The 455,557-nt window shown below is 41.6% G+C and overlaps 3 protein-coding genes and 3 long non-coding RNA genes across 38 annotated transcripts; 4 read left to right on the top strand and 2 right to left on the bottom strand.

The window, feature by feature from the left end:
- Positions 1–46,972: 46,972 nt before the first annotated feature.
- Positions 46,973–364,492, bottom strand: RPS6KC1 (ribosomal protein S6 kinase C1). Of its 20 annotated transcripts, none has more exons than XM_042976410.1 (18): positions 364,265–364,492; positions 351,521–351,556; positions 344,616–344,736; positions 329,731–329,846; positions 321,008–321,101; positions 309,489–309,851; positions 274,355–274,470; positions 266,630–266,722; positions 227,209–227,256; positions 225,914–226,046; positions 215,544–216,800; positions 214,844–214,933; positions 197,862–197,944; positions 196,694–196,789; positions 185,054–185,183; positions 142,116–142,188; positions 136,944–137,036; positions 116,479–117,026 (listed from the first exon to the last, which is right to left on the bottom strand). In XM_042976410.1, exons 1-18 carry the CDS (start codon positions 364,367–364,369, stop codon positions 116,639–116,641), a joined length of 3,435 nt encoding a protein of 1,144 aa, XP_042832344.1. In that variant the 5' UTR covers positions 364,370–364,492; the 3' UTR covers positions 116,479–116,638. The 20 variants fall into 20 exon arrangements, with proteins under 20 accessions (XP_042832346.1, XP_042832354.1, XP_042832353.1 ...); XM_042976423.1 differs by having other exon boundaries at positions 116,480–117,026; positions 215,910–216,800; XM_042976406.1 differs by having other exon boundaries at positions 116,480–117,026; positions 215,205–216,800.
- Positions 276,314–277,983, top strand: LOC122235894. The gene is made up of 3 exons (XR_006214012.1): positions 276,314–276,483; positions 277,360–277,623; positions 277,944–277,983. It is a non-coding gene; the product is annotated as an uncharacterized LOC122235894 (long non-coding RNA).
- On the top strand, positions 278,083–281,870 carry LOC102954504. Its single transcript, XR_006214010.1, has 2 exons — positions 278,083–278,185; positions 281,316–281,870. It is a non-coding gene; the product is annotated as an uncharacterized LOC102954504 (long non-coding RNA).
- A 2-nt stretch (positions 364,493–364,494) lies between the features above and the next one.
- LOC122235895 lies at positions 364,495–371,726 on the top strand. Its single transcript, XR_006214013.1, has 2 exons — positions 364,495–364,744; positions 371,580–371,726. It is a non-coding gene; the product is annotated as an uncharacterized LOC122235895 (long non-coding RNA).
- A 12,793-nt stretch (positions 371,727–384,519) lies between these two features.
- Positions 384,520–402,938, top strand: ANGEL2 (angel homolog 2). 6 transcript variants are annotated; one of them, XM_042975575.1, is made up of 9 exons: positions 384,520–384,754; positions 387,183–387,508; positions 392,081–392,337; positions 393,032–393,101; positions 394,218–394,639; positions 395,665–395,791; positions 396,197–396,254; positions 398,957–399,120; positions 400,986–402,938. In XM_042975575.1, exons 1-9 carry the CDS (start codon positions 384,696–384,698, stop codon positions 401,135–401,137), a joined length of 1,635 nt encoding a protein of 544 aa, XP_042831509.1. In that variant the 5' UTR covers positions 384,520–384,695; the 3' UTR covers positions 401,138–402,938. The 6 variants fall into 6 exon arrangements, with proteins under 6 accessions (XP_042831509.1, XP_042831511.1, XP_042831513.1 ...); XM_042975577.1 differs by having other exon boundaries at positions 384,520–384,713; XM_042975576.1 differs by lacking the exon at positions 384,520–384,754 and adding an exon at positions 384,853–384,908.
- Positions 394,822–444,704, bottom strand: VASH2 (vasohibin 2). 9 transcript variants are annotated; one of them, XR_006213778.1, is made up of 11 exons: positions 444,555–444,704; positions 443,463–443,922; positions 434,785–434,873; positions 429,760–429,816; positions 429,129–429,199; positions 421,906–422,297; positions 420,368–420,483; positions 417,082–417,138; positions 416,116–416,238; positions 406,511–406,836; positions 394,822–394,874 (listed from the first exon to the last, which is right to left on the bottom strand). XR_006213778.1 is itself a non-coding variant. In XM_042975581.1 (10 exons), the coding sequence occupies exons 2-10, from the start codon at positions 443,736–443,738 to the stop codon at positions 406,764–406,766; spliced, it is 1,254 nt and encodes a 417-aa protein (XP_042831515.1). In that variant the 5' UTR covers positions 443,739–443,922; positions 444,555–444,704; the 3' UTR covers positions 406,475–406,763. The 9 variants fall into 9 exon arrangements, 8 of the variants coding, with proteins under 8 accessions (XP_042831515.1, XP_042831516.1, XP_042831521.1 ...); XM_042975581.1 differs by lacking the exon at positions 394,822–394,874 and having other exon boundaries at positions 406,475–406,836; XM_042975582.1 differs by lacking the exon at positions 394,822–394,874 and having other exon boundaries at positions 406,475–406,836; positions 421,906–422,287; positions 429,125–429,199; positions 444,555–444,701.
- Between the last annotated feature and the right edge of the window lie 10,853 nt (positions 444,705–455,557).

The raw sequence follows: 455,557 nt of genomic DNA on the forward strand, positions 1-455,557 counted from the left end.
ATCTGTGATGGTTTATATAAGGAAACTGCTTCCAATACCATCCAATCACCAAGACTTCCCGAGTTGAGGCCACTGGGATTTCTATAGGGAGCCTTAGCCCAAAACACAGCAGCAATGAACCCTGGGGGTCAGGGACAAAAAATCAATACACGCACTGCCTTTGAAAACTCAAGATGTTCTATAAAAGCTTTGAGCAAGGACAAGAAAAAATAGAGTTCCTTTGGGTCTAGAGATTTTTTTTTCCTTTTTTTTTTTTTTAACAGATTGCCTGTCTGCTCCAAGAGATGGAGATTGAAAAGTCGTATTCTCTGTGTGAAGGATCAGAGAAAACCTTGAAAATCCCAGTATCCTAGAGGATTCACAAAGGGTCTCAAGAAGAAGCAGGACTGTGTGGGACTCGTGTTCTGGCCTGTGTGGATGTCAGGGCGGCCCAGGGCTCCCCACCGGTGCTGGGACAGTGTCTTTGAAGTGAGCAGAGCTGCCTTATTATGAAGACCCACCCAGGCCTGAGGCTCTGTCTCTGGATACAGCAATGGGGGGGGGGGGATAAAATAAAAATAAAATAAGGTCTACACTTCTAGGGGTTTTTGGCCTCATTTCAGAAGGTTCAAACGACCATGTGCCTAGGAACCATCAGGGGGTTTGTTTAAAAACACAGATTCCCCAGTATCTACCCCAGAGACTTTGCTCCAGCAATCAAGGGGAGTGTTTCTCACGCGGGTAAAGGGCCAGTTTTTATTTATCTCCACTCCATCATAGATACGTTTGTAAAATACAACACAAATGAATTTATAGAAAAATTCTATAACACGTAATACAATCCCCAGGGGTGATTATTATTATTATTATTATTATTAGATTCAATGAATGTGAAATCAATCTGTCAAATTGGTACAAAACTTTCTAAGTGCTAGTTCTCAATTTTTGTTCTTATCTTGCCAAGGGCTGGTCATAAACAGTTTACGAACCAGCAGGCAGAGTCGGCAAACTGGATTCAGAGTTTGTTCTGGAACGGGGTCCGTTATCCACATGCTACCCACTCTATACCCTAACCACGGTAATTAGGATGCAATTATTCAGGAACTAAACTCAGAGAGACTTTCCTCTAAAGCTACACTGGCCAATACAGTAGCCACTAGTCACATGTGGCTCTGGGCCCTTGAAAGGTGTCCAGTCCAAATGGAGATGTCCTGTGAACAAAACAGAGAGCTGGATTTCAAAGACTTAGTGTGAAAAAGAAATAAGGTAAAATGTCTAATTCAGGGGCGCCTGGGTGGCTCAGTCGGTTGGGCGTCCGACCCTTGATTTCGGCTCAGGTCACAATCTCACGGTTTGTGAGTTTGAGCCCTGCGTGGGGCTCCACGCAGATGGAGCGGAGCCTGCTTGGGATTCCGTCTCCCTCTCTCTCTCTCGCTCTGCGCCCCTTCCCTGCTCGCTCTCTATCTCTCTCTTTCAAAAATAAATAAATAAACATTAAAAAGCATCCTTAAAAAATGAAAAAAATAAATATCTAGTTCATAATTTTTATATTGATTACACTTAGAAATAGTATTTTGGATAGTAGTATCTGTTTCTTTTTTTAATATGGCTACTAGAATATCTTAAATTATATGCGAGGCTCACATCGTATGTGTGTTGGGCAGCCGTGTTCATAAGGAGTTTGTTCTCATCCATGAATTCATTTCTTCGTATATATTGCACATTTACTCTGAGCTCTGGGTAAACCTGACACATGCTTGCCCTCCAGGAGCTTACTGATTGGTACACTCTTCTTCTGTGTGAGTCCCCACGGGGAGCACCCCGCTCTCAGAACAATCACCTTATATGTGAGATATCAGAGTAGCAAATACCTTGGAAGGAAGCACAAGGCCTTATTGAATCAGCAGACCAAAAATAAGTAGAAAATAAAAATAATAGCAGCAGGAATAATAGCAATAATGGATAAATGCTTACCATGTGCCGAGTTCTATGTTCAGCACTCTGCATACATTTTTTAATATAATCCTCATAGCTCCCCTAGGACAGAGTGTGATGATCAGTTCTATGGGTCAATTTGGCAAGGCTATTGTACTCAGCTACTTAATCAAGCACTAATCAAGGCTGCTGTGAAGGCATTTTGTAGATATGGCTAGCATCTACAGTGGACTTTAAGTGAAGAAAATTACCATTGAAATGTGGGTGGGTCTCATCCAATCAGTTGAAGGCGTCAAGAGTAAAAACTGTTTCCCAAAGAAGGTTTTGCCTCAAGACTAGAGCAGCAACCCCTGCCTGAGTTTTCAGCTTGCTGACCTGCCCTACAAATTGTTTAGACTTGCCAGCTCTCACAACTTTGTCGGCCAATTACTTAAAATAGTCAACCAATTTAATTTATTTTAAATGCCTGGGCTGGGGTGCTCAATTGGTTAAGCATCCTACTCTTGATTTCATCTCAGGTCGTGATCTCAAGGTTTGTGGGATCGAACCCCATGTCGGGCTCTGCGCTGTGAGTGCAGATTCTCTTGGGAGATTGGGATGCTTTCTCTCCCCCTCTCTGCCCCCTCCCCCACTCGGACACGCTCACAAGCTCGCTCTCTCTCAAAATAAATAAGCAAACTTTTTAAAAATAAAGTAAATAAATTATTTTAAATTCCTTAAAACAAATTGTGGCATCCAGTTCCTTAAAATAAATATATATCTCCGATTGGGTGTATTTCTCGGCTGCATCCTAAGTAATACAGGGAGGCGTTTGGGGTTTTGGTTTTGTTTCGTTTTTCCATCTTGTAGTGGAGATTAGCGAATTGCCCGAATGTCTCACAGTCAGGATGTGGCCAAGTGAGGCTCCAGGGCCGGTCTGTCTGATGGGAACCCCGTGTTTTTATCTGCCCTGTCTGTGCGTTCCCGAAGAGTGGGCATAAGAGGCACTAGCAAGGACTGAACCAATGACGACGGTCCCTTGAAGCTTTCCCAGACTGCAACGGGATACAGTGCTGCTTGTGGCCCTGGCAGGGCATCCCGCTGCACAGGAGGGTGTCTGCTACGGGTTAGGGGACATCGTGTCATTCCAGAGACTCAGCCTCAGTGCCTGAACCAGAGCGGGGCAGAGGACGGAAACCCTTACAGGAGCCAGTGAGAAGCTCCCCGTCCTGGGGTGGCAGCAGCGGTTGCAAGCACCTGATCTGGAAGGAGGGTCCAGACATGTCACCAGGCCCAGGAAGCCAGGAGGCCACCCAGACTACAGAAAATGATGGATCACAAGTTTCACCACCTCCATCCTGAACCGAGAAGGGGTGCTGGGGGAGACCAGAGTTCATGCCGTTCATCTGACGGGCCTGAGCTACAGAATAAGAGATTTATTAATAGTTTGAGCCTTGACTGTCCTCCAGATTTGTGTGTTCTACAGAAATGCTTGGCCCATCCTTAAAAAAATTTTTTCAAAGTTTATTCATTTATTTTGAGAGAGACAGAAACAGTACAAGTGTGAGGAGGGGCAGAGAGAGAGGAAAAGAGAGAGACTCCTGAACAGGCTCTGCATTGGCAGTGCAGAGCCTGATGCGGGACTTGAACCCATGAAACTGCAACATCACAACTTGAGTCAAAACCCAGAGTCAGACGCTTAACCAATTAAGCCACCGGGGCGCCCCCATCCTTACAAACTTCTATTTTTCCAATTGTCCGCTAAGGTCCTTCAGACCTAGCACAGTGCTTGGCACACAGTAGGGGCTCAATAAATGTACATCAAAGGATGGGCCAAGGAGTGGATGAAAGAATGAAGAGGCTATACAAATGACCAATATTATATACAGAACATGTAAGGATAAAAGAAAATCACCCCGTGTATCGTCCAGGATCCATATACTTTCATTCAAATAACTCCAGAAAGAAAATAAAGTAGGGAGAAAGGGAGATTGGGGTGGGGCGAAGGCCTGCCTGGATCCACGGAAGCAAGTACATAGCTCGCAGGCTCCCTTGGCAGCCGTGAAGACCCATAAGGGGGAGACAGGAGGAACGGCGGTGGCTGGAAGCCGGGGTGGAAAGTCGTGCGGACTCTTGAAGCCCGGGCTCCAAAGTTTGGACTGGTGCTCATTTCCACAGCACGATCCTCTCCAGAAGGCTCCAAGAGGCAGCACGGTCTGGGAGATAAAGCTCAGGTTTGGAAGCAGAAGACCTGGACCGCGTCTGTGGCACCACCACTGACTCACCCTCTGCCCGCCAAGGTTGGGAGGAGGCGCGGGGGTGGAAAGGCCCAGCTTCCTCTCTGCACGAGGCTTCTCAGTCTGGAAAGTGGAGATAACGCCTCCCATTAGGAAAGGCTTGGGAGGGCTTTGTGCACCATGAATGCAAAGGGCTACCGGGCCCTCGGAGCCAGAAACCAGCCCCTTAGCCGTCAGCCTGCAGCAACATTCTGCCTTCTGTTGCTTTTCAGTACCCTGCTCTCCCCGGAGAAAGTGTGGGCCACGGTGACGAGGGTGAGGCTTCCCCAACAATTTCAGATTCCTGTTGTGCTGTGTTTTGTTCGCCCAGGAAAGCACAGGCCAGCCTGTTCTTCTCTCTGGGGAAATCTGTCCCTGGAGACGGGCAGCCTGCTTGACCTGGCTGTGCTGTGCTGCCTCTGCGATCGTCCGCTCCCCTGCCCTCCTGCAGACATTCCTCGAATTTCATCAGTGTTTCTCCCAAGACGCTCCTCTCCCCCGCCACTGAAATGATAAATAAGGCAAGGACGTCTCTTCCATTGAGAAAAATATACCAAATTGGGTGGAGTCTGGAACGATCAGATGGAGGAGTGTGGGTGAGGATCCGGCTCTAATAGCCAGTGCTTATTCTGTAAAGCCGGAGGGCAGGCACCATGCCTTTCCCGGGGATCAGTTTCCCCTGCAGGAGAGGTTCCCAGTGCTTATCACTGGCTGGCCCCGCCCAACCACACAACCACAAAGGAGCCTTAGGAGGGGTGTGGGGCAGTGAGGGTTTATGGACAGAGAAAAAGAAGTCTCTGTCATCACATAGCTTTTAAGTGAGCTGAGTGACCTCTTCTTCCCTAGGGCTGAGGGTCCTCACTTGTAAAATGGGATGGTCCTATACCTAAATCTAGGGCCAGCACGCACAGCTGAGTCACTTTGAACATGGCGCTTCCTTCAATTCATTCAACAAATAATTAATGAGCATCTGCTATGTACCAGGCACTGTTCTTGGCACTTAGGAAACGTCAGCTAATGAAGCCAACATTGTGAACATCATCCTACTGGATGCCAGTGATTTTCACATGGCAGAAAAATTTCCAAACACGGTGTGCCACCTCAAGGCCATCAGCTGCTCCCAAGGCAAAGACGAGGAAACACCATACTTTGCTGTTCTCTCGGGAGTGGGAGTGCAGGTAACAGCAAATACTTTCTGAAAACGGGTGGTTTCTGCCTCCAAGATGTCATTTTCACAGGTGCCTTAAAGGCACTCTTTGGTGCACCTGGGTGGCTCAGTCAGCCAAGTGTCCCCAGCTCGGGTCATGATCGCATGGCTCATGAGTTCGAGCCCCACATCGGGCTCTGTGCTGACAGCTCAGAGCCCAGAACCTGCTTCAGATTCTCCATCTCTCTCTGCCCCTCCCCCACTCACACTCTGTCTCTTTCTTTCTCTCTCTCGCTCAAAAATAAATAAACATTTACAAGATAATTTTAAAACAAGGCACCTTGGAGGTCACTGTAAACCCAACTTAAACACAGTCAGTATTTTTTGGACTTAATTCTAATTTTCCCCCATGCTACTCACAGGGCATCAACAGTTTCCTCCCTGTAAAATGCAGCTCCTCCTTTCTATGTCCCAAAACTGCTGTCTTGACACTTCAAGGAGTGTTCACTCATCTCGTGAGTGCAGAGTGTGGCTTGATTCAGTCATTCACAAGCATGTGTTAGGTCCTCAAGGACATGCAGCCTGGAGGGCAGACGCAAGCAGGCAAGGGCCGGAGGAGGTTCTTGGGGCTCTGGCAACACGAGGGCAGGTGTCAGACCCACGCAGGAGTGTGAGGGGGCCAAGTAGAAAATGGCAAGAACATTTTTGCCAAAAAAACCTGAGCTGTGGAATGTGCTTCCATTGTGGTGAAAACGTGGTGGACAGGAAAACCCACTGGGCTTGGAGTCATCCCATCAGGAATTAGGATCAGGTCTGCAGCTTGCTAGGCATGTGTGGCTTTGGAGAATTCTCTTCACTTCTCAGAGCCTGCATTTGCTCAGCTGTCAGTAAAATGGGAGCTAATGTGTAGCACTTACCATATGCTGCCATGAATGGCTGTGTTAAGTGCTTTACAAATGTTAACTCATTTCAGACTCACAATGACCCAATGAGTGAAGCCGCATTATTAGTTCCATTCTATAGAAAAGAAAACGGGACACGGAGAGGTTAAAGCCAAAAGTCTTTGGAGCTGGTAAATGGTGGCCTGAAGCTGGAGCCAGGCGTGGGGGCATCAGAGCCCATGCACTTGACCACCAGGCCATCCTGCCTTTCAAGGAGACAGGAATGCGCCTACCTATGGAGCAATCGGGAGTTTCAAACACACGTTTAGAGACTCCAGAAGTGGGAGAAAATATTTTCATTATGATATTTGTTATAAAAACATATTTAAGGCTGAGCCAAGAACGTCCTCTTCTATCATATACAGAACAGCTACCAAACACAGTAACGGTGAGAAAGTCGAACACACAACAGTGTGAGAAGCTCCCAATGAGAATGTCCTGGTCCGTGTTGGCTCCCACCTGACAAAAGCAAGCTCCTTTGAACTTACAGGTGCCCACGGCACTGTATCGCCCTCTGGGCCTGTGTCTCTCACCCCCTCAGAAGCAGGTATGAATGAGAGGGCTTCTCCCAGCCCCAGTTTACAAACTCTCCCTTCTTGGGAAGAGCTTGATCACTTACGTCAGGCACAGAGACCAGGGCCTCCGTCAGGGCACAGAGATTGCACTGAGGATTTGACTGAAAAACAGACACATGAATGAGCCCCACAGCCCACCAATCTCATTGGAAAAAATCTCACCCACGTTAAGGACAAGCATACCCCGAACAAAAAAAGATACAATCCCTGAAGCCTTTGCCCTCAGGGCATCCGCAGTTCTAGAATACAGCACTTGTGGAAAGAACCTCAGTTTCATCCAGAGAATGGTGATATTGAGCCCAGATTAACTGGATCCATCCCCCCAAGCCTCGGAGAAGGAATATCCCAAGGGAAGCGTTATGGGTTGAATTGTGTCCCCCTCAAAGTTGCTGAAGTCCTAACGCCGCACCTGTGAATGTGACCTTATTTGGAGATGGGATCTTTATGGAGACAATCAAACTAAAATGAGGTCATTAGGGTAGATTCTAATCCGATGTGACTGACGTCCTTATGAAAAGGGGGACTGTGGACACACGGACAGCATAGGAGGAAAGCAAGGTGGAGACACGGAAGGGCATCGTGTGAAGAATGGAGTTATGCAGCCATACGCCCAGGAGCACCAATGACTGCCAGCTAACCACCAGAAGTGGAGGGAATGATATGGAGCAGATTCTCCCCCGCAGCCCTCAGAAAGAACCAACCCTGCAGGCGCCTTGACCGTGGACTTCTAGCCTCCAGAACTGTGAGACACTAGATTTCTGTTGTTCAAACCTCCCAGTCCGTGGTGCTTTGTTATGGTGGCCCTCGCAGACTAACACGGGAAGGAAAGGCAAGGCAATAAAAACTCCCCACAGCTCACGTCAGCCTGACAGCCGCCCCAGCCAGTGTCCAGAGGGAGAGGAAAACCACAGGACAAAATGGGTGGGCTTTCAGAGCAGTTTGGTCATGCCACAGAGCCGCCGTGAGATATTCCAGGCCTGGATGAAATAAGGTCTGAGGGAAACGGTGATCACCACTCCAGGAAGAGTTCAAGAACCTGTATTAATAGGTCTCATTCATGAAGCAACAGCAAAGCCGCTTGAACGATTACCAAGGTTCTTTTTTAGAAAACAAAAATTCTAATAAACTCTGAACACAGCTGCACGAAGCTAGGGAGAGAGGGCCTGTAAGAGGGGTACAGGAGGTGGAGGAGGCAGAAATATTCACTGCTTTCTGAGAAGCACCATAGACCTTAACACCCGAGAGTCCCCACAGAATCCAGAAGCCCAGAATCTGAAGAGGATCCTAGAAGTTTCTTTGTTAGAGGTAAGTTGGCAAGGTTCATTCATTCATTTACTCAGCCAAATATTTATTCCACCAATTTATCAGTGCTTCCTATAGCCCAGGCACTGTGTCACTATGTAACAACAATTGTATTAGCAACCTTGGCTAAAACTAACAGAAATCCAGTTCAGGTCAAAGAGGAGTGGTCCACATCACAGGACCACTGTGTGATCAGTTGTGCAAGTTGTGCACTGTACAACCCTAGAAGGTGGCCTGTGAACATCAATTGTAGAAGACGACAGTAAAGAGTTTGATCCTAATGATATTAACACCATATGGCAATTTCCTGATAGATGGAAATAAATCATATTAAGAAAGGGAGATTTCTTCAAGTTCACCCAGTGATCCCATGTGGACTGGCCCATCACCACAGCCAAACAAAAGCTGAGAAATAGCTGGGTCCCGGGTATGCCCGGTAGTGGGAGTGTCAAAACGTTTTCATCTCCTACCTCTGCTTTTGTCAGAACGTCAGCTTCATTAGCAGAAACATGGCTGACAGCTCCAGATTCTACATCTGATAATGTCAGCTATCAGAAAGAGAGAGAGAAACTCTCTAATGCACTTGCTGCAAGTGTTACAAAAACCAAAAGCCCCAGGCACCTGGGTGGCTCAGTCCGGTTAAGCGTCCGACTTCGGCTCAGGTCGTGATCTCGCCGTCCGTGAGTTCGAGACCCGTGTCGGGCTCTGTGCTGACAGCTCAGAGCCTGGAGCCTGTTTCAGATTCTGTGTCTCCCTCTCTCTGACCCTCCCCCGTTCATGCTGTGTCTCCCTCTGTCTCAAAAATAAATAAAGGTTAAAAAAAAATTAAAAAAAAAATAAGCCCTGGTAAAAAGTCCAGTGGACCAGTCTACACTAGGGGCTCACTCCTGAACTGTGGCAGCATTTTGATGGGCCCAGAGTGGAACAAGCACACAGAAGGAAAGAGGTAGGTGTGGCCACAGGGACGCATCCAGGTGAGGATAGGAATCCCTACGGGAGCCACTTGGAGCAGGAAAGGCAGTTCCCCAGAAAAGAGGGGTATAGGCAGAAACAACCTCAAAGAAGCCCACCACCATAGTTAAAGCTACAAGGAACACTTGGTACTATTGTGCACTGAGCGAAACGCCCGGTACACGTGGTATCATTTCAGATATCAATACACGCTTGCATTGTGTTGAATCCTCTCCACAAGAGACTGGAGAGCTGATCCCATTGTACAGATGAGGAAACTGAGGCTTAGAGCAGTTGAGTAACTCTGCCCAAGTGTCTAACAGATCTGAAGTGGCAGGGTTGGGATCCCAATCCAAGGCTTCCTACGCCCCAGACCCCTGTTCTTGATCCCTCTGCTGTCTTATTTAAAGAGCTTTCCTCTCTTGAGAAGCTTTTGGTTCAGTAATTCATTCATTCACAAAAATGTCTGTTGCCCACCCACGAGGCGCCAGCCATGTTCTGGGCCCTGGGGGTAGAATGATGAATAGGATAAAAATCCCTGCCCTCAAGAGGGTTATCTGGTGCTGTGGGGGTAGGAGGCATGGATAATAATCTGATGAACAGACACTGCAACTGAGTAGTTACTCCTGGGAATGCGGGAGGTAGTGTCAGAAACGCCTGGGCTTATTTTCCAGATTTGACACATGTCCCGTTTCCAAGAGATTCGGATATGTTCTCACCTAAGGAACATGCTCACCTCCCCACACGCACATTCAGAGTCACATCTTCACGAGTTACTGTTGCTGACGGCAGAGTGTTCCATCCCATGGAAATGCATGGGGATGGAAAATTCAAAATTCAAGGCGGTGGCTTCCTAAGGAGTGATGAGTTTCCTCCAGGTAACTCCTTCTCAACCCTCTCTGCTCCTCAGATGGCCTCCTTGGCTCCCATCTGGCGAGCTCATGTGAGACACGGGTAGTCGAGCCCTATCGCTAGAGATTAGTTTCACCGTGAACAAGCCCAGGAGAGGGTGGTTTTTCAAAGCTCCTCAGCAATCCTCACATGCAGCCAAGGGGTCCAGAGGCTCCAAGCCCAACCTCCCAAAGCCTCAGTTTCTCTCTTTCTAAATAGGGATACTGTTTTCCATACCTCATAAGACGGCTATGAGGCTTCACTAAAAGAATGCATGGAAAGCCCTCAGCACAGGAAGGGCCACAGAGTAAAATCTAGGGAGATGTCAGCCATTATCACTATTGTCTGCAAACTCCCTCCATCTATGACAAACCCTGCAGGGAGCCTGTGCAGCTCATCTTGACAGGGACAAGTCAAATCTCACCTCTGCCGTGAGGCTTTCCCAGTCTCCTCCTCTTGATCGGACTTGGTTGGGGCCAAGCACAGTGTTGTGGGATAATGGAGCTCCACGATGACTTTGCCACCTGATCTGCCTGGTGTTGCTGCCATTTGTTTGTATGCCTTCTTCTGTCACCTATCGGCTCTCCTGTACCTCCTGTGATAGAGGCAAGAGAGGTGTGCCCCCGCCCCTCCCTCAAGGAAGGGCTTGATGTCCAGCCACGGGAGGTGCCCAGACAGGCCACGGGCAGGGGTTGAGGCGTCATCTCCCTCATCTTCTAATTCTTGTGCTCACTCCATGCATGACGGAAAATTGTACAGCAACTAAACAGGGAGCTATCTTCTCTACCTTCTCCGGCTTCTGTGTAAACAGGCAGCATCCAAATCTTAGAGAAACTGCGACACAATGAAAACAGAGTGAGACCTTGTTGTGTGGAAGTGTTTTTGCACCAATGCTGTCTATCTCTAAAGTGCTTCCCTCCGCCCACCATCATTGAAATGGGTGCAAAAATAGCTTTGTCACTCCGTGTTATTTAATAATAGCATTTGTAAGGTAGTTATCTGTTCTTATGAACCTTTTACAGCTCAAACAGAGCCCCTCCCAAGAACTTCTTAAGCCTGGAAAGAATTGAGTTCGAAGCAAATAAAGAGAAAGTCCTTAACTGTAAGGGAAAGAGAAAGACATCCTCAGGTTCACCTCCCCGTTCCTTTTCTGTCTCTTAGATCTCTTTGTGAATTTTGTTATATCATCTGGTTGTGACTCGTCTTCAAGTCACACAGGAGGAGGCTCCTTGACACACAGGAGGCTCATGACTTGGGGTTGTGATGTCTTTGGAGTGTCTGCCGGCTGTAAGTGGGATGCTTGAACCGGCGGGGAAAGGAGATGGTGGGAAGCGATGACTTCACAGAGGAACTAAAGGTTTCTCACCAACCCTGCAGTGAATCCGATTATGCACATAATCAAACACAGTCCTACGTAAGGCAATTCTCTCAAAAACAAGAGAAGGTGCGTCATTATACTCAAAGCAATGAAGCTCTGTGGCGACGTGCCACTGGTACAAGATGGGCATTGCTTTATGTCAGTTTCATGTCGAAGCCACTTTCAATGAAGTGCCATTAACCAATAGCTTGCATCCCTTATCTGGTTTATTCTCTCTTTCTCTCTCACTCACTCACTCATTGATCTTTTATTGATTCCCAAGCCCTTCCTGACAAATAATGCTGACCCACCTGCCCCCTGCAGTTACACAGTAAAAATAATAACAGGATAATAGAAATAATTTTTAAGAAGAGTTCACAATAATAAAACTATCTTATGCCCATTCTATTGATACAGGCTAAGAAGAGTAATGCCCTTGTCCTACTCCAGTATTTTTTATACTCCCATGGATTTTCCTTCACAGCTGCATTTAGCCATCTTGAAATGAGCTCTGTGCTCTGCTGTCACCACTCTGGTAGCAATAAGAGGTGGGCCACCCAGTTTCCCCTTCCAGGAAGGACTGAGGGGAGTACAAGAGACAGCCGCTGCTGTCAGCTCCTTCAGGGTCTGCCCTGAGAAGCACCTTGAATGAAGTCATGCCTTTCCTGGGGCTTCCTACATCTGATGACTAGCAAGGCAGTGATATAAATGCCTGGCCATTTCTGCCCAACATAGATAACCCTGACAGACAGTAATCTCTCCAGAGTCATTGTCCGACATGCTATGTTAGGCCTGAGTTCAAATGATCCCTTATTAATCCTACACCCTCCCCCTTCCTTTCACTGGTGTTGATACTTAATAAACATCTTGTGTATGCTTCACTGAACTCAACCCATAACAACACATTATCCCTTTGCTGGCCATGGTAAACTACTACAGGGGGGCAGTGCTCACACCGGTAAATACTTCCAAATTCTACCAAATAAGAACAAACAACTCTTATTAAGAAAACTAATCACCAGTATAGCTATGGAAGAGTAGCCTGACACCCAGAAGAGTGACAAAACCCGGGGAAAACCAAACTATTTAAAGGCATCAGAGAGACATCAAAGTAATTAGGATTTGAGGGTCCAAGGTCTTGGAGAACTGGGAAGCACGCATTAAACCGAGCCAGACTTTTCTCTGCTGCTCTTTCCTATAAGAGCATTTGCCAGTTCACATCATAGGACATAAAGGCAGAGACCTAAGCAATGACCTAGAACATTTGACGGCCCCACACTATTGGGAAAATGGAAGTTGGAATTCAAGGATACCAAGGTGGTATGACTTATAACTCAATAAATCAAGATCCTAGAGAAAAGAGAATCTCAGAAAAATAAGCCTAAATTCTGTGAAGTTTTTGCTCTTGAATCCTAAGCAGCCCTGAATGACAGGCTAGGGGACCAAGTAGAAAATATCTGTTAAGTAGCTACAAATGTAAAAAAAAAAAAAATCATCAGTTGTATGCAGTGGAAACGCTAAAATTGGAATACGGAGGAATAGCTTCAATTATACACTAGACTTTTAGTTGATACACCAAAAACAGAAATCAAAAATTAATCAGCCCAGAGAAAGTGTACATAAAACCTGAAATTGCCTTGAAGCATCTCAATGCCTGATTAAATCAAAATAGTCTGCCCTTAGTCTAATTGCTGGGAAAGAAAGAAAGAAGAAAGAAAGAAAGAAAGAAAGAAAGAAAGAAAGAAAGAAAGAGGAAGGAAGGAAGACAGAGAGAGAAAGGAAGGAAGGAAGGAAGGAAGGAAGGAAGGAAGGAAGGAAGGAAGGAAGGGAGGGAGAAAAGGAGAAAGAAAGAGAGAGAGAGAGAGAGAAAGGAAGGAAGTTTCTCCAGAGATAGATATAATCAAGACCCTTAGAATTTTTCAAATACAATGTCCAACATTTAATAAAAAATTATGACATACGCTAGGAGATAAGACCAAACAATTGAAAATCTAGAGAAAAAAATAGAAAATAGTAACATTCACAGATGATCCAGATGTTTGAATTATTAGACACAGGCCTTAAAATGAATGTCATTAACATGTTCAAGAAGATACACAAAAAGATGGAAATTTCACCAGTGAATTATTTTTAGAAGAATCAGGTGTAACTTCCAACAGAAAAAATGCCATTACAGATATCATGAACAAAAGAAATGAATTTAACAGAAGAGTAGTACATCAGAAGATAAGATTACTCAACTGAAAGACAGATTAGCAGAAAATACAGAGACAGGTATATGGCGGGTGGGGGGGGGGGGAATTATAAATAACCCATGGGCCAAAAAAGAAATCAAAATGAAAATCAGAAAACATTTTAAAATGAAAGACAGTAAAATATAACATTGTCAAAACTTGTAAAATACAACTAAAGTATATTTAGAGGTAAACTTATAGTTTAAACTCATATTCTAGAAAATAATGAAGGCTGAAAATCAATTATATAAGCATCCAGCTCAAGAAACTTGAAAAATAGCAAATTAAGCACAAAAAAAAATCACAAGGGAGAACATATAAACAAACTGGAAAAACTAATTTAAAATGATAATTCAGCAAAACTGACACAAGGATTTAAAAATCTGAACAAGCTATAATATATCTATTTAATAAGTTGAATTTATAATTAAAAACTTAAAGAAAATTCCAGATCCAGATAGCTTTATCAGTTAATTTTCTCAAAGATTTAAGAAAGAGATAATACCAATTTTATTCCAATATTTCCAAGCTCGTTATATCAAACCAGCACAATATTGATAGCAAAACCAATAAGCACATCATAAGAAAAAAAAAAATGCAGGCCCATACCTCTAATAAACATAAACTCAAAAGCCTTTTTAAAAATGTTTACTCAGCAAAAACACAAACAAATCAAATCCAGCAATATCTGAGAAATGAAATACATCACAAATTATTCTAATCAAAAAATAAAATGTTGATTTAGAATTTGAACACTAATCAATGTAATTTATCACACTGATGAAAAGGCATAAACACTGAAACATGTAATCATCTCAATAAATGCAAAAAAAGCATTCAATAATATTCAATACCTGTTCATCATTTCAAAACACATGCTAGAAATATTTTTTTAATCAAGCAGAAAATTAAAAGGAAACTTTCTTAATATGGTAAAGTGAATTTACTTCAAAAAAAATCTATCATACATCATACTTATAATAGTGAAATACTGAAAGTTTTTACCCTGGGATGAATAACAAAATAAGGATGTCTATTATCACTACTGCTGTTTCACAGTAAAGCCCTGGAGGTCCTAGCTAGTATTATAAGGCAAGAAAGAGAAATATATAACATGAAGATTTAAAAGGAAGATATTAAACTCTCATTATTCATAGATACATAATTGGTTACATATAAATTCCAAAAATAATCTACAGATATGGAATTACCAAAGACCCCAAAGAGCCAAAACCATCTTAAGAATGAAGAACAACTCTGGAGTATCACACGCCCTGATTTCAAACTATACTACAAAGCTACAGTAATCAAAACAGTATGGTATTGGCACAAAATACACACAGATCAATGGAGCTGTATATAGAGTCCAGAAATAAACCCACATATATATAGTTAATTAATTTTCAACAGAAGAGGCAAGAATATACAATGGGGAAAACAGTCTCCTCAAGAAATGGTGCTGGGAAAACTGAACAGCTACACAAAAAAGAATGGAACTGGACCACTATCTTACGTCATATACAAAAATTAACTCAAAATGGATTAATGATTTGAATGTAAGACCAGAAAGCATGTAAACCCTAGAAGAAAACATAAGCAGTAAGCTCCTTGACATCAGCCTTAGTAATGTTCTTTTAAATCAGACTCCAAAGGCAAGGGAAACAAAAGCAAAAATAAACAAATTGGGACAACATCAAACTAAAAATCTTCTTCACAGTGAAGGAAACGGTCCAGACACCGAAAAGGCAATTTACTGAGTGGAAGAAGATGTTTACAAATCCTATATCCAATACACAGCTAATATCCAAAATATTTAGAGAACTCATACAACTCAATAACAACCACAACAGCAAGACGAGCAATTCAATTTAAAAATGGGTAGAGGATTTTAATAGACAATTTTTCCAAAGAAGATACATGTAGGGCCAGCAGGTACATGAAAAGATACCCAACATCACTCATCATCAGGGAAATGCAAATCAAAACCACAAGGAGACATCACCTCACACCTGTCAGAATGGCTCGTATCAAAAAGACAAGAAATAATAAGTGTTGGCAAGGATGTGGAGAAAAGAGGACCCTCATGCGCTGTTGGTGGGGATGCGAATTGATGCAGCCGCAGAATGGAGGTTCCTCAAAAACGTAACCAGAACTACAATATGTTCCGGCAATTCCTCTACTGAGTATCGATCCAAAGAAAATGCAAATACTAATTTGAAAAGCTATATGTACCCCTATGTTCATTGCAGCATTATTTACCAAATGTCCATCAATAGATGAATGGATAAAAAGATGTGGTACTTACATACAATGGAGTACTAGTCAACCATAAAAAAAGAATGACCTTGCCATTTGCAACAGCGTGTGTGGACCTTGAGAGTATTATGCTAAGTGAAATATATCAGACAGTGAAAGACAAATAGTGCATAATTTTACAATCTAAATTTTAGCACCATCTAGAAAACAAAACAAATGAGCAAACAAAACTTAACAAAACTCAGACTCATAGATACAGAGAACAGATTGGTGGTTGCCAGAGGAGAGGCGAGTTGTAAGGAATGTGGAAAGGGAAGGTTGAAATGATGAAAGGGATCAAGAGGTACAAACTTCGAGTTATAAAATAAATAAGTCATGGGGATGCAATGTGCTGCATGGGGAATATAGTCAATAATATTGTATTAATTTTTGGTGGTGACCAACGGTAACTACACTTACTGTGGTGACCATTCCACAATGTATGCAATCGTCAAATCACTATGTTGTGCAATTGAAGCTAATATAATATTGTATGTCAGTCATACCTCAATTTTAAAAATTCTCAAATAAACAATTGATTTCATCAAAATCACTGATAAAAGATCAATATACAACATGGGTTGCTCTTCCTACATTAGAAACAAAAGATTAGAAGGTGGAATTTTAAAATGATGCCATTTATAAAAACAACTAACTAAAATATCAAATACTTAGGAATAAACCTAATGGAAGCTATCTAACACCCTCACCCAGAAAAGTAGGAAACCCTATTACAGAGAGTATCCCTATTGCTATGCGTAGATGGGAAGCATGCCAAGTTTTCAAGATGTCAATTCTCCCCCAGTGGATATATAGGTTCAATGCGATTCCAATCAATATCCCGGTAGGTTTTTTTTCTGGAAATTGATAAACTACTTCTAAAACTTTAGTGGAAATGCAAAGGTCAAGAATAAACAACATAAGCGGAAAGAAAGGAGTAAGAGAGAATGTTCTGGACAGCTGATCAGGTTCTGCCTCTTGATGGGTGTGGCGGTTACACAGGTGTGTGCACGTTGTAAAAAATATTACTTTCTTGTGTAACTATGAATTACGTCTATGTGTTGTACTTGAATTAAATATATGCATGTATATACGTGGTGCTTGAGCTTAAAAGTTTATTGAAAAATTCTCACTTAAAAAATCAATCAAAAAAATGTAAGAGAAGGACTCAATGACCTAAAGACCTGCATCAAGTTATAGGTGGGAGATAATCAACCGTAAGCACCCATCCTGACCAACCGGCACCAGCCAACGCTCTCCACCTGTCACCCCTCCAGATCAGATAATAAAAATTTTCACCAGAAGAAAGCAATAATTGCAGCCACACAATTTTTGACTTGAGACTTTCCTGTTTCTGCTGAAATGTAACTGAAACATTCTCCTCCCCCTTCCCTTACTCTCCGACCCCCACCGTCTACGACCATTTCGCTCCGCTGAAACAACGGAGAAGAGCAGATTCAGGTAGAAGGCAGAGGCAATTATAAAATAGATACTTGTAAAGGCATTGCTGCCATTTGTGCCACTTGAAATATTATCCCTTATGAGTTTTCTCACTGAATTAGTGCCATTTAATGTGTGCATATGGCCAAGGGGAAAATATAAAATTGATCAACGAGAACAGGAAAATTACTCCGGAGAATCTTTGCGGCTTTGTGAATTGTTGCTTGACATTGTGGTTTTACCAGATATAATGGCATGATTTACAATTTACAACAGGGCTTGGGGGATGCAGATACAAACATTTTTACTTAAAATACCAGGAGCAGATGGGGAAAAAATACAGACTGGACTTGGTCCAGATGCTGAGGATGTTGAACGTATTCTGACTCCCACGTGAAGGCATAAATAACACCAATTCCTCATCGTCCGCAGAAATGCACGAGAGTCCCTGCAAAGGTAATCCAAACGGTAGATAAATAGCAAATAATTCCTGTATGTCAAGTGATTTTGAAGACTATGTGTTGCAGTCTGTGGTTCTGCATGCTTTTTGTTAAGAAAATTTTTTTAATGTTTTATTTATTTTTGAGAGCAAGAGAGACAGAGCACGAGTGGTGAGGGGGGGCTTGGCAGAGACAGAGAGGGAGACACAGAATCCGAAGCAGGGTCCAGGCTCTGAGCTGTCAGCGCAGAGACCAGTGCGAAGCTTGAACTCACAGACCGAGAGATCATGACCTGAGCCGAATTGACTGAGCCACCCAGGCGTCCCTCTGCATGCTTTTTCTTATGGGGATATCTGATGTCCTAGCTAGTCATGATACCGCACACCAAATTATGAACTTGCACCAAGAAGCAAAAATTCTAGAGGAGATGGGAAGTTCAGGACTATCCCTTTTTCAGCTCTGTTCCAACTTGTAATTCTTCCCGGCCATGCATTTCATACTGCAAATGGGCAATTTCACCTTGCAGACTGATAAAAAAGAATCCTGGCGAAGAGGGTAGATCTCAAAAGTCCACCTCACAAGAAAAAAATAATTGTAACTATGTATGGGGACAGATGTTAACCAGACTTATTGTGGTAATCATTTTGCAATATACGCAAGTATCAAATCATTATTTTGTACACCCAAAACGAATATAATGTTGTATGTCAATTATACCTCAAAAAAAAAAAAAAAATTCGTGAGAGACTATCAAGATACCCAGACCTGGATCCTAGTATCAGAGCCTCTTCCAAGTAGCTCCATGACATTCGACAAGACTCTTACTAGACCAAGATCTTGATTTCCTGATCAATAAACCTGATGGAAACTGATCAGACTGTTGCTAAGGCCACCCTCACTCTGAGTACCCTGTGATCAGTTTAAGCAGACCTCCCTTTCTCTAAGACTTTCTTTCCCCAGTCCCACTGGGGTCAAAATCAGCATTTTCATTTTGAAAATTTCAATCTTCCAGTTCCTGTTGAACTCGAATGCAGTAGCAGATGGCAATGGTTATAAAAGCAATAAAGAAATTAAGCAAGCAACAGAGATGTTAACTAAGAGATGAAAGCAAGATTTTCCAGAGATAAACTGTAACATAATCTACTTATAATCAATAGAAAGTTGGCTGTATTTCCAATTATCTGGGTATTACTAAGATGCTCATCTCCTCTGAGGAAAGACCCAGAGGAAATGGGGTAGAATGCTTTAGGAGGGACAGCAGTTAGAGATCGGGAAGAACTTCCTGGGAGTTTTGCAAATTGGAACACATTCTAAGAGTTACTATTTGGACCCTGTTTTGTAGTACCCACCCCAGAGGTCAGATTTTTCCCACGTGGGTGTTGGTGGGGAAGAGGTGATGATAACCAAATTCTGAAAATAATTATACTTAAAAAAAAAAAAACCAAAAAGGTTAATAAGTCATATGACATTTTTCAGTAAAACAGCAGGGACAGAAAGGGCAGTGTCAGAGACAATTGATAGGATGTCTCCACTCCGAAAAGATTAGGAATTGCCAAACTAGGGAATCTCAATCCCTGGGGGAATCCTTTGAGAATAGACCCCCCCCCCCCACCGTTGGCCTCTGGAGAATAGTGGAGAATGCTTGGAGGCAAGTGAAAAATCATGTCATGGCCAAGCAGATGATTCTAGAATGTGGGAACAAAATGAGAGCATGTCCCAGGCGGCCTATTCCACAGGTTGCCGACTCTCTCATAACGTGGCTTATGAGGAAGTAGTATGTTCTCTGCCCTTCTGCACACACTCCCTGAGCAGTACACAACTCACCTCTCACTTCAGTCTCGGGGACCATGGCAGGCACTGACATCTCAGAAAGAGCCTTAACAGGAAAGCTCGAAGATGCCAGAAGTACTAGTGGGCTCCATGACTGTGAAGACAGGTCGCTCAGCCCACCTTTTCCCTTAGCTCTGTCCCCGGGTGTGGCTTGATGGGTGCTTAGCATCCCAGACTTCCAGGGAAGAGTAAGAAAGCTCTAACAGAGGCTAACAAATTGCATGAATTTTTGCCAAAGAGAAATCAAGCTGCTCACAAGGTACACTAATTTTAGCAGATTTCATGGCTAACATCTTGGAAACCCTGCTTTGGGCATAAGAAAGATTTCTCGGGGCACCTGGGTGGCTCAGTTGGTCGAGCGTCCGACTTCGGCTCAGGTCATGATCTCGTGGTCTGTGAGTTCGAGCCCCGCACTGACTGGGGCTCTGTGCTGATGGCTCAGAGCCTGGAGCCTGCCTCGGATTATTTGTCTCCCTCTCTCTGCCCCTCCCCTGCTCATGCTCGCTCTCTCTCTCTCTCTCTCTCTCTCTCTTTGTCAAAAATAAATAAACATTTTTTTAAAAATTAAAAAAAAAAGAAAGAAAGATTTCTCGACCTCATTCATTCCTGTGTCACTTAGACAAATTACTTAACCTCTCTGGTCTCTGTCTCTACCAGAACCTTTTTCCATCAAGTATTTAGGTATTGTACAAAAATGCATTTGATACAGAAGGATCGAAGAGAAATATTTGCACGAGGGAGAGCAAAGGAAAAGTATTATTATAAGGAGATAAAAAATAATAAAGTTTGAGTGGCATTCAACATAAAGTATGGCATCTAGTCTTATTAAACCAATGGAGAGCAGCTAAAATTTGGCCTTTGAGCTTCCTAGCAGCCAAAGCAAAAAGGAAAAAAAAAACTGATCAGTTACAAAATACAGCGTGTATATACTGCAAAGGAAGCCAACCCTTTCCTTAAACAGAGACTTAGAAAGACTTTTTAAAAGATCCTTATAAGTAAGACTCTATATGACACAGTGACAGCATCTTCCACAAAATTCCTGAACCCTAACAGATACATGTGGCTGTTGAGTTCCCCCAATTTCCTACACACAGAACAGGACAGATATCACAGATCAACCAAACTGTTTCCATGGGGTATTGTGAAGTAAAACAGAACTGACTGCTAAAAGCCTGAGCACAAGAGATGGAAGGAATCAGGTTGAGGTGGGCTTGAGCGAATGTGTCATTCCCCATCGTGGAAAACCTTGGCCAGTTGGATGGGGGCATTTAGCAAGACCGATGAATCCTGACACTCTATCTCTTACTCATGTAAGGAACAAACCTATCTTTTATTTACTGCTCAAAGCTACATTAAGCAGGGGTTGTGCCCAATATAAGTATTAGCTACAGGGTAGCTCACCGTAACACACGCGTGACAGATGTTAGAAAATATTTTCCTGGGTGATATAATGCACATGCAAATTTCTGCTCTCCACGTAATACCTCAGTATTAGCTATCAGTGACTCTTCAAATTCAGAACACAATTAAACAAAAAAAAGGCACAAAAGCAAAATTCATCACGCGTCAGCCTCAAAAGACTCCATTTTGATAATGCTAACCTCCGTTACCTAATCTCTAAATCAACCGTTAGAAGATGAATATCAGTATTGACGCAGGCACAGTTTACTGACTTGAAAGAGACAGTAAGTCATTAGACGTTACTAGCCAGATCATGCACCACCAGTTGGTCTCAAGATTTTTAGCTAGAAGCCTTTGTTCAGGTAAAATTCTCACAGAACGGTATACAAAAAACACCTGAGCTACTCTAGTCGCTGGAACAGGGAACCCCAGCCACTCACTCCAGCTGGCGTCAAGATGGGCCCCACCTGCTCTCCCAAACACACCCACCTTCCAACCACCCCAGTCTCTGAGGACACGAGTTGGCCCGGCCTCCTCTCCCAGGTCAGGGCGCAGGGGAAAAGGAGGCATCCCACAGCTTGCCCAAGGTCACACAATCCTCAGACCGCACAAAAGCCCTGCAGCCCCAGAACTGAACAGCAAGGTGTTTAGAACGTGATACCAGGCAAAAGGGGACGTGAGCCGGAAGCAAGCACAGGTTAGAGAGGTCACTGTGCCACTCAGCATCCACACGCACCAGGAGGTTCCAGGCCCCTTCCCGATGTCTTCATCCTCAGCTCAGCCGTGGCAGGGGCCCAAAGCGTGCACCTTCAAAGGGAAAAGGGGGGATTCCAACGCCAGAAGAAGTGAAGCACCCTGCTCCGACCCTGGGGGACTCTGCATCCCCTTGGAGGACACCCCCTCGAGCCAGGTGACATCCCTCCCTCAAACGCAAGCGTCTCCTGCAGGGGCCACCGGAAGCCTCCTCCTTGCGTCGCGCTGGTCACCATCCTTCCTTATCCCCGCGGCCACCGCCACCACTGCAGCAATAGTGACTCTGCAGCCCTGAACAAACCCCCCAAAACTCCAACTAATTAAAGACAAGTAATTAACCACATCCAGGCGGGGGAAGGTTGGCAGAGCCCCCCTGCATTGTGTGACCACCTTGGCACCGAAATGGTTAGAGACCATATCCCTCCACGTTGCCTCCCCTCATTGTGGTGGAGTGCTCTTGAGAACGTTATTAGCTGGGTGTGCGCCTTGCCGTTTTTCCACACGAGGCAGATGGGTAATTACGAAGCTAATAGTCTGATTGAGAGAAATCAGATGCAGTGGTTTGCCCAATTAGATGATACATTAGCTTCCTTCTTTGTAAGCAGCTAATGTGTGAAGCAAAGTGGTATTTTCGAGGGTCAGAATCCTTAAACAAGTGCCGAGTTGCAGATTATTGTATCTCTCTTTTTTTTTCTAATGGAGGAAAAGTGCTAAGTCTTCATTACTAAAAGCATAGAAAATGCAAATCAGCTTCTGAAACAAAAGAGAGAAGGGACAGGCGAGAATATTTGGTGTCCGATGTGTCAACCTACAACATCAATTACATTGAAATGCAATGCATGGCAGTCTAATCAAGGATAGTATAATTGTAATAATTGCGTGCTTTTGTTGGAGAGCTGCTGCTGTTGTTATTTGTCAACCATTTGTTCCTCTCTATTGTTGAGGGGGGGAAAGATTTTTTTTTTTAATGTAACTGAGAGATTGTGTAGGTAATGGGTGAGCGGGCGGCCATCCTCAGAATGTGTATGAGGGGTCCCTGCTACATGGCGGCTCCGGTGGCCCTGGTGAGTTGCTGGGACAGCGATGTGAGCTGGGAGCAGGAAGGGACGAAGTGGCTGGCCATGCCAGGGTGGCCTGCGGTCTCTGTCCGCGTCCCCCATGTCCTGGGGCAGAGGGAAGCCAAGTGACAGGTCCGAGGAGGCTGGGAGGACAGTGGTGGTGGTGGTGGAAAAAGCCTCACGCCACATCCTTCTTGTCCCCTTTAGCACATAGAAAAGGTTGGGAAACAGAGAGGGGACACAGAACTGCCACCCTGAGCTCTCCACCTCCTCTTGCTTCTCTGAGTTGGGGCCTCAAGAAGGACTTGCCTGGTCTCTGTGAATGATCATTGATTGCCTGCCACCCCCCTCCCCCCGCCCGCCCCGGGGGAAGGAGTGGCCAATCCTGGTGAAAACACCACCTCCAGGAAAGGTGCAGGAGCTGGTACAACAGCCGAGGTGGCACCACCGTCCCCCACGGTGCACGTGGAACACACGAGGACCGATGCTCACTCCCCCACGCGGTCCCCCACTGGCCTGGCCGGCCCAGGTACTCCAAGGACTCACTGTAGCCCAGGTTAGAGAATCGTCCCGAGTAGAGGCGGCCCCACGGAGAGACTCCAAACCAGGGTGATCAGCCTTGGGCAGATAGAAAGGCTGTCCAAACAATTCTGTTATAGAAACACGTTTCTTGTCCTCCCCCACCCATTTCTTTTCATGGGTCCAGATGTTTCCTAAAACATACTTATAGAGAAGAGAGAAGAGAAAAAGTCAGCTTAATAGGCAACTCTGGGAAGAAAAAGGAAAGAAAACACAAAACAAAACAAGGATGTTCGTGGAAAGCCCAAGTTGAGCAGGAAAATTCTTCTTAGGAGCCGCTCTCAGCATTCAGATCAGATAAGAGGTTTATTTTCTCACTTCAATTGGTCTTGCCAATAGGTTGAAACAGAGGCACAATGGAAATGGGCTAAAACATTTAACAGAGCTGTTAAATCTCATTCTCCACAGCTAAAAAAGAACAATCCCGGACCGTCTTTACCGAGGGGAGGCTTCATGGGCTGTAGGAGGCTTTGCGTGTATCCCTGACAATCCTGTACATACTCCAAAACTCACACTAATTAAAAGCAAATAATCAAATACATTCAATTTGAAAAGTTGGCAAACTCGTGTGTATTATTGCGTTAGCACCTTGGCATGGAAACGCTCGCATCGCGCTAATCTCGTTGTGCAGAAGTGCTCTTGAGCTCGCTATTCACCCAGCCCGTGCCCCCTCCCCGCCCTGCCCCCCTTTGGGCTGCCTCCCCAGGCCCCAGGCCCCTGTTGCTCCCCCATCTACTCTCCCACTTCAACAGCAAGATAGGAACAGAAACTGGGACCTCACCACAGGCCTTGACTTTCATTTGCATCTGACAGAGGTCTTATGTGGAAAAGATGTCCTTCCTCTCACTGGCTTCTTATTTGTTTACTTAGAGAGAGAAGGTCAGCGAGATACGGGGTTTTTAGATGAAGTTTACAGCAGTAAGCCTTGGCCATGCCATTCTCGGTCGCCGTCCGCCCGCCCCATCCCCCACGCCCGCCTCCCGGCTACACCCCTTGTCAAAGCGGTGGCCAAATCCGAGCGGTGAGCTGACGAAATGAGAAGAAGCCTTCAGATCCAGTGCTGCTGCCCCTGGGATTTGAGTTTCTTGGGGGCTGGTTGAGGGACGAGAGGAGGGAGTTGCCCAGAGAAATGCAAAACTCGTGCCGTCAAGAATGGGGCGAGCTGAGCTCAGACCAGCCAGAATTTTTCTGGCAGATCTGCTACCTGAGGCACATTTGTCTTTCATCCTGGGCCACTGCCAATCACAGCCTCCCAGTATCCAGGGCTCGGAGGAAGACGGGCCGCTTGTCCTCGGCTCCGAACAAAAGAAGAACAAATACAGTCACGTTCAGCCACATGACATTCACGTCAGATGGAAAAGGAGCCGGCCACACGGGCAGTGCAGAGAACAGCTGCCTGAACCAGGAGCAGGGTCTGGAGAGCTCCTAGGAGTAGATGCTTGAAGACCCCACGCGGTTGCCCTGCTGATGAGATTCCTGATCTGTGCGTGGGTGAGGCCTAGAGGCTGCCTCCTGCAAGTCCGAAATTCCAGACCACTTTCCGGTACGTCCTAGGGCACAACCTGTTGGTACCAACCAAGAGCGTAGACCACCTGTTGGTACTTTCGTTACGTTGGAGAGAATGCTTTGAGGAAAGCATCAGGCAAGGGTCTTGGTCGAATCCTTAGTGTTGTACCACCGAGCCAGAACAAAAGATGGGTTGCATTGTGCTTGTCACATCTGACCGTGCCCTTCGCCCTCCTGGTCTGGTCCGTGGCTTCGTCTGGATCCTCTCACTGTTACAATGACCCCCTCTTTCTTTGCCAGGTTGCTGTTCCTTGCTCCATTCTCTTCTCAATGACTCACTTAATCATTCAGTCCTCAATGGCTTCGGTCAACAAATATTTGTTACGTCATAGGCTCTATCAGTATTATCATCGACCTTGGGAATACAAAGGCAAATGGGGTTTGATCCAGTAATTCCACGTCTGGGAGGGTACCCAAAAGAACCGAAAGCAGAGGCTTGAAGATATACTGGCACACCCATGTCCGTGGCAGTGCGATTTACTGTAACCAAAGGGTGGAAACGCCCCAAATGTCCCTCGATGGATGAATGGATAAATGCGGTCTAGACATACAACGAAATATTAGTCAGCCTTAAAAAGGAAGCAAATTCTGACACATCCCACAGCAAGGATGAGCCTTGACAACATCACGCTAAGTGAAATAAGCCAAGTAAAAAAAGGACAAATATCACAAGATTCCACTTATATGAGGTTCCTAAAGTAGTCCAATTCCTAGGGACAGGGGCTGGTGGGGAGGGGCAGATGGAGAATTATGGGTATAGAGTTCCAGTTTGGGAAGATGAAAACATTCTGGGGGTGGATGGTGGTGATGGTGGCATAATAATGTGGATGTATTTGAGGCCAACAGACGGCACTTAAAAATGGTTAAAATGGTCAAATGGATGTTATGTGTATTTTGCCACAATCAAAAACAAACACAAAAGAAAAACAAATAAGGTTAGTCACAGTCCTCAAGGAACCTGGAGTCTAGCAGGTTCCTTTCCTTCTAGGAAAGAAGACAGGTTAAAAATATATACAGAGAAAGTGCAAGACGGTGAGGTGAGTGCACAGCCACATGAGGCACAAAGTGAAAGGGGTGGGGGGGGGGTGCAGAGTCTGCAGTAATGGCTGTCCTGCTGTCTCTAGATTGGATTGTGTCTTAGCCTCAGTTTCCTCTCTGTTGCAGCCTCCATCTATTCACACAGAACATGTTGGCAGGCACCATACCAAGCCCTTCAGTTCATCAAACCTCACATCTGACCAATAAAGAGGAAATTTTGCCACCGATTTCCAAAGAAGAAACAGGGTTAAGAAACCGATAGATATTCCGCAGACACATAGCTAGTAAATTGGAACACCGGGGTTTGGCCACAGACCTGTATGAGTTTCCGGCCCATGTTTTCCTCACTACACTAGTAGTTTGCAGATTGTAAAGTCTATTCAAATTTAAGGGACAGCTAACTGAGAAAAACAGTCATGGGCAAGAGAGGGGCATCTAGGGTCTCGTTGTGCCCAAAAAAAAGATACGTTGGAGTCCTAACATAGTAGTTAGAACATGACCCTATCTGGAGATAGGTTCTTTACAGAAGTAACCAAATTAAGATAGGATATTAGGAAGGACCCTAATCCAATATGACTGGTGTCCTTATAAAAAGGGGAAATTTGGACGACAGACACTCACATGGGGAGAAAACTACGGGAAGAATAGAGTTATGTTCCCATTCCAAGGAACTACCAGGAGCTAGGAGAGAGACGTAGAACACATCCTTCCCTAGCACTTTCGGAGGGGGTGTGGCCAAACTGACACCTTGATCTCGAACTTGTAGCCTCCAGAACGGGAGAGGATAAATGTTTCTTTTCTAAGCCACCACGTTTGTGGTACTTCTTGATGGCAGTCCCAGCAAACTAAAACAGGAGCCAGCCAAGGAAAATTGGGAAGATGGCTCTTTCGAGGTTTGAGAGAAAATTCGCCTAAGGGCCCTGGAAGGCCTCGCAGCCCTCAGGAGAAGGGGGACAGGGCACAGAGGGCTGGGATCCCCATTTTCCTCTCTTGCTATTCCCTGTTGCCCCTCACCCACCCGAGACAGTCCTCTTTAAGAACTTGATCCGTGCTATTTTGCTTTTATTTCTCTTTTCGTCCTGTTGGTGAGTATTGTTGGAACTTTATCAGCAATCCTGACTGCTGTTTCACAGTGTGGGATTGTTTCCCTTGTAATTTACGGTGCAAGAGCACAAATGCCCTGGGTGCTAAGGCTTCGCACTAGGTCCTGCGCCCTGCGCTGGGGCATGGGCTGCACCACTTCGTCCCAGTTTTTTCTTTTGAGGACCTAGAACTCTAACCTGAAAGCCATTCTCTCTGAGAATAACAGGACAGCTCTGGAGCAGGGGCAGAGCGGCAAGCGTAAACTGGTCTGGAAGCCAAGGCACACGGGAAGCCACACACCCGCTTCCAATCCCCCAGCCAGCAGTGAGATTAAGCAGAGGGCTTTGCAAAGGAACTCCAGGAAAATACTGATAAATTGAAGAGCAATCGACAAGGCACTCAGGCTCCCTCGCTGAGCTCCACCTAGCCCCCTAAATTTGTGTCAAATCTTCTCTTTGTCCCCCTCAACTAAGCCCATGTGTGAATGGAAATGTTTTTGTGCATTAAAGAAAATCAATGACAACATCTCAAAAACAATTTCAAGCTCCTCTTCCTCCCACAGGGTGGGAAAGTCACACCCTGCAGAGCTGGACAAGGGTCCCAAGGAGAGCCAAACCCATGTGGGTGGCAAAGTTCCACTGGAACAAAGTCATAGACCCTCAATTCTCTCCTTGCACACACAGGACACCAAGCCGTAAAGCCAGCCAGCCTGGGAAAATGCTAACTCTCTTCCCGTAGCCCTTGTGCTTCAGGCCTCAACTGTATTTCTGTGCAGTTTTTGTCCCTGACCCAAGTGTGGGGCACCTTTGGATATAACAAGACATTAGCAGTAAGACAAGGATCCAGGGAGCAGGCCAGTGGAAACTGCACAAGATTTAGGGTCAGTACACCTGGATTTGAACATGAGCTCTGCCACGAACTAGCTGTGCAGCTTTGTGCCAGTCACTTAACCTCTCTGAGTCTCAGGTCGCTCCTCTTTAAAGTCCAGATAATCACACAGATCTTGCCTGGTTATTGTAAGTAGGAAATGAGATCATAAAATAGAGGAATTAGCACACGGTGAGGGCTCACTGAATGGCTGATTACCACTATCATTTTTATCACTATAAGGAAGGTGTTGAGGCCAAACAAGTTGCCCACTGACCCCTAGCTAACCGCGGCCCCACCCAGGCTGATAAAGCTGGGCCATGTGAGGACTGGGTAGGAACACTGTCCTGTTGGCTGAGGGAAAGCCCTCAGGAGCACCTGCAGAAAGTATGCTGCCCTTGGAGGTGAAGGACAGCGAGTTTCAGCCTCCGGTAGACAAACGAAGAGAGTTATATTTGAGAACTAAAACAGGCAAATGGGTGCAGTCAGGCCAGAAAGAAGTGGGGGTGGGGGTGGGGAGTCACACTGTGGCAGATGTCTTGGCTGGGAGAGAAAGTTCTAGCGAATGCGCTGTGGTTGGGGAACAGGGGGCTTGGGCTCAATTCAGAACAGCCCAGCTCCCTTCCAGGCGTGAAAGGAGAGCATCCAGAGGGATCCCCGGGAGACCCGGGGTGTGCAGGGCCTGACAGACCCGCCGCCTGGAGCGGGCGGGGGAGCTGCGCATGCTCCCGTTCTTGGAAGCACAGTTGGTTCACCTGAGCGGGCTGGAAAACCCTCACCCCTGGGGAGGAAAAAGAAGATGGGATTTCTCCTGGGGTCGGAACAGGACCCTGCCGGCCAGAGACAATGGCTCCGAGAGCCTCAACAACTCCACCCCTGTTGATGAGGGAAATCAACACCCTGGAGATCGGCGTGTGAAATCTGCGCTGGGGAAGAGAGTCCTCATTTAGCAGAGAAAGCGCTGCGCTATCTATGTGTGAAAGCTTTTTTAACACCGTTCCCTACTCTCCATATGGCGAACTTCACCCAAATTAGGAGGAACTGATGAACAAAACTCCAGCAACTGGAAAATGAGAGCGAGCTCCAGGAGCCCATCCCAGAGGCAGCCCCCCCCACCCCCCACCCCCCCCCCACACACACACACCCACCCCGGGGCGCCCAGAGTGGGTCCCACAGGGCAGGGTGTCTGGCCTCCTCTCCTCGCAGCCCTGCAACGCGCCCTGGGTCCCCAGAGGTTCCCCGCAGGGCAGGGCCAAGTGCGTTCCCTCTCCATGGAGGAAGTCACCATCGCCAATAGCTGAAGCAGTAATAACCAGCATTTCTTGAGCATTCACTCACCGTGCAGTGGATAGGATACCGGATACCTCGCACATATTTTTTCCGTTATCCTCATCGGAACCCCGTGACCAGGTGTCTTTATGCCTAGTTCAAGTTGGCAAAATTGAGAGTCAGAGAGGTGGTTTTTTGCCCAAGGTCACACAGGAAGATTCAGAGGCAAACTGATTCAAGTAAGATCTAGATACTCAGGCCCACCCTCCTCTTCTCCAGAGCTAGCCCAGGAGTGGGTGGAGGTTTTGCTCCAATGAAAGCTGAGGGGAGGCTCCCACTGTGGGCAAGAAGGGAGCTGCACCCCTTCTCCTCAGTCAGAGGGCAAGTGTAGAGCCTGTCAAGGCTTCACAGGAGGGGTGGGGGTGGGGGTGGATTGAGGGGGTGAGCACACAATCAATGACACTGAGATGGTCAGGCCTGGAGGGAAAGAAATTCAATGACCCGTACATAGCACTCTTGGAAAAGCCAATGTTCAGGGAGACAGAACTGAGTCCCACAGCAAGTTATAAGTAAAACAGCCAGGCCCCGACTACCCCGTGTTTGTCTGATGCTGCCCTGGAAACTTCCACAAAAGGAATAACCTCGCCGGTCATTCTTCTTCTACCCGCCTTTCCCCAGTCCCGTCCACAGAGGAGGAGAGCCCCAGGGAGCGCGGGCCTACTTTGTTTGGGCTCCTGCTGCATCCCTAGCACCCCTCTCTGCCCCAAGTCTCCCGCCTTCCTGCCTTCCTTCGAGCTCCCTTTCCTGACCTCCTGTAAATGCAGCATTCCTGACCGCATTCCCCACCCGGGCTCCCTTTTGCCACCGCCCCTCCGGCCACGTCCAGGTTGCCTTTTCCCCAGAGTCTGGGGGCTGCGCCCGCCCCGTCTCTCCTTCCAGCCTCCAGGGCCCAGTATGGCAGGATGAAACGAAGCTCGATGCAAAGATGTTTAGAATGTTTATCTCGGCGATCGTATTATTTACAGCAACTCCGCGCTGTGCCCGGGGCATTGCGTGGTTTGAAAGACGCTATACAAACTAAAATTGTGTGGCATTGTTTGTTCCTGCACATTCTGCGAGACAGAACCGATCTAGTAATCACTGTTTTTGCTCCTCAAATCAGGACGCTCCCTTTTGTGTGCATGGTGGCTAATCTGGAAATAAAGATTCGTAGCAAATGTATAAGGAGCTCTGGAAGCAGTCAGGGCCTGGGGAACGAAAGAGGCAAAGACAGTGGAGGTGAGGTCGGTGAGAGCCCTGTGGTCCCTCCGGCAGGGACAGCAGCCCATCCCTGGGGTGATGGGAAGTGCCACATCGCATATCCGTTCCCAGCAGACAGAACAGGCCCCTGGGGAGCACTGTGCCCCAGACCTGCATGTGGCCAGCTGCAGTCCCCCAGCGAGCCTCCCTGCCGCCGGGCCTGCACCCCAAGGTCAGGTTCTCTGGAGCTGGGGCTGACCCTTTCAGCACACAGGCTCTTGAAAGGCAGTGGGGAGGAGAAGAGAGGATCACACCAGGGGTAGGAATGACCATGCACACCCCCAAGTCTGTTCAAGGACGTGACAGACAGGCAGGGGCAGCGGACAGTGCCTCAGAGTTCTGGAGCCGTCCGGCTGGTCTCGGGGCACTAGAGCATTAGCACTGACCTTAGCCCTGGCCCCTTACCCACCACGCCAGAGCAGGGCTTAACCAGCCTATGTGCGGTCCCAGCTGAGGCACAACCCTAGGGACTGGCTGGATTGTAAGCCGCGAGGCCTGCACAAGTACATTCCCTGGGAAAGGGAATGCATCTAGCTTCATAGCCGGGCCCCAGCTGACTGGAAACAGTGTCACACTCTCATTTGTCCCCCCACTCTTACCTGCCCACTCACCTAGTGATCTGCCGTACTGCTAACAGCCTCCTCTCGCTGGCAAGCCCCAACTTTTCCCTTCAGCCTGCCCAAACCCTAGGCATTTTTCAAAGTCCACATCAGATACTGTCACCTTCCCTATGAGATCTTCCATCATCCCTCCCACCCCATGCAAGATTACACAGCCACCATCAAGCCCCAGATCCTCAGTTTGTATCCCTCCAGAAAGGATCCCACTGTGGCCCAGATGTGTGTAGGTCTGGCCCCCGCTGAACGTAAACTCTTGGAGGACAGAGACCCAGTGTGGTCTCTGCCAGCACTCCCGTCCCCAGCATCCAGCAGGGTTCCTGGAGCGGTGAGTGTGATCCTGTGGGAGGACCCAGGTCATCCCTGCAATCTGTATTCCCAGCAATGTGGGGCCAGGTGGGCAGGAAAGGGGAGAGAGTCGTGGATAATCAGCTCATGGTCCAAGACTTCACTGACAACTTCTCCCTTCCAGAGACTTCCCTGGCACTTTCCAGGTTGTTCTAAAAGTTAACAATTCCCAAATAGTTCACGTTCCCTTCATTGCCAAGTTGGAGCGTATTGTCTGCCAAGTTAAATTGTGGCCGAGTCGCACGGCAATTTAACTGGTCTGATGCACGAGGCCTCATCAGCCATTACCAGGAGCATTTAGAAGCGAGGTAATTACAGGCTGCATTCCTGAAGCCCGAGGCTCCGCGGCTACAATCCTGGAGTTTATTATAATCATAGTGATGGGGAGGGGTCCCAGAGATTCCATTTCCAGACTGTTCAGATTGGCATTAAAGAGCCCCCAGAGGAAGGGACAGTAGACGCCACTGCTCCTCTCAAGGTCAACTCCACCCCAAGGAGGAGGCCCTGGGCTAAGCCACCCCCACCCCCAGCCTTCTCCTCCGGAACTGGGAATGAAGCTACCCAAAGGCAGAAGGGGTTCCCTGGATTTCCCCTGTCTCCAACGCCCATCTCATCCCACCACGGACTGCACAGAGAAGCCCACTCCCTTCACGTGTCATCAATAGATTCAGGCACAGTCATTGCTCTGGGGTGAGCGAGAGGACGGAGGAAGCCTTACTTTGATGACAGTCCAAGCACCAGAGAGCAATGACAGAGTTTTCCAGATCTCACTTTTAAAATGCAAATGCCCAGTTGAGGAAAAATCCATTAGGTCCCTAATAACACTATGATTAAATTGGTATGAATTAGTACAGCAGATTCTTTCCACCTCACTGGAGGGGCTTCACTTTTCTTTAAAAAGCATTTGATTCCTAGGTGCAGTGTAGGAATGAACCCGAGAAGAAAGGGCAAGACATAACCACACAGCTGTGCTCACGGTCAACCTTGAATTAATAATTTAGTGAATCAATCAATCGATGGATGAGTTGTTAAGTCAGTGAATGGGCTGTTGGATAGAACAGGTGTCATTTTACCACTCTACCTTGGCAGATGGAGCAAGCCAATCTGAATCTCTGGTCTCGCCCCAGCCCAACGCGTCAGCGATCCCAGGGACCTCAGTGGGCAGAGCACCATTGGGTGTGGGAAGGCAGCAGAAGGTCTGCTCAATAAAGCTGGAGAGCCAGCTGTCCCGAGGTTTTCCAGGTAATGAAGAAAGACCCCTCCTTCCCCTCAGAGCACTACCCAAATCCGGCTCCTGCTTCCAGTTATACATTCTGAACCAGGGACAGTCTTAGAAAGTCCTTCAAAGATGTGTACCCTCTTACCTCGGAGGTATTGCAGGCTCAGTTCCAGACCGCCAGAAGAAAGTGAATATCACAGTAACGTGAGTCAAATGACATTTTTGGCTTCCAAGTGCATATGAAAGTGATATTTAGTCATTGTACGGTAGCGTTATGTCTGAAAAAACAATGTGCACATCTTAACTTAAAAAATACATTATTGCTGGGGTGCCTGGGTGGCTCAGTCAGTTAAGGGTCCAGTTCTTGGTTTGGGCTCAGGTCATTATCTCGTGGTTCGTGGGTTCGAGCCCCATGTTGGGCTGTGTGCTGACAGGACGGAGCCTGCTTGGGATTCTCTCCCTCTCTCCCTGCCCCTCCCTCACCCTCTCTCTGTCTCAAAATAAATAAATAAACTTTAAAAAATACTTTATTGCTAAAAAATGCTAACCATCATCTGGGCTTTCAGAGAGTCATAATCTTTTTGGCTGGTGGAAGTCTCACCTTGATGCTGATGACTGATGGTTGCCAAAGGCTGGGGTGGCTGGGGCAATTTCTTAACATGAGACAACAATGAAATGCGCTGTACTGATTGGACGATTTCTCCGCAGCCTGCTATGTTGGTAGAGAGCATTTTACCCACAGTAGAATTTCTTTCAAAACTGGAGTCAGTCCTCTCAAACCCTGCCACTGCTTTATCAGCTAAATTTATGTAATATTCTAAATCCTTGGCTGACATGTCAACAATCTTCATGGCATCTTCACCAGGAGTAGGTTCCATCTCAAGAAACCGCTTTCTTCGCTCATCTGTGAGACGCAGCTCCTCGTCCATTCAGTTTTTTTCATGGCATAACAGCAATTCACTCACATCTTCAGGCTTCGCTTCTCATCTGGTTTTCTTTTTTTTTTTTTTAATTTTTTTTTTAATGTTTATTTATTTCTGAGACAGAGAGAGACAGAGCATGAATGGGGGAGGGGCAGAGAGAGAGGGAGACACAGAATCGGAAGCAGGCTCCAGGCTCTGAGCCATCAGCCCAGAGCCCGACGCGGGGCTCGAACTCACGAACCGCGAGATCGTGACCTGAGCCGAAGTCGGACGCTCAACCGACTGAGCCACCCAGGCGCCCCTGGTTTTCTTGTTATTAGCACCACATCTGCAGTGACTTCCTCCACCAAAGTCTTGAATCCCTCAAAGTCATCCATGAGGATGATATCAACTTCTTCCAAACTGTTGTTCCTCTGGACAGTTGGGGACCTCTTCCCATGAATCACAAAAGTCTAATGCTATCTAGAATGATGAATCCGTTCTGGAGGTTTTAAGTTTACCTTGCCCAGATTCTTCAGAGGAATCGCTATCTATGGCAGCCCTAGCCTTGTGAAATGCCATTCTTAAATAAGAAGGCTTGAAAGACAGAATTACTCCTTGATCCGTGGGCTGCAGAATGGAAGTTGTGTTAGCCGTCATGGAAACAGCATTAACCTCATTGGACATCTCCATCAGAGCTCTTGAGTGAGCAGGTGCATTGTCAATGAGCAGTAATCTCTTGATAGGAATCTTTTTTCTGGACAGTAGGTCTCAACAGGGGGCTTCAAATATTCAGTAAACCATGGTGTAAACATACGTCCTGTCATCTAGGCTTTGTTGATCCATTTCTAGAGCACAAGCAGAGTATATTTAGCATAATTCCTAAAGGCCCTAGGTGTTTTGGAATGCTAAATGAACACTGGCTTCAACTTAAAATCACCAACCATGTTAGCCCTTAACAAAAGAGTCACCTTGCCCTTTGAAGCCAGGCATTGACTTGTCTTCCATATCTACAAAAGTCCTAGATGGCATCTACTTCCAAGAGGAGGATGTTTCATTTATATTGAAAATCTGCTATTTCGTGTGCCCACCTTCCGGAATTCTCTGAGCTGGATCTTCGGGATCACTGGCCGCAGCTCCTACACCAGCACCTGCTGCTTCACATTGCACTTTGATGTTGCGGATGTTTAAGACCTCTTTCCTTAAACCTCATGAGCCAACCTCTGCTAGCTTCAGACTTTCCTTGTGCAGCTTCCTCACCTCTCTCAGCCTGCATAGATTTGAAGAGAGTGAGGATGTTGTTCTGGGCTGAACTTTGGCTTAAGGGAAGGGTGTAGCTGGTTTTATCTCCTATCCAGACCACTCATACTTTCTCCTAACAGCAATAAGGCTGTTTCCCTTTCTTCTCATTCATGTGTTCACTGGAGCAGCACTTTTCATTTCCTCCAAGAACTTGTCCTTTGCATTCACAACTTGTCTGTTTGGCACAAGAGGCCTAGGTTTTGGCCCATCTCGGCTTTCGACATGCCTTCCTCACCAAGCTTAATCATTTCTAGCTTTTGATTTAAAGTGGAGACATGTGACTCCTCCTTCCTCTTGAACATTTAGAGGCCACTGTAGGGACTCCTGTAACGAGTTGCCACAAACTTGGGAGGCTGAAAGCAACAGAAATTCATTCTCACACGGTGCGGGAGTCCAGGAATCTAAAAGCAAGGTGTTAGAAGGATGGCTTCCTTCTAGAGGCTCTGAAGGAGAGCTGTCAATGCCTCTGTCCTAGCTGGTATCTGTGGCGTTCCTGGCTTGGAGATGCATCGCTCTGAATCCTGCCTTCTTCTTCAATTTGTCTTCTCCCCTGTATCTCTTTATGTCCTTCTCTGTCTCTTCGAAGAACACTTTTACTGGAATTAGGGCCCACCCGAACCCAGCATGTTGTTCTCACCTCAATCCTTACTTTAATTACATGTGCAAAGACCCTATTTCCATGTAAGGTCACATTCCGAGGTTCCAGGTCGACACGAATTTTAAAGGAATGCTATCCAACAACTCCACATTTCTAGACTTGAACAGCCAGAAAATAACTTAGTGCAATCACCACGAGAGGAGTAAATGATGGGGAATGAGAGGTCCTGGGTGAGATCCCTCTAAGTGAAACCTCCCAACTGCCCCACCCACCTCCAGTCCACTGAGGACCAGAGTATGGATCCCAGGGTGTAATTACAAGGATCTCACTCACCACATCGGGAAGCGAAAGTGAACACCCCTGGGCAAGATTAATCTCAGAGGACAAGTAGGCCAACATCATTTTTAGCCTTCCCTGTGATCTCCAAGGTGTCTAAGGTAGGACCTGACCCTGAAAATCCACTCCCGGCTGTCTTTGTGAGCCATGTGGCAGTAGACGGCCCCCAAAATGGTGTTAATGATTCTCACCTCCTGGTAATCATACCCTTGACTATTTCCTTCTTACACTGAATAGATCTGGCCTGTGTAACCAATTAACCAATAGGGTATCATGGAAATAAAGGAGTGTGACCCCCAACGCTAGGTCATAAAAGACATTGCATCTTCTGCTTTGCCAGGTCTTGGTTCATTTGCTTTGGGGGAAGGCTGCTGCCATGTCGTGAAGATACTCAGGTAGCCCAATGAAGAGGTCCACATGGATAGAAACTAAGGGCTCCTGCCAACAACGAGCACTGACTTGCCAGCCACCTGAGTGAACTATTCTGGTATTAGATTCCCTAGATGTGGTCCAATTTTCAGAAGACTGCAGTCCCAGCCAACATCTTAACTGAAACCAGAGGAGACAAACACCCAGCTAAGCCACTCCAAATTCCTAACTCCTAGAAACTGTGTGCGATAATAAATGTCTCTTGCCGGTTTAAGCCACTACATTTTGGGGTACCCATTTTGCCTCAGTAGATAGCTAATACACTTAGCTACCTAGTGATTCATTGGTTCATTATTCAATAAATATTTGAAGAGCAAACAAAATGAGATAAGTACTCTTGGAAAAGGAAAAATTAACATGATCCCTTCTCCCACCCAAGGAGCTTATACTATAGGAAGGCAATATTTGTAAACCCAATTCAAAGAGCAGCGTGCACCAAAGGCTTCCGGATTTCAAAAAAGGCAGAAAGCGCACTGTGGGTTCCAGGGGAGTGCTTCTCAGTCAAGATTCTCAGTTGCCAACAGCAGAAAGCAACTCCAACTTCAGTAGAAAAGAGATTTATTAGAAAGATAATTGAGAGCTCATAGAGGTGATAGAAAAACCAGAGAAGCAGCCAACAGGCAGAGCAAGGAGGCCAGGGAGCTGAGGGGCAGCCAGCCCACCCCCAGTCACAGTCTGGTCTATGGCCCCAGGTACCGTGCCTGTCACTGGATGCACACTGCCCCTGCTGGACCCTCATTGCTCAGTACCAGGTAGATGGAAGCATCCGACTGTCCAAGACCACATCACCCGCATGTTGCCCGGACACCAGGGAACAGGACAGAGCACGCCTGCCCCACTTCAGCTTCTGCACAAGGTGTGAATCGGCCCCAAACAGGAAATATATTAGGATGTTGAGACACCACTGTAGAGAGGGAAGGGGTCACTTGTGGCAGAGGAACAATATGACATAAGGGGGCCAAGGAGCTTCAGCTCATCCCTCTGCCTCCTTGGGTTAGGCTTTATCATACTCTGTGTCCTCATCAAAGAAATGGCACGGAAGGTATCTTCTCCCTCCTTCCTTTTTACCATAATTATGCAGCCTTCGCTCTCCCCTGGCCACACCACAGTCCCATCCCATCTGCCATTTGCTCTGCAGATCTAAGGATGGATAGCCTAGAATAGAATGAGTTTCTGCAGACAGAACTTAATGAGGACTTTCCTAATAGATAGGAATGGCCTATCACGGCCTGCCAGGCACAAACAAAGGGGACTCAACTAGTCCCAGCAGGAACTAATGATGCAAACAAAATCATGGCGAACAGTCCAGGCCCATTGTTCCACGTACCCTGGCTTCCAGGGGTGGTCGACTTCAGCGGCCATCCTCTGCCTGCTATGAAAACATGTAGGAACACTGGGATGGAGCGAAAAGACTTCTGAACACCCCAAGCATCCAAGGAGACCATCACGATGCCCTGGGCCAATCTGCCAAGTAAGCAACCCATCAAGCCTATGAATAACTTCTGAAGCTGCCCGCCACACTCTCTCGGCCTAGGCCCAAGGGTGCAGCTGCCAGAAGCTAGCCGGGGGACTGAGTGGCCCTTTTACTTGATGGGGCTTGGATCTCTCAGAAGCGCCGGCCCCTGCTGAGCTCAGCCTACCTCCACCTCCACCGGTAGAAACGCAGAAATGCACCCATTCTTAATGGCCCAGCTCCCCCCCCAGCAACTCAGCTTTGACCACGTCAGCCTGAGAGCCCACTGCACTCTTTACCTGTGCCACCAGCTCCGTTGATTGATTAAATGCCGCCTGGAGGGTCTGCTATATTATCACCCAACTCACTCAGTCTCTTGCGGCCAACCTCTCCCAGCCTGCATGCCCAGGAGTGTCCATTCCCATCGAGGCACAGGCCAGTTTCATCCTCCCTCTTGGCTCACGAATGACCTTGGCCAAGGTCAGAGGGGCCTGAGATCCCCAGTGTCTTCCAGCCCAGTTCCATCACACCATAACAACCCCTCCACGCAGGCAAGTCTGAGCCCCACGAAGGCGCCCAGCGGCATTTGTCACGTTCTCTCGAACTTCCAGCAAAAACCTGGCAGCCCACTGTACCACAAGAGCAAAGGAACACCATCCTCTGGGGGGCCTGCAGCAACTCAGAGACGCCTTCCCCTCCATGGCTCCTCCCTCTCGGCCAGATGAGCCTTCACCTCTGCCAGGCATATGCCTTGATCTTCCTCCTCAGTTGACTCCCGTCCGCCACTTGGCCTCAGCATCTCGTGCTTTCTACAGACACAGGAGTGAGCTAAATGGCAGGTAATTGAGGAGTGCGGGGGAGGAGGTCAGAGGATGACAGCTCAGGAGGAGGAGAGGGAGGGAGGTCACGTGCTCTGACCTCATTGTCACTCCCCCTCATTTATCTGGCTGTCTTACTCTCCCCATCCCGGTTCCCGCCATCATCCAGGGAGCTTTCACAGTTAGAAGGACAACCCTTCCACGCTGCATCCACATTATTTCTTAGCTTTCTTTTCTTCAATGTGTATGGGTTTTTGTTTCATCTCATGGACACTTTGGTCCATGACAAGCTAAATTTCTCTCCACGTACCAGCACCCATCTAGCTTCACATCTTTCCCTTTCTAGTAAATACCTGGCGACCTCTCTCTTCAGTAACTCCCTTGCTGTTACCTTTGAGGTCTGCTTCCCAGACCTGGGAGCCTAATTCTGGATCCATCGAAGTCACCTGCCCCACAGCCGGGCTGCTGAGAACCGCCAGAGGAAACCACACAACCAGAGTCTCTGTGAATCTGGAGTCTCCAAGCAAAACCCTATGACCACGTCCTTTTCTCTCTCTCTCTCCTCTTCATCCACCTTTCTGAATCTTCTCTCACCTCAAAATCGCCCCTCTGCCACCCTCCTTCTTCCTCCACCTCAGCCTTGCCTCCTTCACTAGAAATATGAGAACCTAGGACACATCCTTCCTCAGCTTCCTCCTCACACCTTAACCTGTCCTCTCCTCTTTCCTTCTGCTTCCCTGACAGAGGCATCCCTCCTCCTGTCCAGGGAAGAGCCTGCCACCTGGCTCTGGGTTCCTCCCCTCCCACCTCCTCAGGGACCACATTCCATCCACCTGTCTTTAGGTTCTCTCTCTCTGCTGCCTCTTTTCCATCACCTTCTATCCTAAATGTGCACATCTCTCCCGTTTAGAAACAAACACATTCCTCCAGAGAGCCTTTCTTTCCTATCCCTCAAGTCAGTCCTCTGGACTCCAGAATCACCTGTGCAATTCCTACATCATAGCACCAAAACACTGCAGTATAAGGAATAACTTAGCATTCTGTATTCTTCCACTAGATTATAAACCCCTCGAAGGCAGGACCATGCCCAAACTCGGTGTTATATACCTCAACAGTTTCTGAAGCATGGCAGAGATTGAATGAAAGTTTCTTGAATGAATGTTACATGCACAAATCTATCATCCCAGTATGACTATAGACCCCTTAGACCTATGGCTGTATCTTCTGTGTTTCTCGATGTCCCACCCCACCCCCACCCACCATAATACAAAGCCTGCGCTAACCATGCTGGAACGACGTAACACATCTCACTGAGGTGGAAAACACCTGTTCTCAAAGTTGTATCATTCTGCTCTGTATATGATCCCAAATCGGAACTTAAAAATTGAATTCTTTTTCCTATTCAGGTCCACACGCTATTTGGTGTTCCTTCTTTTCTTTCAACCCATATATATCAACTCAGTTGAATATTAAGCATAACTTCAAAGCTGTCTGAACATACCTCTTCGTGTTTTTGCCCCTGCACCTTGCCCTGTTTCCTCTCTCAGGAACAGTCGGCACTCCTTCTTGGTCCCTCTGGCCAGAGGTGAGTCGCCACTCAAGCTCCATTGAAACAGCACCCCTGAGAAGGCTTGCCCGCCCTCCCCGTCAGGACAACTGCCCTTCCTTGTTTCCCTTCCCACTTTGTATGTTCTGCATGGTATCCACACAACATACTTTGCCTTTTAGTTCACTTTGTTTTTTCATTGTGGAAATTCAAGAGTGAGACTTGCCCAGTGAGGCAGCAACAAGTGTGCGGAATTGAGTTGAACTGAAAACAGAAGGCAGATATGGAAACAGTCGACACGCGTGTGCTCTGACATCATCACTGCCTCAGACTTCCACCCCCTCAACCCGCACAAGGAGGTCTCTGCCCCACCGAGGATGAGTTCTTCACCTCGTGGGCAGACAGAGGCCCAGTCAGTGACGGTATGAAAGCTATGGTGGGAGGGTGGGGGGTGGGTAAGATACCAAAGAATAGTTGAAAATGGGATGCAGTATTTCTCAGCTCTAATTTAAGTCCCTTGAGAAGAAGCCATGCCCTTTCCTCTTTGATGCTATAGTATATAGCCCAGTGCAGGACAGCCCTTTATCACAGAGTTTGTCACACTACCTTGCTCAATAAATGCAATTATTGAGCAATGATAACACAACTCCTCCTTATGGGATTAGGAATGTATCATTTAACAGAGCCTACATAAAAGACCCATGTACCAGTCCTCCGGAGAAACAGAAACAGGAGAATGCACATTTGCATGTGTGTGTGTGTGTGTGTGTGTGTGTGTGTGTGTGTGTGCGCGCGTGTGTGTGTATGTATAAAGAGATTATTTCAAGGAATTGATTCATGCAATTATGGGAGCAGGCAAATCTAAATCCCATAGGGCAGGCAAGTTTGAAATGTGTAGGTCATGGGGCAGCAGGAAACTCAGGCAGTGGTTGAAGCCACAGTCCTGGGGCACAATTTCTTCTTCTCTGAGAAATCTCAATTTTGGCTCTTAGGGTCTTCAACTGATCAGATGAGGCCCATCCACATTTTCAAGAGTCATTCCCTTTACTTAATGTCAACTGCTTCTAGATGCTAACCACATCTTCAAAATGCTTTCACAGCAAAATTTAGATTAGTATTTGATTAAATCACCCAGTGCTATAGCTCAACCAAGTTAATAGGTAAAACTGACTGTCGCTCCATGGAAAGAGATGGAATCAATGGAAACATCCGTGAGGATATAGGGATATGCCACCAACCTTGCCCATCAGTAGAGAAGGGGTGTGAGTTCCTACATCATGACAGTCTACACAGAGGTACCAGTTTTTCTGGCATACAGACTAAAAAGTGTGACTTTAATCTTCAGGTTCCCACCTGTCATGTTCACCTAGCATTCTTGTGGTTAAAGTCGGGAAAGATTCTCAAGTTAAAAAAAAAAAAAAAAAAAACCTGAAGGCTCTCATGTTGTCTGGACAGAGAATGGATTTCCTAGTCGTCTCCCAGCACTGCCATCAGTAAGGGAAAGTCCTTGAGGACACTCAGATGCAGGTCACTGGTGGGGCTTATAGGTCTGTAGTTGTAGGATTTGTTCAATAAGCTTTTTTATTGGTTTGGTTTGGTTTTTTAGAGAGAGAGAGAATGTGAGCAAAGGAGAGAGGCAAAGAAAGAGAGAGAGACTGAGAGAGAGAGAGAGAGAGAGAGAGAGAGAGAGATTTTTAAGCAGGCTCCACACTCAGCATAGAGCCCGACTTGGGGCTTGATCCCATGACCCTGGGATCACGACCTCAGCCAAAATCAAGAGTCAGACACTTAACTGACTGAGCCACCCATGTGGCCCTCAACAAGTTTTAATTAAGCATCTACTATGTGCCAGGCACTACTTCAAGAGCCAGACATAAGCCGTGAACAAAACTGACATATTCCTTACACCATGGAGCTTATGTTCTAGTGGGCCAAGTATCATTCATCTCAATGCAACCACCACCATTCATCAAGCGTCTACTGTGCATTTGGAGGATGCCACGAAGCATAAATCCCACACGTTGGCTGGCAACAAAGAGCAGATCAAGTCAGTGGAGGGGGCGAGAGCAAAGCTGGACAAATGGAATGTACGAACCAGGTGCCACAAACGTGCTTCTTTCCATTTTCTCATTTAACAGTTCTTTCCATCTCCTTGCAGATCTACTAGAAATCTTGACTCTTGCCTTCCTTTGAAGTCTCCTCCCCGTCCCCCTCCCTCTCTCCTTCTCTCTTGCATTCGGATGCAGACACACAGCATACACACGAAATCTACATCCCGGAAGCCCCCCAACAGGGTGAGGAATCCTGATACTGTCTTCAACTTCAAGCGGCGACATGACACCTAGTAGGCTGGGGCTACCACCTCTTGGATGACAGGCCTACAGGCAGGACCGTGGGGACGGACGACATGTCCAGTCCTTTCTCACTCACCGGGGTGAGCAAAGGAGCCCCTGTGTCAGGATTCCCTCTCCCTCTGGGGGGCTCCAGCCAGACCTTGCAGGGAAACAAACATGTATTAAAGCCACAGCTTCATCTGGGCAAGTTAAGGTCTTCAAGTCTGCTTTTTCATTGGTAGTCGTGCCTTCTCAGGAATGACAAAGGTCTAAATGTTGACAATGTAGCGGCACCCGGGTGGCTCGGTCGTTCAAGCGTCTGCCTCTTGATTTAGGATCAGGTCGTGATCTCATGGTTCCTGGGTTTGAGCCTCACGTCTGACTCTTTGCTGCTCACAGTGCAAGGCCTGCTTGGGATGCTCTCCCTCCTTCTCTCTGCCCCTCCCCCCTTACACATGGGCTTCCTCCCTCTCTCACTCTGTCTCTCTCTCAAAATAAACTGAAAGAAAGAAAAAGAAAGAAAGAAAGAAAGAAAGAAAGAAAGAAAGAAAGAAAGAAAGAAAGAAAGAAAGAAAGAAAGAAAAGGTGGGGGAAGGAGGAAGGAAGGAAGGAAGGAAGGAAGGAAGGAAGGAAGGAAGATTGATTGACATGTAGTACAGCACCCCCAGGCCAGGGTAAGGCTCCACAGTGAGGACTCAGTAAATGAAGCTGCTTTATCACCATCGTGGTGACCTAGTGCTCGGTAAGAGGACTGTGAGCTAGTTGGGGGAGGGGAGGGAGGGTGGGGGTGTTGCTGTTGCTGTTTGTTTTTAAATAGCCCCTGGGCCACTTGCCATCCTTATAGAAGACCTTGATTAACCAGGTAATTCTGGGAAGTGACCTAATCCAAGGCTGCCATCTAGCCTGGGGTGATGAGGAGCTCTTTACAGGTGACCTCTCTAGATCTAGACCCTGGGGGCCATCATCCACCTTTCCTCTGACCTCCTAGGAAAGGCAGGCGACCATCTAGTGAGCTCACTCTACTGGTCATGGATCCGTTGATCCTCCCAGTTCCATAAAGTTTCTTCCCAGGTTATAAAATCTAAGAAAAGGAGAGGAGAAAATACAACTGAAAAACAACTGAGCAAATAGCCCTTTGTCCCTATCACCATCTGCTCGTGGGGCCAACTCTCAGGACCATACCCACGAGTGGGGCATCCCCAGTCTGCTTAGGGGACTCCTACAAAATTCCAGGCGGGTCACACCCACCAGCCAACCTCATGGCAGAACCAGTGGAAATTCCCCAGCCCACTCCTGCTCGCGCTGGGTCACCGGCCCCTCTGTCTGTGTCACCCTTGGTAACAGGGCAGCTCCTGTTTTGCAGGCAGTGTCCTACGACCCCAGAGAACAGACACCTCGGGACTTATCCTTTGGATAAGTCACTCACGTTCCAGCACCAGGTCCCTTGGCAGCCCTCCAGTTCCAGCAGGTGAGGAGTGACCTTTGACCCCTCCCGGGCTGGGCCAGAGGAGACCCCAGGCCGTCCCTTCCTTCCACACCCTTGCTCCCTCTCAGAGCGCCCCATCCTCCCACCTGCTTGCGGTGCGTGGCCAGTTCATTTGCCCGTCATCCTGTCTGGCCACATGTTCTTATGGGAGAGAGAATATGAGCAGGGAGAGCCCACACTTTCACTGGAAAAGACCCCACAAGACCCCCCAAACCCCACTGCTGGCCACCCTCGTCAAACATTCATCCGAGAGAACCAGATTGCTGCCGCTACTGCTGCTGCTGAAATTAATGGAATCTGGCAGGAAAACCTTTTGTTTTTCCAATCCCGGATTTTGCCAAGCAAACACAAGGATCATGTTGAAAATGGCTGCTGTCGAGGAGCCGGGTTCGTGCGGTGTGGAAGCTCCCAGCGCACCAGCCTCCGCCCAGGAACAGCGCACACTGGGTCCTCTCCAGTTCCGAGATGCTTGGCGATTTTTTTTTAATGCAAATAAAGCGTTAAACAGGAAACCTTTCAGGATCACTGCCATGGATGAGAACCAAGTGCCAGTTTCCCTTCTTTCCAAGGACAGCGGCTCCAATCCGACATTTTGTGACTTGGAGATGTCGACTGCGGGTTCAGAGGAACCGAGCCAGAGAACCCGGAGAAAGTCCTGTTTGCCTTGCAGAAGGATTTTGTCCCCCAGAGTCCAATTCTTATCGACCTGGCCTGCGGTCTGGTGCCCAAACAGGGGTGGAGGGGGCAGGGGCATGGACAGAGCTGGTCATGGGCAGCATCAGAGGCACGCGTTTCTTTGCCAGGTGAAGAAAAGACCCTTTTCCACACACCCTGAACGGGTCAAAACTGCCATGACCTTCTTCCCCCTCACTCTTCCACCTGGTCTCATCCCACAGGGAGACGGGAAAGGGGATTGGGTTACTGCTGCGGACTTGAAAGGCAGCGTTTGTGTCTTTCGGGCAGGGCAGCCGCGGCCTTCACCATACTCTGTCACGATCTGTCCCCATCCCATTGTTTTAGGACAGAACAAGAGGGAATCTGCAGAGGCGCCCCACTGGAGGCTTTTGTTGAAACAGAAACTTTGTATGGCCTGAAAAGAACTGAATTAAGTAGGGATGTAAACTGAACACACCATTTGTTTTCCATTGGTATCGCTCGAGAGGGGAGAGCCCGGGGAGAGGAACGGGGGCCCTTGAGGGCCATTTTCTGACACCAATCGGTTCACAAGTGGCTTTCAGCATGTGGTTTCACCTTGAAATCCTCTCTGATGATCCCAGTTCTTACTGGCCACTGCTTTCTCTAAACTCCTAGGGTATGTTGGTCTGAGCTACACAAGTTAATTTTCAATTAAAGGTTGCTTCACACATTGCCTGCTATGGCAGGTCACGTCTTCCCGGTGGGACAGTAAGCTTATGATTGTCCTCCTCCCGTCCAGCCTGGGAACCTCACTGCCTGAGAAGAATAAGATTCCTCGTTCTCGTTCCTATCATTTCAGGGCCTCCGGTATCTTCAGTATTCCAAATGGGATATTGAAATCTTTGTGCAATGAATTAAGGGGGATGTGGGTGGGGGGGCAGACACAGCCTAATGTGGAAGCCTGCTGCATCTGAAGAGGTCAGGAGGGAAGCAGTGAGCTAGCCCCTGGAGACTTGGGGACACCGGTGGACTGTGGGGGGCTGGGTCCCACTGAGCTCCGTTGGCCCACAAAGCTGGAGGTGTCTGGGACACTGGGGTTCCCTTGTGTACTTGTATTCCTCCCAACGAGACCGTTTGCAACTTGAGGCTGCCTGGCACTGTGTTTGTTAGAAGAATAAATGAGTGGCTCAGGGCCCAGTCCTGTCATGAGATCCGAAGTAACAGAGCCACCTCTGTGACCCAGCTCCTAGCTCCTTGGGAGGCCATTCAATAAACACTCTTTCAATTATGCTAAATTGCATTATTTTAAACTCACTGGGGAAAAACAAAACACACACAACAAGAGCTCTGGAACAAAGGTAGGAGCCCAGAGACACCGGTAGCAGCTGTAAAGCAAAGCGGAGGGTCTGAGGAAGGAATGGTCTAAACAGTCTGCGTTCACTTTAGAGAGACTTCTTGGGAGGGTGCAGGAGGAGACATTTCACGGATTAGTGATGTAAGAGTGAGAAGGAACGGGCTGCATCTCCCCCAGCACTTCCCTGAAAGTCCACATGGCAAGTGAACACAGGTAGCACATTCCACTGATCAGAGGGCCCGCTATCATGCCTAAGACACAGAAAAACATAGCTTCCAGGTATGTTGTAAACAGCCAGAGTCAGCGAAAGACCATCGGTCTTTGTGGCAGCCAGACCCGGCTTCTAATTCCGGCTCTGTCCCTTGCTAGTATTTGATCTTGAGCAAACCACTTAACCCCTCTGTACCTCAGTATTCAGACTTTGGAAACATGGGTCTGATGTTTTCCTCGAAGGCTGATGCGTTCGCAAAATAATCCACGTGGCGACACCCAACACAGTGCCTTGGGTGCTCAGTCAATGGGAGCTACACTGCACAGAAGAAAACAAACAAAAGTAGCCGGGAAAGGAGCTAAAACATTCTCGTAATTCCCAGACGCTAAGCATGATCCTCGCCTACCTCTCTCTCGGGCAGCCTTTTAAGTTCCCGTGTAATGTTTTCATTAAAATAAGAACAAAAGGTAGACAACAGAGATATTCCCAACAATACAATAAACACAGGCCATATAGAAATAATATAGAAAACAGGCAATGTGGCATCTGGACACCTGGGCTCCAGTTCCAAACTAGTATGACCTTGAACAAGTCACTGAAACTCCCTGGCCTTCAGATTTCCCCGTCTCTGAAGGAGGCAGAGGCGGGGATGTCAGTCGGGGAAGAGAAGGAAAGGAATGTGTTCAGCTAGACGATTCGTAGCCACTGTGAAAATCGTACGCCGCTAGAGCGAGGAGAAGGCGTGCTTGGGCAAACACTCGTTTCACTCCATCTTTCTCGTGAGTTCATTAAAAAATAAATCACTACCAATTGATTTCAAGCTCGAGAAAATGTCTCAGTGAGTGTTCATCTCACTACTACCTGTTCTTTCGTGATCGGGCCCAATACGTGTGGTTTCCACGGCTTCGGAGTTCTGTTGGGGAGCTCTTCAACCCCAGGGCAGTTTCTCTCCCACCCTTTCTTCCTTCCTGGGGTCTACCTCTGATTCACCTGGGCAGCATTCTGAAGAGGAATGAAGAGACAAGGTTTAAAAATAAAATCCCAGCGGACCAGAGGGTCTTGATCATACGTGACTGCCCCCCCTTCTTCTTTTTTCTGTGAGTTTCTCAGCCAATCTGATTGATCCCCCAAGTTTCCAGTGGCCAGCCCTCTTCTACCGCACCTGACATTGGAGAAACACAATGCGCATGCCTGAAGCAGAATCTCTTCGCTAAAAATACCCTGCATTCCTGAGTGACTACCAAAGCTCCCTCCTCAAGCCCATGGACAGCCAAGCTAAAAACAGTAACCAGCAGCTTCAAATGGCACCAGTAACAAAGGTAGAGGGGCCCGAAAACAGCATGCCGCTCTTAGCCATCTGCCGTCTTGGCCCACCCTGGCTCCCCTCTTCCAAACAGCGATGGGCATCTTAGTGCTGTTCATAGCTGGGCTTCTATGGCAATAGGTAGGTGAGGCTTGGCTGCCTGGTGTACCTACTGGCCCACAGGCTGTCTGGCTCAAGACCTGGTCAGCGTGTAAAAGGAGGTGACAGAGGCAAGGGAAGGTGATCAGAGCAAATTGTACTGCCTACAAGCAGAAAAAAATCTGGGACTTTAAGCAGTCTTTGGAGGGAACATTCACCTCCTTAACCTGACCAAAAAGCCTTCTATGATAGATGAGGAAGAAAATGCCGGAGGCACTCAAAGCATTCACAATGGCTAAGGCTCGCGTCTTCCAGCTTCCAAAGATCTACTCTAGTCTACTCTTGTCCTGCTAGCACACTCTCACAAGTCACCTCCTCCAGAGAGCTGGCCCAGCCCACACCCTTGCCATGACCAAGATGTATATTGTCTGTGTGGCCCAACAGCTTTACCACAGGAAATAATCCGGTGCCTCAAGCATTGTAGGTATTCAATAATGTTTCCTAAATGGGTTTAGGACCAAGCTAAACTTTTCCATTCATACTACCTCTATAATCCTGTACCTGAACAATTCTGTTAGCTCGAATCGATCAGTTTTATCTATGACTTGGGACTAGAATCTCCTTGAGGGCACCCATTTACCTTTTCATTGAAATCTAGCCCTGAGAGCTCTCAATATTGTTTGTTGAGATTTCAAGGATTCGCAAACCATCCTATGGGCTCTCGATACACATGTATTCAATGTAGAGGCAAAACATTATAGGATCACTTTTATTTAACTCTAAGTGTGATTTCTAAAAGAACTGAGGTGGATTACATACACAGAGAAATTAGGAAAGATAAGTGAGGGAAATATAAGGGAAGAAAACAGGATGAGCCCAAAAGTGAATTATAAATAAAATGATGCTCTAAGAGGTAAGAAATGGACTAAGAAATGGACACTAAGAAATGGACCGCGATTTGATTCTGAATGGTCAAGGAAAGAAGAAAACATGAACAATTATACCAGTTTCAAAGCCCAAAAGTTTTAAAATAAATCCATGAAGGGAGTCCTGTGAATCCAGTGTCACAAGCATACGTCTTGGGTCATAATCCCACCGAGAAGGAAGTGCGAGCAGCTCAGCACAACCCATCCCACTAATGAAAACACAGCTCAGGGTGCATGTCCCCACCAATGTGACACAGACGGAGCTGTATTTCTGGCCAAAGCATGGCAGGTCACTCCAAAAATGTTCGGTCACTCACCAACCTGAACAGTCAGTCAGACATAAAAGTCAGAAGCCGGTGACAATTTCTTTGCATTCTCATAGGTTTTTACCATTGTGCTCATCTCGATGTCCCCTAGCACTGCCCTAGCATTGCCCTGGCAGGAAACACAAAGAATTTCTACTGCATTGGGGATCCAGACTGGCATGAAATTCTCCCCAGAGCATGGATCCACATCATAACCTCTCCTTCCCCTGGCCCTGCCCCTGTCCCTTTGGTTCCCAATTAGCAGTTACTCCGCCTAACCCTTTGAAGCTTGAGTCCATTTGGTTCTTAAATTCCTTTCTAGTTTCTTCTCTACCCCTCTGTCTTGACCTCCAGAATTTCAGATCACCTGCCAGCCTACCTAGATTCTGCTGATTTTGCCCTAACTCAGAGGGCATGTGTGTTTGTTTGTGTGTGTGTGTGTGTGTGTGTGTGTGTGCGCACACGTGTGTGTGCATTCCTGACTCCTATGCTAGCCTCAGCACCCCTCCCCTCAAACCTCAGATTTCTTACCTTTCTAAAACTCTCCTTGTTGCTGACAGACCATCCTTCTCCATGGAATGCTAGTAAATTGGAACCAAAAATTTGTTCTACAGATTGAAAAGCATCACAAATTTAACTGAGAATGAGCAATTTCTTTAACCCTAAAACCAGAGAGTCTAACTGGTGCCTATAAGAGCCCCTTGAAGGTTTGAGAGAAGAATTTTAAAAAAAGAAGAAGAAGAAGACAAAGAAAAAGAAGAAGGAGTAGGAGGAGGAGGAGGGAGGGAGGGAAATAGGACAACAAATGAGACAAGTGGGAGAGAGAAGAAAGAGCAGGGGTACAGTCATCTGCAAAACACTAACTGATGTCAGAGTTGGGTCACCTGAACAAAGGGCCACACAGGGGCTCACGTGCAGCAGAGTCATCCATCCAAATGGGGGAGGGCATCGGGTGACGTTTGGGACCTGCTGTCCCGACGCAGTCCCCAACCATTTGGTAGCAACATCTTATCTGATGTGTTGGACACTTCTGGCACCCCTTACTCAAAAGATGAAGATAGATTTCACATTGACTTGCTCTAAAGGATTTGTGTTTTGAGAATTTATACAGGGCTTTGTGGAAGGCTTTAGGGTTTCCGGAGTTGCTGACACGTCCCACAAACTGGTCTGATGTCCAGGTTAAGGTGGAGGCTTTGCCCAAGTCCGCTGTGGTATAGATGTGCTCCTTTGTCCTGACATGTAGACACTAACACAGCTGAGCACCCTCACTGCCACCACCGTTTGGGACCTTGAGGGCCAAACTATGCTCCATTTATTCATCTTGCTTTTCAGTGACCAGCACACTGCCAGGCCCAGGTGTTCAGTAAACATAAATGGAACAAACCAAAGGATCCCCATATGCCAGCAGCTTCCCTGATGTTCCCGCCTAGAGGAGAGGATGAGCAGATAAAGGGGGCCCAGGGAACAGCAGCCTCAAGGTGACAGGTTCCACCATGTAAGAGAAGGTAGTGACACCAGAGCTTCTCAAAGCTGCCCCATGACACCAGAGTCAGGAAGGGCAGGGACAGAGAACAATCCGAAAATGCCCTATTGTCCAGCCTTGGCCCGGAGGCATGTCATTGGTCAGACAGAGTACTCTAGGTGGGCTCCCGGGACATGCCGTGGCCTGCACTGGGTATGTAGGACACTCGGGGACACTGGGGCATGAAAAGCTAGACAAGGCAAACGGCAACACTAATGACTGCCATTCATCGAGCCCTCGCTAACTGCAGGCACTGAGCCAACGTTCTACCTGTATTATCTCTAACCCTCACAACATCACTAGAAGGTAGATGGCATCTCCATTTTATGAATTAGGGCCATAAATCTCCTATGTTAGCGGTAGAACCGGGATTCAAAACTGCCTTTCTCAGACCGCAGAGCCCAGGATCCAGGCCACCAACTCATCATCTGCTCTTTCTCTGTGCTGTTCCCAACCCACTCCTGAGCTGGATTTTCTAGACCTCTCTTTTGAGCTTTTATGAATGCCATTTTCCCATTCTGAAAGATCTACCTTCCCTCCGTTGAGGTCCTTCTCATCTGGAATGCCAGCCTGACTCAGCTCTGATCCTTCCTTTTATGGAATACTCTCAAATGTAAATGGTTTCTTTGCGTGGCCTTGTGCCGCTTTATAACTATTCTTAAACGCTTTGCTGCTGGTGGTGGTTGTTATTTACCATGTGTGTTTCCGAGCCCACCTGCAAAACGGGTCTGCAGGCTGCCTGTGGACAAGCATCTTCTCCGTGGTCTGTCGGATCCAGCTCCTGCTGGTGCTGATTGTTAAATCTTTAGGAAGTTTGCAAGCCAGTCGTTAAAGCGCTGGTAGCATGCAATCAGCCGTGGAGAGAGAGTGTGTGCTCTACGGAAACTGGCAATGGCTATAAATCAGGTTTTTCCCCCAAAAAGTGGGTTGTTAACATTCAGCAGCACACCATTGCTTTCAGCTCTTGCTCCCTACCTCACCTCCTGCTTGGTTTCCAGCACCATAAAATGTGTCCATCCTTCTTTTTTTTTTTTTTTTTTTTTTTTTTTTAGTTTCTTTCTTTTGAGAAAGAGAGAGAAAAAAAGTAGGGGAAGGGCAGCGAGAGGGAGAAGACAGAATCCTAAGCATGTTCCGCACTGTCAGTACAGAGCCCAACACAGGGCTCGAGCTCACGAACCGTGTGATCGTGACCTGAGCCAGAACCAAGAGTCAGGCGCTTCACTGACTGAGCGACCCAGGTGCCCCCAAACGTGTCCACCCTTATACTGAGTGCCAGCATGCGATGGAAGCATATAGACGTGGGGCATCATTGGAAGTGTCAGTGACTAGCGACCAGAGGAGAGCAGCAGTCCAGGGGCTTTCCTAGAGTCAGGGAATTACTGAATCCCTAATTAATTGCCCTCAGTCCCACACCGGCCCTTCAACCAACACTTTAAGATCCTAGCACATGCCAGACTCTTGGCAGACATGATCGCACTAAATCCTTTGCCGAGGAGAACTCCGAGGCTGGACGATTTAATACCTTGCCCAAAGTCACTGGGGTGTTATCTGTCAGAACCCACGCTCAACCCTAGGCCTGTAAGACTCCGAAGCTGGGGCCCTCTCCGCTTCATCACACTCCCTGGACTGTAGACCCGTGACATCTCAGGTCCTGAGTTCCAGATCCCCCAATGTTTGCTCTTGGCCAAAGGCAGCGGGGCAGGAGCAGCTGTGGGAAGCTGCGGCAGGGGGAGGGGCGGGGGGAGGCAAGTCCCGCCGCAGTGCTCTGGACCCGGGAAGACCAGAGCCTCTCCTGGAAGCCTGCGCCAGCCGCTCTGCTGGTGAGTTACAAGCATCCAAGGCCCTGACAGCACCCGCATCCACAGCAACCGGACAGCCGCAGGGCTTGCTTCCGTGCAGGTGTTTTATGGAGCTGAGAGGGATGGGAAAATCCCTCTTCAGTCGGCCTGCAGGCACAGAAATAAATAATTAAAGCCAAAGTTTGCCACCCTTGCCGGTGGGTAGACAGAGTCGCGGCACTGCCACCGGGAACGTCTCTTGCAGAACGGTATGAACACCCCGGTGGCCGTTCCCTCAGCGATGTGCCCCCACGTGCACCCTCTCAGTGCACCCTCCACACGTGTTCTATTTCCACCTGGTCTTGCAGGCTGCAAAGACCGGAGAACAGTGGGGGAAACTGAGGCCCTGAGGCCCGGCAGAGAAACGCCGTTACGTGCACTCCAGGAGGTACAGGGCGGCGCGCTCAACAAGGTGGACAGGTCAAGCGGTGCAGCAAACGGTGAGCACCAGAGTTGAAAGCAATGGTGTGCTGCTGAATGTTTAAGAACCAGCTTTCCAGGGAAAGAAAAGGTTCTGATTTGTAGTCATTGCCAGTTTCCGTAGAGCACACACTCTCTCTCCACGGCTGATTGCATGCTACCAGCGCTTTAACGACTGGCTTGCAAACTTCCTAAAGATTTAACAATCAGCACCAGCAGGAGCTGGATCCGGCAGCCCACGGAGAAGACGCTTGTCCACAGGGAGCCTGCAGACCAGCTTGGCAGGTGGGCCCCGGAAACACACGTGGTAAATAACAACCACCACCAACAGCATAGCCCCTACCTGGAAAGAGTTTCAGACTGCACTCACGTAGCCTACCATGAGGTCACCGTCCACCCAGCCCCACTGCCCACCTGTCCGCAGCCCTGTACCCTCTGCCCTCCCTCTTCCCAACGCATCTGTGTTCTTCTGTGGCTAGACCCTCCTCCGGTGCTCCGCGCCCTATGTCCTCCCCCCTTCTCAGGGACATTGTTCCGTGAGTATCCCCTCTTTTCTCTAATCCTCAGCCTCTTCCTCTCTACTTCCTCCTTCTCATCACCTTTTGGACATGCGCTGGCATCTCCCTCTTTCGTGGAACAAATTTCTCTTGACCCTCATCCTGCTCCGTCTCTCTCCTCTCCACAAGGAAACATCCTGAAAGTATCATCTGTTCCCACTGTCTCTGCTTCGTCACCTCCCATTCACCCCCCATCTCCCTACCTTCTAGCTTCTACCCCGTCACTCCCCTGAAAGCTCAGGAAAAGGCCAGCAACAACTTTCTACAGATATGGCCATCTCAGAATCCTTACTTTCATTCCAAGGACCACAGAGCAAAAAAGCCTAAATAAACACTTGTATGATCAGTGTGGAAAATGGCAATTCTCCAAGTCTTTCCAGAAGGACTGTTAGTCAAGTTGCAAAGGCCGGTGGGGCTTTTGCTCTGGAAGTCTTTAAATTGGCCGTGAACGGCAGCAGGAAGGATGGCATTCAACTGGGAATGAAATAAATGATGGAATAGTAGCAAGGAGAGGGATTGGAGGTTGGGGGTGGAGGCAGAGAGGGTGCAGGATTGAAGCCTCTGCTCTGGGTATGTGGGACGAGAAAGAAAAAGAGAGTCTCGGTAGAGCAGCAATAAAAGTGCCTTTAGAAAACTGTTCTTGGACCTCAGGAGATACTTAAGTGGGTGACTGTGAAGAATGCAGTGTTGGCCCTCTCTCCGTGTCTCCCCCACGGAACCCTGAGTAAATGCCACAAGGCTCACTAAAGCATTAGTATGAACGGATTGAGGGAGAGGGAGCTCCAAGAGAAAAATAAGGGGACAGCTGACATCTGGGTTACACCAGCTACAGCAGGGAGGAATGACAAGTGAATTCAGCAAAAATGTTTTATTTCCACATCTATTGTCAAGTCTAATTATTGGTTGAAATTAGAGGTTCTGCCCTGATCATGGCCATGAATAAATAAAAATATGTTTGAATTTCAGCAGATGTCATTGAATTTCACATATCCTTCCCTTCCCAGAAAGGAAAAGAAAGATCCGGCTAGCCTTTTCAAAGGCTGACATCCACACGTAAGGCACAGAAATTTGTTCTAGAAATGACTCACTTGCCCAACGAAATGAACGCCAAATCAGAATTCCTGAATTTTCTTTCTAGCCACATCGGTATTGGAGGCACACTTGGCAAGAAAACACCAGTCTCCGGGAGCAGTTTTCCTCTGCACAGCACACACGCGAAGTGCTCACACAGTCAATCACCTAATAACAGATAGCAAGAGTCCACTCTGGGCCAGGAAGTGCAAGTGCCATTGAAATCAAATACAAAGATGGGTAAGCTGTGGCGCTTCCCTCGAGGAGCTCATTATTAACACCTATCAACATTTGCGAGGCTGTAATTTGGGTGTAACTGTCAATGCTCACGCCCAAGTTAGTGATGAACGAGGACGCCACGCTAGGACCTACCCTAAGGTTTAGCTTGACAAGAGCCATGTCCCCGGCCCTGACCCTCCTCCTCCCGCCCTCTGATCCATCTCTGCTCACACAGCACCAGCCTGGTCCCTCTGCTGCATTCGCCAGTCCTCACACCTTGACACTGGGCTACTGAGTTCCTGCCTAGTAGTGCGGGTTTCGGCAGCACCGGGAGCAGATCACTGGTTCTGCTGACAAAAATGCTTCCACAGGTTTTCAACTGAACCAGGCTCCCAACTACATCATCAGTGGGACTTTTTCTGTCCTGGGGGCTGTGCCAAATCAACCTCTGCCTGCCCACCCACTCACCAAGAGGCACACTTCCCTGTGGCCAAGTCCTGCTAAGGCTTTTGAAGCAGCAGAATTCGAAAGATTCAAGAACCAGATTCTGAGAAACGACCGTGAGAGGTAATTCAGCCCTAGCTTCCTGCCTTCAGCTACATAATTTGGAGTGGGCCTCCCTTTGAAGTGAAAAGGGAAGCATCACCCTCGTCATGATGATCCTAAGTAGAACAATTAACACACACTTGGACCTGCATCTTAGACGAGAATAGAAATGAAAACAAAACAGATATATCGAGAGGATAAGAACAGTTCTTTGTTTATGCTAACATCTACTGGGCATGTGCTTGGTGCTAGGCCCTGTGCTATATTCTATAATTTAACCCTCATATTGTTACCATAAAGTGGGCACTATGATTCTACCCATTTCACAGATTTGAGAACGGAGATACTGAAAGATTAAGGCCAAGTCAGAGCCAACACTTAACCCAGCTGCAGAACCTCTTTACCACTAGTGTTCCTCCACCAGACCTCCTAGATAGGTCTGAAATGCATCTCCGTCTGACCCAAAACTAATTCCATTGTGTCACTCAAGCCAAGGGCTAGTCACAGGAAGCATGAAATATTTGGACAAACATTCCACACGTGTGGGCCCTTATCCCCTCCACTTGTCCAGGTCACCGGCCAGGGTTTGTTTGGTCCATCAGCAAGTGGTACTGCCTCGTGCCCTCGGCATTGTGTGCAGGGCTCCAACACCATAAACCTTCTGCCTTGAGTCATGTTCTCATCCCACATCCCACACATCAACTCCCGTGTGCACCACTCAGGTTGGCTATTTGTCTTTATGTCTATTTAATTGTGCCAATTCGGTCTCCGCCAAGAGGTTTATAAGCTGTACGGGGGCAAAGACCATGTTTCTGCCTTTCTCTCTGTGTATTACGCCCAGACTGCAAACAGGTGATGCTCAATAAATACACACAAAAACGCTGAATCTACTTACGCCCCCAAATCCCTATGAATTCAGGAGTTGAATAGAAGCATGAGGTAACATCAGGCAATTATATAGGGGGGAAAAAAACCCAGACTGGGACATAAATTGGTATCACGTATTCCCAAAAAGGTGCATTTGAACCTTCTTCCTTTTCACCAAGTCGTCTGAGCAATGTGGACTCATGCTCCCTCACCCCTACTCGTGCCATAAACCCTTCCACCTTCCCAGGAGACAATGTGTTTGGTTGTAAAAATAAAGACCAAGGTCAGTGCAGCTTTGCTCTGAGCCTCTGATTCCCAAGAGGGCAGGAAGCAATATTTCCAAGCGAAATATGGAGCCCCCAAAATAGGAGGTCTATAGACTCTTTGCAAAGCGCTTGTTTCGTGTCGAGAAAATTCCAGCCCAATGAGAAACCAGATGGGTAGACGCACCAAATATTGAAGACAGGCCTCAAGGCAAAGCAGACAAGCACTCTCTCTGGTGTACACTGAGCTGAGGAGTGATCCTCCAGCCGTTACGAGCAGAGAAATGTCCCACCAGAGTTTTCCAAATAGCAAACTCTTAGTCCGATGATTGTTTCTATCATTTGCCATATTTTCTGTCCAAAAGCCTCTCTAGTTCCTACATGGTTAGCAGCTTTTATAGCCCAAGATAAGTGTCCATCCCTTTTAATTTTCATTGTTGCATCTGTTTTGCCATTTCCCTGCAGCAGGTTGTATTACAACGGAAGGATTAATGAGGAAACGGATGCAAACATTTTTATTTCAAATAGCAGCTCTCAGACAAGATCTGGAAAACGGAATCAAGCCATATGATTGTAAAAGAAAAAAAAAATCCTTGCCATCCAACTATTGGGCATTTTGCCATTATTTGTGAATAGCATGTAAATACAAACAACTTAACTGGGGTGGGGGAGAGATGTACATTTTTCATTTGTGTCTGGCTAATCATTTTTTTTATTATTAATTTGGTCCCTTTTATTTCACATAAATGTCATCTCAAGCACCAAACATCAACAAATAAGATCGTTTATCTTGCTGGGGAAAGCAAAACATTGCATTGCCATTCAGAGAAGGCAGCTGACGTCCCTACCGCACCACTAATAAAGAAGGCCTTCAGAACGAAAAATAATCATTTTCTATTACTTTCCACCATGCCTCATCCATAAACACAGGGCCGCTGGTAATTACATTTAGCGAAGAAGCATGCTCTGTGTATTACAATTTCCTGAGATGAACAAAACCCTGAAGAGTGCCCCAGACAGAGGGAGTTGTGACAAAGAACGGGGGGGAAGGGGGGGGAAGGTGGGCTGCCCTTCCCTCAGTTGCCTCCCTGTGCCATCGAGGGGCACAGGAGGTGGGAGGCGGGGAGGGAGGACGGAGTTTTCAGATTTTCTCCTCCCTCCGTTGGCCTGAGCAAAAAGGAAAGGCGCGATGGATCTGGAGCACACAGCCGAGACACGGAGCAGGAGGGGACCGTAGCGTAGCGGGGCGGCGGCTCATGCGCACGCGCCGGCCATGGGAGGCCACACGGCCCGGGCCACGCGGACGGCCCAGTCCACACGCACGCGCACACGCATCGCGTCGCACCGCGGGCAGGGAGGCGGCGTGGCCGCGCTGATAAATCCGCCGCGAGCCCCCTGACTCCCAGCTTCCCTGTCGCCGAAGCATTTGGCTCGCCTGCCCGCGCGGCCTCCTCTGCCAAGCAAGGCACTGACTCCACGGGAGGAACCGTCCTGTCGATCTCTGCAGGAATATAAGACCTTTTTTTTCCAAGGAAAATGTTCCCCAACTCTGCAAGGGAGGTTGGCAGTACATCTCCAACTCTGGCCTGTCTTTTTAATACCCCTACAATAGCTCGGTTGGACTGAGACCAGCTGTTGGTACATTACCATTTGTAAATGCTTAAAACAGCTACTCCATGTTTTCTTGGCAACACGGACCGTGGAGGGGGGGGGGGGGGGGGGGGGGAAGCGAGCTCCAGCCACTTCCATTCAAACATTAAGAACCACTGACTGCCAGCTTTGGCATTCACCAGCCATTGTTTGCTCGGCTCTCTTCAACAAGTTTCTCTTCCCCCCACTATTTCTCCACACACCCCTCCATAGAAAAAGGAGAAGAAAGAAAATCAGCAGAGAACGTTCTGGTCCCCATGGTCCTGACTCTAGTTCACAACAATCATGTAGTTAGTCTTCCTCTGAAAGAAGACAGAGGAGCTGAAATGAACGCTCTTTGTTTGGGGCTTTTCTTTTATCTGGTTTTGTCCCCTCTCCTCCTGGCCAGGCCGGTTATCATTTTACAGGCGCTCAGCTGAAGATCAGCATCTTCCAGATGACGGCGAGATCTTCCCAGCGGCCCCTTCCCCTTTTTCTGCTCTGAATGCGTGCAGTAAGGGCATCACCTTTCCCAGGACTAGCAGAGGACCCCAGCCAGAGAGACGAGTTGGGGGTGACGAGGACACAGCCAAAATCTTTAGTCATCCCTTAAAGAGCTTCTAAGAGCTCTGAAGAAAGGCTCTTGATTTTGGTCCGCCCCTCATTTCACCAAAGCCCTCGGGTTCTCGTTTGCCAGAAGAGTCAAACTCCCGAAGTCAGTACTTTGCTAGTCCAAATAAGTGAGGAATTGCGTGAAGAACACGCCAGGCCCTTTCCTGCTCCCCATGCCCACCGGGGCCGCTGTTGGCAGGGGCGGCCTCCAGGGCCACATGCCCGTCCGTGCTCCACCTGCCTCAAGCGGTAGCAGCCCAGGAGAACAGGCGCTGAAGTGCCCAGGGCTGCCGTGGCCGGGACAATAGGCTTCGTGTGCCATGTCCCTGCTCTCGTGCCCTTCTGTTCGATGGCCTCCCCCACCAAGGGCAGTGGTGGCTGCATCTGTCCTTCCTCCTCTAGTAGGATTTCTGGGCACAAGAGGACTGTCAGCATCACACAATCTCTTGGAGCGGAGTGATTGCAAGTAGCCAAATGCTGCAGCGGGGTTGAAATTCTGCACGAAAGCTCCAAGTGGACGGAGAGTGGCAGAACCCGGGCCCCCAAGGACCAGTGCTTTTGGGGGGCAATTTGGCCTGAGATTAAACAGCCCCGTCTGGTTTTATGGAAAGGTTATACGGCCGTTTCTTTGCACCGAAGGGGGGAACCTGGAAACGAGAAAGCCTGGACAACTGGTTTCGCCGTGTAAGAAGGCATCGGGGCACATAGACGGGAGCATTTGACACGAGCCCCAGCTCTGCCACTGGCCAGTTCAGCCACCAGAGACATTCGTGTCATGTCCTGGGGTCTGAATTGTCTCATCTGTAAAAATCCAGCAGTTGGATTGGACAGTTACCTGGGCCCCTTCCATTCTAGAAGGGACACTGTGCCACTGTCTTCCTAATTATCCTTAGCTTCAGCTACCATGAGTTCCAGATTGCCCCACCCTCGAGACACACACACAGTGTACAGAAAATCCAAACACTGAATTTGAAGATTCTTTTCAAAAGTAAACTCTCTTAATACGCTTAAAAACAGATTTACAAAAATTGTTTATGCCCAACTTCTCGGGGAAACATTGCAAATTCTTTGAGCTGCATCAGCCTCTGGGCGCTCGTGTCTGATTCAGCTTACAGTTCCCAGGCCCAGCACAGTGGCTATCACACAGTAGGCTCATTATGAATAATGTTTGTTGGGTGGGACAAATTTGATATGCCAAGTGGGGTCCCTGAGAAGGCAGCACGGGTGACGTGGGCAAGCCACGGTGGTGGGAATCGGTCAGTCTGAGACTAAAAACTGGGCCATTTACAAAGCGGATTCTCCACCTACAGCTAATTGGAAGCCTTGGCAATTGCAATGAAAGTTACACCACTCAAATCCAGGGGTTTTACCAAGCCCTGCAATGTGCTTAGTAACACCAAAACAGAACATGCTATACAATTCCCTCAAACACCGGTCAGTCTGGCATATGGAGCGCAACTCCCTGCAGCAAACCTGTTGTGGACAAGCCCGCTCAGCAGAACTTTGTCTGGGACATCGGATTAACTGTCGGCCACAGCCTCTTCACATTTGGTTTACGGGCCCCCTCCTGGGCTTGAAAGCTCTCTGTAGGCTGGGACTGTGTCCAGTTTGTCTGTGTTGGGTCCCCGGAGCCTGGCACAAAAGGTGTTCCAGTAATAGTTATTTAATACCGAGGCAGTTTGGGAGGGAAAGGATACAAGAGCTGTCTTCGGATCCCTTCTTCTCATTTTGTCTGAAGGCCTTGGTGACTTCACTTGTTACATCTACAAAGATGGCTAAGAAAAAGACAGTGACACCTTCTGACACGGGAGAAAACAAACAATCCCACGGTCGTGAAGAACCAGAGGTGGAACGGAAGGGCCGAGCCAGCCCTTACGTACGGCAGTAGCCGGACAGATCACAGCTCAGCCGGACGGTCAGCCACTCAGCCGGACAGATCACAGCTCCACCGGGCCCCGGAGGAGACCCAGGGAGTTCACCCAGTGCATTCAGAATTGCTGCTGGGCCCCAGCAGGTCAGTGATGGAGATGCCAGGAGAGGAGAGCTGCCGCGAAGCCTGCACGCCGTGGTGGCGAGCAAGTCACAAGCATGTAGACAGCCAGAGCGGCTGGGATGGGAACAGGGCCATGAGGATTAATACTGGGTAACAGGTATGAAGCATGGCTCTGAGCACCTCGTGTACGCCCCCCCCCCCCACCACAGCACCGTGACGACGTATGATGACCATCCACCCTGCACAGGTGAGGAAGCCAACACACGGGGAAGAGAGGCTAGCCCGTGGTTAGACAGCTAGTAAAGAGCCGGCTGGATTCCAAGCCCAGCAGCATCTGAAACAGTGGTTCGCAGAAGGCCACCAGCTGAGGTCAGTACCGAGGGAGGGCAGTAGCCATGATGCTCACTCCCATACCACACAGAGCCCCGTGGCATCTGCCGAGGTGAAATAGGGGCCTCCTGGAAACACCCCAAGCATCACCAGGGTGCACAAGTCCCGTGACGTCTACTGTCGTCAGTGCAAATCTGCTGAGCACTGGGTCAGGGAGAGTACCCCCGAGGCAGCATCAAGGCCCGTACTGGCACCAGCCTCGCTGATAAAGGGGACACCTAACCTTCTCAGGTCCTCTGCCAGCAAGGAGACATGCAATATTTTCCCTCTGTCTTCTTTATTTTGCCTATAACCACCCCCCCCCCACCAGGTTATCCAGTAATATCATCCAGGCTCCACTGAAGGCAGCATGGCAAAACAGGAGGGATGGGTACAGAGGCCACCTCATCTGGGTTCAAATCCTGCCTTTTGCCACTTAGTGTGATCCTAGGCAGGGCTCTTAGCTTTTCTGTGTCTCAGTTTCCTCATCTATAAAATGGGGATAATGATCGTACCAACCTCCTGGGGCTGTTGTGAAGATTACCCCACCACTTTGCCCGGCACACACCACAGCTGCTTTCCCGCGTCCCACCCCCACGGGGCGCAGACACTGTCTCTCTCCCTATGCTACGTCATCATCTCTCCTGGTCCATTTTTACCATTACTGCCGCTGCTCCTTCGGCAGACCCCACTATTTAGGGATCACATTCCTGCCTCCAGGGCAGTGTGATACAGCAGAAAGGTTTGGATTCAAGTCTCAGTCCTGCCAGTGTGGGATCTGGACCCATTTATTCAGCCCCCAGGAAGCACAAAGCCTGACCCAGACATAAATGTACGTGACGAAAAACAGCCTCAGCAGTTGGCCTGCCCGGTCTAATACCTTTGCCAGCACCACTAGCTGCGTGACCTTGAGCCAGACGCTCAACCATACTATGCTTTGATGGCCTCATCTATAAAATTAGGATGATGCCACAATGCACCTCATGGGATTGCTGTGAGGACCCAGGGAGAATATACATGTACCCAGACACCTGCAAGTGTGCAGTAAATTCTAGCCCTTCTCATCACCTGCCTTGTCTGTAGCCTGGGAGTGGTGCTACCTACTGGATGGGTAGGCCGGGGGGACTAGAGAATTGAGTGAAGGGACGTGTGTGACACACAGAGCACAGGTCTTGCACACAGTCAGCCCTCAATAATAGAAGTCCCCGCCCCTTCCCATGCCTTCGTCTGTCTGTCCCTCGGGTCAGAAAGGCCTCCCATCACCTCTGCCTTCCAAAGACCTCAAGCATCGTCACGCCCACTAAAATCCCACCTCCTCCACAACCTTCCCAGGTTCATGTAAAACCATTCCCAGTCCTTTCCCAATATAGCCAAGGAGGTTCCTCTGCTCTCTCCACCCTTCCCCCCACCCCAGCCTCGTGTCCTTGGTAGACCATAAATACTTGACAAAGACTTCCATACTGTTTCCCTGACTATGTACCAAACACTGTGCTAAGATTTCTGTTTTTATGTCATTGAATGTTAGTCAGCTCGGGCTGCCATAACAAAATACCATAGACTGGGAGGCTTAAACAGCAGACATTTGTTTTCTCACAGTTCTGGAGCCTAGAAAGTCCAAGATCAAAGTTCCAGCCAATTCAGTGTCTGGTGAGAGCTCTCTTCCTGGCTTGTAGATGGCCACCTTCTCACAATGTCCTCACATGGCCTTTCCTCTGAGCATGCAGAGAAGGAGAAAGAGTGAGCTCTCTGGCACCTCTTCCCTGTAGCATAAGGGCCCTACCCTTATGACCTCATTTAACCTTAATTACTTGCTGGGAGACTCCCTCTCGAAAGATAGCCACACTGGGAGTCAGGGCTTCAACATATGAATTTGGGGAAGAAACAAACATTCGGTTTATAACACACTCCAGTAATTCTTTGAGATGGGTTTAGAGTTTATTGATAAGGGCATGGAGTCTTTGCCCCAGGTCACAGAGCCAACAAGTGGGTGGTTATCTGCCTCCAGAGCCTGAGTCTTCAGGGCCTTTCCAAAGACCCACACTTGAGAGAAGATTATGGCCACAGCACCTAGACATGAGCTCCTCAAGGACACCTCAGGAGCTGAGGAGATCCAGGACAAAGGAGGCATCCAGCGGGATGGGGAGGCTCTGACAAACCTCCCTCCCACCTCAGACTTTCCGGAAGGTTGTATATGACATCATGCGCAACTTTCCATATTCATTCAACAAACACTTAGACAATACCTGCTAGGTGTCCAACATTGCTTTTGGTGCTGGGCCTCCAGTAATGAGCAAAGCAGTCCTGGTCGTTGCTCTCAGGGAACTTTCAGGGTTATAGACAAATGCTCAACCACAATCCAGTGCCAAAAGTGAGGCCAGCACTCTATAGGACGTAAAACCCAGGTCTGGGCTCTGCTGGGCCGTAATGGAAAGGTTGTACTCATTCTAGAACAAGACACGGCTTTTGCGTTGACAAAACCTCAACACCACCCTGACATGTGCACGTAAACAAAATGGCCAGTGTGGTTATTTGATTGACTTCATCATAACAGAGGTTAGGAATGCTGAGTCCTGCCTTCCTCCAGAATGGCCTCAATTCAATCCATTTTGCTAGACAGCCATTATCTACCAGGGGTAAAGTCCCATGCTAGGCACTGGGCAAGCATTTGGGAGAATATTGAAGGAAAAGGCCCTCACAACAAGAATTTTAAAAAGGCCTATGCCTTTGGATCTCTTTATGGCTGAACTCTGAGATGAAAACCAAACTCCAACCTCAGCCTTCACCTTGACTTGGCCCACTGAAGGTCAACAACCCCTCCTGCCCTCCCAGCCTGAGCTGGAGAGGTGAGAGGAAAAGACAGAAGGCTTTATTATACCACCCAGGCCACGCCTGCCAAGTTCTCCCCACAACCGCTTCAAAAAAAAAAAAAAAAAGATGGAGTGAAAGGGAATTGGAAAAATGGAACCCCCTACATCCCAGAAATATTACTTTCATGAGCTGTATGAATTATTTAACAGACAGCTGAAAAGACCAAACTCAACAGAAGAATACAAAAAAACAGCTCGGTACAGACACCTTCCCCGAAGCCCATGACAATGAAATGTATTTTATGCCACAGATCAACATGCCAGAGAAGGAGGCTTCAGAGACAGATGCCCACAGGGATCATTAGCTCCTTATCTCTCAACCCTTTGCCACCAGCATCCAGATCTCCGAGCCTGGGCAACCCAGGGGGAGAGGAGCTGAAAAGTGTGTATATTGTAAGTGTTGGTTAAACAACCCCACCGTATTCTTATTTGCTGGAGGTTTTAGGGAGCAGATGTAGGACTGGCAGGGCTTGGAGCTGGCGATATTGTTCTAGCTCACTCGGAGCCAACGGGGAAGGAAAAAAAAAAAAGCCACACACACAAATACAAAAAGCTGCATTTGGTGCTTGCGCCTGGGCGTGCGTACTTGCTCTGTGCATCCGCTCGGCCAAGGCTCCTTAAAGTCGAGCTGACCGATGCAGAACTAGGCTTGGGGCCCAGCCAGGAGAAACCACTTCTCCCCAGGAGCCACGTCACGGCCGGTGGGGGGGGGGTCCCTCCTCGGCGGCGGGGCCACAAGCTTCCCTTACCGCAGGCGCAAGGGGCTGGCGGCCACTCGCCCACCGCAGGCTCGGGGCTCTCGGTTGCTAGAGAAAGGGCAAACAAATGGAGAACCAACTAGAAAGGCGGCCAGCAGCAGTGAGGCAGTGCTGCAGCTGCCAGGCAATAACTTAGATAGTTACAGCTGCCATCACCTAGTTCATGCAAGCTTTTTAATATCTTTTGGCAGCTCTTGGTGTCACAGCACAAAGGGAGAGTTGGCACTTCGCAGCACACTTTGTTTGACATAACTGTAGGCAGGACCCAGCTGATACCTTCCGTAATGTGGATGGGTTTGCTCTTAAGGTGCGTTTCAGCAGATCAAACGGTTCTCCCCCCGCCTCCCTCTCCCCTCCCGCCACCTCCTGCTCGTGTGCGGGGCACGCACCACCACTAAATCACACATTGGGAACCAGACCAGATGAACGGGAGGACTCAGCGGGTGCAACATAAGGCTGGCCCCATAAGCACCCAGCTAAGGAGGAGAGGAAATGTGCAGAAGACAGGGAGCAAAACGAGAAGGGGAAAGGAGGAAAGAAAAATAGACACTGTGTTCCAGAACTCTCCCAAGCCTTACCGGGAGACCCAGTCCCCGCTTCCCCACCCCCAGGCTCACAGCACTTTGAAGAAATCACAGTACTACCATCTTGCTTCCTGCTCCTCACTCTTGAAAGTTACTCGCCGCTTGCCAACCCCCAGCCCCCAGTCCCACCTTCCTAGAAACCGCGTTTGCTCCAGGTATCTCCCTGCCCTGTGTGACTCTTCCAAGGGCCAACGGAGAAGAAAGCACTGTGCAGAAGCGCTTCCCAAGCCTAGGGAGTTGTCATGACAATTCTCTGTGATCCCTCCGCCAAGCCAGGCATCCTTGTTTGGCAGATCCAGGAGCCTTGCTGGGACTTAGAGAAATAGTCTTCTCTAAGACCCCACAGCACAGATGGGCATGAAGCAGACATGTGAGCAGAGGAGGAGCAGAAGATGGGCACGGGGACACGAGAAGAAGGAGAGGTTGGTAGACACTCTGCCCAGGCTGAGCTGCACGTGGTGGAGACATTTAGACTTGGAGGGAAAATCATCATCACTTCTCTGTCTTGGCACCGGTCTTTCCACACCACCCCCCACGACCCTCCCCCCCCCCCCCACCAGCACGTTCCTTTTGTGCATCCTTCCAAATGGTGGTTCTGGTTGCCTGCTGGATGCCTTGGGGAAAGCCACCAGGAAGGCAATCAGAGGCAAAAAAAAAAAAACACCGTGGCAATTATCAAGGATGATGATGGGCTCCTCGTGGTTGGCAGATTCGTTTTCTCAAGCTGCAGTAACAAAGTATGGGACTTAAACAACAGAAATGCATCGTCTCAAAGACCTGGAGGCTAGAACTCCAGGATCCAAGTGTCAGAAGATTGGCTCCTTCTGAGCGCTGTGATGGAGACCCTGTTCCATGCTTCTCTCCTAGCTTCTGGTGGTTTGCTGGCAATCTTTGGGGTTCCTTGACTTATGATTGCAAAACCCTGATCTCTGCCTCCACCTTCACGTGACAATTCTTCCCATGTTTGTGTTGTCTCTGTGTTCAAATCTCCCCTTTTTTATAAGGATACCAGTCACTTTGGATGAGGGGCCCACCCTATTCCACTATGACCTCATCTTAACTAATCAAAGCTACAACAACCTTATTTCCAAATAAGGTCACGTTTGGAGGTACTCAGGGTTTAGGACTTCACCATATGAAATTTGGAGGCGGGAGAGATACAATTCAGTCTAGAACAGTTGGGTACTATCCTGTCCACGTTGTATTACTTCCAACCCTTGTCTGTCCCACAGGGTGAGTATCATCGTCCCCACTTAGCAGAGAATGCAAGTAGGGCTCAGAAAAGTCAGGGGACCGGCCTGAAGTTAGACAACTATAGGACCATCTGAATGCCACAACTGACCTCTGCCAAGTGCCTGGGAGTTGGCCATGGCCATGCTTCTCCCCTAGGACCGAAAATGGGTCTCGACCTTCTTTTGATGGGCTATCTTGTCTGGAGTAGCCTGGCCTAGGATCACTTGGCTCCATCAGATTCCAGCATAAATCATTCTCAAAGCTGTGTTTTCTCCAGAATGCACGTGGCAGGCGGTCTGCAGGTGTGGAGCCTTGGATGGGCACGGAAGCAGGGTGCATTGCTCTCATTCACATGCTGCTTCTGCTTGGCAAGATTCTCCACTTCTCCTGGGCTCTAAAGGAGATGACATATTCTGTCCCTTCTCATCATGCATGCATTTAGTACTTGGTATCGATTTATTATTTGTTAAAGTAATAAAATACTGGTGTGGCAGTACATGCTACATAGCGTGGGTTCAATAAGTGTCAGTTGCCCATTTCCTGTCTTAACATGCCTGCGAACTTTCTCTCCTCACTATCACTGCCGCCTGCTCTGGAAACACAAGCTCACTGTTGCGGAGATAGGAGCGAGGTACCAGTGCAGTCCCGCGAGGCAACCCGTATGTACCTGGCCGCCACCTAAATAAACAAGTAGCATTTATTGATCACTTCCTGCCAGGCACAGCTCAACCAATTTCCATTAATTAGCTCAATTAATTCTCCCAGCAGTCCCATAAGGAAGACCCATTATTACCCCCACTTTATCGATGAGGAAACTGAGAACAAAACTGTTAAGGGACCAGCTACAATTCCTTGAAAGGGCCAAATAGTATAGAGAGAGAACTGTGTTATGATTGCACTAACTAGAGTTTTGCTTACTCAGAGGGAGATCTGAATTAGAAGGTCCTAGTGTGATCGCCTTGGAGGAAATGTGGCTTCATCAACTTAGAAACAGCACATCCCCTTACAACCTCTCAGGTTAGCAACCCCTCAGTTAAACAGTCAACCAGTTAGCCTGGCAGAGTTACCCTAACAGGGGCTACAAAGGTAGTTACTTTGCAGGAATTAAACTTTTCTTCTGCTACTCTATTTTGTTCTTTACTCACCAAAGACTTCTTCCCTAGTGTCCAAATACTGATCAGTGTCCCCAAACTCCAATTTTAGTAGAAAATTCAAATAAATGGGATTGTCCTCTACAGTCAAGACTTTCCAACATGCTCTCAAGCTTACAGGTATGATCTCACCATGGACGTAAGCATCACATGCAGGTATCAGACTCCCTTCCCCTCTGACAAAGCAAGAATAGTTTTATTTCCAGCTTCCCTACTCCCAATCAGAAACACAGTGCCTCTTGGCCCTCTTGTGCTGAATAATTTCAGCAGTTTCCAAAACAAAATTAAATACAGCCCTAGCTTGAGAAATGTTCCACCTCCTGGAGTCAGGGCATTTAGTATTATTATTCCCTTATTATTATTCAAAACAAATAAGAATGATAAAACATCAGTTGGAGCCACTCCAGCACAGAAGGAACTGGAATATCTAATAAAAAACATAGTATTCCACAAATAGAAAGTGTTAGAAAATGCAGAAAAACAATGGCAGAGGACGTTCTGAACCTTCCCCCTAAAACAGAGATCACCTGAAATAATAGAGCAGCAATAAATGTCCAATCAAATCAACACAAAGAATACTGTGTAGGGTAACCCCATTTAAAACCTCAGAAAAATAAAATGTAAAGCACAGGGCCTGGCACACAGTAGGACATCATTTTCAATTTCCTCCCCTTTCTGGTGGCATTACATGGAGCTTCCTTCCAATAGTCTAAGTTCTTTGGCTAAGGTTGTCACCATCAGGGACTCTTTGCCCTCCACTGGAGTACCTCCAGTGGCCCCCACATCCAGGAAATCTCATTCCATGAAGGGCCATTAAAGCCCCATTTCAACCTGAGCAAATGTTTAATTCCAAGTGGAGAAAAATCCTGGGATGCTGGCAACCGCAAAAGGCCATCCCTTCCCAAAGAAGAGTGTGGCAGGTTCATGGCTGCGCGACTCTTGTTTGCTCCCTAGAACAGAGGGGTGTGAATTGCACACAGAATTGAAGAGCCAGCCTCTGCTCAGGTCCCCCAGTTACCTCCATTCCCAGAGTCTCCTGCGTTAACACACCCAGCCCCATCCAAATGGGGCCCCATTCCTGAGATGCCTCACTTTGGGCATGTGGATCTCAGTTTCCTGGGTGGAAGGGCTTATTCACAGATGATTCACTTTACCTAGACCTGTTTCCAGATGCAAACCAGGTGGGAAAACAGTAGACTCAAAGCCCCCAAGGGACCACCATACCTCTATTCCTGCCTGCTTTCCTCCATACTGTTCAACGTCAACTCCCACTGCCACTGTTGGCTTTGGGGAAGGGTGGAGGAGAAACGCAATGCACTGTAGGGGCCGAGCCCCAGAACAGTCTGCATTACCTGTGAAAGGGGAGGACAACTGTGGGCACAAATCCTATTTATTTTTATTCACAATAATGAACCTAATCCTCGATAGAGTCAAGAAAATCTCCTTCCATCATAATTATCACTGATAGCGCACCCCCCTTGAAAAAATTTAATGGAAACTCCAAAAAACTTAATAAACAATCTATCTAACAATTGAAAATGTGCTAAGTAAATCCAAACAATTGAATACAAAGCAATAATTTAAAATGCTGCTTACGAAGATTTTGAGGACTGGGGAAATAGTGATGACATAAGGTTGGATTAAAAACAGGATACAGGATACATTTACATACAGTTTAATCCCAGCTATATAAATACAGAAAACATATACAGCACTAGATATTGTTTTGTCTGCCAGTATCCCTTTTCCCCACCCCAACTCCAGCTTTTCTGGGAACTTCACACACACACACACACACACACACACACACACACACAATTAGAGTTGCCACAGAGGAGTCATCATGCACAGTTGCACAGTATGGCTGGCCCTGGCCCCAGTTGATGGTCCAAGGTAGATGTGTGACCCTAGCCAGGACAATCGTCTCCCTCCCCAGTAATTCTGAACTGGAACTGAGGGAATCTGTCTCTTTCCAGCAGTAGAAGCGATAGGACATAGAGGCCAGGAGTTGCAGATGTGGGTCCACATGTCCTAGCCCGTGGGCCAGAGATGCCGGCAGCTGATCCACAGAGAGAAGAGACGAGAGGAGGCACACGCACAGAGGGAAAACCAAGAGTCACAGCACGTGAGTCTCTGCTGTTCTTGCTCCTGGGGCCGGCCACACTTCCGCCCTTGGAACCCACAAGACACACGAGCCTAGACCTTCAGAATAAAGCCCCCTTTTTACCCAGGGTGCTTGAATTGGATTTCTGTCACTGTAACCAAAAGAACCCTAACCAATTCGTGTTCCATCAAATACCCAGTTATTTACACCCCCCCTACCTGCTTCAAAATGTTGGGGAAGGGGGTGTGATTACAAGTGATCTCACTTTGCTTCTCTGCATTTCCCAAATTCCCTACTATGAACACTTTCATCATCTGACGTACAGTGACCACCTCCAAATGCACCCCTTGGATTCGCTTACACACAAACACACTTTTGCTCTACTTAACAGAAAATATGTATTTATGAAATATGTATTTTATGCTAATGTGAACATTTTATTTTTTATTGTTATTATTATTATATAATCTTCATAGCAGATACAGAAACCAATATCCTGGAGAGTGTTGGTCTTTTTGAGGCTCCCCCTCCTGAGGCCTCTGATGCTCCACTGCAGGCCTGCCTCTCCCTTCCCCACCCCTGCCCTGGCCTGGCCCCCAAGTCATTCCTTCCGTGTCAGCCATTCCCAGGTCTCTGCTGATTCATTGTCCAAAGGTCAGCCATTTGCACACCAGAAAAGGAAGGGCAGGAAAACTGCCATCGTTCCGCATGGTGTGACCACACTTCTTTTTACTTCTACTGCTCCCCCAAACCATGGCCATTTTGGCCTCTTCTTTTTCCCCAGCGAATCCTTCAAAAGCTCTTTCTTATTCTTTGGAAGCAGAGAGCAAACCCTCTTTTCTGACTGAGAATCAGAAAACTTGGCTGGCACACCCCCTAGTGGTGGCCTAATGAATCCCCCCTCAATTACTATAGGTTGCGCACCCCTGGGGTTTCTCAAAGTGGGTTCCATGGGACCCCTGGTTCTGCAAGAAGATCGGAGAGAAGTATTTTATGCTCAAGTTAGATCTGAAAACACTGGGATAAATGAAAGCAATCGGTTTCCTTATTGGTGGACTCCTCCAAGTCTTTAATATACTCATGAACATGACTCTCAAAGATTAAGATTCTAACATGCAGTGCATCCCAGATTTATTTGATCAGAGTTTGGGGAGATCATAGGAAGAGCTACCATTTACTGAGACGTACTACCGATCATAGTACTCTCATTTATAGATGGAGAACTTGATGTTTAAAGAGGTCAAATATCTTGCTGAAGTTAGGTCTGTCTGCATGACACCAAAGTCCGTGTTCTCAACCATTCCAAGACCCTGACTTTTTTTATTTGTTCCAGGATATTACTCTTCAGATTCCACTCGCATAAAATATGCAGCTTGTACATATCACTCCACTTGTTTCCCATATTACCAGTCATGCAATACTACAAATCGTCTCCCTGCGGGACAAGAAAAGCAGGAGACTACAGAGGATATTGAGGGCTCTCTGATTGCCCTTGGGAAGCTTTGGTTTCCATGCAATGAAGAGAGGGTCAGTGTCTCAATGCCACAAACAAAATCCTTCTTGAAAATCTCAACACAAGGGTTATGACAGGACACCATGTCAGGGAGCCTAATGTATATTTCCCAATGATATTATGGAAAATAGAGTAGACTGCTTTTTTATTTCATCTAAAAGCTTAGTTTGTCTTGAATCTTATGTATCTGTTGACCTGGTTCTATAAGCAGTAAAACATTCTATGTGCATACCTGGGCTTTTTTGGTCTATTAAAAAGTGGAGATGATAATACCCACCTCACATCACATTTTTATGTCAAATGTAAGTACATATGTGTAAAAAGTGTAACTCTGGATTGTTTTTTTGTTTGGGGAATTTTTTTATTTTTTTCTTTAGTTTCTAGTAGAAGAAGCCCAAAGATGATTTATTGAGTCACATAACTTAAAATTCCAGGCTTCAGGCACGGTTGGATCCGGGGGTTCAAATGAGACCATCATTAGACCTGAATGCATGTTACTTGTATTTTTGGAGAAAAAGAAATAGAATACAGTGCTATAAATATGTCTTGGTCCCTTGTCCTGGTGGACACAGAGAGATACTACAAATAATTACATGGATGTTGGGCATTTGGGTATAGACCCCACTTCTACAACTGAGCCTCCGCTACCCTTTTTGAGACTTGGTTTTTCCATCTGTAAAAATGGGCACACTACTTGTCTTTTTCCCCTTCAATGGAAGCTAGAATAAGTTGTAAAACTTTCAAGGGCTTTTTTCCTTGGAGGATTAAATATTGTGGGTTTTTGTGTGTGTGTTTGGGGGTATTTTTTCTGCTATTAATGTTCACAGAGATCGCACTTATCACTGGCAAAGGGTTTTACAAGTTTTTATTTGTTTTATAAATTTATCATTTAAAACTCCATAATTAGCCCGGCAAAACATACACCTTCAACATTACAACCACAGTTTAAAGCCAATCAAGCCACAGGGGGAGCTGAGTATATATATATATATATATATATATATATATATATATATATATCTCCATGTATATATGTATCCATATTTAAATTCACATTGTGTGTATGTGCGTGTGTGTGTGTGTGTGTGTTTGCAAGACACATAAATGGCAAATAAGGAAACTTAAAAAAAAAAAAAAGACAGATAGATAGTCCCAGATTTTAAAACCACCCCAAGGTAGAACAGGTGGTGAAAATATAATAAAACATGTTGCAAGGAACTTGTCATGAATTTTAAAAACAAAACCGCCTACAGACCACATAAACCGCTCTGAAACTCGGCTAAATCTGAAGTTCCCAAACTATTTTAAATGACAAAGCAGAAGTTCCCGAGAGAGGGAGTCCAACAGAAATGGTTTGAGGGCGATTGCTGCGGAACTCGCATGGAACAGAGCTCGAACAGACGGGCAGACACCCAGCCCGCTCCCCTTGCCAGGCTGGGCCACGTGCAGCTGTACGGCCCTCGGGGCCAGACCATGTGCATGGGGACCGAGGATTCTGTTGACAAAGGCCTCCGGGAGCCTCCTGCACCCACCTCCCCACCTGCTCGGTGGTTTCTCAATGGATCTAAAGGCAAACATTTGGACGATCTGACCAGAAGCTGGGCCTACATTTGTGGACATCCAGTTCCTGGTGCCCTATTTGAAGGCATGCTAAAGGCCCCAGCCCGGGGATACAGGCGGACGCCCCTTCTCTCTGCAGCACCCACCGGCAGAGACCCCAACCGTTCATTTGGTACAACCACCTGCCTGTTCTTTATTCTTGGTCAACAGTTTATGAAGGGCTTTTAGCTCCACTGCCTCTCTCCGTTACACAGAAACACTGAGAGCTACACAGAGACCATGGAAGGACTTCATTTTGATTGTGGAAACTGAGGAAGAGGCAAAGTGATCTGCCCCAAATCACAGAGCTGGACCGACAGCCCCAGATTTCTGACTCCTGGTCTAGTGCTCTACTAGAATATGTTTCCTAAGACCATCCAGGGGCGCCTGGGTGGCTCAGTCGGTTAAGCATCCGACTTTAGCTCAGGTCATGATCTCAGGGTTCTCGGGGGTTTGAGCCCTACATCAGGTTCTGTGCTGACAGCTCAGAACCTGGAGCTTGCTCTGGATTCTGTGTCTCCTCTCTCTGGTCCCCCCCTGCCCTCAAAAATAAATAAAGATTTTTTTTAATTAAAAAAAATCCAAGGATATGGGATGCCTAGGTGGCTCAGTCAGTTGAGCATCCGACTCTTGGTTTCTGCTCAGGTCATGATCTCACGGTTTGTGGGTTCAAGCCTGCGTAGGGCTCTGTGCTGACAGAGTGGAGCCTGCTTGGGATTCTCCATCTGCCTTTCTCTCTGCCCCTTTCCCTCTTGTTCTCTCCTCTCTCTCTCTCTCTCTCTTTCAAAAATAAATAATAAACATTAAAAAAAAAAAGACCATCCAGGGATAGGAGTTGGGGGAGGAGCCAGCATTCTGCTCCCTCAAACCCAGGCTCATCTGAGGAGGTCAAGCCAGGAGCAGAAGCAGTGAGCATGCACCCCAGCTAACCAAGAAGCCGGAGCCCCATTTCAGGGCAGGCAGCCCTCACTGGGCACCAGCAGATTGTTATGCAGGAATGGCAGGTCCATTTTTTTTTTAAATGTTTTAAATGCTTATTTATTTTTGAGAGAGGGAGAGACAGAGCGTGAGAAGCGGAGGGGCAGAGAGAGAGGGAGACACAGAATCCGAAGCAGGCTCCAGGCTCTGAGCTGTCAGCACAGAGCCTGACGCGGGGCTCGAACTCAGGAACTGTGAGATCATGACCTGAGCCGAAGTCGGATGCTTAACCAAGCGAGCCACCCAGGCACCTCTCTTCTCATTTTTTTTTACTTGTTTCCTCAGCCCCCTCAAGGCTCTGGCTTAGTGAGAGTAACTCCAACACTATTCTAATACCCCAAAGCAGTTCTGTTCGAAGACACCATCCCTCTTCCCATACTGCACTGTGATCACTTTTCGCTCCATGAATTGGGGGCTCCTCACAAATTAGGCTTGACCAACTTTGTGCTCCGCTCCAAGCGTGTAGTAAGAGCTCACTAAATCTTATTGAATTAAGCAACAGACTAACCACTTCACTGAGTACTGATGATGTGCAGGACATGGTACTAAGGGCTAAGGAAACCAACCCAGAATCACTCTCTTAAAGAAGATGTGCTCTGGTGAAAGACACGAGAAACACCCACAACAATCGGATTACCGCTCAAGTGTGCCGGTTCAAGCTACAGCCCGCGATCCCAACCACCCTGAGAAGAGTTAAGAGAAAGAAGATCTCTTTCCCTGTCTTTTCCGCAGCCTCTTTCAAGCTCTTCTTGGCCCCTAGAGGTTAAGAAATGCATCTCCCCGCACAACAAACACTTAGAGAGTGACCCTTAATACCCTGAACGCACACACTGCAGCAGGTAGGCACAGAATTAGGGCGTCTTGCTAGTTCTTTTTTTTTTTTTTTAATATTTGTTTATTTGGGGGAGAGTGCAAGTGGGGGAGGGGCAGAGAGAGGGGGACAGAGGATCCCAAGCGGGCTCTGTGCTGACAGGCTGACAGCAGCAGCCAGCCGATGTGGGGCTCGCACTCACAAACTGCAAGATCGTGACCTGAGCCAAAGTCAGCAGCTCAACCGACTGAGCCACCCAGGTGCCCCGGCTCGCCAGTTCTAATGAAGCACTATCTTCTGTGCTGGTCTAGAGGCTTACGTGGGGGAAATGCAGGCTGCGTCACTGACCTATGATGCTTGTGAAGCCAGGAGAGCTGAGGCCCATCTATCACCCACGTGCTTCCAACCTGGCCCCCAATTCTCACCCCCGATTTTAAATGGCCGGTTCCCTGGGTATACCAGGTAGCAAGCACGTGCTAATTCTCTCATCTGGCTTGTCCTTGGAGGCCCACCCCATCCTGCTGGCCGCACCAGCTGCCTGAGGGAGCACAACTGAGAAGAGATTTGGCAATTATCCAGTTAATTTGATCAGTGGAGACAGTCAAACAAATAATCCAGGCCAAAAATGTCCAGATCAGCTGTCTACATGGATCAAATTCCACCTCACTGATGCAGCGAAGGATCGGCCTTAGAGAATGGCTTTGAGCGAGAAACCTGTCCCAGGATCCCAACATCCCAGGCTGCAGTGGCCTTTACCAGAATGATGATCCCGGTTACATTTCTCTGCACCTTCCTCCTCCATTCCCTGTCGGCGTCCTTGCCACTTCTAGGCCTCTCTACCTCGCTCCCCAGAGCTTGGCCCGGGTCTTGGCAGCTGTCGGGGGCTGGAGCATTCTTGTGCCCATCCCCCACTCTGAGTATTTGAAATTCATTAAGAAGAGATTTCCAATATCTGAAATGCCCTCGAAACTTCAAGGAATACAAGCATCACGGTACAATGGCAGGAGCCAGCAAGCTGCGAGGTGGGGGGGAAGGAACAGTTACCTTCTTTTTTTTTTTTTTTAATCTTTTTAATGTTTATTTATATTTGAGAGAGAGACAGATAGAGCACAAGCAGAGGAGGGGCAGAGGGAGGGAGACAGAATCCGAAGCAGGCTCCAGGCTCTGAGCTGTCAGCACAGAGCCCGATGCGGGACTCAAACTCATGAGCCATGAGGTCATGACCTGAGCCGAAGTCGGTCGCTTAACCAACTGAGCCGCCCAGGTGCCCCCAGAACAGGTAGCCTCTTAGAGGTTGCCTGCCCCTTACCTGCCCAAACCCACTCTTCTCAGGTCTTGTCAGGGCCGCTCCTCCTGCCCAGAGGATAATGGACCAAGGCCTCGGCATAACCAAAGAAAACTTTCACAATCGGCCCCTGGGCCCTGAGCATCAGTTAAGATCGGGTTCCATTACATTCATCCAAAATACCAGCAGCTTTTATAATTGTTTTATAATGTCGCTCTCTAACATAAATGAGTGCAGAGGCAGGCAGTCCACACTGTGGAAGACGGTACCCTCACTCCTGTCTTCGCACGGTGGGCACCAGCCGTATATCCTACTAAGGCACTGGTTTGGGAGCCACTCTAACTCCCCCTTCACTTTTTAGAATAAAAGGCAACAAAGTTTCACGTTCTCAATACACATCTCCACGGGTGGGGGGGGGGGGTGCAGAGAGCACCTCCCTGGCCAAGCAGTACTGCTCTCCTTATCTGCCCTCGGACTGGCTAGCTCTCATTTGCAGGACTTTGCTAAAAAGTGGCAAGAGGGAGAGAGCTAACCAGCACTGAATTTTTCCTGCCATTTCCTCTAAAGCAGGAGCTCGCGGTTGGCTTTCCCAGTTGCAGCTGGCAAAGGCTCAAATGCTCTACCAGTGTATAACTAGGGCCACCAGCTTTCCAGTTAGCAAAATCTGACTTCTAAATATTTGCCTTCCCACCTCCTCCACTCAGTCAATATCACACTTCAGACTGTGTTTCTGGGAGCCACCCCCTTCCAAGCATCAAATTCTCCGTCACTTTGGATGAGGTTCAGCTGCAGAAAACGGAAACTAGAGCACACACAAGGAATTATCCCTTCACGTGAAGAAGCCCACAGTTAGGCAGGGCTGGAAGCTCCACAGTCATCAGAGATCTGGGGTCCTCCTCTTGCTCTGCTCCAACATCCCTAGAGCACAAAACTCCCATCCTTAAGGTGGCCCCGTGATACGAGATGATTGCTGGCAATCGCACGAGCAAGTCTAACTGCAAGAGATGCTGGGATACGTGATCTTTCACCCGAGGACCCGGCTGCCATGAATAAATGCAGGATTCCGTTACAAAGTAAAAGGAGAGAATGATGGTGCTGGAGGAGGCCACGAGCAGCCTGATGCCACGATGTGTTATTTGCTAACATTTAAGGCTCCCGAACCGCAGTTGGCCCGTATTTTATTTATATTTGTAGCCATCCCCCCAGGCCTGTTGCCTCGCACGATGGCTTTCGCCGCATAAGAAATCAACGAATGTGTACTGAATCCGCATGGAAATCCAGACTGAAGAGGCGTTCCATTAGAACTCTTAGACTGAACCTCAACGATAATTTTCATGTAATCGCCATCCTTTTTACTTTTGTGAAGGTGTAGTTTCTTCTCATCTACCCTCCTTAAACCAGCTTCTAGGGTTTTGATCAAGACCTTAGAGTGTCGCCTGGAGCCATACCAAAGTGTGGTCGGGACACTACTGTCCGTCTGCAGCCTGCAAAGCGTCTTTGCCACTAAGCAGGGTTGAGCTCAGCTTAGACTTCCTCGACGCAGTGCTTTTATTCTGGAGTGAGCTCCTTAACCTCCTGACACACCAGTACGAATGGAACAGCACTGATTTAGAGGCTGTGCCTGTGTCTGCAACAGAACGCGGGCGGGCTAGGTGAAGATGTGTGGTTGACATTACAGTCAGCGTTCTCATTCGGTCAGGTGACCCAAATCGACAAGATGTGTAATCACAATTCAAAGGGACTTTGGCCTTGTGTTCAAAGGAGCCAAATCCAGCCCCCCAAATATATGCATATATTTATTGGAAATCCAGGTAAACCTTCCTCTGCACCAGTCAGGACGGGGTAGCCGTGACTGAGTACTATGTGTCAAAAAGAGTTAAAGATCTTGATCAACTTCGACTCAATAAAATCCAACACCGTGATGTGGTCACATGCGTTTTTAGGCTGTGTCAACAGAAGTATTAAATCTAGAACATAGGAGATGATAATCCTACTCTACTGTGTACCAGTCAGAGTCTGTATGGAATACTGTGTCCAGTTGAGGATATACCACGCCCCCAGGAGGAGTGTGGAGGAAATGGCACTTGCACAGAGGGGAGCAACCTAAATAGTGAAAAGATTCGGGGATGCCTGGGTGGCTCAGTTGGTTGAGCATCCAACTCTTGATTTCAGCTCAGGTCATGATCCCAGGGTCATGGACTTGAGCCTCGCGTCGGGTTCTCCACTGAGCTTCGAGCCTGCTTGGGATCTCTCTCCCTCCCTTTCTCCCTCTGTCCTTCTCCCTAGCTTGCTCTCTCTCTCTCTCTCAAAATAAAAACAGTTAAATTAAATTCAAAATAAAATAAAATAGCTAAAAGATTCAAAACCATGTCATATAGAAACAGTTCAAGGAATGGGCGGTGTTTAGCCAGATGAGGAGAAGACAGAGACCACGGCTTCTATCTTCAACTATACAAAAAGCTGTCAAGTGACAAAGAGATTGATCTTGCTATGGAAAATGCTAAGTCATAGAACCAGGGCCAGTGGGTAGAAGACCTAGAAAGATAGATTTGGGCTCAGTATCAGCAAGAAATTTCTAACAACCAGCACTATCTCTAGATGGAGCAGGCTATCTTGGAAGATCATGAACTTGGCCACTGGGGTAATGAATACTCAGAGTGGACAGCTTCCCAGAGGGTAGCATAGGGTGGGCTCAAGACCCCGATAATAGCTGGACTAAAACCTCAAGTGTCATTCCCTTCCTGGAACTCTGGCACCTGCTCTGTAGCAACACCTTAACAGCCACACCATATGTGGTTACGTGAGTTAGTGGCTTACTGTTCACCTTTCCATTCATGGTCTCCATTGACGCTCACAGCTCTTTGGAGTAAGCAGAGTGGATGACAGAGGATAAAATGTCATCCACTTAAGTGTCCAAGTCAGGACTGACTCCAAGTCACTTGATCCCTAGTCCACCCCTCCATGGGCAAGGTCACTATGAGAAACCTCTCTCTTGATGACAGATTGACCAGCAGGGAGAGAGCCACATGGAGGACAGCTGAGGAGGGACACACTGGGCCTTGGTGGCTTATCCAGTCTTTTCCAGGTGTTGCTCCCACTCTAAGACGTTCACTCCCACAAAACACTAACTCAAAAGGATACATGCAGCCCTGTGTCTATTGCGTGTGGCATTATTTACAATAGCCAGACCACAGAAGCCATCTAAGTGCTCACTGACTGATGAATGGATAAATAAGAAGTGTGTGTGGGTGTGGGTGCGTGGGTGTGGGCGGAGGTGTGGGGGTAAAGTGGAATACTATTCGGCCATAAAAAAGAATGTAATCTTGCCATTTGCAACGACACGGTTGGAGGTAGAGAGCATCATGCTAAGTGAAACAATTCAGCCAGAGGGTGATAAATACCATACGATTTCATTCATATGTGGCATTTAAGAAACAGAACAAAGGGGAAAGGAGAGACAAGAAACAGACTCAACTAAAGAAAAAACAGAGGGTTACTAGAGGAGAGGTGGGGGGGGGATGGGTGAAATAGGTGATGGGAATTGAAGAGGACTCTTACCTTGATGAGCAATGTACAGAATTGCTGAATCGCTGTATTGCCCACCTGAAACTAATATAGCACTGTATGTTAACTATACTAGAATTAATTTAAAAAAAAAAAATGAAGTTCATTCCCTACATTCGGGATCAAGGCTCTAGACAGGTGTTAGCAAACTACAACCCTTGGGCCAAATCTGGCCTGCCACTTGTTTCGTAAATAAAGTTTTATCGCAACACGGCCTTGCCTGCTCGTTACATATTGCCTATGGCTACCTTCCTGCTTTAAAGGCAGAGTTCCATAGTTACAACAGAGGGCATATGGCCTGCAGAACCTGAAACATTTGTTACCTGGTCCTTTACAAAAAGTTTGCCAATCCCTGCTCTAGGGTATCAGTGTGGAATATGGATACTGGCTAATGTTCTCTATTGTACTGGGCAAGAAACAAGAAAAATCCTGCAGGACTGGGAAACCCCATCCAGGAAGCAATTCCGTTCACAACCATTTCCTAATGCAAGAGAAAGGACCACAGGTCTTTTATAGACCAAAAGTTTTTATCTTCTGTCAGTTGGGTTTTGATATACCACCACCCTAGGGGACAGCTATTATGACTATTTAAAACCCATATAACAAAGCAATTGTTCCATCACTGTGTCTATTTGTAATAAGCACAGACGATGCACAACAGCACAGTTATGGAAAAAAGCAATGTAATTCTATGAATCAATATTAGGACCTAATTAGCCACTGAGCCCAGGCTGATAGCAGCTTATCGTACCTTTCAGCCCAAAGAAAGCTCAGGTGGAAGGGAGAGGGAGAAAAAAAGAAGAGGGAATAAATAGCTAATTATGATAAACTGGTTTCCTTGGTAACTCTGTTTATAACCGCAATGATGTTGCCATATTTTTAATGATAAACACAAAGGTTTGATGTGAGATTATATAACGCATACTGTCTCAATGCTGGTTCTACTCTAGCAAAGGTGAAGCCAGATACAAATGTGAAATTTTGTGAGGCTAAGAAAATTAGAGAAGCTTTCTCTAACCCCACCCCAAACATCTGTTGTTAGTTTATTCTCTGGGTACCAAAGAGCTCAAGAATATGGAAACAGATATTTATAGTGTTCAATGAATCCTATGTGTCCATTCAACCCTCAGATTTTTAGTTACAGCTGGGGTAACTAAGAGCTGCCCCTTGGTCACCTCGCTGACCCAGACCTGTGGTCTGGGGAGAGGCATGGAGTGACTAATGCAGAGAAGAAGTGTCCCCTCCACAAAGCTGTCAGCCATCAGAGTCAACCCTGGGACCAAATCATCTCATGAGATTTACTCCCCACCTTCATCTTTCCGGGATGCCTGGGCCCTAATTTGTGAGAGTAACATTTTGGCTGGAATATTTGGGCCCAGTGGCAAATATTGCAGGTTGAATCACTAAGCCAGGGGTTGGCAACTATGACCCATGGGCCAAATCCAGCCCATCGCCTGTTTTGGTAAACATAGTCATATTGAAACACCACCACACATAAATAAATGTGGTTGCTTTCACGCTACGTGGTAGAGATGAGCGGGTGTGACAGAGACCATATGGCCCATAAAACCTAAAATATTTACTATCTTACTCTTTGCTGAATAAGTTTGTTGAGCTCCACACTAAACATTCATATTCTGAGCCACCTATGCTTTGCTTTCCTCTACTACAGAAGCCAGAAAGCAAAATATTGAACTTCAGCCTCCTCTGTGGCTAGCGGGGGCAGTGTGAAATTGTTCTGGCCAATAAGATGTAGACAGAACTCCCTGGAGAGATTTGCCCCCCTCGAACATCCCTCCTGCCTCCCATAGAATGAGCAAAGCCCATAAAAGGAAGAATTTTGCCCTTTGTAATCTTCACGTCTCCCCTCTCTGCCAAGGCCCTTCTGCCTGGAACATAGACACAACACCTGGAGATACAGCAGCCATCTTGCAACCATGAAGACAAAAGGCATCGCTAATGATAGTAAAGCTGGAAGACAGAAGGAGCTGGTCCTTGTTAACATCCTTGAGTAAGTACCCAGCACTGGATTATGTTCTAAGCACCTCCGGACTCCTTGTTATGTGAGAAAAATTAATTTCTTCCTCATTTAGTCACGCTAGTACATTTTTCAACTACTCACAACTGGACTGAATCCTAACGGACCAAAGGGATACAAAGAAAGTTTTTAGGGGTTCCTGGCTTGCTCATTCAGAAGAGCATGTGACCCTTGATCTCAGGGTCCTGAGTTCGAGCCCCACGTTGGCTGTAGAGATTACTTAAATAAATAAATTTTAAAAAGCAAGTTTTCAAGTGTCAGAACCTAACAAGCCGGCAGAGTGGGCGACAAGAGTAAGATGAGAAACAGATTAATTGACCACCTGTGGCTGCAGAGACTGGAAGTTCAGGGAATGAGTTGTCAGTCCCACAAGTGGGGCTGCTGGTAGGTGTGACCCATGCTGTGATAACCTGGCTCTGAGGATGTTATGGAGCCAGCTGTACCCACCAGGACTTGACTACCTATGCGATCTCGTTCTCAGACCACATGTTCACCTCCCCATGGCAGTTGAGTGTAACAAGAAAACGTGGAGATTCTGGAGCCAGAATGCTTAGGATATATCACATCTAGCTGTGTGACTTTGGATAAAACTTCTCTGTGCCTCAGTTTCCTCATCTGTAAAAGGCGGAGAATAACAGCACTTAGCCTAATAGAGTTTCTAGGAAGAGTCAGTGAGTGAAAGCATTTAGAACACTGCCCAGAGTACGGCTGGTACAATACAAGCCATGGCCATTTTTCCAGTTACTATTGCTGTGGAACTAATCGCCCCAAAACTAAGCATCTTGAAATAAGCATCTCTTTATGCCCATGTGTTTGTGGGCAAGACTTCGGACGAGGCACGGGAAGGATGGCTTATTTCTGCCCCATGATGTCTGGGCCTCAGCTTAAGAAGATCCAAAGGCTGGGGGTAACTTGAGAGCTGGAGGCTGGACTGGTCAGAAGCCTCACTCACTCCCAGATCTGGAGTCTGGGGCTAGAATGACCCCACCTCCTAATGGACGAATGGCAAGGCCGTATCATTGAAGGGCATGCGGGATGGGAGATTGCATCGTGGCCATCTTTGCTCAACATGGTCGCCATGGCTATTATTATTTTTCCTGCACTATAACATTGTGAACTGTTTGATCTCAGGCTCTCGAACTCTGTCATTCTTCCCAGTGACACAGCAAAGAGCTGGGCTGTAGAAACCGCACTCCAGCATTTCTCTCTCCCTCCTGACTCAACTAGAAGCTACTTGAGGACAGGATTGTGCTCTCCACCTCTATGGCATCAAGGATAGGGCTCCCACTACATAAACAGAAAGTGCTTAATAAATTATCTCAAATAGATAAATGACTTAATTGTATACTAGTAAATAATGGCATAAAAGCCCAATATCCTATAAATCTTCTGGGATTGGTGGACATTGCCAATCAGCCGCAGATCTTCATTTTCCCCTTCTTCCTTGGTAACAAAAGATAGATTTTATTCAGGGTGACTAAAAGACTGCATAGTTAAATATAGGCACGTAACTAAGTTCTGGTCAAGAACATGAAAACAAAAGTGTTGTATAAGACAAGCACAAAAACTGCTTAAAGGGAGCTGACTGAACCAAAAGAGTCTCTTTCGCCCTCTCCCCTCTTCCTCCCACTTCCTGGGACGCAGATGAAATGGCTGGAACTCTGGCAGCCATCAAGTGATCTTGAGGATGGAAACCAGCGCAAAAAGCAGGAAGACTGACTGCTACACGATTTTGTTGGTGCTGGCATGCTGCCTACTTAAGATAAGCCTCTAATGTTGTTTAAGCCACTGTGGTCAAGTCTCTTTCTAGCGGCCAGATGAAATTCCTCCCATACCACACACTGAACGTCTAATAGGAATTAGAGAACCACTTCTTCCTCTGACATTCCTGCAGACATGGAACCTTTCCTCTGGTGTTTACCACATAGTACCTGGTACTATTGTTCCACGTTTTTAATCTCCCTAATATATCATGACTGCCAAAGGATGTGACCCATTCTACCTATCTTGGGGTCCAGACACAGTAGTAGCAAAGTGTCTTGTACTCACTTATGACTTGAAATATACATTTTTGAGTGAAATTAGTATTGATCTTTTTATTAAGTGCAAAGCTGTGGGTATTTTACCCCGCATTCATTGATTGTATCATTTGTGCCATTGCCTGCTCCCCTTTGGGTCTTTAACTGGAGATAATAACACATCACCTCAGCCACCACAGGGAGGAGAACTTGAAGGTTCCATTTATGTTACTCTCCTACTTGCAAAACCTACTACAGCATATTGTGGTAGCTTTGGGGTTTTTTCTCATCAACGTTCATCTTTGTGTGATGTGGGGCGACCTCCTCCTCTTCCTGTACAGCCTGGTGGGGCTGTGAGTCACAGAGAGCACCCAACCCTTAACCTTATCTGTTATAAGCCTTGAAGAAGGGTGGACTCAGGGCTCTGGCTGGCCCAATCTGAGCATCACAGTCTGCTGCACACAAGGGCCTACCAGAATCCTTCCAAGAATTTTCCAAACTGGAGGTGAGGGTTGCTCTATCCCTTGGATTGAAAGCTATCTGGCTGTGAACTCAGCACTGATGGCCACCATCTTCCGAAATGCACAGAGGAAGTCAGGTTGCAGCGAGAAAGGGACCAAGCCCCAGAGCAGCTGACGCAGGCAGACTTCATAGACGTCCCGCGATGGAGGGGGCAATGTTGAGTCACCGTCCTGTCATTCTAACCTAATGTCTTTCCGCGCATGCGAGACGCACGGCATTCCCTTTGCAGACAAGCTGGTTCGAAATGGGTTTCTGTCATCTGCAAGTGACAAAGCTCTAACCAATCAAAATGAAACCACTTCCAGGCCTGCAAGTGTTTCAAAGCAGGGTTGAGGCTACTTATCCTGGGTTTTGTGTCTTCTTTTCTTGACGACAGGGTGCTGAACCAACGGGCATCTTCAGCTCTCACTCCGAGAGGTGCAGTGCTAGAAAAGGGAAGTTAAAGTCTCACTGGGACTCAGTGTGCCTGAGCCCATCTACGCTGGAGATGTGAAGCCGTCGGGAAGCTGTGGAGTTGACTACTGAAGAAAGAATGCAAAATTTCCTTCAACCCTCCATGGTGTTTTCCGAGCGCGGCGTAAACCCCCCGCCGCCGTCTTCCAGTGAGCGTTAGAAAACTTGAGCAAACATCCAGGTGCCCGTCTCCATCCTCCCCTTGGCTGTGCCCCTCCCCCTCGCTGTGTACAAATGAACACGTTCCCGTTCTCAAACATGATCTCTCTCTGACCCAGGCCTAGTACCTTGGCATATAACATGCCAGGGGTGAAGGTGATACACAAAAGGGGGGAAAAAAAGCTTTTAAAATAATTTACCATCCGTCAGTCACTTTGGGCAAGACTCAAACACACACACACACACACACACACACGCACAGGCACAGGCACTCATGCGCACATACACACTGCAGAGGGCAATCCACCGCCATTCACAACCAAAGCCTGTCCTGTCACTGACGCATGCATGAAAGCTTTTTTCTTTCTTTTTTTTTTAGCAAGAGTAACAGCAGCGGCAGCAGAGAAAATGCTCTTTCTCCTGGAGCGGTGTCTTTGTGTCACTTAGGCGTGGATGTCTGTGCGGCCGAACAGCAGTAAGAACAACCACGAATGTTAAGCACCACCACAGAGTAGCTCACTCACCAGCGGTCCCGGGGGGCACACCAGAGCCAGCCAGGTTGTTTCTGGACCCCGGCCCAGAACCCGGCCGGCTCGCCCTTCTCCCTAACTTGCTCTTACCCACAAACGCAGCCAACCTCGGCGTGGCCCTCCCGACTGCTGGTGAAGTAATGCAGAGGGCAAGACCCGCACAGCAGAATGGCGCTTTCTTTGGCCCCTGTAACTTGAATAGGCCAGACCAGAGGTGGCCCTCATGGCGGGGGGATCGCGACAGTAGGACAAGAACCAGAGGTCTCCTTTCTGGCCCTGGCGCAGCCCGCTGCTGGCTGTCAGACCTTGGGTATGTCCCCCTGGCTGCTAAAGGGGTGAGGCTTCACCCACGGATTAAAAACTGGACTGGTCCGGCTCTGAGATGTTCTCCACTTCTGGCATTTTGAGATTCTGTGAGCCATAGACCCCTATCCCCAATTTGCTGGTTATTCCAGCATCCTCCTCCTCCTTCCTTACCCCAAATTACCGGTGTATTTGGGGGGGCCTAGAAGCCAGTGGGACTGGACACTGGGCTGAGGGCTCTGAAGAAACCTGGCAGGAGGGAGGCCTATTAGGGGTGAAGCACTCAGGAACCAGCAGGGAAAGGCATTTGTCTCCAACAAGGGCTCCAAGCAGGCTCAGGGGCTCAGCTTTGGGGCAGCAGCCTCCTAAGAATCATCCGGGAAGCTTATTCAAATACGTGTACTCTGGGGCACCTGGGTGGCTCAGTCTGTTCAACGTCCACCTCTTGATTTCAGCTCATGATCTCAAGGTTTGTGGGTTCGAGCCCCGCGCTGGGCTCTGTGCTGACAGTATACAGCCTGCTTGGGACTCTCTCTCTCTCTCTGCCTCTCTGTCCCTACCCCACTTGCTCTCTCTCTCTCTCTCTCTCCCCCCTCAAGAAATAAACATTAAATATATGCATACGTGTGTGCGTGTGTGTGTGTATGTGTGCGTGTGTGTGTGTGTGTCCTCCCTCAAGAAATAAACATTAAATATATGCATACGTGTGTGCGTGTGTGTGTGTGTGTGCGTGCGTGTGTGTGTGTGTGTCCTCCCTCAAGAAATAAACATTAAATATATGCATACGTGTGTGTGTGTGTGTGTGTCCTCCCTCAAGAAATAAACATTAAATATATGCATACGTGTGTGCGTGTGTGTGTGTGTGCGTGCGTGTGTGTGTGTGTGTCCTCCCTCAAGAAATAAACATTAAATATATGCATACGTGTGTGCGTGTGTGTGTGTGTGCGCGTGCGTGTGTGTGTGTGTGTGTCCTCCCTCAAGAAATAAACATTAAATATATGCATACGTGTGCGTGTGCGTGTGTGTGTGTGCGTGTGTGCGTGTGTGCGTGTGTGTGCGCGCGTGTGTGTGTGCGTGTGTGTGTGTGTCCTCCCTCAAGAAATAAACATTAAATATATGCATACATGTGTGTGTGTGCGTGCGTGTGTGCGTGTGCGTGTGTGTATGTGTGTGTGCGTGTCTCCTCTGGAGCTCACTGGGTCTGAGACCAAGAAATCTTCATTTCAAACAGTTACTCCAGGTGCTCTCCAAGTAGGTGTTCCACAGATTAAAGGCTAAGAAACTCGAGGCCCCTGGTTCTGGCCTCTGCTTTCTGCCCATTCTTGTCCTGTTGCCCACCACAGCCCTGGGGACCACAGGCAGAGTGACCAACAGCCACAGGCAAAGAAAATGGCCACGGCCCCCTGCCCAGGTCCAGGAATCAAGACGGCATGGGTCACCGATGGATGCAGAGAACCGCTCCATTCCTAACGACCAGTGCTGAGAACGTCTGCCCGGGACAGGCTCCGACTCAATCCACAGGGAGTTCCTGAACGCAGGCCAGTCTGGGTTGAGTCCACGAACATGCTGCCGTCATGGAGCAGGAGGACAAGGCAGATGTGATCGTGGTGTCATCTGAAGGAAGGTTTTTCCTGGGTCACTGAAGGGGACAAGTGACCTTTGGAAGTTCCTTTCGACCCTGAAGACCTGTGATGCTTAACGAGCCGGCCTACGTTAATGAAACAGGAAAATGAAAACATCCAGAGTATCCGCGGGGGCCCATAACCCAGAGCACCTTGCCTGCCCCTTTTATACCTTGCATCACTCATTGCTGATTAATTGCTAGTGGCCTGGCTTCTCCCCTGGACTACAAGCTCTAAGAACTCAGAGACAGTGTCCCTGGAGGCTCTAGCCCAGCTCCTGGCCTGGCAGCCTGCACGTAAGAAGAGCCAATCTGTACAGAGCACCGCCTGCCCACACGGCTCTACACGTTTTACTCGCATTATCTCACTTAATTCTCACAACAACCTTGAGAGAGGCACCGGGTATAATGCCTATCGTACCAATCAGGAAACTGAGGCAGAAGACAGTTAAATAACGTGTTCAGGGTCACACAACGAGCAAATGGCAAAGCCAAGAATGGACCCAGGCAGCTCGGGTCCTTTGTATTTAAAACCTAAGCCCTGCCGGTACTTAGTAGGTGCTCAATGAAATACTTGTTGGATTGCAAACATCTCTGAAGTGTTTCCATGGAGTTGAACTGAGAGTCATATAGAATATCACCCAATATTTAAAAACAAAAAAAGTAGAGCCAAGTACAAAATAAGCTGCTATCCGGTGTTTTCTGCAAGAGACAAGCTTAATTAGAGTTTAGGTAATTAAAGCTTTCATGGTTTCTAAAAAAAAATACAATACACTCATTTACGCAAATCTACTCCAGAGCATGATTTTTGGAAAACGCTGTGTAAACTTGCTTCTCACAGCAAATTGACTTCTGAGTCTCCCTGAGATAGGACTATCTCAGATTGTGGGTTCTCCCAGCAGTTGCCCCACGCCTGTGGTGGTCTGTAGGCCCCTATTTAGAGCCAGTGGTCCCAAGCAGTCACCCCAGCGCCCAGTACTGTGCCTCGAGAGGGGTTGGTGTGGTGAGAAGGGGCCCTGCCAGCCGGTTCTGAAAGCAAAGCCCACCTGTACATCCCACCCACCCCTCTCCACCAGCCCCCTCAGCCACAGCCTTTTGGTTTCCTTTGCCTGGATTGTTCATTTCAGCCCAAAGTAACTCATCAGAATTAAAATATCTGTTAGGGAAGGCAGAGACGGGTGATTTTCCCAGGCCAGTTCAGGTGAACAGTTGTAGGGTTTCGATGAGTTCACGCACACGAAAGGATTCTAATCCGTAAGCCCCACATGAGTGCAGAAGGTTGTGACTATTATCACCTCCCAGCACTCAGACAGCTAGGGTGGATAACAGCAGCAAGTTTATTGAGCAGTCGTGGCACCAGGTAAAGCTAAGAGCTTCATATCCATGACCACCCTTGATCCTTCCAACAGGCAATTAAGGTAGGTCCTATTAGCTTCGATTCTATAGACAAAGAACTGAGGCTCAGAGCAGTTCACGAACGGGCCCAAGTGAGGAATGAAAACAATAGCTAAGGGTCTCTTCACCAACGTGCTAGACCGCATCCTTAGACTGTTGGAAGGACAGACATACCAAGACTTGGCAGGAGAGCCGTTGGCCCACAAGAGGCAGGATTCTGGCCCTGAGGGACCCCTGAGTTGCAACCAAAAAGAGGTCTTCTTCGATGGCCTTCCACATCTTTGTTTCTGCTGTTCCCCATGTCCCTCAAGACAACATACAGAAGCAGCAGCATTATCCTCTGAATTTCCGTAATATTTCCTGCTGTCCCTTTCTCATAGTGGACTCTACTTTCTACGTGTTCCCGAACATTGCTTGCTTTCTACAAGATGAAAAGTTAGTATGCATGCCTGACTCATAATAATAAGAGGTCAGCACTGAGAGATGCTAATAATTCAGTTGGGCTGAAAGAAACTTTAAGGCCAACCTCCTGGGTAGGAAGAATCATTTTCCTCGTCTGTAAAATGGGGATGGAGAATACTAGCACCTAAGTCAGAGGATTGATGTTTAGGGCTGGAGGAGTACCTGGCACCTGAAGTGAGACATAAGTGTATTGTTTTACGTATGAATGGACGAGCACCATTGGAGAAGCACGTGAGAATGTTCATTTCTTCAGCAGATACTCAGTAGATACCGAACACCGACTGTATGTCAAGCATTGTTCAAAACACTGGGGGTGACAAAACAAAGATCTTTATCCCAGTGAACTTACATTTGAGCAGGAGAGACAGATAATAGACAAAATAAATACGTAAACAGACTCTGGAGACAGATAATAGACAAAACAAATAAGTAAATTCTACAGTATGACAGAGACCATTCTTTACTCTAGGAGCCCCAACAGTGTCGTAAGTGCCTGAGGACAGCCTTCTCATTTCACACTGCTCTTTTTCTTTCCCCTTTTTTTTTTCTGCAATGATCACAATGAGTCCAGTTAACATCCATCACGACAAATAGTTACAATTTTTTTTCTTGTGATGAGAACTTTTAAGATCTACTGTCTAAGCAATTTTTACATATACAAGATTAGAGTCACCATGCTGTATGTTACATCCCCAGGAATTATTTAGTTTATGACTGGAAGTTTGTCCCTTTTGATCGCCCTTCACATTGCTCCTATTTCCCCTGGGACAGTCGCTCTGGGGTCCGACCCTGAAGGGCACATAGTAAATATAAATGTATTGGAAGGAAAAAAAAAAAAAAAAGGAGGTTAGAGTGGGAGAGAGCCAAAGCATAAGAGACTCTTAAAAACTGAGAACAAACAGGGCTGATGGGGGGTGGGAGGGAGGGGAGGGTGGGTGATGGGCATTGAGGAGGGCACCTGTTGGGATGAGCACTGGGTGTTGTATGGAAACCAATTTGACAATAAATTTCATATACTGAAAAATAAATAAATAAAAAATAAATGTATTGACTGATTTTAAAATAAATAGCACAAGTACCTACTTTGCACACCTTGTCAGTACCATAGGTCTTGTAAATATAGTAAATATATATGTAAATATATAGTAAATATAAATGTATTGACTGATTTTAAAATAAATAGCACAAGTACCTAATAGTCCATGCTTTGCACACCTTGTCAGTACCATAGGTCTTGATCTTATACGGAAGTCCAGAGATCCAGAACGGCATCTGCCTATGCCCATTTGAGGACTGGGGCCAGCCCAGGGTTAGCTTATTGTTGCTGCTGCTATCTTAGTCTCTTTAATAACCCAGGTGGGTTTTCTGTCACTGACAGTGACACCAAACAATGGAGGTGAGGATGAGCACTAAAGGTAGTGAGGTGTGAAGCAATAGAGACTAATATCAATGTTAATCACAGGGAGACCCGATAGTCACATCCAACTGGACCAAACTCAGATCAACAGTCACCTCTGGGTCTCAGCCAGGCATTGCAGAAGCCTCCTCACATCTGAGTACCTTTAAAGAGGCTGTGGTTATAAGATGATGACTTTCCTTTGGTTTCTGTGATTATGTTATCTAATTTCTTTTTTTTTTTTAATTTTTTTTTTAACGTTTATTTATTTTTGAGACAGAGAGAGACAGAGCATGAACAGGGGAGGGGCAGAGAGAGGGAGACACAGAATCTGAAACAGGCTCCAGGCTCTGAGCAGTCAGCACAGAGCCCGACGTGGGGCTCGAACTCAGGGACCGCGAGATCATGACCTGAGCCGAAGTCGGACGCTTAACCGACCGAGCCACCCAGGCGCCCCTATCTAATTTCTTTAGAGAAAAGACCTTCCTTCCCCTTGCTTCCCACAACATTTTTGTCCTCTCCCTCCCCGGAGCTGTCCTCCCACCGGTGCTCCCTCCAGCAGTATAGAACATTCAGAGAGCGCAGGAGCTCAAAAGTGAACATATGTAATTCGTCTTCATTTGCATATTTGAATTAAAAATTTGTACTTATTGCCTACTCTGTAGCTTTTATATTATTTCACTTTTAAAATAGTTTTCTTGAGGTGCTTGGGTGGCTCAGTTGGTTGAGCATCCGACTCTTGGTTTTGGCTCAGGTCATGATCTCATGGTTTGTGAGATCAAGTCTCGCGTTGGGCTCTGAGCTGACAGTGCAGAGCCTGCTTGGGATTCTTTCTCACTCTCTCTCTCTCTCTTGCTTGCTTGCTCGCACTCTGCCCTCCCCTCCTCCTGCACTCGCCCTCTCTCTCTCTCAAAATAAATAAACATTAAAATAATAATAATAATAATAATAATAATAATAATAATAATAATAAAATAGTTTTCTTATCTTGGAATACAGAAGAGAATGTTAAAGAAACCCTAAATTCATTTGTACCATTTCTACACATGTTCTGTGATGCGTCTCCTTCCACCCATTGTTCATTACACTGAAAATTCTTCCTGCACCTGCAGTAAAAAGAAAGAAAGGAAGGAAGGAAAAGAGAAGGAAGGAGGGAAGGAAGGAAGGAAGGAAGGAAGGAAGGAAGGAAGGAAGGGAGGGAGGGAGGAAAGGGAGAGAAAATAAAGAAAGGGAGAAAGGGGGAGGCAGGGAGGGAGGGAGAAGGAGGGAGGGAGGGAAGAGAAGGAGGAAAGAAGGACGGAGTGATGGAGGGAGGGAGGGAGGGAGGAGGAGGTGGGGAGAGAGAAAGGAAATTGATGTCCAGTGCTGAAATAATTTCAACAAATGCGGAGCTGATTCTCGACGTGCTTCTTTCCTCTACACCTTTTTCCCCAAAAACTCTATCTCCCAGTCCACAGGAGAAAACCACCAATATCCTCACACTAAAAAAAAAAAAAAAAAATCCCTTGAATGCCCTCCCATTGGCCTCAGCCTGGGATTTCATTCAATTAATAGAATGCTTAACATGCTAATATATCTATATTACAATCACTTCTCTTTAGGAATGTAGGGTAGACACTTGAATCACATCTGCATGACTTGAGAGCACTCACAGAAGTGACCCTTTCCCCCCCCCCAAAAAGAGAAATAATAGTCTTTCCCAAAGACCAATCCCTGCTTCCATCCTCAGCATTCTAGAAGCCATTTCTGGCAGTTTAGAAGAGCCCTTTGTCACAGTTTCTAGGTTTTAAGGCTACAGAGTTCCTGTGATCCCTTAGCCCAGCATTGTGCCATGTAGTCAAAACATACATTCGCGGCCATTGTCTCAGGACTGTGCCATTCAGTTCTCCGCTCTGGATGGTACTACCTCAAAATCACAAACCCACCCGAAAACCCTAGCATTACCACCCCCGTCATATACATTGGAGTCTGTATCTTCTTACGGAGTTTCTACTCTCTTCCAGTTACCACTTTCCGACACAAAGAATTACACGGACTCTACTCTGCCAGGGAAATCATGCCTTCTTTCCATTGGCTCCAAAGCTACCCTCACTGAATTCCAAAAATTGCTTCCTATTTGCGATATTTCAGGATTTGTCAGCAAAACTCTACTTGACCAAATGAAACCTTTTGTGCTAAGGACTTTATCCATGCCTCCAGCTGGCATTTAACTTTTCATGCTGACAAGCTCTCAACACCTAAATTCATCTCATGTCATCGCATCTCATGTCTCTACTACAGTCTGACAAAAACCTTAAAAATGTTCAAAACTCTTGGCCCCATAATTCTACTTCTAAGAATTGATTCTAAGGAAATAATCAGTGATGTCCGCGAAAGTTTGAGCGGAAAACATTTCACTGCAGTGCTCATTATAAAAGTAAATATGTAATTAATTTATTAATATAATCTAAAAATAAACCAAATCTAAATAATATAGGAGTAGCCAAAGACAATTTTGTAGACCCACCACTGGCTATATTATACAGCCATGAGAATGTTTCAGAAACTATTTAATTTCAAAGAAACATACCAAATAAGATACAAAATATGTATCAAATCAGATACAAAATTTTATATATATATATAAAACATGTACCAATAATAACATAGAATAACATGTACCAATGTTATTATATGTATGTTTGTTCATAGAAAAAAGACAGAAAGGAAGTACAACAAAATGTTAAACACTGTTACTCCTGGGTGGTAGGGTAATACATAATTCTATTTTCTTTTTGCCTTGAATATCTTCCAGATTTTCTATAATGAATACGTATTACTTTTACAATCTGAAAATAAAGGTGTTTTTAAAACCCATTCTAACTCTTTAATTAATTCAGCTGTCCTTTCCTGGACCTTCTCCAGCTCCATTATGTCATTCTTAAGAAGCAATAGCCAATATGGTACAGGGTTTTCCAGGTGTCTACTTTTAGGAAATCTGATTTCTAACTCTCAGAGGCAATGCTCGCTCTCTCTCTCTCTCTCTCTCTCTCTCACACACACACACACACACACACACACACACACACACACACAGCCACATCTGCCCCAGAAGCATCTGTCCTATTTACGAGGACCCTTACCTGCTCTTTTGCTGATAAAAGAGAATGTTCTATTTGTACCTGGATCAAAATATCACAATACCATCTAGCTGCACATGCATATGATGAAAAGAAACAACAAGGTCAGTTCTGATTGCAAAGCTCTAAGACTGGTCTCTGATTTGCTTTCTATCCACATGTGATCTTAGAGATGTGGGACTTTAATTAGGGGAAGGGAGAGAGGGGGTGGAGAGGGGGACAAGGAGAGAGACAGAGGGAGGGAGGGAGGGAGAAAGAGAGAGAGACAGAAACCAAACAAAAGAGAAAAACTTTCTGAGTCATAATGCCATCCCCAAGCTCACTGCAAGGGAACAGACTTCGGAATCAAGGTTTTAGCCAGGCAGAATGAAGGAACATGCCTTCCCATCATTTTTCTGGGGGTCTAACTCCACATCTCACAAGTTGCCCAGTTCTCAAATCCCTGCAATCTATGAGAGCACTAAGACCACTCAGAGGTCAGGCAGCAGTTGGGTGAGGATTTGGGGAAGGGCGGGGTATAGAGTCACAGCCTTCAATATGAAAACAGTCCAGCAATCAACATACATGTTTATATTTCCCATGATGACAGTCTCTGTCTCTAGGAACAGAAATGTGAGTAATACCACGTTTTATCAGAGGCTTATGGCCCCGTCGAGCTTGACCATCCCCGCCAGGTCCAGTAGCACAGCCAACTCTAAACAACTTTACTGTAAAGGACGGGGGGCCTGTCTTCCAATTTTATTGTTGAAATACTGAAGTACAATACTGTTTTGTTTCCCATGTGGTCTGTGCTTTCACGTGTGGAAGGTTTTCAGTTTTACAAATCTGGGTTCAAACAAGAAATGGCTGTGAATCACCTGGAACCCCCCCTCCCCCCCTCCTATCTTCAGGACCTATTTGCCAATCTGTGATCCTCCACAGGATCTGATGAAACTTTGGATTTGACTTCAGGCTGTCTGTTCTACCTGATGCAATGATTGCAATCCAGCAAAGTGTCCAAGAGCCTGGAGAGCGAGCCTTGGGTGGGAAAAGCAGCCTTGTTCTAGAAGCATCTTGACAATGCAAGTACTATATAGCCTAACTCCATGTTACCACACTTTGCTTCCCTGGATCATCCCGGGGGTCATAGGTGACCCTCCTACAGGTCAAACACACAGGGTATGAGCAGAGGACTAGGAGGAAAATAAGGGAAGAAAACAACCACAAGACTTGCCTCTGGTGAATAAAAAATGTATAAATAATAATAACGTTAAATCTTAGCCTTTTCTAAACCAGTGGAAAATGTGTTAGAGGAAAGGAACAGGCAGAACGGGATGGTTGCCAAAGAAAGACAAAGAAATCTTCAATGCTCATTTGAAAAAGAGAATCCCAGAAATGGACACCAGTGTGGGGTGGTGTTAAGTCTAGGCTTTCTTGCAGCTCTTCAACAAATTCAGTCGCCCACCCATTCACTCATTCATTCAATTCAACGAGCACTTATTAAACACTTACTGTGCGCCAGACACTATGCTAAGTGCTTTAAAGACATTATCTCACTTCAACCTTTCACAAGCCTGCCTGATGGGATTTCTCTTTACATGGAGAAGAGGGAGAAGCAAGCTTCAGCTCTTCCATCCCACCCACAACTATGGCACAGCTCGGAAGGGCTATAGCTGGTTCTTGCCACATCAGTTGGGAATACTTCCTTTTTGTTTGTTTGTGGGCTTTGTTTTGTTTTTTTGTTTTTTTGTTTTTTTTTTTTGGTTTGGTTTTATTTATTGTTTGTTTGTTTGTTTGTTTAAATTTACATCCAAGTTAGTTAGCATACAGTGGAACAATGATTTCAGGAGTAGATTCCTTAATGCTCCTTACCCATTTAGCCCATCCCCTTTCCCCCAATCCTTCCAGCAACCCTCTGTTTGTTCTCTATATTTAAGAGTCTCTTATGTTTTGTCTCCCTTCCTGTTTTTATATTATTTTTGCTTCCCTTCCCTTATGTTCATCTGTTTTGTCTCTTAAAGTCCTCATATGAGTGAAGTCATATGATTTTCGTCTTTCTCGGACTAATTTCACTCAGCATAATACCCTCTAGTTCCATCCACGTAGTTGCAAATGGCCAGATTTCATTCTTTTTGATTGCCGAGTAACACTCCATTGTATATATATACCACTTCTTCTTTATCCATTCGTCTGTTGATGGACATTTGGGCTCTTTCCATACTTGGCTATTATTGATAGTGCTGCTATAAACATTGGGGTGCATGTGTCCCTTCGAAACAGCATCCCTGTATTCCTTGGATAAATACCTAGTAGTGCAATTGCTGGGGCGTAGGGTAGTTCTATTTTTAACTTTTGGAGGAATCTCCATACTGTTTTCTGCTGCAAGCTGCAGAAATACCAATTCCAATTGCCTCAAACAATATGGGAATTTATTATTTCTCACAGAACATCCTGCTGATTTTTGGAAGCTAAACTTTGATCTATTATCCTAATTACCCTTACAATTGAACATACACACATAACTATACTGCCTCCTACTTCTCAAGTTGTTCCGTGTCCCAGATCTCCTCCAAAATAAAGCAAGAACTGTTTATCTCCTGAGAAAAATAACATTAATTTCTCTGACGGCACTTGTAGTTAAATGGAGAAAACCAGTTTCTACAGTAATTAATCTTATCACCAATAGATATTAATTTCATTTTTCACCCCTGTGTTTTGCATCCAACTTTTGCTCTCTGGGATCACTTTTCTTCTTTTGAAGGACATCCTTTATTAATTTATCTGGAAAGGTCTTGGGGAACCAGTTCTCTTGGTTTCTGTATGTGTGAAATGGTCTGTGTATCATCTTGAATCTTAAATATTAGGGGGTTTTTTTTCAGTTACAGAATCTGGATTAATGCATCTTTTCATTCAGCACTTGAAGATATTATTTCTTTCTTTGTATTTATTGTTAGTTATGGGACATTTATAATGAGTGTATTTGTCACTCTTGACTTCCACTACTGGTAATAGAGGACTGGGTAATTTAGATTCAGACCAAATTTCCTATAAGAAGTTGGTAGGTCAGTTCTGCCCCGTGTGCCTCTCCTCCTTCTCTGGTGACCAGCAGGCTAACCTGGACATGTTCTTCGCATGAGAATTACAGAAGCACAAGACCACATATATGTGTGTAAAATCATACCATATGTATATGTAGGCACAAAGGGTTTTCACGTAAAAAGTATCATTCATTCATACTGTATTGTCCATTGTTTTTTCCCCTTGGAAACTGTATAACAGGCATTATACTCTGTCAGTACATGTAAATTCTACTTCATATGATTAAAAAATATTTAAGCAAATCTGCTTGAATAAAAGAGAAGGAAAATCTTGTACCTTCACAACCTTCTGTTCCGTCACTCAGAGATAACCAATTCTTCCTATTTTGTTTTTCTAATCATTTTCATCACAATTCTTACACTTCTGTATCATGATTTATTACCTTGATAGTATCAACTGACTCTATCAAAACTGAGAACATTTAACTCTCTAATACTACCCCCCCATTATAACTCTTCCCAGAGTTGTATGGATTGTATTTTTTCATTGCTCAGTCGGTTATCTTTTATAATGCTGAATATCCAATATCAAGTCTTCTGTGCCTTATCTACAGATTAATTATTTAAAAAATGAAAAACCTGAGCACCTGAGTGGCTCAGTTGGTTAAGCCTCCAACTCTTGATTTTAGCTTAGGTCATGATTTCATAGTTCATGGGATTGAGCTCCCCATCAGGCTGTGCACTGACAGCATCGAGCCTGCTTGGTATTCTCTCCCTCTCCTTCTCTCTCTGCCCCCACCAAATAAATAAATAAACATTTAAAAAATTAAAATAAAAAATAAAGAATAGAAAAAATAAAAACCAACAAATAGGAGTTCTGCATCTGCTTAAGGCATATAGGCTTATAACAGATCAGCACCCCCCCACCCGCCAGGAATAACTAAAAATTTGGATTTTAAAAATGTACTTCCTAAATGAAATGTAATATTCTAGATTAGATCCAGTAATTTTTTTTAAAGGACATTAATAGGAAAATTGGCAAAATTAGAATAAAGTCTGAAATTTCGTTAACAGTAATGTACCAATGTTTGTTCCCTAGTTTGGGCAAGTATACCGTGTTCATGTAAAATGTTACACTAGAGGCAGCTGGGTAAAAGATACATGGAAACTTTCTATACTATTTTTGCAACTTTATTGTAAACCTAAAATTATTCCACAATAAAACATTTATTAAAAAGAAAAAAAAAATTAAAGGCACTGGAAAGCTGCCAAGATAGGAAGACTGCGGAGAGCCAAGATATCAAAGAGAAGTACAGAAGAAAGTCAGCTATCCATGTAGTTTTTAGCCTCAAGGGCATTTGTCTGAGAGCTAAGCAGAATTCTAGGAAATCTCACATAACCAGAAGAATGAAAACTGGAGCATAGGATCCATCACTGTAGAGTGGGCCTGGAAAATATCCCAGTCATTCCCTAAAAGGACAATTCCCTAGAAGTAAAGGCAAATCAAGTCTTTACCAAGACTGAAGCCCAGCTTAAATAAATTTAATCCTTGTCTGGATTCAGGTGCAATGCCTGCCATCTCCAGAAGAAAACATCACTCAGAGCCTCAGAATACAGTTTTTATTTTACATCTATAATTCAATAAAAATTACTTTGTATAGTAACAGGCAAGACCAAATGACCAAAGCAGGAAAAAACAATAAAACCAAATCTATCAAAACAATAAGAAGACAAGCAACAAGCTGGGGGAAAACACTTCCAAAAGATATACCTGAAGAAGGACTGTTATCAAAAAATACACAAAAAACTCTTAAAACTCAACAGTAAGAAAACAAACAATTCAATTTAAAAATGGGCCAAAGATCTTAGCAGGCATTTCACTAAGGAAGATATACAGATGGCAAACAAGCATAGGAAAGATCACCTCATGTCATCCAGGAATTGCAATTGTAAATTAAACTAGCAAAAGAGATAGCATTATATACCTATTAGAATGGCTAAAATCCAAAACACTGACACCACCAAATTTTGGAAAAGATATGGAGCAACAGGAATGCCTTCACTGCTGATAGGAAAGCAAATGGTACAGCCACTTTGGAAGACAATTTGACAGTTTCTCACATAATTAAACATACTCATACCATATGCTCCAGCAATCATATTCCTTGGTGCTTACTCAAAAGAGTTGAAAACTGGGGTGCCTGGTTGGTTCAACTGGTACAGCATACCACTTCTGATCTCAGGGTCGTGAGTTCAAGCCCCATGTTGGGTATGGAGCCTACTTGAAAAAAAAAAGAGGGGTAACTGGGTGGCTCAGTTGGGTCAGTTGGTTAAGTAGCTGACTCTTGATTTTGGCTCAGGTCATGATCTCACAGTTCATGAGTTTGAGCCCCACCTTAGGCTCTGCACTAACAGTGTGGAAATTGCTTGGGATTCTCTCTTGCACGGTCTCTCTGCTTTCTCTCTCTCTCTCTCTCTCTCTCTCTCTCTCTCTCTCTCCCCCTCTCTCTCTCTCTCAAAAATAAATAAACTTTAAAAAAAAAAAGGAGCTGAAAACTTATGCCAACCCGAAAACCTACACATATATGTTTACAACAGCTTTATTCACAACTGCCAAAACTTGGAAGCTGCCAAGATGTCCTTCAGTGGATGAAAGAATAAATAAACTGTGGTACATCCATACAATGGACTATTATTCAACCCTAAAAAGAAATAAGCTATTAAGCCATGCAAGGACATGGAGGAAATTTCAAAGTGTATTACTAAGTGAAAAAAGTCAATCTGAAAAGGCTACATAATGTCTGATTTCAGCTATGTGATATTCTGGAAAAGGAAAAACTGTGGAGACAGTAAAAAGATCAGTGGTTTTTAGGGAAGGAGGGATGAATAGCTGGACAGTGAAACTCTTCTGTATGTTATAATGGTGGATACATTTCATTAAACATTTGTCAAAACACATAGACTGAACACCAAGAAAAAACCCTAATGTAAACTATGGCTTTGGGTGATAATAACATGTCAGTGTTGTTTTTCCTGAAATTCCTAAACATTTTTTTATAATGAAAGGAAGTACACATTTTAAAAATGATATCCATAAGATACTGAGATCCCATGATCATGGTATTTACTGAATAAAATCCATTTTTTCTTAAAAACCTTCTTCTTGGAGTTATCTAACATCCTGTCTAATTTGATCTGATTGGTTTTTGGTCTGCTGTATAGCTGTTACACTGAGATTTCTTTTTAATACTCTGAATATTGGAGCCTGTGTTTTCCTCCTTCTTCAATTATTTTCTTATTTTGTTGGTCTATATGCTCAGATTTTATGTTTTTGTTGTGCTTTGTTTGGTATGGAAAAGCCGTAAGTGAGATTAAAATTTCTGAGTCCTTCCATCTCTTAAAAATGTCCTTAGACCTCACATTTGAATGATAGTTTGTCTGGGTATATAAATCTAGGTTCAAAACCATTTTCCCTTAGAGGTTGAAGGGTGTTGTTCCATTCTCTTCTAGCAACCAGTGAGGCCAATGAGAATCAAATAGAAATCTGATTCTCTTTCTTTAATTGATAACCTTCCCTTCAGAAACTTTTAGGATCTTCTCTTTATTCTTATGTTCTGAAATTTGATGAGCAAATACCTAGGTATGGGTATTTTTTTATTCATTTGTTGACAGCTAACAGGCTCTTTTAAAGTAATAAAAAGGGTCACCTTTCCTGCACTTTGGGATATTTGATTATTTCCCTTTCTTCATTTATCTGTTGTCTCTCTCTGGAACTTTTATTGTATGGGACTATATCTCTGTTTGATCTTTCTTATCTCTAAACTTATCATTTGTATCTCTCATGTTCTTGTCTTTTGCACCACAAGCAGAGAGATTTTTCAGTATTATCTTCTAGGACTTTTATTGAAATGCTTATTTCAGTATTCACAATTTTTAATTCCAAATTAAAATTAATTATTTCTTGGTTTTTGGTTTCTCTCTATTTTTTACAGCAGTAGTTATTTTATAAATGCAACATTATCTTGGATCCTTCTAAGGATAGTAACTAAAAATAATTTAAGGGGACACCTGGGTGGCTCAGTCAGTTGAGCATCCGACTTCAGCTCATGCCATGATCTCGCAGTCTGTGAGTTTGAGCCCTGCATCAGGCTCTGTGCTGACAGCTCAGAGCCTGCAGCCTGCTTCTGGTTCTGTGTCTCCCTGTCTCTCTGCCCCTCCCCCGCTCATGCTCTCTCTCTCTCTCTCCCTCTCTCTCTCTCTCTCTCTCTCTCTGTCAAAAATAAATAAACATTTTAAAAAATTTAAAAATAATTTAAGTCCCCTTCTGTTTCTAGAGTATTTCTGTTTTCTCTGGGGTTAACTCTATCAGTTGGCTTTACTGTTTTGTGCTTTGCATTTTTTGTCCTGAATGTCTAGAGATAATCTCATGTCTATTATGAATAAAGGATTCATTTATGCTTGTAAATAAAAGGTTGATTAATATAGGTAGATAATAAAACTTTTCTCGATATTGTGTAAGTTCTTCCCAATATGCCTCTCCCCTGGATGAAAAGACCGACTATAAGCTGTGAATATATGGGAAGGCTTGCAATTGACTGGCTTTATATTAGGGTGCATGGGTGGGAGCATGGAGATAGGCTGATCCCCAACATATGCCACGGTAAGAAAGCCTTCACTCTGAGGTACCAAGAGCTTCACTAAAGAGCCTCACCCATTCCAGACATATGATTCATGTTCCTTTAAAGAACAAGTCTCTATGTACTAAATACTACTACTGCTTACCACTCCCAAAAAGGAAGATTTGATTTTCTTAAAAAGTTAAAAGCAGTTCATATCTAAATCTGGTCAATAAGTGAGATGATAACACTTCTCCAGTAAAAAGTGATGTGTGATTTCCAAGTAATCAGCAGAACCCAACAGGTAGGGATGGTACCAGTCAGACTTCGGGCAGTGGAAGCAACGTCAGATCAAGTGTGTGGCTTCCCTTTTGGACTCTTTGAACAGGCATCATTCTTCCAGCGGGTCAGGTGGAATCAGACACATCCCTCACATCCACACCCCACACAGCAGAAAAGACCACCTGATGAGAAATTGACTGAGTGGCAAATAATGAAAGATAGTGGGAAATGGGGAGCATTGGAGAGACTATGACTTGCCAAGAGAAGGGCCAAACAGAGAAATAGGGGCACCTGGGTGGCTCAGTGGGTTAAGCGTCCAACTTCAGTTCAGGTCATGATCTCACGGTTTGTGGTTTCAAGCCCTGTGCTGGGCTCTGTGTTGACAGGTCGGAGCCTGGAGCCTGCTTTGGATTCTGTGTCTCCCTCTCTCTCTGTCCCTCCCTCCACTCATGTTCTGTCTCTCTCTCTCAAAAAAAATAAATAAACATTAAAAAATTAATTAAAAAAACAAAAAAACAGAGAAATACGTATTTGCTGACATTTAGGCTAAGAGGCAAACTTTAATAGGATACAATATTTACAGTGTACTTGCACTGACCTAATCACACTACCTTGTGCTATTTCATGTAACCCTTAACAACAGCTCCATGCAGTAGATACAATTGGCATCATCTTGCATCTGAAGAGAAAATGTATATCATAGAGAAAAGAACTCAGGCTATAGAACCAAGTGTTGAGATTCAAATCCAGGTTCCTCCGCTTAATATCTATGTCACCTTAGACAAGTTACTTAACATCTCCGTGCCTCGCTTTTCTCACCTACAAGGTGAGATCAATAATGGGACATACCTAGTGGGATGGCTATGAAAATTAAGTTAATGAATACATGTAAAACATTACCTTAAAAACAATAACTGGCCAATAAATGCTAGTATTTGTATTATTATCAGAGGAGCTAAGTAGTTTTCTAGTGGTAGAGCCAAGATGCTAACCCAGATATCTCAGACTTCTCAGTCTGATCTTACCTACCACTCTATGTGGCCCTTCCCATGTGGTATAGCAAATGCCCACATGGTGAGATATCAGGACTCTCCAGAAATGCTCCTACCCAAACATTTCATTAACTACTGTTGACTGGGAATTCTACAAAACAGTAGGTCAGTGGTTTTCAGGGAGATTTTGCTTCCTGTCAAAAATACAAATACACTCCCAGTCCCTCTCAACACTTTAAGTCGTCAGTCAGTCACACTTGAGTGTGAATGAGTTCCAGATCTTTTCACAAAAGCAGTTCTTAATTGGGAGGGTAGTATAGGCAGCTTTATGGGTATCTGACAGCCCTGAAGATGAAGGGGATACGCTGGAGAAACAAAAGGCACAGAGATCAATGATCGGGAGCCTGAAAGGCAAACTTCAACCAGTTATACAAGATAGCATTTAACAGTTTTATGTTTGGTCTCCATTATAGCCCTGGGAGGCAGGGATTACTATCATCCCCATTTGGTATAAAATGATGAAATTGAGGCTCAGAGACACAAAGTGACTTCTCTGAGGTGGTGCGACTGATGATGGACAGGGCTAGCCAGGTCTTCCAAGGGCACACCTTGACTCTGTCCATGGTCCTGACTTGCCCCTTTCCAGCCACTGCACCGTTTGACCATGGTTTATTCCTGCCCACAACCACTCAGGTGGAGTCAGTCAGTACTGACCAACCCTCACATCCCACACTTCCGTCCAGTCCCTGAAAGCTCCCACAGTGGGCCCAGATTTGTCAAAATAGAGGAAAGAAAAAGAAAGGTCATTGTTTCCAACCATTTGCAAGAATATCTGAGTTAAAAATGGAAGATTTGTCATTTGCATGGTGAAGGGAGGCGGGGAAGAGGAAGCATTGTTAGGTGTTGGTAATGTAAAAACATAAGTATGCTGTTATTTATGTAATTAGTTATTGCTTTCATTATGGGTGCAGTCTTAATGGTTATAGTATTTATGTATAATTACCTTAATATTCACTGAAATTTCCAAGTAGCTCCCTAATTAACTGTCTCAAATATATAATTACATTGCATCTTTACGCAAGACTTGCCTAATTAATGTAGTTACACCACTTCTTTTGTGAATGTGCATTATTAAATGCTCTTTGCATCATTCTTCTGACTTCTTGTAATTCACGCTTTACAAAAATTAAGACCCCGAATTAGAAACCCTCACAAGCAGCCTAATCCAGCAGCAAAGCAGAGGCTCATAGCAACTCTGGAAAAAACAAGGACTTGCTAAGCCTCATTATGAGTTTCTCATTATACAACCTGCCTACTTGGAGGTCAGAGGAGCCTGGGGTAGCCAGGCTCATTAGAACAGACAGCCTCAGAGTGCGGCCCTCAGGTCTCAGCTTTCTTTGTCTACCTCAGGCTGTTGCCCCCAGGGTTAACCCACCCTCAACAGGGAAGGCCACCATGTGTCCTAGGACTTCTGAATGACAGCAGGCTGAGCACCAGCCCTCCATGCTCTTCCAGATAGCATGTCTGAGGCAACCTCTCTTAGGTCTTGCTTTCCTAATCTGTAAAATAGGTACAGTGACAAATGCCTATCTCCTCAAAAAGGTTCTCTAAGAATTCGATGAAGTGATGAACAAGAAAAAGGCTTGAAGTACATAATGAATGTATTATATGACTGCAAGGCATTGTTTCTAGAACCACTCTGCCTTGCTACCAGAGTGGTCTCAGAATATATTGGTTATTCAGTGCTACAGAGCAAACCACCCCAAACTCCGTGGCTTAAAACAACCACCATGTCATTTAGTTCATAATTGTGTGGATGGACAATTTGGGCCCGGCTCAGCTGGGTGATCTTTCTGGGCTGAACCAGGCTCAGCTGTTCTTGGCTAGGCTTACTCTCATATCTGGGGCCACAGCTGGGATGGCCAAGACCCCTCTTCATGTGGCCTCTTGCCCTCTGCCAGGCTAGCCTTGGCATGTTCAGTGCTGGAAGCATTTCCAGCCCAAGATCAAAAGCTACAAGGCTTCTAGACCCAGAACTTGTACAACTTTATTTCCACCATTCTATTCGTCAAAATACCTCACCAGACAAGCTCAGATTCAAGGGCTGAGGAAATGGGCATCACATCCTGATGGGAGGAATTTGTGCCATCGTTTGCAACTTATCACACCGGCTTACCTCCAATCCCTTCTATCCAGGGAGAAAATAATTTTTCAATTAATCGATATCCAAAGGTTATTGAGCACCTGCCATGGACTTCACATGGCAGAGGGTCCAGTCTCCACCAAGAGATCCCACAGGGGATCCAGAAGAAGTTTAAGACAGCTCACTTCCAAACTACTGAGCTGCAGTTGAAGAGGCAAAGACAAAAAACATGAATGAAACAAAGTATGTGCAAACGAAGAGGCATAGGCTTTAAGTAGAATACAAATGCCCAGAAAGGAGAGACCCAAGAAGTCATGAGAGAAGACTTCATGGAGCAGTCATGGCAAAGAGACCCTCACAGGCCAGGCCAAAGCAGAGTGATGAGAATGACTTGATGCGTAGGAGGCAGTGAGACACTCAGATGAAGGAGAGAGTGAGGCTCATGCTGGAAAGGCCCTTTTGGAGCCATTTGGACTTGGGGGTCCATGGGAAGGGAAAGTGGAGTTTGAACAGACTTGGCCCAAGATCCATGAATAATTATTTATTTAACATCAACCAAACATTTCCCAAGAACATAGGAACTTAACTCTTCCTTCTGATAACCACATAGTTCACTCTTCTAATTCAGATCTCCTTCTCAGGGAGGTTGTTCCCTTGTCCCACATATACTCTCACATGCACACACACACACACACACACACACACACACACACACATCAAACATCAAACATATACACACAGTCTCACCCCTCACTAACTAACCTTTTACCCTTCTTCATTGTCTTCAGAGAAACTGTCACTACCTTATATTGTATTACATACTTTTGTGTTTCTTTGCCTCTGGTCTCTTTCCTTTCCCCCACAGGATTATAAGTTGTTTGAGGGCAAGGACTTGATCAATTTCGTGTAGAGCTGTATCATCCCCAGCCCCTTGAATACACATGGCACACAGGAGACCCTCAATAAGTATCTGTTGAATGAATAAGGATTAAAAGAATGTATTCTAGGGGCACCTGGGTGGCTCAGTTGGTTAAGCATCCGATTTCAGCTCAGGTCATGATCTCGCGGTTTGTGGGTTCGAGCCCCGCGTAGGGTTCTGTGCTGACAGCTCAGAGCCTGGAGCCTGTTTCAGATTCTGTGTCTCCCTCTTTCTCTGCCCCTTCCCCACTCACGCTCTGCCTCTCTGTCTCCAAAATAAATAAACATTAAAAAAAAATTTTTTTTAAAGAATGTATTCTACATGCCAGGAGCCAATCAGCTAGGTCCAGCCTTCACCAAGAACAGCATCAAAATCAATAACCATAGTGATCATGAGATACTGGGAGAAACAGCATGGTATTTCGGGATTATTCCCTGATTCTATTAACATGGAGGGCAAATCAGCCAACCCCACCAACGTGCATCCCTCCCTACTCACTACTCCCAGCACCTATGCCCTCCAGAAGCTGGCAGGGTGGGGTACATACAGCATGTGAACAATGCTGTCTAGAGATACAGAGCTGGATACATATAATGATTAACATGACCATAAATGTTTTACCATATTTTACTGAGCAGACAACTCAGAGAGAAGAGGGACTTACCCAAGGCCACATAGCTAGTTAATGATGAAAGCGGGACTCAAACCCAGCTCTTTTGGCTTCAGATCTGAGCTCAGCCCACAACTGCACTTGTCACTGCAATACACGCACTGGCTAGTGAGGACTCTAAGCCCCACCTGTACCAAGCCAGGGAGAGTGAGGAAGGCAGGACTTAAATGGTGGGGATGGGGGCAAGGTTTACCCCCTCCCTGTTGTAAGGATGCCATTCACATCATAGGTCATGTAAATAGACTGGAACATAACTCCATAGACTACAGTGGGATTGGTATCCTCCAAAGAGGTGCAACGCAGGAAAAGGCAAGAAGCGCACGAAAAACTCAACAAGCACGGTGAGAACTAGGAACAGAGATTTGGATTTGGACTCAGAAAATGTGGCTCTGGAAATGTAACTCCTAGTTCCATCACTCATCTGCCCGGTGTTCTTGGGCAAAGTCACTCAACAGCCTCAGTTTTCTCATCTATAAAATAGGAATAATATATGCCCTAATTGTTGAAACGCTCTTTGAAAGAATTAAATGAGATGAGGTATATAAAAGCACCCTGTAAAGAGAGAAAGAACCAAACAGCTGTTAGATATTGTCATTCCCTCCATCTTAAATAATGACCCCGTGACCCTAAGGGTCTCTACACTCCTTGTTTGGACATATCTCATCATTAAGAAAAGGTCTTTCTCTTACAACAAATATGTATCAGGTGGCCTCTCTGTACCCAACAGTCTCCTAGGCAATATAGACAGATTTAATAAGAAGTACTTGGCACCTGGCACCATGTTGAAAATTAGCCCAAACTCCTTGACTCACAAACTTGATTTTAGCCTACTTCTGCCACCACCTAGCTCTGGGATGTTACCAAATCACTTCGCCACTTTAAGCCTCACAATCCTTGCTGTGAAAGAAGTTTGGGTTTGACTGGTCATTTTCAAGCTCAAGTTTGAAGGTGTTCTGAAAATATTGTATTGAATTTCATCATTAAAAGTGGATTTAAAAACTATTTATATGCCAGCGGAAAATACACCCTCATATGTATCATGTATCAAATATTAACACATCAGATACTTGCAATTCTTTAACTTGAGTTTTGACTGATTCTAAACTAAGAAAATGCTACAACTCAGAAATTAAGACATTTATTTAAATAATATATTGCTTTTAAAGCACATATCGGGGCCCCATAAAGAATTTCTTTTAAAAAAAGGAAATATACTGACAAAAAGCAGTTTGAAAATCACTGAACTGGATGATCTATATGGACCTCTCTCACTCGGAAATATCTATGATTCTGTGATAAATATAGAACAGAACTCCTGCCTTCAAAGAGAATGAAATCTTCTTGAGACCATCAAAAGCATAATATGATGAAATACAGCACAAGACAATTGTGCGAGCTGTGCCCCGATATCATTTCTACCCTTATCCCACGGCGCTTATCTTCATCCATGGTTGCCCAGAATAAACCTACACTTCCCAGTCTCCTTTGCATCTTGGTGTGGCCATATGACAAAGTCCTGGCCAATGGGATTGTAGATAGGGGTAGAAGTTGCATGCATGTGTATATACACAAAGTTCTCAGTAAGTAAGGGTACTTGTAAAAAAGGCTATCTTGCTTCTGTCCTTTACTCCTTCTGCCGGCTAGAATGTAGAACTCATGATTGAAACTATAGCAGCCACTTTGGGTCATGACTTAGAAGTCTCCTGTTGAGGATGGCAGAGTAATACCACAAAAGGAACTTAGCCACTGGTGATGGTGGACCAGCTACCTGACCTTCACATGAGTGAGAAATATCCATGTGATTTCCACCACTGCTATTTAGGGGTTGTCTGCCACTCACAGCCAAAACTAATCCCAACCAATGCAACAACCTATCATTATGTGCTTAACTTCCCCTAAGGAGCAGTAAGCTCTTTGCTATTCCATCCTCTTGAGGCCATGAAACATGATCCTTATTCGTGCTTTTTAAAGAGGCCATCGTTAGTTCCTACAGTAAAAGTGACTGTCAGAGCTGGTTCTTTCCCCTGTGCACTTCTTCTGAGCCTCAGCCCCCACGTGCACAAAGTGGGGCTAATGATCCCCGTCTAACAGGGCTGTTGTAGGAAAAGGTAGGGTGGGGAAATCACTTAACCCAAGCCTCAGCTCCACAAAGCATTTCAAATGTAGCCCTTTCATATTATCTCCAAGTGAGGTATTCTCCTGTCACAGTAATACTCGATTGGATTGGCGGCGGAAGACAGGCACGAGACCTGCACCCGGCTACCATTTGTGTGTGCACGTGTGTGAGGACATAAATCCTGTACCTATCTCGTGATCAGGGGTTAATTTATTGTAAGGCTAATGAGTGCAAGTTTCGGGGCCCCTGCCTCACGCCGACCATTTCAAAGACCTCGAGAGAGACCACTGCAATGAGTTGATGCGATCACACGGTTTTATAAAATTTGCAAAAGTAAGCTGTTTTAGGAAGTGAGAGTCAGTTAAGACATCTCCCTCTTTCTACTCTGACTCCATTCCAACCTTCCCCCAGGTGGTAGAGGAGTGGCTGCAGGCATTTTGGGGACTCAACCAAGTGAAAGCCGAGTTGGCGACACATGGAGTCTGGGTTTTGTGGGAATATATTTGTGTGGTTTGCAATCCCTGGTGTACTCACTGCGAACCGAGTGTCGGAATGGCTCCCACGAATACTCTTAAAGTCACTTCATAACATATTTAAAAATCATATATGAGAAAACCTGAATAGAAGTGTTCCCAAATTTGACAAAATGTGGAACCACCCGTGTGACCTTGGGCGAGTTAATCAGCCTCTCTGTGCCTCAGTTTCCTCATCCATAAAATGAAAATTATAGAGTCTACCTCATGGGGTGGCTGTAAAGATTAAAGGTGTGATCTGCAATTCATCTGAAGAACTTCGAACAGGGTCTTGACCTCAGTAAATGCCACTGCTATTATTAACATCCTGAAATGTGAGGAATTTTCTTTCTGCTTCCCCCTTGGAGCCCAGGAGCTCTCAACCCTGCTCTTAAGGTTCTCCGGCAAGGGTCTTCGAGTCATGATTGGAAAACCAGTCCTCCTTATTGCCAAAATGTCCCTGATATACAATACAAAGCATCACAGGAACATAGGAAAAGAGTTGAAGAACATTCCTACAGCGACACCTTTCATGAAGCTGCAGCAAATCAAGCAACCAAAACAAATACCCACCCCAAAACCTCACCCTGAGCACCTCACAAGACAATTCAACATATCGGGATAAGTCACTGAGGTTGATTATTCCGCAAATGAATTTAAGGCTCCTGTGTATATGGAGAGGATGTGCAAGGATGTTTTCACTAAACACGAGACAACCACCACGGGGGTGAATTAAGTCTTATGCCCTTAACACAGGTGATGCATCAGGCTATTCCCTTTATTCACAACATTCACTCCACCAATCCAACTTCTTACTTCTAGAAAATACAGATCTCCGTAGCTAAGAGTCACCTATGATTGTGGAATGGCGGGGGGTGGGGGGAGGACAATGAATTTGAGAAACAGTTTAGGAGGTAGAGCCCCTAAGACTTTTCCATGGATTGAATGTGGGATAAGGTGGCCACAAACAGGAAGACACATGGTGAGAGCTCCCAAGGCCTGCTTTCTACCTCCTACTCTTTCAGCTCTTCCTCTTGGCCCCTTGGAGCCCTGAGATTCAGCCCAACCACGCAAGAGGATAATGCCTCCGCTACCTAATCTGTGGAGTGCTGGGAAAATCCACTGAAAGACGTGCGTCCGTTTTGTCAGCAGTCACACACCATGCCAGGTCTGCCCCGTGGCAGGTACGCAAGAGTGAGATGTGAAGAGCGAGTTGTACCGTCACCCCGTCTGAAGTCGGTCTTCTGGACAGGAACACGGTCTGTGGTCAGGGCAGGGAGAAAACACCCCTCCTCACGGGGAGGAATCCACGGCCCCGCTGTGCCACCACAACTACCTGCAGCGTCGCTGACTGAATGGTGTCTGAGGAAACAGTTTCCCTACCTGCAGGATCTGGCCTGCACTGAATTAACTAATGAGACTCTTCCTATAGGCCTTTCTCAGGCCAAATTCCCAGGCACTGTCGGCCGTCCTGGTGCCAGAGATCTATTAGAGTCCCCATCGGAGCAACATATGTCTTCTGTGGGATTTCTCTTATTTCGCGTATACAGACAAGCATGGCCTCCACCATCATTGACCGGATTGCTGTACCCGTTCATTTTCTTCTACATGACAGCTCGTGGAGAAATGGTAAAAAGGACCGTGAGCTGTGACACCTAAAAATAATCTCTCCAGGGAGGGTCCGGTGCTTAACAAGTTTAATTCAGCCAACGTTCAGCGAGCGCCAACTTCGTGCTTGCGGCTGCGATGGGTTCCAAGGAAGTGGCACAATCTGAAAGAACTGTGGGTGTTTTGACTGAGTTTACTGCATCTCAGTTGGTTGGCTCCGTCATTACAACACTCAGGCTATGCATCTGAAACATCGCGGTGGCCCATCATGAAACCCAGGACTCATGTATGGAAATTTTTTTCCAATATAGGATTTTTCCATTGTCTTTTCTTTTTTTTTTTTTTTGTAGATCTTGTGATGACCAGATAGCTACCAAAATAACCAGTGGCCGCAACATCTGGGAGACCAAACAGACACAGGAAAAATACAGCAGAAGGGGAAGATCCATGAAAACAGGAAACATGGAGAGGAGAGTTTAAAAAGATGTCAAAACAAAGGCGGCCTGGGCGGGCAGTGAGGGAGGAGGCCAGGAGAGAGGCCATGAGTTCATGTGCCGGCGCGAGTTCCTTAGGAGCCTTCAGAGAATTGCAGGGTGATGTAGTGCTGTGGCCACACACAAAAGGACCGCAGCCTTTTACACCTCTGTTTTACACAAAAGTCATGGCCTCCTTCAAAACCAAATAATAGCAACACCACCAACTTCCCTACGTAGGCGGCTAGCCCTGCCTGTCTGAGCCCACCAGCCCCAAGACATTAACAGACGAGGAGCAACCCCAGGGCTGTGGGGTCTCCCGTGCAGAGGGCCTGTTCCAACTTTGTCCGGCCTCATCACAGAGGACCTCCGCAAGCCCCCACTCAGCTTCTTCGTCCCCACCTCCCCACACGAGCACTGGGGCAGGGCCATAACATGTAGTTGCTCAAGGAATAATTGCCCACACTGAACTTAAAATGGCTTTGACCCCACCATCCAATACTCTTCCCACACCACACTGCTTTCATTTCCTTGGCCTAAGTTTTCAGATTCCAACTAGAGCAAAGTAGACATTGGCAGCCGGGAGGGGCACCACCTCCTGCATGGAAGGGGCACCGAGTCAATGATGTTGATTACCTTATAGACAAGTGGAACTTGAAGAGTTGAATGTTGGGGGTGGGTGGCGGGTACCTGGGTGGCTCAGTCGGTTAAGCGTTCGACTTTGGCTCAGGCCATGATGTCATGGTTCGTGAGTTTGAGCCCCGCATCAGGCGCTATGCTGACAGCTCAGAGCCTGGAGCCTGCTTCAGATTCTCTGTCTCCCTCTCTCTCTGCCCCTCTCCCCTGCTTGTACTCTCTCTCTCTCTCAAAAATAAATACATAAATAAAAACATTTTAAAACAAAAGAATGGGGGCCTAGAGTTCATCAAGTCCAACATTCTTCTTAGGCATGGACCCTCCACATGTCATTAAAACAGAGAGATTTTGGGGCACCTGGGTGGCTCAGGCGGGTAAGTGTCCAACTCTTGATTTCAGCTCAGGTCATGATCTCACAGTTCATGAGACCAAGCCCTGCATTGGGCTCTGTGCTGACAGTGTGGAGCCTGCTTGGGATTCTCTCTCCCTCTCTCTGCCCCTCCCCTCCTCCCCCCACTCAAAATAAATAAATAAATAAATAAATAAATAAATAAATAAATAACAACAAAAAGAAAACCAGAGAGACTTTAGTTCATGAGTCTCCTGTGCCAGGACATTAGCACCCACAGAGGGATACTTCTTCACCTCCTACCATGGGTCAAGCAATATCTAAATGCTCATTTCTCCTTATTTTTCCTTCAAATGACAAAAAAGACAACCATTACCACCATCTTTCTCTGTTTCCTTCTTCCATGTGCCAAGATAAAATGTACCTTCTGATTCTACTCTTCCTGTAGTTTCCCTGGCTTGTGAACGGCTGCGCAACAGAGATGTGATCTCCTCTCGCTTTGGCAATTAATTCTGAACGTAGCTGCTGATGCCATGAGACGTTCTCCTCCCAGGGGAGAAAGAAAACATTCAAACCCAAGAGTTAGACATTTAAAACATGGAGCCTTCACTATTCACCTTTTTCAAGAAAAGGGGCAATAGTGGATAGTAGCACCTGTTCCCATGACATCATGGAAGTTTCCTCCTCCGCCTTCAGAACTGGTCACCACCCTGCATGAGTGAAATGAGAAGAGGTTCAGGGTGGTTCTCTGTTCTTCTAATAGTCACACCAACTGGGGTTTAATTGCCAATTTCCCTACCCCTGAGTCTGAGAAAGGTGGGGCCATGGGTCACCAGGATCAAGAGCCTTTAATAACCTCAATAGCACATGGAGCAGGTCCAATGCAGGAAGAGCTTCTGCCTGGGAACTTCCAGGCTAAGCCAGAGACATCCAGCTACCCATCACCCTGGACTGAAAGTTAATCTCTTACATGTCTCTCTTGCCTCCTGGACTCCAACAGGATGGTGATTTAATTATCTGATTCCCGGCTTCTGACAATAAATGTGTATTTGTGCTAAAGAAACATTAACCTGCGACATGAACAGAGAGGCCATTCGGTTATGGCATTTCCAGGTAGAGGGTCAGTGAACTAACTTGGTGGTTAGGGGAAGTGAGGCATTTTGAGACTGAAATCTCCAATCCAGAGCAGGCACGGACGGGAGGGGAGTGGGCTTGGGTTTCTCCTTTATCCCATGGGAATCTTTTACTTCAGGTTCTTTAAAGTTAAAGCAATGGTGAAAGGAGCCAGGGCGGACACAATCTCCACCAAGTTCCCACCTCTCCGGTGCCCCCACAGGAGGCCCTCGGACAAGCTGGTGGGGAGACTGCGGCGGGAGGTTTTCGGCACAAAGCGACCTCCCTCTTGAACCCTTCTCACTTCAGGTTTCTTTGAGAGGGTGCCAAGGTTTCACTTGCTGGCGCAGAGATCGGCTCCTTCCCTCAGACACGGTGTGAAAGCAAGGCAGGAGGAGCTTTTGTGGCCTGTTTGACTGGGAGGGGCTGGTGGGGGGGTTCCAACGGTGAGACCCCAGTAGAGGAAGGACCTCAGACAGCTGTCTGCCAAGGCACAGAAGAATGTCTTTCTTACTTTATGAGAAAGAAAACAAACAAACAAACAAAAAGATCTAAGGAAAAGGGAAAGAAAGGTAACCATGGAGCTTTTTCCAAGGAGCCTAAGACAGCTATCTCCGCCAGCCGGAGAGTGGGAAAGCCCAGCTTTGTTCTGATGAAGGGATATGAGGCTTATTTGGACCAGAAAAAAAATCATCCACTGAATAATCAGATGCCTCTGGACTGGCTACAGAAGGCTCTATCTGGTGGTGTCCATTCTGCCTGCTGGCTTCCTGCAGAGATGAGAGCCTCCCCCAAGGAGACTGCCATTCTCCAAAAGTCGAGTTCTTGGCATGGAGCTGGGGTCCTCGCGATAAGGGATTAGATGGTCTGGGGCCTGCTCTGGCCTTCTCTCTGCCAACTCCATGTGGAATTAAAATGCCCGGAGCTGAGCTGCTCACTCAGGACCTGCCCCCCGCTCCTCTCCCCGTAAATCTGTGACCCCGTGGGTCCCCTGAAGTTGGAAATGAGATCAAGGCCGTTGGGAAATGCCTCGCTGAGCTTCCTGGGAGAAAGGAATCATTCCAACTGTAAGACACAGAAAGAAAAACAAGCCCCAAGATGAATTTAATTTCCATTTATATCAGTCACGGCAAGTTCTAGAAAAAGAAGAACTTGTTTCGTTTTATTTTTTTTTTTTTTAATGGCCCACGTGATACTCTAAATCAGCAGACAAGGACTTCTCCTTCACTTCCCTGCTACAACTCACACCCAGCCCTGAATAGGGCTCCGGGGTGGGAGATGCAACTCTTAGTAACTGGAACCTTGGTCTACATAAGAATTTTTAAAGGGCACGATCCAACCAGAGGAGGAAACTCCTTTCCCCATGACCCTCTCGGCTTATTCAGCTCCTGGAAAAGAAAGCGGTTAGGCCATATAATTAATAGAGATGAACCCGGCACTCCACTCAGCATTTCAGCTATTGTGAGGGTCCTTTGCAGTGTCTCTAATTTCCAGAGTCTAACGTCTGCAATGTCAACCCGAGGAGGAGCCTTCTGACCCTCCTTTGTCTAGAACGTCCTTATTTTCTCATCTCCCCTTCTCTGCTCTCCTCTTCCTCCTCCCCACTTTCCTCACATCACCCAGACCTCCAGCCTTCCTGCTCCCACCCAGAGGCTGGCACAGAACCACAAAGATGGCGGACCCCCAGCTCATAGCAAGCGGACACAACATGAACCGTGAACTCAAAAGAAGAAATGTCTTTTCTTTCCAAGAAGCCACTACCTGGCTTACCCATCAATTAAGGGGAAAGGGGAAAAATATCTTTACAACCAAAGGAGACCAGTGGCCCACATTTTAGCCTCTGGCAAAATCTGCCACAGTATCACAACTCCGTAAATAACTTGGGGGAACCTCTTGGAGTTGACGGTTAATGTGACTTGATCTCTAGGCGACCTTTGTTCCCAGAAATAATTGTTTTAAACAACACATAGGTATTGCGTGTCTGCCGAAGGCCAGACCTGGGTACAGACACTGAGGATAGGAGACTAAAATGCAAACAAAACCTATCCTCTAATAGGCCAATGGATAGTATACATGTAAATAAAATTAAATAAATAAGTAAATAGTGTTTATAACAATAAACTTCAGATAGTACTAAAAGCTATAAAGGAAATAAAAACATGGTAACAAGGTAGAGATGACAGTGGATGGGTGACCACTAATTGACCTTAGGAGGGCAGAGCTGGACCCTTTGAGGATGTGGGCTTGATGCTGAGACCCGAATGATGGGGCGACCCAGGCTCGGAAAGATCTGGAGAAACAGACTATCAGGCGAGGGAACACTGATTGGCAAGAGCAAAGGGAGGTTGAGAGAAGAAGTGACAGAACACAGCTGGATAAACCAACTGAGCCCATTGCTTTTTCAACAATACCAGAACAGTCCCCTCTCTCTCTCTCATGCTTCCCTCCCCCCCCCAAATAAAAATCTAACATAATTCTTTCTTTCCCAATCTCTTCCCTGCCAGGGCCTCTTGTCTTCTATCAACCCGTTCCTCCAAACAACTCCCCCCACCCCCCCAACCACAGGCCCACTCCCACATATACACACATAGACACACGGAGAGGGCAGCTACGAGCAATGCAGGGACCTCAGAGAGAAAGTGAAGTGACTTCTTCAAGACCTTAAGACCACCCGCAAGTCGGGCACATGACCAAAAACCTGAGTAGAAGGCCTGAGGCAGAGGCGCCATGGCTGGAGACACATGCCAGAGTGTCCGAGGAAAGGGAGGAAGCATTTGCAAGGCTCTTCAGCATGGTTTTGTTTCCTCTTCCTTGGTTCTGTGTGAACAGCCCTGGTTCATAGTGTGCTTTTTTTTTTTTTTCTTTAAACAGATTGTTAGTCCGAGGCCAGAAAGATATCCCGGTGGTTTGAAAACACACTGACTTATTATTTTTTTTTCTTTCTTTGCCCCATTGAAGCAACTCTTCCCTCCTCCTCTGTTCAGGCTGGGCTCACGTCCCTGCACCACAGGCTCGTGCAAACTTCCCACCCATGCCTGCATTTCATGGGAAGGAGCATTCAGGAGGTGGACAGCAAGGGTTTTATTCTACTTGACCATCTCCTAAGGAAAAAAAAGAAAGAAAGAAAGGAAGAAAGAAAAGAAAAAAGAAAGAGAAAGATGAAGAACAGAAGTTGAGAGAGGCCAGACTAAATGGATATGATCTGAATGCATATTTGTGTTACAACTAATACAACCAGCATCAGAGAGGGGCCAAGATCAAATAAATGGTAAAACCTGACAAAGAGAAGAATAGATGGTATGTGGAGCCATCTGTTTTGGAGGACACCCAAATCTGTCTGAATCTGTGAGGCCAAACTACCAGCTATTCTAAGACGCCCCATTCCAAGAGTGGCCTAATGCGCATCTACACAATCAGTCTCTCTCTCCGTCACTTTGGCTGCAACTTTTTTGTGCAATTAAGTAATTTATTCCTTTCTTCAGCCTCCTGATTCTAATGAATCCGAGCCACAAACAAGCCTCAGTTGCTCCTATTCAAGGAGTCTGATTGCATCTGGCAGTGATTGCTGAAAATCCTGAAGAGGAAACAGGGAAGGGAAGCATATTGTTTGGGGGGGTAATAGGTGAAGACCTGCCTCTCTTGACCTATAATACATTAGTGTCAGTGAACATTTGGCAGCCTTCAGATGATTAGCAATGAAGATGAATCAAGCAAAAAAGAGGTAGAAATCTGCCTCATCTGAATCACCAGAACTGCATACATTTGCATGCTGATTAGCTGTTCTTTTGTCTGTGTTCCTAATTATTATGACACATTATGTCTTCATCATGCAAGATTCTGATCTGTCTTGTTCAAAATGCATGTAGAAAAAAGTGCAGTTTATTGATTCAACATGTAACTTTTATTTTTATGTTTGCTTTAATTAAATACATATTTGATTGCCTTTGACTGCTGTCCTTTTTTTTTTTTTTTGCTCTTATTTATTTCGTCTTGTTGACAAACACACAGGTAACCTTCCTTTATCATTCTCAGATCATTTGGTGCTCGCAGTCTTCCCCCTCTGCTTTCCTCTCTCTCTCTCTCTCTCTCTCTCTCTCTCTTTCTCAGGTGCTCACTTTCATTTTCTTGAAGAGGCAAAAACAAAGGAGGGAAAGAAAACAAAACGGCATCCCCAGTAACACAGCAGAACTCGGGGCGGGGCGGGGGTGTGTGGGTAGGGGGTTACGTACAGGCGATGCCCAGAGCAGGGAGGGAAAATGGCTTCAACCTTAAGAAGAGCAAACAAACGTTTGTGACTCTGGAGACAGGCTTTCCAGAGGACCACAGGCAGCAGAAGGGGGTTAAAAATAACATGATCCTGCGAGAGACAGAAAGAGACCCTGTGGCATTCCCATTGTCTTCCCACATTATTGATCGCCAGGATTTGTGAACAGGACGTGAAAACGCCCGCCTCCCAGGTCAAGCCTCCGTTTTTTCCATATGGCCCGATGATTCCGCTGGAATATCTGCAAAAGAAGGGGAGACTGCTTTCCCGATGGGCTCTGCTTAGGCCCAAGTACCCCCCGCCTCTTTCTCGGAAGTCGAAGTGGTGCAGGATACTTGGCATCTAACTGGGCCAGACCCCAGAGATTCCTCCAGCCCCAAAGCAGCCAGGAAACCAACATTCCCAGGAGCAAGGTGGAGAATCAGGAACTGGACAAGGAATTCTGGGCGGAAGGCCTCTAGCTCCCCCACCTACAAAGACGCAAAATGTACCAGCATGTACCTCCAGGCCTGCTGGGGCTACTCCCTCCACACGACTGGGGATTCTTTCAGTAGGGGTGGTGGGGAGAGGTGTGGGCAGAAAGAGAAAGGAAAAGATCTTAGCTTAGCTGCTGGTTTCAGCCACCCCAAGCCCTGATGTCCTTATCACCCTCCACCCAGGGATATGCTAAGCAGCTGTAGTTAGCACCAAGCTATTTGGCGAATCCAATCAAGACACTTAGAAAGCAAAAGAGCATCACAGAGGAAGAGCCGGATGCAGGAGTAATTGAGTGCGCTGAGGGTCCATGGATGCTCAGAAAGAAAGCAGGGCCCAACCAAATGCAAATGGCTCCTCACTGAAGAGGCATAATGCCCATTGCTCTGCGCTGCTAATGGGCATGATTGGCTGAAAATGTAATCAACAGCTCTGCCCCCAACATCTATCCCTACAGTGAGGGATGATGGAAATCCATATTCATGAGAAAGCAAACCGGCAATGTTTACTGGGTGCAGAAAGGGGGCAGGGCTGGCCTGGGTCAGACAGAGTTCCTTGGGAGCCATAATGAGGCTGGGAGCAGGGAAACCAGTGCTGTTAGGACCCCCACCCCAGCCCTCTCTCACAGGCCCTAATATGTACACATGGCTGCTGAACGTGGGACTAAAGAGAACACTCAACGTGGCAAATCCATAATTTACCTAAGCAGAATCTGCCCAGTGACAATGGCCTCCGGATGTCTATGTGAGTGCTGCCATCTCACAGCATCTGGTGTCAAAGCACCCATTCCCTCCCCTCCCTTGCCAGCCCACCCTGCAAGCACGGCGCATCTATCCCATACGTAGGAACAGATATGGAGCAAATGGTAACAAAAAGCACAGACCTCTGGAGATCCACTTTGGAATCCCTCCATCATACACTGGGTTGCCTAAGCTAAAAATAAAGGCTATCAGGCATGGGACTGATGGAATGGTGTCTGTATTAGTCTGCCCAGGCTGCCATAACAAAATATTACAGACTAAGTGGGCTAAAAAACATAAACCTATTCTCTCACCATTTTGGGGACTGAAAGTCCAAGATCAAGGTGTTGGCAGGTTTGGTTTCTCCAGAGGCCTCTCTTCTCAGCTTGAAGATGGCCGCCTCTTTCATGTGTCCTCACGTGGTCTTTCCTCACGTGTGGGCATCCCTGGTTGTCTCTGCATGTCCTAACCTCCATGAGAACACCAGTCAGATTGGATCAGGGCCCACGCCAATGTTTCATTTTTCCCTAGTTCGTGCTTTAAGGCCCCATCTCCAAAGACAGTCATATTCTAAGGTACTGGGGCTTGTCTTCAATATATGAATTTTGAAGGAACACCCTTCAGCCCAAAATGGTGTCTCCTCAAAATTCAAATCCACCAGAACCTCAGAATGTGATATCATCTGAGAATACAGCCTTTGCAGATATAATTAGTTAAGATGGGGGGTTGCTTGCTTAGAGGGGCCCTAATGCCAGTGACTGATGTTCTTATAAGAGGAGACAAACATACAGACGGGTAGATACACAGAGAGAACGCTGTGGGAGGACAGAGGCAGAAACTGTGGTGATGGCAGTTGTGAACCAAGGAATACGAAGAATTGTTGGCCGACCCCAGGAGCTAAGAAGGGTGAGGAAGCCTTTCTCCCTAGAGCCTTCAGAGGGAGCATGGCCCTGCTGACACCTTGATTTCAGGCTTCAGCCTCCAGAACTATAAGAGAATAAGCTTCTGTTGTTTAAGCAACCTAGTTTGCGGTCATTTGTTGTAAAAGCCATGGGAAACTAACAAAATCATGACGACTGAACCCCACAGAATATCCCAAAATCTCCATGTCGAATTAGACTATCACTTGGGCCAACCACTTGCTCACCACAAGATGGCCACAGATGCCCCAGTGCAAACTGGTCTTCATTTCTCTTTCCTCCTTGGCCTCCCCAAATTCCCTCTGGTAAAGGAGCCAGTAGCAGGACAAGGTTCAAGAGTATCTACAATGGGCACTTGGGTGGCTCAGTCAGTTAAACGTTTGACTCTTGATCTCAGCTCAGGTCATGATCTTGTGGTTTGTGGGACTGAGCCCCCGTCAGGCTCTGTGTTGACAGTGCGGGGCCTGCTTGGGATTCTCTCTCTCTCTCTCTCTCTCTCTCTCTCTCTCTCTCAGCCCCTCCTTCTTTCTCTCTCAAAATAAATAAATATTAAAAAAATTAAGAATATCCACAAGCAAGACACCAGATCCTGGTCATCCGATCACCAGCCATCTGAAGTCAGAGCCCAAAGAAATACAAGGAGAGAGTAACGTTCAATGAAGTCAGAAATCCAAACTATAAACAACCCAAACAACCTTTTGTCTCTAGGCTGAGGTGTGCCAATCCACAATGACTCTCATGAAATGAGAAAAATAAAGCATTGAGGTTTTATAAAGCTAAAAATGTTTTATGCAGGAGATTCCCCCTTTATTCTGAGCTCACGTCCTTTTTATATCTTGGATGCTTAAATGTCCTACCTATTATAAAATGATAGGAATAGGGATGGTAAGAATTTCTCTAATGCTCATTCTTAGCAAAATTAAAAGCTGGCAATTCTCTTGACAGGGTCCCCATTGAAAACTAAAAATCCATGACCTGTTGTTATTTCTTCCAAGAAGCCTCTCCACATTCTTCACTCCCTTGGTACTGATGCATGAATCTTGCATTTTTCATTTCTCATTCACATTTGGCTCTAAAATTGTTCTCTGATTTCTTTCCAAAGAGATTGCAAATAGGTCCCTATCTCCCAGAGATAAGGATCATGACTCTTATATTTTCTATTTCTACTTTTACATAGCACAGACCAGCACACTCAACAGATGCCTAGGAAATGCTGCATGGATCAATAAAAGAATATAAAGTTGGTAAAAACCACTCAAGAAGTTATCAATGGGCCCAGGACAAAGCAAGAATTTATAAAGGTATAATAGGAGATTTGATAGCTTTTGAAGTTCCTTCCCACCACAACTGTCTATGGTTCCTTAGTTTCAGGGGGATGAGAAATAGGCCCAAGTCAGCTTAAATGACAATGAAAAAGGGGATGCCTATGCCACAGACCCACAGAATTCTGGAAGCTTCCATGCTGAAACTGGCCCAAGATATGAGGCAGCTGGATATATATAGCCAGGATCCAACTGCTTCTCACTACCTTTGCCCAAACCACCTTCATCCTTCACCTACACAAATGCACTAACCCCTACAGTAGTCAGAATAATGGCCTTCTGAAGATGAACACATCCTAATCCCCCCAAATTGTGAAGACCTTACATGGCAAAAAGGACATTACAAATGTGATCAATTTAAGGATCTTGAGACAGAGAGATGATCCTGGATTATACAGATGAGGCCAACTTAATCACATGGGTCCTTATATGGGAAAGAGGAGGGTTGGAGTCAAAGAAGGAAATGGGGCAACGAAAACAGATGTCAGAGAAAGAGAGATGACAATGCTGTCCTGCTGGTTTCAAGACAAGGAAAGAAGCCAAGAGTCCAGAAGTGCAGGCAGTCTTTAGCAGCTGCAAAAGTCAATGGACTTTGCTGTACAACCTCCAGAAGGAACACAGTCTTGCTTACACCTTGATTTTAGGACTCTGGCCTCCTGACCAGTAAAATAATAAATTTGTGTTGTTCTAAGCCACTAAATTTGTGGTCATTTGTTACAGCAGCAATAAGAAACTAATACGTCTCCTTACTGGTCTCCCTGCTTCTGCCCTTGTCCTCCTATGGTCTATTTCTGAACATGAAAGCCAGAGAGAGCCTCTTAAAATCCAGATCAGATCTCATCTCCGTCTGCTCAATATCTTTCTATCATACCCTATGTCACAGCAAACTACGAAGTTCCCAGAACCTCCCACAAGGCCCTACCCAACCAGCCGTTGTAACTTCTGAGACTTCCTCTTTCCCAGCTCCTCCCACTCACTTCACTCTGGACTTGCTGGCCTCCTTGGGGTTCTTGGCTTCCTCCTGTCTCAGGGCCTTTGTATTTGCTAGGCCCTCTGTCTAGAAGGCTCCTTCCCCAGGCATCTAGGAGCTAACTCCGACCTCCTTCGTATCTCTCTCGGCTCAAAGAGCGCTTTCTCAGAGAGGCCTTCCTGAGGTCCCTATTTAAAGCTGACACCTCCAAACTGAAACCCCCGTCCACTTTCAGTCTCCTCTCCCTACCTAGTATTCTCTATAGCACTCAAACTATCTAGCACACTATATATTCTACTGATCAACTTGTTTATTTCCTGTCTCCGGTAGAACATGTCCTGTCTTCACTAGGACCAGCATTTTTGTCTGTTTCATCTGCAGTGCCAAAACCGTGCCTGGCACATAGTAGGTGCTCAATAAATATCTGCTAAACAGATGATCGCTCCCTGTAGGAACCTATGAGACAATGTCACCAGTGCTGATAAAACAATCATACTAGTCACAGCCAAGTTACTGGGTACCAGGCACTGAGGCAAGCACTTCACTCAGATCGCATGAACTCAGATCGCAGAGGCTCTTCCCAGTGGGGCCCTCAAGGGACAAATTCCTCAAGGAACAAAATTCAAAATGTAGGGTGGAAATTGCTGATTTCTGATTATGGTGCCCAGTGGCTCAGGGCAAAAACAGGAAACTGTTTACTCAGCAAAACTGACATCACCACAAAAACTTTGATAAAATGGAATTTGAGCCCATAGCCCTCCAGCTCTGAAAGTTCCTGACCCATAGTAAGTATGCAGTCAGAATCTGCTAATTAGTGTTTTTTTTTTTACAAAAAAAAAAAAAATCTAATGTCACCTGCCAATATGGAGGGAGATGATACAAGTCAGAAATATGGAAAAATTCATAGAAATACGGGACTTCTGCTCAATAACCCAGCTTTATCGAAGGCCTTCAAGTCCTACCCATCTCCTTATGATAGAGTCCCCAATGTCACAGGTTAGTTAGCTCTAGTATTGTGACTTATAATAAGAAATATATATTTGGTCTTTGGCCCCATTTCTAGCACTGAGCTTTTCCTAAGACAGAAGACAAACATGTGTCTTGTTACGTTAGTGAGGTGACATTTAGAAAGTACCTAAGGATGGGGGCTGGTTTTCAGGAGACCCAGCCACATGACCAGAGGGTTGGAAATTTCAGTCCTATCCCCAACCTCCAGGGAGGAGAAGGGGCTGGAGGTTGAATCAATCACCAAAGGCCAGTGATTTAATCAACCATGCCTATGTAATGAAGCTTCCATAAAATCTCAAAGGGACATGGGCGCCTGCGTGGCTCAGTCGGTTAAGCACCTGACTCTTGATTTCAGCTCAGGTCATGATCTCACAGTTCATGGGTTCCAGTCCTGCATCGGGATCTGTACTGACAATGCAGAGCCTCTTGGGATCCTTTCTCTCTCCCTCTCTCTGCCCCTCCCCTGCTTGCTCCCTCTCAAAATAAATAATAAAATTGACTTTTTAAAAAAAGAATCCCTATTTAAAAAAAAAAAAACTCAAAGGGAAAGGGTTTGGAGAGCTCCCAGGTTGGTGAACACGTGATTGGTGATCTGGGGAGAGTGGGATGCCAGGACGGCATGGAAGTTCTACACTCTTCCCAAATACATTGCCCCATGCATGTCTTCCATCTGGATGTTACTTTGTGTCCTCTGTCATATCCCTTTATAATAAACTGATAAATGTAAGTGCATATCTCCCTGAGTTCTGTGAGCCACTCTGGCGAATTAATCAAGTCCAGAGGGGAAGGAGATCATGGGAGCCTCTGATTTACGGTGGGTCGGTCAGAAGCACAAGTGAGAAGCTGGGCTTGCACCTGGCATCTAAAGTCTTGCGGGACTGAGCCCTTAGCCGGTGGAATCCAACGCTGTCTCCTTGTAGATTGTGCCAGAATTGCGTTTAATTGTAGGACGCCACGCTGGTGTCCAAGGACTGCTCGGCAGGGTGGGGAAACAGCCCTCATGCACACATTGGAGTTGGTGACCAGAACCCTTTTTAGGAAGTAAGAGTGCAAATGAGAAGCAGAGCAGGGAAAGGGGGCCAGGATGAGACAGGATGGCGGCACCAATAAGGGGGTCTGGAAGATCTCCTCTCCTCCAAGATTCACAGATGGGGAGGAGTTAAGTGAGAGAGTCTTGTCAGGTGGGACAGGGATGCCAGGAGAAGTCGCTGCTTTCTGATTCTCCCCATGGGTCTCATCTGGGAAAACGTTTTCTGAAGCAACACAAACTGGCCCGTGACTAACTCTACTCACCGACCTGACTATCCCCGAGGGGGAAGAAAAGGGAATCCCCTCTTTGAGGCCACATGACAGGTGGGAATCTTCTTCTATTTGCCATTGTAATCTCAGGAGTCACTCAAGTCAATAAACAAACAAGTGAAAAGATTCAGCGAGGTGTAAAAATAGATTCGCACAGGGCAGACAACTGCGCATTCCATTTATTTACCTCTTCTAACAAACCGATACCTGGGGTGACATTTATTAATAAACGGCATTACCAGGTGCCTGATATGTGGCTCACAGAAATTAATTACCCAGCCCATGGTAAAACCATAACAAGCCTGCAGTGCTGTAACATTTGTGCTAATTGGAAATGAGATAAGTACTGTGGGTGCAATTTGCATTCAATGCAGTGTATTAATTATCTTCAGTTCTCTTCATGATAAATATACCTGACTGAACCGCTCTCCTAATTTACCGGGTAATAGAGTTGTAAGTGGGCTCCCTTAGGTAACCAAGGGAAGGCACTGAGTTGTGGGCAAGATGGATACCCTCCGCTTCTCTGAGTACTTGAGCAACATTAGCTCGTACGCTGTGAGAGGCCTTGCATCATTCCTAGGAACATGAAGTCAACTTGTTAGACTCACCCAGACTCCCAGCCTCAGGCCCTAATCCTTCCCTCTTCCACTAGAGAGGCCGACTGTTCAGAAGCTCAGAGAGTGATAGAAAACATGACGTTAGAAGGGATATATTTTAATCCATCTGACAACTCTCCTGCACACGGAATATTATTAACTCTGCAAGGAAGGGCCTTTTGCTATTCACTGCTCCCATACGAATTCAAAATTGTTTGCATTTGGTTCTGAGTGGGTATGCGTTGAAATGTGTGGTCAGGAAAACACAGCCTTAAAGATGTGGGGCAGTGCCACAGATCAGTGCTTGGGGATGATGGCTTGGAGAAAGGGCTCAAATGACAAACAAACCCAAACTGGGATGTACGGCCATCCCTTAGTACCAACCAACAAGGATGGCCTGTCCTTTCAAGAGGCAAGGAGGAGAAAGACACATCCGGTTATCATGAACCGAAGCTCCCCAACTGTCCGTGGCCGGTACATCTGCAAAGCTTCGGCCTCCCTTTGAACTCGTCAACGTGTGCCTCTGGCCTCTGTGTGTTGAGCAGCATGTAATGAGGGACAGGTGACAGTTGATAATAACAATAACACTTTTTGAGAATTGAGAGCTTACCGTGGGTCGGGCACCAAGCTCAGAAGTTAACATATAACATTTAAATTCGTGCTCTTTAGAAGCTCTCCTAATCCGTCCCCTCCTACCTCCTACTCCCCACCACACACACAGTAACTCTCCATGAGAGCCCCTGCTTGCTTCCTGTAGGGCACTGTCCCAAACTATAATCAGCTTGGTCACGTGTTTACCCGCCTCCTCCCTGATTAGCGTACAGGCAGGCTCCTGAGGATAAATCCCCAGCCTGTCTTCTTCATCCCTACTTTGTGACCAGCACAGTGATCACTCAGTAAATACCTGTGAATGAATGCAAACTTGTCATAATATTGCCCTAACCTAAGCAGACCAAAACTCAATTATGACCCAGTCCAAGCAGTGCATAACACATGTTCTCAAATTAATAAATTTTTAAGGTGTCCCAGCCCCATCCACAGCACTCAAAGAGGCCAGGAATCCTGTGTGGGAAGGGCCAGTAGCATCCAGAATGCCTACCATGAAATCAACTTGCTGCCAGGAAGGCTCCAACCTCATTCTAAGTTTTCTCATAGTCCATGGGAAGAGGAAGACAAAGCTCTAAATATCCATGATGTGAAACACACCAGCAGCCCAAGGGAAGCAACAGCTATTTCTGATACTCACGTTGGAAAGAAATTTCTTTTGAGGACAGAGAAGATGCTGCTCACTGTCCCATCACACTCTGGTAGTCAGGAAACTGCAGCTGAATTAGAAAATAGCACCCTTCAGGCCAACATGGTCCATAAGGGTGCGGGCATGGCAACAAGAGCCTGGCTGGACTTCAGCCCCCGCTCAGCCCCCTTCGGGCAGGAACCCCTGTACAGGTTACAACCTGCAGAATGCCTGCTGAGGAGATGCCCGTGATGGTCTCCTTCTAAAACTCCTCAGTGCAATCTGGCATGTTAATTACACATAAACAAACAAACAAACAAACAAGGGGAAAACATATAAACTGATAAAACCATCCCTATAGAGGCCTTTGGAATGTGATCCTGGTCTCCCCAGCTGTCAACCCCCTGGTAGATGTTATCATATTTAGGGCAACTCTGCTAGGTTATGCCTTAGTAGGACCAATGACAGTGATTGCTAGGTTTCTCCTAAGAGAGGAGTGGCAGATTTTTATATTAGCTAAATGAGCATACTCTCCATTCTGGTTAAAAAGAACTGAACTCTTGCAATCCCAATCAAAATAACACCAGCATTTTTCACAGAGCTAGAACAAATAATTCTAAAATTTGCATGGAATGAGAAAAGACCCTGAATAGCCAAGGTAATGCTGAAAAAGAAAACCAAAGCTGGAGGCATCACAATTCTGGATTTCAAGATGTATTACAAAGCTGTGACCATCAAGACAGTATGGTACTGGCACAATGGAACAGAATAGAAAACCCAGAAATGGACCCACAAACGTATGGCCAACTAATCTTTGACAAAGCAGGAAAGAATATCCAATGGAATAAAGACAGTCTCTTCAGCAAGTGATGCTGGGAAAACTGGACAGCAACATGCAGAAGAATGAACCTGGACCACTTTCTTACGACATAAAAACAAACAAACAAACAAAAAACTTAAAATGGATGAAAGACATAAATGTGAGACAGGAAACCATCAAAATCCTAGAGGAGAAAACAGGCAACAACCTCTTTGATATTGGCTGCAGCAACTTCTTACTTGACATGTCTCCAGAGGCAAAGGAAACAAAAGCAAAAGGGAACTATTGAAACCTCATCAAGATAAAAAGCATACGCACAGTGAAGGAAACAATCAGCAAAACTAAAAGGCAACAGACAGAATGGGAGAAGGTATTTGTAAATGGCATATCGGATAAAGGGTTAGTATCCAAAATCTATAAAGAACTTGTCAAACTCAACACCCAAAAACAAATAATCCAGTGAAGAAATAGGCAAGACATGAATAAACACTTTTCCAAAGAAGACATCCACATCCAGATGACTAACAGACACATGAAAAGATACTCAACATCACTCATCATCAGGGAAATACCAATCAAAACCACACCTGTCAGAATGGCTAAAATTAACAACTCAGGAAACAACAGATGTTGGTGAGGATGCAGAGAAAGGAGAACCCTTCTGCACTGCTGGTGGGAAGGCAAGCTGGTGCAGCCATTCTGGAAAACAGCATGGAGATTCCTCAAAAACTTAAAAATAGAAATACTCTAGTGCCCAGCAATTGCACTGCTAGGTATTTATCCAAAGGATACAAAAATGCTGATTCAAAGGGGCACATGAATCCCAACGTTCATAGCAGTGCTATCGACAATAGCCAAGTATGGAAAGAGTACTTCCATACTTCCAAGTATGGAAAGAATCCAAATGTCCATCAACTGACGAATGGATAAAGAAGATGTGGTGTGTGTGTATATATATATGTGTGTGTGTGTGTGTATATATATACACAATGGAATATCACTTGGCGATCAGAAAGAATGAAATCTTGCCATTTGCGACAACATGGATGGAACTAGAGTGTACTATGCTAAGTGAAATAAGTCAGTCAGAGAAAGACAAATATCATATGATTTTACTCATATGTGTAATTCAAGAAACAAAACAGATGAACACAGGGGACGGGAAGCAAAAGTAATATAAAAACAGAGAGGGAGGCAAACCATAAGAGACTCTTAAATACAGAAAACAAACTGAAGGATTCTGGTGAGGTGTTGGGTGGGGGGAAGGGCCAGATGGGTGATGAGCATTAAGGAGGGCACTTGTTGGGATGAGCACTGGGTGTCATAGGTAAGAAATGAATCGCTAAATCCTACTCCTGAAATCATTATTACACTATATGTTAACTAACTTTGATTAAAAAAAAGAACTAAACTCTCATATGCCACTTCTTTCCTGTTAACCGACTAAATGTTTGTGTCACCCCCAAATTCATATTTTGAAGCCCCAACCCCCCCATGTGACTGTATTTGGAGGAAGAGTCATCACGAAGGCAATTAAGGTTAAATGTAGCCATAAGGGCAGGGTCATGATATGATAGGATTTGTGTCCTTATTAGAAGACACAGCATCTCTCTCCACCATGTGAGTACACAGTGAAGATGGAGGTCAGTCTACAAACCAATAAAGAGGCCTCAGAATAAAACCTACCTTGCCAACACCTTGAACTTGGACTGCCAGCCTCTACAAATATGAGAAATAAATGTCTGTCATTTAAGCCACTCAGTCTGCGGTATTTTGTCATGGTGTCCCAAGCTAAGACACTGCCCTTAACATCAAGGATATTTAGCTGCCCTGGGAATTGGGCAAATACAAAAGAAGAGTGCGCAATAGGATGGGGAAGACTAGGGCTAGAGAGACAAGACAAGAAATCAGTCACAGAACGCTTTCTTCACAGAGTTATGCCCATTATTTAAATTTATACATATCGTGAGTTACTCATATCGCAATATAATATATTCTCAACAGCGTCACCAGATTGGTCCTCTGGAAACAATCAGTCAGATCTTATCACTCCTCTCAAAAGCTCAAAACTTGCCAATGGCTCCATCTCCCGCAGGATAAACTCCCCAGTGCACACCGGGTCCTACAAGCCCCCCCTGAGCTGACTTAGGGGTCCCCTCTGATCTCACCCCCAGTATCCTCCCCTTGGAAGGGGAGTTAGCCACGCTAACTTCCTGCAGCTTCTCAGACATCGCCATGCACAAATCTAGCCCACGGCCTTTGCATTTGCTGCTTCTTATTCCCGAAGGCTCTTTCCTCGCTTCCTTTCTGTCTATTCCAATATGACATGATTGGTGAGGCCTTCCCTAATCATTGTATCAAAAATAACAACCCACAACCCCAACCCCCATCCCCCCACCAGCACCCCCTCACACACACTGCATGCCTTACCTACCTTATCCTGCTTAATTTTCTCAGGAGTGATTCTTAGAATCACTATTATTAATTTGACATACCATTTGCTTATTAATTTGTTAATTGCCACTCTCTGCCTAAAACAAAAGCTAATCCTAGGCAGGCAGGAAATTGTTTATTCTCTCCTATATTCCAAGCAGTTTCAATGGTGCCTGGCATGGAATAGACCCTCAATAACTATTTCTTAAGTGAATGAAAGACATAAATGATTATTATAAGGTAGCAGGTAATAATAACTAAACTTATTGAGTGATTAGCTAAGCTTTTTATAAACATTCTATTGTGCATATGCTGGGAACAGAGCTAAACACTTTACATACCAGGAAAAGATGTTTAAACCATTATCTCATTTAGTCCTTACAATAACCATTTGGGGTAGGTGTTATTATTCCCATTTTACTTCCCCTGAGTAAGTCATCTGCACAACTTACAGGTATGCAAGGAGAGCAGTTAGTCAGGATTTGAACACAGGTCTGCCTGACGTCAAAGCCCATGCTCTTAACCACTCTCCACATCTACGGATAGGATCCAGAAAGTGTAGAGAAATCAGATATCTGTAAATTAAATCTCAGCTGAAATGCAGCAGGAGTATTTACTATTCAAAGGGAACTTGCAGCAAATTCCAAGTTGTATATTTTTTATTAAAAAATTTTTTAATGTTTATTTATTTTTGAGACAGGGAGAGAAAGGGGGGAGGGGCAGAGAGAGAGAGACTGAGACAGAATCTGAAGCAGCCTCTGAGCTGTCACCGCAAAACCCAATGCAGCATGGGGTTCAAACCCACAAACCGTGAGATCATTACCTGAGCCGAAGTCAGACACTCAACCGACTGAGCCACCCTCACACCCCCCAAGTTGTACATTTTAAAAAACAAATAATTCCTTTTATGAAATATCCCTCTAATGTATCTATTTTTACAAACTATACCAGCTCTATCGTAAACCAGGGCAGACCCCTGATTCAAAAAAACCATTTTTATTCAGCTTTGCAGTGTAACATGTGGCATTTTTGCCAAGAAACTGACCTTCCTACTCAGGTGTTGCCCGTGCTAGTAGTGACAAGACTAGACTGGAATGGACTGGTGGCCCTCAAATCACATGAATGGACAGAGGGGAGAAGGAGTCAACCATCACAAGTTTGCCAAGGAGCCCACCGGGGATTAAACTTTTTGCAAAAAGATGCAGAAAGAACTCACAGGATGTTGAAAGGATCAAAAAGAGGATTTTTTGTTATTGTTAGAAAATTATCACCATTCTTTTCCTTTAAATATAAGCAGAAAATCAAGTTTTCCCCAGGCACCTCACCATTCTACACTTCATTTAAAATCATTGTGATTGAAAGCACAGAAGAGCATAAGGATGTACCGACTTCATTGATTCTCCTGGTTAAACTGCTGGGCTCAAATAGTAATTATGTACAGTGCATTTTGAAGATATGTATATGCTTGTCCCCGTTTTCAAATGAGGAAACATGGCATTCAGGGGTCAGGCGAGTGGACGGAGCATGGGGAGGGCTTCAAGCCATTCCATCCAAATCTGGGCTGAATTCAAGTAGCACTCAGAATTGAGTCTTTTAAAAACTGCTTCTATTCTACAGGGCACATTTCATGCTATCCAAAAAAATTTTTTTTTGCTCAACTAAATGCCGTATCATTCTGCTTACCTCATTTGGGACAATTCATATGGCACAAGTATCATTCAATGGGCCTATATTCTCCCAAAGTATATTCCATTGCTGTTAACAGAGGCAACTTGGAGCAGAAAAAGTCCCTGTGGTCAAAAAAACTAGTGAAGATAAGTATGATTTAAGCGAGATACTTTATAGCAAGATTTCTCTGAGCCTTTAATATGCTAATCAGCATCTTAAGTCAGGGACATAGATACAGTGTTTCTCTAATGCGTTTGACAACAAGACCCTCATTTCAATAAGAACCTAAGGATTCCTGTTCCCTATTCAAGGTTTTAGGAAACACTGCTTAAGGGGGTACATCAAACACTCTAGGTTTCAAGAAGGTTATAATTTCCTTGAGGGAGTTAAGCTGTGTCCCCTAGAAAGATATGTTGAAGTCCTGGTCCCTGTTATCTGTGGATGTGACCCTATTTGGAAATAGGGCCTTTGCAGATGAAATCAAGTTCAGATGCTGCCGTTAGGGTGGGCTCTCATCCAATTTAACTAGTATCTTTATAAGAAGAATGCAGTGTGAAAATACAGAAGCACAAGGAGGAGATGCATGAAGACAGAGGCAGAGATGGGAGTTATGTTGCCATAAAACAAGGGATCCTGGAACCACCAGAAGCTGGAAGAGGCAAGGAAGGACCTTCTCCTAGAAGCTTCAGTGGGAGCATGGCCCTGCCAACTCCTGACTTCAGACTGTCAACCTCCGCTCTGAAAACTATAGAACACTAGGAGGAGCCAAGATGGCGGAACAGCACGGAAGTTTTTCGTGTGTGTCTCGCATCCATGAAATACTGCCACACCAGCACTAAACCATCCTGCACACCTAGAAAACTGATTGGAAGATTAACACAACAATCTGCACAACCTGAACCACAGAACTCAGCAGGTACACGGCGCAGAGTGGTGAACTGGGGGAGAGAGAAGCTGCGGAGGGCAGGGAGCCGTTTTTGCATGAGGAGAGAGGATGGAGACGGGGCAAGGGGTGGGGGGAGAATATGGGAAAAGCACCCACCCCCCCGCCAAAAGTTGCTGGAGACAAAGTGGAAAGGTGGAAACAGCTGCAGGGACTGAACTAAAAAGGGAGAATGGAGAAAGGAGAGGGTTTAAATTCCATTAAGACTCTATAAACGGGGAGTGCAGAGTCTGAAACTCTGCAGCACAACACCTGATGGTGCTCTGCTGGGAAGGGTGAATCCCCAGGAGCAGAGTGAAGTCCAGGGTTCTTCAGACCACAGGGGAGAGGCGGTTCCCCTGCTGGGAGAACATCTGATAAAGGCTGTATAGCTCCCACCAAAGCAACGACCCCAGCAGACCCCAGAGAACAACCACGTTCGCTGGTGCTGGAACAAGGTCGTTGGGGGTGAAGCCTGGTGCCAGATGCGTGTTGTGATTTGCCATAATCCCTGAAATTCTGCTGCTACACGACTGCGTGAACTTTCTCTGGGGCGGGCTGGCACCCGGCCGCAGTCTCTGGACAACGGCAGCAGCACAGTCCTGCGAACGTTCCTGGGTGCAGCCGACATTCGACCGTTGCTCGGTGAGGCCCTCCCGCAGGGGGCAGAACGGGTCAAAGCCGCAGTCCTTCAGAAGTAAAAGTCGGGAAAAACAGCCGCATCTGAGACAAAACTCGGGAGGGAGGTGCTGCCTGGGGCTTGGTCACGGACAGTGTAAAAGTAGGGAGTGGACGGAAACCAAAGACAAAGGACGGGTGCGCGACTGCTGATCAGAGAGAACAGAGTTCTGATACTAGAGACTAGGTAGCTGGGTGACGCCATTGTCACCATTCCCGCGCATGCGCGCGCGCACACACACACGAACGAGCACCCCGACAATCCACCCCAGTAAGCTAATCAGCGCCATCTAGTGGAGAACAGAGTCATTACACTAAGCCCCGCCCAACTGGGCCAACCTCGGTCTTCAGGAACACAAGTCTCTCTGCCTGCTTACTTTATGGACTATAAAGCGCTTCATAGTTTGACTTCTAGGGGAAAATGAAGTAATTTCAATCAGATTTCAGTCTGTTCACTGGTCCATCTATGTTTTTTATTTTTGTGTAATTTTTTTCAAATTCTATTTTACTTTAACCACCTCATTTTATTCTATTTCAGTGTATTCATTTTTTCAAATTTTCAAACGATTTCCTTTTTTTTCTTTCCCCTTTTTTCTCTAATCTATGAAGCCCCTCTCAAGGGGCTTGTCTGGCCCCAGACCAAAACAACCTAGGATCTAGCATCATTTATTTGATTTGTGTGTGTGTGTGTGTGTGTGTGTGTGTGTGTGTGTGTGTGTGTGTTGTTTTTAATTTTTTAATTTTAATTTTTTTATTTTAATTTTTTAATTATTTTTCCCTCATTAATTCCTTTTCTCCCTTCAAAATGACAAAACAAAAGAATCCACCCCAAAAGAAAGAGCAGGAAGAAACAACAGCCAGGGACTTAATCAACACAGATACAAGCAAGATGTCTGAACCAGAATTTAGAATCATGATAATAAGAATACTAGCTGGAGTCAAAAATAGATTAGAATCCCTTTCTGTGGAGATAAAAGAAGTAAAATCTAGCCATGATGAAATTTAAAAAATGCTATAACTGAGCTGCAATCTCAAATGGATGCCACAGTGGCAAGGATGGGTGAGGCAGAGCAAAGAATTAGCAATATAGAGGACAAACCTATGGAGAAAAAATGGAGCAGGAGAAAAAAAGGGAGACTAAGGCAAAAGAGCATGATTTAAGAATTAGAGAAATCAGTGACTCATTAAAAAGGAACAACATCAGAATCACAGGGGGCCCAGAAGATGAAGAGAGAGAAAAGGGGTAGAAGGGCTATGTAAGCAAATCATAGCAGAAAACTTTCCCAGGTCCAGGAAGCACAGAGGCCTCCCATTAGATTCAACAAAAACCGACCATCAACAAGCATATCATAGTCAAATTTACAAAATACTCAGTCAAGAAAAGAATCATGAAATCAGTAAGGGGAAAAAAAAAGTCCTTAACCTACAAGGGAAGACAGATCAGGTTTACAGCAGACCTATGCACAGAAACTTGGCAGGCCAGAAAGGAGTGGCAAGATATATTCAATGTGCTGAATCGGAAAAATATGCAGCTGAGAATTCTTTTTCCAGCAAGGCTGTCATTTGAAATAGAAGGAGAGATTAAAAGTTTCCCAGACAAACAAAAATTAAAGGAGTTTGTGACCACTAAACCAGCCCTGCAAGAAATTTTAAGGGGGACTCTCTGAGGGGAGAAAAGATGAAAATAAATAAACAAATAAATGAAGACCAAAAGCAACAAAGACTAGAAAGGACCAGAGGACACCACCAGAAACTCCAACTCTACAGGCAACAGAATGGCAATAAATTCATATCTTTCAGTACTTACTCTAAACGTCAATGGACTAAATGCTGCAATCAAAAGACATAGGGTAACAGAATGGACAAGAAAACAAGATCCATCTATATGCTATTTACGAGAGACCCACTTTAGAACTAAAGACACCTTCAGATTGAAAGTAAGGGGAGAACCGTCTATCATGCTAATGGTCAACAAAAGAAAACCAGAGTAGCCATACTTATATGAGACAATGAAAACCATAGAACACTTATGAAAGAAATTCAAGAGGACACAAAGAAATGGGGAAAAAAATTCCATACTTATGGATTGGAAGAACAAACATTGTTAAAATATCTATAGTACCCAAAGCAATCTACACATTTAATATGATCCCTATCAAAATACCACCAGCATTTTTCACAGAACTAAAATAAACAATCTTAAAACTTGTATGGAACTGCAAAAGACCTCAAATAGCCAAAGCAATCTTGAAAAAGAAAAGTAAAGGTGGAGGCATGATTCTGGATTTCAAGCTATATTACAAAGCTGTAGTCATCAAGACAGTGTGGTACTGGCACAGAAACAGACACATAGCTCAATGGAACAGAATAGAAAACCCAGAAATGGACCCACAAACATATGGCCAACTCATCTTCGACAAAGCAGGAAAGAATATCCAATGGAAAAAAGACAGTCTCTTCAACAAATGGTGTTGGGAAAACTGGACAGCAACATGCAGAAAAGATGTAACTGGACCACCTTCTTACACCATACACACACACACAAGAAAAAACTCAAAATGGATGAAAGACCCCAATGTGAAACAGGAAACCATCAAAATCCTAGAGGAGAACACAGGCAGCAACCTCTTTGACCTCAGCTGCAACAACTTCTTACTAGAAACCTCACTGAAGGCAAGGGAAACAAATGCAAACATGAACTAGTGGGACCTCATCAAGATAAAAAGTTTCTGCACAGCAAAGGAAACAATCAGCAAAACTAAAAGGTAACTGACAGAATGGGAAAAGATATTGGCAAATGACACATCAGATAAGGGGTTAGTATCTAAAATCTATAAACAACTTATCAAACTCAGACTGTCAGCCTCCAGAATAAATGTCTATTGTTGTAGTCCACCCAGTTTATGTTACTTTGTTAAGGCAGTCCTAGGAAAGTAATACAGGCACGGGGATACCCGGCTACAAAATGGAGACTAAATACCAACACAACTAGAGGCAAGGATGGAAGCAGACAGTCAGGAGTATACAAAAGGGATTACAGACAACAAAGAAGCAGGGCTTCGGGGGTGTCTGGGTGGCACTGTGGGTTGAATGTCTGACTTCGGCTCAGGTCATGATCTCACAGCTTGTGGGTTTGAGCCCTGTGTTGGGCTCTCTGCTATTACCACAGAGCCTGCTTTAGATCCTCTGTCTCCCTCTCTGCATCTCCCTGGCGCACGCTCTCTCTCTCTCTCTCTCTCTCAATAATAGAAAATAAACATTAAAAAAAAAAAGCAGGGCTTGAGAAGAGGAGAGCTCTCTGGTGGCTGGGGCGGTCAGAGATGGCTTCCAGGAGGAGGGGGGTAGTGGGGTGGAGTAAACACACAGATCTCCTGGATTACAGGGAAATTCACACACACTCGCACGCATGCATACACCACACACACACACACACACACACACACACGCACACACGCACACACGCCCATCTGCCTTAAAGACATCATGTAAAACCCAATAATCTCTCGTAGACATCCCAACTGAGTTTTAGAAAATATATACAATTTCCATTTTCGTGAGCTTTGAATTTCTAGGTCAGCTTGCATGTCATGAAAAGAATAGCTAAATAAGAACACCTAAACAATTAATAATTCTAGATCAAACCAGTCATACAACCATCTCATTTCAACAGGAAGACCCAGAATAGGAAAAATAGCTCTGAAACTTTAAAGTAAAAAATCTCCATCGAATAAAATAGCAGGGAAGGTTTGCATGGGGGAAGGGACAGGAATCATGAGAACCTTAACTTTTAGCATGAAATGCATCTGTTAAATAGACCTACTAATGGTGTTATTGTAGCTAAAAACAGCGACTTGAAAATGTTGTGCACATTATTACTGTCATTATCCACCAACTGTAAGAATGCTATGTTAAAACTAACTCAAAACACCTCGAGAAAGGTAATTGCTACTAATGGATCTGAAGTGTGCAAAATTGGACATCATTACCCTGTCCTCACATTGTGGGGCTGGGGAAGTTAGTAGGCTCACTCATCTTACTATCAGGACCGAGGTTCGCGGAGAGGGCCGGGCTCGCTTTCACTGTGCAGCGTGAGGGAAATTCCACACTGCAGAACTGGATGGGCAAGGGTTCACAGGGCAAAGCCCAGGGCAGTAGACCCCCCAAACTTTCCCAAGTGGTCAGGGGGAGGGGACTGTAGATACAAGAGAATCTTCCTGCTCTGAAGCTCTTCTGGGTGCCAGTTTGTCAGACCAATCGCCTCCAGAAGGAGCTAAGTATTGCTGACCCTGAGATTTAGGGGAATAACCCAGAATCGAGGGTGGTAAAAGCCAACCGGGTCACCATAAGGCATCGACATCCGCTGAGAAGAGGGCCACCCGGTGGCCCCAGGGGATGTAGCTGTTCAGCTGGCCCGGGGGCTACCTCCTGGCCTCTCTGGGTGTGTAGAGTCACACTCGTCCCCGAGTTTGCCCTACTGTCCCGAACTGCAATGACTACTTTTACTCTATGCTGTGTTCCCCATCACCTCACCCCACGTGTCCCCCAAATATCTCTTCTCCGGTGCTGGTAATAATACTTTAAAAAAAAAACCCACATTGTCCTTAAATGTTTCCCGAACTTTCAAAACTAATGCTCCCAAACAGCACATGTACCTTTACATGACAGAGCCCCTCTCCTGCCCCGATCCCCCAGCATACCTCCAACCCCACGCCCATCAGGAAAAAAAAATCCAAGAGAGTGGATTTCGACCAGCAATTTCAACCTCTTTTCTCACTACTGACAACCTCAGGGGAATTTCCCTCCTTCCTTCTGGACAAAACACAGGAATACAAATGAAGGGCCAAATGCCCAGAAACTGCATAAGTAATCTCTGACCAAGAGAGAGCTGCCTAAATTCTAAATTTGTGTGTGTGTGGGGGGGGGGGGGGGAGTCCTTCATCCACATAAGAAATTTCTTCCCACCCCCAATGGCCCTGGCTGAGCAAGACTCCCAGTGCCCTCGCAAGCCTGTCATCTGGAAGCTGTGACGTCTTTGCCCCCAGTCGAATCACTGAGACAGAATGAGAAGTGGGACCTGGACGGCCTTTGGTTCTCCTCGGGGGGTTCCACCTTGATGAAGAACACAGGAGTGATGCTTGGGACACATAAATCACCGCAGGACAAAATCCTGTTGGGGAAAAGCAACGTGGCAAAACATTCTGACTTTTAAAACAATTTCCTTACCAGACGCCCCAATATAGATCATTTAAATTATTCATTTTATCATTCATGCTATTTATTTGTTTGTTCAAGAATTACTTCTTTAGGGGCACCTTGGTGGCTCTGTCAGTTAGGCTTCTGACCCGTAGTTTCAGCTCAGGTCATGATCTCCTGTTTCATGGGTTAGAGTTGTTGTTAGGCTCTGTCTGCACTGGCAGTGCGGAGCCTGCTTGGGATTCCCTTTCTCTCCCTCTCTTTCTGCCCCTCCCCTGATTATTCTCTCTTTCTCTCTCTCTCTCTCTCTCAAAATAAATAAACTTTAAAAAAAAAGAATTATTTAGCATTTGTTAATGGCATTAGTTTTCTAATTGTACTTGCCAACAAACAAAAGTGATACAAATGCCTGATGAATAACTGAAAACCCACAGTGAATACAGAACTTCTAATCTGATGTGGGAAGGCGATAATAAACATATAAATATATAGGCCAGGTCTTGATCATTTTTCTTATTAAGAAAAATTTAGTAGGAAGGGATGATAAGGTGAAGTGCTCTTTTAAATAGGTTCTCGGGATGTGTGAAAGGAACGGAAAGGGAATATCTCTGGGACAGCCTTCCAGGCAGCAGGAGGGAGTAAAACCTGGAGCCGGGAGGGGCGCCTGGGTGGCTCAGTTGGTTAAGCTTCAGGTCTGACGTCAGCTCAGGTCATGATTTTGAGCCCCGCATCAGCACTCGGTGCTGACAGCTCAGAACCTGGAGGCTGCTTGGGATTCTGTGTCTACCCACCCCCCATCTCTCTACTGCTCCCCCACTCACTCTCTCTCTCTCTCTAAAAAATAAATTAAAAAAAATTTTTAATTAAAAAAAGAAAGTCCTGGAGCAGAGGGCTTTCATAGGGATTTGAAGAACACCCAGGAGTTCTGGGAGCACAGTGCAGGAGGAGAGGTACCAAGAGCAAGACTTGGCTGGGCCTGACAATCTCAGGGAGGCTCTGGGATTTTATCCTGATGGGGAAGAGAAGCCTCTGGAAGGTTTGAGAGAGGAGGGATAAGGCTGGGAAGAGGTGAGAGGGGCAGCCCAGCGAGAGAGCTATTGCAGCAGTCTGTGGGAGGGAAAGGGGAGTTGGGGGCAAGGAGATGCCAAGAAGCTGTCGGATATTCTGGGACCATTTGGAAGAGGGGCCGATCGGATTTTCTCATGGGTGGGAGGTGGGGAGTCAAACTCCGGTGGGAGTGACTGGAAGAACTGGTGAAGTGGGCAGGTCCACGTTTGGCCCACTCATCACCTGTAGTGGGCCTTTGCCCTCCTTCACCTCTCTGGCTTTTCATCTCTAAGATGATGGACTAGAGAATTCTGAAGTTCCTACGTACTTGATGTTTTTCACTTCTTTTTTGGCACGAAGTAAGAGTATAAAGCAGATCATTTTCTAAATACTCAGGTATTACGTCAGTGTTCTTAGGGTTCATGTAATCCTCTTTTCAAAGACCTATATTGTCATCATCCATTTCAATTGTCTCTTCTTCGATTTTTAATTAATTCAGCTATGTCTGATGTCCATTGCCAAAGGCTTTGGGACTTTGAGGACTAGAGGAGTCCTCCATATCACTACCAACTTCGGGAAAACTTGGATCTTCTGCAAGATTTCCAATTTCATTTTGCAGTCTGTTTATATTTTATTTGATTTTGTGTTGTCAAATGTTTCCCATACCCTGAAATTAGAGAAGGACTGAAAGCCAAAAATGTTAAATGTATTGACCCAATGGGCAGGGTTAAACTCCAGGGTTAAACAGGGAAGGGTGTCTGAGTGGAGACTGACTTCATAAGTGGTCCCATTATTACCGAGGTTTTTCTTGTTAGAATGACTTTTCCTTCCATATGCAACCAGACTCAGAAAATGAATCCTCAGAGACCAAAAGGATCCCTACACCAATGAAACAGCTTCAAAACGTTTCTCATAATGGGTCTGAAATGTCTGCTACCAGAGAGGCCTCAGTTCCTATCTGTTTTATATATCATTATAATCATGAGTACTAAATATTCAGTGGATCCTAACAGAGAAAATATTTGGGAAAACCTGTTCCTACGTTTATCATATTTTTTATACAGACATAGAGATAGTGAAGAAGAAAAATGTAGAACAACATATCTCCCATTTTTCTTTAGAAGTAAATTCATTTCTATTCATTCTTTTCTAATTTTGGCGATAGCCCGATGTCATGACACAGCCTGCTACCGCTCCGTGCTTGACTTGCTGCCCACAGCAAACCATGAGGAGGTCCCCAGCCCGTGCTGGGCTCTCAGGGATGAGAGAGGTTGGAGGAGCCAAGAGAAGCATGCTGATGAGAACAAAGGGTGACAAGAGACCAGTGAAGTGACTGAGCTGGTCCTGCTGAGGCTCTCTTTGTGTTATTTACCATTTCACTTGAGTTTCATGGTACAGATTCTATGGAGAAGCCATCCCAGAGCCCTGGCCAAGAATCAGCCTCAGTTAGGGATCCTGCTGGTCTTTATAACACTTCTTTTTTTTTTTTCAAATTTTTTTTAATGTTTATTTATGAGAGAGAGACAGAGTGTGAGCAGAGGGGCAGAGAGAGAGGGAGACCCAGAATCCAAAGCAGGCTCCAAGCTCTGAGCTGTTAGCACAGAGCTTGACATGGGGCTCAACTCATGAACCGTGAGACCATGAGCTGAGCCGAGTCGGACACTGAACGTACTGAGCCACCGAGGTGCCCCTCTTTATATCACTTCTGATGAAGCAATTAAAAAGGAAAAGTGGCATTCCTCCTGCTCCGTCCTGGGTGGACTTAAAAAGATGTAGAGGAACGGGAGGAGGGGAATTAATAGCATTCCCATTTACTAGTTTAAGCTTTTTAAGAAGATAGAGAATTTGGTATATAGGGGGGAAAATCTGGGACCTAATAAGAATAAGCAAAGTTTTACAGCAGTCAGAGGAATGAGCTAGGGGAAGAGAAACAAAGGAGGAGATGGTACCCCAATAACACCTTCAGTTTCCTTGAAAACACAAGTTCTGGGGATGACTCATATGGTAAGTACTGCAGGACTCATCGAGACTAGAGGGGAAAACAATTCAAAACCTACATCCTTCTTATGAGAGTGCGTGAAAGATAGCCAGTTAGCAATTATTTCTATTGCTTGAATTAATCTGGCACTAATTAAACAGTCACATTAGGTCAGAGACGGAAATAGAAAGAAACTAACGTGCCCCCACTCCCTTGCCCACTGCACCTACACATGCCTACCTGCACAGGCACACAGGCACACAGGCAAGTATCCCCTGATAGACATCACTAAATGATATTGATAATATGAGTTCCACGTGAGCTGCAATCATCAGCACTTGGCACAGTGCCTACTGCATCATATGTGCTTTGTCAGTGATCTGTTGAATGAATGAATCACTGCACTGTCCCCCACTGAGCTTCCTTAGAGTCTTGCTCAACACGGCGTTGAGTTCCAGTTTACTACCAATTACGTAGCTGTGGCCCACAAGTGGAAACCTACTTGCCATCCCTTTATGATTAGCTAAATCATAACACCCTCCTCCCTTCAAGTATTGGGAAACACAGGTAGATTCCTGGGGTACCTTGAGCTCCGTCACGACACCCAGATGAATTTGATGGAGTTCTTTTCCCATGAGGCTACAGCTTCACATATTTGCAAAACTACAAATTCTGCTTGAAATCTAAAGCCTATAATGGATGCTCTCCTAAGTCACTATTTATTGGTGCTGCTTGCACATATTTAATAATGATATTTTTCTCTAATTACTGTGTTTGGAGTATACTTTAAGGATTTTTTTTTTTTTTTTTTTTTTTTTTGGTAATTCAGGTAGACATCATAATCCTTACCATTATTTCTGGTTATGTTTCCTTCCTGGGCATATAGATGATCGCATTTTCCTGACCCCAGGCAATCAGGTAAGGTAATGTGCTTAGTTTTGACCCAAAGGTCGTAACTGTATGTCGCTTCCATGCTTAAGCATTAGGAGACAATGCTCAGTTTTCTGTACATCCATCACCTGCCTTGGCCATCCCGAAATCATGTCTCAGGATCAAGGTGCTGCGAAATTCAAGCAGGCTGGATCATGGAGCCTCGCCCCACTGGATGAGTATGGCTTGACTATGTAAACGCACTAAGATTTTGCTGCTGTTTGTTACTACAGCATTGCCTAGCTTATCCTACTACAACAATGAATGTAGTCTGCCGGCTCTGATGGAATACCTGAACCCCAGCTTCAGCCCGGTGCAGTTTAGGAGTGGCAACCAGATTCTCTGAAGTTACAGGGTCTAAACAGTTCATGGAAGAGCAAAGCAGCTGGTAGAGAAAAGAGGTGGGATGGAGAGGGTACGGGACTCAGGAGAGAGCAGCTGGTAGGGACAAAGATGGACACAGGAATCCACTAACAGGAAATGTGTGGTCATACATCTGTCCTTACCTAAGACATCAGATACCGGCTAAGGGAACCCCTAGCCATCACTTCTAACTCTTCTTCACTCCCCTCCTCTGTTCTGAAATCTTCCTCAAGCTCAGCCATGTGTGCCACTTCCCTTCCGCTAAGTTAAGCTAAGAAGAACACTCAACTGATTGGAGCTGGGGTTTCTGACACTGCGTTCTTCAAAAACCTAGTTCCATAGAAAAACGGAACCTTAATCCAGATACTAGTTTGGCAAGTATATAGCAAGAATCTTAAACTTAATCCTGACTTGATCTGGTAATAAGTGAATTTCCGACTGTTTCCTAAGACAAGTTCCAGGAGAAGTTGCATTACCAGTCACAGCAAAAAACTGAAAATAGCCTAAATGATCAGCAAAAGAGGAATCGCTAAAAACAAACAAAGGTACATCCATGTAATACAATATTATGTGTAAAGCAAAATGGTGCTTTCGAAGAATGTTAGTGGGATGTGGAAATATGATATAATGTTAGCTGAACGAAAAGATACAGTTTTCTATATAGAATAATCTCAAACTTTACATAACAATATATAAATGCATAAAGACCAGAGGGAAATATACTGAAAATGTTACCAGTGATCATCTCTGAGTGATGGGTTTTCGTAATTTTTCTTTCTTCTTTGAAGGTGTCTACATTTTTCAAGTCCTGTTTAATGAAAGTTGCTATTTTAAACAAAATAAATCTGGGGCGCCTGGGTGGCTCAGTCAGTTGAGCAGCCGACTTTGGCCCAGGTCATGATCCCGCATCTCGTGAGTTCAAGCCTTGTGTCAGGCTCTGTGCTGACAGCTCAGAGTCCGGAGCCTACTTCGGATTCTGTGTCTCCCTCTCTCTCTGCCCTTCCCCCACTCTCACTCTGTCTCTCTCAGTCTCTCTCAAAAGTAAACAAACATTAAACACAGTAAATCTGTATCAGGACTCCAGTGATTTCAATTATTCCAAGGTATGTTCTGGGGTGAGGAAAGCTTTGGCCCAACCATCTGTACCCTCTGAATGCAATCCTAGATAATGGCTACTAATGTTCAATATGGTGGCTCTGTTGAAGGCATGTTTTAATTTTATATTTTTCAGTTGATATATTACTAAGTAAGTAAAATACCACTATACCACTATTCAGAGTCTTCTTAAATTATTTATAAAATTTTGTTAATATAAGACTATCTTCAAGTTAGCCAATCTGAAATCCAGGGATTCTTACAATAAATCAGCATGGCTGGCAGCAGGATGCTGGATTCTCCATGCTTTTGAGACACCGCCCCCCTGTTTGGTCAGGGGAAACACAGACAGAGTGGGGGTCATGTTTGGGGAAGAGCCGTGCCCCACACTCCAGTTCTAGGGCAGCCCCTTGCACCACAGGCTCCAGGGCCCAGGCATCCAAGCAGGCACAAAACCCGTTCTCATGTCCAAGTGACCTGAAAGCTGGAGGGGTCTGGGAAGGCATCAAGTTCCCAAGATTGCTTTAGAAATGGGGGAGATCTCAAAGGTCAGTTTGGGTCTGGAAAATCCTAAAATGAATCTTGAGGGGAATATGAGCTGTTGCTACTGGCGCTTCCAAAGGAGTTAAAGCTCCCAGGCACAAAGCAAGGACTTCTTTCCCATCTCCACTTCCCATCCTGGAATTGCTTTGGAGCTCCTCACAGGGAGACCCTCTATTCGTGCTGCAGGCTGGCTTGCTAAAGGTCAGTCAGTCAGCTAGTACTTGTTAAACAAACAGCAATGTGCTGAACACTGCATGGCACCACCAAAGTGCTGAAGCATATAACCAAGTGCTTCCCAAACTGATGTGTGCATGCACATCACCTGGGGATCTTGCTAAAATTACAAATTCTCTTCCAGTAGATCTTGGCTGAGTCTGAGACTCTAACAACCTTCCAGGCAATGTTGATACTTCTAGTACTTGGACAATATTTTAAATATCAAAGGTCCAGTGGGCAAAATACATGCAAAAACATAAGCTACTATTATTAGATACTTACCACAGGCCAAGTGCTATGAAAAGCATATTACATGAGTTTTGTCCCTGGGTTTCTCCCAGCCTTGATCTTAGCAACAGGTGTTTGGAGGGACACTGAAGCTACTGAGAAAGATAGATGGTCAAACCTGTGCCCACATGTGGATGGGCCACAGTTAGTTGGCATGCCAATCTCCCACCACACTCCAACCCTGCCTTTGGCACCAATATGAAGATATGATCCAGTCACCTCAGGAGCTGATGCTTAACCCACAGGGACACCACAATAAGAATATAAGTGTTACAAATGGGACTTTGGACCGCATCACATCTTTGGTCCCTCCTTAACCCTGAGGTTCTGGGAACCTATGGACACAACAGATGTAGAAACCTATAAATGGCTATTAGCCAACTTCTGGCCAAACAAAAATACCATAAGAGCACACACAGGCAGAGCATGTTACTCCTAAGCAAGGTTTATAGTGAAATTAAACACCTTTCACATTAGAGGCTTTCTTCTACTATCTGTTCACATAAAAAGTGAAGTGCTCAGAAGTCAATTGGAAGCTCTGCATGTGGGGATAAGGCTTATCTATTGGCAGAATCTCAGGCTTTCCCCAGATCTACTGAAACAGAATTGCCATTTTTAACAAACTCCCCAGATAACATGCATACATAGCAGCTTGAGAGGCACTGAACCACGTGCCTTTTCCGTCCTGTTTACCACTGTATCCCCATGACAATGTGTGGTATCTACTAGCTGCTCAGTAGCTACTATTTATTGCCTGGTCATTATATTGACTGTATTTTATAATTGAATTACATGATAAATTTTAATTTTAAAAATGCCACCATTATTGAGCCCAACAGCTCAAAGTTCTAAGGCACCAACCAGCCCAGACATTGATTCTGGTGGCATTTTCATGTCAGGACATGGGGGCTTTCCTTCCTTAAATCAATCTCTGCATCCTGATAAAACCTTGCTAAAATAATATGCAAAGGAATATACAAAGGACAAAGAAAACAGGAAAGAAGACAGCACACAATGGATATCTCCAAATACTGTGGCAATGGAAAGTGGAGGCATGAATGAAAACTGGCTTAGCAGAATGGAAAAATATGAAACGTACAGCATGTACAGACAATGCCCCTGACATGGGATTGCTTCACAGTAGAGGAGCCTGAGAAGCTCAGTAAACTTTCCTCAGGAGGCGGGGGGGGTGGGGTGGGGGGGGGAGGATGGAGCTGGAAGACAACAAGTGGTTGCTCCCAACCCTACTTGTGGCAGCCAGACACTACTCCTTCCGAACCCAGCAAGCCCTGGGAAGTTTATTCTTTATATAATTAGATCAGAGTATCTCTGATAGAGAAACCAAGAAAAACAGAGAGTAGAGGTGAGATGCTTTACTGAAATGATGGCATTAGGTGAACATTAACACCACTCCTGCTTCCTCCACTGCCTCCAGAATACTGACACCCAGGGTTATATACCTTAAGAAGATTGATTCTTCTCTGAAGAATCTAACCTACCAGAGACAGACAACAGATCCTGACCTATGATGCATCCCCAGTAAGATGACCTGGCCCCATAGATCACCATTCATTGAAGTCTACCAATAGATAAGCCTTGCCCCCCACACAGAGCTTCCCATCTGCCTCTGAAAGCTTCAGTTTTAGTAAGTAAGCATTATAGGAAAGTCTTCACGAAACACAAAAACCAAAGCAAATAAACTAAGAAAAACTTGGAAGGTATGGCAGACTGTATTTTCCAAAAATAACCACAATATTTCTGCTTCCACATTTTCTTTAAAACTTTACCCCTTCTTGGGGCACCTAGGTGGCTCAGTCAGTTGAGCGACCAACTTCAGCTTAGGTCATGATCTCTTGGTTTGTGAGTTCAAGCCCCGCATTGGGCTCTGCACTGACAGCTCAGAGCCTGGAACCCGTTTGGGATTCTGTGTCTCCCTCTATCTCTGTCTCTTCCCCGCTCAAGCTATGTCTCTCTTTCTTTCAAAAAATAAACAAACATTTTTCTAAAAGTTTTAGGTGCTTGTGTGGCTCACTCAGTTAAGTGTCCGACTTTGGCTCAGGTCATGATCTCACGGTTTGTGGATTCAAGCCCCATTCTGGGCTCTGTGCTGACAGTTCAGAGCCTGGAGTCTGCTTTGGATTCTGTGTCTCCCTCTCTCTCTGCCCCTCCCCTACTTGTGCTCTCTCTCTCTCTCTCAAAACAAATGTAAAAAAAAAATTAAAACAACAAAAAAAACTTTATCCCTTCTTTCATTGAAAGGTAGGTTTATGTTGAATCTGGGTGTTATGTTAAATCTCTGTTAGTGCAACTAACAGAGTTGCACTGTCCACAATGGGAGCCAGTAGCCAATAGGCACATGTAGCTATTGAGCACTTAAAATGTGGCTATTGCGACTGAAGAACTGAAATGATAATTCAATTCTAAATAATTAAATTTTAAAAGCCTAACCAGTATAAAATATTTTCCACCGATTTGTTTTGATAAGACTGTATTTCACACTTAAAGTATTAAAATGGCAACATCTGGTAAAAAAAAAATTGGCATCTAAATTGTGATGTGCTGTAAGCATAACATATAAACTCAATTTCAAAGACAGTATGAAAACAAAATGTCAAATATCTTATTAATATTTTCATATTGGTTACATATTACAATGATCCTTTAATATGTTATGTTAAATAAAGATCTTAAATTGATTTCACCTGTTTCTTTTTACTTTTGAAATGCGGCTACTAAAGAAAGCCTAAAATCACACATGTGACTCACATGACATTTCAACTGGACAGCACTGCAACAGATAGAGGGGAAATGACACTATGTGACTTTTGAGACTAGGTACTAAAAAGGATGGAGCTTTCAGTCACCTCTTACTCTCTACGGAGAGCCTTAGGAACCCTGAATAATCACATAGAACTCTGATATTCCTTAAGTTTCCCCGCTGGAAGGTATGCATGTTGCTAGAAAAAGATGCCCCCACTGTTTGAATCTTCCCAACCAAGACACCTGACATGTAACTATTCCAGCCCTAGACTATTTCAGCCCTAGACTATTCCAGCCCTTTAGACTATTCCAGCCCTAGCTGACATAGGATGGGCCAAAGATGAGCTGTGCCTGTTAAGTTCTGCTCAAACTGAAGACTCATGAGCAAAATTAATGTGCTATGATAAACCACTAAGATTTGGGGGGGAGGGGGATTTTACTACACAGCACTAACAACCAGAACAGAGGGAATCACGCTAGAACAGGCAAAACAAACACAAAAACCCAAAACTATAATTCCTCTCTCCTTAGAACGGTAAGTATATATAAATATATCATTCATAAAATAATAGGATGCTATAAACTATGTATATCCAAAGAACAAGAAAGAATCTTGAAAATTCAAAAGAAGATGACTGAAAGAAAACTCAATAGGAAAACTAGGAGATTAAGTTGAAGAAATTTCCAAGAAAGAATAAAAAGAAAATAGAAGATAAACAATGAAAAAAAATCAAAAAAGAGGGGCCAAGATGGCGGAACAGCATGGAAGATTTTTTTTTAAGTCTCTCATACCTGAAACACAGCCAGATCAACACTTAAACCATCCTGCACACCTAGAAAACTGATTTGATGATTAACACAACAATCTGCACAACCTGAACCAGAGAACTCAGCAGGTACAGGGTGCAGAGAGGGGAACTGGGGGAGAGAGAAGCCACGGAGGGCAGGGAGTTGTTTTTGCTTGCAGAGAGAGGATGGAGACAAGAGGGAGAGTATGAAAAGCATCCCCCTACCCTCACCCAAAAGCAGCTGGAGAGAAAAGCAAGCATGCAAGGGACTGAACAAAAAATGGAGAAAAGAGAAAGGAGAAGGCTTAACTTCCATTAAGACTCTATAAACAAGGGGAGCACAGAGTCTGAAACTCTGCAGCTCAATACCTGGTGGTGCTTTGGTGAGAAGGGCAAATCCCCAGGAGCAGAGAGTAAGGTCCTCAGAGTCCTTGAGCCACACAGGAAGAGGCAGTTCCACTGCTGGGAGGCCATTTGGTAGAGGCTGTGCGGCCACCCCACAGGCAAAGGTCCCAGCAGACCCTGGAGAACAACCACTGGTTGCTGGTGCTGGAATAGGACGTTAAGTGAGAAGACTGATGCCAGATGTGTGCTGTGATTTTTCCATAATCCTTGAAACGTTGCTGCTACATGATTGCATGAACTTTTTCTGGGACAGGTTGGCACCCAGCTACAGTCTCTGGACATCGACAGCACCACGGCCTCCCAAATGTTCCTTGGGGTGGGCCAGCACTTGGCAATTGCCCGGTGAGACCCTCCCCCAGAAGGTGTGAATGGGTCAAAGCCTCAGTCCCTCAGAAGTGAGGGGTTGGGAAACACAGCCACATTTGAGATAAAACCCAGGAGGGAGGTGCCATTGGGCAACCTGATGGCTTGGTCACAGACAGTGTAAAAGCAGGGAGTGGACGGAAGCTGGAGACAAAGGAGGAGTGTGAGATTGCTGGTTGGGGAGAGTACAGAGTTCTGATGCTAGAGACTGGGTAGCTGGGTGATGCCATTTTCACCCCTCCCGCTTATGTGCACCTACAGGCACCACAACAACCCACCCCAGTAAGCTAAGCAGCGCCGTCTAGTGGAGAACAGAGCCGTTACACTAAGCCCTGCCCAACTGGGCCAACCAACCTCGCATGTCAGGAACAACAAAATTCTCTCTGCCTTCTTAGTTTATGGACTATAAAGTGCTTCCTAGTTCAACTTCCAGGGGACACTGATGTAATTTCAATTGTACTTCAGTCTGTTTGCTGGCCTATCTATTCAGTTTTTTTTCTTTTCTTATACTTGAATACATAAAGAGAAAAAATTTATTTTTTTCCACTTCTATTAAAAAATTTTTTCTACTAATTTTTTTAACTTTTTTAAACTTTTCACATGCTAATTTTTTTACTTCCATAATTCCATTTTATTCTATTTCATTGTATTCATTTTTTCAAATTTTCAAACATTTTCCTTTTTTTTTCTTTTCTTATCTTTCCCTTTTTTCTCTAAACTATCAAGCTCCTTTCAACAACCAGAATAAAACACATCTATGATCTATCATCCTTTATTTAATTTTTTGTGTGTTGCTTTTAATTTTTGAATTTTAATTTTTTACCTTATTAATTCCTTTTCTTCCTTCAAATTGATGAAACAAAGGAATTCACCCCAAAAGAAATAACAGGAAGAAATGTCAGCCAGGGACTTAATCAACACAGATACAAGCAAGATGTCTGAACCAGAATTTAGAATCACGATAACAAGAATACTAGCTGGAGTCAAAAATAGATTAGAATCCCTTTCTGAAGATATAAAAACTAGTCAGGATAAAATAAAAAATGCTATAACTGAGCTGCAATCTCAAATGGATGCCAGAGCAGCAAGGATGGATGAGGCAGAGCAGTAAATCAGTGAGATAGAGGACAAACTTATGGAGAATAATGGAGAAGAAAAAAAGAGGGAGACTAAAGCAAAAGAGCATGATTTAAGAATTAGAGAAATCAGTGACTCATTAAAAAGGAACAACATCAGAATCACAGGGGGCCCAGAAGATGAAGAGAGAGAAAAAGGGGTAGAAGGGCTAGGTGAGCAAATCATAGCAGAAAACTTTCCTAACCTGGGAAAAGACACAGACATCAAAATCCAGGAAGCACAGAGGCCTCCCATTAGATTCAACAAAAACCAACCATCAACAAGCATATCATAGTCAAATTTACAAAATACTCAGTCAAGAAAAGAATCATGAAATCAGCAAGGGGAAAAAAAAGTCCTTAACCTACAAGGGAAGACAGATCAGGTTTGCAGCAGACCTATGCACAGAAACTTGGCAGGCCAGAAAGGAGTGGCAAGATATATTCAATGTGCTGAATCGGAAAAATATGCAGCCGAGAATTCTTTTTCCAGCAAGGCTGTCATTTGAAATAGAAGGAGAGGTTAAAAGTTTCTCAGACAAACAAAAATTAAAGGAGTTTGTGACCACTAAACCAGCCCTGCAAGAAATTTTCAGCCCTCTCTGAGGGGAGAAAAGATGAAAATAAATAAACAAATAAATAAAGACCAAAAGCAACAAAGACTAGAAAGGACCAGAGGACACCACCAGAAACTCCAACTCCACAGGCAACATAATGGCAATAAATTCATATCTTTCAGTACTCACTCTAAATGTCAATGGACTAAATGCTGCAATCAAAAGACATAGGGTAACAGAATGGACAAGAAAACAAGATCCATTTATATGCTGTTTACAAGAGACCCACTTTAGATCTAAAGACACCTTCAGATTTAAAGCAAGGGGATGGAGAACCATCTATCATGCTAATGGTCGCCAAAAGAAAACCAAAGTGGCCATACTTATATAAGACAATCTAGATTTTAAAATAAAGACTGTAACCAGAGATGAAGGGAATTATATAATTAAGGGGCCTATCCACCAAGAAGATCTAACAGTTATAAACATTTATGCTTCAAACGTGAGAGCAGCCAAATATATAAATCAGTTAATCACAAATATACAGAAACTCATTGATAATAATACCATAATAGTAGGAGACTTCAACACCCCACTTACAGCAATGGACACATCATCTAAACAGAAAATCAACGAGAAAATGATACTTTGACACACTGGACTGGATGGACTTAACAGATAATATTCAGAACATTTCATCCTAAAGCAGCAGAACACACATTCTTCTCCAGTGAACATGGAACGTTCTCCAGAATAGATCACATACTAGGACACAAATCAGCCCTCAACAAGTACAAAAAGATTGAGATCATACGGTGCATATTTTCAGACCACAATGCTATGAAACACAAAATCAACCACAAGAAAAAATGTGGAAAGGTAACAAATACTTGGAGACTAAAGACCATCCTACTAAAGAATGAATGGGATAACCAAGAAGTTAAAGAGGAAATTAAAAAGTACATAGAAGCCAATAAAAATGATAACATCACAGCCTAAAACCTCTGGGATGCAGCAAAGGCAGTCATAAGAGGAAAGTATATAGCAATCCAGGCCTTCCTAAAGAAGGAAGAAACATCCCAGATACACAACCTAACCTTATGCCGTAAAGAGCTGGAAAAAGAACAGCAAATAAAACCAAAACCAGCAAAAGACAGAAAATAATAAAGATTAGAGCAGAAATCAATGCTATGAAACCAAAAAAAACAAAAACAAAACCACAATAGAACAGATCAATGAAACCAGAAGCTGGTTCTTCGAAAGAATTAACAAAATTGATAAACTCCTAGCCAGTTTGATCAGAAAGAAAAAGGAAAGGACCTAAATAAATAAAATTAAAAATGAAAGAGGAGAGATCACAACCAAAAGAGCATAAATAAAAACAATAGTACGAGAATATTGCAAGCGATTATACACCAATAAAATGGGCAATCTGGAAGAAATGGACAAACTCCTAGAAACATATAAACTACCAAAACTGAAACAGGAAGAAATAGAAAATTTGAACAGACCCATAACTAGTAAAGACATTGAATTAGTAATCAACAATCTCCCAAAAAAACAAGAGTCCAGAGCCTGATGGCTTTCCAGAGGAATTCTACCAAACATTTAAGGAAGAATTAACACCTATTGTCTTGAACCTGTTCCAAAAAATAGAAATGGAAGGAAAACTTCCAAACTCATTCTATGAAGCCAGCATTACCTTGCTTCCAAAACCAGACAAAGACCCCACTAAAAACGAGAACTATAGACCAATTTCCCTGATGAACATGGACACAAAAATCCTCAACAAGATACTAGCCAACTGAATCCAACAATACATTACAAAAATTATTCACCACTACCAAGTGGGATTTATACCTGGGATGCAGGGCTGGTTCAATATCTGCAAAACAATCAATGTGACATGTCCCATCAATAAAAGAAAGGACAAGAACCACATGATCCTCTCAATAGATGCAGAGAAAGCATTTAACAAAATACAGCACCCTTTCTTGATAAAACCCTCAAGAAACTAGGGATAGAAGGATCATACCTCAAAATCATAAAAACCATATATGAATGACCCAACGCTAATATCATCCTCAATGGGGAAAAACAGAGCTTTCCCCCCAAGGTCAGGAACAAGAGAGGGATGTCCACTCTCACCAGTTATTCAACATTAGTATTGGAAGTCTTAGTCTCAGCAATCAGACAACACAAAGAAATAAAAGGTATCCAAATCAGCCAGGAGAAGGTCAAACTTCCATTTTTCGCGATGACATGATACTCTATATGGAAAACTCAAAAGATTCCACCAAAAAGCTGCTAGAACTGATACATGAAGTCAGCAAAGTCTCAGGATAAAAAAATCAATGCACAGAAATTGGTTGCATTCCTATACACCAAAAATGACACAACAGAAAGAGAAATCAAAGAATCGATCCCATTTACAATTGCACCAAAACCCATAAAATGCCTAGGAATAAATCTAACCAAAGAGGAGAAAAATCTATACACTGAAAACTATAGAAAGCTTATGAAAGAAATTGAAGAAAACAAAAAAATGGAAAAATATTCCATGCTTATAGAAAGAATATTGTTAAAATGTCATTACTACCCAAACAAACCTACATACTCAATGCAATACCTATCAAAATAAGATCAGCATTATTCACAGAGCTAGAACAAACAATCCTAAAATTTGTATGGAACCAGAAAAGACCTCGAATAGCCAAAGCAATCTGGAAAAAGAAAACCAAAGCTGCAGACATCACAATCCTGGACTTCAAGCTGTATTACAAAGCTGTAATCATCAAGACAGTATGGTACTGGCACAAAAACAGACACTCAGATCAATGGAACAGAATAGAGAACCGAGAAATGAACCCAGAAATGTATGGCCAACTAATCTTTGACAAAGCAGGAAAGAATATCCAGTGGAATAAAGACAGTCTCTTCAGCAAATGGTGCTGGGAAAACTGGACAGCATCATGCAGAAAAATGAACCTGGACCACTTTCTTATACCATACACAAAAATAAACTCAAAATGGATGAAAGACCTAAACATAAGACAGGAAGGCATAAAAATCCTAGAGGAGAAAGCAGGCAAAAACCTCTTTGACCTTAGCCAGAGCAACTTCTTACTCAACATGTCTCTGGAGGCAAGGGAAACCAAAGCAAGAATGAACTATTAGGACCTCACCAAAATAAAAAGCTTCTGCATGGTGAAGGAAACAATCAGCAAAACTAAAAGGCAACTGACAGAATGGGAGAAGATATTTGCAAATGACATCAGATAAAGGGTTAGTATCCAAAATCTATAGAGAACTTGTCAAACTCAACACCCAAAAAACAAATAATCCAGTGAAGAAATGGGCAAAAGACATGAATAGACACTTCTCCAAAGAAGACATCCAGATAGCCCATCAACACATGAAAAAATCCTCCTCATCACTCATCATCAGGGAAATACAAATCAAAACCACAATGAGATACCACTTTCCACCTGTCAGAATGGCTAAATTAACAACTCGGGCAACAACAGATGTTGGCGGGGATGCGGAGAAAGAGGATCTCTTTTGCATTGTTGGTGGGAATGCAAGCTGGTGCAGCCACTCTGGAAAACAGTATGGAGGTTCCTCAAAAAATTAAAAATAGGACTACCCTACGACCCAGCAATTGCACTACTAGGTATTTATCCAAGGGATACAGGTATGCCATTTCAAAGGGGCACATGTCCCCAATGTTTATAGCTGCACTATCAACAATAGCCAAAGTATGGAAAGAGCCCAAATGTCCATCAATGGATGAATGGATAAAGAAGATGTGGTGTGTGTGTGTGTGTGTGTGTGTGTGTGTGTGTATAATGGAGTATTACTTGACAATCAAAAAGAATGAAATTTTGCCATTTGCAACCACATGCATGGAACTAGAGGGTATTATGCTAAGTGAAATTAGTCAGAGAAAGACAAATATCATATGACTTCACTTATATGAGGACTTTAAGATACAAAACAGATGAACATAAGGGAAGGGAAGCAAAAATAATATAAAAACAGGGAGGGGGACAAAACATAAGAGACTCTTAAATATGGAGAACAAACAGAGGGTTGCTGGAGGGGTTGTGGGAGGGAGGATGGGCTAAATGGGTAAGGGGAATTAAGGAATTTACTCCTGAAATCATTGTTGTACTATATGCTAACTAACTTGGATGTAAATTATACAAAATAAATTTGAAAAAAAAAAGGGCAAAAAAAGCTAGAAACTCCAGACACATTTTTTAAATACAGTGGATAGCACAAGGGACCATACACAAGCAGGCAGGTTTTGGAGGGGCATTAAAAGTTGGAGTCAGCAACAGACATGCAGTGAGGTCCTAATTTTTGTGGTGTGGGTTTGAGGTCAAGTGCAACTGCTCATCCTGAAAACCTTTTCAGGCAAACCAAAGACTAAACCATTGACCCCTTCAGGCCAGGCTCAAGTATCAAAGATCGTACAATTTGTCAAGCAGACTTATACACAGAAGTCAGAAGTGACCCACGGTTACCTTCACCTCATTAGAATACTAAAATCTCTGCCCAAGGAGGATCATAAGCCTCATTTACATAACACGCAATGGATGTATAGACACGTTTCCTTAAGGCACATGTACCACCTCTGCCCTACCTCCACATGCAATGACAAGGCCCCTGTATTTCAGTGTTCATTCCTAAATCATAGGAACCCATTTGCCCTTGCTTGGAGCGTCACAGCTTTGGAAGTTATTCCTCAATCTCCTGATTTGCTACAAATAAAGTTTACTTTGTGCAACAATCCCCCCCCCCCCGCCAAAAAAAAGAAAGAAAGAAAAGAAAACATAAAACAAGAAAAAGTGTTTTTTCATCACTCCAAAAGGCCCAAACATAGCTAATAGGAAATCCAGCAGGAACAGCAAACAGAAGTAACACAATAAATAGTCTCTAATCTGAAGGACATGAGTTTCCAGATCAAAAGATCCTATGGAAAGCTCACCATTGGGAAAACTGAGAAAAAGGTACATGACTGGGAAATTCAGAACAATTGGAATTGAGAAAAGATCTTAAAAGCTGTCAAAGAGGAAAAAAGTGGTGTCCACAGGGTCAGAAATAGGAATGCAATGCAGGAGAATTGACTACAATTCTGAATGAATGGAGTCAACTTAAACTCTATACCTAGCCAAACTATCCAATTGGAAGGAATTATATATTTTCAGGCAAAATACTAAAAATAAATGCATCTCCTCTGCACTCTTACTCCTAAAGTTACTAGAACAAGGAAGATGAAGATGTGGGATTCAGGAATTTGGAGATCTAACACAGCAGAAACTTGAGAAGGATTCCCAGGATGATGGTGACGGAGTTTCAGGACAGCTGAGCTGCTCCCAGCAGGCTGAAGATCTTCCTGGCTTGGAACTCAGGCTGAGGCAGCTGGTCTGGGAAGGCTCAGCTTGGGACAAGGACTGGTATGCTCACAGAAGATCAGTAGAAAATGAAAAACCAGAGAAAGAAGAAGCAAAACCAAAGGAAGGGTGGCAAATTAACATCAAAACAAAACCACATGTAGTTATTTCTAGGTATGCACATTAATGCTTACATCACCTATTCATTAAATGCATGCACTTCATTCCATAATATGTGTTCAGGTCTTCTCAGTTAGTATTTCTCTTCGACATAATAAAGTCCTCAGCTAAAGAGACTGTTTAGACATAGTAAGCAGAGGTATCTGGACTGGACAGGCATAAGGGATACCTGTATTCAAATTCTTGTACTCCAAGTGGAGAGGCCACAGGAGCCATAAATGGCCCTTTCGCATGCTTGTTCCTGAGCAAGGCCTACTCCTGTCTGGATGTGTCTCATAGTACATGAGCAAATTCTCACATGACCCCCATGGTAAGGCCAAACAGTGGAGACTCCTTTTCAGTGGTTAAAGTGAAGCTGCATTATCAGTCTGTGTGAGTTCAGTCAGCTGGCTGCAAGAGCTCAGGCTCTCTCTGTTCCTGACCATTACTGTGGAATTCTGGAAACTTGAATTCCTGTCCAATGTCAGTACCTTAGCCACCTCAGACGCTATAACAAATTACCATAGACTGAGTAACTGAAACACCATACATTTATTTCTCATAGCTCCGGAAGCTGGGACGCCCACTATCAAGGAACTGGCAGATCTGATGAGCTCCCATTCCTAGTGGGCAGATGCCTCCTCTTTGTATCCTCACTCACTCTCTGTGTCTCTTCTAACAATAGGAATAATCCCACCATGAGGGTTCCACCCTCATAACTTAATCACCCAAAGGCCATACCCCAAATACCATCACAGTGGGTGTTAGGATTTCAACAGATGAATTTTGGAGGGATGCAGACATTCAACCCATAGCATCTTCACTGGAACTTTGCATGATACTGCTGTCCACTGCTGCTTAGCTATAACTTCATTTCCCCTGCTGTTTTGGTGGGTTGTGGGACAAGTAGGGTTGAGATGGGAGTAAGGCATCAGCGAGAAAGAAGCAACAATTTCCCCTGCTTCTGTAAAGAAAATAACTGCTGAGTAGAAGGCCTCTTGAAAGATTCATCCCCTTTTACCCACTCCTCCCCCATCACACTAGAGTGACTTCTTTTGTCAATATAGCAAGCACTCTTGTATAAAAAGATCCTGAAAAACTAAAACATTTTCACTGCCTCTTCCATCCCTTTTGATAAACTTGAACTGCCCCACCAATGGCTGCTAAACCACAGGACTAACTCCCCCTCTGAGAACCATCTCTGACCAACTATTCCCCAAACTAGCTGTGCTTCAGTAGACTCTTCTATTAAAGCTCTATAGAAGTACTACTCTTCTTCTCCAAGAGAAGAGAGATTCCTTCAGAGTCTTCTTGTACTGTACCACTCAAACAAAGGCTTATGCTCATGGTGCTCTGGTTGATTATCTTCTGTGGTTTTTTATGTCAAGACTCTAATCATTGCCTGGACCCAATGCTGCTAGCCCAAGTCACTCTGAGAAAGACAGACAATGCAGGAGACTCCCCACCAACCCGAGTCTCTCCTCCTGAGATGGCCAGGGTCTAGACAGCTGAGTAAATCCTGCCCCTGACTAGTATCTAGTACTTGGCTCTCTTTATGTTGAAGCCCAGCCTAAGCTTTTGTTCTTCCTTCTTAATTGTCCTTGGTGAAAACTTTGTTTGATTTACTTCGCAACTTAGGGCTCTCAACAAGATGGGTATGTAGTACCAAGATTCTGAGGAAATCCCCAGCCATTCAATGAACTTCTAGATCTTTGTCCAGCTTCTTACATTTACAAATATGATTGCCAGTAACACCAAATATTTGAAGCTCTGAATCAATCTTACCAAGAACAATTTAGAATTTCAGGGACCACTCTAGTGAATTTGGATATGAGTAAAATAATCTACTTTAGAATCAAAGGGTTCAAAGAGTACAAATATTTCAAGGTCAGTATTTTTTATTGGTATAAAGAGGCCTGTGAAAGAAAGGAAAATTCTAAAATTGCTTCCTTTAAGGATGCTTTAGAAAAGGTCAGTAAATCCCTGGATGATCTAAAATCCAAACTTAAACTCCCTTCTTGGTCTCCTAACACAATTGACTGCACACTGGCCTCCCTGTGGTTCCCTGAACCTTGACTTCTTCTTTACTCTTGCTCTCCTCCTCCTGCACCTTCACCAGACCCCCTTTCCTCTGCTCCACTGCCCCTTCTTAAACACATCCTTTTTCACTGGACAAGATCTCTTCACAATGGTTTTTTTTTTTTAAACATAAGTGGGGGGACAATGGACTTAGAACTCTACTCCTTGGTCAAGATTAGATCTGCATAATTTAGTTAAGGACTTCACAACCCCTAGGAAGAAAAGACAAAAGTTCACTGAAGAACTAAGGATTGTCCTAGGGACATATCTTCTGGGACTCCTTAGACTCTATCAATCTATTTGATTATCAACATTGTGTCAAATATATAGATCAAAATTTGGCAATGGGCAGATATGAAAAGAGCATAAATACAAGACAAGATCTCTTAGCACCTTTCCCTGAGATCTTTCATATCAAAATTGAGTGGTTAAAAACCTAGTCTGTGAAGCCATTCTCAGATCTCACCTTCCAGGATTACTTTGATGTCCAATAGCACAACTGCCTTATCTACTTTCTGTGTTGGTTTTAAAGAGAGTGTACCTCTTAGAAGGAATCATATCATGTACCATTAAGTGCAAACACTGCAGTGAAATTCCAAGGAATCACCCCCATTGGATTCACGATTTCCAAGATATATATACCTACATTCTAGACTTCGATATGGAGGAGGTTTGAAACTGAGACATCCTCAGGATTCTTCTGAAGCAAATGGCATCACAAGGAGACAGCTTTCCGGAGAATCTTGATCAAGCAGCACACAGCTAGACATGGACAGCTTTGGCCTATGATCTCCTATCAAGACCCTAGAACACAGGAAGCCACTGACTGCCATATCTTTATCTCTTTTTCCTCCCTTTCATAACTATCTTTTCTCTTCTCTGTTTGTTTGAAACTCTGTTGAAATGAGATTCTTAAAACTCCTTCCACTAATAATGTTATTCCAGATGCCACCTTGGTAAATCAAGAGAATTAACAAAGCGTTGGACAAATTTACTGATCTCAAACCTCTCTTCTCCTTTGGTGGAGGATGTAATTGTTCTCCTGACTGATCCTAAGTGAGACAGGATCTGGACTAATAAGCACTATCCAAGGCCTTCTGATGATTCTTGTAATACCTGTTGTCTCCACAGTCATCCACTGTGCCCTCTCCAGAGACTTAAATGCTTTTAGACAGCCACTTGCTCAAGAAATGATTAAAATTAAACTATGAAAAGTCACAAGAAACTCTGATAGTCGTCCTCACCAATGAGTCTGAGACTGCAATCAACAGGAGTTCTATAATTCGAAGGTGTGAACAAGTCAGAATCTGATCAGATGATGGGACTTGGTCTCCCTGTTGACCAAGAGCAGGGACTGTAAGAGACTAAGTGACTGAAACTCCCCACTGTGGCCTTTGTATGGCTTGGCCCCTAGAGCTATAGGACCCACCCCTCTTGATAAAACCCGAGTCTCCTATCCAATGGCTGTTAAACCACAAGGTCAATTCTTCCTCCTAATTATGCTCCTGCTGATTTCCTTCTACACCTCCTGACTATGGTTTTACTGTTTAACAATTTTGTGCCCACTATGGACAAAGAATGCAAAGAAATTATGAAAAATTAAAAACTGTTGTGTGAGGGTAGGTGAAACTATACTAATTGTTCTATTTTCCAAATTTTCCCTAAGGTAGTTTTATTATTTTAATATTGACTATATCTAATGGAAAAGGGGAGAGATGCATTACTCGATTTCTACACAACTATAACCACTCCAAGAAAACATCTCCAAGAACGTCTTAAGAATTTTACATTTTCCACAAAGATAGTCCAGTCAAGTCCTGGGTCATCTCGGGTATTGGTTTCTTTAAACTTTTTACTTAAATAAATACTCTTTCTGCCTTACAAATATGAGTATTTGGTTTAGAAATGACCAATGTCTCAAAAGCTTTGATTTCCTGCCACCTACTCTTCTCCAAAATGCCAAATTAATGGCATCTGATCCTAACAAAGTGAGACATCCCTAGCTAAAAATGTCTTTATAATGGGGGTAGGGAGAGAGGGGGAAAAAGCAGGGGTAATTTTTTCCCAATATGTTTGTCATTATTATAGGTTATATATACAGAAGGAAAGTTAATTAAGCTTTAAAAAAAATCCATCACACATCAATGGCTGCATTTTAATGAGTACAAAAAGTTGAGGTGTTTACTACCAATTAAAGTGGTTTTTAAATAAGCATTAATTAACACAGAAATTCAGAAGAAAGTTATACCTTGTCAAAGAAAGGCCAGTGCAGGCTATGCCCACTTCTGCTCCCATTCATATTCAGATAGTAATTAACACCAACCCTATATTTTCCATAATAATGAGGAGATGCTGTCATGTCTATCATGCAACAACACACACACAAAAGTGGTGGAATTAGAAATTCTCAACCTGAAGTAAACTTTTCAAATTTTTTTCCTTCTGGGTTTTTCCCTCATCCAGGTCAGAGTTTTTCAAAGAGGAGGTTAGCCTGACTTTAATGGTGGGTTTCTCTCTCTCTTTCTCCCCCTTTTGCCAGGAGCATCATGGGGGAGCGCTCATTGGTCAGAGAAGTGTTGTTCAAGTCCCCACCAGCAAATCAGAGCAAACACCCAATCATGATTTAAGAGGGCCTGCAGTCCTGCCTTTGTTTCTCAATGATCCTGTTAAATTGCATAATCCAGCTTCCTCTACCCCATTCTGCTTTTTAGTAAATTATTGTCTGTCATAGGGTGGTAGGGAGGAGAAAGACACAAAATCTTTAAAACCCACGGCCTAACGAGCACCCAGTCTGATGGATGGCCTCATCCTTGGGTGAAAGCGATGGGGACCGTGCCTGAATTTGGGGAGGCACCCTGGAGAGATGCCATAGGCGGTGGTCACGGGAAAGGAGTTGTCAAGCATCTCAAGGCAACAAGTTCCAGAGACTGATCCTCAGCCTGACAAATCAGATTTTCTTAGTGATGACCTTACTCTGATCAAATTAACATACAAGTGGCCAATAAATGAGTATATTAACTTACTAATTTATAATGGAGGAATTCAGAAATTCCCTTTCCAGAACTTGGAATTCACATGCTCCCTATCCAGGGGCTTTCCTTTCCAATGTCAGCGTGTTTAGGAAAAGAAGCTGAGTTTTTTTATCAGAATCCTCCTTAGTGAACTCAAAGTCAGAACAGGGATGCAGAATTGTGTGGGAGGGTTCTGCCCAATGGAATTGCCCCTCTGTGCCACAGGGAGCCTCTCTTGTGGTTGAAGCACTGTGCTCTCTGCACAGTGCCTCTCCCCGACACGATGCTGCAAATGTGCTGACTTCGGTCTCTCGGGACTCCAATTTTCAGAGCAGACTTCTCCCCCATTCACCGACCCATGTTTTGCTTATTTAGTCAAGTTCTCAACATGTGAGAAGCTCTTCACAGTCACGGTCTTTAATGATCCAAGGGTAGAACACCAAACAAGAAAGACTGACTCCAGGAGTCCATACTGGACAGGTTTTAAATCAATTTGGGTAAGTTGCTGTAGAGTCAATTCTTTTTTTTTTTTTAAGTTTATTTATTTATTTATTTTGAGAGAGAGAGAGAGAGAGAGAGAGAGAGAGAGAGAAAGCATGAGTGGGGAGGGGTAGACAGAGAGAGAGAGAATCCCAAGCAGGCTCCCTGCGGTCAGCATGGAGCCTGATGCGGAGCTCGAATTCACAAACTGTGAGATCGTGACCTGAGCCCAGATCAGACGCTTAGCCAACTGAGCCACCCAGACGCCCTGCTGTAGAGTGGATTCTTAAAGCTAAAGGGTGGGAGGAGGCCCAAGAGGAGACTGCATCATCTCCCAGACAAGGGTGGATTCTCCTCAACGTGCAAAAAGGTGGCAGGATGCTTCCAGAAATTCACAGCAAGAAGTGGGATGAAATCTACTCTTCTTAACCTCAGTTTAAGCTCCTTATTTTCTGTGTGAATAAAGAGATGAAGAGATGGTTTGGGTATATGACCCTTCAGCGCCAGAGGGCATTTTTGGTGTCTACTCCTCCGGAGCCTGTGGTAGCTTCAGAATTTCTACATAAGGCAGGTTTCAGGAGGAATCCACCTGGAAGGGGCTTAGAGAACTTGTCTGGAAGCCACATCTGCAAAGTAAGCGTGCCATTTTTTTTTCTAGGTTGAATGTATCGGGGGGTGCTGATGAGACTGAGGGAAGAAGTAAAAACTGCCATTTGTTGTGGGATCACTGTGGAGAGGAACAGGCCTAACTTATCTTTAAACCATGTACAGTGCCCAGCAGGGTAAGTAGTACAAGACAAGTGTTCAAAATGTTTATTAAATTAGATGAATGACAAGTGAGCCTTGGGGCGCCCGGGCAGCTCAGTCTGTTAAGCATCAGACTCTTGACTTCGGCTCAGGTCATGATCTCACGGTTCGTGGGTTCATGCCTGGGCTCTGTGCTGACAGCACAGGATTCTGTCTCCCTCCCTCCCTGCCCCTCCCCCTACTCTCTCTCTCCCCACCCTCAAAAGTAAATAAATAAACATTTTAAAAAGATGAATGACAAGTGAGCCTTTAGATCCACATCAAAGACAACAAGGTCATGCCTGGGTTTTTTCCCCTTACAAGCCCGTTGGCTTCTATCTAGTTTCATGGCTAGTGACTGCACGTGTAATTTATACCAACTTGTATACTTGCCCAGAAATAGACAGATAATGGATGAGCAAAGAACTACAAAGAAAAATCTAAAGAACCCAGGCATTTAATTGGAAAGGGAATAGGCTGAGTTGACACATCAGAGAAGGTGGGGCTGGAAATCAACGTGGCAAAGGAAACACACAGCGGCCCAAACCTCACTGGGGAACCACAAAGCACCAATATCCTGCCACTCAAATTGCAGCCACTCTACATCATCCCTTTTTTTAAAATCTAGCTATTCATTGTTGGCACCCACCCTCAGTCTTATCTGATCCATTTGTACAGGAGTAAACAGGCTTCAAAGAACAGTTAAGTACCAATGTGCTTCTTAGGAGAGAATAGGAAAAGGTTGGCGAGCCCCCAGATTCCAGGAGTAGGAAAATCTCCTGCCTAACGTGGCTGCCACCTTGGCCTTTGCTTCTCATTCTTTTCACCGCTGTTGCCTTTACAGGAAAAAAAATGCTCATTTGGGCACTGTTTAAACATGCAGTCGATTGTACTTCTTTTTGGGAAAGTGTGCATTTTCTGCCTTAGAGTGGATACGGGTAACATGCCTCCTTGGTCAAATCTGGCAAAATGAAATGTCCTTTTTTCTGAAATTCCTCAGTTATGTCACACCCATTATCTTGCCTTATTAAAATGGAAAGAACTTTCCTCTATGTATGTCCCATTCTTCCATTTATCGGAATTGGGATAGATTGTGCCTTTCCACTCAATTTGGACAATGAAATGAGTTTCATTTTTATTTATGGGCTTCATAAATCCGTCTCACTTGCTGCTTTTCATGCCCCAGTTCCACGCTGTTGTGTTGGGATTTCCCACCCTGCCAGGCAATTAAACTAAAAACTCGTGGCAACAAAAATTTTCTTTACAAAACTCTTTTAAACCCAAAATATACATAATCATCTCCATTTCGGGTCCAATATATTTAAGGGATGGGGTCTTTAAGTCTTATTTTGGAGCATCCAATTTCCCAGATTAATTCTGTCATCGCCAAGCCCTCGTTTGAGTTCTAAAGGTGAGTGCAAAGTTCCAGGACGGAAAGAACTCGTTAATTTTAGATACTATGTTTCCAATCCGGGTGCCAGGCATGTGAGAAGACAATACAGTGGCTGTGCTGAAGGACTTGAGGAACAGCAGTGAGCTCACACCCCACAATCACCTGAGCTCTGAGCAGGAGGAGCCCAGAAACCGGGAGCAGTAGCAACAGTTCCCTGTTCTAGGCCAGACCAAAAAAAAGAAACAAACAAAAACCCCAGCCCAGCCCAATCACATAGACCTACAGCATTAAAGGAAGGGTGGAGAGACAGGAGTCCTGCTTCTCAGTACTTTGCCACCGTCAGAGGAAGTTACTACTGTTTCTCTAAGTACACAACTGAAGGACAGGCTTCTGCCTGATAAGGTAGATCCAGTAGGATCCAATAGATCTGATCCAGTCTAATGACATGTATGGATTTGGTTCAGGGGTAGTCCAGTCCTGTAACACAAAAGCCCAAGAAAAGAAACCCAATAAAACTATTTTGACAGAAACCTAGTGATCTGCATTTTGGATACCTTAGACACAGGCCAAGCTCAAGATGCTTTCTCTGATTCAATCTGATTCAATCACACACACACACACACACACACACACAGGCCAAGCTGAAGATGTTTTCTCTGATTCAATCTGATTCAATCACACACACACACACACACACACACACACACACACAGATAGATATGTAGATAGATAGATAGATAGATAGATAGATAGATAGATAGATAAAGATACATATATATCTCTCAAATAGTAGAAGTGGGCAAAGAATGTTTAAATCTGGCCTTACCAGGCTGTCTACTTTAGATCAGAAACCACTGTTTGTTCCTCTAGTCCATGGAAGGTGCTCCATGTCTGCTAGACTCATTTACCTGACATTCTTTGTAATGTAAGGTGAGCTGGTGGCTTCAATTGTCATGCCCCTAAACACTAGGGTTGACCCAGTGTTCCCTCCTCCCTCTATGCGGAGCCTGGGAAAATGTGAGCTGGACAGCAAGAATCTGTAAGTGTGTCTATTGTAGGATGCTGACACGGTTGACACAAGTGTTTTGGTCCAGCTGGCAGGTATCTCCCTGGAGTGGAGATGGGTGGATCAGAATGTGATGAGAATGTCACCAGCCATTAGGATCATCCACCTCCCTTTGCAAATCACACAACCTTCTGGCTTCAGAGGTACTTGCCTCATTGGGAGAACAGAGCTAACGTGAGTATTCTCGTTTATTTAGCAGTTATTATTATTATGGGAAATTAGCAAATAGACATTTTCACTTATATCACAATCTTCTGAACTTTTCCTAATGTGGGTCTATTCCCCTGAACCTGATGATTTATGGTGAATGAAGTTCTGGACCCGGCCAAGATGGAGGCTAGAGCCCAAATGGTGCTAGCCACACCAGAGGTATGACACTCTAGAACTTCCTGGCTCCAAAGCTAGCTAGCCTTCTTAAACATTTCTTTTTTTTTTTTTAATTTTTTAATGTTTATTTATTTTTAAGAGACAGAGTGTGAGTGGGGAACGGGCAGAGAGAGACAGAGAGAGAGAGAGAGAGAGAGAGAGAGAGAGAGAGGGAGATACAGAATCCAAGCTGTTGGCACAGAGCCTGATGCGGCGCTCGAACCCACCAGCCATGAGATCATGACCTGAGCCGAAGTCGGACGCTTAACTGACCGAGCCACCCAGGTGCCCCCTTAAATGTTTCTAATATTACACAATATCTCAGGAAGTACTTACTTCTACCTGAGTGATACTGTATGCTAAAATGGGCAAGCGAAATATTAGTGAGAATAAGCACTTTCTCTATCCCACTGGATTGCTAAAGTACATTCAGGTAAAATTTTTCAAAGAACAAAATGGTGCTTGCAAAAAATAAATTCCTTTCCTTAATAAACACCAAATGGAGATGAGCTTGAACCAACATAGACAAAGGCCATTTCATAAAGTTGTGCAAGCTGTACACTGCTCAAAGGCACAGTTCCTTTCATAGGCATTGTAGACTTTTGTGTTTACTGGCCACTAGGAGTCAATGACTTGAAGAAAGTCTGCCTTTTTCTAAATTGCACAAAGACAAATAAAGGCTAGCAGTAGCTCTGTAGGAATCCGTATCTAGTAAAAGGACCAGGTAACCAGCACCAACATCTTCTTTTATCTTTTTTCACTACATATATAATATATAGATATTATATAGACAGCCACCCCAGAAGTTCCTCCGTGTGCCCCAATCATAACCCCTCTTCCCTCAAAGTAACAATTGTCCATGATAGTTGTCACTTCTTAAAAATCATTTTATCACCCAAATCCAAACGTGCATCAGTAGACACTATTGTTTAGTCTTGCCCTTCTTAAAACTTTTAGTATCTTTTAAAAAAATTTTTTTAATGTTTATGTATATTTGAAAGAGACAGAACATGAACGGGGGAGGGGGAGTGAGAGAGGGACACAGAATCTGAAGCAGGTTCCAGGCTGTGTGCTGACAGCAGGGCTGTCGATACAGGGCTCGAGATCATGACCTGAGCCAAAGTCAGACGCTCAACCAACTGAGCTACCCAGGTGCCCCCCAATTTTACTATCGTTTAATTCTCTTTTAATCCACAGAATTTGTCCTCCACCCCTTCCATTTCTTTACAAATCATTTGTGGAAGAATTTGGGCAGTTTGACCTATAATTTCCCAGTGTCTTGATGTTGCTGACTGCCTGCTCACAATGAAGTTCAACAAGTTCCTGTCTCCTGCATTTCCTGCAAATTGGAAGCTCAGTCCACTTAAGGATCAGACCAGGTTACAACTCTTTAGCAAGACTATAGGTAGTGTCCAGCAATACTACAGAAGGCACATAATGTCTGGTTATCTTTCGGTTTTTAATCTGTGCCACTATTGATGCTGAATGCCTGTATCTGTCCAGCGGGGGTTGCAAAATGGTGATATTCTATCATTTCTTTTTCATTTTGTAATTAGAATAGTTTTATAAGATACTGTGCCCTTAATTTACTATTTGTATACCAAGTGGCACAGTTCATATAAAAACCAGGGTAAATGCTTAATTCTTTCCTTTTATTTCCCAGTTTTCAAGATATGAATTGGTTTACCTTTCCTGAAGGTGATCAGTTCTTTTTTTTTTTTTTTTAAGTTTATTTATTTTGAGAGAGAGACAGAGAGAGCCAGCAGGGGAGAGCAGAGAGGGAAAGAGAGAATCCCAAGCAGGTTCTGCACTGTCAGCACAGAGCCTGACGCAGAGCTCAAACTCACAAACGTGAGAACATAACCTGAAATGAAACTAAGAGTCAGACACTTAACTGACTGAGCCACCCAGGTGCCCCAATGATCAATTCTCTCTAATATCATTATCAAATCATGAATTTAAACATACATGACAGGTTTCAATTCTTATCATTACTGAAGGTCAAACTGTCCCATCTTTGACCAGTAGGAGGCTGAGTCCTTCTGACATGACCTCAGAAGTCTTTGATAGTTTCCTTGTTAACTAACATGTCCCAACTTCATTTTATAGACTTCCTGCCCTAGACTTATTTCTCCAAGAAGCCCTAATTTCTTTTACAGAGAAATGAGTGTTTCAAAACCACAATCTGGGTGTTGGGGATGCTCTTTGCTAAATTAGACATTGTTTCTAGAACTTTTCAGCAGAATGAACTATGAAATATTATGATTCAAAGATAAAAACATTTCATAAATGTATATTGTACTTTCTGTGCAGATTCAATACTATGGAGTTTTTACTTAACCACTCTATAACAGTGGAATCTCCTGTCTTGCATTCTGAGAACTTGGGTTCTTAAAAGCAGAGGGAACAACAGAATTAAAACATCCCAACATTACTGTTCTGACATTGCACAGCAACAATCTCAGAATGACAATACTAATATCACCACCAATATGATTCTCAAAAACATTTAAGTGTTTTTGCATATACCTTCCTACTTTCCCCATTAAAATAAAAGTTTATTACATCTACACATTGAGACCATGTAGCCATTGCACACTATACTCTCCCCCATGGTCCAGGACACTATTTAATGTGTAAGTTCTTATGTTGGTGTCTTTCTCATTGTTTCAGTCATTTACAATACATTCTCTACTAGATTCCTCAGGAAGAGCTCATGGGAACAATATTCCCTGAATGTTTGCATGTTGATAACTATTTGTGCCCTTTATTCTTAGAGTCAGTTTTGCTGGGTATAAAATCCTTCACTCACGTTTTTTTTCCTTACTTTAAATATGTTGTTTCATTTTTCTCTCCTCAATAAAGCACTGCTGTTGAGAAGTGTAATTATAAGCTAACTTTTCTCTCTTGTAAGTCATGTGCACTTTTTATTCTAGAAGCTCATTTTTTTTCTGTGTTAATCATATTGCCAACATTCTCAGGTATGCAGTGTGCTCTTTCCATGTAACTTCAATTTTTTTTTAATTTCAAAAAAGTTTTCTTGAATTCATCTTTACAGTTCAGTTGCCTTGCTTTGGTTTTCTTTGTGATCTCCAACAACCATATGTTTGATCTTCTTTGCCTACTTCAATATACACCACTTTCTCTTTAATCCTTTTTATCTCTTTCTTAATTAAAAAAATTAATGTTAATTTTTTATTGAGAGGCAGAGAGAGACAGAGCATGAGCATGGGAGGAGCAGAGAGAAGAGCAGACACCGAAATTGAAGCAGGCTCTAGGCTCTGAGCTGTTAGCACAGAGCCCAACACAGGGCTCAAACTCACAAACCATGAGATCGTGACCTGAGCTAAAGTCAGATGCTTAACTGACTGAGCCACCCAGGCGCCCCTCTTTCTCAATTTTTTTATTTTTAAAAATGTTCTGACTTCTAGTTTCCAGTTCTGCATGTAAGTATCTTAGAAATTACCACTCCATCCGAATAACAATTCTGAACAGACTGGAAAACCAACAACTCTTTTGGAATCTGTAAGAGAGTGGATGGTACACAAGGCAACCTGATGCCCCCAGACTGAAAAGAAAGACAAGTGAAGTCATAGGTTACCAGAGAGAGGCTTACAAGTGTAAAACACTGTGGGAACAATACCAGAATAGGAAAACCTAAACTGTAATTGACAAACTGATGGAGGCTCAGTGAAAACAGGTCTGAGAGTTAAAAACCCCAGGGGATTCAGTAACAATATTCCATAACATTGTGAAATATACTTCCAGCAACTTGACCGAGTTCCCACAGTAAATACTGGAGAAAAATCCCCTTGTACTTCTGTGCTTCTAGCAAGGGAGGAGGAAATAAATCATTTTGAAATACGCCAGAGCACTCTGTCCTTCTTAACAAGACCTGCCCTTCAGGGGAAACTAGTTAACCAGAGCCTAACCTGCTGGGGTATTATCAGAGCCAACTGACCTGGAGAAGGGAAATACCCAACCCCAATGACCTCTAGCCTTCTATGTGGGAGAAGGGAAATATTCAACTCCAGTCCACTCTAGCCATCCTGTCCTACCTAGAGAGGTTGAAAAAAACTGAGAAACTCTTGTGAAGTTCACAGTCCAGAGGCACAGTCTCACTGAAAGAGTGAGATTTCATTGTAGGACTATAGAATACTTGCTCATACCTCACACCTCACCATTACACTACTAAAGGCCTATTCATAGCCAGTCATTTTATCCAGTACTTCATGTCCAGCTATCATGAAAAACATTACAGGGACTACCCGAAGGCAAAAAACACAACTCGAAGACACAGAGAAAACACCAGAACTAGACATAGCAGGGATGTTGGAGCTATCATATTGGGAATTTAAAGCAACTATGATTAATTCAGTAAGGGCTTTAATGGATAAAGTAGACAGTACATAAGAACAGATGGGCAATGTAAGCAGAGAGATGGAAATCCTAAGAAAGAAGCAAAAAGAAATGCTGGAGATAAAAACAAGAAACAAAAAACATAAATAAAAACCACCGTTAACAGAAATGAAGAATACGTTTGAAGGGCTTAGTAGTAGACTGGACATCACTGAGTAAAAAAACCTCTGAGCTAGAGGATATATCAATAAAATCCTTGAAAACTGAAAAGGAAAGAGAATAAATATTGAGAAAACCAGAATATCCAAGGACTGTGGGGCAAATACAAAAGGTGTGATACACATGTAATGAGAACACCAGAAGGAGAAGGAAAAGAAAAAAAATCTTTGAAACAATAATTATGGAGAATCTCCCCAAATTAATGTCAGACATCAAACCACAGATCCAGGAAGCTCAGACAACACCAAGCAGAAAAAATGCAAAAAAACACAAACTAAACCAAACCAAACCAAAATACTACACCTACATATACCATTTTAAACCAGAGAAAAGATCAAGGAAAAACTCTGAAAGAAGGCTATGTAAAAGAATACCTTCCTATGGAAGAACAAAGGTAAGAATCATATCCAACTTCTCCTAAGAAACCATTCAAGCAAGGGCACTGGGTGGCTCAGTTGGTTAAGTGTCCGATTCTTGGTTTTTGGCACAGGTCATTATCTCACGGTTTGTGTGTTTGAGCCCCACATCAGGCTCTGTGCTGGCTGTGAGGAGCCTGCTTGGAATTCTCTCTCTCCCTCTCTCTCTGACTCTCCCCTGCTTGCTCTGTCTCTCTCAAAATAAATAAACTTAAAAAAAAATCTTTTAAATTAAAAAAAAAAACTATTCAAGCAAGAAGAGAACAGAGTGGAATATTTAAAATATTGAGAGAAAAAAAAAAAAAACACCAACATAGAATTCTGAACCTTGAGAAACTAACATTCAAAAGTGAAGAAGAAGAAAAAAAAAAGACCTTTTCACAAAGAGATATTGAGGAAATTTTCTGCCTATAGACCTGCCTTGCAAGAAATGTTAAAAGTTCTTTAGAGGAAAGGGAAATAACATAGGTCAGAAACTCAGATTCACAAAAAGTAACAGAAAGCAACTAAGTAGGAATAATTGAAAAACCTTCATTTTTTAATTCTTGACTGATTCTAACAGACAATTTATTCAAAATAATACCAACAACATATTCAATTATGTGTGTATATAGATGTGTGTGTGTGTGTGTGTGTGTGTGTACGCTTATATAAGTAAAATGAATGACAGCAATGATACAAGGGACAGAGGAAGTACTCAGACTATCTGAAGTGATATAATATATATATATAAGTAGACTTGAATTAGCTGAAAATGTACATTGCAAACTCTAGGGCAATCACTAAAAAAGAGAAAGAGAGGAAGGGAAGGGAAGGGAGAGAAGGGGAGGGAAGGGGAGGGAAGGGAAGGGAAGACCAATATGCTAAGAAAGGAGAGAGATTAAAATTGCATAAAATGCTGAATTAAAACAACAGGCAGAAAAAGACCAGAAGACCAAAATAGGAACAAAGGACAAGGGCAACAAATAGAAAAGAGTAATGAATATGATAGACATTAATCCGATTACATCAATAATCTAAATGCCCTAATTAAAAGATTATCAGAGTCAATCACAAAAACAAGAACAAACTATATGCTGTCTACAAGAAACCCGCTTTAAACACAAAGACACATATAAATTAAAATTAAGTGGTCAGAGAAAAATAAACCATGTCAACACTAATTAAAAGAAAGAAGGAGGGGCACCTGAATAGCTCAGTTGGTTAAGCGGATGACTTAGGCTCAGGTCATGATCTTGCAGTTTGAGTACAAGCCCCACATCGGGCTCTGTCCTGACAGCTCAGAGCCTGGAGCCTGCTTCAGACTCTGTGTCTCCTCCTCTCTCTGCCCCTCCCGTGCTCATGCTCAGTCTCTCTCTGTCTCTCAATAGTAAATAAATGTTTTAAAAAAATTTTTTTTAATAAATGAAAAGAAAGGAGTAGCCATATTAATTTCAGATAAAGCAGATTTCAAAAAAAGAAAAGTTATCAGAGATAAACAGAGGCATTACATAATCATAAAGAGGTAAATTCTCCAAGAAGATGTTATAATCTTTAATGTGTATGTGCCTAAAAACAGAGCGTCAAACTATGTGAGGCAAAAACTAATAGAATTGCAAAGAGAAACAGATGAATCCACTAACATAGTTGCAGGGTTTGACATCCCTCTATCAGAACCAGCTGGCAGAAAATTAGTAAAGACAAAGTTGAACTCAACACCACCATCAAACAACTGGATATAATTGACATCTATAGACTACTTCATCCAAGAACAGCAGAATATATATCCTTCTCAAACTCACATGGAACATTCACCAAGATAGACCACATTCCTGGCAATAAAACAAATTTAAGAGACAGAAATCATATATCTGCTTTCAAACCACAATAAAATTAAATAAATATAAAGATGACATAAAATATATAATATAAACATATATATTTTTAATTTTTTAATGTTTATTTATTTTGGAGAGAGAGAGAGAGAGAGAGAGACAGAGTGTGAGCAGGGGAGGGGCAGAGAGAGGGAGACACAGAATCTGAAACAGGCTGCAGGCTCTGAGCTGTCAGCACAGAGCCAGATGCGGGGCTCAAACTCACGAACTCTGAGATCATGACCTTGAGCTGAAGGCAGACGCTTAACTGACTAAGCCACCCAGGCACCCCTATAATATAAATATTAATTAAATCAGTAACAAGAGATGATTGGACAATCTCAAAATACATGGACATTAAACAAACAAAAAACATTTCTAAATAACTCATGGGTCAAAGAAGATATCCCAAAAGAAATTTTAAAATATTTTGAACTAAATGAAAATACAACTTAGCCAAAATTTGTGGGATGCAGTGAAAGTACTTAGAAACAATTTACAACATTGGATGCATATATGATCTAAAAACGATCATCTAACTTTCTATCTTAGGAAACTATAAAAAGAATAGCAAATTAAATCCAAAGTAAGCTCAAGTAAATAATAAAAATTAGAGCAGAAATCAATGACATTGAAAACAGGAAGCTAACAGAAAAAAAAAATTAAAATAAAACCTGATTCTTTGAAAAGATCAATAAAATCTGGAAGCATCTCACCAGACAAAAAGAGAGAAGACAAAAATTACTAGTATCAGAAATGAAAAAGGGGATATCACTACAGACCTTATAAACATTTAAAGGATAATAAAGGTATACTATGAACAACCCTATGCCCACAAATTTGACAACCTAGATGAAAATGGACCAATTCCTTGAAAGACACAACTTGCCAAAATTCATACAAGAAAAACTAGATAATCTGAATAGGCCTATATCTATTAAATAAATTGAATCAATAATAATCAGTAATTAATAGACTTCTGAAACAGAAAGCACTAGGCCCAAATGGGTTCACTGGTGAATTCTATCAAACAATTAGGAAGAAATTGTACCAATTACCTGTAATCTCTTCCAGAATACAGAAGCAGAGGGAATACTTCCCAACTCGTTCTATGAGGCCAGCATTATTCTAATAACAAAACCAGACAAAGATATTCCAATAATTACAGACCAATATCTCTCATGAACATAGATACAAAACTTCTCAACAAAATAATAGAAAATGCATCTCAAAAATGTATATAAATACTTATACACCATGTCCAAATGAGATTTATTCCAGGTATGCAAGTTAACATTCAAAAATAAACTAATGAATCCATCACATCAACAGGTTAAAAAAGAAAAATCACAATGATATAACAACGATACAATCATATCAGTAAATGTGGACAAAATTCATAATAAAAAGTCTTAGTGAAGTAGGAATTGAGGGGAAGAATCCTCAGCTTGATAGTGAACATTTACAAAAAACCTACAGCTAACATTATACTTAATAGTGAGAAATTCAAAGCTTTCCAGCTAAGATCAGGTACAAGGTAAGGATGTCTCATCACTCCTCTCAACATCATACTGGAAGTTCTAGCTAATGCAATAATACAAGAAAAAGAAACAAAAGTTCAGTTGAGACAGGAAGAAATAAAACTATTTGTTCACAAATGACATGGGCATCTATTTTAAAAATTTGAAAAAATCACCAAAAGTCTCTTGGAACTAATAACTACAGCAAGGTTTCAGGACACAATTTCCTATATACCAGCAGGAGTAAGTAGAATTTGAAATTAAAAACACAATAACATTTATATTAGCACCCCCCCCCCAAATTAAATACTTAAGTATAAACTGAACAAAAAAAGCACAATATCTATGTAAGGAAAACTCTAATGAATGAAATCAAATAAATAAATAAATAAATGGAAAGACATTCCATATTCATGGATAGGAAAGCTCAATACTGTCAAGGTGTCCATTCTCCCCACACTGATCTGTAGATTCAATGCAACCCTGATCAAAATCTCAGCAAGTTATTTTTGTGGATATCAACAAAGTGATTCTAAAGTTTATAGGGATGGGCAAAATACACAGAATAGTGAACACAATATTGAAGAACAACAACATTAGACCACTTGAAGCCTTAGTATGAAGTTACAGTAATCAAGACAACACGGTGGTGTCAAATGAACAAATAGATGAATGGAACGGAACACACAGCCCAGAAATAGAACCATGTAAATAAGTCAACCGATTTTTGACAAAGGAACCAAGGCAATAGAATGGAGAAAGGATAGTTTTTTCAACAAATAGTGCTAGAACAACTCGACATCTGCATGAAAGAGAGAAAGAGGAAGAGAGGAGGGAGGAAGGGAGAGAGGAAGGAAGGGAGGAAGGGGGAAAAAAAGAAAAATCTAGACATAGAGTTTATATCCTTTACAAAAACTAACTAAAGATGGATCACAGACCTAAATGTAAAATACAAACTATAAAACTCCTAGAGTACAACATAGGAAAAGAAACCTAGATGACCTTGGGTATGGCAATGACTTCAGTTTACAACACCAAAAGCACAATCCATGAAAGAAGTAATTGATAAACTTAACTTCACTAAAATGCAAAGCTCCTGCTCTGTGAAAGACAATGTCAAGAGAATGAGAAGACAAGCCACAGACTGGGAAAAACTATTTGCAAAAGACATATCTGATAAAAAAGACTGCTCACCAAAATACACAAAGAACTCTTAAAACTCAACAATAAGAAAGTGAACTCAATTAAAAAATGGGCCGAAGACTTCAACAGGCATCTCACCAAAAAAAGATATACAGATGGCAAATAAGTATATGAAAAGATGCCCAACATCATAGGTCATCAGGAAATGCAAATTAAAACGATGACATACCACCACACACCTGTCAGAATGACCCAAGTCTAGGACACTAACACCACCAAATGCTGGTGAGGATGTGGAGCGACAGGAAATCACCTTATTGCTGGTGGGAATGCCCAATGGTATAGTCACTGGGGAAGACCGTTCGACAGCTTCTTACCTACACATACTCTTCCATACAATCCAGCGATAGTGCTCCCTTTTACTTACTCAAGGGAGTTGAAAACTTATGTCCACACAAAAACGTGCACACAGATGTTTATAGCTTTATTCATAATCGGAAAACTTGGTGGTATCCAGGATGACCCTCAGTAGGTGAATGGATCGATAAACTGTAGCACATCCAGACAATGGAATATTACTCAGCACTTAAGAAGAAATGAGCTTCCAAGCCCTGAAGATGTGGAGGAAGCAAATTACTAGGAGAAAGGTGTCAATCTGAAAAGGCTACATAATATATAATTCCAACTATGTGAAATTCTGGAAAAAGAAAAACCATGGAGATGGTAAAATTCAGTGGTTACCAGGTGTGGCGTGGATGGGGGGAGAGGTGAGATGTGGGTGGGGAAGAATGAGCAGGCAGAGCACAGAGGATTTTTTGAGTAATGAAAATAGTCTTTATACCATAACGATGGGTACATGTCATTACACATTCGTCCAAACTGGTAGGCACGTACCACACCAAGAGTGAACCATAATACAAACTATGGACTTGGGGTGATTATGACAAAGTGGCAAAGTAGGTTCACCAATTTTAACAAAGGTACCCCTCTGGTGGGCTATACTGATAATGGGGGAGGCTGTGCACATGCAGGGCAAAGGGCATAAGGGCAATCTCTGTACCTTCCCCTTAGTTTTTCTGTGAACCTGAAAAAAATTTTAAGCCTTCAATTAAAAAGTTGTTTTCCTATCACATTTCTCTTAAGTCATTATCTGTTGTGTTCATTCACTCTTATGGCCTTTCTAGTTTAGTCTTCGTTTCTAAAATAATTTTTTCTTTTATTTCTCATTCCCTCCCGAGTTACCACCTCATTTCTGAATTTTCTAATTACAACTTGGGTTATTCTTTCATGTCTTATTTAACTTTCTTAATGTCCTTCAGTTCATTTTGGAGTAGTAAATTAATTTTGGTCTATTTTGTAAGCACATATTTCTGGAATTACTTTTAAAAGTTCATTTATTTATTTTGAGACAGAGAACAAGCATGTGAGTGGGGGAGGGGCAGAGAGCCAGAGGGAGAGAGAGAACCCATCCCAAGCAGGAATCCCATCCCTAGCAGACTCCACACAGTCGGCTCAGAGCCCGACATGGGGCTTGATCCCATGAATTGTGAGATCATCACCTGAGCCGAAATCCACAGTCGGACTCTCAATCGACTGAGCCACCCAGGCACCCCTGGGATATTTTCACTGTTCATAAGAATATTATTCTAATCCTAATTCTCCTTCTAATAACTTTGCATGGGACTTGATGTTGATTCTCTTCTGTTGTGCATTTTTAATGTGAAATTAGTTTTCCTAAACTATGAGAATGAATCAAGCTAAATTTTTTAAAAAGCTCTAACTTCACAGAGCTCCCTCTTCTGTTGTTTGTATGAACTGTTAAAAAAAAAAAAAAATGACACATTGCTTTGAAATTTCCTGGCTGTTCTTCCCTTCCTTTGAATTGGGCCTTTCTCTTGCCCCTACCCAGTTCAATTTTAATACCATTCCCAGTAACTTCCCAGTGAAGGGCCCGGTACTAGAAGGCAGCTCTGGCTGGTCAATTTTGAGGGTTCAAAGGGCCGGCGCCTTTAATCCCTTATTACAAGCCCTTTGCGCTCAGTGGGTATTAGAACAGGCAACATGCGTTCACCTTCAGCTGCTGTTCTCATATTTGTCTGAGTTTCCTAGTGAAACTATTTGGGGTTGGCTATTTGGGGTGCTGTTCTCAGACACAGTGAAGAGCTATACTGTGGCTTCTTTTTGTCTCCCACACAGATGCCCATCTCATGCAAGTCTTATGGTTACTGGTATTTTGTCCCCAAATACTTGCATTTTGAGATTTGTGGCATCCTGTCACCTGGTTTTGTTGTAGAGGCGGTCTATCAATTTTGATTTTACTACATGTCTCTGTATGTTTTTATGTGGGATTGTGTAGGTGGTAGGCTACTGCCATTACCACCACCATCTTCCCAGGATCATTATCATCTTTTAATTCAAGCTGATTTTTGCTATGTTCTTCCTTTTGGTTCCTTCCTTTCAGCAAGTCACAGGGAAAACTTGGCTTCAGTTTGTAAAGAGCCCCTGTATTTATACATAAATACATACATACATACATCATTTATATATATATATACATATATATATAAATATAATATATATTATATATAAATAAATATATATGTGTATATATATATATATATATATATATACACATATATATATTTGTGTGTGTGTGTGTCTGGGAGAGATGTATAGAAAGGGGGTCATGCGTTGAGTGGAGGCTGCTAATTGGGGGCAGTTTGCAAAAAGTTAAAGACACAGCTTCTGCCTTTCGGAGTTCGTAACCTGAGAATGCAATACACATCCACTCAATGAAGCAGAACTACAACTACTTAGTTTCCAATCACAGCTCTTATTAGCTTGTCACGCCAACTGGGGCAAATCAACTTCTTGGGATTTGAGTTTCTCCATTTGTAAAACACAAGCATATCACCCGCCCTGTCCAACTGTACAGGCTGTAGGGAAGAAAGAATATAATGGAGGTATATGCACTCTGGTCACCAACGACCTGCATCACGGGGGCAGGAATCACATGCTCTTCATCTGTCTCTGCCCCTCAAAGCCTCCGACAGTGCTTGACACATTCTGAGCACTCTGTGTTTGCACCTTGGAAAAAAGTACTAACAGCCCTATTATGTGATAATTAACTTTAAAAGTTCCTCAGTCTCATCAGTGATGACAAGAGTTAATAGGCCCTTGTTTGGGGGTTGGAGAGGCTAGCCTGGAAACTGACCCTTCACATTGAAGAAATGGCCTTCACTTCAAAAGTCAACCGTCAGAAGACACAGAAGAGCTGAGTTTTTAAAAATGCATTTTTTATTATTCAGCCTTCAGCAGAAATGTCACCTTTCTAAAGCAAGCTGTTATCATGCGCTCCCCGTGCCAAACAGGCGCCTCTGAGGAGCAGGATTTTATCTCAACGTTTTTCGTGATTTGTGTTTCTCTTTCAAGGAGCTCCATGCCTTAAGGCACCTGAAACACTAACAGGAAGAAGTTAAGGTTACAAGAGGAGCAGACTCCAACAACATAAAACAGGGATTTCTGCGGAACGGTCCAGGATCAGCATCAAAGCTACAGTAGGCAGTCACCCTGTCCAATAATTCATGTCCTCTCAGTACAGCTCACTGCTTTCTGGTGGGCTCGTTGGTTGAGACCATATTCTCAAAGAAACTCCATTTTGTGACAGGGCCCCCATTAGCAGGCTCAGCCACATGACAGGCCTAGACACAGCCAGCACAACTGCTGGCGACGCTTGCCAATAAGCCAGATGCTGCCACATATTGGCATCTGGGTCCTGGAATAGCAACCATGTTCTCAGTCTGGCTAGGGATTCTGACCCTAGCTACGGAAGGAGACAAAGGAAGGAAAGAAAGAGACGGAGCAAGGGGAGGGAGGGCAGACGGTGGAAGGGTCTCTTGGTAATTTCCCTACCATGGATTTAGAGCTTCCGCAACAAAAGGCTCGTTGGAAAGCTGCTACCAGCGCTGCAATGGGCGGGAGAGGTAGAGATGGGGAGCGTTCTCAACCCAGCGAGCTATTTTGGCACCTGGGGAGCGGGGGTAGCTGATTCAAAAGGAGACAGCTGCAGCAGGCAGCGACGCTCACCCCTCCTCTCCCGCAAACCATGATAGCCCACAGTGGAGATAAGCTACTGGATATAGCTTCAATCTGCAGCAGAGGGACGGAGAGTGGCAGCATCAGGATGGCTGTTGCTTTCGGCTTTCTGGGCGCCAAGACTCACCAGCGCCAGGAAGGCCAACTAAGCGGTGAGGGTGAGACCCAGACCGGCAGTCTGGGGGAGATCCTTACAATCAAGAAAGGACAACTGCGGTGTTTGGGCCCCAGGAATAGCGTACAGGTGAAAGGAAGCCCTGTGCCCTACAGTGACTTTTGATGCCGAAGTGAACCTAGCCTGAGTGAGTCTTCAGGTACCACTGGCATCATTACTAGGCAGAAGTATGGCCTGGCAGGGGGCAGGGGGTGTTGAACTGAGTTAAGCTTAGGGCCTGAAGAGGTGAGAGTATAAGAAGCAGGCAGCATTTCATCTTTCTCAAAGTATCAAGTTCTATGCAGCATCCCCTCTGCCCATATCACATTTGCCAAGAGCTGCTCAGGGCCCTACACCCAAAAGAGTACTGGCCTCTGCAGTCAGAAGATCCGGGGAAAGAGCCCCAAAGGTCATTTCCCAACAGGAGAGTTGATTCTTTCAGGGGCAAGGTGGCCTCTCTCTGTTCACCAGATCCCATCCTCCCTAACCAGAACCACCGCGGTGTGCCCCTCGTCACCATCAGGGGCAGTGCAAGGGGAAGGGTGGGCATTAGCGGGAACCCCTGCCCACCCCTGGAAAAAGCGCTTGAAGCATGTCCTGTCGATGGCACTTTAAGCAATGTGAGGCTGAGTCCGGGCATAGCGAGAGCACAGAGACAGATGAAACACCCGCCGGCCCTGAAATCCCACCTACTGAAAAGGCAAAATTATCTAAACATTCTGCACGTGCTCACGAGCGGTCAAATATCCATTTGGTCAAAATAAACTTTATGAATCATCTTACCTAATAATCGAGGTACCTTATAAACAACAGAGACTTAAAGTGAAGAGTAAGAGGACAGTGGATGACCCCCCTCACAGCACCCCCCCACCCCTACCCCCACCCATGCACACACTTAACCTTCAGGGAACATCTAGGACATTTCACTTCCCTCCTGTGAAGCCTGATGCCCATTTTCAAAAGGCAGAGCCGAGTCCACCGAGAAAGCACCCCCAGCTGGGTCCCTCAGTTCTAAAGAGAATACTCTTTATTCTCTTCGCTGAGAGAGCTCTGCCGCACTTCAGAATCCGATGAGAACATTCTGGTGTCTTTCCTAAACTTAGCTTAGCATCTTCACATTCAGATTTTGGACAATGCAGGGAGTAAATACTAAATTTCCGCTGTGGCTCTGCTTTAAGAAGGAGCAAATAACCCAAAGGTATACAACGGGTAATGAAAAGAATTGCCAGTATAATGCTGTGTTTATTCTATTTCAAAAAGGGATTTGAGAGAAGAGCACTATCTATAACAAAGGGTGGGTTATTTGAATCCAGATAACCGAGACAGGGTTGGCTGCATGTCTCTGAGGGAACCGAATCACTCCTCCTGCGCTCCTCCTCTCACCCCCTCTTTTTCTTTATGCAATTGGCTATTCCCCTTGCCATTTCCCTTCCTCCTGTCCTCACTTCGGGTGAGTCCCGTTGACGCAAGGCCTCCCTGAGCCAGCCTCCTGGGAAACATTCTAAGTGTTGGGAGATGTCTTCAAACCCAAAACACATATCTCAAGGAGGGTTGCATGAGATCATACAAGGCAGAGGCAATGAGTTTCCATTAAACTAAGCCAGTGGTCCTCAAATTTAACCATGCATCAGAATCACCGGGAAGAGCTTAAGACAGACTCCTGTCTGTGTCAGCCCCCAGAGTTCTGAGTCAGTAGATTCGAGACAGGGCCTGAGAATTTGCATTTCTAACAAGTTCCCACATGGTGCTAATGTTGATGGTCTGAGGATCACTTTTTCTTTCATTTTGCTGAAAACTTCTGTACTTGGCAATCATTTCAAACTTGAAGAAAAGTTGCAAGAACAGTAAAAATCACCCTATTCCCTTGACCCAGATTGGGACCACTTTTTGACAACCACTGAGCTAAGCTAAATGTGTGTCAGAGGTCTGGGACAAAGAGCAGTCACCTGGCAGGATGTAATGCCTTCTAAGAGCAAGAATGGAGGACTAGCCATATCAAAGCAAACCAACTATTTAAAAGCAAAGGATGGGAAGGAGTGCCACAAAATGATAAAAAGAAATGGAGTTGGGACCTGGGGGGTTTTAAGCTATGAATAGTCAATATCATTATCAACCAATGGTTTGTCTCTCTGGAGATTCCTTGGGGGTGATTTTAAAAACAACAAATCCATAATCTCCTAGTATAAACTGGCTTCAAGAAACAAGGAAAGCAATTATTTGATAGGGAAACTCTACTCTATACACAAGAGACATGGACAAGAGGACAATGATGTACCCCCTCCTTTGTTTTCTACCACCTTAATTCAGGACTTTATCTCTTGCCTGAATTTCTGCAATAACTCCGAACTGATCTCTCTGCCTCTAACCATGCTCTCTCCAATTTATTCTCCATTCTAACCCTAAAATTATCTTTTCAACAGCAGGCTGCAATAACGTCAGCTAAGAACTTTCACTAGTTCCCTACAACCTAGAGAATGAAACTCAAACGTCTCAGCCAGGCATTTAATCTGGCCCCGACTTACCTTTCAAATACATGTATCTACACACCAGCCAAAACAATATGCACAGCTTCACTTTTCCCATCTCCAGGTTTTTTTGCACACAATTGTTTTTGGGTTTTGGTTGTTTTGTTGTTGTTGTTGTTGCTGTTCCCCTGGAATTTTTCCTTCTCCCCAAACAAAATCTTTAAAAAAAAATCCTTATGTTTAAAAATACTATTCAAACTTCAGGCTACTGCTCCAATACAAGAAGCTTTCCTGCAGTTCCTCAGATCTCTCCTTTGTGTGCTCACCATACCTCTATTTGTACCTTATAACACTTACAACATTCTGCCCTACTTATTATTTATGCTTTCCTTCCCCTGGGTTTTACAAGGTCCTTGAAGATAGGCACCATTTCTTTTGTTCAGTGACTAGAGAAGTCCAGAACAGGGAAGAAGGGTAGATGAAGAGGAGACGAAGAGAGGAAAAAGAAAAAATGAGAAAACAGTGGGAGAGCATGGTAAGGGGGGGGACTTGGTTTTAAAGTTCTCTCAGTCATTCAGCATCTTTTTGCTGAAGACAGATTCTTCAAATATTTAACACATTTTCTTTCCAGAACAAGCCCAAGAGACCGAATAGTTGCATGAGTTTTCTTTTGTTTTGCCAACACTACACCTCCTTCTCTTCTTGTTTTCTATCTGTCACTCTTGAGCCAATTTTATGGATCTCTCCCATGTGAAAAAGGCAACATCACACCACACCATTACCGCTGAAATAGATTTGAACCCCTTTACATTTGCCTTTTTTTGGTGAGGCTGGTCGAACTACTGTCTTGTGCATTAGCTCTAGGAGGAATTTGATCAACATGACTAGAAGAGATAGCTTTTTGATACGAAATTTCTTTGGGACTTACAAAGACAGGATACCAACAACTCGAAGCGTGACCGAAAGCGAGTTCATTTGTCACTCTTTCTCGCAACATTCAGCGAGAGGTATTTCTGCCCCAAAGAAATCCCAGTAACTCTTTGCAGACACTCATGGCCTCTACCAGCCGTACCAGCTGTCTTCAGCAAGGAGATGGAGACAGAACAGACTCTGACAAGCTTGTCACTTAATCTTTTCCAAAAAGGCAGTTCACTATCTCTCTTCCTGGAATAGCAGGAATAGTTTCACTTTCTGCCTACCTCTTCCTGGGAGAAGAACAAAGGATTGCCCTTTAAATCTAGCTCAACAAAGCAGGCTCTCTAGTGCTCCAGACACCAGGGCCAGCACGGCTGACAAGTGCCCTGCTTCATTTCCCTCGACTACCTCATTCAAGTTACTTTCTCTCTTCCACCTCCACAAATCTTTTCTGCCTCTCTTCCTCCCTGAGGTGAGATCCCTGGATCAAGGAAAGAAGTCATGGGATAAGGCCAAAAAATGCAAAGCCATGCCACCTGACTGTATATCCCCACCACTGTAAATCTTCCCAAAGAGGAAGCTTGTTCTCCACTTTCCGATTTACTGTCCTTGAGAAAACAAGTGATTCCGAGTCACAAAAAGTGACCGCAGTACTTTGCTTCCCATTTCCCTGCTGCTCTTATGTTTACAACTTTATTTAGAAAGAGCTGACTTCACAGCTTTTACCATTTAGTAACCCTTCAGCATAAGGACTTCATATGAAATCCTTAAAATGAGCTGAGTAGACATCAAATACTCAAAAGTCCAAATTACCTAGGCTGGTAGAGGTTAATGTTCTGCATTAAACAGGAAGAGAAAGTATCAATTTTGTACTCTGATTATGCCTGCCAAAGAACTGAGTCAAATAAACACATAACAGATGATGGATGAGGGCAACAGGGGTAGAAATACCACCACAGCTTTTGAGAAAGGTCTAAGAAGTGAGCAAATGTAGGTGTGTCCGAACCTCCTTTCACCTCTTGGTACTTCTTTCTGGACCTTCAACTCTCCTTTTCCAGTGTAGAGCTCACTGAGAAATAACCTTTTAATATTGCATTCTATTTATAATTTTTATAGCCACATAACCACTGAGGGCTATGCTGCTGAGAGGGTAGACGGCAGCGACCCAAGTATGTGGTATTTACTAGAAAACAAAATTATAAGGAAACAGTTAAGCACTAATTTAAGATTTGCACTAACCTTGTCTTTCTCCGATGTTAGTTTATCAACTTAGCTCACTCCGAAAAACAGAAAGTCCACATGCTGTGGAGCTTAGAACTTACCTACCCCTTCATTCTGTAAGTGGGGGAATAGGTCTAGAATATTGTTCTTTGATTAAGGTAAAAATGTTAGTAAGTCACAGAGATCAGACCAGGACACGACTGTAAGGCTTTCTATTATTTTCTACAATCCTCAAAGAAAGAGCCTGAAATACCAGGCTTCATTATCCAGAGCTTTAGCTAGCCCAGAGGTTAAATCAATTACTCTTAAGAAGAAAAATGATCCAGCTTACGCCTTGGCTTCTGCTATAAAGCATTCCCTAAGTGAGTCAAATAAAGATGCTACAAGGGGCCCCTTGCAAAGCCAAGAGCCTTTCACTAATACAGTCAGATTTTTTTCTGCTTGGATTCATAAATATGGGCAACCGAATTCAATGAGGGCATTCTATGTATGAAGTCCTAATATAGTGTTTCTGGCCATAGTGTAAGTATTATTTATAATTTTATATTCTTCAATACATCCATTGTATGAAAGCAAAACTCGATCGTGGTTCACAATGACTGAAATAAGAGATGATAGAAAAAACTTGAGGGTCAAAACACAACAGGAATTGTAGCTGTTTTAAAATGTTTAAAAGGGGGTGCCTGGGTGGTTCAGTTGGTTGAGCATCTCACTCTAGATTTTGGTTCAGGTCACGATCCCAGGGTCGTGCGTGGGATTGAGCCCCATGTCAGGCTCCATGCTGAGCATCGGAGCCTGCTTAAGATTGTCTCTTTCTCTCTCTCTCTCTGCCCCCTCCCCCACTCACGCTCTCTTTCTAAAATAACTAAATAAGTAAATGTTTAAAAGGCAGTTTAAATATGTTATCAAGAGTTCAGTTATAACAAGTTGAAAAGTACTATGTCTCAAAAAGTTTTAACTCATGTCGTAGTTGAATTGCTAAAATGATAGCATTCTCTTTCACTTTTCGGGAGCTTAACTCTACTTCTGTGTAATAGAAATGGTAGACTTTCATATCCTATCTTAAGATAGGTGGCATTATATCACACTTATTATTGACAACCTGCTTATAAAAAGCATCATAAAATAATGACACTGGTAATTTCATATAAAAATATAAAATCAAATGAGAGTACTGACTTGAACAGATGTTTACACATCAATGTTCATAATGAGATTGTTCACAATAGCCAAAAGGTGGAAACACCCAAATGTCCACTGACAGGTGAATGGCTAAACAAAATGTGGTCTATATATACAGTGGAATATTATTCAGCCTTAAAAAGGAATGAAATTCTGATATATGCTATAGTATGAATGAACCTTGAAAACGTTGTAAGTGAAATTAAGCCAGACACAAAAGGATGAATGAATATTATAGGATTCCACTTCTATGAGAGACCTCAAAGAGTCAAATTCATAGAGATAGAAAGTAGAACAGTGGTTACTAGGGGCTGGGAGGAAGGGGGACGGGAAAGAGAAGGTACTGTTTAATGGGTGGAATTACAATTTGGGATAATTAGAAAGTTCTGAGATATACATACGGTGGTGATGGCTGGATAAAACGGGAATGTACTTAATGCCACTAAATTGTGTACTTAAAAGTAGTTAAAATGGTCAATTTTATATTATGTATGTTTTCCTACAATAAAAAAATCAAATGAAAAATACAAAATGGTAAGTTCTTCCATGTTTTGACCCACAGGACATATGCTCAAAAAAATAAAAATAAAAAATAAAAAACAACAGGGGCACCTGGGTGGCTCAGTCAGTTAAGTGACCAACCTCAGCTCAGGTCATGATCTCAGGGTTCCTAAGTTTGAGCCCTGCGTTGGGCTTTGTGCTGACAGCTCAAAGCCTGAAGCCGGCTTCGGATTCTGTGTCTCCCCTCTCTTTCTCTGCCCCCCTCCCCAACTCATGCTCTGTCTCTCAAAAATAAACATTAAAAAAAATAATTAAAAAAATTTAAAAAAACAAAAAAGCAGTATCACCCACAGCATTTAAAAATACTAATATTTTAATGCACATCATCAAATAAAAACAGACTTGGGTTCATCACCCCAAAGCCATATCCTATGTGTTTACTACTATAATAATTCAAGTCCACCATGATTACGAATGATACATCTACATTAAGCACAAGTTCCAATCAAATCTATAGAGAGAAAAAGGGAGCTGAAGCAATGGAGCTATGTCAACACACTGACACAGCAACCATCTGTTGACATTACTGTCCTGAATCCAAGGAACCAAAATCATGTGGCAGGGCTGGGAGCTTCCCCTTAGTTGTGAGGTCCTACTTTCCTGTCACAGGGCACTTCTGGAAGGAAGCTCTGCAGTGGCCAGCTCTAAGTACTTGCAGATTTCCTACCGGTCCTACACAGGAAGTCATTCTTCAGTCTCACCTGCATGAGTTCCTGTTATGAGCCCAGGGAGTTGGTGAGTCCAAATCCAGTTCCAGGGAGTGATGTCATCTTGATTGCGCTTTGATCCTGGTGACCCGCTCCCCATCCTGGTGTTGTTGCAGTCCTTCGTCTGAGGTTCAGGTTATAAGGGAACCAGAAGGAAAAAGGGGAAGTAGGAAAATAGAAAAAGAAAAAATGCTTGCACATTTCCTTTGTTTCACTAAAGCATTTTCTGCTTCCATTTATTTTGATGGGAGGACCTAGCTGATGGCAAATGGAAACTGTATAGATGCTCCTAGAGTAGGAATCGACTCTCGATCTCAAAAACTCGGAGGATTAAAAATATGGAAGACTTCTATTACTTCTGATGGCCCCTAACTCCGAAAAAAGTAATTTATTCTTTCATCTTTGGATAAAGTTTAAAAAGAGAGACATTAATGCTTTTAAAACATTTGTAAATTGTTACAAACAAGGCACGAATGCAGGAGCTATCTTAGCAACATAAAGAAATAAATACAAATATTCGTAGATGTATAAATACTCATATACTTTCTATATAATGTCAAGTAGATTAGGAGGTCAAATCTGGAAATCTCATCACTAAGTAATAAAATAGGATTGCCATTCAATTCCATTTACATGAGATCCTTTGGTTCTTAGTATACCAAACCAAAAACCTAAAATGAAGTCAAGCATAAGCAGCAGCAGAAATTGTTAACATTCCAAAATGAGAGACCCTTCTAAAACAAAGCAAAACAAAAAACTTAAGCAATTAAATAAAGGAGAGATTTCAATTTTTACCATGTTTATTTTATAATCATGATTTCTTTGTCCTTATTAAGTGGATACAATTTGGGGAAATAAATACTCCCTTCCCTTTTTGTTGCATATGTACTAGTGGAGGAAAAGGGAATCGAATATGAGAGAATAGGCAAAGGGCGTAGGGCGCAGAAGGATAAAGTTGAGAGACAGTGAGTGTTTATACGAACCCTTCCATAAGCAGTACCAACCAACCAAGTATAAAGTTGACAACATGAGTTTTCTCTTCACGTGGACTTCAGAAAGCATGAGATAGTATGGAACCACATTCAGCACATATTAATTATACAGCATCATGGTGCGTGTTTTCTATCAGACATGATGTATATATCCTTTTTTTTTTCTCACTTTTTAAGCTCCATAGATGACACTATTCATGAAGCACTTTTAGTGTATTATTCGGCAAATATTAATTACGATCATATAAACCAATCTTGCTTAGCAGAAAGCACTATTAGCTGCCATGTAAAGGTCCTCCTTTCAAGTAACACTTAAATGTACACTTGGAGCTTTCAGAGGAAGTTCTTGAAGGGCATTCTTCTTTCAGCTGGGCATACAACCCATCTGCCACACTAAATGCAGATAAAATAAAGATCAAACCTTTGTTAAAGGTCTGCACATAAAAGCCCCTTGCAAATGTAGCCAGTATCTTGTCCAGAGAGTCATGGTAAAGGAACTGTTCTCTTTCAGCCTTTTTCTTCCCCCGTTTCCTCTAAAGGTCTTTATCCCAATGTCTTGGTGCTCCATAAGTGACTGTGAGGCAGAGCTGCCTCTGTGCTGGAGATGCCTGTCACAGAGAAGATCAGAATGTGCACAGATAACCCTGCATTCTGTTCATCTCATCAGTTCTGCCCAATCCACAGGGGTAAAAAATGGATGAGATTTGATATCTTCAACACCAGCAACTCCAGCACCAAGACGCTCCACAGGGTTGAACTGCAAGAGCTAAAAAAGAAGGACTTAGTGAGTAATAGGAATCCAACTGGTGAATCAAAGGAAAACAAAAATATATGAACGGAAAGAACTGCTCAATTCAACCCCAGTGACAAGTGGACTTGATGAATAGCCAAATGACGAGATTTCCTTGAAAGGGAGCTATGTCTAACACCGCTGTAGCTGTGGGGTGGTAGGGGATATCTGCGTTTACGGCTTTCAACTGATTTTTAACATGACCTTGAGTAACCCACTTTGTTTCTCTCAAGCTCATATAGTATAATAGGACAGTTAATACCCATCAGTTTCCTATTCCAAAGCACATCATGATATTAATTAGATACTGTGCCAAAATCTGAGAGATCCAGTTACTCCTTTCATGGGCATGCTGAAAGAATGTGCCTTGAAACGTTCATGCATCCTCAAATTTTGTTTTCGCAGCTTTACTGAGAGATGATTTATATAGCATAAAATTCATCTGTTGTAAGTGTGCAATTCAATGATTCTTACTTAGTAAATGTAAAAAGTTGTGCAACCATCACACAATCCAGTTCTAGAACACTTTGATCACCCTAAAAAATTTCCTCGTGATGTTTACATTAATCGTCATTTCCATCCCCAGCCCTGGGCAAACAATGATCTGCCTTCTGTCTCTATAAATATGCCCTTTCTGGATATTTCATGTAATTGGACTCATAAAATATGTTGCCTTTTGCAGTTATCTTCTTTCACTTAGCATAATGTTTTTCAGATTCATCCAAGTTGTAGCAGGTATCAAAGCCTGTTCCCTTTTATTTCTGAGTAGCATTCCATTGTTTGGATAGAACATATTTTGTTAATCTACTCACCAGTTAATGGACATGTAGACTTTCCAGGCTGAGGCTATAATGAATAGTATTGCTATTAACATTCACATATATGTCTTTGTGTAAACATGTCTTCATTTCTCTCAAGGACATTCCTAGGAGTGGAATTGCTGGGTCATGTGGAATATTTGTTTAGCTTTTTAAGAAAGTGCCCAACCTTTCTAAAATAGCTGTGCCATTTTACATTCCCAACAGCAATATATGAGAGTTCCAGTTTCTCTACATGCTCACCAACACTCAATACAGTCTATCTTTTGATTACAGACCTTTTAGTGGGTATTAGAGGCATCTTATTATAATTTTAATTTCTATTCCTTGGTGAGTAATGATGGTGACCATCGTTGGATGGCCTTCGAAGCCTTTCATGTAGCTTCCTTGGTGAATAATTTGCCCATTTTTATATTTACTGAGTTATAAGAGTTCTTTCTTTTTTTTTTTTAAAGATTTTATTTTAAGTGATTACTTAAAATAATCAACTTAAAATAATCAATTACTTAAACCCAACGTGGGGCTCAAACTTACAACCCCAAGATCAAGACTCTCATGTTCTACTGACCTAGCCAGCCAGGTACCACTATAAGAGTTCTTTATATAGTCTGAATACAAGTCCTCATTAGTTACATGATTTGAAATATTTTTTCCATTCTGTGGCTTGTCTTCTCATTTTATGACTGCTATCTTTTGAAGTATAAAAGTTTTTAATTTTAATGAAGCCCACATTATCAATTTTTTTCTTTTATGGATGTTTTTGGTGTCATATCTAATAACTCTTTGCCTAACCCAAGATCATCAAGATTTTCTCCTATGGTTTCTTCTACAATTTTTAGTTTTGCCTTCCATTTTTCATCTATGAGCTACTTTGAGTTCATTTTTACATATGGTATAAAGTAAGGGTCTTAGTTCATTTTGATTTTAGCATGTGACTTGATTTTCCCAGCAACATTGGTTTAAAAGACTATTTTTCACCATCAAATTCTTTTTGCACCTTTATTGAAAATTAATAGACCATTAATGTAAGGGTTTATTTCTGGATTCTCAATTCCATTCCATTGATCTATATACTTATCTTTCCTCTAATAACACAGTAAATTTCCAGTTTGCTAAGGTGCAAGGTGAGATTTTCATTTGAGACCTTTCTTCTTTTCGGATATAGGAGTTTATAAGCCATAAATTTTCCTTAAGAACTGATTTAGCTGCATCTGATAAATTTTGATATTTTCTGTGTTTTGATTCCATCAAAAACATTTTCTAGCTTCTCTTGAGACTTCTTCTTTGACTCATAGGTTATTTAGAAGTGTGTTTAATTTCCAAATATTTGTGGACTCACCAGATCTCTGAATGAGAATTAAATTGTTATGATCAGAGCATGTTGTATGACTTAAATCCTTTTAAATACTGAAGCTTGTTTTGTGGTATAGCATATGATCGATCTTGGAGAATGTTCCATATACATGTGCTAAGAACGCATTCTGTAATCATTGTTCCATATATGTCAGAGATGTTTGATAATGTTACTGAAGTCTTCTCAGTATCCTTGCTGATTTTCTAATTTACCAAGCATGGGGTATTGAAACCTCCTTTTATTATTATTGGATTGCCTATTTACCCTTCAATTCAGTCAGATTTCACTTCTTATGTATAGAAGCTGTTGGTGCATATGCATCTATTGTACTGACCCTTTTATCCCTATGAAAATTCTGTCTTAGTCTCTAGTAAGTCTCTTGTCTTCACAGCTAGTTTGTCTGGTATTTAATAGAGCCACTTCAGCTCTCTTATGGTTACCATTTACATGGTTTATCTCTTCCCATCCTTTTTCTTTTAACCTATTTGTGTCTCTCATACACAGAAGATAATTGAATCTTACTTTTTTTTTAATCCAGTTTAATAACCTCTGCCTTTTGTTTGTCATGTTTAAACATTCGTATTTCATTGTACTTATTGGTGTGGTGGGTTTACATTTGCCATTTTGCCACTTGTTTTCTACATCTACTGTCTTTTTTTGTTACTCTTTTACAGCTGTCTTTCGTATCAGTACTTTTTATTTTACTATTTCAGTTCCTCTATTAATTTTCTTTTACTATATATTTTTTTAGTGGTTGCTGTAAGGATTACAATATGCATCTTAATTTATCACAATCTACTTCAGATTAATACCAACTTAATGAAGGTGAAATGTAGAAACTTTGCTCCATTATAGCTCCATTCCTTCTGCCCTTTGTCTATTATTGTCATATACCTAATATATTACTTCTGGATGTTATAAACTCAACAGCACAGTGTTATAATTATTGTTTCATATAATCTTACGTCTTTTAAAAGAAGTTGAGAAGAAAAATGAGGAAAAAATAGTCTTCAGTGACTCATGTTTTACCATTCCAGTTCTCTTCATTTCCTCCTAGAAATTCAAGTTACTATGTGGTGTGATTTCCTTTCAGCCTGAAGGATTTCCTGCATTATTTCTTGTAAGGCAAGTCTAGCAATGAATTCCCTTAGTCTTTATTTGGGACTTTCTTTATTTCATCTTCATTTTTGAAGGATAATTTTGCTGGATAGAGAATTCTTGGTTGATGGTTACTTCCTTTCAGCACTTTGCGTATGTCACTTCACTGTCTTCTGCCTCCCACTGGTATTATTATTATTATTTTTTTAATGTTTATTTATTTTTTAGAGAGAGAGACAAACAGAGCACAATCAGGGGAGGAACAGAGAGAGAGGGAGACACAGAATCCAAAGCAGGCTCCAGGCTCGGAGCTGACAGCACAGAGCCCGATGCAGGGCTCGAACTCATGAACCGTGAGATCAAGACCTGAGCCAAAGTCGGACACTTAACTGACTGAGCCACCCAGGCGCCCCTTATTATTATTATTATTATTATTATTATTGAGGTATAACTGACATACAATGTTATATTAGTTTCAAGCATATGACACATTGCTTCAGCAATCTGACTTTACTCAATGCTTATCACAGTAGTGTAGTCACCATTTGTCACCATACAGTATTATTTACTATATTCCCTATACAGTATTTTTCATTTCCGTGACTTGTTTATTTTATAACTTAAAGTGTAAACTGTCTTCCATCATTTTTAATGGGAAGTCAGACATTAACGTTTCCTTGTATACAATGAGCGCTTTCTCTTTTGCTGCTTTCAAGAGCGTCCTCTTTGTTTTTGCCTTTCAACAATTTGACCAGGTATACCTTCCTAATTAAAGTCCATTGAGCTTCTTGGATGCATATCAATGTTTTTTTACCAAATTTGGGATGTTTTTAGCCATTACATTTCCAAATACTTTTGCTTCCCCTTTCTCTCTTTCCTCTCATTCTGGGACTCCCTGGTATATTTGATATTGTCTTACAGGTTTGTGTAGCCCTGTTCTTTTTCTTCAAATTTTGGGGCATCTTTTTTACAGATTTGATTATTTCTATCATTCTATCTTCAAGTTAATTGTTTCTTCCTTCATCTATCTCAAATTTGCTATAGATACGCTCTAATGAATTCCACCCCCTCCCCCCAATGATTCTTCATTTCAATTATTGTACTTTGCAACTTGAGAATTTTGGGTCTTTTTTTATATATACTTTATATCTCCTCATCAAGAATTTCTATTTGTTGATTCATTGTTGTCATACTTTTCTTTAATTCTTTAAACATGGCTTCCTTCAGTTTTTGAACATACTTATAATAACCACTTTGAAATCTGTTAAATCCAACCTGGGGACATTTAAAGTCAATTTCTATTGACCACTTTTTTCCCTGCACATGAGTCACACTTTTTTGTTTCTGTGTATATCATATAATATTTGTTGAAAATGGGATATTTTGAATTTTTTTTTAATTTTTTTTTTTAACGTTTATTTATTTTTGAGACAGAGAGAGACAGAGCATGAACGGGGGAGGGGCAGAGAGAGAGGGAGACACAGAATCGGAAGCAGGCTCCAGGCTCTGAGCCATCAGCCCAGAGCCCGACGCGGGGCTGGAACTCACGGACCATGAGATCGTGACCTGAGCTGAAGTCGGACGCTTAACCGACTGAGCCACCCAGGCGCCCCGAAAATGGGATATTTTGGATGATATATTTTAGCAACTCTAGAGCCTGACTTTGTTCCCAAGAAGACTGTTATCATGGCAGTTGGTTGGTTTGTTCTTTGTTAACTTGTTTCAGCTAGATCTGTATAGCTGCTTCTCCCACCACATTGTTACAAGCAGCTGTTGCTATCTCTGCTCATTCTTTTGTTTTTATTTTTGAGCTTCACTTCCTGGGGATCATCCTGTGTCTGCATAGCTTAAGTGTTCAACCTGTGATTGAAAAGAGGTTATATTCAAATACCTGAGCCCCTAAAGCTTGTCATCTGCTGATGTGTAGAACACAGTAAAAATTTAGGACACTTACAAATCTCCCTTGGTTTTTACTTTCAACTGGGACATCTCCTTGTTCCTGTACACACGCATGCAACCTCACAGTTGGCCCTCATGGCCTGCTTCAATCTGGAAGAAACTTCACACCTGACAAGCAGGGAAAAGAGAGTAGCCCAGGCAAAAATGCCACAGACTCCCACTCTTTCCCAAAGTTTGGTTGTTTTTCAAGCATAAACACTTTTCAGATTGTCCTGTCCCTTTGATCAATTTCCAGAGCACTGAAATGGCTGTTTTTGCCAATTCTGTCTAATGTTATAACTTCCTTTCTCAAGAGAGAATTTGCCAACTTCCTCATATGGCTATAGCCATTCAAATTTGAGAATATTCCTATAGTAAATCTTTTTTTTTCCCACAGAATTTAACCAACTGCAACTGTAAATCTTTAAATGACTTCTTTACATTAATGTTTCTATGCATTTAGGACATCCCACTATTCAAATTCAGCCAAAATTTCTGTTTCTTCTCTTTTTATTTTTATTTCTATTTTTTCTTTCATTCATGATTAATTCAGTTATTTGTATGAAAAATACCAATTGATTTCCTATTATGTGCCAGTCCACTATTTTTTTAGGCCTTTTCACCTGTATCACCAGCAGCGGCCTCACTCTTAACATTAGTAGCCCTATAATTCAACACATGCTTCAGCAAATACAAATTACTATATATTATGAAACACTGCCCTATCAGTACTAATGATAAACGTTTATGTGACACTTATTGTACACCCGGCATTATTTTAAGTGTTTAACATAGGTCAATTAATTTAATTCACAACTTTATGAATAACTACTATTCGATTCTCTCTATAGATGAGAGAACACAGATTCAGAGAAATTAAGTAACTTATTTAAGATCATACAAGTAGTAAGTAGCAAAGACAAGATTTGAATTTAGGCACTGCAGCTCTAGAATGCATGCTCTTAAACATAACATTACACTGCCTCATGAGTATGTAATCTGCAAATGCCAAGAACCTATTCACTGTAATATTACCAAACACACAGGGGCATGAAGCATATACTTCAAAAGACTGTATTCAATCTTTTCATCTGAGATTATTGTATCTAGCATTCAAAATCACTATTTATTAAAGCTAACTGTTCAAAAAATTTTAATATTAGATGTTGCTAAATCGTGTTAAGTGAAAAGCTGCTATTATAAAACAAACACTGTTAAGAATATCCCAAATGTATCAAATCCATTTTCAAAATCTGACAATCCATGTCTAACTGATTGAAATGTGGAAGGCATCACACAATTTAATATAAATTTAAAATATCAAACAGTGGTAAGAATTAAATATAACTATAGCATATTTTTATATATTTCGGTACACATAATAACATGTAAAAGTTCTTTCTTCTTGGGGCATTTGGGTGGCTCAGTTGATTAAGCGTTCAACTCTTGATTTCGGCTCAGGTCGTGATCTCACGGATTATGAGTTCGAGCCCCACATCAGACTGCACTGACAGTGTGGAGCCTGCTTGGGATTCTTTCTCTCTCTGACCCTCCCCCACTCATGCACACACATGCACTCTTGCTCTCTTTCTCAAAAATTAATATACTTTTTCTAAAAAGTTCTTTCTTGTTACAATTGGCTTTTCCACTCCCATTCTTTCCAAAACATGACCTCATTATGAAATTCCAATAAAGGTTCCAATTTTGCCTATTACTAAAGTCAATTTAATTAGTTCATGAACTTTGCTACAAATTTGCAAATACAAATTTATAGGCAAAAATATAATTATTTTACCCATGACTATCTTGTTTATCCTGCCATTTTATTTACTTATTTCTTAAAGTTTATTTACTTATTTTGAGAGAGAGGGAGAGTGACAGAGAGAGTGAGAGAGAGAGAGAGTGAAAGCAGGGGAGGGGCACAGAGGGAGAGAGAGAGAATCCTAAGCAGGCTCTACACAGTCATGCAGAGCCCAATGCGGGGCTGAAACTCCTGAACTACAAGATCATGACCTGAGCCAAAATCAAGAGTCACTGCTTAACCAACTGAGCCAACTAAGCTACCCAGGTGCCCCTATCCTGCCATTTTAAATACTATACCAGCCTCAAGAGAGACCACATAAAGATTCTATTGCTCAAGCAAATGTGTCAGCCAGTGGCAAAACCAAAAAGAGTCACTGCCAGCCTCCTTCCTCCTAAAGAATGTTCAGGCAGTAAAGTTAAGCAACGAAGACACAAAAATTTGTTTTGAAGGACTTTTTCTCATGTAACATTTTTCAAGTGACAAAAGAACTGTGTCATAATTAACTAAATATACACTGTGAAGTACAAACATACATGTTCTGAGGGTTTGTAAAATGTAAGCATCTTCTTTTTAATTGCATTTAAAATGTAACTATGTCTACTCTAGCACCATTCATGTGACTGAGATGACTGAACAACAGGTACAGGGGATTATGAAGTCTAGGAAGAAAGCAAGGAGCTAGAAGTCCAAAGAGGGGAAAATCTCCCCAAAGCAGAATAATTATTTCCATATAAATCATTTTGTGATTTTTTTTAAAAAGTGACCCCTATGACCTGTGAGGTAGTGGAAGAGGAAAAGTCAAAATGACAAATTGCTAATCATGTCAAGAGACCCCTTTTCCCTTTCCTGATGATGTTTCCTCAACACGAATGGTAGTTTCCTTAGGCCAATGACAGAATGCTGATTTACTATATAATATAGACATATCTGTATTGGGGGATTTAAGATTTAACATACTTTAGGCCAAGATTCCTTTATAACATACCTTCCCATAAAGACAGGAGCAGCAGGCCTTTATAAATTAATGCAGGGAATTCTATTCTCAGTATTATATAACAACAACTTTAAGGTGAGAAACAAAAAAATAGCATTTGCTAGCCTTCCTCAAATTATTTACAAAACAAATATTTGGAATTTATCATGTTGTGCCACAACAAATAAGATGAAATCAAATGAGTAGCTGTCCTTTTTTCCCCATTAGAATGAAATGCGTTCTGTGTCTTTGCATTACCTCTTAATCCTTTTGCAAAGTGCTCAATGGTATTCGCATCTCATTATTTCCAACCTGGTTATGTTTCTTTCTGTGTTATATTCCCCGGAAAAATTTAATCTTCCTGAAGCACAACTCTGATCCTTTTATCTTCGGCCCCGAAACTCCAAATATCCATTATTATTATTTTTATTTATTTATTTATTTATTTACTTACTTACTTACTTACTTATTTATTTTTGCTGAATTGAATAGAATCACTCTTCCCTGGTTATCATGATAAAAGAACCTCACAAGAGAACTCCAACTTACCTTTCCACATTCATCTAGTACTATGACTCATTCCTACATTTATGCCTCCACTCCAGATAAACCAAGCTTTTGATTTCCTAATTTGGGTCTTTTGGACCAATCTTTTCCTTGCTGAAGCTGTTCGATCCACCTAGCTACTTCCCCAACATCCCACCTTGTCATGCCAAAATTTGAGGGCTCCACAAAAATATCATTCACTACATAAAAACTTTCCTAATACTATCACCGTATCAGTTATAACCCCTCCTTATCTTAACTGGCCAAGTATTTTTTAAGCCTCTGACAGCTTTTATCAAACCCATCAGTGATACAGTTACTTGTCAGTCTTACCTCTATAGCTTATAGCACTATGTCTTGCCCATATTTGTGCATGTATTTGTTGAATGGAACCCAAATCACTCATTACTCTTCAAGAAAATACTAGGTCATTCTCTCCTTAATATATTCTCTCCTCCCCTTTTTCTTTTTTTTTTTTTTAAGTTTCGTTTTCTCTGATTAGAAAAATAATAATTCAGGTTTCATGAAACAAAAATGTTAGTTCTTGAACTTTTTCAAGTAACTTTCCCCCTTACGTTTCTCATAAAACTATAAGGATCCTAGGCCTGACAATTCTTGCTGATTTGCTGTGTGCCCATCTTACCCAATGCTGACAACCCTCAGCAGACTCACCAAAACTCACTATTCAAAACTAGAGGAACATTTTCAATGTGGGGAATCAATTTAAGAAGCTCACTAGAGCTCCAAGCCTACCTCTGAGATACTGAACTTTAATTATCAATAGTCTCTTTCTTTAAAGCCACCCAAAATGCATTAACTGACATCAATGCCCAACTTCCATCGATGAAGCTAGGAGTAATCGAACTCCGCAAGATTTTCTAACACCACTTTTCTGCAAAGCAACCTGAACTGCCTATTCCTAAGTTTCTAAATATGAATTAGAGATTAAAAATAGCCATTTAAAAAAAGAAAGAAAATAACCATTCATATGGTTACAAAATGGAATAGCAAAAACAGAGCAGCTCCAGACAAGCTAAAAATGATACTTAAATCTCACACCTATATAAATATATGGAATTAAACATTAGCCTAGATTTTTGAGAAAAAAACACTGAAATACCAATAAGTTTTAACTGTTCTCTCTGACCTCACTAACACTTAAATAAAAGCAGAGGCCTAACCATGCACAGTATTAGTTCTGAATGTGTAATTAGTAATGAGTCTTTCTTGCCCAAAACTAATTTCTTTAAGGTTTTGGAGCTACGTAGTCAGCTAATTTGCGTGGTTGATATGCTTGGTCAATATAGGTCAATTAAATTACCTGTTGTATGAGTGAGCGAGCCTCTTCAGAGACACATTCTGGCATGTTCAAAGTAGTGTGAGTATTTATTCCTGCTGGATGGCACTCAACCAGAGTCTGAAACAATCAATCAGGTACACTTCTTATCCCAAGTAACATCATTTCTGTTCTATCACAGGATTTATGGACAGCAAAGTACAGAAAGCTTAACAACCATCTTCACTGGGGGTGTAGTGATCAACACAGCGTCGCCTAAGCAGTTTAGGACAAGGGCCACGAGATACAGAATATCTAACAGAAATGAAGGCAGTCATCAAAATCACATCATAAGCTTAGGCTTCTAGCCCTTTTCCCTTAGTTATACAGCGAACAGCTTATAATAGAAAAGCTAACATTACACAAGAAAACTAAAAAGGGAGTTGGTATCTCTGATTTTTTAATGGTCTTAAAAACCTTCTAAGTTTAGAACTGGTTAATAATAACGATTTCTACATTTATGGCACTTTATGATTTAATTGTATGTGTAGGTGATTTGTAACAATCCACAACAATCTTAAGAGTTCAGCATTACCTGCATATTTACTGTAGAGGACTGACTACTTAGAAAAGTACTACTGCTCATTTCCTCTGTTTTCCTCCCAGGAGGCAATGTGCACAACACTCTATTAAAGTCTATTAACCTCAAACATCTTACTTAAAAGTTATTGATCAGAGGGAGTATAAATTCTGTCCTTAAGCCAGAACAGATAGGAAAAATTTAGTGTTGAGAATAAAGCTAATGTTACCTTTTATATCTACATTAATTTTCTAAAATGAGAATTCCCTCCTGGTTTCCAGCAAGATGTTTAAAACATCCAGAGAATTCTAATACATCCTTACATGAACGTTACAGACTTAACGCCGTCGAAACTGCATCATAGAAAATGGAGAGAAAGAACGTTTCGTCATCTTTCTGCACACTCACACTATGATTTAATGGAATCTGATCGTTTAGTCAATGTAATACAATCCACTTTTTTAAAAAATCTGGAATCTTGATAAGCTTCCATTTTTCTGCTTTTCTTTTTTATATCGAAGGTTTCCCTATTTCCTCCCTGATCTAACAACTGAAGGCAAAGGCTAAATGCTCTCAATTTGAAATCCAGGTAGCATCTGGGTAAACTTATTAAATGTCCAGGTCACTGCTCACCTTGCCAGTAAGAAGTTCAAAGAGAACAGCACCCAAACTCCACCAATCACAGGCTTCCGTTTCTTCTGTGATTGCTCCAACCTCTAAACACACCAAAAAAGGTTGATATTAAAATTCCAAAGGTCAATTCAACTTTCAAAATTAACATGTATTAGCAAGGTGACCTTTTTAATGCTGAGAGAGCATATACTAAATACTACTGGGCTTTCAAAATTCCTGAAAGTTACTTATCCCCTTTGGTCACCTACTGTGGTTGCATTTTTTTTTTTTTTGATGCAGTCATATATTAAACTGAGACATTTGTTCTTTAGTTGATAGAGGGACACCTTCAAGAAGCTACACTTAAAAGTTATATGAATCTACGAGATCAGCATTTTGCTTAATTTTTCAAATTCAAGAAAGTAGAGCCAACTCTACCTCAGGGGTCATTTTTTGTTTTAGAAATAAAGGCTCTAGGTTCAGAAGGAACTTCAAAAATTATTTAAACCAGTAATTATCCTTTTAATTATAGATTAGAAACCAGAGAGGTGAAATGCCTTGTCCAATGTCATATAGTAAATCAGTAGCAGAACTAAAACCTGATTTATAGTACCATCCCTTTCCTACATAATCAATTGTTTTCAACTGAAGAAGGAGCATGTGAAATGCAAATTTACCCATGTTGATATTTAGAAGTACACACAGACAGGTTAAAGCATTAAGCCCTAAAACTACCGGTTAAGGTAAGGGTGTGTTCAGGATACCCACAAATATCAACACAGTTTTCTCTGCGTTGTCCCTGAAGTTCCTGAAATGTAACAGTTTTCAGGTATCACCTTGCAGGTTTCCCCACAACTCGGCAACTGCTCCTCACTTCACCAGTTCTTGTAGGGCTTGTAGCCCTCGTAGCCCTTGGGTCATGTTTGATGCCTTCCTGTCCTTTCCTAAAGACATTCAATAAGTCACCAAACCTGTCAATGTTTGCCCTTTCACTTCCATTTGGCCAACAAAACATGTTTATTATTCATGTGCAGGGTAACCCACAAATCATAAAAATACTGTTCAAAAGTTTTTAAGTAGTTAGGTTGGAACTTGGAAGTATCTGAAGTGATGCTCACGTGCCCAGCCTTTTAACCAACACTTAGTAAATCTACTGGGGGGAAGAAGCACAAACTCACAAAACAGCTTTAGCTTTAAGTCTTGGAGCAAAGGTCAGGTGGACCAGAAAAAGAAAACAGGGGCGCCTGGGTGGCTCAGTTGACTGGGTACCCAACTTTGGCTCAGGTCATGATCTCATGGTTCATGAGTTCGAGTCTGGCGTTGGGCTCTGTGCTGACAGCTCAGAGCCTGGTACCTGCTTCAGATTCTGTGTCTCTGCCTCTCTCTGCCCCTCCCCCACTCACACTTTGTCTTTCTCTCTCTCAAAAATAAACATTAAAAATTGAAAGAAAAAGAAAACAGAGCCATTCCTATGAAAATACTGAAATTCTTCCTATTCAGCATCTTCGTTCATATCCTGGCACCTACCCTCTTCTTCTGGAACTCAAGTGGTCTGTGGAGAACTACATCCCTTCACACTAGCTCCTGCCCAGGCCTTCCTCTCATGACATGCTCCGTGCCAAATCGCAACCTCCGTCCTCGAACTAGCTGCTCTCAGCCAGGTGGTACAAAGCAAACATAGATATTTAACTACTTGAAATATTGTGTGAATGACCAAAAGTCTCCTAGACCTCCTGATGCCACGTGCATCTAGGAAATAGCAGCTTGCTTGAAAAACTGAGAACTATTTATCTAACAATAGAGACTTAATTATATATGCATTGTATATATATTTGCATAATGTGTGTATGTGTATGTAAACACACACACACATCAATATGATGGAATACTATTACATGAGCATTTTAAATGATATATTCATGCAAAGTTTAAGCCTATAAGTAAATGGGTATATTAAATTTTAAAAAACAAGCTAGAAAACAATAGAATTCTAATTTTAGAAGTATATGTTTGAAAAAAAGACTAGTGAGAAAATACGACAAAATATTTTAGTGATTTACCTCTGAGGTGGGGAGATTTTCATGCTTATACTTATGAACCTGCCTGAACAGCTAGCTAAGTTGTGCATTTGAAAGAGATGACATGAAACCATTCGCCTGTGCTGGTGCAAGAAGATGAAGCTATGCAGGCCAGTCCTCCCTAAGAGTCCGCCTACGTCCTTTCCCCACAGCAGAAATGTATTATATACCAGAGAGAGCAATGGACTAGATATCAGGAGTCCTGGGTTAAGGGCCCTGAGGAATTCACTTGATCTCATCCAGAACAGAGGGTTGGAAGAAGGTTAGATCTGAGGGCCTGTCAGCTAAATTTAGCTCTAAACTCTATGATTTTGATACTCAAGGATTTTCTAAAATAGTGATTCTCTTAAAGGACAACTCCTTGGGAGATCTCATTCAAAGTATTTATGCTGCCTTTCCCAGATTCAAATTCACTGCCCCCACTCATTTCCCAACCTCCCTGTAGAGAGCCTCTGTCACCTTCAGAAGCATGCTCTAGAAACTTTAGGAAGGGTGTAAGTTATTAGAAACTTAAGAAAACTAAAAAACAAAAACAAAAACAAACAAACAAGCAAAAAACCCATAGTCTAGTCATCAAATATAACTTTTTGCACATTTCCTTCCAGTCTAAAGCAAGCAATGGACTACATCATTTCCCTGTCCAAAATTCTGAAATGGCTTCTCCCTGACCATTAAGTAACGTTTAGATGCCTTGCTTACTCAGGCATGTATATATCCCGGCCTCCGTAATGAGTCTCAACCTATCATATTCATTCAACCAACATACATAAGCAGTACGAACTAGGCACTATGCTGGGTGCTATTCTTCCACATAACTCCATCAGCTGGCTACATTGCTAAATCATGCGAAACGAAAATCACGGTTAGCATAGTTAATGGTTTCATTATTTTAGTATCTTTTTGTTCAAGAATTTATTATTCTATGTTCTTCAATCGTATAGTAGGAAGTATATATTTCTTAGTTTTATAAAGGCGCTATCTGTTCACAGCTCAAGACCCAAAATGACTGATCAGCCATCAAGTCTCACATTCCATGTATGAATGTTGCCTTGCTCACAGTAGGCACATATTGCAATAATGACAGTTACAACAATGAAACAGCAGCTAACATTTATTCACTGCTTACTATGTGTAAGGACTGTTCAACATTTTATGCAAATGATTTTAAATTTCCAAACTTACAGAGAACTTAAGTTCTTATGATGACCTTGGAGGAGCAAGAATATTGCATTTGTGTGTCCAGGGAAGAGGAACATCTGACCCAATCAGCTCAAAGAAAATTGTGAAAGTTAATGAGATAGTTTTACAGGGTCTAACAACACACCCTAAGGAGCTCTAGACTAGCGCCACACTCCAAGCCTCTGCTCATGAAGGTTTCCTACTAGAATTAAGCAGAGGGCTGCTGAGGTAAGTCTATGTAATACAATCAATGGCTAACATAATTTATAAAGGCACCTTTTTATTCAGTGAAAAGTCCAAAGTGCCATCGCCAGTGTACCCTACCCAAGTGAAAGCTACCAGGTTATGTCTGTTTCCCGTATCACTGCTGGGAATGTGCACTGGGTGAAATGTACCACTATTGGGGGAAAAGGGGCAATGGGTGGTCCCTGAAGTTACCAGATAAGCATAGTACATCTTCCTGAGCATCAAAGGATTTCATATATGGGGGGGTGGGGGGTGGAGGAGGGAGGAGGATATTGTTTTACTATTAAGGGAAACACAGATCTATTCAGGGACCACAATGTAAAATTTGCATGGATTTACAAGCTAAAAAGACTTCAGAGAAACTTCAGGATCATATTTCACTCGTCCCCTGGGGTACCCATTCCATACCACCTCTACAGTCAGAGGTACTCGGGTAGAAAAGTTTGAGAGGTACGTCATGAGACAGACAACGTGTATCCCTTTACTGGTTTCTATGAACTTGCTCAACGAAGGACTCTAAGAACTAGGTTCATTAGTTTTATGCTGCTTTGAAATCCCTCTCAATTTTCTGCCAGAGAAAGATAAATAAACAGGTAAATAATGACCAACACACTGCTTCAGATGTGGATTATCACAGTGTTTGGTGGGCCCCAATCTAAGTGAGGCAACACAGGCAGTACAGTACCAAGAGACCCACCCAGGTCCTAAAGCCAATTACTTCCCACTCTTCCCTTGGCTTGCTCTTCCGTCCAGGAGGCACCTGCCAACTTTAGTCTACTTCTTGTGTCCCCCATTTCTTTCTCCATCTGTCCTTGATCTTCCCCTCTTCTTTCTTCCACTGACAGCTGGCTTCTTTTCCTCTCCCCTTACTTCCTCTTTCTTCCCTCCCCTTGGTTGTCAATTGTTCAAGCTTTCTGACTTCAGGTCTAGAGAGACTGCTGACATCCACTCTAAGAAAAACTGCTTCTGAAAGGATGAAGGTGCCTAGGCTGAATGCCATCTTTATTCTGATTGGGCCAGTAAAGAAGGATAACAACTTTGAAAAGGCGCTTTTTTTTTTTTTTTTTCATGGAAATCTGGAAATAAAGACACCAAACAGGTTTTAAATCCACCCCCTTAACAATGCAGCTTGAAGCTCTTCAAAATGACTTTATATTAAGCAGGGATTCATTAATTAACGTGAAACTGACATCATGACCAACTGACCTTGGTTTTCACAGATGACTCTAAAATACAACAAAGAGCTCTGTATTTAGGTAAGATACAAAGAAGAACTTCTTAATGGCCAGGGAATTTATATTATTACAATAACTAGAGTAAGTTCTTGTGGAATTTCTTCTTTAGGATTTTCAAACAGAATTCTCTTTTTCTTTTAATAATCAGGATGCAGGATTTTGGATGCCTCTTTAATATGCTTTAAGGACCAATCATTCTTATATTAAAAAATAATGATATACTCTGAAATTATACTGCCAAAAAGAAGCCTGAGATTGTGTGACTGTCAAAACCATTGTTCTAAAACTGCTGTCCTTGCAAAATCTACACAAAAACTTTCAGTATAAACCAAGAGCACTGATTTATATACAAAGCTACATGATGACTACCACAAACACTAGGTGAACAGTCAGGTGTATGTACCTAACAAATAAATTTGTGAGGCTGTTTTTAAGTATAAACACAGTGAAGCTTAGAAATCCCTTTAAACTCCTATGTTGAATGTTTTAAATCTCTGGGGGGAAAAAAACCACAAAAGCATTTTAAAGGACAAATTTACCATTTTTGTGTCAATTTCCAAATATTTGTCCTATTAAAAACCAACGGGTCAAGTTTCTGCACATGCCCTTCCCCTGCTAGGATACTCTGTATTTGCAATTTCCAGGGTGGTAAAATAGTATCTTTATTCTCCACAAGTGCAATACTTACCATAGGCAGGCAAAGTGATGGAGAGAGAACTAAACTATTCCCTAAGAAAATAAACAAATTCTCAGATTATTCCCACAGAAACTCAAAAAGAGATGGTGTTATCAAAGAATCCCAGATTTTTGTCTTTGAATCAAAGAAATGTATTGTCATTCCACCATTTGACCCTGGCTGAGTATGTCACACTGAGCTTACTCTGAAAATGAGGACAGCCGGGACCTCTAACATTCTTTCTACCTGTAATTTTATGATCCTGAAAAGTGTTTTCAAAAGCACTCACGAGCCTTTCTCAAAACTTCTCCCTCCATTAACCTAAATGCCCAAAGAATGGGATTATGCTAAAATGACTAGCACTCCTCACACTTCTTTCTATCCACCGTCACCGTCACCGCTCTCTTTCCCTAAGAGATCTGGTGACAAACGAATTGCATCAGTGTCACTCAGTGTAACCATTCTCATCTTTTAACGTCATGGAGACACAGAATTGGCTCCATATTAGATTTCAATCCATCGAAAAATTTTTAAGGACATCAAATACGTGAGAACGGTTTTGTAAAATTCTAGAATTCTCATTTTAGCAGTATCGATTCTCACATTCTGACACAATATAGAATCTCATTGATTCATACTAATGATTCGAACTATATTTCACAAGTGAATAAACATGTTTAAATAAAACAATAAAGGTATCACAACATAAAATGTGCTTTGTCTACCTTTTGTCTTACTCATGTTTAACACCTCATAGAACACTCTTCAACAAGCCAAGACATTTTTCAGTAAAACAGTGCTGCCTCGGTAACCCTTATTGTCAAAGGGCTTGCTAAAACATACAGTAAGAGAGTTTTACAGCCCTTATGATATTTCCTGAGTCTCCCTCTTATAGTCAAAAATAATAATGTTAATCTGACCCCAAAATAAACCTTGCTCTTGAAAAATACAGGAGCAAAACAACCAGAGAGCTTGGACTTAAGAAATCATAAAATATCTATACCTACGCGAGAAGTGAAGAAAAAGAAGCCAAGTATGCACTCTCAGACTTGAGGAAACCTGAAAGACACTAGAGAGTGCTCGATTCGGCAGCACATATACCAAAAGACCCTGGAGAGAGCATGCAATCCCAGCATTACTGAAATCACGACATATACCTAAGTACAGGTAGAGAGAGGCCTTGCTTTTTAGGATTACACAGTTTAAACCACACACACGCATTTGCCAAAGACAGGACTCAAAAATAAGCAAAGATAATGTTAAGACTCTGCTGGAAATTGTATAGAATTTGAAAAACCTAGAAAGTGCATGTCAAACTCCCGCTTTAAATAAAGACCAACCTTTCTACAAAGCTTCACAAAGATGAATCACCTTGCATTTTAAGCAATTTGGTACCCTCAACATCGCAAATTCAGAATTTACTTTTCTTTAAGGGTCTGTAACTATTATACTGCTTGGTCAGTAAGGGAGTCTGACAGTCTACGTTTAGTTCTCTGATGGATTTGATAAGGCACGCTTCCAGTCTGAGGCCATCACTTGATTCTGTTCTGTGGTTTCTCACCAAGGGACCCACACAGGTCATGTCACCCTTCCCTGGACCCTTTTACTCACAACACAGTTGCCCAGACCCGCTGCAAAACCCTCCAGACAATTCCACAACCTCCCTCTGGCAGTATGTTCTTCTGTTGCTATCTTCCTTATAGGACACGGTAGGAAATAGAGTAAATTTTCTTAGTAGTTCACATATAGAGAAATTCTATTTTCTTTATTATTTTATTTTCAGAATAAGTATTTAAATATTTCTCCCACTTTCTTAACTATACTTGTTAAATAAACAGAATCTTAGAAGCCTCATTTCTTTTCACTCTCAAAGTTCTAGTAACTGTGGAACTCTTATTAAAAGATCATATAAAACTCAGTAAAAAAGTTGCAATGAAATTGCAACAATTGTTGCAAATAAAGTATTTATGTAATAGTCAAACCAACATTTAGATGCTGGAAGAATCTGTCACATAAATGATACAGCACTTTATCCAAATATCAGAATGATGGAACAATTTTAAAGGCACAGATCCATGCAATAAATTAAAATGATAATCAGTAATAAGCATATTTTGGGGGCAAAGGGAGATACAGTTTTCTAATGCCACAGGGTTTAAAAAAATTATGTTAAATATCTGACTTTAAGGATTCCAATTCTCACTTTTAGAAGAGAAACATAAACAACACAAGTACCTTATTAGCTTTTACGGTAAAAGAGAGATCTTTGGTGAAGAAGACAATATAAAAATTAATTAAGCCACAATGGCCTCCGATAGGAATAGAGAAAAGTGTAAAAAAAAAAAAAATCTGATCTATCATTAGTGACATACTTGGACCAAGGAAAAGAACATCTTTCTTCGGCAATGAGCATTCATGTCAGCTAGGGCATGGAAACATTAGTACTGTGTTCCTACACAGACAGTCTTTCCCTGCAGCATCTGTTGCTAATTGAAAGGGACTAGAATTACAAAATTCTAGTCAATTTCTCTCACCAGCGCTTGCTGTGTATAAAGATTTTCTATGCAGGGGCTGAGCATTAGTCTTCCACTACAGCTGATGACTAAAGAACAAAGAGAAAGAAACACAGAAGAAAGCATTTTTTTTTTTAATCCAACAATATATGGAACTAAATGGCAAGAAGAGAAACAGCTAAGCACATCTTTTGTTAGTTTGGTAAATTACAATTCTGTAAATACAACTATTCACCTGTAAAGGTCTATTAACATTCCAGTTAACCAACTGTATACGTGTTCTGTTTGGGTAGTCTCTTTGTTTACACAGGTCTTCAAAATTAATTATCGATACTATACCAATTATGTCCCTTATTTCTAGCTCCTAGGCACAGTGTCTGGAACACAGGAGGCACTTAATAAATGTTTGTTGAATAAATAGATCCTTCTTGTGTTCTGTGGCACTGCTCATTCAAGGCATTCAAAGCTTCTACTAAGGCCTCATCACGTTCATTTTCCTTAAGTTCCGTTGAGCACAGAGATCTCCATTCAGTCCTTTCGTACTTTTATATATGGTAGGCTAGAAAGTTTCAAACATTATCTAAAGCACACCCTGGCTGCTGAATGAAACACAGATTAAAGCAGGGTGAGAATGGAGGTCAGTCAGCTGATGACTACAGTAGTCCAGGCAAGAGATGACGGTGGCTTAAAGAGGGTGGTAGAACAGACGCCTTCCAGGGCACTTCTGTGCAGAGCGCAATGGCCGCTACAGTCTGCTCTGACATGGATAACATATGGCCAGGGGAAAAGCTGAAGAGCCCTGGGAGCAGGAAGAAGACAGGATTGGGAGGTAACTCATGGTTTCCCACGCCCCTGCTCCATGTGAGGAATCCAGGCGCACAATCACATGAAATGTGCTACAAATGTGCAAGCTGGCTACAATATCTGGCTGCCAGTCTGGTGAGATAATTAGTATCACTATTGTTTTTAATGTTATCAAAACCAGTGCATCGTAGGACATCTACACTACTTAGTTTTCCCAAGGGTATTTATTATTTTAGATATAGAGACGATTTTTTTAAAGTTTCCTCAAACAAGACAAAATGTTGCAACTGAGAACAAAACTAAAAGCCCTATCAACCATGAGAGTGAAATTTCATTTTAGTTCCAGGTTTGAATTGTTTCTCTAATACCTATAAGCTAAATGATCAAAGTTTAGACATTTAAAGTTTAAAAGTCTGAAGGTGCACAACTGTTCAAAGAGAACACATATTTTAAAGGAAAGAATATGGACAGAAGAAAGGTACTTGCCTAAGGTTTCACATCTCTTAGGCACATCTTAATTCTCAGAGTAATAGACTAGCTAGAGCCTGGAATTTGCACGTTTGTAGCCTATTATTTCAAATGAGCATTTTGCTCCTTTTTTTCATATTTTATCCTACTCTAGAAAACGTTGGCTGCCCACTTCTCCATTCTACATTCCATAAAGTCCTCCAACATTGTGCTCCATTGATTATTCAAATGCCACATCTGTTGAGGAGCGTATATGAACTACTTAAAAGTTGTCAGTATCACGTGACTCGAATTCATTGGAATATTATCCAGAGAAGCCTGGTGACAGAGGCCAACACTTTCCAGAGAGAAGAGTCTACGGCAGCTGGAGCTCCGCTCTTCACAGCACCACACGGTGACAGGAGAAGCGTGCGGCCCTACCTCACACACACTTGCTTCCCTGGCTCATCCCAGGCTCTAGCCTTGCTTCCTGCCACCACCTCATTATTAATCCTTTGGTTTTCAGGTATTTTAATTACCTGAAGCCCTGGGCCAGTTGTATTGTGCAGACTTGGGACGTAAAGACACATCCCACTCAGAGAATTCAGGCTAGGCTTGACAAAATACTTAATTCTGCTTTTCTACCACTACCCAGCTCTGAATTTCTTGTTGTGGGGGTGACCTGGCAACATGTTCTGAGCATCCTGCAATGATCTGCGGAAGTTGGGTCAAAACTCCTTGATTTAACTTGATTCAGCAGTCCAGAGCCAAGAATTACCTGCTGGAGGGAGTTTATAGGTATCATTACACTACCGTCTTCTTGTGAGATAAAATAAGAAGTGGGTAACTACCATATGACTTCTGGTTGACTGATTATAATTATAATTCTGAGCTCTATACAATCTTGCTTACTCTCTCACCCTGCATTTCTAGTAGGGGAAAAAAAAAAAAAACCAACAGCATGCTCCATTTTCCATTGATCATATCACAACAACTCCATTCTGAATAGCCATCGGGTGTCACAGTGTTACCCAACCAAAGCCATTAAAGTTGATTGATGAGAAAAAGGCTAACTGAAAATTGTGAAAATGACAGATGCAGCTCCCCCCACCACCACTGCTGTTGTCGTGTCAAGTAGGCAGGGCTTCGTGCACTGCTATTAAAGGGGCTCAAGGAACTCCGTTTGCTTTGTCATCCATTTTTTAAAACCTTAGCATTTTTAAACATTTATTTGAGGGTAGCATGTGTGAATAACTGCTCAGAAGGAGTAAGCCCTGGTTACTTCAGGGAGATTCAAACTGACAAGATTTTGCATGGTATAGGACCTGATGACTTGAAAGGAGCTGGCCGATAGCTCTGGTGCATGATGTTTAAGACTCAGCATTATCTCTTCTGTGTTAAGTATCAGAGGCAAAAGATAGTTCTCTTTCTTCTTTATAATAATATACTAGTGAGGCCCAGCAACTGAATAGTTGCCAAAAATCAACTTAGACCTGAAAATCAAAAAGCAATTACAATGCAGCTATTACTCAAATCCACAAGTATCTAGTCTCTTGTTCCTCTTCTAAAAAACAATCTGCCCAAGATAATAAAGAAAAAGGTTTGGAGCAAATAAGAGGTTAAGGTTGACTTCTTTTTAATAATCTAATTCCCCGGTATATCAGGTACTATTACGAAATGTACGGAGATCTTGTATTTCACCTCTTCCGTATGAAAATATTACTAGTTCTTTGACTCTTACAAATTCTCTAGTTCTAATGGATGAAGAATTTCTTTTCACGACAAGAGTTAATGTGCTATTCACTAAGGTGCCAAATAGCAAGGATGGAACATTTTGCTATTACTCAGCCTCATTCCCACTGGTAGAGATAAATCACAATCTGTCCTGATGAGAGAAGTATGATTTCAGAATGGGTCTATTTCAGTATGGAGTGACCTTAACACAGAGGTGAAGGTAACTAGCCCATCACTGGGGGATGTGTGGAGGATCCAAGATACATCCTACCCAGGGACAGATCCCGAGGTTCCAGACCTTCAAGCCAGTATAAAGCAACTCTTTAATCTTTCCATCACGAGGGGTCTGCCTGAACAAGGTAAGATTTGCGTTGACTTGAAGCTCTTTTTGCTTATCCTAATATGACTATACTCATGGCACAAACTTCATCAGTATACAGGGATTAAGTGTATCAGAGAATTTTCCTCAGTGTAAACTTTTCACTATTCTATGGCAAACTTGAAAAGTTACTGGTTCTCCCAAAGAAGATATAGATTCGGTCTTTATGACAATAAGAACTAAAAACAAAGGATTAGAAGTACTTGCTAATTGTTAAAGGAAAATGTTAAAACATATGTACAAGAGAGTTACTGTTGAAGTTTTGCTGAAGGGTAAATCAAACAAAAGAATCAGTGTTTGAAACATAATGTTTAAATATTAACCACAAATATTTTACTCCTTTCAAAATTATTTCTATAGCTCCCTCTTGCCTTTTTCTTCTTTCTCCTTTGGGAAAAAAATTTTTAAAAGCCTACACCAGGGATACAACCATATTTCCTGGTTAGACCATTATTAGTTCAAACTATGTATCTATATTCATTTGAGTTCTCTCTCAACTTCACATTCCTAAAATAGATCACTCATGCTTGCTGAAGTTACCCAGGACCCAAACATTCTCAGATCCAAATGATTCTTTCTTCTTTAAACAATTTTGTTTGTGGAGAATCCTGGCAATCAAATTTCACCCTACTCAAAAAGTGTCTTGGCTTCTCTCCTCCAAATGAAAATACTTTCCATAAATCCCTCATTTCTGCATAATACATATTATATAAATACCTTACAAATGAGTACAGGTATACACTTAGAAAGTCCTCCAAGTGAAATAATTATTTTAACCCTACTAATATTAGACAAGAAATCAGTATGTAACCTTGGGGGAGAAATTCTTGCCTTAATAAAATAAACTTGAATTCTGACTGCATTTTGTGTAAGAACAGTATTAGATGATTTGACATCTGTGATATTTTTTATACCCTACAAATCTATTTGGCTAGTGATAAATTAAGGTCTAGGAAGTCTTAAATAACATGCCCAAGGTCATGCAATGAGTTAACGGCTGATGTGGGACAAATATTGAAGTTTGGTCATTCTTAATTCTGCCTTAATATTCTAAATCTTAAACTTAATGATGGCCTCATGATATTTTAAACCATCCATGGTCTCAGTCCTAGATCTAATTATCAAATACATAACTACGACATAGAGTACCATGCTTAAAAAAGCAACAAATGACATGTAAGACCCATTTATGAAAAAGGGCAGAGGAGACTACCCCCAAAAAATATATTCATAGCCTATTTGATAAAGTCAGGCTAGAAGAGCAAAGGGTGGCAGTAAATAAATGTCATGCTCTAAAACTGAATTTTACAGATAGTTTCAGCATGATTTTTCTATGTTTCACTTTTCACCGTCAGCTGTGAGCTGTTTCCAAGTGTGAAATCGCCTAAGAGAGGAAGCAAAGCTGTCATTTGACATCTGGGAGCGTGGAGATTGGGCTGCAGTAAAAAGCATTTTGGACTTCTTCAATTTACACACATATTCACCTATAAATTCTCAAGTCTGAAAAGTATTCAACGAGAAATATCAATGTAAATTTCAAGCATTTATAAAGGCTCATAGTGGAGTGGAAAATAAAGGTGAAGGACACACTCTGATAGGTACCATATCAACTTGTGAAGACTGGAATGAGAAACTTAAGTGATTCAATTAGCATAATAACAAACATATCAACAATTTTACTCACTTGCCTTAGATTGCATATTAAACTTTCAAATACAGTCTTTTGTGCTTTATATGCTTAATATTAGAGGTTCTATTTCCTAGCTGCTTTTTTTTACGATGAGAGTCAAGACTTAAAAAAATACTGGTAAAAAAAAAAAATACTTTCTTGACACTTTATTCTTCCTTTATACTTAAAATGCTGCAACAAAAATTTATTCTACATTATGGTAAATCGTTTCAATGATAAAGCACATAAAATCCTTTGTGTGTGGTATACACAGATACAGAAAGAAAATCAGAGTAATGACAAGGAAGTCCTCTAGAGAAGAATAATCAATTTACTCCAGTTTTTATTCTATAACCTCTCACAACGAAAAACAGGAGAACCTGTCTGTAGGGCTCTTAATAAAGTATCTAAAAAGCTCCCAATATGGAAACCAGGCAGTGTTATGTTTATATTCCTATGCTATACCATCTATTCCCACTCCGGGGGTCTGTTTCTTTACTCTCTGTCTTCCTGAACTCTGTCCTGTGTTTCTCTGGTATGAAAGGAACCCATTTACCATGAATGATGTTTATTTAAAATACAACCTTTCTAGAGAATCATCCTAGATAATCTAAGGATACAAAGTGAACCTAAAAGGAATGATTTCTACTTTGAAAACAGGGCTGGGTTTGATCAGTGAATTCGTATTCTCAAGACCCTCTTGATAGGCCTGCAGCTGCAGCCATTTATTTGCTGGCTTTTTCACAGATGTAGACAGAGAAAGCTCATTGGTTTTTGTCTTTTTGTTACTGGACTTGTTTTCCTTAATATAAAAAAAGTGGTAACTTTTTAAAAAAGTTCTTCAGGTCATTGTAGAAACTTGTGAATGTCAGATATCCTTGGTAGTATGCAGTGCTGAAACGACCATGACTTTTTAAAATCTAAGATCGCAAAGTTGGCAGAAACTCTACTTAAATAACAGAAGGTGATCATTTGCATTTCAAAATTTATCTATCTTGCTTTTCCCCTCAATTAGACCAAAACATGTTGATTCACAGGTTTCTGTGTGTGTGTGTTTTCTTTTTTAAACTTATTTATAGAGCAGAATAATGGCCCCCCTGCTAGTTTGGCATGTGCTCAAGTTTCTGTCCGTGTAAATCGAATCTGTTACTGGAAATTTTTCTCAAAATATGAAGGCACATCATCCACAAGATGAAAAGATACATTGCTGATATTATAAAGTACAGGGCAGGTGGATAATGTTTTTAGGACAAAAATGTGATAAGGATTCCCAGGAGGGAGGAGTGGTCGGGGTAGAGGCTGCATGCTGTTTAAACAGAAGCGGGTCGTTCTCATCACGATCTTATGACAACTTTACTTTCTAACCAAACATCAGCTGCTGGACGTGCCTTAGAGTTACTCGGACAATAATACTAAGGTTAGAATTAGAAAATGGAAGGGCAGAGGGGATGTGGGAGAGAATTACTGCAACCCTTAGTGTTTCTAAGAGTAGAGCAAAAGATGACTAAGTACTCTGTGTCCCCACGTGTTAATGGATTTGCGACTTTTAAGCATTGAAACATTAGCATATTAGCACTGTTCCCACCCTTTGGGGGGGAAACACTAGTTATAGTGTTCATCAGTAGCACTGCTGTTCACTTTTGAAACAAACAGTAATTTACAGTTTTTGGTTCCAGTTCCCCTTGCATTGTAAGCTAGGTGTGGGAGAACCCGGACACTTAACGGAGTTCTGTAACTCTGGGTTTACAATCATCTACATTACAAGGCTAGCTCTACTTTTCAGTTAAGGCCATTACTGGTTTTATTTTCCCCTGTTGATGAAACAAATTAATAGGTCCCAAAAATAGAAGAGACTTTCTACATCGTTCAATGCATGATATAATGCTAGGGCACTTTTGCAACTCACAAAGCTTGAAAGTACAATTCTTTCACGCAAATAATTAAAACAAAGCCCTTCTTCAGACAGCTTTTCTCAAATGTTAGTGAAGGACAACCTGGAAAATGACAGCAAAAATCCATTAATGGTAGACTGCCACCTGCTGGTAAACTATGAGAACTGTGATTTGTGGGGAAAGGTTTAAAAATAAAAATAGGGAACCGATCTGGATTAAATTTGCTGTTTCGAGCACACAAAATTAAAAGTATCTATTTGTTGATGAATGTAGTATAGTTTTGTTAAACACATATTAAAATGTTCAGGTGGTCAACATGCTGTGAATGTTAAAGTAAACATCGTACGTTGAAGAAACAATTCTGCTAGAACGCCAAAGCATAACCTTACAGTTTTCGAGAAGAAAGTGACAATAAAAATAGGAAATAAGGAGTCAGTTATAAACACTAAACAATGCCTCATCACATCTGGTTTGATGTGAGGTTTATCCTGCACTTCACTTCTGGATTTAACAGGTTTCATCTAAAAGAACTCCCAGATTTGGAGCGTGTGGGTGGTTTAGTTGGTTGAGTGTCTGACTTTTAATCCATGCTCAGGTCACAATCTCATGATTTGTGAGTTCGAGCCCCGGGTTGGACTGTCAGGCTATCAGTGCAGAGCCTGCTTGGAATTCTCTCTCCTTTTCTCTCTGCCCCTATTCCACTCATGCTTGCTCTCTCTCTCCCTCTCTCTCTCTCTCAAAATAAATAAATAAACTTAAAAGAAGTCCCACATTTAATTTTGATCCTTAAGCCTCCAAATTCATTACAATTAATATATGTATTTATGTACACTGGCACCTAAGATGTTATTTATCAAACTATAGAAGGGGGTGAGTATTTAAAAAAAGAACCAGATAACCATAATAAAGTGATTTCACATTGAAATTATTTTTGTTATCCCATTAACTAAATCATACTAATAAGGCTTCAAAAAACAGCATAATATTATCTACTTGAGAGAAACAAAAAACGGAGGCATGCTCTATTGCCCCTAGGAAGAAATAAAATCAAACACCCCTAATTTGAGGGAAGAAAGAGGAAAAGAAACAGAACACTAAGAAAAAAAAAAAACCAAATCACGTTTTCAGGAAACAGTTTTGGGATATTTGCTTTGCAGGCTGAAAAACTTAGCTATTCCCCAATCCAGGAGTAATTCTTAACAATGAAGGTTGTAACTTAAAACAATATAGCTCTTTCAATCCTAATTATAATCACTTCCCATTATGCAGGGAAACAATGTTAGCATCAATAATACACTGGTTAGCTAGGAAGCGTTAAATACTGTATTAATCAACAACTAAGCAGATCATGTCACCATAATCAGCTTGAACCTCCTTTGAAAGCCAGTGGGGTGACAAGTGAAGTAACTTGGACTATCCAAAGAGGCTGAGAGCCGGGCAAAAGGTGAACGAACTTTGGATTCAAATATAGCCCCATCTGCACTGACAGAAAGACACTCACACAAATCCAATTCATATGCTTACGTGACCTGTAATTATCAGCAAAGGATATAACACCCCCCGAAATAAAGCTCTAATTTAAAAAAAATAAATAAAGACAATACAGTAAGAGCAAGAGAAATCTGTTGTGTTGAGTATTTGGCTAAACTGGCTATTTTAAAGCAAGAAAAACATGCTTCCTAAAATGTCTCAAATACAGAGAGAACTCTAAAATCTGCTCTGCATGCCAGGGCACCTCATCACTGAAGTCACAGTACTGCATTTTTTAAAATTCCATATTTTATCCACTTTTCTCCTTGGGAATTTTACCCCTGTAGTTGGCTACCTCTCACATCTTAATAAAACCATCCACTGAAAGAGGTTCGGGGTATTCAAAGGTCCTTCTAAACACTGAGAAGTTAAGACACTTCTAAGACAGAATTAACTGTCTCTCCTAAGAGAAGTACAAGCCCATTTAACAACAAATACACACACACACCCCTCTAGAATATACAATGGTTTCTTCCCCCAAACTTTCTTTTTTTGAAGGATTTGAGAGATACCCAAACCCAACACCTATGTGAACCGCTAGAGAAAAATACAACTTTTATAAGGAAAAGAGAGAGGCGGACCTACTTTTTCAAGCGAAACATTTTAAGAGATTGCTCTAACCTGGGGCACAGTACATTCTCTCCATGGCATCACTGTCACAGGAATCTTCAACCTCGCTCCACCTGCTAAAATACGTTAGCTGAATGTGTCCTAAAAACAAAACGACAGGAGAAATCAAAACATTTTTCTCTTCCATTTTCTGCAGAAGTGAACTGTAATTACTCCTTTTGTAGCTAAAAACAGTATCATTAAGAATAATGGCATCATTAAGTACTAGAAGCTATTACTGGGGGTGAATTTGCCGCACTGATAATGAAGCTCTAGACAGGAAATGAAGATACTAATTACAAGATAAAACGCCTACTCAGTTAATTGGAAGCAACAGCGAATAAAAAGAAATGCATTTGCAAAAGTTCCTGACCTCTATCATTCAATAAGATGTTGTTTGGGTTCAAATCGCGGCACACAATTCCCTCTCTATGTAAAGCATCAAGGGCTACCACCATTTCAGCTGCCCATCTTTGAATGCAGCCCTCGGGGATGTAAAACCTGGAGTTTAGTGCTAATTTTTTATCAAGGTCCTCAAAAATCTGATGTATTTCCTTGTCTCCTTCTAGTGCTAATCCACTCTCTCCCTTAGTCTCTGAGTCTCTCTGAAACAAAGTCAGTTCCTCTTTAGCCAAATCCTCAGTTTGATCTGTAAACAGCAATACTTCTTCAGTTTTTAAAGTGTCTGTGTTTACATTATATTCATTAGCACCTGAGAGTGGGTTAGAAATACGGAATATGCTTTCTTCTGTGTTGGCTGCAGTGACTGCAGACTCAACCGCTCCAGGTCCTTGGAACTTAGGATCCGAGCTGTGTAACAAAGGCATGTCTCCTGAACTACTGTGATCACCGGCTGTCACAAACAACATCCCAAGATCCCCCGGCGCGCTGTGTTTCTCCGCTATACTATGGGATTTAGGCCTGGAGGGATCACTCAATTCCTCCGTGCCATTTTCCTCACTTGCTTGGCGTTGTTCAGTACTAAGCCTGAGGCATAAAACATCAGGGGCTTCCAACAATTTACTTTCAATTATGCCTATATTAGTCTGTGTAAACGGAGTGGGTCCCATTGCTTCACCGTCTTTGATGGGCTCCAGTTCACCAGGTAGATTCACAAGGAGATCGGGCCTTCCTTCATCAGTGCCGATGACATCATCAAAAGCAGCATCTTTAAAAGAAATAACTGGGACAGAGTCATCTGAGCCCCTGCTAATGGTGTCCTGAGCTATAAACTCTACCTTGCTTTCGCTAGTACTGAAACCCCTGGAAGTGCCGTCTCCATCTGGAAGAGGGAAAAATGGTTTCAAAGGCTCTGACTTTAGACTATACAATTTTTCTCCAAAATCAAGGCCTAGGAGTTCACTAGTGCTATCCTTACTGTCTATTCTAAAGAATTCCATGGGGCTGTTTTTAGATCTACTGAGGGAATCGGACGTTCTTGGAGAACTATCTGCTTCTAGGTCATCATCTCCAGCAAAGAACTTCAGCTCGTGAGCTATGTGCTGGGTGCTGGGGCTGCCACTGTCAGCAGCACGGTGTGCTGGGAAGCTTTCGATAACTCTGGGATCAACAGCATTCCCTCCGATCTTCACGAAAGGCTCCTCATTCAAGGACCCTGGCTCAATCTTTTCTTGCCCATATTCATTGCATAGGGTCAGATAACTAGTGGTACATTCCTCTTCTGAACTTGAGCCAGAATCTGGCCATTTTGGAGAGCTATCTTGGCCTTCTTCATCTTGGTTGCTATCATCTTGAGAGCTTGGAGTAAGACTAGTCTTCAGAGGCAGAACTTTAAGCATCGTTCCACCATCGCTTCCTCTGGATTCAAAGCTGCTGCTGTCCTGAGGACTAGAAGTTGGCTGTTGCAGGTGAACTTTAGTGAGTGCAGATTTTTTCACTTCCCCGATGTCAAAGCTTTCTTCAGGACTTCTGTTTAGAAACTTACTGATATATGACCAGAGTTTGCCACCTGTGAACAAGTATAACCAAAAAAATTTTTAAGATCCCCAAATTAATGGTTACTTATTGAAGCCAAAAGAAAAACCAAAAGCATTCTAATAATCAATCAAAAGCAAGTCAGCAATATCCATTAATATCAAGTATGCTATAAAACAAGCATTTTAATAAAATCTATTTTTTTTGTGATTGCTGACTGGTGAGTATAGTTTTAAACCTATCTCCTGATATCAATTATTTTTTAAATGACAACCTATTTCTTCCTTTGAAATTATTTTAACAAATACTAATAGGAAATCCCACAGCTAGAACACTGCTGTAAATATGATTTAGCTGTTGGAACATGTGATTATGTTCTGAGCTGTTTATGTAATAATTTTTTCAAGCATGGCCCCTTGGTCAAGTGGAAATACATAAATTTAAGTGCTGCTTAAAACTGTATATACTATAGTGTGTGTGTGTGGGGGGGGGAATCAGCAATATTATTCCATTTTAAAATGCCCAGTCCAAGATTAGAGGGGAGATATGGCATCCGGTATATAATTATGCCATTATAAATGACATATTAATAACATTTTCCCCATTTTCTCCCTTCCCCACACACGTCACGTATGGAAGAAGACCAAGTAAACCAGCTGAGGAAAATTAATTGTGTATTAATGGGGCAGGCTACTGCAATTCTGATTCTATATTCTGATATATATCAGAAACCTATAACAGTAAAATCATGAAAATCAATTTCACAGAAATCATAGAAATCAAATAAACACAAAGCAATCCAATGTTTTACCAGCAATACTTGTTAGGTAGTTGTTTCGCTTTACTTTTCTTTTGTTTTAACCATTAAAAACTCAGCCCGTTTCACTCATTAGAATCTTTGAATAAATAACTATAATAAGTATCAAAAACCCATCAAAGCTTTACTGTATTGCAAGAAGAAAGAACAGTTCAATTTGATCCAGAAATCTGATAAACAATAATTGCAGAAGCATACTTTGTGAAGATACAACTGTATCTTCCAAAAATGGGAAATAATGTGTTAAACATGAATCCCCTCTATTAACATGGAAAAGGCAATTTTTTTCAGCACATTTTTAATGTCTTTATTAAGCATCCTATACCAAGAGTAACATTCGTAAGAGAAATAATTACTGACAGTCAATTATATCTATAAAAAGGTAAGTGGAAGCATCCAAAAAACGCTTTTTTGTACACTGCCTTTTCATTTCATTTAGAGGGACTCAGTAAATACATAAAGCACCCAGTACTGTGCCTGCTATCGAGTAAATGTGCAGTAAAGGTTAGCTGTTACAATATTAATCCTAAGATATTCAGACATCCTCTCTACCAGTGACCTAGTTAACAGCCTTCTCCCATTTTGATAATAATTAGTAGTATTGGACATTAGGGCATTTAACTTTTCACTCTCATTCTTGTCTTGGCTAACTTTCTGTCCTCACTAGGTTATACTTAGTGTTTCATATCTCCCCAGAGTCAAATTAAAATTTAAGGGTTCATATATAGCTTTGAAACACATTCACAAAAGACAGCATGCATTGATTCCATCTTTTTCTTTTTTTTTTAGTTTTTTGACAACAATAACCACATTCCTCTTATCACAAACACCTCTATTGTGGCACACTGACAATAAAGCCTGAACCTGAAGCTGGAATTCCTGTATGCAATCCAACTATAACAACGTGTGTTGTTTTCAGTTCTCCTAGATGGGGACTACTGTGAGGACAGGACCGTCTTTTTCATCTTTCTCTGTCTACTGCCTGATCAGTGCACAGGACATGGCAGGCATTCAGTCAGTGGCTGGCATTCTTTAACTCAGATGGTAACTCATCAGAATGTGATGTGCCATCACAAAGCAGACAGTCTCTGTAGTCACAAAGTTCCAGAAATAGCAAGACACAGTCAAGTTCCAAGAAAAGTTTCATTCATTCTTAGGCCAATTTCACCTAGACGAACTGCTGAAATCTAAAATTCAATATGCTTAAATTCTTTCTTCTTGCCCCCAGATCACTTCCTCTTTCTGACCTCTAAGCCATTCTGGCACAAAAGCTTTGGACCAAACTTAAGATTATTTTTTCCTCCCTTGTTCTTTCTACATCTGACAAGTTTCCAAGTCCTATAGGATATACCCATAAGGTTTCACATAACGTTTCACATAGTCTTCCTCTTCCATTGATTCCTTTGGCCATTCTCCTTGGAATAACTTTATAGTTACAACCAGATTCCTGCTTTAACTCCTTCCTGTATCACTCTATCATACTAACTGCTGCCCAGTGAATCTTCCACTTTAGCACAGATCTTACATCATTTCTCCATTCAAGAACCCAAATCCCCTCGACCCCCTGAATGATATACCAGCTCCAGAGAGGCACTGAACTCCTCAGTAATACAGTGTGTCAAGCTATGATTTGGTTCTCCCCCTCAACTCATCAAATACTTCATCTGAATTGGATTTCTCCAAATATAACCCATGCTGGGCTTTTGCTCAAACTATACCTACCACTTAAAGAATTTACTTTCTTATTAGTTTGTCCAACATCTGCTTGTCAAAATCCCAACTATTCTTGACAGTCTCTCAGAATTTGTTTTCTTTTACCAATTTTTTTGATATGCCCTCAGCAGATACGACTCCTATCTTCTCTGAATTTTTTATATCACTTAGTCCCTCTTACAACATTCTATTTCACATTAATATTACTTTCATACCTTTATCATCTCTTTTACCAGACCACAAGGAGAGGATTCTGCCTAGCATATAAAATAATATGTATTAAATAAGTATTTATTAAATTGGGTTATAGAAAGATGGTATCCTTCCAAGTATTTTGAAAACCTTTCTGGAATAAGGGTCTATAAATATTAATAATGTCATTATTTTTTATCATACTTTCTTCCTATTTTAAAACAAATATATGCCTTCATTATAAACAATTTAAATAAAGAAAAAGAAAAAGAAAAATATACAAATCACCTAGAAACACCATTAACTATTTGTACATTTATTTTCAGGCTTTTTATTTGTGACTAACATCACATCATGAACATTTTCTAATTTTCATGAGACTATGAACTTGAATGGGCTATACAGCATATCCATGGGATAGATGTTCATCTATTGTTGGACATTTACATTGTTTCCAATCTTTTACTATTAGAATTAAAATAGTATGTACCTTCACATGGAAGTATTTGACATCTCTGACAATTTCATCAATATAGAATACCAGAAATGCAAGTACTAGATCAAAAAGCATGAATATTTTTAATGCTTCTGTTATGTGTTATGACGCTATTTACAGAAAGGCTGTACCCAAATCCACTCCCATAAGCACTGTGTATTAATGCCATCTTCATAGCAACTTGCCTATATTGGATATTACCAAGTTGACCGATTTGATTAATCAAATATGGCATCTCCCTTAATTTCCATTCTTTTCATTATTACATAGAATTTTTAAATGTGATGGTTGACACTTTCTTTATAAAATTTATTCCTAGCCTAAACAAGCATCCTAAAGTAGACTGTAAAAACTGCATTTTTCAAGAGAAAACAAAACTGTTTTAGTCCTTTCCCATTGTTTGCTAGGTACCCAGGTAAACTTAATGCTTGATATGGAGCTATGGAAACAAAACTTGAGTCCTATCCCATATTTTTTATCAATTACAAAAATCATGAAAATCACAAAACTTACAAGAACACATTATTTCTATTGAAATTTGTCACCCACAAAAGCTGAATAGGTTTTCCTTTCTACCAAGATTAGGCCTAATAGACAAACTTACACAAATGTCGACATTATTATTATAACATTAAAAACATTATCCTTTTTAAAAAAAACAACCCTGTTATTGAGAAATCTCAAAATATAAACAGAAAATACCTAACATATTTATAATTTTTAACACTTTAGAAATATAAATGACACCTTTCTAAGCGCCATTGAAGCATATAAAATTGGAGATATTAGCTATTTTAAGCTATGAAATTAGAAATTCATAAAGTTTAATAAAAACTCTGTGTCTCTCATTAAATTTTACTGATTTTCTGAAAGACTGCAAAGAATATTTGTTAAATTTGCTTGGCCAGAATTAGGATCTGACATTAACAGGTCTGATAAAATACTGCTGAACAATGCTCAAAATCATTTTCTGAACCAGGAATTCCAATTCAAGAAATTCATGCTACAAATAGTTCTCAAAAAAAGAAAACAGAAGTATACAAAGACATATAAGCAAAAGTACTAGAAACAATTTAAACACCAATTAATAAGAGAATAGTTAAAAAAAATTATGATAAGTCTATAAACCAAATATTATTTATTCAAAGAAATAATAGCAATATTTGCAAATATAGTAAAACCTTGGACTGCAAGTAACTTGCTCTGCGAGTGTTCCGCAAGATGAAGAAACATTTCTAATAACTTTTAACTTGATAAACGAGCGATGTCTTGCAATAAGAGTACTACATGACGCCGAATGTCACATGATCACAACTGAACCAATGATTCTTGAAATTCACTTTGATACACAAGTGCTTTGGATTATAAGCACGTTTCCGGCACAGCGCATGCTCGCAAATTAAGGTTTTACTGTACTTACATAGCATTTACCATGTGCTAAGTACTATTCTAAGTGTTTCACATATATGAACTGCTTAATCTTCACATCAACTGTATGAGGTAGGTAACTATCATCCCTATTTTACAGATAAGGAAATGGAGCCACAAAAACGTTAAATACCTTGCCCAAGGTCACACAAGCTAACAGTAGTCTGACTCCAGATTCCTTGTTTTTAATCACTACACTGGTCTCTCTTAACACAGACCTATATATACTGCTAGGGAAAGTCACCCAAGGTACACTGTTAAGATAGGGGAAGAAAACAAGCTATAGAACAATATGTAGGATCCTTTTTTTTTTTTAACTAGACGGGTAGAGAGAATATATTTATACACAGAGGAAAATTTCTCCTATTTTTAGAAAGTGGAACAGGGCATAAAAGTGACTAGGAGGGGAGATTTTTTTATTTTTATTTTATGTACTTCTATATATAGTTCAAATGTATTGCTTTACATATTAGTTTCATAATAAAAAAAAAACTTGTTAATAAAAAAAGAATAATTTCACCCCTGGGGTCCCCAGGTAATTTGGGATTACTCTTTCCCGTCCCTCATCTCTCTGATGTATCCACATGTGCAGGCTTTTCCAATCATTTTCTTCTAACCTAGGCATTCACCTTTTCTCTGACTCAGCAGCCAGCAACTATGCACTGAGCACCTTCTGTGCACCAAGTATTCTGCTAAATGCAGGGATACAGACGACGAAAATGACACAGTCCCTAATCTTAGAAACTTAAAGTTTTAACGACACACACGGCCTTGACTGAATACAATTACTTTCTCACCTTTTCCTTCCCAAACAGAATTAACATAAGGGATTCATTAATAGGAACAATAAATATTTTAAATCTCTCTCCTAAAAGCCTGTCTGCTATATCCAACTGCCCACTCAACACCACCTGGATATTTAATAAGCATCTCAAACTCACAAGCCCCAAACTGAAGCCCTGATTTTTTCCCTCGAAATCGACCTCTCCCACAGCTTTCCCCATCTTAACAAATGGGAACTCCATTCTTTTAGTTAGTTAAGCCAAAAACCTTGCAGACGTGTAAAGCACAATCAGGTCAGTTCTATCTTCAAAACAGATTCAGAATCTAACCATCATGTCTTACCACTTCCACCTCTAATGCTTTGAGCGAGCTACAATTATTTTCACCCGGATTGCCACAAAAACTTCCAAACTGGTCTCCCTGCTTTTGCCTTTGCCCTCCTAGACTACATTTTCCACAAAGCAGCCAGGGTGAGCCCTACCTTGCCACTCCTCTGCTCAATATCCCTCAGTGACTTCCTTTTTATTCAGAATAAAAACCAAACTATAAGCCCACAGAAGGAAGATCTGCCCACCGGCCTCCCCACTTCCCCAAGCTCTCCCCATTCTGCTCCAGCCACAGTAACCTTGCTGTTTCTTATACCCCAAATACACTCTTGGCTCCTGGCCTATTTGTTCTCTCTTTCTAAGATGCTCTTCCCTTACATATCCACAACATTCTGCCTCTTTACTTCCTTCAGTTCGCTGGCCAAACGTCCCTTTCTTAATAAGGTGACCACTCTAGATAGAATAGTAACCCCCCCACACACCCTTTTGGCATTCCCTTTTCCTTCTTTTATTTCTCCATAGAATTTATCTCCGTCTGACATATATTTACTGATGTATTTGCCTATTATCTTTTCTGCTTCTCAATGTAAGCTCCATGTGGGCAAAGTCTTCATTGGTTTTGCTCACTGCCATGTTACAGCTAAGCCTGTATCCCAGTAAGTGCCAATTTGTTTCTAACTAAACAAATTAAAAATGGAAGGAAAATGAGTCCAAGAGACTTACGTGAATCCTGAATAGTCCTGTAAGCGGGAGGAAGCTAAAGCCACAAATCATAAATATTCAAGCATTTGTATTACAGAGAAAACAATTGTTCAACACTTATTTTTCAGGAATAGCTATTTATACATATGAAAGTAATGTGTTTGTGACTTATGCACAACCTTCTAATTCACAGAGGTAACAAAGAAAATACCACTAACATGTAAAAGATAGCACACCGCCCGTCAAACAGTTCACTTGATTGCTCAAGTGAGCAATCCAAAAAATTCGCCTAGATTCTTCATTCTCTAACTAGAATCCATCACAGGTCCCACTGAGTCTACCCTCAAAGCATAAGGGCTAGAACCATTATCTCTCGTCTAGACTATACGTTGCTCATAGCCGGTTTGTAATCCATTCCCCATACAACAGCCAGAGTGATCTTTTTAAAATGTAAATCAGATCTTGTCGCTGCTTTAGATAGATATCCAGGGGTTTTCCAATGCACTTGAATAAAAGCCAAAGTCCTTACCCTTCAGTACAAGACTCCTGCCTATTTCTCCCATAGCCTCATATACGACGACTGCCCTCACCTACCATACACTCCAACCAAATTGTCTCCTTTCTTGTTTATCGAACGTTGTTTTTGCTTTTGATTTCTTAACATTGATCTCTCCCACTTACATCCAAATGGTTGTCATTCAGCACTCCTCTTAAATGGCACCTTCTTAGAGCAGGCTTCCTTGACTACCTAATCTAAAGTAGTCCCCCTGTCATCCTATTTCAGAGTTCTCTGTTAGAGATCAGTGGAGTCCCTATTATTAGCCAATATTATCATGCTTTTGGTTTTCTGTTGGACTCTCCACAAGAATGAATGTAAGTGTCAAAAGGGCAAGCTCTTTTCCTGTGTTGTTCACCTAAGAAAGAGTCTAGCACATAATACACACTCAATAAATTTGCTGAATGTTAAATGAATCTACGGTCCCTATTTGCACTTTAATTTAATATCTTTGTGCTATAAAATCTTCTTAAAATTAAACAATAGGCACCAGAAATGAACAGTCAACAAGAGATCCTCCCTCACCAAGTTTAAATAATCCAGGGCAAATTCTATGATCACGTAGCCATTCAGAGTCAGGTATGGCCAACAATAAAGGAAAAGAAGCTTGGTAAAGATCATCTGAAACAGTAGAATTGAATTGATAAAGATTTTCGCAGAACTAAAGTAAAAACAGTTGCGACAGCAGCTTTAAGAAGTATTAAGACAGAGTGAGAAGACGGCAGAAGAAAACCGGAAGTGTGTTCTGGAGAAGGAAGAGAAAGAACAGGAAGAGGCTGCAAACAGCAGAGGCAAACTAGAATCGAAAATTTGCCACAGATAATCTCCAACATGAATAATCCACCCTGGGTAATAGAATATTGACTATAATTACATTCATCCTACTGACCTTGTTCTAAATTATTATGGATTATTACTACGCAAGTTATTTTGTTCCACACCAGAGGTGGCTGTATTTCGCTATCAGATGACATGACCTCTAATTCAATAATGTCTGTAATGCACTGGTATCCTCAGATAAAAGCTGTCTATAATGTCTGAACAAAGGTGAATTAGTTATCCAATTCACACACGCAATTAACTCTCTTAATACCTGAGAGACCATGGAGCCCCTTCTGAATTTCCTATTAAATACTACATATGGAGGTCTTCCCTCCATCTGTAGTTATCTTGTGCTGTACTTCATAATAAACAATATTAATAGTTTATTGCCCCCGTCAAAAATCTTGCATTAGTTATCATAAAAGACCTCATTCCACAAAGCAATGACTCATTTTCCTGGGAAAATGCATTAAATTCAAATGCCATGCCTATTAGTAAAACACAACACTTGTTTATTCTCAGTAATGTAAAAATAATAACAACACCTTCGTGAAATATGGAAAATAATTTAATTTTTTTTTTACTATTTAAAAAAACACCTCTTAAAAGCCAAAAGGCGACTGTTTATTTTGTGGGTTTGTATTTATATGCTGTATTTAGTCATTCTAAATAAAAGACTATTTATTTAAATTCAGGTATTAAAGGGCAAAAACAAATCAAAACATAGTATTTTTTTGCCACCTGTTCCCTCTACCAAGAGCTGAAATTTCATAAATAGTTTGAAGGCAGGGCACCATGCCTCTGCTTTGTACGCATATGTGATGCCAATGGCTGAATTCGTAAAAACCCAGATCAGAATAACCAGGTAATGTCAAACGTTAAGCAAATACCCGTGCATTCTAAAAAAGGAGGTAATTAATTAATTCTTCAGGGGATGCTTTTTAAGTCATCTAACATTAATGTATCCTTTTCGCAGAGAACAAAATAAAACCCCTGAAATACAACCTCGCTCTTTTAGCACACCTTCACCTTAAAGTTCTCATCAGAGTAGACCAATTCTAGGAGAAAGTAAGTAGTTATGCATATCTAACAAGGTTACTGTAGTTCAAATGAAATCCGCTGCTCACCTGGGTTTTCGTTTTCCCTCACAACTCAAAGAGAGCAGAGGAATAAGGAAACAGTTTCTTACACGTGTTTTATATGTTTCATCTGCTCATGCCATGACAGAAGTAAGAAGGACATTATGGAAACGGAAGAGCTAAGGCGATGATGACATTCTTTGCTCCATAAACAATTTAAACTACAAACTAACCTTCCGCGTGCTGCAGCACAAGAAATACCGACTCCTCAGAAATGATGTACTTGTGCAGACACACCATGTTGGGCACACAGCGGGGGATGATGGTCTTTCTGTTCCTGCTGTATTCACTGCTTTTCCTTAGACCCTGACAGAGAACAAAAAGGTCAGTTGTACCCTCAGTTGCCTTTGGAGCCTGCTGTGCTCTGTGTTTATCAACCAAACTAATCTATCCGAGTTACTCTGGGCTTCAGAGAAACCACTCATCTGCTGCTCTATGCCCCTCAGTCCCTGGAGGCTCTGCTGATGGCATCTGGCGTGAATCCAGAGAACGGAAGATGCCACAAAGCTGCCATTAAAATCAATTACGTGGGTCAGTGTTTTTATTAGAGATGCTCTCAAACTAAGTCACCAGGATGATACACAGTTATTTCTCTATGACCTTTTCTTAAGTTTTATTTTACATATATAGACAGATCTTTAAAACAGTAGACATTGTGAGATCATTCAAATTTCTGAGACACAAAACGTATTCCTGATGAAACAGGTGATTTAAAATTTCAGGCCAAAAACAGTACAAAGACTATTTGAAGACTTCTCCAAAGGAACAAGGTGGGTATAGTTTCTGGTGTCTTACCCTGGTTTAAAAATCTGGGGAGATGCCAGTGATAAAGTATACTCAGAAAGAAATTTGTTAATGTAACTTACTGCCATGCTGTAAGAATCTGAAAAAAATACATAAAACTAATCTGAAATTGATTAACTCTAGATGCTGTAGAAATGATTAAATTAGGATATTTTAGAATATGTACTGTCATAAGCCATTTCAATTTTGAAATTACAAAATGGAGGGATGTTTCTTTCCTTGTTCCTAGAATTTAGATTAAAAAAAAAAAAAAAAAAAAAAAAAAAAAAAAGAGTGCCAGGAATGTAGATAACACTTTCCCAAATACCTGAAACAGAGACTTTAAGGCAAAATTTCAGTTCTTAGGGACTGTAATCATAATCAAAGGGCAACTGTGTGCAGTCCTCACAAATTACACAAAATGTTTTAGAGGTATATTTAAAGTGCACACTATATATTTAAACATGAGGGAATGAGTCTTCGACTTATCCAAATGACCACCTCTAAAGGCATGCTACAAAGTATTTATCAACTGTGACAAAAAACAGGAAGTAAAATAAATACAGACCACCACAAATACAAAAGAACATTCAAATACCCAAGAAAAAACATTAAATATTTTTCTTTCAGAAGCGTAATTTGAAAATAAATTCCTAAATTCATTCAACATACAAATTCTACTTACTTTTAAAATGAATGTCTGCTCTGTCCTTGTGTCCATTACAAGTAAAACCTACATAAAAGACATGAGTAATGAATCATTCACAGTACAATGAAACATGGACTTGTAACTTTTTGAAACTATACTTTAAAGGTTTGGGGAATGGGGAGTGTTGGAATTGACTCCACCAAAGTTGTTAATTTCTGAATAGATTTTTTTTTTTAAGTAACCAAATCACAGGCTTAAAACAGTCTTATCTAGAGTAGGTTTTACTGGGGTTCATAGGTGGCTCAATGGGTTAAGCATCAGACTCTAGATTTTGGCTTAGGTCATGATCTCACAAGTTTGTGAGTTCGAGCCTTGAGTCAGGCTGTGCTCACAGTGTGGGATTCTCCGTCTCCCTCTCTTTCTGCCCCTCCCCAACTCGCTTGCATGTGCATGCTGTCAAAAAAACCATTTTTTCAAGTGGGTTTATTATAGTTTCCTTTTCTAAAAATTCCATATTTTAGAAACATTTCTATATATTTACTTATTTCTATATAGAGAGAACATATATGTATATAATTATTTATATATTTTTTTAAGAAATATATTTAAAACAAATTTAGGAATTTGTTTTAAAATATATTTCTTAGGGGCGCCTGGGTGGCTCAGTCGGTTAAGCGTCCGACTTCGGCTCAGGTCATGATCTCGCGGTCCGTGACTTCGAGCCCCGCGTCGGGCTCTGTGCTGATAGCTCGGAGCCTGGAGCCTGTTTCAGATTCTGTGTCTCCCTCTCTCTGACCCTCCCCCGTTCATGCTCTGTCTCTCTCGGTCTCAAAAATAAATAAACGTTAAAAAAAAATTAAAATATATTTCTTAAAAAAATAAATTAAATAAAATATATTTCTTAGAAGGAAAAATTTTCCCTTATGGAATATATATGGTTAAGAGGAAGAAAAAAAAAAAAATACAGGCATTGCTAAGTCTCATTTCTCTTCCTAAAACCCCTTATGTAGCAACTTGGTATAATGATCTCAATGACTCAGGCTCCAACTTAAGACTCCCTTTTGGTGCTACTTCTCTAAGACTCATCCTAGCTCCTCTTTTTCCATTAGCAAATCCTGTCAGCTCTATCCTCAAAACGTACCCAAAATGTGAACTGACTTGCCAGCTATTACCCTGATCCAAACAAAGATCTACCTGGATTATAACAATGGTCTCCCAACGGATTTCTCTACTTCCTCATTTGCTGCCCTATGGTCTGTTCTCTAAATAGCAGTCAGTGTTTTCTTTTAAAACAATAAATCCAAAAAATCACCTCAAGACCCTGCATGATCTCACCCACTGCCCCCTCAAGCAACCCCCTCCCCCCACCCACCTTGGCAGATAGGAAGAGTGCCTATAGATAGGGGATTGATTTCTCTTTACCTACCAGGTACTAAGTGTTTACTATGTGCTATGCTTTAGCCATCAATGTTAATTCTTTCAACTACCTATAAGATACTTTTACCCTTCCTATTCTACATGTGAAAACACTAAAACTTCATCTATAGAAACCATAATGGTAGATAATAACAGCATGTACCATTTGTGAGAATTTCAGTGAAATAATCTTGTAAAAATGCTTGGTATCGCCATTTAACTATTATTGCTATCACTATTATTGCTTCTTCTCCCTGACATATGCCCCCCACAGCCCCTTAAAACAAGTACTCATCTTCCCATATTCAGCTCAAATGTCTGTCTCTCAATAACACTGATTCTCTCCTTTCTTCATTCACCCACTGTATACAGTACCAACCCCTTGAATTTGATTTTATTTGTTCATGTGTCTATCTCCCAACCAGATTTCAAGCTTTTCATGGGTATATCATAGGCAGAATAACGGTCGCCAAGGACGTTCATACCTTAATCTCCAGAACCTGTGAATATGTTACATTCCTGGCAAAAAGAACTTTGCAGATGTAATTAAGGTCTACAGACCTTAAAACAGATTATCTTGGATTACCAAGGGGGCTCAATCAAGTCCCATGAACCCTGAAAAGCAGAGAACTGTCTCTGGCCAGAAGTGGAAACACAGAAGTGATAAGGGCAGGAGAAATCAGAGAGATGTTAAGTATGAGAGGGTTACACAGTTGCTGGTGCTAAGATACAGACACCCGCATGTCAGCACTGGAGAAAGGCCACCGGCAGCTCCCAACAAGCATGAGAAGGAGCAGACAGCTTCTAGAAGCAAAGACCAGTGTTCAGCTGATAGCCAGTAAGGAAGAGTTCAGTCCTACAACGGCAAAGAAAAGAGTTCAACCTACCACCTGAATAAGCTTGAAAGTGGGTTTTTCCCCAGAGTCTTCAGTAAGGAACACAACAGTGCTGGCACTTTGATTATAGCCCAATATGACCCACGTCAGGCCTCTGGTCCAAAGAACCTTGACATAATAAATTAAATTGTTTGAAGATGCTAAGTTTGTGGTGATTTGTTACGGCAGCAATAGAAAACTAATACAGGGCAGAAATTGTATTTCCTCCAACACATAACACATCCCGATCCCATAGTAAATAAATGTTCAATAAACATAGTGAACAAATTCAGGCTTAGAAGACAGATGGCAATATGTGAAGGGAGCTTAGAAAATAAGTTGGGACTAAAGTTTCATATTTGAGCATTCTCCATCAAAATAACAGCTAAAAACATGAGACTGTACCCCCAACGAAATGTTTACACTGTGCTGGATTTCAAAGAATTAAACGATATAATGCACTGAACAATCCAATGAGATAGGTATATCCATTTTTCCTTTGTGACTGGCTTTTTATAAATTAAAATATAGCTGGGGGCGCCTGGGTGGCTTGGTCGGTTAAGCGTCCGACTTCGGCTCAGGTCATGATCTCGCGGCCCGTGAGTTCGAGCCCCGCGTCGGGCTCTGTGCTGACCGCTCAGAGCCCGGAGCCTGTTTCAGATTCTGTGTCTCCCTCTCTCTCTCTGCCCCTCCCCTGTTCATGCTCTGTCTCTCTCTGTCTCAAAAATAAGTAAACGTTAAAAAAAAAATTTTTTTTAAATAAATTAAAATATAGCTGACCTACAATATTGTTAGTTTCAAGTAGTGATTCAACAATCATATCATACACACTATGAAATGCTTACCACAATAAGTGTAGTTACCATCTGTCTGCCATACAAAGTTATTACAATATTATTGACTATATTCCCTATGCTGTCCTTTTTATTCTCGTCATTTATTTTATAACTGTAAGTCTGTACATCTTAATTCCGTTCACCTGTTTCGCCTATACCCCCAACAACCCTCCTCTCTGGCAACCACAAGCTTTGTATCTCCATATTTATGAGTCTGTTACTATTTTTCGTTTGTTCATTTGTTGTTTTCTAGATTGCACACATAAGTGAAATCAAATGGCATTTGTCTTTGTCTGATTTATGCCATTTAGCATAATATTCTCTAGTTCCATCCATGTTGTCTGAATGGCAAGATGTCATCCTTTTTTGTGGCTAATTTTCCACTGTGTACATGCACCACATGTTCTTTATCCATTCATCTATAGATGGACACTTAGGTTGCTTCCATATCTTGGCTATCGTAAATAACATTTCAGTAAACATAGGGGTGCATATAATCTCTTCGAATTAGTGTTTTTATTTTCTTCAGGTAAATACCCAACAGTGGAATTGCTGGATTATACAGTATTTCTAGTTTTAATTTTTTGAGGAACCTCCATGCTGTTTTCCACAGCAGATGTACCAATGTATATTCCCATTAACAGTGCATGAGTATTCCCTTTTCTCCACATCCTCCCCAACACTTGTTATTTCTTATCTTTTGAATACTAGCCATTCTGATTATTATGAGGTGATACTTTGCTGTGGTTTTGACTTGCATTCTCATGATGATTAGATATGTTTTCTCATGTCTGTAGGCCACCTGTATGTATCCTTGGGGAAAATGTCTATTCAGGTTCTCTCCCATTTTTTAATCAGATTTGTTTTTGGTGTTGAGTTGTATGAGTTATTTATATTTTTGGATATTAATCCCTTATCAGATATATCATTTGCAAATATCTTCTTCCATTCAGTAGGCTGCTTTTTCATTTTATTGAAGGTCTCCTTCCTGTACAAAAGCTTTTTAGTTTAATGTTGTCCCATTTGTCTATTTTTCCTTTTGTTCCCCTTGCCTAAAGAGAAAGATCCAGAAAACTATTGAGACTGAGAATCGATTACTGCCTCAGGCAGTTAGGAAACTGTTGGTAACTTTCAATACTGTATTATGCTGTGAACTGCTAGAGCAGAAGCCAGACTGCTCCGGGTTAATAATGGGTGATAAGAAGATGGAAGAGATATACATAAATCTTTCAATAAAGAAATATGCCAAAAGAGGGAAGAAACACTAAAATGAAAGAGTTAGTGGGGACATCAGGTCCAAACTATTTTCTGATAAAATACACCTATTCTCCCCATAATTTCCCCTTGGGCTATATGCAATCTTGAATCTCCAAAGCATGGAACCACATTCAAAGAGCTTGAACTTTGAGACTTCATTTAACATGTCGTATGTGTAAAAGGAGACACTTCGGTCCTCCCTCTGCCTTTGCAGAGAGCTTAATAAACCTCTATCGAGTTTGTAAAGCAGCGTTCCTTAAATCCTCTGTGTTTTGGTACCAAGTTGTGACTGTCTTAAGCCACTCACCAGAATGTCAATCTTCTTTAAATAAGATACATCTCTATGAAACAGAAAACATTTCACGAGATAAAAGGTATGGAAGATGTACAAAAGAATTTCTTTTGTCTACCAGAAACCTCTTACCTGGCTGAACAGAATATATCCACATGAATCAGGAGTGATTCTTTGCTGATCTTACTTAGCCATGAAGCATGAAGTGGATCAGATAAAAAGACCAAATTGAGATCGACAAACATGGCTGGGAAGTGATGCTCTGTTTGCATTTACTTTCTTCTCCTACCAAGTTTGTTTGCAACTAGACAACGTTCACATTGAGGCAATAAACACAAGAACATATGTGATTTTTTTTCAAATGTGCCCTTTGACTGTCAATTTCTCCCAAACAGGTGTTGGCTAAATGATTATAAATTGGCCTCTGGATACACCTCTTCAACTGAGCCGTACAGGGCTGGTGATAATATAATTAGACCTAAAAACATCAGGCTGGTGAATGCTTTCCATCTGTTTGGCAATAATGTTTAGTTAACAATAGTCTTTAAAAGAAGCACCTTCAACTTCAGTTCTTAAAGTTATTTATAGAGCCATTCTTAACACACCAGCACTCCTGCTAACAAGAGCTTTAGCCACTTGGAAATTATTAGCCATACGGCTGTATACAAAGAGAAACGACTGCATTTAACATCTGTATCTTTCCAAATTTACACGCTTCAACCTCATCTAAAGTCATTTCTTAATGAACAGTGCTATGGCACTGCATTAATATTATAGTTGCATGCACAAAGATCATAAGGAGCCAAACATTTTTTTAATGCCAACAGTAGGCTAATCTGTAATGAAGCTGTCAGCATAAAGGACAAAATAATAGCTTCTTTAACCCTCAAACAGAATTTGTTCATTTGTGGACTAGAACACATCAATTTAAAAACTGCTCATGGGTTTGCTCACCTTTATAAAGACAAAAATCTAATTTGGTACTAATTTGATACAATTGTCTTTTCCAATAAAAGGCTCCTAAAACCATCTTTTATTTCATGATAAAACAAGTACTCTAACTAAAACTGTCATGAAATAATTACCTTGGATAACATACCTTATTGAGAGAATACAATTAATGTATTTCTCCCTTTCATTTTTCACTCTCACTTATCAGCACTATATTAGCATATGGTCTAACAGAAGAGATTACTCCATCTTTGCCCGACGTAATATATAGAATGACTGCCTCTAACTGGGGGGGGGCAGAAAAAGCAGACAACTTATCCCTTCAGGATTGGCCTCATCTGTTCTTCAGTTCCACCAGCACAATGAGACTTGCGCACTCTCCTTTCATAACGGTGGCAGGAAAGGCTTCAACTGATGATAGTCTAGGTTTTTCTATCCATTACAATAAGGAAGGCCTGATATTTACCTAGGCACCACTTGTGGGAAGACAGGAGGGGTGGGGCCATATATCAAAAGCATCAGATGATTTTTTCTTAAAGCACAGGAAGAATAAATTTGGAGAAAAGAGAGAGATGCTCCTGTAAGACACTATCATTGTGGTGAGGAAGTGTGAAGGCTTTCCTCTGGTGAGGATTAAGTGTCACCCACTCTTGAAGCTGTTTACAAATTTAAATGTTGACATTCAATGTATGTAAGTCTCTGAAAATAACTTTAGCTCCAATTCCTTTCAAAAGAAAGATTATGTGAGTAAATTTGAGGGAATATCTATCTATCTCTACTTTGGTGCCAGTTACTTCACAGGATTCTAGAACAATTAATAAAAGTTAAAAAAAAAAAAAGTCTACAGAGGTAGTCATATCGGACAAGCACAGGCTTTCCCTTAATGACATCACACTACTATTTGTGTTTGCTAGATGTAATCTGAATGGACTTCAGAAGTTGTGTTAAGTTATACTACTGGGAATTCACATATAAATAAACATCTCGAAAAGAATGGGATCAATAAGAAAGAAGCCAGAGAAAAAATGGAAGCCCAACTCTGCAAGTTGAAGACACTTTTTCTCAACAGAGTTTCAGCCAGATAAGAATATACTTACTGTCCTCTGTTAAAAACTAACTTAACCATTATTAGATAAATTATCAACTGAACCCATCTTGGCAGTATTACAGAAATTGGTAATCTTACTTTTATGCAGAATTTTTTTTTAATAGACTTCACGCCCAGCATGGAGCCCAATGTGGGAACTGAACTCACAAGCCTGAGATCAAGACCTGAGCTGAGATCAAGAGTTGGAAACGTAACCGAGTCACCGAGGTGCCTCCGCAGAAACAGCTTTAAGCAACAAAACGAGGGCACTAAATCTTTGCTTCCTCCCTGATACCATGTGATGATAATAAAGTTATTTCTATTTACTGCAAAAACCCATCTCATTTTGTATGCTTAGTATTCAAACTGTATTTCCACTCTTATTTAATTCCATACCTTATTCTCATGACATCTCTTATAAAATTCCAACTACCAGAAAACAAGGAATAGTACTAGGTAACCTTTAATACCAACAACTCTCCCTACTGGGCCCTAACTTTCTCTTGCCTTAACATCAGAAGGCTAGCAACAGTCCCTGTGCCACCGCCAGCAACTCCAAAAGTAAAAGATGGTGAGGCCACAGGGGGCCTCAGTGGCTCAGTCAGGTAATCATCCGACTCTTGATTTCAGCTCAGGTCATGATCTCATGGTTTGTCGCATGGAGCCCTGCGTCTGGCTCTGCACTGAAAGTGCGGAGGCTGCTCAGTATTCTCTATCCTCCCCCTCTCTCTGCCCCTCCCAGCCTCACACGCACTGACTGACTCTCTCTCTCTCTCTCTCTCTCTCTCTCTGTCTCAAAAATAAATGATAAACTTTTTAAAAATTTTTTTTAAAAAAGATGTTGAGTCTACAGTTTTTGTCCATCAGAAGCTGCAGTGACAAGAGCATCAGCATGACCAGACTGTGGAGAGGCACTTCTCTCATGTTATGCCATTAAACCAATCTGTCCTCCATGGTCATATGCTCACAAAAGTATTTCACTGCGAAGAATTCAAATATGAAGAGTGAAATTTGACATAGATACTTTGTAACTGTAACCTCAAGGATATTTTCATTTTACTAGCCTCAAGGATCTATGTTTAACAAAGCATGAAAGGTACCCCCAGATTTTTTTTTTTTTGAGAGAGAGAGAGAGAGAGACAGAGAGAGAGAGAGACAGAGAGAGAGAGAATCCTAAGCAGGCTCCATGCCCAGTGTGGAGCCCAATGCTGGGCTTGATCTCATGACCCCATGACCTGAGCTGAAAAGTCATCAAAAGTTGGATGCTTAATCGATTGAGCCACCCAGGCACCCCTAAAAGGTACCCCGGGGATAAAGGATTTAAGGGAAACAAACAAACCAACAAAATCCTTACGAGTCTTACCAGTGTTTTATTTGTGCTAGGACTTTCAAACCATGGCACAGTATCATGAAGTAGGTGAACAAACAATCCAAAAAGGATACTGCGCTGTGGACTGGTGGCTAAGTCAAAAAAAATCACCAACAATTTAGAACAGGGTGAAATATCTCTTTGAGGCAAGGTGAGTTCTTCAAGCTTCTATACAACCACACAATCTCTTCAAAGGTCGGAAACAAAAGAACAAATCTACCCGGATTGTACGGAGGTAATAGATCCACAATTCTGATTCAAAATACGAGAACTCAAAAAAAACCTCTAAGGGTTTACAGAAGTACGTTTAACTACTAAAAACATTTCCTATGTCAGTTTATCTAGTATTTGTCTTAACTACAGGCAAAGTGGCGCAGGAAAAGGGAGGAAAGAACCACATTAGGAAATGCAAGCAACACCAAACTAAGCTGGTAAATAACTAATTTCCCTATAAGAAAACAACTAATGTTAGATTTCTTTAAATGCCCAGACATTTGCAAAGGTTTTAGTATGCTAATGTTTTAATTAAAAGATACTTCAGCAGTGAAAGCTCTTTCATATGCACTACTGATTCTTCATCAAACGTTAACTTTCCAACTTAACCCCAGTACAGCCGGTGGCAGCCTGAAGGTTTACCATCTGCTGCTACCCAAAGTCACTGTGGCCACCTTCAGAACATATGCATCAAAGCCCGAAGATAAGAGACTGCCTAATACTGCCTAAGTCAGCATAAGGGGGATGACGGACCCAGAGGCAGGCAACAGGCAAGCTCCCAGAAAATACAGAACATCATGAACCATCAGTCACCTCTTAGAATACATACCCAAGGTCACAGGGGATTCTCGTGGTTGAACAGAAAGACAAGAGACATACTCCCTCTAATGGGATTGACTTAAGTAAATTAAGTGAATGTGATGATTTTTTTGCCTTTAAAAAAAAAGTGCAGGGGCCGATTAGCCACATTTAGAGTGGCCCATAATTTTATTCAAAATAAGGATACAACGAATAAAATGAAATATAAAAGCTAAGGTATTTTAATCAGTCTATGAATAATAATCAAGGTTTCTTTTATGCAGTCATATAAGGTACTTTGTTCTGAAAGGTTTCTAGGTACCATCATACCCACAATCCAAATGTTACCCAAGGAAAATGTACTTTCTGAGATTAGTTTTATAAAAATATCTACAAAATAACAATTAAAAAGCCTGATTTCTAAGGCAATGATTCTATTTGCCACAATATTTCATATAGAAACAAAATATTATCACGTCTCTTAAAATATTAAAAACAGAGAATCTTAAGAACCTGGCTACATTCTACCATAATACTGAATAATTGGCATATATTCATCTTAAAAGAAATCAACTAGTAGGAAGCTTTCTTGTATGTCATTTTTGCTTTCTGGGTTTTATGGGGTTTTTTTCCATATTTTAAATGCAGTTAGGAGAAAATCAATATAGAAAATATTTTTTAGAAAATAATAACAAAAACATCTTTTAATTCTTGGCTTTAAAAAGGCAACAGACGCATTTGGTTTGCATTAATTCTATATTAATCCATATTTTTAAAAATTCTTCAAAGCTTCCATAGGGAATTAGTTATAAATTAATTTAAAACCAGGGCATTATTAAGCATTTATATACCATAAGAACTGTCATAATGAAGCCCATTTGTCCTGCCCTCTATTTAAACTGAATATAGCCCTAACCTGTTGAGTGCAACTATCTATGATCTCCACAACCTAGGTGAACTCAATTTACGCCTTTGTGTACTTAGTAACTTCAATAATGATCATGGTGATTTTTTTAAGGACCATACTTTGTCACTGTGATAGCTAAAAATAAATGCTACCAGAATAAATTCATCTTCGAAGATATGCTATTGATGAGGGAGCATAAGGCAAGCTGAGGGCAAAGTACAAGCTAGCACACCCCCCCAACCCACCTGCCAGGTAGGATATGTGTGATATTCCTGGGAAACTCCTGACTGCCCAAGAACAAAGGAAAGGAAAGAAAACAAATGATTGACTGATAGAGACCACAGTCATGCAGGAAAGGAGTCTCCTTCAGTTCCCGGACAACTTAGTAAACTGCAAGAAAAAGGCAATCTTATCCATAACCTAATCGCCAGAAATCTATAGACTCCGTTTCCTAGAGCCCTAATACCACCCTCATCAAGATGCAAGGGGGTTTAAAAAGCACTTGCCATGGTGATGTGGGAAACAAAGGCAAATGAAAAATTAAATTCCCTTACTGCCTACTCCCTTGACAAGTCCTTGAAACAGGCAGAGTGACCTTCCTCTAGGAACTCAGCTGCCTCAATGACATTTTGCTGGGGACAAAAGGGAATCTTGGCTCAACATTATCCTGACCCCCCAGGATCCCATGAGTCTCCTCAAACACATAAAAATTCCTTTGCAAACCTCCTTTATCTTTAACCCCCAAGTATATGTTGGCAATCATACTCCAAGCTAATGGCCCCCTGATACAAATCTGAAGGGTCTCATGACTGAGGTTTTACTAAAAGGTAATAAATGGCATTTTCCTAAGAACAGCGAGCCCCTCAAGATCCTGGAAATCTTGCTTCCAAAATTCCTTAGAGACTTAGGCTATCCCTAAGCCCCTCCCAACCTGAAGGTATATAATCAGTCATTCTTCACAACCCCAGTGCAGCTCTTTCTGCCCACAGGTCCTGTCCCAGGCTTTAATGAAATCACTTTTGCACCACAGACGTCTTTAAGAATTCCTTCTTGGCTGTCAGCTCTGAACCCCTACAATCACCCCAGAATCCCATCACTATGAATATATTATGAATCATATTAGAAAAAGCAAATAAGCATATTTTGGTGGTGCTAAAACAGATCTGCAAATACAAGTAATTTACTCAAAATGCAAAAGCCACTCCTTCCTACACTGTTTTATTCCTTCAAGAGGCACTGAAATTGGGTTGGCAAATCTTCTTTCAACAGACTAATATCAGGATCAGAAAAGATAAAAAGGATCCAAAAAAATGTTTCTCCATTTCCCATCTAGAAGTCACTTAGTCAAACCCCTGGATTATTCATCTTTAGGCAAATAGCTAACTCCAGTCCAGCCCTGAAGCAATGCAAAAAAGATGTGATTCTCCAGGAAATAATCCAGGGAGTAAATATTTCAACTGCAAACATGAATTTAAAATCTCTTATATTCCTATTAGCCAAATGTCAGTGAATGTAAGCCATTCCTCAAAGATGTCTCCTACCATGAATGTGAGGCTAATGATCTAGTGAACAATAAAGTTATCACAAAAACGTCTTTTACATACATATATGAAAGAAGAGTTTTACGTTGTATAATTTTTCAAATCCTAGGCCTATACATCTTATTACTTCATGAAACCTGTTTCCAAAGGACATGGTGTGTCTTTGTAAGAAAACTGGATATAAATGTAGCAGAAGGCAGAATATAAAAGACAGAAAAATTGGGTTTGAAACAGAAATGTTGAAGAGCTACAAAAAACATCCACTTAGGAGGCTCTTCTCAGATCCAAATGCTTTAAAAGCTAGATCTCTCCACCTCTGTCATTCTCATTTTGATTGTCTGTTTTTGGTTTTTGTGAAGCAACTTGCCCAAGGCCACAAAGAGATTATGCGAAACAGAGGTTAAAACTCTGAAGTTCTGGGTTTGCAGGCCTAAGTTCAGCTCATGCCATTCAATTCCATAATGAAACCATTTATTTTATTTCTCTGGTTTGAATTCTGAAGTTCACTTGGGATAATGACTTGACACTGTTAAATTCAGATGAAAATTAATTCAATTAAAAGTATACGGGCGCTCGGGTGGCTCAGTCGGTCAAACATCTGACTTCAGCTCAGGTCATGATTTCAAGGTTCATGAGTTCCAGCCCTGCGTCGGGCTCTGTCCTGACAGCTCAGAGCCTGGAGCCTGCTTCAGATTCTGTGTCCCCCTCTCTCTCTGCCCCTCCCCCGCTCATGCTGTCTCTTTCTCTCTCTCTCAAAAAATAAACATTAAAAAAAAATTTTTTTTAACGTTTATTTATTTTTGAGACAGAGAGAGACAGAGCATGAACGGGGGAGGGTCAGTGAGAGAGGGAGACACAGAATCTGAAACAGGCTCCAGGCTCTGAGTAGTCAGCACAGAGCCCGACGCAGGGCTCGAACCCACATACCGCGAGATCGTGACCTGAGCCGAAGTCGGATGCTTAACCTACTGAGCCACCCAGGCGCCCCAACATTAAAAAAATGTTTAAGTATAGTCTGTTTTATTTAGCTTTAGAGCCTTCTTATTACATTTGCTAGAAAAACCTGATACTCTAGTACTGATATAAACTATATTCGTTCATGCTCGGATTTAGTATTTCCATTCTGCTGCCAGATGTGCTCCAATCAATATGCTCCAATCAATTTATAGGCCCTGAAAAGTGCAATTTAAAAACCAAATATGTCCACCAAGTTTTTACACAGTGTTCAGAATCAGTATAGTATGTATTCAGTTAATAAATGCTATCTTATAATAATGATGGACACAGAGGCTACATCTTCAAGTCAATCAATACATATCCAACTAAATTGACAATGTCAAAGGCAGTCTGATTCCAATTCAGAAGAAAATGCCTCAAGAGCAAGGAAGCTTTAAATGCTATCATTTTTAAATGTTTTAAATGAGCTTTGTACTTCTGTAGCAGATGGAGTTGAACTTCTAGTACTGATTAAAATGTAAGTGTTTTCATACGACCTAGATAATTTAATATAAGAATACAATGCGTCCATGTTTTGAAAAATTCCAAAATATTTTACAGCACATATGAAACACAAAGACACAACACTCATTCCCAAACTGAAAATTTCAATGACTGCAACAAAGTACCCCAATAATCTAGAATACAGGTGTACTCCGAGAAAAAGGAAAAGGGGAGGTGGCGCATGGAGAGGAATGTTTTGACAATTTTCAGTTCAAACTACCCTCCTCCCGTCTTAGTGTGATCCAGCAGGTAAGGTACATCTTGAGGTGCAGATTCACAGAGTATTTGAAATCTTAAAACACATAAACTGTCTCTTTTCGATCCCTTTACCATTATTCAACAAGCGTTTACTAAATCCCTACTGAATGGACACCATTGTATGTAGTCAGGCATTATCAGAAAAAAATAAAGAGGAGTAAGATACAGTTCCTGCCCTCCACGACAGGTTAACGATATATTTAAGGCAACTAAAGTCATACAAGTGAAAATAATACACAACTGAATGCTGAGCTTAATTCAAAGACAGAAAAAATGAGCACAGAGTCATGGAGGAGGTAAGCTTCGGCTAAGTTGTGAAAAAGGGACTAAATATAGATGGGCAAGAAAGAAGAATCGAAAGGGCTGAAGTAGTTAGGGAGAAAGCATGCTCTGAAAGACTCCCACAAGCACGTATATACTATTCTTTCAGCTTCGAACATTTCCTACTCATCCCTCCTGTCCTTGCTTTGCTTACTTTAAGAAGCCCATGGAGAGCCCCAAGCAAGGTGGCCTCCTGTGTGTTCTCACAGTATCTTAGTGCACTTTCTTCACACAAAGCACTTTTCACCCTGGGCCGTATCTCCGTTTATTAATATTTCCCACTGAATTATAAACTCTGAGGGGGCAGACATTAGGTGTATTTTGTTCACCATTGTATCTTCCAGTGGCTAATACCACACTTGATGCACGGCAGCAGCTCAGTAAATCATTGCTGAATGAATAAATGAAGAAACAGAAATGGGAGGGAAAAAAAAACATACAGAGAAATGGTGAGGAGACAGTCCAATCAGAATAAATGGCCTCCCCTTTTTTTAGAGATAATGTGAGGAGGGAGGTATTGTTCATTCATTCATTTTTTTCAACAGTTTTATATATTGAGTATCTGTTATCTGCAAGCTACTACACTAAATGCCCCAAATACAAAATTAAATAAGATACAGTTATAAGCTGGTGTTTGACATGTTTTAGAGATTTATTCTCCAAAGACACATATGTTGAGCACAGGATTTAGACTACATTTTCTGTCTAATAGATGTCTGTAAATACTGTGCCAAAATAAAAACGTTAATTTAAAAAAAAGAAGAAAAAGGCTTGATCATATAAGGTATTTGAAGGCTTGTGGGAGGCACAGAAGTAATACCAAAGCTACCGTACAGGGGCACCTGGGTGGCTCAGCTGGCTGAACGTCTGACTCCAGCTCAGGTCATGATATCACAGCTTGTGAGTTCGAGCCCCATATCAGGCTCACTGCTGTCAGCGCGGAGCCCACTTTGGATCCTCTGTCCCCCTCTCTCTCTGCCCTGCACCTGCTCATGCGCTCTCTCTCTCAAAAATGAATAAACATTTAAAAAAAATAAAAAGACAAAACTACCATAAAATAGGAATGAATGCTGTGACAAATAAGTTAAAGACATTAAAAGGACACAGCAAAAGATATTTAAATCAGACAGCACAGGTAAGCAAGGGAGCCTTCCAAAAGGACAATAATTATGAATGAGATGAAATTAAGTAAGGAAGAAAAGCAAAAGTCACCCTAGGCAGGCAGGTAGGTACATCATGTGTGAAACATGATGCTTTCTATACCTTTCAAGTTCAACAGTGCTATAACCAGGAGAGCACACTGTGGTGGTCTGGGGGTGAGGGAGGGGAGTGCTGGACAATCTGAGAATCAATCCAGAAAATAGGGGTGAGATCACAAAGGTCTTGGTAGACTTAGCTAAGAAGTTAGAACTGAAAACTATGTTAAAGTATTAAAGGATTTTAAGCAAGAGAGTTTTTAGTTTTAGAAAGGTCTTTTTTTTTTTTAATGTTTATTTTTGAGAGACAGAGAGACAGAGCATGTGTGAGTTGGGGAGGGGCAGAGAGACAGGGAGACAGAACCCCAAGCAGGCTTCAGGCTCTGAACTCTCAGCATGGAGCCTGATTCCGGGCTTGAACTCAAGCACTATGAGAGCATGACCTGAGCCAAAGTCGGACACTTAACCAACTGAGCCACCCAGGTGCCCCAGAAAGATCATTTTTCCACAGCATCGGCTTTATGAATTATTCTGGCAGCAGTGCTAACAATGAACTGGAGGAAAAGCAGACTAGAGGCACATGATGGTACATCTTAAAAGGGGGATAAAGAAAATAATGCAGACTTTGAAACTTACACAATTTGGGATGCCGAAATTTTAATCTGAAATACAGCTGAAGGAAAGATAGGTTAGCTGTAAACGCCAGTACCTAGAGGGTACTGGGTCAACCTGAAATAATTACACTAGCTGTACGTCACCTATAGGAGTCTTCCCTATTTTGCTGAAAACATTTGTTAACAACTTGAAAAAGGTCAACAAAGACATGCTGGTCAGAATTACAGATGCTATGAGGTGTGAAATGGGCTATACAATGTATTAGATGTAACACTCTCTTAAATATAGGTCACTACCCCCCATAAAAATGTCACTAAATAACAGTAAAGAAACTTTAAAAGATACACAATGATAACTACAAAGAAAACATGAGAGATGAGAACAGACGGCAAAATTTTAGAAGATAAAAAACATGCCAAATGTCTCTAGGTAGGAAAACCAACAAAAAGCAAGCCAATTCTTACTGCAGAACTCCAAAAATAAGAGGTACCAGGTATTTCCTGAAAACAAGACTGGGAAAACAGCCAGCCAGGCAGCTGCCCTCCTCCTCCCTGCAAAAGACGAGAGGTTTATTCTTTGAAATACTACAGGCATTGAGAGTGGAATCAAGGAGTGTACTGAAAACAAGGGCATTATGAAAAACCTGCACGTTGAGTTGGTGAGGCCATCAGTCCCCCTTCCACCACTGGTTCCCAGAATGCTGCTGGTCTTAGACTAGCTCCCTAGGTAGGAGACGGTAAGGTTCTTTTCTAAGGAAACCAATTGATCTAAAAGATACACAGATTCTGACATTCATTAGGTCTCCTAGCAAAACATCTGGAGCGTTACCCAAATTGAAGGCTACCAAATGCCCAGCTCAACAAAAGGAAAAAAAAAAAAAAATCCTAGAGCAAAACAGATCATTGTGAAATTTCGGAAATTTGGAGTTCTCAGAACAAAGAGGAGATTCTAGAGACCTCCGGCAAGAGAGAGGGGAAAAAAACAGGCCACATACAAAGGATCTGGAATTGAAACACAATATACAAGAATGATGAAGGGAAGTGTCAGAATAACAGAAAATGGAGGAACGAGAGGTAAGCAATGTAGCAGGCCAAGGGACAAACCAGTCTAGGATGGAGCAAACGAGGAGGGTATCCCGTAGACAATGCTCTGAGAAAACCACAGATCTGACGGATTTCCCAAGGTGCCTAATTGTATTGAGATGTTTTAAAGTTGTATCGGAGGGTTTAGGAATAAGTGATAGGTACACAGAAAAAAATAAGCAAATTAAAAACAATGGGTAATTTATTAACCCTGAGAAAAATAAAAATTTGTACAAGGAAGACCCAAAGATACTTCAACAGACTGGAATTAGGCCAATGCAAGCAAAATAAAACTAGAAGGAATAAACATAAAAATAATACCAATTGGAAAGACAACGTTAACTATCCTGAAATAACTACAAACTGATTATTGGAGAAGGAGAGTATTAAGACTTACCGCAGCAGTATTTGGCTCAAGAGAAAAAAAAGACCCTCTGAGTTTCAAATGTGTACAATGGACTTTGAGGCATAAGTAGCTCTATTTTTATTCATGCTTCTTTACAGCCCCTTCTATGCCGCTTTAGAATTGACAGACTGACTTATCTCTCCTGCTAGACCAAAGAGAAACCGTCTTTGTAGCATCATATTCCCAGCACCTAACACAGTGCCTGCCACAGGACAGCATTCAAAAGAAGTTTGTTAAATGGATAAATAAAAGGCCCTGAACCTGAAAGTGGGGCACCAGAGATGGGCCAAAAGATCCGTAATGCAATGGGTCAGATGACCTTAAAGTCCTTTTGAGGACTGAGATGATACACCCAAAGCATAGCTAGTAAAATGAAACGACTCCCTTTACTTTGAAATTACTTAGGTTGTCTTATAATAAAACTGCCATAAAAACCGATCCCTAAAAGTATTTTAGAGAATCATCCTTTAAATACTAAAAGAATTTGAGTTCTCTGGAACAAAAATACGCTATTCACCTAATAATTAACATTGAAAGAGCACATAAAGGGTTTTGCAAGCATAGAATTCATTTTATATACTCTTTTAAAGAAATTTTTAAGTTTACTTATTTGAGAGTGAGAGAGAGCAGGGGAGAGTCAGAGAGAGAAGAGAGGGAGAATCCCAAACAGACTCCACACTGTCAGCGCAGAGCCCGGTGTAGGGCTCAATTCCATGAACCATGAGATCATTACCTGAGTCAGGTAATCAAGAGTCAGACGCTTAATCAAATGAGCCACCCAGGCACCCCTTAATTTATATACTCTTAATTATAATTAAGATGTGTACTTAAACAACAGGGAGACAGATTAAGATACCAGAGCACTGAACATTATGAGACACAAGTAAAACTCCTGTGTGTATATATCAGACATATGGCCGTTCCTTATTTTAAAAAATAGATACAATGGATATAGTTTTCTTAAGACGATATTATTAATATAATCAAAGCCCATTTTGATGCTGTATATAAAACCTATGGGTAAACTGCATTCCCTTCAACAATATGCATGAATTAGTTGGTAATTATTAACGCTACCCATACAATTTGGTCCTATTAGTATCTATCCTTTAGCGTCTTGGTCACTCTTAAAGCTTTAAAAGGACCCCCTCCCCACCCACACCACAAACATTTCAAACTGTTTCATGTACCTGCCCTATCATTTTCCCCCACATTCGTAACAACCAGTGCTCCACGGCATTCTTAAAAGCATGACTTCTGTCTATCCAACTCACTGCTGTCCTCAGTATATAATGGTCTTCAACACAACATCTCAAGTGACTCATAATGGCTGTGTACAAATGAATCAGAAAGCACATTCTGACACTAACTTCTTTGCATCATCCTCAAACAGAGATGCATAGAGTTAATGGATTAAGCTAGGTGTACAACATAAGTCTACTTAGGGTGTGGATCCAAAAAGAGGTATTTTATACTATAACTCATACCTGGGATTGGTATAATGCTCACAATGCCCAAAACAGTCTGGCCACTATTAAAATGAGGTGTGTATATGAGCCAAATGCCACAGTGCTTACCAAATCAATGGACTCCTTCAAGTGTATTATAAAAACGAAAAGCTACATTAAAAATCGTTTAGTAGCAAATTGTGAAAAACTGCTTTCTTTATAACATTAGTGGCTGCTAGAAGAGACCATCCAAAGGTATTTATGTAATCTATCCCAGTATACTCTAACAATGCTAAAATAGGATTACTCAGAATCACTAGCACTGAGAACTAAAAGAAACTCTGACCTGTTGTGCTGTGAAAATATAAAAGATACAAAAAGTTCTCTAATTATTAAAAAGAAACAAATCAATAACGCTAATAGCAATCATGAATAAAAAGAAGAAGATAACAGGAAAAACTGAACATCACACATGAAATTATAAAGCAAATTGATAGGTAGGGGTCTTCTACAACCCCCTTCACGTATTAAAATCCAACAAATCAACATATATTTACTGAGAGCCTGTTATGTGCAAGCACTGCAACGGCCATGAATAAAAGCACGATGAACACACCAAATATGGTCCCCCCCCTACACGCGCTTAAAGTTGAGCATGGGGAAGGGATAATTACAAACACTTAATAAGTGCTATGCTAGAGGATGACAGGTCCAAATGGAATGAAGAACAATGTCTGATTTAGACATGGGACCATCAGGGAAATCCTGGAGAACTGCATGGCTGGCAGAAGAACAGGAGCTTCTTGTAGACAGCTGCAGACTCATTCTTAAATTCATGTAAGGCCACAAGGAATCTCTGAAATACTTGTAGGGTGGGGAAGAAAAAGAGGGAGGTCCCACTTTGATGCAGGTAAGAGTCAGAGTCAGTATAATTTAGATGCTAACGTCTTTATGACTTCATTTGAAACCAAAGGCTAATGGGGCCCACATGTATGTATAAACACACACAAATAAAGACAAGAGGAGTATACATTAACACGTAAAAAGGATTCTCAACAGGTGGCAGAGTTATGGGGGAAATGCATCTTTTTTTTTAGCTTATTTATTCTTTTCTTTTTCTACAATGAACAATGTACACAATGAGAATTTTCTGTGTTGAAGAAACATGAGAAAACACCTGGATATTCAAGACAAAGGTTTACAAATCCTTAAATAAAGACAGAAGTCTTAAAAATCATTAAGAGCACATGATCCTCTAATTAAAAAAATATGGAAAAAGGAAATGAAACAGTCATTTCATAAAAGGAGAAATATAAACAACCAATTAATGTTTTTAAAAATTAATCCTCATTAGCAATTAAAATTGCATATTAAAATGATAATGAAATCCAAATTTTCATCTAGCAAATTCCATTTGTTAGTAAGGATGTTAGGAATTTAGTCTTCTTATATACTACTAGTAGGAGTATATATTAGTATAATCTTTCTGGAGGTTAACACACACATGTATACTCTTTGACTCATGATCTCCAACTCTGAAAAAGTATACTAAAGAAATCATAATAGGAGATAATTTATCTCTAAGAATATTCATCACAGGCAGAGAAAATTAGGAAAACAACCTGAACAGCCAAACAATAGGGAACTGATTAAATAAATTACAGAAGTGGTAGTATAGTATGAAACCATTAAAGAGAATAATTTAGAATAACATTTCCCAACTGGATCACACAGAATTTCTGAGGTTCACATTTTAAAGATGGTAATGGTGTATATTTCAATTTCTAACAGTTTAATCAATAAATATAATAATTATTTCAATATTTTTGCCGTTAAGCTAATATAGTTTGAAAGCATCAAAATGTTTATAAAATAAGCAATGCATGGTGGTTTGTAAGGATCAAATGAGACCCTGACTCAGGCATTCAAATTAGTTACAACAGAACCCTATTAGTCACTGTGCAGGTTTTCGACTGCTATAGTTTTAAAAAATGTTATTATTCATATACTAATTTAAGGTATAAGATATAAGGTATATGGGTAAACTGATTTTTTTTTTAAAGCAAAGCTGAAGAAATAATGCGCTGAAATGTAAGAAGTTGATAAGGGACATAAGTGTTATAATCATCGCATAAAATACATCTCTGGTTTTGGAAAGAGACAGTCCTGGGGTCAAACCCCAGCTTTGCTACTTAGTAGTGTCCCTAGACAACATACTTCACCTCTCTAAGTTCAGGTTCTTTATGTGCAAGAAGAGGTAGTGTGTAATCCAAAGAGTTCAGCCTTAGGAAAACTCAAAGTCATCCAAAAAGTTACAGTGATCTGAAGCACATCTGTAATAGCTAACTGGCTGTCAGGACCAGTTTGATCACAGTCACAATCTTCTCCTTTTACAATTTTAATATCAACTATTATATGAATTTTAGGTGAAGCCACTATTGAAGGTCCCCACAAGCTTTCACCAAACATGGTAATTACCATATTGATTTTTTCCCTTTTATTTATTTATTTTTTTTGAGAGAGGGGCAAAGAGAGAGAAAGAGAAGAGAGAGAGAGAGAGCAGGGGGGCTCACCCAGGGGCTCGTGGTCATCCGCAGCAGGGCTCAAGCTCACCCTATGTAGGACTCAAACTCATGAACTGTGAGATCATGACCTGAGCCAAGGTCAGATGCTTAAGGACTGAGCCACCCATATGCCCAATTATTTTCCTTTTAAATAGACTTCATGGGTGCCTGGGTAGCTTAGTCAGTTAAGCATCCGACTTTGGCTCAGGTCATGATCTCATGCACGGTTCATGGGTTCGAGCCCCACATCAGGCTCTATGCTGACAGCTCAGAGCCTGGAGCCTACTTTGGATTCTGTGTCTCCTTCTCTTTCTGCCCGTCCCCCATCCCCTACTTGTTCTCTCTCTCTCTCTCTCTCTCTCTCTCTGTCTCTCTGTCTCTCTGTCTCTCTCTCTCAAAAAATGAATAAACATTAAAAAAAATTTTTTTTAAATAGACTTCATATTTTAGAGCACTTTTAGGTTCACAACAAAATTGAGCAGAAAGTAGAGTTCCCACATACCTTCCGCCCCCCCAACCAACCACAGCATCCACTACTATGAACATCCTGCATGAGACTGGTACATTTGTTGAAAGTGATGAACCTACAGTGATACATTATTATCATTCAAATTCCACAGTTTACATTAGGGTTCACTCACAGTGCTGTACATTCTATGGTTTTTGACAAATGTATGACATGCATCTACCATTATAATGTCATACAAAACCCTGTCTCCACTATTCATCTCTCTCTCCTCCCAATTGCTTGTAACCACCGATTTCTTTACAGTCTCCATAATTTTGCCATTCATACAGTATGTAGCTTTACTGACTGGCATTTTTCACTTAATAATATGCATTTCAGGTTCCTCCATGTATTTTCAAGACTTCATAGCTCATTTCTTATGACAACGAATAATATTCCATCATCTAGATATAATCCAGTATATTTATCCATTTACTATTAAAGAACATTTTGGTTACTTCCAGGTTTTGGCAATCATGAATACAGCTACTGTAAACATGCATGTGCAGGTTTTGGTGTGGACACAAGTTTTTAACTCATTTAAGGCCAGTACAAAGAAGGGATGTGCTAGATCATATGTTAGGACTATGTTTAGTTTTGGGGTGCCTGGGTGGCTCAGCATCCGACTCTTAACTCATGGTTTGTGGGATCAAGACCTGCATCGGGCTCTGTGCTGAGAGCGTGGAACCTGCTTAGGGTTCTCTCTCTCATCCTCTGACCCTTCTCCACTCTTTCCCGTGTGCGTGCACCTCTCTCAAAGTAAATACAAACTTAAAAAAAAAAAAAAAAAAAAAAGATTCTTTCTCTCCCTCTGTCCCTCCCCTGCTTGCACTCTCTCTCTAAACAAAAAAACAAAAAAATATGTTTAGTTTTGTAAGAAAAACTGTCTGCCAAAATGGCTACACTATTTTGCATTCCCACCAGTGATGAAGAATTCCTGTTGCTCCACATCCTTGTCAGGATTTCGTATCGTCAACGTCCCAAATTATGGCCATTCCCTAGTAGTATCTCACTTTTTTTTTTTTTTTTTTTTAGTTTGAATATACCTGATGATGTATGATGTGGAGTATCTTTTCAAATGTCTATTTGCCATTTGTATATCTTCTTTGGTAACACATCTGTTCAGAACTTTTGCCCTTTTTAAAAAAATCAAGTTGTTCATTTAGATTTTAAGAGTTCTTTATATATTTTGGATAACATTCCTTACTATGTCTTTTACAAATATTCTTTCCCAATCTGTACCTTGTCTTATTCTCTTGACAGTGTCTTTTGCAGAGCAGAAGTTTTTAATTTTAATGAAGTATAGCTTATCAATTAATTCTTTCATGCATCATGCCTTTGGTGCTATATCTGAAGTCATTGCTACATACAAGGTCGTCTACATTTTCTATTTTATCTTCTAGGAGCTTTATGGTTTTTATAGTTTTGTGTTTTCATTTAGGTCTGTGATCTGCTTTGAGCTCATTTCGTTGAATGACATAAGGTCTAAGTCCATTTTTTTACTTGTAGATGTCTGCTGGATGTGAGTCCCAACACCATTTGTTGAAGAGATTATCTTCTCCCCATGCTATTGCTTTTACTCCTTTGTCAAAGATCCCTAGACTATACTCATGCAGATCTATTTCTGGGCACTCTCTTCTGTTCCATGAATCTGTCTATTCTTTCAAAAAGGTCTTAATTAGTGTAGCTTTATAGTAAGTCTTGAAGTTGGGGAGAGATAGTCCTCTGAGTTTGTTCTTTTCCTTCAATACTGTGTTGGATTTTCTTCGATAGTGGGTTGGACTTTTGTCACTCAATAAAAATTTTAGAATAATTTTCTCAATAGCCAAAAAATTACTTGCAGTGATTTTGATCAGGATTATACTCAATGTATTGATCAAATTGGGAAGAACTGAAATCTTGACATTTATTAATGTCCTCCTATCTATGAACATGTAACATCTCTCCATCTATTTAGTTCTTTTTTTCTTTGTTCCCTTAAAGTTTTGTAGTTTTCCTCATACAGATAGTATACACATTTTGTCAGATTTATACCTAAGTATTTCTTTTTTTTTTAATGTAGGCTCCATACCCCATGTAGGGCTTGATCTCGTGACTCTGAGATCAAGAGTCGCATGCTCTACCCACTGAGCCAGCCAGGCACCCCCCAAGTATTTCACTTTTTTGAGGGTGCTACTATAAATGATACTGGGTTGTCTGTGTATGTGTTTATGTATGTTTATTTATTGTGAGACAGAGATAGAGAGAATGAGCAGGAGAAGGGCAGAGAGTCATGATCTCGTGGTTTGTGAGAATCAAGCCCTACATCAGGCTCTGGGCTGACAGTGCAGAGCCTGCTTGGGATTCTCTTTTCCTCTCTCTCTGCTCCTCCCCCACTCGTGTTCTCTCTCTCAAAATAAAGTTAAAAAAAATCATAGTGTATAGCTCTTTCTATACTGGATTCAATTTACTAATATGTTGACTAGGATTTTTGCACCTATGTTCAGGAGATTTACTGGCCTGCAGTTTTCATTACTTATAATAGCTTTCTTTTTTTTTTTTAGTATTAGGATAATACTAGCCTTATAAAATGACTTAGGAAGTATTCTCTCTGCTACTACATTCTGAAAGAGACTGTAGGGAATTGGTATAATCTCTTCCTTAAAAGTTTGGTAGAGTTCACCAGCGAACCCATCTTGGCTGATGCTTTCTGTTTCTGAGAAAGTTTTGGAAGGTTCTTAATTACTAATTCAATTTCTTTAATAGATATAGGCCTATTCAAATTGTATATTTCTTATTGTGTTAGTTTTGGCAGATTGTGTCTTTTAAGAAATTAGTCCATTTCATCTAAGTTACCAAATCTATAGGCACAGAATTGTTCACAATATTCCTTGATTACTCTCTTAATGTCCATGTCTGTACTAATGTCTTCTCTCTCATTTCTGATGTTAGAAATTTATGCAAGCTGTCTTTTTTTCTTACTTAGCCTGGCTAAAAATTTATTGGTTTTATTTATCTTTTCAAATAACCAGTTTTTGGTTTTGTTTATTTTCTCCACTGATTTCCTATTTTCAATGCCATTGATTTGTTTAAATTTTCATTATTTCTTTTCTTCAACCACTTTAAATTTGATCCTTTTTCTAGTTTCCTAACGTCAAAACTTCAATGACTGATTTTAGATCTTGTCAGTTTTAATACAGGTATTCACTACTATAAATTTCCCTCTAGCACTGCGTTAGCTGCATCTCAAAAACTTTGATTAAGTTATGTTTCCATTTTCATTGAATTCAAACTATTTCAAATTTTCTCTTCGGATTTCTTCTTTGGCCTATGTGTTACTTAGAAGTGTTACTGGGCACCTGGGTGGCTCAGCTAGTTAAGCATCCAACTCTTGATTTCAGCTCAGGTCAAGATCTCACATTTGTGAGATTGAGCCCCACATCAGGCTCTGTGCAGACAATGTGAAGCCTGCTTGGGATTCTCTCATGTGCTCTCTTTCTGCCCCTCCTCTGTTTATGTGCATCCTCTCTCTCTCAAAATAAATAAATAAACATTTTTAAAAAAGAATGTGTTTGAAGTGTGTCATTTAACCTCCACATATTTGGGGATTTCCCAGTTATCCTTCTGTTACTAATTTCTAGTTTAATTCCACTGTGGTCTGATAGTGAATATTCTGTTTCCACCATTTTATTTATTTTATTTTATTTTTTTAATGTTTAATTAGAGAGATAGTGTGTGTGTGTGAGTGAGGGGCAGAAAGAGGGGGAGACACAGAATCTGAAGGAAGCCCCAGACTGAGCTGTCAGCGCAGAGCCTGATGTGGGGCTCAAACTCACGAACTGTGAGATAATGATCTGAGCTGAAGTCAGACACTTAACCGACTGAGCCACCTAGGTGCCCCTCTATGTTTCTACCATTTTAAATTTGTCAAGTAGTATTTTATGACCCAGAATATGGTCTAACTTGGTGAATGTTCCATGTGAGCTTAAAAAGAAAATATTTTCTGCTTCTATTGGATGAAGAAATCTACAAATGTTCAGCTATGTCCAATTATGTTGATTCATGGTGCTGTCGAGTTCAACTATGTTCCAGCGATTTTCTGTCAGCTGAATCTGTCCATTTCTGATAGAGAAATGATGAAGTCTCCAACTATAATAGTACATTCAACTATTTCTCCTGGCCTCATGTACTGTGATGCTCATTGTTAGGCACATTCCCCCTATGAATTGTTATATCTTCTTGGAGAACTGATCCCTTTATTATTAAGAAACATATCTCTTTATTCCTGATAATTTGCCTTGCTCTGAAGTCTGCTCTCTCTGAAATTACTACAGCTAGTCCCACTTTGTTTTGATTAGTATGAACATGCTAAATCTTTCTCTAACCCTCTACTTTTAATCTATATGTGTCTTTTATATTTAAAGTGTGTTTCTTATAGACAACAAATAGTTGTGCTTCCTGTTTTTTTATTAACTCTGACAATCTCTATCTCTTAATTGGTGCATCTGGAGAACTCATGTTTATGATTATTGATATAGTTGGATATCTACCACAATTTTTACTGCCTTCTATTCACTGTCTCTGTTATCCTATTTTTCTGCCATTTGTGGCTTTAACTGAGCATTTTATATGATTTCATTTTCTTACTTTTTTTAGCATATCCATTATATTTTTTTTTTCATTTTTCTCAGTGGTTGCCCTAGAGTTTGCAATCTACATTTACAACTAATCCAAGTCCACTTCAAATAACACTACACTGCTTCTCAACTAGTGCAAGTACTTTATAATAGCAAAATATTCCTAATTCATCTCTCCAATCCCTTATATCATTGCTCTTACTCATCTCACTTGCACATAAGTACATATAAGTATACACATACACACATAGGCACACATCACATACAAAGCACATATAATTGAATGTTTTGTTACTATTATTTTAAACAGACTGTTCCTTTCCCTTTCATCTTCTTCTGGTATTCTCATTGCACGTATGTTATCCCTTTGAAGCCGTCCTACAGTTCTTGGATGTTCCATTTTTTTAATCTTCATTCTCTTTGCTTTTTAGTTTTGGAAGTTTCTACTGACATATCCTCAAGCTGAAAGATTCTTTCCTCAGCCCTGTCCAGTCTGTTTACGTGCCAATCGAGGCATTCTTCATTTCTGTTATAGTATTTTTTATATCTAGCATTTTTGTATTCTTTTGTAGAAATTCCATCTCTATGCTTACATTACCCACCTGTTATTTTTACTTAATTAATTTTTTTAAAGTTTATTTATTTGAGAGAGAGATTGGAGGAAGGGCAGAGAGAGAGGGAGAGAGAGAATCCCAAGCCGGTTCCTTACTGCCAGCGCAGAGCCTGACGCAGGGCTTGAACTCACGAAACTGCTAGGTCATGATCTGAGCCGAAACCAAGAGTCAGATGCTTAATCGACTGAGCCACCCAGGTGCCCCTACCTATCTGTTCTTGCACATTGTCTGCTTCTTCTGTCACAACATACAGCATATTAATCATAATGGTTTTAAATTAATGGTCTGATAATTCCAACAGCCCTCCAATCTGAGTCTGGTTCTAATTCTTGCTGTCTCTTCAAACTGTTGTTGTGTTTATGTTGTCTTTTTGTTGTTTTGTTTGTTTGTTTGCCATTTAGCATACCTTATAAATTTTTGTTGAAAGTTATAGGTGATGTGCTAGGTAAAAGGAACTCCAATAAACAGGTCTTTAGTAATGTGGTAAGATGCCAGAGGAAGGAAAGAATTCTACAGTCCAAGATTATGTCTCAGTCTTTTAGTAAGCCTGTAACCCTGGGCTCTGAACTTCATAAATTCCTATCAGATTTTTCCCAGCTTTAGGTAGAATCAAATGGCTGCAGGGGACTGGAGTTAGGTATTTCTCTTCCCTACCACCAGAAGGTCAGAAGGGGATTAGAGTTGGGTATTCCCTTTCCCCTACACCCAAAGCTATAGCTGGCTGGAATTGGGATTTCCCTGCCCCAAAGCCACTTAGGCTCTAATAAAACCTGAGTAGATTAGGTTGTGGTAAAATCATTTCTCTTGAAGGCAAACCTTGTTAAGAATAGAATGCTCTGGTATATTTCCACCTCCCCTAATGGAAGTCTAAGGAATTTTTCTCCAATACTGTGAGAACCTGGTAGAACTGCAAAAGGTAAAACTCAAAAAAGTCTGGGCATTCCCCTGGAGTTTTTAACTCTCAGACTTGTCCTATGGAGCCTATTTGTCATTTAGAGTCTGGTTTTCTACCCAGGCAGTAGTTCCCATGTAGGTTTCTGCTCTAGTAAGCAGTGATTCTCTGTATCTGTATGTCTGTCTCTCCAATTCTGGAGGCAGCCATTTGCCCTATAACTTCACTTTCTGAGGATCTAAGAAGAGTTGTTGATTTTTCAATTTGTTCAGCTTTTTATTTCTCTTAGAAAGGAATGGAGACTTCCAAGCTGTTTACATGCCAGGCCAGTAACCAGAAGGTACTACATTTTTAAATGTATTTTTAAGTATTTATAAACATAGGTTTTCAGTACCAAAATCATTAGTAGCATGTTATGCACAAAACCACAATAATAGACTACTTTATTTTAAAGAGATCTACATTGAGGGCACCTGAGTAGTTCAGTCAGTTAAAGCATCTGGCTTCGGCTCAGGTTATGATCTCTCAGTTTGTGAGTTCAAGCCCCACAATTAGCTCTCTGCTGTCAGCACAGAACCCACTTCAGATCCTCTGCCTCCCTCTCTCTTTGCCCCTCCCCTGCTCACACTCTCTCTCAAAAATAAACAAACACTTAAAAAGTAACAAAATAAAAATAAATATAGCTTCACCTATAGTACTGCTGAATATACTATAATATATTGAAACTATGGCTTTATTTGTATGTTCTAATGTGAGAATTGTTATTATAAACTACTTTTACAATATGCCTATATATTTAAACTATATACTAACAATAAAGTAGTAGGATGTATTATTTTCTTATATATATATGACAATCTAATATACATTTATTATGAAGTAACATTCATGGGAATGATTTCTTAAAGACTGCAACAGAGTAAAATTTTTCAAAAAGTATGCAACCATGTTAAATCAGCTCACTTTTGCTGTAGTATGTAATCAATAATTGTAGCAATAATTATTAATCCATGTCTACCGTATTAGTAGTTTCTTTTATATGTCTTTGTCCTACACTACCTCAATTATCAAACAGAATGAACTATGGGAAATGAAGGAAGAGAAATATTAGTTTGGTCATTTTGAAAGTGGGATATAAATGGGAAGCATACAGTATATAATTATTTGAGGGTGGCGTTTTTTCACTCAGCATAATGTCCTTGATGCGTGTTTCAACAGTTCATTCTTTTTTACTGATGAGTAATATCCCTCATCCCTGGTATTAATGTACTACAGCTTAACTGTTCACTTAATGTATGGTATTTGGGTTGTTTCCACAAATAAAGTTTTCTAATAGGTATACAGAAATATCTCTGTGATCTTATTTTGCATTTCTTTAATGATTCGTGATGTTGAACATCTTTTCATGTGCTAATTTACCATAATTTCATTTGGTGAAATGGCTGGCTTTTCATGTCTTTTGGTAATTTTCTAGTTGGACTATCAGGGTTTTTTTCATGTTGAGTTTCAAGAGTTGTACATATCTTTTAGGTGAGTTTTTTTGTCATCTACACAACATGCAAATAATTTCTCCCTGTCTTTAGCTTGTCTTTTCAGCCTCTTAATGGGTCTCTTGCAGACCAAAAGTTTTTAATCTTCATAATCTAATTCATCACTTTCTCCTTCTATGGATCATGCTTTCCAGCATGTTTAAAGCCTCTATAAGCCAAGGCTTAGGTCCTAAAGATTTTCTCCTGTTTACTTCTAAAAGTTTTATGTTTTACATTTAAATGTGTGATCCATTTTGAGTTAAGTTTTATATAAAGTGTGGGGGAGGGGCCAAGATTTTTTTTTGTTTTTTTTTTTAGACAATGGCTATCCAATTCCTCTAGTACTCTCTGTTAAAAAAAAAAAAAGCTATCCTTCCTACTTTGAACTGTTTTTGCACCTTTGTCAAAAGTCAGCTGGCCATACTTGTGAGCTATTGCTACATTCTCTATTCTGTACCATTGATTTATGTCTCTCCATATACCAATACCACACAGTCTTGACTGCTGTAGCTATGCAACTCTTGAAATCAACTAAAGTGATTGTACCCACTTCATTCTTTTTATGAAACTGTTCTAGCTATTATACTTCCTATACCTTCCCATATAAATTTTTTAATAATCTCGCCTACATCCACACACACACACACACAAAAACCTTCCTGAGAATCTGATAAGAATTGTGTAAAACTGTATTATCAAGTTTGACTGTAAAGGGTACTGTATTTTTTTAATGTTTTTTAATTTTATTTTTAAGAGAAAGACAGATAGGGTGTGAGTAAGGGAGGGGCAGAGAGAGAGGGAGCCACAGAATCTGAAGCAGGCTCCAGGCTCCAAGCTGTCAGCACAGAACGTGATGCAGGGCTCTAACTCACAAGCCACGAGATCATGACCTGAGTCAAAGTCAGACGCTTAACCAACTGAGCCACCCAGCGCCCCATGGGTACTGTATTTTTTTTTTAATCTTTCACGGCTTATCTATTTATTTATGCTTTTTTTAATTTTATTTTTTATTTTTTAAAATTTACATCCAAATTAGTTAGCATATAGTGCAACAATGATTTCAGGAGTAGATTCCTTAGTGCCCCTGACCCATTTAGCTCATCCCCCCTCCCACAATCCCTCCAGAAACCCTCAGTTTGTTTTCCATATTTATGAGTCTCTTCTGTTTTGTCCCCCTCCCTGTTTTTATATTATTTTTGTTTCCCTTCCCTTATGTTCATCTGTTTTTTCTCTTAAAGTCCTCATATGAGTGAAGTCATATGATTTTTGTCTTTCTCTGACTAATTTCACTCAGCATAATACCCTCCAGTTCCATCCACGTGGTTGCAAATGGCAAGATTTCATTCTTTGATTGCTGAGTAATACTCCATTGTATATATATATATACCACATCTTCTTTATCCATTCATCCATCGATGGAAATCTGGGCTCTTTCCATACTTTGGCTATCGTTGATAGTGCTGCTATAAACATGGGGGTGTATGTGTCCCTTTGAAACAGCACACTTGTATCCCTTGGATAAATGCCTAGTAGTGCAATTGCTGGCTCGTAGGGTAGTTCTATTTTTAGTTTTTTGAGGAACCTCCATACTGTTTTCCAGAGTGGCTGCACCAGTTTGCATTCCCAAGGGTACTGTATTTTTAATTCCAGTTTCTGTATGTTCACTATTAGTATGCAGAAATATAACATATTTTTGTATGCTCATTTTATATCTTGCAACCTTGCTGACTTCACTCACCAGTTCTGAATTTTTGCTAAATCCCATGGTTTTATATATGTAGACCATCATATCATCTTCAAAACAGACAACAGTATTTACTTTCCAATCCATATACCTTTTATTTCCTTATCTTGCTGAACAGCACTGTCTAGAACTTCTGGTACTACATCTAACAGAAGTGCTAAGAGTCTGCCTTGTTCTCAATTTTAAGGAATAAAGCATCCATTCACCATGAAGTATGCCATTAGCTGTTAAGTTTTCTGTAGCTATTCTTTACCAAATGAGGAAGTTCCCCTCTATTCCCAGTTTTTAGAGAGGGTTCCCCGCCCCCCCCCATGAACTGGTATTGGATTTTTCAAATGCTTTCTGCATCAGTTGATATGACTGTGTGATTTTTCTTCTTTATCCTGCTACTGTGGTTGGATTACATGGATTGATTTTCAAATGCTGTATTAACTTTGCATCCCAGGAATCAACCCTACTTGGTCAAAATACATAGTTCCTTTTAGATACTGCTGAATTCTATTTGCTAATATTTTGTGAGGGTTTTTATATCTATATTAATGAGAAATACTGGCCTGTACTTTTCTTTTTTGCACTTTGGTTTTGTTATTAGGGCAATACTGGCCTCATAAAATGAACTGGGAACTATTTCATCTTCTATTTTCTGGAAGAGAGTATGTAGAATTGGTGTTTAATTCTTTAAAAATTTGGTAGAGGGGCACCTGGGTGGCTCAGTTGGTTAAGCATCTGACTTTGGCTCAGGTCATGATATCACGGTTTGTGGCTTCAAGCCCCGCGTCAGGCTCTGTGCTAACAGCTCAGAGCCTGGAGCCTGCTTCAGATTCTGTGTCTCCTTCTCTCTCTGCCCCTCCCCTGCTCATGCTCATGCTCATGCTCATGCGCTCTCTCTCAAAGATAAAATAAAAACATTAAAAAAAAATTTTTTTTTAATTTGGTAGAATGCTCCAGTAAAACCATTTGGGCCTCAAGATTTCATTTTAGGAGTATTTTTGTTGTAATTCAATTCCCTTAATAGTAAAAGGGCTATTCAAATTATCTATTTCATATTGGATAATAGCCTACACTTTTCTATAAATTGGTCCATTTCATCTAAATCATCAAATTTACATGTATAGGGTTTTTTTGTACTATTCCTTTGTTATCCTTGTGATACCCATGGGACCTGTAATAATATCCTAGTTCATTCCTGACAAAGTAATTTGTGTCTTCTCTTTTTCTGTCAGTCTTGCTAAAGGTTTATCAATTTTACTTATCTTTGCAAAGGTGGTTCACTGATTTTGTCTATGGTTTTTATTTGCAATTTCATTGATCACTATTTTTACCTTTATTTCCTTCCACTTGCTTAAGGTTTATGTTGCTCTTTTTCTAGTTTCTTGGAGTGGGAGCTTAGAGTGTTTATTGATTTGGGACTTTTCTGCTTTTCTAATATAAGTATTCAGTGCTATAAAAATTTCTGTCAGCATGCTTCGGCTGTGTCCCATCCATTTTTTCCCCATCGATTTTGATATGTTCTTTTGCATTCATTCAACAATATATTCAACAAATTGATGTTTGGTGTATACAAATCTAGACCTGCTGTGTGTTATTGGTGGATTGGACTTATCATTATATAATGTTCCTTTCTTACTCTGATCGTTTTCTTTGCCTCAAAGTTTACTTTATGTTTTCTGTTTTTTCTCTCTGTTTTTTGTTTTCTTTTGCCTGCCTTACTGTGTGTTACTTTAACATTTTGTAGAATTACGTTTTGGTTTATCAACTGTGTTTTTTTAAAAATGTACCTCTTTATATAGCTTTTTCAGAGTTTGCTCTAGTTATTATACGTACATAACATCACTGTCTCCTGGTGTCATCATTTTACCATTTCAAATGAAGTGTAGAAAACTTACCTCTCCTTATGTCCCTTTACATCCTCTCATTTATTACATAATTGTCTTAAGTATTTCCTCTACATACATTTAGAAATAGGTAAGACAGTGTTACAATTTATGTTCAACCATAAAACATAATTTAGAACACTGACTAGGAAAGGCGCCTGGGTGGCTCAGTCGGTTAAACACCTGACTTTGGCTCAGGTCATGATCTCACAGTTTGTGGGTTTGAGCCCCATGTCGGGCTCTGTGCTGACAGCTCAGAGCCTGGAGCTTGCTTCAGATCCTGTGTCTCCCTCTCTCTGCCCCTCCCCCACTCATGCTGTCTCTCTCTCAGAAATAATTAAACATTAAAAAATTTTTGGAAAAAAAAACCACTCAACAGGAAAAAAAAAAGTATTTACTCATATTTTACCCTTTTCATTGTCCTTCCTTCCTTCCTAATGTTCTAAGATTCCTACCTTTAATATTTCCTTTGTGTTTCGAGAACTTAACTTTATTCTTTTAGGGTAGATTAACTAGTGACAGATTCTCTTAGTGTTTACTCATCTGAGAATGGCTTGATTTCCTCTTCATTTTTGAAGCATATTTTCACAGGATATGGATTTCTGGGTTAACACAATTCTTTTCTTTCAGGACTTAAAAAACGATGTGCCATTTTTTATGGACTCAATGGTTTTTTCTGATGAGAAATCCATTATCACTCAAACTGTTTTTACTCTATAGGTAATGTTTCCCTCGCACTGTCTTCAATTTTTTTTTTTTTTTTTTTTTTGGGTCTAGTTTTTAGAAGTCTATGAGGTGCCCTGCCATGGATTTCTTTGGATTTGTCCTTTTTTTTTTTTAGGATCTAGATTCTTCAGTCTGTAGGGTTATGTCTGGCTATCATTTCTTCAAATACTTTTTGGCTTCACCCTCTTTCTCCTCTTCATCTGTGACCCTAATGCCACATGTTAGAACTGTTGATTTAGTCTCATAGGTTCCTGTCACTGCCCACTTTTTCCCTCATTTTATTTTCTATTTAGCCTGGGTAATTTCTATTGACCCATCTTCAAATTCACTATTTCCTCTGTCTTATCATTCTGCTGTTGAGCCCACTGAGGTCTGTTTTCACCTTTCTTAACTGTATTTTTCAGTTCTAAAGCTTCCATCTGGTTTTTCTTTATATCTACTATTTCTTTGCTGAGACTTTCCTACTTTTTTGTTTGTTTCATATGTGCTTATAATTGCTCACAGAAGTATTTTTATGATGGCTGTTTCAAAATCTTTGTCAGATAAGTCTGGCATCTGTGTCATCTCAGTGTTGGTATCAGCTGATTATTTTTTCTCCACGATTTTCTGTTGAAACCTGGATATTTCAGACATATTATAAGACTCTGCATCTCATACAATGTTGTATTTTAGAAGTCCTTTCCTGACATGATTCTGATGGCGGAAAGAGATAATCGGTCCGTTACTACCAGGTAGCAATGGAAGTTCAGGTTCCCTTTTTGGCTTTCACGGATATCTGAGGGAGGAAAGTGGGACTCCTGGTTATTGCTAGGTAGGGGTAGGAGATCAGGCCTCTGCTGATACCACCCTGGGAAGAACAGAGGCCCCTCATTACTGTTCCTCATGTAGCCTTCATTTTACACCAGGTGGGAGGTGGCTTCATTATCACTGGGTAGTGGGCAAACCCGGAATCTCTACCAGCCCTCCTCTAACATTACCACAGTGGGGAAAGGAAGGGGAGCCTCTTTACCACCAGGCAGGGCTCAAAGTCCAGGCTTCCCAAGTGATCACAATTGATATGTGTCATTTCAGCCCAGTGGGGATACAAGTTCCAGATCCCCACTTGGCCATTTCTGACACCACCTCAACAGGGGGGATGCAGCACCTCAATGCAGCCTTGCAAGAATGAAAGTCTAGGCACCTCACATGGTCTCTGCTAGTGCCGGTGGGATAGTGCCAAAGTTTTTCTGCGGGGTTAGCTGGAGTAGAGTGGTTATTGTCTAAAAGTTTTCTGTCTTACTAAGCTGCCCATTTCATAGTCCTTTGCTCAGAAAGACCACACTTTTGTTAAGTTTGTTTTTTGTCTGTGCCTACTAACTTTGCTGAGTTGCCCATTTCACTAACATCCAGTCTGGAATATGTGAGGAAAAGAAAGTACAGGGAATTCACCCACATAGTCATTGGATCCCACAGTCATTAGCGAGTCTTCCTTCTACTCTCCAGTGTCCAGTCTTCTTGTTTGTTTTCTGTATAACATCCAGAGTTTAGTTAGACTTAGCAGAAAAAATAGGGAAAAGGATCTCAATTCCATCTTCCTACAAGCAAAAGTGCAACACTTGTAATCTGACTATCATTTAGGCAATATTTTTGCCACACTGTTTATTTAAATAAAGGATAAGGTCCTATTAATACAGCTCAACCCAATGTTCCCTCAATGAGCAAATACCCAAATATTGATGCTTCTGTGTTCTCAATAAGGACAGTTTACCCATATATCATCATAGAAAATATTATTTAGGAAACTTAAAAAATAAGTATTTGTTTTGTACTTGTTTTTTAAGGTTCTCTCAACATCTACTCAATTTGAACAACCTCCACAAATGTTCTCAAAAATATTTTCGCTAAAATTATATTTTTCCAATGGCAAGTCAACCTAAGAATTCTGACTGGCAAGCTTAGGATAAGTTCAGGAGCTACCTTGATTACAAAATACACTTGATGTAATAAATAGTCATTAGTTTACAAAGTATGTGGCATGTCATAACAATGACTTCTAAAGCATCCTGTTGAACTTGTTTTTCAAGGAGTGACAATGAATTTGAGCAATCCAGCCATACCATCTTCACAGGTTGACCTTGAAAACACCATACACACACCCACATGCAGGATGAGTCTGGCTACACACAACCCAGTAGAGTTAACTAGACACGAAGGGATCACATCTTGGTATTATTACTCAGATGGTTAAGTCAGCATCTTCCTTGCAGCACCTCCCCCCCTTTTATTTAACTTTTTTTTAAACCCACAGGAAGTTACAAAAATAGTAGAGTCCCATGTACCCTTCACTCAGCTTCTCCCAATGATGATATCTTATATAGCTATAGCACAATATCAAAACCAGGAAACTGCCCCTAGTACTTTACTGTTTACTAGACTACAGACTCATTTATCCTTTTTTCTTTTTTTTAACGTTTATTTATTTGGGGGAGAGAGATAGTGTGTGAGTGGGGGAGGGACAAAGAGAGAGGGAGACAGAGAATCCAAAGCCAGCTCTGTGCTGACAGTGGAGAGCCCAATATGCGGCTCAAACTCACAAACCACAAGATCATGACCTGAGCCAAGGTCAGAAGCTTAACTGACTGAGCCACCGAGGTGCCCCTCCTTTATCCTTTTAATTGTTAAGTTACACAATAGTGAACTTTCTCAGAAACTTTCCCTACACTTGGGCATTCTAGTACTAAATGACCAATCCAGACTTCTAACTCAACTGCAAATTAGCTATACATAAGCAATTCTTATACCTACATACCTCATGCATAGAAACACAAAAGTTTGCACCCACACGTGCACAAATTTATGTGAAAACACCAGCAATCCATCCTTTTCATCCAAGTATTAGTTTTCTACTAATTTCTACTTTCCCTTGCTATTACCACATGAAGACTATGTGTAAGTGAATCTGAGGGCTAAAAGAAATCTTTATCTAATGTAAAACTCCCTCCAGTGCTTGAATTCCTTCTACAACATCCCCACCAATGACTCTTCAGCCTTTGCTTGAATCTCTCTAATGACAAGAAACAAATAAGTATGATGAAATCCAGTCAGCCTTTGGTCAATCCTAATTCTTAAAAGGCATCTTTAAGCATTAGCTAAACTTTGAAAACTTGTACTCATTTAGTTCTGGTTGTATCCCATGGGGATATTAACAAGTCTTATCCTTGACTACCTTCTTTCCAGGAAAACCAGACATCCTGGTTTGCCTAAGGTGATCTTAGTTTGCACCTCTTGATCTGGCATAATTAATACTTCCTTTCACCCTTAAGATTTGAACAAACAGTATTTAATCATGCTATCCTGGATAGCCCTCCAAAGAAAGGAAGAACACATGCGTTTTTATCAGGTTAACCATACCTCATTTTTTTAGCTATTCTTTGTATGATTTTGAGGGTCTTCACTAGCCTGATTATTCTTGCTCTTAAATGTTCACAAGCTTATTTATATTGCAAGATCCCTAATGCTTAAATTCTTTGTTGTACATATATATTAATGATGGATTTTGTAAGCCCAATTAAAGAACAGAAAATCATTTATTTCCCTTTGAATACCAGACCAAGATACACCTATGGGGCAATGGAACTAGGGAGCAGTCTCACATTATACCAGTAGGTGTCACTCTATATATGATGTATTTAAAATTATTTAAGGTTCAATTTATTCCTTCAACAAATATTTAGTAAACACCCATTAGGTGCCAAGCATGATTCTAGGCACTGAGAACATAAAGAGCAAGACAGACAAGATCTTGTTCTAATGGAGCTTATGGTCTAGATACGGATGAACAAATTTGCTTTATTTACTTCCTATATAAAAGTCTGTAAAATCCTATTCTCAAGGGAAATTTTACTTTCCTAAATTAATAGACAACAACACTCAAAATAACTCATAAAGAACAAATACTGTAATGAAATAGAATCAGACAAACTGTAGTCTGTACAGGCTAGATTAATGTATCCTGTGTATTTTCTAGCCATTTCAATTTATTCAACACTGTTCTTCCAATCTTCCAGCTTCTAAAAGCCAAATGGAAAAGAACTTATCTTTAAAAAAATTCAAACTTTCTGGGGTGTCTGGGTGGCTCAGTTGGTTAAGCATCCAACTCTTGGTTTTGGCTCAGGTCATGAACTCACGGTTCGTGAGTTCGAGTCCTGCATAGGGCTCTGCACTCTGGGGGCAAAGCATGCTTCAGATCATCTATCTCCCTCTCTCTCTGCCCCTCTCTCACTTGCTCTCTCTCTCTCTCTCTCAAAAATAAACATTTTTTAAAAGTTCAAATTTTTAAAAATCTATTCATGTTTTTATGAAGACTTATAAATTTTAAAAGATTATTTGCAAAGCCTATTAATTCCCAAATACATATTTAGTTATCTCTACTTTGAAAAGTTAAATGTCACCTTCTCAACACCAAACATACTCTCCGGGCTAACAGAATAAAGACAGTAGCAAATTATGCATCAGCACAGAATTCTGGAATTCCTCCTCTGCTGAAGGTGCTTGTTTAGATAAACCTGTGAGACTCATAGCTATTAGCAGGATTTCGAGGTGACTCACTCATGATTAGAGCATAGCAATGAAAGGTCATATTTTATCAAAACAAGCAGATCAAAGGGAGGGACAGACATTGCACATCAAAAAAGTATATTTGCTTGCACAGAAATCCAAGAACCTACGAACTATTCAGTTCTTATTTTGCTTCTCTGTACTCTCAAACTGGTCATTCTCCAAACTGGAAAAGCTAGGGAGACACGGTTAAAGAAATATTTCAAGCTAAAAAGACCTACTGCTTAGAACTCTTTAAGTCATAATTCAGTTTTATGAATTTATTTGAGAAAAACAATGCTTATAATAAGACTGAGAGGTTCAGGTAATATTGAACCCAATGTTCCCTTTGGAATAGCTCAAACCATTAGCTCCATCTAAATTACCTGAGATACACTGCATATTGTTCAGTTTTAGCAACAAATCACATGCATACTTTAGCACACAAGAAGTACTCAACGATCATTAAGTTACAAATGACCACTGATGTGCTTCATAAAAGATGGTTAATAGAAAAAAAGGCCTAAATTAATTTATATCTTAATATTAAATAAAATATTTTCTTTTACTCTGAAAGGTAAGGTGATGGTTGATCAAATATACTTAAAATACGGTTTATTGTGTGTGATTTTTACTTTTTATTTATTTATTTTTATTGTTCTTTTTTTTTTTTTTTTTTTTTTTTTGAGAGAGAGAGACAGAGTATGAGCAGGCAAGAGGCAGAGAGAGAGGGAGACACAGAATCTGAAGCACGTTCCAGGCTCTGAGCTATCAGCACAGAGCCCAATGCAGGGCCCGAACCCAATGAATCGCCAGATCATGACCTGAGCCAAAGTCAGATGTTCAACCAACTGAGCCACCCAGGCGCCCAGTGTGTGGTTTTTAAATTACACTTGTAAAGTCTCTGCCAGTACTGTGAATTTTTGGCATATCTGAGATGTCACCAAATGTGGAAAAAGTCAATAGCAGATATCTTTGTTATCTCTTTATTTTTATTCCAAATACAAAAGTAAAGGAGATTGGGGGGTGGGGGGGGGTGGGGGGGGGGGAGGCATGTGCTGGAAAAAAACACTGTTTTTGGAGTCACAAATCTCTAGGTTTGAATTCCAGTACTACCCTAAGTTAGCCATCTGATTTCTGGGCAAGTTACTTACCCTGTTCTACACATCACTTTCCCAACATGATGCAAAAAGCAGGGTTTCGAGAAGGATTAAGCAAGTTGTTTTATATGAAACGCCTGTGTACGGCCGACACATTGTAAGTACTCAGTAAACGGTAGGTCTTAGGAGGGTGCCATTTTTTCTTTTTGATCATTAGATTGACTATACCAGTTAATGCTGAAAACTACTGACTAACAAGTTTTTGTAACTAACAAAAAGTGTATCTTTACTCTGCTCTAGCAGGTTTATAAAACCAAAACCCCTTACTCAACCGAATGCCAACAAATATGCACCTTCTCCGTTAGCTCAAATATATTTTGCATGACCTTACATGAATTGCTTAGATAAAAGCTTTTTCTTTTCTGCTTTTGTTATTTTAAAGTGCAGATGCATTTGAGTCATTTTCTCCTTTTGTTTCATATCCTTAAGATCCAAAGCTTCAAAGACATAATGTCAGCATGCAGTCGATTTATGACTGAACTCTTGAAGAGACACTGAAGAATTACCTTGTCAATCACCCCAAGGACTCTGAAGGCCTTCAGCTCCTCGGCAGGGCTCCTTAGGTTCCAAGGGGGCCTTGAACTTAGTGATCCTGGAGGCTAATGGAAGATATCAAAGATTACACATCAATCAGGGAGGTACTTGAAGGAAGACTGCCTGCTGAAGCAAATGCCAGGCCAAAGGAAACTAAATTTATCATAAATCAGAGAATGGAAAGATGAAAGGAGGAAGTTTCTGTTTGTCTGTAATGTAAAATAAAAAAAATAATAAAATCAAAAAGAAAGAAAATCAAAAAGAAAAAGCAAGAAAAAAGTTGCAAGTAAATAAATCATGATAACATCGAAAACAAAATTTTAAAAAGAAAAAATAATGAGCTGATATAGTTTCTAGAGCAGTAATTCAATTCAAAACTGTACAGCTGTAAGGAAACTTTGTAACAAATGGGTAACTAAGACAACCACCAATCACGGCCTTATATTTACCCCAGATGGCTCAAGAGTAATTTAGAAGGGAAGTACTAAAAAACGTTATAATCGATAAACCTGGGGAGAGAGGGAACACAAGTCATTCTTTCTCATCATGAAACTACAGTCCTTTAATGTTACTTTTTAAATATATACTTATGTATTTTAAGACGATTGGCAGATTCAAGTTTAACCAGAACTGTCAACAATGGTGAAAAATTAAGAAACTCCATCATACAATCAATAATCGTTACAACTAAGGTTGTTCAAGCCCAGAAAAGAAATGACTTACAGGAGAAAAAAATTTGTTTTAATATCTGAACAGGTGTGATGTGGAAAACTAGGTCTGTTGGCTACAAAAAAGATCAGTGAAAACAGGAAGGGATTATTTCAGTACCACACATAGTAAAAGAATAAACCTTACTCCCTATCCACTGGTCTTAGTTTTTCCATGTCAATCAGTAAAGTAAGACATTTTTTGTTGTCTGAAGTCTATCAGAATAGGCAGGAACATTGTTCTCCCCGTGAATGGAAGACAACTCTCCTGGTTAATCAAATGTCATGATTAATAGTTATTGAAATACCATTTTTGATACTTCAAGTCCTTGTACAGACCAATATCACTAGACAGGAAGCTCCCTGAGAACAGGAAATATACCTTATTCATCTTTATACTCTCAGTGCCTTGTGTGTTAGTCAGGAGACAGGAAAAGCAGAAAAGAGAGGAAGGAGGAAGACAGGAGGAAAACAAGGGAAGGAGGTTACACAGATAAATCAGGTGTCATTTACAACTGGAAAAACTACCATTTGTGAAATTTTCTAAAAGCAGCAATTTTTTTTTTTTAAAGCAGCAATTCTAATTGCTTTCAAATATTTGTTTGTTTTTAGGTTTAGCAAGCAAATACTAACTTCGGTGTGCCTGAAGAAGTGATGTTCCCCATCTTCCTACTGTACTGCTTGTAGTCTTTCTACTCCACAACACATTCTGATAATTAAAATTAATCTCTCCCTATTCTATTATTAGGGAAGAGTAAGAACTGCTTGTGATTTCTGGTAAGAGAACTGTTAAGGAAAAGTTATAGGGGGAAATAATAGTTTAGATGATAATTTATCCATTACATTCATCTTTGAAAATATAGCCAAATGCATCTAACATCCATACCTCTTATTGATTTATACCTTATACCTTCTTACTCACTGATGTCATTGGATCTTTCAGTTTTTCCAAAGAAAGATTTTGGTTCACTGTAGTAATCAAGAGCAAAGATAGCAAACTACAAAATCTTTATAAACTGCACCTTTCAGTGAATAATTACCATGTGTCCACTATGTGCATGATAACTGAAAGAATATAAACCATCGAAAGGCATGATCCCCTAGCTATAAGAAGTTTATTACTTATTTGAAGAGATAAGCAAAATATATGAAAAAATTAAATAATAATAAAACATTTTTTAAAAATATAAGACTATAGAGATAAGTCACTAGTATATGATAAACTGTGGTCTCAGAAAGAAGTGGAACTAAAAATTATTTTCAATGCTATGTTGAAATTAGGTTAGGAAAGGATATTATATACAGGATTGGAAGGAAACTGGTCTGGTGGGGGGAAAATGTTCAGATTGTAGAACAAAGGAAAATAAAATTATGCACTTAGGGTCTGTCAGTTTTCACAGGCCTTGAATGCCAGGTCTGGACCATATTCTCCAGAGTCTAGAAAACAAGTTTTTGTATGAGAAACAACCTAATGAAAACAGTGATTTAGTAAGGTTACTTCTGCAAAGATGGGAATGGTGAAATTGTAATGGGGAAAGACCAAAGGCAAAGTGATCATTAAAGGTCTCTTTCCACTTTAACCATCTATAAAAGTTTAAGATCAGAGAAATGAACAAAGAAAGATCATGAAATAAAATCATCAATAAGAAATCCTGTATTCCTTATACGCAGCGCTTAAATTGGGTAGAATCCCTATAGATCTATTCCTTTCTTCAGATGGCAAAAGGAAACATAAATCCACAGAATTTTAAGAACAGAAAGAGACAGAGATCAAGTCCAATGTTCTCTCTCTCTTTTTTTTTTTTCAGATGAGAAAACTGAGAAGCGGCAAGGTTAAGCAATTTGTCTAAGATGACAAAACTAGATGATAGATAAGAAGGGATTACATCTTACTTATTAAATATTATAACATTGTTTGGGGAAACTCCAGCCAATGCTAAGGGAATGAGGGATGGGAGAATATAGTGTATTTCTAGGAAACATGGCTGATTTCCTTAATGAGAAAAGTCAAATTTTCACTTACGTATATTAACTACTGTAGCAGAACATGCCTAGAGAAGCAAGGAGCCGGGGGGGGGGGGGGGGGGAGTACAAGATGGATCTTATGATAGAAGAATGTACGATGACCCAACAATCTTCAAAACCAAAGACGGCAAATACATATCACTCAACCGTTCAAGCCCACGGCAGATATCTCTGTTAATCTCACACTCTGTCTCACAAGACAGTGTTCTTGGCAGCCATGACCAGGGGATTGGAGTTAACACACTAGTAAAATCTATTTACTATTTCTGTTCTACATTCTCTAAATGGCTAAGTGACACTTACCCTTACTTTGGTCGGTTTCTTTAAAGTTGTCGTTTACCCTGCCCACAGTCCTCTTCACTTGGTATTATTCCCTTTTCTTGATGACATCTACCTCTGTTCTTACCGAGCTGTTAGTGCAGTACTTAAACTTCAACGTGTCTGTGCGTCACCTGAGGACCTTGTTAAAATGGAGATTCTGATTCGGTCAGTCTGAGAGAGGCTACGATTCTGCATTTCCAACAAGCTAACAGGTGATGCTGATGCTACTGGTCCACCAACCACTTCCAGAATACGGTCAGCTACCTGTCCTTCACCTAAGAAGAATAAGCCACCATTTTGGAGTGGGGGAAGATAAGGGTAAAAGGAAAGCACTTTACAAAAAACATATCGAGAACGCACACTCTAAAACCTGATGGCTAGCTACACTAGTTTCTTAACTTGGTTTCACCCGTAAATTTTTGGCTTTGCCAAGAATTTCACTGGCAACTTATTAACCCTCAAACCCCATGTCCTAGCCTCTCTTCCATCACATTTCAAGGTGTCTTCACTGTAGTACTATTACTGATGTGGAATGGCCCTGACTGCCATCTCTGCTTTGTCTATGTCTCACTAAGGGTGACACGATACTCATTTTAAAATATTTCCTAAGGAAGAAGTGAGAAATGCCAATAATACCAGTCAACAAAATGCACAACAGAAAAAATATTTTCAGTATCACAGTAATTGTACTCAAAACTCTACAAATATTCAGGAAAGGCATACATTCTACATATTAATTTTCATTTACACCTTGTTTAACTGTATGGCAAAATATGTATTCATACTTTACAAACTACACAGTATTTTATGTCCTAAATTTAGACCATTTACTACCTTTTTCTAAATTTCCATGATCTTGAGTTATTATTCCTAGAGCTAAAAAGAGCAAAAATGATTTTACAAGTCTTTTCCAGGAAAATTCCCTCCGAATATTAATTCTTGGGGCACCTGGATGGCTCAGTCAGTTGAGCATCCGACTTCAGCTCAGGTCACGATCTCGCAGTTCGTGAGTTCAAGCACCATAACAGGCCCACTGCTGTCAGCACAGAGCCCGCTTCGGATCCTATGTCCCCCTCTCTCTGGCCCTCCCCAGCTTGCACTCTCTCTCAAAAAAAAAATAAAAATTTTAAAAATATATTAATTCTTAAATCATTCAAAGTCCTCTCCAATTAAAAAAAAAAAGGAAAAGAAAAAGGACTCTGTCTCTGTCAGTCAAGACTTTTACTTTAAACAAAAGTCATTTCCTTTTTTTCTGAAACCTGCCCCTTAAGTTTTCCTAGAGCCTATTAATAATGAAGTAATGAAGAAAACCAAGAGTCAAAGAGGGCTCCTTTCTGCCCTTTTTCAAAAAGGATATTACCATGTATGACTGGGAAATTTAGAACTTTCATTTTTACCACAAAAGAGTCGCATAAATAAATTCAGTAAAGCAAAAGCTGAAATCACCACAGAAAACTCGGATGGAGTGAGTCATGACCTGGACTTCACCAAAGGGGAACACAAGAATCAACAAAAAATATTTTAAACCAGAAAGGATCCCTTTATTTTCCTAATCAACCAGACTAGAAAGAAGTGTTGGCACATGCATTCAAGATGGAAATTATATCTGCTTTTGCACAGAATTTAAGAGCTAATGGGCCTCAAAAATCATTTATACCAATCCTCTGAATGCGTTGGTTGAAACTGAGTCCCAGAGATGGTTAAAGAAGAAAATAATGAATTCACCACACTAACCAAGAAACTCTGGAAGACATTTAAGTTAAAGAATAGATAAGAAAATAATCGAGCTTGTCCCTGACCTAAATAAGGGCCAGGTTTGAGAGCATAAAATACAGAAGTGAAATAAAAAGCATATACTAACCATAAAAGAGAAACATCTTGTTCTAGCTAGAAAAACTGTCCTGTAGCCTCCTTGCCTAACAATTGAAAAAAGTCCTGGCATATCAAATTTGATTCACTAGTTAGTCCTTTTTACCCTTTCTGATATAAGCTCCCATTATTCTACACGGCTCTTATCATTCTAGCATTTCCTCAACGAGGTACGGATTTTGGGTACACAGGGTTTGCAAAAGCAGAAACGGTCATCTTTTATATAACTCCAAACTATATCTAGTTTGATACTGTATACACACAGAGTCTTAACAGATGCTTAGTGAATTAATATATAATCTAATACAACCAGTTCTTTTTTATTAGATTTCCTTGGTTTTATTTTCATTAGAAGCTATGCTCGAAAGGAATTTCTGACTGATATACTTCATGGTTCCTTTCTCCAAGTCCATAGTCTCCATTTTCATTAGAAGCTATGCTCGAAAGGAATTTCTGACTGATATACTTCATGGTTCTCTTTCTCCAAACTACACTTATTTATTTGCCTCATAAATTATTGTTCACAGGGGCACCTGGATGGCTCAGTCAGTTAAGCACCTGACTCTTGATTTTGGCTCAGGTTATGATCTCGCAGCTTGTGAGTTAGAGTCCCACGTTGGGCTCTGTGCTGACAGCACAGAGCCTGCTTGGGATTCTCTCTCTGTCACTCCCCCGCTAGCTTGCTCTCTCTCTCTCTCTCTCTCTCTCTCTCTCTCTCTCAAAAATAAATAAATAAACATTAAAAAAATTATTGTTCACAGAAGTGATTATGGGAAACTGTAATAGGGGCTGCATAAGTAGGGAGTTCAAAGGAGTAAGTATAAGCAGAATATTCAAGGTTAACGTTAATGGAAAGAATAGAATACTAGTAATTTTCTAAAACTTTTAGAATATTTACATACAAGATGAATTAGTAAAACAAGTAAGTTCATAGAGGCCCATCCTATTTAATACTTTTATAATTGTCCCCAAATATGGAAGTGAGAATGTACACATCAGGATTGCACATAGGGAGGGTTGTCAACCCCACAGAAAATAAGAATTGAATTCAAAGTAATCTTTAGATAAATACTGCATTTTAAAAAGATAAAATAATAAGGAGTTAAAAATAATAATACAGTTAAAACAATAATACAGATTGCACATAGGGAGGGTTGTCAACCCCACAGAAAATAAGAATTGAATTCAAAGTAATCTTTAGATAAATACTGCATTTTAAAAAGATAAAATAATAAGGAGTTAAAAATAATAATACAGTTAAAACAATAATACAGATTGCACATAGGGAGGGTTGTCAACCCCACAGAAAATAAGAATTGAATTCAAAGTAATCTTTAGATAAATACTGCATTTTAAAAAGATAAAATAATAAGGAGTTAAAAATAATAATACAGTTAAAACAAGAAAATAGGGAAAGATTGGCAAACACAGAATAATTAAGAATCTGAAAATGAAACAGCAGATATCTTATTTAAAACATATTCATTATATAAGAACAAGTAACAAAAGTATATTACTTCCAAGCTGGAATATAATTTTTTTGTTCTAAAAGTAATGATCAAACACTTCACACTGAAAATTCGCATTAATAAGTATAGTTTTGATAACTGCATTTTTTAAAAGACCATATGCAGAATGAAAAGGACTCAGAAAATCAGCAACAAAAAGTTTAATGGTCCAATGAATCAAGATGAAGTATTGGGCTATTTTTAAACTAGAAAACTGACACATGTTAGAACTGTCAAAAAGTACATAAGCATTAAAAAATACGAAAAAAAAAACATACAAAGCAGTATATTAAGGAAGATGAAAAATAGGGCTAAAACTTATTAAGCTACTCTAATAAGCTTGGTTTATAGGCTGGTCTTTTTATGAGGTAATCACTTGAATTGCAGGATTTGTGTGTGTGTGTGTGTGTGCACGCATGTGTGTGCATGTATGTGCTTGTATATATGAGTGATTTTTTTTTTAACTCACTTAAACCTGACAATAACCCAGAAAGGAGTAACTATTATCCTCATTATTCAGATGTAGAAACTGAAGGTAAGAACTGGAGAGTTCAGTGTCTTGCCCAATCCTCCTTGGATTCAAGGGACAGAGTTGGGATATGAACAAGCCCACCTGCATCTTAGGTCAATTTAGAAGATAAGCACTTTCTTCCATCTCTAGAAGATATGATTTTTAAATTGTATCCAAAAAAACCCTTAGTTAATATAAAGAAAAAAACCAGAAAAGTTATATATTTGCCAAGTCCAAATGACATAAAAACAATAATAATAAACTACAATGTTTCCAATGTTTTAAGCATTCACCTGTTTTCTAGACAAGACTAAGGATAGTCCCAAATAACATAAATATCCCTGTTAGAATTATGCCTTTATAATTCTAGGTCACCTATAGCAGCTACCTGTAAGACTCATGCTTTCATAATAAGTTTTAGCGTGAATCAATAAAACTGTACAGGAATCACACAAAAACCATTATTTAACCCTACAAATTTCAAATAAAATTCAGTACAAATTACTGTCATTTTACACATGGAGTTTTAGGGGTAGAGGAAGGAACAAAGGGCTGAGAAAGAGGAGAAAGCAAGTCCCATGTTATTCCACTTTTGGTGATCCGCTTTAATGCTTTTCCTCCCGCCAATAACTTGTTAAAATATTATTGATAAAATTCCAAAGACCAAAATTCTCAAGCATTCTAATTATTAATAAAGCCAAGAGACAAGTCAGCAAAAAGAGCTAAAGAAAATACAAAATGAAACATAAGACATACCTGAGAGACATCATCAAGTTGAGGTTTTCCATAAAGGCTAGAGAGACTCTCTGCTCGCATTAGATATTCTGCTGTTCTTCTCTTCACAGCTTCTCGACGGGTAGGGCTTGACTCTCCTAAAAGGAGAAAACAAGGACAGGGCACGCGAAAAATAAACTTTCATTTATCCAACCTGAAAATTAACTTTCTTTGACCCAGTTCACCACTTGTTCACCTTTTTTTTTTTATTGGTTATTTATTTTTGATAGAGAAAGAGTGTGAGTGGGGGAGGGGCAGAGAGAGGGGGAGACACAATCCGAAGCAGGCTCCAGGCTCTGAGCTGTCAGCACAGAGCTGGACGTGGGGCTCGAACCCACAAACCGTGAGATCATGACCTGAGCTGAAGTTGGACGCTTAACCAACTGAGCCACCCAGGCTCCCCAGCTACTTGTTCTCATTTCTAACTCAAAAGAAGAGAGATTCAAAGTTGGAACAGACATCAAAGTTATTAGTATCAGCAAGGTCTCAATATTACCACTATAAATTTGATTTATCCAAATTCTGAAATTTTCCTATTAAAATATAGAGAGAGAACCTGATACCTTCTATAGGAGGAGTTGATATATAAGAAATGCAGTATAAAAAGCTCTGCATACAGAAGACTAGCCTAGTCCAGGTACTATGCAATTGCCCAACTCAACAAACTGGAACTAAATGCAACAGATGTTTAATAAGAGTCATGACATGGATATGATATGCTGCCAAAGGAGCAAGAAACTGGAGAATAAAATCATTTAGGGTAACTCTGAATTCACTCTGATTTTTGTAAGCTTCATGTTTTTTCATTAACAACAAACTGTCACCCACGTTACAACTGAAAGTAAGAATGTAACTGAAATGTGTATGTTAACTAGCTGGAATTAAAATAAAGACTTTAAAAAAAGAAAAAAGGAAGAATGTAATTGAAATCCCTGTAATACACAATTATATGAAAATGAACAAGTCATTTACCCTGTCTGGCTCTCAGTTTCTCTAAACAAAGCGTATTCAAAATGGCCTCCAGAATACTCAAGACTTCAAAACACAGGTGGCCCAGCCCATGAAGTTCTGGGCTCTCTCTTCTCCAGAGCAGGACAATCCTATGCTCTTACCCATCTTATATACCTGTGATACATTTCATTTGAAGAAACGATTCCATGACTGAAAGTTAAAACATTTGAAAAACCACTGTAGTATACAATCTCTAAGGCTCCTTTCATAAATAATATTCTATATTTTCACGACTCATTTTTATCTAAGCACTTCATACACAGTACTTTTTTTTATAATTCACCCTATGCATCTTCTGAATGAAGTTAACCAAAAAGCAAGTATCATACAGTGGAAAGCACCCTTGATTACATTCTAGAAACCCTGGTTATCTAAATTCTGGCTCTGCCTCCCTAGTCATGTGACCGATGATACACCATACTTCAACTCTCTGACCCTCTTCCTCATTCTCTAAAATGGAAACATATACTTCAAATGACTGCAGAGATTAAAGGAGACAATATACATAAAAGATACTACGACAAAGACAGCTGTATATAGGAAGCACTAAATTGTAAAGGTTTTTGATCTTGGTTTTTCTGTAAACCAAGTCCTACAAAATAATGTTTCTGTTTTGCTGAAGTGAACTGAACTGAATTACAGTAAAGCACGCATTCTTCCCCAAAAGATGACGACTAGAAAAACCTTATTTCTGCCTGGAATAGCATCTTCTATTTCTTCTGAGAGATGCTCCCTTCCCGCCTTCGTAGCCCTTCACCTTCAGCCACCACTACCATCACATAACAGGGTGGTCTGAATGAAAACTGCTAGTGTGCTTCAGATCTCAGTCCTCCTGTCCCTTATTACTACATAGTCAAGGGTGAGCCCTCTGTCACAAGCTGAGCCAATCACAAAATCCCGCCCTCTTGGCCACAGGTGGAGAAGAGAGGAATTGGCCCAACACAAACTGGGCCAATCAGTCCCTCTTTGCTATTGACGCTGGAAATAAGAGGACTGGGAACTGCCAACAGCCACAGTCTCTGCCAATGCGCTAAGAGCCAATCAGAAAGAAGGAATTTAACAGAGGGAAGCAGTTATGAGAGACAAAAAAAGGAATCCTGGTGCGACTGGGGTCCCAGATTTCAGCCAAACCTACATTCCTGCCATTCTTTGCCTACTAGAGTTCAAATGTGGATTTTCTCGCATGCAAACTGAAGAATCCAGACTGAATAGAGCCCTCAAAGGAAACCGGCAACAGAGTTGGGGGTGCAGTTTTGCTTAAAAACCTTCCTTTCACAGCTTTTACATGACTGTTCCATCTCTTCTCTTCTTTATGAATACTTCAAAACTGTAACTAGTCTTGGGGGCTGGGGGGTGGGGGGGGGAATCTCTATTGCTTTTTAACTATGGAACAGTCTACATTTATTAACTCTCCAACACCTCAAACTTCAATTAAAATTAAAATTTTTAAATTTCAATATGATCCCTCTCTGTCCTTAAAATGTATTTAATTTCTAAACTCAAGCTTTTATTTTTATATAATCTATCTGTGAAAGCTACCTAAGCAATTGAAATATGTTGTGAAGGTAAAATGTGCCACAGAAATAAGAAACATTTACTATTTCTACACATTACTCATCCTTTAGAGTTTACCTTTCATGGACTTAGTCTAACGGCTGCTCCCATTATCATTAGTGTTTCTCATACCAGGTTATACCTTTTCATGCCCTAATTTAGATCCCTCATTTAAAATTTCTTATTCATCGTAGGCTAAGATGTAACAGAAACTATGGCAATTTATTTAATGCAGTGTGCTTACAAGCCTTAATACAACCTCAAAATTTGTTTTCGTTCCAAAAAATCAATTTGTTTCCCAAAATAATTTGAAATTCAAAAACGCCAAGGCTGTGGAGCACCTAATGCAAGCTGGAGTTAAAACCGTATTTTGTAATCAAATCATTGTTTTTTAAACTTTTGGTGCCTCTGCTGCTTTCTAGGCAGTCTCCATAGTAACAGAGAAACAAAACCGGAAGCCAGCAGTTGAAATGGACGCCTGCTGCTGATAGTGGTTCCGCTTCCATGGAAACAACAATGGAGTGATGGAATACTGGAAGGCTTTTTAAATGTAACCTTAAATATACATACTATGCCTCCTTCCTTACCAGCCCCTTAAAACTAGGTCACAAGCACTGCTGCTCAACAGCGGCAGCCAAGGATGAAAATCACCTCTTGCGGATTTTTACTGCTGGACACTTACTGAGGTCTGTGAGTACGAGGAAGAAAAGATTAATCGATAGATTTCTGGAATGATTTTAACTGATCAAAGTATTGATAAGTATGACTTGAAACAGATTTTAACTGATTAAAAATTTTAAGTAGACCCTAACCCTAATTTCTTAATCTTCCTGTTAAGACACAAACACAGCCCATAATGATTATTTTTCCAGGAAAACCAAGTTATCTGAAATTCAACTTTTAATCCCATTATAGGTCTTGCAGCTATTACCTCTTCAGTATTATATCCAGGTAGACACTTACTAAATGCATTTCTTCTTCTTCTTCTTCTTTTTTTTTTTTTTAGAGAAACAGTGCATGCATGAGCGTAGAGGAGGAGCAGAGAGCAAGGGAGAAAGAGAATCTTAAGCAGGCTCCACACTCAGCACAGAGCCCAATGATGCAGGACTCCATCTCACGACTAGGAGATCATGACTTGAGCTGAGATCAAGAGGGAGACAGACGCTTAACTGATTGAGCCACCCAGCAAATGCTTTTAAAAATGGATACATATTTTACATTCTACTTAAGGATAAACCAGTACCTTCAGTAAGTTTCTCTACATTTCTATTAATTTCAGATACAGTAAGAATTTCCACTGGGCTCTGGCATCGAAAAGAGAAAACCTACTCCCCTTATCTACTACCCTTTATGTCAAGAAGTCCCACTGTGCCAAAAACATGTGTTATGTATACTGTGTCAACCTGTACTACTTCACCGCACCAATTTCTGATCAGGAGAGAGGATGGGTATAGGGTGATTATAGAGTCTGATCTGTGAAAGAATCGGGTGTAGCTGAATAGAAATGAGGAGAAAGTCCAAAGTTGTTCTTGAAATTTTTAGAAACACTGGACTGCCTGGCCTGCATTTCTCAGAGCACCAACTCTGACTTGCTACTAAGTTTTACAGAAGGCACAGTCTATACATAACGGAATCACAAAATTCTAATTGATTCAAGAAGCCATCACTACTTGGCACTCCTTTCATTACATCAGATTCTAGTTACAAGAGATATGTTACCTTCCTGACACAGCTAAGAAATTAAGGCGCAGGGATGTGGAATGTCTTTCTCAGTTAAAAAGTTAATATGAGAGACTAAAACTGAAACCGGGTCTTATGATACCACACTTCGGGTGACTGAATTTGAAGTGGATTGTGCTACTGTTACTGAGTAGAACAAGAAAAATACAGAGCACGGGACAAGTACAAGTGAGTACGGGAACAAAGAGGACGAGAAAATAAGCATGAGGAGTTGAGACAGGAGCCTATCAGACAACACAGCAGAGGAGAATCAGACAGAAAGAGACTGGAAATGACAGACAAGGACACACGAAAATGAGAGCTACAAAGAGGTATACATTTCACACAGTGTGCAAGACAGTGGGCCTTTCTGAGAAAAAGTGGTCTCTCAAAACATCCTTGTTACCCAAGGATTTCTTTGGAAAACACAGGTCTTTTCTCCTTTACCCATAAAAAAAATAATAATAATAAAATAAAATAAAATAAAAAGACATTATTATTCACAGCACTAGTGAAAATCAGCTTCACAAACCAGAATAAAAAGTAGTTCTTCCAAGTCTGTTATTCTACCCTTAGTCACCAAAAAGAATATAGCTAATGCCTCACTGGTTCAACAAAAGAAAATCAATGCTGAAGGAAAAACTGGCCATGTTAGACTACTTGGAAGACAGTATGCCTACATCTGTATTTCACGGAAAATCTTAAGGGATTTTTAAGACTATTTGAACTATACTTGATTTTTGCCACACACACAGACTTTAATCCTCGCATAAGACCCTACTTTAGGCACATCTTATATTCTTATCTCTGTTTCTCTACTCCAACAAACACTCTCCAGTAACCCCTACGCCACTATATTCTTGGTCAAACATGCCTGATTTTTACTCAGATTTATTACATTAGGAAGAACATTCAAATCATCCTGGCTTTAAGGGAATGAGTTTTTGTTTATTGGTGCTTCCCTTTTTTTTTCTTTTACTTTTTTCTTTTTTTTAATGTAACAACTTTAGCAGCAAAAAGAATACGATGGCCTTGGTGGTTATAGTTGCTTTTTTTTTTTTTTTAGTGCTGATTTATTATAGTTAATGGGTTTTTTTGTTCTTCTCAGGTATAGCCTACCATTTCTGACTTATGCTAAGTGTTCTGACAACAAAAGGCAACCTTGAGAAAAACAGTAATTTATGGTTGTACATGTCTACCACAACTGGGGCCATCAGCCTTTCCACATATAACAAAACCGGGTCAGTCAGGGAATCTGCTTCCCATTTGCATTTAACCAACTCCATATTAATGTCTTTTCAAAACCAAGTGTTATGTGACCCCAAAAGTCCAAAGAGTCACCAAAGAATAGTAAAAGCAAAAGTCATAATAATATTCATGTCCAGGCATTGCCTCAATTAGGACTCCTTTCAGTGTTGCTTAGTAGTTTTTCTATCAGCTAATACTGAATGAAAACTAACACATCATTAGATCATAGAGTGTTAAATGCCTACAGAGACAGTCTTCTACATTCAACTATTTCCTTCCTGTTCCCTAATCCATTTTTTGTTTTGCATTTTAAAGGGGAGTGCCCAAAAAACTAGTCAATCCCCTCAAAACAACATCACCTGGCCAGTCTCTTTATGACAATAAACTCTTGTCTAGATAGACAGACAGACAGACAGTCAATCCCTAAGTGTCCCTTATGCTGTTATCCATGGCTTCTAAAAGATTAAGATAAAAAGTTTAAAAGGAGCTTGAGATACCCTGAAGGAAAAGGAATGAAGAATTAAAACTCAGGAGCAAAAATTTTGCCTTCTGAGATGGAATAAAAATAAGGGAAAATATGGAAATGAAACTCCACATAGACTAAGAATTGTTTATCTACTATACTAGTAAATACGAAAGTCCCCCAAGCCCCACAAAGGCTTTTGCTCATTTCTTTCACCGGCTCTAAGTGAGACATCTTAAGAAGTGGCAAATCCATGGAGGACTCCAACAAACTGTTTTCTTGATAGCATGACGTTGGATCACATATTTTCCTTTAAGACGATGTAAAGCAATCAGCAGAATTGCTGATTATAAGCAGTTAATTCTTCTGAATCCTAGAAGTTTCACAGACTCCTTAAATGCATCCCCACCTTAAAAAATTAAACTACTAGTGTATATCAGAATTAGACAGACTCCATTCCATGTCCAGATTTATTTAACATGAGGATATTTATCTCCACATTTAAACAATTCAGACTGTGCCAAGCGACACTCCCACAGTGTATCACATTTGAAGCCCATTTCAGGATAACAAAGAAACTTCTCCCCAACAAGTAAGAATATACATATTCCTGTCCCTCCTATCCTCTTCAGAAGGCAAAATGCCTACTAGTTACTGAGCATCTATGATGTTCCAGACACAGTTATCTCAGTGTTTACAGTCATTTCAATGTCATCACAGAACATCACATATAGAAGACCCTCAATAATATTTTGTTAAATAAATGAATGGGAAAGCAAATGAATGACTTTGCACCAATACTACCTGGTCTGATAACAATGCCTTCATGCCTAGAGATATTCTAATTACCTCTTTCTATAACTGAATGCCTTTCTCTAACTTAACTAGTTACAGTGTATGTATTTCAGAAAATGTCATCTATAATTATTGTCTTCATCATCTATGCAGGTGAAATCATACAAAAGGAATATGGAGGAACATGGCACAGAAGTGGCATGATTGAACTAAAAGGACAATCTACTTTAATTTTATGAAAAATTGTCATGACAGCATCATTGAGAGAAACACAAGCACAGATACTCTACATAATTTTAAACCACTATGTAAAACAGAATGAAGTCTATGAACTTTTTATTGTTTGACAATTAAATTTTGGAAAACCTGTTTCTTAACAGTTTAGAAAAGTACAAATGCCTGCATAACGACCTGGTTATTTTTCAAATGAAACACACTTTGAGACCACTAATGACAAAACAGTAAGCTCATGAGAAAAAGCAGATTTACATTTTCAAAACTTCCTATAAGAGAATAGATAAACTGAACTTCTGTGTAATTTACATAAGACTCAATATTTAACTATTACGATTAACTAAGCTGTAAGTTCAATAAAACTATGTAACTCAAGTAATCATGAAATAATGATCGACTGTTTCTCAAAGTGCCTAACTGCTAGTACTGAAATAAATGAAATAAATGAATAAATGCCAGTAGTTTTTCCACTAAGGATTTTTTAGTTTTGTTCAGATTCATAGATATCTGGGGTGCCTGGGTGGCTCAGTCAGTTAAGCCTCTGACTCTTGATTTCGGCTCAGGTCACGATCTCACAGTTCATGGGTTAGAGCCCTCCACCGTGCCCTGTGCTGACAGTAGGGAGCCTACTTGAGATTCTCTCTCTCTCCCTCTCTCTCTGACCCTCCCTTGCTTGCGCACGCTCTCTTTCTCTCTCTCTCAAAATAAATAAACTTTAAAAACATTGTTTTTAATTATAAAACATAAAATACTCGTAGATATCTATATTTCTTCTGACCAGAATTAGGCCTTTTCCAGTAATCACAGGAATTAAAATCAACCCTCTCATTTTAATGTTTTTAAACTGTGTTGCTAAAGATATAAAAATGTGAGAATACTGATGACCGAGACCATCTAATAAAAAACCCTTCGAGAATCCTCATCTCTCTCTCTGCTTTTGCAATAGAGCAGCTGTGCCTCACACAGATTCACATGAATGAAAATATTTAGACGAGAAACCACCCACTTAGTTTATTTTCCATACGACTTTCCTGTAATTATTTTGTAAACTGTTCACACAACAATACATAAAAACATCTGCAAAAACAGGTAATTAATGTGTCAAGCCAAACTAATGCATTTTTTATGGTGTCCATGCTTCGTCAACTGTAATTATAACTCTTTTTTAAGCAAATGATGATGTGTTTGTTGCAATGTGCAAGTGGTTATTTTAGATGCTCTGTTTACCGTTCATACAATCTGAATATAAAACTCCACAGCTACTTTACCCTATATCAATGTTTTACCTAGCTTTTTGCAGAAGCAGGAGAGTGGTTCTCTTTTCCAAGCTATAATTTCCAGTAAACAGTTTTGTCATTAAAACATAAAACTCTCAACAGGAAAGTTGATACCAAAATACCCAACAATTCAAGAAACATATGACAGAAAATGATTCACCCAGACTTTCTTCCTGCAGTTGTAAACCTATGGGAATTATAGCACTTTATGCCCATCAGCTTGCAGGATACTAAGCCTCCTGAATATGAGAAGTTCAGAAGGTTTGCTATTGCTTTTAATGTATAATATCCATTCCATCTAGACCCACCAGACACATGTATCTGACATGAGACCGACAAATGAAGAACCAAATCCTGCCCAAAGTATATTGTTTTGTATCCATACGCTTTGGTTCTACTAAAGGGAAGGTCATGTTCATTATTATTATTATTATTATTATTATTACTATTATTACTACTACTACTACTACTACTACTACTACTACTACTATGTACTAACATTGCATACCAATCATCATCCTCAGATGGCCATTCCTTAAGGCCCAAGGTTTCTATTCTATAAAGTTCTGTTTCCAGAACCAATAAAATCTAAAATGAAGGAAAAAGCACAACCCTTTAATATTTTGGTAAGGTCCTTTTTCTTTTTAAAAAAGGCAATTTTTAGGGGTACCTGGTGGCTCAGTTGGTTGAGCGTCCGACTTCAGCTCAGGTCATGATCTCACGGTCCATGAGTTCGAGCCCCACATCAGGCTCTGTGCTGACAGCTCAGAGCCTGGAGCCTGTTTCAGATTCTGTGTCTCCCTCTCTCTCTGCCCCTCCCCCCACTCACACTCTCTCCCTCTTAAAAACGAATAAACATTTTCAAAAAATTTTAAAAAAGCAATTTTGAAAACATCTATGATGATTACCTACAGTACAGAAAAACCCTCATAATAAAGAACTCTTAGAAAACAAAGGCTTATTTATTTTCACAACCAAATTTTTTAGAAGCAGTGCAGAATTCACCCTTCCAGGTCCAAGCTTATGTAACTATTTTGATATAAATATTTCTAAACTGAACTACTCCATTCTTCCCTTGAATATTAGCTACTGTGATATGCTAAAAGTGCCTATCTATCCTCACCTTGTTCCCAATAAGAACATGAGGAAAGTATTACAGAAAATCAAATAATAGTTTCCCAGCTGCCAAGCTTTAGTTTCAGGCCAAACCCTTATTGTGGAGAATTGGGGTTGGGTCTGATCAAAACAGAACAGAGCTCCAGTTCCAAGGATGGTGGAAGAGGAAAGACATGACTAAGACAAGGTAAGGGAATAGGACAGAAACGTATTTATTAAAGCCAGAAATCAAACTCAGGGTCAGATGAGCAATAAGTCTCAATACTGAGTTCCACTATTTATAATGATTGCTACAAATATAAAATGTAATAATAAACATAATTAATGCCATTTCATAAGGCTGAATTCTAAACATTGTCAAACCTTTGGGACAAATAGACGGATACTGGTGCAGAATATTGATATACCAGACAAGAGGCATTTAAACCTATTTGGTATTTTCAAAGCTACCTTAATGCATACTGGCTGTTTACTACACATACTTTAGGATTCAACTTATTTATCACCTCCTGCAGAAGCCTTCCCTATAAGCCTTCTCCTTCTCCCTGGTCAAGTGCCCATTTATACTGATCTATAGAATCATTCTCATTCAAAAATATTTATAGACAATTTCCTAGGTAACTGGCACTGTGCTAGGAAACACACTGAATGATAAAATGCCTTGCCTTCAAGGATATTACAAGTAAATAAAGAGATATTCATTCAGTAAATACCCACACAAATAATTATTTCATTGTAAATATGATAAGTACTTGAAGCAAAACAGTGTGCAATGACAACAAAGTTCAGGAAATCTCTTCTGGTATGAACAGAGGTGAAAAAACATTCACTTGAGGAAATATCATTGAAACTGAGACCTGATGAACAAGGAGGAAATATCAGTTGAAAAAGCAGAGTAAAGCACTCAAACAGAGCACAACTTTTGTGAAAATTTGAACATGGGAAGGGCCACAGTGCCTTCTAGGAAGTAAAAGAAGGTCACTGTGGCTAAAAAAAAAAAAATAAGTGACTAGGACTGATTCAATATGAGCCTGGAGAGAAAGGCAGAAACCGAATCATTCATAGCCTCATAAACCATAATATCTTTGGGTCTTATCCTCAAAGCAATGAGTTTAATGCAAGAAAGTGACATGATGAAGGTTCATTTTCAAAAGATCAGTTAGACTACTGGTACAAACAGAATGGTTTAGAATCAAGCAAGGATGACAACAAATCATCAAGTATATTTTAACAATAAAAACATAGAAACTGTAACAAAATCAAATACAAATTCTGGGATTAAAAAGTACTCAACAGCACACTGAGATGACAGAAAAAAAGAATCAACAAATTTAAAGATAGACGAGTTAACATTATCAACTATGAATACATTAAATAATAAAAAAGGGAGGGGGGACCAGGCTAAGAAATCTGTAGATACCATCAAGAACACTAAAATATATATAATGTAGTCCAAGAAACAGAAAAAGGAGAGAAAAGGCAGAAAATTTAAGAAATAATATGTGAAAACTTTCCAAATTGATGAACATTGACGTACATATCCAAGAAGACCATCAAATACCAAGAATAAAACAAACGCCAAGAAGGATAAACCCAGAGATCCACATCTAAACATATAATAGCCAAACTATCAAAAGCCAAAACAGAAAATCTTAAAAGAAGCAAAAGATAAGCTCATTTCTTCTCCAAACTGGTTTAAAGAGTAAGTCCATTTAGACAATATAAGACTACACTACAGGACTTATATACAAGTGCGACATATATGACAATACTAGCAAAAAGATGTAGGAAGAGATCTATATTGAAGTAAAATTCCTATATATTACTAGAATTAAGGCAATGAAGTAGAATATTTTAAGTTAAAGTACTTATTACTATAATCTTCAGAAAAAAACACTATGAAAAATAAAAACTCAAAATGTTATAATCTACCAAAAAAAAAAAAGAGAGAATAAATGGTACACTAGAAAAAATAATCTACTCATGACACAAGGCGGTAAAAAACAAAAAGGATAGGAGACATAAAAAAACAAACAAACAGAGAGATGCCCAGGTAGCTCAGTCGGTTAAGTACACGACTTCAGCTCAGGTCATGATCTCACAGCTCATGAGTTCAAGTTCCATGTCAGGCTCTGTGCTGACAGCTCAGAGCCTGGAGCCTGCTTTGGAGTCTGTGTCTCTGTCTCTCTCTCTCTCTCTCTCTCTCTCTCTCTCTCTCTGCCCTTCCCCTTCCTGCTCACGTTCTGTCGCACTCTCTCAAAAATAAACATTTAAAAATTTTTTAAAAAACAAAGAATTAAAAAATTAATAATAAAATTAAAAAAACCAAATAGCAAAATGGCAAGCATAAGTCTAACCACATTATTAAGTATGTTAAATGTATATGGATTAAAAATGCCAATGAAAAAGCAGAGATTATACAGCTAAATTTGTTTTAAAAAAAGATCCAATTGTATCCTGTTTACAGGAGACGTATTTTGATTCAAAAAAACAAACATATTAAAAGTAAATAACTTGGGGTGCATGGGTGGCTCAGTCGGTTAAGCATCAGACTCGATTTCAGCTCAGGTCATGATCTCAAAGATTCGTGAGTTAGAGCCCTGTGTTGGGCTCTGTGCTGGCAGTGTGGAGCCTGCTTGGGATTCTCAATCTCTCCCTCTCTCTCTCTCTCTGCCCCTCCCCTGATTGCACTGCCTCTGTCTCTCTCAAAATAAATAAACTTTTTTAAAAAAGAAAAAAAGTAAATAGTTTTAGTAATATCCAACAAAACAGATGTTAAGAAAAATGAATGTTACTAGAGACAAAAACACTTTATAATGTTAAAAGTTAGTCAGAAAGATACAACCGTTATAAACATGCATGCATCTAATAAAAGTCCTAAAACAGATGAAGCAAAAACAGAAATAGAAGGAGAATTTCAAGTTGAATAAAAATACAAGCAACATAATCAAAGTTTATTAGATGCAGCAAAAGCAGTGCTTAGAAGGACTTTATAGCTTTAAAGACCTATGTTGAAAAGATTGCAAATCAATAACCTAAGCTTTCACCTCTTAAGAGAAATAATTCTAAACAATGAAGAGTGAAATACACAAAAAGAAAGCAGGAGAAGCAGAAACTAATGAAATAGAAGATTAAAAAATAGAAGACAAACAAAATTAAAAGTTGGTTCTTTGAAAAGTTCTGATTGACATTTATCTAGACCAAAAAAAAAAAAAAAAAAAAAAACCCAAAACAAAACAAAAACAAAAAGACACCACAATCAAATTAATGAACACATCCATCACTCTCAATTAACATTTTTTTTTAAGTAGGTTCCACGCCCAAGGTGGAACTTGAACTCAGGACCCCAAGATCAAGAGTCACATGTTCTACTGAGTCAGCCAGCCAGGCACTCCTCATTTGACAATTCTTTGTTTTGCCTTCATTTTTTAAATACACTTTCATTGGGTACAGAATTCACTTGATAGGCTTTTTTTCTCTATGCATGTTAAAGGTGTTAATCAATAGTTTGCATTGTTTCTAACAAGAAACCTGACATCATTCTCATCTTTGTTCTTCTACATGTCTTTTGTTCTGCCTGCTTTTAATTTTCAGATTTTCTCGTTAATGCTGGTTTAGAGCGATTTGATTAAAATGTGCCCTAATGTAGGTTTTCATGTTTCTTATGCCTGGGGTATGTTGGGTCTCATGGACCTACGGAATATTTTCATCAAATTTGGAAAGCTTCCAGGCATTATTCATTCCAATAATATCCAGTCTCCCTCTTTCCCTCCCTTTTTAGGGGTTCCAATTACATGGAGAAAAGTTGTGCTATAGCTTACTGATGTTATAATAATTTTTGATTGATTTTTTTTCATCTCCATTTCATTTTTGATAGTATCTATTGCTATGTCTTCCAATTCATTAATCCTTTCTTCTGCAATATCTAATCTGACACTAATCTCATTTCTTGTATTTTTATTTCCCATACTGTAGCATTCACCTCTAGAAGTTCAATTTGGGTCTTTTGTAAATCTTCCATTGCTCTACTTAACTCCATATAATGAACACATTTCCATTAAGTTTTAAAGTCCTCATCCTTCCTTCCCTTCTAATGTGTGTCAATTCTGAGTGGGTTCTGAATGATTATTTTCCTCACTACAAGTCAAATTTTTCCTGTTTCTTTGAATGAATGGTAAGTTCTTAAAGATGCCAGACATTGTGTATTTACCTTATTAGGTGGTAGATACTTTCTTATTTCTACAAATATTATTGATTTTTTTCCTCACTACAGGTCAAATTTTTTCTATTTCTTTGAATAAACAGTAAGTTTTTAAAGATACCAGATATTGTGGATTTACACTATTGTGTGGTAGATACTTTCTTATTCCTACAAATATTGTTAAGCTTTGTTCTGGAATACAGTTATGATTCTTGGAAGCAGTCTGATCCCTTTAGGTCTTGTTTCTAAGATTTGTTAGGGTGGGTCTGGAGCAAACTATTTCACACTAACGGGGTAAGACTCTTGAATATTCTACCCAATGCCCCATGAAAGAGATTTTCAAGATGACTTGTTAGGAAGAGACACTATTCCCAGCCCTGTGTGAGCACCCACAATGTTTCCCCTAATTCTTTCAATGCATCTTTCTCTGGCCCTGGGTAGTTTCTCCTGGCCAAGCACTGATCACTACTCTGTTAAGTATTCCAAGGGATACTCTGCAAATCTCTGTAGAGCCATCTCCTCTCTAGATAAAACACTAGACATCAGACAATGACCCAATAAGGCCTACCTGCCAACTCTGCCTTGGCCTTCCTGGATTCAGCCCCATCTCCTCAACTTAGAGGTTTTGACCCAATTCATCTGCCTTCCTTCTTCCTTAGCTACAACCTAGAAACTCAAGACAGTAAGCTAGGCAATCATCAAAGCTCACCTTATCTGTTTTCTATCTCTCAGAAACCACTGTCCTTCACTGTCTAATATCCAATGACTTGAAAACCACCGTTACATATACTTTGTTTGGTTTTTTAGTTGCTTCAATAAGAAGCGTGAACACTGCTTCTGTTACCTACCTTGGCCAGCAGTGGAAGTCCTAATTTGTTTGCTTGTTTTTTTGTTTTGTTTTTTATCCCCTTCACATATTTCACTCATTCCCCCCACCCACCTTCCCTCTGGTAACCATCTGTTCGTCCTCTATATTAAAAGTCTGGGTTTTTAGTTTGTCTCCTTTTTTTTTTTTTTCTTTTTCATTTGTTTCATTTCTTAAATCCCACATATGAGTCAGTGGAAGTCTTAGTTTTAATGTGGCTACTGGAAATTTTTTAAATTACATATATGTGTCACATTACATTTCTAGTATACAACTTTACATAGTCACTGAAATTATATAATGGTGAAATCACCTAAGAAAGTAGGGTAAGAAGGCTAAGCAAGTTGACAATGAAGTCTCAATAAACTTCAACATACTTTTTTTAAGTTTATTTTGAGAGAGAGAGCAAGGGGGGATGGGGTAGAAAGAGAGGGAGACATAGGATCCAAAGCGGGCTCTGTGCTGACAGAAGACAGCCTGATGTGGGGCTTGAATTCACAAACCGTGAGATCATGACCTGAGCCAAAGTCAGACCCTTAACCGACTGAGCTACCAGGCACCCCTAAACTTCAACATTTAAAGGTCAAGTGGGGAAGAAGGAGCTGGCAAAGTAGACTTAGAAAGGTTAACCTAAGAATTAGAGAACTAACTAAGAAAAGTGTGGTATCATTGGAATAACAGAAGTTTTAGGAAAGCAGAGGTTGGATGAAATAGTCACTGAAGAGTTAACAAAAGAACATTAAGGGTAAGTAACATTATTGAGAGTCCAGTTAAGATTAATAACAATGAATTCATTTTGGTTATCTATCTGTCCAGAGTGTGTGGCTTCTTCTAATAGCACTCAGCTAGTTGCCCAGTTGTCTGCCTCTGTAAGCCAGAAACAAGGGAAACATGGATACTTGAAAGCAAATGGATAAATTAATCCAGGGCTGGGGTTTTGCCAGGTATGTATGATAAAAGATCAGAAGTAAGGGAGATTAAGGTATCTACCGTAAGACTTTCTGATAAAAAATGGATCATGAAAACTAATAAGATAGAAATGGAAGACAGCTGAGAGATACTAAAGAGAAAAATGGAGGAAACTATAAAGTAATGGCACTTTTTAAATTGTTTATTTACCACTCTCTCCCCTTCGACAACTTATAAGCTGCTCGTCGATTTTAGTGAACATTAACAGTCATCCATTAAAGTTTTGTTGAATGGAACAGAATTGACCTGACTTTCTAGATCACACAAGACAAAGTCTACAGTCTATTTCCTATATTACTGGGTCACTTCATTTAAAGGGATTATTACCATGTCACATCTATGCCTCTCCTTATTATTCCTTCTCATTTTGCTTCTTGTTGCCTGGGCAAAACTGAGTCTTTTATTACTAGTTCAAGTCAGGGCATTGCCCCCTTCCCTGCAAACACCAAACCAATTAACAAAAAATTCAATTTGGAGTTCTTTGTTTCCAATTTCTGCCTGTATTTGTCCCAGGTACTCAAAGTCTTTGTTCTTTATTGTCCTACAGTGTACTTTTCTTTTGTAGGGTAATGGGCTATCACTGATCTGGACTCAATCAAGATTACTATTTTATAACATGACTGTACTTGTGTACCTTTTCACAAAAATAGGTATGTTTTCATTAGTCACAGAATAATTTAAAAACATCTAATACAGATGAAAAATCAATTTAATCACAAGTAGCTATGACTATTCTGTAATACAGAATGACTATTTTATAAGGATTGGTTAACTACCAAAAAGAAGACAGAGACTACCATACGATAATGTCCTACAAACAAAAGACAACAGCCATGTAATAGAAAGTACCATGAAACCCTCAAATAATTTTTTGAATGTAGCAAGCATTTCCATTTCAAGGTACTATTTAAAATGATTAAATAGGCAGGGTGACTTGGCCATAAAAAAAAGCTTCAACAAATCTCAAAAAAACTGAAGTTATTCAGACAAAGTTCTTTGAACACCATGGAATTAAGCTATAAATCAGTAACAAATAGATAACTAGGAAAGTCTCAATGCTGGGAAATTAAATTGTATACTTATGATACACTTAGAAGTATATTACTGAGAAGTAATTCACAGGTGCAGCAGACAGACTAATGGGCCCCTAAAAATGGCCACAACCTAACCCAAGAACCTGTAAATATATTACTGAACTAGGCTAAAAGTGACTTTACAAATGTCATTAAGGTTAAGAATCTTGATGGGGCAATTATCCCGGATTATCAGGACAGGCCTAACCAAATCACATGGGTCCTTAAAATCAGATAACCTTCCCTTGCTGAGGATCAGACTGAGATGTTCCTAGGAAAGAATGGTCAAAGGGATAGAACACTGCTGATTTAGAAGATGGAAGAAGGCATGCAGGCAGCCTCTTGAGGCTGGAAAAGGCAGAGTTAACATATTCTCCCCTAAAGTCTCTGGAAAGGAATACAGTGCTGCCCATACCTTGATTTTAGCTCAGTAAATTCATTTCGGATTTCTAACCTACAAAACCATAAAATAATGTATTATAAATCTGCGGTAATTTGTTGCAGCAGCAATAGAAAACCATGGGACAACGAAAAAATCAAAACAAAATAAAAAATATTTTGAACTGATAATAATGAAGATACGACATATCTAAACTATGGAATGTGGCTAAAGCAGTACTTAGTGGGAAATTTATCATCTTAAACATATATAGAAAAAAAGGCCAAAACTCAAAGATGTAGGCTCCTAACTCAAAAAATAAAAGTCAGACCTAAAGTTAAGTAGGAGAGAAATAAATAGAAATCCATAAAATAGAAAACTAACATCGAATAGTATAAATAAGTAAATATTCTAACATTAATAAAACTGACAAATCCTTAATGTGACTAAGAAAATATAATAAATCACCAATATCAGGAAAGATCCAACAGACATTAAAAAGATAAAAAGATACTATAAATAATTCTACAATCAATAAATTTGAGGGTAATGCCAAAAGCAAAGGCAACAAAAAGCAAAAATAAACAAGTGGGACATCAAACTAGGAAGCTTCTGCACAGTAAAGGAAACCATCAACAAAATGAAAAGGCAGCCTACCAAATGGGAGAAAAAATTTGCAAACCATGTATCTGATAAGGGATTAATATCCAAAATACTTAAGGTACTCATCCAACTCAATAACAAGAAAGAAAGAAAGAAAGAAAGAAAGAAAGAAAGAAAGAAAGAAAGAAAGAAGAAAAAGGAAAAGAAAAAAAGATTTAAAAAGGGCAGAGAATCTAAATAGACATTTTTTCCAAAGACATACAGATGGCCAACAGATACATGAAAAGGTGCTCCAAATCATTAATCATCAGAAGTATGCAAATCAAAACCACAATGAGAAATCACCTCACACCTGTTAGAATGGCTGTTCTCAAAAAGAGGAGAGATAAGAGGAGTTTGCAAAGATGCAGAGAACAGGAAACCCTTGTGCCCTGTTGGTGGGAATGTAAATTGGTACAGCTACTATGGAAAACAGTACGGAAGTTCCTCAAAAAATTAACAATAGAACTACCATATGTTCCAGCAATTCCACTTTCAGGTATTTATCCAAAGAAAACAGAAACACTAAAAAAGGTATCTGCAACCCCCATGTTCACTGAAGCATTGTTTATAGTAGCAAAAAAACACAAAGTGTCCATCAGTGGATAAGTGGATAAAAAACATGTGGTACACACACACACATGCACACACACACACTCACTCACTCACAGGAATATTATTCAGCCATAAAAAAAAAAAAAAGGGAATATTGCCAATTTCAACAACATGGATGAACCCTGAAGGCACTATACTGCATGAAATAAGTTATACAGAGAAAGATAAATACTGTATGATCTCATTTATATGTGCAATCTATATGTGCAAAAAAAACAAAAGCTCATAGCTACAAAGAACAGACTTTTTGTGTGTTAACTAATTTAATATTTTATTATATGAATTTTTATTATTTCCATTTTGCATGTGAGGAAACAGGCACAGTGATAGTGAATAATTTGCCTATGTTTTCACAGAACTCAGAATCATAATCTTCCTATTTTGATTAGGATTGCATTTAAGACAGTTTGTATTAGATGGGGTGCCTAGGTGGCTCAGTCAGTTAAGCGTCTGACTTTGGCTCAGGTCATGATCTCACTGTTTGTGGGTTCAAGCCCCACATCGGGCTCTGTGCTGATAGCTCAGAGTCTGGAGCCTGCCTCAGATTCTCTCTCTTTCTCTCAAAAATAAATAAAAACATTAACAATTTTTTTTAAAGTCTGTATTAGAAAAAAATCAACTTTTTTTTTAACCATATCTTCCCACTATGACCAGAGATAATAAAACCTGCCTTATCAGGTTAATGGGAGGATTACCCAAGACAACTCCTGACACAGCCTCATAAGTGCCTTGACTATGATTATAAAGAATTGGCTCTTATTATTGACACTATCATTTCTTCAAATCTTTTTTTAATTAATTATTCATTGTTTAATATATATCCAAGTTAGTTAGCATATAGTGCAACAATGATTTCAGATGTAGATTCCTTAATGCCCCTTACCCATTTCGCCCATCCCCCCTCTCACAACCCCTCCGGCAACCCTGTTTGTTCTCTATATTTAAGAGTCTCTTATGTTTTGTCCCCCTCCCTGATTTTATATTATTTTTGCTTCCCTTCCCTTATGGTCATGTGTTGTGTCTTAAAGTCTTCATATGAGTGAAGTCATGTGATATTTGTCTTTCTCTGAATGACTAATTTCAATTAGCATAATACCCTCTAGTTCCATCCACGTGGTTGCAAATGGCAAGATTTCATTCTTTTTGATTGCCAAGTAATACATATATATATATATACCACATCTTCTTTATCCATTCATCCATCCATCAATGGACATTTGGGCTCTTTCCATACTTTGGCTATTGTTGATAGCGCTGCTATAAACATTGGGGTGCATGTGCCCCTTCAAAACAGCACACCTGTATCCCTTGGGTAAATACCTAGCAGTGCAACGGCTGGATTGTAGGGTAGTTCTATTTTTAATTTTTTTGAGGAACCTCAATACTGTTTTCCAGAGTGGCTGCACCAGCTTGCATTGCCACCAACAATGCAAAAGAGATCCTCTTTCTCCACATCCTCGCCAACATCTGTTGTTGCCTGAGTTGTTAACGTTAGCCATTCTGACACGTGTGCGGTGGTAACTCATTGTGGTTTTGATTTGCATTTCCCTGATGATGAATGATGTTGAGCATTTTTTCATGTGTCGGTTGGCCATGTGGATGTCTTCTTTGGAGAAGTGTCTATTCATGTCTTTTGCCCATTTCTTCACTGGACTATTCATTTTTTTTGGGTGTTGAGTTTGATAAAGTTCTCTAAAAATTTAGGATACTAACCCTTTATCTAATCTATCATTTGCAAATATATTCTCCCATTCCGTTGGTTGCCTTCCAGTTTTGCTGATAGTTTCCTTTGGTGTGCAGGAGTTTTTTTATTTTGATGAGGTCCCAGTAGTTCATTTTTGCTTTTGTTTCCCTTGCCTCCAGAGACGTGTAGAGAAAGAAGTTGCTGCGGCCGAGATCAAAGAGGTTTTTGCCTGCTTTCTCCTCTAGGATTTTGATGGCTTCCTGTCTTATATTTAGGTCTTTCACCCATTTTTAGTTTATTTTTGTGTACAGTATAAGAAAGTGATCCAGGTTCATTTTTCTGCATGTTGCTGTCCAGTTTTCCCAGCACGATTTGCTGGAGAGACTGTCTTTATTCCATTGGATATTCTTTCCTGCTTTGTCAAAGATTAGTTGGCCATATGTTTGTGGGTCCATTTCTGGGTTCTCTATTCTGTCCCACTGATCCGAGTGTCTGTTTTTGTGCCAAGAGAACAGATTTCTGGTTGCCAGAGGCAGGGGGATGGCAGGTAGGCAAAATGGATGAAGAAGGGTCAAAAAGTACAAACTACTTATAAACTACGTAAGTCCCGTGAGGTAATGTACAGCATGGTGACTATAGTTAATAATACTGTATCATGTATTTAAAAGTTGCAAAGAGAATGCATCTTTTTTTTTTAATGTTTATTTATTTTTGTGAGAGAGACAGAGCACAAGTAGGGGAGGGGCAGAGAGACAAAGACACAGAATCCGAAGCAGGCTCCAGGCTCCCAGCTATCAGCACAAAGCCTGATGTGGGGCTGGAACCCCCGAACCATGAGATCATAACCTGAGCCAAAGTTGAACACCCAACTGAGCTACCCAGGTACCCCAAGAGAATATAGCTTAAAAGCTCTCATCACAAAGAAAAAAATTTGTAACTATGTGGTGATGGATATTAGCAAGACTTACTGTGATCATTGCAATATATAAATGTATCAAATCATTATGTTATATACCTAAAACTAATACCATGTTATATGCTAATTAGATCTCAATAAGAAAAATAAAGCAAAGGAGTAGAGAAAAAAAATCAATTAATTTGACCATTTGTATAAAACAAATTCTTTGAAAAATACAATTCGCCAGTAAGTTGATAAAAGACAAAATATATACAATTTTAACAGTTGGATATCTATTAAAGAAATTAAATCTGCTATTAAAATCCTTTCCCTAGAATTGTTCTTCAATTTGTAAAGTATGGGGGTGCCTGGCTGGCTCATTCAGAACACCGTAAGACTCTTAATTTCAGGAGTCATGAGTTCAATCCCCACACTGGGTGCAGAAATTACTTAAATAAATAAAAACCTAAAAAAAATTTTTTTAAGTATGATACTTCATTGTGGATATGTAAAAGAATATCTTTATTTTCTGAAAACATCTATTATAAGGGTCAAAACTATGATGTCTATAATTTACTTTTAATTCAATAAATATATCTGTAACATATATAAATGTATATATGTGTGTATACGTATGTATAGAAACAGAAAATAACTGAAAAATGAACACACCACTTACACACACACACCCCACATAAGTCTTTTTTTATTATTATTATTTTTTAATGTTTATTTATTTTTGAGAGAGACAGAGACAGAGACAGAATGCGAGTGGGTTAGGGGCAGACAGAGAGGGAGACACAGAATCTGAAGCAGGCTCCAGACTCTGAGCTGTCAGCATCGGAGCCTGACGCGGGGCTGGAACTCATGAGCTGTGAGATCATGACCTGAGCCGAAGTCGGACACTCAACCGACTGAGCCACCCAGGCGCCCCAAGTCTTGAATAAATAATAGCAACCAAGCCCAGCGATATTTAAAAAAAAAAAAAAAAAAAAAAAAAAAAAAAGGATACATTGCAACTAAGTAGGTTTATTTCAGGAATGCAAAGGTTACATTCAAAATAACAATTAGGGTGGAAACCTCAAGTCTGGATAATGACAGCCACCCAATTTCAAATCTCCTCCACATAATCTCTCAAAACCAAAAAAACAAACAAATGAAAAAATTGAAGAAGCAAATAAAACCACATAAGATCCACACCTTAAGCATTACTAAGAAAAAAGGATACCCCCCCCCCAAAAAAAAACAAACAAACCTGAGAGTATCATGACCTTCAGATTATCTGTAAATAGGGAAAGAAACCAAATTACAACAGAGCTCCGAGGACCCCACTATTGCAGGCCCATGAATGTGGAAACCGGAGGAGAAAGAGCTTAAGAGATCCCTTAAAAAAGTATACAGGGGTACACAGGACTTAAACCAAAGAACAGGAGAAAAACAAAACAAAACATAAATATCCCCAGAAAGAGAAAATCCACTTAAATGTCAAAATACGAAACAGAGATTGGGACTTGGTAGTTGAAAACATAGGCTATAAAGAAGGACTTGAATGAAAGTCAGTGGAACCAAAAGTGAGAACCTCGGTAAAGCTTTTCTTCCGGGGAAGAATCAGACATATAGAAAAGGGCATGGGGTAGCAGTAAAGGGATGCAGGGAATAACGGAAAGAAGAGGAGAGAGATAAGGAGCCTATAAAAACAAAAGAGAAACACTAGCTACTCCCCCATCTGCATCCATGAAAGAAATTGCACAGAAGAGGACATCAACTGGAACCATGACCCTCACAAGATATAACAATGGAAAAGGCAGACTTGATGCAATCAATGCTGTTAAGAGATCAAGACAGCTATCACCTCTGGAGAAGCAGTAACTGGAAAGGAACATGAGGAGGCTTCAAGAGTGCTGGTCAAGTTCTACTTGTTGATCCAGGAACCAGTTACACAGGCGTATTCCATGTGTGAAAATATATCAAGCTACATACTTACAAAATGTACTTTTCTATATATTCAATTAGAAGTAAAACAACAACAACAACAAAAAGATATTGTTTGTTCCCTACAGAATCTAAGTGTGAGAAACATATATGAGAAAACATATAAACAATATATATTTTTTTAATAGACTGTGGAAGAAAGCATATTTGTGTCAGTGTGGGGTCAGGAAGGGAAGTAGAGGATGACATTTTAATTCGTTTTGTTTCTGCCTCAAAACTCCTCATTTGGGTTTACTCCGCTCACATCCTACGGCTATGCTGTTTAGTTCGTATGGTGCATCAGGGATAGCTCTGCCCATCTTTTCGGGATAAGTAAACCAGCCTATACCTAATTAGGTTATTTCCCAGATAGAAAAATGAGGTGAAGGCACGTGACCTATGTTTTTGATTTGAGCTATAGGGAAAACACCCTCTTCCTCTAGGACTCATTTTACAGAGGAAAAAGCCTCTGTAAACCTAGAGTAGCTTAGGGGTTATCTTTCACACCACCTGGAAATAAAAGCAAATAAGAGAAAGGGTTTGAGAGTATGGGGCCATGTACAAAGATAAGCAAACAGACACAGAGACCAGGTGATACTCCTTGAACACCTGAATCTAGAGATACGGAAGCACTCATTCATGTGGGCTAAAACACTTTTGTGAGCTTCTATGTGAGCGTCTTTGCATTGGTTTTGTTTCCTGTAACTGAAAGAGTCCAGAATAACACAAAATTTGAAAGAAGGACTGATCTAAATACAGGATAATTTAAAAAACAACTCTCTTTTCATTTGTGACCATCCAACCAGAGAATCAGAAGTCTTAGTTCATTCTGACTGCAAGAAGAGAACACCAGGGACTAGGAGCTTATAAACAGAAATTCATTTCTCACAGCTCCAGAGGCTCAAAGTCCAAGAGCAAGACTCCAACAGATCTGGTACCTGGTGAGAAGTGGGTTCCTCGCTCATTGATGGCTGTCTTCTATATCCTCACATGGGAAAACAAGCAAAGGGGCTCTCCAAGGTCTCTAATGGGCACTAATCCCATCATGAGGGCACAGTTATCATGGCCTAATCATCTCTCAAAGGCCCCACCTCCAAATACCTTCACACTAAGGATTAGGGTTACAAACACTTCCTAGACAACTAAAGAAAGGAAAAATGAAAACAGTAGGGGCACCTGGGTGGCTCAGTTGCTTAAGCATCCAACTTCGGCTCAGATCATGATCTCACAGTTCATAGGTTCAAGCAACACGTTGGGCTCTGTGCTGACAGCTCAGAGCCTGGAGCCTGCTTTGGACTCTGTGTCTCCCTCACTCTCTGCTCCTCCCCCACTCACGCTGTCTCTGTCTCTGTCTCTGTCTCTGTCTCTCTCTCTCTCTCTCAAATAAATAAACATTAAAAAAAATTAAAAAAAGAAAGAAAACAGTAATGATGGGTGATTACGACAGGAAAACAGAATAGGTGGTATATATAAATAGTTTCAAATCTCTATTTTTAAAATCAGAGTTTTCCTGTTTCAAAATGTTTTCTTCTAGCCTGTTTTGAAACAGTTAAGATGCAAAAATGTCTTGAGATGCCTGGGTGGCTCAGTTGGGTATCCAGCTTCGGCTCAGGTCATGATCTCAGGGTCCGTGACTTTGAGCCCTGCATTGGGCTCTGTGCTGACAGCTCAGAGCCTGGAGCCTGCTTCAGATTCTGTGTCTCTCTCCCTCTCCCTCTCTCTCTCTCTCTCTCTCTCTCTGCCCCTCCCCCACTCATGCCCTGTCTCTCAAAAATGAATAAATGTTAAAAAAAAATCATTAAAAGAAAAAAATATAAAAATATCTCAGCTAAGGTAATTTATTGAATTGTAGTGTTGTTTTTTTAAGTTTTTAAATTTATTTTGAGAGAGAGACAGAGTAGACAAGCAGGGGAGGAGCAGACAGAGAGGAAAAGAGAATCCCAAGCAGGCTGTGCACTGCAGAGCCCAATGCAGGGCTCAAATTCATGAACCACAAGATCATGACCTGAGCTGAAACTAAGAGTCGGATGCTTAACTGACTGAGCCACCCAAGTGCCCCTATAATATTTTATTTTGAAACAGAAAAGGCAGTAGAAAACTTTCCCAAAATGTTCTGAATTTGCTTACTACTGCTCTTTGAAAAGTAAGATTGCGATTTACAGATTAAGATAGACGATTAGGTTCATACTTCAATGAGCAGTCCTTCCTTTCCAACTATATTATATATTACAATGATGAACATCAAGAGATACTGAAAGGCATAATTAAGTTTAAATATAAGATAAAAATCTTTGTGGCAAGTGGAATTTATTCCAGGAATGCAAAGATGGTTCAATGTAAAGAAAATCGATGTAGGGTGAGCCTGGGTGGCTCAGTCGGTTGGGCAACCTACTTCAGCTCAGGTCATGATCTCATGGTTCAAGAGTTCGAGCCCTGCACTGGGCTCACTGCTGGCAGCGTGGAGCCTGCTTCAGATCTTCTGTCCCCCTCTCAGATCCTCTGTCCCCCTCTCTCTCTGCTGCTATCTCATTTGCTCTCTCCCTCTCTCAAAAATAAACAATTAAAAAAAATCAAGGTAATATACCACATTAACAGAATGAAGGAGAGAAAAAAACACATGATCATTTCAATTGAAGCAGAAAAAGCATCTGACAGAATCTACCATTCTTTCATAATAAAACCATTCAGAAAACCAGGAACAGAAAGGAACTTCTTCAACATGACACAGGGCATCTATGAAAAACCAATAACTAACATCATATCATACTCAGTGACAAAAGACAAAAAGCTTTCTCCCTAAGATCCAGAAGTCCACTTTCCCAATGTTAACTGAACATTTCACTGGAAGACCTATCTAGAGCATTAGGCAAGAAGAGATAAAAAGGCATCCAAACTGAAAAAGGACAAGTAAAACTACATCTGTGCACAGATAACATAATCCTACAGAACTCCGAAGAATCCACCAAAAACACTACTAGAGCTAATAAACCAATTCAGCAAGTTGCCACCACATACAAGATAAAAACACAAAAATCAGTTGCATTTATACACCAAGAATGAACAATCCAAAAAGAAAATTAATGAAACAACTCCAATTACAATAGTATTCAAACAAATAAATAACTAGGTTAACCAAGGAGGTAAAAGGCATACACAGAAAATTACAAAACATTGCTGGAGGCAAATAAAGAATATCTGAAAAGGAGCACCTAGGTGGCTCAGTCAGTTAAGCCTCTGACTTCAGCTCAGCTCAGGTCATGATCTCACAGTCTATGAACTCAGGCCCTACATCGGGCTCTGTGCTGACAGCTCAGAGCCTGGAGCCTGCTTCGGATTCTGTGTCTCCCTGTCTTTTTCTGCCCCTCCACCACTCATGCTCTTTCTCTCAAAAATAAACATTAAAAAAATTATTTAAAAAATAGTATCTGAAAAAATGGAAATACATCCTGTGTTCATGGGTTAGAAAACTTATTTTTGAGATGGCAATTCTACCCAAATTTATTTACAGATTTAATGTAATCCCTATCAAAATTCCTAAGGGGCGCCTGGGTGGCTCAGTTGGTTAAGCGTCCGACTTCAGCTCAGGTCACAATCTTGCGGTCCGTGAGTTCGAGCCCGCGTCGGCTCCGGGCTGATGACTCAGAGCCTGGAGCCTGCTTCCGATTCTGTGTCTCCCTCTCTCGCTGCCCCTCCCCCGTTCATGCTCTGTCTCAAATATAAATAAACATTAAAAAAAAAATTCCTAAGCCTTTTTTGCAAAAACAGAAAAGCTGATTTTCTTAAAAAATAAAAGAGAGAGAGAGAGAAAGAGAAATATTAAAAAGTAAATAAAATGTCAATTACAGCTCATTTTTTTAAAAGGTCATTTTCAAATTTATATAGACTTGTCAGGGGACCCAAACAATCAAAATAATATTGAAAAAGAACAAAATTCTCAAAGAAGATCATAAATCAAAAGAGCTACGAGCACATGCATTAGAAAACAGTATGATTACAACACCATTCCCTATTAAAAATTTAGCTTTCGATGTTGTTAGCCTTACACTATACCATATCTTACACTATACCATATTTTGTAGTGAACTAGGCAATCCCTAAAGGTAATTGTCTAAAGGGCTAGACAATATTTTCACAGTATCTTCAGAGTTAACAAACATAATAAACAAGTCTAATAATTTTTTTGAGAGAGAAAGAGGAGAGTGTGCATGCAACAGTAAAGGGAAAGAGAGAGAGCATCTTAAGCAGGCTCCAAGCCCAGTGTGGAGCCCTACACAAGCTCAATCTCAGGACCCTGAGGATCACGACCTGAGCTGAAATCAAGAGTCAGACGTTTAACCAACTGAGCCACCCAGGTGGCTCAGTTATACATTTTTAAAGTTATACATTTTCATTTCTGAAATTCAGCAATAAGCAATCAAGTGACTTGCTTCCCTTTATCAAACATTAACTTACTACTACCTTTCTTATATAAAATTTTTCAATGTTTATTTATTTTTGAGAGACAAGAGAGAGAGAGCATAAACGAGGGAAGGGCAGAAAGAGAAGGAGACACAGAATCTGAAGCAAGCTGTAGGCTCTGAGTTGCCAGCATAGAGCCCAACACGGGGCTTGCACTCCTGAAATATGAGATCATGACCTGAGCCGAAGTTGGATGCTTAACTGACTGAGCCACCCAGGCACCCCTGTCCATTCATTCTAAATCAAACAAGTTTATACTTTGGGTTTCTTAATATTTGAATAACTGTTATTCAAAGGAATAAATCAATGGCCCAAATTGCCTTTTACAGTACTCCAGTATATATCATTATGGATGCACGGAGACTAATCACCTTCATAGGGCCTAGACACGTTCTAGAACTAACCCTACAATTCTAAACTAGTGACTCAAAGGAAACCTAGAAATATACATGGGTTTGCGGTCTCCCAAGGAATTCTATTCCTCATTATGGAAAGGGGAAAAAGAACATCAAGACCCCGGAAGAGACCCAGAAAGATGTAGTACTCCAGCACACTGGTCACAGTTTTTTAAATAAGTCTGGATATCTCTGAGAGTCTAGCACACATGTACCCAGGGCCAGGGTAAACTAAGAAAAGTGGCTTTGTATCACTTAGTGTACCGTTTACTAGGATGAGAATTGCAGAAGACTGTTTGCACCTCTTAGCTGAGTGGTAGCATCAGTAATCGTCTCATTAGTCTCATTAATAGTCTCAAATCATTCAGGAATGTTTTTCAATGTGAGATTTATAATGCATGTAGAAGATTTAAATAGAAACAAAGAGAAGAGAACTTATTTTGAAGACCCTCATTCAGTTCTATATTTTTATTAAAAAGACTATTTCATATTCACTATCACAATACCTAGTACATAGTACTAATAAAAGCTTGTTGAATGCTCAATGGAAAGATAGATGGCTGAATGAGCAAACAAATGGGTAGAAGGAAAAAACAATGAGTATCAAAATAAAGTTTAAAAAGATCTGATACTCTTGGGGTGCTTGGGTGGCTCAGTCAATCGAGCACCCGACTCGTGGTTTCAGCTCAGGTCACGATCTCACGGTTCGTGAGTTCAAGCCCAGCATCAGGTTCTGGGTTGACAGCACAAAGCCAGCTTGGGATTCTCTCTCCCTCCTGCTCCCACTCTCTCTCTCTCAAAATAAACAAACTTAAAAAAAAAAAGAGTTGTTGCTTCTCCATTTTAAAAAGCTACTCTAATTAGGGGAGAAATGTATGAGAAGTAACATGGCACAGTGGAAAAGAAGACAAGATTTAAACTCAGAAAGACCTAAATATTTACATATTAGCTGAAACTCAGTGACTTGCATTGTTGAGCAAATTGCCTACTTTATGTAAGCATAGTTTTCCCCACCTATAAAATGGGGATTACAGTATCTACCTTACAAACACAATAAACCAGCAATTTTGGCACCTAGAACAAACTAAACAAAACCAGTTCTCAAATCAACTCTGTAATTCATAATGTAGCCCACAGATGGGTGTTACTAACAATGCTCGCCATCTGGAAGCTTCCTGTTTTAAATAATTATTCTTGCTAACTAGGTGCCAAGCTTTTAGAATCATTACATTAAATGTTTGCACCCTCTAAATTTTAGTGTCCTTAGACAAAGCCCAGTAAGACCAGCCATAGTTCAGCTTATAGGCTTGTTCTGAGTGTTAAAAACGATGTTCAGAAAAATCCCTTGTACAGTGACAGGCATGTAACAGATGATCAATTATTGTTATTATTTAAATATTTTATTAATACCTTTATGTCATCCATTTGTCACTCTACATTCTCACAATTATTCTAATAAACCCTCAGAGTATATAGATTAATCATATCAGGCCACTGCAGAAATATATAAACAAGACAGAAGTGAAAGGATATTTACTAGAAACATCCTCCTCAAAGATTCAAGTTGATTCCTTCGATCTTGATTTTTGAATTTTCTGTTTTACATACATAAAGACCTAATGAGTTAGAAAAATAGAGGGTACCTTAATTTCAGGAGCCACTCTAGAATGAGGAAGTAAGGGAAACATCAGGTTCAAAAGGAGAATTCAAAGTTACCACTATCAGGGTACGTTTCTTTGTTGGATGGGCAAACAGAACTGCTGCTATTGTGTTCTGCCTCTAGTCTCAGCTGTGCAAACACCAGTTAAGTAAGAAAAACATCAAGCCATCTTTATCAGATCTACAAACAACCCAGATAAACTCCTTTAGGATGAATAGTTAGGATGAATAGTTAGTATTCAGAATAACAAAATTGGCCAAATCATAAGAACACCTATATAAAGAAGCACTGAAAGATCTGAAAGATCATTTTCTCTGAATTATCAGATATCCAGAAATAATGATTTTATTATAGAGTATGTCAAACCAAACCAAGGTCACGGATAACAATTCTATTTTCTTTTTTTTTTACTCACAGGTAACCATTCTTATAGCAAGAGTTAAATTTAAATGATTCATAGGTATTACTGGTTATAGTGATGTTTCAATAACAGTTTTCCCACACTAAAACAAATTTTCCCTAAGAAAACATCTCTTCTACTCACAAGTGTCAAATCAGCTCACAAGCCAGAGCCCCCAATTTCCCAACAAGTTAAAGAATAAATCCATCATAGTCAACATTACACTCAGTGGTGATTAGCTGAATGCCCTTCCTCTAAGACCAAGAACAAGACAAGGATGCCCATTCTCACCACTAGATTCAACATAGTACCAGGCGCGCCTGGGTGGCTTAGTCGGTTGAGTATCTGATTCAGGCTCAGGCCATGATCTCACAGCTCCTGAGTTTGAGTCCCATGTCGGGTTCTGTGCTGAAGCTCAGAGCCTGGAGCCTGCTTTGGATTCTGTGTCTTCCTCTCTCTCTGCCCCTCCCCTGCTTGCACTCTGTCTTTCTCTCAAAAATAAACATTAAAAAAAATATATATGTACACACACACACGCACACACACATATATATACATATACAAAGATTCAACATAGTACTAGAAGTCCTAGCCAGAGCAATCAGACAAGAAAAAGAAATAAAAGGCATCCAAATCAGAAAGGAAGAAATAAAAGTGTCTCTATTTGCAGTGGCAAGATATTATACATAGAAAACCCTGAAGACTCCATCAAAAAACTGTTAGAACTAATAACAGATGAAATCTGTTACAAATCATTGCTGAAAGAAATTGAAGACAAAAATAAACGGAAAGACATTCTACACTCATGTATTGAAAGAATTAGTATCGTTAAAATGTCCATACTACCCAGTGAGATCTATAGACTCAATGCAATCCCTATCAAAATTCCAATGACATTTTTCACATAAGTAGAAAAAAACAATCTTAAAATTTGTATGGAACCACAAAAGACCCCAAATAGCCAAACAAATCCTATGAATAAAGAACAAAGCATCTCCTGATTTCAAACTATATTACAAAGCTACAGTAATCAAAACAGTATGGTATTGGACACATAGATCAATGGGACAAGATAGAGCCCAGAAATAAAACCACACACACATAGTCAGTTAATTTATGACAAAGGAGCCAAAAATATACACTAGGGACAAGACAGTCTCTTTACTAAAAGGTACTGACAAAAACGAACAACCACATGCAAAAAAAATAACACCATACCCCTATTTTACACCATATACAAAAATTAAAACAGATTAAAGACTTGAACATAAAATCCAAAAACATAAAATCCTAGATAAAAACGGGGTGGGGGGGGTAGCTTTCTTGGCATGATTTTTTTTTGGATTTGATAGCAAAAGCAAAAACAAACATGTTGGACTACATCAAACTACAAAGATTCTACACAGCAAAAGAAACCATCAACAAAATGAAAATGCAGTCAACCAAATGGGAAAAAATATTTGCAAATCATATATCTGATAAGGACTTAATATCCAAAATATATAAAGAAAACATAATATCAAAAACCCTAAACAATATGATCAAAACATGAGCAGAGGAATTAAAAATCTACTTTCTCAAAGAAGTCATAAAAATGCCAAACAAGTACATGAAAAGTTACTTAACGTCACTCATCATCAGGGAACTACAAATCAAAACCATAATTTGATATTACCTCACACCTGTTAGAATGTCTACCATCAAAAAGACAACAGGGGTGCCTAGGTGGCTCAGTCAATTAAGCATCTGACTTTGGCTCAGGTCATGATCTCATGGTTCGTGGGTTCAAGCCCCACATCAGGCTCTGTGCGGACAGCTTGGAGCCTGGAGCCTGCTCAGATTCTGTCTGTCTGTCTGTCTGTCTGTCTCTCTCTCTCTCTCTCTGCCCCTCTCCCACTTGCGCTCTCTCTCTCTCTCTCAAAAATAAATAAACATTAAAAAAAATTTTTTAAAGACAACAGATAACAAGTGTTGCGGAGAAAAGAGAACTCTTGGACACTGCTGGTGGGAATGTAAAATTGGTGCAGCCATCATAGAAAACAGTATGAAGGTTCCTCAAAAAACTAACAATAGGACAACCATATGTTCCAGAAATTCCATTTCTAGCTATTCGTCAGAAGGAAACAAAATCACTATCTCAAAGAGGTATCTGTACTCCCATGTTCATTGCAGCATTATTTACAATAGTCAAGACACACACACACACACACACACACATAAACACATATGGGAATATTATTCAGCAATAAAAAAAAAAAAAAAAAGGAAACCCATTAGTGACATGAATGGACCTTGAGGTCATTATGCTAAGTGAAATATGTCAGAAAAGACACAAATAGTATATGGTCTCACTTACGTGTAGAATCTAAAAACAACCAAACTCATACAAACAGAAAAGAGATTAGTGGTTACCAAAGGCAGGGGTGAGGGATAAGGGGTGGTGGGTAAAGTGGGTGAAGGTGGCCAAAAGATAGGAACTTCCATTTATATGATTAATAAATGCTGCAGACATAATGTACAACATGGTGCCTATAGTTAAAAATACTGTATCATGTATTTGAAAGTTGCTAAAAGAGTAGATCTTAAAAACTCTCATCACAAGAAAAAAAACTGTTAACTATGTGACAGAAAGGATATTAACTAAACGTATGGTAATCATTTCACAAAACATACATATATCAAATCATTACTTTGAGTACCTTTAGTATAATGTTACATGTCATATGTCAATTATATCTCAATAAAACTGGGGGGAAATTTTTTTTAAAACCAATAATGTCCATGTGTCTGTTAGGAGGTAGCTTTTACACTTTTAAATACGAACCAGAAGCACTGCTCTGACGCTACATTTAACACATAGTTAAAAGTATAACCACAAGGACTGAAATAAAGGTTATTTTACATATTGATTAAAAATTAGAATTCTGTGATTGTGATTCTCACAGTTTGTATGAATAAAAAATTGAATAAACAGAAAAAAAAGACTAAAAAGCAATTAGTCAAGTATAATTTTTTAGTTCTTATGGCACATTAACAACAAAAACCAATCCAGGGCAGGAATGGATATTGTGGTTTCAGAAAGACAGGCATATGTTAAATCGGAAAAACACGTTTAAATGGTAACATTCCTTAAGACAGAGTCTACTATATTTAGTATCAAGTTCTGGTGAGAAATAATTCACCATCATAATCACAAAATAACTACCTAAATGATATTTTTTTGTTATTTGCTGATATGCATCCATAATTCTCATTTTGAAGTAAAGATTTTTATTTTTCTGGTGCCATCAAGTGGTAACATTATGAAGTACTCTAAGTTTAAATGCAAATAACTTTAGACAGAAAAAGATCACATTGATGTATCTGTGTCAATTAAACACTAGTGACTTTTTTAGCACAAAATTATCTTTAAAAAAAAAAAAAGGAGGGAAAATATCAGAGCTAATTGCAACTTATCCCAATTTTAAACTCCCAACCCAAAATGAGAGTTAAGACAAAGAAGAAAAATGCGTAGATCTTTAAAGACCAGAATGTTCTACTAGCAAACAAAAAACCCCAACTGACTATATGACACTACCTGAAAAACAAAAATTTGTGGGACCCCTGGGTGACTCAGTCAAGCATCTGACTCTTGATTTCGGTTCAGGCCGTGATCTCACGGTTTTATGAGTTCGAGCCCCATGTCGGGCTCTGCACTGACTCTGGAGCCTGCCTGGGATTCTCTCTCTCTCCTCCCTCTCTCTGCCCCTCCCTGGCTCGTGCTCTTTCTGTCTCTCTCAAAATAAATAAATAAACCTAAATAATATATATAAAAAAAAAAGAAAGAAAAACAAAAATTTGTATCAAAATGATGTATCAATCAAACCAGGAGAAATACTCCCTCCTGAAACCCCATTAACATGGCAGTAAAAGAATTATTTTTAAGGCAAAAGCCCCCAAGGACAAAGAGACTCCAAGAGAAGACTGCAACAACATTTTACAAAATGAAAATAGATGGATGAGTGGTTATTGACTTAGGAAGCTCAAGAAAGCTGCCTGATTTATATGACACTGTAAATTAGTTTGGGAACGTGTAGCACTGGGTAGCTTGGAAATGAGAGTAAGGGCCAAAAACAAGCGAATTAGTGAAAATTCTGGTTAAGAAGCACTGATGCCACCAGATACACTCCCTCTTCCGGTCCATGCAGCCAAGTATTCATCGTCTACCACATTAGAAGGCTGAAAGTTTAAACTCTCATAAAGCAGAGCACTTCTGGAGGACAGGACACCAAGCATGGTGAGGGCGGAAGTACTACAGCAAAAAAGGTTCGTGCTACAGGAGTCTATGGTCATCGGAATGGTTCTAACAAGTCAAAGATGACAGGAAAACAGTAAAAATGATGATATTCTGGAAAGAAAACCATCAAGAAGGTCTTATCAACCTTCGGCTTTTGTGTCCACGATGTCACGTAACTAACTGTGGTATGCTTTACTCTGTTTTTTTTTTTTTTAATGTTTTTATTTATTTTTGAGACAGACAGAGACAGAGCATGAGCAGGGGAGGGGCAGAGAGAGAGGGAGACACAGAATCCGAAACAGGCTCCAGGCTCTAAGCTGTCAGCACAGAGCCCGACATGGGGCCCGAACTCACAGACCATGAGATCATGACCTGAGCTGAAGTCGGACGCTTAACTGACTGAGCCACCCCGGCGCCCCTTACTCTGTTTCTTGTAAGGAAAAGACAAATGACTTAAAAAATCTGAGGCAAAAAAAAAGGTTAAGTTCTACTTACAGACATTAGAAACATTCATTCTAAATGTCCCAAATCACCCCAGTAACTAGCTGAGAATTTATGGCAACTAAAACAGAAAAGAACACTAGGCAAATCCAAGAACCTTTACATTTCATCTCTTCTCTTCAGGCCAGCAGGAGTAAATGCACTAAATCTCTGTGAATACTCCTGTGAGAGGTGAAGGCTGGGGAACACTGGCCACGTCAGAAAAAACAGAATATGATTCATACAAGAGACATGGAGATTTGAGTTTTTTAAATCCTGTTTTTGTTGGTTAATTGATCAAAGCAGAGTGTTAAGTAGCTCTGATCCTGCCTTCCCTTCATGTAAGTAAAAGTTTTTACCCAAATTTAGGTCATTTTTTTATGTTTATTTATTTATATGGGGGAGACGTGGAGGAGTGGGGGAGGCGCAGAGAGAAAGGAGAGGGAGAGAATCCCAAGCTCAGTCTGACTCCACAGACTCAGCACAGAGCCCAATACGTGGCTCAGTCTCATGAACTGTGAGATAATGAACTGAAAGGAAATCAAGAGACAGTTAACTGACTGAGCCACCCAGTCATCCCCAAAGGTAGGTCATTTAATCTTCAGTAATTTCTCATTTTGAGTCTCGTTTGGACATAGGGACTATACACAAGATACAGTTATATGTATACACTTTCTTTCCAGATACCAACATAAGAACATTCCAAAACATATTAATACAGATAAAACTGTACCTTGAACACCTTCTAGGAGTAAATCAACTCCTTTCCTATAAAAATTGGAAGCAGCTTCATAGTCATCTTCTTCTTCCTTTTTTAAAGCCAGCTTTATTAATTCTCCAGCTTTCTCCAAATAATCTCTCTTGCCAAGCTTGGACTTTAAACTGCCAGGAAAGAGGCTACGACTTTCCCGTTCTTCTTCTGTTTTGTTCTGTTCGCTGTCAGAAGCAACAGCCCCTAATGCTGATGGATCCGAAGAAAGACTGAGACCAAAAGTTCTAACGGGAGAGTTTTGATTGGAAGCCATTCCATCATCTAACTCAGCAAGAGAATCCACGTCCACAGTAAGAGATATCAAATCACTGTCACTGGAGAAACCTAGAAATATGATCACAATATAAATAGATATTAAATTAAGAATCAGCCAAAAAGAATACAAATCATGCTGACTATTCATTTGTTCATACTATTCGAGTCGATTAGGAAGGCTGTTATTGCCTGATGGAGATCGGTGCCTGACCATTTGCTTTAGCTTACTGAATTCAGCTCTGGAAAATAATCTCCTTTGCCTTAATTATCAGACTAAAACCGAAGACAAGTCTTTATCTAGTCTTGTAAAATGAAGAGCCTTTACCACAAAACCTTGTAACAACAGCATTATAATAAAGAAAAAAGAATAAGAGCCTCAAGGTAAGACAAAAACAAGTGCCTGAATCCCAGCTCTTAAAACTTACTATGTGACCAAGCCCAAGACACTTAATTTACTTACTATGCAGAACTTTAAATGAGGAATACAGTTCATGCATATAAAGCATAATAGGCTATCATTCAATTGCAACTATTATGGCAATTATGTAATGATTCTTTATTTCTACAACGTACCCTCAGAGGTATGCTTTTAGATAATCCATATCTGGAAAATGTACACCATTTGGTTGTGTGTGTGTGTGTGTGTGTGTGTGTGTGTGTTTTGAAGAACTAAATTTTTAGAAATTTTTGTTCCATTCTCTTCCACAAACTTTTGGAGAGAGGTTTGGTCTGTATTTGCCTCTTAGTTTTCTGACAGAAAATGAATACTAGGTGGTACTGAAATATTTAGCAATGGAAATTCTTTCTCCCATTTCACAAAACTGACTTCATGGTAAACAAGCATGAAGTACAACAGTTATGAAACTTCCTGGCGTTAGGACCTCCCTTTACATTCTTAAAATAATTGAGAACCTCAAAAAAGCTTCTTTTTGTGGATTATACCTGTAAATATCTAAAAACTATACCTGTGGATTATACCTGTAAATATCTATTTAAAATAGACTAATTTTTTTAAGTAAACATTAAAGCCCACTACATGTAATGTAATTTTTGTTCAAAATAACTATATTCTCCAAAGCAAAAAAGTATTTAGTAAGAATGGTGACAATGTTTTACATTTGTACAAATCTTTTTAATTGAAGATGACTAGATTCTCATATTATGATTTTGCACTCAATCTGTTGTCGGATGTTGCCCTGGTTGAAAGATTTGAGGAAGATCTTGCATAGATATGTAACCGAAAATGGGGTGAATATTTTAGCAGCCTTTTCAAATACTTGTGGATATTGTTTTTTGATACTATACCAAAACTTGACAAGTGGTAGTTTCTTAAAGCTTAGTTGCCATATAGAATATAAATTCTTGTCAGTGAAATGTGTTTCTATTACATTCAACTCCATTGATCTGTCTTGCACACTAAATGTGTGCATCACACATTGGACATTTTGAAAGTACTGGTTCCCTGAGTTATAGTGACAAATCACATTTGTTACTATCACCACCAATCTCAGCAGAATATTCTTTAGGTCTTGGGGAACTGTCAAGCTCAAAGTAGCAGATACAAGTTCTCCAAGATTCAGGCATCTGGCTGGCATCAGGTGGTAGAGCGTATGACTCTTGATCGCAGGGTCCGGAGTTCAAAACCCTCATTAGATGTAAAGATTACTTTAAAAAAGAAAAAAAAAAAAAAAAAAAAAAAAAGGTTCTCCAGGATTCTAATCTGGCACTGAAAACTCAAAGTTTATCATTGGCAACAAACACTGTCAGGTGTTTTCCTTAAAGTGTCAGCTCACTTTGTTTGAGTTTGAAAACCATTTGCCAAATACCCAAATCTGAATAATGACAGTTTGTCTGTCAATTGTTCTTTCAAGCAAAAATGATGTCCCAAGAGAAAAGCTGCTAGTTCATAGCTCAAGCAAGTGCTCTTCCTCAAGACAACCATGGCAATTCAGTTAGGCAGATGTGTTTTATGTATACTTCCATTTTTTCACACAGAATATAAGAAAGACATGTAGCAAAGGGTGGAGATTTGATAAAAATTAATAGTTTTTACTGCTTTATCATGGGCATTCTTAGGTAAAATTAGCATTGGCATTACTGCAAGTATGCAGCATGATTCCTGTTACGGTCTGGTATCACTGTCTTGATTCACGCTCAGGCAAGGCAGTTTTACCTATCATTGCTTTTGCATCATTAGTGCAAATGTCAACACAGTGAAAAAGGCAAATAATTTCCTAGACTATTGCAAAAATAATTTCTGCCTTGGTGACCCCCTGAGAAGATCTCTAGAATACCCAAGGGTCTAAAGACCATACTTGGAGAGCCACTGATCTATATATCATTCAATAAGATTGACAATAGAGTTACATACAAATTAAATTTGGGAACAGCTATGCAATCTGCATCACCATTGAATGTTGACTTCCAAGTTCCTCAGAAAAGACAATATATTAAAAAGAAAATTATTTCCTCAAGATCATATCCTAAGCCAAACTTAAAGGTAGATTAGACTATACAATTCTAGAATAGGGATCAGCAAACTTCTTTTCTGAGGACCAGAGAGTGAATATTTTAGGTTTTGTGGGCCACATGATCTATGTCACAACAAATCAACTCTGTTGTTGTAGTACAAAAGCAGCCACAGATAATATGTAAATGAATACGCATGGCTGTGTTCCAGTAACACTTTATTTATGGATGTTGAAATGTGAATTCCATGTAATTTTCACATGCCATAAAATAATATCCTTTTGAATACTGTCAATCATTTTAAAATGTAAAAACCATTTTTAGCTATTAGGTCACATAAAAACAAGTGGCAGGTCAGATTTGGCCCACAGGCCATAGTTTGTCAACTTATTATAGACTTAAATTGCTTACTTCATTTCAAATAAAGTAAGTTAGGGTAAAAACATGTTACTGGCAGCTAAACTCAAATTTCAAATCAACTTTAGACACTACTTTGGCACCCTGTCAACATATCCTGTTTTCAGGGGCTTTTCTCAAATCCGTGGAATGCCCATAAAGAACTAATTTTGTTTCCTACAAGCAAAACACTTCATTAAATCCACAAGCTGAGAAGAGATTCATTGGATCTGGTGGAAATCTTTTCAATCTCTGACATTTCAACTGTACAGACAGCTCTTCAAAATCAGAATCTTTTACAGCAATCTACAAAATTATTTAACCACTGTTCTGAGAAATATATAAATTTCATAAAAGATTTTTTTTAATGATTTCAAAACATTTTATATATTCCAATGCACACTTATTTCCTTAAATGGGGGTATTATATAACCTGGTCCATTGATATTAATATACAAATAGACAAAGTTTAAAAAATAAGTTCTGGTTTATACAGCTAATCATAAAAGAAAGGAAACACTGTTATAGATCTTTTGTCTGCTCTCCAGTGTCTTGTCACTATAACCTTCACATCATCTATCACACTGCACTGTTTCATGTTTTGCCTGATTTTCCTTTCGAACAGGAACAATAATACCAAAGGGCAAAGGGGTAAAATTATGTGTACTCAGTTTCTTGGCTTTTGACCACAAAAATCTAGTGGCATAGTCTTATTTCCTCTCTTACCTTTCCAATCTTATTTTGTTAGCAAAGGAAATCATGATTACATAAAATTGGATCAGAAGAGCAAGACCAGCAAAATACCTGGGAAGAATATCAGATAATGAAATAAAGTAATAATTAATAATAATATTCAAATAATTTCCTTTCCAAATTCTACCTAATTCTAAATGAAGAATCTTTCAAAGTGAGCAAAGAAAAACTAGCATGTTAGAAAGAGGAATTTTTCTAGCCCAACTACGAGAGGAGCAAAGGGAAGCAAAAAGACTTCTGATTTAACCCTTTTGGAAGACAATTTGACAATGCATATCAGATGCAGAAAATCTTTATACCTTTGACCCAGAAATTCAACAATTATACCAAAAATAACCAGAGATACGATCAAAGATCTATATTTGAGAATAATCATCACAAAAATTAGTGAAAATTTGGAAATAACAAATTCCTAACAATAAGAGATTATGGTACATCCCTTTGATAAAATATTATACAGCTATTAAAAATTATGTTACAAACGAATATTTAATGCTAAAGTATTAATGATCTATTATGCAAAAATAATAAACTGCAAAGCAGTATATACATATACTATAATTCTAATTTTAAAACAAAACCAGAAAAAAAGGCTAGAGAGGTAGCCTAACAGTAATTTTCTCTGTATGGTGGGATTACAGGTGACTCTTACCACATCACTTACATGTGTATGACAAGCTCTTAAAGCTCTGTATTTGAAGGCTATCAAAGGAGATGCAACAAGGGCTAAAACTGGGAATCTGTTTGTGAACGAATATATGCTATACAAACATAATTTATGCAATATAGGCCCATACGTATCACCCAGCAGCCAGTGCCAAGGAATTCCTAACTTAAGAGAGAGGACAGAAACGATTACAGACAGATTTGTCTGAAGCAGACTAACCTTTGACATTTCTTCCTCGCCTACCTTCTTCCTTTAATTCTCCTCTTAAGATGCACCCTACCATAGCTCAACCATATCATAAGCCGAACCCTATCATATCTCAACCATACACTGCAACCAATCATCTTCTAGGAAATCTCTTCTGCATTTAAGCAATTTCTAAATTCCCTTCTTCTCAATGAAGTATTCCCCAATCACCTCAAGAACGCTCCCCTTTCACTACCACAGTAATGAATTATTTATACACACACGCACACACACATACACACACACACACACACACACACTCAGTACCTAGTTTTTTTCACCTTATATCCTTAATACAGCTACTTATCACAGTGCTTGCTCACCTCCTTGAATTCACGGTCCTGTCATTCAACCTGTTTTATACAAAGCTACATAGAAATATCACAGAAAGTGGAGACTAGCTTCCTAAAACCCAGAAAGAAAGCTAATAAGATAGAGCAGCAAACAAGAGGTTCTCAGTTAAGGTGAGTAGGAAGAACACTGTGGATAAGGCAGGGCAACAACTGACAATTCAGACACTATTTGTCAAAAGTTAAACCAACCTGAAGTCAATCCATGTTTAAAGGGGCCCTCTGGAGCCATCATGAGAGTAAAAGGTACATCCTTCACCAACACCATCAAGACAAAAACCTAAGCCTTTTTGGGAAGGGATGGGAGGGGGAAGAGTCAAAGGTTCTATGAAAGCGTTCTGCCTCCAGGTTCATATCACAGAGATTCAAGTCTCAGGGCTATTAGAGGGCCCCAGGTGACCGGTTAAAAAGCAGCTACAGACATGAGGGGTTTATATAGCATCCCAGTTCACCTACCTACCTTCACCTTCTGTGCTTTGAACTGCTCAGAGTAGGGCAGTCTAGTGAAATCTGTCTAGGACACCACCTCTGAAAGACAGGCACCAGGGGAAAAGGTTGAGTTGCTATAGAATAAATCTTTATACTATAAACTATCAGAAATCTGTATTTGAAGACCATCTGCAAAAAGAGATCGGTTTCCTTTAGAACAACAGGTGGTCTCTCATGGTCAACTATATATAAAATACATGGCCTCATTATTATTAGCTGATAGCTTTCACTGAGCACTGAGGTTCAGTCAACGAAAGGGAATTTCTACTTTTCCTAGTAGCAATGACTCATGCTTCACACACAAAGCAAAATATCTAGCCAGCAGAACAAAGGTCACCCTGAGGGAGAAGACATACATATCAATCTCCATTAAGAAACAAGCCCTTTATAAATATGATTTTAGGCGAATACCCAAATCTCATAATTAAGATTCCTGTACCTGATTATCAACTTATCATTTAGAAATAGCCACTGTTACTAAGAAGTACCATTCTTTTGATATTTCACATTTTTATAATGTCCTGGGGACAAGTCTTTGCTTCACCCTTGAAAATTTATGAAAAGAGGATGAGAATATCTACTGCATATTTGGTGAAAAACGGAATAAGTTCAGAAAGTAACATATCAATCAAAATTACAGCCGTAATACTGTTATCTTCTCATGAACAACAAAGATCTATGAGTTGGCTTTCCTTTCTATCTAATGAACTTCTTATGCTGCTACTCTCCATAATCTCTGCAAATCAATCCTGCTACCAGAGCACAAGCCGCTCACACTGGGAGTTCTATACCAAATATGTATTCTCACTGCCTCCCTCTCCATAAAACTAAATCTCTACTTTCAAAATATATTTTTTATGATTGCTACTGAATACCCGGAGTGCCTAGACTGCCTTAGGCACATGGCTTAAGTTCTCTGAAATTCCAATTTTTAATTGTGGAATAAGGGATTTATCTGTGTCATTCTTGATGTTCTTTCTACTCTCAAATACTTCCCATGACATATTATCAATTTTTTTTATTTGCCCCATCCAACCCCTAAAATCCAATATTATCCTCAATAGCCCTAGGGTTTATAAGAGTCAATATTTATAATTTGTATCATTTGTTTTACATGCACACATACAATGACACCTTCTCATTTATGTTTATCTTGAGAATAGTAATCTGTTCTTTTTTACCTATTTTAAACTCCTTCACCAAAGAAAATTCAACTAACAAGGGAAAATAGATAAACGTTAGGCAGATAAGCACTTAAGAGAAAAAGGAAATTCTAACTGAATAAGCATACTCTATCATAATACAAGAGGGCCTAGAATAATCGCAATAACAAGATTTAGGGTTCTCATGGTGCCACCTAGTGGATACTTGCACTAAATCCTACTTTAAATTTAAAATTCCTTTCAATTAGGCTTTCTGTATTTTGGTCATCTTACATTACTCCACGGTGCACACACTTCAAGTTCGTCTCAAAAATAGATTTAGGCTACTAAGTGGTGAACCAACTTAAGAATATTCCTTTTTAAAATGAACCTGCCTGAAAGCATCAACTATGAATCAACCAAATGAAATACAAATAATAAAAAGAAAAATATAATAATAAAATGACACTTTGATACAGAAGATTTTTTCTCAAACTTAAATAACTAGACACCTTTCCAATTAGTCTCCCTTAACGCTTTAAAACTAATCAAAATTATCCAAATTAATACAGTTTACCTCTAATCTTCAAGATTTAATGCAAAGAATTCTTATCCCGCCATCAAATAAAAATACAAATCTTGAACTGAGAATGATTTTAGAGATCCCTTACACAGACCAGAAATAGATGCTATTCTCAAAATGTACATCTCATTTACTCTAAAATGGTTCATTCAAGACAGCTTAATAGATTCTTTCTTGTGTCTACAATTGCTACAATTGAACATCCAGGGAGCTCTTAATCCACAATTTACAGGCCACACACACACACACACACACACACACACAAAGGTAGATCTGGCTACTCCCAGGAGACATTGAAGAATATTCCACACATGAGATCTTACATATAAGAAACTGACCTCTCAGTTTCTATTTGTGATTACGATCATCTAATTATTTTCTCTGGTTTGCTGCGTACACCTGGAAAATGTCCCTCCCACAACTGCAAAGGAAGTCAAGTCACGTATTAGGAAGAGGAAATGACACAGGTTACCAGATGAGAGTCTACCAACATCAAAGGCTCCAATATCAAGGCCATCATGGCAGTAAAGCAACCTACATCCTTCAAACGGGCCAACAGATGAGAGAAACATGTCAAGAAGCTCAATTCCCATGCACCATTTTGGCCAGGTTTCTACAAATGTCATGGTAACTTCATAGCTAAGTTTAATCAAACGAAAAGATGCAAGTTTAAAAAGGAAATAAGATGTTAACAATAAAGTAAATCTTCTTTCATCTTTAAATATATATATAGTTTAATTTCTCTGGACAAAGGATATGAAAAGTAACCAGCATTTCATTTTAAAAACATAAAACAATATAAACTTTTTATCTAAAAACCTACTGAATAATTTTATAATTCTCAATTTCATATTAGATAAAATACACTTACCAGTTAATCACCAAATTATTGGTTTTATGGAACCTTAAAGGGGTTTCCACTATCCCATTACAATCAAATGACAATTTTTTTCAAAGTCATTAATCCAGCTCTTTATGTTTTCCTCAGAAAACTTTCCTTCAAGGTAAATTAAGACCTGTTGATTGCATTTTTATGGTACTAATAAAAATAATGATCACTTAGCCTCTACATCTGTTCTCTGAGAGGTGATATACTTGCCATGTCATTCTAACTCTACCGAAGGACCTTGAAACAGCAGACTATATATTAAGATTTGCCCCTCTGGCTCATTTCGCTAGCAAACTAAATCACAAGTGTGAAAAATGAATACACCTTTGAAACACCGTTTAAAATACTACACTCAGAGGAGATGTTATGGAGTGAATCACCTCCTCTCATTTTGGCTCTAAATCCAAACCCTGAGCACTTGCCACCACAATCCCTCTACAACCCTCTGTTTCACTGCATACCTGTGGGGCTTGGCGGGCTGCCAGCTTTCCCTGCTCTTTTGCTAGCACAGGCCCTCTCCCTTGGTTGTCCCTGGGGTTTGCAGACCTTTTGGTAGGAAAGCATATCTTCCACTTACCCAGTATGCCAGACAATCTCATGATATTTAAAAGTCATTTCCCCTCTCAAATAACAATGAATTTGCAAGCTGTTTGACACTCCGATCTGTATTTGTCAACAAGGTCTTTCAGCAGGATTAATTAGTCAGGCGTAAAGGCTTTTAAAGGGAGGGGGGATTAAAAAAAATCTAAGCTTTAACTGCCTTTCCAGTTCCATGTTTTGCATTCTTCATGGATCACAGTGTGTTTCAGAGATGGTAATACAGCTGGAAAACTAAGCTATGCACTGAAAGGATAAAATGTCAGTATTACTTTTAGGTAGCGTAAGTCTTTTCTGATGTTTTTAACAAAAAGGTAGCCCCTAATTTCTCTCATAAAAGCATATTCCTAAAAGATAAATCCTTTCGTGGGGCACCTGGGTGGCTCAGTAGGTGGGGCGTCGGACTCTTGATTTCAGCTCAGGTCATGATGTCATGGTTTGTAAGGTCAAGCCCTGCATGGGGGTGGGAAGGGATTCTGTCTCTCCCTCTCTCTCTGTCCCTCTCCCCCACCTCGGCTCGCCCACGCTTTCTCTCAAATAAATAAAACTAGGAAGAAAAAAAAAGATAAATCCTTTCAAGGAAAACCCATCTTTTTGAAACTTCAAAAGGTAAATTCCAAAACAACTGTTTTAGGAAGAATGGCCCATATGGCCCCAGTGTACCAGAGGCAGTCCTAGTTTCAGCTTGTTGTCTTGTACTTATTAAAGTACCCTCTTTACTTCTCAGAACTCTCCCACTCTGGACAAATTACAACCTCATCCTATTTTTTTTTTTTTACCACATTTTTACCATAGTCACATTTGAACTCTGAACATTCTTCCATATTCTAGAACACCATCCCAAGAAAACTCATTCCTAATAATAATGCTCCTCTCTTCTCTTCCAGACTATAAAAAAGGACAAAAGACCTATGTATCGTTCCCATCCATGACGACCTTACACTAGAATAGGTTCCTGAGATATACATCTCCCATCATGGCTGACTCTCACCTAGTAAAAAAGGATCATTATGAATATTAAAAGAATATAACAATTCCCAAATCACGTAACCTTAGATTCCTACAACAAAACGCAAAAGGAGAGAAACTAAGAAACATTCTAAAATTTCTAAAAACTGTACTCCTCATTGAACACTCTCCTATGAATCTTTGTAACTCTATTTGTCCACTATTGGATGTCACCAAATCACCACATTTACAGGGAGAAAATACCTTCTCCCTCTTCTCAGGAACAGAGTATCTCTGAGGCAACAGCCCGATCTGGTTATCCCGAATAAGTTACCTTCCAAGAAACTAGCTCTAGAAACAATCACATTGGGATCCCCAGCAGGGAGTAGGTTTTCCAAAGCCTAGCAAGGATCACAGATCAAAACAGGTCACAGGAAAAAGGTATTTGTTTTTTCCGAAAAACATAATGGATTATAAATATGTACAATGTAAATAAATACATGTGAACAAATTACTGTAAGCAATGTTTTTCTACAACCTTGGCTGATTTATGATTTAGTATGGAGTCAAAAGTATTGAGGATCTAATGGAAACCGCTGGGCCTAAGGTGCCCATACAAAACACAGAACACTAGGCGTAAGTGAACAGACTTCGCTTTTAAGTCAATGGGAGCCACCGTGAAAAACAAGAAGAGCTCATCACTTCTCAATGTGGTAGCACCAAAAGATTCCACCTACACAACGAATGGGAATTTGCTGTTCCTACCAAATTAAGATGCCAATGTACAGCAAGAAATCTATATCAGTGTGTCTGTTGATGTATGACATCAGTACATATCCCCACAAAAACATCACTACAATGAGATTACGGCTACCTCCCATATTAGAGTCGTAAAGCATCCTCCTCAGCCAAACTGTTATTCATGAAAGCGATCAAGAAATAGCTAGTCTATGATTTTACTTTTATATAAACCAAACCTAAGCCACTTCAAACAAATCTAATTACCTATTTTTAAAGACTCTCCCTTCCTATCCCCAAATCTTTTTTTTTTTTTTTTCATTCCAAAATCTTCCCTGGATGAAAACTAGCTAAGGAAATCTAAAGACCAAAATGTATGTATTTTAAATCTTCATAAAAATTCAGGGATGGCTTAACAAAGGAATAAAACAAGAGATTATGCATTCTTGAATTAAAGTGATTAGAATTTAAAAAACTGCTTTGGTTTAGACTTATGTTATTATAAAACATACTAAAAACACTAGAACTGCCTTAGGTTTACTCTTTCTAGGAACATGACTAAACTTTTAAAGCCAGTTTTGAAATTAATTGTCTAAAAGTCAGTTGCTGCTAAATAAACTTTAGCAAGGTATTCTTACACCAGACAATATAAATTCTGAACACTTATTATGCCATATTTCATCAAATCTAATATGCCATTAGTTGTAGGATAAATCATTATTTTATATATCACTAAGAAAGAAAAAAGCTGTCAATTAAATGTAAGAAGGTATCATCAACCCAATATCATGCATCAAGTGATACTAGGTGATATTAAAACATGAAGAACAAAAAGCATCTTAGAATTGATAAAATACTCTCAAATTCCTACAGCCATCTATTCTTTTGCAATTCAAACACGATTTATAGTCTTCTGCAGTCAAAACCACTGCAATGAAAAAAAATTAAAATATCCTACCTTCAGTACTACACTCAGGAAAGCTGTCAACAAGGGAATCCGAATAAGCTTCCGCAGGTCCAATCAATTCAGAACCATCATTAACTATTCCACCCTAAAAAAAGAATAATTGTGTATCATTGTCAGTAAGGGTTTTATTTTTAAATGAGTAATAAATTAACAATAGTTATCTCAACTGAGTACGTATAAGGATTACAGAAACCATTCATCTGTTAAACCAGATTACATTTGCCTTTAAAAAATCAATAGAAATATCGATATTGATTCATCAACTGTAAAAATGTACCACACCAATGCAAGATGTTAATAATAGGGGAATCTCTGTGAAAGGGAAAGGGGTATACAGAAAAGCACTATATTTTCCTCACAGTTTTTCTGTAAACTAAACTATTCTAAAAAAAATCTATTATTAAAATCTAGCATTAACCAATGTGAATTCAAAAGGAATATTATCATGTTTATATCATGTGCCTTTTTATAAAAGCATATGTATAAAAACCTATCAAAAGTACTCATTTAAGGGGCGCCTGGGTGGCGCAGTCGGTTAAGCGTCCGACTTCAGCCAGGTCACGATCTCACGGTCCGTGAGTTCGAGCCCCGCGTCAGGCTCTGGGCTGATGGCTCAGAGCCTGGAGCCTGTTTCCGATTCTGTGTCTCCCTCTCTCTCTGTCCCTCCCCCGTTCATGCTCTGTCTCTCTCTGTCCCAAAAAATAAAATAAACGTTGGAAAAAAAAAATTAAAAAAAAAAAAAAAAAGTACTCATTTAAAAAATGCAGAACACACACACACACACACACACACACACACACACACACACACACACCAGCTACAGACTATTACTCAACATCCTTAGTGTCTGGTCATTCTATTTAGTGACAAATGATGGGACTCTATTAGAAGTCATTTAATTTTATCAAATTAAAAACTAACATATATCACATAGCACCTCAGTGATTCCAGAAGCACCCTAAATTTGAAACCTATTTAGACATAATATAAAACTAAACAAACCTAAGATATTTGTATTAAAGCAACACATTTTTTAAACATTTATTTATTATTTTTGAGAGACAGAGAGAGAGCATGAACAGGGGAGGGGCAGAGAGAGAGGGAGACACAGAATCTGAAGCAGGCTCCAGGCTCTGAGCTGTCAGCACAGAGCCTGACACAGGGCTCGAACCCACGAACCATGACATCATGACTTGAGCCAAAGTCGGACACTTAATTGACTAAGCCACCCAGGTGCCCCAAAGCAACACATTTATAATAACAATAAAATAACTATATTTTAATAAAATATAAAAACTATTGTGATTCCTTATATGACCATTATTTTAATTCTGTATCTAGGTTTGCAAATTCAACCTTCAAAAACTGTTTTCTCTCACTCCGTGTGCAACTAGAGAATGCTATTTATCAAGAAAGTGGTGCTGGTATGTTTTGTGCTGTGGTTTTACGACTGTTTCAATCATGAGTATAAGGACTTAAAATCCTTAAATAACTATAACTAAAATAATAGCTCTTTTGCTCCGTAACATCTTTCATTCTACCTTCCACCAATAGTTCTAAGTCCCCAAACACTACTACCAGGATAGTAAAACCCACGAAAAATACAAGACCCCTTTTTCCTCTCTCCTTCAGCACAAAGAACTTAACTATCTTTAGTTATAATCAAAAGTCTCCCTACCAGCTTATCTTTAAGAAAGAGAAATTTGAAATGGTTCCTCTAAAATTACCAAATTTTACTTCCCAGAGTGTTAAATGAACTGAAACTTTAAAAACAATTATTCCCTTTAGAAGCAAGAATTTATACACTTTATTCTATTTGTGAATTAAAATATTCAAATCACAGTTTGTATCTGAATTTTTCTCCAAAAAAGAAGAGTCTCTATTTTAGACTAAGCCATAAACCAAATCTTAAGCAAATCTGCAAATATTCTGAGAATTTTACCAGACAAAGCTGATTTTATTTATAATCTCAGTTTACAGAAAGTGCCTTTCAACCATTAACTACCTCTTCTACTATCAGAGATGTGGACTTTGTTACCTATCTATAAAATGGAATTATTATTTATAACTTAATATGTTGTCAGGACTAAAAGACTTTATACATGTAAAGTGTTTAGAACAACATAAGCACTCATTTTTTATTTGTTAATATTAGCTGATATAGATCTGTTTCCAAGATAAAATAAAAACACAATACTAAAGAATACAAAAAGCTATTTTAGCTCATAATCTTAGAGAAATTTTATTTACTTCATTTAATAAACAACAAATACAGAATAAATCTTTAATTAAACAAAATAATAAAAAACTTTCCATAGGAACTCAAGGGAAGTAGTGGAGAAATACACCACAATTGTATTTTAATCTCTACATTAAATCTCTAGATTAATTGCTATTTTAATCTCTCAATCAAAAACATTAACCACTAGGCGTTCTTTACTATGCAGTAGAAAGAAATTTATTACACAGCATCTCAAAGTTTTTTGTTAATGAAATGTCAACCTAGGGGTGAAGGAGTCCAGGTATAACAGAATAAGTAGATCAGCAAATGCTCTCCCCAAAAGACAAAGATATAACTGGAGAAAAATGTCAAAACGACCATCTGAGTGCCTGGAAATTGACCAAAAACATATAACGAATGAAGTGGTTACCCATAAAAAACCACAAAATCACAGGTAAGAACTGTGGGAGTCTGTGGTATTCTTGCCTGGGGTTGCTCCCACCTTCTGTCCCAGCTGGGTTCCCATGGTAATTATACAAGGGCAAGGCAAGCCTTGAAATTCAGCAGATTCACTTGCAGTGGAGGCAAGCATGATTTGGACTGAAGCACAGAAGTCGTCCACCCCAAACAGTATTATTATCAGTAATAGTAGCAATCCCAGCACCAATGCACAGTGGCTCAGCAAGCATGAGGTTCCAGCAAGCAAAGGACCAGCGTATTAGCCAGACATTTCACAGGGAGTTACAGAAAGTACACAACCATAGGGGTTCTTAACAAGCTCTCTACTCACCCATACAGGAGAGACTAGAGAAGAATCAAGCTATCTACAAACCCCCAACAAGCCACAATGGTGCGCACACACACAGAGGAAATGCAAGAGATCTCAAAGATAAGCAAAATCCAGGGCAAACTTAAAAACTGCTTGAACTCTGAAAATATATCAAGAAACATCAGCATATGGAAGAAGCATACACTGGAACAAAGTGTTTAAATACAAAGACCAATCACTGGCTGACCACTAAGCTATGCTGTTACAGGACTAACCCCTAGTTAGCGAGGTTTAAAAATACAATAAAAATTTAAAATTGAGAAGAGATATCAGCAGTTACACACTGCCAATTAAAATTTTTTTAATGTTTATTTCCTTTTGAGAGAGAAAGAGACAGAGGCGTGAGTGGGAGAGAGGCAGAGAGAGAGAGGGAGACACAGAATCGGAAGCAGGCTCCAGGATCTGAGCTGTTAGCACAGAGACTGACACAGGGCTCGAACTCACTGGGAGATCATGACCTGAGCCGAAGTCGGACGTTTAACCGACTCTCTCTCTCTCTCTCTCTCAAAAATAAACAAACATTGGGGCGCCTAGGTGGCTCACTCGGTTAAGCGTCCGACTTCGTTCGGCTCAGGTCACGATCTCACGGTCCGTGAGTTCGAGCCCCGCGTCGGGCTCTGGGCTGATGGCTCGGAGCCTGGAGCCTGCTTCTGATTCTGTGTCTCCCTCTCCTGCCCCTCCCCCGTTCATGCTCTGTCTCTCTCTGTCTCAAAAATAAATAAACGTTAAAAAAAATAAAAAATTAAAAAAAAATAAACAAACATTAAAAAAAGAAAAAGGAAAAAGAAAGAAACTTCAACAATTAACTGGAGGTTTCAATATCTTACTCTTAATAATTGACAGAACTAGACAGAAAACTAGCAAAGATACAGAAGTCTTAAAGATCACTAACAACTAACTTGAACTAACTAAAATTTACATAAAATTCCATCTGACAACAGAATATATATTCCTTCCAAGCACACATGCAACATTCTCCAGGATAGTTCATATGCTAAGAAATAAATCAGGTCTAAATATATTTAAAAGAACTGAAATCAAACATGCGTTCTGACCACGACCACAAGAAAACAAAATTAGAATTCAACAATAAAAGAAACTTTAAAAATTAACAAATACTTGGAAATTAAAGAACATTTTTCTAAATAACGAAAGAGTCTACAGAAAAAAATCACGAAAGCAGAAAATGCACTAAACTGAATAAAAATAAAAACAAAGTGTAAAAAGGCTATGGGATGAGGCTCAAGTAGTGCTAAAAGAAAAATTTATACTTGTAAACACCCATGTTAGATAAGAATAACCACCTCAAATCAGTAATCTAAACTTCCACTTTAAGGAACTAAAGAATTAGATAAAGAACAAAGTAAATCCAAAGCAAGCAAAAGGAAAGAAATAAAGTTTAGAGAGCAGAAATCAAAATAAAATAGAGAAAATAGAGAGAAAGTAATGAAACCAAGTTGGTCTTTTGTAAAAAATCAACAAAAATATCAAACTTTTAGGTAGACTGACCAAGAAAAAAAATACACCAGATACAAATTACCAAAATCATGAATGAAAGAGGGACATCACTAACATACCCATAGAAATCAAAGGTGTTCTGGGGGAATACTATGAACAATTTATGCCAACAAATTACACAATTTAGATGAAAAATTCCTGGGAAGGGACAAGTTACCAAAGTTGATTCAAGTAGAAAGAGAATATCATGATAGACCTATAACAAGTAAATAAACTGAATTAAAATTTGAAATCCTCCCAGATCAATTCCAATACTATGTATATACCTAAGAGAAATGAAAAGGTATGTCCACACAAAAAACTTACATGCCAATAGTCATTAACAACATCATTCATAATAACCAAAAGGGAGAGACAACCCAAATGTGCATCAATTGATGAATGGAAAAACAAAATGTAGCATATCCACTAGCCATACAAAGGAATACTATATAGGCACCAAAAAGGAATGGAGTATTGATACATGCTGCAACATGGATTAAACCTGTAAACCACTCACGACAGCATAAAATGCTTAGAGTAATTTTAACCAAAGAAGGGCCAGACTTATACACTGAAAACTGTAAAACACTGCTGAGACTAATTAAAGAACTCCTAAATAAATGGAGTCATTTCATGTTCATGGGGTTGGAAGACAATGTTGTTAAAATAATAATTTTCCCCAAACTATAGACTTAATACAATTCCGACCAAAATTCCACCAGAATTTCTTGTTGTTATGGACAAGCTGATGCTAAAATTTTTATGGAAATTCAAAGGATTCAAAATCACTGTAACAATTCTGAAAAAGTATGAATAAAGTGAGACAACTTATACTATCCAATTTCAAAACTTGTTATAAAACTACAATAATCAAGACAATACAGTACTGTTATAAAAACAGGCACGCAGATCAATAGAAGACGTCAAAAGTCAAGAAATAAACTTGAATAAACTTGAAGAAGTAAACTTGAGCTTGAAAACAAGCTCATCATCATTAGCCATTAGGAAATGGAAATTACAGTGAAATACCACGATATACATACTAGAAAAACTATAAATTTAAAAATCATACAATACTAAGTGTTGGTGAAATTGAGTAAGAACCAGAGCCTTCATACATTGCTGGGGAATCTAAAACAGTATGGTCACTCTGGAGAACAGTTTGGCAGTTTCTTAAAAACATAAACTTACCATAAGACCCAGCAATTCCACTCTTCAGAATCTACCCAAGAGACATGAAAACGTTTATCTACACACAGATTTGTTGGCAGCAATACTAGACAAAGGCCCAAAAAACTGAAAACAAACCAAATGTCTGTCAATTTGCCAATGGATAAACAAAACGTAGTATGATCTATATAATAGAATACTTTCCAGCGACATAAAGGAACAGAAGACTGATACGTGATAGAATGTGGATAAAACTCAAAACATTATGTGAAAACATTAAGTGAAAGAAACCAGAACAAAAGACCACATACTGTGTGATTCTGTGTAATTGAAATGTCCTGAAAAGGTAAATCTATAGTCAGAAAACAGGTAAGTAGTTACCTAGGGATGGGGCTGGAAAAGGAGACTGCCAGTAAAGGGGCACAGAGAAACTTGCTTAGGTGGCAGAAATGTGACAGTTGTACAACTCTATAAATTTACTGAAAGTCACTGAATGGTACACTTACAATTGGTAAATTTTAAAGTATGTCAATAAAACTGTAAATGCACATATACATACATACATACATATACATAAACAGCAAAGAATACACATGGAAAGGTATAGATGAAAAACATTTGGCAATAAACTGGTAATTTTTTAAGATGAGTAATGAGTAACAGAGGCTCATTCTAGCACTTTGTAGCACTCCTTCTACTCCTGTATATGTTAAAAAAAAAAAATCAAATCATTTGACTATGTGGTCATTTGCAATGTAGTAAATACCATCAAGGTTTCCACAAACACACAAACAAACAAAAAACCTACACGTTATTGTAGCACACCCTGTGACCTGACTACCCAAAAACCTCCCGTTCATACCTTCATCCACAATCAGAACTAGAAAGCCAAAAGAGTCACACACCCAGACTTTTCTGAAGCTACGGACAGTCCTGTAACCCAGTTCTGGCCTACTGGATGTAAGAAGGACTACCTCTAGGCAGAATGTCTAGGAAAGCTTTTAAAAACTGGCATGCATTCATTTATTGGCCCTTTTCCTTTCACGCCCCAAACAAGGAAGCTAAAGCTAAGGCTCTGGAGGACATTATTGAGCTCTGTGCCAGCGACATCCTATCTTCCTCACTCAACTTCCCGTTGTAAGAGACAAAGACATCCCTTTCTTGTTTAAGTTAATACGGTTAAGCTTTTTCGTTGTTTATTTAGAGACTGACTACTACTGCTGTGATAATACCCAATGAGTACCCCTCTCTTGCCCAGCGGACTACCTAAAGTATTTCTAATACATTTTCTAAAACTAGCTTGACTTCCCTTGAAGTGCCCAATGTATTCTTTTCTCTTCTTCTGTCTCTCACTGCACAAAGCCTAAAAAGTAAGTATCATCCAGCAGCAGTTATAATCAGGAATTGCCAGATCCAAAGGAAACAGAATGAACAGGTAACTTTTATTTAAATTCTTCAAGGTCTAAGATCTGACTCCTGTTTTCCTAGACTGATTTTTTTTAGCCCTTGGCATGTGATAATTTGCATGACTGCTTTTCACAACTTCTATAAAGTCATATCCTTCTTGCTTAATAAAGCCGCCTTTTTCTATAAGCATAGACTCCTTGCCACATAGATACGGTTGTAACCAAGAACAACAAAGGGCAAATACTGTACCAATTTGATTTGGCCTTCTATCCTAAAGATCTGCAGTATACCATAAACAAAGCCACATTCATCATCTTGGCCTAGTTCACACAGTAATGAAAAATTAAGCAACGAAGTCAATCACTAGAAATCTTGTTACTATAAACTTTCCTATTACTATTTCTATTACCGTAAAGTCATAAGTCTGTAATATTTTTCAAAACATCAACTCTCTTCAGTAAATTAAAATATTTTCATATTTTATTTTCATAAAATATTTTTCATAAAAAATATTTTCCTTTGGTAGATCCACTGCCATCAGGAAATTTAAAACTCCCACTACTCATATACCTCACTGGCTGTATGTTCTAACAAATTGCATTTATACAAATAAATTACATTTACACAAAGAAGGAAAAAAACAAGTACGGCACAATCACCTAGCTTTTTTCTAGAAGTCTAAAGGCAATAGGAAAACTGTGGTCATTAAAGACATTGATACCAACTGACGACTTGCACAGGTTCAATGCAGAATAAATCAGAAAACTGTAAAATTACATAAAATTATGAAGAACTCATGGGGCACCTGGGTGGCTCAGTCAGTTGAGGGTCAGACTTTGGCTCAGGTCACGACCTCACAGTTTGTGGGTTGAGGCCCTGCATCAGGCTCTGTGCTGTTAGCTTGGAACCTGAAGCATGCTTCTGACTCTGTGTCTCCCTCTCTCTGTGCACCTCCCCCGCTTTCTCTCTCTCTCTCTCTCTCTCTCTCTCTCTCTCTCTCAAAAATAAATAAACATTAAAAAAAATTTTAATTAAAATGATGAAGAACTCAGAATGAAAACCTTACGTGTCAAGAAACTGAAAATACTCATATCCAATGATTCTGGTAAGATAATTTGTACTAACCTACTTCTCTAAAATTGTATAGTGACCATTTTTGGTCTATCTCTAATACAAAGTAGTACAATTAAAACAAATTGAGTATCAACTTATAGTGGTTTCTATCCCAAAGAGTCTACCACTGAAAGACACCTCGAAAAGTGAAGGCAGCAACTGAAATTTCATGATACTTAAATTTTTTTAATGTATTTCAATTATGATAGAGTGAATGAGATAATCTCTAAGCCCTCTGCACCAATTTTTTAAAACCTATGAATCAAAAATCTTATCCATTTCTACACTAAAATGAGAAGATATGCCAAAGACATTGTTGTTTAGCTACTAACTTCTACTTATTTCAGTGAGTAATGAAATCCAATAGTAAGTGACGTTTTGTAAAAAAAAAACAAACTTGAAGCCTGCTTTACGACAAATTAGAAAACAGAAATATTTAATAAAGTACAAAATATTTCAGAAAGACTGTCAAACCTTGAAAAAATCTTCAAGCTGTTTACTGTTATAAAGAGCGGGGATATTGGCAGAGAACTGTAGCAAATCTTCTGCACACTGTCTTCTCTCTTCGATGACAGTTTCATCAAATCGTCCTAGAATGAAATAAGAATCAAGACTTAAGGAAGGAAGGATCAAACACCAGTTAGTGAAAGTTTACGTTCCCAGATCAGAAAGAAGTGACAGGCCTATCACTGCCTTACTACACAGTCTTCTAAAGTCAAGTCTGCACAATCGGAGTCAGAGGTACTCTCACTAAGAAAGAAAATAATGTTTCTCATAAAACAAAAGGCAGAAGTGTCAACTGATAAATCAGTGGTGCAGCCATAGTCGAAGGCCTGTCAAGGTAAGAAACTTAACGTTTAAGAAGCTGGTGATTTGAAACTCAAGTTGAAAAGAGAATTATAAAGAAATGAAATGGTTTTCCACAGTAATTTCATACTGTAATTACTCATATAATTTTCCCTTTTCCCACTCTTTTTGATTTATAAAGGAGCCGAAGAGAGGAAATTATGAGAACATCTGTATATCAGTGGGGTCAAAACCCTCAGCTTGAAGCAAAAAGCTTTTAAGCCAAACTCCATGTGCGCGTGACAGCAGGCTTATGGAAAGAAAGACAGTACTCACAGCACCAGTGAGCTCCGATTTACAAGGTGATCGAGAGGTGGTTTTCATAGAATTTTTTTCAATGCTATATGCAATTTGAATGCTGATAAGACATTTTAAAATATGATTATTTTGTACTACTCTTAGATCAGAATACCGGTTGACATTTGTCATAGCTCACGTATCATACTGATTGCAATTCAGGCTTAAAAATACAAAATAAAAAGAGGAGCACCATCACATTTTAAGTGGCTCTGCAGAACGTGAACAGAAAACTGAGGCACAAAGAGATTCCTCATTATGTGAACCAAGACAAGAATTTGACACTGAACCGCTAAATACCCTCAGCTCAATGCGTCTCATGTTTATGGGGAAGTGTCTACTTCATGAACACTAACAGAAATGGTTTTAGAGTTAGACCTGGGTGTAAATTCCAGCTCTCTCACTCACTAGCTATAAAATCTTAGGTAATTTCTTCATTTGTAAAATGGAGAAAATAAACAATGTACTTAAGACTTCCAGTCCTATGACAGGCACATAGCTAGCACTTAAGAAATTAATCACGATGCCTCTGAATGTTGAAGTATCATCACAATATCTAGCATACAGAGCCTGCTAATTAACTCATACTTGACTATGTCAGTGAGAAAGAACGGTCTTTTAACAGTAGAACATTCTTTCCTAGAAGATAGTCATTTTTCATTAATAAAAAATCTTAACAGTGATCCATAAATAAACTGCTTGCCTTAATGGATGAGTTCCAAAGACAGCAATCCTACAAAATTCCATGCATGTGTCCACAGCTACATCTTCCTAGGGAACGAGTCTCTAACTTTTATCAGCATCATCAAAGAGCCCAGAGCCCAGTAAAGGTTAACAGGCAAGCGGCAGTCAATTAGAGGATCTCTAACATTCAAAACACTGCTTTATTTATACTATACAACAGGCTGCCAGTTGCCAGCCCAGTATCTGTTCGTACCTTCTTCCTTAGTAAAATAATCCCCAATTTCTAACAGCGGACACGGCAACCCCCACCCCCTCAAGAAACCACTACACTGCCAGCTTGCCTTGCAACGGTTATATGTGGACATGGACTGAGTTCTAGCCAATAACAGACAAAAAAGTTATATTGTGGCGTCCTGAAAATCTCTTTAAGAGATAGCCTTTTCTGGGGCGCCTGGGTGGCGCAGTCGGTTAAGCGTCCGACTTCAGCCATGTCACGATCTCGCGGTCCGTGAGTTCGAGCCCCGCGTCAGGCTCTGGGCTGATGGCTCAGAGCCTGGAGCCTGTTTCCGATTCTGTGTCTCCCTCTCTCTCTGCCCCTCCCCCGTTCATGCTCTGTCTCTCTGTCCCAAAAATAAATTAAAAAAAAAAAAAAAAAGAGAGATAGCCTTTTCTTCTTTTTCCTTGTCCCTTTCTAGGAAGAACTATGACATGGGAGGTTAAAAATGACAGAGCAACAAGGCAGGAACTTGGATTCCTGATTACTGTAGAGCTGCCCTGCCTAAAGCTACCTTTGGATCTCATACCATGAGAAAGAAATTGACCTCTATCTGGTTTTAAGTTTTGTCATAAGAAACCAAACCTAATGTACGTTATGCTAAATCTATGTTTCTATTAGTTCGCATGTCATATGCAACAATTCAATTAAACTCAATTCTCCCAATAAAAATCTAAAATGATGTGCTAGCTTATCTATCAATAATATTATCTGGAAACAAACTTCCAAGAGCCCCTACCCGTAAAGCAAATTTTCTGGCCTGAAAAAAATCTAGGTTATTCAGTCTTGGGAAAAATCTACTGGCCAAACAGGTTAAAATAACAGTTAAATATCCATTATTCCTTCTTGTCTAAATAAGAAACTAAGAATACAATGGTACTTATGACTAAAGTCCAATATGTTTAAGCTTTAAACAAAAAAGTTAATTCCAGTGCCTATGAGCATTAATAATTTTGTGAACATCTATAGAAAAATCCAGGAAATGTACAAAAAAATCATACTATATTTTAATCCACAAGACTACCTGATATTATCTTTAAATGCACTATGTACTTGTTGAGAAATTTTAATAGAAAACTTGCTACTTTTTAATGACATCCTAAAAAAATTATTTAGTAGCTAAAACAAATACATATGAATTTGGGAGCTTCAATCCTAAGAGTAATCAACCTCCCTATTAAGCTAGACTAAAATACAAGCAATGAGTGTATCAACTTCCAAAAAGATTAAAGCACATCTTTGTTGTACTTCTATTGATCTATGCATTTCCATTCCACTAAACTTGGACAAGCAGAAATGAATTAAAATATTTTTCAGAATGGAACACAACCAAAAATAAAGGCTTATGTATTACAAGGTTCAATTACACTGAATCCTACCATCAGAACAAATACAATGAAAGAACATGCTCACTTCTTTGTTCTTAAGATATTTCAGAATAACAGTAACAAAAAATACTATTTGTAACATAAACAAAAAAGAAGCAGATGAATTTTAATCGAATAACTACTGGCCTTAATGTATTTAACAAAGCCACCTAATTTTAAAATTTTTGGGGCGCCCGGGTGGCTCAGTCGGTTAAGTGTCCAACTTTGGCTCAGGTCATGATCTCGCAGTTCGTGAGTTCAGCCCCCGCGTCAGGCTCTGTGCTGATGGCTCAGAGCCTAGAGCCTGTTTCGGATTCTGTGTCTCCTCTCTCTGACCCTCCCCATTCATGCTCTGTCTCTCTCTGTCTCAAAAATAAATTAAAAAAAAAACGTTAAAAAAAAAAAAAAAGTAGCAAGATCCAACAGGCATCCTAATGGCAGCCAACACCCTAGTGGCTATTCTCTAGTTGTTGGTCCTTTAGTATCATCTAAACTGCACTTGAAAGCAGCAACAATGAGAAATCATAAACAGGTACTTCTTTATCACCACTTTTTATTTCCATTCACAGGGTCAATGTTTATTTTCCTGTGAACAGAGTAGAAAAATTATAAGTAATTTGCAATAGAAAATGCAAAACATACTTTTCATAAGAAGGTTTCCTGTGCAATATTATATATTTTTTTAATTTTTTTTAACATTTATTTATTTTTGAGACAGGGAGAGACAGCATGAACGGGGGAGGGTCAGAGAGAGAGGGAGACACAGAATCTGAAACAGGCTCCAGGCTCTGAGCTGTCAGCACAGAGCCTGACGCAGGGCTCGAACTCACGGACCACAAGATCATGACCTGAGCCAAAGGCGGACACTTAACCAACTGAGCCACCCAGGAGCCCCTGTGCAATATTATATACTATATTATTCGTGTGTACGTATACATTATATATAAGCCAGTCCCCCACTCCCAATTACCCAACAATGTTTTCTTTATTAAAAGCTGTGGGAGGAAAAATTAGATTCAAACATTCTATTTAAGCTGGTAAATCACTGGAAATAAGGGTGTCTCTCTTTGATTTATAAGCTATCTTTGGAATATTCTTTTTTTTTCTATGTAGAACATCTGGATATCAGAGCTTGCAACTTTTTAAAAATGCAAATGTCAACAATCAAAAACTGGTTATATGGAACAAAAAGCTGTCCTTGACCAGTAAGAAACTAGCTAGAAAAGCTTGATGCTGATTCTTAACTGAATCAAAAATTCATTCAGGGTAAAAACAAAGAGAGGTCAAGATTCTTTTTTTTTTTTAATATTATTTTTAATTATTTTTTTGAAAGAAAGAGCACATATGCTAGTGGGGGAGAGGAGAGAGGAAGGGAAGTGGGGAGGGGGGAGGGAGGGAGAGGAGATGGGGAGAGGGGGAGAGGGGGAGAGGGGGAGAGAGGGAGAGAGAGAGAGAGAGGGAGGGAGAGAGAGAGAGGGAGGGAGAGAGAGAATATCTCAAGCAGGCTCTATGCTCAGTGCGGAGCCCAACACGGGGCTCCATCCCATGACCCTGGAATTATGACCGGAGCCAGAATCAGAGTCCAACACTCAACCGACTGAGCTACCCAGGCACCCCGAGAGGCCAAGGTTCTTGGGTGTGAATTCTCTCTAGTCAACAGCACCAAGAATATACCTGTAAATGAATGAGCTAGATTAATTACTCCTTGTAACGAGGGAAAATGCATGCCACTGGGAACCCTGGAGGATTTCATGAAGAGGGTGTTAGAATGGATTTACAGGATACGGGCTTGTGTTAGGTACTTTTGGGAAAGGTTTAAAGAAGTAGGGGCTTTGGTGCTGATTCTGTTGGAAAGTAGAGATAACTCTATGGTTCTATGAATTCTATCTAATTCTATAATCCTAATTTTAATAAATCTTACTATGAGGCAAGAAGAATGAAGAGAAGCTAAGGTTATAATTTATAAAGAAGCAATAGTCACGGTAGCAAGGATGAAGATATGCTTGATCATTTTTGTGACTTTACCAATGTTGATGTTTTTGTCTGTGTTCAGACATGATCTTGTCTATGGTCTTGCTTTTGTCTTGATCCAAGGACACAGAGTGGCCCTGTCTAATGTTTCTGTAAAACTGCTTATGTTCAACAGGAGAACACCACAGCCTAGATGTGAATGCCAGACCAACTCTAGGAAACACCAAGGTCAAATGAATAGGTAGCACCAGGCCAATTCTCTCTCTTAGCTGTCAGGAACTGCTTTTCTCTTTCTCATAGGAAATCAAAGTGTGATAACAGATCCAACAAAACATACAAAACAATGATCTAGTCCTGAGAAAGCAATCAGACAGGTGGAGACTTTGAAACCTACAAAACAAATGTCTTACACACTTTAAAAATGTCATTGTCATGAAAGACAAAAAAATGTACAGGAATACTCTAGATTATCCTAGAGGCATGATCCTAGATCCAAAAACAAACCTAAAAAGGACATTTTTAGAACAACTGAGGAAATATGAATATGGACTGCATATGTGATAATACCATTGTATCAGTGTTAAATTTCTTGAGTGTGATATGGGATTATGGTTATAGGGGATAGATACATGAAACGCAGCGGTGAAATGTTACAATATCTGCAACTTATCCTCGAATGGTTCAGAAAGAAAACAAGAGATACATAGAGAGTTATCAAAAATGTGGCAAATTGTTAACAATCAATGGACTAGGGCTGAAGGTATAAAAGTATTTACCACACTATTCTTCTGCAGGTTTTTCTGTAATCTTAAAAATTCTGCAAATTAAAAACAATTGAAAAAAATAAGTCCAGTGATATACCTACCGGTGAGATGTACAACTGGAAGGGGAAAACAACTAAGCCTAAAGGAAATGGAAAACTTCCTAAGTAAGGAGACATCTTATGGTCTGAGAGGCTAACAAGAAAGTTCACAGCAGAGCAGTACAACACTAAAGTCAGAGACACAAGAGAGCATTAGAGGTAAACTGAGCACCAGAGGTACATTAGAGGTAAACTGAGCAACAGAGGATAGCTAACAATAGCAGGTATGTGTCGAGCACTGAGCTAGACACGTGGCAGATAATCCACAGAACACAAAGGTATTATCCCGATCTTAACAATAAGAAAATAGACTCAGATGTTAATTTGTATACAGCCACACTGCTAGTAAATAATGGTTAGAAGATCTGGGCCTAAAGCCATCTGATTCCAAAAGGCATGTTCTTTTTTTCACTATACCACGAGAATAGTCACTACATTTTTGATGGTTGTGTAAATTGCAACAGGATTCTCTTTTGCTACTGAAGTTTACATAGTAAAAATGTGAGAGGAGTTAAAAATATAGACGATTAACCAACAATCCACCCCCACCCCAACCACAGCTGCTGCCTGCAGGGTTCACTGCAGTTATCAAGTATTACAAATGGACTGTACCATTTACTAAGAGAGATAAATTGCTTACTTATTAAGATTAATAAGAAACTTTCATTCTACAATACGTAAGGATGTGGAGAAAAGTTGAAGATAATCCATTAGCAACAGCAATAGCAGCCACAAATCTCGACCCGTTTAGAAACCACTCCCTTTTACTCAGTGACAAGCGTTTGTTTAAGAAGCAGGGCTGTGAACCTCCCAATATTAAAGATATACGGATGCAGTTAAATTCCACAGTACAGAAGGTATAAAATAAAATTTCCCTCCTCCCACACCCTGAGGGGGTCCATACATTACACAAATGTGTGCAGATTATGTCTTCACACAATTATGTATGTCTATTCAAACACAGATGGGATCTCACCAAATGTATTGCTGTGCAACATTTGTTGTCTGTGTCTAAAAAAATATAGCTTGGACATCTTTCCACACCAGTATATTTCAAATAGCTAAATAAGTCCATTAATTGGCTAAACATTATGGCATATCTGTACAATCACATAATGAGAAAATTCAGCTTATGTGCAGTTTTCTTCTATGAAAATGCTGCAAAGAACACCCATATGCATGTACCTATGTGTGCACACAATTGTGTGTGTGTACATTCTCAAAATGTGATCTGCAGACTGCTGGGGTTCCCTAAAGGCCTTGCAAGGGATCGACAAGGTCAGAACCATTTTCATAATACTATTAAGACAACACTTGGGGCGCCTGGGTGGCTCAGTCGGTTGGACGTCCGACTTCGGCTCAGGTCATGATCTCGCGGTCTGTGAGTTCGAGCCCCGCGTCGGGCTCTGTGCTGACAGCTCAGAGCCTGGAGCCTGTTTTGGATTCTGTGTCTCCCTCTCCCTCTGACCTTCCCCCGTTCATGCTCTGTCTCAAAAATGAATAAATGTTAAAAAAAATAAAAATTAAAAATTAAAAAAAATAATAAAAATAAAAAAAAAGACAACAGTTGCATTTTTCACCACACCGACATCTGCACAGATCAACTAAAAGCAATGGCAGTAAAACCACAAACCTCGGAGCATGAATCAAGACAACGGCACCAAGCTATGCTTACTAGTAATCACCATACTCCTGACTGCTACTCACTCAGACTAAAAAAATTTTTAAATGCCAGTTTCACTTAAGAATGACCTTGATGAAGCAATAAAAATTATTAACTTTATTAAATTTCAACTCTTGAGATCATTTCTAGAAAAAAAAAAAAAACTACAACCATTGAGATTTGGATATCTGGCAGAAACTTCCTCAAAACAAAACAAAACAAGACAAAACCCACATAAACAGGGTGCCTGGGTGGCTCAGTCGGATGAGCATCCGGCTTCGGCTCAGGTCACGATCTCGCGGTCCGTGAGTTCGAGCCCCGCGTCGGGCTCTGTGCTGACAGCTCAGTCCCTGGAGCCTGCTTCGGATTCTACGTCTCCCTCTCTCTCTGCCCCTAACCCACTTGCATTCTGTCTCTGTCTCTCTCAAAAATAAATAAACATTAAGAAAAAATAAAAATTAGAAAAAAACCCACATAAATAAAGTGGGCCCAATCCTCAAGGAAAACTACCAATAGCATTGTTGTCAGTGGTGGAATTCAAGGCATTAAGTCGCTGCAAGCTTGACAGCTTTCTAATACTTAAAATATTTCCTTTAAAGATCTGTGGTACTATTAACCATTTGGGGATATTATACAATTAAATGGGTCAACATATGCAACATCTGCATAACTAAGGGAACCGATATTTTTCATGTGACCAACGCATGATATTACAAGCTCATGCACAGGTAAAAGATGCATTCAAATTTAAGACAGATTAATGAATTTTAATACAACAAAGTCCAAAATAATGAATTCTAATATAACAAAGTACCAAAGGTTTGTTGATAGGATTTCAGATTCCATAATGCAACTAAACTTTTAAGAAATTACCACTTACTAAGTTTGGGTGTATCTTCAATTATCTGAAAAGCTATTAAAATACTCCTCCCTTTTTCAACTACATCATCTGCATGACCCTGAATTTTCTCCATATACTTCAATTAAAGCAATGTGTCACCACCAAGTGGATCCAGAAGCAAATATGAAAATCTAGCTGTCTTTTCTTGATCCAAGCACTAACTCACAAATGTAAGTTAATGCCATTCTTATAATTTTTTTCCTTTGGAAAAGCTATTTTTCATAAAAATATTAATATGCAGAGGAGGCCTGGCTGGCTCACTTGGTAGAGCAGCAACTCCTGATTTCAGGGTCATGAGTTTGAGCCCCACGTTGGGTATAGAGGTTAAAAAATTTTTTTTAATTTAAATTAAAAAAATATTAACATGTAATGTACTCTATTTTTAATTTTATACAATAATATTTTTAAATTTCTAGTAAATATTAACAGGTCCAACTACATAAACAGTATTTTGAGATGTTCAATAATTTTTAAGATTGCTAAGGAGACTTCTGAGACTAAAACATCTAACAATCATTGATAAATATCTTTTTTCATTAATAAATATCTTTTATGCAGAGGTGAAAACAGATATGTAGTAAAATTTACTAAAAACAGCCTTGTTAGAAAAAGATGTATTTTTTTTTTTTTTGTAAAAAATGTTTTTTTTAACGTTTATTTACTTTTGAGACAGAGAGAGACAGCGCATGAATGGGGGAGGGTCAGAGAGAGAGAGAGGGAGACACAGAATCTGAAACAGGCTCCAGGCTCTGAGCTGTCAGCACAGAGCCCGACGCGGGGCTCGAACTCACGAGCCGTGAGATCATGACCTGAGCCGAAGTCGGACGCTTATGAGCCACCCAGGCGCCCCGAAAAAGATGTATTTTAAACTGACTTCCAAAAACTGTGCAAATTTATACTCTTCCTGTTGTGCATTTATATCCCCATACTAAGTATAACCTAACTTTTTAATTTTTGCCTTGAGGTTGACTTTCAATGATCTCACTGCATATAACTACTTCGTCTCTTAAATCCTAACTCATTCTTTTTGTTCAACTTATTTTTTAGGCAATTATGTGTCAGGCTTGGTCCCGACATAAGTGAGAATAAAGCAGCCTCTAATCACACAGTTGTGTCTGGGAAACAGAGAGAAAGAGGAAGGAAAAGACAGCTAAGTATGAGGGAGGTTTCTTATTTTTTAGAATATACCAAGAACACCTTTTGGTGTGAGTTCAGAAGCATGATTCTTAAAACTCCTCAGATTGGGGAATTTTTTTAATTATTTGCATTGTCATAATTAAAGTAGGGTGTCACTTGGGTTAATATCCCAAATAGATAAAGAATTCATACAATTCAACACCAAAAAAAATAAATGATACAGTTAAAAAAATGGGTAGAGGGTCTAAGTAGACATATTTCCAAGGAAGACACACAGATAGCCAACAGACACATGAAAAGATGCTTATCAGTCATCATCAGGGGAATGTACATCAAAACCACAATGAGATATCTACTTCACACCTGTCAGGGCTGTGATGAAAAAGACAAGAAACAACAGGTATTGGCAAAGATGTGGAGAAAAGGGAATCCTCTTACAACTTTTGGTGAAAATGTAAACTGGTGTGGCCACTGTGGAGAACAGTGTGGAGGTTCTTTAAAACATTAAAAATAGAACTACCATAAGATCCAGCAATTCCAATTCTAGGTATTTATCTGAAGAAAATGAAACCACTAATTCAAAACGAAATATGCACCCCATGTTTATTTCAATATTACTTATAACAGCCAAGATCTGGAAGCAATCTAAGTGTCTATCAACAAAGGAAATTATAAAGTATTGGGGCGCCTGGTGGCTCCATCAGTTACGTGTCCAACTCTTGATTTCAGCTCAGGTCATGATCTTGTGGTTCGTAAGCTCAAGCCTCACTTCTGGCTCTGCACTGGCAGTGTGGATTCTCTCTCTCTCTCTTTCTCTCTCTCTCTCTCTCTGCCCTCCTGTGCTCTGTTTCTCAAAATAAATAAATAAACTATAAAAAAAAAAAAAAGATGTGGTATACATAAACACACACACACACAATGGTATATTACTCAGCCATAAAAAAGAACGAAATCTTGCCAGTTATGACAATACAGATGAACCTAGAGGGTAGTATGCTAAGTGAAATAAGTCCGAGAAAGACATTTACAGTACAATTTCACTTACATATGGAATCTAAAAAACAGATGAGCAAACAAAACAGAAACAGATTCATAAATACAGAGAACAAAACTGTGGTTGCCAGAGGGGAAGGAGTTTAGAGAGAGGCAAAATATATTTGGTGAAGGGGATTAAGAGGTATAAACTTCCAGTTATAAAATAAATAAGTCACAGGGATGTAAAGTATAACATAGGGAATACAGTCAATAATATCATAATAATTTTGCATGATGACAGATGGTACTATCATTGCATGGAGTTCATAATGTATGTAAATGTTTAATCACTATGTTGTACACCTGAAATTCATGTCATATTATATGTCAATTGTACTTCAATTTTAGAAAATCTTTAAAAAAAGTAGACTACCACGAAACTTCAAAACTTGATGGTAAGGATGCCACATACTAAAGAACCTCTCTTTCAGAACTTCTAGATCATAATGCTCACTTAGCTACAGAAGACTAAGTTTGAAGACAGAAGCTGACAGTGCCTATTTTTAAAATGTTTCTTGAATTAAGTGTGCTTTTAAAATTTCCACATAATTATGGTTGGGTTGATATTAATCAAAGAAGACTCTTAATAGCAGCAAAATCATGGTCCAAAGAGGTAGCAGCTCAATGGCAAAACACAACTATACTTTTAATCCGAAAACTGTCAGGAAAACAAGTAAGAAACCATAGATACTGGGTAATAACGATGAACAGAAGGCACCAAAAATGTGAACACCGTGGAATGTTGGGGCTCAAAGACCCAAAAGCAAGCAAAGATTAACAAGAGTTTATGGATCCCCCAATGCTTCCTAGGGGAACAAAACGATGTTAGTTAGTCATCAAAACTAATGGTCCTATTGCTACTGACCACATCCCTCAATTGCTTTTCACCTAAGAAAATACAAATGCTTTCCTTTGTGATTATGAACCTCAGATACCTCTTTACATTAGTTATATTTCAAGATATCATTATAGATCATGAAATTTTTTTTAATGTTTATTAATTTTTGACAGAGAGCAAGCAAGAGAGAATCTGAGTGGGGAGGAGCAGAGAGAGAGGGAGACAGAATCCGAAGCAGGCTCCAGGCTCCGAGCTGTCAGCACAGAGCCCGACACAGGGCTCAAACTCACAAACCGTGAGCTCATGACCTGACCCGAAGTCAGACGCTTAACCGACTGAGCCACCCAGGCGCCCCTATCATGAATTGTTAATATTAAGTATTTGTTAACATTAAAGAATTGTAGCAAAAAAGCTGTTGATGGCCACTCCATTCTGGAATAATGGCATAAATGCCACTGATGTTACTATACCATTATGTGTCTCTGTATCTTGTCCCCAGATCTCAAGGAGTTGTGAAACATGCAAAATATCCTGCAGAAGCAAGTGTAAATAAAGCTCAGTGAATACTGTGGTCCTGCAATCAACCTGAAAAAATCACTATTCCATGTAAACTACAAGCCGATGGAAACTGGATAATTTCAAATCATTCAGACTTCTTCCTAAATCAAAGAGAGCATCAGTAGGGTCAGTGTAGAGACCAAATCCACATAGTAATTTGAACAAGGAAAGCTTAATATAAAGACTATTAGACAACAGTTTAACTTATTAAAACTCTGAAGACTACCCCAGGGAAAAGGAAAGTATCCAAGGAAGGAACAACCTGGAAGGGGAACCCCTCCCCAAAGTTGGGATTGGGATCCTCCTGGAGAAGATGTGGTTGTAGTCACCGAATGGGAGAGAAGTTAAAGTTAGCTGGATTTCTTGGGCCAGAGGTGGGCCACAGTGCCAGGAAAGCAAGAAAGACACCTCCAGAGTTCACATGGGACAAGACTAGGAGACGAGCAACACAAGAGTCACAATGCCGGGAGCCCACTTACAAGCAAAGTAACACAAGGCCTGGAGTACACAATGTCTGTGTTGGAAAGGTCGTGGGAAACAAGTTTCTGGGGTAAAGGCAGGCCAAGCCCGGCAGATAGGCATGCAGGAGAGGGGGGAATCAGGAGCCTGCTCACCTGCAAAGCAACAAGGTCTGGGGTTCACAGTGCCTGCAGGAAACAACCTTCGGGAAGTCAGAGAGTCAGATGCCCACTCTCCAATAGACCTGGGGTGCCTTGGTGTACTCAACTAAGTGGCCACCAAACTGGCTGGGGACGCAAGCTTATCAGCAGACTGTGCTTTAGGTGTACAGCTGAGGCAAAATGCCTCTGGCAACAGTGCAGGGGGAGCAAAAAGAAAAACAAAATTCATAGCACACTGGAAGATGGAAGAGAAGCCCCTTTACCCTCCTTCAGTGCCCCTTCCAGCATCCTCGACTGTGAACAGCATACTCTATAAAGGAAAAATTCTGAAAGAGTCCAATCCATTCATGTAGAACAGAAAATGAAAGAAGGAACTTGAAGCTAAGAGGAAATAAACAGATAACTGGCATGGCTTCTTAGAATTACCGATATAAAAACCCTAGGAATTCCAGGCCTATCTTGAAAGGCAGCAATTTCCCCAATGTCAATGAGAAATACAGCTGGTATCAGAATATACTCTACAAAGCCACTGCACAAAAATCAACGTGGTACAGAAATAGGTATTACTATAAAAATAAGCAAATGCCACAAAAGAAAAAACTTTTAATTAGTGGCAATGCATGTGAAAAGTCAATGTGTAATGAAGATGGCATCCATTTCATTGGGAAAAATACCTATTATTTAATAAATACCTTAGATGTCTATCCATCTGAAAGAAACATAAAAATGAAGTATTATCTGACATCCCATTCAAATATAAATTCCACATGGATATTAAAAAGAATTTTTTTAGGGGCGGCTGGGTGGCTCAGTTGGTTAAGCGTCCAACTTCAGCTCACGTCACGATCTTGCGGTTCGCGGGTTTGAGCCCTGTATTAGGCTCTGTGCCGACAGCTCAGAGCCTGGAGCCTGCTTCAGATTCTGTGTCTCCCTCTCTCAAAAATAAATAAACATTAAAAAAAATTTTTTTATTTTTTTAAGCTCTAAAAATCATCTCACGAGCAAATGGAGGAATTGGGAGACATTTCTAACCAAGACCAGAAATCCAAAATCTTAGGGGATGGAGGGGGCAGGAATAGAAGCGAACATACAAAAATGTGTTGGGAAAAGCTATTACAAACAATTGTAAAATATGTACATGTAGTGTATATAAATGTATACATCGCTCATACACATATGTATGCAGACGTGCATATGAGTCAAGTATGTACAATGTATGCAATGTGCATAAATGCATGTTTCCTGACTCCATCTGCTGAAAGAACACAAAAGCGATTTGCAATGAGTATATATCTACTACCCAAATAATGGCCTCTGCAGCAGCCAGGGTCCACCCCGAAAATGGAGTCCACACAGCAATTTGAACAGAGAAAGTCTTACAAAGAATTATTAACTATTTGCACAGGATTAACTACTAAAAGGGACGAACAGAGAACTCTAAGGAATACCCTAGAGTTCAGGGAGAGAGCCAGAGGCAAGAGTTGGAAGGGGCGTCTCCTTCTCAAGTTGGAGTTCACATCTCACTGGAGATAGTGTGGCTGCGGCACACTGAATGAGAAAATCAGCTGGGTTACCCCAGCTAGAGCTGTCCTACGGCAGGAAGGCCAAAGCTGATGGACAAGAACCTGCAGGCTGGGACTGATAAGCAGGAAACTCTCTGCTGTGGTGTCAGCATGTCAAGAGCAGAAGGCAGGGAGCCGCAGGCAGGAACTGGCAACAGAATCTGCTAGAGCATGAGCGCCATTGAAGTATCTATCACACACACACCGCCGGCAGCAGGGCAAGCAGGAACAGAGGACTGAGACTCTCTGTGCCTCAGTTTTGTGTTAACATCTTGCAAAGCCACGAACCTAACAGGTGTTACTCAATCAGTATACCCAGAGCCCATCCCAAAATGTCCGCATCTGGCCTGGTTGGGTGCCTCAAACCGCAACCATTCACATTATAAGGAAGGTATCAGAAAAAATATACAAAGTAAAAACTTTTCAAAATCCCCAAATTTCAGAACTGTAATTCAATATCATCTCTTGTTGTGTTCCCACATGTTTTTATTTTTTATTTGCTTGACGGGCCGGAGTTGGAGTTGTTGGTATGGTGTAGTTTCACAAAAGGGAAGAATAAATGCATTCTGAGTAATCAACCTATACCACGAACGTGAAAAAATAACTTCAAGTGCATGCTGCATGATGTGAATGATCTTTATAAAGGGCTTTTGACTTCACAGTACAGCATTTCAGGGTTCAGCACATACACATGATTAGCCAATCATCACTTTTTAAAGTCACAATTTCAAAATCGTCACTTACCAAACACTATCCCTTTAGCAAATGGAGGAAACAATTCTGAATGTCGGAATAAGTTTTTGTGAATTTGCCATAGTTCTTTGTGTAGTTTCTTAAAGTCACTGTATCTCTTCCATACGATTATCTAAAGAGAAAGGAAAATTAAATGTGTACCTCACAGTGAAACTACATAGGTTCAGATATCTGAACAAATAATCTTTTTCCATTAAAGAGCTCAAACTGTCATGCAAAGGCAAACAAATATATGTTTGAACCAACATGGTTAACTGTCTGAAATTAAATAATAATAGTTCATTAAAAATATAAAGTAGCTGGGGCACTTGGGTGGCTTAGTCGGGTGTGTCCGATTCTTGATTTCAGCTCAGGTCATGATCCCAGGGTGGTGGGATTGAGCCCTGTGTGGGGCTCTGCACTAAGCATGGAGCCTACTTAAGATTCTCTCTCTCTCCCTCTGCCCCTCTCCCCCACTCGCACACACGCTCTCTATCTCTACAATAAAATTATACACACACACACACACACACCATGCAAAACAGCAATTCTTTCTCTAACTTTTCTGCTTTGGTTTTTAAATTTCATTTTAAACAAGTACTGTTTTCTTCATACTGCAAAAATATTCAACCTGGTACAAAGAAGGTCTATACTATCTAAAATGTCACTTAACCTCTTCAAAAATCAATTACTATTGGCCTGAAACAAGCCAGATGTCAAAATACATATTCTGTCTCAAAAACAGCATGTTTATAAACACAAAATAGTTAATTTAGACAATTTTTAAACATCAAGTACCCACACACCATTTGCCTAAAAGGATAAACTAATTAACATGGAAAAAGAAATGGTTGTGTAGCAAGTAATTAACATGAACGTTTACATTTCATAAATCTTATTTCACAAATCCCAGTTAAAAGTAATAGTAAAGATTTCTTAAGGCAAGATGAATCCTGAAAACAATACCATTAAACCAAGTATATTTCAAAACAGAAAATAAGTCATCCAGATTATAAAACACATAAAGTTTACTTCCATTAACTTGAATTACTATTTAACCTTATTCAGATTAAATTAGTAAAAAGAAAACAGATTTGACACAACTTTGATATCACTGATTCAGCCCCTCAGTCTCCACAAAATAGGGTAAAACTGAGTTTTAAATTTCATTACTGGTATACTAGGGTCTTTGCTTCTTAAAAACCTAATTGCCTCACTTCTAACGAACTCAATAGAGTGTAACGCTAATAAGCAAATCTTAGGCCATGCAGGTAATCAAGTGTGATTTAAGAGACTCTTGTCAAAAAATGACTCTCTGCATATAAGAAATTCTTCACTAAACTTTATCATACTGCCTAAAATTCTACCATGATGAGTTTCTTGTTTTTAATATAGTTATTAATCCTAGGAGACTAGTCAGACTATAATATGAATTAATCTAAACTGTCTCCTCTGGATGCTTCCTTTTATTTATTTATTCAACAACGAAAATAGTCACCAAAACAATTATTTTCAAGACCCTATTCTGTGCTAGGCTCTCTGTAAGCACAAAGGATGAAGAAATGAGAACGCAGCACCTGCCTTCAAAGACTTCCCAGCCTAGTTGGGCAGGATAAGCCAACACAGTGATGATGTCACAAGACAGTGTGATAGATGCAGACAAGGAAGCCCAAGGGAGTTATGGAAGGAGCACCTACAGAAGGTCTTATCTTAGGTAAGCATACTGAAGGGAAGTAGCAATTAGACCAACAAAAATAGAGAGAGAAGGGACTGGGGATGAAGTTTGTAAAGGAGAGTGAGAGGTCAAATATAATTACGAGAATTTGGGCTTTTGCAACTGAATAAATCATGGTCCTACTCTCTAAAGTGAAGAAAAAGGGAGAAGAAACTTTTAAGATAAGAACAAAGTTCAATTTTAGGCATATTTGACACAGATTTGGAGTTCAAGAGTGAGAACTAAGCAAGATGTATTAATTTGGGAATCATCAGCAGAGAGGTGGCAATCACTCAGGAAAGGTTTCTCAGCATCGGTAACGTGAGGAATCTAACAACAAAACAATGGCAAACCCTAACACTGAGAGGCCAGCCAGAAGTAAGGAAGAGGAAACCAAGTGCAAAGTAAGTGTTTAAGGAGCTTAGCTGTGGGGCACCTGGGTGGCTCAGTCAGTTAAGCATCCGACTTTGGCTCAGGTCATGATCTCACAGCTTGTAAGTTCGAGCCCTGCTCTGTCATGCTCTGTCTCTCTCTGTCTCAAAAATAAATAAACGTTAAAAAAATTAAAAAAAAAAAGAAAGAAAGAAATGTTTTTGGGGCGCCTGGGTGGCTCAGTCGGTTGAGCGGCCGACTTCGGCTCGGGTCATGATCTCGAGGTCTGTGAGTTCGAGCCCCGCGTCGGGCTCTGTGCTGACAGCTCGGAGCCTGGAGCCTGCTTCAGATTCTGTGTCTCTCTCTCTGTCCCCAAACCCACTTGCATTCTGTCTCTGTCTCTCTCAAAAATAAATATTTTTTTAAAAAGTTAAAAAAAAAAAAAAAAGAAGCTTAGTTGTGCCATGACACAGTCCACCCGGATGGAAGAAGAGATTTTATTTTAAAACAAAAGTGAATGGGACAAAAGCTGACAGCAAAGAACCAAGAGTCCCAGTAAAAGACAGAGCAAGAGGAGCTAACAACTAAGACAGCCAAAACAACACTCGAAAAGGAAACAGTCTCTGGACAGTGAGCTTACAAGTGACTTCAATTTTCATACTTTTTGCTTCTCTGTAGTCTCTAGTTTTGATACGGGAAAATAATTCTATCATAGGAAAAACAACAATGTTATTTTTATATTTTTAAAACATATCAAATTACAATGGCACCATGTTGCCAACGGCTTAAGGAAGAAATGGGTGATGGGCTTTGCATATGGTAAATGCCATCCCCAAAGCCTTTATAAACGAGATATAAGAGCTATTTGAAAGACTGTAGCTCTTAGAAACAATTAAATTAAATTAAATTAAATCTGCAGATAAAATTTCTATTCTAGTTAGGGCCATTTTTAAATAAAGGCAGAGTAACTTAAGGGGCAAAAGTTAACAACTTAATCACAATAATGATAATAACATGGTCTATAAACTGGCAGATTGTCTATCAGTGTAAGAATTAGAGCCCCAAAGGTGAGACTCTTCATCATGCCTAATTTATTCACTCACATACTCCTTATTCTCAACACTGAAGCTACAGAACCAAAATACCTAAGAGCAAATATAAACCCTCAAGAAATGAAGGAAACCAAAGCATCACAAAGTGTCACCATCTACTGCCTTTTTTTCTTCATACTCCTTGTAACCTTGGACATTTCTAGAAATCTTCCAAATGGAGAAGTGAACAAAAGCATACTTCCATTACATTAGCAAGTACTGATGTTTGTAACTGGACTACACAAAGTCCCAAAAGATGCATGCAAAAAATTACTTTCCCTAATAATTCTTTCCTATTACAAAAAAAAGTTGCATAATAGCTATTGCTCTATTGAACCAACCCTGCAGAAATTTCTTATTCGTGAAAGTTACTTTGCATAAAATTCCTCAATTAAATATTACTTCAGTGACAATCATATACAGACTACCGCTTTAGTAAAAGCTTAACTTTCATTAAAACATTCCCTTAAAATAATTTTTACAGAAAATAAATGTTATCTTTTCAGATAATTTCACTTAATGAGAGCAAAAACCTGTAGATCTCATAAACAAAGCCACTCATTCAATTAAGTCTGTCCTCTGATAGAGTATTCAAAATTGCTGAATCATCTTTTCTTGCAACCAACGTCACTACTATATTTCCTTATGGATTTTCTTTCTCCCCTTTTCAAGACTCTTCTTTCCCTTGACACATTTCTAAATGTAAAGTTCTATTTCAGCTCTCCTTTCCCAAATTTCACCAGTGAAATCTACTACCTATAGAGAAACAGAGTTATAGGTTACTTTTTTTTTAAAGGTAGGGGAGGGAGAGCACAATATATCTCTAGTTCTTTCTTTTCTGCAGGTGTTCATGCTTTTGAGGATCTACTGAACGAGAGGCCCCATTAACTGCTGCTGTCCCCTCAGATTTTCCCATGCTGCTATTAAAAAATAAAAACTTAGAGGGCGCCTGGGTGGCTCCGTTGTTAAGTGTCCAACTCTTGATTTCAGCTCAGGTCATGATCTCACAGTTGTGAGACTGAGCCGAGAGTGGGGCTCCATGCTTAGCACGGAGCCTGCTTGGGATTCTCTCTCCCTCTCTCTGTCCCTCCCCCACTTGTCTTTCTCTCAAAATAAATAAACATTTTCAAAATATATAAAATAAAAATTAGAGGGAATTTTTTTTAAGTTTATTTATTTATTTTGGGTGACAGAGCGTGAGCAGGGAAGGGGCAGAAAAATCAGGCTCCAAGCAGGCGCCACACTATCAGCATGGAGCCCAACTCCAGCTCGAACTCCCAAACCATGAGATCATGACCTGAGCCGAAATCAAGAGTCAGTGGTTCAATCAACTGAGCCACCCAGGTGCTCTTTTAGAGGGAATTTTTAAGGGATAAAAAACAATTTTTTTTAATCTATCCTGGATAATTTTAAGATTATTCCATGTGGGTATTTCAGCATTCTTAGTTAGAAGACACTGCTACCCGGTAGCATGTGCCAAGCATGTGCGAATACATCTATCAAAGAAAACCAGAAGAGGAAACCAGCAAAACGTCGCTGGTTTTAGAAGGATAGCATATTACTGGCCCTATATTTGGTTGGACTAACAGTACATCTTCTAATCCTCGATAGCTCTTGGGAAGCCTGATTAAATTCTAAAACAGTTAACTAAATGAATCTGTTAACAGGAGAGAGAAAGTGAAAGGCAAGAAAATGGAAACAAATTCTGGGTAGTGAATTTCTCTCCTAAATGAGAATTCCAATGTTTAAATGAAATACATGAGAAGCTAAAGTGTTGTTATAATTTCTAAGTCATTTTATATTTTAAGAAGCCAACCAGACAGAAGACATTTTAAAAAATTTTTATATCATTTCTAACAAAGGACCATGCAATCATCTAACTAAAGGACACTTACAAGAGTATTCTGATGAATGGTTCACCAACAGTTGTTATTATAAAAGAGTTTTCCCCAAAAAAGGATTAAGGAAATGGCAGAGAGTATGTTCATGGATGGGTTGGTTCAGGATTCTCCCTGGAAAATGGGAACATCAAGCTACAAACTACAGCATAGCAATCAGACAATGTATTCAAAGGAAATACAACCCATTTTTAATTTTAACAGAGTTGTAAAATTTCAAAAGCAGAACAGCCTATACTATTAATTCAACATAATTAGAAGAATTTTAAAGAAAGTTCACACTAACCAACTGACACTTAAGTAGAGAGAGTACTTTAAAGAATGGTGCAAATTACTTTCACTTCCTTTTTGGGAGGATATAGACATAGAAATTGACATATCCTTTTCTTCCAAGATAACAATATTACAATATTCCATTCCTGGCTACTGAGGGTGAAAAGTGAGATATCTTAAAATCCCTAAGGAAAATAGTACGAAATCTTTTAAACTCTTTTTAACCACAGGACAAAAACAAATACTGGATCAAATATAGCAAGAAATGATAATGTATAAAAGTTCAAATATGGTCTAAGCCTGATGGTCACACACTCAAATCAACCAGTACCAAACAATCAACTTAAATGTATGAATCAAGCCAGGCTTAAGTAAGGAGCAGTGGGACTTGTTAGAAAATACATACTCCACCTAAACACATTAAAATTCAAATGGAAAAAAAAAAAAAAAAACCTGCTGTAGAATCAAGAATGCCAATTTATAATGTCTTTTTTAAACACTTCAGTAAGAAAAAAAAAATTTCCCCAACATACGTGCTTCTAATCATAGTGTAAATGAGCAGGTAAATAAAATAATGAAAGTAAATCAAAAAAAATGTTAAAAGAAACAAGCTCCTCAGCTAGGATTCCTAAGGGTCTATAACAAGCGCAAAGTAATTACAAATAGAGAATTATATAGCGTTAAGCAAAAACACAACAAGCTGGCGTCATTTTAGAGAAGAGTCGGCAAAAGAACAACAAATTTAAAAAAGAAACAGTTACACCCAAAGCAGTTTTCCAAGCTGTCAACACGCCAACTCAATATAAAAGTGAAAGTAAGGGTGCCTGGGTGGCTCAGTCGGTTGAGTGTCCAAATTCAGCTCAGGTCATAATCCCACTGTTCGGGGAGTTCCAACCCTGCATCGGGTTTGCAGCTGTCAGCACAGAGCCCCTTTGGATCCTCTGTCCCCCCTTCTCTCTGCCCCTCCCCAGCTCATGCTGTCTCTCAAAAATAAATGAACATTTAAAAAAAGTCAAAGTAGACAGGAACCCATAATTTATTATGATGATCTTTAAAATTAATATTAGTTACTCAAATACTTTTCATTTTTTATTAGTTATCATGACTTTGAAATAAATAAGAGCTCTTAACTTATATTGAAACCTTATGTTAGTTATCAAAAATATTATCACAGGGGTGCCTGGGTGGCTCAGTCGGTTGAGCATCCAACTTTGGCTCAGGTCATGATCTCGGGTTCGAGCCCCACGTCGGGCTCTGTGGTGACAGCTCAGAGCCTGGAGCCTGCTTCAGATTCTGTGTCTCCCTCTCTCTCTGCCCCTCCCCCACTCATGCTCTGCCTCTCTCTGTCTCAGAAATAAATAAATATTAAAAACAAAAATTAAAAAAAATATTATCACATTAAACAGCTCTATAATTCCTTAAATTCTTCCTCGTGTAACTTAACATGTACTTAACAGATCCAGACAAACATAAATATAGACATACCAATATTCAGTTTCCTCAACAAAGCATTTAATTAAATTTGTATCAAATATATAAAATAAAATTTCATATGTATAAACATGTTACCTCCTGGACATCTTCTGGGTTTCTTCGAGAAACAACCTAAAACAAAACATACACAGAAATATCTCATCATTACCAAAATTTAAGATTTCAAATTTGCATAACTACTTTCAACAGTATTTGTATAAATAATTCAATTTGTTTAAAAGAAAAGAAATACCATATTTTATCACTTAGCTATATATATCTTCTATATATCACTTATATCACTCAGCTATATAATAACTTCACCATCTGAAACACGCTACAAAATTAAGAAAAAGGCAGCTAACAAAAAATCCACACACTAAAGTTCATGCATTACATTCATAAGAGAATGCCCTGGCTTCACTCTTCCTTGACATAATTCTAACAAGCTAGCCCATCCCCCTTCTGAGCCTCCATATAAGGTAAAAGCAAAAAACTCAGCAGTACCCACACAAAGCGTACAAGAGACGGCTCTGTATTACTTGTTATAACTGTATGTGAATCTACAATTAGCTCGATAAATAATTTCACTTTAAAAAAAAGCAGCCACAATGGCCAGACACACCGATATCTGTGAGAAGTAATCACTGACCATATAATGATGAAGAAAAAAACAAAAGTAACTTATAAAACATTATAATCCTATCAGGGTTTCAGGGACAAATAATCCTATCAATATTCCCTGGGCAAAGAGAAAGAGGGAGGATTCTTTCATATTTTTCTAATTATAAAAGCCAAAAAGTCTAACACCATTTAGAAAGATTTCCTCACTGGGGCACCTGAGTGGCTCAGTCAGTCAGGTGTCTGACTTTGGCTCAGGTCATGATCTCACAGCTCATTGAGTTCAAGCCCCGTGTAGGGCTCTGTGCTGACAGCTCAGAGCCTGGAGCCTGCTTCGGATTCTGTGTCTCCCTCTCTCTCTGCCCCACCAGAGCTTGTGCTCTGTCTCTCAAAAATGAATTAACATTAATAAATAAATAGATAGATAGATAGATAGATAGATAGATAGATAGATAAATTTAAAAAAAGATTTCCTCACAAAACTTAAAAAAAGAAGGCTGGGTGTTTAAATCATCAAATAGCATTTTAGTGGGAAAAACTGACATTTGATACATAATACCATCTAGGCAAATGTAAAATTCACGTACTTGATGCTACAATATGCATCTTGCAAAGACAAGAAGAAAACATCAAACACATTAAAACAGTTGCCTATGGATGAGAGAAAGAAAAAAGTCTTTGATGACTGGTCACGATACCACGAACTGAACATGATGATCAACTCAACACTACTCCTGAGGTCCAAAACAAAAAATATATATATACTATTTAAAGTCAGCCAGGGTGGCTCAGTTACCACCTGGGTGGCTCAGTCAGTTAAGTATCTGACTCTTGATTTCAGCTCAGGTCATGATCTCACACTTTGTGAGATCTAGCCCCGCAACCAGCTCTGCACTGACAGATTCTCTCTTTCCCTCTCTCTCTGGCCCTCCCCGGCTCATAGTCTCCAAATAAATAAACCAACTTTTAAAAAAAAAAGGACAACAAGGGGTGCCTGGGTGGCTCAGCTGGTTGAGCGGCCGACTTTGGCTCAGGTCATGATCTCACGGTCTGTGAGTTTGAGCCCCGCATCAGGCTATGTGTTGGCAGCTCAGAGCCCGGAGCCTGCTTTGGATTCTGTGTCTCCCTCTCTCTCTGCTCCTCCCCTGCTTGTGCTCTATCTCTCTCTGTCTCTCAAAAATAAATAAATGTTAAAAAAAAAATTTTTTTTAAAGGAAAATGAACAAACTGAGCCTTCAGACCCATACTTTTATAACTTTTAATGCTGTATTAGCAATTATCTCAACAAGTAGTATCAACTCTAAAAAATACTGTAAATTCTCTCTGATACAGGTTGCTAACTAGCATTTAGTAACTTTTTTCTGGGTGAATTTCAGTATTTTGTCATAAAATTCAGCCAATAAATTCCACAGAAGATGGAATTTAAAGTGGTGATTCCTTCTGTTTAAAGTTCATAAATTTCCACTGCAAGCGTTACCTATCATGGGTAAGATGCTAGACATATATCTTGAAAAGCCTCTTGCTACAGAGAATTCTATCCCCAAGTCATCTTCAAAATTATGACACTAAAGCAGCGCTTCACAAACCGTGCTGTACGGAATATCAATATTCTTTAAAATCAGTGCTCTTAAAGGAAGAGCTTAATGATAATTTCAGTTTACCTTTATTTAAAAAAGAAATGTTTTGGGGCGCCTGGGTGGCTCAGTCGGTTGGGCGGCCGGCTTCGGCTCAGGTCATGATCTCACGGTCCGTGAGTTCAAGCCCCGCGTCGGGCTCTGTGCTGACAGCTCAGAGCCTGGAGCCTGTTTCAGATTCTGTGTCTCCCTCTCTCTGACCCTCCCCCGTTCATGCTCTGTCTCTCTCTGTCTCAAAAATAAATAAACGTTAAAAAAAAAATTTTTTTTTAAATACATTTAAAAAAATGTTTTTTACAGCAGAATTTCTAAAGGCCTTTAATATATTATTATGCCTAGTAAATCTCCAAAAGGAAAATAAAACAGTATTTCCCCAGGTCATCTATCCACTCCACTTTTTATTTTTATCATGTTATTTGTTGTTATTTTATTTACTTAGTGCAACATCCACTAAATTTGGAACACATTTGGGAAATACCGCTGTAATATCTGTAGTCTATCTGCCCCTGTTAATGTCAACAGCAAATTCTGAATTTAGGAAAACAAATAAGGGCTTACAGTGAAGGTAACTGTCTCCTACTGTGCTAAGATATTAAATCCTTTACTTCATTTAATCATCACAACAACCCTGCCTGGCAGGACAAGATAACCAAGCCCAAGAGCATTACTAATACTAAACATATTAATCAGTTACAGGCAGGACTGGATCTCAGAGCCATGATTCCAAACAAAGTAGTCCTTCCAGTACATAACCAAATCAGCCCTCCTAAAGATTAAAATTCCAAGTATGCAAGTAATATTCCTGATGCCTATTAGGTAAATCCATTTTGTCTTTTACAGAGAAATGTAAGTCAACCAAAAAATAGCAGCTGAAGAAGTGCTTTGACAGAAGAGAAGGCGCTAAGAAAGGGGTTTGAATACAGGCTCTAGTACTAGCCACTAACTGCTTTTTTACCAGTTGGGTAATAAACCAAAGAAAAAGCAACCTTAAAACGAGCCCTCTTGGGGCGCCTGGGTGGCTCAGTCGGTTAAGCGTCCTACTTCAGCTCAGGTCACGATCTCACAGTCTGTGAGTTCGAGCCCCGCATCGGGCTCTGGGCTGATGGCTCAGAGCCTGGAGCCTGCTTCCGATTCTGTGTCTCCCTCTCTCTCTGCCCCTCCCCCATTCATGCTCTGTCTCTCCCTGTCTCAAAAATAAATAAACATTAAAAAAAAAACTTTTAAAACGAGCCCTCTTGCCTATCTTTAAAACAAAGACCTGAGGTTAGGGCTTGGCCTAGCTCAGGACCATAATAATCAACAGATCATACAGTAATTAGATCCTCTGTATCCATTTCACAGTGTTAATTTATTTTATATAAATAACAAGTTATTTCATACAAATATAAAATATAAATATATAAATTTTATAAAAATATAAATATGTATTTATATAAATATACAATATAAAAATAATTTATTTTATATAAATTATTTTATATAAAATTTATTTTATCTTACTTTTGAATAAGTATTACCAAGTTTCCTTAAAAGTCAAGTCTAAAATACTCATTTATCTAATTACCATCAAAATTATGATTTGAAATCACTCTCTTAACTCAGACCTACACAAAAGAATTGTCTTCTTCATGAGATTGATAGTTCCTAGAAAACAAAGCTACAAAAATTATTCAAACATATTATATCGCCTACAAAAAAATGATCACAAAATAAGTCCCTTTAGATCCAAGTAGGAATGAGTCAAATATAAATTTTAAGAAGCTACTTTTATGAGCAACTTATTACAGTCAAATCTGACGGCTGTTCAGCTACTAGTTTGGTAATAGCAGAGCTAAGAAGATAAAGGGTTTACAAAAGTAACATTCTTTTTAAAACTTAGAGTCAAGATACAAATAATCAAACATGGAAAAAAAAGAGAGAGAGAGGGACATGCCCACTCTCCATTTCTCAAAGATATGACTCTCCAAATGTAGGATGGGAATAATTGGATATACGAAAATGTAAGGTTACACTATAGTGAACATTTCCCATCGTGCCCATTAGGTAAACCAAATGGCACATTCATCAACGTAATGCACGCAATCCTGACTTTCAGACATTTGAGTTTCACAAAATCCATACTTTCATATAAATATACTGACACCTTTAAACTGCATTTCATACACACACACACACACACACACACACACACACACACACACACACACCCTGGCAAGAAAAGGAGATACCTCAAAGTGCCCAGCTCACGCAGTCCTCCTACCAAACTCAACCTTCCCTCCCACCCCGTCACCTGCATCTCAGTTCCTCTCTCCCTCTTTTCCCTGCAGAGCTGCAGGTGTCACTGGTTGGCAAGAATATTTGGGTTGGTTAATCACCTGCCAACCAGGTAGTCTGGACCCAAGAGACAGCACCTGCACAAACCATAATTAGACACTTTACGACACTGTTTAGTTCTCTGGAATGAAAGAACTCCCATATAAGATAGAGAAGTCAATGGGAAAAAAAATTTAGGCATTCCACTTTCTAACAAGTTTTTACAAAAGTAATATATTGAAAGGAATTATTGCTTTCTACATCATTAAAATCCCAAAATCTAAAGAGAGAATAAAGAAACTACAACAGCAAGTTACTTTTGGATACTCAATAAATGTTAAAGTTGTTTTTCTCACTTCAAATTTTACCAACCATTATAGCACCACTCTAAGGTAAACTATTTTGCAAAGTTCAAGGAAAATCAAAACGCTTACTGTTAAAGTTTGCAGTTTAACATAAAATCTTAATGTGAACTCAAATGCCCAAGCATATAAGTTGTCAATAAACAAAATGAAAACAGAATTTTAAAAGCTGCTTACTAAAGTTTTTGGTATGTGAGATGGTTTTCTATTAAACAATATTAAGAGTCAAAAACAAAGGTAGAATGAAACATTACTCTAGGAAAAAACTGAACAACTTAAGAGCCATGAGTTTTCAAAATTTCTAATCATAAATACATTTTTCAATAAATTAATCTTCCCCCACCCCCATGACTACTCCATTTTTTTTAAATTTTTTTTTAACGTTTTTTTTATTTATTTTTGAGACAGAGAGAGACAGAGCATGAACGGGGGAGGGGCAGAGAGAGAGGGAGACACAGAATCCGAAGCAGGCTCCAGGCTCTGAGCTGTCAGCACAGAGCCCAATGCGGGGCTCGAACTCACGGACCGCGAGATGGTGCCCTGAGCTGAAGTCGGACGCTTAACCGACTGAGCCACCCAGGCGCCCCATGACTACTCCATTTACTGAAAATATTTCCAGAGTAAGCCCACACCGATTATTTCTTCAAGAAACTTTCATGGAGCTACTGATCTAACAACTGGTAATGAGTGGTAATTCTCACCACTTTAACACTAAACATTTGTAATAATGTAAACAGTTAATTAAGGGTTTAAAATTTAGTAGGCTTGTATTTCCTTATAGTGGCTTCAGTTATTACTTGCAATGTTTATGAATATGCATTACTTTCAAAATAAAAAGCTAACAAAACCAAAAATTAAATCTGCTGCCTCCCATATACAAAAACTCCACAGTGACTATCATAATTAAAAGACTGAATGCTTTCCAAGATCAGGAACAAGGGAAGGATGTCCACTGTCATCACTCCTATTCGACCTAGTACTACAAGTCCTCGCAAGAATAAGGCAAGAAAAAGAAATAAAGGACATACAGACTAGAAGGAAAAAATAAAACTGCCCCTTTTGCCAAACATGTATTGTCTATGTAGGAAAAGATGAGAACTCTACCAAAAACTCCTAAACTAATAAGTAACTTTGAAAACGTCATAGATATAAGGTCAACACAAAAATGAACTCAAATGTCTTTATACCAGCAATAAAAAAATGAAAACCAAATTTTTATTTTTTTCTCCAACCCACATTTTATTTTTTTATATTAAATATAATTTATTGTCAAATTGGTTTCCATACAACACCCAGTGCTCATCCCAATAGGTACCCTCCTCAATGCCCATCACCCACTTTCCCCTCTCCCCCACTACCCATCAACCCTCAGTTTGTTCTCAGTACTTAAGAGTCTCTTATGAAAACCAAATTTTTAATACTACTTACAATAGCTACAAAAAGATGAAATACTGAGGAATATATTTAACAATAATGTCCAGAATCTGTATACGGTCAACATAAAATGTTGAAAGAAATCAAAGAACATCTAAATTAATGGCACGACATACTGTGTTCATTTGCAAATTTACAGATTCAACAGAGTAAAGATTCAATTCTCCCAAAAACTGACCCATAGATTTAATGGAATTCTAATAAAAATCCCATTAGGATTTCCTATATATATAGACAACCTGATCTAAAATTGATCTAGAAAAGCAAAGGAACTAGAATAGTCAAAACTATTTTGAAAAAGAATAAAGTTGGAGGAATTCTACTCCCTAATTTTAAGACTTACTATAAAGATAAACCTACCATAATCAAGACAGTGTGGTATAGAACAAAATAGAGAATCCAGAAACAGATCCACATATACAATGCTGACATTTTTGACAAAGATGCAATTTAAAAAAAGAAAAAAAAAGAAAAAAGGCTAGTCTCTTAAACACTGTTTTGTTGCAATTGAACATACGTGTGCAAAAATGAACCTCTGCCTAAACCTCACACCTTATACAAAAATAAACTCAAAATGAATCATAGAGCTAAATGCAAAATGCAAAACAATTTTCTAGAATGAAACACTGGGGAAAAAATTGTGACCTGGGGGTATTAAAGAATTTTTAGATCAAACACTAAAAGCACACTTCATACAAGAAAAAAAAAAATTATAAGCGAGAATTTACCAAAATTAAAACTTTTGGCTTTGTGAAAGACACTGTTAAGAGTGAAAAGATACACTACACACTGGGAGAAAATATTTGTAATCACATAGCTGACAACAAACTTACATCCAGAACAACTAAAGAATCTCAAAATTCAACAGTTAGAAAACAAACAACCCAATGAAAAAATGGGAAAAGACATCCTCAAAAGGTTAAATACTGGCTGATTCTATTTATACAACACCCTCAGGAAGACAGAAGTAGAGAGGTAGAGAGCACATCAGTGGTCACCAAAGGGCTAAGAGGTGGGGAGACAAGTGTGAAAAAGAGATAGCATGAGGGAGTGTTTGGGGATGTGGAACTGTTCTGTTTCCTGATGATGGTGGTGGATATTTGAATCTATATGTGTAAAGATTCACAGAAGTATATAACAAGTCAATTTTACTGTATATCAGTTTAAAAAGGAACACTTAGAAAAACAATGCCTCTTTCCAGGCCTCTCTCAAGTTCCTACAGTATCTCCCAGCTAGGCAGCAAGAACACAAAGTTAAAAAGGCAGCCCACCCTCAGGGGAGGAAGCAAACAAGTACAATATGACAAAGGCTTTCATGGAGGAACATATAACACACATGGAGTTCTACACCTAAGAAAGGCTTCCCGGAGAGCACAGGGCAAGAGCTGACACTTCAGATGAGCAGGGATGCCAACACAAAAGAGAACTTTCCAGACAGAGGAAACAGCATCTAACAGAGAGGTAAGGGGTGGGGGTGGGGGGGGGGGGTGGAAATGTACTACCATACTTGGGAAACTACAATACTTGGGAAACTACAAATAATTCCTTTCCCTAGCACAAGCAGGCCATATACAAGAATATGGTCAGGAATTGAAAGCAGGTTCCTTCCAAGCAATACAACTAGTGTTTCAATTTGAAGCCTTAGAAATGGCAATTTTCAGACTCAAATCAAGCTAAGTACTTCTTCCTTTCATTCCCTACTTCCTTTTTTGTTCACATTATCACAGTTACTGTATTTTCCATGTACCCATCAGTTTTGCCAAACTACAGTAAGGCCCTGTGGGGACACATAGGTCTCCCCATACATACACCCATAGAATCTAATGAAATGTGTTTTATAACATAGGTAGTCCAACAGCACAACACTGGGATAAAAGCACTGTGACTCAGGCCAGTCTACTAGGCTCAAATCTAGACTCCACCCCTGGCTAGCCATGTGACCCTGGGCAAGTTACTTAACCTCTCTGGGCCCCAATTTCCTCATTGATAACCTAAGAATAATAATAGCATCTACTCATTGGGCTGCTGTGGAAAATGTCCTAATTTATATAAAACGCTTAGAACAGTGCTCGACTCATAGTAAGCATCATGTGTTTGCTCTTAATACTCAACAAATGTTATCAACATAAAATGAGGACTTACATATTCTCAGTCTGAAAACAAACCTAAATTGCTTTAAGTATGCACAAGACTTGCACACTGAAAATTAGAAAATGTCGCTTAAAGAGCTACATAAATGAAGGATACATGGATCAGAAGATTCAATACTGCTAAGATATCAATATCACTAAGATATCTGCTTCTGTAGAAGCTGATCTACATTCTCAAAGTACGCCAATCAAAATCTGGGTAGGCATGTTTATAGAATTTGCCAAACTGATTCTAAACTTTATACAGAAATGCAAACAATCTAGAACAGCCAAGACAATTTTGAGGAAGAGAACCTACTTTCAAGACTTAGTTTAAAGCCACAGTAAACAAGGTTGTATGCCATCAAGAAAAAAGAAAGCATACGTCTATACAAAGACTTATATACAAATGGTCGTGATAACTATACTCATAATAGCCAAAAATTGGAAACCCAACTCAACAGGAGAATGGATTCACTGTAGTATAACCATACAATGCAGTATCAGTCAGCAATAAAAAAGAGTAAAAACAACAACAGAGATGAATCTCAAGTACTCATGCTAAGTTACGAAGTCAAACCAAAAAACAAAGTGCATACTGTATGATTCCATTTATATCAAATTCTAGAAAATACAACCTGATCTACAGTGACAGAAAAATGACCAGTGGTTCCCTAGGGACAGGGGGTGGGGAGGGGGGAACCAAATGCAAAGAGGCCTGGGGAAACTTGTGCAGAGATGACCATGGCAGTGGTGACACAACTATATACATTTGTCCAAACTCATCAAATTGTACAATTAAAACTGGTGAATCTGATTGCACATAAATTGTGCTTCAATTCAAAATATAGACATAAGGCAACAACGCATTTTTTGTGTTTTTTTTTTTTAACGTTTATTTTATTTTTGAGACAGAGACAGAGCATGAACGGGGGAGGGTCAGAGAGAGAGGGAGACACAGAATCGGAAGCAGGCTCCAGGCTCTGAGCTGTCAGCACAGAGCCCGACCAGGGGCTCGAACTCTCGGACCGCGAGATCATGACCTGAGCCGAAGTCGGCCGCTCAACCGACTGAGCCACCCAGGCACCCCAACAACGCGTTTTAAAAATAAAAGTATAGTAGGATGCCTAGGTGGCTCAGTTAAGCGTCCGGCTCTTGATTTTGGCTCAAGTCAGGATCTCATGGTTGCGAGATCAAGTCCTGGGCCAGTTCCATGCTCAACATGGAGCCTGCTTGGGATTCTCTCTTTCCCTCCCTTTCTGCTCTTCCCCATGCAGGCATGCACTCTCTCTCTCTCAAATAAACAAAAACAATAATTTTTAAAAATTAAAATGAAAGCATACCTTTTGCTTTCCATACTTGCAGAAAGAATACAGGCAAGAATTTGCCATTCATTTAATGCTGTTGAGAAATCTGCATTACAGTATGAGTTTTGTTAACATAGCATGGTGAAACAACCAAAAACACTGGTAATGGTTCTTGTAGATCTGTGTCTTCTTTAAGTAAAGAACCAAGGAAATGTATAAAACAACTTTCCAATTCTTAATAGAAATATTTATTCTAGATAAAAATTGATAAACAACACAGAACTTATCTAGGAAATCTGTTAGCCAGCGTGTGACTGGCCATAACGTTAGTCAAGCCTGCTAGGTTCCAGAGAAATGCAAAACTAAGCACAAAGGAGTCTTAAAAAGATGAGAGAGCTCTTATGCTACCTAAAACTTAACAATGGCACTTACTTCCCATGATTCTAATTCTACTTCTACATAAAGAACGCTATAAGGATCAAGAATATAGGGACTGCTTCCTAAAGCTAGAAGAAAATCAATAGTAGGAAACACAGAAGACATCCCTAATCTTTAGCTCACGAAGTTGTCTCAGGGGAGCACTACTTACTTGGTTAATTCTCTTGAGGAAAGATGTTTTTCTCCTTAAGTCTCAAAAAATAATAAATATTTTACTTGTTTTATAATATTACACATACTTTTTCTAAAAAGTATATCTCCATGATGACCCTCAAGCCTTAAAATGAAAAAAGCAAAACAGAAGCCAAAAATGAGGAAATGGCCATTTACAAGGAGAAAAAAACACAGTGTAAGCAATTTCCAGTTCAAATAACCATGGCAATATGCAGCATGCATATCATAGAGATTTGGTTAGTTCTAAGGAAATGTGCTACTTCGTGTTCTAATTTATGTTGTCATACATTAGCTGTTGGTCATAAAAATTAGTTCACAGCTTAAGAAAAGATACTTAAGATGTAAATGAGGTTAACCTTTCCTTCTGTGAAGTAAGACTACAAGTAATAATCATACCCAGTGTTTCCTACTTGAGTTCCACACACATACACAGCTTCAGGGCTTTATGGGCTCTATCCCTCCCATTCACCCCTCTGCCTACCACGCCCTCTGCTTTTCTCTCACCTGTCTGGATTCTTCCCATCCTTCACCACCTATCTTAATTCTTCTCCTTCTCCCTTGAGCCAGAGCAACCTCTCTATCTTCTGAAATCCCACAGCTCTTTTCTGCAGTCTCTGAAAGCATCTAACATTCTCTCTTGTACTACTTTAAGTCCAGTTTACTCTCTTCTATGAAGATCCTTGAAAGGAAGGGACATGCTTTATTCAGTCTTGTATTCCTCATAGCACTTAGTGCCTCAAACCAAACATGTATTGATTGGATGTGCTGCCTAGAATGCCGAGGAAAACATTCCACCGATTTCTTTTCAACACTGTGTGCCATACACTGCCTCAGGTGATGTAAAAGGAAACAAATACCAGTGATGGAGACCTACTGTCGATCTACTAAGAGACACTGACATGTAACCAGGTTAATACAATATAATCGAGGTACATGTTATCATATGGGATGAGTAGGGTGCTGTGAAGGGACCACTATGTATGTTAAAGATTGTTCTAATTCCATAAAGTACGTTAGGAAAGTAGATTTTGAAGGGCCCAATTACCAGAAACGTCTCAGAAGTGGTAATTCTAAGGGTCCCTTAATTTTAGTCTTAAAAAATTTCTTAACCTGAAACTAACACTCCACCAATATAACAACCTTACTTGCATAACTGTAAGTAACAAATTTCCTTCTATCTTCAGTATAACCCTCTGAGATAACCAGGCCTGGTCTTATCTTTAAACAAATTTGCTCCTCCCATCTTCTCACATTTGTCCGGATTGTGCACCATTTCCATAAACCACGTACCACTCTCATGAGCCAAACTCTGTTTACCTAAATATACCTAACCTTTACAGTTCTCAAATCCTCCTTCCTGTGCTAACACAGAGGATTATGCCATCCTCCAAATGTATATTTAGCACTACTACTATCTGTACCTCTCTTTTCTAACAACTAATGATAATAATAAAGTTAATTCTTAACTTTTTATATAACTTGGACTTAAGCAAAACTAGACTAAAATCCCAAATGTGCACCTACCTTATGATGTAAAATTGGTCAAGTTGTGAAACTTCCTTGAACCTCAGTTTCCTCATCATTAAAATTAGAATTCCATTGGGTAATATGTTCAAAATGCCTAATATACACACATATTCATACATACATACATTACACACATTCGGACTTATTTTTGTTACTCTTCTTTTCCAAGCAGGGAGATGCAAACTCTCTTTAAAACCCACCGCAAAAGCAATGATGAACAAAGTGGGTACTAAAAATTGCTTAGCTGATGTAAAGAAGCCTCACAACTTTTAAATATGCCCTCAAAACAACTCACACAAGACACACACACACACACACACACACACACACACACACACACACACACACACCGGTAAAATTTCCCGTATGTCACCTACTGAACACCATGAAAAACTCAGATGCAAAATGACACAACCAGATACAGAGGTCCTAGGCTGGTAACCCTAACACCGACATCCTTCTCAAGAATCTGTCTGCCTCAGTACATACCTGAAACTGTATAAAAGGTCAAGAGAAGAAATATATTTTATTATGTAAGTTAATTTTTCAATCTACACTATCCCTGGGAAGCAAGCAAAATCACTTCTGCAGATTTCAGCCTCAGAAGAGAAAGTCCTAATGGGATAGGGTCTGAGTCATCCATTTGAAACCATCAACGCCTGCCCCACCCTGGAACGAGGGCACTACCGCGACCTTCTACAGCACAGTCTCGAGCATCCAACACTCAGCACCCACCCCAGCCTTCCTGAAGTCCCCACCTCCGACGCGCGTCCAGGCACTAGGAGCCCCCAGTCCCACCCCAGGCTCTGACCCAGGGTCAGGTACCCCCACACCAGGGCACATACCCTGGTCCCTCACGCCCCAACTCAGGATTCTACCCGCGCCTGACACCGGCACTCACCCGGGCGGTGACCTTATACACCGTGTAGCCCCTTGGATGTCGCTGGGGCTCGGTGACAGTGTAGAAACGGGCCAGGTCGGCACCCCGCTCCCGGGGAGAGGTCATCCTCCCGCCGCCTCTGCCGCCGCCGCCGGCCGGGGACCATCAGGACAACCCGGCGCCGCCGCGGTCCGGGATCCCCAAACAGCCGCGAAGCGGCGAGGGGGCGGCGGCTCCACGGCTGCCCTCCGCCGCTCGGCTTGTGCTTCCGGCTCGGCAGAGAAGCTTCCGGGTCAGGCCTTTTCCAGCGTCCTGGGGGAGGGGAAACTCCGCGCAGGACGCTGGCCCCTGTCCCGGCCGGGCCCTGGCATCAGGGATCAGGTGGTCGCACTACCTCTCTTGTCACTGTGGATACCTGAGACTTCTCCAACGAAGTCTCTGTGCGCTAGCTCTTGACACCTTCTAGATTTTTCTGAGCGCTGTTAGAGCCACGACACACAGGTGAGATCCCGGTCCTCCACCCCCTCGGCCAACCTGTGTACAAACTTATATGGAGTCGTAAAGGGACGGAGGGATAGTCCAGCCTAGCGTCTTCTTTCCTTCCCTACTCACGGCCGATCATTTTGCACACCCACAACAACATCTGAACTGTCACAGACATAACTGCGCCTTTTTTCTAAGACAAATCCCGTCCACCCGTGCACCTGTCTGTCAACGTCCACAGCGGCCCGCAACCCTATGTCTATCTTAAAATTCATCCCCTCGGATGCTAAAACCTGGAACCTGCGTCTAACTGGAAAAAAAAAAAAAAAATCACACGACCTCTAAAAGCTACTATGAAGATAGAGTTTCCCATTCAATTGGTTGCTATCCAGTGCTTGGCAATTCTTTACCTTGCCTTGATCAGGATTTTCTTATTCCCCATAACATTCATTCCAGGTCTTTGCCATTCACCTCAACCCTCTGTTCCTCCTAGTCTTGCCCATCTACCGTTTGTCCCTGCCTTGCTTTCAGAAAAAGGGGGAGGAGTCCTCAGTACCAACCCCTCCATCTTCTCACATTTCTGTTCTGGTATGAGACATGGACACATCCCTTCCTCATTATTTACTTACTTCTTTATTTTATGTTTATTTATTTTTGAGAGAGAGAGAGAGAGACAGAGTGCAAGCAGGGGAGGAGCCGAGAGAGAGGGAGACGCAGAATCTGAAGCAGGCTCCAGGCTCTGAGCAGTCAGCACAGAGCCCGTGGGGCTCAAACTCATGGGCTGTGAGATCATGACCTGAGCTGAGGTTGGAGGCTTAAATGACTGAGCCACCCAGGCACCCCTCCCTTCCTTTACTTTTAAAGACTAATCACTCTACCTGTGTGCTGAAACCCATCCCCTTCGGCAGACCTAAAGACATTGTTCGTTCCATCAGTGACATCTCAACTCTGCTTTCTATACCTTTAATCTTTTCCTCACCACTGGCTCCTCTGTGTCCCAACCTACATATGCCCAAATCTATCTATCATTCATTTATTAAACCTGAATTCCCCTACTTTGTGCCAGACATCATGCTGATAGGCACTGGAGTTACAAAGAGAGTCCCTGCTGTCAAGTACCATCTAGTAGGAAAAAACAGAGAATAATTAAAACATATTGTTGTAAGTACCATGACAGATGTATATGTGGAGTGCTGTAGAGCACATCAAACTCAGAGTAAAGGGTTTTCCGTTAGAGGGGAAACTATGACTGAATCTTGAAAGACAGAGAGGAATTAGCCAGGCTGAGATGAGAAAAAAAGGACATCATCACAGTTGCCTCTTTTCCTCCTTCTTTCTCCTTCCCTGTATTGTAAAAATTGCCTAAGTTGTTTTTTAAGTAATCTGCATCAGTATTCACACATCCCACATTTATACATTCAGGGATATCACACGTTCATTACCATATTCACTTCAATTGGCCTTCACTACTATACTCCTACTAAGAAACGGCTTTGAAAAAAAATTCTAATGACCACATTTGCCCAATATTTTCAGAGTTTGAACATTTCTGACCATTTCCACCTTTTCAAAACTCCTCTGTGTCCTTAGTATATGAGTCAGCATTCTCTTTGCTTTTTCTTTTACACTCTGAGTCATTCACTCCTTTTCAGCCTCTTTTGCTGATTTCTCCTTTTAAGAAGGTTCAGTGTTGGAGCACCTGGGTGGCTCAGTCAGTTGAGCATCCAACTCTTGATTTCAGCTCAGGTTATGATCCCAGGGCCGTGGGATCGAGCCCTGCCTCCAGCCCCAAGCTGAGTGTGGAGCCTGCTTGGGATTTACAAATAGCAACTTAACATGAATCATTGCCATAAATGTAAAACCTAAAACTATAAAAGTTCTAGAAGGAAACACAGGAAAGAATCTTTGTAACTTTGGATTAGGCAAATGATTCTTAGGAAACAAAAAGTGAATTACAAGAGAAAAAAACTAATAAATTGGACTTCATCAAAATTAAAATTTTCTTCATTGTGAAAGATACCATTAAAGAACAAGCCACAGATTGGGAAAAATATTTACAAAACATGTATCTGATAAAGGATTTGTATCCAAAATATATAAAGAGCTTCTATAATTCAATAGTAAAAAAGAACCAATTCTACTGTTTTAATACGCAAAAGATCTAAATATCCATTTCACCAAAAATGATATAATGAGGGCAAATAAGCACATGTACTACCTTATTCATCTTTAAGGAAATTTCTTTTATTTTTTTTAATATGAAATTTATTGTCAAATTGGTTTCCATACAACACCCAGTGCTCATCCCAACAGATGCCCTCCTCAATGCCCTTCACCCACTTACCCCTCCTTCCCACCCCCCATCAATCCTCAGTTTATTCTCAGTTTTTAAGAGTCTCTTACAGTTTGCCTCCTTCCCTCTCTAACTTTTTTTCCCCTTCCCCTCCCCCATGGTCTTCTGTTAAGTTTCTCAGGATCCACATAAGAGTGAAAAACGTAAGGTATCTGTCTTTCTCTGTATGACTTATTTCACTTAGCGTAACACTCTCCAGTTCCATCCACGCTGCTACAAAAGGCCATATTTCATTCTTTCTCATTGCCACGTAGTATTCCATTGTGTATATAAACCACAATTTCTTTACCCATCAGTTGATGAACATTTAGGCTCTTTCCATAATTTGGCTATTGTTGAAAGTGCTGCTATAAACATTGGGGTACAAGTGCCCCTATGCATCAGCACTCCTATATCCTTTGGGTAAATTCCTAGCAGTGCTATTGCTGGGTTATAGGGCAGGTCTATTTTTAATTTTTTGAGGAACCTCCACACTGTTTTCCAGAGTGGCTGCACCAGTTTTCACTCCCACCAACAGTGCAAGAAGGTTCCCGTTTCTCCACATCCTCTCCAGCATCTATAGTCTCCTGATTTGTTCATTTTAGCCATTCTGAGGTGTGAGGTGATATCTCAGTGTGGTTTTGATTTGTAAGGAAATTGCTTTAAAAAAATTTTTTTCAACTTTTTAAATTTATTTTTGGGACAGAGAGAGAGACAGAGCATGAACGGGGGAGGGGCAGAGAGAGAGGGAGACACAGAATCGGAAACAGGCTCCAGGCTCCGAGCCATCAGCCCAGAGCCCCACACGGGGCTTGAACTCACGGACCGCGAGATCGTGACCTGGCCGAAGTCGGACGCTTAACCGACTGCGCCACCCAGGCGCCCCAGGAAATTGCTTTTAAAAGAACAATGAGTGAAAATGGTGGAGTAAGGAACTCCAAAAGTCCACTATTCCACATAAGCAATGAAAAAAGCTGGCAAAAATTGTCCATATCAACTCTTTCAGAGCTCTGAAAACCAAACAAAAGGTTATGGCAACCCAGGGAGCATTTATTCAAGAAAAACAGCGAAATCTCTAGGAACAGCAAGCTTTCTAACATTTTTTAAAGTTTATTTATTTATTTAAGTAATCTCTACACCCAACATGAGACGAACTCACGACCCTAAGATCAATAGTCTCATGTTCTTCTGACCAAGCCAGCCAGGTGCCCCACACTTTCTAACATTTTAACTTACCCTAGTTCCATCCCCTACTTTTCAACTCAGGGTATCCCGTTAAATAATGGTCTACTTTCCTGGTACCAGTACAGAGGGAGCAAAAGACACCTGATTCTCACAGAATAGTAATTATTTCTTTTGACCTATCTAGTGGTTCCCTGGAGAATGGCCTCAAAAGGCTTGTCTTTATCTCAGCTAACTTGTCCCAGTGCTAAAGCCGCTATCCAGGGGACATTTGTTGTTATTGTTGTTGTTGTTGTTGTTTTTCAGGGGACATTTGTGAAAACAAACAATAATAGACTGCCCAAGAAGGTTGAGAGGAAAGACAGGAGAATAAGGTTTGGGGAATAGGGCCTTGAAAAGCTCCAGAGAGTCTAGAAAATCACGCACATAACCAAGACTGTACATAAGCTCATGAAAGACCTAAGAAAGCCCTAAGTTTTCATATCTGGCTGACTTTGCAAAAGCAAAAAACGGAGGTTAAGACCGTTGTAAATTACCTGAGTATTGAGGGTATACCCCAACCTACAAACATACAACATACTGCAAAGACTGGGAGATTTTTAAATTTTTTAAATATTTTAATTTTTTAATTTCCAGGCATTTAAGAAAATCTCTGTTTAATCATTAGCTGACCAGTAAGGTAATAGAACAGAGACTTCAGTGGCCACACACAACAAATAATAGATTTTATAAAATTAATTCAGAAAACTAGTCCCATGTCGGGCTTTGTGCTAACAGAGCCTGGAGCCTACTTCGGATTCTGTGTCTCCCTCCCTCTCTACCCCTCCCCTGGTCATGCTCTGTCTCTCTCTCTCTCACAAATAAATAAACATTAAAAAAATTTTTTTTAATTAGTTCAGAAAAGTTACTAAACAAATAACAATAACAATGAACTCAGGAGAGGGAAGAGAATCTGATTTCCAGAGGTGAAACATTATAATATCCAAAATGTCCAATTTTCAACAAAAAATTATAAGGCAGCCTAAAAAAACAAGAAAGCATGGCCCACACACAGGAGAAAAAAAGCAATCAATAAAAATAAAAACCATGTCTATGAGAAAGCCCAAATGTCCTTTACTAGACAAAGACTTAAATCAGTTATTTTAAATGTGTTCAAATTACTAGAGAAAAACTATGTCAAACTGACTAAAGCCAAAACCAAAACTGGCTCAAGAAGAAACAGAAAATCTGAAAAGACCTATAATAAGTAATGATATTGAATCAGTAATCAAAAAACTTCAACGAAGAAAAAAACCCAGGATCAAATGGCTTCACTGGTAAATCCTACCAATTGTTTAAAAAAGAATTAACACAAATTTTTCTTAAACTCTTTCAAAAAAACCGAAGATGGGTGAACACTTACTAACTCATTTTATAAGGTCAGTATTATCTGGATACCAAAGCCAAAGACATCACAAAAAAAGGAAAATTGCAGACCAATATCCCTTATGAATATATACAAACATCTTCAACTAAATGTTAGCAAATCAAATGCCACAGCATATTAAAAATATTAAATACTAATGACCAAATAGCATAAATCCCAAAAATACAAGGTAAGTTTAACATATGAAAATAAATCAATGTGACAGACCATAATAATGGAAATAAAGCAGAAAAATACATGATTATTTCATTAGATGCAGAAAAAGAATTTGACAAAATCCTTTTCATGAGAAAAGCACACCTTTCATGATAAAAGCACAAAACAAACTAGAATTAGAAGGTAAACTCCTCAACCCAACAAAGGACATTGATAGAAAATTCATAGCTAACATCATAATGGTAAAAGACTGAAAGCTTTTCTCCCTAAGATCAGAAACAAAACAAAGATGTATACTCTTTACACATCTATTCAACACTGTACTGGAATTTCTAGCCAGGGCAATTAGACAAGACAAACTAAAAGAATCCAGATTGTAAAGACAGAAGTAAAACTCTTATTTGCAAGTGATATGATCTCATATTTGGAAAATTCTAAAGGATACACACAAAACGAAAACTTATTAGAGCTAATAAAGTTAAGCAAAATTGCAGGATATAAGATCATTATACAAAAACCAATTTTATTTCTATACACTAGTAATAAACAATCTGAAAATGAGATTAGGAAAATAATTCTATCATCAAAAATAAAACATTTGGGAATAAAGTTAACCAAGGAAATGCAAGGCTTGTATACTAAAAGCTCTAAAACATCGCTGAGAGAAATTTAAGACCTAAATAAATACAAAGTCATCTCATGTTCATGGACTGGAATATTGTTAAGATGGAAATATTCCCCAAATTGATCTATCGATTCAATGTAATCCCTACTGCAATTTCAACTGCTCTTTTTCCAGAAATGGACAAGCTGATCCTAAAATTCACGTGAAATGCAAAAGCCTTTGAATAGCCAAAACAATCTTAAAAAAAAAAAAAAAAAGTTGAAGGACTCACACGTCCTGATTTCAAAACTTACTACAAAGCTATAGTTATCAAGGCAATGCGATAGTGGCATAAAGATAAACATATAAATAAATGGCATAGAGTTGAGAACTCAGAAATACTCTCATACATTATAGTCCAATACTTGTCAACAGGATGGAGGTGGATGGTGTGGGGACCGATAGTCTTTTCAACAAATGGTGTTGGAAAAACTGGACATCCACATCAAAAAGAATCTGGACTCCTACCTAACACCATATACTAAAATTGTACCAAAGACTTAAATGTAAGAACTAAAACTATGAAACTCTTAGAAAGAAACAGGTGTATACCTTTCTAACCTTGAATTAGGAAATGGTTTCTTAGCTATGACACAAAAAGCACTAGCAACCAAACTAAAAATAAAGTTATGTCATCAAAATTAAATGTTTCATACATCAAAGGACTCTATGAAGAAAGTGAAAGGGAACCTACAGAATGGGAGAAAATATATGTTATCTGCGAGGGTGTAGTATCCAGATTAATCTAACTCAACAATGAAGAACAAATAACCCTATTTAAAATAAGCAAAGGATCTGAATATACATTTCTCCAAATTAGATATATAAATGACCAATAAGCACATGAAATGATGCATCATTGGTCATCAGGGAATGCATATCAAAACCACAATCTGATAAGACTTCATACCCGCTAGGATGGTGATATGGGCTGAATTGTGCCCCCCAAAAATCCATATGTTGAAGTTCTAACCTCTGTTACCTCAGAATGCGATTGTATTTGGAGGAAGGTCCTTTAAAGTGGCAATTAAGGTAAAATGAGATGGTTTGGGTGGGTCCTAATCTAATATGACTCATGTTTTCATAAGAGAAGATTAAGACACAGGAAAGACCATGTGAAGACGCAGAGAGAAGATGGCCATTTACAAAACAAGGAGAGAGACCTTCAGAAGAAACTAGCCCTGCCAACACTTTGATATACTTCCAGCCTCCAGAATTGTAATAAAATACATTGTCCAAGCCTGTGGACAGTCTGTGGTAGTTTGTTACATTAGCCCTAGCAAACTAAAACAGAGGGCTATTTTTAAAAATAGACAATAACAAGTTGGTTACTGAAGATGTGGAATAATTTGACCCTCATACATTGCTCATGGGAATTTTAAATGATGCAGCTCATGTGGAAAAAATTTTTACAATTTCTTAAAAACTAAACACAGAGTTAGCATATGATCCAGCAATTCCACACCTAACTATGCCCAAGAGAACTGAAAAATATGTCCACAAAAAACCTGCACGTGAATGTTATTAGCAGTATTATATACAACAGGCAAAAAGTAGGAATAACCCCCCAAAAGACATTCAGATGGCCGACACATGAAAAAATGCTCCACGTCACTCATTATCAGGGAAATACAAGTCAAAACCACAATGAGATACCACCTTACACCTGTCAGAATGGCTAAATTAACAACTCGGGCAACAACAGATGTTGGCGGGGATGTGGAGAAAGAGGATCTCTTTTGCATTGTTGGTGGGAATGCAAGCTGGTGCAGCCACTCTGGAAAACAGTATGGAGGTTCCTCAAAAAACTAAAATAGAACTACCCTACGACCCAGCAATTGCACTACTAGATATGTATACAAGGGACACAGGTATGCCATTTTGAAGGGGCACATGCACCCCAATGTTTATAGCTGCACTATCAACAACAGCCAAAGTATGGAAAGAGCCCAAATGTCCATTGATGGATGGATGAATGGATAAAGAAGATGTGGTATGTATGTGTGTATATATATATATATATATATATATATATATATATATATATATTGTGTGTATATATATATATATATTGTGTGTATATATATATATATATATATGTATTACTTGGCAATCAAAAAGAATGAAATCTTGCCATTTGTAACTACGTGCATGGAACTAGAGGGTATTATGCTAAGTGAAATTAGTCAGTCAGAGAAAGACAAATATCATATGACTTCACTCATATGAGGACTTTAAAACACAGAACAGATGAACATAAGGGAAGGGAAGCAAAAATAATAAAAACAGGGAGGGAGACAAAACATAAGAGACTCTGAAATATGGAGAACAAATAGAGGGTTACTGGAGGGGTTGTGGGAGGGGGAATGGGCTAAATGGGTAAGGGGCATTAAGGGATCTACGCCTGAAATCATTGTTGCACTATATGCTAACTAATTTGGATGTAAATTAAAAAAATAAAATTAAAAAAATTTTTAAAAAGTAGGAATAACCCAAGTATCCATAAACTGATGAAAAGACAAACAAAATATGGTTTATCCAATACAATGGAGTACTATTCAGCCATAAAAAGGAGTAAAGTACTAATACATACTACAACATCGATGAACCTTGAAAAAATTACGCTATGTGAAAGAAGCCAGACAGAAAAGTCTAACTAGTACATAATTTAATTTATATAAAGTGTCCAGATTGAAAAATCTGTGAAGACAGAAAGGAGATTAGTGGTTGACAAGGGATGGAAGGAGAAAGGGGATGAGGAAATTGGGAGGTATGGGGTTTCTTTTAAGGATAATGGAAAGTTCTGGAATTAGTGGTGATGATTACACAAGCTTGCAAATATTCTAAAACCCACTGAGTTATATACTTTATGTGGTTAAAATGGTGAATTTTATGTTATGTGAATTTTATCTTAATTAAAAAAAAAAACTACATTGAGATATCACCTTACGACCAAAACAATGGTTAACATTTTAAAAAAAATTTAAATCTTTATTCACTTTTAAGAGACAGAGAGAGAGCATGAGGGACGGGGGGCAGAGAGAGGGGGGACACAGAATCCAAAGCAGGCTCCAGGCTGTCAGCACAGAGCCCGACACGGAGCTCAAACCCATGAACCGTGAGATCGTGACCTGAGCCAAAGTTGGAAGCTCAACCGACTGAGCCACCGAGGCGCCCCACAATGGCTAACATTTTAAAGACTGGTGCTACCCAATGTTGACAGGGACAGGAGCAACTGAAACTTTCATAGGTTGCCAGTGGGAATTCAAAATGACTCAGCCACATTGGAAAACAATTTGGCAGTTTCTTATAAAGTTAAACATACACTTACTATATATCCCAGCAATCTCACTCGTAGGTATTTTACCCAGAGAAATTATATATATATATATATATATATATAATATATATATATATTATATATATATATATATCCATATGATAATATATATATCCATATATATATATATCCATATGAAGACCTACATGTGAATATTGATAGCAGCTCTATTCATAATGGCCCCCAAATGGAAACAACTCAAATATCCACCTAACAGATTGTGGTCCCAGAATGACTAAAGGTAAAAATACTGATAATAATAGCAATTTCATTCCTGGAGATATACACAAGAAAAGTGAGTATATCCATTTAAAAAGACACACACAGGCAAGTTTACAGCATTATTATTCAGAAGGTCTGAAAATTTGCCACAACCCAAGTGTCAATTGTCAGTAAAATGGATAAGTTAAATGTGGTATAAATCACACAATGGAATTTACACGGCAATTAAAAAGGAAGAACTACTGGTACATGTATCAACAAGGATGAATGTACACACGTAATGTTGAGCAAAAGAAGCCAGACCTAAGAGTATATACCCTATGATCCCATTCACAGAAAATTCAAGAAACTAAAACAATTTTATGGTGATAGAAGTCAGAATAGTGGTTATCCACAGAGGATGGAGAGGGGGCAGGCGGTGAAAGGTACAATGGGTATCGCCTAAGAAGCACCTGAGAGACGTCTGGGACACCGGAAAGTTCATGCTCTGGTTAGCAGTTACGTAAGTGTACACACGTGAAAATTTATCAAGCTGAACATTTAAGATTTATGTACTTATGTGCCCAAGTAGTAAGTTTTTTAAATTTTCAAAGAAAATAAAAACTACCCTGGTCTACCTACCTGCCTCCAATTCATCCATAGTCCCATTAAAATTATCCTATGAGATTTTTCAAAATATTATAATAGCTCAAAGATTCCCTTAAATCTTTTTTTTTTTTTGACATCCATGACCCCAGATTTCCCAAGCTTAAGGTAACTGTTTATGAACTAAAAATTCATTAAAGAAAGTTAATACCTACCTTACACTTTGATGTTAGCCTTCACCAAAGGATCCTTCCAGCTAAATGTCCAGTGGCATAGGCAGAGTCAAAATACTTGGTAAAGTCACCACCAAACAGCCACTGACTTACTCATTATTTAGACAAACAAAAGACGAAGTCCCTCTCTTCAAGTAGATATTAAACAACCACAGAGTGTTTTTGCTCTTTCTTACGTGCAGCTTTCTCATGCTCTCCTCTGACGCTCCATTGCTCAGTCTCTTCGTTCTCCCCGGTGTCCAAGGAACCCCTGCTGAGGGCTGCTCTTACTCCTTAATATCTTCCCAGAAAGATAACCCTAGGAGCCCTAAAACAGACCAAACCAGGCAGCAAGATAATTTGTCAGAGGTGAGCTCTATTCCATAACATCCACAAGTCTCTGCACCATAGGGACTCACAAATCTGCAAAGCCCCATTCAGGATTGAGAGATGGGAAGAACAAAGCATTTGGGATAGAGAGGAGAAAAAGGCTAATCTAAATTTCATATTCTGACTACCAAACTCCTAGAATTGTACCTCTGGTTTAAAAGCCTGGACATTGAGAGTTCTTAATTTAATCAGCCCACACAGGTTAGGAAAGAAATAGATTCTAGCAAGGGGTGAGTGCTCTAATGTTTTCATCAAAGACGACTGCAGAACATACACTCATACATACATTCCATCAGCTTTCCAGATTAATTTACTATTATAAGACCACTATTTAAATCTTCCTTGTTTCAAATTAAATCTTTAGTTTGCCACCACCGTAGCAGGCTAAGATGTAATCTTAGGTTGGAAAAATGAGAAACCATGTGGAAAAAAAAAAAAAAAAAAAAAAAAGAAAGGAAACATTCCACAACCATAAAGAATTAGGAAATCACTGTACCAGACTACAGGATTCTGCAGGGGAAAGAACTATGTCACCATGACAACCTGGGATATTTTTATTGAGAGAGTTGATAGGTTCTACAGAAACATTTTTCATAATTTGGAGGCTGAAAGTAATATATAAGAACATGCGTGGGAGTTGAGAGACATTTCAAATTTGGATTTTCATCTTTTTTTTCAGCTTTTCCTTGCAATCTACATGTTGCCAAATCTTGTTTTTTAAGGGCAAAGGGATAAAAGTAATTTTTATATCCCATATTCATATATAAGCATTAGGTACATGTGTGTATTTATGTAACTTCACTCATTAACAAAGAATACAAAGTTTCTTGACAAGCAGGGGGAAATTTGTATCAATTAATGGCTCAAAATAGTTTATATATCTGCATACCCATCCTTGGCTTAAAAATCTGAAAGTATCAGATAGATATTTCTGTCATGTATTGTATCCATACCATATTACTTCTCATTTGACTTCATAACATTTTTATCTTCTATTTTTAATTTCCTTTGTACCATTTCCCAAAGAGTCTGTATACGGTTCTGCTATATGTGTATTATCTACCTGGTATATGCTAGTTTACTTAACAAAGTGTATGTTTTCAATGTTATTTTGCCTACAAAGCAGATGTAAAATAAAACAAAACATTTGTCTCTCTGTGTCTTATAACAGATACTTCACAGCTATCATTTATTCAAGCTTCACAATATTTTACAGGTATTATTATCCCCATTTTAGAGATGAAGTAACTGTTATCAAGGAGATGATATATTTGCTACTTCCACAGGGAAGTGTCAGGTCTGTGTTAAAACCCAGGTCTATTTGACACCTGAGAGTCTTCCCATTTCCTATGTTACATTGAATCTCAACGTCCTCATAATTCTTGAAGCACAGACTTTGCACTTACAAATAAATAAATAAATAAATTGTTTCTGGACAATAAGGCAATATATAATGCAATATAATCCAACATATCTATACTTCCAGCTAAGATACCTGTAATTTCTTGCATTGAAGACATCCTCTGCTCCAAACACATATCAACGACACATAAAATATAAAAAGAGAAATTACGAAACAAATGAAGAGGGGTGCCTGGGTGGTTCAGTCAGTTGAGCATCCAACTCCTGATTTTGGCTCAGGTCATGGTCTCACAGGTTGTGGGATCAAGCCCCACACTGGGCTCCATGCTGGGCTTGGAGCCTGCTTGGGATTCATTCATTCATTCATTCATTCATTCATATTCTCTCTCTCTCTCTCTATCTCTCTCTCTCAAACTAAATTAAAAACAATACAAACCATTATCATGCTCAGAACACCAAAGCTGAGGCCTGCTGGGCTCCCCATCTAGGAATTTTGTACTGCTGTGTACAGGGACCAAAAATCCTCCCAAGAAAGGGAAGGGATGGATTCAAGTTCACTGCTGAAACCAGGGGCTTCTTCACCCATGAAAAAAAGTTAAAAAGGGCTGCAGTGACTCCTTCTAGAGCCATGGCTTAGGGAGCCAGGAGAAAGGTGACACAGCACCACACCCAGGACCTGGGCCAAGCTGCCCACTAGTTCAGAGACTGGATCTGTAATTTCTCTTAATAGCATAGCCAGACAAGCCTAAGCCAGGAATATAAGTCCCAATTCTAGTCTGGGAGTTCCTTGGGGAAAAATGGAGGCAACTAAGAGTTAACAAAAAGTGAGAAAAACAAACAAACAAACAAGCAAATTTCCTAATCAGGATGTCTGCATATCAAAATTCCAAAACATATAAGGAAATTCATACTTAGAACAGTGACCAACAAAATTAGAGGAGATAAGTTCATCCCAGATGAAATGAACATAAGAAAATGATTTGAAAATGAGTTTTAAATAAGCATGTAAGCATATTTAAGTATTCTCTAAGAAAGTTAAAAGAAAAAATACAAGGAATTATAAAAGCAAGGAGAAAAACAAAAGATTGACATGGAAAAGCATCTACTAGATATCCTGGAAATAACAAAATATAGTCGTTGAAATAAACACTCAATAGACAACATACACTCTGGTGTATGAAGAAACTTTTCTTCAGTTGAAGAAAAAGTTTAGTAAATTAATAGAACTGAGGATTCACCCAGATCTCCACATAGCAAGATAAGATGAAAAGGAGAGGAAAGAGAAGGAGGAGGACAGGAGGAGTGGTTAAGAGTAGTCAGAAGACAAAAGAATGAAGAGGGTTTAATAGTGATCTAATAGGAATTCCAGAAAAAGATAATAGAGGAAATGGTGGGAAAAACAATATTCACAGAGATAATGGGGTCAACATTTCTGAATTGAACAAAGAAGTTTTCAGAAAGAAAGTTCACATTGAATGCTAATTAGTAAAAAGCAATTCTAGGGCGCCTGGTGGCTCAGTCTATTAAGATTCTGACCTTGGCTCAGATCATGATCTCATGGTCTATGAGTTCAAGCCCCACATCAGGCTCTCTCTGCTCTCGGCACAGAGCCTGCTTTGGATCCTCTGTCTCCCTCTCTCTGCCCCTCCACCACCTGTGCTCTCTCTCTCTGGCTCTCTCAAAATAAATAAATAAACTTTAAGAAAAAAAAGAAAAAAGCAATTCCACATATACAAAGTAGATCTTAAAAACCAACAGGAGAAAGGACAGGTTAGCTGCAATGGAATGACATTTAGACTTACAGCAGACTTAATCAGCAACAATAGATGTTAGAACACAATGAGTAATTAAAAATACTATGGAAAAATAACTGTGGGTCTCAAAGTATATCAAACCCTAAATATCATTCAAGAAAGAAACCAAAGGGGCGCCTGGGTGGCGCAGTCGGTTAAGCGTCCGACTTCAGCCAGGTCACGATCTCGCGGTCCGTGAGTTCGAGCCCCGCGTCAGGCTCTGGGCTGATGGCTCGGAGCCTGGAGCCTGTTTCCGATTCTGTGTCTCCCTCTCTCTCTGCCCCTCCCCCGTTCATGCTCTGTCTCTCTCTGTCCCAAAAATAAATTAAAAACGTTGAAAAAAAAAATTAAAAAAAAAAAAAGAAAGAAACCAAAGATATTATCAGTGACACAAAACTAAGAGACCTTATCACAAACATTTGCTAAGAAACAAGAAAGAGCAAAGGAATTTTTTTGAATATGTTGATGAATTTGCTTACTATTAAAAGGCTAATTTTGAGGGAACAAAATAAACTAAGAAATACGGGTAGCAATGTTTAGTGAAAAGTTAACGTCTAGTAAAGTCTTATTTGGGAAGAAGACAGAAATAAGATTTTTATTAGATATTTTGTTAGGAATAGAAATGAAATTAGTATTTGGCAAAAGGGAATTTTTATACACACCTAGTAGAAGTACAACCAATTTGGAGAGCAATTTCTAGTAGATGAGGATGTATTATTCCCTCTCAGCCAGCAATTCCAATTCTAGGAACATATAAAGAAAACATCCCAGGGGCGCCTGGGTGGCTCAGTCAGTCAGTTGAACTTCCAACTTCGGCTCAGGTCATGATCTCTCAATTCTGTTTGTGAGTTCATGTCCCACATTGGGCTCATCGGGCTCACAGCTCAGAGCCTGGAGCCTGCTTCAGATTCTGTGTCTCCCTTTCTCTGCCCCTCCTGCGCTGGCAGTCTGCCTCATTCTCTCTCAAAAATAAACAAACATTAATAAAGAAACAAAATGTTTAAAAAAATCACAAATGCGAGCAAGGAGACATAAAAGAATATTCATAACAGCATTAGTAATAATAGTAAAAAACTATAAACAACGTAAATGTGTATCAGCAGAATAAAGGATTAGTAAATTGTGATTTGTATTTGGAATACTGTGTGCAGTAGGAAAAAGTGAATGAACCAGAATTAGAAGTAGAAACATGAGTAAAATCTTATAACATTGAGAATAAAAAACAAGTCGCAGAAAGATGCAGAGTATAACATTCTAGTTTTAAAATGTTTAAAATTTAGTTTTAAAATATTATATGTTGTATATAATACTTAAAATCAATGGAAAACCTAACAGTACATGGGAATGAAAAGAGCCAAAATCAGGATAGTAGTTACCTTTGGGAAGATGAAGGGGAATGGCATTGTGTATGGGGTACCAAGAGGCTTCAACTATACTTGTAATATTTTCTTTTTTTTTTAAGTTTATTTTATGTCTTTTCAGAGAGAACACAAGCAGGGGAGGGGCAGAGAAAGAGGGAGACACAGAATCCGAAGCAGGCTCCAGGCTCCGAGCTGTCAGCACAGAGCCTGACATGGGGCTCGAATTCATGAGTTGTGAGATCATAACCTGAGCTGAAGCGGGACGCTTAACCAACTGATCCACCCAGGCGGCTCTTGTAACACTTGACTTCTTAAGCTGGGTGTAGGGATAAATGAATAAACGAATAAGTGAATGAATTTTAACCGCAAATGTCATCGGAGTATACCTGATAAAGAGGTATAACTAAAATAGTACCTGGAAAGATTATTTAAATTGGAACTTAACAAACTACAAATGTTATGCATTTGTTATGGTATCAACTTATTTTCTTTCCCCTAGCTTTATTGAGGTATGATTGGCAAATAAAAACTATATATTAAGGTGTACAACATGATGTTTTAATATATGTATACATTTTTAAATGATTATCACAATCAAGCTTAACATACCCATCACCTCACCTACTCACCTAGTTACTATTTGTGTGTGTGTGTGTGTGTGTGTGTGTGTGTTGAGGACATTTAAGATCTACTCTCTTAGCAAATTTCAAATATACAATACATTATTATTAACTATACTCACCATGCTATATAGTAGGTCTCAGAACTTCATCTTATAGCTGCAAGTTTGTAACCTTTGAGGAATATGGTATTACCTTCTGATTCTTTCTGTCCTCTAGAAACTAGCGAAGGCCTTCTCCAGTTGTGTCAAAGTGAAACGTTTCTGTTTCAGTTTGTTTTGGACTTTTCTTCTTTCTCCTGGCTCTGCCTTGTTTGCCGATCCAATCTGGACGTCCCAGTCCAGAGGCTGAAATGGTCACTTCCCTGCTTAAGGATTGGAAAAACAATTTTCAAATAATTCTAAGTCTCTCTGCTATTGTTCCAAATTTGTATTCTGAGTATTATTTTCTCTTCGGCCACATTTCCATAGCTCTAGCCATGTCTATTTCTAGTTGTACAGTACTTAATTCCTTCATGAGCTTCGCTGAACCTCTGTTACACCCTGAAAAGTGCCTCCACTAGTGACTTACTCCTCAGGAGGAGAGACACTCTCTGACTCCATGCCACTGCATCTCTCCATCTCATCTCTCTTCATAATCAGCCTTGGCAGTTTCAGTGAAAGAGAGCAGTCTTACCTGCTTTATAGTTTGGGCAGGAAGAACGTTCATGGACCAAGAGTAAACACAGAAACACAAAAACTCATCAGTCTAGGAATTCTTGAGAGTCCCCATATCACAGAAATGTGGGATTTCAAGCACTTCCACGTTCTTTTAAACATCAGTCCCTCTGGGAGAGGTTTATTAACTCACACTTTGGCCAGATTTGCTACTCACACCCCAGTCCAGTCAATTCAAGTTCCTGAGGTCTTAAGGAGTCCCCTAGTAGCTGATGAGTATCTGTATGCTTGTCCAAACAACTTGGTTTCCTTTTAGTAGAGACCTTGGACCCTGAAGTTTTCTTGACCACCCTTCTTCACTGCCTCAATCCATGACTATCTGTGCAATTATGATGGGATGGTATTTTGAAACATCAATCAATGTCTCTACCCATTTCTAGTTAACATTAAACTACTTCAAGAAAGAAATCACCTGCTCACTAGAGATTGACCTTAATTATGTAAACTTTGATTCTTACAACATTTCTTATTAGTTTCTATAATAATATATTTTTCTTTTAAGTATATCATATTTAAAGTGTCTTTATCTTTTTTTTCCAAGTAATTTTAGGAATTAAACTTATAGAAGTGCTAAGGTACCTGGCTGGCTCAGTCAGTGTAGCATATGACTCTTGATCTCTGGGTTGTGGGTTCAAGCCCCACACAGGGTGCAACGATTACTTAAAAATAAAATGTTTTAAAAATATTTACACAAGTGCTAATTTATCTCTATAAACCAATTAGAGCGCAGCTCCTTTAGTAAAATAAACTTCATAATTTCACTTATTAATATCTTCCAGATGTAGGACATCTCACGTTCATATAATGAGAGGTAAAGCCCTTCGTAAATAACAGACACATAGACACACAGGCAAATAGAGAGCTTATGGCTTTGAGTCTATAATTTCAGTCAAGAGTCAACACAGAAGCACAAAATCTCACTAGTCGAGATGCCAAAGAGTTGTTTTTCCCAGTGGGCACAGAATTCTTGAGCTCAAAATAGACAGACAAATGAACAAGAATAACAAGCCAGATTCTCTGCTGTCTTTCACTCCATACAAAAAAAGATCTCTGTAAGCCATTAATCCTTTTACAGAGATCACCAAGTGGCCAGACCACACTACCAAATTGCCAATCACTGCTGCCACAGGAGAGGCATAATTTATTGACCATATACAAACCAAACACAAAACCAGTGGAGAAGAAAATTAAAATTAGTAAAACAGAAATTGAAGAACATTCTGCTGTGCTTCAGATCTACCTCTGAAAGCAGGAAAAGAAATACCTAGACTTGGCAATCCATGAGCTAGAGCTCCCTGGTCATAAGTTGGTCTGGTTCTGTCCAACGAATACACTGGGCATCTTGGTGGGAACTGCAAAACTGTTAAAGGATAACTCTAAAAGAAATAATTAAAAAAGTAGTTATACAAAAGGATTTTATTTAACTCTTTTATTAACCTTCTCTGATAGATGTTACAATTTGTTCCAGGAGAATCCAAACAGCAGACACTTTACAGATCAGGAATATTGACCTTGCAAATGAATGCAAAACTGGCTTTTCTCCAGAGAAGGAGAGTTCTCTCTCCATTGGATAGAACTCAACTCACATGTTAACAGATAATAATCATTTGTATTACCATCTGTTCTCTACAAGTTAACTTTAATCACTACAGAATTCTAAAATAGTCTGATTCAAGATAAAGGTGAGTATCTTTCAGGATCAGACAATCCTCCAAACTCCAGCATTCCATTGAAAGGACATCCATTAATCTTTTTTGCTTATTTCAAAGTGTTACATTTCTCCTTAACACATTACAAACCAGAGGACATAGGATGTACTAGAGGGAGAAGTTTCTGCTCATTCACAGATCTGCTCTACTTCTGGTCCTGTGTTTATCATTCATTCAAAAATATCTACAATCTACTGTGTACTTAGCACAGCACTAGGTGGGGTAAATTTTGAAAATAATGGGTCATGGTCCTTGCTCACAAGGAACTTACAATCTCATTATGGAAATAAGACATACAAAAAAGTAGCCAATAAATATAATAAACTGCAAAATTTTTAGTACAACCAGAAAAGAGGGCAATATACACTAGAAATACATCTGACCATCATTATTGATGCGCTATGTATTTGTGAATTTGCCTACCTACTAAAATTTACCTGTAACTCCAAAACCAATACTTGCAAGTGCTTTTGCATTCATTCATGGACATATGCAGAGTGGTGAAAATTTTTGTTGTTGCATACTCCCAGCTGAGCTTGAAGGAAGCAAAGCTTGCCTTCTTGTTTCAGCCCTCACATTATAAACAACTGTCCTCTTCACAGTCTGTTTAGTACTATGTTTTCCACATTTTTGTGCTTTTGTTGGTGATTTTGCTGTTTAAAATGGTCCCCAAGGGTAGTGCTGAAGCGCTGTCCTAAATGCTTAGGATCCTAAGCACAATTCTGTGATGTGCCTTATGGAGAAAATAAATATGTTAGCTAAGCTTCACTCAGGCTCGGCCACGAATTCAACGTTAAGGAGTCAAAAATCTATACTAAATGAAGTGTCTTTAAGCACAAACACATATAAACCAAGGTTATATATCAATTAGGTGGCTAAAATGCGACCAGAGGCTCAGGGGAACCTAGCCCTGTATCCCCACTAGAAGCAATTGTTCGGTATTCACTATCACCGCGTTGGCAGTAACTTTATAGAACATTAACAATCACAAATGATGGCAATCAACTATACTTATACTGAGGAAAAACGTTTCTCAAGTACATCCGATTTCCTTATTAACATACAAGAGAACAACAACAAAAAAGCCTTCCCAAAAATTTACTCCACTCACTGCTCTCCCAACGAGCCTACAATTGCAGTAACCTTTCCCCCCTCCCCACTTTATTCTTCCTTCTTCCTCAGTTTCCCTCTCCCTATTCTTCCTTCTTCCTCAGTTTCCCTCTCCCTCTCCCCCACTTTATTCTTCCTTCCTCAGTTTCCCTTTCCCTCTCCCTCCTTCTCCCCCTCTCCCTTTCAGAAGGGTCTCCACTTAAAGAATGTTTTCCAATCATCTAGAGCCCTATACTAATATTGAGAGACACGACACACACACACACACACACACTTAAAAGTGAGCCCTGAGGATGTGTTCCAAAATTAACTGCAAAAATCCTTGGTATCATAGTTCTACGGTACACTGTTCCCCACCTGGGGCGTTCGCCTTTTGAATCTCCCAAGGACATCATAAAAATACGCTAAAATACGTTTTTTTTCTTCTTAGCTCTCACAAAGTCACCACCTCCTACCCTCCCGTAGGCCTACACAGAGCTGTTCGGCTCTTAGTTTAGTTCTTGTTTCTTTAAGACAGAAGTCGGGTTTTTGCCCTATTCCGAAATGGCCGCCCATGCTTCCCCCGCTCTGCGCATGCTACTTGAACGCAATTCGGAGTTGTAATTCGCAGACTTTCGCGGCGCAAGATGGGGACTTGGCGGCCGGCGAGCCCGAACCTCCCAGCATGCCTTGCAGCCCGGCCGGGAGTCCCGACGTCTAGTGATGGGGAGCCCCTGGTGCTTTCGGCCGCCGCATCGGGTGTAGAGGTCGAGCCCCGAGCCTGGGAATTGGACGACCGCAGAGGAGAAAATGGAAGCGTGGCGCTGTGTGAGGAGGGGCTACGGCCGCTGTGTGGTGGGAAGAGGCCGGTCAGTAGGGCTGGGTGGCAGGAGGGAGGAGGGAGGGGCGGGGGCGGGCGGCCCGGGTAAACCCGGGGCGGGGCGGGCTGGGGGAGGAAGGAGGAGGAAGAGGGTCCGGGCGGCGGTGCCCCCGGGACGAGCCTCCGGAGACCCCGAGGGATAGGTAAACCCGGCGTGGAGCCGGCGGGACGCCTGGCCGACGCGGGCCGGGCCCGGGGCGATCGATCGCCCGCAGGGCTAGTGCCTTCCCGACCTGGCTGGGCCTTGGAGCCCCGGCCCACTTTCCCCCAGCCCTGCCCCCGAGCCAACCCGAACCCCCGCCCCGGTCCCCGGCCTCCTCCCAGGCCTCAGCACCCGCCGGGAGCTGAGCGTCCGCGGGGAGGCCGCCGGTCCGCAGTAGGTCCCGGGGCGGCCTGACCCGGAGAGGCGCGCACATCGCACGCACGCCCGGGGGTTTGCTGTTTGCGATGTTAGTGTCTCTCTCTCAAACTTGAGTCATTTGTGTACCAGCCTTTACGATTATTACCGAATTCTCGTTCCACACTTGTGTTTACTGCATTTTTCTTGAAATTGACTCATTTTTTTGAAAAAGCACTTAAGTAGTGCTGCCTATATTAGCATCGCCCCAAGCAGTACCCATGAAATCTTGGGTTTGATGTACTGATTATGGGTTTTTTCCTAATAAATACTTAGATGTGAAAAATCGAAAAGTTTGTGTACCGTATGAAACGGACTGGTATACCGCACCTGGGAAACAGCACTGTATTAATTATTATATATTATGGGGATCCGGTTTTAATCTCCTGTAGTCCGGGCTTGATGACAATTCAGTTCAACAGTGTTTTCCTGAGTACCAGCTGTGTGCCAGGCACTGTGCTAGGCACTTGGGAAGAGGCCAGGATTAAAATGAGTAAGAAAGCTCTGGCCTTGAAGGAGCTTATCGTCTTAAGAGCAAAAGACGTCTCTATACGTAACTACAAATATGAAGAATAAGTTTTGCAGCCACGAGTATTATATGGCAACATGGTAGCTTATTAGCATGGACCGAGCACCCAAATCTCTATGGCTTTCAGAGTTGTCACAAAGCAGAGTAGCATGCCCATGTCATGCCTTTAAAGATTTACAATTAAGTTGAATTTAGAGAACAATTGGAGAATGCAAAAGTTATAATAAATTATATAGAACAGCAAAAGTATATGATAAAAATTTTAAATGCCTTTAAAATGAACATATAAAAGTTAAAGAAACAGTAAATACTATTTAAACTAAGTTTCTTTGGTGGTAGAAGTGAACATTATTAACACTGTCTTGGAAGTGTACCTTTAATGAATTCTAGGAAAGGATAGAAGTCCTCTGAATCCAAAGTTTTTGCCAGAATAGTATCGTAAGAAGATGGTGCTTGAGTTGTATTGTTTCTTAAGAGTGCCTGAGAACAAATTATTCAAGTTAATGATAAAACTACTTTGGCGATGTTTTGGATGATCAGTATATTGGTTGGAATGTTGGTGAATTATTAATGAGTAAGCTCTATCCCATTTCATTTCCCTCAAGGAGAAGCATGCCATGAAAAAAAAAAAAAAAGATGGAAAAATAAATTATCCACGTGCTGATTAGCAAGAGAGGTAGTTTGGTGAAGTTGTGATAGGTTTTTGTTTTCTTAGCTATACAAATGTTTGGAAAATGTAATCTTGGTTAAAAACAACTGTTCAGAAGCCTGTTTTTACTACAAACCCAAGTTGGAGGAGAGATTGGCTTTAATGGTAGTCAGCTCATCTATTCCATAGTGATTTAACTCTTATGTTTGCTGTGGATTGTATTTATCCAGAGTTTATTAGATACTAGAAGGCTACTCTGAAAACCAGTTTGATGGTTAATCTCTCAGTTGAACTGAGGACTTTTTGAAGTGTATGTGGTGTTTTGGGAGCCTGGTGGAGTCTATGTTAAGTATTTAGAATACCATTCATAGGTGTTGAAGGACAGCTTTGAGGTATTGCTACTAATAATTAAATCATGGCTGCTTTTGCCTGTCCTTCATAGATCTTGAAGATTTTTTTTTCAGATTCATATATATATATTATATAATTATATAATATATATATATATACATATATATATATATATTTTTTTTTTTTTTTTTTAGAGAGAGACAGCATATGAGCAGGGGAGAGGGGCAGAGGGAGAGGGAAAGAGAGAGGGAGAGAGAGAATCTTAAGCAGGCTCCATGCTCAGCTCAGAGTTCTACAAGGGGCTCGATCCCACCACCATGAGATCATGACCTGAGCCAAAATCAAGAGACAGATGCTTAACCAACTCAGCCACCCTAGAAGCCAAAGTTTAAATATCAGGCATTATCTTGCCTTGAGGAGACAGATTTGGATTTAATGTGCTATAGCTGAACAAAAAGTGGTACCTCAAGGAGTGTATTTATTTCTTTTAGATACCCCATGTTTCCCCATCACCAGAAGAGTCTGGGCAGAGATTGGACTACACCGTGGGAGAATCTGCAAAGGTGTTGCTGGAACAGACATATTTCTAGTTGTATGAGGTGGCCTGGACATTATTCTCGTGCTCCTTACCCATACTTCAGTAGTAGGCATTTTTCACTACATTGGAGACCACCTTGTTTGTTTGAGTCTAGAACTCCGTTTCAGTACTGGAACTGGAGACCTGACAGCCTGAGCCACAGCTCTTTGATTCATCTCTCTAGTTACATCATGAACTCTGAGGGAGATGAGCCTTCATCAAAACGAAGAAAACACCAAGGTAAAGGTGACGTTTATCTTGGTGGAGAAATAGATGTAAGCCATAGAAGGAAACTTTCCTATCTGATAATCCTTAAAACCTCCTCCGGGTTTTGGAGGGGTTTAGTATTTGTTTTCAACCCATAGTTTTCTATTAGGAAAAAGGAAATTATTTTTTTAAATGACGTCTTGATTTATATCTATTTTTATCTTTTGTGTATTTCTGACAGTAAAAATACAGGAAACTATATATAAAGAGAGAGGGAGAGAGACAGAGAGAGGGGGAGAATGAGGTTGGGAAAGAATGTAGGACTAGATTAAAACATTAAGTTTAAGAATAATTATCAAATCCACTGATTTAAAAACAGGTCCTTAGACTTTCTAGAAATTGGTGTATGTTCTTGGGAGTCCACAGATCTATAAAAAAATTAAATTTCAGGTTTTTATTATTTGCTTATTTACTTTAAAGATTTTATTTTTAAGTAATCTCCACACCCAACATAGGACTCGACCTCACAACCCTGAGATCAAGAGTCGCACGTTCCACTGACTGACCCAGCCAGGTGCCCCTCATGTTTTTATTTTTAATGCTAACTTTTTAATGTAAGACCAAAGGATATTCTTAAAGACACACAATCATTAATTGAAAGATACTTTCTTACAGAGTAAGATTTTAGCTTACTCAATGTATTTATTGTACTGAGGTTTATACATATAATCTTGAGTCTGTGGGATGTCTTATCTTTTAATAAGGGAACCACATCTTTTTCAGCTTTGAGAATGAGTTTTTTCTAAATATGTTGATTATTTCTAGATTTGTCAGATTGTTTACAATTCACTAGACTCGCTCTGTGCTGCCAGCCCTGCCTCCTCCCCCAAAGTATGTATGAATTATCTAAGTGGAACTTGGAGTTGTCTTTCTTACTGGGCTATGTTTTCGGTGAAGATAATTCCTCTGGAGATATTTGAAAATAGACCGTATAAGTGTTTCTGTGTAGAGAGCTAACATAAGTTTGTCAAAGGAAGACGTACAGAGTTAGTCTCACTTGGAAGTCAGAGCTCGAAGGTTAGCTAGACGATTAATTAGTGCTCTTTTAAATAGAAATTCTACTACACATTTGAGTAGAAATTGTAAGCACCGAAAGTGAAAATCTGTTTGTATAATATTTAACCACAGCATGTGTTCATAAACCAATATTCTTTTGAATGAACGAAAGATGTATTGTAGAGGCATTAAAATTAGGTTCCTAAGAACAGTCAATCCATAGCCTGTAAATCTAGGGCTGTATGATGACATGAGATGGCTTTTCATTCATGTATTCGTTGTTGATCAGGTCAGCACACTGCTCTCTTGCTTAGCCTTTGTAAATCTGGTGTGCTCCCAGGTGGAGTTGTGGCTTACTGACATAAGCATGGGCTCAGGAACCACTCCCTGCTCTCATTCTGTCCCACCACTAATTGTGTCAACTTGGACAGGTTATGGAGCCTCTCTGCTCCTTGGTTTCCAAGTGTAAAATAATGCCTACTTTGAAAGCCTGTTGAGGATGAAATGAGACATATCAAAGTGCCTAATACACTGTTGGCTTCATAGTAGGTACTCAGAAAATCGTGGTGGTGGTGTTTTCCCTTTAATGAATGGGGGATGACATTTACATACTGATAAACTTTGATTGCGACCTGACTCTTTATATGTCCATTCTTCCTAGGTATTGTGAATAAGGAAAATGCTCTTCGTTAAGCCATATTTGTGACTTCCGATAATTCACTAATACTTTTCAATCAAGAGAACAGCCTTCTAACTTGCCTATCACTTTAAAGTGGTATTTGAAGGAATTGTGTGACACAATTATGACTTTTTAATTAGGCGCCCTAAAAACCTGATCAGGCCTATTGTTTACTTTCTTTGATTCATCTGTCTTCTCTGCTGTGATCACCTTGTTCCTCCTGACATGGAAGGTATATAAGCTTTTGTAGTGTGACTGTATGTTGTGAAGTAGATGAAGGCCAAAGACTGTCCTCTCTCAGTCGTCTTCCGATTGTCTTCCATGGAACCCTAGCTCTCAAACACATTTCTGTATGTTTATTAAAAGCAAATGTGGTCAGGAGAAAATATGTATTTACCCCATCAGCCAGCCCCAGTCTATTAGGGATTGATGGTCATGACACGAAAAGTAATGCCAAAGAGTTATACAAGCTTGAGAAGGTTGAAAGCCACTCTTGAATTAGATAATCTGATGGTTTCAGTTACTTCAGAAATGGAACTGCAAGAAGAGTTGGCTTACAAACACTTGCCAGGACTATACAATTCTCAGTGCATCTCTGTGCCCTTACATATACATATTTTATAGGAAAATATGAACACCTTTTTTAGACCTTCATTTTTCATATCTTAATATGATGGTGGCTCCAGGGTAGGGCTGTAACTTTGTGATGATGGCTTGCATTTTGTTTGCATGACTAGAGCCCTTTGCATCTCGTATACATACAAAGACTATGATTTGTGGCTAAAAACCATCAATAGACAGTCCCCAATTTACGAATGAATTGTGTTCTAGATAATTAGTTCTTGAGAATCAGTTGTGGATCATCAGTTTCCGTTTTCCCCATACAAACTATGTTACAAATCTCAGGGTAATTCTGTGGAGTCAGTACAATTAGGTGTAGTTCTGGGCCTTCGCAGGTAGGATTCTCTTTATTCAGTGAAGGATAGGGAAGAATATGGTTTCCATCCCTTTCCTGGGTATAGGACAAGTTGTAGGCTAAGTTCTGTAATCCTTGAAGACTTTTGTTGAGTTTGGTTTTCTTTCCTTCCACCTTTTTTTTCTTTACCCTTCTCAGGCGCTTAGTACCTTCATGGTATCGTATGTCTCCCAGCACCATGTTCCACCCAGACCTCACTATTCATAAAAATTATCTTCCTCTTCGAGCCTCTGGTCAAAATCTCTATTCCCTCCATGCAGCAGACATTAAACATGTTTACCAGAGGATATTTAAATTTTTTTTTACTTTATTGGCATTTCTACAGAGTTTATTGATACTTTGATTGTAAATATATCATCATTGTAGACGATTTAGAAAAATCATCCACAGTCCTTCCACTCAGAAATAACCGCTCTTAAAAATACTGGTGTGTTTCCTTTTGGTCTTTTTTTCCCCTATGTATGGAATATTTTTCCTCAATTTAATTTTTAATTAGTGAATCCTAGGTATTGTAATCCAGTGAAGCGAAAACCTTCATGTAGGAGAAGGAAGATGTTCTAGGACTGAGGTTTTTCATGTAATTTTAATCATGCTTGAAAGTCCATCTCCAAACCTGTTTTCCCAAGTTCTTCCCTTTGTTTTCCCCTTCTGTTGAGCTCATGGAATCTCTAAAACTTCCACATTTTTCTTCATGGTTTCCATGGCAGTAAGAGTATCCTCCTTAATGGTGGGGTGAGAGAGACAAGGTCAAAGGGGTGTATGTACATTTGCGTGTGTGTGCAGGTCGTTTCTAAGTTGAGGACTACCTATAATTGAAAAATCTCGTGCTGTCTGATTCTCCTCTCGTATTGTGTCTTTGCAGAATGTAAACCATCACAATTCCTGGTCGCTCACTGCATGCTGGGCTCTTCAGCCAGCCCTTACCATTTACTAGCATTCTGCACCCGTGTTCTCTCTAACTTTTGCTTTGGTGTGCATTAAAAAGAATTCTTGTGTTCATTTCATTTGCATCATTCCACTAAATACTGCTTCCACATGTTGGCATCATACACCCTTCATTCATGTCTAAACCAGAATTCTGAGATGAGTTCTTGCTAGAACTTAATCATTTGATGATCTTATCTTACTCATAGGAAATAAAATATAGTGCAAAATCGTCTTATTGAACAGTCAACTGTGACATTCAAATACAGTTGACCTTTGAACAATACACAAACTGCATAGGTCCACTTACACGTGTGCTTTTCTGATAAGTATGATACAGCACTGTAAATGTATTTTCTCTTCTTTATGATTTTCTTAATAAGGATTTCTTTTCTCTAGCTTACTTGATTGTAAGAATACAGTATGTAATACATATAACATACAGATTATGTGCTAATCTACTATTTATGTTACCAGTAAGACTTCCAGTCAACGGTAAGCTATTGCTAGTTAAGTTTTGGGGGAGTCAGAAGTTTTATGCAGATGCTTTTGAGGTGCTTTTGACCCCCCCTCCCCCCGCATTGTTCAAGGGTCAACTGTATATTGTTATGGTTATGAAGTTGCTGAGCTTATCTGGCAGAGCCACTTGTTAACCATAAGTAAGTGAGAAACTAGGACCCCTGTTCAGTCTTAGCTTTATTAACACACTCTCAAGTCTCCAAAATGACTTGCCAGATCCTTTTAAACTTGTTTCGTACCTGTTGGTCAGTCATCCTATCATTTTACTGCCTTTGTAATCAATTTGATGACAACTTCCAGTTACTTAGTGCTATGTTGCCATTTCCTAGGGGAAAACGTTCTGCTCATTGCCTGTAGGAGTTTTTAAAAGGCAAGAAAAAACTGACATACAGGAAAATTTATGGTTTGTTTTTCATTAACTCTTTATATGTTGTTCAATATATTTTAACAGGCACAATACAACGGCATTGGGAATATGTATGTAACCATAATAAAGACAAGACGAAGATCCTAGGAGACAAAAATGCTGACCCCAAATGTGAAGACAGCGATAACAAGTTTGACTTCTCAGTGATGTCCTATAATATACTTTCACAAGATTTATTGGAAGACAATTCACACCTCTATAGACACTGCCGGCAGCCAGTTTTACATTGGAGTTTTAGGTTTCCCAATATTTTGAAAGAAATTAAACACTTTGATGCAGATGTAAGTGCAGAATATCATCAAAATTCTTCACATAAAAGTTCACTTGTGTACTGAATGGTTTTATCCCTTTCGTTTGTGGTATGAGAAGGTTTTAAATACAGTGATGGAACAGTTTTTAACAACGTAACATGACTTCCAAAGAGTCGTTTGCTAATGGTTGTTGGTATAAATAATCACTAAAGTTTCAAAAAAGATCCAAAAAGTTCTACTTATCCGTCAGTTTTGAGACAGGGACTGGCAGTATATGAAGTATTTATTTAGTAACGGTTTCCTTTGACTTGAAATGTAAATCATTCTTGTAAAAATCTAGATGATGGCATTCAAAGAAATGACCTCCGGAAAGTACTAGAAGGACATAGTACTAAGGAACATTTTAATTCAAGAAGGACTTAGTACAAAGGAACATTTTAATTCAAGAAAAAGACTCCAACATGTAAATTAAAAAGATTTCTTTGGGGAAATACAATTTTCAGATAGTAAGAGAGAGAGCTTCGTGTATTTAAAGGCCACGGTTTGGGGGACTGATCAAATTTGGAAACGTTAATTTGATAGTTAAAAAGAAGAAAAGGATTATGTCTTTTATTTCAAGTTTCATTAGGTTTTTAGAATTTTAAAAGCCTGTTTTTAAAGATGAAAGCACCAGAAAGTTCATATTTGGTCTCTGTTTTAATTCACACCATGTTTTTCTTCCAAGGTACTTTGTTTGCAAGAAGTTCAAGAAGATCATTATGGAGCAGAAATCAGACCCAGTTTGGAATCTTTGGGTACAATGTAACTTTTATTTTAGCCAGATTTATTTTGGAAGATTTGCGTGCTGTGAAAGCATAACTTGCTAACAAAGATGTGTGGTATATTGGGCAAAAAAATCTTAATTTTGAAATAACCATTTCAAAAAGTCAGGAAGAGATTGCGGTATTTCAAGTGGAAACTTTTGTGTTCATATAGCATTTTAATTCAAACAGAAAAGCATGTGAGAATCTCTTATTAGCTTCCTTTCCAGTAGTTGCTCTACCCACAGCTAGACCTCTCAGATTCTAAGTTCTGTATCAGAGATCATTCTGTCTGATTAGCTAATGGGTAGAAGCTAAAAACCTACTTGATAAGTGAACACTTCTAGAAACAGTGCATCTGTTTGAGAAATGCTGCCTACTTTGCATTCCTTCCTCGGCAAATATTTTTTGAATGCCTACTATATCCTATGCACTGTGGTGGTACAGCAGTGAGCAAATAGATAAAAAGGCTCTGTCCTTGTGGAGCCTACATTCTGGTGGAGGAAGGCTGACAACGAGTCAAATAAATACTAAAATAGCACACTAGGTAATGATAATTTTGGAGACAAGCAGGAAAGTAGAATGGGTCAGGTTTCACTCTTAAACAATGATCAGAGAAGGTAGGTAACATTCGAGCAAAGACTTGAAGGAGGTGAAGGAACAAGCCACGCCTGTAGCATTCCAGACAGCGGAAATAGCAAAGCAAAGACCCTGAGGTAGGAGTGCTTCAAAGCAGGTGAGGAGGCAGGTGCGTGTTGAGTGGAACCGGGGAAGAGTTATAGGCAAAAAGGTCAGAGATGTGCCATAGCAGGGGGTGGGGATGGTGGTGGTAGATTATCGTAAGCCCTTATATAGTCTCTGTCACAACTTTTACTAGGATGGAAATGACAGCGTGTCGATGCACATTAACATATTGGAGACTAAAGTCCGCAAGTCAAGAGACCCATTCCTAGGACCTAGACCCAGTCCCAAACTTAACATCCTACATTGTTAATGTTTTGCAGGATACACTTTGATAAACGTTGTTCAAAGATATCAGGAGAGCTGTGTTTTGCCATGTGTATGTTTATAGCGGTAGTCCCTTGTGTTAAATTTATTCCTTTCTTATAGGTTATCACTGTGAATACAAGATGCGGACAGGAAGGAAACCCGACGGCTGTGCCATTTGCTTCAAACATTCCAAGTTTTCACTCTTATCAGTGAACCCAGTGGAATTCTACCGCCGTGATGTCCCTCTGTTGGACAGAGACAACGTTGGATTAGTGTTACTCCTGCAGCCCAAACTTCCACGTGCTGCCTCTCCTGTGATCTGTGTAGCTAACACACATCTCTTGTATAATCCAAGGCGAGGGGATATTAAGCTGACCCAACTGGCGATGCTTCTGGCAGAGATTTCCAGTGTTGCCCATCAGAAAGACGGCAGCTTCTGCCCTATCGTCATGTGCGGTGACTTTAATTCTGTTCCTGGTTCTCCACTCTATAGTTTTATAAAGGAGGGAAAATTGAATTATGAAGGACTCGCCATCGGAAAGGTAAGTGCTTGCTTCATGGTTAGTAGGAGATGGACGTAGTCTCTGTTCCTGTAGCGTGAGGATCGTTGTCATATGGCTATTGAAAACCTCAGATGACCCAGTACCCTCACTTCACCAAGCTATGATGATTTTCCCAACTACTAATGAGTAATTGTGTTCACTTGGTTGAATTTTAGCTTTCCCATCTATCTGTGGCAACATTCTGCTTGGAGGAATTGGCAGGCAGCAAAATATCCTAAATGGGGGAGAAGAAGAAAAAATAAAAGCATTGACAGACAGTACTTCGTAAAGGGGCAGTTGGCCGGCTCAGTCAGTAGAACATGTGACTCTTGATCTCAGAGTCGTGAGTTCAAGCCACATTGGGTGCGGAGCATACTGAAAGACTAAAACTTTAAAAAAAAAATGCTTCATAAATAAGGAACTATTCATAAGGGGGTGGAACAGAATTTTGAATGCTGGATGTGGACAGTGTAGTTGGCAAAACAGTAATTTAATATTTCTTTAGTATGCACATCTTCCTTTTCATAATAGTAAATATTTTAATTCCTTAGCTACCTATATCCCATGTTTATCCCATGTTTTTTTCTTCATTGTGCTCTCTGTTGCTTCAGATCATTTATTTCATCTTCAGGATTTTAACCAAAATAAACTCTCCACCACTGAGTTTTCAGTGATGGTTTAAAATTTTGTGAGAGTTGATCTCTCTAAGTATTTTATATAATAGGAGCTCTGTTGCAGGGAGCAAAAACGGGGGTGCAGCATTAGTCTAAAGCTATAGATCACGTAGATGTCCAAATTAGAATAACATGTGTAGGAAAAGATTGCCATTTTTATGTGAACAGTAACTTTTTTCTGAACTATATTTGAATAAGATTTTGTAAAGCACAAATAATCACTTACTATGATAAAGAAAGGGTAATATTTACCATTCTTGGATTTCCTCTTCTTATTTAAGACATAAACTTTTCAATACATAAACTACTTAAAATCTATTCACTTAAGATACCTGTTGAAATTTTGTTTAGGTATCTGGCCAGGAACAGTCTTCACGGGGACAAAGAATTTTATCTATTCCAATTTGGCCCCCAAACCTAGGTATCTCACAGAACTGTGTGTATGAGGTACAGCAGTTACCAAAAGTAGAAAAGACAGGTAAGTGTTTGCAGTATATTTTGCCAGTCTCCTTGATAGTAGTGTTCCCTTTGAAGACCTAAAACTAAATTTTTCAAGGGATGCCATCTCAGGGATGAATATTCATAGATAAAAACATAATGCTTACTTGTTTAATTCTTTGTTAAAGAACTCTAAATTTACCATTTTTAAGTTGACCTTCCAGAATTATCTGCATGAATTACTTGCATGTTGTTTTGGAAATCAGTTTTGCTAATTATGGAGACCATCAAAACATATAGATTCCCGGATGAAACATTTAACTAGGCATCCTATCTAAACTAGATATATCTTAAATATTGTTCCTAGCCTAAGAGGACTATTCTGTGGCAAACTAGAACAAAAGAGTATATTGATAGTTTAATATGTTTCTCTTTGTTCTTACAGATGGTGATCTGACACAGACAGAGCTGGACAAAACAGAGGTCCTAGTGACAGCTGAAAAGTGAGTTCTGAAAAGCCAACAATAGACATTTACTAACTTTAGTTGGGTAAAAAAATCATTTCTCAAAAATCTCTTTGGATAAAAAATGAAAATTATGTTATTCCATGCTGATGAAGAAAACTGGCTCTTGAGTCAAATAGACCTGCGTTCCAGTCCTAACTTTGCTACATTTTAGCTGTGTAATTTTGAGCAAGAAAATTAAGATCTCTGCGATTCAGTTTCCTTACCTATAATTTGGGTAGTTGTGAGGATAGCATGAGATAAAGCATGGAAAGCTTGATGTATGACTCTTACGAGGGGCTTAAGGCAGTGTTATTTAAAGCAAAGAGCCTGTCCCTGCACCTGGGCCAGCTAGTACTCAGAAATTGATCGCTATTACGTGCTTTAACAAAGGTCAAGATCACAGGAAAATACCATGCTTAGTTAGCCTCCTTTGACTTACTGGATCTTACAGTTTGTAGGGGAATTGACCCAAAAAAAGGATATACCAGCATAAATAATTATATTTAAATTTTATAAATACTTTATAAAGACATTTACATCTCTTAAACTACAGGAAAGGGTTGTCAAAGGTGGAGGGGGTGAAGATGCCTGGATTACCGGTTATCAAAGATGCATGAATATTTGGGGCTATGGTTGAGAAACAGATGAATATTAATACAACAGGATGGAGATCTTATCTTACCTCTTTGGGAGATTCTTGAAATGTCTTGATTTTATATCGTAGCCCTTTTGTTCATATTTTAATTTTAATGTTTGTTTTAACATTTATATTTAGGGACCAAATTAGAATCACCTCTTACTCATTTTATCTGCTTCTTCTCAGTCTTACTATATTTTGTATACCTTGTTTTGACAAAATATTCTCTCATATGTAAGAACCTAGTAAGATAGGAAGTAATAGTTTTTGAAATTTTAAAAAAGAATATTGAAAAATTCATGATTAAACCTTTCAAATATAGTAAAAACTTCCCTGAGTAAGATTAATAAAAAGGCTAATATGACTGACAAATATTTGGTTTTGAGTAATTCTAAAATGTTTTTATAACAAAATGGGGTATAAGAAAAGATACTTTTAAGTATCTGTATATAAATATAGTGTGCTTATATGCAGAGCTTATATCTATAAACCAAAAAATTGATAGAGAACAGTTTGTAGGAGGCACATTGTACATTTAATAGTATTGTAAATATAAGTCCTTAGACATAAAATGTTGCTAAAACTTGAAAGTTAGGGCATTTTGAAACAGTTACCTTTGTTCTTTGACCTTGAGCTTTTTTCATTCTTTTAATGTTTATCTTTGAGAGAGAGAGAGCACGAGCAAGGGAAGGGCAGAGAGAGAGGGAGACACAGAATCCGAAGCAGGCTCCAGGCTCTGAACTGTCAGCACAGAGCCCAACACAGGGCTTGAACTCAGGAACTGTGAAATCATGACCTGAGCTGAAGTTGGATGCTTAACCAACTGAGCCACCCAGGCGCCCCTGACATTGAGCTTTTTAAAAAGCAGGGCAGCATCTTTATATGTGTATCTTAAGCACCTAAGATAGTGCTTAGAACTTAGTAGGTATTTGTTAAATTTTTGTTGAATTTTAGAAAGTTAAAAAAAATTTTTCCATGATATAAAAGACCTTTAATCTTCAAGATATGTTTATAGGAAATGATTTTTAAACCCTTTATTTAGTACATCACATGTATGTGTAGCATGGGATAAATATAAACCGTTACAGAAGCTGTTTTAAGATGCAGTACAAAATTATCTGATATATCACAGCAAGAATAATCATAGAAAAATATGGCCCTCTGACAATGAAAGTCTGGCGAACTCTACATAACATTCATAAAGGCCACTTTTTCTTAAAAACACAACAGGAGCGCCTGGGTGGCTTAGTTGGTTGAGCATCCAACTCTTGATTGTCCTCTCAGGTAATGATCTCAGGGTCACAGGATCGAGCCGTGCATCAGCTCTGCACTGAGCATGGATCCTGCTTAAGATTGTCTCTCTCTCCCTCTCTCCCTTCCCGCCCCCGAGCCTCTCTCCTGTCTCTCCCCCTCCTCCCGCTTCCTCTGCACCTTTCCTCCATTTGTGCGCTGTCATTAAATTAAATTAAATTTATAACAACAAATAACTTATAAATTGTTTTAGAATACGTATTAGTAAGTGGGGGCTCTCAAATATGTTACAATTAATAATAAATCACATTTGTATGTTGATTATTGAGCTTTTTCCCTCTGTGTGTCACAGCCTTGTTAGTGGGTTTTGGATATCCCTACATGAATAAATGAATGTCAGATTGTGATATTGTCCCTTTTAAAAAGCTTGTCTGAATACCTGGTTTTGTCTGGATATTAAGTGAGAAAGTGCTTTAAAAAGGAGAAATTCTAGGGGTGCCTGGGTGGCTCAGTCAGTTGAGCCTCCGACGTCAGCTCAGGTCATGATCTCGTGGTCTGTGGATTCAAGTCCCGCATCAGGCTCTGTGCTGACAGCTCAGAGCCTGGAGCCTGCTTCAGATTCTGTGTCTCCTTCCTTTCTCTCTCTCTCTCTCTCTCTCTCTCTCTCTCTCTCTCTCTGCCCCTCCCTCATTCACCCTCTGTCTCTCAAAAATAAATAAACATTAAAAATAGTAATAAAAATAAATAAATAGGAGGAGTTCTAAAAATCAAAAACTTGATGGATGCTAAACACTTTTTCTTTTCATTTTAGATTATCTTCAAATTTACACCACCATTTCAGCTTGTCGTCTGTTTATTCACATTATTTTCCTGACACTGGAATTCCAGAAGTGACCACTTGTCATTCCCGAAGTGCCATAACTGTGGATTATATTTTCTATTCTGCCGAAAAGGAAGACGTTGCTGGGCAGCCAGGTAAAGAATGCGTGTGATCTTACATTGTGCCTGAGAATACAGTAACTAAAACCTCAGGGCTGAGGCTGAGAGGGTCAGCTAAACATCTGGTGAAGTTCTAGACTTAAAAGTTTAAAATATTTTGAAATCGGTAATATATTTGAGTTAATCAGCTAATCACCTGCAAAACACAGAGGCAGTGATGCACCTCAAAGCAAGTTGTTGCCTACGATGTCTGTCCTTAGTGCCTCCTTCCGGTTCCAGTCAGCTTCTTGGTTTTCATTTTATTGGTTTTACTTGCCATAAGTGTACTGTTTTTCTTGTGACAGCAACATCAGATAGTTTTGTACTTAAGTTGTACTGAGACATGCTGCCTTCATTGGAGGACCTTGCCTATACTGCCAGCAATAGATAGTGTTGTCCTGTCGACCCTGGAATACTGGATCTTTCCAGATCGATAAGTCCATTATGTGAATACGTGGTTTCAAAAAGCGAAGGTGATAAAACACTTTTCCTTGTATGATTCAGTGAAAGTAAGGTTTTAAATATTAGCCAAATGATTTGATGTGGAGAAGAAAATGCAGTTTAAAATGACTGGCAGTCAAAAAAATACCATTCAGAAAACTTCAAAAGTCCAAAATGTGGGCAGATGTTTTGTCTTTTCTGATTCCACCCCCCCCTTTTTTTTTTTTTTACTACTTTCCTTTTTTCCTTTTTTCCTTTTGTCTCCTATTTGTGTTTTCCTTCCTACTGAGGATAACTATTAGTAATACTCAGGACTTGGTTTACCCTGCCCACTAGAGCGAGTCTAGGAAATAGTCCTCCTGCTTTGAATTTGTTGTAGGGGTAGTTGTCATGCTGTAAGTGTTCACTAGGTGGCGGGAGTGTGCCATGGACCAGCATCTCCAATGATCCTGTTAGAATTCGTCCTCTTTCTCTGCTGTGGGCACTGACTCTGTGGGACCAAAGTATACTAATTTTTCTTTAATGTTTATTTTTGAGAGAGAGAGAGAGAGAGCATGAGCAGGGAGGGGCAGAGAGAGAATCCCAAGCAGGTTCTGTGCTGCCAGCTGTCAATGCCACCCAACTGGCTGAGCCACCCAGGTGTCCCCAAGGTTTACTAATTTATTCTCTCTCCAGTCACCTTATAAACTTCCTACTCCACCATGGCTGGATCTTTCTGCTTTATACAACTACAGAATAGTTGATGAATGAATTTATGTAGTTGTCAATCCCAAATAACTTCTAACATTATCTTTACACTGATACTTTTTTTAAAGATGACTTGCACGGGTATCTGGCTGGCTTGGTTGGCAGAGCTTAATCGCAGGGTCATGAGTTCAAGCCCCATGTTGGGTATAGAGATTACTAAAGAAAACAAACAGAAAAATAAGATTATTTGTAGAACTGAAAACAAAAAACTCTGAACTAGAAAAAAACAAACATCTGAAACTGCTGTGTGTCTGAGAATTATAATTAGGTTATAACTCAATATGAAATTTAATCATGCGGTGCTGGATGGCTCAGTCAGTTAAAGCATCTGACTCTTGATTTTGGCTCAGGTCATGATCCCAGGGTTGTGGGATCAAGCCTCGCACCGGGCTTTGCACTGACAGCACTGGGCCTGCTTGAGGTTCTCTTTCTCCCTCTTCCTGCCCCTCCTGTACTCACACGTGCACTCCCTCTCTCTCTCCCTATCAAAATAAATAAACTTCAAAAAATTAAATGAAATTTAGTCATATTCTAAGAACTGTTTCCTATTAGACTTCTAGAGGGATCTGAAGTTCCTGATCATCATTTTTTAAAAAAATAAAGACTTGTGTGATTCATTTACAGTGACCTGTTGACACAGTTATGCTAAATATTAATGTGTTTCTTTAACGTAGGAGCTGAAGTTGCTCTGGTTGGTGGCTTGAAACTTCTGGCCAGACTATCACTCCTTACAGAACAAGACTTATGGACTGTTAATGGACTTCCAAATGAAAATAACTCTTCGGATCATCTGCCTTTATTGGCTAAGTTCAGACTTGAGCTGTGACTCTTCTTTGATGACACATATACTTTTGTGTCCAATTTGTATTCTTTTCACAAAGTGTAAAATAGCTCTTGAGAGTTTGCATGTTTATTTTTGCGCTGTGGAGTTTCGGAAGAGGTTCTGTTCAAGGCTTCAAACAGATGTTGGAAGAAACAAGTTTACAACAATTTTCTTTGTAATAATGAAAAAGTATTTTCCTGACCAGTGAGTTCTAAATGCTCCCTCCTTGTTGTAAAAGAGTTGTAAATATTTTTTATCCTAAATCCCAGTAAAATTGACAGTGATTTTTAAATATAGCGCATCCTCTAGTGTTAGTAAAGAATTTCAGTTGATGTTTTTGGCAAGCTTTACAGTGGATCCAAAGTATCTCAGTTCTTGCAAACCACAACTCATTTCCCTTCCAGAAGGCTTGATTTCATTGTGCGGACCATCTGTTTGTCAAGTCCTAATTCATCTCAGAAATCACTGGGTCGTTCACAAGTGTCTAACCAACCATTTTAGTTTGGTTTTGAGGGGGCGTAATGATGCTTTCTAAAATTGTACAAATTGCTTAATCCAGCTTATTACTATCCTGAGCCATGTAATGTGTCTACATTTTGTTGGGAAATGTAGTAGGAGAGGAGTTTTACACATGCCGTCTCTTTTCCATCCTGTGGGACAGACCATTCCAGCATGCCGGAGAGAGAGGCAGAGACTGGGTTTTAACGCTTTCATTTCCCTAGCAATTTTTTTTTCCTTTTTTCTATTCTATTTCAGGAAGACATCCCTAGGTTGGGGGAGAGACTTTATTTTTCTGAACCAGTTCTATAGAAATTTATTTTATTAGGAAGCTTGTCTTTAGAACAAAATGTCAGCTATAAGATTATTTTGGTTTTGCCTCAGATACTTAGGAAGCCCACAAAACTAGTGGGGAGATACCAACTTGGAGACCTAATACTCTCAAGTAGTAATTTAAGCTTAGTGGTTTTGTTTCTAAATGTTAGCTACTTTGTTTTCTTTTATCATGAGGCCGCAGTGTGCATGGTGCTGACATTTTTTTTTTGTAAAGTGGTTAAGAGCAGGTCTAATTAGCCCACAGCTGGCACTATGTGAATGTTTGAATCAAAAATTTTAAAATCGAAAAAGTGAAAATGTCCCCTTTTTTGAGGCATTAGGATCAAAGAGTTATGTGCGTTTTTACTAAGTAGTAATTTTATATTTGAATTCCACTGAATTATAAAAGTTTCTACAATGGGCGTTCTTCGTAGAATGACTCCTGTGAAATTAGAAAGCAGTAGTTCCTCCAAGTCCTGGACTTCAAAGGTTTTTGTACGAAAGTATATTGACTACAGTTATTTTTTAACAAAATAAATCAGATGACTACCTGAACAAAGCATGTGGGTTATAAGGATTTGCCTAGTAAAAATTGTAATAAGCAATTATTTTTAAATGTTTCATTTCTCACTTTTTTGGGTTTTTACTTACAGTATTACCTGTAGTTCTAAGATTTTCCACATTTTCTAGTAACAGTTTGCAGAATATTCAGTGTTCTAATTAGCAGATATTGTTGCTGTCAAATAATAATAGTGTAATTAATCCCTTTTAATATTGGGGAAAGAAAAAAGAAAATTCATTAAGTACCGCTTTGTGTTACGTGAGTTTATTAACAAATAATTTTGTGTATAGGTCATTGTTGGCAAACTAACATCCCTGAAAACCTCTGTGAAAACTTAATGTTTTATATCCTGATTAATATATTGACGTTAGGCCCTTTTCATGTGCTTCACTTTGTAGAGTTGATCCATAAAAATGCTTTCTACTTTAACCTATAAAGTGTAGTAGTGTTTTGTGAACTGGAGGCCAGAGCGTCCATGTAATAACCTTCCTACAGGTTTTTAAAGCTCCACTAAAATTATCTACTTGTCTTTACTTTTTACGGTCAGAAGAATTGGAAACTCTGTTGGAGCCTTGTACTTACCTGCCAAGAGCATTTAAACCTGGTTCATTGCGGAAGCCAGATCCCCCCCCAGTCTGAAGTGCTGTACTATCCAAGTTTTAAAATGGAAAGAGACACTGTTGAGTAATGAATTTTGGTTTTACTGTACCTTTTGATATCAACATACTATGCATGTTTGAAATCTTGTCTTTTTTTCTTTTTCTTTTTTTTTTTTTGGAATTTAGCAGCTGTCTGCTTTTAACCCTTTGCTTTCCTAAAAACCCAAGTTAGAGATCCAGAGGGTTCAAGGGGTTGAACGAACAGAAAAGTCCAGTCATTGGCACTGTGTCCCTGTGAATCACCTAATAAATTACTACACTAGTGCATCTATGGCTGAAGGTTTTGTGGCAGGCGTGCTAAGCTGCATATGCTGGGCTGTTGCCCCTTCTAAACTATTTCATTACCCTGAGCCTGTATTACTTAGGGTGATGCTGAGATGTAAGTGAATTAAGATGTGGCAAAACAGAATAGTGTTTAATAAAGAGTCTGAAAATTGTGGAAGAAGACAGGGATGAGACAGTGATAAACACGTTTGCCAGGACAAGTATGTAGTCAAAGGACAAGAAAAAAAATAAATCACACCATCTTACATTCTTGGAAGAAGAACAATCCTTCAGTTTCCAGGATGGTTTTATTAAAGTCCCATGCTGTGTATAAACATACAAGTGATGAGAAAAACATTAACTTGAAACATGCACTTATCTGGCATTCTCTAAAATACCATTATACAAGTTTTCCTTTACTTAGAAAAATACCCACTAAAACAATCACAGTTTTCCTTAAAGATTTAAAAAAAATGTATTGGCCAGAACAAAGTCCAGGAGAATAAACAAGATTCTGAATTGTGTGTCAAAAAAACTGTACAAGGTTGTACATAAAACTATAGCTTACAAAAGCCTCGGGTATAGTAAGAATACAGAATTAAGATCTCCAAAGTTCTATTTACCAATATCTATTAATAAAATCCTTATGAAATAATTGACTTAGAAAAAGTGAAATGCTCATGATTTCAAAGTGTATAGAAAATACTAAATATCACTTTCTGAAATAAAGTGTACTCAAAACAGCACAACATGTAGTCTAAAATCAAGATTTCTGTCATCCATTTAAACTTTGCCATGTATCCCCATAATGGCTTGAGCACAAAACTTCTCTCGCATGAATAACTTTAAATACTAGATTCAAATCATCTCATAGATTTCCTTTTTATCTTTTGAATTATAGCCAGTCTTAAAATCCATTTTGGGGGGTAAATCATGTCATGGTTTTTGTTTTTTGTTTTTTTTTTTAACCTTAGTATCATTTTAATTAAATTATTGCACTAGAATTTAGGAGTTTGGTGCCTGTCTCAAGTCTTTTAGAAATTAACATAATTCCATAGGCATTGAAAACAGAATGAAAACTAAGAGTATTTTAAATTAATTTTCCTGTTTCTGCCACGAACACTTGCTTTGGGGAAATGAATCTTAAAGTCAAGGAGTGGAAAAAAATCAGGTGACTAATTGAATCATCAAGACAGTTGGCAGTTTTAAGGCTTATACATCAGAATATTAGAAATGGTCTGTGTACCTGTTCTCTTACCCATTTTTGTGGGAAACAAGGCTCTGCAACTACTGACCTTTTCTACTTTGGATGGGACAGTACTTGAGCAACACTTGGAAAATCCTATTCCAGGCTCTTAGAAAATCCTTATTCTAAGCTACTTATACTGCAGTGGTGTAAGTGCAGTGGTATAAATACTTACTGGAGATAACAAGATTTCACATTGATAAACAGAAGATATGTAAATCTTGTTTTTCATACATAAAAGGAGCTAAGTCGGGATTGTTTTAGAAGAAGAACGAATTGACTAATTCAAATGAGTTTGCCTTACGAAGACATATAAAGAAACCTCATTTTAAACTCTGATAATAGTATTCTTAAAGTGATCAAGTTCAGAATTTTTAACTTCTGTATCTTCACCTAGTTGAGATGTATGCTTACTCGGTACTTTTCATGTAAAGGACATTAAATGTCCTTCTTTTTCAAGAAAATACTGTCTGTTGATGCCATTGAGTTTTAGCATAAAGCGAGCGCGTGCATACGTGGCCAAAGGACGAAGTCACCTTCGGTGGTTTTACTGGTCAAGAATCAAGCAGATTCTTTTTTTACTCCCTTTCTGAAATCACCTTCAGTGAAAGAAAGCCAGAGAGGAAGCACTGAGACTAAAATAACACTTTCGTTGACTAGTAGACTTCACTTAAATACGCCTGTGGGTCTCGCGAGTTGGCATGGCGGCTGAGGAAACACAGATGCAACAGAAGCATACTCCTGATATTGCTAACGCAGATTTGGCTGTTAGAGTTCCTCTGTGTGGCCCGCAGCCGGAAGTTCCACTGTGACCACCATATGCAGGCCACATACTCCTCCTGCCCTTGATGGACTACATCAGGCTATAAGGTGTAACACCGTACCTGAGAGACTTTTCCATTTTAAAAAAGGTTCTGCTTCTCTCATTCACTGCATTTTCCAATTGCTAGTTCCTAAATGTCACGAAGTGGTACTTTAAAAAGCAAGGTACTGGAAAATGATCACATCGTGCCACGCTTGGTCTTAATGTAAGACATCGGAACACGTCTCTGCCAGCCGTGAGTCCTTCAGAATCAAGGTCTGACTCAGAGTTCAAAAATCAGATGGAACGTTGAAGAGAAAGGTTATCTGCTTCTCCAGGCTCTCTACTGATCCACTGCGGGCCTCTGCCTTTCTGAGTGTGTGACTGTCAGAGGTCGCTGCAATATTGCTCACTTTGTGTCACGGCGCTATGACCTCTTGTGCTTTTTTTTTTTTCTTTTTTGCTGGAGTTTGCAAAGTTTAAATGTCAGTGACAGAACATAGACTACCTCCTGCACGTGCTTTTTGTTTTGTTTTGAAAGAACAGAAACCGCTGTCCGTGAATGCTTTAAGAAAGATTAAGAAGTAGTTCCAACATCCTGAAAATAGTTTCCCATACTGCCAGAAGAGTTTCAGTGCTTTTTTTTTTTAGTAAAACACTTGATATAATAACCTTAAATCTCATTATGTGTGCACCAGGAAAAAATTCCAAACTTTGTGGAGATCCCCATTGGAAATATCGGGGAAGCAATACAAATAGAATATAAAAAAAATGAAAACACCATTAAGTTTGCATATCTGATGTCAAGATGCTGAGGTAATATTGACTGCTTAAAAAAAAAAAAAATCCCACCAATCTTCGCCTCTGTTATTGCTGAAAAAGACATTAATACTGACTGAGTTACCTTACTATATCAAAAGTAGGAGGGAGGGTTTCATTAACATTTCCTACCGGTGAGGCATAATGTTCAAAAGCAAGTAAACAAAAACAGGTGAATGGGAAAATATAAAACTACAGTTTATGGTATTACCCTTTCTATCTGTAGTGAGGGAGTCAGTCCAACCGCAGTGGGCTTTCTTACTTCAGCCTTTCCATGGTTGCCCCTTCGTGAATTTTCTTTCAAAGTTAATTGTTGCCCCCCACTCCGCTTCCACGTCCAAGTGAATCCGTAAAAATAAAATCCACAGGTTCTCCATAAATAGTTGCAGTTCCTCCTGAAGATGCTGGGGTAAAGTGCAGAGAGAAGCACCAGAGAAGCCCCCTTGTTGGCTGATATGGCTTGCCTAAATTCGGATTTGGTAGCCCACTTCATTCAGCGTGCTGAGGTCAGCCACCTTCTTCTCAGGCAGTGCAGGCCTAAGGGACCAAGAAAGGTGGTAGAGTGAGGGCATGGGAGAGAGAAAGGTCACTTAGACTCTGGGAACTCTGTTTCTTTCTCCTAACCCTTCTGGTGCTTGTCCCCTCCACCCCCACCCCCCCACCAGCCTGAGTTCCCAGCTCAACCTCGTGTTCTCAGGTCCACTTCTATGGGATCTAGGGAACGTTTTCACAGGCTTTTGATGTACAGTTCAAAAGCATTTTGGGGTTGCCAAATGAGTTTGTCCAACCTGAAGCCTGAATTCAGTCACACTCTAACTTCTGAAACCCAGTTATCCGTAAACCTTGCAAGGGTCTAAAAAGTTACATCTAATATGGTAGAACTAAAAACCTGAGCCAGATTGTCCTTGAATTCTTAGCTTCCTGGTGTTTGTGCCCCGGGGGAAGCCCAGCCACTAACTTCAAGACCTCTCAGGTGACAGATTCGCAGGGAGAGATTCTCTACTATCTTTGAGAGAGGGTTACTGTTCAGGCCTGAATGCATAAAGTCGGGGCAAATCCTTTACAATTCATCTGAAAAAGCATGTCAGGTGTGGAAACTCATTCAGTGGCAAATCATCTCCTCTCTAAATACATTTTCTGAAGTACTAAGCATTTATGTGAAGTCATGTAAGAAAGTACTTCAAGCTGGTAAAGGAAAATCAGAGGGTGCATCATCTGTCTTCATTAAAGACATTTCCTCTATGATTTCCCAATATAAAACTATGCCTAAGCATTCGATGACTTAGCTCACAGTTTCCCCATTTCTCAGTGAGCCTCCTACCCTCTTTGAAAAGAGAGAACTGAGATTAAAAACCAAGTTTAGCAAAACAAAAAAACAAAACAAAACAAAACAAAAACAACCAACTTTAGCATATTCAGTGTGGCTAGTGAGTCCTAATTCAAAAGTTTATAAGAAGACTGAAGACATTTTTACACTACACGTGAACCTTGTTTTAAGTGTTTGAAGAAAAGAGACCAAAATGAAAATATAATTGTTTAAAAGTTTCTTGCTTTATCCTTTGAAAGGCTTCCTAACAGCAAACAGTTTTCCCTTGGCATGAACGTGGTCCAACTCATTCAACGTTATCAGAGCCAGAAATGAACAGCTAGCTTCCATCTAGGGTGCTGCTTAAGGATAGGCTTCACATTTTGGCAACAAGTTCTACCCCCTACATATTCTCATTCTCTCTGTCTCTCCCTCTACCTCCATCTCCTCTCACTCTCTTCCTCTTCACCTCCCTCCCTTTCTGTCTTTTTTTCAGACATATCCCATGTCAACAGTCTACGAACATCCCTTCTGAAACCTGATTATTCAAAGTAGTCAAGAAACCTTCCCTGACTATGTGGCATTACTAAAGAACTTATCAACTGGTCTCTGTGTTGCATGGGGCTGATTTCTCAGCGTGATCATGTGTCCTGCTTTATGGATCGGGAATCATGCCTTTTGTTTCTTTGTGTCTCTGCTCATGGTGCCCAACGTACACAGATGATGCTGATAAATATGGCTGCCAGTGGACAGAAGTCTCAATGCTTCCTTACATGTAGACCCCTGCTCACCGCATCAAAGAGCTCAAGGCTTCTGAGCTGCAGGGTGATGGTGTCCTCCAGCCATAGTGCCCTAGACATCAGCCATTCCCTATAAACAGAGCCACAGGCAGAGTAGCCCCCAGGGGCCACTGTCAGGACCATTCTTGAGTTGACACTTTTGCCTGAGGGTTCAAACTGACATTTATGTCTCTGCCCTAGCCCTCAGCCCGCTAACGTGGAGAGAACCAGGGCTCTTGCAGACAAGTCTGGCTCAGAGTCCATTTGTATCTCGTTCATTTTTTCATACAGCCTGAAATAAAGTCTCTGTTTGGTTTCCTTGCCTGAGGTATGTCATCTTTTCAGACAGCGAATATGGGACTTTCTCCTTCAGAGAGACTCCCCATAAGTTGCATCCTCGTGAGGCAAAGGTGCCTAGAAAGGCAAATCTACTTCTCCCCTCCTCAATGGTCTCCACTTTTAGGAAGTTGAGCACTCAAAAATTCACCTGCCAATGGAAAAGCCTGAAGTACCCCTATGCATTCCTTGCTTTACAAAAGGATTAAATGGAGGTCATTTCCTAGAGCAATCAAAATACAATTTCCACATTGTCTTTCCTGGGAGTAGTACTACAAGCATATATTCCTTATCCAAATATAAATTACATTTGTATTGAATGGGTTTGTTTTTTTTTTTTAACCTCACGTTTTTAATCATCTCCGTGTGGCAGAGTCACATCCACTCACCCACATCCTCAACAGCCACTCCACTCCTCCATTGTTCCTTGGCAAAACCCAGATTTTTCGCCGGGCACAGAGCCGCCTAGAATACAAACTACACTTCCCAGGCCCCCTGAGGCCGGGCAAGGCGTTGGACTACGTTGCAGCCAATGAGACTAAAGTGGAGGTTACCAGACGCCTGTTCAGAGAACAATGGCATGTGCCCTTCATCATTTTTTCTTTCTGTCTTGTGGAAGCGATGGCTGGAGCTCGGCCCTCACGGCAGCACAATAAAGAGGCAGAGCAGTAAGATGCCCCCACTACCTCCGCCGACCTTCTTTCACATCATGGCGAATCATGATTAAGTCACCCCAACCTCACCTGCCGCCAAATCTGAGCCTGACCTGTATCATTTCTTTCCCTCCATTAACTCACTAATACAACACCAGTCCAGACACGATGCTAGTCGAGTTGGCCTGAAGAAGGTTCACATGTGGAGTCAGAACACATGCCTAGAAAGTTCTCAAGCATTCCACTCCGGAGATGTGGCCACACCCTGCATCAAGTCCGGAGACTCACTTGTAAGAGTCAGTCTTCTGGGGTGCCTGGGTGGCTCAGTCGGTTGAACATCCGACTCCAGCTCAGGTCATGATCTCACAGTCCATGAGTTCAAGCCCCGTGTCGGGCTCTGTGCTGACAGCTCAGAGCCTGGAGCCTGCTTCAGATTCTGTCTCCCTCTCTCTTTGCCCCTCCCCTGTTCATGGTCTCTCTTGCGCTCTCTCTCTCTCTCTCTCTCCCTCAAAATAATAAATAAACATTAAGAAATTAAAAAAAAAATTAGAGTCATTTTTCTTCCCTGGAGCCCTGCACACTGTGTAGGACCTAAGCCACAGTGGCTCTTTAGATCTCCCCTTGTCTGTTCCTTGTGTTTACCAAGAGAATCCCCACTCCAGGGTCCTTGAGCACCTCCCAGTGGGTTCACCCCAGTGTCTGCACCTTTCCTGCCCATGCTTTCTTCCCGACCTGGCCTCCTTCTCAACACCGAGTCACATCTCTCCTTCTTGAAACTCCAATAAATGTGCTGACCCTCATGTGTGAGAACAGCGCTAGCAAGACAGGAGCCTAACCTGGTTTCTCAGGTGTTGGAACAGATCTGCACTGACCTATGTCCTTTCCCTCAGTCCTGTGACCAACAGTGCCTGCCGGATTTGTCCACAGGGTCAAGGAGGTCTAGAAGACAACACACCCTAGCCGCTCCGCCCTGGAATGTGGGCTCGCCGGGGACCACGGTCCAGGTAGCCACCGCTACGCCACCGCCTGGAAGCCATTTTTTGCCCACTTGCCTGACTTCCTCACCTTGGAGCCCATCAGCTCTGAGGAAACAATTTTCACCACGTTTTTCAAAGTCTGTGTTCCTAAAACTTTACCCTTACCTTTGGTCCACTCCTGGCTCCCTTGAAACCAGATGTACTTTATTTTTTTTTTTTTTTTAAGATTTTATTTTTAAGCAATCTCCACACCAACGTGGGGCTCAAACTCACAACCCCGAAACCAAGAGCCGCAGGTTCTACCAATGGAGCCAGCCAGGCACCCCCCAAAACAGATGTACTTTAATTTGGGGGAGGGTCTTTAGCCTCCTTTTTCTAAACTTTTCCTTAGCACCTCCACCAGTTCCCCACCCCACCCCCACCCCCATCTTCCAGGTGCTGAGAAATCACCATTATAAATAGCTTTCATTTAGTTAGCACTAACTAGGCACCAGGCATTGCTCTGAGAGGTCTACAGGGATTAACTAATTCTCACCATAACCTGATGGGGTTGATACAGGGGAAGAAAGCGAGGCACTGAAAGGTAGCAAACTTGTGGAAAGCAAAGTCACACGTTTAGCAAGCGGCGGAGCCAGAGCTCATCCCCAGAATCTAGAGCCCATGCCCTTAACCACGAAGAAAACCGATCCATCCTCCTGCTGGCCACCCAAAGCATCCTCCCAAGCACCTAAGGATATATACCACAACCACCCCCGTCTCTGCACCTCCCCCATGCCTTCTTGTCATACCTTCGAGGTCCAGCCCAAATGCCACTTCTCCCCTAAGCATCTTCTCACTTTCCTTCCCTCACGATGCATTACTCCTTGCCCCTATATGCTAGGGTATGTCCTCTGGTACCTCTGCGAAAGAATCCTGCAGGTTCATAATCGTTATCCCTGCCTCGGAGACTGAACAAATCGACAGCAGGGATCAAGTAAATTCACCTAGGAATCCCCACTGTTGAATACCCTGTAGTTCTCAATAGACTCGGGTCAAGTTCTCACTAATGTGTAAATGGCTGATAGGGCTTCATTTATGTTACCTTTATGATGGGATGTTTTAAACACAGTCCTAAGCCAGAAATTCAAATCACCATAACAACATTCTTAGAATTAACATGTAGGAAGAATTTTTTTTTTTTTTCCCCTGTGCAGGAAGAGCTTTACCTTACCTCTAAAAGCCGCCTGGGGAACCTGCCTGCTTGGAAAGCGGAATGTGGTTCTGCAATGACAGAGAGCTTGAGGGCTTCCAAAAGAAAGGGACTAGATGGTTTCCATCCTCTGTATCCCACTTCCCGACCATGTCCCCCTAGGCATCCAGAACCCAGGGGAGAACAAAAGGCTAATACTGGCAGAAAAGGAGTTCAACTGAGATCCCCAGTGAACTGCCTGAAAGAGGAAACCCTTTTCTTTCAGTGATACTGGCTGCAATTTCCTGGCCTGGCGAAGGGCAGAAGGGCAGAAGTGCCTGTGGGGCCCAGCCAGAAATACAGTTCCCTCCTGGCCAGCTCGTCTCAGGGCCAGAGCTTGTACGTGGAGAGACCTCTTCCAAGTGCTCCCCTGGCTATAATTAGAATTCTGCAAAGGGATATATTTTTAAGAAACACAAGCACCAGGATGATGATTCAGCCGGATCTGCACTTGCCCAGAACCTCTCATCAGATCCACGGCTATTATTTTAGACTGAACAACGTATTTCTCCAAACCCCTCCCCAGTCCAGACAAGGAAAAGATCTCAAAGACCTTTCCTTTTGAAGGGCTCTCAGCCCGCCTCCTGTTTTAGGGAAAATGGGGTAGCGGACTTCACGTTTCGAGTACTACACGTTGTGCAAGGAAGAAGGGGGCACTTCCCTCAGCACACAAATGGATGGTCCCAGCCTCATCTGTTGTCATGTAAGCATATCCAGGGTGACTTAGGGTGACTGCTCGATGGCCTGGTCCCACGTGTGAACAGTAGAGGCCGTTCAGAAGGTAGGTAGGCTCTCTATGCTGGTTCCATAGAGAAGGTATTCCGAAGCACAGAAACCTTAGTCTGGCACATGGTGGAAATTCACATTCTGGTTTTCTGTTGTAAGTAAGCCACGCCTAACGCGGGGCTTGAACTGACAACCCTGAGGTCAAGAGTCGCATGCTGTACCAACTGAGCCAACCAGGTGCCCCCACGCTCTTCTGACGTGGCCCCACATTTTCAACGTGACCTCTCATCCCAGGTAGCTGGGAGTAGGTATGGTACTTTGAGTTTTCCAGTTTGTCTCAATCTCATATGGCTTGTGATTCGTTCACTTTATCCAAATATATCTATAAAATGCTAGGAGTGTTCACCACTGCTACCTAAACCTTGAGAGTCTGGGGAGAGTGAACCATCACGTCGAACCTCGAGTCTCTCACACCCTGAGGCAGCCTCGGTGCCCAGGAAGAGCTTGGCTAGATTGGATGTTGGTGTCCAGTGAAGCCACAAGGAGGCTCGGAACCAGAAAGTTCATGGCAGCATGTCATGTCGGGGACTGAAGTGGGGACCTCACACCCTAGGGCCACGTGTCTGTGTGAGACCGGGTTTAAGAGAAGAAGCAGGAAGTGGAAGGAAAGCCTACAGGATCCGCCCTGAATCCCCAGTCCCCTTTCTGCAACTCTGTGTAAGGCCTGTGTCTGGGGCACCTCCTCTCCTCACTTTTCAACGCCCACCCCCTCTCTGCTTGGCAGTTGATGGGGGAGCAAAGGTCAGAGGGCCTGGGTGGCAGCCGGGAGAACAGGCTCCTGAAGCTTGCTTGCTACTTTCTCACCCACAGGATTTTTTCTTTTTTTTTTTTTTTTTTAAGTAGGCCTCAGGCCCAGCACGGAGCCCAACACAAGACTTGAACTCATGACCCTGAGCTCAAGACCTGAGCTGAGATCAAGAGTCAGACACTTAACCGACTGAGCCACCCAGGCGCCCCAGCCCACAAGAATTCATTTAGCAGCACTTTGTGCCAAGTGCCTCGTAGATCTTGGGTTACTAGGACGAATAGCTTTCCCTGGAGCTAAGGTCCATTCCCTTCCTTCTGAGGGAAATCTGCCTCTTGCTTCTGTTGTATGAGGATACTTCAGGGACACTATCCTTCTATGTCCAGTTCAGGGCCGCCTGATTGGGACGCACAGGCCACCACTCTGTTCGTACTGCTTACTCCTGTCTCCCCAAGGTCAGAGCCCCTTAGTGGACTCTTAGTGGACATGCCCACGTGTTCATCTACTCACCTTCCCACACAAACATGCCCATCAGGACCAGTTTAGCTGTATTCTCTGTGGACTCAGGATTCTAGAGAGGGTTCTACAGTAACGGTGCAACTCTAACATTGACTTCTCGGACCTCAGCGTTAAGGGTGAGGAACAGATTAAACCAGGGATGGTGCTGGCCCAGCGTTTACTAGTTCAAGCAGAGACCCCAGACCCTCCTCTCTTGTCTACTCTGGCAGGAATCAGGTCAGGCCAGGCACCGATTTAGGACTTATGACCTATCTGGGTAGGCCTCAGCTGGAGGGGCACTGGGGGGGGGGGGGACTGGTTCTTCCCCACCTGTCACCCTCATTCAAAGCCAGTCCCGCTCCTCATTCACACGCCCTACTTCCCAGGATGGCAGGCACCCTCTGGCAGCTGCAGGGCAGACAGCTGAAGTTGCTATGCAAGCAAACAGGCCTCAGCCTGAGAGACTGGGCCCAGAAGAGACTCTCCAGGATCTGCCCTTTCTTCCAAGTCCTCTTGAGGCAGGAGGCTCTGGCCAGAGACCAAGCGCCACAAGCCACTGTTTGCGATTCCCCTCCTTGCTGCTCCGGAGAACCCGGCCAGGACCCCCAGTGCTATCTGACCTGCAGGAGGCTCCCTGCTCACTCAGCCTCAGGAGGTCTCTCCTGTCAAGACTCCCCATCCATCCCGGTTTCTCCAAGCATCCCCAGGGACCTTGGCCCCTATGAAATCCCAGGGGAGCTAAGCTGGGCAGTCCTCTGCATTGAAACTACCTTGTCTGGGCTTCTAGAAGGAAACTCCACATCATCCAGAAGATCCTACTTCTCCTTCCACAGCCTTTCTATTCTTTGTGTGTGTGTGAGTGTGTGTGTGTGTGTGTGTGTGTGTGTTGGGGGGGGTCCCCTCTAATTTCCATGCTAAGAAAATTTTCTCCTTTCCACCTTTTGGGACGTTTTCTCATTTGGAATCCAAAGAGAATGACTTCGTAGGCCTCATTCAGAGTATCTTCAATGCAATTAGAATCAAGGTGATTCTCTATGACTTCGTTATGACATCATGGCCTCACTTGAGCAATTGCCTGGAGGAACTGGTGTGATCCTTCAAGATAGAATGGGGCAGGAACTCTGTTGTGGAGCTTGGGCCAGCAGTGAAAGGAGGGAGATCTTAAGATGGAGCTTAGTAACCCTCTGTGAGCCTGAGGGTCTCCAGCAGGGGGAGCAAAGCCCGGGAGAGCCACAGACCGCCACAGAGACAGAGGACCAAGAAGGGAAACCAAAGGGGAAGACAAAGGGAGGAAAAGGACCATAAACCGCAAAAAAGAGCAGAGGAGGGATGGAGGAGGAAGGGGAGTCAGACAGCAGAGACAGAACAGAGATGTTCTCATAGGTCCTTAGGGACTCCTGCCCCACTTGAGAAGAATGTTCCATGCGGTTGCTCCAACTGGAATGAGCTGCTTTCATGCTGACACAGGCAGCCCAGGCAGAAAACCACTGTCCACTCACCCCCTAAGCTCCCAGGTTCAGCCCATCGGCAACAAGCCAAGAGCTGCGGACTGTCAGAGACAGAAGGGCCCCCCCGGGAGCGTTCGTGGTTCTCAGGAGGGCAACTGTTGGCATTTTAGGTGGAAAGCTTCTTAATGGAAGAGGATGAGCTTTGCAGGAAGTTTACCATCCCGGACCCCTGAGAATAATCACTGTGACAAGCAAAAACTTCCCTTCCCACCGCAGGTCTAACCCTTGTGCCCAACACGCCCCCCATCCCGAGGGTGTCTGGCTGCTGCTGAGAAGCACCATGGCGGCCCTCAGCGAAGAGCTGAAAGGGGAGGGAGGCCCAGCATGGGGAAGGAGTTTGTGGAAGTGCACAGCAGGCCTTTCAAACGTGGATCTCAACGTCTATCTCCCTGTCTCTTTTAGAACCAGAGGAGCCAACTTGATGGTTCTGTGCGGAAGGTTTGCTTTAAAAGCTCCTAGGGGAGCCGAGTGCGACAAAGGACTTGTGGGGGGAGGGGGGAGGGTCCCTGTCTCCCTCTCAAAACCTTGCCTGATCTGACACTAATGCAGTCTTCACCACTCGCCCTCCAACCCAGCTGACTCTTCTGTCAACCCCGGGGACACTGAACCTCCTTTCCAGAATGATTATTCAGACAACTGCAAAAATGGAGAGGAATGCAGGGCTGGAAGTAGCTCCAGCTGTAGGGATGAGGTCGTCAGGGATATAAAGCCACTAAAATTATCCCAGCACAGAAAGGGGCTGGGACCCCACAGCTGATGGGCCTCTTGCCTGTTATGGTAATATTCCACCATTTGGGCCCCTCCCAAGCTTCATATGGCACCCAACACATTTAGAAATGATTTGATGGCCTTACGTAATGCTAAAAAAATAACACAGTGACAGAGTCACAAACCCTTCCTAGTCCTGGCCATTCGACGGTAGGACGGCCAGAATTTGGTGGAGTTATTGGGTCACAACCAAATGCATCCCTTTTTCGTTTCCTCACCAAATCAAGATTACCTGGAGAAAAGCCTGCTTGGTGAAGGCCACGGGTAGAAGCTGAGAAGCTGCTCCTCTCCAGACACACCTCTAGGAACCAGGGTGCCCTGGGTTCTAGTCTGCAGCAATGGCGGAAGCTGGGATCTGGAGGGGGAGGGAGGGGCTGCCATCCCTCTTGTGCTCCCTGCCTCACGCAGCCCTTCATTTTACTTTCAACTCTTGCCTCTCTGTCCCCTCTCTTCCTACTTGGTAGCCCCTACCCAGCCCTGCAACTCAGAAAGCAGGGTTGAGGAGGAATTAGGGAAAGAATCTTCTCTCCTTGTGATACCTCGATCCACTTGAAACTTCAGCCAAGATGTCTGCCCTCTAGATTCCCCTCCTGACCTCCAAACTGGAACAAGAAGTGGCAAGGGCTTCCACTCCCAAGGATGGCCATGGTCTTCCTAGATCAGCTCATATAAAATGGTCCACAGGATCCCACAAGCCACCTGGCCTCTCTTGATGGTCAAACTCTTCCAACCACCCCCACCCCACCCCTCCCCCACCGCCCCGGCTCTGGCTGTGAAAAAGAAAATGCCTGAAGCCTGACCCGCTGGGGAAAGTTGATGAAGGAAGACTCCTGGGAACCAGTGTTGTGCCCAGGAGAAAGGGCTGTGGGGGCAGGGTAAGGGTCTGGGGGTTCAGGGGCTGGTTGCAGCTACCCTCCACCATTTTGGAAAAGTTTATGTTTTCACTGAACCATGAGCCGTCCCCTCTGTGCTCCTGGGGCCTGTCTTGCTGAGGCTGGGGTCAGTTTCGGGACATAGAGGGAAGAGAGAGGAACTGAATCCCCATCTTCCTGCAGATCTTCCTTCCTGATCCCTCCAATGACTACCCCCCTCTCCCTAGTGACTTTCTCCCCCTCCCCAGGCCCGCTCCGTGCTTCCGGTGGACAGGAGTGGAGAGGACGAGTGGGGCCCCGACACTACAAGGTGGCTTTACACTCACAACTGCGGCAGTCTGAGCGCTGTCCTCTGCAGGCGCAGGCAGGGTCGCTTGCCTTGGCTGCGTGACAGAGTAGCCAGAGATTAGGTTACGGGCATGGCCTGGGGGTGACTGAAAACCAGTTTCTCTATCTGACCCCTAGGAGGATGAACAGTCGGGCTCCTCCCAGAGTGTCTTCAGTGGAGCCCCACGCTGGAGGGTCAGGCTGGGGACACACCCCCTAGTTTCACCTCAGCACCTCAATCTCTAGAGGCCCAGGCCGGTCTGGAGTCACGCTCGGGCCTCAGCAGACCCAGTACCTTCATCTTGACATTCTGTTGTGTTTTAAAGTCAACCAACCCCCTTGGGGCGCCTGGGTGGCTCAGTTGGTTAAGCATCCGACTCTTGATTTCGGCTCAGGTCTTGATCTCGTGGTCGTGAGATGGAACCCTGCATTGGGCTCCACCTTGGACAGGGAGCCTGCTTAAGACTCTCTCTCCCTCTCTCTCTCATAATAATAATAACAATAATAATAATAATAGAGTAAAAAATAAAAATAAAAAATAAAGTCAACCCCCTGATCACTTCCCTCATTCTGATTGATCAAACCATGGATCTCCAAGAGTGGTCTTGGACCCGCGGCATCAGCCTCACCTGGGAACCTGCCAGAACAACAGCTAAATCACAAGCACTGGGGAAGGGGCCTGGCAACCTGTTTTAACAAGCCCTCTGAGGACCCTGTGCTTGCTCAGGTTTGAGGACAGGGTGTGGATCCTTCCATCCATCTTCAGCTGGGCCCTCATGCTGTGTGCAGCCCTTCCTACCCTCCTACCCTGTACGGGTAACCCACCCGCCCGCTCACTCCCACCCGATGACGCACATCCTTCACCAGCAGGATAAAAGCCATTTAATGTACAGTCTGTCAACTTCTACCTCCTCATCTACCTTAAACTCTTCCTCATCTCCCCCCTTCATTTGCTCCAACAACCTTAACAGCTGTCTCCTGCAGGTGCAGACAGGCTCCTTAACACTCCAGATCCATCCTCTCTGCCTATTCCTTCCCTATCTCCTGTTCTGGTTTTTCTTCCTCTGGGCTACTCAGGGCCTGCCAGCACTTCCTTCCTTCCTCATCAACTTATCCAACTTTCGCTTCAACGGTCACTTTTCAGTAGACGGCTCTAATGTCATTATCTCTACTCCTCAACTTCCTCAAACTCCAGAACTGCACTCTCAGCAGCTTCTAGGACACTGTCCCAGGATGCCTGAGAAGCGCCTCAAATCCCACAGTCCAGACTCAAATGCACCTTCTTCCTCCACTGTTCTCAGATGCCCAGCACCCGGCGCATCACCCTGACTACTGTCTCCACAACCAGTTTCTGATATCTTGCTGGCTTTACCATTCCTGGACACTCATGGCAACTTTTTCAGGTTAAAACCTGAACATGGCTTGGACTGCAGAGTTCCTGTGGGTGCAAGCAAAATGGATCCAACAGGGATCGTTTGAAAAACCCACAGCTGCCATTCTGTGCATCAATCCATGACATAGAATGCTTAGGGTTTCAAGTGCTCAGGACTTCATGTGCTCAGGACTTTAGAGGGCAAAGCAGGGTTTTATGGACTATTCAATGGACTGTATACTGGGAGCTTCAAAGGGAAGCCCCCTCCAGGGGCAGAAAAGCTAACAAATCAAAGGAAAGGGCCCCTTCCTTGCTTCTTGAGTAACCAGATTCCTACTTCTGGAATTCTATGCTACAGGACCCTCTGGGAACGGCTGACTTATTCATAGTCCCCTGAGACAACTGCTACTTTGTTCAGGGACGTCAATGGGTGGATGACCACATCACAGAGTGGGGAGAGACAGGGTTAGGGTTAATTTAAGGTCAGGGTCAAGAGTCAAGGGCCGTGATTAGCATCAGAGGCAGGATTAGGGTCAGAGGCATGTGTGAAAGATCTGAAGCCAACCTGCTCCCTAAAAGGACAAAGCCATGCTGAAGCCCCCCTGTTCTCCAACCTCTCTTGTTACAGGAGCTCCCAACCCGCACCCACCTCATCATCCCTCCCCTTTCAAAGCCAGGACCCCCATCATTTCAGCCAACACCTTTCTGGCTTAGAAGCCGAACCCTGGGCTCAGCAGTGGGATGGGGAATGAGGACAAATAGGGAACGTTCCTCGAAACTGACAACACCCCATCCTGTCCTGTTCTTCCAAAAGCAGAACCAACACTCCCTGTTCTGCCACCGTCCCAGGGCCGACCTGGGTTCCAGCCCCAGTCCCATCACCGACCAGCTACAAAACAGCACAGTGTTCGGCTTTCTTCCTCTGAAAGTGAAAACTACAGCTCTCCCTTCTTACTCTACAGCGTGGACGTGACAATAATAACGTGCTTGCGTGAAAGCAGTTCACCACGAATAAACCGCTCTCATTACAACTTCTCAGTTGATCCTAATGACTCCTTGTGAGATGGGCAGGGACAGCATTTTTATCCTCGGGAAGGGCTTCCCCAGGCCACAAGGCTAATGAGCAGCAGAGCCCGGGCTCAGCCTAGACCACTGTGCGCTGTACCCACATCATCCCTGGTGCGGCGAGAGCCTCCTGTGACCCAGCACGCTGCTGGTATTAATAAAAGTAATATTTTTTCCCTGTATAAGTATGGCCCAAATATTTGCCAGTGGATCATCACTGGTTACTTTGGGCTTCCTCAGCTTCTCCAATCTGTCACTTCTCAAGTGGGTCCTTTTGACCTAAGCAGTAGGTGTGGAATCACTAGCCTCAGGGCTAAAACAGGGGAGCTAGAGTCAGCAAAGAAGAAGTGGGTATTTCTGACGCCGTGATCCAAACCATGATCACGCTTTCTGCTGGGCCCAGAGGGCTGCGGGGTTTTAGGAAGGTTTCATCGATTCTAACGGTCCGCTCTTCTGGCTGTGAGAACTGAAGCCCAGGAAGGTTACATGACATGCCTAACATCACGTAGCTCAGAAGGAGCTGAGCTGGCCCCAGACCCAGGCTTCCTAATTCTAAAGCCAGTGCTGTTCCCATGGCGCCAGGATTTCAGGCTACCCTTCATCTCTTGCAGTCTGGGGCTGGGCTCTTCTGAGTCTATAGCTGACAGGTGGTGGCGTCAGCGCAATGGGAGTGACGGGCAGGGGGGATCCTTCTCTACAGGGGATGCCCCCTGCGTGAGGGGCGGTCCTCTTGGAGATCTCGGTCAGCTTTAGATGCCAAGGCCCATGACACAGCTTCGTCCCCGTGGGCTAGGACAACCCCACGGATGTGTGTGTTGGGCTTTCGGGAAAGAGGAAATACTACTCACGACTTGTCTCTCCTGCCGAGCCGTCTCGGGGGGCTTGCCTGTCTCCTTCTGGGGGACAGGGATTTCCCCCGACTTCTCACTTGGGTTGGAGAATGGGCACTTGCAGGTTTCAGGATCTGAAGGAGATGTAAGGAGTTACCACATGGGCTCCTGAAGGACCCCGCCCTCATGTCTTCCTGCCCTCAGCCCACCAAGATCCCGTGGCTTAGAAGGCACTGAAGCTGGAAGGCCTTCCAAACAGGAGGTCTGACAGATGCTCCTCTCTCAGTCTACACTGGCAAGGAGCAAAGGTACCACTTCCCAGGGGCTGAAATGATTATGCCGTGCCCCCTTTTCCACAGCAGAGAAGCAGAGCCCAAGGCCTCAGCTCCCCTGAGGCTGCATCTGGGTGCTGGGTGTTGTCTTGTGAAAGCCAAGTCCCATCTACATCGTTCCAGAAACCAGCTTGTTTTTCCTCTGACTCTCCCACCCCACACACATGCACAGAGTGGTTTCAATTTATCAAGAATCTCGTTTCCAGGTCCCTCAGAGTGAAAATGACAGGTCCCCAAGAGCTAAACAGAACTAAGTCTGAGGTTAGCATAGTCTCTTTTCCCCTGTGGTCCTCAGTGTAGGCACAGGCTTTCTCTCAGTGACTCCACAAGCCCTGGAGGGACAGGGACAAGCAGGCATCGTGTCACCATGGAAGTGACACGGCAGAAGCAAGAAGGCTTTACGAGTGTAGTTTACATAAAGCCAGCACAGTACATGCTTCTTTCCTATTGTGACACTGGGTCAGGATTTTATGCCAAAACGCGTTGCAACTTAGAAAGCAGAGATATAATGCAACTCTGCAAGAGATGATAAACCAGCTGACCCACTCATCCTGCTGTGCACAGGCCCTTCTGGTTTTAAGTACTAAAAATTTCACGTCCTGGGAAACCTCTCAGTTTCAGACAAACTGGGATGATTGATCACCCTGTTATAATAAAGACAGAACACAACAAAACTATAACCTTCATCTAAAATGGCTAACATTTGGGGCGACGGGGTGGCTCAGTCGGATAAGCGTCCGACTTCGGCCCAGGTCATGATCCCAAGGTTAGTGGGTTCGAGCCCCGCATCGGGCTCTGTGCTGACAGCTCGGAGCCTGGAGCCTGCTTCGGATTCTGTGTCTCCCTCTCTCTCTACCCGCCCCTGCCCCCACTCTGTCTCTCTGTCTCCCAAAATAAACAAACATTAAAAAAATAAAAATAAATGGCTAACATTTTAGATTTGATTGCATAGAAGGAATTGTAGGCCAAGACACTGCTGTAATTATAACATCTAAATCAACTTTAGCTCCAGTGTTTGAAGTAGCATATGCAAAGAGAAACTTTAATTATCCGTGTCAAATAGCGAATGATTTCGATTTTTTGTTTTAATAGGGTGGCTACTAAGTAAGACAACCTCAAGGAGATTTTGACCGTCCCAAAAACACGGGGCATGAGGCAAGAGGAAGAGACAGAAGACAGGGATAGAACTCTTTTGCATTGCTCATCTGTCTTCCCAGCACCTACCTTCATTCTCATGTCCCTGGCATATTTCTCCAGCTCCTTCCTTATGTCAGCCCTCAACATCTTTGAGACATTGAGGACCAGCTGCTTCCACTCAATGGGCTGAAAGCTATGAGGCTCATGGGGGACATACAGCCCAATCTTGACCTTCTTGACTGTGTGCAGGTACTTCTTGTAGGAGTCTTCAAAGTCAAAGATGAGGTCACTCAAAGTCCGAAAGGTCAACGGCTTGTCCATCAGCTCAGCCCTTCGGCTCATGCCCAGTGAGCCATAGCGGCCATTGCAATAAATCCCCAGCACAACATGGTGAAAGTAGTTTCCTGAGAAGTAGGTTTTAAAGCTGATGGGGAATCGCTCGATGGAAGGCTGTCCATTGGTTAAGTATCTTAGACCATCTGAGTCAAGGAAGAGAAAGGAGACCTTGAAAATTCACAGAGCTTGGACTCCCAGTAATGGAAGTGGCCCATACGGGCAAAGTGTCCATCCCTCTGCCTCTGAGTGGGCCCACACCTTACCTTTCCAGACTAATCCTTTTTTTAAAAATTTTTTTAACATTTATTTATTTCTGAGACAGAGAGAGACAGAGCATGAACGGGGGAGGGTCAGAGAGAGAGGGAGACACAGAATCCGAAGCAGGCTCCAGGCTCTGAGCTGTCAGCACAGAGCCCGACACGGGGCTCGAACTCACGGACCGCGAGATCATGACCTGAGCCGAAGTCGGACGCTCAACCGACTAAGTCACCCAGGCGCCCCGAGACTGATCCTTTTAGAAAGGATTCACTTGATATCTTTGAGTACCTAGTATACAGTGCATATCAGAGCCAAGTTAATATGGGACAAAGAGAAAAACTTGCCCTCTACTTTAGCAACTAAATAAATGCAAAATGAAACAATGATCTCTCCCTTTCCCTCAGTCTTCTACAGGGCATGATGAGTATTAAAGGCTTTTTTAATGTAATCAGAATGATGTTCTTGGACATTAATTCTGGCTGGAGCGTGTGGGACAGACCAGGAACCGAAAGCCTCTGCAATGCTCCAGAGAAGAAATGAAAACCAGAATCAAGGCAAGGCAATGCGGACATAAAAGAAACAGACTGGTTGATTAGCTGGATGGCAAGGTGTCAGAACAGCTCATACCTGCACCTCATCTGCTCCTCTCACAGGCCCCGGCACACCCATGTCGACAGCCTTGGGTACCACACAGAAAGCTGCCTCCAGCACACAAACCACAGACTCCCCTCATCCCCAACGCGCTTGGGATCACAGCTTGGCTTTCTCCACTTATCAGCCCATTTGGATGGACTAACTCAGCCTCTTACCGCTGCCTCAGTTTGGGACCAGTAACCCCCACAGAGCGCAGCTCCAAGTATCTACCCCCCGTGCCTCCACACGCTGGAGCCAGGGGCAAGAAGTGCCACATCCACGAGCCCATCTCAAAGTCCCAGGATAGCCCTGGCCAGGACTGGGTTTTCTGGAGAGTGATGCGGAAAACTCACTGGCGTCACTTTTCTGCTGAAAACATTTGGTGACTCCAGAGTGTTTCTAAGGTAAATAATCATCCAGGTGTTGAACATGGTGGCCAGGGCATGATAAGTGCTCAGTTAGTAGAGACGGTCTTCCACTCTCTGAGCATTTCTCTTCACCGTTTCTTGCCCCCCCGCCAACGTGCTTTCCACACAAAGGCCAGAGTGGTCTATTCAAGCCAAAATTTGGTACACGTCAGCTCTTCTGCTTAAGTTTTCAGTGTCTCTCATCTTCCCCAGACTTAGCCCAAATCCCTTACAAAAGTCCTGCCACGATTCAGCCCCTGCTCATTATTCCTTTGTGTAATCTCCTTTCCGCCACACCCTGGACTAGCACACGGACCCAAGGGCGACCCGTGACTTTTTGAAGGATACACTGGGACCCCAAAGCATCCACACCTGTGCCCTCAGCACGTATAATCCCTCATAATGTGAAGTCAAATGTAACTGAAACTCCTAAATGACTTTTAAATGGCCTTTACAGCACAAAGCTATGAGACCAAAGCGACCTACGAAACTTTCAACAAAATGCCACTAAACACTCTTCGCACTGCATGACGCCCCCAACTGTGGTATAACTTGTCTTATGGCTTCACTGCACATCAGCCTTCTAGGGCAGGGGACTCAATTCCTTTGGGAACTCCTAGGAATTGTGAGTGATAAGGATGCTGTGGGCCCTATCCTCTTTCCACAGGCTGCACCTCAACGGGAACAGCCTCACTGCTATCCCTTCCCCCTTCCTCTCCCTTCTCTGACCTTCTTCTGTGTGGGTTAAGTACCACCCCCACTCCCACTCAAGAACCCCTGTAGTAGCCGGTGCTTAATCACCCACTATTGTAATTGTTTATTTGTTTGCCTCTTGCAAGGAGTTCTGTTTCACATGCTGGTGTTCCCCGGGGCATAGCACAGGCCTGGCACAAGGAGGTGCTTGCTTAATGCTTGTTGAATGGATAAACCTCCATTGTGAACATACATTCCTGCATCAGTGGGGGCCAACGCAGGTTCCCTTGAAAGACAGGAACTAATAGAAGCCAGCCCGCAGCCCTGAGGTCAGCCTCGTCCTCAGCCTCAATTTAGGCACAGAGGGCTCCTCTCTATAAAAATGGTTACCTGTTTTCACTTCCCCATGTGACGTTAACCGGCAGGAAGGGAGTGAAATCATATCCTTCTGAGCCCTCTTACATCAATTCTTGCTTGTTTTCTGGGACGAGCTCTCTGGGGCTGGAATAAGGGCATTCCTTAGTTGTTTTAGTCAGTATAACAAGCACTTACTGGGTGCACATCTCCTGTGCCAGACAGCCCACAGGTGGGGCTGTGGAGCCGAAGATGAAGAATCCAACCCTTCTCTGTAAGTCTCTCGGGGAGACAGACTCAAAGTGGACACAATATGATCAGTACAGCAGTTCCTCAAAAAAATGAAACATACCATTGCCATAGGATGCAGCAATTCCACTTCTGGGTATGTACCCCAAAGAACTAAAAGCAGGGACTCGAACCCGATAGTTGCACACCCATGTTCATAGCAGCTTTGTTCACAACAGCTCCAAGGAGGAAGCAACCCAAGGGTCTGCGGGTGAACGGATCCAGGAAATGTGGAGAATACATACAATGGAATATTCAGCCTTAAAAAGTTAGGAAATTCTGGGGCACCTGGGTGGCTCAGTCAGTTAAGGATCCGACTCTTGATTTTGGCTCAGGTCATGATCTCAAAGTTCGTGAGTTTGAGTCCTGTGTCACTCACTGTGCTAACAGTGCAGAGCCTGCTTGAGATTCTCTCTCCTCTCTCTGCCCCTCTCTTGCACTCTCTCTCTTTCTCTCTAGATAAATAAATAAATAAATAAATAAATAAGTAAATAAATAAATAAATAAATAAACTTTTTAAAAGGTTAGGAAATTCTGACACATGCTCCATGGATGAACCTTAGGGACATTGTGTTAAGTGAAATAAGCCAGCCACAAAAGGACAAATACTGTACGATTGAACTTTACGAGGTATCTGGAGTAATCAAATTCAGAGAGACAGAAGTAGAACGGTGGTTGGCAGGGGAGAGGGGAGAAAATGGGGAGTTAGTGTTCAATGGGCGTTTCAGTTGGAGAAGATGAAGTTCTGGACACAGAGGGTGCTGACGGTTGAACAAAAGCATGAATGTCCTCAATGCCACTGAACTGTGCACTTAGAAACAGTTACAATGGTAGATTTGTGTTATGAATATTTTACTGCAGTTAAAAACCCCCACACTCACTATATACGTATGTCAAGCCATTATGCTGTTCCCCTTAAGCTTACACAGTGCTGTACATCAATGGGATCTCGATAAAATGGAAAGGAACCACCCCAGTGTGATGTGTACTGTCAGAGAGGTAAGCCCAGCGCGCGGGGAGAGCAGAGAAGAGGTCATGCGGTGACCATGCCAAAGTTAGTCTCGTGGGACAAGTAGAGTCGGCCACGTGGAGAAGAGGGAGTGAGGAGGGTGCAGGAAAGACCGGTCTCAAGGATTTGTTCCATCTTGATGGCAATCAGGAAAGCCTTGGGACCTAGAGGACCTGGGCTCGGAGAAGGAGGGGACAAGGATGAGGGCAAGGAATGGTTTCTAGGGAAGAGGGAGACAGCAGTGCCCAAGCTCCTGGAAGATCCACCCGGAATCTAGCCGGCTGGGCATGTGCCTACCCCACCTCTAAGAACACACCTGCCACTTGAATCCGGCACAGAACTTTGGTACCATGATTAACCCCTTCAGGGTCAGCGAGGCCCCTGAAATTGCTGCCGGAATTAGAAGATAACTTGGAACCAAAGGTCTATCTCTCCAGCAGGCATGTGAGAGTGTGAGCACGCACTGAGGCAAGATTGAAAGAAGGGGCTCTCCATGAACGAATCCTGAACAGTGGCCTCACGTCAGACGAGAGGAAACAAGGCAGGACAAGACAGGGGACACAGGGCTCTAAGCAGCAGCCAAGCTGACCTGTTTCAAAGTTGCTGAAGTGCCATTTGCCTCCCAGGACCTGCAGAGGGGCCTGTGGGAGACACGGACATCTGACTCAAGCCATGTCCTTCCCTGTGCTTGGGAGAAAAGTGGGCCACAGGGGTGCTGACAAAGAGCAAAGGGAAAAGACAAAGATGCTGTAACTTTTAGAATTCAGGTCTGGGTTTCTCGTCTGTGTCCAAGAGTCAAACTTCCCTGAGTTCAGCAGCGTGAGCCATGTTTCTGCACCCTTCCCACCTCCTCTGCCTTTTTCTAAAACGTCACACCAGTAAGAACGAGGGAAAACCAAGAGCCACTGTCCCCTCATTTGGGCTGGCCCAGACGCTGGTCACAGGTGTATCCCTCACAGTCCCTAAAGATTTAAGTAATCCCAGTAAGCCAAAATCGTGTTTGGGTTTATACAATTTGCGCAGGGACACGGCTACTGTGTAAAGCAAGGTGACCTCTGTCCAGGTACACCCGGACATCCGTCAGCAGAGTCTGAGGGTAGCTGGGCCACCTAGGGAAGGGCCCGTGCTTGTGCTCTCCCTCACTGATCCCTCCGGCAAATCCCCAACAACTGTTCACCCCCATTAAACTTGCAGGGGGCTGTGCCCAACAGCTGTGGCTGACTCCTGCCACAAAAGGGCCCTGGGCCATCTGCTGTCCCCACCCTGTTCTGCCCTCCTGCTGGGCTCCCCAGCACACGTTTCATCTCCTTTGTGAGGAGCAGGATGGAGGTAGGACAAGAGAGTGGGGCAGGGCCTCAATACGGCTCAAGTTTCCATTTTTCAAATGTCAGCCTGGGCACCTGTGGACAATCGTACTTCAGACGAGGCCTGGCCAGTGTTTTGCAGGCTGCAGACGGCCAGAAACTGCCTTTCCCGTGAAAATGTCCAGCAGACCGGGGCGCCTGGGTGGCTCAGTCGCGTAAGCGTCTGACTTCGGCTCAAGTCATGATTTCACAGTACATGGGTTCAAGCCCCGTACCGGGTTCTCTGCTCTCAGCACAGAACCTGCTTCAGATCCTCTGTCTCCCTCTCTCTCTTTGGTCTTCTCCAGCTTGCGCTCCCCCTCTTTCTCTCTCAAAAATAAATAAACATTAAAAAATATTTTAGAAAACGTCCAGGGGACCAAACCAACAGACTGCACCTGTCCTATTGTCCCCAGTCCGATTTGGAGTCACCTGTCCTTCTGCTGACTTTGGAATCTTCTTCTCTCCTGGTTTTCCTTCTACCTCTCTAACTTTTCTATCACAGGCTCACCGTGTCCAACCAAAGCAAAAAGTAGTGAGAATCCATCCTTGATCTTTTTCTCTTCTTACTCCTTGAACAGCAGCTACCACCCCCTAAATACTCACAGCTCCCAAATTTCTATTTCCGGCGCAGACCCGGGTCCTGAGCGCCACACTCTAAACACCCCCTCCCTCAACAACCTACAGGTGTCTCAGATGGGACATATTCAAATCCGAGCTCATCTCCCCCTGAATCCACCTCTCCCCATCACATCCTTCCCTTGGGCTGCAGCACACTTATCCGATCACCCAATTTTCCAAGCCGGCAATGTGGGCTCATTGCCTCTGTCTCCTCGAACTCTTACAGCTACTCAGCCCACAAGTGGTGCCAATGACTCCCCAACTCCTTCCTCCACCTTTATGGCTCCTGGGCAGAAGTCTCTCACCTCTCTGTATCCCTCATCCATCCAGCCCATCCTCCACAGACTGTCACCCAATCTGGAATCCAGAAAGCTGTATTGGTTGATTCCTTCCTCATCAACTCCTGCCCTCATGTGCCCTCATGTGACCTCATACTGTCTCCTTGATGTCCCCTCACACCCGCTCCCATGGCCAGGACCATGGTTCAAGCACCACCATTTCTCTCAGGGAACAGCTCAGTCTGCCTTTCAATCTGCCCTAAGAACCACCTCTCTAAAGAACATGCCTGAGCGTGTCATGCCTCTGCTCCAGATCTTTCCCGTGGGCTTCCCATTGCCTTCTGGAGAAAGTTCCCACTTCTCAGCACAGCCCTCAAGGACCTAACCAGTCTTACCTGGGACCATCTACCAAGTTCACGTCTTTTTGCATTTCCTTGGTTATTGCCCCCTTCCAGTTGTCCAACCCAAAGGACCACAAGTTTCTTTGCTCTTGTGCCAGATCATGTTTTATTGCCATCATCACTAACTAAGTCAGTGCTGTCACAACTTTTCTGGACCATCTTCCCCTTAGGCCAGGCCAGGAGTCTGTGGAAAATGGAACAGAATGTATGGGAGAGACCAGACCCTTGTTTCAGCTCTATGTTCTGCGGAGTCAGGACTCTACGCCATTGCTTGGTCTCCTCCACAGTCTACTCTTAGAATCTTCCCCAGAGATGCATTTGGATAATCCTATTTCTCCTGAGTGTCTATCCTGTTATAAAGCCAGATGAATGCAAAAGATAATGATACACACTCTCTCTCTAGTCCCTCTAAGTTGGAATTCTCCTTGTGCCCAGCGGATGTGGCCTGAGCTAGTGGTACTGGCTTCAGCTAACAGGTTACATAGACAATGGTCCCATCAAGCTCTGATTTGGTTCAACTCCAGAAGGTGAAAGTTAAAGAGAGGCACCAGGGGAGCTTGCCAGTTTCCCCCAAGGAGACAATGGGCATCATCTCTGCGAATCTAGGACAATGAAGGCACAATCGGCCTCACTCTGAGGCCGCCATCTATGGAGTAAACTTAAGCAAACATAACTCAAAGGATACATGCCCAGGATGACAGCTTCAAGGCATTTGATAGGCAAGGACTCCCGAGTCATTTCTTTTGCTGTTTCCATTAACCTGTAGGATAGAGCACAACAAAGCATCTCAGGACTTGTTTCATCATGCAGTCAGTCCGTCTGTCAATCCGTCAGCGTGCCTGTCTCCACATTAGGTGCCATGCAGGATTGCAGAGAAAAGGGGAGAGCTCGGCGTGGAGGATGGAACCAAGGCACATCTGCACTGGCAGAACTAAATTCTTAAATTCTCCACTGCTCTCTCCAAGAGTCAGTTCCTGGAGGTTAGTGCCTATATTCCCCAGCATCCTCCCAAGGGGAGGGCAAGGGGCATTACACAGGACAAGGGGCTTTACAAAGAGAAAGTAAAGGAGACCACATAAAACTAATTTCACACGCCTCCCCCACCCCTGGAAGAGTTAGTCTCCACCATGGAGCTTAGCTGTCAGAGTGGCCCAAGCCCTAGCCCCACCTCCAACCTGGCCCCAGGGCACCCCCCCAATCCCAGTCCCTTACAGACTGGATATTTGAGCACTGGGATACAGGGATAAAGAGTGAGAGAGGGAGTGGGCAGCTTTCAAGTAGGAGAGACGTCACCTGGCCCACAGATCATGCACCACTTACCCACTCAGCGGTCTCATTTTCCTAATTTCAAAGAACTGGGTCCCTGTATGATTGTATCTGTGTGAAGTATGTAAAGGGAAAGTGACAGAAAACTCCAAAGGCCCCAGTAATCCAGCAGAGGAAGCTGTACATTGATTTCTCAAAAGGATAAAGAAGTAAGGGGCTTTCCAGAAAGTGTTCAGTAGCCAGAAGGTAGCCAAGAGCCTCTTACTCCTCAATGTCCTGCTCTGAAAATCCAGTTTCTGACTCAAGCCCCCAAACAGCTTGGGTCTTTATAATAGCTATTTCAATCTGCTCTGTATTCTGTTTAGGGGAATACATGTCTTAGTTCACCTACTAGACTACAAACTCTGAGAGTTGGGATCATTTATTTATTATCTTTATATTACCCGTAATGCCTGGCACAAGCCCAACATATTCCAGTTAGCAAATATTATTAAATGCATGAGGAATAAATGAATACATGGGTAGACAGACAGATAGAAAAATGGGCGGATTGGTGGAAGGGTGGATGGATGAATGGAAGGAAGGAAGGGTCGAATTGATGAAATGGAAAGGTGGGTGGGTGGAAGGATGGATGGATAGATGGAAAGAATGAATAGAATGGAAGGGTGACTGATTGGAAGGGTGGATGGATGGACAGATAATAGAGATGGATGGATGGATAGAAGGAGTGGATGGATGGATGGATGGATGGATGGAATGGAAGGATGATGGATAGAAGGGTGGGTGGGTGGTAGGGTTTCTCAATAGCGCACTGTCTCTGCAGCAAAGCTTACTGTGGAGACCTCACTTTAATTTCACTGGACTGATACTAGACAATGATTATGAAGCCTGAGAAGATGACACCATTACCCACAACTTGGGATTTAGCTGCTTGCCCAGAAAGTGTCAGGGACCGGCAAGCCTGCACCAGGTCATTCTGAAGGAGACCAAAGATTCCTTGATGTCATGCTCTCTGACACTGGATCTTGATTTTCTTCAGAGCCTGAACGAACCATGAACTTGTAACCCTGGCAGCGTGCATGAGATCAGATGTGTGACCCTACAGTGGTACAGGCAGTGGCAGAAGGTGGCACCAAGCACCTAAATGCCCTGCACACCCTCTCTGAGGAGGGTGAGGATTCCCCTCCCAGCACAGGCATGCCTGACCACTCAGACACAAGCATACGTAAGAACTACCAGGCAGGGGGAAGGGGGAGGAGGAGCTCATTATAGGCAGATTCTGGGATCCATCTCTGGAGATTCCAATTTCAGGCTAACGGTTTTATTTATTTATTTTTTTAAATGTTTACTTTTGAGGCAGAGAGAGACAGAGTGAGAGCAGGGGAGGGGCAGAGAGAGAGAGGGAGACACAGAATCTGAAGCAGGCTCCAGGCTCTGAGCTGTCAGTACAGAGCCTGATGTGGGGCTTGAACTCATGAACTGTGAGATCATGACCTGATTAACCTGACTGAGCCACCCAGGCACCCCCAGGCTACGATCTTAACCCTAGATGTCATTTCCAAGTCACCCTGTCTGGGACTGTTCTGTTGGAGGTTCCAGGGTGAGAGCCAGAAAGATGATTTTAACAAGCTCACCAAGCTGGAAATTATCAGCATGAGCCATAAGAACGGCCAATAACAGTACAGGCTTGCCCAGCTATTGAAAACTGCAATATAAAAACCCTTAGAGGTAAAAGAGAAAAACGAGGGACTAAGCTCCCAACTTCAGCTCAGGTCATGATCTCACGGGTTCGGGAGTTTGAGCCCCCCATCAGGCTCTCTGCCATCAGTGCAGAGCCTGTTTTGGATCCTCTGTCTCCTTCTCTCTCTGCCCCTCCCCCACGTGCACAAGCTTGTGCATTCTCTCTCTCTCTCTCTCTCTCAAAAATAAACATAAAAAAATTTTTTTAAATAGTGAGATTCCTGGTGTAGTTGAAGTAGAATTCAGTGAGTAAAAAAATCTATTTATATGCCTAGCTTTCTTCCTTTTCATAGATCTAATCTATACATCTAGCATGTAAAGTGAGACAAATCCATAATAAAATAATAAAAAATTGCCTGGCCTTCCTTGCTCAGTTCCTTACAGCTGTGAGCTCCAGAAAGTGAGCTGGAGAAGAGAGCCTCTTGTAAACATCACCTTCAGAGGGAGAGACTTACTGAGCCTGAGCTGATCCTCACAAGGTCTCTCCCCATGCAAAGAGCTTAGGGGGCACCTGTCTTTCCAGAACCCCATGCAAGATCCACTTATGGCTAGCATTCTGAAGCTGTCAGAATCTGTCCTCTCCTATCCCCAAATGAGCCCGTCTATAGTCAGGGCTGGCCTGGTGCCCAATCATGTGTTCCTGTGTCCAGGACAAAGCAGTAAGAAGTCCCAAGGAACTAAATACAAGCATTGTATTGTCCTTTGCTGTACTGCCCTTCATAGAAATGATGGGGTTTTGTTTTTGTTTTTGTTTTTTTACAGACTGAGGGCTTGTGGCAACCCTGCGTCAGGCAAGTCTGTTGGCACCATTTTTCCAACAGCATTTGCTCACTTTGTGTCTTTGTGTTACACCTCGGTAATTTTCACAGCATTTCAAACTTTTTCATTATGATTATATTTTGTTATGGTGACCTGTAATCAATCAGTGATTATGCCTCAACTGAAAGCTCAGATGATGGTCAGTATTTCTTAACAATAAAGGCTTTTTATTTTATTTCTTTAAAGTTTATTTATTCCGAGAGAGAGAGAGAGCACAATCGGGGGAGAAACAGAAAGAGAGAGAGAGAGAGAGAGAGAGAGAGAGAGAATCCCAAGCTGATTCTGCACTGTCAGCACACAGCACGATGCAGGGCTTGAACTCAGGAACCATGAGATCATGGACCTGAGCCGAAATCAAGAGTCAGACACTTAACCGACTGAGCCACCCAGGAGCCCCTAAAACTTTTTAATTAAGGTATGTAGATTGTTATTTTAGACAGGTTACTGCACACGTAATATACTGACTATAGGGTGGTGTAAACATAAGTTTTATATGCACTGGGGAAACAAAAAATTCACTTGATTCGCTTTACTGCCACATTCGCTCTTTTGCAGTGGTCTGGAACCGAAACCGCAAAGGTCTTCGAGATCTGCCTGTGAAAGTGTGGTCAGAAGAGAAACCACAGAGGCCACACTCTGCCTTCTTTGTGTGATGGCTCCAAGGGCCAGGTGACCTGGAGCGCAGGATCCCGGCAGCTTGTTGGGTGCTCTCCCTCTTCCCGCCCTCTCTGCAGTCAGCGATCAGGTCAGTGACCAGCATCAACGGGTCAGAGAAGAGAATGAAAAAGCAGATCTTTCAAGGCAACAGTGAAAACGTGGCTGAGAATGTGCTGCAGGGCTTACGGGGAGACAGAGCCTACGATATGTAAGGCACATGCAAATTTGCCCCTATCAGGGCATTCCCAGCCGGGATCATTCTCTTTCATCTCTGGCTGGATGATCCTTGTGAAGACGGCTTCCTAGATAGAAGTGGGGAGCCAGGGGCCCCTGCATGGCTGACTGGGTTAAGCGTCTGACTTCGGCTCAGGTCAGGTCAGGGTCTCACGGTTCATGAGTCTGAGCCCTGTATCGGGCTCTCTGCTGTCAGCACAGAGATCCTCTGTGCTCTGGATCCCCAACCCACTCCCCCTCTCAAAAATAAACTTTAAAAAAAAAAAGAAAGAAAGAAACGGGGAGCTGTTCTAATTTCTGTCACCTTCTGAAATGTTCTGTGAAGAGCCGGTCACCTCCAGGAAGGCTTAGCTCTTTGGGTCCAGGTCTACTCTGGTAGGGGTTTATGCTCTGGACCACATGGAGCTCCCCAGGGGCCCCAGTTTGGGGATCAGCACCAATACCAGATAGCCTGTTCAGGGGTGTCCGCGTCCCCTTCTCCTATTGCTTCAGGATTCCACCGGGAAGATGTCATGCAGGGGAGTTCCTCATCTGTGACACAGGACCCGAGAAGCTAATGAAGTAATCTGCCTGCCCAAATGAGCAGCAATCGGTGTTACTCCCCTCTGGTATGTTCTTCCCTTCAGAGAAGACACAAAAACCCACAGCCCCGATTCTTGCCGATAGCCCAGAGAGGAAGGGCCTCTTCCGAGGCACGTGGAACACGTGTGCAGTGTCCCAACGAAATCTTTTCTGCTGAATTCTGTCTTTAGGGAGGAAGGACAGAGGTCATCAAAGAATTGACCTCCTGGACAATGTGCTAGGGGCTAAGGGGTCTGAGGCCGGCTTAGCTCTGAGATGCTCACTGACTCGAGCAAACGGTGTGTCCCTCCCACAGACAACTCTGTCAGCCAGCTCCCATCTGATTCCTGTCCCTGAAAAAACATCAGCAGGAGCCAGTGGCCCACCCACCTCTGCCCCCTTGTTCTTACGATGCTGCTGGTACGGCGCACAGGACGGATCTAATCTTGGTTACGAACAACCCGAGCACACTGGCGGAGAGAAGGACCCAAGTCCGGCTGGTCTGAATCCAGCCTGGACCCACTGGGCTCCTCGGCACCTTTTCAAACTCACCCTCATCCCAGAGCCCCACGTATTCCTGTAGAAGGAGGCAAGGCCACCAGTCTGCCAAAGGCAGTGCCAAGTGGGCCTCTTCCAGATTATGAGTGGTCAAGATGAAGACAAAAAAGTGAAAAGGAAAGCAAAAGAGCAGAAAGAAGGCCAGGAGGGAAGAGGGAGGAAGACAGACAGTAGAGGAAGACAGAAGGAAGGAAACAAAGATGACCGAGGAGGGGAGGTGGTGAGACAGGAGGGGAAGGAAAGAAGAGGGGATCCAGGGGGCCACCGCTGCCTCACTGCACCTTGCTGTCCTGGCCCGCACCTGCCTAAAGGGGGAAGGGTCTGACCACTGCAATTACACCCTCTATTATGGTGCTTTCTAGACACTCACGCTGGGACATCCCTTCGTGCCCGGCCTCACCAATCTTAGAGAGCACGTGCTGACCGACTGGGGACAGACCCGCCACCAGACTGGAGCTCACCATGCCCGTTCCCTGGCCGGGTCTGCCCAGTCCCTGGTTGGAAGGATACTGTAGTGTCTTCATGTAGTTCTGGATTGCCTGGAGCCAGTCTGGGATGGTCATCGACAGCCTGTAGTTTGGAACCTGGGGCACTGAAGGCTGCAAAGAAGTAGAGAGAACTTTTTATCAAGGAGATGCTCTGGGGCCCAATTTCTGAGGGCAGGCACAGGACTGAAGGCACCAGAGAGCTGCTCCTGACAGCAGATGGCCACCTGCACAGGGCCCCCCAGACCAGCCGGTCCTTTGCCGAAGTTTTCCTTGTATGTTCCCTCCATACACACCTGCCCTGGGTCACTGTGGCTCTCTAGGGCCCTCAGCCTGCTTTCCCACGGAAGCCTCAGTGTCTTCTTGAAGCCAAGGACTATGTCCTATAGTGTCCCCCACTGAGCCTGGCCCAGGATGTTCACAGAAGTGCTCCGTTAAGCCTCAGAGTTTTACTGCAGGGAATGCATGTTTTCCTGCATGGCTGGTATGACCCATTATGCTCAAGGGGACCACTGAACACAAGATGAATGGTACCCTGAAAAAATGCAACATGGCGCTCCGACGCGCCATTTCTCCTCAACACCACGCCCATCGCGGCCCTTCTCTGAGTCTGGCCCACGTGGATTAGTAAAGATTCCCCTCATGCCCTGACTCTTCCCAGTTCAGTGCAGCCCCTGTGACCCGTAAGCCACCTTACCCTTTCACCCCTGACAGCTGCCAGTCTCCCTTTCCTAGTCTTGGTCAACACTCACCAGTGTCTACAACCGAGGGCACACAGTTCTAAGCTCTGTTGGGAGGAGAAAGGAGCAACGGCAAGCAAGGACAGGAAAGGGAGAGGTAAGTGACTCTTTACAGGAATTTAGAGCTAAGACACCAGCTCTGAGACACCAGGCGGCTCTGAGCAGCCCTGCCAACGAGGCCCAGAACAAGAAAGGGCAGGGGCTTCCAATCCAGCCACTCCTGGGAGGCAAGGGATGATGCAGTGCGTGCTTTATTCCCCATTTCTTAGGCTCTTAAGCTTGGCCTCAGGCTCCGGTGAGCAGTGCCACCGCCAGGAGGGAAAGAGGAGACTCCTCCAGGCGTAAGCCACTTAGGGAGGAGCAGAAGGGGCCCCAGAGCGGATTAGTTCATCCTCAAGAAAACAGGGAAAGGGAGGCCCTGGGGATTTAGTGCTTAGCTGATGGAAGGTGGAGCCGCCGGTGGAGAAACTTCTTGGGGACAGCGCCGGGCAGCCTGGCCGGGCACCAGAGCCAGACCCCGCTGAAGGATGTTCCCACCCCGCCCCCTCCCCCGGCGCGGTGCTCCAGGCTCAGGCCCCACAGGGATGCCGCCCCTGGGCCTGCGGCAGGTGCGAGTGGAGGGGGCTCTGCCATACTTCTCCACCGTCCACACCTTTGGCTTCATTGACTTAAAACGCTACTTGGCATTCTTTTCCTCTCAGTGCCTCTCTTCTCTCTTGGCTTTGCAGCTGACTTCCTACTCGACAGCAACTGCCCCTTCAGCAGAAAGGAAACTAGTCCCACGCCCTACTTCACAGCCAAGGTGCTGAGTGTGAGTGCGCCCCCGGGAGGGAATGTAGGAGGTGCGTGCGCATGCTTGCACAGCTGTTCTGCAAACTGCATTTTGTTTACAACGTATCAACTCAAGCCACATTCCCGTCTCGGAGAGTAATTTTTCCGAGCAAAGTGCTCCAATTTGACCATTTGCTTACATGACCCTCCCACATGCCCACATGTGCGCGCGCGCGTGCGCGCACACACACACGGAGTCAAAATATGGAATGTATCCTTGTATCTCTGCCCTTACAAACGCTAGAGTCAAGCTTGTCGTTTTTTGCAGTAACACCTACGGATCGACCCATACCTGGAATTCTGTGTAAGACTGTGCCAGAGATTTCACAGGGAAGTGAGGAGAGAAGGGGAGATGTGAACATTTCTTTAGCACCTGCTACGTTCCAAGCTCTAGGCCAAGTACAAGGTGGTGGCAGGGGAGCACAGAGACAGAGGAAGGAGGGAAGTTATCCAGCATGAAGGCACAAGCATGTTTCTATACAGAAAAGTGCTATTTGTACCTACTTAATAGAAAAGATGGTAAGTGTGGGGAAATGTCCCAAAGAATCACCAGCCACCTAAGGGATCCTTGGAGGGGTGTCTGTTGGCCGGAGCCCCGCCATAGCCAGAGGGACTTGGTTCAGAGGTAGCTAGACGGGCCAACCACCAAATTATTTCAACTCCCCCAAGCCCAGCAGAACCCACGAGAGCCAGATGGTGGGGTGGGACCAGGTGGCAGCTGGTCCTCAGAATAGCAGCCCGGTGGCGCCCAAGGGCTTTTAAAAACAGCTGCCTGGTTACCTCAGCCCTGGCCAAAAGAGTGCAGGAGTGGCGGCCACATTCCCCAAGCCCCAGCTGGGGATCAGGGCTGTGGTGGGGAGAGAAGCCGAGACAGCTGAGGGGATGATGTCATCAGGCTACAACTCACCCTGCTGTCTGGGACGGCTGGCTGGGGCTCGGGCTGGGGGGCCAGCTCCCCAGCCAGCATCTCGGGCCACCGATGCCCCCACAGGATGAGGAGTATAAGCCAGGTGGGCGCCTTGGTGAGTAATTAGGAGACAGACACAAGGCCCCAGTCCCTGCTCTGCCACCTAACTGTGGACCCTGGTCAAGCTGCATGACCTCTCTAAGCCTGTTTCTTTCCTGATAAAATTGGAGTGTCACCTACTTCAAACCTTCTGGGCTGACTGTGAGGATTATATGCCCCAATGTATAAAGCAGGCAACTTCGGGCTGGAGCCTGGGTGGCTGAGTCAGTAGCATCCGACTTCAGCTCAGGTCATGGGCTCATGGTTCCTGAGTTCCAGCCCTCCATCGGGCTCTGTGCTGACAGTGTGGAGCCTGCTTGTCACAGTTTGTGGGTTCAAGCCCCAAGTCGGGCTCTGTGCTGATGGCACCCAGTTTGCTTAAGATTCTCTCTCTCCCTTTCTCTCTGCCCCTCCCCCACTCATGCAGACACACACTCTCTCTCTTTCTGTTTCTCTCAAAAAAAAAAAAACAAAACATGTAAAATGTAGTATATACATAAAATGGAGTATTATTTGGCCTTAAAGAATGACATTTTGACACAAGCTGTAACATGGATGAACCCTGAAGATATTATGCTAAGTGAAATAAGTCAGGCACAAAAGAAGAAATACTGTATGATATACCTCTTCTACAGTTGTCCCCCTTTATCCACAGGGCATACGTTCTGAGAACCCCAAGAGATGCCTAAAACTGCAGAGAGTACCAAACCCTATATATATTCTACGTTTTTTCCTACGCATACATACCAATGATAAAGTTTAATTTATAAGTTGGGCACAGTAAGGAGATTAGCAACACCAATCAACAATAAAATAGAACAAGTATACAATATACTGCAATAAAAATTATGTGAATATCATCTCTCTCAAACTCTCTGTGTACTCACCCTTCTCGAGATATGAGATGATACAGTGCCTACATAATGAAATGAAATGGGGTGAATGACGTAGGCATTGTCATGTAGCATTAGGCTACTATTGACCTTATGACCGTAGGTCAGAAAAAGGATCATCTGCTTGCAGATCTCGGGTAACCATGGGTGACTGAAACCATAGAAAGGGAAACAGTGGATGGGGGGGGGGGGACAACTGTATGAGGTTCTTACAGTAATCAAATTCATACACACAGAAAGGAACTGGGTGATTGCCTGGGACTGACGGGAGGAAGGAACAGGGAGTTAGCGTTTAATGGGTACAAAGTTTCAGCTGGGAGGAAGTAGTTCCCGAGGGGGAATGTGGTATTGTTGCACAACTGTGTGAATGTACTTAATGCATAGAACTGTACACTCAAAAATGGTTAAAATGGTAAATTATACATTATGTATATTTACCATGATTTCTTTAACAGCCATGAAAAAGACAATGCACAAAAAAAATGCAAATAGTGAATCAATTTTTGGAAAAAATTTCCAAGCTCACTAATAATTCAAGGAATGCAAAGCAAAGCCACTGCTAAATGTCACTTTTCACCTCCAGTTAGCAGAGATCTTCTGAAATGCGGACACTCAATGCTGATGGGATGCTCTTATAAAGCACGTTGGGAACATACATTTGTACAACCTTTTTATAAAATGTCCATGGCACGCTCCCTTTTTGTCCCCCCTCCTTGACGGATCCTGAGAGTCCCTCCTCACGGTATTTTCCAGCCCTATTTCACCTGAAACCCTGGCCTAGATTTTCCATGGCCCTTCCCCTCAAGGTTCCTGTCTCCTACCTCCTGCAACCGGCCCTTCAAGCCGCTGCCCAGCTGATGAAGGTGGAATCCAGAGGGAAGAGAGAAAAACCAGCCTCTCCACACAGGTGCTGTGCCTGTGGTCTGGGGTTGGGGGTCCTGGGAGGTGTCGGACAGGGTAGTAGTGGCATAGATGGAAAGACAGGTGTTCTAGAATAATGAAACAAACCACAGGCAAGGCTTTTGTGGTCAGGCTCTCTCTCATCCCATTCTTGGCAAACATAATTACCTGTCCAAAGAATGCAAGGAGAAGTGATGTGAAGGGACACAGGTGTGTAACTGGCATCCCCACACACACGCGAAGGGGTAAAAGGAGCCAGGGAGGCAGCCAGAACGCTTAGCATCAGTAATCTTTAACAAGAAAGAACAGCAAGAAAGCAAAGCCTTTTGCTGCTCCTGTTCTGGAAAATATAAGTGCCTGTGCAGGTACCAGGAAGAAGAATCTTCTCTGGCAACTTGGAGAAGCATAGAACATCACTCATTAGCCCCGGATGGACCCCAGGCCCCTGCATCTGGGACCCCAGGCCCCTGCATCTGGGGCAGACAGGAACATGTTGATGGTGGCCTGGTATGGAAGTCCAAGGGTCTCAACCTTGGGCCAGGCAGGAAAGACAGACCACGGTTCTGAATCCAGGACAGAGGAGGAAGTGAGCTGCCCGAGCGAGCTAGCAGGGGGGTAGGCGGGGGGCCCTGACTGCATGCTCTCACCTCATAGTCTCACACTTCTTCACTCAGGCAAAGCTGAGTCCTATAAAAGTGAATTATTTCCCAATTTAGAAACAACATGAGAACGAGGCACAAAACCATGGGGTCTATAAGAAACCATTGTTGTTTCCTGTCGAATCCATGCTGGTTGCCCCTTGGAGAGTCCAGCTCCAGCCAGTCAAGAAAGGAGGAGCTGTTTCCTAGCACACTGTGCTGTTTTTTCTAGGCCAGCCACTCTCTCCACCTCTCCCTTTCCTTCCTCTATCATCCTCCAAGTGACCCTGCTACTTTCTCGTACTCTCCCTGAAAACCCTGGCTGTCACCTAGTCAGCTGCTGACTTGGACCCAACAACCACCAGAGGAGAGGCCTGCAGTCACATATTGAAAAGGAGGATTGCAGGGGAGGTGAGCCCCCCAGGTGGGGGCACCTGGACCTGTGAGCACAACTTCCCACGGCTGCTAACAAAATGTCTCGCAAAGAAGGGTCATTCAGTCCTCCTCTTAAGCCTTTGGCACCTTCCCCTGTCCTTTTCTTTTGCTTCTTGGTCCATGTTCTTTTTTTTTTTAATTTTTTAAAAATGTTTTATTTTTGAGAGAGAGAGAGAGAGAGAGAGAGAGAGCGCACAAGCAGGGGAAGGGCAGAGAGAGAGACAGACAGACAGAATCTGAAGCAGGCTCCAGGCTCTGAGCTGTCAGCACAGAGCCTGTTGCGGGGCTTGAACTCATGAACCACGAGATCATGACCTGAGCCAAAGTTGGCTGCTTAACCGACTGAGCCACCCAGGCACACCTTCTTAGTCCATATTCAATTGCCAAAAAAGGTTAGTCTCTCTGAAACTCTCCAACCCTTCTACCAGCCCCCACCACTCCTCTTCTGTCCAAAGTCCTCAGCAAGACACTGGTTAAAGGAGAAAAGGGCCCAAAGGACGCAAAGGAAAAAGTCTGCCAAGCCGAGTGCAAGAACAACCTTGTACCAGACAGGAGTGGCCCCCGGAAACAGATGTTTGGAAGCCAGCCGTTCCCATCTGAGGACCTAGGTAGGGGTAAGGGTTTGGGAAACGTCAGGACCTGGGAGAGGAGGCATGTCACGATGGAGTTCGGGTGGAGAACCAGCTATTACGATGCAACGTAAGAGAGAGAAACGTTAGGTTCTTAATTTAGGTTCAAAACGCCAAGGCCCATCCATGTTTGGCCCCAGGCTTTCCTGACTGGGAAGGGGTTCTCCTGTGACTCTGGGTTACTGTGAAAGTACAATATGGTGTGGCTGCTATGTAAAAACAGGGTCTTGTTTTCTTTTGCTCTTTTTAAGAACACACATTTAGCCACAGGTATAGGTCTCAGGGACTAGTAATCTGTGCTCTAAACTGCTCAGACAACATTTAGAATACTGTATTTCAGGGATCCTGGGCAGTTCAGTCAGTTAAGCATCCAACTCTTGATTTCAGTTCAGGTCATGATCTCACGGTTCCAGGGATGGAGCCCCACATTGGGCTCTGTGCTGACAGCGCGGAGCTTGCTTGGGATTCTCTCTCTTGCTCTCTCTCTCTCTGCCCTTCCCCTGTCTCTCTCAAAAATAAATAAACATTAAAAAAAAAAAAAAGAATATTGTGTTTCATATGTATTTATTTTAGAGGACTGTCTGGTGACAAACTAGCAAGTGTCCTGGAAAGAGGATGAGGAAAGTGTTTTGAACTGCAACTGTGACACCTAAGAAACAATGAAAGGAGCTACCTGTGGACAAAGAACTAAAGGAAGATGCCGAATGACCAAATGTCACAGTTCTGAGGACCTGTTCCAGGGCACCTCTGTTGTCACACAGATCTTGGAGACCTGGAGATACCTGGGTCATATCAGCAGGGATTAAAGAGTTGGAAAGAAGTTCACATCAAATCTGGTCTACTCCCATTTCATAGATGAGAAAACTAAGGCCAGAGATTCTCAACGAGTGACCGAGGCCAAAAACCAGAGGTAACACAACCAGGACTAGAATTCAGTGCCTTCATTTTTACTCCAAGTCCCTTCCTTACTCCAGGAACGCCATGTTGTAACATCATCGCAAAGGAAGTCGACATGGGTTACCCTGACTCAAAGGGCAAAACAAGAATCAGTGGTGATGAGGTGTGAGGGTGAAGAAGGCGAATTTCTGTTCCATCTAAGAGTTTCCCAGCCACCAAAACCCAAATCTGGCCAGGCTGGGACAGCTCTGTAAGGTGATGAGTCCCCCCAGCCCCAGGACATCTTGCAAAAGAAGAAAGAGGGGAGCCTGGTCTCCACCAAAACAAACGTTGCTGATTCCCATAGAGAAAAGGGGTCCCCACACACAAGACCAGGAGGGACGATGAAGCCACAGTTAGAAGCAGGGCTGGTGATAAGGAGGCTGAATTAGAACGGCAGCATGGGACAGCAGGAACAGGCCTCTGTCCCCTGTGGCCACCTCTCTTCCAGGTTTAAAGGGCTCCCAGCTCCTCCATAAGTAAAGCAAGGCTCGCTCAAGTAAGGGCAAAATCTGAAGTCAGAACTGCCAGCCAAGACCAATCTTGTTCTTGTGCTCAAGGAGAGCTCAGCAAGGGTAATTACAGCTGACACTGAAGCAGGAAAGATTCTCGTTGGGCATAATGAAGATCTCCTTGACCTACTGGTAATAAAACACTAACTGACTGCAGCAGGAAGCTTAAGGGCTCTGTCACTTCCCCCAAGGGCACACACAGCTTTCCGGCCTGCAGGGCTCAGATGCTCAGATCACCAGATGCTCCAGGTTGGGGCCTCAGCCAGATGGCCTTTCAGGTCTCAGGTCTGGCATTCCTAGACCAGCCCAGGAATCTTCTCAGCCACACCAGTGTCCCCAGGGGGCAAGGGAAACCATCTGCCATGCTCTAACCCCCAGGCTGTGCAGTATTTCTCCCCAGTTTGCATTTTGATGTCTTAGATAGTGACCATGGCACATGTCTCTCCCTCCCTCTTAAGTTACGATAGCCTTGGCCACCAAACTCAATGGGCTCACTGGCCTCTCTCCAAGATAGAATGAGTTTCACTCCTGAGCCTCTTTCTCTATCCAGTAGGACTAATGCATCACGTGTCCTGGAAAGTCCCTTTGGCCATGGCCAAAACTCTTCTTTTTTTCTGGGACCTCAGATAAGCTGGGAAAAGAGATACTTCACCGCTTTGTAAGCTTCAGAGGTGAAAGTCACTGTCATGAAAAAAAAAAATTGGCAAGAAGTCTAGAAATGATTCAAGCTGAGAAGTCTGGTTGGTTGCAAAATTCATTCACAGCCTAATAAATCATTTGCTAGGGAGAGACAGGGGAGGACCTACAGTTTCCAAAGAGGAAAAGTAGAGTGGGATCACTAGGGGGCTTGTGCCTTCTTGGCAGTGCTGCTGTTACCTGGCGGCCACAGCTTTTGCAGGAGGATGTACATGGGGGCGAGTCAACAAAGTTTGGCTGGAGATTAAAGAAACCTTGGCACAACCAGACCTCACAGTCCCAGAGCAGCAAGCCCTCTACCTCTCCCTCCCCCATTTCTAAGACAAACATCTCAATGAAGCCAAGGGGCAGGGGCTGGCGGGAAGACTAGGGAGCGGAAGGGAGTCGCTAGCAGGACCGGGAAAATGGACACGGCCTCCGCTTGCTTTGTACAGACTGAAGTGCTCCCCTCCTTGCCCACCCCCTCGCGTCCATCGAAGCTTCTGACCTTTGCCAAGAACGTGGCGTTCCTGATGGCGCCCACCATTTCTCCCCCCTTGGGGTGCACCTTGGCCACGTGCATCCACATGCGCTCCCAGGTGTGGCTGTCGATGGGGAAGCCGCTCTTGTTAACGTGAAACAGCACCCCGCCGTCTTTGTCCTCCTCCTCCGAGCCCCCGCTGGTGGCGAGGCTCACGGGCCGCGCGTGGCTGCTCCGGGACCGGGTGCCTTTGGCGCCTTTGGGGTGGGGGCAGCGGTGAGTGTCGGCCGCGGAGCCGGTCATGGTGGGGCCAGGGCGGGGCGGGGGTGCGCGGGGGGAAAGGGGGCGGCGGCGGCGGGAGGCGTGTGCGCGCGCGGGCGCAGCGCGGGGATCAGCGCCCCGCCGGGACGGCCTTCTCCATTGCTTCTGGCTGCCGCAGGACGCGCGAACCGGGAGCGGCGGCTGGAGCTCCGCTTACGGGCCGAGCCTGAAATCAGTGGAGACACAGCACACACCACGGGTAAGTGGACACCAGAGGAACCGAGGAGGGGCTGTGTCCAACGGCAGTGGGGCCTTGGAGTGTCCCCGCGTCACTCCCCGCTCCCCCCGTGCGCCGACAGACCCCCTCCAGGAATTGAACACGAGCTTCCAGCCCTGCAATTCCCGAGGAAGGCGACTCGAATTTTGTCCCAAAGCTTCACACACACCCCCAGGCACCGGGAGGGGGATACAAGGAGCGCGGAGGGTGCGGAGTGGACGGGTAGGGAGAAGAAAGACAGCTCGTGCTGCGTGAAGGAACGGGAGGTCCCCACAAGGCTCCACGCATTCCTTGGTGCCAGATGTGGCCGAGCGCCAGCCGAGCCCAGAACGTGCCGGCACGTGAGCGCCCGGGCTGCCGCGAGGGCGCAGCAGCAGCCTCGGCTGGCAAAGGCGGTCCCGTTTCCGCCCGGAGGCCCGCCCGGGCCCTCCCGGGGCCGGTGGGCGAAAGGCGGCTACAGTCCCAGGGACCCGTGCAAGTGGCCCCACCCGCCCCTCTCCCCGAGTTCCAGCGCCAGGCACCCCGGGGGACTGGCTGCGGGCGGGGCGCGAGGCAGGCGCGCCGCAGCCCCGGGACCCTACCTCGGGCCGGCCGGCCTCATGGCCGGGGAGCCTCTCCGGGCGGCGGGGACGGCGGGGGCTGCTGCGGCGGCTGCGGCTGCTGGGCCTGGGCCTGGGGCTGCTGGGGCTGCTGCGGCCGTCGCCTCATTCCATGTCCCATTCTCGAATGTTATTCTGTGACATATAACCGAGTCACCCGGGCAGCCGCCGATGTTCCGAACGCGTCCATTGGCCACCGCAACAAAGAGGGGCGGGTCCCGGGCTCGGGACTCTACAACCGGGAGCTCCGCGACGCTCTGATTGGCTCCGGGGGTTCCCGGGCAGGAGGGGAGAGGAACAGGGGGAGCTGGGCCACCACGAGAAATCCGATCGCTGTCTTGTCCTGGGAGCCCCGCGGGGCTGCGGCGGTTGCCCTTGGGACTTAAGACCAAGTTTCCCCAGGGGTCGTCGCACTGCGAGAGTTCGCACCTATGGGAAGCAGGGGAGAAACAAAGCCACCTAAGAAGTGACCCCGAGGTAGAGGAGGGCTTGTCTTTAGAACTTCGTTCCCTGAGGAAGGCTGCACACAGTCACCTGCCCCTAGCAGGGAGTGACAGATGGTTTAGGCTGGGCTGTCACACGAAGCACAAAATTAAATCTTTTTTTTTTTTTTAATCTCACATTAATCAAATTTTCCAAAATCAATAACGGGGCACAACATGTACCCTCTGACATCAGTCATGATTAATAAATCCCTTCTAAGCCCAAGCTGATATGTGACAGTTAAACCCAGGAGGTCAGTCAGACCCCAACTATTCTGTCGTAGCTACTGAGTTAGAGAAGGGGTCAGAGAGAGGGATGGGGGAGTGGGAGACTTTCCACACTCTCCTAGAAACACTTTTGCCTTAAAGGCATCTTCTTTTTTTTTTTTTTTTTTTTTTTTTTTCTTAAGAAAAAGAAAAGCAAACTGAGATGGAAAGAGCAGCAGACTGCTGACCTGGGGACTGGCTCTAAGTCCAGGTTTGTCACTTGGCTAAGCTGTGTGACCCAGGACAAGCTACTTGCTTGTTCTGGGCCTTAACTTCTCTTTCCAAAAAGAGAACAGATCTCCCTCTGTAAGGTCTGTGCTGGCTCTGAAGTTCTGTGATTCTCTGACTTTTTCTTTTGGGGACACTTAGGAACCTAGCCAAATATGCTTTCTCTTTAAACTCCATGGAAGCTTTGAGAGTGTAGGCAGTTGTGATAGTGATTTCTAAGTTAACCTGGAATTAAGAATTCTGTTGTTGGGGTGCCTGGGTGGCTCAGTCGGTTGAATGACTGACTTTGGCTCAGGTCATGATCTCACGGTTTGTGAGTTGGAGCCCCGCATCGGGCTCTGTGCTGACAGCTCAGAGCCTGGAGCCTGCTTCTGATTCTGTGTCTCCCTCTCTCTCTGCCCCTCCCCCCACTCATGCTCTGTCTCTGTCTGTCTCAGAAATAAATAAACGTTAAAAAAAATTAAAGAATTCGGTTGTCAAAGAGCCACTGATGGTGGAGGCATCGTGGGCAGAGGCCCTGGGGTACCGTGGACAGCCAGGGCCTAGGGGGAGGAGACCTGGGTTCTAGACAATGAGAATAATAGTTTAGGTCCACCTGGACAACAAGAAATGGGCCAATTCAGGAAATTATCTAAATAATGCAAGTGAAATAGCACTCCTGAAAAAAAAATCAGGAAACTGGAAGAAGCTTATCTTCTCACCACATAATTGCCTCAGGTTTCATTTCTTGATTAAAAGAAAGCATGCCTCTGTGAGTGACGTTTTCTCATCTTGAACATCCTTCCTCTCTTCTTTTCTCCCTCATCTCTCAAATCCATCGCTCTCTCCTTACTTCCTCTGAGTTTCAAATCCAGGGGGGTGAGGATTTCAGGATGCAGACCTGTATGCACAGGGTGAAAATTTGACCTCACAATCCCTCAGGAGAAAACTGAGCTCTCAAAGCTCAAGTGATCAGACCAGCTGGCGAACATCGAAGAATATCTGGCAAGTTTCACCTTCCTTGGCATCAGTTCCCGGTGTCCCACTCAGGCCAAGTCCAAACAAGTACAATCACCCTGTTAAACTAGGGCCTGGATCATGCTTTACCTGAATCAAATCCTATGGACCAGAGAGGGTTATCAGCTCATGTTCCTGCCCCCAGCACCCCAGAACTCCTTGACAGCTGGGGGGAAAGCCTTTGTTGTTCATCTCCAATATTCCAAATGTCTGTTCTCTTCTTCCCTGGGGGTGGGGTGCAGTAGGGACCCACATGACACGGTGTATAAAGAGAGCTATGAGATTTGGCTGCTTTCCCTAAATGGTGGTAGGAAGGCTTCTGCAGTGAACTGTGCTGTCCAAGTGCAGGACTGAGAGGCAGAGGGCCCTTTTGTTGAGAATTCTTTAGCATTAGAGAATCGTGCTTATTGTGTGGACCAGCCACCTCTATGCTTCATGTCCTTGTGTATTTCAGGTTACGTAACTCTGAACTCAGGCCAGAGAGATGCTGGGTTTTGAAAGTTCAAGCACGGGGCGCCTGGGTGGCGCAGTCGGTTAAGCGTCCGACTTCAGCCAGGTCACGATCTCGCGGTCCGTGAGTTCGAGCCCCGCGTCAGGCTCTGGGCTGATGGCTCGGAGCCTGGAGCCTGTTTCCGATTCTGTGGCTCCCTCTCTCTCTGCCCCTCCCCCGTTCATGCTCTGTCTCTCTCTGTCCCAAAAATAAAAAAAAAAAAAAAAAAAACGTTGAAAAAAAAAAGAAAGTTCAAGCAGTTAGTAAGAGTGACATAGCCTTACATATGTACACGCAGTGGGACAGAGCCAACTTGTGATTTGAACAGGGACACGTGGCGACTATTTGCTCAACCTGCGAGAGTATGAGGTTGACCTACTCGTCTATTTGTTGACATAATGACCAGAATAGCAGGGCTGTGTAGCGGAAGGTTTGGAACCAGAAAAACGGGTCAAAGAGTATCTCATTTTCCCAGTGCCAGCTGCTGGGGTCTCAAAGACACTGAAGACAGAATCCTACCTGACAGATCATGTTTCTGGCTCCACCACTTGTTGACATTAACAGCCTATTAAGGGACATATCAAACACACCTTATATGCCTCCTCACGTTAGCTAGACCTTGCCTGTCTCCTGGCTTTACAGCTACCTCCACAGCTATAGACTTGTGCAGTCCAGCCACCTGGACCTGGCTAGTCACTTGCCCCAGGCAAGTCCCTCTTGGCTGCTGCCGCACAGCCGGGCTGGCCAGCCACACGTGCAGTCTCCGACTCTTCCACTGCTTCGAGACTCAGATGAAATGCCACACTGCAGGATGTGGCTTCTAAGCAGCCATCAAAGAGGATCGATGCATCCTAAGGAATTAATTCCCTGCGGGGAGCCTTTTGATTAATGAGAAAGCGGAGATGGGAGGGAGCCGGGCAGGTAAGTTCTCTTTCCTTCCTCCCTTCTATGGACTGTTCCGAGTCATGATTTTCCAACATAGCCTGTCTGGAGCTGTCCGTCCCACGCGATTGAGCAGACATACCTATTGAATAAGCTTCCGAGGCTCTCTGCAGCTGGTCATGAAGCAGTTACCTGCATGATAACAAACCACCTTGTGTTGCGTTTCATCCTTTCCTACTCCATTTCCCTTTTGGCTCGCTCTTGCTGCCTTCTCAGTCAGATTTACCTTTGCTTCTAGGTTCTGCTTTCTAGGGAAACTGAGCTAAAACAATGGGTTCCACAAGTGGTTCTAGAAAGCACACGCTTGGGATGGATTTCGGGGTTGAATTGCCTACCCGTCTGAAATCACTAGAGTCCTTTGCTGATGCTGAGAAGGAAGGTAATAGCTCCGATATGCAAGAGCTCCACAGCTCTCACTTGTGTTTAACTGTGGTCAATTGGATGGAGAGCAAGGCATGAGGAGATCAAGTAGCTGTGGCCCTCAATCAGTTTGGAACAATGATAATTATAAGGTGAGAGAGACCTTGGAAACAGAAAATGACAGGCTCAGAGCAGTTAATTACCAACTCACGGAATGCTCTGAAAGCCAGAGAGCCTCCATGGCAGCTTTAAGAGAGAGTCTTATTTCCTGCAACCACAGGATAGACTCTTCCAATCAAGCCCAGGACCTGATCACATGATAGCAGAACCGCAAAGGGTACTAATACGTGACCTTCACAGGCTTCCACGTCAAAGTCAGAGCCCTGATAGGGAAAGAGGGGGACTCAGAATCCTGGAATGGAGATGTCTCAGTGGATGGGTAGCTTGACCCTTCGAGTCCCTTGTGAATGCTCCTGCCCAGAGAAGACCCCACCCCCAGCCCCTGCGGCTCTCCATGGCATGTTCGCCTCAAGACCACTTATTGCCTCCACCAATATCCAGAGTCAAGTGGTAGCACAGCCCACGGGGGAAAGAAGAAGCCCCGTTCCAGGAGCACCTGGGAGGCTCGGTTGGTTAAGCATCCAGTTCTTGATTTGACTCAGGTCATGATCTCACGCTGACAGCACATAGCATGCTTGGGATTCTCTCTCTCTCTCTCTCTCTCTCTCTCTCTCTCTCTCTCTCTCTCTCTCTCTCCTGCTTTCTCTGCCCCTCTCCAGCTCACACATCTGTGCACTCTCTATCTCTCTCAAAATTAAATAAACTTAAGAAAAAGAAAAAAAAGAAAAAAAAAAGAAACCCTGCTCCAGGGATGAAAATCATACCTGCCAAAGATATTGTAGGGCTTGGCTAATGTGCACTGCACACAGGAACTGTGGAAACGTGTGGATCTTGAAGATATTATATTTGGGGATGGGAGGGAGAAGCTCAATGAGGAGAACTCACTGATTTGGGGATACTCATACAAAACTAAGCATTTAGGGGCGTCTGGGTGGCTCAGTCAGTTAAGCATCCGACTTTGGCTCAGGTCATGATCTCACGGTTCATGGGTTCAAGCCCCACGTCGGGCTCTGTACTGATAGCTCAGAGCCTGAAGCTAGAGCCTGCTTCAGATTCTGTGTCTCCCTCTCTCTCTGCCCCTCCCCCACTTGTGCTCTGTGTCTCTCTCTGTCTCTCAAAGGTAAATGTTAAAAAAAAAAAAAAAAAGAACTCCACATTTCATGCTTTAGCAAGGATGCCTAGAGCTTGTCCTAATCCCCATGTTTGCTTGGCTGGATCTCTGAAGCCTGGTCTCAACAATAAGCAAAGTAGAGAAAGCAGACTTCCTTGTGTGGTGTTGAAGAAGGCATCGGAAGAGTTAGGAAGGAGGGAATATTAGAAGGGTTAATTCAGTATGGCTCCAGAACCCACCACCTGACTAGTTCCTGGGCCAGACCGGAAGACGCTCCCCACACTAAGGCGATAAAAAATGCACTGGTACGGAGGCAGTTGGTGGTGGCTGTCCTTGTGGTCCAAGGTGGATGGTAGTGAGGAGGGTGCTGTGTAACTAGGCTGCCTACTATTTGTGAAGATGACAAAAATCCCAGAATTGCAGAGGTGAGGTGGGAGCACTTAATCATAAAGGAAAAGGTGAACGTACCACAACGGACAGCAAGGTAGAGGAGCGCTCAGGGTCACTTCCTCTACACGGACTCATAATGCTGGCTAATAGGTCATGGTGTTCCTAAGGGAGGGGTATGCATATGATTTATTTTCCACGTTGAGCTATTTTTGAGAGTGAAAAGGTACACTAGTAGTAATGACATGGGGACAAGTGGTATACACCAGGACCATCGCAAATTGATAACCACCCTACCAAGGGGGGGGGGGGGCGGGGATAGATGAGCTGTCACTTAGGCTATTGCTTGATTTGTATAATCAGAGAAAATGCTGGGGAGAAGGCTTACTCTGGGCACCATAGCAAAGAATCATAGACCCTCACCTGATTTCCAAATCTAAGCCAAATCGGGCTCAAAGCTATTGCCACTGCTGAGTGAGCCCAGCTGGCCAACTGCAAAGACTGATACCAGGTGCTCTGTCTCACAGCATTCCTCAGATAGCCAGCTGGGGGCCGGTAAATTTATATGGACCTTCTACCCTGGAGGAGGCAGTGACTTGACTTTACCCCAATCAATATAAACACCATAAATGGGTTTGCCTTCCCTGCCCACGGGGCTTCAGATGGTATCACCATCTGAGAGCTTCCAGAATACCTTATCCATTGACATGTTACCTTATCCACCATTTCCTCAGAACAACAGACCCATCTGATGGTGAAAGATGGGGCAACAGTGGGCTCATGAGCATGGCCTACTGGTCTTACCATGGATCCCATACCCAGAAACAGCTGACCTGATAATATAATGAAAAGCCCATTGAAACTCAGTTAAGGCAAAGCTAAGGTACAACACTTTGCAGAGTTATGGCACAGCCCTCCAGGTTCTAATACGCTTTGAGCTAATGACCAATATATGGAACTGATCCTTAAGAGCTAAAAAGAATGAATTCAGGAACTGAAGGATAGAAGTGGCACCTTCCACCATTGCAGCCAATGACCCACTTGAGGAGATTTGTGCTCTTTGTCCCTGACACTTTGGACTCTGTTATATGAGAGGTTCTGGTTTCCAGGGAGAAGACTCTGCCAGGGTGCAGGTTCCACTGATCTGGAAGCTGTGACTGCTCCCCGGCCACTTCAGGCCACAGGCAAAGAAAGGAGTTAAAGCATAGTAATTCGAATTACCCTGAGAGGTTTGGATGGCTTCTCCTGGATTGCAGAGAACCCAAGGGATTCACAGCTCCTGGTAAAGCAATAATTTTGCAGTGATAGCAGTTACAATTCAATAAGGGTAGTTCCATTAAGAACTTCAAGACCTTCTCCCACAAATGAAGATGACCCAATCCAGATAAACCAGCTGAAGTGTTGGGCAAGAGTGAGGGACGTCTAGAAAAGGTAATGGAGAAGGAAGATGATGATATCAACTACGGCCTTAGGACCAGCTATAGTAGCTTGAATCAAGCAGACTATAGCTCTACTCATTGACTCTCTTCCCTAAGAGCTTCTAGACGATTGCAACTGGCCACAACCTTGAAGGGAGCTTCATAACTGAAGGGATTTGTATCTTTCTTGGAAAAAGGGTAAAATCCTCAAATCCAGACTATTCACCCACTCTCACCAGCAAAATGGATGTTTAGTGCAACAATGGATGTTAGTGTTTAGCCTATGTCCTCCCCGTCTTGTTGGCAATCAATATCTCATGTTGATTGAATGTAGTGAATCTGACTGGTGGAACTCAGATCACCTGTTTGTGCCCTCCCTGCAAAAAACAATTAGGGAGTTTTCCAGATTTTATCTTAGAGAAAGAAGATTCACATGGTGGGAAATTCCCCAGACGTAACCAGAGTGCCCAAAAGAGGCTGCACAATTCTGAAACCATTTGAGATGTCTGATAGGATTAAGCAAATGAGTTAATGCCCTGATATTGGTGTTTTCACTATGAAGAGGGAGCATGCAAACACGGAATGGGGAGAAACAAGGAAGGAGCCTGGGGGGAGAATTGGAGTTAGAGGTATTGATGGGAGCTCAGTCTTTCTAAATCCATAAGATGAATCAGGTCATGAAAGAGTGTTGGACCCATCCAAAATAAGGAAAGTGCTGTTTTTAAAACTGTATATATTTTAAACTGTCAATGTAATAAATGACAAAGAAAATCAGTAGAAATGTTCCATATTAAAGAAGACCAAAGAGACATGACAACTAAATGTGACACCTGATCCAAACTACATCTTGAGGGGGCGCCTGGGTGGCTCAGTTGGTTAAGTGCCTGACTCTTGGTTTTGGCTCAGGTCATGATGTCATAGTGAGATCAAGCCCCGCATAGGGGCTTGCTGACATTCGGGAGCCTACTTGGGATCCTCTCTCTTCCTCTCTCTCTCTCTGACCTTCCCCTGCTCTTTCTCTTTCTCAAAATAAATGAATAAACTTTTTTTTTTTTTAACTGCACCTTGACCTGCAGGGAAAAAAACAGCGTAAATGATATTATTGGATCAAGTGACGAAATAGTAATATAGATGTTCAATTAGATAAAAGTATTACATCTATATTAACTTTACTGAAGTTGATAAACTAAACTCCAGTGATGAATAAGGACTATCCTGATTCTTATTCTTAGGAAATACACACTGTGGTATAGAGGGGGAAGGGCCACTTACTTTCAAGTGGTCCAGAAAAAAACCACTGCACACTTGCATGTGTGCAGAGAGAAAATGATAGAGGAAATAAGGCAAGATGTTAACAGTAGATGAATCTGGGTAGAGGGTATATGGACGTTCTTTGCACTATTACACTCGCCACTTTTCTGTTAAGTTTGAAATCATTTCCAATTAAAAAATTTTTTGAAGGAGGGGGACTGAACACCCTTGAAAACACAATAAATGTCTACTATAATAAGCCTGTGAGATAGGTGTTAATTATTTCCATGTTACAAAGGAAACAACTGAAGTTTTAAAAGGTTGGGGAACTTGCACAAGATGATATAATTAGTAAGTGTCAGAACTGAGAATTACACTTTGCTTCACTTGATCAGCTACTTTTCTTTTTCCTTGTCTTCTTTTGTCTCTCTTTTTTTTAATAGCAGGAAGAACATAGATTCAAATGGTAATCACAGACAATTCGTAGATGTCCTGATGACCAAAAAGTTTAACTGTCCTGATGCTTCAAAATTCTAAGGGACGTCCTTTGAATTTCAGGCTTATTTATTTTTCTAACTTGTCCCCTGGAGAGGGGGTGCCAGAGGGCAGGGAGCATGGAGGAGAATTAGAAACAGAATGAATGAGACCAGGGGAGCCACCAGAGAAAGAACCACGCTGGGGCCTAAATAATCCACTGGTAGCAGCGGGAGCCCTGGACAATGGTCCTTCCGGCCAGGTTTACGGTTCTAAGGTCCTTTGAGGACATTTGGCCAGAGGGAGCAGAAATTTAAGACTTTCTTGGATTACAGCTACTTTTCACCCAGAGAATAAGAGAATCATCTGCTGTAAAATTACTGTCTTCTCTCACAATGGCAGCTTTCAGAGAAGAAACCTGTTGTCCCCTTCTGAACAGTGTATTTGAAGGCTCTGTGCCAACCCCTTAACAAAAATACCATAGACTTCTTTGCTTTTAAACAACAAACATTCATTTCTCACAGTTCCAGAGGTTGGGAAGTACAACATCAAGGCGCTGGTGAGGACCCTCTTCCTGGCTCATCGATGACCATCTTCTTGCCATGTCCTCATGTGGTCAAAGCAAAAGGCTGCTCCCTGGGACCTCTTCTATAAGGGTGCTGAGGGCTCCACCCTTATGACCTCATCAGCTCCCAAAGGCCCCACCTCCTAATACCATCACATCGGGGGCTAGGATTTCATGAATGAATTTTGGAGGGACACAAATATTCACTCTGTAGCAGCAGCTCTCTTGCAAATACTTGGATTTGGCCTTTGTGGGGTTTTCCCGGGATCCACACAGAGAGGAGCAGTTGCTCGATGGCTGTGGGATGGTTGGGCTATATGAGAAAGCTCTCTTTTTGATTTTGGGGTACTTCAGGAAGATGAAAATGAAGTAAGTTTTACAATATAGCCTTTCTGGGGTGCCTGGGGGGCTCAGTCAGTTAAGCATCCAACTTCAGGCAGATCATGATCTCACAGTTCATGAGTTCAAGCCCCGTGTTGGGCCCAGTGCTAACAGCTTGGAGCCTGGAGCCTGCTTTGGATTCTGTGTCTCCCTCTCAGTCTGCCCCACTTGCATTCTTTCTCTCTCTCAAAAGTAAGTAAACATTAAATATACATATATAGAGAGAGAGAGACAGAGACAGAGAGAGAGAGAGAGAAGGAGAGGGAGGCTTTCTGTCCCAAAGGAAAATGGGAACACGTTGACCCAGGTCTGCCCAGCTGAGAAATGAGACCTAAAGCTGATGAATATGGAGGCACATGATTGAGGTCATACAGGAGCTACACTAGGGAGCTTCTGAAGGTCCAGGAACCCATGTGATATGAAGGTCACCCCACCTGCTAATCTTAGCTCTGCCGGTAACATCCTGGGTGAGGCACATAGCCACATCTTGGTATTTAGTGAATGTCTCAAGATATATATTATGAATATTCTTGGTAACTGGAATTGGGCAATCCTCCCTGAAAAGGTGGAGCGCATAACCTATCACGCCTGGCCACTGAGCAGTTTCTCTGGGTTCAGATGTCTGTTCTGTCCCCTGAAAAACTACGTGCAGATCGGCTTCCTCCTGTATCCATCAGGGGCAAGAAGGACACAGGTGGAAGTCTCAAGAAGTGCCCTGTCAACCGAGGCACTGACAAGATGAGGGGAACCATCAAGGATGATGAGGAACCCGGAGCTGTTACCCTGGACCTGAAGGAGCCCAGTGAGAGCAGGAGGCAGAAAGAAGAGCCGACGGCATCCTCCTGAGCAGACAGCAGAGCGGAAGTGGGTTGGGGGCAAACAGAAGATGACTGCTGACCGTCTTTGGGACCCAGGCAGAGGCCCCAGTGCTTTCCGGGAAATTTCGCACTCATGGAGGTGAAAGGCAAGGACAGGTAAGATGTAACAAAGACAACACACATGGGAAAACCAGGCATTCATGGATCCAGAGGCTTAACGTCTTGCCAGATGTGCTGGAGAAGGAATGTGAGCCCAGCGCTGTGTGGGGAGGTGGGTGGACTTTCCCTGAAGAGAGCACTGAGGTGTCTGTCGTTGACCGTCTCCCTGGGTGCTTCCTGAGTATCCCATTTGAGGAAAGGGGTCAGCATTAGAAATGTGCCAACACGTCTTCCTTTCTTCTTTGTAACACTCTCCCTGGCCTTATGAAAGATGATAGCTGTCTGGGGAGCACAGTGGGTGCCCACGGTGACGTATCTTTTGGCAGAAGAAGCACTACGGAAAGCTAAAGGAAGCCCACCCTCTTGATGTTATTGTCATATGACTGCTCATATTTACTGAAAATGTACTACGTGCCAGACGCTGCTCTGAGTGCTTTTCAAGCATGTGCTCATTCCACCCTCATCCAACACCCCTAGGAAGTGGGTATTGTTAGGGACTGAATGGTTGTGTCACCCTAAATTCATAGGCTAAAGCC

This window comes from Panthera tigris, chromosome F3, assembly GCF_018350195.1.
Source record: "Panthera tigris isolate Pti1 chromosome F3, P.tigris_Pti1_mat1.1, whole genome shotgun sequence".
Classification (NCBI taxonomy): Eukaryota; Metazoa; Chordata; class Mammalia; order Carnivora; family Felidae; genus Panthera; species Panthera tigris.

Bases quoted from the DNA above. Each gene is read 5' to 3' on its own strand.
- ANGEL2 (XM_042975575.1), top strand. From the start codon at position 384,696: ATGGAAGCGTGGCGCTGTGTGAGGAGGGGCTACGGCCGCTGTGTGGTG. The intron at 393,102-394,217 runs GTACAATGTAAC...CCTTTCTTATAG, and splicing joins ACCCAGTTTGGAATCTTTGG to GTTATCACTGTGAATACAAG. The intron at 396,255-398,956 runs GTGAGTTCTGAA...TTTTCATTTTAG, and splicing joins GTCCTAGTGACAGCTGAAAA to ATTATCTTCAAATTTACACC.
- VASH2 (XM_042975581.1), bottom strand. From the start codon at position 443,738: ATGACCGGCTCCGCGGCCGACACTCACCGCTGCCCCCACCCCAAAGGC. The intron at 429,817-434,784 runs GTATCCTTCCAA...TACTTCACACAG, and splicing joins AACTACATGAAGACACTACA to ATACAATCATACAGGGACCC. The intron at 429,200-429,759 runs GTAAGTGGTGCA...TCTATCCTACAG, and splicing joins AAAATGAGACCGCTGAGTGG to GTTAATGGAAACAGCAAAAG.
- RPS6KC1 (XM_042976406.1), bottom strand. From the start codon at position 364,369: ATGACCTCTCCCCGGGAGCGGGGTGCCGACCTGGCCCGTTTCTACACT. The intron at 197,945-214,843 runs GTTAGAGCAATC...TGGTGTGTTTAG, and splicing joins GAGAATGTACTGTGCCCCAG to AGGTTGGAGCAATCACAGAA. The intron at 142,189-185,053 runs GTGAGACTGAAG...TTCATTAAACAG, and splicing joins CATAACAGGAACTCATGCAG to GACTTGAAAAATGTAGACAC.